This window comes from Acromyrmex echinatior, chromosome 16 (genome assembly GCF_024713525.1).
Source record: "Acromyrmex echinatior isolate Ae372 chromosome 16, ASM2471352v2, whole genome shotgun sequence".
Taxonomy (NCBI): Eukaryota; Metazoa; Arthropoda; class Insecta; order Hymenoptera; family Formicidae; genus Acromyrmex; species Acromyrmex echinatior.
In genome coordinates this window covers 7,525,538-8,013,621 of record NC_141867.1, presented here as the reverse complement: position 1 = coordinate 8,013,621, position 488,084 = coordinate 7,525,538, and the positions used below count along the sequence as shown (strand labels likewise).

Genomic DNA, 488,084 nt, shown 5'->3' with positions numbered 1-488,084 from the left:
AACGATTGACCGAACTTAGCGTAGTATTTTTTCTTCTTGAAGTTGTCGTAGAATATCCACTTCTCATCTCCAGTCACAATCCGATACAAAAAATCTTTTCTTTGTTGTCTTTGAATTAGCTGTTCGCAAGTGAAAAATCGCCTTTCAACGTCTCTCTGTTTCAGTTCATAAGGCACCCATTTCCTTGTTTTTGAATTATTCTCATGACTCTCAATCGTGCAGAAACGACTTGTTGAGTTACTCCCAATGATTCTGCAAGCTCCTCTTGCGTTTGACTCTGATCTTCTTCGAGTAATGCCTCTAATTCTTTGTCTTCGAATTTTATTGGCTGTCCAGAGCGAGGCTTGTCTTCAACGCTGAAATCTCCATCCTTGAAACGTCGAAACTATTCCCTACATGATTTATCAATTGGAGCAGTGTCACCATGAACTTCGACAAGCATTCGATGGGCTTCAGCTGCACTTTGCTTCCAATTAAAGCAGAACATTAGAACCTCCCGCAAATGCTGCTTGGTTAACACAAAATTCGACATTTCAAACACAGTAAAAATCAAGGTTTTTGTATGAAACTCAAAGCGATATAAACTGATTATTAGCAGATGTCTAACCTCTCTGAAAACGCCAAAATCAGCTGTCACTATGAACCATTCACAACAGCCGGAGCCATCTTTTGGAAAACGGACCGAACTAATTTGTACTCCCAATAATTTGAAATATTATAAATATTTGATAATTCTTATTCAGAAATAATAAATTCAACATAAACCTAAATGTAACATTATTTTAAGAGATAGAAAAAAATAGGAAAAAAAAGGACTTTCATGAACATCGCGTTCGCTATGCGATTTTCAAACATATTTTCAAAAACACAAAAAAAATGAAAGTACTAAAAATTTAAACATAGTCTCGGTCCACAACCTTGCTTTAAGAGGTCTTAAGGTATAAGTTGAAAGAGATTAAGTGACAATAATTTCTGTCTTTAAACTGTTTTTGCGCAGTCTTTAGGCTTTAACGTTTAAGACTTAAGCGAATTGAACAAAATTCTTACGGCCTAAGAGCATAAGTTCTGTGGGCATAAGACTGATATATCGTTATAGCCTTTCAAAGCAAGATTGTGGACAAGGCAATAATGAAAAACTTAAAATTAATTACAATGTAATCTAACCTAGATGATAATTACTAAACACTTTGGTGAAACGGTTTCACTTATATGTTCAATTAATATACATATAAAATCAAAAATTTGATAGCTATTACTAAATAGTTTAATCAAGATTTGGAAATTGATCATAAAGCTAGATTGCTAGCTTGATTATTACTAAATCGTATGATAAATATAACCAAACGAAATGAAGTACAGCTAAATTGCACAGTAATAAATATTCAATAGTATGCAAATATTACTAAATTAATCTATTATAAAAAATTCGAATATTTATTTGATTTAATGAATGTTATCAAGTCGTTTGATCATAATTACTGTATGATTTAACAACAATTATTAAAGTTATATTGTTAACAATTTGGTAACTAAACTCAGAAAAAGACTGTTGGCAATTATATAGATGACATTATTTCATTTGTTTTCTATATAATTATATCTGAGCTTCGATCATATAGACTTGATTATACAGAAAGCTCGACTAAATTTTATATGCTAGAAACGACCGGCAGTCCTGACTATGTTTAGGCGCTTAGTTGCACCAAATAATCTAATAATTATTATAAAATTAATCAGTAAATCTTTTTTCATTTTGACAATAATTACATATTTACAAATAATTACAGATAATTAAATATTCATTAATATTAATAATGAATAATTTGGTTTTAAGTATCAAATTGGAACAACTAAACGATAATTTTACTTTTCTAAATGTATAGTAATTATTATTATCAATCAGTTTATTATTATTATGTTAGGTAATACTAAATATTGCGCCAATCAACAAAATTTAATAACTATTACCGGACCTTTTATCTCAATGTATCTAACGCGTAATGAATCAAATATATCAATTATACATTATTTATATACATTATATGTATATAAATACATTATATGTATATAAATACATTATATGTATATAAATACATTATATGTATATAAATACATTATATGTATATAAATACATTATATATATAACTAATCTGTGCTTCGCGGGTTTTCTGCATGTCTTGGTCCATTCTTGATGTGCCAACGTTTCGTGGGCCTTGCAGTCCACTTCATCAGGGCGAGGAGCAGCCGGATACTGAGCTGTTCCTCCAGGTCCTTCCTTTTTATGTTACGCTACTTGTTGAGGTGGGAGTTTTTTTGTGGAGGGGGGGGGGTTAGAGTGATGGGGGAGACAGATAGTGGAATTTTGGTCGGTCTTTGCTGGTCGGAAGGATGGTCTTCCATATCTTACTTATGTATAGCCATTATCCCTGTTTAGATTGTTAGGGTGTTTTTGTATTTCTATGGCTTCTCTGTATTTTCTTGGGAAGTATGATGTGGTGTTGGTTATCGTGATTGCTTGGTCAAACAGTATTTGATGTCCTGTTTCGACGTTATGTTCTGATAGTGCCGACTGTGTGATGTGTTTCAGTCTGATGTCTCGTTGGTGTTCTTTTATCCGTAGGTTTACCATTCTCCCGGTTTCCCCGATGTATACTTGTCCGCAGGAACACGGTATTCTGTATACTCCTGCGGAACTGAGTGGCGGTCTTGGATCTTTGGGGTTTCTTAAGATTTGTCCTATCTTCTTGGGTGGTTTGTAGATAGTTCGGATATTGTGTTTGTTCAATATCCTGCCGATCCGGTCTGTAGTTCCTTTGACGTAAGGGAGAATGGTGATCCTGTCGTCTGTTTGTGTGTTCGGAGCCGTTGTCTTGTTTGTGTGTTTGTTGATTATTTTGGTTATGTCTTTTTTGTCGTGTCCGTTGTTTTGTAGGGCCTGTTTTAGGTGGTTTATTTCTGCCCGTAGATGTCTTCTGTCGGAGATGGCGAAGGCTCTGTGTACCAGTGAGTTTATTACTGATTGTTTTTGTGCTGGGTGGTGGTGTGACTCACAGCATGTAATCCGTGTATCTGTCCGTGTGTGTTGTTTTTCTGTACACTTGATGCCCTAGGGTGCCGTTGGTCTCCTTTGACACCAGCACATCTAGGAATGGGAGTTTCCCGTTTTCCTCTATGTCTATAGTGAAACGGATATTGGGGTGTTGTTTGTTGAGGTGGATGAGGAATTTTCGGAGTTCAGATCTGCCGTGTCTCCATATCACAAATGTGTCGTCTACGTACCGGAACCAGACTTCTGGTTTCTTTGGTGCTTTCCTGAGAGCCTCTTTCTCGAAGTGTTCCATGAAGATGTTAGCGATTACAGGAGAAATCGGAGAGCCCATAGCTGCTCCTGACGTTTGTTCGTAGAAATGATTGTCGTAGGAGAAGTACGTGGTCGTTAGGCAGTGCTCTATTAGTGGTCGGAGGAGACTTTTTGTGAGGTTTTCATTATGTTAATCGTATCTTTTATTGGGACTTGTGTAAACAGGGATTCTACGTCGAAGCTAACGAGTAGATCTGTGGGCTGTAGTCGGATTTTTTGGATTTTATGTATGAAGTCCGTTGAGTTGGTTATGTGTGATTCTGTTTTTCCAGTCAGAGGTTGTAATGTTTTTGCTAGGAAGCGGGATAGGTTAAATGTCGGGGACTTTATGGCGCTAACAATTGGTCTGAAGGGGACATTGGGTTTGTGTATTTTTGGTAGTCCGTATAGTCTCGGTGGGAGAGGGTTTGTGGGTTTTAATGTTTTTTTGGTTTCGTTTGGGATGTTGCTTTTTTTCCACAAGGTCCCTGGTGTTCTGTGTGATTGTGTTGGTTGGATCCTTGTCAAGCTTTCTATACGTTTTATCCGAGAGCAGACCTTTCATCTTTTTCTTGTAGTCTGATGTGTTTATGACTACTGTCATGTTGCCCTTGTCGGCTGGCAGCACGATGATGTCTGTGTCCCTGTTTAGGTCTTGTAGGGCCAATCGCTCCTGTCTGGTGATGTTTGATGACGGGGGTTTGGCTTTGGACAGGACGTTGGCTACCTGTCTGCGGATATCGTCTGCCTGCTCTGAAGGGAGCCGATAGATGGTTGACTCTATTTGGCTGATTATTTCCTCTTATGGAACCTTCTTAGGTGCCACCGCGAAATTAGGTCCTTTGGCCAGCGCGGATATAGTGTCTTGGGACAGGTTTTTGTTTATTACATTTTATATATATATACATATATGTATGTATATATATATATATACATTTATTTACAAATATGTATTAGATATATAATTGTTACAGCTAGCTCATACCGTTCGTTTTTTGAAGGAGTTCCTTTTTTGACTTCTGAATCCAATCTTATAGATATGCCAAAATACGTTGTATGTAACCCACTTCTTTCATTGTATTTATAGGCGAACTATAATGGTGCAACCACTCCAATAATTTGACATAATACTCCATTTCGTTGCATCCTGGTGGCAAGGTGTCAGAATAATTTTTTCTCGCAGTCGTGGTGCCGGCAGAACTGTTTTCGTATTTTATCCTCTTGTGAGCCGGACCGGCAGTGTCGCTACTGAAGTTTTTACATTATTAGCTTGCGACAATACCATATCTTTCGCCTTATATCATCCTCTAAGCGTGGACTCCGGTACGCCGATGTCGCATGCCACTGCAGCTTTCGATTCACCATTGTGAACTCTATTAATCGCGTATATTTTATCTTTGGGCGTGAGAGTGACCCTCCATGGTCGCTTGCCCGCCTGTCGGGATTCATTCCGCGGCATCATACCTCGAATTTGTACTCGGCCCAGAATCACTGACATTTAAATTGTTGCCGTATCTGGCGGGTACTATGTAATGACTGGAGTTGTCTTGACGACGTGTTGGTCTACGATCTCTTCTCGAATTTGGGGAGAGATCCATGGCGGATTCCTGTTGATGATACATTTGTTTTTTGTAGTATCAATACTTAAACATTTAACACTATGTTCGTTAGATGATAGGCACACTCGGAAGATCCGGCACGGAAAACCGCGCACCGGCTCCAAGAGTTCAAAATCAGTTTAAATACATAGTTCCGTATAGTTCTCGGAGAATTAAAGAGTCGAGTTCTCATCTGATGCTGAAAGCATCCATTTGGCTAATCGACCGACGCTCCCGTAAAATACTCGTCGATTCACCATACCAATCTTTTTCTTTTTCTCTCTCTTTTTTTCTTTTTTCTTGTCAAGTAACGATCGTTTCACAGGGTAACAAAAATATTCTCCTGACAAAGTATGATATTTAACGAAGTAACGTAGTATCAAAGGGAGCTAATATGAGCTTGGAAAAAAAGGTATTGCGAGTTATTGACAATATCAAAGGCTGTCAAAAAATTACGTTTCACTCTTTTCCTTTTTTTTTTTTCTTTCTGATTTTATTCTTTACACACGTATACGTATTGCACGTGAAGATTTACGATCCCATGTTATATATAGGTGTTGGAATTAATTCGTAGCGTTTTACAAGAGATGGCACAAGCAGTACACTATTTCGTTGTTACCTATAGTTCTGTATACATTGTAAACATCTATCATAGGACGTCATTTGCCGTACATAACCTTTCTTGAAATCATAAATAACAATACTGTATAATTCATTGAATATGTCAAAATTTGTGCCAGATAAAGTGTTTTTGCGGGGAGTTTTGCTTCATTACTTTAATATGAACAAAAGTGCAGCTGAAGCTCATCGTATTTTAGTGGATGTGTATAGTGAACATGCTCTGGCTGAGCAAACGTGTAGGAAGTGGTTTGCACGTTTTAAAGCTGGTGATTTCGACTTGGATGACAAGGAGCGACCTGGTCAGCCGAAAAAATTTGAAGATAACGATTTGCAGGCACTGCTCAATGAAAACTCATGTCAAACACTTAAAGAATTATCTACGTCATTGGAAGTTGACTTCTCAACAATAGGAAAACGTCTTAAAAGTTTGGGCATGATCCAGAAGGAAGGACATTGGGTCCCATATGAATTGAAACCAAGGGATATTGAGAGACGTTTTCTCACGTGCGAACTGCTGCTTCAACGGCAGAAAAGAAAAGGTTTTTTGCATCGGATTGTTACCGGTGACGAAAAGTGGATCCATTATGACAATCCAAAGCGCAGAAAGTCATGGGTTAAGCCCGGCGAACCATCAATATCAGTGGCAAAGCCCAATATCCATGGCTCAAAGCTCCTGCTCTGTATTTGGTGGGATCAGAAGGGTGTCATATACTACGAACTGCTAAAACCGCATGAAACCGTTACTGGAGATCTCTACCGACGGCAACTGATGCGCTTGAGCTGTGCATTGAAGCAAAAACGGTCGGAATACTTCGAAAGACACGATAAAGTCATCTTGCTACACGACAATGCTCGCCCACACGTTGCAAAACCGGTAAAAACATACCTGGAAACACTTAAATGAGAAGTGCTACCGCACCCGCCGTATTCTCCTGATATTGCACCTAGCGACTACCACTTGTTTCGATCATTAACTCATAGCTTGTGCGAGCAGAAGTTCACATCTTACGAAGATTGTACAAAATGGTTCGATTCCTGGATTTCATCTAAAGATGAACAGTTCTTCCGACGCGGTATTCATTCACTGCCCGAAAGATGGTCAAAAGTAGTAGAAAGTGATGGGAAGTACTTTCATTAATGTATTTTTTAATGCTCATGTGAAATAAATAACATTCTTTCATTTAAAAAACGCTACGAATTAATTCCAACACCTAAATTAAGAAGAAATCATTCTATCCAATCCTAATATTAAAGATTGAATAGCCACGTCCTATTTATATTTCCTTTAATAATGCATTTTTATTTGTAATAGGTTCCAACGAATGAAATTCAAATTGTCAAAAAGGCAAAAGCTTGTTGTTACTATATCATATTTATACGTTTATTGTACACTAACAATTGCATATATGCAGACGTTTCGATCTTTTCACATCAGGTTTTCTTCAGTGTAATAAAATTAACGCTACTATTTTATATTACAAAATCTTCGTAAATTCGAGATCATATCGAGATTCCTATATATATTTTGAACATTAATTTTCATAAATAAATTTATCCATAATGCCCTGCGGTGAATATTAAGTGTATGTCAGTGTAGTATTAAACATGAAGTATCGAATACAACAACTGCCTGAACATGCCTGAACTTCTAACCTCTTATATATATATGCTATGAATTGAATGTATAGAATTTTTTATTTATTGTTCCATCAGAAGTAGAAATATATAAATCTTACTGTCTTAGATGGTTCACTTAATTTAATATTAAGAAGTCACTGAGATAAAAATCCCTCTTAATCGATTGTTAACAGTAATGACAACACATATATATACACAAAGATCAAACATGTTTTTAATATAATTAGATGTTTTAGTTGATTCGTAGAAATCTCTTTTATTCTTAGAGACAGATATTGCCGTTTCGAGAAGTAAAAGTACAAGATTACATTACGGTCTGAGTCTAAAGATTGATGTTTCTTCTATAAATTCGCAAATTATGTAAAAATCTCTCCCCTCCAAAATAATCCAACATAGTAAAGGTAATCGGAAAATTTGAAAAAATTTTTACAAATTAGAGACTTATATAAAAAATATACAAAATTCTTTACACGCCTTTAAAAAGAAATGTCATAAGTTTATATTGTTAGAAAGGCACATATATTTTCATTAAGCCATTTATAACAATTTAATTTGAATTAAGTGTTTATTTTTCTAGCAGCTTTGAAAAGAAAAAAAGATAATTTCTTGAGACTTTAGAATCTCTGGCTATAACGACTACGCGGTTTTATTTTAATAAGAAAAAAACATATACTTCAGAAATGAATAAATTTAAACGAAAGACTGCAAAAATTTGTAATTTTTATTTATAATTCTAACTTTAGACTCATAATTAATAATTTTAAAGCTTTTAAATATCAACTTGTACGTAGTTAAAAAAAAATCTGATAAAAATCTGTAAAACTTTCAAATATGGTCACTTCTATTGTCAATATTCAGAATTTTCTTGACTGCAGATTCTTTGGCCTGCTTGAAAACCGGAACCAAAAATGTTACGAGTTTCAAGTAAACTGCGGAATACTTTTCAACGCCGTACAAGGCATTTATTATGTCCTGCGAATCTCACTTTTCCTAACTCGCAATTCCGACCTCTTTTATCTTTATTCAATATTCGGTGACCAACAAGGATAAAATGATATTCGAGGCAATTCGCCTTGTTTTCAGGGATGACAAATTCTATCAACTCGAGTAGAGATCCGCAAGAAAAGAAAATTATTATTATTTTATATAACAAAATAGTTTTATTTATATTTTATAATTTATAGTTTTATATATAATTTAGTTATATATAATTTATAGTTTTTATTTCTTTTTATATTTTATAATATATATTATATATTTTATTTATATTTTATATATTATAATAAAAAATAATCTAGAAGAAATATTTTCAAATAAAGTCATAGCGAACTTTACGAACATTTGCCACACAAAACACAACATTCTACCTATAACTTTGGCATCTGCTAAAAGAAGTTTCAGTAAATTAAAATTGATAAAATCATATTTACGCTCTACAATGAGGCAAGAAAGGCTAAATGCTTTGTGCAATGCTTTCTACTGAAAATGAAATAATTATTTGTCATTTATTTTAAAAAAGTAAGGGAAAAGTAACGAAAAGTTACTTTCTCAAGTAACGGTAATTGTAATGAGTTACTTTTAAAAATCGATGATTACCAATCACAGTAGACGAGTGCCTAGCGGCTTTCTAATCTCAAACGTTATAAGTGACTTGTATCCAATCGTGTGCAAGCAAAAGTAACAATAAAAGTAATTATAAAATTGATTACCGTTATTAAAAATAATGTAACTACGTTATCGTTACAATTATAAAAAAAAAAGTAACTTATTACTGTAACTTCGTCACAAGTAACGAGTTACTTCCCTGACACTTTTAGATATTAGATTTTTGTTATGCAAAATGATGATATTGGACTTACATTTAAAAAATTTATGGTTTTACTTATAATGAATTCGATTGGGCACACTTAATGTACACTGGTGCACATTAAAGTCGTCATACAACAAATAACATTGAGATATGTTTATATATTGAGTCATCTAAAAACCGCGAATACTTTTTAGATGACCCAATATAAACATAGAAATCGATTAAATTCTGAAATACTCAATACATTTTATTGTAAGTAAAATTGTTTTATACTCAACTTAAATCAGTCACTTTTATACTCAAATTAAATGTGTACAACAGCTTTAATATGCACTAGTTTTTCCAATCGAATTAGCCATTAGAGAATTAAGAAAGAATAATCTTGATATCGCAGAAGTTTTTCCATTGAGATAAAATAACGTTGATCACATTCACGTATTTCTCTTTAATAAACGAGATTAAAATGGATTGAAATTTTTTTCTATCCGAATGTGTATTTTAAATAGCGAATACTTTCTTTTGGATTTAATTGGATTCAATTAGATTCAATTGGATACATTTGGATTGAAAAACTGCATTTTCTATTCCAAATTTTGAATTTAACAATATTCACAATGCACAGAAAAAGCTAATATTATTTTTAGATTGAAAGGCATAGAGATATGCTCCATGCAATGCTTATAAATGAATAAAAATGCATTCAGGATTGAAAAGTATTCATTTTAATATTCGTGAATCAATATTTCTGAAAATCTGAATCTATTTCAATTCATTTCAATCTATTCTCGTTTGCTGGGTGACACTGTATATGAATTCTTCTCTTGGCGTCTGCGTAGTAACGTCTGATGCTTCGTATGTGCACGATTGGATATGTTGAGGCCACGCCTTTTCTCTCTTGGTTAGAAGGTCAACAGCGAGTGCGGTATAAATATGGCGTGCTCCAAAGTCTACTCTCTAGAGATTTGATAATAAATCTGATAATAAATCTCTACGTGAAAATATCTAAATGCAAAAAAAGCATGATACAAGCATTTAACATATCCCCAATGTGCATCCCATTAAAAATATAATATTGGGTCATCTAAAAAGTATCCGTGGTTTTTTGTCACTAGATGGTGTTGACTATCAACACCATCTAGTGACAAAAAAACCGCGGATACTTTTTAGATGACCCAATAATAGGTTTATAATGGATTTATCGTTTGAAATTCTCAAAAAATTTTTCATTTAAAACAAGATATATATTTATTGTACACGCGCGCGCGCGCGCGCTGGAATATACTTGGTGGAATATACCGCCATCCCTTCGCCTTCCTTCATCGCCAATATCTACTATAAAATGATAATTGGCATCTGTAAGTGCCATAAGCACAACCTAATGCACAGTGTAACACGGATTGAGAGTTCATGACAACGGTATGATTGCGAAATTTCGATCAGTATAGGCTTTCGTACAACAAATTAATAGTACATCAGTAGTATTCTATCAAATCATGGAATCTTTCTAAGAAATTTTCTCATCAAAGATTCGAGAGAATAATACATCGCGATCTTCATAATCAAGATTGTTAATTAAGATATATCAACAATTAAATCGCAAATATATCAAATCATGCATGTAATTTTGCTAATAAATAACTCTGATGCGTCTCACATTTTTATTGGGAGATATGTTTCTTTGTTAAGTATCTCTCTTATCTACCTCGGAATATTATTCTGATTATTATGTATGGGTCGTGAACGTACTTTAAATATTCTATAGACGGTGTCTAGCAGGTCACTTCTTTCTTCTATTGAAATGTCATTCTTTTTTTCGCGCATTTTTGACGAGGGTATTACATTGTGTTATTGACTGACACTGAAATATTGTTTTATTCATTTGAAGAAATGAAATTTAAGGTAAATGAAAGGCACGAAGGCATATAATCTTAATTTATATATTCAAAGTTTTTTGTTAAATTTGATATTTCCCTAGAAAAGAGCCGGTCACAAAAAGCTGCAAGAGAAAATAAGTGGGATCGTGGGGTGTCCGTCGAAGGCATTACGAGTCGATAGGTATGGAGAGGGGTAGATAAATTTTTAAATATTTAAAGTTTTTACATACGTAAAAAATAAAGTATTTTTCTCCAAATACATACTAAATGTACCTGAAAAGATTTCTTCTGACAAAATTTGTTGATAAGTTTTCCAGTTTTGCGACAGAAGCAAAACTTGAATTTTATCAACATTTGATGGTTCAATCTTCTTTCGCTTTTTTATCAGACTCCCGTTAGAGAATTAAACCGAGAATAAATTTTGTATAAATGCCATTTGGTATAAATTTTATACAAAATGGCAAGAATAATAAGTTTGGTATCAAATAAAAGAGAAAGTAGCATTATTATTACGATAAAACAACAAGCTGTATAGTTTCAAACATAAATAATTAAAAAAAAAATATTACTAAACATATTATTGTACAGGGTGGGCCATCTATTGGTACGTTTTTAAAAATGCGATCAAATGAGCATACATTGATATTTTTTATTAATTTTTTTTTTGTTGTGAAGCTAAAAGTATCCGCGTCAAGAATGAAAAACGATTTCGTTCATGTGGCTCCCTCTACTGGCCTTACAGTATGCCATTCGGTCACCCCAATTATTAATGACATTTTGGACTACCTCGGCGCCAATTTCACTCAAAACAGTCGTAATATTGTTTTTCAAAGCTGGAATTGTCTCTGGATTATCCGCATAACATCGGTCTTTAACGGCACCCCACAGGAAAAAGTCCAGCGGTGTCAAATCGCAGCTACGCGCAGGCCAATTGACATCTCCTGAACGGCTGATTATGCGGTTGTTGAACTTGGTGCGCAGAAGGTCGATGGTAAGTCGGCTTGTATGGCATGTGGCGCCATCTTGTTGAAACCAAAGGTCGTCCACATTCATAATGTCGATTTGAGGCCATAAAAAGTTGGTCAACATGGCTCTGTAGCGTTCGCCATTGACGGTAACGGCGTTTCCAGCATCATTTTCGAAGAAAAATGGGCCAATTATGCCACCACTCCAAAATCCACACCAAACTGTGACTCTTGGAGGATGCATTGGTCTCTCTACGATTGTGTGTGGCTGTTCCGAGCCCCAAATCCGGCAATTTTGCTTGTTCACATATCCGCCGAGATGGAAATGAGCTTCGTCCGAAAAGATGATTTTTCGACCAAAATCGACGTCATTATTGAGCTGGTCTATAGCCCACACAGCAAACTGATATCGAAGCGGATGGTCATTTGCTTTCAACTGCTGAGTCATCTGGATCTTGTAGGCGAATAATCCGAGGTCTTTGTGCAGTATTCTCCTCAGGCTGGTGCGACTAATGCTCAGTTGCTGCGATCGGCGTCGAGTTGAAGTCGTCGGATTCTGTCTCACACTTTGGGCCACAGCCTCAATATTCTCGGGTGTGCGCACTGTCCGAGCTCTGGGACCACTTCTGTCATCCACTAACATCCCTTTCTCACGAACTTTCCTCACCAATTTGCGTATAGCTCCTTCGGTGGGTGCTCTATCACGACCCATATTTCTTTTCAAAATTCGTACAGTTTCGGCGACACAGCACTGACTTTGAAAATAAGTTTTTAAAATTTCAAAACGCTCTTCAAGAGAAAACATGTTGTTTCGTGCCGCGGACGGTATGACTAATAAACTGTCAAAATTTCGGGTCTGTAGCTCGTTCGGTGTTGCCATACGACGAAATTCAAAAACGTACCAATAGATGGCCCATCCTGTAGATACTGACACTGTCATTAAGCATATGACTTCGATTGGCAGAATATTTGTGGCAAAGTATCGACTTTCCTCTCGAGAAGGATTAGATTAAAAAAATTCAATATTTTTTACGTGTTGGCACATATCAGTAAATATTAAAAATTGACATATTAATTCTCTAATGTTTAAGATTTTATAGAAAAAAAATATTAGTATTAAGAAAACTAGAAAAATTTTCAATTTAAAAAACGTTAATAAATTAATTTGCGTTATCCGATGTCGTCGAAGTAAGATGTTCATTATTCTTGCAAATTTGCTTCAATTTTAATTAAGAAACCAATGTATTCTACCACGATTTGGATTTCTATCTTTTTGTTCTCTCTTTTTTATTAACAAACTCTCAACATATGATATAACTTATACGAGTATTACTTTTTTACTACTTTGATTTCCGATTTATTATAACTGACTCGCAGCACTACACAAAGTGAAAAATACGTAAAAGTGTATTTTATACACTTATAACGAGTTTTGTAATATTATATATGTTTACCGTAACAATGATCGAAATCGAAACGTATTATTTTATTCTTTGTAATTATTATATTATTTTCATTTAAATATAAGTTCTTTGTTACATTATTGGCTCTTTGCCCTTCTTATATTGTTTAATAAATTAAAGTTTTAAAAATACTAAATTAAGTTAAAAATTAATGCATTTAAAATTAATTAAGTTAAGTTAAAAGTTATTAACATTTTTTTAACTGTTTTTTTTAACTATTTACTAACTCCAATCCCGCCAACCATAGTGATATTACGAAGAACAAGCTGGATCAACAACAAGAATTCTCCATGAATCTCTCCCCAGATTCAGGGGGATCTGGGGACTGAAGAGATCGCAGATTAATACGTCATCAACATAACACCAATCATTACATGGTACCTGGCAGATACAATTTAAATGTCAGCGCCGAATATGGGTTCATCTAGAGGTACGATGCCGCAGAATAAATCGCGACAGGCGACCAAGCGACCGTTGAAATCGATTCAAGAAAAACGCCATTATGGGAATTCATAATGGTGAATTCAATGCTGCTGTGGCATGCGACATCGGTGTACCAGATTCTACGTTTGGAGGATGGTATAAGGCGGAAAACAAAATAAGTTGCAAGTCAACAACATAAAAGCTTCGATTACCACTGTCAGGAATAGATTTAGCAAAATACAAACAGCATATTCTGATCGAGGTCTGATAATAGTAACAATAATGGAGCAGGTAAGTCTTCATCAAAATCGACACCACCGGTCGAAGCAACAATGTTGTAGTTCATCCACTTCTGGAGCTACTAGGAGAACTGAGGAGTTTGAAGCCGGTCCGTCCCACAAGAAAATAAAACTCGAGAACATTTCTGCCGGCAGCACGACAACCAATAATATCTCAATATCAGCTCGAACACCAGGACTCATCGTTCCTCAATCAAAAACATCCAAAAACGGTAAAAGTTACTAGTATAAAAGATAATAGTCTTCACCACATGTACCGCCCCCAAATAGTATAAAAGAAGTAACATTTTAAATAATAATAACAATAATATAGATAACGAGACTGCGACAAAAAATTATCCCGATATTTTGCTACCTTGCAATGAAGTGGAGTATAGCAACAAATTATTAAAATGGTTGCAACATATACACATATACATACAATAAAAGAAGTACATCATATACAATGTATTTCGGCACGTCTGCAAGATTGGATGAACCAAAAGTTAAAACAAGAACTCCCAAAGAACTAATGGGACGACCTAGTATGTATATAGCTATGTATATATAATTAAGACCAACCAACTTGATAGTATTTATTAAATCAAATAAGTAAAAATTCAAATTTTTTCTTGTGGAATAGGCCTACTGGGGAACCATATTTAAAAAAACGCAACTTATAATAGTACCTCATGGGTGTTGTGGAAGGCTACTGTGGAGATACATTATCATAATTACGTATATTAAAAAACTACGTATTAAAAACTATTTAAAATATAAGTATATTATTAAGGAACGAGGAATAAATTAATAACAGAAAATTTTATCTAATATTTTCGCATGGAATGCAAGAGATCCGGGTTCGACTCCCGACCGAGGTAATATTCTTCGCAATAAGAATTAGAAGATAATAGATAAATTATTTAATAAATAAATATCCTGGTCATGCTTTTAACAGGAGGCTTTTCTCTTTTTCTCCGCCGCTTTTCCCGATCACTAGCTCCGATTCCGCTTTTTACCATCAGATCTGCAACCTAGACCGATCCGCAATGCGACCCGGCGTAGAGCGTTCTCGACAGTCGGCTGCAGCCGCCGTTGTATCCCTACAGACCTAGGAACTAGACCAGGGGTTGAGTGTTCTCAGCCTTTGCTGAGACTACTCGCATCACATCCCGCGCCTCGCAAACACACGCCGCTTCCACGTTCGCGACAAGCAATTGCTGACGATATTTTCAGATCTTATATTCAAAACCGTCTTAAATATATTCTTAAGAAATCATAAATCAATTAGAGGACCGCGTTAGCGTCTTAAGGCATTCTTTAAAGACATGACTTAAAATAAGAACGAATTATGTAAATACCGTCCCAAGAATCTCTTTGCCCATATGCAAACAAGAGATTAATCGATTCAATTAAGTGTACCATAAACCATATATGTGTGTATATATATATATATATATATATATATATATATATATATATATATATAGGATATTTCAAAATTCGCAAAATATAAGACGTATTACTTTATGTTAAAACAAACAACTTTTTCCTTTAACAAAATTGCCTGCAATAAACAATTTTTGCGCTTATTTGTAGCCTTCAACTTGCTCTCCTGCAAATACTACTTGTCAGAAGCAATTTTGCAAAAGGAATAAGTTGTTTCTTTTAATGTACAGTATAACGTCTCGTACTTCACGCGAATTTGAAAACGCTATATATTACTTGTTAGTTGATTGCCTGTACTGAAACTTCATAGATTTCATTACAATGCTGTACTATATTGACAATTGGCAATAATATATGGACGGCATAAATGATGGCGGTTTTCTTAGTACGCAATAAATTTGACCATATTTGAACATATGTTTTTCGAAATAGTATCTTTTCTTGTCAAAATTTGTCATCCCTAAATCATCCCTCATCTTTAGTCACACTTAATTTCTAAAGGTAGAATTTTAATGCTCGTAAATTATGTCATATCACACTTGTGTCATAAAACACTGGCATTACGACAATTGTCATAATCTCAACCACAAACTCAAGTATCGCTTTTTTCGAATGATGTATTCAATAGTATGTTAGAGAGTTATAAAGTGGAAACTTGCCGACTTCATCACTTCGTGGATTTATACAGTCTCTTGCAGTCACTCGTTCGTCAAATTTATTCCACATGGAGTGTTATTGCATAGAGCACTGTATATACGCCGCTTAAATCGTACTTTCGGGGCGCAAAAATACTCATTCCGCGCAACGACGAACAGCTTATTGCTAGTTTCGCTACCGACGCAACAATTTTTAACGCCCATCGATCTGAGATCTTATAACGATTCAATGTACCTATTCTTTCGGAATGTTTGTAGAATGTTACGTGTATCGAAATACATATGTATATTTAAACATAATCGCAAATTATAGCGTTTCTAATTTCTTATTCAACAGACAGATATTGATCTTTTGGGACAAACTGAGACACTTATGATTTACAATTACCATGACCAAATGACAACTTATACGGTTCTAGCCGATCTTTAACGCTTGTATCTCAATATAATTTTCTTCCTTTACAAAAAATAACTTTTCATTGTAAGATTCAAAAAAATAACAATGTGATTAGTCTTGGTTAACATAAATTATCAAATTTTGCGGAGTGTTAAAATGTCGAGACTATTATTATTTCCATCATCATCTATAAGGCAAGTGGACCCAAGAAGGTCTAAAATCAGGTAAATCTTTACAAAGATAGTAACGTATTCTTACAAATATTTTGTAATGGTTTTTCGATAAAAAGAAAAAAACAAGTGAAAAAACCAATTCCAAGTGTTCAAAGACTTGACCAAAGATATGAAAATAAACAAAATCGTCTGAGCGTACGAGTTTAAAATCGGTATTCCTAATTGGATCTTATATTTAATGCCGTCTTGAAAACAGTCTTAAGATGAACTAATAAGAGAGTATTAGCATGTTAAGATATTATTTAATACGATTTTAAAATAAAAATGGAGTACGAATATCAATCATAGGTATGATTAGAAAAAAATGACGTATTAAATTGATTTGTCGTACTTGGTGTCGACCAGTTGGGTCGAGATGTACCACACCGAGATGAGCTGAGCCACACAGAATTATGTATTTACCGAGTCATACCGATACACACAGGTAGATTGTGTTTCTTCTCGTTCTCTCGTAAAAGCTGTCGGCCTCTCCGTCGTTTTCCTACACCTTCGCTCTCAGCCCTGATGTCTAGTTCATAGGATGGCAGAGTCCCTTTCTCCATTTCACCTTTATTCGCCGTTCTTTCTCCTTCCTCTCTGCCTCCTTTCCACCTCTTAGGATGTCTTCCTCAGTACTTTCGTGACGGTTTTAACTGATAAATTAAATAAAGATAAAGTTACAAATACCTTACGGATTTAATAATCTGTATGAAGCGATGTAATAAATACATTATACTAGAGCACATCGGTGATAATTCGAGATTGATCTTCGAAATATGATCATCTCAAAATTTGATATGAGCTTGTGACAATTACAAAGTTGTCAAAGTATGTATGCAATGTGATAAAGACTCTAAATTTTTATTTAACATTTTTAATTTTATTCAAAGTATATATATACATATACGGAGTGTCCCATCTAACTCGAGTATCTGAAATATCTCGCGTCGTTTTTATAACTTAGGATTTAGGAAAAAATATTTCAGATGAAAGTGGAACGGTTTCAAGGGAGACGAATTTTGCGCATGTCCTTCTTCTAGGTAGAAACCTTAAAAAAAATATGAAGATCATCTTCATTTTTTTTATTGGAATTGGTATTTGGAATTGTATAATTTTCTTTTACACAATATGGAATTGTATAATTTTCTTTTACAAAATATGATTCGTTTAATCATTCTACAAAAGTATTCAGGTAGAAATATCAAAAAATCAATAGTTTACGACATATTTTGTACTTTATTTTGATATATATTAACATAAAATGTTAAATTTCTTTTAAACTATTAATTTTTTATATATTTAATAATAAATTATTTTCTTGTATCATATCTTATTTTTATAAACAGAATAGTTAGAAAAATCATATAATTTTATTTTTAAAAATGAAGATGAGCTTTTATATCTTTTGGGCGTCTCGACCTAGAAAAAAAACGTGTTCAAAATACATTATTTTCGAAATCATTTTACTTGTATATTACATTTTTTCGCATCCTTTATACTTTTGGAGATATTTCAATGTAAAAGTTAAAATAGGATATCCTGTATTCCTTCTTACATATGTTATTTTAACGTACTAAAGTAAGTATGTGATATGAAGAAATCAATAGTTTACGAGATATTTTATACCTTGTTCGAGCATATATTAACATAAAATGTTAAATAACTCGTAAACTGTTAATTTTTTAATTATCATATCTTAATACTTTTACGAACAGAATAATAAGATGAATCAATTGATGGAAAAAAAATACATAGTTACTTAAAGAAAAATATGTATGTAAAATGTATAATTTTTTTAATAAGCGATACTGTGTTTTCTTTTCACTAAATTTGATTCATCTCATTATTCTATTCATATAAAAGTATCAAGAAAAATTATAAAACCCGTAATAAGAAGAAATCAAAATTAAATAATTGGGTTCTCTATATTAAAAGACAAAAATATAATGTACGGACAATGAGAGCTTTACACAACGCGGGGAAGACAATATTTTTCGCAATAAGTTTATTACAGTTTTTTGAAATTAAATTTGGGAAATTTGGGGGGGATTAATTATTAATATTTCAGATTGATTACGTTGAAAGTCCGACAACCATATCGGTATGCAATTATTATTTCTGAAATTAATTCATTTTATTTATGACGCTGGTGTGTCACCTTGTATGAAAGGCTCGCCAAGCCAGTAATAACGACGACTTTCTTTGTTGGAACAATTCCGTGTTCGATAATTAAAGCGTTAGTTAGATGCGTGCACACGTAATTCAAACTTGGTACGACGTCGAGTAGTTTCTCACAGCCGTTTGAAAGAAAGTGTATTGCGAGCAACGAGACCGATAAATCTCGCCGGAGATTCAGGTAATTCTCGCGCACTGAATGCTCTCGCGGTATGCGTATACTCAGAACGTTACGTAACAAAAGGCAGCGTTACGCGACAGAGCTTCGGTGTGGTTCGCATTTAATAATTCGAGAAGAAACGTTACGAATGAATAGCAATAAATGATCCGTATTGTTCGGGATCGGGAAGCGAACTGAACGTTCACACGCGGAACGTGTGCGTGATCATCAACTTTTCGAGTGTTGCGAAAGGGGGGGTCGCGTGCCATCTGAGACAAATAGCGTGATTAAAGCAGGAGCGAGATATGTTTTGAACGATGATCACTTGGTGTCTATAAGCTGTTTGTTTACCATCGCTAAGAAAATATTCAAAATAACGATCATTCAGGAACATATTTATGAATATACATAATAGTTCAACATCTTAACATTCATAATGGCAATTTGAAATAATATATTTGAAATAATGTATTTAAAATAAATGGTCTTGTTTCCAATCTTATTAATAACTAAATTAAGGCATTTAGGAATCCGCGCTGTAATCGGTGATTATGATTTATTCAAGAAATAATAAGAAAATTTATTTAGAGAAATTATTTACTTTTTATTTTTTTTTTGTCAAATAAAATATGTAAATTAATACTCTTCTTGAAAATCCACGTGCAATTAATGAAATAATTATTAAAGTTAAATAAGTATTCATGATGATTAAAAAATAGCAAATACACAGAAGATTACGATTTCATGTCGACTACAAGAAGAAAGCTTGAAAGAACTGAAACACTGGAAAGCAGATTTCAGATTTTCCAACGCGTGTGCAATACATAATACACTGAAAAAAAGATACATAAATGTAAATATATTTATTATCAATTTGTGCGATGCACTATTAGATCCCTCTCGATTAAACAACACTCGCGGACACATTTAATCTCATTAACATTACGTTGATTTTTTACATGAAATCTAATGCTATTTGGTATTATAAAAGTCGTAAGACTATTTTTATGATATTACAATTTAAATGAATTTTTAAAGATACATACGTTAGTTAACCTTGCACATTTTATTAGTTAACGTTTTATTAGTTAACATCAATAAAATGTATTGCTAATAATTTAAATTCAATTGGTACTTAAAAGAGATAAAACAAATATTAAAGTCTTGTAATATGTACTATTTAATGAAAACTACTATAATTATTTAAATATAAAAAGTGATGCAGAACTAGTGCCTGATCCACATCTAATATTTTTACCCTAATTCAGACTTGAATATCGATGAATAATATCTGCGGAAATAATTTGTACACATGTAGTGATCTTTCAGCTATTTACTCATAAATGTTTGGTAATAAGAAAGATCTTAACTTTACTATGAACTTAACTTTTACTTTATTATGTTAATATTTAAAAAGGCAAATATGTATTTACCTTTCTAAATATTTTAAGAATAAAGATAAAATGTGTATGTAATCATGGGCAGAAAGGTAGCGACACTTTTTTCGACGATTTTTAGAACATTCAAAAATTTTCAGAGTGCGATTCACTATCTATCGATGCGGGTGACGAACGGTTATGACAGTTGTCAACGTCATCCCGAATAGAAGTGTAGGTACAATGTAAAATCAAGAAACGTATCTTGTCCGCCGCGAAAAAATATCAATTCGACATCACAAGATTAAAATTTAGGGTAAGCTTAAAAGAGTAAACCAGTTAGATAAAATTATTTTGTAAATTTATTTACATCCTTTACGCGAGTTTAATATTAAAATAATTAATATAAAATAACAAATAATGAAATTATAATACGTAATAATAAATCATATATTAATTTTTTATGCAAAATATAGCTGTTCGGGATTCTGAACACAGAATAGTATTTTCATTTTCAAGACATTTTTGTTGATAATATATAGAGACGACTAATTCAGCTGAGCTTCATTTTGATTTGCAGCCTTGTCATAAGTCTTCTTATTTCAAAATGCTCATGTATAAATTCTTTTCAAGCATATTTATTACTTAAATTTATTAATTAAATTGTATATTAATATAATAGTTACAATTTTTGTAATTTTATATATATATATATATATATATATATATTCTATATTAATTAATAATATTTCAGTAATATACTTTAATATTGTTACGTCCGGGTGTTCGGCTTACGGAGACGTCCTTGGGAACGCGTTTACGCACTCTCGACCCGTAGAAATGAATAACACGGATATTATAAATAAAACAAGAATTTATTATGAAATGAACATAGGACACACACAAACACACACGTAAAGTTCAGAGCACACGATCGATGAAAGAATAAGCGAATCAAGAGACACCGAGCAAGCGACGGCTCACGTCCAAATCTGACGATTTTGTTAATGTAGCGAATGTGAAGAGTGGTGCCACGAAGGTTATCCTAATAGAAAAGATAAAAAAGAATCATTTACTTGAAATTTGTGTAGTGTTCTTAATCCGAAAAAAACAAAATTCTCGGAAATTTTGAGAAAAAACCGGTTTTTCTGGTTTTTTCCTTACCATATAAAAAAATCATACAATTCTATTTAAAAAAACGAAGTTGACCTTGAAATCTCTGAAGCGCCTCCACCTGGACAAAAATTATTATCACTACATAATAGATCCCTTTACGCCGTATCATTTTGGTTATATAACTTTTCTCTCTCTCTCTCTATACAACTAGATCAGAAGATATTTCAGGTAGTAATAGTCATTGAGATACCCTGTATAAATTATATGCGGAAATGATAAGGTACAGATTAGAAATGGAGGTAAAAGCAAAAGGTCCTGAACAGCCAAGCTAATTTCAGAAGAGGAAGGTAGATCCTGTATACATTTTCCTTAGACATTTTTTCATAAATTTTATTTAAAATTCACGATAAGGTTGAAATAGACCGTTTTTGATACAACTGAAATAGTTATTCTTTTTCAGTTAATTTGAATATGCACGGAGCTTTAGATTTTTGTGTTTTTATAAATAATCATAATTAATTACATGTAATTTTACTTTTAATCCTCCTTCAGATATACCTTGAATCGCGATTGGATTAATTTAGACTCGCGGTTCTAATATTAATAAATGTTGTTGTAAAATTGATTTTTTTCATGTTGAATTTCCTAACTTAAAATTTTATAAATTGCAATTTTTAGAATTTTGATTAATCATGTGAAAAAAGATGTGGAGTAATTTACAAAAGAATGTTTTATATTTTAACACATTTTTTATTATTTTACTTTTGAAGTTATAATCTTCTTTAATGCAATTCCTTCCATATCGATGCCAAGCAAGTGCACAATAAGTATTTCTGTGTGTTTCGTATAAAATAAGAATTTTTCTTTTTTTTTTTAAATTTTAAACATTTCTCTATCAAAAATCAGAGATACTTCTTATCTACAGCAATATTAGTAGGCGAAATCAAGCAAAGCGATTAGATCTGCTCACCGAGTAATTAAACATGATTGATTGGATTTTCATAGAAGAACCACTCGTGCTCGTTCGCTCGGCAAGGATGTCTAACTACTTTGCCGGGTGAAATTCAACTATTGATTTCACACGTTTAGCTTCAGTACATAAGACGATTTCTTCTTTACATCATCTCTGTTGATAATCAAACTTTGACGATAATACTGAAATCACAATTTTAAGGAAAATCGAGTATTAATTGAGTTATAAATGCATAATTACGTCTATTAAATTAATAAATCATAAAATTAGTAATATTATCCATTTTTAATTCTTAATCACTTTATTCACACGGATACGAACTCCCGTAAGGATGTCGATTTTTAACAGTATCTCGTTAGTGCTTATACGAAAATTGACACGTGCGTGTGTCATAGTATGCGTGAGATAATGCTGTGGTAATATAAAAAGACATATGATGTATGGCGCGCCATCTAGTAATTCCGTTCAAAGCTTTGCTTTAGGATCCCTTTAAGGTAATACATTTCTCATTACAACAAATATAACATCGAGACTTTTCATTATTGTAAAATAATTAGTGAAATAAAAGATTTTTCACTCTTCTCATGACAAGATTTTTAATTAATTACAAAATTTTATTTTTCTTTTATTGTTTTCAAAATACCTAAGTATCCTTAAAAAATAAAGACAACTTTCCGCAAATATCTTCGCTAATAAATACGGATATAATTACCATTAAATAAGCATATATTTTGTATATATAAGTTTTCGAATAATAATATTAAATATTCTTATTTTCTGTATTCCATTTGATGCTGTCATCTATGTACGGTACTTTAACCGAGGTATGATACACTTGCCGTATCACGTTGTCATAGTGACCACGGCTTGTTTGCATATCGATGTGAATTTAAATCGTGGTTTCATAATCACGCTAATAAACATTCGCGGTCAATCGGTTTAAACGCATGTTTTTACAGTCTACATCGGATAATTAGAGATTGCCGTCGCAATGAATGACATCGTGACAAATCTCGTGATTGAGAAGCAATTCGATTTCGACGATCTACATCCGTCGTCGCTGGATAAACGTCCGGAGGACGAGCACGACATAGAGAAATCCACTAGTACTGTCGTGGAGATCCTGCAGCAACTGCAACGCGAATTGTGCCTGATCAAATTGTGTTGGCCGGATGTCTCCATAATGACGGAGGACCTCTACGTACAATCACTTCCGAATACCTACCACTGCGTCAATGACAAGGAGCGACTGCTACTATGGTACGCAGAAAATTTTCGACGGCAGTTCCATGCGAAGTACGCGAATCGCCGACCGTTGTTGTTAGCCTGCGAAAATGAATGTCGTGTACAAGTAAGTAAAATTCGATCTCGAAAAAGCTATGATCCTGATAATCACGAATTCTTGCTGCAAATTAGTGTAATAAATATCAGTATAAAGAAAAAGAGTCTTCTATTTTCTCCTAATTAAGAAAACTTTACATTCAACAAAATTATTTTCTTTTTTCCAAATCACTGGAAGTATAATAAATCGGGTAAAGAAAAAAGGTACATTATATTCGTTAAAGACTTATCTTATAAAAGTAACGTATTTTATATTTAAATTCGTAAAATTCTGTAATAGAATTTAACTTTTTATATTTGCAATTTGCGAAAAAGGTTTGTGTAAAAGATTACTACAAATATGCGTAGTGAAACGTAAAATCAGCTGATTGCAAAATCAGCTGTTTGTAATATCAGCTGATCATAAGATCAGCTGATTAGGCTATTGCATAGTTAAAATATGTGAAATCATGTAACATTAAAAAAAAATTGTTCTAAATGTTATTAAGAATCATTTAGATTAATAATAATTCGTATCGACATTCATAGCAAAATTTTATGTATTATATAATTCTTATAATTAGTGAAAACTAGAAGCAATCAAGAAATTCGTAAATATACTTGTATCAAATACATAATATACATTAAGGATCAGGATATATACATAAATTATTAGGTGTTGGAATTAATTCGTAGCGTTTTACAAGTGATGGGAAGTACTTTCATTAATGTATTTTTTAATGCTCATGTGAAATAAATAACATTCTTTCATTAAAAAACGCTACGAATTAATTCCAACACCTAATATTACAGACGATATAGAGATCGACAATAACGGAATTTTTTATCTTGATAATATATAAGATTTCGCACGATAATTTGATTAAAAATATTCTTAAAAATATAATAAGGATTACTTTTCTAAGGAATTAAAAAATGCAGACAAACTTTATGGATTTTTATATTTATTTATACTTTTTTTTACTTTTTTTACATTTGGGTTTTGTACAAAGATAAAACTAATTTTTACAAACTAATAAGATAAGACTAATTTTTACAAAAATTAAAAGATCAGAACTAAAATATGTACACTAATCATAATCAATTATCATTAAAATACAAGAATTTTTTTCTGTTATTTCAATATTAACGTAATTTCAATTATTAACATGATAAGGATACTTAATAATATAAAAGAGGATCGTAAAAAATATACGCCGCGATGCGAGAAACGCAGTTACAATAAATCTTTTTCTACTTCCCGTACAAATTTGTATCTACAAGTATCAAACGAAGTACGCTGCCGTATCCGGAATTATATACATGGCATGGATGTGTACAATTCATCAGTGATAACATCGTGTATCAGCCACTAGCCAAAGCTTTCATTATGGTAAGTAAACAAATCTGGACAAGAACGACTTGAGATTTTCTTTTTTGTATATTTCCTTTTTCAATGATATCGTCGCGCGCAATTCAAATAATTTTTTTATATAAACAATTAATAAATGATGATATTAATTTGAAATATTTGAAATATTTGATAATTCTTATTTCAGAAATAATTAATTCCTAAACGTAAACCTAAATGTAACATTATCTTAAGAGGTAGAAAAAATAGGAAAAAAAGGACTTTCATGAGCATCGCGTTCGCTATGCGATTTGTCAAACATATTTTCAAAAACACAAAAAAAATGAAAGTACTAAAAATTTAAACATAGTCTCGGTCCACAACCTTGCTTTAAGAAGTCTTATGGTATAAGTTGAAAGAGATTAAGTGACAATAATTTCTGTCTTTAAACTGTTTTTGCGCAGTCTTTAGGCTTTAACCGTTAGACTTAAGCGAATTGAACAAAATTTTTACGGCCTAAGAGCATAAGTTCTGTGGACATAAGACTGATATATCGTTATATCCTTTTAAAGCAAAATTGTGGACAAGGCAATACTGAAAAACTTAAAATTAATTACAATGTAATCTAACCTAGATGATAATTACTAAACACTTTGGTGAAACGGTTTCACATGTTATGTTCAATTAATATACATATAAAATCAAAAATTTGATAGCTATTACTAAATAGTTTAATCAAGATTTGGAAATTGATCATAAAGCTAGTTGATTATTACTAAATCGTATGATAAATATAACCAAACGAATTAATAAATAAAGTACAGCTAAATTACACAGTAATAAATACTGAATAATATGGCAAATATTACTAAATTAATCTATTATAAAAAATTCGAATATTTCTTTGATTTAATGAATGTTATCAAGTCGTTTGGTCATAATTACTGTATGATTTAACAACAATTATTAAAGTTATTGTTAACAATTTGGTAACTACACTCAGAAAAAGACTGTTGGCAATTATATAGATGACATTTATCTCAATCTGTTTTCTATATAATTATATCTGAGCTTCGGTCACATAGACTTGATTATACAGAAAGTTCGACTAAATTTATACGCTACAAACGACCGGCAGTCCTGACTATGTTTAGGCGCTTAGTTGCATCAAATAATCTACTAATTATTATAAAATTAATCAGTAAATCTTTTTTCATTTAGACAATAATTACATAATTACAAATAATTACAGATAATTAAATATTCATTAATATTAATAATGAATAATTTGGTTTTAAGTATCAAATTGGAACAACTAAACGATTTTACTTTTCTAAATGCATAGTAATTATTATTATCAATCAGTTTATTATTATTATGTTAGGTAATACTAAATATTGCGCCAATCAATAAAATTTAATAACTATTACCGGACTTTTATCTCAATGTATCTAACGCGTAATGAATCAAATATATCAATTATACATTATTTATATACATTATATGTATATATACATATATACATTTATTTACAAATATGTATTAAATATTACAAATATGTATTAGATAATTGTTACAGCTAGCTCATACTGTTCGTTTTTTTGGGGAGTTCCTTTTTTGACTTCTGAATCCAATCTTGTAGACGCGCCAAAATACGTTGTATACAATCCACTTGTTTCATTGTACTTATAGACGAACCATAGTGGTGTAACCACTCCAATAATTTGGAGCAATATTCCACCATTTCGTCACATCTCGGTGGCAAAATGTCGGGATAGTTTTTTCTTGCCGTTTCGTTATCCAAGTCGTCATTATTATTGTTGTTATTTACAGCGTCAAATGTTACTCCTGTAACGCTGTTTGATGAAGATTTTTCATATGGATGGCGAAGACCATCCATTATACTAGTAAGACATTTATTGTTTCTAGTAGGTTTTGATTGAACTGGATCACTGCTGCTAGTCGATGGCATAGTTTCATAGTTCTGAGAAACACTTCCGGACTTTTCCATGTTCGGTAATTGATTCTGTATTTTCAGTGATGGTTTCGGGATGTCCATGTTTGTTGCCAGTCCTGAGGTACTATGTTTTCTTTTATTCCCATTAAGTAGCGTCGTGTTATTAGTTTGTTGCATCTGTTGTTGCAGCATTTGCTGTTTCAGCATATTCATGGTAAACGACGTATTAGCCACTGTATTAGCTACAGTATTGACCACTGCATTGGCTACCGTCGTGCCGTTAGTCCTAGCCACTTCGTTGAGAATATTTATTGCATTTGTATAAGAGCCAGGATAAGAAAGATATACGTCCGATTTTGCAATTGTGTTCAATATAGCTGCTATCGCTGAAGCCTTCGCTTCAATCGGTGCCATATTATATATATACGGGTTATACATGGAGTCATGGACTATTGGTGCGCGAACATTATTAGCCATCGTGGTGCCGACAGAATTAGTTTCGTGTTTTATCCTTTTGTGAGCCGGACCGGCTTCGAACTCCTCACCTCTTACAGTCACACCGGAAGTCGATGGTAATCCCAACATCGCTTGGGTCGTTGGTGTCGACCTCGATAAAGAACCACCACCCACTGCACTGTTATTACTATTATCAAAACTGGATGTTAAAACGTGCTCGAAACCCAAAGATGTTCCCGGCAGTGTCACTGCCGAAGTTTTTAAACTGTTAGCTTGCGACAATATCTTCTTTTCTGCCTTACACCACCCTCTGAGGATGGATTCCGGCACGCCAATGCCGCGTGCCACCGCAGCTTTCGATTCACCATTGTGAACCCTATTGATTGCATCAATTTTTTCTTGGGGCGTGAGAGTCCTCCACGATCGCTTGCCTGCCTGACGAGATTCAGTTCGAGGCATCGTACCTCTCGAGCTTGTGCTCGGCCCAGGATCGTTGACGTTTAGATTATCGTATCTGGCAGGTACCATATAACGATAATGGCTGGTGTTATGCTGTCGTCGTGGTCTACGATCTCTTCTATCCGCAGATCCCCCCAAATCTGGGGAAAGATCTATGGCGGTTTCCTGCTGATGATCCAGTTTGCTCTTCGTAGTCTCAATACTTGGACACTTAACACTATGTTCGCTAATTTTAAAAAAGTTCGCTGAGTTTGAAAAGTCAAATTATAACGTTCGTTCGGTACGGACACACGCAAAGTTTCTTTTCGAACGACGATGATGACTGGTACGAACGCGGAGATGAACGAAACGATCCGTACGCCGCGCTGCCGGTACGGCGTGTGGCGCCGATTCGTATCTCGCACAGTAGTAAATAATACTGTGTGTAAACGCGGTTACGCCGTCGCAGCCGGTCGGGGGAGTAGTAGTACTCGTTCCTCCTCCGCGGTGGAATAGCACATGCGCTCACAGAGAGTAATAAAGAACTTTTTTATGAATGAAACAAACTCGGTCGGTCGGTCGGTCGGGCGGCTACAACCACCACCTCCTCTTTCTCTCTGTCTCTCTCTCTTGCTTCTTCCCCCTCCTACACACTGCTGCCCTCCGTCGAAGCAAGGGACTGCTGCTGCTGTACATCTTGCCGCTTCACGTACCGCTCTCCCTGTGCTCCTCTCTCGTTGACGGCGCTAGCGCGAGCGTGTTGGTACTCCCCGATATACCTCACCGCTCTCCTCCGAACTTGCGACTGCAACAGCCAATCCGAAGTGCGCGCGGGAAACGATATTATTGCTGTACCACCGAGGAATAGCGTAGTTGGGGTGGTAGTCGGAGCGTGAGCGAGATAGATGGAATCGAGTGGAAACGGCGATAGGCGCACACGGAAGATCCGGCACAGAAAATCGCGCACTGGCTCTAAGAGTCCAAAATCAATTTTTATTGAAATGTTTCTCGTCCAATGATACGATTTTTTCGACCAAGTGCATAGACCACGCAATCGCGAATCACGAATTGCGATTAATGAGATGCGGCGTGTGTTTCGCGTTGCGTCTGATTTTTTGTTCTGCGAGGTGGTCACAAAACTCCAAATTCTCTCTAAAAGTTCTCTAAAAGCTCTCTAAAGGCTTACTTTGTGCCGTGTCACCTGAATACTCGTGTCGAGTGCGACGACTACAATAGAACTGACTGCCAACTCCGTTGCCGTCGCGGAGGTCGACTTCGACTGGTCAGTCGGACTGCCCCACCACCTGCGCGGTACCCGTCAGGATGTATTATTTTGCGCGCATCTCCCCCCTCCATATCTTCTGTCGTAACGCCGGCGACGATGGTTCATCCCTCCTCGCCTACCCTATCATCCTCAGCGAATTGTCCGCGATATTCCCTTCCAGCTTCCTGTGCCCTTCGCGCGTCTCTTTTCTACTTCTCTGTCATTTGACCCATCGACAACGATGTCACGCGTAACGAGAGGACGTTCAGTTTTCGACGAATGAGAGTATCCCTGAGTGAATTTACCCTACCCCATAGACCTAGAAACCGTGGGGTTATCATACGTGGTGGGGCAAATATTCCAACAGTGGAAATGTTGAAAAGAAAGGATTCTTGGAGAAAAATTTTTGAAAAGATTTTTTCCGACTTTCTACATTGTATCCCTTTTTGTCATTAACAATATTTATTAATCGTTTAAGCAGAAAATAATTCAAGCCTCTGACACCGGATATATCCCCTATCACATTTACATATTATTTAGATAGGTGGATCAATCGAATGTCAAATCTAAATAATATTTTTTCAAGTCTGTCGAAGTGGTTTCGCGAATCACATGTTGTAAAGAAAGAACGAGAAATGCGTATCCATCCAGTACAAAACGAACCGCTCTTGTGCTTTTACATAATAAGAAAATTCCGTAATATTTGTAACATTTACTGAGGTTTCCCGGCATTCCCTTTTGTGCGAAATATGAAAGCTCGAGAAAGAGAGAGAGAGAGAGAGAGAGAGGGTCAGAGGATGTCGGATGCAGCAAAACCTTAAATCCTTCCCGCCGCCTCCGCCGGCAATCCTCAAGGGAGAGCCGGATTTACGAGTGCGCGGCCTAAAATCCGGATACCTACGGTATCAAGCATTCGACGCGGAGACCGGAGTTACAACGAGTGCGGTATGGCAAGAGAAGAGGCGACGCGAAGCGAGGCGTGGCAAAGCGAGACGAAGCGGGGTGAAGCGGGGTGAAGCGAGGCGAGGCAAGGCATGGCAAGGCGAGGCGAGGTTTGGCGAGGCGGGGCGAGGAGAGGAGAGGAGAGGAGAGGAGAGACACGGTAAGGAGACTCGCTCTCGCGATAATTCGCGGGTAAATTTACCGCGAGTAACCGTCGCGCTCGCACGAACGCGAATAAGCGACAAGTGTGTACCTGTACGCGCCCCGATATCCCGCGGCCTCGTCGGCGATACACGCGCGAGGACCGACCGCATTTCGTCACGTATACCGGCTCGTTTTTCACCGCGCGACCGTAGCGCAGAGAAAGACAGCGAGAGCGAAAGAAAGAGAAAGAGAGAGAAAGAGAGAGGCGTCCTACTCTCGATAATTATCGCTGTCCCCGCGCACGTTTAGGATTTCAGAGCTCCAACTTTGCTAAAATCTCGGATGAAAGCGTATCGCGATGATGACAAGCATGAGCACGGCTGCGTACGTCTTTTTCAGCTATGCTCGAGATTGTTTTTTTGTTAGTATTATAACGATGATATTTTATTATGTTTAAGAATAAATTCTTTCTTTGTTTTAAAATAGTATGTATGTTAATATTTTAAATGTTGTTGATAAAAATAAATCACAAATAAGACAAATTTTTGTCTCTATTAGGAACGATAGCTTTATTAATGTGCCTCCAATTTGTGTGCCTATTCACATTTAACTCATTTTAACATATAGTTATTAAAATAGATAATAAATGTTAGCTAATTGTTTGAGTTAATACTGCATAAATCATTACTTTAATTGTAATCATCATTTCAATGTACATTCATAACGCAATGTTCTTATAACATGGATAAGTTTAAAATCTTGCAGTATTACTGGACTCATATAAATTTCTTGTATTTTTCGGAAAAATATTTACTATACTTTAATAATTAAGAAACTAAACATACTTTGTGTCATATATATTAATAATTTAACTTAATTAACAAGTATTTTTCTTGTTTACTTTTGCTTATGGCTTATTTCAAAGATGAATTAGACATTAATAAAAGCAGACACAATAACAGATAGTACCTTATAATATGTATATAAATATGTAACATAAAAATTTGGAGTCTGTAAGTTAGCGACAGAAAAACAGTGAAAATTCTCACGAGCTTATAGTTTGAGATAAACAAGAGGTAAACGAATGAGATAAGAAATTATCACAAATAATCTTATATTCGATCTCTCTCGATTTGGACTTCACTAAAGCTAACAGAATTGTAATGCCAAGCGAAATTATAATTAATTAAATCTCATTAAAGCATCAGTTGAATACTATTGGAACACAGATAACTTTCGAACCAAATTGTGGATGTACACGAGATCGATGATTTCTCCCGCGAAATAACAATGTAATAAGACATTCGAGAAACAATAAGGTGTTCCGGGAAAAAGATAGATGGAATTAATATACTTGATAACATTTATCAAGTGATGACATTTAGTGAATAACATCTTGATTGGCTGTAACAGTGACTGGGCTCGACTCGTGGTATCGTCGAAATTAATTCGGTATATAAATGAAAGAATTTTCTCTTTTTAGCGACGGCCGCTCGTATCTTCTCTCAGTCCGCGTATATCGTGGAGAGCAGCTGACCCCAGTTCCGGGCGTGAAATACGCGCCGGCGGTTATGGTGTTGCTAAGAGCGCGGCGGCGTAACAAAAATATGATTTCGCGGATAAGGAGCGTTGGCCGTCGGCGTAGCTCGGTTTCGATCTACGATTAACGAATCGACAACATTGCGTCGCGAGAGGCACGAGGAAGCGTTCGCGACGGCGGGGAGGAGAGTCGATGGGCGGAAGGGGGGATGAGGGGGGATGTGATGAGGGCGATGGGCAACAAGGCGACGACGACGCCGAGAGGAAAATCGATGGCGTCCTGGTGTTATAGGACGACGAAGGCGCACACGCACACACACACACACACATACCATACATACACTCATACACGCACAAATACACATACACGTACACTTTGCACGCGCCGCTGTCGCGGGTAGACGCGGGTCCGCGCGTTCCGTGACTCTCCCGTAGAACGCGAGTCGGATAAAACCCGTACAATTAATTTTCACCTGCTTCCCTCGAAGTGTACACGATGAAACGAAGAAGCGAAGCGGTGTCGGGTCTCGCTCATCTTCATCGTCATCGCCGTCGTTATCGTCGTCGTCGTCGTCCGGTTCGCCTGCCTTTCGCGGAAGGATGTACACACGCGAGCGTGAGCGCGAAAACGCGTCTCGACTCACGTGTGTACGATGTACGTGCAAGAGTACGCGACGCGTGAGCGTGTGTGCGTGTATGCGCGTGCGTGTGCATATACACACGGCCACGCCAGGCTATTTGCGCGACATGTGTGCCGTCGCGTCGCGTCGCGTCGCGGCCTGAGTTAACGGTCGCTCGCTATCGTTCCTTCGAGGCGACGGTGCGCTGCCGCTGCCGCCGGCCGCACGATAATATCGATAAACGACTCTCCTGCTCTTTTGCCCTGGCCATGGCGTCTCATCGTCGCCGACGGCCGATGCCTCGTTCACTTCGTTCTACTCTGTTCTGTTCGGTTTTTGCCAAAAGTACGAAGCGTCCGCCCTTAATGATGATAATGTTATTATTAATCGGAGGAGTTTAAGGTAACGATTAAATGGGTAATTTGTTAATGATATGTCATTACCGATCCGATAAGAATCCTTGAAATTCTCGAAAAAGTCCATTATATAAGGCAAAAGGAAGATACATGTATATGCATTTCGATTTTCAGTAATAACGGTTCTGAGAGATATAAGCATCGTTATCTCAATTTTATTTAAAAATAAATTATTGTTACTGTACTGTGTTGTACTGTAATGTTTAAAAATAAAGTTGTAATCTCCTTTCTCAGTCTTCTTAGTAATCTTGATTTTTTTTTACACGCGAAGAGAAAAATGTTTGATATTCATAACTATATTGTATATAACTATATTGTATAATTATATTGTAGATTACTATAATTATGATTACTGCTATAATAATAACAGTAACTATGTGTATTTCTAACAACAAATATATATATATATATATTATATATAATGTGTATGTATATATGTAATATGCAACCTAACATGATTATAATTATTATAGTTATTGTAACTATAAAAAAGTTGAAATTACCATAAAAATGATTCAAGTGACTATAATTTTACAGTTATATTTTGGGACAAGCATATTTTTTATGATTTCTTTATGATTGTCTCAAAATATAAATGCAAAATTATAGTCATTTGAATAACATAGTTGCTGTTTTTATTATACAGCAGTAATCATAATTATAGTAATATATAATTATAGTTACAAATATCAAACATTTTTCTCTCAGTGCATTATAGATGAGAAAATAGAAAATTATTAGCCTCACTATGTGTATTCTCTGAATCTGAATCCCAAGTATGTTACTAATACACATAATCAGTGAAATTCACAATGAAATTCAATTCAAAAATCAATGAAACGTAGAATTCCTAACTTAGCTATCTTGCTTTAATGTATAAATTCATTGTATGTTGTATTGGAACTGAATGTGAATATCGATATTATAGTATATTCAAACTTCTCTTTTAATTGAATTTGAACTTCTAAATATTCCCAGTGGTTAGAAGTGATAATCATTGATATTCACTGATTCGGATTTAGAGAATATCAATTTGTCGAATTTATCCATTTGTCAAAGATCAATGAAACGCACATCGTACGATCCATTAAAAAAAAAAAAAAGCGCGTATCTGTCATCACCGGCTGTTTGTCGTCTGCGGAAGCTTCGACGAAGACGAATGTCAGTGTCACGTTCAGCTCGGTTAAGCTCAAACCTGTGCGGGAACGGTACGCCAAGTGCGACGGAAGGAGAAGCAGCTTAGATAGAAGCGATAAGATAGGAGAGAACAAGAAAGGAGATAGAGTTAGACAGAAGAGGAGAGTTAAGTTCATTCATAAAAAAGAAAATTATTACGAGCGGCGAAGGGGGAGCGCACGACTCCCGCAAAGTGAATGATACCTCCTGCTACTCTTACTTCTCTACCTCCCCCCGTTCACCGACCCCCTCGGCTCCAGAACGACGATTACCCCCACCATGTCGCCCTGCGCCGTCCTTGCAACCGTGAAAGATCTCTAGTGATAAACCTCGATTCTCTCTCCTCCTGCGAATTATTTCTCTCTCTCTCTCTCTCTCTCTCTCTCTGTCTCTCTCTGCCTCTCCCTTTCTTCTCCTTTCTCCATTCTTTCTCTTCTTCTCTCGAGTTGTTGGCGCGTTGATAGGAAATCCCGCGAAACTTCGACCTTGTCTTTCCCGGAACTTCTTCGAATAATACCGGGATTAATACCCGTCAGGAGAGCACCGGCTGTTACTGTAACTCGGAAAGACTCACGGATGATATATCGAATATAGCTCGATATAACGGAACGTTTGCAAACCTGCGCGATAGAAGTGGCTAACCATCCTCAACCCGTTGACCCCTAAAGTTTGCAAAGCGAGAATTCACATTTCGTGAATGGAGTGACTCATGAATGTGTATCTCAGTGTCTCTCATCTTGCGCAGAGTACGTTTGTTCATGCGTTGCATTTATCGAAACACGTGCAAACAGTTATTGTGTTATTAACTAATCTGGGATTCGATTTAATGCATAGATACGTGTTTCAATTAATATACAAACTGTCTCAAATGATAATATCAGATAATAAAGTTAACAAGTTTACACGCAAAGCAACTAATTTTATACGTAAAAAGGGAACGAAATTCTTTTTTTTATTTAAAATTATTTTTTATTAGAAATAAGAAAATGTATATAGACTTAAAAAATTGAAATATTTATATAAATAATGCTTTTTTTCGTTAATTCAAATTTAAATAAACTTAAATTATACATTTCAGCTTATTAAACTCGTTTCGATGACTTCTACGAGAAATATGCACTCAAGAATTTCATATTCTTTTTATTTAAGAATTTTATTTAAAAAATTAAAAATAAACTATGTATATATACAAGGCGTCCCATCTAACTCGAGCATCTGAAATATCTCGCTTGGTTTTTATGATAGGAAACAATGTTTCAGATGAAAGTGGAACGATTTCAAGGGAAACGTATTTTAGTCATATTGTATTTCTTTCAAGTGATGGTGTCAAAAAGATATGAAGGTACCTCTATTTTTTTTTAAATGAAATTGTATGATTTTTTTTACACATTATGATTCCTCTAATTATTCTGCATATAAAAGTATTAATGACATCAAAAAATCAATAATTTATGAGATATTTTATACTTTATTGTGGCATATGTTGACATAAAATATTAAATAACTCGTAAACTATTAATTTTTTTGATAATCGTAACTTAATATTTTTATATGAATAGAATAATGAGATGAATCAATTGGTAAAAAGAAAATACAGAATCGCTTATTTAAAAAATTATACATTTTGCATATTTTTTTCAGCAACTATATGTTTTCTTTCCATCAATTGATTCATTTCATTATTCTTCATAAAAGTAAGATACGATTATTAAAAAATTAATAGTTTACGAATTATTTAACATTTTATGTTAATATATGCTCGTACAAGATATAAAATATCTCGTAAACTATAATATTTTTTTCTATCACTTACTTTAGTACATTAAATTAACAGATGAAGAACAAATACACATCCTATTTTAACTTTCATATTGAAATATCTCCAAAAGTACAAAGGATTCCGAAAAATGTCAGATACAAGTAAAATGGTTTCAAAAGCAACATATCTTGAATACGTTTTTTTCTAGATAGCTGAAGAGATAAAAGATCACTTCCATTTTTTAAAATAAAATTATATGAATTTTTTAATATATTATAGTATAATTTTTCTAATTATTCTGTTTATAAAAGTCGATATAAGGTACGATAAGAAAATAAATAATTTATTAAAATATTAAATATATAAAAAATTAATAGTTTATGAGAAATTTAACATTTTATTTCAATATATGTCACAACAAAATACAAAATATCTCATAAATTATTGGTTTTTTTATATCATTACCTTAATACTTTTATATGCAGAATAACTAGAAGAATCATATTGTGTGAAAAAAAATTATACAATTCTACTTAAAAAAACGAAGATGATCCTCATATTTTTTTAAAGAAAGTCTCAATCTAAAAGAAAGACAACATAACCAAAATACGTCCCCCTTGAAATCATTCCATTTTCACTTGAAACATTTTTTCCTAAATTCTAAATCATAAAAACCACACGAGATATTTTATATGCTCGAGCTAGATGGGACACTCTGTGTATATATTAGGTGTTGGAATTAATTCGTAGCGTTTTACAAGTGATGGGAAGTACTTTCATTAATGTATTTTTTAATGCTCATGTGAAATAAATAACATTCTTTCATTAAAAACGCTACGAATTAATTCCAACACCTAATATGTATATACTTTGAATAAAATTATAAATGTTAAATAAGAATTCAGAATCTTTATCACACTGTATGCATACTTTGACAACTTTCTAATTGTCACAAGCTCGTATCAAATTTTGAGATCATCAAAAATCTCGAACATCAATCTCGAATTATCACCGATATGCTCTAGGTAATGTATTTACTACATCGCTTCATACAGATTATTAAATACGTTTAAAGCATTTGTAACTTTATCTTTATTTAATTTAAAACCACTAAAATAGTATTGAAGAAGACAAAAAAGATTAAACATATTGGAACGTTTATTATTTCTTTTATATTAACTTTCTAACAAATTTTATTTACACATAAAAATCTTGTGTCGGCTCTTTATATGCATTTTTAATATAATCAATTTATTTGAAAAAATTATATTAGAAATTATATTCTTTCTCGAAAATATATATTCAACAATTAGATGGCCACAGTTAAAATGCTACGCGTTGTACAAAGGTCGTCGAAATTTATTCCAACTTAAAGATAAGACTTGTCACGATACTATAATCTTCGTTATACAAATAATATATCCTAATTATGACATAACTGTAGAGAGGGAAATATCTTGCTATCAAATCCGGAAGAGCGCACAATATCGGAGGACAATTACGTTCTATCGAATGAAGCCGTCCGTTAATCGTTAGGCCCGGACGATCAAAGGATTAAAGTCGCGTTACAACGGTGTTTCGCGCGAGAGGCTTCATTATTTTTTGCAAGAATCACAATCTAGCCGATGTTGCACGCGATCGATCAACCCTACGCCGCGGGGGTGGACATGTTCCTCCTTCGCCCTTGGTCTATCAACCTATCCGGCCGTCCGATAGTGCCTCGCCCTCGCCGTTATTCGCGTCCTAATCGAGCTAGTAGGCCCTCTGACGCGATATACCCTTCTCTCTATTACCCGGCCATTTCATCCCTCTCTCTCGGTCTCTCGCCGACCGTCCTTAATCGAGCGAGAGCCCTTCGGCGTGCGATTTCGAAATTTCCAACCGATAAAAAAGAAAATCGATATAGCCTCTTCCCTTTCTATCCCACGTACCTCGTTCTCGTTGACACATCGTCGCACGTACTCTGTCATTCGGCTCCCCGGACACGTAAGCGGACACGATTCGCAACGAACGGAGAGCTCGCGAATAGTGAGCGGGAAGAAATCCCATACTTTCTAGTCTACCTGAAAAAAGGCAGAGGAACAAACGGAGATAGTAGAAAAATGCAGGAATGACGAAGAAAATCGAGAACATGACAAAAGAAAGAGAGCCACATACACAGTGCAAGTGCACGACAATGTCACAGAGATGGACCAACACTATAATAAGTATGGTATATATATATATATATATATATATAAGTTCCGTCGCGGTGGCTCTTACCGCGGAGAAGGCAAAGCGAAAGAAAGACTGCAGAGAAAGAGAGAGAGAGAGAGAAAGAGAGAGAGAGAGAGAGAGAGATAAGGAGAGAGGATCAGGTATGTCGAGAAACAGCAGGGTCTCCGTGGAAATTTACCAGAGCGCGAGTTACGGCAACTTGCTTGTGGCTCGTTGCCGAGAGAAGCTTGCTTGGTTAGAACCTCCTTCGCATCCCTCCATATACCTACAACGCTGCGCGGCTTTCGCATCCGCGGCTAAGAGCAAAGGGGCGCCAAGGGTTCGGGTCCGTTGTCGGGTGGCGGCGGAGGCATCGTAGGGTAGGTAAGAGGGATGAGGAAACGGGCGGATGAAGAGGAGGGGGAGGAGGCAGTCACAGCCTCGAGGGTCGTGAAGAGGCAGGAGAAAGGGTCGGCGGGGAAGAAGGGACAGTCGGGGCAGAAGGAAGAGGAGGAGGGCGCAACGGTATACGCGTCGAGGGTCGGTTGAGGGAATGCCGAAGAGGGTTGCGGGGGAACGAACGCTGCTGGGGCGATGAGCGGAGTCGCGGACCACGCCGAAGTAGGTCGTCTCGCTTTCTCTCTCGCCATCGTTTCATCTTCTTCCTCTCGCTTCCTTCGCTTCCCCGTATTTTCTTCGTCCCTGTTTCTATTCCGATCTCTCTTTCTCTCCCTCTCTCTCTCTCTCTCTCTCTCTCCTCTCCCTCTTTCTCTTCATCACCCTCGCGTTTCCTCGCGCCTCCGTCTCTTTCTGTTCCTGCTACCGCGTTCTCTTCGACGCGCGCGGTGTATTCCGCGGTAAACGGCCAGGCCTGGTCGACGGACCCTCGCATGGCCTGCAGCTGTCTCCTAACCCCCCACATCTCCCCGTTGCCTCTTATCCATCGGTTTTCCTGTCTCCCGTCTCTCTTCCATTTTCGGTACTGATCTTCCTTTTTCTCCGTCGCTCTCTCTACGCCGCGGATTCTCTCTTCGCACCGCGCTCCCACAGCATGTTCTTCGCCACCCTACACACCCTACGAGGTGGAAAGGAGGCAGAGAGGAAGGAGGAAGAAGGAAGAACGGCAAATGAAGGCGAGATGGAGAGAGAGAGAGAGAGAGAGAGTGAGGGACTCTGCCATCCTATGTACTAGATATCAGGGCTGAGAGCGAAGGTATAGGAAGGGAAGCGAGGGAGAGCCGACGGCTTTTGCGAGAGAGCGAGAGAAAAGACAATCTACCCTGGTGTAAATACATAGTTCCGCGTGGGACGGCTCATCTCGGTGTGGTACAGCTCGACCCAACTGGTCGAGCTGTATACCAAGTACGACAAACATCGGTCAACTTTTTTCAAATCATACCTAAGACCGATATTCATATTCCGTTTTTATTTTAAGGTTGTATTAAATAATATCTTAACATGCTATTACGGCTCTCTGATTAATTCATCGTATCTTAAGACTGTATTTGAGGTCTTAAATATAAGATCCGATTAGGAATATCGACTTTAAACTCGTGCGATTAGGAATTTCGTTTATTTTCATATCTTTCGTCAAGTATTTTTAATTTGAACACTTTGGTTTCTTTCACTTGCTGTTTCATTCTATCGAAAAAATATTACAAAAGATTTGTAAGAATTATTAAAATATTAATTATAACTATTAAAATATTATTATCTTTGTAAATATTTATTATCTGATTTAAGACTTTTTTTGGATCCACTCGCCTTATAGATGTTGATGGAAAGAATAATATTATATTAAAATATTTTATTATTAATATTTATTTTTTAATATTTATTTTATTCTAATAAATATTTTTTTTTCTATATATTTAGAATGATCTTAATTTTTCAATTTTCTAAATGTAATTTTCATTTTTAATAATTTTTTTTTTTTTAATTGTATTTATTAATGTTTTTCTCGATATTTTAACACCTGTACTCTGCAAGATTTGATAATATTTATGTTAAGATTACCAAGACTAAACACATTATTACTCTTTTGAGTTCCACAATGAAAAGTTATTTTTAATAAAGGTAGAAAATTAAGGTACAAGCGTTAAAGATCGACCATGTAAGTTGTCATTTGGTCATTGTAAACCACAAATTTCTCAATTTGTCCCAAAAGATGATCAATATCTGTCTGTGATAAAATGAATAAGAAATTATAAACGTTTACGCTACGATTTGCGATTATTATGTTTAAATATATTAGGTGTTGGAATTAATTCGTAGCGTTTTACAAGTGATGGGAAGTACTTTCATTAATGTATTTTTTAATGCTCATGTGAAATAAATAACATTCTTTCATTAAAAAACGCTACGAATTAATTCCAACACCTAATATATGTATTTCGATACGCACAACATTCTACAAACATTCCGAAAGAGGTAGGTACATTGAATAGTTATAAGATCTCTTAGACCGATAGGCGTTAAAAATTGTTACATCATCGGTAGCGAAACTCGCAATAGAATGTTCGTCGTTGCGCGGAATGTGTATTTTCGCGCCCCGGAAGTACGATTTAAGCGGCGTATAACCGGCGCTCAATAACACGCCACGTGGAATAAATTTGACGAACGAGCGACTGCAAGAGACTGTATAAATCCGATGAAATCAACATTCCACTTTATAGCTCTCTAACATACTGTTGAATACATCGTTCGGAAAAAGTGATACCTGAGCTTTCGATTGAGATTATGATGTCCTAATGCCATTGTGTTTTATGACACAAGAGTAATATGACATAATTTGACGAGACAAAATGACGAGCCTTAAAAGTCTACCTTTAGAAGTGACTGAGGATGAGAGATTGGACAAATTTTGATAAAAAAAGGGTACGTATTGAAAAAACATATGTCAAATTTATTGCGGACTGAGATAGCATCATTTATGCCGTGTTCGTTTATTATTACTATTTGTCAATACATTACAGCATATGTAATGAGAACTGTAGATTTTCAGTACTTGCAATCAACTTACAATAATGTATATGTAGATACGGTTCATTTCACTTAGTTGAATATTAATCTCTTGCTTGGATATGGGCAAACAAATATTTTTGGGACGTTATTGATATAATCCGTTGTTATTTCAAGTCATGTCTTTAAAGAATGTTTTAATACAGTGATTTATGATTTCTCTGATTGATTTATGATTTCTTAGGCTACACTTAAGACGGTTTTGAATATAAGATCTGAAAATATCGGTCTTGGTATTGCAATAAAATAATATATTTAGTTGAAGCGAAACATTTTACTTATTTCAGGTAAACTTTGACATCTAATAAACTTGTTTATCAGAAAGAAATAAAATATTACTGTAACCAAATGCTTTGCTTCAATTAAATTATCTTGAATTAACCAAGGATTTGTTTGCTCAGATTCAAACAAAAAATTAATCGATTTAACTAAATCAGTTTCTCTACCTACACAAGCAGAATCACGGTAATATTGAAATAACTAAAAAATTAATCGTAAATAATTGAAAAATGACTTATAATAATCATTTTAAAGTATTTTTAATATCATTTTGATGTCATGATGATTTCTTCTTCTGCTTGGACAAGACGTATCTTTGAAACCGTTTATCATGTAATAATTTAGTGACATGAGCACTAAAACTGCTCTCGATGATATATTTAATAATTTAGAGATAAATTAGCTTTTAATATTTTCCGATATTTTCAAAACTGATCAAATCTCTTTAGCTTGGCTTCGAAGACCTATAAGATACCTATAAGATATAGACAACATTTTTTATAAAACTTGTCAAAATTAAAAAAATATAAAATATAAAATTCTGTTCTAAGTATTGTTAGCTTTTTAAATAAGTTAAATAGATGATACAAAAATAAGGTGAAAGTATACGTTTTTTATTTTTTAATTGTCATTCTTAAAATTAGACACTATTGTAAATAAATAATTTCGCAACGAAAAACGTAACAACGCCCCGACAGACAGTCTTGAAAAAGCATATTTTTGAAGCAAATTCCGACGTCCTTTTTAACTTATAAACTTAATTCCTCGATCGATTGTAATCGAGTTATAAAGATATAGTTATAATTTACATTATTATGGCATATTAGAGCTTGAGTTTCGAACGGTCGATCGATTACGTGGATGTCAATTAAATCGCTCCGCTCAATTAGGCACCGGTGTTATTATCAAATTAATCGGTACGTAGCTTTTGTTTGCCGCCCTCAATCGGAGATCTCGCGTTACTTAATAGCTCCCGTTTCATCCCTTATGATAAAGCCATTACGGATGCTCGGAGCGTTGTACTGTGTATTTGTGTTTGAGCTTGCGCATATGTACACGTGCATTTCCATGTATGCGCTCGCCTGTATAGTCGTATATCAGAAAGCCAGCCGGAGTTATAGAAGCGGGTCGATCCTATCTTTCTGCTCGGGGTGGCGACGCACTGCAACAAGTGCACGACGATAGCTAGCTACATTGAGATTCGGTCTGTTCAGGCTCAATTCCATTCATCGTCGAAACAGTTCTCGACCAGATGCTTTAACGATCGGCACTCGGCCCAAAACACAAATTATCGAGTTAACTACGTACCGCATCCTCCCACCAGAGGCTCGTGTCCTCTGTCTCCTCTTCTTCCCTCCCTCCCTCCCTCCCTCCCCCTCTCTCCTTTCTCCTCGCGTACACAACGTGCGAACGGTCGCAAAGTAATTTTAATTAGATCGCACGAGCCCCGGTAATAACGACGACTATTATCCGACCGTGAGTTTCGCTTTCGTTTCACCGGCCGCCGTTACAGTCCGTTTTTATTGCGAGCTCTGTTATAGATAGCGGAAAGTACGTCGGCACTCTCTCCCTCCGTCTCTCTGCGCATGTATTTATGTCCGCGTGCACTGTACAGGCTGTCCTTGACCCACAATACTCCGCGCGCTCATCTTTTTACTGTTATTACGTAAGCAATTAGAAACGAATGTACGGGAGGAGATATAGATGTATAAACGAACGAATTACTATAATTTTTTTTTTTTTTTTCCCGAATGTGCTGTACAAAACGCTCGAATCGATAATTTCGGTGACTACGGGCTATATAACAAGAACTGTTTATCATTGCGAAAGTTATCTCGCGACCGACCGCATTTCTACAAACGCCGTATCCACGTGGTATTCTATCGCTGACGGCTGAAAGTATGGGTTAGAGAGACACTCTCGGTATACGTATACACACATAAAGTAAACGCAACAAGTTTCCTTTTTATGCGGTGACCTACAGGTTATTCAAAAGGAAACTTAAACCGAGAGGGACAGTATTATTACTGAGGGAGGTCACGGGGATGGGAGAGAAACTACTTATCGGTCTTCTCCGTTCCTCTTTCGCAAAGGGAAAGGGAATTCCACGGCGGGAGAGAGGGATCGATTTTAATGCTCCGGAGAATTAAAGAGTCGAGTTCTCATCTGATGCCGAAAGCATCCCTTTCGCTAATCGACCGACGCTCCCGTAAAATACTCATCGATTCACCATACCAATCTTTTTCTCTTTCTCTCTCTTTCTCTCTTTTTTCTTGTCAAGTAACGATCGTTTCACATGGTAACAAAAAATATTCTCCTGACAAAGTATGATATTTAACGAAGTAACGTAGTATCAAAGGGAGCTAGTACGAACTTGGAAAAAAAGGTATCGCGAGTTATTGACAATATCAAAGGCTGTCAAAAAATTACGTTTCACTCTTTTTCTTTTTTTTTTCTTTATGATTTTATTCTTTACACACGTATACATATCGCACGTGAAAATTTACGATCCCATGTTATATATAATATTGAGAAGAAATCATACTATCCAATCCTAATATTAAAGATTGAATAGCCAAGTCCTATTTGTATTTCTTTTAATAATGCATTTTTATTTGTAATAGATTCCAACGAATGAAATTCAAATTGTCAAAAAGGCAAGAGCTTTGTTACTATATCATATTTATATGTTTATTGTAGATTAACAATTGCATACATGCAGACATTTCGATCTTTTCACATCAGGTCCTCTTCAGTGTAATAAAATTAACGCTATTATTTTATATTACAAAATCTTCATAAATTCGAGATTATATCGAGATTCCTATATATTTTGAACATTAATTATCATAAATAAATTTATCCATAATGCCCTGCGTGAATGTTAGTGTATGTCAGTGTTAAATGTATGTAGTATTAAACATGAAGTATCGAATACAACAATTGACATGCCTGACTTCTAACCTCTTGTACATATATGCTATGAATTGAATGTGTAGAATTTTTTATTTATTGCTCCATCAGAAGTAGAAATATATAAACCTTACTGTCTTAGATGGTTCACTTAATTTAATATTAAGAATTCACTGAGATAAAAATCCGTCTTAATCGATTTTTAATAGTAATGACAACACATATATACACAATATCTTGAAAAGATCAAACATGTTTTTAATATAATTAGATGTTTTAGTTGATTCGTAGAAATCTCTTTCATTCTTAGAGACAGATATTGCCGTTTCGAGAAGTAAAAGTACAAGATTACATTACGGTTTGAGTCTAAAGATTGATGTTTCTTCTATAAATTCGCAAATTATGTAAAAATCTTTCCCCTCCAAAATAATTCAACATAGCACAGGTAATCAGAAAATTTGAAGAAATTTTTACAAATTAGGGACTTATATAAAAAATATACAAAATTCTTTACACGCCTTTAAAAATGAATGTCATAACTTTATATTGTTAGAAAGGCACATATATTTTCATTAAGTCATTTATAACAATTTAATTTGAATTAAGTGTTTATTTATCTAGCAGCTTTGAAAAGAAAAAAAGATAATTTCTTGAGACTTTAGAATCTCTGGCTATAAACGACTACGCGGTTTTGTTTTAATAAGAAAAAAATATATATTTCAGAAATGAATAAATTTAAAGGAAAAACTGCAAAAATTTGTAATTTTTATTTATAATTCTAACTTTAGACTCATAATTAATAATTTTAAAGCTTTTAAATATCAACTTGTACGTAGTTAAAAAAAAACTGATAAAAATCTGTAAACGTTCAAATATCGTCTATTGTCAATATTCAGAATTTTCTTTCTGCAGATTCTTTGGCTTTCTTGGAACGCGAAAAATCGCGAAACAAAAAATGTGAGATAGAGGTTCAGGTATATCGCGGAAACTTTTCAACACGAAAATCGAACAAGGTAGTCATTCTGTTCTGCGAAATTCTGAGAAATTCTATCCTGCGAATTTTTTGACCTGACTTGCATTTCCGACCTTTTATCTTTATTCAACCAACAAGGATACTCAATTCGCCTTGTTTTCAGGGTTGACAAATTCTATCGACTCGAGTAGAGATCCGCAAGAAAAGAAAATAATTATTATTTTATACACTAGGTTTATTATATTTTATAATTTCGAGTTGTATATATAATTATAAGTTTAGATAATTTATAGGTTTTAGTCTTTTTATATTTTTGTTTTTTTTTTTTTTTAATTAATTATATAGTTAATTTATTTTAGATACAATAAACAATAACAAGAAGAAAATTTTTCAATAAGCATTGCGAACTTTACGAACATTTACCACACAAAACACAACATTCTATCTATAACTTTGGCATCTGCTAAAAGAAGTTCAGTTTCAGTAAATTAAAATTGATAAAATCATATTTACGATCTACAATGGGGCAAGAAAGGCTAAATGCTTGTGTAATGCTTTCTACTGAAAATGAAATAATTATTTGTCATTTCAACTCGTTACAACCGTTACTTGAGAAAGTAACTTTTCGTTATTTTTTTTTAAATCGATGATTACAATCACAGATAGTAGACGAGTGCCTAGCGGTTTTCTAATTTCAAACGTTATAAGTGGCTTGTATCCAATCGTGTGCAAGCAAAGTAACAATAAAAGTAATTATAAAATTGATTACCGTTATTAAAAACAATGTAACTACGTTATCGTTACAATTATAAAAAAAAAAGTAACTTATTACTGTAACTTCGTCACAAGCAACGAGTTACTTCCATTCCCTGGTACTTTTAGATATTAGATTTTTGTTATGCAAAATGATGATATTGGACTTACATTTAAAAAATTTATGGTTTTACTTATAACGAATTCGATTGGGCACACTTAGTACACTGATGCATATTAAAACCGTACACCAAATAACGTTAAGATATATTTATATATAAACATAGAAATCGATTAAATCCTAAAATACTCAATACATTTTATTGTAGTATTAGGTAAAATATATATTTTATAATTCGAAATATTTGCATTTCACTTTTATACTCAAATTAAGTCAATATACAACGGCTTTAATATGTACTAGTTTTTCCAATCGAATTCGCCATTAGAGAATTAAGAAAGAATAATCTTGACATTGCAGAAGTTTTTCATTGAGATAAAATAACGTTGATCACATGCTATGTATCTCTTTATAAAATTTATAATGTATCGGGAATGATGATTGTTAATATAATTTAGCCTACACAGAATGGGACAGTATTCTGTTGACTTAGAATATCTCTGTTATTTTTAGAAATAATATATTTATTGATGTGGTATAGCACATCAAGAGAGGTATAATATAATTTTTCTATAGGTGGAACGTTTCGGAGATTTCAAGATCAACTTCATTTTTTTTAATGGAATTATATAATTTTTTAAATATGATTTCTTTAGTTAGTTTACATACAAAAGTATTAAGATAAAAGTACCGAAAAATCAATAATTTGCGAGATATTTTATATTTTATTCTGACACATGTTGGTATAAAATGTTAAATATCTCGTAAACTATTGATTTTTCGATATTTCTACCTTACTACTTTTATATGCAGAATAATAGAAAAATCATTTTACATTAAAAAAATCATATAGTTCCATTAAAAAAAAAATGAAGGTGACTTTGAAATCTCCGAAGCGTCTTCACCTATAGAAAAATTATTAGTAGCATATTGTATCTCTCTTAATGCTATACAATTACAATAAATATATTATTTCATATCTCTAAAAATAGCGAAAATATTCTAAGTGAATGGAGTTATTGCCCCACCCTGTATATTAAATTACATGATTATTAATACGGATAAATAAAATTACATTGAACAACATAAAAATAATTTTTCTTTTTAAATTTTTGTCTGCATGTGCACATATGTATGTATATACATCAGATGCATCTAATAAATACTTTCATTTACGCCATATTTCTAAAAATTGATATTCATTCTTACAACTGAACGAATATCTTCATGTTTCGATCTTTTCACCTCAGTACACAACGTTACGCCAATACATAATAGATTGAAAGAAATGTTTTGTAGCAATAACTAAAGTTTTGTTACTGTGACACAAAAATTATAAATTATTTGTTGATACATGATCAATCAAATAGTTGATTACTACGACAATATTAATTTGTTGAATTTACTAAATAAACTAATAATTTAATGACACAAAACTGTTTCGTATAATGTTTATAGATCTTTTGTAATTACAAATAGAATATTTTGGTAACGAAACAAAACGATTACATAAGAATAATATACAGGGTGTCCCGAAGGTTTTTGCCAATTATTTTTGTGTAGATAGAGCGGACTAAACTGAGTCGAAAAATCCTGTATCATTTTGTAATTTTCACAATAGTTAACAAGATATATACTCGTATTGACATTTGTATTAATATATACTGACTTTTTTCTTTGAATCAAATAAATATATATTCCATGATATAATAATTCCATTCTCGAGGATATGCAATCGTCTAGAACATGTCTTTGACCACTTAAAATGTTGTCTTAAATTGTAAAAAGGAATATGATCGCTATCATATGCATTTATTGACTAATCTGTCATTAAGTGCAATGAAATATTGTTATACCATATGTTCTTCCTTGTACATAATTCATTCATTTAATTTCATTTTTGAAAAATTATAAAACAAAGATAAAATCTATTTTCTTGTCGAAGTATTGCGAAGCAAATGTTACTTCCGATGTTTTCTTCGATATTTATTAGTTGAAAAAAATTTGAATGCGATGACCAAATATACGTTTCTGTGAAATATTGTATATCTCAGTAATTGTAAATAAGTAAAGGTTATTTGCTAGGAATAAAATTTTATTTCGACGTATTTAAATAAGAATTTATTTCATACATATTTATCAGTGAAATAAATATGTCTTACAAATAAATTTCTAAGTATTTTTTTCTCAAAAAATACTTACATGAACAAACTAAACTGGTAAGACAGAAGCATTAAATTTCATATATAGTGGAAAATGTGAAGCAATTAATAAATCTTACGTTTTCGACTGTGATTGGCCGATGCGGTTTTTTTTTCACGTTTTAATGTTTTACATTTTTCTATGTGTCACGAGCTTAAACTGTTTAAAATTTTGTGTTAAAATGACATTGACTTTTTCGACAATAAGACAATTTTGCAGACAATTTTGATTTTGTATTTTCGATTAGTACTTTTTTCCTGATTGTACCATTAACTGTAAGATACTTTTGTACACAATTGGCACGCCAACGATTCGACAAAGGCAAAAGGTAGTTAGGACAGGATTTCAGGCGAACTCTCGCTGACACGCGTAAAACGCGCCTTTATAATCCATTCCCGGACGTCTGACTTCTCGCGTCGCTTTAATAAATAGCTTTCGCGGATGACATAATGGTAATGGTCATGGTGTGTAATCGCCGCGATTTTCTCGTCTGTGGTTGCGCCGGTAGTCATTCGTAGGTATGGTGAGCTAGGCATGGTGACGAGGTGCGGAAAGGGGAAAGTTCCGCGGTAACGGAATTGAATTAAAAGTTGCCGTTGACTCGCCGACAAACCTTTCCAGTTCTCGTTATAACGGCTTAGCGTAATATGTTAGAGACAATGATGCATGCGCTCTCTCTCTCTCTCTCTCTTTCTCTCATTCTTAAAAGTACATCTCTGAGAGAGAGAGAGAAAGAGAGAATGCCGCATCACGTAATCAATTGCAGCGAGGGAACTGACGAAGAGAAGACACGAGAGAAACGCGCTCTCGAAATAAGACTTTTATTTAATAGAAGAACCATTTCGACCAACATCTCTTAATGATGTCGGTCCGATTGGTGAGCGTGTCATATTTCGTCGAGCGATATCTATTGTCTGTCTAAGTCTGCTTCTATTGTAATTTCGTGATTTACTGTAACTTCCTCAGATTTTTTGAAACCGTGTTATCGAGATTCGCTTGGCCTCAAACCTTCTCTTTTGTGAAAGGGCCTGCCTTAAAAACGAATCTCATAAGTTACTTTGCAATTTGGAACAAGAGCCAAGAACAAGGCTAGATCAGAATGACAAAAGGATAAGTAGGGAAGAGAGAAATGGAAAGGAACGAGAAAGAGAGAGAGAGAGAAATAATCTGCTTTGTCTATTACCATACCGCTTTCGTCCGTCGCGTCACATTCCTCGCATCGTCGTCGTCGTCCCTCGATTTCTCGCGTCGCGTCGCGTCGCGTCGTTGGAGCGATATGGCATAGCGCGAGCGCGGCGAATCGATAGCCGACGCGGATATCTCGTATACCGCGTGGCCTATATAAATGCGACCGAGAGGAGAGAAGAAGTTGCGCTCATCATAGGGGAGACAACCCGAGATCTAATATTCCATGTTGTACGTACGTACGCACGTACGCACGCACGCACGCACGCATGCACGCAAGGCGTCGTTCACGCGGGAAATTTGAGCGCTCTTCCGTTTCGACGCGCGCGCTCGTCGTCATTACGAGGACATATGGGGAGTAAGAACCGCGAGAGCGAGAGAGTGAGAAAACGTATGCACGCATGTGCGAATATGTATACATAAAGTGTGCGTATCTGCGTAAACGGAGGGACTTTACGCGCTGCGGCACTCCTCTCTATCTCTTTCTCTCTTTTACATAACACGCACTCTCCTTCTCTTGTGCTGCTATAAATTATCGGGTTACCCGCAGCAGGCACTTGAGAGAAAGAATATCAGAAGGGGCGTTTAAGTGCGTTTTACGTACGATCGCTTTTCCATCGCGACGTCAACGCGCAATGGTGTGTGAGAGAGAGAGAGAGAGAGAGAGAGAGAGAGAGAGAGAGAGAGAGAGAGAGAGAGAGAGAGAGAGAGAGAGAGAGAGAGAGAGAGAGAGATCGTGGAATTTTATAAAACAGCGAGTTCGTCGAACTGTGTCGTTTTTCTGTGACTCTATTTGATCGTTACTTATCTTCGCTGATTGCCAAACGGCTATTAATATCGTATAAATTTAACTGATCTAATATCCGAAAGAAACGATCGATCTTACATTAGTCAGAGCATCTGTCGTTAAAAAGAAAAAAAATTAACATACAAGAAATGAAACATCTTAATACAAGTCTAAAAATTGCCAGAGTCTCCTTTCCACATTACTACGCATTATTACGCATTACTCTGTGTCTATCATCTGAAACACTTGTTTCTGAATTCCTCATGATAAATCCTCATTCTGGCAATGTTCAACCGAGAATTCCTCGCGCGATTAACCATATCTCCCGACAAAAGTTAAGACCCCGCAATCACCATGAACAAACGACGTCGGAAAAAAAATTCCGATATTCGCCGCTTTATCTCGTCAATATCTCCCGTCCAGCAAGAGACTGAAAGCATCAGGCGACAAAGTCGCTCTTTGTTCGCGCAGGAAGAAACAGCTCCGGAGAACCACGGGCGCTCCTAATTGACGGCCCTCTCGCGATTTTTACCTCGCTCACCGTTCAGGCCAGAAGCCCGCGGAGCGAACCTTCTCCCGCATCTTTTTCGCCTTTATCTTTTTCTTTCTCTTCGTCTACGCCTTCCTCACTCCGCCGCCCCCTCCGGGCCCGTCCGCGTCCGCGTTCGCGTTCACGTCCGTCTCCTCATCTTTCCCCTCGCCACCGCCTCTTGCTCGCGCTCCCTCGACGGAGAGATCTCTCGAAGGCCGCGCGAGGCGCATGTAAAAGAGAGGAAAAAAAACTTAGGGACCGGGAAGAGAGAGGCGGCGGGTGGCGGAGGAGGAGGCTACGGGGGGGGATCGCGAGGGGGGCCGCGAGACGCCCAAAGCCGCATTAACGCCGGCGCGGCGCGGCGCGGCGCGGCACGGCGCGGTCGCGGATCGGCATGGCACGTTCATGGTATGATGTGGTATGGTATGGTATGGTATGGTATGGCGCGGTGAGGCGAGACGTGCGATGTGGCGCGGCGCGGCGCGGCGCGGCTCGGCACGTTCGCGATCGGCCAATAACCACGGCTGGTGCCTCGAAGCCCCACGGTTAGCGCGTTCGCTTCTGGAACGACGGGATGCCATTCGTCTTGGGGAAGAAGGCTGCGCGAAATTTCTGCCCGAATCTCACTGGTCTCACTCGACCGACGATAATGAATGCGTTCCGCGAATGGAAGCGGATGTTGCGCGTTATACTTGGACCTCGATACAATGCTTGACGCGATCGCTTGAGAATAAAACAAGTACGAGGCACTCGTGTAAAATTAGAAAAATTAATACTATGACGTGTGTTGCTTGTTATTAGTATTAAGAGGCACGAATAAGAGACGTGGAATAAATAGAAATATCTTAACATATTATATGTATAATATATTTAGATTTGTGTAATATTGATAAAATTGAAATATCAGAAAATCAAAAGATATATATATATATATGCTGCTTTCTGAGAAATATTTTTGAGAAAAATTCCCTCATTCCTTCGTAGAGAAATTCCTGCAGAGTTTTTGGATGTTCTCAATTAGTTGCGCGACATACGCGAGATATTAACGTTATCATCGTGGTGGAACGTGGTCGCGGAAATGATTACGTATATACATATATATATATATAAATATAAAACCATCGCATGAGCGAGTCCGAGCGAGACGACCGAGTTACATCATTCCACCCTTCTGCAGGCGGCAACCTGCTTCCGATCCTGCTAACCATTCGCGCAGCAGGAGAACACCACGGCCTTTCAAAAGTTTAACCCCGACACACAAAAAAGTCACCCGTAGATATTCGTGACGTCCATCTCTCGATTTTGTAGCGAAGCGGTTTTGTGCACGCTTGGATGGAGCCTCACCTCTGCCCTTTCAAAGATCCATGGTGGAAACCCGACTACGACTACGACGACGACGACGACGCCGACGACGCCGATGATGACGACGAATGTGTGGTCCTCTCGTTCATATACGTACAAACGTAAGAGAGCACCTACATGTTTTGCCGGTGCACATGTTCATACTCGCACGCATACATAGGTACAAGTACACATACATACGTAAAAGCACCAAGTGGATGTACGCTGGACCTTCCTATCGCGACATGCGTTCCTGTTACCGTCGCCGTACTCTTCATGGACTCGCCTCGCTTTCGGACAGATGGACAATAAATGGAGTCAATATATAGTCCTTTTGTTCATCGCCCATTTTTTTTTCTGAAAAGTCGAAATACGTGGTTCTAAGACGTACCACCCGGAAAGTGTATTCGGCATGCGTTTTGATTTATTTTTAACTTTCTCATGCACTCATGCACTTTCCTTCCTATTATACTCGTTCTTCTCTCTCCTCTTTTATCTCTCGAACCCTCTCTGTTTCTTTCCGTCTTTCTCTCTCTCGTTTGGTTTATACTCCGTCGACCGAGTATTCCATTACGGCAGAAAGAGTTTATGAATGAAGAGAGATCTCCGAGAGATGCTTCCGGAACCGGCACGACGACGGCGGCGGCGGCGGCGGCGGCGGCGGCGGCGGTGATCCCCTCCTCTCTTCATTCCTGGCTCTCCAGCAATAATCGTAGAATCCGTAGTACTGGCCTTGTGTTGGGCATGAGTTGCGAATGAAGTGAATGGCCGTGAATGGGAAAATACATGTGCGCGAAAATACATATATCGGCACGCGTTAATCTTGTGCTTTCAACTGGCTTTTTAATCGGCCGTTCGCAACTTCGTTTCGTCGGTCCTTCACCTTGGAACTTACTGAATACACCGGCAAGCGAGAGGGAAAGGAGAAGCGGAAAGTACGGAAAGCTGTTACGGGAACTTCAAACAAGAACAAACATAGCAAAAGAAAAGGTATCTTAAAAAATTTGTATCGAATTGCCGTCATTTATCTTAGTTAGTCGAAAGTAGGTCTCAGTTAATCAACTTGGCTCTGTTTTATAGTCTTGCGTTAGTATTTTAGCATAAGTTATAATTTGATGAAAGAGTCATCGAAAATGTCAAGAATTGGTAATATCTTGCAAAAGAAAATTTTATACGTTTTTAGAAAAAAAAAAAATTAAAATACGTTTCTTGTAACAATGTTTCTTTCAATTGGATTTGAAGAAAAAGAGGAAAATTTCAAAAATTCAAGTTATTAAGACTGCTACATGTGTTAACTGATCCCTGATCCAAAGCAAATTTCAGTGAGATAAGTCAAACTGTTTCTTTGAAAGAAGAGAAAAACTGAAGAAAACATCTTCTGTGAAACATCACACATACAAATTTCTATTGTTTTTTTTTACCAATTCAATGAAAATTAGGAAACCCTCGAAAGACCTTTCTCAAAAAGATGACAAAAGATTTTTATGTATCGGTAAATAACCACAAAAAGGCGCGTTAACTCTTTTGGAAGATCTTTCTTTTACAAATGTCTGCAATCGATTGATTTATTATTCGTTTATTATGAAAAGCAAGTGAAGTGAAAAGGAAACTTATCTTGTAAGATAGTAAATTGTCTTGTGGCAATTATGTATCATCGATTGTGAAGACAAATATCACTGGTGAAATGCAAAAAACAGATTAATTTCGACTAGGATTGACAGATTCGAAAAGAGGATGAAACTGGTTCAAACTTCACAAATAAAATAATGCTAGTTAAATAGTTTAATCAACTTCTATTGTTTAAGGATTACGCAGTTCAGAGATTAAGGAAAATTCGTGCGAAAGCAACATTTCTTAATGCAGAAAGGAATAATCAGTTTTTCTTTGTTCTTTTCTTATAGTGCTTTTCTTATCGTCAAAATTTGATTTTTTTATTTTTATCTTATGTAATATATGTACTGTTTTATCTGCAATTGTCTAACTAAAATCTCGAAAAATCCGAATATCTAATTTCGTAAATGCGAAGATTTCTAAATGCAAAAAATGATAAAATTTAAATTCAAAACATATGAGCAATTCGGCCAAATCTTAAGAACTAATTTGACAAATGCAATAAAAAATTAATTTTGTCTTTTACCTATAATATATAATAGTACATTAAGACAATAGGAGAGGAAAATTATTAAGCTGAATTGTTAATCTAACAATTTAGCTTAATAATTTTATATTTTTTCTTTAAATATGAAAAATGTGTAACGTTTTCAACTGTTCTTTGGATATGTGAAGTTAGCACCCCAACTATAGTACTCAGGAGTTCTGATTAGAGTGCCCGTTTCCTTTTGACGAGACAAAGTCAAGTTCTATATAATTTATGACAAAAGTTCCACTTAATAATTATTTTTAAATAATTTTTAAAAGATGAGGTGCTAACTTCTCATCGAAAATTGAGATCGAATAGTTCTAAGCGGCTCAATAATTCTATTGTGAATATCTAGAGGTCCTGATAAAAACAATTTTGACACACAAGAAAATTTATTAAAAAAATTTTTTGAAAAAAAAATTTTTGTTTATAAAATAGTTCTTTGACACTTAATTGTCATTCTAACAATTCTGATTAATGTTCTGTGTAATTCTGGACGAGTTCTGTCAAAAAATATTAGGTGACAAAGCGATTGGATGACTACATAGGGAAAGTTTTTTTTTATAAATTTTCTTGTGTGTCAAAATTGTTTTTTATGTATCAGGAACTCTAGATATTCACAAAATAGAGCCGCTCAGAACTATTTGATCTCGATTTTCGATGAGAAGTTAGTACCCCATTTTTTAAAAATTATTTAAAACTAATTATTAAGCGGAACTCTTGTTATAAATTATATAGAACTCTTTGTCTCGTCAAAAAGAAACGGGAACTCTAATCAGAACTCCTGAGTATTATATTTAATTGGGGTGCTAACTTCACATACCCCTGTTCTTTGTATATATATATATATATATATTCTTTGTATATTCTTTCGATGATCGTTTTTAGTTTCTGAATAATACAAAATGCTTTTTAATCTCAACCGAGATCTCAACATTTCTCGTAAAATTCTTTGTAACATATTTTGTAATATGTTTCGATATAAAACGGGGAGCACAGATTCTTATATGACGCGTAACATAAGAAATTCAATCAATCAGAGTTTTTTATTTTATTGAAAGGAACAAAGGATTTGAGTGTATATTTTCTTGATGTAAAATCTGCGTTCCCTTAAGAAAAAGAAGTGTATTCTGAGGGATACAATGCACGATTTGCATAATTTGTTCATTTATCAATTGATTTTCCAAAAAGCAAAAGATCTCTTTGTATTAGCTCTTTGATTCTTTACAACCCGGAACCTTATTTATAGAATTCAATAAATTACAAGCGATACACAATTTTTCTAATTATCAACGCTGAATCGACTTAAGTTTCTGCAAATTCCATAAACCATAGGATCGGCCTTAGAATGTTGGTACTGAGACCATCATAGAAAATAATTTTAGTTAGAAACAGATCTGAAAATAATTTTGTTGGACCATAAAATTATTATGTGGAAACATTTAAACTGAATGCTAGAATGTCAAAACTTTTTGCAGCATTGCTTATCACGCTTGAAATTCCAACAAAATTATTTTAGTAGTTCAACAAAATTATTTTTAGAACTGTATTTAGCTAAATTTTTAGATTCTTCAGCAAAATTGCGCTTTACGTGTCATTTTCTTTACAAATACGTAGTTAAAGGTTAGGAAATTAGTAATAATTCCAATTTCTCAAACTTACTTATTCTAAAAAAAATTTGATAGGATTTAACGAACAGACATGCTTCGAACATGCATAATCGGTATTTAGAATAATGTAAAATAATTTGTCACAATTTTTTGCGCGTCCGAGTCCAAGCAGACGTTTTTTCGCGAAATATCCACACGTGCCTACAGTAAACAACTGCCGAAACTATCTACGAAAATCGACTATCTTGACCAAGACGAAATTGCCGAGTAGTTTTGATAACCTGATTCAAAGGCCGTTAGAATAATTCAAACGCCTGAACGCGCACATTTAGAATCGCCACGCCGTCGCGTCACTGGAGGTTGATGATTAACGACGTTCTTCTCTATCGCGATATTCAGAAAGTTATATATATATATATATATTTTTTTTTATCGTCTCCTTGAAGAGATCTTGTAAAAAAAGGAAATGTAAAGTTACGTAAACTTGACTCAACGACTGACCTATTTTCACATTTCATGTAGTAGAACACGGAAGTTGAGCGAAGCTCAACAGTTTCCCCAAGTCTCGCACTTCTGTTTATTTCCTTCTACAATTTTTTTCTTTCATTTAATAATATAATATTATATCGATCGATACAAGAGATACAAGATGTAAGCAACACAGGAACATTAAAAGGGATACTTTTCCTATGATTGCCACAATACTATGACGAAATGCTGTAAATAACGCTAACGGATATATTTAATATACTTTTTCTAATATTTAAAAATCCATGAAAAATTTCTAATAAATAAAGATTATATAAATTGTTGTCGTCGGTAAACCGGTGGATTTACGGCGAGCATTTTACACCCTCGCGTTCTTCCCGTTTCGCGAGAGCGAAAATAATTATTAATAATAACGTTAAACGCCCGTCTCCGTCCGCGCGAATCGATATATCGACGACGATGAGGGAATGATTTACATACATCGAGCTTGGGTCCGCGAGGACGATGACGACGACGACGATGGGATATATTACGGTCTTGTCTGTGTATTTAAACGTCAGTCACCATCTCCGGTGCGTACTATGGCAATATGGAGCGCGGGAGTCGCTATCGATTATAGATAATCGACCGCTCTCGTTCTCTCTTTCTCTCTCTCTCGCTCGCTCTTTCTCTACCAATCTGCGATTTACCCTCGAGGGGGGTAGGTAGGTAGGTAGGGCTGCCGGCGGCGATAGTTAGGAAAAGACAGAAAGAGAAGGACGGACGACGAAAAAGAGACAGAAGGGAACGTGGACACGCGAATGAAGAGAGAAAGGAAGAGAAGAGGAAGGACAACGAACAAGTAAACTGAGATAGAGTTAGGGAAGACCGAGAGTTAGAGGAAGGGAGAAAAAATAAAGACCTGAAGAGAGTTAACATCCGAAGAGTCGTTAATTTTCCCCGATCGTATCCTTTCCGACAATGCCTGTGGCACATGACGAGAAAGAATTCAGGGGCGCCGGAAATGGCCAACATGCTGTGCTAAAACCTAGCTGCAGGTATATCACACTGCGTGTATTATAATGGCGTAGCTGAAAAAATATTGGTGGCTAAAATCTTATGTGGACGCAATTTTAAATGTTCGAATATCTTCAGATCGAACACTCATATGGAATAAAAATTGACAACTTCTTTCTACCCTTTTTTGTTCTCTCAGGAAAATTCTCTAGTTATATCTAAGCGCCGTGCATAAAGGCAGATCCCTTTTCCTTAGCTATTGATGTAAGTGAGTCAAACATTTTTTCAAAAAAAAAAAAAAAAGGTAACAAAAAAAAGGATAGTAGAGGATGGATATGTCCGATGTCATAAATCATGACAATAGATTTAAGACACACTGTAGAAAATATGCAGTAGGCAATGTGAAATAAGAAAGGGAAAAAACCAGAAGATATCGCGCCTATCGAAGATATCGTGGCTATTCGTCGATTACGTAAGGCACGCGTGTCCTTCCTTTCGAAAGCGCGTTCACGTGTGCGTCTGTAGACAAAAAAAATCGCGCGTATAATCGCGACGGATTAGAATTTCGTGGCGATCGGTCGGTCGATGCGAATTTGGTAGGTAAACTACGATGTCAGCTAGGATGGTGGCTTGATATTAAACCACAAAAACGGTCGGTTTGGACGCCCATGTGTTTCAAACGCTGATAATTATTATTCTACCTTTATCCTTTATTAGACGTAACATAAGAATGAAAATATTAAAAAGCGTCAAAATCGACCGCACAGTTAAAGCAAAAGTGTTGTCTGAAAGAACCCTGTTCGTGCAACAACTCGTTTTGGATGTCACTCAGCCGAAGGTTGAGCCCAATTATGGTGGAAAACTGTGCTATTGTTACCTGATAATGCATAGAAACTGCATATAGAATTCTCCTTTAACGTAGATAAATTATTTTCGAGAAATGTATTGGGTGAATCCATATATTCGTTCGATTTTTGAAGGTAAAACAGATTTTCTTCGTACAAAGAATGAATTTTAATCAATGATATGATTCTAAATTTTTGCGCTACTAACAAAAATCGAACGAATATATAGATCCACCCAATATGCAGATTTTTTTAGACACTCATCCAGTTATTGTTTAATATTAGTGCATTCTTATTAATTATAATGATATTGTGAAAAAAATGGAGAAAACTTGAGAATTTTTATTCAATGACTCTCCTGAAACAGTTTTTTCCTGATAAAATATGTGCAACTTGCATGTTCATTTGTCAGATTATTGTCCAGTATTATAATATAGATTATTATTAATAAAAATACTGTATTATTTTGTTTTTCAGTAAATGGATTCAGATTTTGAATTTTTCTATCCATTTTTTTTCTACATAGTAACTGCGCACTGTTTGAAATGAATTTTAAGTAACATTGTAACACAAGCTTGTGATCAAGCATGTAACTGAAAGATAACGAATGATTTAACTAAAAACTAAATTACAATAGTCTTAAATGTAGTAAATGTGAGCATTAAATTTCGCGCAATTCCACATAAAATTGTATGGAAAGTACACTAAATTTCATCTAAATTTACACAAATATATTTTCAGTTACATATACATTAAATTTAATGTCATGAAATTAAATTCATGACAACTTGTGGCGTAACTTAAAATTACATTAAATTTCATGATATTTTTTGACAGTATGCAGACAAAACGTTACGTCTCGATTAAGATCCCAAGTTTTACTTCTCAGTTACTAAATAGAATTAATATAACTGTTCAACAACTGCTCGAAAAATGCATAAATTTTTACCAAGGAACGTAAACAATAATTTATATCGAGAGAATAGATGAGAAATTTCATTATCGTGCGAAGAGTTGCGGATTGGTTGTAGACAAACGCATACCCTGATCCATTATCGCGAAACAACTGGCGAATAATTCTCGAATACCGATTACGCCCGCGAAGAACGTAATCTCTCCGAGTGCCACAATTGGATCGTAAATTCGAAGTAAAAATACGTTAAAGGCGAGACCCTTAAACTTCGTCGCGCCTTCTTCGTTGACTTCCCTCAACTTTTTCTCAGGATTCATGAATAGCACGAATCCTCGTCGAAATGAGAGGCAGCAGGTGTGCGGCCGTGTTAGGCTAACCGTTAGGTCGACGACAAATAAATGCGCGGACCTTGATACTAAAGATCGCGAGAGAGGACAAGGACGACGACATCGGGCGTCGTCTTTTGGCGTCGCGGGATTCGCGGCAACTGGAGGAAGGCGCGAGGGGGAAGAAGGGGGGGAGAGAAGGGCGACGAGGAGAGAGGTCCGCCGTTAATTACCCGCCGGCTTACTCCAGGAGGGAAAACCCGCGATAAAAAATTCTTCCTGTGCGGCACACAGACAAGGAAAGAAGCAAGCAAGCAGGCAGGTAGGCAAGCAGGCAGGCAGAGAAAACTGGCAGACTGGCAATGGCGTCGTCGTCGATGGCGGTGGCCGTGGCCATTCGGCCACCGACAAACAACCTCTTCTACACGCTCGCGACTATGCGGGCGTGGATCGATCGAGGGGCCCAGCACAGTCCTCTCTCGCGAAGAGCGCGCGTGTGGCGCGACGACGACGAGAGGGTGATGTGGGGGAGGGGAAGTGGGGAGGAAGCGGGGGGGGACACGACAGCAGCCGCCTTTAAATTTCACGCGAGAGAGAAGCGAGCGACGGTTACCCGCGCTCGACGCTCCTCGCCTTTAGGGTCGAGCTGTGTGCCGCGTGCTCGCCTCGCCGCACCTTCACGAATATTTCAAACGACTTTCCGCGGAAAGTTATCAACGCGCGACCGACCGACGTGACGTGTCCCATCCGCCCTGTGCGAGTCACTTCATGATTATCCCACGAGAATCTTCTGCCGTGCGGTTTTCGATTCATCAATATATTTTCCTTCTTTTTCTTCTTTTTTACCTTTCTATCTTCGAATCCAACGATCAATAGTTGACACAGCGAATGAAATTTCGAGGATTGATTGTAATAATAATAATAATAATAATAATAATAATAAGAGATTGCACAGATGTACAAAAAGAAGAATTAATTATGACACGTTCGAGATTTCTTCCGAATAATAATAACTTTACGTAAAAATTGAATTTAAATTATGCATAAACTTGAAAAAAATGTTACGTAAAAACGTGTTTTTCAACAACACCAACGACTGGAAAACACACCACGACTGGATGACTGGAGTTTCTTAACTATATTCGGTTGATTTTGAGTCTAAGGACATATAGATTCATGCGATAGATCGATTTTTATTTCATAGCTAGATTAAAGATTCGATCTTACTAAAAGTTTAAGTCTAGAATCTTTTTTTCTTTTTTTAAAAAAAATCATGTATGCTATACAATACGATTGGATGATTTTTAGAAAGGACAGATTTTAAAAGGTTCTAGAGGATTAGTTACTTTAAAATCTTACACAGACATTTATTTGTCAAAATTTCAGGTAGAGAAAAGTTTAAAATTCATAGCATTTTTCACAGGCATAACGTGCACTCAGTGCACTACACAAAGTCATTGTACACAAATCGACATAAAGATATACGTTTAAATAAAAATATAGAAACGAATTAAAAACCGCAAAATATTCCATACATTTTATTGCGCTAGTTGATAAAATAATTGAGATATCTCACTTTTATATTTAGGCTGTGTTTCAAAATTTACTGCTGAAAATATAATACACGTAACGTAAATATATATAGATTTATATAGATTTTCAGTGCTGGCAGTGAATTTTGGATCATATTAGATTAGAATAATGTACAACAACTTTAATGTGCACTGAATACGCACCATAGTTCTACCATGATAAATGAAAAATGATATTCACGGAGAAAATATATTTGGTTGAATTAACTGAAATTGTGATGGAAAATGAATGATCCCGAATTCTAGTTAAGTTTATTAGATTTCTTAGATATTAAATCTACTAGAATTTTGGTTGAAATGTTTCAAAAAATGTACCAAATTTCTAGTTGAAATAATTCCCACTCTACTAGAATTTGAAATAATCAGAATCTAGTAAATTTAATCAGAAATCTAGTAAAATTAGAATTCTGGATCATTCATTTTCCATTACAATTCCAGTTAATTCAATCAAATAAATTTTTTTCCGTGTAAATCTTCCCATGGCACAGACAGTTTACTTTTAAACTTGAGGAGTCACAAATTATTTTTTCAACCTAGCTTTTTAGACGATCTGTGAACTACTGTACATTACTGTAAATCAATTGTAAACGTGTCATAAAACTCTGTTCGCAATTTTATAATAACGGTGGACATATTGAAAATTAATAATTCTAAGAATAAATGTAAAATAACTCGGGGGAAGAATAACAAGAGGGAAGACGTTACTTTGTGTTTATAGATTTTTTAAGACAGTACACAATACATAAACACATTAGCCATTCTGACAATTATGCAAAAGCGTGTGTTGATAATGGCAGATCAAAAAGTTTGTGACAACATTAAAAAAGATTTAACACATATGAAAAAGTATTTGTTTTTATAGATCCTTGATTGTGTACTCAGATAAGTAAAATATGCGGGCATATTGCCTGCATATTTTACTTATCATATTACTTTAGATGCTACAAGCAAATAAATAACATATTTAAATAATATGTTATTTATTTGCTTGTAGCATCTTCTCCCATAGGAGATGAATTTTACTACCGTATATAAGTCACCTCCTTTGGCAGGGTATAACAATTTTTTTTTAATAAAACAAACATCAAAAGTTTAATTTGTTGATCTGTATAGATGAAGAAAGGTTTTCTAGAATACAAATAATATGTATTTCTTTCGTAGCTCAATTCAATACGTAGAAAAAAAAGTTATTCAAGAATAAAGGTGTAGCGTCTTCCGACTTACCTCATGTAAAACTTCTTTATTATATTTTACCTTTATTTTTGTTAACAGATTAATATCCCTTTTACAGAATTTCAAAGAAAAAACAATTTTTTATTATATTTAGAACAGAAGTTAAAGCCACACAAGGACTTTAAATGACTCTGTACGAAGGATATGATATTGAGATATCATAAGCGGTTCCGAGAGCATACCGTCCGATTAATCTTGATCCCATTCTGTCCGAAATAACAAGCGGGATGATTCTCGTTGTATACGATCCCCTTTAAAAATGCGGCACGAAACGCGGATACAGCCGAGTAACGCCGTGCGCGCAGGGAAATCTAAACTTTGACAAAACGTCGTTAATTCCCTTTATCGTCTTCTCTGCGTAGATCGGAGTTTCTACGTCAAAGCTGCCGCACAGGTGTTTCCGCGTTCGTCGCGCCGGAATTCGATTTATTACGGGTTATTGCCGATCGCGCCCTTTCACGATTTACCCGAAAATTTCACACGGATGTGACGGGAGAAAGGACCACGAGCTCGGCCGACGACTGAAACGCGTTTGCGGCTTTGCGAGAACGAGTTTCTGGCTTCTCCGCGATGAAAGCCGCCACTTCCTCGCGTGTAAAAATTCGATTCCGCCGATGAATTGTCATCAATTTCGCACATTTCGCCTCCGCGCGCCAATTCGCCGACACGACGACGGCGGCTACTTTTATTCCCCGGCCCTTCCTCTTTCCTTACCTTTATTTATTTATCTATTTGCTCTTGTATCTTCTTATTGTTAATCGGATGTTGAAAATGCGAGAGTAATATTATTCAGTTCACGCGTTTGATCGTGGGCGAAAATTTGATTTGCGTTACATCATTATAGGTGATCCGAATGTATGCGTGCATATTGCCAGTGATGAAGAAACTTTACTCACGCTTTGTAAATTACGACATAAGTGACGAAACTACGATCCGCGCGATCTTCGACAAGTAGTCCTTATTAATGGATTTTATATTCCCGTGTATTCTCTCGCGATCAGATCGTGCGATACATTGGAAGTTTTCGCAGAAACTTTATCGAGAAGTTATTCCGACTACGTTGCTCTGAACTTCTTCTCACGGCGTTTAACCATTACTTTCACTGAGGACATATTCTTAGAAGAAATTCTAAAGTACCTTTCCTTTGTAAGCTATTTATCATCAGTTTCTTTTGTCAATCACACGCTGAAAAAATGCGAATATATACAGTGAGCGCAAAGAATATTCGGATACACAGAGAAAATATTTTTAAAAAAATTTTATTTTTAAAAAGTAAACATTATCCAGCAAGAAATGAATCATCGAATTGATGTCGAATGAATATCGATATGATAATTGCATCAGTTCGACATTTAATTCACATTTCTTCCTGGATAATTAACAATTTATTGAAAAGAATAAAATAGACCGTACGTTTCTTAAAATTATACACAAAAAAATGTGTATTAATTATAGGAAATATATCATCTGAAAAATAAGCGAAAATTAAAAATTGTATTGTTTGGATGATCAAAAAGTATTCGTACAGTCGAGAAAATTTCTAATATCAGAAATATATATGCAAAGCTCGGTTGTTTATGTTTAAAACAGAATGTATTCATTGTATAAAAATTACTAATTAATGTTTATTTCCTACACATAAGACTTTTTTCATAAAAAAATTCCTTGTAATTCGAATACTTTTTGCTCTCACTGTATGTCGTATAACGTTAACTAATGTAATTCCAATGAAATATCTCAGTCTCAATCTCAGACGACCATCAACGTTGTCATTGATGGACAAAAAATGCGGTCATACATATGCCGAGTATTTTATCGACGCAAATGCGACGAGACGCGCGAGTTTAGCAAGATTTACCGAATTTTTATTCCATTATTACGCAATCGCTTACGTATACACACGCACTCGCATAAATCGACGATATTACGGCACGAGATTAATTGGAATAATGCCGAGTGTGCACTCTCTGGCCGTTCTCTCCGACCCGAAAGGTCGGAAGAGTTTGTAAACGATCGTAAAGCCACAAGGTCGTATTTACAAATACGCATATGCGTTCGCTTTCATCGCCCGTGAATAATTTACCTATATGTGACGCAGCTGTGATGTGTGAACAGACACACGCATATTTATTATGTAGTTGTGTGTTCCTTTAGAGAAGGATTGTCATCTTGTGTACCTTTAAAATTACGATATTAAAATATTGACCTCTCGATGATTTTTCAAATAAAGATAAATCATTTTCACACATTATTTAAGTTAGATGCTACTACTTAAGTAGCCTATAGACTGGAATATCTATGACCATTTAATCTTTTATTAGTCAGAAAATTGAATAGGATGTTGACAAATCACCATGGTTGAAACCGAAAATATACCTTTAAATATTATTTCGTCTTTCATCGAATATTAAACGAAGAAAATAATGACCCAAAGATACTCCCAAATAGTATTTATGAACACAGCATATTGTTAAATCTGTATTGTATACTTTTTAAGCGAAACATTTTTCGTTTAAAGGTGACGACACGGAGATGCTGGAAACATGGCTTTAAATATTGTTATTTTTGTTTTGTTTCCGAGTTTGTTTACGTAAAAATTGATTTTGTTCAGTGTCTGATCTAAGTTTTTGTATAATAATCTAAAATACTTCAATTATTCACTTTGTTATCAGAATAAAGTGAATAATTGAATTATAATACAAGGTTATAACTGATATCTAAACACTTTTCGAGTATAGCATCAAATTAACAAAATATTTCCAAGTTATGTTGTTGTTGGAAAATTTGTAACTAAAACTAAATAAAATTAAATCGTTAACTAACATTGAATAATTTTTTAAGTAGACTACGATTAAGTGAATTTAATTGAATAAAAAATTTTGCATAACCATATATCTTGTTCGACATGAATGATCTTATATTATTTTTGCGTGCACACGTGTTTTGTTGCACTGAAAAAAAAAATTGAAATTAGATGATAAAATATGGCATTTTTAATTGATTGCTGCAACCAATTAAAAATGCTATGTTATATTTAACCATCTAATTTGCTGCAACAACCAATCTTTTCTTTCAATATATATAATAGATGATGTTGACTAAAAGTTGACAAGATCAAAACATGTATTATTTCGTTTCTATGTAATCTCTTCAAAGATTAATAATATTAAACTGTCAGCAAAGGCATGAAATTAAAAATGGTTACAGTAGAAGATATAAATAAATGTTAAGGTATGAAAAATAGCTCGATCACAAGTATGCGATTAGCTTAGCGTAAATGTATTAGGCTGCCGTTCTAGGGATCGTAGGTTCAAATCTTGGTGGCGATGCGGATGCGTTTTTCAATAATAATTAATTGTAGTCAAATAAAACATAAATTAATTGTAATCAAATAAAACATGAATTTCACGATAATATTGTGTATATAAATTTCAACTGTAAAAAAGCATAAACGATATGTAAATTATTTACATAAATTTATAAACATAAATTTTATTAATTTTTTTTTTTTGACACACACATCCTTTTGTTGTCTCAATTAATACTATTTAATAGATCATCAAAATTCCCATTCAATTAAATATATTCTAAAATCAAATAAACATTTTGTCTGCAATAATTCAATTTAGTTGAGCCAAATTTAAAATCATAATAAAAGTGGAATAAATATTTTGCTCTTATTACATAGATATTTATTTGCATGTATTCGACCGCAGCATTTTTTGTTGAGTTAAATAATTTTTTTTCCAGTATGTAAACATTTAATAACTATTGATTCTCTCGCAAATTCTGAAATGGATTGTACTAGATTTTCGTCCAATAATGCTCATAAATCTTTTTTCCAGTTTTTATCATTAACATTAAAATCACCACATTTGAATCGACAGAATTAATATTCACATGTCTTAATTGATAGAGCAACATCACCATAAATTTCTATCAGAATTCTATGATCTTCAGCCGTCTTCTTGCAATTAAAAAACAAAATATCGAAAATATTCTTTAGGAAGCTACATTTTCATTTCAAATTGGTATAAACACGATTCCTACTGCTCCATTGTTAATAAACGATTAAATATCATGGAGTAATATTAAAGCATTAAGAAATAATAGCTGTGTGATTGAATGTGTTGTCTTCGACAACATTGATATATTATTAATGTGAATTATCTCTTGCAAAAACTAAATCACACTCCTAATACATATACTTTAAATAAAATTGTTGTCTCTTTGTACAAAAAGTCATTTTCAGACACACATGAAAAGATTTTATATATACAATACAATCTTCTTTTACAATTTGCTCTGTCTGCTCCGATTTTTTATATAATAGGTGTTGGAATTAATTCGTAGCGTTTTACAAGTGATGGGAAGTACTTTCATTAATGTATTTTTTAATGCTCATGTGAAATAAATAACATTCTTTCATTAAAAAACGCTACGAATTAATTCCAACACCTAATAATAATTTCTAAATTTCAGAAATGCATTCACTACGATTGAAAGCTAAATTCTATCGGAAGAAAATGTTGTTTGTTACAGAAAGAGATATCATTTTAAACAAAAAATTATATTTTTTCATATTCAATTTTGTTTTTAACGTAGTTCTATTTACGGAGAAACCTCCACGCAAGGATGCTGTTGATAACTGAAAAAATGCAAGCAATGTAGAAAAGCGCAGAGACTTTATCTTGGTGCTATAGCACAACGTTCGCGCACACACATACATAGACACTCGTCGCATTCACGCATATATCATCGCACAGCGAGTGGTGGCCAGTTTCTTAAGTACCGTTATGGAGAATCTCTACTACGGGTATACAATGGATGAAAAAAAAGGAGAAAAGTTAAAATTCTATTTATTTTCCAGAACCATATTGAACATTTTGTTCAAATAACAATAACAGGTATAAAAGTTTTGCAATCAAAGGACGGTAATGTAGGAAAAGAGAGAATGCAAGACGAGGGTTAACAATAAAAAAAATAGAAGTAAAGAAAAAGGGTATTTCGTTGTCTCAAAAGAAATACAAAATTAGTCTGCTCATCTAAACACGGTTTCCGCTATTCATTCTTGTGCTATTCATTCTTAATAATACAAGTTATATCTTACTGGATACAAATGAGATTTTACAACAATAAAAGTTAACTTTTAACAATATTTTCAAAGAAAAGGAAAAAGAAAAATTCTAACGATTTTCCTTCACGGACCGTGACACAAAAACGGTCATGTATAATTATTGTAAGACGATTTATTTCTCGATGATTATTTTAAGAAAAGTTAGCCCTGAGTTTTAGCATGATATTCCTATTTAGAGATTTGAGTTTCTACAAAGATTTAAAAGTGGGTTTTTGCTGGTAGAACTATTTGACAGCTAGGTAAAAGAGAAAAGGGAAGTAGGTGAGGGATGGAAGGGACAGCTAACGGAAGGTAGTGGAATGGGAGTGAGCGATGAGAGGACGGCATTTGAGGGCGACCCGAAGGGTGCGGTGTGCGGTGGATGAAAGGACATGCGGGCAAAGGGACGCGAAGAGACGCGCGCGCGCGCTCAGCTAAATAACGGCTTGCCCTATCCTTCTCTTCTTACTCGCACTTTTCGCCTCTTTGCGTTCCCCTCCGTTCTCGCCGGCTTCTCCGGTGCCGTCGCCATCGCCGTCGTTATTACTCCTCTCTGATCTTTTTACCCTACCGCTCTTTTATTCTTTCCTTGCATTCGTTCCGTGAATGTATTTATCTATGCATTTTCTATTCAGACTTTTGATTTGGCATTTTTGGAAAATTTGTTCCAAGAAAGTATTCAAACAATATCGGTACGAGTGATGTGAAGTAACATAAATGAAAACAATGGCGGTGGCGGTGGAATCATTGCAACCTCTCTAAAATTTCCATCAATCTTTGAAAAAGGTCCATCTTCCGCAAAAAAAGGAAAGCGGTGCGTCATTTTTCGGGTATGGTTCAAACTCAGGTCTGTGCACACAAGCAGGTCTGCGTGCCTCTTTCCTTTTCTTCCTTGGCTGTCACCCATTGTTTCCTTCTTTTTTTATTTGTATCCTTGGGCTTTTCGACCCTCGTATCCACGTTCCATTTTACTGAGCGCGAAGCGGTGTCTCCTCGCTCGCTCCCACGTTGGTTATTAAACGGGAAAACGAGACCGGCGACGCGACGCGAAAGGGAGAGAACGCGAGCGAGAGAGAGAGAGAGAGAGAGAGGGAGAGAGAGGGAGATACAGAAAGAGAGGGGACCCCAAACGCGGCCTCGCGATCCGCGGCCAGGCCGCCGTCGACCGCGGATTCCCTGGCAGCGGTTCGATATACCAGAGGTTATTTAGACTTAGCGAACGCGCTCTCGACGCTGCCTGCCTCCGGGCCATTCGGTCTAAAGTCGATATCGAGGAGGAATCGGGGGGGGGGGGGAGAAAGATAGAGAGACAGAGAGAGAAAGATAGAGGATCACCTCCGTGTCACCGGCCGTCGTTCTACTCTATAACGAGAGCGCGCCGTTGGCGATCCTCTCGAGTATCTACGAGCTTCAAGCTTTAATACATTCGACCGTTCCAAATCATGATTTATTTTATGTGAGAAGGTACAATAAGGTTCAGCAGAAAAAGCAGCTTTCCTGAAAATTCTTTCGTGCGATTGCACACTTAGCTTCTCGCTGGATCTAAATGTACATATATACCGATCATTAAAGAATCAGTTGCAAAGTTGCTTTTTCCGCTGAACGCAATCAATTTGCGAATGTTGAACTTTCTGATTCTGCAATTTTCTGCATCTCGAATGTATGAAAATATGACGAGCGCGCTCGATGAAGCGAGATAAGAATCGGCTAGGCATAAATTTCAGAGAGAATAAGAACATTGAGCCTCAATTTGTGAATTGCGAAATAATACTGGTTATTCAAAAAAGTGTATTTATACACGCGCGCACAAAAGTTATTTCGTATACGCGTCGCTAAGTACGATTTGGACGTTCGCATTGTAATAGAATAGATTATATTTTTATTATTAAGAAAGGAGAAAGTTTATACAGTTAAACTGTGAAAAGGTAAAATTTGTCAATTTATTTCAGGGCAAGTAATAAATCAACACATTTCGCATGTCATATTTCGCGATTTTTAAAGAAGCAATTTCATATTTTCTAGTTTATAGTTTTATAAGCGCAAAACTTTGATTTTCGTGTAAAAATTAACATTGTTTACGTCGTTATTATTCCGTAATAACATTTTTCTAGCGGATTGCTCATTTAAAAGCCACAGAATCGCCGTGAAAAAAATTTTCTTATCTTGAACGAAATGTTTTAATCTTTCGACAGATATTAATATCTTTCCCGAGAGTTTCTGATTTATAAATTGCAAAAAAAAAAAAATTATAGAAAGTTACCAAACAAGTACGAAACAACTACTACAGGTGCAATGACAATTAAGTCACTAATTTTGAAGCCACTGACAAAGTCGACATTGAGAAACGATTGTGCCTGAAAATATCCGCGAGTACAGTGACGATACTTTTCATCGGTGTCGTCGTTACAGCGCTCGCGGTTGGATCGCTAATACGCACGCCAATTATCTCTAGGCTCGTTGCGAAATCAAAAATGCGCGTCGCGTCGCGTCGCATCGCATTGCCTCGCCTCGCCTCGCCGCCTCGCCTCCCCTCCCCTCCCCTCACCACGCCTCGCCTCGCCTCTGCGTACGTCCGACGCGATACACGTGGCGCGACCCGAAAAAGTATTCGTCGACATTCGCGGCTCGCGTTCGCGCTCTCGCGGCCGCGGTCGAATTCCCGGCGTCCCTGGAAATCCGTGAAGCGCTCGAAAAATATATTTCAAAGTAAACCAAGCGGTACAAAAGAGAGCGAGAGAGAAGAGGGAATGGCCCGTAAATATATCGCCATCGTGCTGACGCGGTTTATCCGCGTCAACGAGCAGACATCCGTGTTTCATGTGTGTTTTCAGGCTTACGTATAACGCTATATAACGCGCGTTTATACGTAGGCGTGTTTCCTCGTGTAACTCGCTCTTTGCTCCTATCCGACGCACACGACATCCGTGGCAAACGGCCGATATCCTTCGTCTTTGTCGTCTTTTCCCATGTTTCTCTCTCTCTCTCGCTCTCTCTCGCTCAAGCCAACATGTCAGTTATTAAACCAGAAAATAAGTCGACGTCGTCTCGCGAAAATGGAAATTCCGACGCGGTCTCGCAAGAACGAGACCGCGTGAAGGAGGGAGAGCGAGAGAGCGCGCAATTTTAGGCAATCAGACTTTCTCCGCGCGCGATCGGCGGCGGCGGCGGCGGCGGCGACGGCGGCGACGACGGTGACCTTGCGAGACCTTCCGCTCGTGCGGCACCCGACCGCTACGTGGCTGATGACATTGAGAATCGCGCCGCGAGAGACCATCGCCGTGCGCGATCACGTGGAGTAAAACGCGCGCGCCCGCGCTGCTCGTCGGCTTCGGAACCGCGCCGGTATAACAAACGAGCATCTCCCCGCCCGCCCCTCCCCATCACCCGCCCCCTTACCTTCCCTGCCGCCACGCAGCTCCGTGTTCCCCACGTGGCGGCGAAACGGCACGCTTTAGTTTGCGCATTCCTATACGTCTTCCTTTCGCTCTCGCTCGCGCCCCTATCGTTCGCGGTTCGTTCGTCTCTCTTTTATCGCCGCCGCACCGCCTCGCGCGGCCTCTTTCTCGCCGATCGTCGCGAAGGAGGAAGAGGGTGTTTGCATGCCTATACATACTTATATATATATATATATATAACTACACATAACTCGGTCTTGAGTTCTCTCCAAGTGTTTCTGTTTTACCTACCTACAGCCGCCGCCGACTCGTAAACGCAGTTTAAGCGACTTCGAGATGGCAGTCGGCGCCGTTCTCGCATTACGGAAGCGAAGTTTTCAAGTTCCACGACACTGACCCAGTTTATCCTCTCCGCCGCTGCCGCCTCCACCACCCTATTCCCTCTGTCTCTCTTTCTCTGACTTTCTCTCTCCCCCGTTTCTCTCCCATCTAATACTTCTACTACAGACGAGCGGGCGGCGGTAGTTACAGTTTCCCGCAGGTACGTACGTATGAATGCGCAGGCATCAAAGGCGCTCTCACTCTCGTCCGTGGCGTTCGTACCGTCTCGGATATATTCTCGCGCAGGTCAGTGGTCGACGCACTGTCGTTTCCGAGCGTGAGAGCGAGCGAACGAGAGCCGGCGAGTGGATAAAAGAGAGAGAGAGAGAAACGGAGAACCGGATGTATCGATTGTCGTTCGTCGTTCGATCTTTTTCTTCGCGAACGATGCGGATCGCCTGGTGATCGAGAGGCGGTTTTCAATCGCGTCGGCATGACTAAGAAACAACGGAGCGCTAGTAATTAAAAACAAAAAAAAAAATAAACAAAAAAAAAACAAAAACAACGCGCCAAGCGTAATTGCCAAGCTGTAATGACGAGGCGTAATAACGAGCGTAATAACGAAGAAAGTCTAGAGAGATCGTCACGTGTTATGAAATTATATCGGCCGATAGTAGATACATATACATCGACGTTTTCTCTCTGCGACTGAATATGAAATTAATGAGCGGGATGGTCTCGGAGCTCGTCGCCGAGTTGCTGTAATATCTAATAATTGACTTGTTACACGAAACGTGGCAATCGACGGTATATAACGTAAGGCGGTATATAACGATAGTTTAACGCGACCTAGGAGTGTCGCGAGGAGATATGATAATAAATTAAATTCCTCTACGCGAAATAATATATTCGCGGACGTGAATGTCATTAAAGGATGTTATTGACCCTGACACACTGCAAATTATTCCCACGGGTGATTGTACAATAGATTTATCATGTGCATGACGTAATGTCATGTTCTGTACACTGGAAAAATAAAGAGTCTTTTATTGCATTAATTGGAATTTTTAATTGAAAATGGACAAATTAGAATTTTCCGATTTAAATCTATTATAATTTCAACCGAGATAATCAGAATTAGTCATTTTTCTGACTCGCTTATTTCTTCAAATGTTCCTTTCTTAAAACGTTCTTAAGACCCTTCCTTAAGAAATTTTCCATGGGAGAATATCCCAAGGGACTGTGTTCAGGTCATTCTCTGTCACAGCCCATTCTCGCCGATTTTCCGAAAATACCCAAATTCTGGTCAGCCGAACCTTACGCCAAATTCTGATTACCCAAACCTTACGCTCGAGATCTTAGGTCTCTGGTATGCGACCAGTCACAACATCGCTGAACCACTTTTGAAGCGCCTCGTACGATTCTCGATAGCAACGACGAAAGCCATAAAAGCCGTTGCCAAATCGCCGTCGCTCGACGACCGTTCTCGCGCTCCCCTCGCGTTTCTCCCTCTCTCCCCCCCTGCCCGTGCCCCTCCCCCTCACCGCTCCCCCTCGCGGCTTCGCCATACCGCGCTTCGTCACGTTCTCGCCTCTTCTACACGAGGTTTCCCCTCGCGCTGTTAACCCGCCACTCTCTCTTTCTCCTTCTCGTTCTCTCTTTTTCTCTCATCCGCCTCATTGTCCGCGCCTATATCCCCTTCGGCACGTCTCACCTTTTTTGATCGCCGCGTCGTCGCCGGCCGCGTCGACGTCGGTGTCATCATTGTTGTGTGGGTAAAACGTGCGTCCATGAGCGTAGTATAATTGGAGAGGTTCGCCATTTGCCGATGACCATTGGTTTATGCCGTTTACGCCATTAATTTTTATGCTTTAGGTACAAAATTATTTCAGGTATCTAGTCTTTTACAATGAAAATAATGGGGAGAGGTTTTTTTTTTTCCTCTTTTTCAACTTTTCCCTATTCTTCGTTACTGTAACGTTATATACTTCGTTAACGCGGTATTTATTTTTTTCTTTCAAACTTTTCTTAGGGTTTTCTTTGTCTAAAAATAAAAGAATCTTTCTAGAAATTTGTTTATCTAGGCTCTTTCTACAATTTATCATTTATTTCGATTTAAACCGTACCTACGATTTTAACCGTGACTCGATTTAGCTTCGACCTTCACGATTTTACAAAATAAATAATCCACACAATACAGTGTGACGTGAAGGATGTGCCACGCGGAATTTTTCAATAGAAACAGAAGGTTTGCAGCTAAAATCTCATCACAAATACCCTGAAGCATTTAGAGAGAATCTTAGGAAAAAGGAAAAGGAAAAGGAAAAAAGAATACACTGATCTTCACTCTGATCACATAGCAGGGTTTTTCATCAAGGACCCACCCGCTGCAGTAAGGTTTGACCCAGAACAACCATCGGCTATGCTCTGTCACAGACAGGATGTGAGGGTCCGCGAAACCGACCGACCAAACTGCGCCGCCGACCCGAACCCGCGTTTCGGTCGTTATGTATCGCCCGCTTTGCACGCCTCTCCGTTCCCGCTCACCCCGTCCTTTCTCTTCTCTCTTGCTCTCATTCGTTGCGCTTAAGGGGGGGCCTCCTGTCCTGTCGGTCCCTGCAGTGCCGAATAAACGACTGTTTTTCTCTCTTTCTTTCCCGCTGTTTCTCTCTCCCCCTCTCTTTCTTTCTTGCGCGCGCGCGAGCACGTAACCTACCGTTCCCCTCGTGCTTCCCTTCGCCGTTGTTTTCTTATCGTTACCGCCTTCCTCTCGCGGACAGCGGATGCGCGAGCGAGTCAGCGATACATATGCGACGCAGCGAGCGTTTCAAACCCGCGGCCGATTTAACTCGCGCGCGCGCGCGCGCGCGCGTTACGATGGAATCCTCGCTGCTCGCTCGCCCGTAAACAATCGTAACGGTCTCGGGTTTCAAAACGCGCTTTCGAGAACGCCGCCTGTTATCTGCGTTGCGCGGCTTTACCGGTCCACTAGTCGACTATCGCTAATCGGAGCCTCAGCCGTTCGATTCCTCGAGGTGGAAGGCGCGAGAAGCGATACGTACCATGCGTATGAGAGATATGGGCCGATGTGCTCGTCACTCGAATTCGCCAAGCGAACACGTAATGCGATATATTCGGCGAATATCGCGCGTTACAAAAAATTATCACCTCAAACACACGTGTACATCGAAGTAATGAGTAAGTCATGACGAATATGTATAATTTCAACAATATCTACGTACTAGGTTCTTAATCCTTCGTGATATTAAGAATCTATAATATTGATTTTTTTTTTTTAGAGGGATATACTTTTAGGAGAGTTGTAATTACTTCTACTTTTTACAATTTAAGTTTATGATTAGAGAAAACTAGAAAATTCATATTGATTAAAGGACAACAGTGTCTGTAGATGAGTAAATATAAACATTAGATATTAAAAAATCAAGTAGGTATAAAAGACATGGCGTATAAAAAAAATTATGCAGTGAGACATAAGCAAATTAATATTTTAGATTTGCTGCAGTTTGTGTTATGTCTTAATTCGAAAGAGAATAATCGATTATAAATAATTGATTTTTTTTTTAAGCTTTACAAACCACCTTATTGTGCTTTGGGATTTATTATCTATGATCTCTACTATGATCGATCAATTTGTTTATATTTTACTCCTTAAAATAATAACAAATAAATAAACTTAGAGAATTAAAAGTTAAATAAGTAATAGAAAGGAGTAATGAGCTACAAACCGACTTCGAAAAATATAAAAAACTCATAACTTTAATCGTCAGTTTATAAACCATAACCATGAATTGTCGGTTCTATTTTAGTCAATCACAATACAGTTAGTTCGTATTCGCTTTAATTGACTAAAATTCGATAATCGACAATCTGTACGATGATTATTGTTCAATATTGCCATAATTGTAAAATTCTTCGCAAGTCTCCTAATGTATCAACCATGATAAAACTCATTCAATTGTCTACGAACGAATCAGAAGTAACTACCGTTATATTGCACTTTTTATGAATCAAACGAAATGTATTTTATCTAGTGAATGACTTTTTATTATAGCGATTGATTGATTACAGCGAGTACATATACACATGTTTTTATTGTAAGTTAGTTTTTCGATTTATGTCCGAAGATGATTTAATATAAACCGAAACGTATGAACAACTATAATAATTTATAATTCAATATAATTATTTTAATTTGTACCAACATCATTAACTGGCTCATTGACTTTCTTTGTCATTTATTTACTCGTTTGTATTCTTGCGTGCTTTTACTCATGATCGATTTCACGAAAACGTAACAATCCGTTTCGACCTGAAAGACGACAAAGTTGGCTTTGAAGGAGTTACTTTTATTTATATACATTATATAAAAACACATCACCAATTTTAGGAAAGTATAATTTCAGAGCGATATTCGTGCCAACGATTTAACGTTTTGCCACGGCAAACAGCTCAGCGATCGATCTACGAACGGTGGACTCGATAGAGATCGTTCGCGGGCATGTTCTTTTGTGCCGGTGCTTATCGGCGTATCGGTACTTAATCTCCCGACGTTGATAAGTTATCGCTGTGCCGGGCCGCGCTCGGTCGCGCGATTGCCCACGCATAATCGCGTTCGGTTCTGCTCTCCCTCGAAATTGCGAGCGTAGCACGGAAACGCTCAGGGCACCACCGAACTCGATGCTACTTCGGCAAACACACAGCGAGTAGACCAGAATTCCTGCAGAAACGTAGCGAATACGGACGAATACGCGCGCGAGGAAGAGAGCGAGTAAAGAAAGAGAGAGAGAGAGAGAGAGAGATAGAAAGAGGAGTCAGGGAGAGTCGGGCACCCGGACCATGCTCGTAAATTCTCGAAAGGAACGGTCCGTAGCAGCGGCTCTCTGTTACCTTACCGCTCTTCCCGCGGTAATATTACTCGGCTTATATTGCCGGGACTCCGGCGGGTGTAGGATAGAGCGAGGTTGCGAGAGAAAGAGGGATCGCCGGTCTCGCTTGCGCTCGCGAGCGAGCGCAAGCGAGACGAAGCGACCGGGAATCGCGGGAATGAGAAGCGGGTGCGACGTGAAACGCGGCGACGAGCAGCAGGACGCCGCATCCGTTGCTGCCTTGCCGTCGCCGCCGCGGCTGGCTGCCTGACCCGCCCGCCTGCCCGCCGATCGTTCGCCGTAGCGAACGAACGCCAGGCTACGTCGGTTTGGCCTGAGCATGTACGTGCCGTGGAGAGGCAGGCAAACCCCGAGGGAGATCGTAGCAGGCCCAAGTACACATACACGAGGCTACGTCTGTGTGCATTAGCTCGGCACGTCCGTGTACCACGTGTACGTGCACGCTCTCCCGAAGCCACGTCGCGGCGGTGATAACCTATACCCAAGCGGCGTGTCGTGACGCGGCGACGTTGCCGCGCGGATCCGCGCCCGACCGAGACGACAGGGAAGAGGCATAACGAGCGACGGCGGCGGCGGCGGCGGCGGCGATGACTGTGACGGTGACAGTGACGGCGACGGCGAAACGGCAACGAGCATGTTAATGAGGTGAAACGAAAGAAGTAACGATATCGATGACGACGACGATGAAAAGATTATGGTGATTATGACGCTTATATAATAGCTGAGAATATATGACGACGACGATGACGATTACGAGATACGACAGCGATAGTAGGGACAATGATGGAAATGATGAAGGTAGCAGCGACGATGACAAAGACTATGATGACTCTATAACAATATGCGAATATGATGATGATGATGATGATGATGAGGATGAGGACGAGTACAACGGCCACGCCGTGACGATAATGACGACACCGTGAGCGCTCGTTCGGTGAGAACGGCAGCTGGTCAGCACCGGCGTGCATGCGACACCTCTCGTGATCTTGGTCGCGGAACCCGCATGCCACGGCGATCGTCGATCGTCTGGCCCGAGGGCCCAGATACGCGGCTTCTCTCTCTTCCTCTCCTTCTCTCTCCTTCGCCTTCGTACGCATACAACGGTCACACAAAGGCGGGGGAGATACGGTGTCGGGCCCCGCGGGTGTACTCGCTTCGCTCCGTCGTTTTCTCTCTCGCTCCGGATATGTCGCGCTCGAACGACAGCGACGGTAGCGGAGACCGAGCGAGCCGAACCGTTATTATTCATTCGCGCGAACCTAATATTCGACGGCATACTTTCGCAAAAGTATATCTCACCGCGCGCTGGACGCGTCCAGTGAAACGTTCAGACTTTATCAGATACCGATAGGCGTCCGTCCGGACTACTTGGAGATTTTTTTTTCCTTTTTTCTTTGTTTAATTGCTAATATTGCGTAATATTCAGGTATATTTTTGATAATTTCCTCGAGGAGGAGGTTTACGTTCGATGTATTAATAGAAACGTTACGTGTAAACATAAATTTATTCTTTTTTACTCCAAGAATAAATTAATGCTGGAATATCAGTATATATAATTGTTGCCGAAATACATTATTCGTAAAAGATGATATAATCGATTCAACTGCGTAGTTTCAACTTGAATTCCTTGTCCGAGTCCTCTTCAATGCAATGATATAAGAAATAAAAATAGAAAGACAGTTTCTTTCTCTAACGTAGTTAATTTGATAAAAGCTTTGGTGAAATCATAAGCACTAACGTAATACTACGACTTTTATTTTTAGAATATTGTGTTCTAACTAGAATAAAAAAATTGCAACATGTCGAGTATCATCGATTTATACTGTTGTGTTGGCGAAATCTTTCGTTAAAAAAAGATAGATTTTGTATATCGACCTCTAGATTGTGTCGATAATTTTTAAGACTCGTAATATTATTTATAAACATATATCGAAAATGACTTAATAACGGGTCGAAACGATTGTTTATGATTTATACTAAATTTATTATTAAAAGTTTCAATTATTATTAAATAAAAACTAGTTTTACGTTTGCCCTCGATTTTCCATATAACATTGTGTATATTATTTTATTGTCTTTACATTGGACATGTAGCGTGCGCCGAACGCCGTTATATACATACATACATAACCCGCCGACATCATAGAAAGGACGAAAAATAGAGAACAATCACGAATACGCTCGACAGTTGTATCGACAACAGTTAAGAATCGATGCTGCGGACAACAGCAAAGTATCGCGGATGCCCCTTATATTCGCGAGTTCTCTCTCGCACGCCACGGTTTTTCGCACGCGGATCGTGCGTGTTTGATCGATGCACGACGCGCAGGGAACGAGAACACGAGAACACGAGAACGAGGGAGAATACGAGTGGTGCGCGGCGGCCGTTTGCGCATTAATTTCTTGCGTATCTGGGAATAGAGACGACCGCGCCGCGGCCGACTACTCGCTACCGGCTCACTCGTTCCCGCGTATTATGTTATTACACATATATATATACATATATATAGCTTGCGAGGAATTTTATCGGGAATTCGGATGGCACGAATATCGGTTGCTTATTGGTAAAGTAATAAAGCGATGCCGCGGATCGGATTATCGGGTGCGGCGCGGTAATTATCGAAAAGGGAAGGAAGCGTGCGAGCATGCGCGCGATCGACGTTTTCAGTAATATTTCACGTATCTCCTACGAAAGGCTATCGCAACGATGGATCGTCGAAATGGAATTCGCCCCGCGATATTTTACGTCGTGTGCTAACGCGCCATGCACGGCCGCCATGTGCCAATTAATATCGAAGACTATAACCCCAAGGGGTCGCACACGCGGCATCGATTTGAACTTTGCTTTATGTACAAAGGCACCAAGTACCGCGTGTTGGACCTTAAATTAAGGATTGATTCCATGCGAGCGCGTTTATTAGTCTTGCAGACGAGCTATATAATATAAGTCCGAGAGGGCGCGTTTGTTCGAATCGAATAAAAGCTTGTTAAAATTGCCGACGGGAGGGACCTTCGATTGCGGACGTGCGACGTGACCCGCCGAATATTTTGCGGGAAGCGCGAAACGTTATCGCGGCGAGCCGCGAAACACATGCCGCGAGCAGATGCAACAAAAGAGGTCGTCGACATCCGTCCCGCGGCGGAAGCAGAGACGGGGACTTCGTTGTCACGATTGGACGACTGATTCGCGCGGACTAGGCGCAAACTAGGGATCGATCCGCCGAGGGACAAATTATACCGTACTTCCTCGAAAACGACGATAAAAAACGAATTCGATACGAGACATTAAAACGTATCCGTTCTAAACTTATTGTCTGTGTATCGTGCGTTAAATTATCGGCGAGGTCGTTTGAAGATATACCGCAACTTTCCAAAGAACAAACTAATGTGCATACCCAGGGGAAAAAATCAACTAAACCATTAATAACTCTCACTTGTCACTCATTTTTCTTCCTTTGAATGTTTTTCCTTCGAAAAACGAAACTGCTTTCAAGCCAAACGAATTGAATCTGTTTCATAGATGCTTGCACGTTAACGAAGTTTTCCAAAGGTAGATCTTGATGTGTTTTAACGGCTCTACGGACGCCTTTGTAAAATGATGAATTTATTTGAAATATAAACACTGTTTATTTTTCTATTGTACGTTTTTGAAAACGGTTTAAAATGTCATTTCAAAAAGTTCACTATTGTTATTCTTTTCTCCAGAAGAGATTTCTATTCCCTAGAGCATATTGTACGCCTCTGCCAGATAAGTGGCAGAAATTTCTTTACATCCGTGACCATATTTTTTTGGATTACAAAACAAAAGGACCTAAAAGAAACTTAAAAGGACAGAAAATGCCGGACAAAAGGGGAGACAACACGGCGACGCGGAATGCAAGGGCAGAGGGAACGAGAGCGTAAGCTAAAGCGCGGGTGCGATAGGGTCCTAGTAGCAGGAAGTTCGCGATGCGTGACTCACACCGAGCCGAACGAACAGCCGCCGCGTGTGACGTATAAAGCGAACGAGGCGAGGAACCCGCGGGTTCGTTCGTTCGTTCGTTCGTTCGTTCGTTCGTTCGTTCGTTCGCGCGCTCCCCCTCGTCTCCTATCTACCGATTTCCCCCTTTGGACGCTGGCTGATCCGAGGGAGAAGAAGCCCCCACGACCGTCTCCTCCTCTTCCCATCGCGACCGCCGCCGCCTGCTCGCTTGTGTAGCGTTGTGTTCCCCCTTTCCCCCCTTCCTCCCCCCTCGGTTTCCCCTCTCGGTCCCGTGCTCACGGATTCCCGTCTAGCTCCTAGTACCCACGTCGCGCGGAGCCTTTGTCCTCTGCCATCACCTCGCGTTATTTCGCACTCTCTCGCGCGATCGTGTATGTATGCGTGCGTGCGTGCGTGCGTGCGTGCGTGAGCGCGCGTGTACGTCGGATGACGACGACGAGGCTCTCTTGGCAAGTTCGGTCGACGCGGCGCGGCGGCGAGGTTGCGTGCGTGCTGAACGTGCTCTCGGACCCGCGGGATGCGAGCGTGTTGGTGCGTGTTTGTGCGGCATATGCGTCCGCCGCGGCCTGCTCGTTCGTTCTCTCTCTTTCTCTCTCCCCCCCCCCCTCCCCCCTTCCCCCTACGTTTGCTTGCCTGACTGCCTGCTTGCTTGTGCCTGCCTGCTTGTCTGCACGCGTGCACGCACACATCTGTATATAAGAGAGCGTGCGTGCGTGCGTGCGTTCGGGCAATCGCGAGCGCGGGGTAACCGCCGCATCGCTAACTGCTTGCGAGCGAAGAATTAGCGAGTGAACGAAGGAGCGAGAAGAAAGAAAGGAACGAACGAACTCGCTCGCTCGCCGCGCGGCTCGTTATGTTCGCCCGATGGCGAATATATAGGATATTATATGTTGTATTCTCTTTTCTTTAGTCTCTTAACTTCGTTTATCGAGGCATCTCCGAATGCCTGACGCGCACGACACTCTTTCGCCGCTTCCGCGAAAAAATATCGTGCAAAAAATATCGGTTTCCCCCCGTCGTTTCGGTTATGCTCAATCAACCGCGTTGTAATGAAGATGATTGGAAAGAGAGAGAGAGAGAGGAAAAATCGATACGATACACGTTCTGTAATTCTTTTTTGTTGATTTTGTTTAACTAGGTTCCCGCAGGGTCCTTGCGATTAATTGCAGATAAATTTAGGAGGGCACGATAGAAGAGTTAGCGTAGTCCCGCAATTTCGAGGGAATTATGCACGTTCACGATTTCCGTTGGAAACTACACGCGAATCGATCCTGTGCGGCCGATCCTGAAAACGGTCAACTCGAGAGCTTTGACGAAATACCTTTGATGATTTATTTCACTGGAACGCGACCTTTTCCTCTTCCAACGCCGTTTCGACGGTTCGTTACTCGTAAGTTACAAAGAATTTCGAAAGCCGTCGACTGGGCGGCAACAGAATTACGCGTTTGACTAATTTCGAAAAGTTCTTGAAATTATTACGCGATGTCGTGTTCTAATCTATTTGCGTCATCCGGTAGAAGACTAAAAGTCTAATTAGGAGTGCGCTAATTGAAATTGCAAGTGGCTTAGTCGGTGGTTAGCGAGTAGACCAGCGTATTAATTGACATTAATTGAGTCTCAGACTAGCATTAATAGCTGGCGGCTATCCCTATCTCGACATATTTTCGTCACGACGTGACCTTTATTTACTTTCTACAGAAATGCGTGTTCTGATTCTTCATCATTAGTCAATTGTTTGGAACATGTTGGGAAAATAAAATCCGTTCGATGAGAGATTCTATTTCGCGTAAGAAAATAATTGTTACACCTTTTCCTCGGATCAATCATCCATTCGTTTTTACATCGTTACTTTATTATTTCTATTTCATTCGGTTAATTGTCTCATAATTTTTTTTTTGTTAATTATGTAAGAGTAATTGCGTGTATCCGAATAAAAACTTGAAGAAAAAAAAAACAGAAGAATATATTAGGTGTTGGAATTAATTCGTAGCGTTTTTTAATGAAAGAATGTTATTTATTTCACATGAGCATTAAAAAATACATTAATGAAAGTACTTCCCATCACTTGTAAAACGCTACGAATTAATTCCAACACCTAATATCTTGTTTTTTGTTTACCTGATAATTTTTCTTCAGTCTATTTCTGGAAAAGGAAAAAAAGATCAAGGGCCGATAGGGCAATAAAAAGTAATTTGAGATTGTATTCAAACTTTTCTTCTCTCTCTCTCTCTCTCTCTCTCTCGCTCTCCCTCTCCGTCTTCCTGAGATGTTCTCGATTCTCATAGCTTGTCAGAGCTTGTACTACCGCGATAGCAAGTAGCGTCCAGCAAGTAACGCAAAATTTGACGAACGGTAAGCCGCTTAGCCCTGAGTGGCCAAACAGGCCGCGTAGATAATTCTTGGTCAACGGTGCATTAAGCGTACAATATTTATACGGAATTAAGGTTGGCTCTAATTACTCTCGCTACTAATACTCGCTTGCTAATACCGGAAAGACGCGTAAAATCGATCGTTAATCGTATCTCCTGCCGCGAGAAATTGAAGTGATCGAATGACCACTCGGTCTTGCGTAAATGAACGTTAAATCGGATACACGTGTATTCACGAATGCGATCTGAAACGCATCGGGGGACTATCCCATCCTTTACGTATCAATATATCGATTTCTCCAAAATGACATCGATCGTTCCTTCCGATTTTATTTCTGAAAATTCACGCATTGAAATTAGAGAACGAAGAACGGAGAAACGCGCTTCGAAGAAAATTTCGTGCTGTCGTCAGCTGGATTTATGTGCGGGATCGAGAGGAACGTCGACATTTCTGTGGTGACGTGGGCAGCAGCGTGCAGCGCGACCGCGAAAGGCCTCGAAACGACGCGAGAAACTCGCGTCCTTTCGGCGTGTGGGGACTCGCGGGTCGGTCCCCGATATGTTAATGGGTAAGGTTAAGCCGTGACGCGCCGATCTTTCCGCTTGCGAAACGACGGTACGTTAAAACCGCGCGCTTCGTGGCGCGGCGCGGCGCGGCGCGGCGCTAACTCTTCGCGTCATGCGCGTGACGTAATCACGATTAGAGGCAGCGACGCGCAAGATTACACTGTAGTTTCCGCTTGCGATTTCTATTCGTCGCACATTGGCGTGCCGCGATTCGGAAGATGGAAACAAATGGAATTTTTTTTTGTTTTTCCTTTCTTTTTCGTGGAAATAATGGTTAAGGTGATTCCTTACTTCTCGCAACCTGATAGAATAGATAAACTTTGAAAAGAAATAGTATAGATTTTCTAACTCCTATGTTATCTAAAAGAGTTTTCACAAATTCATTAGCTTTATTATCTTTTCCTTGATTTTCAGACAAAATTTTCCAATTTTTTTCCTTTATGCTTTTTAATAATATTTTGAAACCTTTTTTGTATTTTTCTCCTGATTTAGGAACTGTTAAATATTTTGTTGAGAGATTAATTTAACATAGTAAATTAACGCTTGCGTTTTTAGTTGTTAAACCGGTAGTATTTCAAAACTGCGTATATTATACGCATATTAAACTTCTTAAAAGTCAAGAATTTTTGTTTCACAAAATTTCTTTACTTTTCTCTGATTTTCCTGATCATTTTTCAGTTTCCCTCATATTTCTCGAGTTTCGGTTCTCAGTTTGGTGTGTGGTAACCCTAATCTACATTTTATTTCTTTTATTTCTAAATTAAAAGACATAAATAAAAAATAAATTTTACCTTTACGCTATTCCATATATATATTTATTCTAATTTTATCTCGAATGAGCTAGCAGGATTAAATAAGCAAAATCAAAAACTTTTTCAATTTTTCAATATCTATTTTGTACCAATTTGTATCATATAATGGTACATATAAAAATTTTATATCCGGTGCCGTTTTGACAAAAGAAAAAACATGATGCTGCTAACTAAATATTAAGTTTTGGAGAAATGATATCATTGAAACGCTGTTAAAATAGATACGTCGGTTAGTTCGTTGTATTTCATGGACTATGTAAATCGCCGTGTACAATGTTTCGCCGTTGGATTAATGCCATTCTCAGAATAAACGGCTCCGTTCGATCGGCTTCGTGGAGCCGCGGCAGTGATTTCATGAGTTCGTTAAATACGAAAACGTAGATCTCCAAATTGGACTTTGATATCTAAAATCGATATTCAGCGGAAAGATTCATATATGTTTCCAGTTAAGCTCCTATTTAAATATACCATTGCACTCTGCATTTCGCTATCAAGACGAATTTATCCGACAATGCTAATCTGGTCAATAATAAGTTTCTCATTGCGTTTTTTTAGCAATTTTTAATTATTTAAAATTTAATTATTAAAGTTTATTATTTATTAAGCCGCATTAGGAATAATTCTTCACAAGATGTCCGTCATTAAAAAAAATTTTGAAACTTAGCTGGAAATTCGAGTTTCATGATATAAAGAGACGATATTTTCTATATTCAAGAATTAACTATACATAAACATATATAAGTAAATTTATAAATTGTAAGAAAAATTGTTTTTATGAGATAATTATAATTTTGTTGAATTTTATGATGTTTTGTTTAATTTGTATAATTATTTGTAAATTATAGTTGTATCTTTATTTGTTCGTATTATTTTTGGCTCGTACGGATTAAAGTAATGCAGGCGTGAATCTCGTAAACGGGAAAAGACGATCACAGCAACGAATGGAGCGAATTTGTGACTGGCTATGGCATCTGTTAGCTTTCTTAAACTCAGTTTTATTTGTTAGAATTAGACATTTACAGATCAAGTGTATTATTGTTCCTTGTATTATTACAGTAAAGTATGACGAGTGACTCTCTGTAGCTACATGAATCACTGTATGCCGTTTGAATTTTTTGTTTCCTAAGGAAATGTAGTGTTAAAATCTATATTTTCTTATTGTAGATATTTTGGCATATATTCTCAACAGTGCTCTTCAGATAAAAGATTTGTGAAATTGGACATTAAATGTCAATTATCGGTTAACTTAACTGAGATTAGTGAAAGAGATCCTAAGGGTCAATTTCATGATCTATGGTTAATTTTTAAGTGAGGTCCAAGTTATTTCTCACTTTCCAATTCAAGCATCAGAAAGAGATGATTACATGAAGCTCATGAACATTAATGTGTTGAGAATACATGTCAAGATCTACAATAGATAAATATATAGATATATATTTTTAACACTACATATCCTTAGGAAACAAAATATTCAAACAGCACGTGGTCGAAATCTGTAAAATTATTGCATTTGGAAATTTCAAATGTTGATACAAGACTTGACTCTCGTCGGAGTTAAGAGTTTTGAAATGCACTACAGGACTCATTTATACAGCTGCAGAGTAATTCGTCATACTTTACTGTAATACAGGGAACAATAATAGACAGGACACCCTGAATGTCTACTTCTAACAAATTATCTACTTTTTGTCTAAGCTTTAAAGTTTCATAAACAGTCATAACGTCTGGGTTGTCAATTATCTCGTCAATTATACTCTTAAGATGATACTCTAGATATCTGTTTTTTTAAACTTATTTCTAGAGATTAAAACAAAGAATTTGGAGAATTACTTAAAGTATAAATAAAATCTCAACACTATACCTCTGATAACTTTTTAATTTTTGATTAGAAGATTCATTTAACAGTCTTACAATAAATGTAAAATATATTCGAAAGCATTGATTTTTGCGAGAAGCATGCAGTTTTATTCGAGGAATAATTTTTAAAATTCGGAAGCGATGCCACCTATACGACAAACATACGTGATTCGTGAAATATCTTTTCGAAACCGAATAATTCTCAAAGAAATTATTTACGTGTAAATTCATGCGTTCTTTAAATATTGATTTGTTTCCAAATTGTTTTTGGAAACAAAATGAAACGTTGTATACATATATTTCTCTTCTCGTTGTGAAACCTTCGTTCTTTTCCGTTTGGTTTCGTGACTTTTCGCACGGATGCAGGCGATTAGGGAGAGAATGCCTTTCTCCTTTCATTTCGCCTCACGAAGCTCGTTCGATCGAGACGCGTCCTGATTAACGAAATTAAACCCAACCGACCGAACTGACGTCGCAGCGCGACGCGCAAAATGAATGAAGGTTACCGATTTTCTATGCATGCATAATACGAAATAATCGTATACATATACAGGATGCACGTTGACGGAGCAATAGTCGTTTGTCGAAAGACAAAATAATTTTTTTTTACAAGAAATTTTAGTAAAACTGAATTATGTATATATACGGTGCTATATTATAGAAAAAATATTCATAACATTCTCGAGGCTTCCATGGATACATAAAGATATTATGCGTTTCGTGGGTTTCCTCCGTGTCCAGATCCATTTCTTGGAATGCCAGCGTTTCGCCCTGATTCTCGCTCTGATGAAGTGGACTGCAAGTTCACGAAACGTTGACATTCCAAGAATGGATCTGGACACGCAAAACGCATAATCTTCATAAAAAATATTCACACAAATGCTATTTATCAATTTCGAAATTAAATAACTTACAAAGTCTTGTTTCTAATCTCTTATTATTGTAAATACTTATTAACATTTCCGATTTTAAAGAATTGTTAGAACTCTAAAAGTATCCACGATTAACGTATATATACGCACGTATCTTTCTAAAAATGTGTTCTAATTATTAATTTTAAAATACTATAACACTTTGACGTTATAAATTAGAATATCTCAAGGCAAGCATACAAGATACACGTGTAACTCAGCGTGCATGCTTTGCCTCTGGTCTTCGCGTCTGATATGCGTTGAGATTAATATTTCGTGATATTTTCTCGACTCTACGGCGCCGAAACACAGACAGAAAGAAAGCGAGAGGAGAGAGGGGAGGGGGAAAAGAGAAAGAGAGAGAAGAGAAGAGAAGATACGGTCGATAATTTTGCGAAACACGAGGCGAAAAGACGCGCGATTTCGACGTTCACGCGTTGCGTGACGAAAAAGACGAAGGATGCCGAAGAAACTTTAATTCGCGCGCACTCAATAACGCGTATCAAAACCCCTCGTCTCGCGTTCCGAGTCTTTCCAACGGCGAACTCGTCGTTTCGTCCGTCGATCTTTTCTCTCTTTTCTCTCTTCCTTTTTTCTTTTTTTTTTTCCTCCGCCCTCCCATCCGCCTTCCTCTCCTCTCGTCCTCGCTATCGGCAGTTTTTATCAAGCACCGGAGGCGCGGTGTTCGCCTCCATTATACCCACATCCATTCTACCGTGGCCTCGCTGGAAAAATCTGGCATCAAGTCTCTCTCAAATCTCTCTCTCTCTCTCTCGTCAAGGTTGTCTCTCGTACATTTTCGGAAAGTAGTTCGTTTTCTGCTGCTTTCCTCACCATCACGCCATACCATATCTTTTTCCTTCGTCTTCTTTTTCCGAGAAAAAAAGAATTTCTCTGAATTCTCATTCTCTGTCTGTCTCTTTTTTCCTTTTTCTTCTTTCGCGTGAGAAGTAAACAAATTTACAAATTTACAAAAGAACTCAACGAAAAAAAGATAGAAGTATAAGCCTCTTTATTCTCACATAGAAATAGAGGAGAGGATAGAGACGGAGCGAGTTTCTTCATTTTTACATTCCGAAAAGAGAGAAAAGCATAGATTTTTTGATTTTCACTCTCGGACAGAAAGAGAAGGCATGCGGTACAAGGAGACAGGAATTTATTGGGTTCGGAATTGTGGGTGGGGAGAAAACCTTACCTTCCCGCTACCTACCTTATCCTATCCCCCTTTCCTATCCTATCCGAATGCGGATAACGTTTCTCCGAATGTCGCCGCGATGGGAGAATCCACACTAAGTGTCAAAGACGTCGAACAATAATGTACGATTGTCATTCAACTTTAATTGATGACATTTTATACAGTTGTTAAAATTCCTAGAAAGATTTTCCGTAACCGTCGAGAAGCCGGCAAATAAATACGCAAGAGAGCGGCGAGTGTTACTCAAAAGATATTCCACAATTATATATAATATTTTAAAGCAAAGAATTTTTTGTTCGTCAACATATAATAGTTATTGACGACTTGCCTGCTAGAGCCAATTAGTCATTCCTCACGTTATCTTTAAGATCTTTCTCATTTTCCTAACTCAGAAAATGACAAATAAAGTGTTATGGAACGGAATTCGTAAGGTAAAACGTCAGAGAGAGAAACAATGTCGGTGCGATACATATATACGGATTGCTCTGTACGCGTTTATTGTTCCGCGCTGGTAATGGCGCTTCTTCACGCAGTCAACGTATTCCTAATGAGATAAACAATACCGTATTCGCGAATCTGTTACAGCTGCTAAGCATTGTCGTGCTAAAGACGTCGCAACGGTCCGTATGTCACGTGACCCAAATCCATCTATCTTGGTCTAAACGCATCATTGGCAGCCATAGCACTCTCTCTCCCCCTTCCCCTCCTCTCTCTTTCTCTCTCTTTCTCTCTCTCTGTCTCTACAGCTAATTGAATCTAATTAAAAGCTGCAGACTAATTAATAGTCACAATATGACGTTGTGTTGAAAAAAAATGGAGAATGATGCGAATTTCACAATTTTGTATACCCATGCGCTCGCTTAACATTATTAATATCTACTAAACCTATTTTATATATTATTGGAACTTTATCAAACGATATAATAAAAATAAGAGAAGATTAGAGACGCATAAATATAAAGTGAAGTCCGATCTAAGCCAATCCGATGCGTCAATTTTAAAAGTGACGCTTCAAGAATGATGCAACAAGCTGTTTGCGACCTGCAACTCGTGTTCTTCTCCGTAAAGTGTAGATCGCGTTTCATATTTTAAAAGAAAATTCTGCTCTTCAAAACAAGGTTAGCAAGTAACGCGTTATTTGTAACACCGTTACTTTGTTGTCGTCACCTTGTTATAATAACGATTTGATAATGAATTTTTTACGACGGTAACAGTAACATTAGAGTTGGAAAAATCAATCGTTACTCGTCAATCAATACTTGTAACGGGTTGAAAAGATCATTCGTTATTGAAAAAAAAAAATTACTCCTTTTTCCATTAATTTGTAACGCGTTATACTTTTTACTCGCGTTAGTTGTAACGAGTAACGTCACACGTGCATTGTGTACGATTTAGTGATTCGTACGATAAATTTTTCAAGCCTGTTGTTAATTGGATATAGAGACATCCGAGAATATCTCTGTTCTCTACGCAATACGACAAAAGTGCACAAATGAAATGCACCCGCAATATATAGCATCTAGATTATGTTATCGTACGAAATACAATTGTATTGTCACTAAATCGTACATAATGCAAATAGTTTCAAAGTGATACGATGAATATAACGTCGTATGACGGATGTCGTACGTAGTGTGAATTCTACATTAATAGCACTCAAAAAAATGATCTTGCAGTTATAACGAAAATGATCTAAGCACGAGAAATTAGCTAAAATAAATAAATTTCTAACAACTAAATTTCTATTGCGATATTAAATATATATATTGCATCTATCATGTAGATGACAGAGATAGAATTCAGATTTATGCTATAAATTCTATTTTTTTGCGTGAGGGAGAGAATGGGGCTTGTCGTACGGGGTTGATTGTTAAAATATTTATTTAACTTAAACAGGACATGGCAGAAAAATCTCTTATTTCTACTGTAGATTGTTTCTGATGAGTGAATTGCATGTCACTCATTGTAAAAGGCCATAAAACTGTAGTACTTTAACAAATGCAATTCTCTTTTTAAGTTTAACGGATATTCTTTGTATCTACAGGGTGTCCCATAATTCATTCGATAGAATTTATGGATAGGTAAAACAGCTGATTAAACGGAAAGTCCTCTACCACCTTTAAAACTCACCGAATATTAATGTGAATATCCAACTCAAGTATATGCCCATTTGTAGCTCAAGTGTCCACCATGTTTGCTAGCTTGACAATTTTGGCGGGAATGCTCTGCCAGAGCATTCCCACCAAAGTTTCCCCCACCCCTCTTCCTTTTTTTCTTATTTCCAAAAAATTTGCTTCTTCTTTGCTTTCTTTTCTCCATTTGAAAGATTTTGACAAAGCAAATTGTAGGCAATGACTTTTTTACATTACTTTTTTATTACAACATAATTTTTATATGAATGATTGTTTCTATCTGCTTGGCTGCCTGGATTCTAAATCTAGAATTAATGAAGATATCATGAGGATAATCCATTGACAATGAGATGAGTAAATATTCTTAATCTCAAAAAGATGATAGCAATGATAACTTTATGTATCGCTCATAAATTTATTTATTTAGAAGAATTTATATATCATTCAAAAACACAGTGGAATTTATACTCTAATAGTCTTTCATCGAAAAGATAGGTTGTGAAAGTGATGCAGATAAAATCTGAAAAATCTACCAGCTTCGCAAGCATCTTTTATCACTTTTGTTTTTTTGTTAACTCAAAACTCTCTTCGGCTTAGATTTTTCAACTACTGTTAGCTCTTCTGTGTGATGTGATCACTACTTATAACTTATTTTGCGGGGATCGAATAAAAAATATGTTCTTACGTATTTTGATATAAAATATTTCGTAACATATTAATTTTTTTATATCTTTGCCTTATTATTTTTGTGTGTAGAATAATTACAGGAATCACATGATGTAAAAAAATCATATGATTTGGTTTAAAATTATATGATGACCTTCACATGACTGAAAAATTTTTTTCGAAAATTAATTTTATCGTTATTTGCTTCTCTTCCAAAAAACCACAGTTTTACAATATATTAAGTTTAGAACATACAACTTTTATATGAATATATTTTTTATTTGATCTTATGCTATAAAAATATAAGAGATAATCATGTTAGAAAGAACTCCTCTATAATACAAATTAACTAACGTTACTGGCAAAAAGAAAACTTGCATTTGTTTTCAATTTTTTTTAATGCTCAGATCAAAGGAAAGAAAGATATAACTCTTTATCTTAATACTTTGTAATTAACAATTATTAAATGGCACCGTTGTGTGAATTTTGATTTCCGACGGCACAAAATTATTGCAGTATACAGAAGAATATCAATCGTCTTAACATCTGTTATGTAATTGTTACAGATATAAGCAAAATGTTGCTTCGCAAAGAAGTTATATGCGATTAAACGGGACAATAGCGTAATTAAATGGTCCTTAATATAATATGAGATTATAGAAGCGTGTTACATTCTCTCTCCGTCATATAGTTCCAAGATTAATTTGCAGTTGATTTTATTGTAAAAATTTATGCAGTTTGAAACGAGGATTATATTTACATGGAATCATTAGTACCCCAATTATGTAATACTTAACGATAGTTCGATATCGTTATGTTATCTTACTATAGTTTTTTTTAGCACATATGTATAATACGCGCATATAACGATGACAATCGAACTATCGTTAAGAGTTACATGAGATACAATATGGAGTTATTGTACTAAATACTGTACTAAACACGATACTGTAAGTATACTGGCGATGTACTGACATCTAACACAATGGTTTGGATAATTTCAATGTCGACACAATACCGAAAATGTATTAATAATGTACTGAAGACAGTCACTATTCAATACTGATCCATACATTGCAAGTACCATATCATTGTTTTTTAAATGTAAGTCCAATACAAAAATACGAAATTCATTTTTCGAGATTGATACTTCGCTAGGACGCAATATTTGTATGAATTTCTACTTGAGTAACTGTGAAAGGAAAATATGGAGAGTTTTGTTTGACAAGTTTTATTTATTTGAATTTACTGTTAAATTCGATACATTTTTTCTAACAGTGTACTGTTTTTCATTCTCTTAGTAAGTTAGCAGTCGGCAAATAGGAAATCTTATTGAAAAAGCCACAAATCGAGAAAAATTCACAATTCTTAGAGAGAGAGAGAGAGAGAAGAAACATGTTTCCTTAAAAACCGTTAGAGACATCAAAAAACTTACAAGGAAAGGATTGGAGAAAGTAAGTTAAAAATTAAAATTCTCTTTTGTCATTAAGAGTAGACTTCATAAGAGTAATTCTGAAGCGATATTATTTATATTTTCGTCTATATAATACATCGAGTATAATACATCTATAGAGAATAATCAAAATATTGCTTTAACAATGGAACATTCTTTTCTATTTAATCAAAAGATTGCGTAATACATTTAAGATGCATCAAGTGAATTATTTGACAAGATAGCGATATAATTTTGAAAAAAACAAATTTTCAGGGAAGCAACTCGTTACTTGCAAATCACGCAGAATGAATTTTAACGACAAATATATAATAAATAAGTTATATAATATAATAAAGAAAAAAATTGTGAAAAAATGTAAAAGAAAGTTTTAACAAAGATCTCATATTTCTTGAAATGAAGTGAGAAGGATTGTGTTGTTTTCCCCAAACGCTTCAACACGTTATCTGATTCTCAGTCTGTATTTATGTTGAATGCGAGATGTATGCACAGTCGAATTTAGGGGTGGCTTGCGGGATTCCAGAAGTGTGTCAGTGAATAAACGGTATATAAGAAGAAAATTTACCGTCCCCTTTTTTATGGGTTTAAATTCCCTCAAAACCTCCCGGCAAGTTAAATCCTCGTGTATTTATACAAGACAAATCATATTTAGCGTTTCGCATTTAACGAACTTTGCACAATTTGATGCGTTAATGCTACCCTATCATATAAAGCTGTACTTCGTTAAATATCTTTGTAACATTTAAGAAATATATATTTTCGTTTATACAAATAATACTCAAATAATAATAGTTCAATTATTTTATTTTTCTATTAAAAAATGGAAGAAACACGGATTCATCGCACAATTCGTTTGTCCGTAGCAGATTTACAAAGTTACAAGACAAGATATTCGTCTAGAGAATATAATTAAAGGATGGAATAATTCACATTTTCAGAGAACGATTATAGATAAATCTGTAAAATGTCAAAGAAATAATCAATCACACCATAGATATAGATGGTTATATTTTGAAACGCACAGAACAAAATTATACTACTAATCACTTAACGTGACGTAGAGATAGAAGTCACGAGATTACCAAAAGCATGCAGCTAATGGACGCCTTCAGATCTTATTATCGTTAACATTATCGTTTAGCCAAACATTCTCATGGTGCATAATACTTGGGGGATGTTTGAGATACAATTCACCGTACGATGATTTGTACATGTTGCGTGATTCACCCCGTTAGTTATCTTCTTTAGAGACGCAATAGGCCCGTCTCTTTCAAACGGATAGATATGTCAGACGCTCTTGAGAGTAACTCGTGATAGTTACTCTCAGAAGTGAGTACCTAGTATTATTACTCTTCTCTCTCTCTCTCTCTCTCTCTTCCCCTGTTACATACATAGGTCACACAGACATACCCAAACACGCTATTCCCGTTCCCTATATACACGTGTGTCGTAGATAGGGTGGCAGAGAGCGGTGGCCATGGGTCGCGCGGCGTAGCACACGCGGCACGGTGGCCAGAGAGCGAGTAGCAGCGTGGAAAGGGGCGTTGGGGGGGACGGCGGAGGGGCGAACGTCGACGCGGATAGTCGCGGCAAGAGGGAAGATGCGGGGAGAAAGAGAACGAGCGGGGGGGGGAAGGAAGGGGGAGAGCAGCGGGTGGCGAGGGAGAAGGTAGAACGCGGCAGTGGCGCGAGGGAGAGCTTGGCGCGTGAGTATGGCGAAGGAGAGCGGCGGCGATGGGGAAGCGCGGGAATAGGGAAAGGGGGGGAGAAACGAGCAGCGCCAGTGGGCGACTACGGCCCGAGGGGGTACGTGGGGTGGAAAAGGACGCGAGGAACCGACGTGAAGGGGGAAAGCGACGGGGGGAGAGACGTACCAGGGAGGACGGAGGTAATTTGAGCGTCACACGCCGAGCGAGCGGCAACGAACGAACGCCAGGCAACGTCTATGTGCTACATAAAGAGGGTCCCCCCCCATGCCCCCCTTCGCTCTCGCTCGCGCGCTCGCGCTCGCGCCCTCGTCCCCGTCCCCGTCCCCCTTGCCGCACCTAACCATGCTGCATCATGCCGCGCCGCACCACGTCCTCTCCCCTGCGTCCTCCCCCTTATGTATCCAACCCATCGCGAACCTACGATGCGACGCGACCCATGTACAACGCGTCCCAAAAGTGCCTATCTCTTGCTTGCCTACCCTGGCTTGCCTGCTCGTCTACCTGCCTCTGCATGTCTTTCTACCTGCCTGTGCACGCGCCTGTTTATCTGGCCCTGGTCGGCAGCCTGCCTGTTTTCGCTTGCCTGTGTTCGTCTATTTTCTCCACCTGCATTCTACTTGGTGGCGCCGCGCGACGCGTGGTAGAGCCGCGCTTCGCTAGAGAAAATCGCTCTTTGCTGAAATACATAGGAGAATACGGAGAGAGACCACGGCGCGTTGCACTAGCCGGGCGAAGCACTAGCTGGGAAATGGCTTTAACCCGGGTTATCGAGGGAGAGAACCGTCGAGAGGGCGGCGAATGAGAGGGAGCGACGGGACCGGAAGGCAAGGTGGTGGCTGTGCAGAGGGAAGCTGCGAAATTTTTCAGGAGCCGTGGTAAAGTCCGTTCGCCTTGGTAACAGCGAAGGCGGTAATCCTGGGTGTGTTCGTTTTTGGTTGCGGAGGAATCGTGACAAAGAGAAAAAAAAAAAAGGAAAACGTGAACCATTACTATGGATCTCCCTCTGTGTGGAACCTTCAGCGTTCCTTCCTTTTATCTCAGCTTTTCTCAATGATACATTTTTCATGCCGATACGGACAAGTTTTAAGCGCAGGTTGCGCATTCTAGGAATTCGCGCACGCTGATACGGATATTCTTGCGTCATCGCGACGAGATATAGTCCCGTTTATTCTTTTTTATTCTGTCTAAATATAAGCAACAGGAAGTAACGCTGATGTCATACGATAAACTGTATTGACGTTCGTAAATGCACGCTACACGAGAGAGTAATTATAATCGGAGCCGTCCCTTCAATGATCGATTTAACTGTGATTTATTTTAATAAAAAGAATTTGTTCCAAAATCTTTTAGAGAAGACGGAATCATAGAAGAGATTTTCATAATAACTACTACGGTGATGTTTATCTTCCGTATTATTTTCTTTAGAATCGTAAAAGTACGTTTGATTTTAAAAATACGTTTCCATCTTTAAACAAATGATGTAAAGCCTTAATTGAAGGAATGTTTCCTTATAGATGTCTCAGATTATCTTATTTTTTCGTCTACTCGATCACTTAGGTTGTTCACTCTTTTATGCGTTATTCGTCTATTCGAAGAAGATGCTATCCCATTCATGTTTTTTAATGTTAAACATATCTTATTATAGATTGTTTACCTCCCCATGTGCGCCTTTACGTAACAGCAGCGCGTTATACGTCAAAGTAACCCTATTACGTATATCGATTCCTTTTTGCATTAATTTAAAAAAGTCTATAGATCACTGCAATCTATTTTTGAAACTATAAAAAATGAAAGATGGAGCATTTTGTAATGACATACGCAGGCACATTTATATATGTTAGGCTTCGGAAAGCGGGTTTGCCATCAAAGTTTTAAAAGAAAGTTTAGAAATAGAAATGGCAGAACACAATGTTATTTTTAATTGTGTGTCTTTAAGAAGTGAAAAGATTTTAACACTAACAATTTAGATTTAAAATGTATTTTTTTTTAATATACTCTCTCTCCTTCTCCCTCTCTAACAGGTTCGCATATTTTTTAAATATATACTCTCGTCGAAATACATATATAATATTTTATCCTAGGAAAGTTCAAACTCTGAGTAGATGATGTCATTAATAAACGAAAAATTAAAATTTTATTTAAATGTTGAAAGAAAAACAAATATTTCCCAAGTTGAAAAATGCCTTTCTTTAAAAGTATAAAAAAATTGTGAATAAATTAAAAAATACAGTATAATCTGTTGGTACACGGTACACATTTCATCGATCTATGTTTTTTGCACCGCTTTCTACACTTCAGAAAATATATTGCGTTTTATCCAACAGGTACTATTGTATTGAAAACGATTCTGCAATTTAATGTTGGAAACGTAATTTGTCAGTAGTTTTAAATTTATTCTTACTTGTTTATTTTTTCGGAAAAGTTTAACTAAACTGCTAATTATTGATATTTCGTCGAGATATTTAATATTTTTTAACTACTTATATTACGAATATATTATTAAAGAATACAGTTTTTATTTGCACAAAGCACTGATTCGGATTTACGATATTCTATTATAAACAAACATGAAATAATTTTCTCTCGACAATTAAAATTGAAAGAAATTACATAAATCAAGCTATTTTCACTTAGATTTGTATTATTCAAACAATCCATTTTCATTTATTATTGCCTAGAATTTGTCGAAAATATAACAATACATCTATAATCGACTCCATTGACTCTGAAAAATAGTTTCATAGTAATACATAAATAATAATAGCGGATTTTGAACCGATTAGGTTTGGTACAAATGACGCTGCAAATTCTACTATTGTTAGAGGATTAAAAGCAAGGTTTTTTAAAATCCGTTATATCCCCAAAATACTAACCTTCACAACAAAGACAAGAATTAATGCTGAGAAAGGGACTAACGATTTTTGAATTTTTTTTTTTAATACTTTTCACGCGACACTATTCAAAATTTAATACTTTTTTCAATAAAATAGCATTCCACTCTTTACAACTGTACAGATATTTATCTTCAAGAAAGAACATAGATATCGTATATCTTCTGAAAAGACAAACATTTTGAAAATGCCTGGATTTCTTTTTCTTAAAAGCCTTTTCTCCAAAGTATTGCTAAAGTATTTAACTTTTTCTAAAAACGTTATAAAGCATGTTATTTTAGTATACTTAAAATAGAAATTGAGATAAAAAGAGAAAAAGATATGACAAAAAAGAAAACACGGCCCACGGACGCGTATCGGGTAGCTTGCGAGATCATTAAAGCTGATAACGATCTCTCGATATGGTGACCTGTCGCGCTCGAACGGCTCGGAATTCACGAGTCGAACTTCTCGATAGTAGTAAGTCTGTCCTCCTTGGTGCGTTTCCTCATATTTTCCTCGAGCGATCATGTAGCCTTCCCGTCAGTTTCGCGCTTCATCAGTTCTCTCTCGTGTCGTCAGACGTAGTCAGAGATAGTCATCAAAGATTTGATAAGAGAAAAGGAAAGTGAAAGAGAAGAGGAGAGAAAGAGAGAGAGAGAGATAAAAAGAGAAAGATAATCTTCATATTAGGCCACGATTTATTCCTACAGCCGCGTCATTAATCACACGCTAATTAGCAAGCTTCGCGCTACTTACGTTTATGAACGCACACACGAGAACTTAGTCGAGCCGCTGCTCTGCTACGGAAAGAAAGGCAGCAACGGAGAGGTAGACAGGTTATTCTATTCAATATTGAATGTAAATATGTCGAAACCAATGTAATGTATCCGTGTACTTTTAAAGGTCATTAATCGCTGAATAATGATCTACCTATTGTTCCTCCGATAAACGTGATAATCATTTACGAACTAGATAATTGTAGATATATAATCCCAAATATTATAGATATAACACATTATTAATATATTATATTTTTATACGAGAAGGAAGAGGAAAGAGAATGAGAAAGACGTAACGATTTCGTTTTCAAGTCGCACGACAGTCAAGATCGCGAGACCTGTAATAGTAATGACCGTATTGAGATTACAATAACGACGAGAAACGACAAAAGGAATTTTCTGCTTCGACCTCCCTTCGTGACTCCTCCGACTTTCCCGAAGCATAAAAGCTTATCGATATCGGTGAGCCAGCGCCGAAAATCCGGATTCGTCGCAGGCGTCGATCATAATGGGCACGGAGACGATGATAATGGGCGCGTGCATCGTCGTCTCTCGGAAGTTCCTACCATGGAAGGTTGCCGTGTACACGAGATACGTGTATCGGGTCGGTATTGGGGCGGAACGAAGAGGGTACAGTGGTAGACGTACACGTATACACACACACACACGCACACACACACACGTATACAAGATATACCAAGCAAACGCGCTCATATATTTGCGATGGGACGTGACGATAAACATGACGTTTGAAAAGTTTTCCGTTGGCGTTTTCCGAGAAAGGTTGTCGCACGCGCGACGCTTCCCATAAAGAATCGACGGTCGCGTTGGCATTAACGAAATTGTTGCGGCGAAAATCCCCGGTTTTAGTCCCTCGCCATACACCTCGTCTCGCCCCGGATCTTCCCTCGTCCAAGCGCGTACCGCGTTCCTGAGGTACCGCTCCGCCGTATCGCGGAAGGGTTGATGAAATTGGCGCGCTGATTAAATTGTTGCCAGGCGGGAAAGCCGACGCGCATACATACGTAAGAAATTTCTGACCTTTCGAGAGCCTCCGACATCACCAATAGCGTTTCAGGATTCTTCGATAAATGAATCTTTTATAAATGAGATTGTAAAAGAATAAATAATTTTAGACTTGCTACAAATTCTCCATTCTCTCTTTTCTTTCATGATTTTCCTTGACTTTTAATAATATTTCCAATTTTTTTTCCTTATTTAAATATTTGTTGAGAGAGCAATTTTTCACGTAGCAACGTAAACTATTATTAGTGTTGCTGACACGGCTAACATTTAATTTCCTTAATTTCTAGTTTTGTGGCAACTCTGAATTTCTTCTCCCATAGATCGATTGGAATTAAAGAATAGTATATTGAAATTTTTTTTTTAAATTAACACAATGTCATGGCTTATTTCGAGCTATAATTAAATTAACTTTAAATTAATCAATAAACGTTTCGACAAAGCCTTCCTCAGTATTAAAAGACGCAGAAATACAATCTTAAATTAACCAACCAAATGAATAATGGATACAATGAAAATTTAAAAACCATTAGTAGTGAAGTGTCAATATATAAAAAAAATTCAAACGTCGATAAGTGTCATGACAGATGATAATAAGATAGGAATATTTGAATACTTCACAGTAGATTAAATTCCTCGGTTGAAATCGAGAATCCAATGTGTTACAAACTTGTATGAAATGATTTGAGAATTCATTAGTTACGAGTATTTTATATTGCTAATTTATATAAAATACTGTAATCCAAACTCTCAATCAAAGATCTAGTTAAGTACATTAAAGATATTGACCGTTGGTCGTTTGAAAATTAACTGATTTTTTTGTTAGTTTTCTCGTTTATTATTAGTATTTCTATATCTATTATAAATACTATATTAGAACATAATTAAATAATCATAACGAGTTCAATTATATATAAGGTTTCGATTTCTAATCAAAAACTACAAGTACGAGTTAATTTCATTCAACATTTTCCCCTTTCATCGTTTAGGTACATCTAGATTTCATTGAAGCTGATCGAAACACTTAATATCTGGTTATCTAATTATCGATAATAACAATGGATATAGGGCAAGTGTACTTAAGAACTCTATTCGATATCGCCTAGCTATCATACAATCATATACAACGGCTTCGTGTAAAGAGAATCAATCGTGCAGATAATCCGGCCATGAAAGTTCCGAAGAAGTTTCCACGATTTCAACGAGTCGCAGTTGAAAGCTCATGAATGAACGGGCGGTACGGAGTTTCCACTACACTCGAAACAACATATACACCGAGAACCCATTTCTTAGTGGATGAGTCTCTCCCTCTGTCTCTCCATCTCTCTTTCTCTCATTCGCATTCTGAAACTTCTAAGTAGTAAAGTTACGGCGGTAACGGCGCGAATACGCGTAGCAAAACGCGGACGGCAGAAAATTAAAACGATCATGCCGCTACACGTGCGTGCGTGCGTGCGTGCGTGCGTGTTTCGTTCATCTCTTGTATATTTTTCACGCGAACTCGCGTGGCGGAAAAGGAAAGAAGAAAAAAAAAAAGAGAATAAAAGACTACTCGCGAGATAAATTGATATCAGCTCTGTTGAGGAGAGCTCGCGGTATCTCGCGAATTTCTCACGAAAGTACACGAGTCCGACGAAGACGAAGAGTTTGCGTGACGTCGACGACCATGATGATGACGACGGGTAGCGGCGATAGTAGCGAAAACGACGAAAGACGAAGACGAAGACGAAGAAGGCAAAGACGACGACGAAGACGACGAAGACGACGATGATGATGACGACGACGACGACGACGACGACGCCGACGTAGCAAGGACGAATCGTGAACGTCGGTATTCGAGGCGCGGCACAAAGAGGATAGGAGAAGGTTGATGGAAAGGTCGAGCGGGGCAGACGAGACGAGAAGCGGGCGGGCCGGGAGAGGGCGAGGGGGGACCCACCCGGGGGTCGAGGCGGAGGGTCGCGCGATTAATTCGCAGAACGGCGAAGGATATTCCCGCGGCTGGCCCCATATAAGCCCTCCTGCCTTCCCCACGTCCCCTTGCCGTCGCACCGCCCCCGCGTCTCTCGCTTCGCCTCGCTTCACCGCTGCTGCTGCTGCTGCTGCTGCCGCCGCGCCGCCACCGCGGCTCGTCTCCCCCTCGTCGCTTCGCCCCCCCTTGGCGCGCCACCGTTTCTCTTCTCATCTCCACCGGTGTCCGCGGCATTAGGCGTCGATCTACCGAGATACGGAGATCGAGCTGGCGAGAGCGGTGGTGCGCCTCTGGCCTCGTCGATGCCAGGCACGTCTGCCTTTTGGGGCGCTCCAAAGCACATATGTAGATCCCAAACGCGTACATATACCTATCGCGTATGTATATATACGTGCGACACATATATACACACACACATATATATGTAACATATATTATACATACATGTATGTATGTATGTATGTACACGCGCGCGAGCGAGCACGAGCATTCGTGGCACATATATACCGCGAAATATCTATATACTTCTCTTACCGGCGCGAGTATACGTTTTCACGTCCGCGAACGCGCACATACGCGCCGCTCGGACGACGTGGCGCGCGGTATACCTAACGTATATCCCCCCTCCCCCCTCCCCCTCCCGTCCCCCGTTCGCTTCCAACCCGCTTCGCGAGAGGTATATAACGTAGGTGTATGTACCGGCAGGCAGCCGTGGCGTGGTATGCTATGTACGCGGTGTCGGGGGCGCGGAGCACTGCCGCGCGGTTATATACGGACGGATCACACGACGGTCGGTCGGTCGCCGCGTACATAGCGTTGGTCCCATGTAAAGGGCGGTAGGACCGCGGCCGTTCTGTCTCTCTCTCTCTCTCTCTCTCGCTCTCTCTCTCTCGCCGCCGTTCCCCGATACTCTCGTCTCCCCGTTCTCCGCTTCTCTTCTCCCTTGGCATGGTTCCTCCCTCTCCCTCTCTCTCTCTCTCTCCCTCGTTCGCTCTCCCTCATCAGCGCGGCTCCCGCGAACCGGGGTCACTTATGTATATAGGGCCGACCCGACTCCACGGTCTCTCTACCTACTCGCCTCGCGAACTCGCCTGCAGACCAGATCCATAGTTAATTACCGGCCTAATCTCTATTCGCGATTGCCCGAAACCGCTCGTAAATCCCTATCGGTGTGTGCGTGCAAAGCGCCATCGCGAACGCGATGGTTCTCTCTCTCTCCCTCTCGCTCCGTTTCACCGTCTCCGCTTCCGTCTCTTTCCCTTTTGCTCATCGCGAACGTGTTTCGTACCGACACACACGCACGCTGAAAAGCGATATATGTATGTGTGCAGGAACCGGCGATTGTGGAACACGACGGAGGAACGTATACCGCAGGATCGATCTCCGCGATCGATCGCCGCGATATATACCGTTAAAGGGAAGAGAGCGAGAGCGAGAGAGAGAGAGAGAGAAAAAGAGGCAGAGATAGAGAGAGGGAATCATCGAGATCGCCGAGTTCCTGGCCAGAGACCCGCGTCGCTTCCGGTCACGAGGAGAGAATCGCGGCGTCCAGCGAGGAAGCGCCCTGTGGGCATCTCTATCTTTCTTCGGCCGTTTCCTCTGCCGCGTCGAGCTCTGCACCGCGCAATACCACACCAACCCGTCGGTTGGTCGACGAGCGCGAACGCGGCGTTCGATTCTTTCCTGCTGTGCCCCGCGATCGCGCGCGAGCGCCGGAACGAAGAAGAAGTAACGATCGCGAAACCTTCGTTGAAACGGGTTTCGAAGTCGCGACTCTCCTTCAGAAAATAACGATGAATTCCGTACTCCTAAAAATCCTTGCGTTTCCTACCCAATTTTACAGAGAGAGAGAGAGTATTATTATAAGGTGTTACGACATTTAATCCCGATTATTTAAAAGTTCGTAGATTTTATTAATTGAAATTACCTGTCGAGACCGAGTCGTTATTCAAGCGATTACGAATCGACAAGAATTTCGATTGTGGATCATCGAGATTGATTCGTAAATATTAGAACACCGAAAAGATCGAGAGCCATGTGCGAAATTGGACTGCGAGAAAAGGCGCGGCTTTAACGAGGAAGTGCTCGATCGACGTCTCCCGTCTTGTTCGCTATCGCACTACAAGCACGTAGTTCGAACACATCGGCGACGATATATAGAAGCTGCAGCTCGCATCCGGTGTGATTCTCTTCGATCGCTGTTAAAAGTATCCCTGCAGTCGCTACGAGCGACTCAAATTAGGCTCTTTATAACGTATAAGTAGTACGTCGTTTAATACGTAAGAAGTAGTTGCGATCGTTCGATGGACAAATCTGATGTCTAATCTGCTTTCTTATATGTACTGAATATTTATATTTATTTATAAAGCTAATCATGTATGCACCTAACTATCTACCAGAAGTTGTTCTAATCATTTAGTAACTTTTAAGATTATTTACATCATCTACATGAACAGTATGATTTTACTGAAGGATCCAAAATTTGGCTGGATATAGATTAGAAAATAATTTTGTTGAAAACTGATTACTAGAATATCGGAATTTTCTGCAATGTTGCTCATCATTTTTCAATTTCCAATGTAATTATTTTAATGGTCCAACAAAATTACGAGTATTTTCAGATCTGCATCCAGTAAAATCATTTCTTCCGTTTTTATCATGAATAATCCTAAATGGAAACCTGTCGACTTATCCACTCTGCTTTACAATCTATTGTGAATCAAATCATTACACTGAATTTCCTTTCAATCCCCTTCAGCACGAAATATTGCAGCAATAATTTGCCGAAAGATTGTAATATTTCATAAAACATTGTTGCAATATTGTAAGAATATTCCTATGTTCGCAAAAATAAAATATTGCTATAATATTATGCAATATTTCAATAATTATTCTAGTTCTATTAATTGTTAACATATTATTGTGTGTGTGTTTACCATCCAAAATACATACGATAAAGTGTTATAATCAAAAAATATTCGGCAGCCTAGAAATTAAATATATCCGAGGTTATGATTCCCATATATTGCAATATTTTTTACAAAATATTAAAATTACAATATTTTGCAATATTGCTGTAATATTTCGTGCCGTAGGGAATGATTCTTTTTATCAATAACAATAGAATAATATAACAATTCAATGCAATAAAATATATCGATTTAATTTAAGTAATAAGACATAAACAGTAAGCAAATCAATATTTGGAATTCTGCTCTGTTCATATTAATGGTTATTGCCTTACGTTCTCACTGTGGTTAATCGATTTGCTCTGATTAAGATTATAAAATAAAATATAAAACTATTCGAGTTTAAAACTGATTATCGTATCAATCGATAACGTTAAAGATTAACATCAAATATATAACAATAAATTATTTAGGTTTTCATTATGGTTCTCTCATTATACATCATATTATTAATATTCTTATAAAGATACTTATTGGCATAACAAATTATTAAATTGCTCAATTTAATATGATATTACTACTCTGATTCTGCTTATGATTGCATTTCAAGGCTGAAAAAGGTTTCGACGCGCAGTTTGCAAAATCAAATATGTATACAAATTCACACAAAACTATTTAAAACACTGAGATCTACCTTGACCGAAAAATAGGATTCTCTTATATTTAAAAGCAAAATATTTAAGGTAAATTCCAGAACAATTAGAACAACTATAACACGTGAAGAACGTATTTACGGACGCATTTAGATCCTTTACTCTCGTTATACTTTTCCAATAGTCTTTAAATACGTATAAAAAGAAGAGCATAAAAAACACCGCACAAGTTATAGTTTGTGATATTTAATTATCATTACATTAATTAGTTGAATGAGATGCATGAATTGGATTGGGATAACATAAGAATTTTAGACACAGAACAATCATTAATGAAAAGAAGAATTTCTGAAACGATATACATTAAAGGTCAAATAAGTGGCAATCGATAAGCAAAGTGACACTGAAGGTTTGCCTGATGTTTATGTGCTTCTTAAGAAAAATCTCTCTCACATTTAATAAATAATTCTAAAACTTTCTAAACTTTTGACTCATATATATAAATAGTGGTAAAATATATGATATGACAAATAATAACACACAATGTCACGACAAATTTTCATCTGTGCAAAGGATGTGCTTGAGATTCAGCATTATATTTTTTTGCTGTAAAACAGGTAACGATTCTATTCTTACACATTTCGATTAGAAGATATTAATGATACGCAAATTTGTTAAATTAGAATCTGAAAATTCTCGTTCTACACTTTTCGTGATATGATAATTGGCGGTGTAACATTATTGTACGAGGCATCATCACATATGAAAGAACACGATTATATATAATTATATCACACGACGATTGAATTTAATGTCAGCTATATGTAACTCTGCGTTTTAAGAATATTGTGAATTTACTGAGGATGGCCAGATTGTGGCCGAAACGTCTAATGTTTCAATTAATGTAATGACAATTAAATATCACAAACTATAACTTGTGGTCTTTTATGCTCTTCTTTTCACACGTTTTGAATTATAAACCACGTTCGTTTTTATGATATGTATTTTAGTCTTGAAATAAATGCGACGAAGTAAATAACCAAGATCATGAAAGTAGCGATTGCATCGATCGCTATAACCGTGAACTTTGTATGGGAGAAATGAATTTATGGAGACGGAAGAGGTGACTCCTACAGACTAGGAATATAGGAATCTTGAAAGCGATCACGCGCGAACGCGGCCGCGATGCCATTAACTTCTTCGCTCTTCATCCTGCGATTCGCCGCCGCCGACGCCGCCATAAAGCCATTCTCGCGTTATCTCCCCGCGGCTGTCCGCCGTGTAGTCGCGGACTCTACGGCTTCTTCTTCTTCTACGATCACCGTCCGGTGCGGTCTTCGAATCGCTGAGCCATGATGAGGCTGCCGCGCCTCGGATTTAACGCACGTCCGCTACGATATTCTCGCGAACGAGCACTCGCTCTTTCTGCTCTTCCCGGTTTTCTAACCAGTCGGGTCCTGGACCAGTCATCTTCTGGTTAGAGATAGGCCATGTCAACTCTATTATTTTGTCGTCGGTTAGTTTTACTGTACAAAATCGAATTTCGACACGATGTTTTTCCGACTTGATTACTCCCTGGATGACAGTTTTTATTTATTTGTCCGATGTAACTAGAATCGATGTTACTAAACCCTTTTCTGTGAGAACTGAACTTCACTGTGACCACCGATTAGTTTTCTACATAGATATGCGATTAAAGGCAGTAATAATTAAGCAATTAAGAGAAATAATCCCATTTTTGTTCAAAGCGGATTTTAATGATATTAGGCGCTTATTAATGATATTAATATGCAATTTTATGCAAATAAGTTTTTTACACACTTCAAGCTGATTCAGTTTATCCGATTTTTAATTTTCTGATTAATTTGTGGTTACGCTTAATCTGATGATAATGTAAAAATTGTATTTTTCTATCTATGGTTAATCATTAAATTGACAGTTTTTTAGTGAATAACTTTTAAAAATTTGTCCTTCGTAGATTGAAAGACAAATCTTTCATTGCGACGAAATTATATATCTTTGCGTTACAGATTAATTAAGATCTTACAATTAATTATTTAACCCAAGTGGATAATTTCATACAATTTTTCGTCATGAAATATAACTTAATAAGATTAAATATCGAATGATTTAAGAAATATTTAAGATTTAAGATTAATATTTTAGATAATTGTCGGACTTTCAACAATCATTATGAAACGTTTTAATAACCCCCTCTAAATAAAAAACGGAAAGAAACTTATTACCTCAACCAGGGTTCAAACCTGGGACCTCTCAACTTCCCAGGAAGAGTATCTTAACCAACTCGACAATTATCGGCGCGCAATCACATTTGGAACAAAAAAATTGATTAAATAATATTCGTAACGTCTAACTTTGACCGTTATTTATTCACACACGATCGTTCTTCTTACAATGTAAGATATTCAATTTTATTAGTTATATATTTCGTAAAAAGATAAATGTTTTACATCTTTAAATTTCTGAATGCTCCAGATATGCGTGCGTGCACCTTCTTTATAAATTATTTTCTATCCATTTATTACTATCATTTTGATGTAGATCATCGTGTCACTTTGCAATGACGTGAACATCTTTCGACGTTGTCCACGTGCGACATTCAGCATATGAGCGAGAGAACACGGAGCCCATTATGGAGGCGTATATATAAGACACGATCGTGCCGCGTTGCCGTCATGCCTAATAAACTACTAGCCGCAGTTACTGCTTTACATCACCGTCGTATAGATGCTTGCTCTCTGAATTTCCATTGAAATTTTGAAATCGCTATTGATTAGTCACATGTGTTTCACATTTTACACTTATCCCCCATTATTTTGTAGAAAATCCTACCTACATACTTTAACAAGACATACTTAAACTTTCCCAAAAAAAACTTTCAAATTTCTGGCCTTAAATAAATGAAAAGAGCCGAAAATACATTTTCTATATGGGTGGGCATCTCGGCGACAATTGCGATTAAAGATAAAATATTCTTAACCGCAATTATCCTTAATTATCCTTAGCAGCAGGATAGCACAATAAACTTTCTAGTGTATATAGTGAAAAGCATGTATAGGTGTTCCATTATGGTAAAAAGTATTTTATTTTACTAAAAGTATATTTCATTTTGAGCGACAAACAGCTTCAATTGTAGATAGTGTTGTAAAATGCTTTCCAGCAAGGACATAGTTAGACGTTATTAGGATACGTTCTTTTAGGTATCAGATTTGACAGCCGCTGGGCATTGAATCTACCGGCTGCGTAGCTGATTTAAGAGAAGGGAATTCTGCGCTCGTACATTCTCAAAACGAAGTCTCAAACGAATTTAAAATTGACGAAAAATCGTATAAAAGTCAAATGGATATTACAATTGATGTGCTTTAACATTTTGCCGATTGTAATTGAGGATTTAGTCAATGAAAATATAAATTTTACACGCAATTCTGAAATGACTGCGTAAATAATTCCAATTATCTCCGTATTCCCTGCGCATCCATTACTAAAAGAATGAAACTCTGCGTTTGTAGTTGACAGTCGTTCTAAAAGAATGAATCACTGCAAGAACTGCTGCATCCGATGTCTAAAAGAACGCACCCATAGTGTAACACAGTGAATCATTACATCCTTATTGTTTGCCTGCGTCAAAACAAGAATTTATTGTAAGCAACGATTTATTGTGTTACAATGTGTCTAACTGTGTAAGGACACAAGGAAAACATTCAGAGTATCGAAATATGTGAATATGAGAATTTGTTAAGAACATTAAATTCATGTAAAATAATTTCATTTTCATGCTTTTCAGTAAATATTCTTTACAGTAATTCGTCATTTATATAGAAAATTCTGAATAAAGATATACAAGTAAATCTTTTAACGACATACATCACAATGCAATTATTAAATTCATGTAAAGTAATTTCATTTTCATGCTTTTCAGTAAATATTCTTTACAGTAATTCGTCATTTATATAGAAAATTCTGAATAAAGACATACAAGTAAATCTTTTAACGATATACATCACAATGCAATTAAATTTATGTAAAATAATTTCATTTTCATGCTTTTCAGTAAATGTTCTTTATGGTAATTCGTCATTTATATAGAAAATTCTGAATAAAGATATATAAGTAAATCTTTTAACGACATACATCACAATGCAATTAAATTCATGTAAAGTAATTTTATTTTCATGCTTTTCAGTAAATATTCTTTACGGTAATTCGTCATTTATATAGAAAATTCTGAATAAAGACATTAAAACATACAAGTAAATCTTTTAACGACATACACCACAACGCAAGATGTTCGTAGCAAAAATTTTAATTCTAATCATATAACAATTAGAAAAATAAACGTTTCAAAATCCCACAGGTTATCTTTGCTAAGTTAAATCTTCAAAGAGAAGGTAGAGAAGAGATATAATATCCGACTACTTTCTCTTTGAAAATTTAACTTGTTGTGAACATTATCATTTTGAATTTTTCTTACAATTTACAACGCGGGATTTCTAACTCTTTATATTGCGTTGCGATAATGAATTATATGCGTAATTCCGAATTTGTAATTTTGTAATACCGAAGATGACCTAATTTAAGGTCGAAACGTTAATTTTTCTAATTGTTGTATGATTAAAATTTAAATTTTTGCTACGAACATCCTGCGTTATGGTGTATACCGTTAAGGGATTTACTCGTTTTAAAATTGGACGACGTATTGACTCTTATTGTTATTAAAACATACAATTCTGTATTTACGGCTTCGAGTTTTTCGTGGGAATAATCCGTTTCACGGACTTGTTCGTTGTAAGAATACAAGTACGTAAAATAATTCGTGTAAAATTAATACAAATCGATTAGGAGAGAATGAAGATAGAGAAATATTAGAGATATTAAAGATCGCGAGGTTTATTATTTTTCGAGGTACGAAAATAAGTTGGAGGCGCGCGACAGGTGGTGCAATCTCGTTTAGCTGCTGTGCGCGCATATCCTGTGCACGCACGCACATTGCCATGGGTTACCGGTTAAATTACATTCTACACGTCTAACGCCGTCGCGTGCGCGCTCTGCGTAACTTCGCCGTCGTAGTGCAACTTGGAAGTAGCGGCGTATAAGCGCGGCATACAAATTATCGGCCCCGATAAGGCGCGTGTCATCAAAGCGATGACTCGTTCCCTCATACGCCGTGATAACATCCGTGATACGTAACGCGGAAAATCCGGTATCTCACGCGGCAGCATCTGCCACATCTCGGATCATGAAGAGATGAGATAAAGAAGGAAGAGTTTGCATTACAACACTGCGCAATATCGAAATATTTAATATCTTTACCGTCCCCGCGAGGGGACTTTTTCCACGGTGGAAACTCTCTCGCGCGCAATCGATTTTTCGCCGCTGTTTAATAACAGTTTAATTGCGTGTCATCTTCCGTAAAGATATTAAAATATCTGGGTGATTAGACGTTAAATTGAAATTTCTCATACTTGACTTTATCTGTCCCAGTAGCGTTAAAAATAGACGAGAATCAAGGAGATGAGGAGGGAGGAAGGTAAAAATGTTACAACGATCGACGGTATCGGCGGAGAAAGGTTGTTGTGTTCGTTGGCCGTGGAATTTCCCTCATTGAGATTTTTGTATCTCACAGGCGCGTGATCGGCACCTCAATCGATAGCGGATCGCGGTCATGATTAAAGGGGGATCCGCGGTTCTGGGGTGTTGGCGACCAATTAGAACCGAGCCAACCGAGCCAACCGAGCGGAAGACTCGGTCGTGACTGACTACACTGCCGAGAAGGCCTTCGAAGAGGCGCCTCACTTGCTGCCGCTGCTTCTTCTTCTTTTTCTTCTTTTTCTTCTCCGTTTATACAAACGCCGTGGTCGCGCTTGGTTTCGTAGTCGCTTCGCGAATCAGGAAGGCGCGCATCGTGGTACAAAAACAGGCGTTACACATCGAGGATTTTAAGCGTTTCGCACGCCTCTGCGGCGAGCGAACGCTCGATCGTCGAGAGATTACCGGATCGCGCGAGCGCGAGCGCAAGATCGCCAGATTAAAGGCTAGATTTAACATACCGAGCAGCGTGGCGTTATCGCGAGAGATTGTTATCTTTACATATCCCCCTTGCAGGAAAACGAGCGCGAGACCGAATCTTTTTTCTTTGAACTTTTTTCGGGTCAAAGATTTAATTGCCAAAATAAAAATAAAATAGAGCTGGAGTATTGTTTGAAATACGATAACTATCGCTCCCGAATTTCCGATTCGTAAACAAGCTGTCGAGTTGAGTGTCGTTGTTCAATTAACAAAAAATTCTACTTTATGCTAGCCGATTGTCAGGCGTGCAAAATAAAAAATATCGATAAGGCCAAGAGACGATTGCAAAAATTTACAAGATAATAAAGTTATATATATTATATTATATATATGCATACTGAGAACCCCATTTGATTGAATCAACTAACTTCTTGTTTGGATATGGGCAAACAAGTCCTTGATTGATGAAATTTGAACTGAAAACGGTTAGAGAAATGAGGGAAAAGTCGAGGAATTTTGCAAAATATTCCGCAAGCTTGGTACAACCAAAATTTTTCTAATCCCTTATAATCCTAATTCAACGTCCAACATATTCTATTTTAAATTTGACGGCGAATTACCAGAATATTCTCGTGATGCGTATTATAGTCTACGTGGACGACTGCGAGTTAGAGGTTGGAAGGACGAATCCTGGGGGGGAAAAAAAAAAAACACAAAGAAGGGGTAACCATAATACGTTTCGCGCGAAGTGAGTCGGCGGACCTAACTATCGACTAGGCAGGGTGGATGAAAGAGCGAGCGAGACGGAGAAAGTTTCATTAGGGCCGATTTCGTTTCAGCCACCCTAACGTCGCGCGTCGAGGGGCGTTCGGGAGCACGTCCGTCCGTTCGTTCGACCGTCCGTTCGTCCGCGCCGGGTTTCCAGCTAGGTCTCTCCCCTTGTTCGTTCGCGCTTTGGCGTCGTCCTTCCTCCCGGTCGTCGCACCGTCGCGAACGTTTCCAGGCGCGCGGCGATTTACGCGGCCATGGGAAACGCGACGGACGGATGATCGGGGCAACGCCTTTCGCCGATCGGCGCCGACCGAGCCCGGGGCTTTCCTACGCCCGTGTCGCCTGTTCTCGTGGAAACGCCCGAAGCGAACGGCAGAGTCGTATAGAATGTCGTATAGAATCGCCCGACCGTCGCGGCGACACCGAGGGAAGGCACGCAGCGTCGCGACACCGCTAAATAAAAAAGGCACCGTCGCGACGTGGTTCCATTATTTGGAGGAAAATAGAAAGCCGAATTGAAGTAATTACTCTGATATTGTATCAGGGTTACGTCAAACAAATTTCTTCGTCCTAAAATTCGATAGCTTTTCCCTAATTTCTGGACGAAATTTCATCATTTTCCTCCCTTTCAATATTTTGAAACCGTTTATATTTTTTCTTACTTTCGTCTTCATTTCGAAACTGATAAATATATATTTTGTTGAGAAAGCGAGTTAACGTAGGAATGATAAATTACTATTAATGTTGCTGATACTGTTTGCTTGTATTTAATTGTTAAGTAGTAGTTCGAAATTTAGGTAGGTGTTGTGTAGACATATCAAACTTTCTCAAAATTTAGAATATTAAATTTCCAGAAAATAATGAAATTCCCTAATATCGTCGAGAATTATTTCCATGATATTTTCCTGATTTCCAGTTTTGTGATAACCCTGATTTATATACCTATAATATATGTACAGGCGTTGTACAACTATATTATGCAGTATAAATTAAGATAATTTCGAGCGGTTGATAAGTAAAAAATTTTAATACGTTTCATTTCCTATGTGATTTTTTTAATCCACAAGCCAACGTTTTTCCTCAATATCAAGATGTGAATTCAATTACAATTCTTAATCTTCCGAAATGTATCATAAGCTATAAATAAAATTTGTTTCAAGCGTCAAAACTTCATCATTCACGATAAGAATTTTAATTTACTCTACAACTTAATTGTAAAATTATTTCACAACATTGTATAATCTCAGTATACAATTATAATAATTATATTCGATAACTATTGTCCAATACCGATCTCGTTTATCGAGATGAAAAGGGTTCTACGTTAATTTTATCTGAAAACGACGAAACCTCTTCTTCTCGTTTATTCGATTTAAATATCCTTTAATTGGAATATCACAACATGGTGATGAGCAAGTGTAGACGATCGCACGAATTAACGCCTCGCGACGTAACTGCGCGTTCAAGCAGTTTACGCATGATATTACTTGGAAATCGTCATCGCGGAGCCAAGCCGAGCCGAGCCGAACCGAGCCGAGCGGAGCGGAGTCGCGCCAGCAGCAATCGTTCCCGCAGCGCGCGCGCCACTTTCCAGCAATTATCGAAGCAACGGAGCCTCTCGGTACGGAGATCCCACACCGGCTTCAATTTGTAGGCTGGCATTAATTCAATTGCCCCGGCGACAGTTACCAAGGTGGTATACGTGTGGGCGTTTTATCGCCTCGGTTATGCTCGTACGTCTCTTCGCACCCTCTCTTTCTCTCATCCATTCGTTCGATCTCTTGCTCTCTCTCTCTCTCTCTCTCTCTCTTCCTCTCTCTCTATTTCTCCTTTTCTCTCTCCTACTTTCCACGTTTCTCTTTCTACCCTGCGTTTTACCCCACGGCTATCATCGTTCTCCTCTTCGTCGCCGCCGACGCGCGATCGGCCGTTCCGCGTTCCGCGTATGAAGAAAAAAAAAAAAGTAAAAATCGTCGACGATTGCGTGTTGCTACATTGTGCGAATTCGCATGACGGCGCCGGCGATAGCCCCTAGCGGCAATTACAATTCTACGCGACGCTCTCCTTCTCTCTCTCTCTCCCTCTCTCTCTCTCTTTCTCACCGTAGCCTCTGTTCTTTAACTTTCGCAACGCCGCGTCTCGGCTATCAAAGTTGAACAGTTTCCTAGAGAAGAGGTCAATGTCAAGTCTGGAGCGGTAATGTCGGCCGGGAGTCCGTTGCACTGAGCTTTCGATATTATTGCATTATACGAACTACTTGCTTCGAAAGTGCAATTCAAGATCAACTTGTATTGAAGTTAGCGTTTCAAAGTTTCCGATGAATTTTTTCTACTAATTATCTTCTCTCTTATTAAATTGATAACAAACTTATTAAGGTATTCTACTGTTAAACTAACTTACCTACATAATTCAGTAAGCTGATGTAACAGTTTTCAATGAATTTTTTTGAATGTTTTGTGTCCTATCGGTTATATTAATTTTACAGTTGCTTGCTTTGAAAGTGTAACGTAAGATCGGCCTTGAGATATTATGAAACTAGCAGCATATATGCGTAACGAGATTGATGTAGGCAACAATTTAAATGAATTTTTAACTAGTTTTTTTTAACTAGTTTTTTTTTTAACTCTCATGTCATCTATCTGTTATTAAACTATTAAAGTTGATTGTTTCGAGAGTGAAATCATCTTTGAAACATTATATAGTTTTTATGTAAACTGGCATAACAGTGTTATACTGTGTTCTTGCTGGAAAACGACTTCTTCAAAGCCAAAAAATTCCAATTTTCCAGAAAATTTTGAAAAATTCCCCGAGTTTTCCCTGATTTTCCTGACCGTTTTCAATTTTCTTAACATTTCCCTGATTTTTAGTTTTATACCAACCCTGAAGTACCGCGCGATTATTATTAACTATTATTATTAACTGTTTCTTTATTTTAGAATATATTTATTGTAAATATATTTATTGTAATAGAATTCTGAAACTTTGAACTTTTTAATTATAAACAAAAGATAGTATAAAAGATGCATTTCGTTTTTTGACATCGTGTAAGTCAGATGCTCGTTACCTTTGCGAATTTGCTTATAATAACTTATTAAATTAAAAAGACTATTTTATTGTACCACGAAATGGACCACATTTTACATTTTTTTCTCGTTGTGTATTATTGGACTCTTAACAGATTTACTAAGAATTTTTTTATGACTTTGTTAATTCTTGATAAAAGTGACTCGCAGCGTATTACACAGAAAGAAAAGAGAGATTTTATATTAAGGAATTGTAAGAATATTGTAAGATTATGTACGAATTTTTAATTTAGAACAATGTTTATATTATTGTAAGATTGCAAATGACTCGATTGGAGTTGAAATGTTTGTTTTATTTTAATTGTTTTGTATTAATTTTGCTTATTTAAATTAAAATTCTTTTATACGTTATTGCCTCTTTGCCCTTCTTTTATACTACCTTTTGTTTAAGTACAGAGCCTTTTTTATTACTTTTAATTTTTAATTATATCCTTTATTTTGATGAAACATTTGGTTTTTATCATTTCCTTTATTTTCATAATAATTGATGCGCTTGATTTTTTTTTTAGTGAGTAAGTACTCTTCCATTCTCTCTCTCTTTCTCTCTTTCTGCAATATATATATATATATATATCGCTCTCCACTCAATTTTTTGAGGAAAAATTTTTATTGGAAAAAATTAAGACGAAATAAAATTTTACTTTCAAAACACAACGCGCATTATCCGGAAACGCGATGCTAAAGATTAAATTGGACAATTATCCGACTAAACCGAGATAGCATCTCACAACGCGTCGCCGCATTTACAGTTGCGATCGGCGATTCTTTACTTTTCCATCCGCGATCGAACAACCCGTCGCAACGATGTAATCACCAAGATCGTAGGAATGTAAACGGCCGTCCTTCCGATCTCGAGGAAGCGGCCGGCGCCGTTGGAATCCTTGTAAGAAGCCACCGTGGAATTCGATCGCCGTGCAATTCGTGCGTTTTTCGTGCGCATTTACGCCGTCGAACGAGACGACGGCCACTCGAGTGGGCTCCGCGCGAACGAAGTTCGCCCTCGTGACAAATTGCGCGAGATTACGTCGACCGGGTGAACGGTCCATCATCCGGATGAACCGCGATAATTTGACGATGGATAAGTGCATCGCCGGGTTGCCGCCCATCCGATGTAGCGTAACGCGTGCAGATATCGCGCGATAACGCGGGAATGTTTTGTAAAACAACGTCGCGAAATTTTGCGTAGTTCTTCGGCCGAGTATTTCAGCCGTTTACGCACGCGTGCTATCATTATAAACATTATACACTTTAATTTAATTAATCGTATAGGACGCATATAGTCGTAATGTATTGTTATTATTATGCTGTATTATCGTGTAATTATATTATTGTCACATTATTAAGATATCTCTTATCTTACTTGTATCGCTTGTAATACATAATGTGATTGTAATGTTACGTAAAATGATTTCGATAACTTTGACGATTTAACTACTGTTTGTAAGAAATTTTTTGTAGTACAGACAACGCAAAATATTTCAGACTTAAATAAATGAAACTTTATAAATCTAACAGATATCTGATTTAAAGGAAAAGATTAACAAGATAATATATATAATTTGTTAAACATATTTTCAATGAGTGTATTAATGAAGAGCGAGGATGAATTTATATATGTGCGACTTTTATAAATATTAAATGTATATCCCATTAGGATACATATAAATACAAGTAAGGATTAATATAAATTGTATGAATTAATTATGATTTTATTATTTGCTTTTTATTATTCTTAAGCCGCAAATAATTTTCGTACTAGAATGTTAGCTAGACTTCTAGTAAATTACTAGAAATTCTGTGTGCTGCATGATGCAGTTATAATAAATTACTAGAAATTCCGTCTGCTGTATGAGATCTGTTCACGTTGCTTGAAGTCCTCAACATTTTTTGTATTTAAAATGCACATAAATATATATTTGGGCGTTGAAACGGAAGAAAGCAAAAATGCGAAGTGCAAAAAATGCAAGCAACAGACTTATATATAGGGTACTATTACATTTGTCATACCGCAAAGATTTTAAGTTTATTGATTGGCTATAGGATAGAGAGATCCGACAACTTCTCTTTCTTGCAGCCAATCAATAGGCTTAAAATGCTTTGTCTTACGACAAATGTAATACCAGCCTTATGATGTAATTCTAGAATTACTAGTGGTCTGTTTTCAATTCCTGCACTGGATAGCACTAGAACTCTCTTTCTCGCTTTTGACAAATATCAAACATATATCTATCTCGCTTTAAATTCCAAAAGTGTCTAATAATTCAGCCACAGAAAACAGACCTTAGATTTCACGAGATCTAACACGAAAAATCGCCTTGATTGCCATTGGCTTTATTTTTATAAAAAAAAAACTACTAGTAAAAACTTTTAATTTTTATATCATCACAATTTTGGCGTCTAAAATGTACTTTGGAAAAGCGTTCTCGTATATCGCGTCGCCAAACAGTCTTATCGGAATCTCCCCCATAAACTGTTATCGACAATAACTTGAGTATGCACAAAGGTCACTGTCAGGGATGCTCGATCGCTATCGTTGTTTGCTACAATTCGTGTTGCGTAATGTCAACGGAATTTATTTCAGAAAATCAGCAAGCGATTCAGAGATGGTAAACGTGATATAATCGTATGTAATCGTCTAATAACTTTCTCCAACGGTTTGTTTTTGCATCTATATTATGTTTATATTGACTTATCCTCAGCCATGTAAATATAATGTATCATCAGCCAGATAAATTTAGCTGTGTGGAAAAAATTAGTTATCGAATGAAATGAAAAGATTGCTCATAATTGGTTTATCCATTTGTAGACAAATTATGTATATATATAATATTATAATACAATTTTATATACGCAGCATATATTATGTAAATATTAAGAACAAAAAAATGAATTCTTTAGTTCGATTTCTTTAGATTTATGTAAAAACGGCAGGTTAAGTGTTTTGTTTTTTCGGAAGTATAACAAAAGATTAAGTGGAAAGATATAACATAGGAAAGTTGTCGAAATCGCACCGGTTTCTAAATCACCTATTTTGCTTAAAAATTAAATTATTGTATCTGTATGTACACTTTTTTACAGGTTATTTAAGAATTACATGGTATTATATATTTAATAAACACATTCCTTCAAATTTTTATCGACATCCCAACAGTACTGTTAAGAGGATCTTAAAGCCGTTTTGGTATTATCGACTAATCATGATTTTTGTATATTTTTTTCCTCTTTTACAGAATCGAAAATTCTTTTCCAGGATTAAAGTATACGGGTTAATAAGTGTCTGTGAGGTGGAGTTTATGCAGAGAACGATAAAAAATTTCGAAATAAAAATCTTAAGAAAAATTTGTTATCGTTCTCGGCATAAAATCCACCTGACAAATACGTATACTTTGCTGGACAAGGCTGAGAAATTATGATTTAGTCCGCGATAATACAGGAAGATATTTTTAATTTTGGAAGATCTTTTTTGCTAGGTCTTCGATCACAATTTCACAAACTCAGGATTGTTCGTGCATGTCATACGTTTCCGGGGAAGGTATTTAATACGTACGATCTAGAATTTCTGTATTAAAGGAATTATAATCCGAGGTGACAGCTGTAAGAGAGCTGAAATAAAGTGAATTTTTAATTTTTTTCCCCGATTTCTCAGCTATTGTGTTCTACTCTGACTTATTGCAGCCTCAAATATAAACACGAATTGACACGAATTGACATTTATTCTCTCTACCTGATAGCATGAAAAAGTAATCTTTTTTTTAATAAAGATACTTTCTCAAAGAAATGAATAAATATTGTATAATAAATAAAGATTTATTCCTAAATCAATAAAATTTAGTGCGGCCGGTGTTTTTTTGTACGTACTTCTTGCGTCAATGGATTTGATGATCCATAAAATATCAATTCGGAGATATCGGTAATTTGTCAGTAAGTCCTGTGTATTGATTTAAGATCCTCATAAGACCTCATTTATCATATTTATTCATTTCCTTGAGAAATCTTTATTTAAAAATACAAAAATATACATGTACAGAAGACTAGATAACTTCTTCATTTTACCAGTAGAGAGTAGTGTCAATTCGTATCAATTTGTGTTTACATTTGAGGCTGCAATAAATCAGGGTAGAACACAATAGCTGAGAAAAAAATAGGACAGTGAGAAAGAAGTTGAACGAATAAAAGAACGAGTTGTTCGATAAAGTTAAAAAGAAAGCTACACAGAGATTTGTCGTTGCATCCACTCGTGCGGAATATTACAACTCGGTGACATCTGTGTTAGGACAGTTCCGCTTTAAAAAGAATACTTTAAAAGCCAGAGGGTTTATAACGGGGAGGCCGAGCGGGGTATACAGCGGAGAGAGCGGCGTATAGTATAGGGAAGGAAGAACTACATATAGAGGTGTAACGAGCAGAACTCAACTCACGAACTCACTCCCAGTTTTTAGTGGCAACTTGTTGCTCTATGCCCATTCATACGGCTCTAACTCCCATTACGTCACGTCACATCAACTTATAATAATGGTAATAGCGGGAGAGAGCGGCTGCCGCCGCTGCGAAACCCGAATTCGAAACACGATTATTCGTATCCTCTGCAGGGTCGGGGACAAAACATTTCTTCCCCGCCCCATCCCGTTCTGTCCCATCCCGTTTTGACGGATCAGCGTTAAACGGATTTACATACGCACATCCATGCTTCCTGTTTCGCGTATTTACGGAAACGATTTCGTGATATGAATCGGGCGCTATTTGACGTTTAACCACTGGCTGGTTTAACTACTGGATTGTCGTTTAAGTATGTCGCCTGGGATCGAAAAAGAAGACACAATATGATCCCAAAATAATAAAATATAATATCGAAAGAGATGAAATGTAAGAAATGTAGTTTTCTAAAACGTACGGACTTAGTTATAATGCAATTTTGATACGTGAGAATTTTACGGCGGGAATAAATTTATTAATTTACTTAATAAAATTCAGGAAGCCGTTTAATGATTTCAAAGGCGCAGCCTATAATGATAACGATGTTGTAAAGTGGAGGACCTTATCGTGAGTCTTGACATAAGTAATATATAGTAATAAAAGGTATAGATGTATTGTAGATAGTAGCCAATCGTAAATTATAAAAAGTAACAAGATTATACCCAATTTATGTACTCGCAGATATATTTGAGACATCGCATAATGCGCGAAGCACTTAAAATGCATTTTCTTAAAATACTGTCACGTTCCGCATTCTTCGCTTTACATCCTTGGCGCGCGATGTAATTTCGTGCGCATAACTACCACTCAAATTGCTGTTTACAGCATCCAGCTCCACTAACTCTCTCCCGACAATGCGACGCAAAGGCGTCATAAAAATTTTGATTTCGAGCTTTCACCCCTGAACTTCCCGGCCGTTGTCAACATTTTCTTAATCTTAAGGAATAAAAAGGCGTGAAAATTTGAAATCTAATTCCTCAAGTAACTTGGCGATTTTAACAGCATCTTCTCTTTTCTATTTTAATTCGGGTATTTAATCTTAAATAATCAAAGTTGCCAATATGGCAATAAGTTATTATGATACATCGTGCATATAAAGACTCGAGAAATCTCTCCAGTTTTTCTCATATTACAAAGAGATGTAATATGAGAAAAGTGTTACAAGAAATATTACGAAAGATAATATGACAAAATTAAAAATTATTATAGACAAATACTTGTAGACAAAATTGTGAACACCAAATGCCCACATCAATTTTGTAAAAGTTCACATTTAGGGATATTAACTTCACAGACCTGATTGTTTTCATTGAGAAATCATTAAGAAATCGAAAGCCTAACTAGAGAGTGCTTATCAAATATTTTATTAAATTATATATGATACAATTAAAATATAATTTTTGTTGACTTTAGAATAAAATAATATTTTATTGGCTTTAAAATTAGAATGAAATAGCAGAATTTATAAAATGAATCTTTACCTTTAAATCATAAATTTTTCTAATTTACAAAGATTTTAATAATCATGCAGTCGGTTTCTGTTATACTTTTCTGATGATTTATATCTAATCCAATAAATAATGCACGAAAAAAATGAAATTTGCTGAAATATATAATTTAGCTAGGTACGGATCTGAAAATAATTTTGTTGGACTGTTAAAATAATTATGTAGAAAATTCAAGCATAATGAGCAATGCTACAAAAAATTTTGATATTCTAACAACCAGCCTACACAATTATTTTGATAGTTGAACAAAATTATTTTTAGATTTGTACGTAGTTAAATTTTTAAGGTAATTCAATAAAGCTTCTCTTTTCGAAAAATCAAAATCTTTTTTCAAGGTCTCCACCAAGGTTACCAGCTCATCAAATGGACTGGTAGATTGATAATTACAGTCAATAGTGTAGGTATTGTATGGAAATGAATTCAGGTATACGAAAAAAGATGCATTTTGAACATGTGCACTATTATCTTCTTTTTCTTTCCTCTAACTTTTACTGCAAGATTTATGTTCCCCGTTTTATATATTTATGAATGTTATTATAATAGTAACTACTTTTGTTGATCCGCATTTTGTTGAATTTGTTGCTTTCTTATGAAGCAAGTATCAATCTTGTATTATAAACTGAAAAGACCGGAAGTACACTCGAAAAACAATTAATATTCATGTCAAATAATTCGTTCTTTTCCATCATAAATTTCGGGAAAATAAATACAAATGCCGCCATAAAATGTCACGCATTGTAAGAAAGTTTTTTCATTTATCAGTTCATTTGTCAGTTACTAATTTTTCAATTTGCTTAGGTTATAAATTGTCGTGTTCCCATTGTGAATTTTAAAATGTTTAGTAAATCCATTGAATTGCTTTCGAAAGAGAAATGTAAAGTGATACACAAACTAAAGGCACAGATTTCCTTTTCTTTAAAATTCTGTATGGGAGTTTAGACAAACATTTTCAATTTAAGCTGTACCTTCTTTAATATTTGTTAATTCTGATGAGAGACTATTTTATGATAATGATTAACAGTACTGAGAAACTCGCATCAAGTTTATTGTCATTTACTTTTATCAATCTTCCCACTAGTTTCCAAATTCTCTTCTTTGTCATATAAATTTGCGAAATAGAGGAACGAAAAGAAAAGAAGAAGAATGTATCTTCTTAAGGAATAAAAATATGATAGATTAATTATGTATCGATTTGTATTCGAGCATCGTTTATCGACTCAATGCGGTACTTGCAGGTGTACTTCCGCTTTCTGTCTCGATGCTATTAAAAAAATTCAGCGCGATAAAGAAATGACATAGTGATAAAAGAGCGTCGGAGTAATAAACGTTTAAATTAATTGGAGTATACATTATCAATATAGTACACTATCATTATATGTTATCATTGTACAGTTCATTATATATTTATCGATAAGTGCATTTAATCGTGCAGACGTAATTAACATAAATGCAACGTAATTGACATAAGCAGTGCATCGCCACAAAAGCAATTTAAATTTATCACTATGTTGCGCTTTTCGAAATAGGTCATTCTGAAAGTATCAATGAAAACACTTTTACTTTCTCCGTATCGTTTTGCTCGGTGATTGACTCGTCTCTGCAATAACCAAAGAAAGTAAAACTTGGTAACGGCTTGCCTTCTTTTCTTCAGAATTCCCGAACTTTACCTTGAGATTTTTCGCTCAACTTTTACGCCAGTGAGAGTTCGCGACTCTGTAGATATTAGGATATTAACGCTCAAATAAAACATTCTTACACGTCGATCTATGTAGTTGATTTTTCTAGATTTCTTTGAAAAAGACGTAAAAATCAGTTCTTAACTTTGGGATGCTGTAAAATATAATTTTTTATATCACAAAGATATTATTTCAAGATACAATAAAAGAAAGAATACTAATGCACGAAAAGTTTTGCTGAAGTAAAGTAAGTATCTAAAAATTTAGATACAGCTGTGAAAGTAATTTTGTTGGATCATCAAAATGATTACGTAGAACGTTCACAAATTAATTGTTAGAATATCAAAACTTTTTCCATCGTTCATCACGCTCGAGATTCCTACGTAATTATTTTAATAATCCAACAAAATTATTTTCGGATCTGTATACAGAATTAGGATCTTTGCACGAAAAGAATAATTTTGTTAAAATATCTAAAAATTTAGCTAGATATATCGTTCTTTCCATGCCCATATTTGCAATTTAATTGTTGCAAAACTAAAGTTGTAAATAATATCATGACTAATTTAATCTATAGATGCGTTCCTTCTTTTCTTTCGCATTCACTTTCAAGTAAGTGTTCATTTTTATACCCTTCAGTTTATTTTTCATATTTGCAATTTTAAGTTGCGATTATAACGGATTATTCGGAGACTAAATCTCGCGTATAAAACATAAATGTATTGAAAATCACGTAATTCATAATTCTTCAAACGCGACGTGCATTCGACCTCAATTTTAAATTACTTTTCGCATGCGCGCGCGCGCGCGCGATGAGGTTCAGTGAATTTTTCACGAATTTCAGATAATCGGACGAGTGTACTTTTGACCCGCGTTGACACATAATGATTAGAGGAGGAGACGAGGAGATGGATGGAAATTTTAATTAAGCACCAGGCACTCGGGAATCGACACACGTCCCTGTGCCCGAGGCTCGCGCGAAATGGGTCCCCGCGAGGCGTAACGTAGAACGTTTTCAGGGCCTCGGGCAGGGCAGATAGGAGGTAGTTAGCAGAGGCAAGCTCGTAAGATTTCGGTGTGGTGGTACGTGTACCTCATCCTGTCCACCGCGCCGACGTTAAGCTCGTTTCACACGTGAATCAACGAATTTCTCTCATGGTCATTGCGATTTGTTAATAATAATTCAATATTTCTCCTGCTAATTAATAATTTTATACAGGACGTATACAGTACGTCCCGTATGGATGTACATTATAATGATATTGCTGTGATTTTAACTTTTATAGAGCTAAACATTTTCTTATAAAAAAAAAAAAAGGAAAATTAATACATTAAATATGTAGTTTGTTTACGAATGCCGGAATTTATTATTATAATAAAAATCATTAACTTTAGCTGCAATCGAAATTCCCTTTTTTTTTGTCTAGAAAAAAAAGCTTCCGTTCTTTTTAAATTAAGAATATACAAAGTTTAACAGCATAACTTTATTTATCGGAAAACTACAATCTACAGAACTTAATAGACAAATCTTTTGCATAAATTTAGTAGAAACTTGTATCATTGAGTTCTTCGTCTCTGTTAGAAATATATATTTTTCGTTCTATAAAATACATCATAATTTTTACACTCGATAAAATTAATTTCTAAATGAATAAATTAAAACGAATCATTATAACGAAAAAAATAATATAAATAATAAAATAATAAAATAATTGAGATTAAAAAAAAATTCTGAAACATTTACAAACTTTGTCGCAGCTTGCAAGTCAATATTTTTATGCATCAGAATTATCACATTTGCGATTTGGAACTTCACAAAAGTGTACGTATGCACATTATTGTTTGTGAATACAATATATGTAATAAGTATAATATCAAATACATAACATTTACAAGAATAGTAATTAAAAATTAAACATGCAGATATGTATCTATGACTGGACTTTTCACACAAATCACTATTTTATTCCTTAACATTTCAAAGAGTGTAGGCGTGTTTTGTGCACGCCGCTTTAAATGCTGGGTCGCCCACCCGCGGAACACGCACACACACCGACGCAGCATCGTTATATACATGCAGCTCGCGTTGCACATATACTTGTGTTTGCCTCTCTCACCCTCCCCCCTCTTTTCCCTTGCTCATCCAGCCCACGACTCGCTCTCTCTTTCTCTCTCTCTTGATCTTTCTCTCTCTACCCTCGAGTACCGTTGCCTCTTGCCAGCTCTATCTCTCTTTCTCTCTCTCTCTCTCTCCCTCTATCTTCTATCTTCTATCTTTGTCTTCCTCGTTACGAACACGTTCACCCTTCTTCGTCGTTCGTTTCGGACCTGAAGACCGAAGGTAGATCGATCGGACGATTTTCCTCGGGGTTTTCCTCAGCGACGACCACCCCGCGACGAGTCGAGAAATTGCTCTCAGGGCTCCCGATTCGAGCGTGGAAAAAAATTCAGGTCGATCGAACGCACTCTCGCGAGAAGGACGATGGGAAAGAGGAGTGGGAGCGAGGGTGGCTGGCAGGGGTCGGGTAGCGTGAGAGGGCCGCGGGCGGAAAGAGGGACGGCGAAAGGAGAGAGCGAGAGCGAGCGAAGGAAAGAACGCGTGATAGAGGGAAAAGGGTGTCCCCAAACGAAGCATGGACATCGCGGATCTCTCCTGACGGATTTACGTCGGGGGAACGAACGAGGTCACGGACTAGAGAAAGGGAAAAGCCCGCGCTAGGCGCGGCGCAAAACTCTAACGCGCGGTCGCGAATTGTATCAGCCTTGAAGCCAAAACGTAATACCGGCACCGTCGCGCCGCGCCGCGCCGCGTCGCACCGAGTTGTTTTTTTTTTTCCTCTCCTCTCTCTTTTGCGTCGCGCGGTCGTCGCGGTTCGTCGAACGCGAGCGAGAGGCACCATCGAGGACGATTCTTCGCAGCCCGCGCCAAACGCGCGATAACGGATCTTATCGGTGCGCCGCGAAACGAGTTCGTTCCAGTTCCACACTCGCCAATTACGATCCTCTCGGGCCGTTATCGCGCGTCACTCGTTCGCCTGCCTTCTCATTACGCGCCAAGGGAGAGAGAGAGAGAGAGAGAACAATAAATGGGCGCCACGGCTACGTACGGCCCTGCATTTCGGCAAACTCGCTCGCCGCGACATGGCACTGTCGCCGCCCGATAATTCGAGCCACCGCAAACTCGGCGTCTGCTCGCGACGCGTCCGCGACGCGACGCGCAAAGTTGGCGGACGACCGGCGCGGAATGAGATCGCCGCTGTATCTGGAGATAAATATGGCGAGAGAGAGAGAGAGAGAGAGAGAGAGAGAGAGAGAGAGAGAGAGAGAGAGGAAAAAAGCGCTCCGGCAAGTAGCGACCAGGTGATATCGCCTCGCTCGCCTCGTTTCGCATGGTTTTTATTCACGAGCGTAGAGACGCTTAAATTTAATGAGTCGTCGATACTCTTCGCTCACTTATATCGAATATGCCGTGTGTATCAGTAACGATCGATGTTTTGCGCCCAAAAATATTATCATTATTATATTCATTGCTCATTCGAATATTGTGATTATTGTAATAAGCATCTCTCGTCGATGATAATCAAAGATGAAAGTTTCTGTATAAGTTAATGAAGGTAATTAGAGTATTCATATATTTCCAAGTATATAAATATATATTGTCGATTATATAAAAATAACCTTTTGATAATCCTATTTGCAATTTCTATGTTCGTTTATATTTTTTCGGGATTGTTTCCAATATATCGATAAATGTAACATCAAAGTCAAAGCGTTATTTCTAAAACTCTATTCGGTACAAGAAACAATAGTAAAGTATCGTACCAGTATCGTTCAATGCTATCAATATTGTTTGATACTGTTGAAACTTGGTGAATTTCATCGCGCTCACGATTCGATGCAACTTTTACGTGACGCCTCAAAATAAAGAGTTGGATACACCCGGCTTGCAGGTTGAAACGAAGGAGAAATGTGCATCGATGCCGAATGAAATTCAATTGGATCGACTACACGAGATAGGGAATATCGCGTTCTATCTTATGGTGCTGTTACGTCGATTATGGTGTCTTTAACGCTCGATGATACAGCCATCGACCGGCTTAACGTGTCGCTTGGCCTGTTTAACCTGCACTTAGTTCGATCTTTAGCAGAGTATTAAAGTTAACGCCGGAAATACCACACGGATATCTATGTACCGTTTCATCAGAAATTGATAATTCTGAAATTTCTAATGACAACAGTGTGAACATCCATGAGAGATTCGCGAGAATTTCCATGCGGAACATGATAATGTTGTAATCATAGAATGTATCGTATTAATGATTTCGCGCAACGCGCGTCCGCGATTGTAGAGGAAAAATATCGAATTATTGCGTGATCGAGAAGGCACAGTTGATAATTTCATTCGTAATGACGCATTTTCGATGTTTGATTTCTCGCGATTTATCGCGAGTTGCGTAGCGTAACTCAAGTAAGATGGCCACAGTTTTTTAAAATGCAAAAAATATACACTTTTATTTTTATTTAAAGTAATAACAGCTGTCAAAATTGAAGAGAAAATACTTGACAAAAATTTGATATTATCGAAATATTACACAATAATGTTGTTTTCCTGATTTTCAGAAAGAATTTCATGATTTTGTTGAGAGATCAATTTAACATAGCAATGATAATTACTGTTACTGTACGCACATCAACTTCTTTAAAACTTAAGAATATTAAATTTCCAGAAAATTTTGCGAAATTCCCTAACTTTTTTCCTGTTTTTCCTGATTTTTCAATTTTGTGGCAATCCTGTAACGTATGCATTAGCTATCTTATTTGATTTTTAGGGAAAAAATGGCCGATATTGAGACATATTGACTATATATGTTTTATATTATTATAAAAATGCATATAACATTTTGTAAAATGATAAATAAAACTGCTATAATTTCATATATTTAATACAAATATATATATATACGAGATATATACATAGTTATAAAGATATAATATTGCAATAGTAACTTAAAAATAATAATTTTTTTAATTAAGGAAACCAAACAAAGATTTCTATAAATAAAAAAACAATGTGTGTTAATTGATTATGAGCCATCTTTCTGAAAATGCGACGGAGAGAAAGATGGATATTACAATATATTATAATATTTACAAATAGTGAAACAGAAAATCCAAATTATAGGTCATATTATAATTTACATATCTTTATTATGTATACATATAACGTTGATTTAAGGTAATTTAATTTATTCGACGTTGTAGCAGCTTTTAGGGAATATTTGCAGGCAGTCCAAAATAAAAATCACATAATATTCACATTAATATTATTATTTCGAATAATGTACGCACATAAATTACTGCAAATATTAATTAACTTTGAGAATGACCAAAAAATTACATTATTTAGCAATTGTTACAGAAATTGCAGTCTATGGCCATCTTTTCCACATGGTAATATCCAGAGTTTACACTATATATCGTGAGATAAAACCGCGCTACGCAGGTACGCCTCTTCGTCGGTTTTAATTTCGACCTCTGATCCATCCTCTTACGTTACATCAGAATTACCGACTCTCGCGCCTATTATCGCCCGTTATTAGCCGTTTAATAAATTACTGTGAAACCGTCAGGGGAAAAAACCGATCGGTCGGCTGATCGCGGAACAGGCGGACGGACGACGCTCATTAATTCTAACGACCCGGCGGACGGATAATGATGCGCACGCATCGTGACTATTCCTCGATTCGCTCGAACCAGTGGCAAAATGACACCGTTAACCTCGCGCCTGGCGATAACAAATATCGGGAGGGTAATAATCGTGCACGCATCGGCGAACTGCTCGCGAACCGCTGGGCTTTTAATGACACGAACTCGTTCCATCTAATATCTCGGCAAGGATATATACGCGTGTAAAAGCGCGTGCGTGTAAACGCGAGTGTAGTGCAAGTATAATAATGAGTTGGGGATACGACATTTATTTTACATAAATATTTAAAGTAGCACGTTACATCGAGCAGCCGCGCGTCAGCGCTTAATAATTCGATCATTTAAATTGATGCTCGCTCCAAAATTCACGGTTGCCATAAAACTGGAAATGACAGAAATGTCAGGGAAATTGAAAACTGTCGGAAAAATCGAGGAAAGTTTTTTTTTTTTGAAAAATTAAAATTTTCGGCTTTAAAGAAGTTTAATATGCGTACTTCACACCTGCGCGCGATTTTGGAATACTACAAACTTAACAATTAAACGCGAACAGTGTCAGCAACATCAATAATAAGTAATTTACATTTAATTTATGTTAAATTGCTCCCTCAAGAAAGCATTCGTTCCAAATCAGAACATTTCAAAATATTATTATTAAGAGAGTTACCCAAGGAAAGTCATGATGAAATTTTATCTCGATGAAATCAGGAAAAAAATTATAGCATTCAAGGAGAGGAGATTCACATTCACCCCTTTAATATTTGTGTACCGCTTCGTTATTAATTACAACAAATTATTCATGCAAAAAATAGAACTGCATTTTATAATAGAACCCACTGTTTTTTTTTTCCTCTTCCTTCAACGTAGTGTTTTTGAAACTTGCCACTCGACGCGAATGCATCGACTTTACAAAAATAACGCTTTTGCGCGCCGCCGCGTAGCAATATCCCAACCCACCCCACCCAACCCACGGCGACTACCCTCTGCCTGCGCACACGTGTTATTTATGATTAGAACGGGATTACCCCGAGGGACATCGATATAATGACCGATCCTGAGCCGCCTCGACGTGCGACGAAAGGTCTATCTGGGACACGCGCGAATTTTTCTGCCGACGAAATTGCCGACGTAAACCTCCACGCGTGTTTATAGGTACGAGCGCACTTACACACACATATATACACACACACACACATGTGCGTAATACATATATAGCGATTACGTGGCGTACATAGGGCGGAACGGCCAGTCGTGACGTCATGCGACTCTCGCTACGACTACGCCTTTTACAGGAGAAAGAGAGAGAGAGAGAGAGAGAGAGAGAGAGAGAGAGAGAGAGAGAGAGAGAAAGGAGGGGGGAGATGAGCCGCCCGGTGACGTTATTCCCGTAAAATCCCGGGCTCAGCTATCCACGTGCACGGCCTCATGAACCCTTTCAGTGAGAGTCTTCAAGTTCTCCCAGAGTCTTCCGAGCGAGTTGACGGTCGATGTACTGCACGAGTGAAATCGATATGCAGAGAAACTTTATGCGTCTATTAGTCAACCTGCTCCTTTGATTGATCATCGTTCAATTATCGATCAAATTCATTTGACAGAAATGCCCTGTTAATCTTGTTCTTGCGTAATTAACCAACAAAATAGAAACATGGCCATCGGAGAAAACGAATGATATATAATTATGTATTATAATAATATATGATTATGTATTATACAAGTATTAACGTACATAATAAAAAGTATTACATGTTATTAAACAGTAATAATAACGATACGTACTTTCTTTTTCATGGCGATATCGATCTAACAATGTGTACTAAGAGCACACTTTTTTCTTATTCTATGGGAAAAAAAAAAATGCGCGTATATAGGAAGGAAGTTATAATGATGTCTTTTGAGCAGTTAAACGAGTATTTATGAGAACATTAATTTCATATCGTGTTCTTTGTGATTCAAGATTTGCAATTACAATCACCCTACCGCTTTAACGCGATATTCACGGAGAGTTCTCGCGGATTATTATGTATTTGTGCAAACTTGCGAAACTTAGTTACGAGATGTTAACTGGATAATTTCTGCTTAAGAGTACTTTACCTGGTCTTTATTACATTTAGCCACTAACCGTTTGTGAAAAAAAAGAAAGAAAATAAACACGAAAGAAAAGGAAACAAAGATTGCGCGATAAAGTCTGCTCGTGATCTTAAATCTTCAAAAGATAGACTTTAATCAAATACCGCACGGAAACAATAACTGTAATTATCATTCTCGTTCGAAGTAGCTCTTTTAACACGTTGCTATTGTTAATGTAATTGACGCAATTTAATGAAGATATCGCGACACGCAGCATCATAAAAATAACGCGCAACAAGAAGAAAAATTAAAGCTCTGAATTAAACGGATAAAAATTAATTTGCAAATTACCCCTCAACGGAAATGATTTGCAGCGAATCGAATTCTCGTTTAAAGATGTTATTAATTCGCAACAGCTTGCGTTACCGTGACGAGAGATTCCAAGAAACATGAAGAGTCGTCACAGATATTTATCTCATTTATGTTAATGAGAGAAGGAATTGTGTAGTGATACCAATTTTAATCGTATCTCCGCGAAGGGATCAAGAATTGTCGAAATGATCGCGTGTCTTTCTTACTCCGGACTACTCGGAATATCGAATCGCGTAAACCGAGGTATTGAGATCGGATCGACCGCCCGGTATATCCGCGATCTCGCCGAATCGGCGCTCCCGACAAAGAAACATCACCCTCGGCCTTCTTCCTCGAGCCCATCGCGTGCACCGTCGCCATCATCTTCGGCGTATACATAATTTCGCTCGGTCGCTCCCTAATCGACTCCTCGCGCTCTCTCCTTCTTCCTCTCTCTCTCGTTAACCGTCTCTCTCTCTCTCTCTCTCTCTCGTCCCATGTTCTCGCGTATCAGGTGCGTCACGAAGCTCTCTCGGTGCCCGAAGGCATCGATTTCGATGCCCAACGTCGCAACCTGGCTCAACGTCGTAAGAAACTCGTCTACCTCCCTCTCCAATCTCCCTATATTGCCGCCGGTAATTTTGGACCTGGTTGCCGCTCGGTTCTCGCGGGAAAGGAGACGACGAGGCTGGCTTTCTCAATACCTCGATCGGCTGGATCGAGGTGGAAGAAGCTCCGGAATGGGGTAGATGTTGGTGTTCGAGGGATAGAAGGTGGACGAGGGGTCGCGAACGATGAGGGGGAAGCCGCCACGGCCGTGTGACGGAGGACATGGAGGGTGTGAGGCAGAGAGTGGTAGAATAGGGTGGCCAGAGAGGGTGGTTGTGAAGGGTGACCCGAGGGTGGCCGGACGAAGAGAGCCGGCGGCGGCGGAGGAGGAAGAGGAGGAGGAGGAGGAGGTGGAGGAGGTGGAGGGACACCTTGCTGGAAACGCGTCGGTTCGCCGGCACGCTAAGTATAGGCGTCCTCGCGACGCCGGCCGTCAATATACTACCCCTAACTAACCCCCCGGGGGGTCCGTGGGTGGTGTTGCTGACGGAGAAAGGCAGGCAGATCGTGCAGAGCGAGCGGATCGAGCGAGAGGGTGGAAGAAGCGGGAGAACGCGGGAGAACGCGCGATGGCGCGCGAGGGACGCTTGAGCGAGAAAGGGCGGAGGGATGACGAGGATCGCGAGACTGGTCGAGGCTGAGAGAAAGGAAGATGGAGAATTAGAAGGGAGAGGATAGTGGATGCTTGTGCACAAGGGGTCGTCGCCGTTGCCGACGTCGTCGTCGTCGTAGTCGTCGTCGTCGTCGTCGTCGTCGTCATTCTCCTCGTCGCCGTCCCGCTGGTTGTTGTGTGCGCGACGAAGTAGATGGGCACTACTATCCAACCAAGCATCCTATCCTATCCTATCCTCCCGACACTATCCTATCCTGACGTGGCTTAGTTTAGCTTAGAGCCTCGCTACCCTGGAAGCTTTCTCGTTGAATAGAAGAGGAGAGATACACGCGAGTCACCGACGGCGAGAGAGATGGGCGATGTGAGAGACAGAGTATTCGGGAGCGAGATCGCGCGCGGAGGAGACCGCGATGGTCTAGGGATGGAAGGCGGTGGGTAATGGGAGGAGGGTGGCAAGTGGAGGACTCGCAACGACGACGACGACGACGACGACGACGGCGACGACGACAACGACGACGGCGACGACGGCGACGGCAACGACGACGACGACGAGAGAGATAGAGCTTGGCGATAGAGCGTAGGGTCGGCGACGGTAGGACATTGCGGATATATTCGCTTCTATCCACCAGGCAACGGCGAGAACCGGCCTTCTCCGCGCTCTCCACACCACCGACCATCCGACCGGTGGCATAGCACAGCATCCTCTCCGGGGTTTCTCTCTCCTGACCATCCTGCGACGTAATCAGCGAGAGAACCCGCGCCACCCACCCACCCTCTTTCACGTCACCCCTCCTCCTCCCCGGTATCCCCTCGACACCGCCGTCGTTCGCGTTCGCGCTCACCCACTTCCACCCTCTCATCCTCCTACGCTTCGAATCTCGCCGCGACCCATCCTCTCTTCGCGCTCCCTACACACCCCCTTGGCATCCCTTACACACCGACTGCCTGCCTGCCGTGGCATGCATCTATCCGGACGTCTATCTACCTATCTATCTCGATGCACTGGGTGTCCGTCCGAAAACCAGCTTCCATTTCTCCGCTTGAATAAACGCGAACGGGGCGAGCAAACGCACCTCCACCCTTTCCTCCCGCGATCGCAACAATGCGAATTTCACCACTCCTATCGCGATTTAACTTGAATCTTCAGTCTCGTAAATGCTAAAGATGCCGACCTACGTCCGATCGTTTGTTTTTATACGAATATTTTCTGCATTTCATCCAAAATTAATTGAAATCAACAGCTTTAATATATATTTCATGTAATAACGATCGTGAATTATTAGTTGATCATTATCATGTGACGTGACTGAACGTATCTCATTCGTGCACATCTTTTTTATATACATATACACAACCGAATGCATTTGCAAAATTGCATGTAACGTCAATGGAGAATATACATTAAAAGAGATAATTAATGTATTCGCAAAAAAAAAACTGTCCACCGTAATATTACTTTTGCAGAGATCTGATAGATTTCATATATTCATATAATAACGTAATTCATATAATAATAATTGATTCAAATATAATTCATGTTTTATTCATAGAATCTTGTGAAATCGATCGAAATTCACGCGATATCCAACTTTACTCTTAACATCAAGATTATCGTTAAGAAATGATTGAAATTGACATTATTGCGAAAGAAATAAAAACCGTTGAGAATATTTTAATAATGAGAATTATCAAGCTAGTGATTGATCGAGTTTTAAATTCTTGCCTGTTATTCTCATGTTAATCTGATATTTGAATCTTTTATCCCACGTAATTTTTACTAAATTAAACATTGTGAAAATTAATACTTTTACTGATTAACTTTTTAATTATCTATTCAAGATCTTCGTTAAAATTATAAATATTTGATAATAAATCAAATTAAATTAAATTAGTTGCACTCGAAAATTGTATTTGTATAAAAATTACCTTTTTCGAATACAACAAGGATAATTATCTCTCATAAGTTTTTCAGCGCTAAATATAATGTCATTTACCAAATTGCTCCAACATGTTAAATATCACAGTTATGCTAAAATATGTTAAATAGTCTTTACAATACTCTTCTTCAATCGCAAACTTTTCAAAATAACATGATAGAGCAATTCGGTAAATCGTATTCTGTACTTAAAAAACTGTGAAAAAGTTTTCTTTCATTTTTATATATTTTTTGTTGGGTAATGCATTTCTCATATTGGACAAAATACAAGAATCACAATACAAAAAAATTTCGCGAAAAATGATAAAAGGAAAACAGAAAGTCTTTGAAAATCTAAATAGAAAATAGATCTAAAATGATCTTAATTGTATATCACTTTGTCAAGCAAAAGGATTTATCATGCTTTCGAAATATTTTTCACTCAAAGAATAAAGTATACTATTTCCTCAATAATCGTACTATTTCTCATCACATCTATATTCGCAATGTTTAAAGAATTGATAGATTTTTCAAATATCAATTTGAAACATATATATATATATATATATATATATATATATATATATGAAAAAAAATATATACATAATTAATATAATTTGGCTGAAATATCTAAAAATTTAACTATATCTTCTATATCTAGATATACAGATTTGAAAATAATTTTGTTGAATCATTAAAATAATTACGTAGGAATCTCGAGTATGATGAGGAACGCTGCAAAAAGTTTTGACATTCTAGCAATCAGTCTGAGCGTCCTACATAATTATTTTAATAGTCCAACAAAATAATTTTCAGATCTGTAATTAAATTTTTAGACAGTATTAAATAAAATTGACAAATAAATTTTTAGAGAGACTTATACTTTAATAAAAAAAAAAAACTGTTCTTTCTCTCTCCGAATATAAGAGAACATTTAAGATATCAATTTTTTCATTCATAGTTTCCATAAAGAGGTAATTCTAGTTAAATTAATAGATCTTTTAGAAACTTGCCGAACGAATGGCAATAATTGCAATTGAATTTCCGGTATTGAATGACGGCATCTTTATGCATATGCGCGAGAATCGTGCATGATGGAAAAAGAGAGATCGAAGCGGAGAGACGAAAGCGTACGATCGAAAATTCATTTTAATCCCGAAATCCCGCGGCACATAATGGCCACTTTACTGTCTCTCTCTTTTTCGCCTTTTGTCTCTTTCGCTCTTTGTCTCATCCTCATTTTTTTTTTCGCGATACGCCATGCCGCGAGCAATTACGGATGCGAGCGATGCGAAAGCGGACGGAGAGAGCGAGGACGAAGACGAGAGACGGTGTGGGAATACAGCGACGGCATACACGTGTATCTGTTATTGTGATATGGATGTTAATAGGTTAGGGGGTCTCCGGAGAATGTGGGGTGAATCACGATTTCGATAAGGGTTTATGTTCCTCCCTCCTCCCTGCTCCCTCCTCTCTCTCTCTCTCTTTCTCTCTCGTTCTTGCTCTCCCGCGCATCCGCCCTCACCCACCCTCGCTTCCTCCTCTTCCTCCTACTCTTCCATCCCCTTCCGCGTTCTCTTTCTCTCGGTATTACGCCGTTTCTCCCTCTTCTTCCGGCCTGCTCGCTCATTGAAAACCGGCTCTAGAGCCGGCCGGCCGGCCGGTCGACCGACCGGCTCGCACTCGTATTCACTCGCTCGCTCGCATGTCTCATATGATTGTATTGGTGCACACACATATGAGTCCCGTAAGCGCGTGCCCGTACGTATTTTATAGCGCAGACGTCAGAACACGTGTACCGCTCGTTAGAGAGTACAGTGAGCCTCGATCGCGCACCGCGTACATGTATACGTTACACACCGCTATACGTAACGATCTGCCGACCGGTATCTGTATTTCGCAGGCGGCAAATTTTCGGGGTCTCCTCGATCTCACGTGACATGGCAGCTTTTTTTTTTCCTTTCTCTCCCGAGTACCCCTGGAATCGTTAATAAGTCAATTTATGCTCGCAGCGCGAGGGCGAATCGCCGAAAGGGTTGCTCGAAGCGCGCCGGAAGTTGGTATCCGGTAATTCCGAGACCCCGCGAAAGGCACTTTGGCGATTGCTATATATAGATATACGTAACGCTTCTCTCGTGGTTTTTTTTTTACTTCTCATTTTACTTCGCACGCAGACTTAAAGAGAGACACGCGGAAGCTTCGATTCGAGAGTCGATCTTGTAGATCAACTTCAAGGCAAACCTGATGGCAACTTGTCTTGCATTTTCGCGGACGTAGTGTTTATAAAGTTTCGAGCTCTCTTCCCGCGCACAATCAACGCGTTATAATCCGTTCAGTTGCACGACAAAGTTTCAAACTCGTCGAGCGACCGCCCACGCGGCGGCGGCGACGGCGACGGCGGCGGCGGCGGCGGCGGCGATGCGGGGGGCGGAAATGCATACCGGGAGCAATTATGACGTACATGGCAACGTTTAACGCCGGCGACACCGGCCGCGTTAAATACCGTCGAATATAACATTTCTGCCGATGGCACCTCCCCCCCCCCCTCTCGCCCACGCGTCATCGCGCGCAAATGCTGACGTCACTGCGTCGTTCGCGCGCCGCGGACGCCGATGCCGACGTGCGAAAGAGCCGAGGCTCGCCTCGCTTCGTCGCGCTTTGTCGCGAGCGCGGCGCGCAAAAATAGACGCGTTTAATACCTTCGTCGTCGTCAACCGCGCGACAAGGGACAGAAGAAGACGCCGCGCGAACGCGCTTACGAGGTTCAAATTAGGTGGAAATCCCGATTAATGGCGCGAAATCACCGCGCTGATCGTTTGCCGAGAAAGGCGTTTATCGAGAAAATATCGTAAACCACTTCCACACGATATTCGCGATCGAGATCCACGACGCCTCATAATTCCGATCGCGATTACGCTAGGCGTACTCGACCTCGAAATAGCACACGATTTTTTTTTTGTTTTCAATAACCTCGCTTCTATTTAATATCTGTATGCAGAAGTATATGACGTATATCTGAAAAATACATGAACGACAGCGTTTCTTCAAAGAGATACGTAGATAGGTAGTCTAATGGTCCACCTAAGAGTGCTTATTTTTCAATATTCTACCTTAATGAGCGTTCCTTCAACGTGTATCTCGTTTTCAAAGGTACGAATTCGAAAAAAGAGAACGTAGAAAGTAGCGTCGAAGAACGGACCCGAAGCCAAATAATCTTCAGGGCTTCGACGAGCCCGCTCGTGCGTCTTTGACGTAACGGCAGCCCTCATTTTTCGATATTCGCCTTTAACGAACGTCCCTTTCATATATATAGTACATCCTCTCGAGTTGGTACGGCGCGCACGTAATGATGCCGCGCGATAAAACCGCGCGCGACGACGACGACGACGACGACGACGACGACGACGACGACGACGACGACGACGACGACGACGACGACGACGACGACGACGACGACGACGACGACGACGACGACGAGAACGACGACGATATAGTCGAACGCGTTGTCGTCTCCTGCGATCGCGAGAGGGTTCGACTTTATTCTGCAGTTTTCCGCACACCGCGTACACAGGGAGCGAAGGGATGCCGGCATGTTCGATGCTCTCGCCGTTGGCTCTCATGTGCACGGTTCGCAGGGCATGTAACCGCGTAGGTGTAAGCACACATGCACATGCACATGCACATGCACATGCACATGCACATGCACGCGCGTACATAGCCATATATGTGTGTCTGCTGTGTGTGTGTGTGTATGTATGTGAGTGTATATACGTATATATATGTGTGCATATGTATGTGTGTATATGTGCGCGTGTGTGCAAGGCGTTTTCCACCTCGCGCACTTACACGCGCGTCTCTACGGGGACGGGCGAGGTAGTACATAGGCTACGGGCAGAGGCTAGGTACTATCTAGTATCTAGTAATACGGGATACTCTCTCTCTCTCTCTCTCTTCTCTATCTATCTCTCTCTCTCTCTCTCTCTCTCTCTCTCTCTCTCTCTCTCTCTCTTTAGGTACGTGCGCGCCGCGGACGCCAAATAGTGGTTCGCATATTCAGAGATAGCGACGTCGCTCAGCGCGATCGCCCCTGATTTAGGCCCTCGTCCCGACCCTCTCTCTCTCTCTCTCTCTCTCTATCTGTCCCTTGCATTGGTTGCTCTCTCTCTCTTTCTCTCTCCCTCTCGTACTCGCGAGAGCGAACTCTCCTCCCCTTCGTCACCGACCGTGCTTCTCCCTCGGTCGCTCGCTCCGCCGTTCCATCTTCCCTCGCGAGCTCGTACACAGGCACACGAGCACGTATATGAGGGTTTGCGCGCGCGCAAACCCTCGACACATGCACACGCGCGTATATACACAGACGCTCGGGTCCACGGATAACGTCCTCGATACGCCGCGCGGCACCGGCGGCACGACATCGAGGCGCTCCGAAAAGCGCTATCTCGCAGCACCTCGCTCGAAGCCTCGACTAATCAGCGCTTCGATCCGTGCTTTCGAGCGTCCTACTTTGATCATCGCCCGGTTCGCTCGTTCCCTCTGAGCGCGACGCTCGTGTAACGACGTTGTACCGTATATAAATCCGGAGATCCGCGATCCGCGTGAGGAGACTCCCTCATTCTCTTTTTATTTCTCTCTCTCTCTCTCTCTCTGTCTCGTTCTCTTTCTCTTCTCTCTCTTTCTCTTCGTCGCGAACACATGGACGAATCGCGAGCGAATTGCGCGACGCATAATGTCGGCAACGAGATACGTCGATGAGAGAGCGATATATTTTTAGACGATGGATCGCGACGGCATGTAACCCTCGGACGTCTATCTTTTACGATTTGCCTCGACGACCGCGCGTGTTCGTTCCCATTTGAATCTATCCGCTTTAAAGCACGATTTCGTCGCGCTTAACAACCTCGCGCCTTCGTTACTGCGCGCCATTTTGCCGCGCACGGTTTCGCGTCACTCGGATCGAGTTAAAAATCACGAACACGATGAAATGGGTCAACGCGAATCGACGAGAAGATGGGAACTTTGGGAAAAAAAAGTAATAAATTATAATATTTCGCAAAATTGTCGATGTAACTTTTTACCGTGAAGACGGTCGTTTTACGGCCGAAAGCGAAATTTCGACGTATACGCGACGATGGATGAGAGAAACGACGGTTAACTGTGCATGACGGGAAAAGAGAAGCAAGAAGAAAAGCAGAAAATCTCAAAATACCGGCGCGCTCGTAATTTTCACCCAAGTGGCTGTTAAATCCCCGCGTGGTCTATTTATCATCTCGCTGCGCGCTCCGGTATATTTCGTAATACGTCCGTACGTACGTACTACGTATGCGCGAACGCGAGAGAGCGTGCATCCAGCTTAGTCCGAGAGTTGTAAATTACCGCTCATACGGCGTGAACGAATTAATACATGCGGAGAGTGCGGGTTTCTCGCGTAAAGTTCGTGGTTGAGAAACACTGTGCCAGCTGCCGCGGCGCGGTGGTATCTCCGCGTTGTCTGCTACCTCACACCCTCGTCTTGCGTCCCACGTGGATGCCGGTCGAAGGGGTCGCGCGGAATGAGGGTGACGCGCGGGGCCGTGGCGGCGCGGCGCGGCGCGGCGCGGCTTGGCTCGGGGCTTGGGTTGACGGGGGGAGAGAGAGAGAGAGCAGGGGGGAGGGGGATACGGGGGGAGGACGGAATGACGACGCGGCGCGGCGCGGCGAGGCGAAGCGAGGTGAGGCGAGGCGAGGCGCGGAGAGAGACGGCCGAGGGCAACGACGGCGACGAGGGAAGCGCGAAGGGGAGGAGGCGGAAGGGAGGTAGGTAGGTTGCTTCGGTATGGGTTGGGTCGGGTGGTCAGAGGGGGCGGAAGTGGGCGAAAGGGTCGAGGGATACCGCCGTTGCCGTCACCGCCACCCACTGACCATCTCTCTACCCTCGTCGTCACCGTCACCATCGTCGTCGTCGTCGTCGTCGTCGTCGTCGTCGTTCAGGCTTCTCTCTACTACGCATCTACAAAAAAAAGTGTCCTTTCCCTACAATGTTCCAAGACGCGACGAGTTCCGCGAAGAACGAAAGACGACACGAAAAACGTCCGCGCGTTTCGACGCCTCCATTCTATGAATTTTCCCCGAGATTGTTCTTCGCTTAATTTGTCATAGATAAAAAGTTGAAGAGCTAAGAGAAATAGAGAGAAAAATGAGTGATGAAAGAATATCGAGAGAGAGAGAGAGAGGGAGAGTGGGAGGAAACTGTTTAAACGCGATCACTGGGACACGCGTTGTGACGCGCAACGTTCGCAACGTATTTTTCCTCCTCGTCTGTTTCTGTTACTCTCTCGCTTTTCCCCCTCTTTTCCTCTCTATCGTCCTACAAAGTACGAAGAGAGAACGAGAGTGCGACGTTCACGTTGTACGATGCAATAAATTCTACTCGTAGATTATAATACAGTGGCGTAGGTCATGGACCGAGGACGATACGCACGCCACGCCACGTGCTCCCCACGTTTGCTTGTATACATTCTATCTCACTCCGTTTCACATCCCTACCGCTTACGTCGACGATTACTGAATGTGTTCACGTATTTACTCTTTGGTATTATTATTATTATTACTTCTCTCTCTCTGGATGGACTGATAGGAGGCACGTGGCAGATGCGTTCGAGAGATTATCCTCCGTCGGTATTGGAGGACCTCTTTACATGCGACAGTCGCAATATCACATAGAATTTTACCATTGCGCGATACATCATATTTTTGTAAAGTTACCGATAGAACAATATGTTCGAAATGCGGACATAAGACGTCTCAGAAACATCATGAAGACATCTTTTAAATATCATATTATTAAACGTCTTAAAGACGTCTTTAAAATGTTTTTTATTAGGTTTCATGTCCACATTTTGGACGTATTTGTTCCTTGAAATTAATTTGTTTTAAAGTTATCTTTAGAATTACTATTGAGTTACGTTTCGTATTTTAACTGCAATACTTGCCATAAGAGGGTAACAGCTTATGACTTATTTGTGTAGCTACACAAAGTTTTCTGTTGGTAATGTTAATTTCTACTATACCGTTATCTTTAATATTATTGAATTGATAAATAATTATTGAATTGAAGGACTATATCCATTCTTATGTAGTGCATTAATCGCTGGGTCATAGTAACGGTCCGACTTAAACGTCGATAAGTCAGGCCACTACTATGACCCAGCGAATTAATATATATATATACACACACACACACACACACACACACTGCATTTTAATAATCGGAAGAATAATAAGGATGGTCAGTTCTAGATTAATTTATGTCGCTATTAAATAGATCCGGTGGATTCAGAAAACTGAGATATGTAAATGTTACTAATTATTTCGTTTATCGATATGAATATCTGAACAACTGTAATAGTATGACTTATTCATGACTTATTACACAGTACAACATACATTCCCTCCCGTGAAAAAATCAAAGAGATTCTGAAAGTAAATGTAAAAATGAAATATCCGTGTATGAGAGCGTTTTATCAGATCAAGTAGTTAACGTTTTTTAGGCTGCCATTTATCGTATTTGCTTCATATTGGTCTTTTATAATTGTTTTATATAATAATTTTTTAAAAATAAATAATTGACGTTTTTGCATGTGAAATTATGTGACGAGTCCGAATACAAAAAAAAGCAACTGAAAATTATTTTTTTTCATATATTTTCCAATTTTTGTATAATAATAATTAATACAATTTTTTGTGGGGAGAAAAAAATCGATTTTTGTCATACTGTGTTATTATACTATATTATGCATGTATAGGTTTCTTAGAAAAATAATAACGTCTATTAAGCTGGATCCATCATCGAAAATTAAGTCTGGAATAGATAAAAAATTTAGTATTTTTAAAGTGCTAATTCAGTACTATTCCGAATTTTAGTACTCAAACCGTAGAAAAAGAAAAAGTGCCCAGAGAGCACAAAGTCGTCTAAAAAATGACTAAAAGAGAACTACTAAATTATTATAAAGATATCTTTTAATGAAAGAATATAATCGACGAAAAAAAAAATGATTAAAAGACAGATGTAGAACTGATAGTCATCTTATAGTCTTATCCATATGATAACTAAAAGATGGCTTCTTTGGATATCTTTTAATCGTCTTTAATATTTTTAATTTTTATATTTTGATATGTAACGTTTAATAACATCGATCATCCCTAAATTAATTTTTACACAAAACGAAATGAAATTACATGATTAACAATATATACATCCCATTTTCTGCAATGTTTGCCGTGTCTTACATGCAAGAACCATTATTTTTTATCTTAGTTCCCTTTGAGGACTCGAAAAATTATTTTATTAGTATAAAATTTAAGTGGTTATTAATTAAAAATTTTACAAAATTAAAGGGCATACACGACTAAAACAGGATCTTGGTAGCGAAATTAAATTTTATTCTGAAAGAACATGTATATTGTAATAAACATTTCGAAGGCCTAGATCAGGTCTTCTTCAGTACACAAACAAGCAATCTAAGATAAAAAAAAAATAAATAATAAAAATAAAATAAAAATAATTGTTTACAAAAAAAGTCGCGCAATCATACATAAAAACGGTTAAAACTAAATCAAATGTAATTTTAACATAAAATTTGTTGATCGCAACGCTCGTTATTGATGATAAATTTATTTGTATAATTTGTAATTAATAATCACTTAAATTTTATATTATTATATTAACGCGGACATAGATATCTTTCTCATGCTGTCTTTTCAACAATACAAAAAGATATCTAGTCGACCTTTTGCTTTGCGAAAATAACCATAAAAGATCACAAAAAGATATCTTTTTTAAGTTGCCTTTCCAACAAAACTAAAAGATGTCTTATAGACATAACAAGTTCGACCCATAATAGAAAAAAATACATACAATGGACGTACAAATAACAAGTAAACAGGGAATTTAGTGCTAATTTAATGCTTCAAAAATATTTTCAAATATATACCAAATGTATTAAGCACTCCATTGTCATATACGACACTAGCACGTGGTATATAGGTACATATATATCTTAATGTATTCACATCTAAAATGACGCATATTCGAAAGATTCAAATTTGTTACCATCCATGAAAGGATAAAAATAAATAAATAAATATAATTAATTCACTCTGACCCATGATGCTGAACAAAAAATTTGGTGCTTGATGATTTTGATTAAAATAATTCTTAAATATCATAGTATCAAAATATATACATATCTGAATTTAGTGCTCACTGAAAATCATTGAAAATAATTAATACGTCACGAGAAAGGGCGCTCTAAAGTTCGTTTTCCGATCGTCAAAGATTCTTTGTAAAATCGTGATACTGAAATTATCGTTAGATATCGTACTATCAAAATATATACAGATCCGAATTTGAATTCTCATGCGGAACTTTTCAAAGCACGGTTCATTTCGAAGTAAGGTTTCTTGTGTGTGGATCGGTGCCTTTGTCATTGCGATTGTTTACATCTTCGCGCTGTCTCCAGATACTCTTTGATCTCTCCCCTCCCCCTCCCTCCCTCTCCGTCTGCCTGGGTGTTTTTGGATCAGTTATTATTCGATCTCAGTCAAAATAACATCGTGTTTCGATCTCGGTTTTCGTGCGAGTGTATAGTGCGAATAGTGTAGTTGTATTCTTTTTTTTTCATTCGTGATTATTCGTTCCTGATTATTCGTACATGATTTTTCGTATGAGAATTTATTTATTTTTATTGCGCCTCGTACGATTGTGGTAATTTCGTAAATTGTGCCAAAGGATTAACGTTGAATTATCATCGTGCCTGTACGTGGAAGATCAGCAAAAATAGATAAGCACTCTCATCAATATATTAACGATTTATAAAAATCGCTTGATAATGGACGGTGAAAAAATTATTTCGAAATTCTATATCTGGGTTAGAATTGTAAAAGAATTATATAATCAATCAATCCCCCCATTTCTTTATATATATTTGTTTTGTGCAATAAACAAAATGTAAGAGATAACTGATTATCCTTATCAGCCAACGGATAACGAACATCGTATTTCTGATGTACCGAGCATTGATTGATGCGGTAGTATTGAATTAACGATAATTAAGTCATCAGTAAATTCCATGATTCTGATGTTTGTAAATAATGTCAGTGATGTACTAACATTTACTTTTACCATGGCAAAGACTGATTTTAATGTCATGATAATTTATAAAAAAATATATATGCGAAGAGAGAAAATCTCCTTCAACGCGATATTCAATAATATTACAACCCGGTACACAGCATGTATTTACATGATTAAATGAGAAAATTTGTTATTACATGAGAAAATTTGGGAAAATGCAAAACTGCCATGTGGATTTAATTGTAAACGACACAAATTAATCACCAATAAAGAATCTGGATACGCGTTCATATATAAAATATAAAATTAATGATACGAATGAGCTTACTAATTATTGAAGTAAAATATAAGTTTATTGGAGGAAAAAAAGGACGCGATATTGTGGTAAGCGATATTTAAGAAATCCAATTAGAGAAGTTAATATAAATGAGTTACAAGGAAAAAGTGTAATGAAGTATCGAGTCGAAATAGTAAAAAAATTTATGCAAAATCATGATATTGAACTTCCACATTTATTTAATGCAAACGTTTTACAAATTGCCAAAAAAAAAAAACGTTAAAATTATTTTGATAAGGATATAAGCAATAAAACTACACCACGATCATGTGAAATTGTATGTGATTTTTCACGTGTATTATTAATAGCAGCAGTACATAGTTTTACTAATTATACTATGCTGAACTAATATGCAGATGCTTCTAAGAAGGTAATTTACTTCCCTGCTACATATCGATGTAGCTTTATAAAAAAATATTCAAACTTTTTAAAAGACTCACGTGCACATATAAAACAATTTTATTTACATATATTTAGGATAATTAATTTTGTGTCGAGATATTGAGGTTGCAGCTGATTTTGATACTACGATATCTAAGGATTATTTTAATACCAAAATCATGCGAGCACCAAATTCTTTGGCGAGCAGTTAATGGAACTTAGGACTCAGCATCATCGGTCGGAGTGAGTTAATTATATTTATTTATTTATTTATTTTTATCCTTTTAGGGGTAGTAACAAATTGTAATTTTATCTTTCGAATATACATAAAACCTAGATCATTTTGGATGTGAATACATGTGAAGATATGTGTGTCACGAACTCTTTAAATGTTAGTGTCGTGTACGACAATGGAATCTTAGTACATGTTGGTATATTTAAAATAACGCTATATTTGAAAATATAATATTTTTGCTTTATTTTGGAGCACTAAATTCTCTGTGCACTTGTTTTTTTTTGTATATGTCCACATATATTTTTTTCTATTATGGAGATCCAGCTTGCTATTAAGCTGGATCTCTCCCTTTTTTTCCTGCTAAATAAGCAATAAAATTCGGAATAGAGTAAATTAGAACCTAAAAAGCATTAAATTTTTTACCTTGATTTTCGATGATGGGGGTCCAGTGAAATAATACTGTAAGTATTATAAGTATTGAATAAATAATTAATTACACCTATTTAAAAAAACACAAATGTTAAATTTCTTTAAGGAAAGGATCTAATATAAAATAATAAGTCATGAATTAAATAACTTAATGATAATTTCAACTTAATCATTAATAAATTTAATATTGTAAATAAAACATCAACAATAATAATACTTTTAATATTCAATACACCAACCAATTTAAAACTTATAATTTTTAATTTCTCCAAAGATTCACATAAATGAATGTATATATTTAATTTACGACGTAATACTGTACAATTTAATTGTAAGAAATATGGAATTTTACAATATATTGTATATTACAAATTCCACAGTTCTTACAATTATATTGGATAATAATATAACAAAAATTGGATAGCATTATGGTATCATAGATATATAATGTATTTATCTATGAAAACATGAACATCCAGATAGTAATAAATCATGCAATTAATATTAAACATATCCGAAACTTGAACGATTAGCTAATGTGATGTAATTAACACATAAAAGAGTCTTCCAATTATTAATAGTATGATATCACAGTTATCGGTGCAATTTTATATGCAAAATCGTACTGTCTCAATTTAATTGTATTTCTAAATTTTTATTAAATCAAGAAGACTATTAGAAATACTTCTAAAAGGTCATCATTGTAAGAACTTAATATATTAAAATTAAATTGTCCAAAAGACAATATTGAGTGAAAATTCCTATTTTATTATTTAATAATTACGATCTTTCTTTCAGCCCGAACATTTGTATTCGCCGACGTGGGTATTAAACTTTCAAAAGGGTAACAGTTTCGAGTGCGTGACGCTTCTGGTAAGCTTACTGCTGGGGCAGGGTTATAATGCATTCGTGGTGAGCGGATATGCATCACGCGAGCAAGTGCTTTGTAACATGACCAGAAGAACTTGCCCGTATTTACCAAAAATTGAACAAGCACCACCACCGATGGAAAAGCCTAAAATCATCAAGTATCAGTTAAAGTCACCACCTGATTTCAGGAGTCAATTGCTCTTAGAGTTGGAAGCTCGCGAGAAAGCAAAAGCGGAGGCAGAATTACAACAACAAGAAGAAGAGCGTCAGAGGATAATCATGGTACGTGTATAAAAGTTCTGTTTCATCTCCGATGTTATTTAATGTATTTGTAATAATATATAAAATCAAAGACTACAAATAAAATAAATCATCACAATAAAAACGTTCATAAAAGCTAAACACTAGATGGAAATTGTGTAAAAGAATATGTATTTAATTTTAATATACATATTCTTTTACATAATTTCCATCCAGACTTTCGTAGGTTTTTTTATTATGATGATTTATATTTGTAATAGTTTTGTAATGGATATAATAACAATCGAAATTAGAAAGGATATGTAAGAGTCAAATAATTAAATAAAATTCAATATAGTGTATTGAAATATACTATATTGAATTTTATTTAATTATTTGACTCTTACATTCCCTTTCTAATTCGATTGTTTTTGTATATTAAGAAGCCTTTGTTCTTGTTTAATTTAATTGGATATAATAATATATCTTATTCAATAATGATGTGTAATAAGAATTTAAGAGATTTTTTTGCACTGAAGATACATTAAGATTAAAATTAAAAAAATGTCTCCCTTCTCTTTGTAAAGCTTACTACCGATTTTATGATTATAATTTGATTATGATTATAATTTGATATATTAATTTACATCGCAATAATTCATTCAATCTTATGATCCTAAGGAATTCGAGCGTCCGCAGCCTGATAAATATTTCGGTCAACGAATACATGCGTGGGTGGTTATTTTACCAAACGATAAAGATGTGAGAAATCAAGAAATTATTGAACCGATCTTCCTTGAACCTTCTTCTGGAACGTTTTACAACCCAGCCGATGAAGAAACTAATTTGTTATATCTGGGAGTGGAGAGTATTTGGAATGATCAAAATTACTGGGTGAATATGCAGCCTCGCGAAAACGGTTGCGCGAAAATTAATTGGGATTTGAGCAAAATCGAATTCTGGGAGCATTTGCTTCCTGGTGAACCGCGAAAAAACACGGAAGAAATCGAGGAAGACGTTGTCATAAAACAAGAAAAGCATTTGGACATGCCGGCTTCGTATGTGAGTGAAATCCGAATTAACAGTTTAGGTACATAGATATTTTTTAAATCAATTTTTTTCTCGATAAAGGAGAAACTGATTAACTTCATAAAATATACAAGCAGAGAAAGTTGATGAACACTGTTAGAAATGTTTGTGAATTTACAATACACTTAGAATAAAAATGTGCAATAAATTTACAAACTATATAACGTTTACTATGATTTCACAATATTTGTAAATTTACAATAGAAATTTGTTGTGAATTTACAAAATTGGTGTACATGTGCATAGAGATTTGCATATGCTTTATCACAAAATTTTATTGTAATTTCACAACATATCTGTTTAAATTTGCAGCACATTTTAGTTAGAATAAAAACTTTCAACACTTTTGTAGAAATTTACAACAGAAATTTCTTACAATGAAGTTATAAATTAATCATATACTTTGATACCGAAATTGGAAAATTTATAAAAAGTGAAGTTGATCAGCTTAACCTCATATCAAATATTTAACACAATATATGTAACATATTAATTATATGTGTATATAAAAGGTAGATATGCACACAATTTGTAGATTGTTTACCGGTTGATTCGGTCTGAGATAACAGATTTATGAGATATTATATTTATAACTATACTATTTTTATGTTGTTAAATCAATGCAATATATTAATTAGTTTTCCATTCATTGTCTATATCTACTTTTCTATTGATATATAATATATCATACAATTTTCATAGATCTGTTATCTCAAGTTTATAAGATAAAAAACAATTTCAGACTCACCGACACAGATGCGCAACAGCGGAGTTGAAACTGCATTAATAATCTGTAATATATAAATACATCTAAATTAAAACAATGACCAAAACATCTATTAAACATATTTCGGAAGATAATTATTGCATGCGTGCAATCTTTTATTTATCTCTTTTAAACAGATATTTAACAAAAAAGTTAAACAATATTTTCAAGAATCATCTCTGAGGCATAAACTATTACAAAATTTGATAAATGTAGACTACTAATTTTTTTCTACAAACAAAGAGTTAGAGGTTTGAAATTATTAAATAAATTAATGTTACAAGTGTTAACCCTTAGTATACACTTTAGTTTTTGGCACTCTTAAAACACACGTTTGATCATTCGTGTTCTGAATTAATTTTCATCACTTTTACAAGTATATATAAATTATTAAATTTTTGCATATATTTTGACATCTTTAGAAAGTATTTGTGCAGTTATAAATTCATAAAAAATTGTAGATAAATTGTTATAACTAGTTAACAAAATGCACTGTTTCATATAAAAATGTAAAACTCTGAAACAAAAATGTTTAAAGGAAAAATAAATATAGTTTAATATCTTAAAATTGATATTAATATTACAAAAAAGAAAGTTTAAGTGTCGGCTGTCCAAAAAATTTAGTTATTGAGTAACCTATATATTAAAGGTTAAATAATAGTATTAATCTTACCCTACAATTATGAGTTACTAGTGACAAAGTGATTCGTGCAAGTTTCTTTGAGTCTCGGTAATTATAAATTATACATTTTATTATTTTCCAAAACGAAGTTCCAATATTTATTCTAGAAAGTTGAAAGTATGTTGGTACATTTTTAAAGATTTTTTTTAATAATAAAAATTACCCAAAGTTGTTCCGCCAATGCCTGATGTCCCCCGGACCTGCTCCTCCCCTCAGATTGGATCGTCATGTTGGATTCCTTTGTCACATTCACACAAACTTATTTTCATCACCAATCACTAGACACTAATCACTACAACAAAATAACATAATATTTTGTATGACACTCCAAATGACGATCACACTCGTACGATTTTAACTGCGTTCTATTCTTTGCCAATGTTGAAAATCTGTAGTGCAATAATAAGTATGCTACAGATTTGCAATACTCACAATGATTATTATCGAAATACAAGCCGAAACGGAAAAACAATACGAGGAGACATCCGGTTACGCATTCAGCGCCGCTGCTTCAACGACACTCGCATAAGATTCACTCGCGGAAAAACACGTTAGTGACGATTACTCGCACGCTAATCACTAAAATATATCGCGATGCATTTTGTGCGACATTCCCGGCGATTAGACGCGACGCGCACTTGATTCTATTCCGACGCGACGGTTATCCTTGTTGCTCACCGAATGTGAAACAAAGGAAGCTCTCCAGCGGAGGCACAAATCGACACAAGAGTCATTCCATCTTTGTTTCTTATTGATGATTAATGAACAAGGACAAAATGAACTCTTGTGTCGATTTGTGTCTCTTGCTGGAAAGCTCCCAAAGATAATACGATGCCTGGAACGCGGATGGGAATCTGAACGCGCCCCGAAGTGTCGAGTACGACGCACAAAATGGCGGACAACCTTCGTAAGCGTCGCGCGGCTAACTTCACGTGTCACAGCAGCTACCGCGATGACAAATAACGTTAGGCCTTAGATCTTTTAGAATATAGGAACTTATATAGAATGTGCATAGAATGTACAAACATCGAATATACGTTACGCGATCGGCAAGCGTTAAAACATTATCTGTGTTTACTAACAAACCGCGTTGCAACGCCACTCGACAAGTCGATCCGTCTATCATCTAAGACATTCCACTAATCGTAAAATTCGAACACGACGGTAACTTCACTCAATGCAACGCGAGTCATATTAACGGCCATAAATTAAAACGCGACCGACCGTTTGAGAATATATGACGATAATAAATTATATGCGCGATACGTTTCAAGTATACGAATTTTGTAGTTGAACGTTGATAACAAATTATGATAAATTATCATTAATATCATTCGCATTTTAATATTTTAGTCGGTCCAACGACTCACGTATTACCCGAACTCTGATTAACGAAGTTTATAATACAACTAATCTTCGTATCGGCAAAAAATTCAAACCGTGGAGAATATTTCGGAAAATTATAGCGTTATAGGAAATAATTATACTACCTATAAAATATTGACACAACAAATTATATAGTTTCCTTCTTTCCGTCTCGATTACTGTATTAAGTAACGTAAATTTTTTTTATAACCATATCTTTACAACACTTACAATCCACGCACTATTACCTGCGATCCGACGATAGTTGAAAATAGGGAATGATCACGCCTCTCTTTGATGCTCATCGCGATCGTGTTTCGAGGATTGATAATACGGAGATACTGAAACGAGCGCGACATCCACGACACCTCCCACCAACTCGAACGTTGCTGAGCGAATGAAGGACAAGTTGAACGTCGCGAGCCGCATAGGTTGTGAAGGGGAGGGGAAGGTGGAATCAAGTCTAATGACGCAGAAATAAAACTGAAATTCCCCGAAATGAATTGCGTTCGGAAATGTTGCCCCCCGTGTATCGTCTTATCCTTGTTTAACATATATTGGATGAAAAACAAGGATAAAACGACCCAGCAAACGAGAATAGATTAAAATGGATTGAAAGTTTTTCTATTTGAATGCGTAATATTTTAAATAGTGAATACTTTTTTTTTGGATTTAATTGGATTCAATTGGATTGAAAAATTCATTTTCTATCCAAAATTTTGAATTTATTCATAATGTTTGTTGTGTGGACAGAAAAGCTAATATTATTTTTAGATTGAAAGACATAGAGATATGCTCTATGCAATTCCTATAAACGAATAAAAATTCAAGATTGAAAAGCATTCATTTTAACATTCGCAAATCAATATTTCTGAAAATCTGAATCCATTTTAATTCATTTCAATCCATTCTCGTTTGCTGGAGATATACGGAGACAATGTTTAATGTTTTCGAACGCAGCTCTAAGAGTTTTATCGTCTGAAATATCGATTTTAATTAAAGAATCTAATGAAGATACCGTTATTTTAATTTCAATTTGAATTCTACTATCTAATATAGATATGTATATTTAATGGATAAGTTTTTGATTAGATATATCTATATATATAGATGTATTCAATAAAATTTTTTAACTGCTACACATAATTTACTTAATCTTTATTTTTAATAAATCTTTTATTGATTAATTATTTGATTTAAGTTTAAAATTAAAAATAATGTAATAGGTAATTTAAGTTTAAAATTAAAAATAATAAAAATGTAATATTCAATGAATAAAATTCAAATAATCAAATTCGATTAAAAAGGCAAAAAAAGCCACGCTTATTTTATTTAAAAAAATTAAATATCTAATTTATATATTTAAGATATAAAATTTATTTTCGTTGTAAACCGGAAAGATAAAAAAATCTAATTTAATATATATAATATACCTTTTTTCACATCTTTTTCATAAAAAAATGAAATTATACATATGATCAAAAAGTTGAAATTAAAGTCGATGAACATAACAATATCAATTTCCTGATTCTTTACATATTTATTTATCTATAAATCATTTTTTCAGATTTTGAAAGACGTTATCCAGGAGGCAGTAAAACAATACTTTACAAAAAGGCCAAAGTAGAATTATATGCGCCGTTTTCTGAAACCAACAGTTTGATTCAAAGAGTAACTGTTTACGAAGATTATGAATATACTACTCCTGTCGAAAGTTACGAAAAATATTTGAATAGAGTTGACTGTCTTACGGAATCCAGAAAAAACTTCACTACCGGTATTTTCACGGATTTCTTTGAAAGGGGCCGACCAGATCATTGTAAAAGTACAATTCAGAGTAAAAATGTTTTACAATACGCGAACTCTATCGCTTTATATTAATGATATAAAATATTTTTTAGCACATCGTTATCTTGCATCTAATAGTGATTCGATAAATAACGAAAGAACAATAGAGTTTTATGATAGCGTGCAATTTAATGGACTCTCGCGAATCGAGATGAGTCCGCTTTATTTGACTCAACATTACGTGGATCGTGAAGATTTTGTGTATTACAGGTAAATGTCTATCATATTTTTATTCTCCATATATTTCACCATATCAGGTCTTTCAAAAGATTCTAATATGTTGAGAGAAAATCAAATCTTTCGAGCTTTGCACATTTTTGTCGCACGTACAAATTTTTCTCATATGATATGTATATGTAATACCATTAATAAGTAATATTATTGCTATTTTTGTTAATAATAAATTAATATCAATAATATTAATATAAATATTAATAATACTTTCATATTATTTTGATAGACATGCTGAATTTTTGATAGATAAAAACAAAACGGTGGACGATATTCAGTCTCGACACATCTTGGTAATCTCGTATAAAAATTGATGAAAAATTTACAGCGTACATGAGATGATTAATTCTTTTTGCATCTTGCAGAAAATCATTGAGAAGTATCATAGAAACAAGGACATTCCGGCTTCCAAGGACATGGCTGAGCGTGAGTTCGCGGTGATCGGAAAAGAAATCTGCATTAAATTTCATTACGAACAAGATCGGATTACCCAGGCTACTCGTACATTTATAAAACCGTCGATAGCGGACAGGGGAGATCATTTAATTTTCGATTCTACGATGACTCATGGATATAACGTAAATTCTTATAACAAAAATATTAGTAAATAGAGGAAGATGATAATCTGAAGTTTATTTCTTGCAGCCAGATCCGAACGCACCGCCAGAGAAAAATCTCGATCTCTTTTACGCACTCGATAAACATCTGAAGGACGAAGATCGCTCCATACTCCAAATCAGAAATGCTGAAGATGACGTCGCGGCGTTCCTGCGAAGAAGAGCCGATGAAAATTTAAATCCGCTCACAGTTTCGTTATTCGACAAAAATCGAATAGCCGAAACGACAATTGAATTAGACACGGTATTTATCAACGATCTAATTGAATTTTTTTTTTATTAATCAGCCTCACAATCTGCTTTCAGAAAAGAATAAGGCGATCAAATCAACGCGAAATTATGCAAGAGATGAACGATTTGGGACCGTACCTCGCTCGAATAGGCAATCCGACACATATCAGTAAAACGGAAGCATATCTGCTGCGCGATGATTGTTTAAGCGACTTCAAGCAGACGTCCGTTGACAAAGCGAATCGTATTTTACATATGATTGACGATCAAATGATGGAACTAGAGAAAATGCAAACCCTTCTAACGCAGGTTTGTCTTCTGCCCATTCGTTCACACCCAAGCACTCTTTTCTACGTGTAACATTGATGTATTTTCATATTATTATAAATAATATTTACATGCAGACTGTGGATTTATCGCAAATGGAAAAGGAAGAGATATTAGCCAAGATAAATGAAATAAGCTTCAATATGGACATGCTGGAAACGTATCTTAATTGGCACAGAAATGTAGTGCCGCAGAGATACAGGGTACTGATAGATCGTTTACTGCGAAATCCGCATCTTCAAATACTTCAGAAATATTGAAACATCATATTAAAAAATGTGTATACATATAAGTATATTAGCTCGCGCGTATAAGAAGAGTTTCTTATATATTACAAAAATCGTACTCCATTTTATATCATCAGAGAGTATATTGGCATCACAAAATGTACAATCACAATGTACTTATCGAAAGGACCACGAACCCATTTGACCGATACATCGACCTGAAATGATTTTGAAAAGTAAATAAATTGACATATAAAGATCTCTTCTCGTAGTATCGTTTCATCATTACCTTCATCATCAAAAGTGGCCAGCGTAAATTTACTAAGTTTATTTGTGAAGCTTCCACTGGGGAAAACTAGCGAATGCTCCAACTGATCATTGTTGCTGTCGCTGTTAATAAATTGACGACGATAATCCTCCGCAAAACCAGATATTAAAGTATCCATCATTGGCGCCTGAAATAGCGATCTCTGCTGTATGATATTTTGTTTTCGTAAAAATAATTATGTAATTTTTGAACGAAATTAACACGATAAAAGAGCATAAAAAACGTAGAGTGCAATAATATATTATTTTAATTTACATATATATCAATAAACGTTTCGATCATATATCTGGTTATCCTCAGTATTACAAATCAAATCAAAGAGAATTTGCGTGACGGACTTTTATATTAATATAAATAATTTGTAGACAATGATATAGCAAGTAGCAGTTGATATTGGTTTGATTTGTAATACTGAAGTTGATCAGATATACGATCGAAACGTTTATTGATATATATGTAGAGTAATATATTATGGCATTGTCACCCTGCTTTTATGCTCTTTTATGCTCTTTTATGTTCAAATTTGACTTATTCGTTATTTAGCCGTTATTTATGTAATTATTTTCAAAATGTTTTATTTACCTGTCTTGAGAATACTTGTAGAATCTTGTAGACGCGCGCTCCGTTCTCTCGTACCGGAAATTGCAGAAACAAACAAGGTAGACAATCCGGATTATTCTCATCCGAAGGTTTCGCCATTTCCCAGCTTAATTCCGAGTATTTTAGCCCTAATAGCAAGCTCTACATAAATATATTTCAAATGTTACTATACTATATACTCTATAGATGTATTTTATATAAAGTTTCGTTCAAAATAATCACATTTAAATGAGAATTTTAGCTCAATGAATACTGTACTTACGCACTGTATGTCGTCAACTATGAACACTCCCGACGTATTAATCGCAATGAGAATCTGCATATCGCGATTAGTGATCCACGATGCTAGGCCTCTGACGGGTCGCTCGATTTGCCCTTGAAAGAAGGCTGCGCCGTAGCACGGTAAGTTCCAACAGAATTCGAGATACTTTCTGATTAATTTCTTGGGATTCGCATTGGCGCTACCATTATGACTAGGTATTCGTTTGTATTGCTCTAAAAGATGCGCCTCAGGTGCTCCCTTGCCACCCACCAGTCCTAATCCGAGTCCCAATCCTAATAGAAGACTGGGAGAAGCGTAATGATGTGGTAAAAACCGGCCGCGATGTCTATGGAAAAATGCCAAGGTGTGGGTTTGTGCGTTATAAGGTCCGAGTTCGATTCGAGCCTGTAACGCTCCTAAACTAGCGTAACGTGCAGGGCCATCGCACGCGTACCGTCCTGGGCAGAAGACAAATTATATTATTTTTATAAAAAAGATCTCATTCTTTCGCTCCGTACCTTGCAGAACGTTGTACCTGGCTTCTGCATAAAGCAATTCAAGGATTTTGATATCCTTGATCTGTTCTTCCTCCGACTTTGAGAGAAATATATTTCTACGAAAATATAATAAAGGCTCCTCGTCGTCGGAATCTTCTGCATAAGAGCTGTACTTGTTTACAAGATAATTCCATTTCGCAGCCAATTCCACGGGTTTGTGCGTTGGACGTAATTGAACTTCCAGTTGCGAAGAACACATCCATAGTGCGAAAATTGGTGTAGTGGTTGACAAAGAGAATCTTGATAGACCCAACTCCGCTTCTGATTGCACTATCGTAAAAATCTGTTGTGCAGTCGCATTTTGTTCAACTTCCATTGTTAGAAATACCCCTGTCATTAGATATACAGCTATGCGTACTGTAGGTCTTCCTGTATTCGAATACTGTGGCTGATTCATCGTTGTTTTATTTACTGTAAATAAAAAAAGGGATAAAAATAATAAGTATTGAAAAATGTCAATTCCCATAGATTCAGAATAATTTATAGACACATACAGGTGGACGAGTGTCCTTCCGCTTTGTAGTCATTTGGATAGCGACGCAATGGTTGTCCTCTCTGGATCGAACAATCATTTTGTTGCTCCATTTCCTTCAATTTTTCTTTAATTTTTATTGATTGAGTATAGAATCTATTAATAGAGGTATAAAAAACAAACTGAAATTACACATACACATTGACTTATACTGTTAATTTATTCACTCTCAATTTCGTTAATAGCATTTACCTTCTTAATTTAAAATATTGTAATCAATATATATGTATATTATTTAAAGCTGCACCTTCATAACACACCTCCAATGTTATTATCACGAAAATAAATAACTATTCTTATTACTAATTGATTATTGCATCTTAAACACTTCGCCCACATTTTTAATGCGATAAATAATATTCACTTGTGTTTATAATTACGCATTGTTAACGTAAGATTTTTAATTCTCCTATTTTGGCTTCATTTCGGGTCCAACGCGTGTTACTATGCCGCGCTGCCATCTGAACTGTGGGACAACTACAGCAGTTATTGATTATTTGTATGTAGATATATAGAATGTATGCTATGCATTACCTCAATGCCGCTAGTTTCTATTGTAACTACTATTTACATAAAGAAAAAATAATTAAAGTCATAAAATACTTTATTGACAAAAACTACTCATAATTTTATACATAAGTAATATCTATATAATTCATGTACAAAAAAGAATTTATTTCACATTGTCATAAAAGAATCTGTTATCAATGATGCATCCTAGTAGAAAGTATAGTTAATTTAGTTTTCTCATGAATTATATTCAAATAGTTTTATATGATGTAAAAATGATGGAATACTTTTCTCCGTTTATTATTGTTATAAGAATATTTTAAGTTACATACTAAAAATAATTTAGGGATACTAAGCATCGAAAGGTTTTCAACCCTTAAATTGATTTTGGGAACTATTGGTATGCGCTGTTATTGATAGAATCATATGATTTCATGTATTAATATTAACATATAATCGAAGTTAAAGAATTTTTGTACGTGTGAAATGTTTAATTTTCGCATAAATCTCGTATTTTATATTAGATCAGCCACATTCATCGGCATTTCGTCTATTTGCGTAGAATAATATTGTTCGATATCTCGAAGAATTCTGATGTCATCCGTTTTTACAAAGTTTATAGACACACCTTTGCGTCCAAAACGTCCTGATCGACCTATTCTATGAATATACAATTCACGATTGTTAGGCAAATCATAATTAATTACGAGCGACACCTGCTGAACATCGATTCCTCTTGCCCATACATCGGTTGTAATTAACACGCGACTATAAAAAAAGAAACATGTAGGTATAATTTCTTACAAAAAATCAAATTTTTAATTTTATTTTAAGAATTTAATACCTACCTCTGACCAGATCGAAACTCTTTCATTATGTTATCTCGTTCTTTTTGTGGCATATCTCCATGCATGGAACAGACCGTAAAATTGGCCTCTCGCATTTTTTCCGTCAACCAGTCTACTTTACGTTTAGTATTACAAAAGATAACCGCTTGTGTTATTGTTAACGTGTCGTATAAATCACAGAGTGTATCAAATTTCCACTCTTCTCGTTCCACAGCAACGAAGAATTGCTTGATTCCTTCCAATGTCAATTCATCACTGGAATTAGAAATAATTAGAATATATACACAACATATAACATATATAAAAGTTTAATAAAAATTAAAGATAAATTGAAGATAAATTTACCGTTTGACAAGAATACGGATAGGATCTGTCATAAATTTGCTAGTCATTTCAAGAATTTCATGCGGTAAAGTGGCTGAAACTAAAACAACTTGTGTTGCTGGTGGTAAATATCGATACACATCATATATTTGTTCCTTGAAACCTTTGTTTAACATTTCATCAGATTCGTCAAGTACCAGCATTTTGATAGCTCTGGTTCTGAGTACTCGCCTTTTAATCATATCTAAGTTTCAGAATGTTATACAGACGTTAGTGTTAAAAATTCTTTCTCACATTAAATATATATAATAAAAATATGCATACAATAAAATTATATATATAATAAAGTATGATACCTACCAAATACTCTACCAGGTGTACCAGATACAACATGCTGGCCATAATCGAGTTTTCTGATGTCTTCTCCAAGATTTGTACCACCAATGCAAGCATGACATTGTACGTTCATAAAATCTCCCAATGCAAGAATAACTTTCTGGATTTGAGTGGCAAGTTCTCGAGTTGGAGACAAAACCAAAACTTGAGTTTCTCGTACTTGCGTATCCAGTGACTGTAATATCGCAATTGAGAAGGTAGCGGTTTTTCCTGTACCAGATTGTGCTTGAGCAATAACATCTCTGCCCTTCATGATAGGTTTAATAGATCGTTGCTGAATAGCTGATGGTTTTTCAAAACCTATGTAGAAATAGAAGCAAAATATTTATAAACATTCAAATAGTAACTTACAAATTTTATTATTATAAGTTTTTTTAACATTGTGATAACCAAGCTACAAAGAAATCATAGAGATAAAAAAATATAATAAACACAAATATAGATAATATAAACATAAGAATAAATAGCTAACGATTACAATAATTATAATCAATATTTTCATAGAACAGATATATGTGCATTGAGTTGATTATATGTACAAAATATAATTTGCTTTTTTTATAATTATCTGAAGATCTAAACTACGTTTGGAAACATCATCCAAATATCCCTGTGTATCATTTTATCCCTGTAGGTATTTTTTATGGCTGAACTAGAATACACTTTTGGAACTTAAAGTGAGATAGATATGTTTGATATTTGAAGAAAGTTTTAGTATAATTTAGTGCAAGCATAAAAAACAGACTTCTTGTGTCTTGTTTCATCAAATGTTAAGGATAAAGTGATGCAACTCAGGTGGTATGGTATTTCCAAATGTATTCCTACGATTCAATCTAAACAAAATAAGTCATGCAAAAACTAAGGTTAAGTTGACAAATAAAATAACAAACAACGTACCGTACGCATATATTCCGCGTAACAATTCGTCGCGGAGACCCATGTTGTCGAAGGTAGGAATAACCTCGACATCTTCGCTGGTTTCGAACTCAACGTTCGATAAATCTTCCGTTTGAGCTACACGACGTGACTTATCCGCCATTTTGCCAAAACGTTCGACGTACCTATACGAGTTTTAACACTTCCAACGAAATGTAAAAAGACTCTCCGAAATGGAACAAACTCGTGAAGTAAATCCAAGTAAATGCACCATAAACGTAACCGCGTTTTAGATTTTAGAAAGAAATCGATTACTACGCCTCTATATGACGAAACGTCTCTTTAACTACGTAGCACGGTAACCACGGATATTTCCAGTAGGTAATATATCTATGGTAATCGATTTTGTTATTGTATTAATTATAATTATATAAATTAACAATTCTTTATATTTAATTATTGTAAATTCCACAGAATATAATTATGTAACAGTACAAAAATAATAAAAAAATACTAGAAACTGAAATAATTTAAGGCTAAGAAAGATAGTAATGTAAAAAACACAGAAAAGGCTAAAAATAATATCAATAATATAATTTAGACATTATTATTATTAATTTAATATTACGATTTATTATTTAATTTGTTAAACAATAAACAATAATAATGAACAATATGAATAAATGTCAATTTGTTATGTAGTTATGAAAATAATTACAAAATTATCTGTGAATCAAAATTCTTAATTGCAATTGTTTTTCATAGAATAGAATAGAATAGAATATTTATTCACTTCAGCGTATACAATTGTTTTTCATAGTTATTTATCACATTTGACATTACCAACGAAAGAAAAATATATTCGAATATGGAAGAAGAGGGAAGAACGCGATAGGGATAACCGTGGTGTTTGAAATACTCTCATTTTACTATATTGAAAATATACTTATTGTATTCAATAATCGTTAATATTCGTATTATATGCGATTAGAAGTTTCCTTTTTAACTGTATCTTTCAGCTGATTTGTATCAAGTACGTTAGAAATTTTGACCGGATTTGCACGCCTATTGGGATTATAGGTTATATTGTGTTTATGAACTCATCTTGGCAATAAGGTATCTATATTTGTCTGCTATTGTCGTAAAAAAAAAAAAAACAAAACGATTCTCCTTTCATTGCAACTACGATTTTGCAGATATCTAAGTGTTAGTAAAAACTCGTCCAACGAGTTTCGCATTTATTTGTAAATATTGCTGATTCTGTATTTTTGACAGAATGGAGTCGAGAACCGAATTTAAAATAAAGTCACCACCAACGGACGCAATTTCTGCGGTTGAATTTGGACCAAACTCCACACAGTTCCTATTAGTATCATCATGGGACAGTACAGTGAGATTGTACGACATACATGCTAATACAATGAGATTAAAGTATAATCACGATTTACCAGTATTGGACGTTGCATTTCAGGTAACTAAAGCCGCTAATTTCTCTTGTTTTGTTCAATTGTACAATTGAAGGGATAGGAGGGATAAAGGCACAATTCTACTTAGGTCCTTTTTTCGACAATTAGCTTTTTCATGTAATATTAGTCATAATAGAGAAGTATTGTAATATGTAACTTCTTAAAGACATTACATAAATTCATTTGATATTACCCATTTGTGTATAATAAAAAAGTAGCAAATTATTTTAATTTTTATTAATATTAAGATTTTGTAATTAGGCCTTTATTCTGTCCATCCCCTTAATTATCTAGAGATAATCTTTAAATCATGCTTTATATGCACAAATTATTTTAATTCCATTTATATTTGTTTCTGTTATATTATAAAGTTAATATACATTGAGTTTTTCTCTTTAATGATACAGAATGACAGAATTGGACCTAAATCTTCAAATAATTGCTCTATTATTGCATTATCTAACATTTTCAAAAGTTTTTTTATTCTGATAATTCCCTGATATTTTTCTTTTTCATCACAAAACTATTTGCAGGATGCTGTTCATGCATATAGCGGTGGATTAGGGAATACTCTGAAGATGTATGACATAAATAGCAATACTGGTACTATTATCTTTTTTAATATTTTTTATTATTTTACTTTATATTTTTATTACAAATATACATTGAAAATATTTGTAGAAACAATAATGGGTACACATGATAAGCCAATTAGAAAAATAGAGTATTGTGCAGCTGTAAATGCAATATTAACTGGTGGTTGGGATGCTGCGGTAAAACTGTGGGATCCTCGATCACCTACCTGCGTTGGTAGTTATTTGCAACCCGATGTGGTCCTTGCCTTATCTGTATGTGGCGACAAATTCGTAGTGGGTACAGCAAAACGAAAAGTTTGCATTTGGGATTTAAGAAACATGGCAGGCATGTTTCAGAGACGAGAAAGTAGTCTAAAATATCAAACGCGATGTATCAAAGGTTTCCCTAACGAACAGGTACGTTCATCCTTTATAAAGTTTGCTATTTATTGCTCACTTCGTTTATTTACTTGTATTGTAGTATACATTCACATTCCTTTATAAATTTTATTTTTTATATATAGGGATATGTATTAAGCAGCATAGAAGGTCGAGTCGCCGTCGAGTATCTTGATACAATGCCAGAAGCTCAGAAAAAGAAATACGCATTCAAGTGTCACAGAATAAAGGAAAATAATGTCGAACATATTTATCCAGTGAATGCTATTAGCTTCCATTCTGCATACAACACGTTTGCCACCGGTGGCTCGGATGGTTACGTAAACATTTGGGATGGTTTTAATAAGAAACGGCTGTGCCAGTTCCATCGATACAATGCTGGTGTGGCCGCACTTAGTTTTAGCCATGATGGTTCCGTTCTTGCGATAGGCGTTTCATATTTAAACGAAGCTGAGATTCCGCCTGGCGGCAGTGATGAGCGAGAAATTTATATAAGATATGTCAATGATCAGGAGACCAAGCCAAAGTAAACAGAAAATTTATAAGATGCTATTACAGTGACAGAAATATGTGATTAGAAAAACTCGTGGGTTTCCATGCATTAAAATAGAAGAACGAACGCGTTCTGTGAATAATTGTAAATATTCTGAATTTGCTAATTTATATGCATTTCATGGAAATAACATGGTGACTTATAATGAGTTCAATAAATTATACGTTTTATAAAAATATTCTGATTTTTAGGAAATAAATCTGATTTATACCTGTATGGGTTCTTTACATATTCTCATATGATGTTATGATACTTTTTTCTAATATTCAACATACTATTTCTCTTCTTACTTTGTTGTATTAAATAAATGATTTGATTACATATCATTTATTGTACAATTATACTACATTTATTTAAAAACAGTTAATTTATGCATGGATTACATATCAAATATTTAAATTTACAACATAGGTTGTATTATACTGTGTGATCTCTTAAAAAGCGAAAGCTTTTTTATTTTTAATTCGATTTAATAAGATTATAGAAATAAAAATACACAATTATACAGGGATATAAGTGAAATAAAAAACTGTACACTGTATAAAATTTATATATTTACTAAATGACTTTACATTATATATAACCAATACAATGATCACAAACAAGCTATAAAATTATTAAGAATAAATAATCTTTTACAATGTAATGTGTGTGTTGTAATTTACAATTTTGAAAATTTTCGAAAACTGATCGCTAGAAAACGTATATGCATTCTATCAAAGAGATAGAATTTATTAATAATTCTGTTTAAATATTAAGTATTGCAAAATATAGAGAAGGTAATGATTTTCTGCATCGACTATAAAACAATATCTTCGACAACATGCGACCACGATTCTCTTTTTTTCTATCACATTTATTTTACATATTTCAACATAAAATATAATACGGCCTTTAAAAATATATACAAGATATGTGAAAATATTTAATTGCAAGATGCTCAAATGTAATTAAAGCAAATATACAAATCTATTTTTTTTACATTAAGGCTCCTAAATAGTTACTCCAGTCATTGAATCGTGACGTCATAAGTGAGAAATGACATGTTGATTTTTCTTGCGTACCATTTTTAAATAAAGAGAATTTAGATAAAATGAAATGATAAGATCGTTTTAAAACCCTTGTAAAAATGGACGAAGATTCCTTATCTCCCCTGATAAGATCAGTAAAGAATCGAAAAAGGTGTGAAATTAAGATAGATAATGCATGCGCATTGAATAAAATCTAGTAAGCGCACTTTATGTTTTTTAACTATTTACTGACTGTCAAGAGAGATAAGGATAGTTTTCATCCATTTTTATAAGTTTTAAAGCGATCTCATCATTTCATTTCATCCAAATTCTCTTTATTTAAATGGTATGCAAGAAAAACCAAAATATCATTTCTTGCTTATGACGTCACAATTCAATATGGCTGGAGTGAGTACTCTCAGGAGCCTTAATCAATTGTAATGTAGATACTGTTGTCAGTAATTAATTATAATATAGATTCATAGCAATATAACGTTATATCTATTTTTTTACGATGTTTCACATTCTAAATTTTATTGTCGCTATCAATTGCAGTCTATTTTAAAGAAAAAGATGTAGATTAGTCATTGCAGCATCAAAATAAATCAATCAATTATACTATAAGCATAATGATCAAATAAAATCTAAATGTCAATTTCAAGTGCAACTTATCTTAAAAACTGTACAATATTTCTATTTTACACAGGCTTTTAAAAAAATCATCGAGAATCATCAATACTCTTGAGTATTTCAATCTTTAAAATAAATGTGTCATATACACGATTTCGAATGAAAATTATATCATTGTTTGTTTACTTTTATTGTAGAACTTGTAAAATATTTAAGGCAAGTCAGAAAAGTCATATTTTTATATAAACTGTTTTAATCATATCTGAAGATATCTAATCTGAAGATATCTAAGATAAGCTAAAAATCGTACCTTTATTTACACATAATATTTATAGTACGATTTGATATATAGATCTACAAGTATTGCATCTCTTCAACTGTTCAACGATTTCTATAATGTTTGGAATAACAATATGTACATAATATTTAACAATTTGTACTAATGATCTCCTGTGTTGACTTTTGGTAAAATACCCTCGTAAAATAACAAACTAATTATTTGTATTGATAATAATGCATCTATTGCAATATTATTTCTTGCCATTGATGACACTTTGTGCACGAATTATCATTTTTTTTCTTTTGTCAAGCGAAAATTTGAGAAAACATACACTGACATATTGATTCATTATGATTCGTGTTAAATGATGAAATTATGATTGTTAATTAATCATAATTTATGATTAATTAATGATTCATAATTACAATTATTACTTATATAATTATATAAATGAAAATTAATAATTATATAAGTGTATTTGGACATAATAGTCAAACAATAATTATAATTAATATAATTAAATATAATTATATTAATTATAATTATTGGTTGGTATTATTCCGTAATAACCCCAAACTTTCAATGTTTATTTCATTAATCTCTTATGTATCTTCACAAATTATTTTCCTCAATGTATCTCGTATTGTATCGTGCGTGGCAAAGCTTATTCCAACAGCAATAGGACCCTTTACCCAATTCATGCTTAAGCCTTTATAAAAAGCCATTATTCCTTCTTCCCTGTAACATGCACAACGATAATTGATCAACATAATTTTGTATAAATATGAAATTGCATTTATTATAAAAAAAATTGCAAATTATTATTAAATGTATTTTATGTGTCAATTTTTATGTATCTGTAAATGAGTGTATTATCAAATATAAATCTAAATTCTTTTCTTTTGTTTCTTGAAATTAAAAAAAATATTTTGTTTTTTTGTTTTTTTTTTATTTTAATATTATAAGTTATTTTAATATTAACTTTACTGACATTCATTTATTCAATATAATTAGATATTTGCTGTACACAATTATTATCTTTAAATGATGCATGAATACTCACGTATAAATTTTCAGGATAGTCGACGTGACCGTGTGATAATGCTGGCCCTTGATCGCTGACGTCTGCATTCTCCGCCGCACAATATCCAGTGGATAGCTGCTTGTCTGACTGACCATTCCAGCGATGCCGCCACAAATGAGCGAGGTCGAGAATCCCGGAATAGTCACCGTGTACACTGTTCATCGACACGTAGCCATCATCGAACATGAAGCACGCAGCACTTCGAAATACACCGTCGGGCTTGTCTCGCGTCGCTATTAAAGTTAGTACCGTCGCAATATCAGGGGAAACAGGGTGCCCCCGACGTGCCCCATCGGTACCCTGCTTTACGATCATATACAACAGCCACTCTCATTCGTATAACCCTCGATTGTCTTTTTTTCGCATATTGTATGTGTATGTGTGTATGTACGTAGGTCATTCGATAAGTCTGATAAATCTTTATGAGTAAATCTTTTTGACGTGACACCTGGAAAATATCATTCTTCAAACTCTTCCAAATTTCAACCAGAATTGATGCGTTGTTCACGTTTGATAGTTGTTTAAAGCGAGCGAGAAATTAAGCAGTTCTAATTGACATTTGATTTAGAAGAGTTTAAAGAGTGATAATTTTTAGGTGTCACGTCATCAAATGAATTGTTACACATTTTATAAAGATTTACCAGACTTATCGAACGACCCTCGTATGTGAGTACAAGCACCGCCACCGTCGACGGGCGTTAAAGAAATTCATCGTGTGAACGGAAACTCACCAGACAGTAAGTTTCTCAGCAAGTCGTATATGAAGAAACTGCAACCGGCATATGGGATGGCACCGAGGATTGTAGCGGTGAAACCACGATAGGACGCCAATATTCCCTCTTCTTTATACATTCGCCAGAACGCCTGGCGTAGAGTCTTGTATTCGGCCTTTAGAGTTACCGCCATTCTTGCTCGCATCAAATCTAATGGATAAGTCATAGTCTGCGACGTTACACCCGCGAGTGCACCGGCCAGGAAACTCGCCCATGGCTTTTCTCTGTAAATATTCATAACACTAGAATAAAATTTGCATATAATAGCTTCATTTAAATCATTAGGCTTGCCGCTGGCTCAGTGCTTCCAAAAAAGTGAGAATAGTGAGTCTTGTATTCGAAATAGTGAGAGAAAAGTGAATTTTTTTAAACGCTGCAAGGTAGTTTGTTTTAGGTTTGATTAAAATTGTACAGAATGGTATCTAATAATTAGTACATTATTATTTTGAATATATTATCCTGTGACGGTGATATTTTCATTATTTAATATTCCATTAAATTTAAAAGCATTTTTGAATTTTAAAAACGGTATCGTTAAAAATACATGTTTCAACACATTCGGCAGAAAAGACGACAAAGTTCTAATAACAATAGTATCTAAATTCAAAAACTGAAACAACTTAGGAATGAAAGTATCTGGAAACAAAGTTATTATTGGAGAAAAAGCGTTCTGCGGTATTTTGCTAGCTCAAAATTATGTATACAATATCTTCATAGAAAACGAATAAAATTTAAATTAAAAAAAAAAATTATTTTGAAACTTGAAATCTCTACTTTTGAATGGTGACTATATTTTTTGAATTTATGTGAGTTTTATAATTTTTATATAAAAGAAAATTACAAGTTGACAAAAAGAAAAATTTTTCTTCTTACTTTGTGGGTTTGCCAAAAAAATTTGCGAAAATTTTCGACTATCTATATCGTTTGAAGTTTTCCTTACAAAATCGTTTCTAAAAAATACTTTTATGATTTTTTCAGTTATTCGCGAGTTAAGTAAAAAAGAACATTCTTTAATTGCTCATAATTCCATTAAAAATTATCGTACTGAAATTAAAAAAACAGATTCTTAAAGCTGAAACATTGCTCTCATTGAGTGATATAATTGCCAATTAAAAAAAAATGAAATATATAAATTTGAGCTAATAAATATGGTTTACTGTTATATAACATTGCGCAATGGTCATAACAATAGTAATATCACATTTTTGTACTTAAATTCCTATATATTTTACATTTAAAAAAGAAGAACATAAAACCACAGCACAAGATATTGTTTGTAATATTTAATAAATCATTATATTAATAAAAAATTTTTTTAGATGTTTCGGCCACAATCTGGCCATCTTCAGTAAAATAACAAATACCAGTAAAACGCAGAATTTACATAAATCTGACATTAAATTCAGCTGTCAAAAATATAAATATGTATAAACGTATTCTTTCATCTTGTAAAAGTTATCGTCAATTATCATATTGCAAATTATGTAGAACAGAAATTTCCAGATTTTGTTTTACAGATAAAATAAATGAATCTTAAGCATTTTCCTCACGCAGATGGAAATTCGTCGTGACATGTATTATTATTTAATTTGTTCTTTCATAATTTGCAATATAATAATTGGCGCTGCAACCACGTTTTATGATGCCATCTTTACAAGATGAAAGAATACGTTTATACATATTTATATTTTGAATTTAATGTCAGATTTATGTAAATTCTGCGTTTTACCGATATTTGTTATTTTACTGAAGATGGCCAGAAACATCTAAAAAAATTTTTTATTAATGTAATGATTTATTAAATATCACAAACAATATCTTGCTGTGGTTTTATACTCTTCTTTTTGTAAGTTTTGATTTATAAACCACGTTTGTTATAATTATATATTTTACATTTAAAAAATTAGCATGATATTATTCGATAGAGTAAAGTTTCAGTTTTAAGAATCGGTTTTATTAATTACGGTACGATGATTTTTAACGGAGTTATGAGCAATCAAAAGAGATTAGATTAGAATGCTTTTTTATTTAATCTGTAACTTGGTAACAAAGTCATAGAAATATTTTTTAAAAACGAACTTTTAAAAAAAACTTTCACGTCAGGTAATCGAAAATTTCGCAACAAATATATTCTATATATAATTTAAGCTAATAAAATTCCACAGAACTTTTTCTTTGGCCCAATATTATTTAGTATAATATTGCAATAACTTTTACGCATTTGTACACGTAATATCACATTTTCTAATAAGTTTCTCATATTGATAAAGCTATTACCTTACATGTACTTATGGTAACATGGCAACACTTTTCATGACTAGCGTTCAATAAATTGATTTGATTTAAGTAGATTGGAATAATTGTAAATTATAATGAAAACCGTCCTTAAATAATCAATAATAAAATAAAAGAATTCTATCGCCATATATGGCAGAAGATTCAAATTATTCAAATCTACTCACAGAAAAAAGGAATGAAAACGCGCAAAAATTTTAAAAAATGTATGACTTATTAGACAGAAATTATAGCAAACACAGAAATAATACAATTTTGTCGGAAAAAAGTGAGAATAGTGAGTTTTTACTGAAAAAGTGAGCAAAAGTGAGCCTTCTTCAAAATAAGTAAAATGAGAATAGTGACTCTATTCTCATAGGCAAGTCTGAAATCATAATGATTATTTTGTTTGTTAAAGATGTTTTTGGGGCGCCGAGTGGCTCGTCGCTCAGTGCGATTGACTCGTGATCTGTGGATTTGAGTTCGATCTCACTTGTGCCCCGCATATGTGATTTTTTCGCGGTCACCGTTCGGATTCGGTGTTAAACTGTAAGACTCTTCGAGTGTTGACAAACAACTCAAAGGAGTAAGAATGTAAACTACTACTAAATGTAAAAACATAAGCGAGCCTCTGCTCCCCGAAGAGTCTAAAAATTGATATGCATGATACTGTGACCTCTTCAAATGGGGTTGAAAAATCAAACCCGGGGAATATACTAAGAGACTAAAAAAAGTTTTTGAATAATACCTTTCCATGCCGTTTATATTCAGAATTCTTTTCCACTGTTCGTGCGCTGTAAACTGCACCGCCGAATACGGTACTATTCTGACCATGGTAGCGCTGTTTCCACGCCACAAACTGAGAAGACCTTCAGTACGCATCGCTGTAGTTAGGAATCCTATCGCTGCCCTGGCCGAATAGGGTTGTTTCGAAATTTGGAAATTAATCTTCGTACGATCCAATGGTGCTATCGTAGTCTTTGCTAAAGCTCCTGCTATCGCACCGGATACCAGACTCGTCCAGACTCTTTGAGTATTGGAAATCTCCTTTCCGATGCATTTTTTTTGTTTGCTCTATAACGTATATATATATATGAAATTATTTTTATTATCGGATTAAAAGATGAATAACAAATATAATTATTAATTATAACTGTATTGTTAGCCCACAACTATTATAATGTTACATTAAAATATACATCTTTAATGTAAGTTTTTTTTTGTATTAATTATGGAAGAATTTAAACATTTATACAACTATGATACATCTCACTCTGTACACAGACATTTATTTATATTTTAACGAATATAAAGTTAAATGTATTTTCTTACTGTAATATTCACATCTTGCCTCTCCATTGATGGAGTCGATGTGGTAGGTAATGTCGAAGAGGTGTGTTTTCCAGCGATCGGCAATACGGACATCTGAATACGTTCGAGAACCGCTTGACCACCCTCTCCAGAACGGGTTGCATGCCCGCTCATCTCTGGCACACCGAATTCCGTTACCGATGGCTTCTCATACAGAGATCACAGTCTTCCTTTTCGTATCATTAATACCGATACAAGATGACACTGTAAATATATTTACTTTATGAAAATTAAGTAATATGAAATTAAGCAGAAAAAATAAATTTTGGAATCTTATAACTTGAACATTTAAATCGATACACTAGAAAAGCTTAAAAATTAAGAGAATTAAAGATAGAATAAAAATCTTTTCTATCTTTTTAAATTCCCTATAATTCCTTATGATTAAAAATAATCAAAATATTCTGACTCAAGAATTTTTTTAAAGAGAAAATTGCCAAAGGAGAAAGATTACGAGGCAAAGCTAATTGCTAATTAATCTATTTTTAATATCCAATCAATATAAACATTTAATATACAAACGTTTCAAATTCAATAAAGAAAATCGAATTTGAAGAAAGAATAGTAAACTAATAAAGAAGGAATGTCAGAAATGTACATACATCTCGCAAGAAGTAGATTAGGAACTTAAATTTAACTATCGTGTGTTTATAGTTAGGTAACATTGACGTCGATAAGATCAAAGTACAAACTATGTGACTTACACTCTACAAATATGGCAATCTCTAAAAGTTTATAATAAATTCTGAAGGAAATAATTCTCATATCGACGATAACATTCACTCTAAAATGTATTATATTTTATATTTTACGTTTAAAGTTGTGGAAAATTGACACAATTTGTACTAAAGAGCAAAGAACAATATTTTTCTTCAAACACTTCAACGTGATTGTTTGTTGAAATATTGTAAATGTAAAAATGGAGACTTAAATGATGAATAATAATTAGAACACGAAGAAAGCGGCATTTTTATGATGCTGATAAGAATTATCTTCCAATTATCCAAACTTTTACAGTTTTTGTAAGTCTTTCTCGTTATTAATTTCAAAAGTTTATTAAATGCGTAATGCAAAAAACCAGATGGACAATTCTTACAAACATTTCTGTATCGCGCGTAAACATCTTTGGTATGCTTATGACGCATGTACATGCAAATTAGATAATCGTTTTTTGCATCTATATATCGTTGATACAAAAATATCTTCAAGTATCATCTTTTATCAGTTGCTATGCCAATTAATTCTATGAGAGATTTCAGCGGAGCGAAATTATCGCTACTATTCTTTCAGAGAGATAAGAAGTTTTCTATAAAACTTGAAAAAAGGTAGAAAACTATCATTTTATTTGCAACACTGATACTTCATTTTTATCGAGATGTAAAGTTTAAATATGCAAAGCATAACAATAAATTAATAATTGCTAAACAATAAATTTTCATTAATAAAACATTGCAAAAACAGACATAATTTTTTGTATACGAATCGAAAAAACTTTCTAAATATTAAGAAATATTTAGAAACGTGTAATATTTCTGATCCGTTTTTTTAAACAAGAAGACATTGAGTACTAAACAATTACATAATCTTTTTAAGTTTTCCCAATTTGAGAGGAAGTTTCTAGAACTTTTTCGATTATATTTGAAATTTCTCTCTCTCTCTCTCTCTCTCTCTCTCTCTCTCTCTTTCATGCACGCGTCCTTGTCACGCGTCACAGCATGATAATTATTTTATTATCACGCATTGAGAAGACATATAGCAACATATATATACAGTGAGTACAAGAAATATTCGTACAGAGAAAATATTTTTTGAAAAAAATTTATTTAAAAAAATTAAATATTAGCCAGCGAGAAATGAGTCATCGAATTGATGTGATCGAATCGATATTGATATGATGATCTCAATACCAATTTGATGTCGATTCGACGTTTAATTGATGATCATTTCTTGTTGGATAATTAACAATTCATAAAGAATAAAATAGACTATATATTTCTTAAAATTATATATACCAAAAAGATGTGTATTAATTATAGAAAATATATCATCTGAAAAATAAACGAAAATTAAAAATTCCATTGTTTGGATACTCACAAAGTATTCGTACAGTCGAGAAATTTAGCTTCTAATATCAGAAATACATGCGAAGCTCATTTGTTTATGTTAAAATAGAATGTATTCATAAAATTGCTAATTAATGTTTATTTTTTACAAATAAGACTTTTTTTTTCGTACTTGTGAATACTTTTTGCTCTCACTGTATATGACTGTATTTATGCATAGTCATGCGACAAGATAAACTACAAAGAATATTCATGTTCCAATTTGGAAACATACTGGTTATTTACCAAACAGGATCATAAATATCCTTTCGAAGAACACTCTAAATAAAAGCTTAAGAAATCTAACGCGAAGATTTGAGTAAATAATTTGCTTAAGCGAGCCAGGATGTTGGAGTATTTTTAGGATCCACTGGAATGATTTGCGAGATTGCATCCGGAACAAACTCAACGATTTCACGCTATTGCAGCGTGAAACGAGCATCTGAAATTTTAACAAATTGGGATCAAAGATAGGGCAAACAATTTTGGAAACAAAGGATTAAGTCCAAATATCTCCAAGTACGGTATTTATTTCCTTTTTCAAAATTAAATGAATTAATTAAATTAATTTTGAATAATTTCAATAATTTGTTAATAAAGGATTTTTACGATAAAAAAATGTTCTAAGAAAATGCACTGTACATACTTTCGCTGCATATGCAATTCACAATTAGAATTTCAGGTATACGTTATACTTTCTGCTTACAAATGACGCATATTAGAAGAAAATCAAATCTAATTCTTAGAATGATCGTAATTCACTATAAAACGCTGTAAAATGTGGCGCTGTGAGGATATTACGTAACTCGCTTGTTATTGGTGTACTTAAAAACCTGTTTGCAAACGAAGATATGAAAAAGACGTGAAAAACATTGAGTTAATCATTGCTCGAGGACATAGGAAATGAATAGCGATACGTAAAACGCGTGCGAGATTATGTATCATAGTATATAAATGTTATCATAACTCACATCGATAATGATAAATAGTTAACATTTCGATCTGTGCGTGATTAATAGATACCAAGTTATTTGTGATCAAAAGATTATTATTAATGAGAAATTTAATTTTAATTATTTTGTATCGTTAAGAAGATTATGTAATACCTTTCGTTAACACATATAAAATTTTATTACTAAAAAATTAAAATTAGACTAATAATCGTTTATAAACATTTCTATTGATCATTTTGTATAATTATACGGATGATATAATATCTTTCATTAATATACCATTTTTAAATAATATTAATTAATATTACATAAAAATTACTGTAAAACTTTACTACTAATAAATTAAAATAAAACTAATAATTATCAGTAATTTCGACTAATTTTGTTATCAAATTTGGAGCTTCATTATCCAATTTTCAATGTTTCATTAAAGAAATATCTGGCAGATCAAAATGCTAAAAATAACTCTACATTGAATCAAAGTCAATATCATGTTGTGTTAGAAATCATCTTAGATAAATCAATATAATTTTACGAATAATATATTGATATATTATATCAATTAAATAACAACACTTATTAAACCTAGAATAATAGATAATGAACGATGTGAAAATGTTTAACAAACGTGTTTAACAAAACTTTTGGACTTTGTGTTGTTCGACAGAGCAATCGGTCAAGATGTCGATGTTAAGGGCAAATTACACCGCTAAAACATATAAATGACTTTTGATAAAATTTCTATTTATGATAATTCCAACAGAGGTGATAAGTCACCGTGCAAAGTGCGCTAAAACGGTGAACAAGTAAAACGTAGAACAAGTGTATACGTAATATAATACGGCGAACATGCCGGATGTGTACTTGATTAACTCGAGCTGCGATCGTCGATTCGAATCTATCGCAGACAGGTTGATTTTGTGTCTACACACAAAGCGGTCGAAACATTTAGTGTCCTCTTTCATTTCGTTTCAAAAAAGCTGGAGTAATCCGATGATTAGAATGATCTCAGGTCGAAGCGAAAACGAGAAAAATAAAGAGGAAGAAAAACAGAAAGTCAAATACAATCCGTGGGCTTATCGATTAATATTTTCTGCGACGTTACAAATAAACGAACTAACCTCACTGCCTGCGTACCGGATGATAGTATTTCGGATCGAATTTCCTTGACACGTATTCACTAATATCCTCTCCTCCGTCGACCATCCGCGAGTTCCGCGACGGTTTTGTACGGTTACAGAATACAGACTGCTTCCACTGGCTCCACTACCAACAATGCTGACTGTCAGTGCAGATACGCTGCACAGTGCGCAGTGAGCAGTGCGCAATGCGCGGACGTCAGAGACTGCGTTCTGCGCCCTCTAGCGGCCGATTTTGCGTCATGGAGCTTTTGATATATAGATGTGATACAACTTGTGTTTGCCATCCAACGCCACCTCAGCTCTAACAGCACAAACGTCGATATGTCGACAGTAAATCGACTTTTTATAGACTTCCAATATCGACTTTAGGACATCTGCGATTTATACTCACAAAGTTTAAATGTGGAATTTCGTCCTTGTTGTTTAACTATATAGTTGAACAAGGATGAATGCTATTCATTAGGGTTGTAGGCATGAATCGGACCACAGTCTAGAATAGTTGACTTAAAGTTGGTTTACAATTGTCTTTGTGGAACATTGTATGACAGAGAACAGAGAAGCCTTAAGGAAGTCTTAAGTACAAAATCTGACTATGAATATGAGCATAAGAATTTCAACCTATCAGAAACTGTGTATTCTACAATATATGATTTCTGATAGGTTGAAATTCTTATTCTCTGTTCTCTGTTCCTTGTTCCTTTTATTGTGCGGAGCCCCTTAATAGAAATCAGTTCACTAGCATTCCGTTCCATAAGAAGTTTCTCTACTGTATCGGAAATATTAATGTACCACGAAAAATTTAAAGTGAAAAATTTCTCCATTAATTTCAATGGTAAAAATTTTCACTTTCCATCCTAGGAATAAAGTTTCATGACTGATAGGCTTCCGATGTGACATCTCTTTTTTTGTGACACTTGATTGGCTGATTATTCTGCACATATGTTTTCGACTTTAAATTCCCTAGCATTTGACCATGTTTTTAATCATGTTCCATTGCTTTTCGATGGAATGGATGGACTTTCCGATCTTATAATCAAGATAATTCATGATCATTCATGGTATTTATGGTGCATTACGGGTTACTGAATGTGTGTAAAAGGAGTTAATTGCCGGAGAGTGTAATTTTAATGTGTTTAGTAAAAAGTAAGGAATAATAAAGATCCATACGTATCGACGTATATATACGCGCGTCTGCTCGACACGTTTACAGGTATGAAAACAAGTTTCAACTTCATATTTCGTCTATCGTCACATCACGTTTACAGTAGTAGATTAGTTTGTAGAAGCGAAATAAACAGAAGGTTTGTTTGCGTCGTATAAATATGTTTGAAATTTTAAAAAGTAAGAAAATTCTAGTGCAGAAATGAAAGACAAACCTTAAGATTGTAAGTTTAGGATAATGGACTTTCTACAATAAGTCAAATAGCTTATTGTAGAAAGCCCATAACAAATAATATTCATAATAGATTATTAAGGGACAGAGTTATGTCTGCAGCTTGAATATCTAGAAGTTGGTTTGCTCCAATTTCTCTTGTCCTGTTGGAATAACTAGAAGCATGGTAAATTTAACATAATTCCTGAGAAGAAAAAAAGTAAAGCGAGCTGTTGATTGATCAGCTAATGATTTGACACTATGATCCTCTTGGCGTTAGAAAGGATAATCTAAAAAGGGTTTTTAGAAGAAGAAGAAGAAGAAGAAGAAGAAGCATGGTAGAAGCATGTTGGAGTACGCCACGCAAATAAATTTCTAGTTGATTACTGATTATGAATATTATGTGTTATTGTGAGCTCACAACAACAGGATTGCTACAGACCTGGAAAACTGGAGAAAGTCAGGGGAAAATGTAAAAAAGTCTGGAATTTTGAAATTTGCTCTCAACTTCCTTAAACTACTCTTATTCCAAATAATTGTTATAATTTTTTAAATATTATATCTGACGTTTATAGTTCAAAATTTGCGCTGAGTTCAAAACTTAGTTCGAAACTTTAAATGATTTTTACAAATTTATATTTTATTTAGTATTTTTATTTGATCCTTCTTTTTCGTTGTAACTGCATTCTTTTTTTCAAAACTAATTTATTTTTTGCTGGCTTGAATTTGCATTCAAAATTTTACTATGCTACTAAGCTTTTTTTGCATTTTTAATAATATAGTTTTCCTACAATTCTTGAATCTAAATGTTTGAATTTACATATTTTATATTAGTCATAGAAAATTTTTTTATTTTCGTCTGGAAAATCTGGAAAAGTCAGGGAATTTTTAAATTTATTTTCTATGGCAATCCTGTCACAATCTTAAGGTTTGTTTTTCATTACTGCACTAGACTTGCTGCAGAATTTTCTCATTTATTCAAACATATTTATTTTAAACAATGAAATATTGAACAAAGTCAATGATCGAGAGAAAGATAGTTGACAAAATTAAATTAATATTCAGTCGAACATACAAATTATTCAATATAAATATATTTATATATATATTTTTCTTTTATATTTAATTTGTATATTTGATTGAATATTAATTTAATTTTATCAACTATCTTTGGCTCGATTATTGACTTTGTTCAATATTTCATCGCTTTTACATTAACATGAGTATCTTTATACTAATGTTTATTTTACTTTAAGTAAAAAATAGTTGAGTTATAAGAAAGACCTTTCATTTCAGTCGTTTAGCATGGATGCCAAAACTCTTCCGAGTCTCTTGAGCTTGAAAGTGGCTCCTCCATCGGAGTTGTCAAATCAGAATATTGACAATGGTGTTGGGGATGGAGATAGCGGCTCTGTCAAACTACCAGCTGCTTTGGAGCAAGCTCTAGCATTTAAAACAGAGAGAGCCAAAGAAGTAGGTGGAGACCTTTACGACCTTGTTGCTGTAAGTAAATCACCAAATGACGATCGCGAGGATGTTTTGAGAAATGTGAGCATAGAAGACGTTATGACGGAACTGGAACCAATGACTGAGAAAGTAGAATCCAAATCAAGCAAGACGAAAAAGAAGAAAAAGTCAAAGAGGAAAAGGCACAATGCGGAGAAGAAGGACTCTGAACAGAAGAAGGATGGCATCGAAGAAGCAAAAAATAAAGAAATAAATAAAGAAGATATGCCAGAGATAGAGTATATACAGGAGATACCAAGTATAAATGACTTGGAACCTATGTACCGTCAGTTTGCTAGAGTCTTTGAGGCGTTTAAGCTGGTGGAGCCAGAACCGAGTCCAAACGATGCATCTGATAAGGGTGAACCCATCGGGCAGTATCCACCAGTAACAAATATACAAAGCTCTGGCACTGGCATACCAAGTAAGGTACCATTGTTGGATGACTTCGATGACGAGGGGAATCAGCAACAGCAGCAACAGGGCACAGGAGAGAATGGTGCGCCGCGTCTGTCCAAGCGCAAGCTCAAAAGGCTGACGCGACTAAGCGTGGCGGAATTGAAGCAACTGGTTGGTCGTCCCGATGTCGTGGAGATGCACGACGTTACTGCACGAGATCCAAAGTTACTCGTGCAGCTGAAGGCCCATCGAAATACTGTTCCAGTGCCGAGGCATTGGTGCTTCAAGCGCAAGTATCTCCAGGGCAAACGAGGAATAGAGAAACCGCCATTCGATTTGCCAGACTTTATAAAGCGCACCGGGATCACGGAGATGAGGGCAAGCTTACAAGAACGCGATGACACACGTACATTAAAGGCAAAGATGCGAGAGCGAGCGCGACCCAAACTGGGCAAGATTGATATTGATTACCAGAAGCTACATGATGCGTTCTTCAAGTGGCAGACTAAACCACGTATGACGATCCACGGCGATCTCTATTACGAGGGCAAGGAATTCGAGACACGCTTGAAAGAGAAGAAACCTGGAGAATTGTCGGATGAGCTGCGTACAGCTTTAGGCATGCCAGTGGGACCGAATTGTCAGAAAGTACCGCCGCCATGGCTCATAGCTATGCAACGTTACGGGCCACCACCGAGCTATCCGAATCTCAAAATACCCGGCTTGAACGCACCTATTCCAGAAGGTTGCGCGTTCGGCTATCACGCGGGTGGATGGGGAAAACCGCCAGTAGACGAAACGGGAAGGCCACTGTACGGAGACGTATTCGGTATATCTCGCACATCTGGCGCGGATGCGATGGATGAGGAAATAGATCGGGGAATGTGGGGTGAACCTGAGTCGGAATCATCAGGCGACGAGGACGAGGATGAGGATGCCGAGGAGGGTGGCGAAGGTGGTGACGGCGAAGGAAAGGATGGAGATGGAGATGCCAGCGGACTGGTTACTCCCGGTGCCGAAGGCCTGATCACCCCAAGCGGCATCACGTCGATCCCGGCAGGCTTAGAGACTCCAGAGACCATCGAGCTGAGGAAGAAGAAGATCGAGAGCGAGATGGAAGGCGGTGACACACCCGCGCTCTATACAGTGCTACAAGAGCGACGTACAGAGGGTCTGGGCGCTAGTATGATGGGTAGTACTCACGTATACGATATGACGGGTGCGGCAGGTGGCCAGGCACCGCCGTCCGTGATCGCTGCACGTCGCGGTGCCATCAGCGGCAGCGCAAGTGACGCCCGAGCGGAGAAGGACGGCGCAGTGGAATTGACGTTGGATCCTAGCGAATTGGATCTTGACTCCGAGGCAATGGCATCCCGATATGAGGAGACAATGAGATCGAGACAAGCACATCTCAGGAGAGAAGACTTGTCAGACATGCTGCAAGATCATGTACAACGACAGAAGGTATTATATATATATAGCATATTATTATATATATATGCATGTAAATAATATATATGATATGCATGTAAATATATAGATTTGATTCTTAAATAAAATAAAATTATTATGTCAATTTTGAGTTATATTGATTCTTTTCTGTTGCAGAGCAAACGCAAACGCCAACAAATCCAGGATACAAAGACATCTAAGAAATATAAAGAATTCAAATTTTAAGTGTATTATTTCTCTAATTATATGTACTGTATTATAGAAATTAAATTGATTGAGATTGCATTTAAAAAAAAATTAGATTTAATATATCACTTTAACATTGACGTGATTACATTTTTCAAAAAAACTTTTTTTATATCTTATATTTACACGTCACATGAGTGATCAGTAGAAAGGTCGTATTAACTGTGTGTAATGTTAGTGAAAACGGTAATTAATGGTAACGATATTTGAATAATTACGTATATTTTCCAATAAATATAATTATCTATTTTTATGTATTACAAATAAATTATATAAGAGAATGTAGATTTCAGTCGAATACATATATACACATACAGACATATTTGTTTAATTTGTATCAAATTTATCAGATATTTCGATGTAATGGCAGTACAAACACAGTAGGCCGACAGTCGAATATATATATATATATATATATACGCATACATACACATACATACAGGCACAGAGATGTATTTGTTCGATTTTTTTTATCAAATTTGTCAGATATTACAATGTAAATGACAGTAACAAACATATATAGACAAATACTTTTAAAGCACAGTTATTAGTTTAATTTTCCTAATCATATAAAAAATTCTATACGATATGTTTCTTTTGAGATAGTGGGCCGATCCAAAATCGTTCAAAGTCCAGTTTCATAAGTGGACGCGAAAGACATTGTAACAATACAAAAAGACAAGGAAGAGAAATAGCAATAATAAATTTACTAATAGCGCTACCGATGTCGAGCCAACTACCATATGGCGTGACACAATACATCAAAGGCAATGACAAACAATCGCCTAAAAAGAGAACAGCTAAAGAGTTTGGCTTTTTACATTCTTCCAATTCTAAAGAGTAGCTCACGCATCCCACTAATATCAAAGGAATGCTAAGTTTAAGAAATATCAAGGACGTCATTAGAAATGGAGAGAAGACGGTGACAAAGTGACGCGTCCAAGACGGATCGAATGAACTAATGCTCGCCATATTTCCCGTGCCGAAGAAGCACAATAATACGTATAACATCTATAATAACATGTTAAGGATATATATAAGTAATAACAGTTATCTATTATATGTATAAATCAAGAGAGAAGTGTTGAAAATTAATTCTTTAACGCTCTAATCTAATTATCTTTAATTAATCCAGATATAAATATCACTCTTTTGTTAAAAAAACTTATGGTATTTAAAAATTTTTCTTAAAGATGATAAAAGGATACGAAAAACGCCGCTTTGATCAAGTCTTCTGTGATATTTCGCTCTCCTGAGATCTTTGAGGTAGTTGAAGTAGCTTCCAACCAAGAAATTAAATTGAGTGTAAGAGTCATGAAGAAGATCGGCTCGTAAGAAGCCGACAATAATGTAAGAGAACAGAAAAATCCGAGCATTACGCCCAGCGTTCTTTTTTTGTTCTCTATTGGATGATACCAAATGCTTAATGGTGCAGTCAGCAGGATAATCCACGATATCCAATACCGACCATCAATGAATTCCATATATATAATACTTGTGATGACTAGACGTACAATTTCCATTATTCTCCGACTTTGTGACATCTCGTAAATAATCACTATCGCTATTGCTATACATACACCAATTATACTGAAAACGATAAAAAAGATATTAAATTAGTCAAAAAATTTTTATACAAAATTCCTATATATATTCTTTTCCAATATCATTAATTAAAAGAAATAAAAAAAGATAAATTTTTTTTTAATCAATCTCCTATGATCAATATTCCTATACTATTTAAAATAATTTTAAAAATGTCTGACTTGATTATATTTGCGAGATAAACTTACACAATATAAGTGCGTGGATATGGCTCAACGACAGGCAATAATGGAAATACACATAGTGCAATCGAAGTCCAAATCATAGAAGTTGGTACATCTTCTGACTTTACTGCTCGTATCAATAAGAGTAACAGTATTCCTATGCTGAAAGCAAATCTATATGTTAATCCAGCAAATATTATCACTAGTAGTAACAGAGTTCCTCCAATATCTATGACTAGCGTTTGTGTGCTCGTTTCTGCAAATACAGGCGTCGATGTAATATAAGTAGTAACGGCAAACCACGCAGATATTATAGCAAAGGATGCGTAGCATGGTAATCTCCAGTTGTTACAATTAGACGCTGTAAGTAAAAGTTAATGTATAAATGAAGTGTCCATTTTTCAAATAAAATCATTGATTTTTACTTAAAACATTTTGTTTAGAAATGATTACTCACTTATATGTACAATTAACATTATTATTAATAAACATGGAAATCCAATGTTTATTAATCGTAGAAGAAAAATTCGCGAATATTGACGTTTTGCTCCAGCTATTTTGAAGAATAATATAACTATCCAGCTAAGCCACATTATTGATAAATATATTAAAAATCGTATACGTTGATATTGTCTAAAATACAACAAGGCTTCCTTGCTCAAACTAATTGCGTCATTGCCCTCTCGAATTCCTGCCATTATATTTCTTTTACTGATATGTTGTTGGGCTTTACGAATTTTATCATTTATCTGTGTCTCTCGCCAATCAGTATAATCACTATCTTGACAACTTATCACACGATTTTCTGTTATTTGATGCATTAGTTGTTTCACATTGCTGATTAAAGAACGAGCGACATATTCACGATAATCCAAATTGAAATATTGCCATGGTAATGCACCCTTCGTAAAAAAGTATTTTACGAATAAATATTTTATACAATATATGAGCAAATATATAGTATATAAATCTGATCTTAATATGATACATAAATACTTACTTCATTATTTATAGGAATAGGAATTCCTATTAGGGATGCTATCAAGGGAGTTATACTCGCTTGTTCAACGTCTTGACGAAAGCCAGACGATTTTATTCCTGCTCCCCAAGTGATTAACGGCGTTTCAGTTTCAGATGGCAAACCACTTCCATGAGATCCCCAATCGGTCATTCCGTGATCCGATGTGAATATATAAACAGTGGTGCCCTTCCCAAAAAAGTCTTCTGTCGCATTCACAGCCTCTTCAATCCTCTTATCGACATAGTTCATATTGTCCACATACTCTCTAATCTCAAAATTTTCTTTTTAATAATTCTGTACTTTCAAAACAACAGTAATCAATAACAATAGTTTAAAATAACTTGAATACCTGGAATTTGGTTTTTTAACATGCCCCAGAGTATCACATCCAAGCAGATGAAAGAACAGAATGATTCCATTTTGATTTATGACTGTCTCGGTTACTGAGGACTGTAGCCATTTCAAATAAGCATCAAATACCCAGGAGTCCAGACGTCTCGTTTGATTACTCAATTTTGTATCAAAATCCTGCCATGCAGATGGATAACTTTGTCCATAAACATTGTGTTTGCTACCTAACTTTTCAAAATTTCAAAATAAGCATGAGAAATAATGAATATCAATGCTGTTGCATCTTTCTTTTAGAATACCTTTTGTAAACAGTGGTATTATATCTGGACTGCCCCAAGCCCAAGTTGTATGACTTTGATTGAAGACAGAATCAAAGTCAACTGGATTCTCCTGCCATCCTTTGAAAATGGCACTAGGATCCTCGTACAATCCTGCAGCGATTGCAACGTGTCCTGGTCTTGATTCAGTAGGCACTCTTGTGTGAGATATTCCCCAAACACCTCTATTCTTCATTGCATCCCTAAAAAAGAATTATTTATTTTATCTAACAAAATTAAGTTAATATTAAAACAAAAACATAATAAATCAATATTCTTAATGTTACATAAATATAATATATAAATATATATAATATATTATATATATATATATATAATTAATATACTATACATATACATATATATATATATATATATATATATATATATATAACATGATAGATTAATTCAATTTTTATTCTTTTCCAAACAAAAACATTAATTAAATAAAATTAAATGAAACTATATAAAATAGCAGAACACTTTGTTCCTTTCAATTAATAAACAAGTTTTAATTAATAAACAAGTTGTAAATAAGTTCCACAAGATACCTGAGATAAGGTGGTGGCTTTTCTATGAATGTCTGAAATCTCAGACCATCAGCCACGAAAAGAAGCAGCCTTTTAGCCGGTGCTCCATTAGGCGCCGGTACAATTGGCATTCCTCTAATAATAGGTGAATGAAAGTTAACATCTAATACACCCCACAATAGAATTAAATGCACTGTTAATCCCCACAGAGCAAACAGATAATTGTTGCTCATTTCGAGCCATCGTTTCTTGTGAAATTTTCCTGTTCTTTCAGACAATTCACTTTCTGCGATATCTAACTTTTTCCTGTTTATAAACATCTTTAACAATTTTAAGATTTGCAAGAATGAGGTGTACTCGAGATATACAATTGTAAGATTGAGCTATACTCGAGATTTGACACAACACAGTGTATGTCATACTACGTTAGCAGAAATATACTGACAAATCGATTTGAAATATCGAACGAAAGTATTAAATTTGTATTAGTTGCGCTTTGTACTCCATACATCTTACGTGGCTCTCTTTAGCTTTCTTTTTCTTTATGTACACTACACACACACACACACACACACACACACACACACACGCACACCACACACACACACACACACACACACACACACACACACACACACACACACACACACACACACACACACACACACACACACACACACACACACACACACACACACACACACACAATATATATATATATATGCATGTATACATATATATATATATTATGCAATATGCAATAGCAATATAAATCCATAACTTACTGTCAATAACTTACCGACTGTTAATATTTAACATTATATAAAATGTAAACAAATATAGTATTAAAAAAAGAATATGATTTTTTGAATAAAAAATAACGCTTATCTTTTGATTTTATTTTTATTTTTTATATAAAAAACTAAACTTTTTAAATGTTTAACATACGTATTCAATTGGTATGTCGGTAATTATCAACCTCCTTATTACCGAAAAAATTTTGTTAATCTGTAAATTATATTTAAATATTACAATTATAAAAACTGTAATTTTATTTAAATGTTTATCACTTATTCGTACAATAACAAATAAATTTTATTGAATTTATTATAATATACACGCATTAATTATATAAAAATAATAATGCAATGGAAGAAGCTAAAGATTGTAATATAAATTTTTCTGTGTTAATTTTATTATCACACATATCTACATTTAAAATTATTTATGTATACATAGGCAGAAATATTTATTTTTACAGAAAAATTGTATCTAAATCTTAACTTAGGTCTAGCATGTGTTTCGCAATCCAAAAAGATTGCAATACACAATGTAGAACGAAAGTTTGTTATGTACAGCTTAGTGTTACGAATGCATATTATTTTAATCCAGTACCAATGGCAAATATCTATATTTTCAAATACGTTTTCAAGTACGTACGTATCACGTATATTTTGAGAAATATAAAATATTGCTTAACTAAGCTTATCTCCTTTCAATTCTTTGTTATAATATACTATTGCACGCTCTATCAATGATGTGTTCTCACTTTCTGGATTTGCTTCCGTTGAATTTTTGCTATTTCTATTACAATTCTTCTTCATGTCATCATCTAGATTATTACTACTATTATTTATTGGCCGTGAAACCAGCTCAGGTAACTTATGCTTCATATGATTTGCTAATTCATGAATTGCATTCTGCAAATAGTGAATTCGTGCTTCTTGTTGCAATGAAATATTATATAACTCTTGGACGTCATCCGTAAACTTCTGTATTTGCATCTGACGGATCTCCTCTTTCTTTGTCTCTTTTGTGACTTGCCTGTTGTACTCCAATATCACACATCCTCCAGCTACACTGAAGATAATCAACTCGCCTATTAGACTAGCACCCAATTCAATTGCCATTGCTTCGTTCAACTTGGCAACCTTTGTAGGCTTACCAAGATTCATGATATACATTTTTGCTTTTACTTCTGCCCAATGATAAACTATGAATATACAAAACAAAATTATGATTATATCTTACAACAGTAAACTTGTGCGTCATGAGAATCATACTCACATTGAGCAGGTGGTATGATGAAATAAGTTCTGAAAATAGGACGAGTCTTTGCTTGATTGACAAGAAATTTGGCTAAAGGTTTACTGATCTGTTTGATAAATAGTACACCCAATTTAAGAGCTGGAAATACCCCGACTGGCATCTTTACCGATTAATGTTAGAACGCTTTCTCATTTGCTTTTCAATATCCTAAAAATTTTTGCTATATATATAATGTAATAATGTATATGTAATACACATACAATCATAGCCTCATCATTTTTTAATAAAAAAACTGTATTAAATGAATAAATATAATAGATAGTAGTTCAGCGATCTCGTTAGTCTCACACCTTGATTATTTATTTCAGAATATGTTAATGCGATGATATCACAACTATCACAAGTGAAACAACTGATATCATGACAGAGATTGTACGTTGCTGCAAAGCATGTATTTTGATATATTTTTCCGTCAACAGATATCTTTCATACCGAACGCAAACTTCATCATCTCACTGTGGATCTCCGAGAACGATAACAGATCTTTTTTTCATCCCTCTCAAGGCAAGCAGGTTAATCAGCTAATGGCAGTATAAACATGACGTAAGAATACAAGGTGTATCATTGCACATAATAGCGATAGCAATACTGGAAAAGACCAATCAGATTTTGCACTTTTTTGCGTATATAGTACTGGTATATTAGAATAGCCATTGGCTGCGTTCAATGGGCTCACCAGTTAAGTGAGCGCTCGCTGTTATTGGTATATTCTCTTAGATCATCCAATCAGCATTTTAGATCTGGAAGAATACATCAATAGCAGCGCATAGTGGAAAGATTACAGTGTAGTCAAAGCCTCACTATAAATGCTTTATAATAAAAAAAGATATTTAAAGTAACAAATAAAAAATAATACACATATATGCACGTATAATAATATTATAAAATTATTATAAAATTAATATCTCAATATTATATATAATATAAAAATTATTAATATAAATTATTATTAAATTAATTATTAATTATTAATATTATGAAATTGTTATAAAATTATTATAACATAATATTGTAATTTGGTTTAAATATATAATTTAAAAAAATAATTAATATATCAGTTTTATTACTATATGCAAAATTGAAAGAAAATATTAAAGTTATTCAAAAAATTCAAAATGATCAAATTAATAAATTATTTAAAATTAATTAAAAGTTACTTAAAAAATTAAAATTAAATTTGAAAAATTAAAGTTAAACATAAAATGTTAAATTAAAAATAAAATAAGAATTTAAAATTAAAATAAAATTATTTTATTAATTAATAATCTTATTATTTAATTAATTAATTATTTTATTATTTAATTAGTTAATCATTTTATTATTTAATTAATTAATCATTTTATTATTTAAAAGTTTAAAGTTTCACTATCATAGCAGGCGTATTGAAACAAAATCCGTCGATAAATGGCGGAAAAAGATCAAGCTCTGATTGGCTGCAGCAGATAAACATGCGCAAGAGCACACCATGTCTACTTGCATCATGCTCTCTGGTTATACTCTGTGACGCTTGTAATTTGTTTATAGAAAATTAACAGAATAATTTTTATTTAATATATTATGGCAGGTGAAGTGATTGTTGATGCATTACCGTATATTGATCAAGGATATGATGAGCCGGGCGTACGAGAAGCGGTGAATAAGAATTACATTCATATTTTTTTACAATCTAACAGAATAATAGTAATGATAGGTTATGCTTTGAAAGAATTAATTTTATTAAGAAAAATCCTCGTGCAAATTTATTTTATTTCACGAAATATTTGGGGTTTAATGTTGTTTCTTAGGCATTGGCGATGGTGGAGGAAGAGACACGACGTTACAGACCGACGAAAAATTATTTGGAACACCTACAACCTTTATGTATAACTGCCTTTGAGACAGACGTATTGAAGCATGAATTTGAGAGGATGCAGAATCGCTTACCGATGGAAGTGCTTAGTATGAAACGTTATGAATTACCACCGCCTCCATCTGGTAAGTTAAACGATTTAACTGCATGGAATGAGAGTGTGGAAAACAGCAGTGCGCAATTGGAACATCAAGCTACTAGGTAAACAAAAGCTATGTTTGGTTAATGGTTTAGAATGATTTGGATGTTCACATGCTATAAACACTCATATATTTATAAGTGTTTTTCTAAGTTTTTCTAGATTCCACTGGCTTAAATGAAAATATAACATCATGATCTTGATGTCATTACTAAATCAGTGAGTGCTTATAAATGTTAAAAAGAATAATATAAATGTCGTTTATAAGCACTCTTTGTAGAGTCCAAAATTGAAAAGAAATAAGAGTTTTTTTAGTTAATGTGGCAGGGAGGATTGATTGTACAATTTTTTGGGTACCTATACAAATCTGAGTTACAGTACACTACGAACAGTCACACATTACATACACAGGAACGCAAATATGTATTTATCCAATTTTTATATATCTCAATCATTGATGGCCAAATAATTCTCTATATATGAGATTATGGCGCCTATACTTTGGAATCAACCTTGCCTTTATTGAAAGAGTTCAAGAAAAAGAAGTATGTGAATGTCCAAATCAAACGCAACTTAGGACTTATTGACATATCATTTGTCTTCTCAGATTTTTGTACTGGCTTCTATACTTTTGTATAATTTTAGAATCTGTAATTTGGAATTGATGATGGATTACGGTTGCGAAGCATGGAAATCTTACTTAGAAGTACTAGTTCAGCTGCTAGGTCATGCTCAGAAGCAGTTGCAGACACTGAGGAAAAAGATTCAGGAAGTCAACTGGCAGAGGAAATCAATGCAGACTCAAGGAGGCGACAAACTGAGAGCTCTTGAAGCACAGTGGGTCAGTTTGGTGTCGAAAAATTACGAGATCGAGCAGGTTTGCGTACATTTAGAGGAGGAGATGCAAAGGATATTTTTGAATAAAGAGGCTGTGGAGATTAATGATGTACCAGCGGTGGAAGGACCCGATGTGCCAGGTAACAATGCAACAGAAACGATGGCATTGCAAATGCAGCAACAGGAGAATCAGGATGTTTAGTATAATATAAACTTTTATGTATATAAATAAAAATAAATAATTTATACAGAGATTTTTAATAATGGATATCGTATCCACAAAGAGCATTCGTGAACGTATTATGGGGTATATCTATAATAAAGCAGAGTTTATTTCATTATAGTTTACACATATCACACTTGTGGTTTATGCTTTTACAATATACATATGTACACGACAGTTATCGTTAGCGCGATACACTACTAATTAATTATTTGTAATTTACGACGTGCTGAAGGATCTGTTTTATAATAGGCTGTTTGCGTTGTTCCGTGTATCGACACAATTGCACACATTGCGTAGGCCTAGCTGAATTTCTTTTTTATTTTATTTTATTTAGGACAACAGCAATATATATCATGATATAATTACAAAGAGCATAGCTAAGCGCCTTTATTTTCGACTATTCGGTGTAAAAAAATACGTGTGTGACTTCGATCTCCATTTTTGTGTTCGATTATGTCCTCTTGCGACAGGATAGATGTTAAAAGTAATTATTGGGTTACTAAACTGCATCATTTTTGCCATTTAATCACTCAACTGTCATAAAGATGTTTCGCTGGCGCCAGAACTTTGAGACTGCAATGCCATACTTCCCTTGTAACCCATTGATTCTTCCTCCAATAGAGCTATTCGTTGCTTCAATGTTTTCACCTGCAAGGGAAAATTAATTTAAGAAAATTAATTTAAGGAATAATGCAATTGCAATATACGTCTGATATGCCTGATGCGATCTGTTTATTAATGTAAAGTATGACTTTAAAACACGTGATAGAAAAAACGGATATATTTTTTTAGTTTATTATTATGCAAAATATAAAATCTAAACAACTTATATTGACATATAAATTTTTTTGAGATTTATCCCTTAATATATATTAGCATAATATGTTAGCATAATTAATTTTAAAATATGCAATTTTCTTTCTTCTGAAGAATTTAAAATTTTTTATTTATGTCACTTTTCTAATGAAAGTGTGATACATCATCGCTTATTCAGGGTGTTCCATTTGGCGCTCATAATTCTCGCGAACATTATTAAATTTGTCTTTGTTGTTTAACATTTGATAAACAATAAGGATGAACTAATTTTATGAACGTTGCGAGCGTCAAGCATCAGTATGAAAAGGCACCTTTACTACGCTGATTGCGCATGCCTGATGCCGCAATCGCATCAGGAATCTAATATGGCGGCAGCTAACAAAAGAATAGTTGTGCGTCTAAATCGGCGAATAAAATTTAGACGGTTCGATGTTATCTTATAGACGAAAATTGTGGAAGTTATATAACAAACTGCCAGGAAAAGCACTCGGGGAGTATCGATTACTGCCGATTTTTTTCATCTTCGGGGCTGCTTTGGAATATTCCATGATCCACTGGCAAGTTGGAGAGGTTAACTTCTACAAAGTATATAAGCGCCGAAGGGTAGAGGAATTGGTGGAACGAAGACTAAGGCTAGAACAGATCTGAAAAGACAATTTTCGCACCAACTTCCTATTGAGATATCACACGATGATGTCTCTGTCACGGTACATTGTATTCAGTGCAGCAGCACTAGTTACAATGTTGGCTGGCTCGCAATACGTTCACGAGATCTATAAACCGCTTGATGACTTGGAGGATTTAGTCGAACAGAAGCTAAAGGAGAGGCGGAAAGAGTTACAGAAGAAATAGTGCTACAGACGAATGTCTATCTAATGTAATAAATTATTGTTGTTTTTATGAATGAAAGATTAATAATTTCATCCATAATAACTGCCAAAAATTTCTAGCCATATGATTTTATAGTACTTTTTGTGATAATCTATTTTTCAGTTTATGAGTTAAATAAAGTTCTTGTTATAATCAACTTAAGAATATGATTTTAAGTAATAGAATATATTAAGTGTTTGTATATTAGATCTTTATTTGTAAAGATTCTATCTATGCAATACAATGAAAATACTTATTGGCCAGAAACTTTTCGCAACCATTGTATATTTGATCGTACCTGCACAGCGTGTCTCTCTACCATTCCCAGCATCTGTTGCTCTAACTTCTTCAGTCTGGATTGATATTTCTTCTTGGATTTCTCCAGAGTTTGGACTAGCGCTCTGAGGAGAGCAAAGAAAGTTTTATTTTTATTACAAGAATGGAGCACAAAATGTCATATTATTATTTATTTATCTAATTTTCAGATTGATAATTAATCCTTGACTAACGGGTCACTTGAACTTGAAACAAAAATTTTAGATGGTTGAATGTCTATATGATTAATACTATGATGTTCTAAATTGTAGAGAAAAAAAACTTCGAACTATTCTCTTTATCAATCATAAGGTGGAAGTTCACTTGTATTCTGTATTTAAAATAGATTGCTTTAGAACTTAGGTATAGTTCTCATAATTATAGTTAAGAATTAATTCTATATATATATATATATATATATATATATATATATATATATATATATATATATATATATATATAAACCAAATGACATTTTGTCTACCACTTGTATATAGGGTCTGAAATAACACCCATTAATCATATAGCTTATTCCTAAAAAGCTTAGTCGAAAAGTCCTTTAGAGAACTTTTCGACTTAGTTTTTTAATAGGAATAACACTGTATGATTACAGGGGCATTATTTCAGATATATCCTATATACGTATAGCATGCAAATTTTCTGCAATAATCAGGGCTGGCATGTATTTAAAGTACTTTTACTTAAAATACAGTTTTTACAATACAAGTGTATTTTGAGTTTCAGTAGAGCGCATGAAAGGATTATGTATTTTGTATTTAAATTCGAAAGATTGAGAGTTATATATATTTTGTAATTTAAATAATAAGATTGATTGTCATAATTGAAATACAAAATACTTTCAATCTTTCATTATTGATACTGAAATACAAAATGTTTTTGCATGTTTTTTCAGTTCCGCTGAAATACAAAATACAGTTGTGTTACAAATATTGTTTTCTAAATAAAAGTATTCTAAATTACACGCCCAATCCTGACAATAATTACCCGTTAGCTCTTTTCAAGTCGTTGACGAGTTCAGCAGATTGTTGATGCCTGAGTTCGGAATTCTTGTTGACTTCGTCCAGGGTTGAGATCAATTCCTGCAGGCGTTCCTTCAGTCTCGCCTCTCTGCCTAATGCTTCGATCAATTCAGACTCCATTCCCTCACTTTCGTTGTCGCTTAAACCTCGGTCCTAAATATATTTTCAATTAGTAAGGTTAATTTTCAGAAAGAGACCTACATACTTATAAAAATTATACGTGATACCTTTGTTGCCATTGCGAGCATAGCCTCTGCGTCGCTCAGCTGACCCTGGAGGTGCTGTATGGTAGCGTGTTGGGCTGCAATCTGTGTATCGCGCGCGTTTAACTTTAGTTCTATCGTAGCACGTTCCTTCTCTAGAAGGAACACCCTGGCACGTAACTCAGCCTTGTCTTCTCGCATGGCCATTAGTTCCTAAAAATATGTTCTTGAGAAATAAATTTTATGATATTGAACTTTTTTTAAAAATATTTTTGATTTGTAATGTTTAATTAAAATATATTAAAATATATTTTTCACGCATAAGTGAAAAAAATCTATATTCGATAAAAACGATTCTTCGTGCTTATTCATATTTCTTTTTGTGAATTTTCAATTCAAGCTGAGCGCTGATTATTTATCGATCTTGAAACACAGCCTAAACCGAAGCCGTAGAAATATCACAAATAATTTGATAATTTTTATGCTTATAGGCATCTTAAAAGAATTTTAATACAAAATCTGTGAATAATTTAATTGCGAAAAATATTATCTCGGGAAGAAAATATAATACTTTTGTGAAACTTATATGTACCAAATTCCGAGTTACTCTCATTTGTTTATTTTACTTGTGAACTTTATTTAAATAGCGAGAATCCTGTACTGCTTTTTTATTTAAAAAAAATGTTTTCTTGAGTTTTTAATTCTCCTAATTAGATATAGACCTGCATGAGCACAGCAGTTTCCAAGTCCAGTTTCCTGGCCTCCGCTAGAGAGATGGTGTTCTTTGAGTTCAGGGGTTCTGCGTGCACGCTCTCCAGTTCGACCGCCGTCGATCTGACCATTGTACGTTCTCCCTTCAATCTACCTATGTGCCTCCTGAGTCGTTGCTCGTCCTCCACGTTCCACGTTATTTCCGATCTATCAGAAAGGCATTCGTAATAAAAATTGCACACATTACGCATGATGTAAAATACCTACTCGTCCGACAAGACCATGCTGTCTTCCCATGGAGCACCCAACGTATTAGTACAGTCATTCTCGAGTCTATTTAGCACATGATAAGCAACGTTTTCGGCCGCCCTTCTATTATCAATTGTCACACTGTTCCTTTCGGTGGAAAGCGCAATTTCACTTTCCAGCAAAGCGACTAGAACGTCGTACGCCTCAATCGCGCGATCACTGAACGAAAGTGCGAGTCGCAACGCCGTCGCATTCGATTCGTACTTGCCGACTAATAAGCTCAATCTGTAACACAAGACAAAAATGATCGTTTTACACGTTTATTATAGGATTTCCGTAGGATTGTGTCGTATATTTCAAGATCTTTTTTCAAATTTTAATTTATATACAAAAACTTTTAACTTGACAATAGTTCGTTCGTTAGGTTTTTTTGCACACATAAATAGTATACTATTTCAGTGTATTTTTTCGTTCTTTAATTTATATGTAACGATTCAGACTCTCTATCATCCTAGATGTATACTTCAATAACTTTGTAATTGCCATAAGTTTGTATCAATTATTGAGACCATTACATTTCGAAGAAGCAATCCTGAATTTTTGTTGATATACCTTCATCACATTGTATTTATCACATTATTTCACACACATAAATTATAACACATAAATTATAAATGCGCTTGATTCGATTTTGATTTTAATTTAATTTGATATTTTAACTTATTTTTAAAGCTTCTCGGGATTTGTGCACTTTAGGAATGTACCTATCGCATTGCGCCTTGCTCTCGTGCAATGTGAGTGCGAGGACCGCGTTATTCGCTCGCGCGTGTTCGAGTCTGCTGTTCAATCGTTCTGTCTCAACCTCGAATTGCTTCTCAGAACCGTTCAGTTCCTGCAGGTTTGACTGTTCTAGGAGATCCGATACGAGATGTTCGGCTACCATCGTGGAGCACACCTAAAATACATTGGAATATAACTATGTGCTTATTGCAAAATTAAAAAAAAGTACATATCGCTCTCTTACTGTAAAAAATTACACAACTCAAAAAATTAAGTTTCTCAGAAAAAAAGAAAAACTACTTTTCAACTTGACAAAAAAATCGACCAATTAAATAATGTCGGCAATAAGAATATATTCTTAACATTCATAAAATATTATTTTTGTCATTTTTGTTTTACAATCCTTAAGAAACCAACCCTTTTGACCATTTTTTAAAATTATCTTTTTTAAGTTCTGACAATTTTGATGACTATAAAGTTAAGTTAGCTCACTTTTAATGATTGATAGAATAATATTTATTTACATAATTCATTCATAGTAATAACTTTAAAATCGTTTTTTGATTGTCATTTTTGAAGGGAGTTACATATGTACAAATTTTTACAATTTTTTACATATTCTTATATGTATTTAGTATTCTTTACAAATAAAATTCGTACCCCAAGATTAGTAATGTCCGGACCGGTAATGTGCCTCTCGTCCGTCCTCCTCAATCTCACCCTCTCTGCCATCTTGAGGACTGGTGGTTCCTCCCTCGTCATACTCTTTGTTGGAGGTGTCTGTAGTGGTGGCAAGAGCGGCGAGCACGGTGCCGTCAAAGGTTCTGGCGAGCTGGTATTGCCCCTTGTCTGCGGAGAGAAGAGGCGAGGTGTGAAAGAATAAGAAGAGGGACGTTAAATTAAGAAAGAGTTATTGCATTTTATTAACATTTCTTTGTTTCTCAATCTCAGTTCTTGCTCTTTCAATTTCAATTTTCTCTTTATCAATATTAATTTTTGAATATAAACTCTGTTTTTTATGAAAGATCAATTTTTGAGGATTGCTGCTCACTCGAAGTTCTCGACGCGGTGACTCGCTGCTCGCCGTTTGCCTCTGATTGCTGCTCTGACTTTTAAAATGAATCAATTGTGCCTGCAGGCTCGTGATCTCTGCCCGTAACGCCGTGATCTCCTCTTGTAGCGTCGCGACGGCGACACTCTGACACGATACCGCTTGTTGTGTTGGCTCAGGAGTCGGTAATGCGGCTGGACTGTCCAGCTGTTCCCTACCATTCTACATTGAAAATAATAATGCATTTTTAAAAATATATTAAATATATTACATTGAGAGAAGGTGTTTGATACAAATACGGTCAATACGGAGATAACTTTTGTATATTTAAAAATTCCTGTCATTATCAATAATATTTAATATTTAATAAATTGCCAAATTGTTCCACTCGTTCCAACTTATTTATTACTAAATGAAAAATATAAATTTATAGCAAAGTTTATGATAAAAATTCTCTCCATATAATTATAACTATTAGGTGTTGGAATTAATTCGTAGCGTTTTACAAGTGATGGGAAGTACTTTCATTAATGTATTTTTTAATGCTCATGTGAAATAAATAACATTCTTTCATTAAAAAACGCTACGAATTAATTCCAACACCTAATATAATTGCATGATAAAATGTTATATAGTTAGGAATTTCATTTTTATAATTGTTCTATAATGTTAGTAATAATAATTGTATTTATAGTTATGCAAAAAAAATATTTAATTAGCACCAAAAATAAAATTACAGTTATTATAGTATATTATATTATTAAATTACGATCATTACAATTAAATTATGGTAATTGCAACCATTTTTTTCTCTCAGTGTAGATATATTATAAGTGAAAGTAATATTATGGCATCCCACTTACATTTTATATAATATAATAACTTGGTTAAAAATCATTATTTAAACTTAAAACTTAACAGTTATATTCATTAAAGTATTATTCAATCGATTCCATATTCAAAGTTATGAAATTACATTTATTATTTAAGGCATTGTTTATAAATATATGACGATATTGTATAACAGCTCGAAAAGAAATAAGGGTGGTAATGCGACTTTTCACAAAAATAGATTTAAAGAATTAGTTTTGTTTAAAAAACAGTATTTAGTTACAAAATCAACAAAAAAGTAAAATATTACAGAATGTAGCAAAATTAGCAAACCAGGCTATTATTAAAATTTGCATAACTCGAGATGTATACAGTCAAATAAAATGTTAAACAACACACTCAAATATATATACATAATGTATATTCGTGTGATAATACGTTTAAGTTTAAGAAGAATACGGAAGTACATGTAATTAAATATTAAAATGTATCTTTATTTCATTAGTCATAGCGAGCTACTGAGTAAATAATTCCGTAGTAATTACTAGAATTCACCACCTAATAGCAAAGATTAAAAAAAAGAGGGGAGGAGGCCATTGTGCTACCCACACTATCATAATACCAATAGATCTGTTCACGTTTGCTCGCACTTTTTGCACATCTCCGCTTTCTCTCTTTTCAAAGCCAAATATATATCTATCTCTTAAGTGCAAAAATATTTAGGGATTTCATGCAACGCTTACAGACCTATTTTTTCCTTTACGTTCAAAATTAGAATTTTAAAAGTTTTTTTTTATAGGATTTTCTTTACTTCTGTCGGTCGATTCTCGTCCTCGCAGCAGCTAGAGTCGGCATCCCCCAAAGTGCGATCCCCATCTCCCTGGATGTCCCCGCCACCCTCGCTCTCCTCTACTGGGTTGGTGATGGAACCCTCGGCGTCCCTGCTTGTCTCGACTTCTGCGCATCATCAAGATCATCTCCTCAGACCGCGACCACCGACGATTAATACTTACTTGGTACTTCGCTCGACAATTATACGGTTCGAAGAAACGATCTATTCCATCAATCCCGGTTATTTATCGAATAAGTGACTGTCTTTCGCGATAGTACACTGATGCTATAGTGTATGCGTCGCGAGTCCCTAAGAGATTGCTCTCCTTCTTGGTATCGAGAAGAGGAATCAAGAGTACGAATCGAGAGTCACCGAGAGAGCTATTACTATTGTTATAGTCGGAGTCTAGGGAGATCCGCTGATTGCCCGCCGGGGAATTGCCGTGGCTTTCGTTACTCAAAGATTCGCCAAGATTCTCTTCCTCTCTCATTCTTCGTTGAGCGAAATCGGTACGCGGAATCGCGATATTCTCCCGCGTACGTCGTATAATCAAAGCAGGGTGGAGCGTGGAACGGACTCTCTTACCGGACTCGTCCTCCTCGGCAATTACGGTAGCGCGATGCCGCTCCAGCTGTCTGCCGAGCTCGGCGATGACGGAATGCAACTCGGTGAGCCGTTCCTCGTGTCGTACCGCTTGCTGTTCCGCTCGTTGCTCGGCGCGGACCGCCTGGACCTCCGCCCGCATCAGCGCGGTTTCAGCCGTTTCCCGCGCGCGAGTAGCCGCCACTAGCCGTGAGTTCAATTCGGCCACCTCGGACCGCAAGGAGGACAGCGCGGCTGCATGAAGCTGCGAAAGGAAATTCATTTCTTTCTTTATTTGCCCGAGTTCTTGGAGTCGAAAGATTTTATCGTAATTTCTACAATATTGTGTATATCAACTCTTTAAAATTTTCAGAATAAATTTTTCACTTTGAAGAATGAAATCTTACTCTTCAAGATTGAAAATTGAGCCAGTCTTTTTTCGAGACTGGCTCAATTTTTATTCTTAAGAGTGAAATTCTATTAAAAAAAATTTAGAAAGTATATGAACGATTCTTAGAAGAAAAGCTCTAATTATAAGATCTTTTTCTTGTAATTGAGTACAATCCATTTTATATTGTCATTGATAATATAAATAATTTATATCAAAATTCAGGATAAAATTTTATTTGTAAAATTGTGTATCGTGTAACACAAAAAATATTTGAAGTTAAAATATAGGTATCTTAATTTCGTAATAGATAGACGTTATCAAATGCAGCATAAGCTTTTAATCTTAGCGTTTTTCACTAGTCCGTATTGAGTGCGCATTAAAAACTCGTTCAATGGTAGCAACACGAGATTGCTGAGAATGTGAGTTTATTGCACTCCTAGTTAAATACAGCTACAGAATCAAGTGCCGCGGAAGTGCAATATTTTTTCTATTGTACGTAAATTTCACTATGAAACAATTAAAAGAATTAAGTGTTTGTTTCAAAGTCAAAAATGCTCTCATTAAAATTTCAGCCAAGTGAAACAGAGTTGTAGAATAAATTGATGAGTAAGTAGAATTAAGGAACTTGCATGATCTTGGATTTTGAAGCTATTCCCTGTAGATTATCAACAATAAAGATGTATATACATAATAATTTTTCGATATTGTATTATTCAAAAAACTTGAATAAATAGAATATATAGTGTAAAACCCTTAAAGAATTTATTTGCACTATAAAAAGTATAAAATAATAATTTATTTTCACGATTGCATTCTGTATATAATATTCACTGTACATGTTTTTAAAATTATCACATTTATAATATTCGGCGATGCATCCAAGCTGTCATTATAATAACAAAGAAATGTCAATTAGTGTGCAATATATTATATATAATCAAAAAATTCAGAATATCCAAGTTCATAGAGAAAAATGCACATACAAATAATATTAATCCACAATTATGAACATACTTTATTTAATCTTATATATTGTAATATTCTACAAGTATAATTCCGTACAGTACTGTTATTTTATCAATAGTATGTAGATCTATGCATACATATACGTAACCGCGCCGTCACAACAGAATTATTTTAAATTAATCAAATAGTTATCGCTCAATTGTATAACAAATAATAAAACGTCAAAGATTAAGAGCGCAACAGCAAGTTAATATATGCTAATGTTTTAATTTATAAACAAATATGCCAACATACATTTCAACCAATACATTCAAGTCATTTTCAATGTTACTACCTAGAACATACTAAAAAGAAACGTTCTAAATCTACATATTAAACTACTTAATTCTAAATTACATTCGGATATAATATTCATACAATAAAACCTGTTATCTTCTTCTCGCAATTAGTCATCAATTGAAATCCGGTTGCCTCTTGATAGAAATTAAAATGTCTTAATTTCTGTCAAGAGATACTTAGTGACAACCGGATTTCAATTGACGACTAATTGCTTTTTTGATGATATTTTAATTTCTGTTAAGAGATACATAGTGGTAACTGCAATTGACGATTAATTGCGAGAAGATAACACAGGTTTTATTGTATGAATATCATATTCTAATGAATGTATATAAGATATTCTGAAATCTTTTCACTCTCTCTCTCTCTTCGTTATAAAACATTTTTATTCAATTATTTGCATATTTACTTTATGCTGTTTTGCAAATACGTAACGCGATAGTTTTTCAAGAGTTTTTCCATATATGCACAATTTTTTTCAACTTCAATAAAACTATTTGATACTATAAAGCAATATTTTAAAGATTAAGTTAACTCATTGATCTGTTTTACAAGTGTGGCGATTTACGTTGCATCTCAATTTTAAATTTAAAATAGTATTATAAAAAAACTAAGAGAAAAAATAATATAAAACTGATTTAGGAAATTACAAGCATTTAAAATGACGTAATATTATCAATAATATATATAATATAGTCACTATTATTTAAACTATGCAATTTGCAAAAGAAAATCGTAAGAATTTTATTTTCGTAGAATTCATTTTAGCTGATTTAGAATAGAAAACCACAAATACACGAATTATGAATTTACACTTCTTTAATTAACAGATGATTTTATTATAGTATTAATATAGTGCAATAGTTTCTGAGAAATAAGGGGATGTCACTTTAGAAGATCTATGTCAATATCAGCGACTTTCCTCTACATTGAAAATGACTTGAATGTATTGGTCGAAACGTATGTTAGCATATTTGTTTATAAATTAAAACATTAGCATATATTAACTTGCTGTTACGCTCTTAACCCTTGAAGAATTATTTAACTATACATTCTATTCGGGTTCCATTTTGAAATTTTCAGAGTTACTCTATAGATGAAATTGGAATATGATATTTTTATAAAATTTTTAAATTGATGAATTGATGAAAAATGTTAATAAAAATTGTAAATAAATAGAAAATAATTTTTTATATGAAAATATTAAATTAAAAATAACTCCATCCATAGAACAATTTAAGATCTTTAAAATTGGTCTCTTGCATTTTTTTTTGTATAACATGGTTTTGATGATATAATAATTTGAATGTTGATATGAGTGACGTTTCTTATGAATTTCTGCAACTTACAAGCGTGAATAACTTGACAAAAAAAAATCTAAAATCTATTTTCGTGAAACACGCGTCTCTCATATTTATCTGTAAAATTTCAGTAAATTAAAAAAAACCTTGGCACGTGTAGTTAGCCGTATCAGACGTAATGAGACATCGGTGATTATCGGTCACAATTAAAGAGCAGTTTCTATAAAGAGGAAGCGAAGGGTAGGGAGTAATAAATAAAAATCGGTTGCGCGGTCATGTGAACATTCATTTCTGGAATATCGTTGGTGCCACCAAAGTAGATTTTGTGCTGAGAATTCAGGTAATATCAATAATATCGAATCGCTTGGCGAACTGAGAAAAATTCTGTTGTAATCATCTTCATAGATACCGGAAATATAGCCAAAATTATTAGGTCTTATAAATTTTATAATTCTTAGTAGGGATGCACCGGATCGTGAAATTATTTCGAATATCCGAAAAGAAAGTATCCGATCGGATATCCGAGAAGGCAATTTTTCGAGTTTGCTATCCGAAATTTTCTGGATATCTAATCGGATTCTGGGACAATGTTTAAAACAAAAACTGAGTAAAAAAAGAAAAAGAGACTGTAATGGGAAAAATAGTGATAATATAATTATGAAAACGCGACTAATACGAACTAGAAATTAAATGCCTATACTGTTCGAAGCTGGATCTTTAATGCTTAAATACTTCAATGTGAATTATATATAGATACTATATATGTATGTACATGCATATATACCATATTTGTAGTCATTCCAACTGCGCGCCAAATTGTTTTTCCGGACTTATAAACGTAATTAAACTACTGTAATAATAATTACGATTTTAATGTTATCGTTGAATTTGATTATCAATAGAGATGATAACTGTAGAGAAAAAAAATCATAATTTTGCAGCAATATATAAGATATAATATTATGCATACTCTCTCTTATTTATATAATAAAAAATCAACAATTTAATGATATATTATCCAAATATTTATGTTAATAATCGCAAATTTATATCAAGTGTCGATAATATCAGCATTCTTCAATTATTTCCGGGCCCTCGAGACTCTTTTTGTATGGAAAATTTGCCCAGAGTTCACGATCTTTAATGATATCTCGTCGGCATGATGTATCATTTTATCCTTTTTTAGATGAACAAGGATAAAAGGTACATCAAACGCTTTATGTGTAATTCGGAACACGCTCTATATATCCTATTCTTGTTTTACGTCTAATGAATGATAAAAATAGAATGACACGATAGCGCTGATACTGTTGATATCGCTCCTTGTAAGACACTGAATGACAGCCCGAAAGACACTGAAGAAAAACTTGAGAGACTCATGCGGAATACACGCGCACCTGCTGGAAGGTTAAAGATAAACGTTTTTGTAATTAAAAATACACTTCAAAGCAAGGCACAAATTGTGATTACGGAAGAATGGGGACGGAATCCACTTGCAAAAAATTAGTAGAGTTCTTAAAAGAAAAATTGCAGAAGTTTTAAGACAAAAAGGAAGTGTAATGAAATATTAAATATTCATATTTAATATTAATTTGATTGATTGATTGATTGATTTATTAATGAATAAAACTGTATAAACTTTTTTATTATTAACAATAATAATACCAATTTATAGACCCTCGATAATTAAAAATAACAAGAAAACAAAATGAGCAATTTTTTATTTTTATTTTGATCTACATACTAAAAATTAGGGATGCATCCGATATCCGAAAAGTATCCGGTATCTGGTATTATTTGGCACTTTTTTATTATCCGACTGGACAGTCGAATATCCGGGAATATATATCCGGTTGAAATTTTATTGAAAGTTTGCATTATTGATATAAACTTCTATTCTTTTCAGCTGAATTTCGTGTATAACAGTTCATTTTTCCTCTTTTTCTTTTCACGTTGAGAAGATAAAAAAAAGATAAATTGTGCAAGAAATGCAGCCTTAACTGAAGACATTCCACGTCAAATTGGACACGTTTGAAACATAACTTTATTTTTTTTTAATTTGTTAACATACTTATTCTACAAATAAAAATATGAGACAAAATATGTTTTGCGAAAAAAATGTGAAATTTTTTTTGTGAAGTTATTGACACTCATAAGTTGCATAATTTATAAAAAACTGCTCATGCGAACATTCAAATAATTATATCAGAATTATCAGTACAAAAAAAAAATGTAAAATTTTCCGAGATTAAAAGTCTGATTCTAAAGATCTTATAAAATTTTTAAGATTTCTAATATTACTTTTCTTTTTTTGTTTTATTTTAAATTGATCCTAGCAGCTTAATAGGTTTAATTAAGCCAGTAGCGCCACGATTTTTTTCGAAATGGCACACACGATACAAAATTATTATTAATGGTAAAATTTAATACAAAATGAGTACTAAAAATCCGATAGGTCCGATTTGATTCTAATGATTTGGTCCTGCTAGCTTTATAGAACTCTTGGTTATCTTTAATCTTTAGGTAACCATATATTGTGAAATCGGACCTAAGTCTTTTACTGTTCACGCACTCTACAGTAATCATTTTATGTAGATTATAATTTATAATGGCACTTATTACAGTGACAACTCGATTCAACTCACAATAATTTCATTAATGTTAACAGTAAGAAACTGAAATTATAACACAATACTGTAAAATAAAGGCATGTAACAGAATAATTACGGGAAAATTAATCTCACTCCTTATATTTTTTCTGACTTTTGCGATATAAATCCTAGCACGGCGTATTTGCCGGAGTTACCCTATAAGATACCTAAAAATTTTGGACACGGCCGTATTTTATGTAATTTTTTTCATTTTAATTCGCGACTTCACCTTATTAAAAATTTTTAATTTTTATTAACTCGTCCTCTCCCCATTTTTCTTAACACGTCATATTTTTAATTTGCTTCGTTATTTTCTGCACGATTCTGAATGTAGATTGCGTTTTGCTGTCACATTGTCATCAGTGGAAGACATTTTGTATAATTTTTTTCATTACACTTTAATCTTTCTCAGTTCCTCAATTAAATTATTATTAATTAGTTGATTTTTCAATTTTACTCATTTGTCGTATTTTTTTATTCGCATTATTATTTTATATCATTGTAATGTCATCATTATTTTATGATGTCATCGTATTGCACAATAATGTTTCATAATCTCACATGACAGGTGACCAAAGTTGATCAAGGATGAAATCAATTATCGCCCTGCTGGTCATTGCCGTCGTATTCTCGACGACGGTCGTGGCGCAGGATGGAACGGTTCCACCGACTCCGACTCCATCGCAAGAATGTTTAGAAACACCATTTTGTTTCTTGCCTAACAAACCCTGCTTCAACCAGGAACGTATGTCATGTGAACCAAGACCCTCAAAATCCTAAACTCACGAGCCGGAAGGGAGCACTACATCATTTTCAATTCTCTATGGTGTATTCTTACGTTTCTTGTAATTAATAACAAATGTAGACAATCGTTAATAGACAATCACTGTATGCTTAAGCGATCTTTAGACGATCAATAATATTGTACAATGTTAAACACAAAATAATACATACTGTACGCAAATAATTATTTGTTTCAAGTATTTCAAAAGTTTACATCTCCACAAGTCTATGTTAAATTCAGTTACTAGGGTACTGTTCCAATTACTGTGCCAATCCCTATTAGTGTGTTTTTGTATTTCGATAAGTCATAAAGAAAACTAGCACGAATAAATAAGAAAAAATATTTTTTTTTGTTAAATTAAATTATTAATACATACAAAAATAATAATTTATTTTATTTTTTGAGTATTGAAGTATTATATTTTAAATATTTTTCAAAAGATATGAGGAATTTATGTGAATTCAATAATATGTACCGCAAGATTTTAAGCTTGTCCCTATTAATGTGCCCTGGATTAATATTGGAGCTGAGAACGTTGTGTTATGAGTGTACATTGAAATAAATATAATTGAAATAATGATTTATGTAATATATTAACTTAAACAATTAGCTTAAATTTATTACCTGTTTTAGTAACTACCATATGTTAAAATGAGTCAAATGTGGAGGCACACAAATTGGAGGCACATTAATAGGGTCATCGTCGCTTGGAGAACTCACTAATAGGGACAAAAATATGTTTTTTATTTTTGTCTGTTTTATATTATAAAATATTAACATTTTTTAGATTAAAGATATATCATAAGAAAGAGAAATAGTTGAAAAATCGATATTGATTGCAAGCGGATAAAATTAAGCTACAATATTTAATAATTAATTCAGCAATAAGCAAGTTAGCTAAAAGGCACATTAATAAAGACAATTATCCAGAGAGAATTTTCTTTTAAAATTTATCCTTTAAATATGATAGTTATGTTACAATACAATATTTTAAAAATTTTTACCACGCACTTCAGTAAAATTGATCAAACTTATTTTATACTTTATGTAGTTTTATTAATAAATGAGAGAGATTTGCATTGAAATTCTTCGAAATACTGTCCCATATCTGTCATATTTTCAGGATAAATTCTAAGAAAAAATTCTCTGTAGCTTTAAATTTATTCAAAATATGATTTTGAATCTTAGTAAGTTTAATTTTTCAATCAGGTTATTAAATTTCAACTTTATTAAATTAAAACAAATTTGATTTGCTTATTATATAAAGTCTTTTTTTTGATTAATTTTATAAAATATTTTCAACTCTCAGTTACTGTACGAGAGCGTACGAGTGGCATACCCAGAATGTTTAAAAATTGCGCAGTATTTATAGAAACCGGAAGGTGAGGAGACTTGAATGTAGGAGAAGATAAAAGTTAAGTGTTCAACGTATACTTTTCTCTATCTAGTGTCGTCAGTTTGAGTGAAAAAGCGGTAGTAATTATGCTTTTCCTACGAAAAATTGTGCAATTTCACTTGTCGTTTCGAAATGTATTGCACAGGAATATTTTCTCTGTGACACATTTTAACTAAAACATACACCTTCAACCATTCATTCCTGCAGTTTTTTTATTTTTATTTCTATATTAAATATTAATAATTTTTTTTAAAAAGTACATATATTCATAATTTTCGTGACAGATCAACGAATTCACTGCTGTCCATTATTAAATATTTTTTACAATTTTCGATTTTTAACAATTTCACTTATATGGGGCTCTTCCTTAGATTCTCCAAAATAAAGATTTTATATATTTACTTTAATCAGTACATTTTATCAAAAATTAGAGACATTTGAACATTGACGGGATATATTCCTGTGCGATAAAGACAAAAGTAAAAACGTGCGGAAACAGAGAGTTAAAAAAATTCTAGTTGTGAATACATAATAATGAGACAGCCACTGGTTGTCTTCTTCCTTTTCAAGTTTCATTTAAAATTTATTTTCAGCCTTATTACTTTCTACCTGATCATATCCCATTTGAGATCATATGGCTCGGAGAGAATGTTGCGATAATGCCTGACTCGTGATTGGACTCGTGCAATCGAGTTTGCAGTCAGGGATCCATATCGGCTGGCTGGATATACATCAGGAAAGGAAATAATTGATGAATGTTTAACGAATGCTTTGTTTAGGATGAAGAACCGAGACCGCGAGAAGGCACGAGTAACGGATCCGCGCACCGTTGAATGCGCGCCACTTCGCGAGTTAATACGGATCAATGTGCCGAGTACGGACTTCCGATTCAAGTATAATACGATATCACGAGCGCTACTAACCGTATCGTATGGTGTATCCTACATTTGCGAATGTATGCGCGTGAATAAAATATTTTTGGACGGAGAGAAAGGCAGAAATTTATGAATAAAGCGACAGCACGCAAGGAATTTTGCGTTCACCATGTCGAGAGAGAATATCACGATTCGCGAATGGGATCTAATGGAGAAATATGCTGGTATCACATCGGCGTTTATGTCGATACTAGGCATTTCGTACATGGTATTGATATCGACTTCTATTTTGAACTCACAACGCATATATATTTTTCGTATTGCTCGTTCCTAATCCACAACGTAGCTTTTTTTGCGCATAGTCTGTTAATTTAATCGGCATTTGTACATTCGAATTAATACTAGTTTTTGAAATACTTGACTGAAATCATTGATTGTATCATAAATTTATTATTCTCTGAGAACATTATGGGGATATAGATTTAATTTTCTGAGAAAAAAGAAAGAGACCAAACATTATTATAAATATTAGGTAAACGAAATAAGCACGTTAAGCAGCTTAAGACAATAAAAAAAAAAATAAAGATTTTAGTTAATATATAACGTTTCTTTATGGCGAATTTTCAATAGAATTACATATTTAAAGGTTCGTAAATAATAGTTATTGAAAAAGAAAGAAGGTACGTTAAACAATACCCATGCAAAATAATATTTTACAACAATTCATATTTTTTCGTTGATAGGATGTAAAACTCCTGGATTAAATAAATAGATACATAGGAACTGAGAAAAAGATACTTGAAAATTTATTTGTGATAATATTTATTTTACTGAAATAAATTCTTATTCAAATACGGTAAAATAAAATTTTATTCTTAGCAATTAATAAACTATTTATTTTATTTTATTTTTTTATAATTAATGAAATACATTTCATAGAAATGTATATTTTATCATCACAATTAATTTTTTTTAATCAATAAATGTCGAAAAAATGTTACATAAAACATGTAACATTTGCTTGGAAATATTTCAATTTTTTTTCTCGGTGTAGGGTCTAAAGATATGCAAATCGTATAGGTATAATGTATGGGACACTCCAAAAAATTGTATTTCAATCTGTAACAACTGTGCTCTCGAAATAAAATAAATTACAAGTTATTTAATAACGGGCGATTGAGAGCATATATATCGCAATATTTTGAACTTACTATTTATAGTATTTATTCTTTCAATCTTTCCTTTCCTATTTTATGTTCAAATTTCAACTCTTTTTGAGCCATCATTAGTTATTATTCTGCTGTAAATTACCCGAACAGGTTGATACAAAGAAGTAAATAAGAGTTGGAATAATGTTGCGAGATACAAAGTAAAATTCTCACTAATTAATATACGGTTACAGTGTGCAGCGGCACTTACTTAATCGAACAACTAAACGGTTGCAACTCTCAGAAACTACTTTTATTCGAGGGAGTTGAAAAACTTTTAATTATTATATAACTAAAGTACTGATATTTGCACGTTAATTTCAATTTTTCGATACCATGTTCATTGAGTTTTAAGCACTAAAACAAGGTTAATTAGATCACATAATAAAGATTAGTTAGATTAGGGATCTTGCATTTAATTTACTGATTACCAGTAGCATACTTGGCACTGATATTAGTGATTATCCACTGATTCAGATTTAGAGAATGCCTGTAGACTTCTAGCATTTACCCAAAATGAACTCGATATCTTAAGGGCCTTTCCTCTAGAAATCTAGAAATCTTTTCTGTAAGTGAATCTTCAAACGTCGAACTGAAGATGTACACCCAGCTGCATACTTGAATCGAAATTTATTGCGACTATCGTTAGAAATTAATCGCAATTCGTTGATGATGATTCAAAAGAGCCGAAACGTCTGAATGTAAAATAGGAAAGGAAAAATTGTAATAAATAATAAGTTCAAAACGTACGAAGTACCGCGATACATGTTCTCAATCACTCGTTATTAAATAACTTGTAATTTATTTTATTTTTATAGTCACGTTTTACTACTATATTTATGTTATAGATAAATTTATGTTAGTTACTCTTATGAAACAGAAGAATGTAAAAACAATGAGTAAAGAATCTTATTTTAAACCCACATATTTTAGACATATGAGAACACAATCGATAAATTAGAAGCCTAAATCAGTAAAAGCTAGATCTTTAATGCTTTTAAATAATTTCTATATATATTAAATAATTTATATACTAAATATGTAGCTATTTAAACTTATAATGCAATCAAACTACTAGATATAGTAATATCACAAATTAAATTGATAAGCAATTTATTAATTTCATGCTTAATCTAGTAAAAATAATGAACTTTCAGACTTCTGGAGCATTTGAAAAATATTTTTGTTTTCCTTTCAGAACAAAAGTTTCTAAAAAGTTCTGCATAAAAAAAAAGTGCTATGCACCTATTAATTTAAAAATTAATTACAGATTGAGATCTAAAGTCTTAATTTCGTTTAACGTATAATATTTAATATAAATGAGAGTCTTACATCTTCTTATGATTCACAGATCAATCCAATCGAATTAATTCAATGCAGCTCTTATCGCAAATAGATGCAATCATCATGGAAGGCTTAATATGCTAAAATAACGCGCAGACAACTTAGCGTGAGTCAGATCTGTTTGCTCATTTGTACTCGGTTATGTAATTTTGCTGAGGGATCATTTCCGTGAATTGAGCAAAATCTCTCAGTTATTGTAGAGGAAATTAAACGGTGGAATTATCAACGGCGTAGATCAGGGCACGTTGTCCGTCCATTCACTTCCTCTTCCCGCGGAAAATCGCGATTTCTTCTTATTCACGCGGGAAGTGCGTAAAATAACGCATCCAAATACGGGCGTCCTTCTCACGCGCAACCAGCCGTATCGGACGTTATGAGACATCGGCGATTATCGGATCACGTAATCAAAGAGCGATCTGTGAAGAGGAAGCGAGGGGTAGGTCGTAACAGATAAAAACGCGTCGGTTGAGCGGTAATGTGAACATTCATTTCTGAAATATCGTTGGTGCTACGTAGATTTTGTGCTCAAAACTCAGGTAACATCGCATCGCTTGGCAAATCGAGAAAAATCTTGTCGTAGTCATCTTTATAAATACTGAAAATACAGCCAAAATTATTAAGTCTTAAATTTCATAATTCTTAGTATGGACATATAGTGTACATCAAAATAAAAACAAAAAAATGTGCTCGTTTTGTTTTCTTGTTATTTTTCATTATCGAGGGTATAAATCGGTATTATTTTTGTTAAAAATAAAAAAGTTTGTACAGATTTATTTATTAATATATCAATCACACAATCAAATTAGTATTAAATATGAATATTTAATATTTTATTATACTTCTCTTTTGTCTTAAAAAAATGTTTGCAATCTTTTTTTAAAAACTTTACTAGGTTTTTACAAGTGAATTCCGTCCTCATTCTTTCATAATCGCAATTTGTGCTTCGAAGTGCATTTTTAATTACAAAAAACGTTTTTCTTTAGTAAACGTTCAATCGGGTCGAGGTCAGGACTTTGTAGATCCCTAATCTATGATATGTATTTTTTAAAAACTATGTCATACTAGGATGAAATTTTTACAAATACGCGATAAATTACAAGGAAGTATATATGCATGGATCTCAACTAATTTTAAGAAATTATTAAAAAGAAAAGTAATTCATCATTTTTTAGAAAACTAATTAATACACTCTAAAAAGTACAGATGTGGATTTAACACTACATGTCCATATAATTCTCACCGTTAATATTAACATTTAACACCAACACAGTGAACATTATGTAGACACCACATAGTATTAAAGCCACACGTATATTTTTTAGAATGTATTAATTAGTTAGAGTGCAGGGTGTCTAATAATTTTGGACACAGCTATTAGTATTTTGTGTAATTTTTCTTCATTTTAGTTCGCAACTTCACCTTATTAAAAGTTTTTAATCTTTTATTAACTCGCTGGTCCTCCCCTATTTTTCTTATATATCATATTCTTAATTTGCTTCATTATTTTCTGCATGACAACATAAATTGCGTTTCGCTGTCACATCGTCGTTTCAAGTGGAAGACATCTTGTAATTTTTTTTCATTTCAATCTTTCAGTTTCTCAATTAAATTATTATTAATTAGTTGATTTTTTAATTTTACTTATTTGTCGCATTTTTTATTCGCATTATTATTTTATAATATCATCGTAATGTCATCATTATTTTATGATGTCATCATATTGCACAATAATGTTTCATAGTCTCGCATGACAGGTGAACAAAGTCGATCAAGGATGAAATCAATTATCGCCCTGCTGATGGTTATTGCCGTCGTACTCTCGACAACGGTCGTGGCGGAGGATGATGAATACATTCACCTGCCAGGGAAAAACTGTGAAGATGCACCGTCTTGTCCCGATGGCAGACCCTGCGTGATGGCACCACCTCATTGTAATAGTGGCACTTGTGGCACAGATCCGGTACCGACATGTGGACCAAAACCCTCAAAATCCTAAACTCGCGAGCCAGAAGGGAGAACTTATACTGCATCTTCAGTTCTCTATGCTGTATTCTTTCGCTTGTAATTAATAAAAAATATTGAAAATCGAAATGTTGATAGACAGTCACTGGGCGCTTAAGCGGTCCTTATATAGACGATCAATATTATTGCACAATGTTAAACACAGAATAATACACGCTATACGTAAATAATTATTTGTTTTAAGTATTTCAAAAGTTTGTATCTCCATAAGTCTATGTTAAGTTCATAACTAGCTTTAAATTGATTTAAAATATTAGGTGTTGGAATTAATTCGTAGCGTTTTTTAATGAAAGAATGTTATTTATTTCACATGAGCATTAAAAAATACATTAATGAAAGTACTTCCCATCACTTGTAAAACGCTACGAATTAATTCCAACACCTAATATAATTTTGAATCCTAGTGAAGTTTAATACTTCAATCAGGTTATTAAATTAAAACAAATTCGATTTGCTTATTAAAGCCTCTTCTTCGATTAATTTTATAAAATATTTTAACTTTCAGTTACTGTATGGGGTATAGCGTACCCAGAACGTTTGAAAATTGCACAGCATTTGTAGAAACAGGAAGGTGAGGGATTTTGATGTAGAAGGAGATAAAAGTTAAATGTTTAACGTATACTTTTCCCTATCTAGCATCATCCGTTTGTGCGAAAAAGCGTTAGTAATTGTGCTTTTTCTATAAAAAATTGTGCAATTTCATTTGTCGAAATAAACATACTTGCACGGGAATATTTTGACACATGTTTTTATTATAACTAAAATATAGACCTTCAATAGTTCATTCCTTTAGTCCCTTTATTTTTATTTTTATATTAAATACTATTAATAATTTTTTTAAAAAGTATATTTGTAATTTTCGTAATAGTTCGAAAAATTTGTTATTTTATTCGTTATTTTTTTTTTGCAATTTACAATTTTTGACAACTTTGATTAAATTGAACTCTTCTTTAGATCCTCTAAAATAAAGATTTTATACATTTATTTTAATCAGTGCATTTTACAGAAAATTAGGAACACTTGAATACTGTCAGGATATATTCCTGTGCAATAAAGACAAACATAAAAACGTGCGTTAAACAAAGAGTTAAAAAAAATTCTAGTTTCGAATATATAATAATAAGTTTCTTCTAAAATTTGTAATAAGTATATTTTGAGATTATTATAAAAAATATTCTTTGTTAAAGATAACTATTACTTAAAAGAAAGAAAGTAAAGTGAATAATCACTTTTTTTATCAATAGAATGATATTTTTCTGTATGTATTGATTATTTGAAGACTATATTCAGAGATTGTTTGGAAGGAGGTACTGTAAATCGATACTGTACAAAATATTTGTATAATAATATTGAGCGTTTAGGGATCGTTTTATAAACTTTATACATTTAGGCAAATCTGATACAACTGGACTCTCAGGAAGGAAACGTTTCATGTTACCACGTGCCTCGCAATTTTCGCGATGTTTCATTCACGGAGGATCTTCTCGCTCGGTTAAGGTCAGGGGTGCACAAGTGCGTGTGTCAGTCCAGTGCAAACAGGGAGACACGACGGCAGGAGTGTAATTCAAACAAAAAGCAATCAAGGATTCAATTACAAAGCCGGTCGGCCGTGCGGCGGTTTGCAGTTTCATCGGCGAGTAAGGTCACGAGCAAGAGATTCGATTACCGAACTCGCCTTCGGACACACCGGACCATCCGCCAGCAATTAATTTAGATATAATTTTTATTTTACTTTTTTCTTTTGCAGGCGAGACATCCGGAGCGTTTCGTACGAAGTACGAAGTAATATTCACTTCGAAATGATGAATCGAATCGATTGGCGAACCGCAAAAAATCCTGTCGCGATCATCTTCATTCATTCAGAAAGTGGAAATTTTAAAATATTTTTTGTAATTTTTGTTTTCATCATATTTCGCAATTTTCATTTTACTTAAAAATCCTTATTAATTCGCTGATCCAATTTCTTCCGTATCGTAGGTGTCACATTCTTCTTAATTCTCATCGATATTTTCTGTGTAATAATGTAGATTGCGTCTGCGAAGTAACTTTCCGTGTTATAATAATAATAAAAAAAAATGCACGCGTGAGCCAGTTGCCAGAGGCATCGAGCAACAGAGAAACCTTCGTGGAGGTCCATATACCATTAACCTACATCGAAAAGAACCAGCTGCATACAAATGATGATGTCTTTATACTGCGCGTGGGTAAGATATACGGAAAAGAAGCGAGGCGAGAAAAAACGGGAGAGGGTGAACAGAAAAATGGAAGACGTGGGATATATTTTCGCGGTCCAGCGAGTCGAGGTGATACCTTTTTCTCGTTGATGCACAGCACAAGCATCAAAGCTATTTCTAAATCGAAATACAATCGTACGATTCTTGCGCTTTCGTAGCGAAGCGTCTTTTGTGTCTGCGTTTTTGAAAAGGCGCTGCTTTTCGAGGATCTGTGAAGCTATCATGACATTCCATTGATATAAAAAAAAAAAAAATCAGTTCCAGTAAGACTTTTCATAGTTCTATGTAACAGTTCTACCTAAAAATAAAAAAAGTTCCGCATTTTTTATGTGAAAAAACCTAATATGAAAATATAACGTGCTAACTTCGCGAATCTAGCATGACAGTTTTCCTTTAAAGTACAAGAAAATGATAAATTATTAGCATTTTTAGTAACAATTCCCGACTCTACCAAAAATCTACTTATATATGCATTTTGAAAACAGAATTCCAACAATTTCCAATTTTTATACATTTTACATATATGTAGAAAACGAACACGACATTTTAAGAAAGTGTCGAGTTTATAGTTTTAGCGACAGTTCTAGCAGAGTTCACGCCATTCATATTTGGTTTTTTCGTATAAAAAATGCGGAACTTTTTTTATTTTTAAGTAGAACTGTAGAACTATAAAAAGTGCTACTAAAACTGTCATTATTTTTTTTATATTAATAGAATGTCATGCTAGCTTCATTGATCTGCTTTTCGAAGAAGATTAAATTCGGTATAGTAACGTGATGCACATAAACTGCATTGATTAATATTAATTAGGAATATAAATGAGATATTAACAGTAACATCGATCCAAATAATGAACAGACTATAAGTATACAGAGTGATAAAAAGTTTCATCACAATTTTTATTTATTTGTTTATCTAAATACCAAAAATAATCAACATTAAAATAGCAACATTTTTATCCTTGACGTCAGTTTCAATTTCAACTAAATTAACTTGTGATAAGAAAGTAACGCGAGACATCCATCTGCGTTACGAAACTATCAATTTTTTCTCTCTAAGTTGTTACAAGATTTTATGCTTACAATATATTTTCTTCTCGATTTTTCCTTCAGATTTTTTACAAGTTTTCCCCTGTTTGGCTTTCAGAGATAAATTATCCTCGAGCGCATCCGATAAGCATCTGCGAAATTGCGCTGACGTCTATCGGCTTTATCGCGTGCAATGTCGTATAGACTTAGCCGGGTATTCGTCGGTGTCAACCAACTCATAAACGTTAACGATATGGCCCTCTCGGCTGAACTTTACGACGGTATGCGACCTGGCTGGCAGTTGCGATGTTCCTAGCAAATGCCTCAATTGTGCGCCACGGAACGTACCGTGGAATGCAACGGTAGGCGTTTGCTGGTTTCACGGTTCGCGCGTGTTTTGCCAGCCACGCGTGAGCGAAGATCCATTACAGAAAACCAGGCTCCCTCGTCGTCGATGCAATTTAGTGCGATCGCCACACGAGACGGTGCAGCCGCCGCTGTCGATCGTTTCCGCGATCGTGGCACGAAACCGCGGAGGTGTTTCGCGATTATTTCTCTCACCGCGCCCTTTTCCCATCGCGATTTACACCGCTCGAGAACTCACTCGTTCGTTCGCCTCAAGAAGATCGATTCTCTCTAGTCGATCTTCGACAAGCAGCTCCACGTTCGCATATTATCTTCTTTTGCACTCCATGTTTTAATCCTCTGTTTGTAATCTGAATCTCTTTTTTTGGCACAAGCAAAATTTCACACTCAAATTTCTCCGATTTTTCTCCAAGGAAGACGAAGTCCGGTTTCCTCTTTTAACACATCTTGTTAAAAAACCTATTTGGAATTATAATATTAGGTGTTGGAATTAATTCGTAGCGTTTTTTAATGAAAGAATGTTATTTATTTCACATGAGCATTAAAAAATACATTAATGAAAGTACTTCCCATCACTTGTAAAACGCTACGAATTAATTCCAACACCTAATAATTTTTCAGTCAAAAAAAAAAAATGATAAAACATGATTCTGTGCACCATTAATGATAAAAAAAATGTAAGAAACTACAGCGATAAATATGTATACAAAACGGAGAATCGTTGTACTTGTTTCTCTTTTTCTTTATTTAAAAATAGAAGTTTTTCCAGAACTTTACATTTACTAGTATGTAATGTCCACAGTTAAGGATTAAATATTGTGTCTAATTTTGAGATGAAAAATGTGCTTTATACAAAGCACGGCGCCAAGTTTATCTCGACAGAAATTTTATCTCTATAAAGATAAAATATGTTCTATTAATAACGAAAACCATTTGAGAAAATGTAAAAATAACTTATCTGCGTTATAAAAATGCTTTCGATGGTCTATGCTTTTGAAGCGTAATTTAACACCGCAAATATATCTTTGAAAAAGATCCAGACTGCGTTTCCAGCTGGCGATAGCCTCACTTGAATCATTTTATCGGATATTACTTGGAAGTAATTTTCGCAGAAGTTACATCTCCTGCGGGAAAAAAAGAAGCGGCGGAAGTTTTCCGTCAGCCGTAACCATCATGAGATTAGCTCGGGAGAAATTTGTCGAAAAACTGAGGGTGTGCACGGAAACGTCAGGTCCGTGGAGACACCAATAAGAGGAGAGTGTGATGCCCTAGGAAACACGCCATAAATATTAGAAGCACGTGGAAGTGTGAAACTAAACCTTAATCTGCTTCCGTATTACGCAGTAAAATTGTACATGATGATAAATTAGAAAAGTCAACAGTCTTAAATTGTTCTTTTTTTAGCTTATCAGATCTTTAAGAATTTTAAGAATTCGTATAAACGAAAATGACTGCGATAACTTTTCGTAGACTCTGTTAATTTTGCGAAAACGATTAATCGTATTGCTTACACTCAGAGAAAAATAGTAGTAGCAATTATTATAAAAGTGACAATTATACAAGTTTTATATGTAAAATTATTGTACAAATAACACATAAATCACTAACTGTGCAGGATAATTGGAACAAATGTTTTTGCTGCTTGTAGGTAATTACACAGTGAATTCAACAGATAGCACTGTAAATTGTACAAGCTGTCCATTTGACTCGCTTGCATCAATTTATTGCTCAATTTTGTTCATTCTGTTATTACTAGTAAAGCAAAGTGCAATATCTCGTTTACAAATGGTGTAATATTTTGTTATAGGTAAATAATTGCCTTCTGAATTGGAAAGAAAGGTATTGTCATTTTGTTTTAGATCAAAATTGTATTGTATGATATCTTCGTTAAAAATCAACAATTTAAAAAAAAAGAATTTTAAAACTTAAAATTTGTACTTTTAAAAGGTTACTATATTTTTTTAGTTTCTGTAAATTCGATAATTTTTACATATAGAAAACTACGAACTGAAAAAGATGGAGAATTTTCTTCTCATTTTCTTTGTGAGCTGGTCATGCACCTAAAAAAATTTGCAAAAATTTTCGACATGAACTATCTGACATGAAAGTTTGAAGTTTTCCTTGCAACATCTTTTTTTTTTAATATTTCTACGATATTTTGTTACTGAGTTACTCGCCAATTAAGTGAAAGATTATTTTGACTTTGATTGCTCATAATTCTGTTGAAAATCATCGTACCGCAATTTAAAAGACAGATTATATATTATTTTTCATTGAGTCTAGATACTGTCGAACTTCTATAAGAGTAACTTGTCGGGACCGACCTCCGTAAAAGTAAACAAATGCGAAGTTAAAACAAAAATGAAGATTAACTTTACGGAGATTCGACTGTACCTTGATTATTCTTTTATTATTTTTCAATAAAACTTCCTAATTTAATTTTTATTAGATACGTAGAACACGTATGTCAATTTGTAGAGATGCTTTATATTTATGTTAAGATTGAAAAAGAATTTCAGTCTCTTTGACAGTAATTATTTTCTCACTTTTGTTGCAGTAAAACTGACGTAGAATAGAATGCAAAGCCTTTTCAATTAATATGCAGGACAATCAATGAAAGAGATCCGCAAAATTCATTATTTGTGAAAAGGCAAAGCGCCATTGGATTTGTCCACTCTCATTATGACTGACGTGCAATTTATCGAGTAAAAGTTCTTTTGTGTTTTCGTTTGTATGACTGACGGCGGCGACGCGATGATTTATCGTCGCCCGCGAGATAGACTGCAAAACCGCGGAGATCTGAAAAGAGCAATGCCTGCCTGCCTGACTGTCGTGTATCGACTTGCTGACAGATTTTCCTGACGGCATATGTCAGGACGTGACGTCATATCGCGAGTGCGAATGGAAAAAGTCAGCATCACGCGATAAATCAGTTCCAAAAATCCCCCGTACTCGCGACAGATACGAGGAGTGATATCAGATATGGTAACATCTTCAGGACGAGAAAATCAAGAAAGTTGTCTTTCCCGATAAAGAGAAAGTTAAAAAGAGTGGATTTTTGTCCAAAAACGTATAAAAAAAATAATGTTTTTTGTAGATTTTGACTTTCTGAACACGATAAAGTTATTAAAAATTTCGTTGAGGAACACTTCGAAAATTAAACAAAAATATAGTGCATCTATTGAAATTTGAATAAATATATCTAAGTAGATTAAAAATCTACAAAAAAAACCACTTTCTTATATTTATATCTATACTTTTTTTTATAGGGATCTATTCATTGTATTCTACACTGTTAATTGATATTTAATTTGAGTTACTTTTCTTCATTTCTGCACAGAGAGAATTTTGTTTTAAAATTTATCCCGAAAATATGGTAGTTGTGGTAGATATAATATAATATTTTAAATATTTTTACTATGTACTTCAGTAGAATTAATCAAACTTATTTTATATTTTACTGTAGTTTTATTAATGAATGAGAGAGATTAAAATTCTTGGAAATACAATGTTGTCCCACGACTATTATATTTTCAGAGTAAACTCTAAGAAAAAATTCTCTCCGTGTAGGTCTCCTATTCAGTTTTATTGTTAACTTAATTAAAACAATGAAGTTAAACAATTTAACTCAAGAAAATGTATTAAATTTGACTTAAAAGTTTGTTATTTAAATGTATACCTTAATATGGACGTCATTTGCTTCGAAATTAAACATGGAAATAAATTGATTTATATTTCGACATGTTGAAAACAACAAAATATTATGTAACTCAAGGAGTTGAGTTATTTTTACTCCTTGATATTTAATAGTGTAATTCACTTTATTTCTTCTTCATTTTACTTTTATCAATACATCTTCTCTTTTCCACTTAACCTTTATTGCGCCATTTATTCATCGTCTGTTACGTAACTAGTTTTCTCCCAATTTCAATACAATTTGCTCTTAGAAAGCTTGCCCTAGAATTTCTAACAACCGTTTTATCTATCTATCTATCTATCTCTTCCGAAATTTATTCGACGGACGTGATAGTTATCGGATTCCTTTATGTGAACATTCATTTCCTAACGTAGACCTTGAGCTTCAACTGTGTTAAAGCACATAGATTTATCTCTGAATACAGATTCCTCCCTATCTTTTCTCTAGTCTTGCGTCCTTTCCTTCACCTACATCGTCTAAGGCCACTTCGGGAAAACTTACAGCATTTTGCACGTCCTTATTGGCCTCGACCTGTATGGGCACGGTCTTATCGGGTCGGCGATCATTGGGGCAGCAGAGCCACGACCTAGACCTGGTAAGACCCTTGGACTCTTCCTCCTCGTCCTCAGGAACCTCCTCATCCTCCGACGCGCAGTGAACATAGACAAGATCGTCGCGACGTAGCGGCGGCTCGAGAACGGTCTCCTTCGCGGCCAAGGTTGGCACGTGGCCGGTAAACATCTGCATTTGCATCGGGTAGCGCAACGGTTGTTGCTGCTGATGTTGCTGCTGTTGCTGCTGCTGCTGCTGCAGCTGCACGTGCTGCCGGTGCAGATGGTCCACGTAGTAGCGCGGCTCCGCCGAGCCATTGTTTACGGCTACCGCGAAACCCGCCACGTTGAATTCCGAGAGCTGCGAGCTGCTGGCGACTCAGTACGCTCCTCAGGAAGGCATCTTTCGCCGTTCCGCGCGATGTAATCTCAGATCGATCGCGATCGAGACATCCGTCGCGGATCGTCGCTCGCACCGATCGATCGAATGGTCGCCACTGCCGCCACCGGCTGTCTTTTTCCTCTTCCTTCTCAAGTTTCGTTTAATTTACTTTTGGTCTTATTACTTCCTATCTGATCCACCCATTTGAGATCACACGGCTGTGTCGGAAAGGATGTTGCGGTAATGCCTGACGCGCGCGATTGGACTCGTGCAATCAAGTTTGCTAGTCAGGGATTTCGCACCGGCCGGCTGGATATACACCAGGAAAGGAAATACTCGATGAATGTTTAATGAATGCTTTATTTATCCGAGGATGAAGAGCCGAGACCGCGAGAAGGCAGACGAGTAACGGATCCACGCGCCGTTGGATGCACGTCGTTTCGCGAGTTAATACGGATTAATGCGCCGAGTACGGACGTCCGATTCAAGTGTAATGCGATATCACGAGCGCTATTAACTGTACCGTATGATGTATCCTACATTCGTGGATTTACGCGCGTGAATAAAATATTTTTGGACGGAGAGAAAGACAGAGATTTATGAATAAAGCGACACGCAGGGGATTTTGCGTTCGCCACGTTCGAGAGAGAGTATCATGATTCGCGGATGGAGAAATACGCTGGTATCACACCGGCGGTTACGTCGATGCTAGGCATTTTGCACATGGTATTGATCGACTTCTATTTTGGACTCGCAACACACATACATTTTTCGTATACTTGCTCGCTCCTAGTCCACAATGCGGCTTTTGCGCATGGTCTAACGATGTTTGCTGGCGTTTGTGCATTCGAATCGATATTTGTTTTCGAAATACTTGACTGAAATCACGATTGCGCAATAGCCAATTCGCTGAATATCTGAATAATCGTCAGAAAAATTCAGGTGCACTATTAAATATCTTTTATTTTTTTATTTAAAAAATAATACTCGCCAGGGTTAGCTGGAAAAATCCAATAAATGAAAAAATTATGGTGCATATCACATTTTATTGCCTCGCATTTTATCCAATGGAATGAACTGACAAAAATTATAAAAATAACATAATATAATACTAAAAAAAATGTATTTTATATGCTTTACGTAAAAAGATTTTTATTTTAGATAATAAATCATACTGATTATTAAATTTTAGAAAAATGAAACAAATCAATATTAGAAACAACTAATAGTAAAATATTTTATAATAAAATCTCTTTTAAATTCAAATTAATATGTCATTTTTTAAATAAAAATTTTAGATATATATATATATATAAATGTTACTAAATTTTATGTTAGTTTTTAATTTAATGTAATGAATTCAATTAAAAATAATAGTATTACAAAATAAAAAATTGATCTGCGCTTGATTCAAAGATTTAAAAAAATCTAGCCATTTGAAAATAACATTTCAGAATATAAATTTGCGGTAAAGCAAGCGCGAAATGCCGCCGGAAACTCTCGTCGTTGCGAGTTTCCCTTTTTTTCGCGACGCTTAACGAGCAGCTCGCTGCGACGTTCGTTAATTATTTATTAGCTCGTCCGCAAAACCATAAAATAAAGTTTCGCGGATCGGATTATTTTCCGGGAATTAAAATTCGTCACGTAAACTGATCGAGCACCAAGCCCGCCCTAATCTAAAATATTCAGCGTATTTAAAACGCTCCGCGCATCGCTCGTGTGCCATTAAAGCTTAAATGTGATTTATCTATCGCTCGCCGTGAATACATTTCCGCAACGGGCGCGCCGTCGATCGATATGTCAACTTTTTTCCTTCTTTCAGTTTACAGGACCATCGCGCCGACGTGACTGGTTTATGTTACATCTTTCACCTTCGAGCGATACTGGGCCAACGAGAAAACATTCCTATACTATAGCGAGGAGATGTCAGGGACGATGACGAACGAAGACGCAAAAAGTTTCGAAAACAACCCCTTTTTGTTCGGCCGTGGCAACCCAATTTCGTTATTACGTCTCGTGGCGTAACTCGCGAAAATTTCCTCGGGACGATCGACCGTCGCGGCGAGTTGTAAATCTCTCGGATGCAAAAATGTATCTACATAAACCGGGGCGTAAATTCCCACCCGCGCCGACCATTTTCCGCTAGCAGCGTGGATGGATTACGATTAAGCGGCGCTGGATGAGGCGCTCGAACCCATTAAACTGGCTAAATAACGAGTACATTCGGGCTAACGATGGCTGGGGCCGTCTATCTAAAGTAGATACGGAAACTCCGCCCTTAATACATACCAAGCTCCAAGAAACGCACCAAGTCGGGAGTGATCGTCGTGGGTTCGATTAACTCCTTCACGCTCGAATCCATTAAACTCGAGTGGATTCGTGACTTATGAAGTAAACAACACTGCTTTTGCATTTTTCAAACTCGTCAGCTATCACGAGTGAAGAATATATCTTTCGGAAAATTGATCTATTTTATATATATATATATATATATTTTTTTTTTCTCTCTCTCGTATAAAGCATGGATTTAACGATAAAAAAAAAACTTGTTGAATTCCAAAAATACGCGCACGGAAAAAGCGAATGAAATATGCAACTCGGAAAGGTGTGTGGGCGTCGAATATATGGTCTCGTTAAAAAATACCGACGAGAGAAACGAGAATTTAATAAATCATCCGCTGCCCACGGTGGTTGTTTGTCCTCGCCGACGCCCACGAAGATTCACGAAGCGTTATGCGTAATTGAGTTTGCACATAGCTTTAAGTAAAAAAAAAGAAAAAAAAAATCAACAAAATCACCTTGGTCTAGAAACTCTTTAATTATTATTTAACTATTCAGGCCCACGTTACGCGCGATGAAAACCGTAAGGTGTGCAACACCCCGACAAAACAAGAACGGGTTTCTCGATCATTAATTCGGTTCGCATTGCGCATGTTTTGGTTCATACCTTGTTAAATCGGACGATGAACTTGATAATAAATAGAGAATGAATTTTAGGTCGTTATTCATAGCCGATTCTCATTTAAGATTATCCTAAGTACAATGTCATGTTATAAAGTTAGAAAAAAAGATATGACAACTATATAAATTTTATTTTATTATATGTAGAATTAATGTAAGCGGAAGGAATTTTTTCTTGAATTTTTTCTTAAATTTTTTCTTAATAACATTGTATTTCAAAGAATTTTATGCAAGTCTTTCTTATTCATTAATAAAACTACAATAAAATATAAAATATTGTAAATTTAATTTTACTGGTAAATTCTCAGGGTAAAAATTAAGCAAATTTTCAGGATAAATTTTAAGAGAAAATTCTGTCCGTGTATATAACTGAATAAATTATTTATTTTATAATTGTACAATAACTAAACTATAATATTTTATATAATCTTTAATATCATAAACCACACTCAAAGAAAAACATAATGGCGATTATTCAGCCAACTACAAGTTTTATATTATGCAGAATTAATTTACATAATTAAAATGTAATCATTTAATAAAATATTCGAGTGTAATCACAGAATCGTATTAGCATCTTAAAATATTCCTTGAGATGATTAAAATATTCCTTAAGAAATAAGAATGGACTATGAATTTGGCCTTGGATTTTTCGAAAGAAAGGAAGAAAGAGAAAATAATGAATTGATAATTTATGTATAACAATTCATACACATAAATAAAAAACGCAAAATGATAGGAAGATGTGTTTGACAGGCGATAAGAGAAAATGTTCTCATGAGAATATTGAGATTATGAAGGAATAAGGAAGAAAAGAGAGGCTGGTGTGGATGGTACGTTCTCTGGTGTTCTCGGCAGACATGTTCTTATCGTAAGTCAACGCAGAGTCAAGAATAGTCGGTGTTGCGCGACGATGGAATTCCGTGGCGCGTAAACGAGTCGCGGACTCGCCGCTCTTATCAGTCGCGTAGCCCCGCGTTAATTAAACGAGTTAATTACTCGAGATGGAGCGTTGAGAGAACCGCGCGAATTTAGGAAAACGGACCGGTACGCGGCGACTGGACGAATACTAATTGCGGGCGATCAACGGTATCGCAGACGTAAGTGAGCATAGAGTACAGTTTTAATAAACCACAGTGAATGCATCAACCCGTTGAAATTGCAACTGGCTGTAGAAGGTGATTTAATTTAATGATGCCGCGCGTACGTTTATTTCTCGAAATTAAGGAAGATATAGAAGTTCGGCTGGATAAAAAATTAAATATATCTTTGATGATTCATAGGCGTCGGTTCTTATTCCGAAATCATACGGATTCAAAGGAGATGTCGCTGAGAGAAATGTTTGGTATTTGTGATAATTGCATGGTAAAATAATTATGGCTATAAATTTCAGCTTTATAGATATTACTTTTATAAGATGATAGTATTAATTAAAGACGATATTAATTGCTGTTATAAGATGATTTCTGTGCTTATGAGTCATTTTATTAAATTAAAATCACCTTCAATAACTCGTTAAAATTTAATGAGCAAACATTTAAAAAGATTGTTAATATCAATGTAAGCAGTAAATATTATATTTTTAAAGAAAAATTCTATGTTCAATGAATCGATTGCGAATTTTGGAAGGATATTTAAAAATGCTTATAACTATTCATATAATCAATTTTTATATTTAAAATGTTATGAAATAACCAATCAGCTGTATTAACATCTTAAGACATTATTTAAGACAGTCTTAAAATAAGAATCGATCAAGAATATCAGCCTATATATAAATTCTAATTATGGATTAGCAAATATTATTTCATTAAAAAATTTCTTTAATGTAAAATTATTTATATCAATAAAATAATAAAATTCATATTGTATTAACTTATACAATGTAATAGTGTACTAAGTACGATCTACTGTAAAAGTATCATAATATTAAGAAATTATTAAAGAATTACAATAACATTCCACTTCTTTTTTAAATATCAGCAATGACTGAGAAAGTGATTTTACATTATAATAATTATAAAACATTAAAAAATGTACAATAGAAAATTTCTATAATTTATTAATATACCTATATGTATATCTATAAAATATTTAATTTTGAAAGTTAATTCATAATTATGACTTGATCCATAATTGAGACTTTAAGGTGTTAGTAATAATAATAATAATAATAATTGTAATAATAATAATAATATAGTTATAATAATATAATTTGCAATAATAATTATAGGGGACTTCTACCAGGTCATTACAATAAATGAGCTTTAAAGATGTAAACATTAATCTTTTATTATTCTTTTTCTATCATTTCACGGAACGTTTCAACCGTACTTAGTCCTCTTCAGCTGTGTTTAAAAATAAATAAAAACAAATATTAAACAATTAATTACTTAACAATTAATTATAAGAATATATTAAAACCTTATAAATTAATTTCGGTGACGGTATACAAAAGTATTATATTAATCCGATCAACTCATCTACAATCACAATATGCGTTACTAACTCAACCATGTTATACTGAGTCAAATTCTAAAACGTACATAAAATATAGATTCAAACCAATTCTTTGGTTAACAACGAGAAAGGGTAGTCAAAATGATCAGAAAAGAAAACAGTCTAATCATAAGTATGGTAACAATATACATCACAATGGTAACAATATTTCCAGATGTATAAGATGGTTGTATATTCGAAAGACACAACCATCTTATACATCTGGAAATATTGTTACCATCGTACTTATAATTAGATTGTCTTTTAAAGGATTAATGTTTACATCTTTAAAGCTCATTTATTATAATGACCTGGTAGGAACCCCTTATCTTGTGAAATTTATACGAGCGGTTTATCTAATATTTTCATTATAATTAATAATTATAGGTATCTATAGCATATAATTATATTTAAAAAATACAGTTGGCGCAAAAAATTACTATAAATTATAGTTAAATTATGCTTATAAATTGCAACCATTTTTTTTTTTCGCGTAAACCATCTCGTTAACGGAAAGGTAAGATGCACGTATAATCACTGCACGATTCACGAATGCTAGTCGCAGGTCGCAAAGGTTATGCAAAGAGGCGGTGACGGGTGGGTATTACATGAATAATTAGTGCACGGCGTATATGTTATGTGCGTGCGTGCGTGCACGCGGATAAATCCACGCGTGCGAATCGTCATGGGACGACGACCCGACGTGACGACTGCATCGCGAAGCCGGGTGCTGTCGGCAATTAAGCACCGTACTGGCGAATAACGCGCGTCATTCGGCCGGCACGCGTTTATTAATATCGTCGCAAAAAGCGTGAGCAATTAAGGAACGATGTACGCGTTCGTTCGAGAGCGGCTGGACCACAGAAATAATTTCTACGTGTCGCTCGCGCAAATCCGAGATAAACGCGAATAGCATAATTAACGATATAGGGCGATCTGCCTACCGAATTTAAATATATATATATATATATATATATATATATATATATATATCGCTCGCAAATTTTAACGAAAGCGACGCGAATATGACGCTTTCTTTCTCCTTTTTCCTCCTAGCGTTAAGTGAATAAGGCCGTTGGTGTACAAAACAAGTGTAATCGATTTAAATATACGAGCGTACACCGCTGCACGCTTATCGTATCGCTTAAGTGGTCCTTTCTTAAGCGAGGCTTAACAAGTGCCTTTCTTTAATTGCATGGCGCTCGACGTGGTTCCGAAGGCCTCTTTTCCGAACGGTGCACAAACTGCAAAAAGCCCATCAAAGAGTTAAGGAGGAGAAGGAGGGTTTCCTTTTTCTCCTACCTGGATCTCATTGGATCTCTCAATTTCCGTCTCTCCCGTAGCGCACCTCTGTAGCTTCTTTTTTCAAAGGAAACAAGAAGATGAAGAAGAGCACGAAGAGAGAACTCTCTCTCTCTCGTTTCCTCTTCTATATCTATCTCTCTCTCAAGGACGGGAACGCGGAAGGGACGGCACCTTGCACGGAAACTAGTTTGTTAAACTCGTTACCGATCCCTGAAATCGCCGTCTGGCGATGTTCGGTTTACTTTTAGTAGCGCGTTTATCTATGAGCTTTTGGAGCTGAAATCCTAGGACGCCAAAGCGTCACAGGTTTAAAAAAATAGAGAAGGGTTATTTAAACAAGCGTTCTGTAGTGCGATCTTGTAAATCGTTGAAACGATAGATAGCAACTGTTAACAGTACTTGGCACGTGAAGTTGCTGTCTTTTTAATAAGATAAATTAATGAAATGATTAACATGATACCTATTTCACCTATTTGATTAGATTCATAAACATGCTGATGAAATATTACTATTAATAGTTTTGTCCAACAAATCAGCATATTTATGAATCTAATCAATAAAAAAGCATGAAAAAAAATGGTTTATTAAGAAGAAGTGGAGGCCCTTATGAAAAAATACTATCGAACGCGAAAAAAAACTATTGGAAATCATTGGAAAGCCATTCAAGTATACTTTTGTACATCATTCGTCCTAATAGTTTTTTGAATAATGAAGGAGCATAAAAGCCAACACAGAGTGACAATGCAATAAATATATTAATTTACTTTACATATATCCTGATAAACGTTTCAACCATATACCTGGTTATCCTCAGTATCGCAAATACACATATTAATCACTACTTACAAAATTGTCGTCTACAAAATATTTATAATAACATAACTGTCTACCAAAAGATTCTTCTTTCTCTTTGTCTCATTATAATACAATACGATTGAAAATTATTGTTACTTAATTTGAAATTCCACCAGCATCTCAGACTCTCACAGGATTCTATGAGTCGAACAGAAACACCAATGGATAAATCATACCGTATCACATATTAAAATCGCTGACAAGACCTCAAAAAGATATGTATAGTCCTGTCTATATGTAAAGTAAATCAATATATTTATTGCACAATATATTTGTCACCCTGCGTAGGTTTTTGTGCTCCTTCATTATTCAAATTTGATTTCGGAAGCCGTTTGTTTAAAGAGTGTCTAATAGTTTTTCGCGAGTTCAATAATATTTTTTCATAAGGGAGGGGAGAAGCTAGATTGAGAACTTAATTGAAGATCATAGGTCTTCAGGCAAATTTTAAAAGCAGCTTTGATTTTATAATATTTTCTCGAGAAAAGAAACGAAGAGTCGCGTCGATCCAAAAATTCTATGAGCTATCTATGATAGCTGTGTATAGCGCACAAGTCGCGTTCACGGTCGATTATTAATGGCACGTGCGATCAATTTAACGACGGCGAAGACGCAATCACGTTCACGTGAGCGTCGGGTGTCGCGAGGTCAAGGTGCACGGTATTACGGATTCGCGAAACGTGTCACGAACATGTCCCGACGAAGGCAATTTGCAGGGTTGCAAACGAGACTACTTCGAATAAGAACAGAGTCGATTGCTCTACGTTGATCAAAGGGTCGGGAACGCGAGGAAAATACAAGCTGGGAAGGTCTCAAGGGCTCTGTATATGTTGTATAGGGAATAGACAAAATAATATAAATACCTGGCGAATGTACTATTTTATTTTTAATAAGAGATTGACCCATCATTTGCTTTTCTATCTTTCTTGGAATAATCATGCAATGCTTAAATAGTTTCCAATAAAATGTTGTATTATTCTTTTAGTAGAGCATCTTATTCATTCTATTTTCCAATATTGCCCTCTGTTCTCCAAAACTTCAAGATCTTTCCTGGCCAACGCAATCGCCTGTTTTGTACATTGAATTATTTGTAGTTGTAAAAAACGGAATGAGAAATATATTTCCTCCTCTATCTTTTAAACAATTATAAGGTGTTCTGTTAAAAATGATATAACCTCTCTAAATCTGAATCAGTCACTAATTATCCAGTGATATACTTGGCACAAGATAATCAGTGAAGTTCAACTAAAAAAGGAAGAAAGAATATTTGAGCATTGTAATTAAAATTAATGTATATAATTAAAAATACTGATATTTGAACGTTAATTCCAATCTTCCAATATCATATTCATTGAATGCACTAAAACAAGTTAGATAATATAACAAAGATTAGATAGGTCAGGAATCTCACATTTCATTCACTGATTACCAGTGACATATTTGGCACTGATATCAGTGATTCAGATTTAGAGAGATATAATACTGTAATAATTGCTACATTATTCAAACATGCATTATTCTATTTTAACATATCCAATGTCGGCTTCTTTTATTATACGATTTATTTTTTTAGAGCCTCGTAATAATATTTTACATCCATTATTCTATTCTAACAAGGATAGAATCTGCATTAAAGACAAATAGGCCAATTTCTTATTAATAAAACAAATGGATGATATATTTTTTTCAGGTGTCCACGTAGTTTTGTCTATCTATTTGTCTATATATTTATGAAATATAACTCTCTTCGAGTTAGGAACAGTAATCAGTTACAACAATTCTTCCTCATCGATTTTCGCCGGTGGAATTCCAGCTCCGGAGCATCGTCGGCGTACGTAGCGAATGGCGATACGTGAGTTTACAACGTAATTTATTATCCTGGGTGATTGGATACCCGGGAATCGGCGATGCGTAACCGTAGGATCGAGCCATTACAGCCGTGTCTAGAAGAGGCAGGTCTATCGCGATGGAGCGCTCATCGCGGGCGTAAATGTGTCACCGTACACACATTGCTCGGCAACGTGCGGTAAAAACAAGAGCAACGAGTTCCTATCTAACGATCTGGTGCGGCCGATGCGCATGCACGTACGTTGAATTGCGTTTTATCGCAATCGCGACCGCGATACCGGGATATCTCTCCCAAGAAAGTCGTTACGATAAGACGTTACAGCGATTATCGGATGTATCGTTTGATAACGGAGCAATAATGTATGATAGTACAACAATATTTAATATTAATAGACGTCTCGTTTATTACAGCGCGTTGCTTCATGACGGATTTCCGATTGCCAGACGGGCTATTAAAATCCGACGAGCATCTTAATCACACAATACGTGGCAATACGGCTGAAATTGGTCGGCGCGTTCAAGAGACGGATGGCACGTCCCGAGTGCTGATCGATGTCGGAATAATGACGAGAGGCAGGAAGAAAGGAAGGAAGGAAGAGTTTCGGGGGTTTAGCGACGCACAGTAGACCGGTCGGTCGCCTTTCTCTCGGTAATCGAGGTCCTATTCTAAGCGAACGAGTGCACGGATCGGATGACGCCGACCGACGACGGCGTGTACTTACTCGCGGGGATTTAATGGAAGTTAAATGAATCGCATTGTTCCTCATCCCCGTCGGGCTCTCGCGAGTCCGGCTCTCAAGCTCTTTGGTGGCGCGCCAGCCGAAGCTCCCGCTCGAAAGTGGAAAACGCGCGCGACGTGGAGAAGCGAACTCGAGAATCGCGAGCGATGCATCAGAGAGACAAGCTTATTCTCGAAGTAAACCGCGTGGTGGTTATTTTTCTTTTCTTTTTCCTTTTGTCGCCACGAGCTGATCTCAATTATGCTGCGGAGGGACGATGACACGGGCTTTAAAACAAGAAGCATCAAGATTTCTTATTCATTAAAAGAGGATTAAATGAATAAATTATTATGAAAAGAAAAATGTAATAAAAAATTAAATATTTCATTAGTATAAAAAGTAATTATTGAAAAGTCAAAGAACTTAAAAATTCTATCTTTTTAACAAAAGGTACAATACAAAAAAATGTAATAGTAATTTAAAACATAGAAGCGGTCGTCGACCACTCGTATTTCCAGTATCTTTAAAGCCACACTGTTAGAAATGTAACCACGAACTTCCTTTGCATGTAAATGTAACTCGTGGTTATGAACGAAATTAAAAGTAATGAATGATTTAACTGGAAATTAAGTTACGGTAATTACTTAAATGTAATGAACGTGTACATTAAATTTATGAAATTTAATGTACTTTTAATAAAATTTTATGTATATATACACAAATATACTTTTTAGCTATAAATACATTAAATTTAATGTAATGTCATGAAATTAAGTTCAAATTGTGTAACTTAAAATTTAATGAAATTTAAGAACATTTCTAACAGTGTAGTATTTAATGTTACGCATTAGAGATTGAGGATTGCGAATTAGAGATCAGGATTTAACTAATTAGAACAAAATAAATTAAAATTCAAATCATCTGATTGATCAAATTCTCTTCTAATTCTCATCTTCAATTCGCAATCCTCAACCTCCAATTTCTGATACGGACTTAGGGTGAGATGGTACAATTCTGAACGAAATAAGATTTGAATCCAATTTTCAAAGGTCAAATTTTTTTCCTGTTTGATATCCTTCGGTATCCTCCACACAATAAGAATGTTATCAAACTTGGACTTCGAAAATTGGATTCAAATTTTATTTCGTTCAGAAATGTATCATGTTCGAAATTGTCTCATCTTATTCTAAAGCTCGTGTCACATTACGTATTAGAGATTAAGGATTACAAAATGAAGATTAAATTCAACCAAACAGAATGAAACACATTAAAATTAAAATCATCTAATTAAATTCATAAGTTCTAATTCTCAATTCGTAATCCTTAATCTCGAATACTTGGTAGTAGTCTAGTAAGTACTAAAGCGTTACACTATGCATTACAGATTGAGGACTGCAAATTGGAAATTAAAATTGAATCATTTAAAACCGGAAATGGATTAAAATTAAAATTATCCAATTGAATTCTTAATTTCCAACGCGTATAGTCTGATACAGGCTTAACACATCGCTCGCGTGCATCGTAAAAAAGAACAACGTTCAAATGGAACATATCGAGCTCACGTCACACGCCAAAGTTTACGCACGCAAGAGATATATTACAAGCATCGTTACAGGTTTAAAATAGCGCGACGCTCGCACGAGCCGCCCTTTTACGCTTTCGTCATGCTATCTGTTCAGGTAACGTTCCTCCCGAAGATGCCGCCCCTGATATAATCATCGAAAATAGTCCCAGTTTAACTCTTACATCAATTACCCAGAGTCACGATAGTGGAGTCCAATGGATATAACAGTCGATGCGGCGCAGGTAATTACTTAACGCAAATCGTCGCCCGAATGCGAACTGGCGTTCGCCAGTAACGACTGCGTTTCATTAGCCACCAGTGCCATTAATCGTGATTTCCTATCACCTAATTAAACAGGCAAACTCGACTACATGTGACTGTTTAACTCCGGCACAAGGCACCACCCGCCTCGATCGTCCGGCCGCTCATAAATCTACCTCGTCCTACCGAACGCGGTGGGACATCGAAAGGATTACGATTATGTCATGGGATTATGGTCGTCGTAAAAGTTCCCGACGCACTCCGTGTGCTTCCTGTACCCTTCCTTTTGAATTAATTTCTCGGCAAGCGGATGGTGAAAGGAATCTATCTTGAAATATTAAAATTTGATTTGAGATGGAATAGGAATAGTTCGAGAATAATTGGAACTGTGACCGAAGACACCTTCTTCAAGATTTATTTATGGTACGTAAACGTAGTACGGACTTGGCGACTTTATCTCCTTTGATAACTTGTAGGTGCAATCTCATTTCTGATACTAACAAGGAACTGGGGAACAAATTAATAGTAAACTGAGAAGCACTGACGGAAATGTTTGATACGCATAATCATTCATATTGTCGATATGTGATATTGTCAACTAAAACTTTCTTTTTCATCAAAAGATTGTATTCGTTGGAATAATAAAATTTTTGTAATCAAAATCTGGTGATTCTAAAATTTATTCTAAAATTTTGGTTAGAATAACTAAATTTTTGTTAGGATAGCACAATTTTTTAATGCAAAAGTAAGCAAATTTTTGTTTGTCACATATCAGCAAAATGAATATATACACCAAACATTTCTCTCGATGTGAAATCTTTATGTTCCACTACACAGAAAAAACAAGTTTACCGAAGTAATCTACATAAAAGTGAAGTATAAATTAAAATATTTAGATAGATTTAAATTTAAAAATAATTTTGTTGAATTATCAAAATAACTATACAGGAAATTCAAGCATAATAATATTGCAAAAAGTTTTGACAACCTCTACATAATTATTTTGCTAACAAAATTGCTTAACAAAATTATTTTCAGATCTGTATTCTACTAAATTTTTTAATACTTCAGCAAAATCATTTTTTCCGTACATCAATACCGACAGCTCGACTGCTATCATAATTGTTTCATTCGTGTATGAATACTTAAAAAAATGGTTCTAAGGTTTTCTTTATTTTCCTACAATATCTCGCGAAAAGAGCAGACAAGAGACACGGGAGGTCTACAATAAGAAAAGATGATAGCTTTATGGAAGTACGATGACAAGAGCGTTTTGATGGAAGAAAAGAATCGATTGGGAGAGATGCTTGATCTCTATCGTACATATCTGTAAAATAAGGGAGGAATGGAGGAAGAATGATAGCGCGGGTCGCTACGCCGCGGTACCGATTCGCGCCGTAATTGCTTTCGCATCGATTGTTCTTACGAGGTCAGCCCCTCGTAACATAACTACGCTACTCGTGGCTGCGGTTCTCGTGGCCCAGAATCTCGTCCTAACGCTTCGTCCGCGGCACAAAGACCGAGAATCTACCGATCTTGCGTATAAATCGCGCTAAGTACGAATCGCGAGATGAGTACCGATCTCGCGGGTCGTATGTGAACCTCTTGGTGAGAGATCGGTCTCTCCTTCTGTTCTGCTGTACTCCCTGAATTGACGATTCCAAGATTGTTTTTACCGCACGGTCGACGATTGACACGGATCACCTGTTCGCGCGGTGAACTCGACGGCGAGATTGACGAACGAGAGTTGAGCGAACTGACAAGAGATCGCGGAAATCGGCACGACGCGACGCGATGCGACAACGAGCGAACACCAAGACGCTCGGTGACAGACTGAAACCGGACGAACGACGGACTACCGAACGACCGAACCACCGTGTTCGACGCTCTTACACCCCGAAGGTGTTTGAGGAGGCGCCGGCCGAGGGCGACCGACCGCCACCGAGCGTTGCCGATCCGGCTCGTTGCACTGAAAGCTCCGCACGGCCTGCAGTTATCTATCCCCGCGTTCGCTCGCTGTGCACGATATCCACCGTGCTCGTCGCGGGTGGCACGGTAATGCAGTCGCCACAAGTTTCACGAAGAGGGAAAATGAAGCCTACACTGAGAGAAAAGATTTTGTTAATTTAATTAATTATTTAAGCCACCAGTAACTTAACTGGTGATTGGTAAATATGTGACAACAAATTTTGTTGTGATTGCTGTTGGTCTGCTATACCAATTATTAGTAACATAAGCAAACTGTATAGAATCTAACTTATCTTTTGGATAGACTTTAGGCTTTACATAGAATTCATAGATGATCGTAGAGAAACTTAAGTCGTAGGAAACCGATTAAGTCAAATATAGGGAGAATACTTGACTAGAATTGGTCAATTTCTTACGATTTGAGATATATATATGAGCCTCTTATTTGCTAGCGATACTACTGATTATTCGTTACATTGACGAATTAATTTGCAATCGTAATAAATCGAACGTTTTTTTAACAAATATCATATTTGCTTTCCCTTGATTTGTTCCTATGACAAAATCATTTCTCTCAGTGTACTGACCTGTCCGTTAACGCATTAGCCCGGATCTACAATAGATTTTTTAAGCCTTAAGTCATAAGAAATGGATGAATCACAATTGATTATTCTTCTCACATTCGGCTGTCAGTTTTCTTATGGCTTAAGACTTAAAACCTATTGTAGATCCGGACTTAAGCTTCGCGCGAAAATCTGATCGAGAATCGGCCAATGTTTTATGATGAACAAAAGCGACTTTTCACAAATGCTTTTAATTTTCTATACAATTGTCTGCATTTTTTGTTTAATTTAAAATTCATTGTATATCCATAGAATTACATTCAAAACCGTGCAAATACACAAATGGTGAGATACCAATAATGCTGCTGCTGTAAAATCTATCAGAACAATTCAGAAAAATATTTGACTTGAAACATTTTATACATGTATCGATTGAACACGACACACGGAAAGTATGGTTTTGTTGAAGTATCGTTGAAATATAAGTATTTGTTGAAGTGTAAAAATTTTATCTAGATACAGATCTGAAAATAATTACCATCGAAATAATTATGTTACACGCTCAAGCTAATTATTAGAATATCAAACTCTTTTTGCAACATCGTCCTACTTGAGCTACATAATTATTTCGATGTTCCAACGTAACCACTTCAGATCTCTAAATAAATTTTTTCAGTAAAACTGCACTAAGAGAAAAGTGTGATATTTGCGACTATAATTACGTAGTAAAATAATGATTACACTGAAAAAAAATATAGTCAATTTTAATAAATATTTAGTTGAATACTGCCAACTAAATATTTATTAAATATAAAGATATATTTATTTGATACAAAAAATATTAATTTGATTTAACAATCATTTTTTTTATTGAACAAATATTTAATTACTGTAAGTAAATGTTTAATTGGCAGTATTGAACTAAATATTTATTAAAATTAACTATATTTTTTTCTCAATGTAGAAATTCTATTTTTATAATTATTATTGTTATAATGTTGAAGTAATAATTATAATTGTATCTATCAAAAAAAACATGTGTATAGCTGGCATCGAAAATAATTGCAAGTTATAATAATGCATTCATTTTCTTCTCAGTATATTCTTCTTGTCTATTCGTCAATTAATTATTCAATAGTTTTTTTTTTCACTGTCCTTTCCATCGCATCGTTTTTCGTTAGGAACGTTACGAATGTTCTGCTTGCGAATGAGCATCGATCGCGCGTTGCTTCGAGAGACACAGACAGGGCTTTGTTTGCCCGACGAGGATCAGGGATAGAACGATTAAGATAAAACGAATCCATTAGATCTTAAGAACGGATGCCCTTTAAGGTGAGGCGACAAGAAGAAAACCTGCAGCTGACATAATCACAGGAGGAGAGATACGTGACTATTAACGCACTGCGCGCGGCCGCAAGTCGCGAGAAAATTGCTGTAGCGGTTGTTAACCGAATAGCGACACTTAAGCGAAATTATTAGGATCGCCGCAGATGATCTCCGCCTACCCTTCGAGTTTCTCCCTCGTGCTTAACTCGTTAAAACGTACATCCCGCGCGCGGAAAAACGTCCCGTTGCGGCGTCAAATGTACGTACGCGTTCCGCTCTTGCGGCCGTAATACCGTACAGGAATTACGGCTCACACGCTCGCGACAAACCATTAATCACGTTGCAGCAATAAGTCATCAGTTTTCTCGGCGATAAATAGCAAAAATCGCAAAGATGACGTTCTCTACGAGAATAACGCGGAAATGAACACCGGCGCGATTCCGTCTGTCGGCGCCGAGGACGAGGCGAGAGGCTCCAAGATAAAAATGTGGGGGAGAGGGAAAAAAAGAAGGGAGGAGACCGCGGGAGAGCGATTGTATTAGTGTAATTACGTGGGCGGGACGGTCTGGGTGCGGCGTCTTAATTAACTTCGCTAATTTCTCGATTAACGCGACGTGGCTTCCCGCGGGAGGGAGATGAAAGAGGGTCCAAAGGTTGGATGACGATGAAAAGCGGTGGCTTTTTCTGCCGAGGGTTTCCCAGCTGATGCGGCGGCACACCATTCCCGAATTATTCGCGTTCCGTACGAAACGGGAAACCGCCGGCGGGGAACGATTTTATCTCCCGAATTATATACATAGATAACTCCCGGTTGTTCGCACTTGTACGAGCTACGCGATTATGAGTGTCGACACGCCAAACGGAGCGTGTTATCCGAAACACCGCTCGAATGGAAAGCAAGACGCTTCGTATAATTAGGAGCGTGGTTTTGTGAGCGCAATTCGCGACCGCGTTACCGCGAATTAATTATTTTCACAGTTCCGTGGAGGCGGCCTCATCCTTATACGTACCGTAAAAGTTACAATACGCATAATTAGATTGCGTCATATACAGTTAAAGCTCTAGATCCACCAAAGTGGCGCATTCCTTTTATCTGAGTCGAAATGTCGACAACCTTCCTATTGGCTATTTCGACCGCCATATTTCGATCTAGAAACTTCTTCCTCTATTTATTTAAAGATGAAAAAATAAATAATTGAGTGTTATAAAGCGATATAAGAAAGATATTGTTTTTGATAGCTGAACTCAGCAATCAAAAGAAAGAATAAGGTAGAAAATATTTAATAAATAATTCGCTTTGTTATTTTTCTAGTCCCTCAGAGAATAAATAAATTTATTAATTTATTATTTCGTAACATTTATTCATTCTTGGCCGCTATCTTTATTATTTTGTGTAAAAAAACTTTTGATACTGTCTTAGTTTCAAAATAATAAACAAATATTGTAAGTATACAAGATATATATTCTATAAAACAGACAAAGACGCGAGATCTGATCTCGAGACTCTGTATATACCATTAGAAGATTAATTTAATACAAAACACGTGTGTCTGGTTACTCAATGAATTTTTCCGAGATCTGGACATATTTTCTCTCAGTTTCGTGCACCTGTTGGCGCAATTTTATCGCGCCTTACGGTATCATCACCGCGATATACCGTTTATTGCGTCACGCGAGCGTATCACGAGAATTCATAGGGAAGACGACGAAGAGGTATGGAATTCTCAGGGCCTCCCGACGACGAGAGGGCGGAAGTAAATATCCTCAGGAAAAAGGATGTGGGCGTCGCGATGGAAAATAACGATCGGTCGCCCTAGAAAAACATCGCCCCAGTCAGGATATTTCTTCGTTTTATACGAGACGAAGCCGTAAGGCAACCCCGACCGATCGTCGCCGGGTTATCACGCTCTCGGATCGCTCGTACAGGTCATTTGTTCGGGAGAAAAATTACGGAATCTTATTGCAGCCTTTATTATCTTGTCGCGGCCTATCAGGCTTCATTTTTTTATGGAGCTGCTTCGAGACGCATCCTTCTTTACACGCTCTGATAACAATTTGTCCATCGACTGTGCGACGCCGTCTCGCTTTCTTCTTTCCTTCTATGGGCGGTTTGTTACAATTAGGGAATATTAATTACATTTCTGGATATCATACGTGATGCAGCTGTAAAAAATTATCTCTCAGTACATAAACAATATAAATCCTATAAGTATTTTAAATTATAAAGCTCGCAGAACGCAGGTCGCAGATCGCAATGCGTAGGACGCAGGACGCGAAAGTTGAAGTTCATCCAAGTTCCTATGTCCTCGCTAATATTCTGTTTCCTACAACTTATTGTAATTAAAATACGTTAAGTTAGTTTTTAGTTCTACGACTTGCAACCTTTGTTCTACATGCTATGTAGAGATCAGGCTTAAGAGCTTCAGCACAAAGATGGTCATAACTGAGTCGCAGTCGTATGTTAATACGTGGTTTACAATAAGCAGTAACAGAAGTGGATTAAGGAGTTGGCGTAGAAATCGATCAATCATAATTGATTATTTTCCTCTCATTCAGCTATAGTTGATTGATTTCTATACCTATTTCTTAATCCATTACTGCTGCTGCCTATTGTAGGTCACATATAACGAACAATGTTTTGATCAATCTACAACTATGACTTATGATCTATGGTCATCTTTGTGACACACGTCTATAGTTAAACGAGAAAACAGCGTTCCACTTAAAGTCTATCTACAATCGCGTAAGTGTAATTGTAAATAGTTGTAGTTATAAAAATTCAATCACAGCTTAAATGAAACGGCCTTTATTCTCGATCTAAAGCGCACGCACGCTGGAATGTAGCGCTGTCCATGCCGAACGAATGCTGCTTCAATAGTGATCCTTAATGACGTCATATTGAGATGCCGAGATTGTTTGTGATTCTTTCAACTACGCTCCATATGTAGTAGTCCAAGGGATTTAAATTTGGGCTGTTGGGAAGCCAGAATGGAAGCCGAGGCGAGCAACTATCTTTAATGTGTACGATTTGTATCGAAGGTCCTCTTCAGTAATTCGACGCATTGTTGGCTTGCTTACACCAATAATCGATGTTAATTTTCGCAATTGCTCTGGATCATCCGAAATCAGTGCTTGAGCCCTTTCAACGACTGCGGGGATCCTCGTGATGAGTTCTTTCGAGTGACTCTTCCTCATTGGCATGCTGGAACCTTCGTTGGACTGTTCTAAAACCGTATATTTTCCTACAACGTTATAAACGGTTGATCTCGGGTATCCAAAGAACCGAATTATTTCCGTTGCTGAGCGTGCCTTCGATGATCGCGGCTCTTCGATTACTCCGTACTTGGTTTCAACATCGCAGCCATTTTGAAAATATGACTGTTTATTAGAAGCATCAGGCTTTCTCGGATGCCAACAACAACCTCTGGCGGAGGCAGAATATAGCGAAAAATTTAAAAATTTGAAATTTGTCCGGATTTTGAACGTACCCTGTATATCTCGATAGCGCGTTAGCGTCATCTCGCTGCATGGTAGCGCAGTTCTAGTAATTCCTATGCCGGAGTAACAATGGGAATTAACATCGCTTGTTATGTTTGTCCTGATGACTCCTGCGCTCCGCGACTTCTCTGTTCCATTTCTATGGAAATTCGTGTTTCACGTAGGATAGCATCTCCATGAGCAACGAGCTTCTCCGCATGAGCGGGGTGGCCTAAGACGCGGCGTGTTTACGTCTTTCCCAGAAAACGGACGTTCTACGTCGGCGTCGACATCGACGTCGGTATCGTAACGCTAACGCTAACGCGTGAAAGCTTTTCTTCTGCACATTCGCAGGGTGGTAAGAGGAAGGAAAAACATCCAAGGGGGATGAGTTAGTTCTTGGCGTATCTCTTAAAACATAAATGCAGGCGTTATACACCAAGCACCGAGAAATATTTTATGCTTAAAAGAAGCTACACGTCCGTAATAAAAAAAAAGTTATTATTTCATACGTATATCGATGTTTTTTATATCTTCTTAGTAAATTCTTCCGCGTGGAGCGCGACGCTCCTCCTCGAGCGGTCAAAATTCTCTGCTGCGGCCTTCCCACTTTTTTTTTTTTTTTTCGATGCTGTAATGCAGAGCGTAATAACGGTTATTTATAGGCAGTAAACGGCGCACACTTCTTTTTTCCTTCCTCGAAATCATCCTCCTTCTGTTCTCCTTGTGTTCTCGTTCCTCGAAACACGGGAGTGCAGACTCTCGCGAGAAATCGCGATAACCTCGGAATTTGGTCGGTGCTTTTATTTCTCTTTTCCCTTTGCAGCTGTCGTGAACTCTTAAAACGAGCGGGGAGGTGGGGAGGCGATCGCGAACCGAATCATCCGCGAAACTGAAACGCCCTGGGAGATGGAAATTTCGTTGTCGAAGCGATTTGAGCGAAAACGAAGTTTTAGGACGTTACGCGTTAAATCCGTGGCGTGAATTTAAACGTAAAAATATATCTAACATTTAAGATAATTCTTCTTTCTTTCCAAATTATTGTGTAACTTTTAATTATTCATCAATATAACTCTTTTAAAGTCTTTTAGGAGATTTTGATTTAGAAAGTGATTGGTTTAGAAATTTTATGATGTTAAATTTTATAGTAAAGGAAAGCTATTTAACATAAAAATGTAAAATTTTAGATATTTATTTACTCATTTTTAAATTAATTTTTACTCCAGACTAAAATTTTGGAAACAATTTTTAATAATCACTTTTTAATAATCGACATTTTTAGGATCACTTTTATACAAATATTCCAAGTTCTATTTATACATTTAACAATGTATTTTTTAGCAATCATTTTTTGGATCCAACAATTGTTATTAGATCTAAAGTATTATTGTATTGGATTTATTGTAATAAATACATTGTTATAGATATTTAAATAATCTCAAAAATGTCAAAAATGTTTCCAAACTTTTAAAAAGTGTATCCAAACTTTCGGTTTAAAGTATAAATTTTTGAAAGTTTCTAAGCTTAATATTCTCGAAGCTCATGTAAATCGCTTTTCACATTCTATCTTAAAAAGATGGTGAACATGATTGGAAAACTTCTATCCGTTTTAAACGAACCAAGAAAATTTTTAATGAATTTTGTTATCGTACGTAATCAAGTCGATATCTTTAATATTTATTTATTTTTATTGAAAAAAAAAGGACAATAGTTTACAATTTTGATGTTTAAAATGTCGTCATTTTGTGAAATCTTAATACAATCAAAATTTTATATTAACAGAATAAAAGTTTTATTCTAGAGTGGATAATAGTAACATTTATGCCGATAAAAAATTTTGTTAATTTATTTTACAATTGCTTCATTTATTTTATACAAATATAATATATAAATCCTTGAATTATGCTCATCATCATGAATCATCTTTTTAAGACAGAATATGTATCATTTATAATTTCAAAAATATTGAGCTTAAAGACTTTCAAAAATTCATACTTACATATAATTTAAATACGAATAAATATCCAAAAATACATATTTCTATAGCTTTTCTTTTCAAAAAACCATGAAATTTACCTTGTAAAAATCATTTTCTAGGTCAAAATTTCCTCTTAAATTCAACTGAGTATATTTTACAATAATTAAGAAGGATCCTGTGCAAACGATAAAATGTTGACAGTGTTAATCTACACCTTATAATTCGATACCGAGACTGGTGAGCGCGATCGACGAGCGGACGGAGAAAAGCAGAGAGAATGCAGAAATTGCACGTCTTGCCATCTTCCACTACGGCATGGACATACCGCATCTCAGTGGTGGTATCGTGGTTAATTGCGGCTGACAAAGAAATTCCCAGGCGTGAACTCGTGATACGAAGAGGGAAATAATAGAGAGCCGTGGGCGAGAGATGAAGGAGTTAAGCGAACGAGTGCTCTCGCCAAGGAAAACCGAGGATTATCGGCATGCAAAGACAATTTCCCTTGGATAATTGTGCGTCTCGTTGACTTTCCATCAGCGCGAATGTTGCATTAACAAGCGCAAGTATTCCAAAGCTCCGTCAGTCGATAGTTTGCAAAGCGATTTTTTTTTACTTCGAATAAGAAATCACAAAAAAAAAGATATTTTTTTGTGATTTTTTTTCTTCTTTCTATACACGAAAAGAATTTTAAACTATCTAAAAATTTAGCTAAATACAGATCTAAAAGTAGCTTTATTTGTTTATTATTAATTAAACTAAATAATATTGCAAAAAGTTTTGACATTCTAACAACCAGCTTGAGCGACCAATATAATTATTTTGATAGTTTAACAAAATTATTTTTAGACCTGTATTTAGCTGAATTTTTAAATACTTCAACAGAACATTCTTTTCCATTAGGACCTTCATTTGCGAAACCATAATACAAATTAATTTTTATGTATTGAGATACTTATTATGTCTATATTTCAAAATTCACTATCTGAAAATCTATATATATTGTAAATAGTTAAATTTAGAGACTCTCTAATAAAAATTTGTATATAATTTGTATATAATTTTGCAGAATAATTTTAACAAAAATCAAAGAGAGGGACATACATTTATCAGAAAGAATTAAGGAAGAGTGAAGCAGATTCAGCCGGAAGCCGCCATTCGTCCGCCATTCATTAGAGTAAGAGATATGATAGAAGTGTGATGAAACATACGGTACTGCACACACTAGTATTGTACTGCCCTAGTATTGTGTGTACATATTCGTACATGCCCACATACATATTTGCGGAAGTGAGCGGATAAATGGTGGAACCAATCAGAGAAGAGAACGCTATACGCTCTCCCTTGATTCTCTTTGACATTTACTATTTCTTTCTCTTTCTCATTCTATTCTCTTTTTCTTATCTATTTCTCTCTCTCTCTCTTTCTCTCTGGAATTGTTAAAACATGGCGGATCAATAAAAAAATTTATCCAGACTGTTATTAGAGAGTCTTTAGTTAAATCTACATAGAGAGCGTTACGTAGAGAGCGTTAAAATTTAGGGAATATTAAATTTACACAGCCTAGAGAGACCCCACATTAAAATTTTGGAAATGTGCGGTTCACAGGCTTTTCCTATCAACACGCATGTACGATACGAACATGATAGATATGGCAGGTTACATCATCATGAGATTATAACGGTAAGACAGACGTTCACCAAGCGATCACGCGAGAGCGATTCGCACACGAAGTGCGGAACGAATCTAATACTGAGAGAGAATTTCTCGTCGATGTGCAAAAGATATCGACAATCGTTTTGTTAAGATAGATTGTTGCGGCTTACCTTATTCGCGAGGTCCAGCATATTTCCGGTCCCACCAGCGGCCGCCTCTACTAACTTCTGAAGACTATGGGGTTCCGGCGACAAATCACGGGCACCACTGTCAAACTCCCAACTTTCATGTCGTCCCGACACAGTGCCTGAAGTAGAAATTACGAGTACGTACTAGTATAGTTCGTTTAAAGAAAAATGGAACTAAGAAGAATGAGCAAATGTGACTCGAGCTTAAAGATGTTTTTCGCTATATCAGCTATCACAAAATCAGCTATTACGGTTATTTTACAATGTGCTTTTTGTTTTCTGTTTCTTGATTTCTTTTGCTATTTTTTACAGCTTGTCTTTTTGCTTCTTATCCGATTTTTTATTTTATGTTGCTCGAGATAAAAAGTTAACGAACTTCGGAAGAAACAAGAAACTCGTAGCAAGAAATAATACAATAAAACGGTTACAAAGAGGGAAAAAGCAAGAGATAAAAAGCAAGAAATAGGGAACAAAAAGTACATTGTAAAATAGGCTTAAAAGTCGCTATCAGCTAAAAACATTTTAGTTGTGAATATACTCTGAAATAATTACAAAAAATAAAACAGTTAAACTAATTTGATTATAATTACTTATGCAGCGCAAATGACTATATTTTGGTGTAGTTTTAGTTAAATAACTTTTAAACAAGTGGATCCGAATAAATTTTGCACAAATGTTTATTAGAGTTTTATTAGTATATATAACAAATGTAATTTAATTCGTAATGCTAGTTTTTCATGAAATTTGCAAATAAGTATTACAAAATGCAATTTTATATAAAAATTAATAAACAAAAAATTAAATAACTTTTAAACTAATAGATGAATTCTGCTCAAATTTTACACAAATACTTAAGACATAATAAGAAAACAATCTATGGAATTTTGATATTTTTGGTAATGCTTTGAGATACCTAACAAAAGTGTTTCATTTAAAAAAAATAATAGCGTGCAAGTTTCTAATTTATAGTAGCACAAAATACAATAGTTAAAACAATAACATTGTTACTTTTTTGTTCGTGAATTGTTTTTTTACGGTTACCGTTCAATGAAGATTCACGGTTGCACACACGAATGGTGAAACGGAAACATACGTGGCAACGTACAATATCCTAAAAGTCGTCAGTTTCAATTCGTTCATCGATCTCGCATCCAGTTGCATGCGATCCGCTCGTTCGGGATATTACAAATGCCGTCGCAGTATTTCCGCGGTCGTCCCGTATTCATTGTTCCATCAATCATCAATTTCGAGCGGATGGCTCGCACTTTATTTCGACGCGTGCACGTAACACGCTAGATCGCGATACATTGTCCGACGCGCGATATGGATCCCATGGTTGTGTTTCGTTGAACAAACATTGTCTATGTTTTCAGAATCGGCGAACGAGAATGCGATATTTGTTACTCGCGCGAAGCTTTCCGGTTCTCCTCAGCCACGGTAATTTATCGTCGTTTGAATGGGAGGACCGACCTGTCGCGGAAATTCGGGCGATTTGTACAATTCTTACCGAGACTGTTGTCGCTGCTGGTAGGCAGGTATTCTGGTGTGTGGGTGTGATGTGGACTACTCCGTCGTTTACCAGCCCTAAGCGCCTCGATTTCCGGTCGCAGGGCCAGACGTCGCCTAAGGAACTCTTGGTAGGAAATGCGACCGTGCTCATCCGCGCCCAATTCCCGCATCAATTCCTCCACCGAATTCTCAAGATTCAATTCCCGGCACACCGTCAATAGGTCCTGGCTGAAAATTCAGAAAGCAAAGAGATGCCGTTAGGGGTGAAACGCTTATGTCAATGTCCCGGCGATATACAATTAAACACTTTGTATTTGTACAAAAATAATCTTTATTATATTTTTTTTTAGTATATTCGAGTGTTAACATAATATAATTATTATTTCAATATTTTGTGTTAAATTGATATTTAATGTTAATATTTAGGTATTAAGTATACTGTAGCATTTAGGGATATATGTTGTATCTTGGGAGATATAAATTATTTTTTAATAATCGAGATTTTTTGTGGCAGCTCTCTTATATTATTTTAAATGAAAGATAATTACAAAATAATACTGGAGTAACTAATATTAAAGATCTCGTCATTATTAAGGGATTAATCAGCGTGTCTCGAGATACAATACAGTACCTAAGTCTCTCCTACAAGCTGCAAGGAAATCAGGGAGGACGCGATTTTATTTTGGGATCACGAAAAAGCTGTGCTTCGTTTAAAAGGAACTTAGATTCGTAAGCGAGAAATTTTTCGTGCCGATCGCGCGACCACTTAACGCAAATCGCAAATAATAAATCGTTGGTCGTATCGCATATTAAGCGGAATGTGTATTATGAAGACTAAGTACTCTCTTTCTATGAATAATTCATCTCGTGAATAATTCATGCATCAGACGGAGGCACAACGCGGAAGATGAGGTACGAAACAGTTAAAAGTAGAAAGACGCATTCGTCGCACGACGACCCGAGTCTAAATCGTCTTATCAATAGTTTATACACACATATATATATCCAAAGGAGAGTATATTTAATAATCCATTATGGAGACGACGAGCCGACTTTTTCTCCGACTCAGTCGACTCAGTCCGACTTGTCGACAATGACAATCGTCCGACGTGTACACAGCAAACGGATTTACAACAAAATCGCTCTATCCGGTGAGCTCTAAGATGCTCTCTCATTTTAACGATACCGTCGAGATTTCATTTAATTAAAAGGGACGGCTTTACGGGGCGCCGGTGCTTGTCATATCATTCTCGTACGATCGCGCTCCTCTCCCGTCTATTACGATGCTCAAATAATTGTCTAACCGGATGGAAGGACGAGAGCAGGCCCGTCACTCTTGATTATCGGTCGCGACGGCGACACCGCGGCTCGATGAAGAGAGCGAATTCGCGCGATGGGCGTTCGCGTCACGCGAACCAACGCTGGATGAGAATCGCGGCGGACCGACGCACCGTAACTATTCTCCGGCGAGCCAGGTCGACAGGACAATATTAAAGATGCATCAGTTACAGCCGTCTGCCGGCACGGAGATATCCCTGGAAAATCGTTAAACCTGCAGCCGGCCTCGTCCTTTCGCGTTTTCGTCGCGTGTTCCATTGCAGACGCGGAAGCTGCGACAGTCATTGGCGCTAACGTCGCGATTCGGGAAATCACGGAATTGTTAATTATTTGCTACTATTTGATACGGATAATCTGGATCCTGACCTGAGAAGATATATCTAAGTGACGTATAAGTAAAGAGACTATATATCAATTATAATCAGGGCTGGCATGTATTTAAAAAACAGGTTGTTATTGGTAAGACAATTATATTTCGTATTTCATGGGAGCGTATCGTAATATAATTATAGATTAGAATATATGATTTTATTGTGTAATATCTCTTTTTTTAATATAAAAATTTGTATTTTAGACTCTTACATACTGTATTATTGTATTTATTTCTTATTAATATCAAGTCCTTTATTATTATTATTAATTAGGAAAATGACTAATATGTAACTAAAATATGTGAATTCTTTATGCAAGATATGTACTTTTGCTTTAGTAAATCATAGCGATTTAAGGAAAAATGAAATAAACCAAATAATGAACCTATAATAATAAAACACTTTATAATAAAGTCTTTTTTCATTGAAATATGTGAAACATATTTTTAAAACAGAAATGTTAAAGACATAAATGCGTATATAAATGTTCTAAATTTTATATTAATTTATAATTTGATGAAAGAAACATAATAGTAAACAAAATCTAAAATTTTTATCGATATAGATCTGATTCGTCGTTTACCATACAATATCTTGTAACAAAACACTAGTTTATTTGTTACGTCGATTTCTAATCTATTGTAGATTTTATTTTGAATAAAGATTAAATTGGAAAACAATTTCAATTGATGCTGAACAGTATATACTAAATAAGAATATCGATAAAGAGATTTTCTATTTACTTTATTGTTTTTTAACAAAAGAGATCAATATTTTGTCCGTTTTTTTTTCTAGAAAATAAATTTTCAATTGCCAGGTTTCAATTGCTGACATGGACTTTAGCCAAAAAAATATGGAATTTTGCCAATTCCGCTTTGAAAGGATTGTCCGAGTATTGTTAAAATCGATCGAACCGAACCGCCAAGCTCCCGCACTTCTCACGAATGACCATCTATTGGTTTCCGCTGATTTTCTTTTATTTTTCCCACAGACAGCTGCGGTATCGGACGCCCTTCTATGGGGCGCACGCGCGCGACTATCGCAGCCAATTCTGAGAACAGAATAGTCGTCTCTATCTCTCATCTCGTCGAAACAATGGTGTCGCCGGTTTAGGCACGGTCGTCGCGAATTAAACGTCACGCATTAATTACCATCCCTTCCCGCGCGCCGCGACGTCCATCGCGGGCGCGATATTAATGGATTACGTATAGCGTCGTCGTCGTCGGCGCAGGTCTGCTTCCGGCGGCATGAAAGCTCCATTCGAAGCTCGACCGATACTCGCGGGCGTTGCACTCGAGTGGCGTAGTCCTACGCGTGTTCCAATTGACGTACAGATTACGCTAACGAATGTCATCGATCGGACTGTTAACTTTAATCGACGTCCGAGTCGTATTCCAACGTTCTAGAGTTCTTTAGGCCCCGCTTTATTACAGTTTTCTACTTCTTCTAAAATCTTGTGTCTACAATGCTCTATATATATATATATATATATATATATATATATATATATATGTAGAAATTACTCCGAGTTCTCGACAAAGAAGAAATCACCAGGGTTAGGAAGTAATGCGTCTTGTAACGAAGTTACATTAGTTGCCACCACTTTGTCTTTTTGTATAAGTGCAATTCTTTTTCCGTGCAAAACCTCGGAGAAAATCTGGAGGAAAGATGGATATATCAGGCACTACTGATGAAACTCTTTACTCGATCTTTACTCGATCTTTACTCGATCTTTACTCGACAACAATATTCAGCAAAGTATTCAAAGGCACATTCACAAAGAGCGATGTCAGGATCATTAGTCGGCAGGTTCATTCGTCCGCGGTTATTAATAGACAGACAGACGGAAAGAGAGAGAGAGAGAGAGAGAGAGAGAGAGAGAGAGAGAGAGGGAGGGAGAGAGAGAGAGAGAGAGAGAGAGAGAGAGAGAGAGAGAGAGAGAGAGAGAGAGGGAGGGAGAGAGAGGGAGGGAGAGTGCAAGTTTAGGGCGGGTCCATATATGTACCATCGTGACACTCGACGGCGTTCGTGTCTACGTCGGGACAGCCTCTCCAGAATTCTCGTCTCCCAAAGTTTTAACGACTGCATCCTCCCTCTTGTAGTTCCTCCTCTTGCACGCGCCGCCGACAACCGTTTACTTTCGATTCACTTTGAGCCTACGTCGCAACGAGAAGTCGCGGTTCTATGACGAGACATGCGTATCGACGCGAAATAAGCATCTATCGAATTTCTAATCAAAGAGCGTAGAGTCTTTAGAGCCTTGAGAGTACTTTAGTATCACAGATGTAGAGAAAAGAGATGACGCGGATATACAACTCGATTCTGAAGCTTTAGGATCAATATTCGTTTTTACCAATATAGATTAATTTTAATCACGATTTAATTAATTTTTATCTTTTTATAAATTAGAAATAAAGAAACTCTAGACAAGCCAAGCTGGATCTTTAATGCTTAAATAATTTCATATATTCCTATATAGGGTGATTTTAACATATTTCGTCACCCATCATGAGCAGGTAGAATGAATCGAAAAGTCATTTACCATTTTGCAGTTTACGCAATAGTTAACGAAATATTAATTACTAAAAAATTAATTAATAAAAATTGCCAAATATTGGTCTTGAATAATTTTTTATTCAATACTACTTTATAGTTAAAAATTGCAAGAGACAAAAATCATTTATTTTCTTCTCATAAAACTCTAAAAATTTTTTCAGAATTTTTTATCAACTTTTTAGTATTGCATTTTCTTATTTTTACCAACATGAGAAAATACGGTATTAAAAAATTCTGAAAAAATTCTCAGAACTTTATGAGAAAAAAATAAATGATTTTTGTCTCTTGCACTTTTTCTATAAAGTGATAGTATTTGAGTAAAAAATTATTCAAGACCAAAATTTGACAATTTTTAGTAATTAATATCTTGTTAACTATTGTGAACATTGCAAAATGATAGAGAACTTTTCGACACAGTTCGATTCATTCTACCTGCTCATGATGGGTAACGAAATATGTTAAAATCACCCTGTACATGAATTTATATATTGTATTATATATTCAATGCTACAAATTGCGAGCTGAATTTAATTTTCAGTCCTGAAATGCAATCTTAATAGAACTAGAGCAGTAATATCACAAATTAAATTGACAAGTAATTTAATAATATTGATGCTCATAGGCATCTTAGAAGAGGTTGATAAAATGATGCTTCAGACTGTGAATAATTTTATTGCAAAAAATATTACCTCGGCTGCTTTTATCCTATTTTAGTTCTAAGACTCAGAAAAAATAGACAAATTAAACTGAGATGAAAATTAAATTGATAGAAATGAACCGATGAAATGATCTTATAATCTCGGGTTTCGCTCACGTTAAACTTTGACAGATTCTACGGATTCTTGCGAGAGATTTCACGTTACGAGGAATACCAACATTTATGGAACGGAACGGAACGGAGCGGATCGCGCGACGCCGCGAGTGCCACTGCGACGCGCGAATAAATGCATTCCGCGCTGCGGTTCGAGAGGTGAAACAAAAAAGCAGAGACGGGAGAAAAGGAATATATTCTAGCCTATCTATCTCATCGCCAGCGTGAAGAACGAACGCAACTTAATCCATCGCGATGCGTGTCGCTCGTCCCATCCCGTTCGCGGGCGCCGCATTTGCGGTTTTACACCGGACACGTGAGTTTATTTTAAAAGTATATGCATTTCTCTCTATATATATATATTTGCAGATAGCCTTTCTGCATCTCGTTAAGAAACCATTTGTATGCGAACAAGCGGGAAAACTCTACAAGTATTTTTATTTTAGGAATTAAGTCTCTCGTACTTTTATTAAATCGTCCTTTTCAATTAAAGTTGAATTTCTCAATTCTCGAAGATTAAAATTGTACGTTTATTATTCTCTCTTTTTTTTGATCCTTCATAGGAAAAAGAATGAAAAGACAGCAATTTTTTGGTCGAATATTTTGAATACTTCTTCTTAAAAATTATTATAAAAGAGGAAAGTACATATGGGAGTGATGTATAAGTAATGGACGCACACACAGACTGTGTTTTCTATCGCAATGTATTAATTTATTCGAGCGTTATCTCGAAATAAATGGATACGCGTCGCGTATTTACACGCGGTGGCAATTAAACGGCACTTCGACGCCAAAGAGAGAGAGTGCGATAAATATGCTACCATGTGGGAAACGATCGCGTTGTAATACGTGGTTTATCATCGGCGTCGGTGTGTTTGCCCGCTCAGCGAGAAAAGTGAATTTAACGACTTGTTTAATTTCACATTCGCACTGTTCGCGTCCGTCGCGCGCGAGGCATCGAGTCAAACGAGCGTTTTGCGATTTCGTTGAACATTGAACATTTAAGAAGGTTGTAAGGCTAATGGAATATATTAAGAATTACTCGAAAGAAATTACAGATTATTTTAAATTGCATTTAAAAGTAATACAAAAAAAATTAGAGATAGCTTACCATCTAGTCCAAAAGTTATGTTAATAAAAAGTAATATTTTTCGTAATACTTTTGTATTACTAATAGAAATATATGGAAACGTAATACAAAATAATGATAAAAATCTCAATTTTTTTGTACAAGTATATTATGAATTTAAGAATATGTATGTAAAGTTATATTGAGATGTAGATTATAGTTGTTCAATAAATAAAAATATTTGTTACAATCTAATTGGTGAATCTCAACGAAACTTTGCATGTCATTTTTAATACTTAAAGTACTTATGCAAACAAATTTAGATTTGTTATCATTTAAAAAATTTTGTTTATAACAATTGTAAAAATAATAAATAAAATGAATAATCTATGAAAATGTGTTGCTCAATAAAAATAGAATGTTATGAACACAACTTTCATACATAAGTAGTCTATTTAAAGCGTAAATATATGTGTTTTATGCTCTTATAATTTCTTTAAGAGTAGAAAAAAACTGAGCGAGAACACGACCATTTCTACCAAGATTTAGATTAACTTTAATTTCGATTCAATCTTACTCTTCATTCTTTTTTAATTTTTAAAACTACACGGAGGGATTTTGCTGAAGTATCTAAAAATTTAGCTAGATCTGAAAATAATTTTATTAGACATCAAAATAATTATGTAAAAATTTCAAACATAGTAATGCTACCAAAAGTTTGGCATTCTAGTAATTGCAGTTAAGTATTTTATATAATTATTTTGATGGTCGAAAAAATTTTAAAGAAAATCATTTTTAAATCTGTATCTCGCTAAATTTAGAGAGATACTTTCACAAAACCATTCTTTTCACGTAAAAAAAGATGAAGAAAATAAATTGAAGAATCAAAATTGAAGTTATCTACATTATAGTGAGAACAGGCATTAAATATTCCGAGACCGAAAGGAAAGCGAAAATCAAAGGCTACACCTCACACATATTGATGGATTGAAATTATTAGAGAAGGACGTCGTCGAAAGGACTTTCCGAAAGACCTCGAAGAAAATGCTGAAGATATACACGCTTGTGTCGATATTACCCAGGACGTGCGATTGGATCAAAACTCAATTTCGTGCCTCGACCTGTGTGACGCGGTGATCTCGTTACGGTCCTCACCCGTTTTTCGATCCGGGGAATTCTCTTTCCTGCCTTTACTTTTAATCAGGGCTCGTGAAACAGAGCGCACGTGCAGAGAGAGAGAGAGAGAGAGAGAGAGAGAGAGAGAGAGAGAGAGAAAGAGAGATAAAAAGAGAAAGAGACAAGGCAGTTCAAAGCGTCCGAATAAAAGAAATCAGGGAAATGAAAAATATCGAAGAGACGAAAACTGTAGAGAATATCACCTTTGTATGCCATTAACTCTTCAAAGTTAACAGTGGATTCTATTGAATCCACTTAATTATAAATCTCTTTGTCAAAAATATTAAACTTAAAATTAAATATAAAAATTAAATTTTCTTTATGTTACATCTACAAAAGAATTATTTTTATTAAAATATACTTAATAATATTCATTCTGTTTTTATACTAGTTACCTCATTTTGATTCCTTAAAATTAATTAGTTAGCCTTTTGTTAATTTGAAATTAGTTAGTGCTTTTAATAACTTTTATTTGACATGCATTAAAAGGATTTTACCGATCTAATGTCAGTAATTGTGTTACAGATTGGACATCATCTCTAGAAGATTAACGTCGTAATTATTTTGACATTGTCGACAAATTTTTGGATCTATCCCTAAAGAGTTTTAGAGAGTTATAGATTATTCTTTTGGATTATACAGCTCTCGACGAACTTCTCTTCGTCGGGGAAAGCGAGTCTCATGTTCGCATTTTAAAAGCTGACGCGTAATGTACCGTAACGGACCAATAAGCGTCCATTGTTGGGAAATGTGAAACTGATGCTACTGCACGATGGCCAAGATTTCTCCGATGTTAAAATGTTTCCTCTCGAACCTGATTGTACTTGATATCGTGATCATTGTTCCAACGTGAGACATTTGCAGGAAAACTTCCCACGTAACCTATATACATATAATTTCCATGCGCAAAAAACGTGATTAGTTTCTTATCGCGTCACGCCCGTCCTTCGGAATCTCTCCAAAGAATTCGAAGGGCTCTTCACGACCTTCGCGTTAAAATCCTACTACAGGTCGAGGTTATGCGATCGATTATCTTTATTAAATTCTGTCTCTTGAATTTGATGAAATTGTGATAGAAAATAAATGTAAAAATAAAAAGACAGATTTTAACACGGGAGAAAAATGGTTTTGCAGAAATTTAGTTATAAACAAATTTGAAAATAACTTTATAGGACGCTCAAACACAATGAGCAATGCTATAAAAAGTTTTGATACTCTAGCTTGAAGTCGTCAAGTAACAATCAGCTCCATCCTACATAATTACTTTTATGATACAACAAAATTATTTTCAGATCTGTACATCTAGCTAAACGTTGCAATATCATTCTTTCGTGGAATAAGAGAAACGAGATATCGTTTTATTAAAATGAAGGAAGCGTTATTTAAGCAATGCGGGAGATATGTAAGATATACCAGCGCAAAAGCGCGTCCAGACAATAAAAAAGAGAAATACAACTGGAGGTTACATCAGCGAGAATGGAGAACTTGAGTGCACATCGAAGAATTGATGTTTCTATTCCAGTGTAAATGTCTCGCTCTCTCTATTTCATCGAAATTCAACCCCTCATCGAAGTCCGTTATTTGAAAGACTACACTGTCGATTCGGTTAATCCTCCCTTTCGAAATGGCGAGTTCTCACCTCGTTGGATGTCGTCCGCGATTGCCATTACACAGTTAGAAAATTTATATTACTAACACACTTCATGTCTCGAACTAACACATTTCATGGTCCATCCAAATTTTTACAATATGTCAATTTAACAGAAGATGGCTATGTAGGAAGTAACAAACATTATGTAAAATTATCACAAAACTTGTGACAATTTGTGTTTAAAGCAAATTGCGGAAATATTTTTTTAGTAAAATTAACATTTAACATGTTAACACGTACATGTATCTTTTATTTATTTATCTTAGAATTTACATTTTAAAACTATATTATTTTTGTTATTTGTTCACTTACTCAGAAATTGTTATTTTAACACTAAGAAATATATGAATATCAATTAAATGCATAATAACACAATCACATTTTATTAACACCAAAAAATCAATATAAAAATTTTAACAAAAACTGATTTTAACAGAAGTACAAAATGTTTTTTACTGTCTAAAATCAAACAGAGAAAAATTGAGAAGAAAAAAAGCAAAATGATGAAAGAAAAGATGAAAGAGGAAGAACAAAAAAAGCGAGGGGAAAGGAAAGGGAGATGTTACAAACGTCATTTTTAACGGGCAGAGTGCTCTCTATGCGCTCCAGCAAACTCATTGCGCTTCATCTCCCCCTTTTAACGCCTGTCGCTTTGTTAGCGTTCTTTCAAGAGATTTAGATTTCGCGGTAATTAGCGAGAAATCATGTTACTCCGACTGAGAGAGGGACTATCGTCCCAACGAGAATCTCCAGACCAAATCTTCACCGATAAAAATACGATCTTTCTGTGACGGGAGAGATCGCTTCTCACACGCCGCTGGAAGTCATGGTTGTCAATTTGAGCGGCGCGATCACTGATAATGCAGTCGATTTCGGAATCCGACTGGTATTAATAATTCGCAGCAGCGACGAGAGAGATGCAGGACCTTGACGTTGCCGGGACTGCGCGATATCAGCGTATTGATCGGGAAGGTTTATCAAATTTACAGCGGCGGCATTGGCTCCGAAAATAATTCGTTTAACGCGAAGGTTTGCCCCGCCTAAAACGTGCATTTTGCGTTCTATTTCCGATGACACCGAAGGAATGTTTTATTCATCGGACGAGATGACGAATTATTCACGATAGTAAGATATTCCCTCGGAAAAAAAATGCTCTTATCGTTTGTAACACATAAAGTAGATATATCCTTTGACTATATTGTGTTAATCCAATTATTATTAAGCGAAAATTTCTCTTCTTTATTAAATATCTTTATTAAATTAACAACGGATTATTTCAGTTACTCGTTCTGCGCATTTCTTTTCTTTGAAATATTAGGAGCACATGGCTTTATACAGGATGTCCCGAAGTTCGAGGACAATATTATTACAGCGTAAAACTTCGTGAAAAATTAAATCGAAAAGTTCTCTATCATTTTGCAATTTTCGCAATTTTCCAATTAGAAAATGCAGTACTGAAAAGTTAATAAAAAATTCTGAAAAAATTCTTAGAGCTCTACGAAAAGAAATTAAACATTTTTGTCTCTTGCTGTTTTTCTAAAGTTGATAATACTTGAGTAAAAAATTATTCCAACGATATTTATAATAATAATTAATATCTTGTCGATTATTCAAGATTATTCGAAGTTTCACGTTGTAATAATATTGTCCTCGAATTTCGGGACACTCTGGAAAATAATCTTTTTATCTTCTTTTTTTTTCAATACACATAGTCTCTCAATTATTTTCTACAGACGTTAAAGTACCTATATATAAAAAGTACAATGTTTGTATACTTTCTAAAAATGAAATTTAAATGAAATTGAAATAAAAATTAACTCAAACATAAACGACTCATCATGTGTAATAAATGACCAGAAAATTATAGTGTTAAGAGTTAAGTTCTAGATCATAGCTGTGCGATAACGAAAATACGAGAAGGTCACATGTGATATCGCGAGTTCTGTAATCCGCGAGACGACGATGGTCGATGATGGGTCGATGATGGGTCGACAAAACGAAAATTTCTATAACGGTGAACGAAGCGGGATGTATCCCGACGGTGTCGGAAGGAGGGAAAGCATAAATAACGATAACTGGTCGGGACGATTTCGGGATTTATCGCGGACGAGTCGAACCGAGGCGAAATAAATGAGAGGACTGTGAGAGAAGAGCAAGCTGGATGGGCGCAAGCTGGCCGTGCGTAACAAAATTACGAGTGCTGAATCGCGTGTAAAAACCCTGGCCATGGAATGGTTTCGACGAAATTGCCATAGAACTCGTGTTTGCGAGTAGTTCGAGGATTCTGATCGGCGGTTGGATTTTAGGCTTTTACGCGCAAGTCATCGAGTCACTGAATAATTCTAAAGAACAGAGTGGGAAGCAGAGATTGCTCCTCTTACAATATCTCAAAGTAATTGATTGGATGGGCGGAATAAAGGCCTTATAAATCTTGATTTTAATAAAAATTAAAATAACCCGCTACTTTTTTATTATACACAAATGAGTACAATATCAAATGAATTTATGTAATGTCTGTAAGAAGTTACATATTACAATACTTCTCTATTACGATCAATATTATATAAAAAAATTAATCTTTGGTAAAAGGGCCTAAATAGAATCACGCCTTTATTCTACTCATCCCCTCAGTTGAAAGATATCTTGCTAAGAATGATATTAGCACTATGATATTATAATAGACTATTTAAGTATTGTATTCTATAATATTCCAACAACACTGAGAAAAATGATTTTGTTAAAGGAACAAATCAAGAAAACAAATGTGATATTTGTTTAAAAACCGATCGATTTGTGCATCGATGGCTTCAAATTAATTCGTCAATGTAACAAATAATTTATATATATATATATATATATATATATATATATATATATAAATAAAAGTTGTAGACGATTGTAGGATCTCAAATCGTAAGAAATTGACCGATTCTAATCAAGTATTCTTTCTATATTTGACTGTGATTGATCAGTTTCCTACAACTTAAGACTCTACGATTTCTATGTAAACGAACTTAAAGTCTATCCAAAAGATAGGTCAGATTCTATATAGTTTGCTTCTGTTAATAATTGGTTAGTATAGCAGATTAGCAGCAATCACAACAAAATTTGTCACATATTTATCATTTGTTAAAGGTACTAATGGCTTGTTAAATTAAACAAAATCCTTTCTCTCAGTGAAGAAGAGACAATGTTGTTTATCCTTATCTATGTATATTAAAGACAAATGGTCAACTTGCTATTTAAATAAGAAAAAAATAAATAGTTGATATTCCAAATTTTATTATTTCAACTTTAATTTATGTGTTTCAAGTCCGACAGTATGTAGCGAGTTTATATATATATATAATTGAAATGTATTTAAAATTGACATATAAATTATTAGGCACCAAGATTTAGCTTCGATTGTATTTAGTCCTTCACTTATTTAACTTATTTCTAATGTTCACATTATTTTGTCTATCTTTTGCGTATAAATAGTGCATACTACGTGTATATCATTGTTACGCATACAATCTTTTTCGAGCTTGTACGATCAGCTCTTTTTTATTTCTTGTCCAATGTAAATCAAGACGGTAAATGCCGCTTTTTTCAGAGCTCCGAGCGCGAGTCGAGACGTATCGATTCGGACGACAGAACGCCGGTTCCTCTCTCGCAGTATTTCTTTCAGGAGAAATTTCCCGCTATGCTTACGCGCTCCATCGCGTACAAACAAGCCTGGGAGCCTCAGCAGCAAAGTAAATCGCCTGGTGCATCTATTATTCCGTCAGCCACGTCGCAGTCAAGAGAATCTCGGAATTATAACGAGAACGTCCGCCGGCGAAATCTCGTCGCGCGCGCGAATCATTCATGAGTCTAATATTTCGTACGCCGAAGGTACGCCAAGTTGAATAATTGTTACCGCTAGCCGATACTCTTATCCAATCGGTGCTTGCCAAGTATTTTCGATATTTAAAAAAAAAATGTTTTCTAATATTTCATTTGATTTTTTTGTTTTATACTGTATTGACATATCTCGCTCTCCTATTTCAAAAGTGACGGTTCAAAAAATTAAATTTCCTAAAAAAGAGGAAAGGTATTTTTTAACTTGACAGAAAATTGATCAAATATCGGCAAAAAAAAAATATATATATTAACATGAATATATTTTTAAAACGTCATTTTTGGCATTTTAATTTCATGATTCTTAAAAATCACTTTTTGAGTTATGACAATTCTTAAATTAGTTATTTTAAACAATTGAGTAATGTTTATATATACATAACTCATTCGTAATAATAACTAAAAAAAAAACCAAATTTTTAAAAATTGTGTTATTTTTTAAATAAACAATATCGGTTTGGCGTTCAAATTCCGAAAAGTGAGACTTTGCGTTACATTTCAAGAATTTCTTGGAACCAATAATTTTGTTCCCATATAGCAGGTGAAACTTGCTTCCGCATTCAAAACTATCCCTAGAGAGAATGCTTCTAAAATTAGAAGAAAGTTTATTCTCAAGGTAGATCGTTTATATGAAGGGCGTGGGCGAGGACAAGAAAGAATTATCGGAGTCGTACTTATTGCCGACATCTGTGAACACGCGGTTTCGACTTGAGCAACGATCACTTCGCTTCTTTATTCCAGCGGAGCTGCGGAATCCACGGCGGAGGTGGAATTTTACGTTTACGACTATGCTTTCGTTGCACGGAAATCCGTAGCATTACAAGGAATGCTGCAACCGATATTCGCCGACTGTATTTTACACGGTAGAGGAAAATCAACCGCAGCGAAGAAGAGGGAAAGAAAGATGCGGAAAATAAAAGGGCACACGAGCGGAGGTGGAATCAGAGATGGAGGGAGAGAAATGCCGATAAACGAGCTCTGCAAGCGCAAAGACCCGGCTTGACTGCGTGAACGAGCAGTCGTGGGTACGACTAAAACGACAAGCGAGGGAGAAGAAGGAGAGAGAACCCGATCACGGTGATGGTGTGACTCACTTGCCATAAAATGTGGGGGAAGCAACGTGCACCTCCCCCTCGCCGCCGGGTCAACCCTCAGGATATCGTAGAGGGTTTGCCATCGACGGAATCGACCCTTCCTCCGCGTTGCGCTTCCTTCGCCTGGCTTCTCTTCGACTCCTATCCGCTGTTGTCAGTCGGTCCATGTCAGGAAAACGCACACAATTGCTTCTCACGGCGTTATACGTGAAATACCGAGGCTGCGCCCCCGGAAAATTGGGTCACCGGTTCCCAATATCGACGCAAGACATTCGGTCGGAAAAATTCAATGAGTAGAAAAAAATCTATGATAAATGATTTTTACTGTCTGGATTTTTATTCACTGGAATATATCGGCAAAATACTATACAAATGATTAATATGTAACACTATGTTCACATAACTTTATTTAAAGAAAAAAGTTTTTCGTTACTTCAATTAATAAATTCTGATAATTACTGCGGTTTTAACTTTAAAGGAAAACAAAATTAATTAGTAGTGATCAAAAGTAATTAATTAATATTAACACAAAACTTTGTAATAAAAAAATCTTTTCTAATTCGAATTAATAAATAAGTACATTAAAAAAAAAAATCTTGGAGATGTATAAATGATGGTATTAATTTTTAATAAGGATATAATAGAAACGAAATAAAAAATTTTACTAATATAGTAGATGGAATGTATAAGAAATTATAGAATATCATACGTTGCATAGTTTGCACTAAAAATTAGAAATATCGATTAAAAGACTTTACACTTATTTTATAATTTTTAATAAAAAAGATAAAATCAATTCTTTGCCAATATTTTTTCAAAATATTATTTTTTCCCGAGAGTCGAAGAAATATTATCTCATATTAGTGTGGTAATCTGTCATTAAAGATAAGACTGGGGACAGGAGAAAATGAGTAAAATTTCAGAATATTACGTGCACGTGAAAAGCTGATGGACGCGTGCGATGTGGAAGGCTGAAATGTGCATCACGTGCAGCGAAACGCATTGCAGCGACGGCGAGAGCTTAGATATGCCGAGGTTACGAAAGTACGCCGTAATGAATGCCAACAAGTCGGGAAATATTGTCCCGTTCTTCTCTTTAACGTGGAGGAGAAACGATGGCTGCCGGGTTTGCTCTCTTAATTTGTTTGTGGAACGCACACTCTCTTCCACCCTGCGGCGCTCTTCCGGCTGCCTCACTACTTGACGAATCTCACTTAAAAACGCGTTTGTACACGGAGGACTAGAGCTTTATGCATCGCGTGGCTTGCGGAGTTGAAAAGAAGTAAAACAATAATAAATAAACGAGAAATCGCGCTTGGGCCGAGTGATCGCTATAAAACACTGCGATGAGTATCCCCCGTGCAATAAATTATTCCTCGTTAAGAAATCGATGTTACTTCCCCCGGGGCGATAATTAACGACATAAAGGTAATTATTATCGGGGGAATAGTGGTTAATGATAAATCATACTCCTGCGTTCCAATCTCGCAGATGCCGCTCGCGACCTCGAATCGAAGGATTAATCTCGGAACAATCGCGCGAGATTTTGTTAAAGAGATTGTAAGGCAGATGCAATATATGTTAACAATTACTTGAAAAAAATTAATTTAGATTATTCTAAATTGCATTTAAAAGTAATACAAAAAAAATTAGAGACAGTTGACCATCTGGATCAAAAGATATTTCAATAAAAAGTAATATTTTTTTAATTTATACTCTGATAGAAATATATGAAAATGTTATAAAATAATGATAAAAATCTTAATTTTTTTTTATATAAATACTTTATGAGTCCAAAAGTATTTATGTAAAGTTTCATTGAGATGCAGACATTAATTGTTCAGTAAAAAACAAAATATTTATTATAAAAATTAATTGATGAATCTCAATGAAACTTTGCATAAGTCATTTTAATACTTCAAATATTTATATTCAAAAATTTAGATTTTTGTTATTATTTAAAAAATTTTTGTTTGTAACAATAAAACTAATATCAAATAAAATAAATAATCTGTAAAAATGTGTTGCTCAATAAAAACAGAATGTAGAACACAACTTTCACATGTATGTAGTTTGTTTAATGCATAAATATTAATATATATGTGTGTGTGTGTGTGTGTGTGTGTGTGTGTGTGTGTGTGTGTGTGTTTTATGCCCTTACAACCTTCTTAACATCGCCTGCGCACCGCAGAGAGATTTCTTGGAAGATCCCATCGTTTTATCATACATCCGGTAAAATTAAATCGTCGACGATAAATCTCGTCTGTGAGATTAAAGTGCGTACAAAATGGTACGCTAATGCATTGTTTTGAGCGTGAGCATTTTTAATTTTCTATCGGTTAATGGGTTTTTCTCATTACGCGTGATTTGCAGAGTCTCATTGGACAATTTGGAGTAAGTGTTCTTACTTTGGTTTGACAAGTAAACTTAACTTTCTATGACTCGCTGAATTTGCTGAAACTTGATATATTTGTAGAGCAGTCAAAAATAATATTATAACAGACATACTTTTTTATATCGGCAATGGTGCAGGTTTAAGGGCATAAATTACCACATAAATTAGCTTGAGTACTTAATTTTCCTTGAATTTTAGCTCATGATAATTAGCTCACGAAATTTGCACACTTTATTATTACCATATAATTGCATAATGCGCACATAGTTTCTAAATTTTTAAAACAATAATTTATATTGGATTATCAAAGTTTTTCTTGTAAATAGTATCACTTTTGTTATACAAATAATTAAATAAATTTATAAATCTGTAGATAAAAATATATAAATATCTACATACGTATCTCACGATACACAATATTCAAACAATTTCTAAATTATTAAATTTCGAATCTCTCAATATTCTATAATATACGTTATAGATAGAATATTGGGAGAAGTTTTCGAAATTTAATTTAGAAATTATTCGCAATATTCTATTAATATTCGTTATTCGCAATATTATATTATATAATAAAGAATCATTTCCGGTCTTACTTGCAGAAATGAATTGGTAGAAAAAGCGCGATTAAAAGCGGAGTATTAAAAACGGAGTATCTACTCGACAGAATTCTCACCCGCCTTCTGACATATATAAATGTAGTTTGCACAGTTTACAGCGTGTGCGGAACGGAGTTTCGTGTAAACATTACAAGTAATACGCAGAAAGAGAAACCGTACAGATGTAATTTTACCTTCATAAGTTTACCTATGGCAGGAACCTGCGTATCTACGAACCGCGATGGAGACAATATAGACCGTAATGCTCGACGAGCGCGGTAAAAAGTGCACCTTTAGCTTCACCGAAACGAAATAAAAGGTAGCCGCGAGTTCCACGTATGAGAGTACGAGCCGTACGTGTACGTCGCGCTGGAAATGCAATATCGAAGCATCGTTGAGCGGGCCACCCTCCTCGAAAAGAAAAAAACAACGGGAAAACGTATCGAGACATCGATAACGGAAACGACGAGCGAGGAACAAAATGGATAGATAGACCGATGGAACGGAACGTCCTCGACGGCAAAATTTAATTTAAGAGCCGCTCGCAAAAATCACGTATTTTCGAATTTTGTAACTCTGTCAAACAGAGAGAGAGAGAGAGAGAGAGAGAGGGAGAGAGAGAGAGAGAGAGAGAGAGGGAGAGAGAGAGAGAAAAAAGTAATAGAGAGAAAAAGAAAGTGATAGAGGAAGAGAGAGACTATTTCTAAATTGTTACTTTTACGAAACAGACAGCCCATTCGATGTGTGTGTGTGAAGCAATGAGAAAATATTTTCTCGATTTCACAAGTTGGAAAAATAAAAAGAAACAATACGACAAACGGTTATTAAGTGATCCATAGTCCGCGTTTGTTCTACGGGAGATGCTCATCCTTGTAAATTATCGCCAACTTATTATTTCTCTCTCTCTCGCGTTGTATTGCCTCGACTATTCCGACGAGTTTGTACTCTCACCAAAGTTGCCGAAGAGTAAAAAGAAATATGCCGCGTCAGTCGCCTCTCGTTCAATTCCCGCGAGAATCAGAGCTCACCACAAAGCGAGGAGAGTATGAAAGAGAAAAAGAGAGAGAGAGGAGGGGGGGAGGGATAGCTCTAATTAATTGAAGGAATAATTAAAACGTACATGCCAGCGGCAGGCGCGGTCAACAAGCTCTTTCCATTCCACGCGATACCAGTCATTGTTAACTGTGCAATCGCGCGAAGGTTCGCGCGCCAAATTCGCTGAATTTATTTGAATTTAGTGGAATTTATTTGATCCCATAGAGAAATGCGAAATAACGTTGTATAAGTAAATTTGAGCGATCTGGAAAAATCAGATTCATGTCCGTTTCCGTTAATATAATGTAGATTAACTTTAATCTCAGCTTAACTCTTCATCTTTTTCTAGTTCTTAGAAAAAAATGAAGAATAAGTTGAACCGAAATTAAAGTTAATCTACATTCATGAAAATAGGCATCAACGGATTCTCAAGAATATCGGTGTGAATTTAATATCTATATACATGCGGTATCTATATAATTTGTTTTAATATTAACACCAATGTTTTTTTTAACGTGCACCTCCAATTTTTGGCGATACATGTCTATATGAGAGAGAGTACTTTCTTCGATGTATTGTATAGAGGAAAGCTTCCTATTATGAGATAGGCGCCTAATAGCGGTGTATCTGCTAAATTAATAAATAAATTAATAAATTAATATCTACTGGTTCTATCATGAATTTATTGCTTAGATTGAAAACTATTTAGTAGAAAATTTATTATTATCCTATATATGCTTGATTCCAACTACCTGAAAATGAATTCTGGTATAATCTATCACATACTCATTTTTCGCGTACGCTGGCTGTGTTTGTTTGTATTTTAGAAACAAATAAAGTATTTGAATTGCAATACTGATATACTTTGTGTTTTATTGTCGATTTCTCGAGGCACCTCATATTAGGAGCACAATTTTTTGACTTTGGGATTTGCTCACTTTTTATACTTCTTTAATTTTCAAAAAAAAAAAAAAAAAAAAATAGAATTTGAATTAAATTTTATGTAACGTTATCTTAAAGCTTATTAAATTGCCTTCAAAATGATCTATTATTTTTTAAAATTCTGCCTACAGACTTTTAGCATTTACCCAAAATGAATTCTCATAATAGGGGCCTTTCCTCTATTATTCCGAACGATTTTCGCTCACCTGTCGATGTAGCCATCGCCGTCGCCGTCGCATGCCTGGAACAGTTTACGAACGCGTTCCTCGTCGCAAATGGAGCCCGTCTCGCTTTCAGCATCCGCGGTCTGCGACATCTTCTCACTGGGGCCCACGCACAGCCGTTTCGCAGCAACGAACGGTCATCGGTATCCTTGCCGATCGCCTCGCGTCGTCATCCGCCACGCGACGCTTCATTTGTCCGAACTTGCCTCCCGCGAGTGTCAATTTCGTGCTCGGCGGAGCCTCGCGCCTGTCGAGGATCTCTCGGATTGGGAATACGGAGAAACTCTCCCGCGCGTCTCTATTTTGCGACGTGCGACGTACGGAAGGCCTTGAAACATCGCCGTGGCGAAACAACTAGAAGTATCGCGCGACAGCGCTGAAATAGAAAAATCAATGCATTATTAAACACACTGTTATATTAATTAATCTAACTTGAGTCGCCATTGCGCTCCTACACAATATATTGGTATTTTATTGTTTTACTTAAAACAATGGAGTTAAATAGTTGAAATTGCACTGTTAGAAATGTTCTTAAATTTAATTAAATTTTAAGTTACACAATTTGAATTTATTTTATGACATTACATTAAATTTAATGTATTTATAACTAAAAAGTATATTTGTGTACATATACAGTTCACGTCTTTCAATCCTGTTTTGGCATTGTGTTACTTTCTCGGTTATTTTTACGTTTATAGCCGAAATATGCGAGTTTTTCCAATTTCTTTTTTTAAGCTGGTCCGGTTCGTTCGATTATGGCCATGAATGTATATAAATGACCAAGAAGGTATAAACGCGATGCCTCAACAGTGGAAACGATGTCGTAGGGTTGGAAGGCATTAATTGCGCGAACTGTACATAAAATTTAATGTATTTTTCATGAAATTTAGTGTAATTTTCATAAAATTTTATTAAAAATACATCAAATCTTTGTACACGTTCATTACATTTAAGTAACTAAATTTTGTAACTTAATTTTCAGTCCAATCATTTATTATTTTTAATTTCATTCATAACCACGCTTCATTTACATGTGAAGAAACTCGTGGTTGCATTTCTAATAGTGTAGAAAATGTGTTAAATTTGACACTATAGATTCAACAGCGCATGTCCGACACGATAAGGATGCGTTCAAGGAGATGTTATTAGTATTATTTGTGTCATTCTGTCTTTATCGTTCATTAGATATAAAACAAGGATAGAAACGAAATAGCGCTAAAATCAGCTCCTCGAATGTAGCCGGAGCGAACTGACCGCAGAATGCAAGCAAATTGAAAGAAAATTTGATCAGAAAAATACAGCAGATTCCATCTGTGTTCGCTTTAAACTCTATTCTACTAGCAAAGTCTGTCGATATAAAGTCTGTTGATAACAGATTGGCGATAGAAATCGAGTAGAATCTGTCGAACGCAGATTTCTGTGCTCAATTTCTGCAAACAGCCGATTTGCTATCAACTCATGTAAACAAATTCTGTTATATATTCGTGGTATTCTGTCGCCAGTATCTGATAAATCTGATATAAAAGATTTTGCATCAAATTTATAATCTTCCTACCAATAAAATTTGTCAGCAGATGCTTTGCAAAATCTATTCAAGCAGTTGATTGGAAAACTTATAGATGTGAATCTACTTGGATTTATCTTTGAGCTTACAAACAAAAAAAAGCTGTGTCCGTAAAAAGTCAATGAAGATAAGGATATACTCTAAAAAACATGGGTGTAGATTTACACCATAGTTTAAATTATTTAACATCAATATATTAAAACAAATATGTTAAAATCACATCACTGGTATTTATATCAATCCAATCACACAAACACAATGAGAATTTAATGCCAACATAGAATTAAATCCACACTATGTTGATGTTGATACCAACATGGTGAGTATTATATTTTTACATTCATGATTAAATCGATACCAATACTTTTTAGAGTAGACTTAGTGATAGAGTAGTGTCCATTTCAACGAATGTAAGTTAACTTTAATTTTGCTTTAATTTACTCCTTTTTCTAATTCTTAGAATTAGAAGAAGATAAAAAGTAAAACTGAGATTAAAGTTACATTGATAGAAATGGACGTTAACCGTTATTTTTTGTTGATCGGATCAACAGCGATCGATTATTTGTACGAAATTATTGAACGTATTGATTGATAGCGATAGCGTATCCTCTACATTTATTAAATTCATAATTTAAATTATATTCAATTAAAATTACTTTTAATCATTTCTATAGATCGCTATTGATTCCTATTCAATATAAAAGTATCATTAATTTAATTAATAGTAAAACAATGGAGTATTAGGTTATTCCATTTTCAAATAAACTGTGATGTGATAATTTACCTATTAGATAAACAAAAAAGTGAGCACTTCGGCGAGCTGAAGTTTACTGGAAGGTGGAACAACCCAATCTTATACAAATGAACAATTAAACAATTAAATAATTAAACAATTAAACAATTTAATAATTTTATTAAATTTGATTCAAATTTAATTTATTATTTATTAAGTATACGTTATTTATTTTGAAACTAACACAAGCAATTTGAGCACAAAAATGGATTGGTTTACGTTTTGATAGACGCGAAAATTACAAATGATAAACGTTATTTAACTCAAAAGATTGAGTTACCATTACTCCTTTGATAACAGTATACTCACCTCATCGTTATCTCGACTGACCCTATTTTCTTAATCGGATCGGGAAGTGAGAAGACGAACTCGCGCCGATAGCGAAATCAGCGAAATCAGAGAAATCAGACATTCGATATCGCGATTCGACGGTACGCGGAACGCGGGTCAGCGACAGATTCGTCGGTTGCGAGAAGCGTTCGGAAGGATTTCGAAGCCGACAAGAAGCGAAGTGGAGGTGGCGTCGGAGGAGGTGGAAGAGGACGGAGGACTATCGCGGCACGTTGTCACGTCACGCGTTCCGGCCTCGTGTCATCGGATCGGAGCTCATCCAGGATTCCGAAACAATCCGAAAGGGCGATCCTCCTCTCGTTCGCGGGAGAGAGGAATTCCTTTCGTCGACGCGCGGCCGTCGCCGTTCTATTTTTGGATGCGCGCGGCGGATGCCACCCGCGGTCTCGCGATCGCCGATATAAACAGAAATCCGTCACGGAATCGCGACGCGCCTCGCCGTTTTCTTTTTTTCTGTTCGATTCGTCACTCGTGACGATGACCGATCTCGCGGAACGTTCCTCCCGACTTTGACGCGACCGTAGCGCGTTCGTTACTCTTCGCTCTCTCGAGCACCGAAAACTCCGCAGACGCCAGTCCGCCACGGTGTCACCGAGTCACTAACCCTAACCTTAAAACTAAACTCACAAGTTACCCCATCGGTCCTGTCCGCCACCCGCGACTGATAAAAACTATCGATTGAGCCCGCTGCGGTCAAAAAACTCCGGCCGGTCGATTGCGATGACATCTCGCGAGTCGTGATAGAATTATCAATAACTCTCATTTATGATGCAGCCTTGACTCAGTCGATCTATACTCGATTGCTACAATTACCGACAAACGATACTATATAATATTTTTAATATTTGAATAATATATTATTAAATGGTTTCGTATTATATGAATGCTGCATAAATATGTATGCATAGTTGTAATGCTATAATATCTTATTGCTACTTAAATTACATTTTTTATTCTACTGTAGTTATCATCTCTCTATTGATAATCAAACTTTGATAATAACATTAAAATTACAATTTTAAAGAAAAATCGAGTATTATTGAGTTTCAAATAATAAATCATAAAATTAGTAAAATATTATCAATTTTTAACTCTTCCCAGTAAACGAGAATGGATTAAAATGGATTGAAATTGTTTTCTATCCAAAAGCGATGTTAATTGCAGAGAAAAATTGTGATTTTTCTGCATTATATAAGATATTATAGCTTTAAAAGTATGCATATTTATTTATGGAATATTTATGTAATAAAAAATTATAAATTTAATGATGTACGAACCAAATATTCATGTTAATAATAGCATTTATATCAATTATCGGTTATGTCAGCAATTAATGTCTTCAATTATCTCCAGGTTAAACCAAAATTTAATGAAATATTGATAAATATAGAATGAAAATACTAACAACAATTAGATCATACTTACTATTAATTATTAATTTGCGATTATATTATAAAACTTATTAATATCGTGATAAAAAGTCATTAATACATTTACGACAAGACTTTCATCGCATTTAAGATAATTATCCCGATAATTTGATCAAGGTCCCTCCACGTTGTGATAAAGTTAGTATTCGATACAAAGAAGAAAAAAATCTTCATAGAAAAGCAAACTTGATGTATTCTGATTCCACGACAAATTCATAAGATTCATTCGCAAAAAAAATGTTAAGCAATCCGTCAAACACCAACGGTCTTATTACAGAAGGATGTGAATTCCAAATCTTTCAGACCACTTATGATAAAAATCATTTTGGTAGCATCTTAATTACATTTTTATTGCATTTTTAATATAATATCAAAATTTGCGAGAAAATTATATGTTCTGCCACACATTACTACAAATCATCTCTTATTAAAAATAAAAAGATAAAATGATTTTCTTATGGAATGATGATTACGAAGGAATATATTTAATAGTAATAAAATACATACATTATTGTAATTTTTTATATGTATGAATACAAAAGTATCTTGGGTACCAACTATTCGAGATAAATCGAACTTGATAATAACGAGATTTTAAAGAACTAAGTAGCTTTATGAAAAATTTGTTATCATATATACAATTTAATCTTTTTTTTTCTGCATTTCTCCAAAATTTTAATTATTAATATCTCGCTAATATAAAGGTATCCATTTGATATTATTATTCGGTATTATTTCGAATTTTTTGTATCCACACATTTTTAATTAAATGTAATCACGATATCGTTGATAAAAGAACATAAGGTAATTTGATAAAAAAAATATCTAAATCGACAAAAATCAAAATTTGTTAAATATAATCTCGTAATATATTAGCATATATTTTATCATAGAAAAGTATATAATACACATATAAATCATATAATAAAACTTGAATTCATTTGTTTAATAATATGGATTTAAACAAATATCCATATAAATTAAACTCTTATTGCCATTAAGACAAGTTAGGACTAGTTAAGACTGTTATTAGCATTATTACTAATGGGAGAACATTTATTAAAACTAAGAAAGCAGTGAAAATTATATCTCAAAATATACAGTTGAATTAATTTTACAACGTGATTTTAAAATATATAATAATTGTCATTAACTCATTGCAAAAATTATTACTTTTAAAAACTGCTCAGAAAATCCTGGACTAATTTTGATTCTGTAATAAGAATTTCCAACGGAGCACCTAGACTTTGCAAAAGGACTTTATGAAAAGCGACGAAGAATAACTCTCTACAATGAAAATAATAATAGTTTCGACTTCTTATTGCGGTACAAATCAAGCATTCCTTGGCATCTATCTGACAGCGATGAGACCCTTGCACATAAAGAACTAATCATTAAAGTGATTAGTTCTTTATAATGTTAAAAATGTAACGTCAAAAATTTCGCGAACAAGAAGTTAATGTTTAATCAAGCTTCAGTCAAAGCTTCAATCTTTATTTAATAAATTTGTACACTAAATACAAAGAAAAATTGACAATTATTCTGTCACATATCAAATTTTTAATTAGAAATATTATTTATTTAATATTATTAATGACTTTTTGATATTTAAAATAAAATCCAAACTAAAAAAAAATTTCATAATTAAATATTTATCAAATTTGTTAAATTAATGCACAATTATCAAACTGTATATATTTTAATGTAAAACATATTTAAAAAACCGATTACATAGAATCAACTTTTATGATATTTTTAAGATTGAATTATTTTGTATCAATTGAATTGAATTACATATAACTGAGATTAAATTACTTATTATTATTTTATATATATATATATATACACATATACGTATATAAAATATATTCCCGTTAACATATGAATTTAGAGAAAATATTTGAGCCTTTAACATTGTAGTTTTCTTGAATGAAATAGTTCTACTTTATTGTTTCAGTTAAATTAATGAGAGATTGGATAAGAGCAATGGCGACTTTTATGAAAGATTAAAAATAACTTAAACTGAGTGTTAATATGATATTATAAATTTTATAGTGCATGTACAATAAAATAAGAAGAAGCATCCAGGATTAAATTTATTCTAATCTGTTCTAACTTATCCATTTTAAGGTAATGGATACATGGAATACTACATATACATTTATAAAATTTATACAGGTATATTTTTATTAAATTGATGCATATATGCATCTGTAGATATATTAATAAAATCACCACGCATTCTCCCGGTTATCTCACAAACACATCAATTCATCACTCACCAATTTGATGCGCAACAGCGAAGTTTCATCTGCATCGTCGCTACGATGATTCTGTAACAAAAAGAATATAAAATCTAAATTAAAACAAAGCAAAAAAATCAAGTAATATTTAAAAAAATATTTAGTAAACGTAATTCTCTTGAAAATAATCACATAATTTTCAAAATATTTTTACAAGCATCGAATTTTTTAATTTACCATTCACTTACATATTTATAAAAATAATTATATACTCGAAAAAATGTTATATAATAGACATTACATATATAATTATATTAGGTGTTGGAATTAATTCGTAGCGTTTTACAAGTGATGGGAAGTACTTTCATTAATGTATTTTTAATGCTCATGTGAAATAAATAACATTCTTTCATTAAAAACGCTACGAATTAATTCCAACACCTAATATATAAATATTTTTTATATATGAAACATTTTTTCCCGGGCATTTTCTTAAAAAAATCTTAAAAATACATAGATATTTATAAAATTTCAAAATAATTTTAAGATAATTCTTTTTTTTCTAATTATTACTTTTAAATCATTGTAAAATAAAGCGAATAAATAGAAAAAAGATATTGATTTTACAATAGCAAAAAAGATATTTACCGCAAAGTTGCTCCGCCGGTGTCCGATGCCTCTCCCAGATCTCCTCCTCCTCTCAAAGTTGGGGTTGACACATTCTCTCGCACTGGACACTCGCGAAAAACACTCGCGAATAATGGACTATAATCGCGCGCGGACTATAACTTGAGTCCGATTACTTGAACGACACTCCCGAACAAACGCGCGACGCGACGAACCGGCTGCGGTTCGTTCATTTTCAAATAAAGCGGCGACGAGGGTACGTTAGCTTCCCCGTTGAATTTTTATACGAAGAGAACGATTTTATTCAATATCTAAAAATTTATCTAGATATATCAGTCAGATCCGAAAAGTTTTAGATTTGAGAAAAACCGTTCTTTTCGTATAAATATTCTCTGAGTACTGAGCCCTTCCACCACGTCAAGGTGTAGAGAGGGAAGATAATCTGAAAAATGTAATAGCTATTATCTATATTACTATGCAACCGGTTAACTTTTACAAACGAATATCAAACACAGTCTGCAATTCGTTATCATTGCGAAATAAATTTTCGAAAGAGCAGCTAAAAGGATTGAATCTTTTATTTATAGATGATGTCTGTAAAGTATGATCAAAGTCAATGAAATGGATTATTTAATAAAAAAGAGAAATGTTTCTTTTATTATATCGATAATAATAGTTTCAAAGAATTACGTTTAATTTTTAAACGGATCGTATAACGGAAGGTGCACAAAAACAAAAAAATAATTAAATTATTAAACTATATTAATTCTGAAAGCAGGAATTGCGTTATTTGCATGAGAGTATTATTCATATTAACGTTTTATGACTGTGTGATACCGTTCGTACAGACAAATGCGGCCGTGTCGCTCTTCTTCACATTTCTTTTTGAAACATATAATAATCGCAAAAAATGCTAGATGTATAATAAGAAATGTATTTTATAAATATTCACGTAATTCGATTACTAGAATGATTAATTATTCATAAAGTACAACGTTTCGTATTTAGCATTCTTTGCGATAAGATTTTAAAAAGTAATGTGAAAGAAATAGGTCGCACGCGACGCGACCTATTTCTACCTATTTCTAAGAATCTGAGTAGGGGACCGCGCAGTAATTAAGCGTGAACGTAAACATGACGCGCCGCTCCGTGCCACCCTGTACCATCCTCAACACAAGGTCGCGCCAACCGTCTAACTGCCGAAATAAAACGAATATTACGAATATTACGAATAAGTAAAATAATATATTCTTTCCATTTTTAATGATTTTCGATTATTTTTAGTTTTAACGGCGCGAGTCGTTTAATGCGATATCATAATTATATTGCGATATACCGAGGAACATATTTGACGTTTATTTTATAACTTTAAGTATCAATTTTTCGTATCAATTACAATGTAATGCTGACAAAAGGCAAGAAGTAAAAAGAGATTCTTATTAGCGTGGTCTTCCTTATATAATTGCTCACGTGAAATAATTTTTACATCCCAATATTACATCTCAATTTTGATTACTCTTTTCTGTGATGTACAATTAAATAAAGATTAATAATATGTCATCCTTTTTTTAAACGAAGATAAATACAAAATTTATTTGAATTATAAAACAATTTTGACTAAATAGAATAATAGCATGCATGTAACAATAAGAATCTCATTTCTATTCTTAGTTATCGTACATCCGCGAACGCACGAAATATTTAAAATATTCATGAGCTGCGTATGTGAATAATGAATCTCAGAAATAAAGGGAAAAAGTGCAATACAACCTATAATCCTTTCCAATCCTTAATATACTCCTTAGTTTTAGGCAACCTTCTTCTGTAATTCGCGTTCGTAGATATCTAATTGCTATTAATGCGACACGCGGAGCGACTCAAAAACACGTGCGTCTCCCACCGAGATCGCCTAGCGAATGCCAAAGTGACGATCGACTACCGCGCCGTGCCCCCCCTCGCCTTCGCTCCGCGTCTCACCGCTTTTCGTCGCCAGTGACCCCCTTCCCCTACCGAGCTTTTCGCCAGATGTTTTTAGATTTCACCCAACTATCGCGTATGAAAAATATTCAACGATTTATTCAATTATATTTTTCATATTTTACATGATTTTTACAAACGGATATCGCCGTACATTTCGCGTTTCATTTTGTGGCATCTCGGGCACAATCCTATATTATTTGCATGGTTCTCTTAAACGAATTAGTAATATTATTCGCGTGAGATATTTTTAATATTTTCAATAATCTCAATTTTCATAATTCTTTTTAATGATCCATATTTCAATAAAGATTGATAAAATATTCTATATATAAAATATTCTTTATATAAAGATAAACGCAAAAAATCTTAATAAAATGAAACAATTTGTGCTAAATACAGGTTTGGTTAAAAGTACTAAATATCTTGTTAATCGTTATTTAATTTTTCAGTTAATAAATTAATTTAAGACACTACTTTTACCGCAAATTATTCCGTGTTTCAGAAATTCTTTGAACGTACGTATAATAAAATATAAAATAGATTCCGGAAACTTATTTAAAATATTAAATGAGTCAGAAATGTAGTTATTTAAAATAATAAATTTCTCTTTCAATTTTTTTAATTTAAAATGTATACTTTAACTTTCATCGTTTTTACAAGTGTGTAAAAATTATTAAACGTATATTTTGGCAACTGTAAAAAGAATTTTTAAAAAGAATACATCTGCATTGTTGTAACTAAATATAGTTAACAAAATGAGAAAAATGTACTTTTTCAAAACTGTATAACTCTGAAACGTACATATTTAAACGTTAATGTTTTTTTTAAACTAAATTAAGTTAGAGTTAATGGCTTACAAATTTTTTATTTAAAAGAACATAATAAATTAAAGTTTAAAAGTAACTAAATGAAGTTGAATATTATTGCATTTAAAATTATCTAAATATAAATTATTAACTTTTTACCTTTTTTTTAACTTTTAATGTTTTAACTAATTACTACCTGACAATCCTGAACATATTTTTCGTTTACATATTAATGTAGTTAATTTTAAATGCAATAATATTCAACTTCATTTAATTACTTTTAAACTTTAATTTATTATGTTCTTTTAAATAAAAAATTTGTAAGCCATTAACTCTAACTTAATTTAGTTTAAAAAAAACATTAACGTTTAAATATGTACGTTTCAGAGTTATACATATTTGAAAAAGTACATTTTTCTCATTTTGTTAACTATATTTAGTTACAACAATGCAGATGTATTCTTTTTAAAAATTCTTTTTACAGTTGCCAAAATATACGGTTAATAATTTTTACACACTTGTAAAAACGATGAAAGTTAAAGTATACATTTTAAATTAAAAAAATTGAAAGAGAAATTTAGTATTTATTATTTTAAATAACTACATTTCTGACTCATTTAATATTTTAAATAAGTTTCCGGAATCTATTTTATATTTTATTATACGTACGTTCAAAGAATTTCTGAAACACGGAATAATTTGCGGTAAAAGTAGTGTCTTAAATTAATTTATTAACTGAAAAATTAAATAACGATTAACAAGATATTTAGTACTTTTAACCAAACCTGTATTTAGCACAAATTGTTTCATTTTATTAAGATTTTTTGCGTTTATCTTTATATAAAGAATATTTTATATATAGAATATTTTATCAATCTTTATTGAAATATGGATCATTAAAAAGAATTATGAAAATTGAGATTATTGAAAATATTAAAAATATCTCACGCGAATAATATTACTAATTCGTTTAAGAGAACCATGCAAATAATATAGGATTGTGCCCGAGATGCCACAAAATGAAACGCGAAATGTACGGCGATATCCGTTTGTAAAAAATCATGTAAAATATGAAAAATATAATTGAATAAATCGTTGAATATTTTTCATACGCGATAGTTGGGTGAAATCTAAAAACATCTGGCGAAAAGCTCGGTAGGGGAAGGGGGTCACTGGCGACGAAAAGCGATGGGACGCGGAGCGAAGGCGAGGGGGGGCACGGCGCGGTAGTCGATCGTCACTTTGGCATTCGCTAGGCGATCTCGGTGGGAGACGCACGTGTTTTTGAGTCGCTCCGCGTGTCGCATTAATAGCAATTAGATATCTACGAACGCGAATTACAGAAGAAGGTTGCCTAAAACTAAGGAGTATATTAAGGATTGGAAAGGATTATAGGTTGTATTGCACTTTTTCCCTTTATTTCTGAGATTCATTATTCACATACGCAGCTCATGAATATTTTAAATATTTCGTGCGTTCGCGGATGTACGATAACTAAGAATAGAAATGAGATTCTTATTGTTACATGCATGCTATTATTCTATTTAGTCAAAATTGTTTTATAATTCAAATAAATTTTGTATTTATCTTCGTTTAAAAAAAGGATGACATATTATTAATCTTTATTTAATTGTACATCACAGAAAAGAGTAATCAAAATTGAGATGTAATATTGGGATGTAAAAATTATTTCACGTGAGCAATTATATAAAGAAGACCACGCTAATAAGAATCTCTTTTTACTTCTTGCCTTTTGTCAGCATTACATTGTAATTGATACGAAAAATTGATGCTTAAAATTATAAAATAAACGTTAAATATGTTCCTCGGTATATCGCAATATAATTATGATATCGCATTAAACGACTCGCGCCGTTAAAACTAAAAATAATCGAAAATCATTAAAAATGGAAAGAATATATTATTTTACTTATTCGTAATATATTCGTAATATTCGTTTTATTTCGGCAGTTAGACGGTTGGCGCGACCTTGTGTTGAGGATGGTACAGGGTGGCACGGAGCGGCGCGTCATGTTTACGTTCACGCTTAATTACTGCGCGGTCCCCTACTCAGATTCTTAGAAATAGGTAGAAATAGGTCGTGTCGCGTGCGACCTATTTCTTTCACATTACTTTTTAAAATCTTATCGCAAAGAATGCTAAATACGAAACGTTGTACTTTATGAATAATTAATCATTCTAGTAATCGAATTACGTGAATATTTATAAAATACATTTCTTATTATACATCTAGCATTTTTTGCGATTATTATATGTTTCAAAAAGAAATGTGAAGAAGAGCGACACGGCCGCATTTGTCTGTACGAACGGTATCACACAGTCATAAAACGTTAATATGAATAATACTCTCATGCAAATAACGCAATTCCTGCTTTCAGAATTAATATAGTTTAATAATTTAATTATTTTTTTGTTTTTGTGCACCTTCCGTTATACGATCCGTTTAAAAATTAAACGTAATTCTTTGAAACTATTATTATCGATATAATAAAAGAAACATTTCTCTTTTTTATTAAATAATCCATTTCATTGACTTTGATCATACTTTACAGACATCATCTATAAATAAAAGATTCAATCCTTTTAGCTGCTCTTTCGAAAATTTATTTCGCAATGATAACGAATTGCAGACTGTGTTTGATATTCGTTTGTAAAAGTTAACCGGTTGCATAGTAATATAGATAATAGCTATTACATTTTTCAGATTATCTTCCCTCTCTACACCTTGACGTGGTGGAAGGGCTCAGTACTCAGAGAATATTTATACGAAAAGAACGGTTTTTCTCAAATCTAAAACTTTTCGGATCTGACTGATATATCTAGATAAATTTTTAGATATTGAATAAAATCGTTCTCTTCGTATAAAAATTCAACGGGGAAGCTAAACGTACCCTCGTCGCCGCTTTATTTGAAAATGAACGAACCGCAGCCGGTTCGTCGCGTCGCGCGTTTGTTCGGGAGTGTCGTTCAAGTAATCGGACTCAAGTTATAGTCCGCGCGCGATTATAGTCCATTATTCGCGAGTGTTTTTCGCGAGTGTCCAGTGCGAGAGAATGTGTCAACCCCAACTTTGAGAGGAGGAGGAGATCTGGGAGAGGCATCGGACACCGGCGGAGCAACTTTGCGGTAAATATCTTTTTTGCTATTGTAAAATCAATATCTTTTTTCTATTTATTCGCTTTATTTTACAATGATTTAAAAGTAATAATTAGAAAAAAAAGAATTATCTTAAAATTATTTTGAAATTTTATAAATATCTATGTATTTTTAAGATTTTTTTAAGAAAATGCCCGGGAAAAAATGTTTCATATATAAAAAATGTTTATATATTAGGTGTTGGAATTAATTCGTAGCGTTTTTAATGAAAGAATGTTATTTATTTCACATGAGCATTAAAAAATACATTAATGAAAGTACTTCCCATCACTTGTAAAACGCTACGAATTAATTCCAACACCTAATATAATTATATATGTAATGTCTATTATATAACATTTTTTCGAGTGTATAATTATTTTTATAAATATGTAAGCGAATGGTAAATTAAAAAATTCGATCCTTGTAAAAATATTTTGAAAATTATGTGATTATTTTCAAGAGAATTACGTTTACTAAATATTTTTTTAAATATTACTTGATTTTTTTGCATTGTTTTAATTTAGATTTTATATTCTTTTTGTTACAGAATCATCGTAGCGACGATGCAGATGAAACTCCGCTGTTGCGCATCAAATTGGTGAGTGATGAATTCATGTTTTTGTTGAGGTAACGGATGCGTGGTGATTTTATTAATATATTTACAGATACATATATGCATCAATTTAATAAAAATATACCTATATAAATTTTATAAATGTATATGTAGCATTCCATGCATCCATTACCTTAAAGTGGTATAAGTTACAACAGATTAGGATAAATTTAATCCTGGATGCTTCTTCTTATTTTATTGTACATGCATTGTAAAATTTATAATATATTAACACTCACTTTAAGTTATTTTTAATCTTTCATAAAAGTCGCCATTGCTCTTATCCAATCTCTCATTAATTTAACTGAAACAATAAAGTAGAACTATTTCATTCAAGAAAACTACAATGTTAAAGGCTCAAATGTTGTTTCTAAATTCATATGTAATATATTTTATATATGTATATATATATATATATATATATATAAAATAATAATAAGTAATTTAATCTCAGTTGTATGTAATTCAATTCAATTGATACAAAATAATTCAATCTTAAAAATATCATAAAAGTTAATTCTATGTAATCGGTTTTTTAAATATGTTTTACATTAAAATATATATAGTTTGATAATTGTACTGATAACGCTCGTGGGCAGGTAGAGTGGACTAAACTGAGTCGAAAAGTCCTCTACCATTTTGCTATTTTCGCAATAGTAACAAGATATTAATTATTAAATACTGGCGAATATTGATCATCAATTTCGGCAAAAATTGTTAATTTTCTACTTATAAAGTTCTAAAATTTTTTTCAGAATTTTTTAATATCGTATTTCCTCACATGTTGGTAAAAATACTTGCCAATGAAAAAATGCAATACTAAAAAGTTGATAAAAATTTTGAAAAAAATCTTAGAGCTCTATGAGAAGAAAACAAACAATTTTTGCTGTTTTTCTGTAAAATTGATAGTGCGATCAATAGATCATCGCAATAGTAACAAGATTTTAATATTTAATAGTGGCGAATATAGATCTTCAATTTCGGCACTATTTAATAATTAATATCTTGTTCAGATGATCAATATTCACTACTATTTAATATCTTGTGAGTAAAAATTTTTGAGTAAAAATTTATTGAAAACCAATATTGAACGATTATTAATATCTTGTTAATTATTGTAAAAATTGCAAAATGATACAAGACTTTTCGACTCAGTTTAGTTTGCTGTACCTACGAACGTTGTCAACAGAATTATCAAACACCTTGTATATTACGTCTTAACGCACTAGGAAGTAAAAAGAAAAATTAATAAAGTATTCGTATTTTTTAAATAAATGAAATACATAAAATTAAATTAAAAAATATAAAGAATATATGTATATAAAAAGTAATTAGAGTAAATGAAATTATTTTTTTGTCTATAGATATTATAATATAGAACAGTGTTTGTTACAATATAATAAGTATAGCTTTATTATTCTTTCTACCTATCCTATTTTCTAATATTCATTCAGGATTAAATTTTATTTAAGTTGGTGCAGAGAAAAGCAATACACATACACATATATATATATATATTATACATACTGTTTTCAAAGATATTCTTTGAGATATTGCTTCACATTTATTATTTGTATACTTGTTGCTAATAAAATAACAGATATTTTAATGTAGCGCATTTGTCGTATAATTTATTAATCTCGTTTTTTATAAAAAATATTTTATGATTGAAAATTGTTACTATAATTTACCTAAAAAATACTAAATGCACCTACTTTAGCCTAAACTGTTATAACGTATCCATATGTACTAACTGGATTTTATACTAGTTAAATTAATAACATGATGTAAGATCCAATATATATTTTGTCAAGAAATAGAAGAATATTTCATAATTTCTTTAAAATCGTGTTCAGAGTTTTGCGTCACTTAAAATACTTTATTTCGAAATAATAAATTGTACAAAATATTATTGTAATAATTTCAAAATATAAAAGACACATTTATTGATGTGAGGGAAAATTATCCTTTTTGGATTTTACGTTATTTGTCTGAATTTCTCATTTCCCCATGGTTTGAGATGAGATTCAGCAACGAATCGTTCGAATCGTTAAGAAATTACGTATGGGTCTTATATTTTGTCGGATAATAATCGATGTAGTAATTTTCGGTTTATTTTTAAATTGAAATTTTGTTGTTTACATTGTAAGATGCATATTAAGGAATTTAGTCTAATTTCATAATATTCAAGATTGATAAAATCATAACTTTGAAAATATCCCTCATACAGAGATTTTTTAAATTTAAATTTATTTTTTAGTCAAATACTTACATCTCGAATAGACGCGAATAGAGAATAAACGCGAAATTTATTAATGTATTAATGAAATTATTATTGATAATTAATATTTAATCACACACACAATTTTATTGATATGATGGCCCTTCGCGACGCGTTCGTGTTTCGCGTATCGTACAAAAGTGTAAAATCTTACGCTTATCGTCGACATTAGTCGGCAGCAAAAAGGAATATTCCTTCTTGTCAATTTCTGGCATATTAAGCAAGAATGTTGACCAGAAGAAACATGAGAATCTGAACATAGTAGGTTGATGTGTAACATCAATCTAAGTTTTCTGTAAGATACATAAAGATAAACTCTGAATATTCGGGAGGGTAACTCGCTCGCAAATTGCTATTTCTTATATTGTTTATTTAAAATATAAAATTATCCAAGAAATAACAGGGCTAGTGAAAGCCAGTGCTGATAATCAAGTGCAAGTTTTGTAGATTTTTTTAATCTACAAAATTTGCGTGTGATTATCCGCGCTGACTCTTATTAGCCCTGTTATTTATTAATTTTTTTTGTATTTTAAAGATAGAAAGTCTGTTTTAATTATTATGATTTATTGCTCATTTATTTAATATTATCGCGATTAGATTATTCCGGTCAATTTATCAGTACGCGATAGGACATGGTTAGGCATTAGCTGCCCTGTTCAGCAGAGAAAGCGCAGCTTTGCAACTATTGTAAAATTCTTCAAAATGATTGTTTATTTAAGTCCATAAGGAACCTGAAGGAAGAACCACTCGTATTGGAAAATTTTACATCATTTGCAAAGCTGCTCTTTCTGCTGGACGCAGCTATTAACGCATTCGCGGTGTTAATATTCATTTATAAAGTAATGTAGGTAGGAATACGGAGATAGGTATACGCGAATAAGCATGAATAAATTAAAATACAGATAGGTAGGATGATAAGTGTGGGTCCCTAAGATAGGGACAATAAGTATGAATAGGTAGGGATAAATAGGGATTTTAAATTAAAAAATTAAATTACAAATTAAAAACGCTTAAATACATTTCATGGTCGGTTAATTAAATTTTATTTTACAATAAAAAATATAATATATGTATATATATATATATATATATAATTAAATTAATAAATATCATACATTAAATAAAACCATTAAACTATACAATATGTTGGTAGGGATACATAGATATCATATGTACATACTTGATAATTGGAAAGGAGGATTAAAAATTGAATAAAATTATAAATTAATTTTAAATTTTATTTAATTATCAGTATCCTGTTCCGTTTATCAAATATAAAAATAAACCAGATTAATTTCAAATTTCATTGAATTTTTCAGTTCCCCTGAAATTTTACTTTTTAAAATTCTATACATGTTATGTAATGCGTTTTGATATTATGTAGTTAGTTTTAGGTATTGTACATAAATGTATGTATAATGATATTAGATATGTAATATAAAATTTATCTCAACTATGTCCAGATAAATGCTATCATATTTATATATATTTTATAATTTGCTCAATAATTACTAATAAATTATACATTTTTGCCTTTTAGTTGACAAGTAGCGTAAATCCATAATTAGGGAGAATGCTATAAAAATAAAAAGTATTAAGAATGTTTGTTTTATTTATCAATTTAATTTACTTTTATTTTGTTTTTATATTCATAAAAAATAAAAATTAATTTTACATCATAACTAAAGTGACCGTAAAAGAAGTTAGACTTAAATCATTATTTTAGCTTTTTTGACGGTCACTTTATTTATGATGTAAAATTGATTTTTTTATGAAAAACAAAATAAAAGTAAATTAAATTGATAGATAAAACAAATATTCTTTTTACTTTTATAATAAATGAATTTTTCCTAATTTTGGATTTACGTCACTTGTTCAAGGAGCTCATTTATTGGAATGTATATATATTTAATATCTATTCAATATAGATAGCATTTATCTTGTCGTAGTAAATCTTTTTTCATTTTTTATGTAAATTATAATATGGAATCGGCAAAACATATGATAATAAAAATTGTGCATTAATTTAACAAATTTGATAAATATTTAATTATGAAATTTTTTTTTAGTTTGGATTTTATTTTAAATATCAAAAAGTCATTAATAATATTAAATAAATAATATTTCTAATTAAAAATTTGATATGTGACAGAATAATTGTCAATTTTTCTTTGTATTTAGTGTACAAATTTATTAAATAAAGATTGAAGCTTTGACTGAAGCTTGGTTAAACATTAACTTCTTGTTCGCGAAATTTTTGACGTTACATTTTTAACATTATAAAGAACTAATCACTTTAATGATTAGTTCTTTATATGCAAGGGTCTCACCGCTGTCAGATAGATGCCAAGGAATGCTTGATTTGTACCGCAATAAGAAGTCGAAACTATTTTCATTGTAGAGAGTTATTCTTCGTCGCTTTTCATAAAGTCCTTTTGCAAAGTCTAGGTGCCCCGTTGGAAATTCTTATTACAGAATCAAAATTAGTCCAGGATTTTCTGAGCAGTTTTTGAAAGTAATAATTTTTGCAATGAGTTAATGACAATTATTATATATTTTAAAATCACGTTGTAAAATTAATTCAACTGTATATTTTGAGATATAATTTTCACTGCTTTCTTAGTTTTAATAAATGTTCTCCCATTAGTAATAATGCTAGTAACAGTCTTAACTAGTCCTAACTTGTCTTAATGGCAATAAGAGTTTAATTTATGTGATATTTATATGGATATTTGTTTAAATCCATATTATTAAACAAATGAATTCAAGTTTTGTATAAATAATTGGCTTGTTTTTTAATGATTATTTTAACAAAAATATAGTTACGAATATATAGATTTAATTCTCTAATTGTTGATTGTTTAAAAAATTTTTTTTAGGTATTGGACATCCCGCCATTCTAGGATATTATTAATTATTTTAGTAGCAATTTATATGTATACGTATATATAAATATTTATATATATGTATACACTTTTCTATAATAAAATACATGCGTGCGCGTAAATTATGAGATTATTATATTCAACAAATTTTGATTTTTGACATTTTAGATAATTTTACCATGCAAAATGTTTTATATTCTTTTGACATTATTATTGTTGTTTATTATTGTAAATACATGAATTTAATTAAAAACATTTGGATACAAAAAATAAATTCGAGATGAGTCGACTGAGTACCCTCATATTAGCGGGATATTAACAATTAAAATTTGTGAAAAATACAGAAAAATATAGGAAATTATTAGAGTTATGTAATAGATTTTTTAGTATGAAATAATTCTTAAAATCTTCTCACTATTATCGGGTTCGGCTTGTCTCAGATGGTACCCGAGAAACTTTTGTACCTATTCATAAAAAAATTACAATGACGCATGTGTTTTATTATTATTAAATGTATTTATTCGTAACCACTATTCCATAAGAAAATCATTTTATTCATTCTTTTTTAATAAAAGATGATTTTTAGTAATAACACTTTTATGAATTTTACTGAAATTTAGAACATATTTTCTCACGGTATGTGACTTTTAATATCATATTAAAGATGCGATAAAAATGATAATTGTAATTGATATTTTGTCAAAATTATTACTGTCGTAAGCGATTTGGAAGAATCTTGATTCATACCTTTTTGTAATAAGACCTTCTTGTAATAAGAGCGTTAGTTTGACGGATCATTTAATAAACTTTTCTTTGCGGATGGATTTTATGAATTTGACGTAGAATTAGAATTCGTTAAGTTCGCTCTCCACTATGAAGATTGTTCTTTATAGCGGATAATAATCGTACCATTAAGTGGAGGGATCTTGATGTGGTCAAATTGTTGGGTCAGTTGAACGATTAATGTTTGTTTTCACCAATGTAGATTAACTTTAATCTCGGTCTTCAATTTACTCTTTGTCTTTTTCTTTAGAATTAGAAAAAGACGAAGAGTAAATTGAATTAAGTTGAGATTAAAGTTAATCTACGTTGGTGGAAATGGGCATAAGAGATAAATATATTAATGACTTTTTTATTCGTCTTATTGCTCGTGTTAGATAAAATTTAATAAATCTTATAATTGCGAGTTATTAATTAAAATTATATATGATGTAATTTAGCGGTGTTATCATACATTTATAAAATAATGTTGATAGGGATGTGTTTAAAAACAAACTGTCGACAAAAGTGAGGCAGGCAAATGATACTGTAGGCAATCGATTTGTAGGCAAAAGGAGGCATCTCCATCAGGAGCACTGCAAAAAAATGGATATTTGTTATGTAGTTGACATTTACTTCTTGAGACAAAATTGTTTATTAATTTGACGAATTTGATAGATGTTTAATTAAAAAAATTTTTTTAATTTGGATTTTATTGTGAATATGAAAAAGTCATTAATAAATTTTAAGTGACTTTTAATTAAATATTTAAAATAATCGTCAATTTTTCGTCTATTTAATTTATTAAATAAGTCAGTAAAGATTCGAGCTTTGACTGAGGTACTATAGGTTAAATATTAACTTATTGTTTGTTTTTTACATTTATATTTTTAACATTAAATAATTGCAAATATTAATGATTAATTTATTATGTACGAAAGCCTCATCGCTATCCCTCGCGTCAAGTGGATGCTATGTTGATGCAGTGAATGCGTGATTTGTACCGATAGTAAGTCGAAATTATTTTTACAATATCATATGAAGACTTATTCCCCGTCGCTTTCTGTAAAGTCCGTTCGCAAAATCTCGTTTGGTATCTTTTTGGAAATTCTTGTACAGGATCGGAATTAATCCCGAGTTTTCTCGTCTTGCACTAGAAGTAATAATTTTGTCAATGAGTCAGACAATTATATGCTATATTTTAAAATCAAGTTACGAAATTAATTTAGTAGTACACTTTAACGTACAGTTTTCGTCGCTTTTTTTGTTTTATTAAATGTTCTCCCACTAGTAATAATAATGTTAGTAATAGTCCTATATCTTAATAACAATACGAATTTAATATTATATAATTAATGTATGGATATATATATATAATGATTATTTTTTTAAATCCAAATTGTTAAGTAAATAAATTTAAGCTTTATGCAAATAATTTGCTTATTTTTCGATGATTGCTCTAACAAAAAAATATGATTACGAATGTATATATTTAATTTTTTAACTGTTATTTTAAAATCATTTTTAGGTATTAAAGACATCCCGCCATTCCAGAATATTGTTAATTATTAATTTATATGTGTATTATATACTTTTCTATGATAAAATATATGCTAATATTAGGTGTTGGAATTAATTCGTAGCGTTTTTAATGAAAGAATGTTATTTATTTCACATGAGCATTAAAAAATACATTAATGAAAGTACTTCCCATCACTTGTAAAACGCTACGAATTAATTCCAACACCTAATATATTACGAGATTATATTTAACAAATTTTGATTTTTGTCGATTTAGATAATTTTTTTATCAAAATACCTTATGTTCTTTTATCAATGATATCGTGATTACATGAATTTAATTAAAAATGTGTGGATACAAAAAATTCGAGATAAATCGAATGGATATCTTTATATTAGCGAAATATTAATAATTGAAATTTTGGGAAAATGCAGAAAAAAAAAGATTGTTAAATTTTATATATAATAACAAATTTTTCATAAAGCTACTTAGTTCTTTAAAATCTCGTTATTATCAAGTTCGATTTATCTCGAACAGTTGGTACCCAAGATACTTTTGTATTCATACATATAAAAAATTACAATAATGTATGTATTTTATTACTATTAAATATATTCCTTCGTAATCATCATTCCATAAGAAAATCATTTTATCTTTTTATTTTTAATAAGAGATGATTTGTAATAATGTGTGGCAGAACATATAATTTCCTCGCAAATTTTGATATTATATTAAAAATGAACGACATAGACACGTAAAAATACATTGATAAAAATAAAATTATTGAAATTATTTTAGAAATATGGATGTACAATACGTTTTGTAAAAATTCATTAAAAAAAGGATATGTTATGAAAATAATTCCGAAAGACACAGAACGTCGAATGAATTGGTTAAAGAGTATAAATGGCAAATATAAAAATTGGACACCGTCAAAAAATTCATCTGTATGTGAGGTAAAGAAATTTATTCTTTATAAAAAATGTATTTAAAATATTAAAATAATAATGTAACATAAAATATACACAGATTAATTATAATATCTGAAGACACGACAGTGTCTTGGCACTAAGTATAGTCATCACATTGGTTACGAATTTAATTCTTTCTCTTTTTGTCGTAATCTTTTCAATTATATATCATTGCATTGTAAGTCTAAATCAAATAATATGATAATTACGATATTTAATATATAATATTTTATGAAATGGTATGTACATATATAATATTTTTCTGAATTTTTGATTTCTTTTATATTATTACAGATGCATTTTGCTCCTAAAATGTAGGAACAGAGAATTGATAATAAACTAGCGCATTTAATAGCGCAAATAATGTGCAATAAATAATGTTTTGTATAAAGTAATATGCAATATTACAAAATGTATAATATTGCAATAGTACAAAATAAATGAAATTTTATAATATTATAAATAATATATGTAAAAGTTTTATTATTTTGAATACAATATTTATTTATTATCATTTTTTAATTTGTCACAATTTTTGAGCATTTTTAGCATGAATTCAAAATTAAAAAAATAATGCGGTTAAAAAACTGAAGGGAATGGCTAAAACATGGCGGACCAATCACAAGTGATACCCGTATGGCGTCACTCTGATTGTAGGCTCTCTACGCGACGCGATGCTTGACAACGTCATCACTTCGGCATTCGCTCGGCGACCTCGGAGTGAGGCATACGTAGTACGAAACGCTCCGCGTGTTGCATTAATCCACGAAAATTAAATATCTACGAACGCGAATTGATCAGTTCTCATAATTCGCGACCTGTGAACATGTCGAGCGACTGCCGTTCGTATATAATTATACTATACACGCTCAAATAGGCGTCGAAATATATGATAGTTTAGAAATTACGAATTATTACGTACTTTAGACCGGTACTCTGTAATAGTCATGAGTTATAGCACGTCGACTTTACATATCACTCTCTATTTTCGGATCGAAAGCATATGATAAATTTAGATTTATTGAATTATCGGATTATGATTTAAAAGTAACGAAAAGCTAAAATGAATTGTGAATCTTTTGTTAAAAATATTGCGTACATTGCTCGGATTTCGTGTAACAATAAGTTATTACAAACTAATTATTTATTGTAACACAATTTTAAATATCTAAGATATGGATGAGTTGTGTGTGTAACGAATCCAAGAAATAAAGCAAAGATCGTGCAATAAAGCATATTCATCGAAGAATCTTAAAAATGTAACGACTAAATTATTTTACTGCTTTTGTAATGTGCGTTAATATTTCGACAGGTAGATGATCGGCACGCAACCTTGAGGATTGTTTTGGCGTGGAAGGGCAGGCGGCGCGTTACGTTTATGCGAAGTTATACGCAGTCATTCCATTATCGAGACTCGTACAAACAAGTAGTCGTGTCGCGTGCTGCTCTATTTCTCATTTCTTTTTGAAACGTAATCACGACAAATGCTAGGTAATATGAAACATTATACTTTATGAATACTCACAGATTACTAGCTCGTACAATTAATATTCATAAAAGTATCGAGATGGAAAAATAGAATTTATTTCGCGATAATTATGGATGACAATTTTGTTAAATGTAACATTTTTGTCTCGCTTTAGTGTATTATTTTTGTTAAATGTAACATTTTTGTCTCGCTTTAGTATATTATTTTTGTTAAATGTAACATTTTTGTTTCGCTTGGGTATAACTCTCGATTATTTTTTGAACAGTATCATACGAGTCGTAAAAAAGCTACGTTAATATCCTCATGCAAATAACGCATTTATGCGATTCCTACTTTAACAGTTAATATAATTTGCGTAATTAACAATTTAATTAATTTTGTGTTTTATGAATTGTATTTTTCGTGATATGATAAAAAATTGAATGTAACTTTAAAACTGTTCGTCGATAGTAAAAGAAATATTCCTCTTTTTTATTAATCTCTAATCCATTGACTCTCTAACTATATCTTATACAAACATCGTAATAAGAAATTCAACCCTTTATTTCGCAATGGTGATGAATTGATGTGTGTTTGATATTAATTTCTAAAAGTCAACTGATAATTGCATAGAAATATATAATAGATAATAGCTGTATATATTATATTTTTTAGATGATTATCCCTCCCACGGGTACACCTTGACGTGGTGAGAGGGCTCAGTACCCAAAGGATATTTACACGAAAAGAACGGTTTTTCTCAAGTTTCTAAAAATTTTCGGATTTATCCGAATGATATATCTAGATAAATTTTTAGATATTGAATAAAATCATTCTCTTCGTGTAAAAATCCAACGGGGAAGCTAACGTACCCTCGTCCGCCGATTAAATTGAAAGTGAACGAACCGCAGCCGGTTCGTCGCGTCGCGCGTTTGCTTCGGGAGTGCCGTCAAAGTTATCGGACTAATGGACTTTTAACAAAACCTATTCGAATGGCATTCTAGTTCGATGATGGAATTACATCTTCGATGTTTCGACAGGAAAGCGGAACTCTCATTGGGACGTTGCTTAAGTGGTCACGGTCACTGCAATGCTCTCACGCCAAGTGCCCGGGCACGAGGTGATGCCGGCCGCGTAATGTCACACGCTTCGTCATGGTGTTGTGTTCGCGCGGTTAGCAACTACGTGTTGCTGTCGGCTGATTGAGGAACACGCTCTGTCTGCCGACAAACGGTTCGGCCCTTAGCGGTAAGAAACAATCGATTGGCTTGGATTCGTCTCTGGGTCTGTATTCTGTAACCCGGATTATGCAGTTGTTATGAGCACATAACGATTGCATAACGAGTTACAGAATTCCACCCTGGTGAGTCGCTCAAAAAGGAGTTGTATAACTCTGGCCGGGCGCTCATTTCTCTGCGTTTATCTATCAGCATCTAAATGATTCTCGCGTTTAATATGACTTAGTCAGAGCCTAGCTCTAGTAGTCTTGTAAAAGGCTAGCTCGTGACGAGGGGTTGGAATCCATTTCTTGAATTGTCTAGATTGTTAGACAATCGGCGATGGTACCAACTTTACTCTTATTAGAGGAGCTTGTCACGTCTACCAGTCTCTTGGCATCGCTCGTGGTACAGCACCACTTGTGTCCCACTAGAACTAGCAGTTAGGGCGTATGACTGAGTCAATGTTAAATGTGATGTAGGCGTAAACCAGAGGTGACGGACTCGATACGATCGATTTCGTCTTCTTTCGTGTGGGGCTTAACTCTTGTTTGGCGTTTACCGTGTGTTTTGCGAGTACTCGTCGACTTGTGGTGTTAATTCCACCGATCGAAATAGCAATCCTGACATGGGTTTTGTAAACGTGGAGTGCCGCAGTGTCGCGCGAAAGACTTTATAAATGAATAGTCCGCGCGCGTTTATAGTGTGCTATTCGCGAGTGTTTTACGCGAGTGTCCTGTGCGAGAGGATGTCAACCCGATTCTGAGAGGAGGAGGAGGTCTGGGAGAGGCATCAGGCACCGGCGGAGCAACCTTGCGGTAAATATCATTTTTTACTTATGTAAAATCAATATCTTTCTTCTATTCTGGAGTCGTTTTATTTTACAATGATTTAAAAATGATAATTAGAAAAAGGATTATTTTGAAATTATTTTGAAATTTCATATATACGAATTTTTAAGATACGTTTTAAAAACGTATAATTATTTTATAAACATCTAACTCAATGATGAATTAAAAAATTCGATGCTTATAAAAATTATACATTTTGAAAATTATATGATTATTTTAAGAGAACTTTGCGTTTTTTTTTAAATATTGTTTGTGTTCTTTATAGTTTGTTATAATTTATATTTTATATTTTTATGTTACAGAATCATCGTAGCGACGTTGCAGATTTAACTCCGCTGTTGCGCGTCGGGTCGGTGAGTGACGAATTAATATTTTTATTGAGATAACGGATGTGTGGTAATTTTATTAATATATTATATATCTATAAATGCGTATATGCATTAATTTAACGAAAATATACGGATAAATATATGTATAGCATACCATACATCCGTTGTCTTAAAATGGATAAGTTAGAACAGATTAGGATAAACTTAATCCTGGATACCTTCTTATTATTGAATATATTGTGCATGCACTGTTTTTATAATGTCACGTTAAACCCAGTTTGAGTTATTTCTACACTGAAAGAAAAGATTGGCTGCTGCAGTAAATTAGATGGTAAAATATGACACAACATTTTTAATTGGCTACAACAGCCAATTTTTGGTTACTGCAACTAATTTTTGGTTGTGTTAGCCGCAATGTCAGTATAGGATTTCGATTGGTTAATGCAACCAAAAATTGGCTGCTGTAGCCGATTAAGAATGCTATGCTATATTTTACCATTTAATTTGCTGCAGCAACCAATCTTTTCTTTCAGTGTAATTCCTATATGTTGCCACTTTTACACAACATCTCGTTAATTTAATTGTAAGAATAAAGTAAAACTATTTAGGAAAGATTGAGGAAGATTATTTAATTTAGCTTAAATTTTATTTATTAATTGTAAATTTGTATGTTAATGTAAACGCTTTGTAACTCAAGCTCGGTTTGACACTAAGTAATTCAAACTTAAAAATATAATAAAAAATAGGTTGTTTCGATGGTCATGTTTTATACAATATTAAATTACTCGGGAAAAAATATTTTATATATAATTATATAAAATTATATATAATTTTATATATTTGTGTATAAATGGACATATTTTATATATAATTATATATAAATATATACAATTATATATAAAATATTTTCATTTACACAATAAAATGAAAAGTAATAAAAGTTCAGATGAGGCTAATGTCCATTTATATAAAATTATACATATTTTTTATATGATTTTATATAATTATATATAAAATACTCTTTCCTGGGAATATATCTTGATATACTTGAAAATAAAAATAAAAAAGAATAAAATATTCGTTTTTAAAATATATGAAATACTATATAAATAATATATTTATATATGAAATATATAAAATAAAAAAATATAAAGTTTATATAAAATAATAGTTAGAATGAATGAAATTGTTATCTATAAATATTATAACATGGAAAAGTGTTTGTTACAGTGTAACAAACAAATACTATTTTATTAATTTTCCTATCTATCCTATTTCCAAATATTCATTCAGGATTAAGTTTTATACAAGTAGTGCAGAAAAGCAGTATCTACATACACATATATGTATAATGTGTACTATTTTTTTTTAAATTCCTTCTATTGTTTTATACTTATTTGTATATATGTTACTAATGAAATAACAACGAAAATTCTAATGTAATGCATATAATATTGATCTCGCTTTTATATAAGAGACATTTTATGGTTATTAATTATTATTGTTTATTTCAATGCACTGACTTTAGCCTGATTTTTTATAACTTATCCATATGTAGTAACTGGATTTTATACCAGTTAAAGTAGTAACATGATATAAGATCCAAAATACGTTTTATATCAAGAAATAGAAGAATTTTATTCCATAATTATTTAAAATCGTGTTCAGTTTTGCATATTTAAAATATTTAATTTTAATATAATAAATCATTCAAAAAATTATTCTAATAGTATACAAAATACAATAGAGATATATTTATTGACGTGAGGGAAAATTATCCCTTTCGGATCTTACATCGTTCATCTGAATTTTTCATCTCCGCATGTTTTGAGATGAGATTCAGCAACGAATCGTTCGAATCGTTAAAAATACGTACATGGACCTTGAATTTTGTCGGATTGTAATCGATTTAGTAATTTTTCGTCATATATTTTTAAATTAAAGTTTTGTTGATTACATTATAAAGTTTATATATAAAGAAATTTAATTTAGTTTCATAATATTTGAGACTCTTGAAATCAAAGCATTGTTGATGTGTAGATTTTTTAAATTTAAATTTATTTTTAATCGAGTAGTTATATTTTTAATTTTTTAATAAATGCGAAATAAAGTATAATCGCGATATTTATTCGTATAATATATTAAAGGAATTATTATTATTATTATTATTGATAATTATCCATATTAATATTTAGTTCATTTCATTAATATGATTGCCCCTTCGCGACGCGTTCGTGTTTCGCGCATCGAAAGCGTAAAATCTTTACGCTTATTGCCGGCGATGTTAGCCGGCAACAAAAAGGAGTACTTCTCCTTGTTATTCGATTTCTGGAATATGAAACCAGAATATTGGCCAGGAGCAACGAAAGGTGAGATCAATCTGGCCAGAAGAAAGAAGAGGATCTGTGTATAAGGTAGATTGGTGTGTAACACCAATCTAAATTTTTAAAAGGTAAACTGGATATTCGGGAGGGTAACTTACTCGCAAATTGCGAGTTCTTATATTTTTTGAATTATGGCTTATTTAAAACATAAAAAAACAACAAACAACAAGGCTAATGAGAGTCAGCACAGATAATCAAGCGCAAGTTTTGTAAATTTTTTTTAATCTACATAACTTGCGCTTGATTATCTGCGCTGACTTTCATTAATCCTTTATATTTGTTAATTTTTTTTGTATTTTAAAGATTGAAAGCCTGTTTTAATTATTACTCTTTATTACTTATTTATTATTAGTACACTGAAAATAAGGATTTGCTGTTATAACAAATTAGATGGTAAAATATGGTATAGCATTTTTAATTGATTGCAGCAGCCAATTTTAGTTAACCTATCGAAATCCTATACTGACATTGCGAACTAAAAATTGGCTGCTGCAACCAAAAATTGGCTGCTATAGCCAATTAAAAATGCTATTCCATATTTCATCATTTAATTTGCTGCAACAGCTAATTTTTTTTTATCAGTGTATGATTACGATTAATATAATCGTAATTCATCCCGCTGAATTTATCAGCGATAGAACATGGTTAGATATTGATATATTATACTATATTTAGCGGAGAAAGTAACTTTGCAACTGTTATAAAATTCTTCAACATGATTGGTTTAGACATCTAAAACATATAGGGAACCAAAGCAAGAACCAATCGTATTAAAGAATTTTACAACAATTGAAAAGCTACTTTCTCTGATAAATGCAGTCATTAATAAATGCAGTTATTTATATTCGCGGTTATTACTCATTTATGAAGTAATGTAGGTAAACGTGGATGGTAATATAAATATATCCGAATAGGCAAATAAATAAAAATACGGGTAGGTAGGATAATAAGTATGAATAGGTAGGGACGGTGTAAGTAGGACGATAAGTATAGACAGGTAGAAATAAACACATCATATGTACATACTTGATAATTGGAAAGGAGGAATTAAAATTTGAATAAAATTTTTAATTAATTTTAAGTTTTATTAATTAGGGAAGATTGAAGTCAAAAGTAACAAGGGTAAATTGTAACACTTATATAAAAAAATGTTATAAACAAAATATGCAAGTATAAGAAAGAGACAGAAGTTTAATAAATATATTATAAACTTCTATCTCTTCCTTACGCTTTTGTATTTTTTGTTTGTAACGTTTTTATATAAGTGTTACAATTTACCCTTATAAGTGTTACAACTTATCCGTGTTACTTTTTCCAGTTTCTCCTATCAGAGCATCCAATTATCAAATATAAAAATAAAATTAATTAATTTCAAATTTTATTGATTTTTCAGCTACCCTGAAATTAAACTTTTTTATAAAATTCTGTACGCATCCAAATTATGTAACGTGTTATATTGTATATTATATATTGTATATTATATATTGTATATTGTAATTAATTATATTATAAATAAATGTATGTACTTATAATATTAGGTGTTGGAATTAATTCGTAGCGTTTTACAAGTGATGGGAAGTACTTTCATTAATGTATTTTTTAATGCTCATGTGAAATAAATAACATTCTTTCATTAAAAACGCTACGAATTAATTCCAACACCTAATAGTATTAGATATGTATTGCAAAATTTATGTGAACTATGTCCAGATAAATGCTATCATATATACTTATTTTTGTAATTTGCCAACGATTACTAATAAGTTATTCATTTACTGGAATATATATATCCGTATTGAATATCTATTTAATATAGATAGCATTTGTTTTATCATAGTAAATCAAATTGTTGCGTAATTTAAATGTAAATTATACGAAATTGACGAAACATATAATAACAAAAATCTATTAATTTAATAAGTTCAATAAATATTTAATTTGGAAATTTTTTTATTAAATTAGATTTAAATTAGATTTTATTTTGAATTAAGAAGTCATTAATAATTTTAAGTAACTTCTAATTAAAATTTTTATGTTAAAATAATGATCAATTTTTCTTTATATTTATTAGTATACAAATTTATTAAATAAGTCCTGAAGATTGGAGCTTTAACTGAGGCAAGTTAAATATTAACTTTTTGCTTGCATTTTGACATTTACATTTTTAATATTATAGAATTACAAGTATATTTGATCAATTTATTGTATGCAAATGCCTCATCGCTGTCCTTCGCGTCAATATGTGCCAGTAATTACGTGTTTTGTACCGATAGAAAGTCGAAATTATTTTCATCATGGAGAGTTACTTCTCGTCGCTTTTCGTGAAGTCCATTCACGAAGTCTAGTTTGGTGTCTCTTCGGAGATTCTTATACAGGATCAGAATTAATCCCGAGTTTTTTCGTCTGCAGTTACTGGAAGTAATAATTTTATCCTAATGAGTCAATGATAATTGCTATATATTTTAAAGCCAAGTTGCGAAATTATAATTTAATGATATATTTTAGCATACAATTTTTGTGAATACTTTCTTTATTTTATTAAATGTTCTCCCACTAATAATAATGTTAGTAATAGTACTGTCTTAATAACAAATGAAATTTAGTATTATATATGATTAATATAAATATATACATATAATAATCATTTATTTAAGTCCAAATTATTAAGTAAATTATTAAATAAATTTAATTATTAAGTAAATTTAATTTTTATACAAAAAATTTGCTTATTTTTCGATAATTGCTCTAATAAAAATGTGGTTACGAATGTGTATATTTAATTTTCTAATTGTCATTTAAAAAATCATTTTTAGGTTATTGGACATCCCGCCACACATATTTAATTTTCTAATTATCATTTAAAAAATCGTTTTTAGGTTTTGGACATCCCACCACTCAGAATATTATTAATTATTACTTTATATATATGTATATATATTTTTTTTATGATAAAATATATGCAGAGATTATAAGATTATATTTAACATATTTTGATTTTTAATTTAGATAATTTTTACCAAAATGTCTTATATTTTTTTAATAATGTTGTCATGAATACACGAATTTAGTTAAAATTATGTGAGTACAAAAAAATTCGAGATAAGTCGAATGGGTACCCTTATATTAACGGGATAATTAATATTAATTAATATTAATAATTAAATTTTTGGAAAATACAAAAAATAAGGAATTGTTAAATTTTATGTAATAAATTTTTTAGTATAAAAGTATATTCTTTAAAATCCTATTATTATCAGATTCGATTTATCTCAAACAGTTGGTACCCAAGAAACTTTTGTACTCATACATATTAAAATTAAAATAATGCATATATTTTATTATTTTATTAAATATATTCCTTCGTAACCACTATTCCGTAAAGAAATCATTCTATCCGTTTATTTTTAATAAGAAGTGATTTTTATTAATGTGGCAGAACATATTTTCTCGTAAATTTTAATATTATATTAAAGATGTGATAAAATAGTAATTGTAATTGACATGCTATCCAAATTATTATTATCGTAAGTAATCTGAAAGATTCGGGATGCACATCCTCTTGTAACAAGATCACTGATATTTCACGGATGCTTAACTGTTCTTTGCAAATGGATCTTGTGAATTTGACATAGAATCAGAATACATTAAGTTCGCTCTTCACTGAAGATTGTTCTTCTTTGTATCGGATACTAACCAGAGTACTACAAGGCAGAGGGACTTTGATATGATGAAATTATTGAGATAATTATTTTGAACACGATGAAATGCTGTTATAAACATATTTATTTTTTATCGCGATATTATTAAGTTTTATATTTGCAAATTAATAGTAAATACGATCTAATTGTTGTTAGTATTTCTTCTATATTTATCAATATTTTATTAAACATTGATTTAGAAAAATTTGTGTTATCATATTTTCGACATTTTCGTATAATCTTTTATTACTAAAATTTGTTAATTATTCTCCTATATTATCATTTTTATTATATTTTGAACAGCATTGATAATTGTATATTGTATTGTGTAAATAATTATTATAATTGTAATCTCGAATTGTATAAATGATAATAATACAATAAAGAATAATATTTAAAAAAGTTATTGCAATTTCATTAGCGGAATACAATAAAATAATTAGACAAAAATAAAAAAATAAATTAAAGATATACTTACCTGCAAAAACGGGCTACTAAATTTATTAGTAGTTCGTTTGTTTTATAGATGAGTATACTTACAAAGAAAAGAGGACTGCCGATAAAATTGGCAGGGATGGTGGAGGAAAATATAAAAACATTTTTTCTGGTCCGATTTGGAACTATTGATTTCAAACTATATCATCGCCTGGTCGAAATCGGATACTGCTATTTTTATGGACTTTTAGATAGAATTTAAAAATGTTTTAATGTATTTTTGTTAATATTGAGTAAAAATGCAATTTGACAGTCAAAGATAAAAATTTTACTCAGGAAAAAAATTACTAACAGTTTATATTAGAATTAAAATCGATAAAACTCAATTAATCTGAGTTTGATGATTCATGATATTTTACTGATTTAATTCCTTGGACCAGATCTGGTCGGTTGATCATCATTACTACATCAGGCCTGTAAGCTATATACTGTATTATAAGTCCAATTTGAACACCCAAAAAAAGATCCGATTTGGACACGAGTCCTTTCAAACTTTGGAACAAATTTTATACAATAATAACCGCAGAAGTTATCGATCACAAAACTTGATATTTTTAAATTCTCCTCAATTATCTTAAGTAAATTACCTTTCAAATTTTTAACATTTTTCAAATAATGATTTACAAGGATTTTTTTGTTTTAAATTTTCGCATGATGGCTGAAAATACATATTATTTGCGTCTATTCTATGAACGTTATATTTGGGAACTGTCAAACTGCTGTCACATGTTTGATGTCATATAACTTCATATTATAAATAGCACGCCATTGTATTCATTTAAATTAAAAAAGTCCTATATTTGGAACATGATTCGATATAGACCACTGTCCTCTATATACACATATTTTGTAACTTTAACACAGAACGTTGCTGAGAGATTGCATTATTAAATGTTGATGTATGAATGCTTTTTCAATGACGTAAATCTTATTATTTTTGAATCACGTAAAAAGAATACATTTTCTACTTTTTAGAGAAGACGATAATTCGGGATCCATAAAATAGGGAGTATATTTTTTTTGTGTTAAATGTAGTTGTTCAATAAAATAAAATTTCTGAGTGTAATTTTTGTTGAAATGTTAATTAGTGATTGGAAATTTCTGGATCAGAATTTTTTTATATTAAGAGAAAAATAAAATTAAAAAAAGAAAATTAAAGTTATCGCAAATACAATGTACAAGTACGTTTCTGCAATAAATTCATAAGAGATCAGTGGAGAGAACGCTAAGGTCGTCTGTTTTTCCGATTAATTGCAATAATGTTTGTAGATTAAGATTGCTTATATTACTTTTACAGATTTGGAAATTCCTTTTCGGAATTAAAACATACGCATTAATATTAAACTATAATGTAGAATTTAGATCATAAAAGACAAAAGTTTGAAATTAAAATCTATCATTTCATAGTTTAATTCATATTGGTCATCGTCTAGAATTGCCAAGTTGTGACAACATTTGTTTAGTAAGTAGGTATACATAAGCTCTACAATCTATACTTACGAAGTTGGAGGTAAACTAGTAGAACACACCATAAACTGTTATCGTGTTCTTGGAATTAGATTTACACTTCTAATTATACTAGAGTCTAATTCTATGCTAGTTATTTTACAAAAATTTATGTGTATGTGCGTGAAATATTAATGTAGTAGTACATAATGATTTGCTACTCGCGAGTTAAGTAAAAGAACAGTCTGACTTTTTCATAACTCCATAAAAAATTATTGTATAGCAATTAAAAAAACAGACTAATTATTAAAACTGAAACTTTGCTTTATCGTATTTGGCATATTGCCAATAAATATATTGTAATGAATTGCATAACAAATATATTTTACATAATTTTGAGCTAAAAAAAGAATTTCCTTTTCAATCTAACATAAATAATTAAATAAAAATTATGTATAAAATTATATAAATAAATTACATATATAAATAAATTCAACAAAAATTCTTTTAATACAATAAGGATTACATATTAATTAATAATGTATATACATATTTATGAAATTATACATATATAACCATATAAATAATAAATTATAATAAATTTTTTTCTTTCTTTCCTTTTTTCTTCTTGATAAAACAATTACATCTATGCGTTTTAATTTAATTCTTTATAATGCGTTCAATTTATTCTAATAACTTTTCATTTTCATTATTATTTTGATTTTATTTACCAGTACTTCGGTGATCATGCGATTTTAACTTTGAAACATTGAAACGTTGAATTGATATTAATTATAAACTTAGAGCCATATCACATTTTTAAAAATTATGTACTTTTAATAATGTTTTTCCATCACATCATTCTAATGTCTTCTTCTTACAATTAAATAATTAATGTACGCATTATAAGCATATAAGAAGGGTATAACAGGCCTCTAGCCTAATGTTATACCCTTCTTATATGCTTCTGATGCATACGTTGATTATTCAATTGCCACAAGGCATATGGGATCTACAGTTTTAATGCCGATTCTGAACGGCGGATTTTTCGAGAGATGTTTCTGTGGGCAAGGATACTATCGACAGAAGACATGAGCGTAAATATTTTGATTCCTATCTGGCGGATAAAACTCGGGACCTCCGGCATAATAGATCAGTAGCTGGTCTATCATATCACGCTCGCGCTCATTTTTCTAATGTATTATGTTCAACTTATGATATCATGTTTCATGTTTTTAATATATTATATCTTTCTTTCCAATGTTTAATTATTTTTTATTTATAAATTGAAGAAGACTTAGTACAGTCGAAATGTTTCCGATTAATTTATAGATAAGAAACTAGTTTTAATTCTTAATGTATGTTATAATCAACTACTTTATTTTTATAGATCCAATAAACATTACTCGTGTCTTTTGATCTTTCTAACCACTAATTTGTAATTCTTTACCTATATTAAATATCATGCACATCCTTAAAATATGCAATGCTTTATGCACGTGTATTTTTGTACAATTATATGTGAAAAAATATTTACCACAGTAAAACATTTAACAATTAAATGTGTAACGTATAAAAAAATATGAATGTGCAACAATGTACTTTTTCTCACTTTTGTCACGCTTAATCATGGAAGCGTATCGGTTTTCAAAGCGACGCTCTAGTAATCCAATGTTTATTATAATAAATCATAACGTTAATCAGCAGGTTCGAGTTTCTTGCTTAATGTGGGTAGTAGCTTCTTTAGCTTGGCGACATCGTAGCTGAAACCCCACATGATACATTGGGTGTGCTCTGCGGTAGGCAAACCTCGGAATTCGACGTCTGTGTCAAACCATTGAACATGTTTCTCCTTTATGTAATTCACCAGCTCCCGAAGATGTTCGTTTCTCTTCACATCCCATGTAACGTTCGACTCCGGAAATCGGACAGACCTGAGTTTCTTGTAGTCGCCGTTCACCTCCTCGTAAATTCTGTAAAATTAAACAATAAGAATGTCAATAAAATTTAATCTCACCCAATTTTGTATCTCTTCTCCAATATTTTTATCACAGACTCACTTGAGGAAACCATTGTCTTCGATGTTGTATCGTTCAGCCAGAGATTTAAAGGCTCGCACAATATCGATTGTTAGATAATTGAAGTTCTCCTTCGATCGGCCTTTCACATTGTAGTCGGTGATCCAATTCTCAAAGATTTCAATAGCTTCCCGCATATTTTTGATCTTCTGCTCATCCTTTGTGCACGATATTACTCTTTCAGCTCGCTTCACCAGTCCGCTAATCGCGTAAAACTGGTAAGATATGTCTCTGCCTTCCAAGGACTTGATGCTTTGCAAAGCTTTGTCTTTATCCTTAAAACTCAGCATATTTTCCTTCTTTTCGTTCTCTTCAGCTTCCGACGAACGCTTTGTATATTTTTTTTCCGGCTTGCTATCGCTATCGCTATCACTGTCGCTGCTCGATGAATTATCGCGAGATCGTTTAACGCCTTTGCCTGAATTTTTTTTATAATCTTTTATATAATTTTTCAAATTTTTAAACTAATTTTATTACTTTACAAAATTCTTCAGACTTTCTATATCAATTGAAACACTTTTCAGAAATGCTAAGACAGTCTTCATTTTTTTAGATTTCTTTATATCCTATTATATAATGAATTGTAAAATATTCTAAGATTTTTCAGATTTCTCATTCTATAAGTTTACATCTTATAAAATCTGAAAAAGTTTAAAATATTTTTTGAAAAATTATAGAATGAGAAATTTAAGAAATCTTAGAATATTTTAAAATTCACATAAATGAAAAATAAAAAAAGCTGTAGATTTTCTCAGTTCATTTCTGAAAAGTTGTTTCAATTTGTACACAAATTTAAAAAAACTTACCAGATTTTCGTTCTTCCTCCACGTCCATGTCATCATCTTCTTCATTGAATTTTTCGCGCACTTGAACTGCCAAGTTTTTCAGTTTCATAGGATCAGGACTATATCCGAGCACGATGCATCGCACATGCTCCTTTGTCGGTAATCCCCGAAAATCGCCTACGTCCGTCTCATACCATTGGACGTGATTATTCTTGATCCTATTAATGATCTCCTTCAGACGCCTGTTTCTCTCGATGTCCCACGTGGTGTCTCCGTTAGGAACTTTCACATTCCGTAGGCTTTTGTAGTCACCCTTCTCGTTCATATATGCCCTAAAGAAAATTGATATTAGCTTACTAAAAAGTGCTTCGAGTCTTTGCGATAGTTTGTTAGGTAGAACACATATAGAGTCATGATAGAGATTTATTGTACGAGGATTTTCTAGAAAGTAAGTTTTGTTGGCCTGTTGAAAAAGAAAACAAATATATACTTACAGAAAACTTTTATTAACTTATTTTCTGGATAATCCTCATACAATAAATCTCCAAGGCACGTCCTGAAAAAGACGTGCAGAAAAACATCCCTATATCCTAAGAATTTTTCTAGAACGTTTCTCAAATAAAGTTCTGTATGAGAACAATACCATAGAACTTCATTTGTTACTTATAAGTGAATTTATAAGTGCTAAATAAAGTCATGATGACACCTTTATAATTATTATGACTTCTGTATTCTATCTGGGTCTTCACCTGAAGAATCCGTCGTCCCACACGTCGTACTTCTTCGCGAGGCTACGGAAGGCCTTGATCGTCTCGATCAACAGATACGCGAGATTCTCTTTTCTTCGATTATTCTCCTTGTAATCTGCCATCCAATCTTCGAAGACTTTCAGAGCGTCACGCAGATTCGCCAGTTTCTCTTCCTTCCGTGTAATCTGGAGCGTTTTTTTCGCGCGACTGATGAAATTCATGATTACATGAAATTGATAAATGGTATCACGACCGTCCAAAATTTTTAGAGTATCCAACGCTTTCTGCTTGTTCTTGAAACCCATGCCTTCTTCCTCCTGTTCTGAGGATTTCGTTTTCACCATTTTGATCTGTGTAAATAAAATTTGTTATGCATTAGTAGCATCTTTCTAACGAGAAAGTTTAGAAAGTTGAGGAATATATCGTAACGTATTGTATTTACATTACTTTATACGACTCTTATTTCGTTACATCATCTTTGGGGCCAATTTATTATATTTATTCCACTTAATTCTTTCAATTATTATATTTATTCCGCTTAATTCTTAATAAATCATTTATTAATTCTTTCAGTTTTCAATTCCCAATACCATATATAATAAATATCGTATGAAAAAAATATAAACGCGCAAATATGAATTATTCATCAGTAACATGAATATTAATCGATTTTGGAGTAACGCGATTACGCGCGTTTATTGCTAATCGCTTCATCGCTTCCGATTGTCACTACTAGGAACTCAATAAAGACGTGGAAATGATGAATTACGCGTTAGCGGTATTTGACATCGCTTAAAGTTAGTTTCGGGAAACTGGTGATGTGTGCACGGAGGAATCGATTTGGAGCGACACAGCCAATCATCAGGAGAGGATGCGCCCGAAGGCGGAGAGACAGTCAATCAGAATGCGAAGCGCGTATGTCAATTTTATCGTTGACGTAGTCCTCGGATTATGGAAGCTACACATATAACACTGAAAGGATCAATAGCGATTGCGAGCCATTCAATTGTTATATTTGGCAACCACTGTTTGTTGTAAATGCGACATACTTGGAGCGACGTGTGACATTCAATTCTATTATTAAAATTATATTATTATATTATATTATATTATGAAGCGAAGTTTTTCTTAAACCGGACAATTTTATTTACTACTTTTGACAGATGCCTTAGCGATGTTACTTTATCGTCCATTCAAAGATATATGTATATATGTATAGGTATATGTACGAAATTAAATATTATAGCAAAAAACCGGTTAAACCGGTTGTTGAAGTTAATAAATAACTAATAGGAAAATAATTAAAGTTTAAATAAAACAGCAGAGATACTCATCAAAATTTACATTTGAAGGATACTAGTAATATTACTTCATTGTTTACTTAAAGATACATATAAATGAAATTAGGAAAATATATAATTGATATTATTGAAGTTTTTTTTTAGTAATAAGATACTGACGAAAAAGTGGCTAAAGATAGATGAAATAACAAAAATACTTACCAACAAAATTTCACTGCTCCTAATTGCGTTGAATAATTGTACAGTATAATCTCAAGTTAAGCACAAATTAGAATTATCACACTCGTAGAATTATCAAATCTCGGATGCTACTTCTATTCGTGAAGTGTTCTTAGTAGTTTTTGAATCGCAATGCTGGCGGTGACTAGTACAAGTCGGCTTAAGTCACCGTTTATACTTGTCAGCAAAGCTTCGTCACGCGTTAAGGAAAGACGACCGGCGAAGTGAGCGAGGGAAAGCGAGAGGTCGATATAAAGTATATAAACACGCTTGATTCATATATGTCAGAGCCCGAAATACATGCGCGATTGCGCACTTACGTCACATCGAGGACGCGTGAAGAGGATGATCCATCCTATGATTTAATATTTGTCGATTTTTTGAGATTGCGAGCTCTTGTTTTGCAACGCGCGAAACGATGTAAAATTCCACAGCTGCCGTATTCACTTTATTTACGCTTTTATATTTTGATTTTTGCTTCTAATTAATGAAAAGATGTGGGATAATCATGTTATGTCAAAGTCGCAGTATTCTAGTCTACGCACTGAGAGAAAAGTATGTTGTATTTGTGACTATAATTGCATGGTAAAATAATTATGGTTGGGAGCATCATTTTATAGTTATTATTACTATAATGTTAGTAATAATAATCTAATATGTATAATTATAACATTTTACATTATAATTTACTATATGCAAATATGATTTATGTGTAAGACAACTATACAATTAGTTGAATAAATACATATTATGATCATAATTCAGTGTTCAGGTTACCATAATTCTGATTAAAATAATTATAAATTTATGGTTTTTTAGCCTAAAAAATGACTATAAATTATAGTTAAATTATGATTATTCCAATCATTTTTTTCTCTCAGTGCTTAATGAGTCATTAATTGTCGAGTAGTAAATAAAAAGTACTAGTCATGTATCATATTTTTAATAATCGTCCTATTGATAAGATTTATTTAATATTTATAAAATAAATTACAACTGCGATAAACTACTAGAACACGCGCTCAGTAACGATCGGAGATAACGCATTGACCCGAATTGAAGAATTCGCACTCAAATAGATTTATTAATCTATATCTCCAGGAAGTCTGATAATCGGTGCGGAAAAATAAGCGCTATTTACAATACCACGTACATACGTCCTCAGAGCTTTGCTCCGTTTGAATCGTCAGGCATGACCGATAGGAGATCTTCCTTCGAATAATATGCAAATAACAGATTCGATCACATTTATTTAACAGACGCAACTTCCAACGCCTAAACACGTATACGGAGCTTGCTCGAGCTTTGAGCTCGCCGCGCCGTCCAGTATCGAGGATTGCGACGGTACAGTCGAGGCCGGTAATTGCGATCTCTGCACGTTGTCGTACGGTATCGATACGGGTTCCCGTTCCCTACTGGTACTCTCTGTTTCCTGAGTATACGAATCTCTCGCTGGCGGTTCATGTGCCTTCGAATCGAATGCAGCTTCGTGTGATGACAATCGACTATAGTTCAGGAAGGTCTCGGTGTAGCTCGGAGCCGGATGATGATGATGGTGGTGGTGATTGCTACTGTATTGATGGGGATAATGGGGGTGATATCTGCTTGATGGCGTTTTGAAGCCCTCGTTACCCCCGAGGTACTGATGCAAATGATGGAGACTGGAAGACCCGTACACTGTATAAAAATTCAATTAAAATATTAATTTCTTGTAAATACTTTATGCAATTACTTATGCAAATGCGTTTTATAGTTTTGATATGCATATAAAATAATTAATGTCGATGAAGTCTAATAACCTGCGGCAGTATTCGAATACATGGCGAAAACCGCGTCGCTATACCCCGTGGCGGGATGCTTCATCAAATCTGGAACTTCGTTGCCGCCCGCTCCTTTCCCGGGCACCGCATGGCTCCGTACCATACTACTTGGAACTTCTCCGTTAATCCCCGAAGACGCGCCGGTACCGTACGCCATATTGAAGAGCGCTTCCGGATCGCAGACGAACTTGTACACGTATCGTTCGCCAGCGACCTTCTGCATTATGCCCTTCTCGTAGTAGTATCTCAATGAACGACTCAACTTGTCGTAATTCATAGCCGGTCTGTTTTTCTGAACACCCCATCTTCGTGCCACCTGCCAATAGAAACATATATAATAAGTATCTCTGATAAAAGACATACAAAAGAATTAATTATTTACAGATTTTAATATGTTATTCAACATTATTAAGATCGTTTCGAAGATGCGAATAAGCATCAAATATTTGTTAAATTGCTAGTTAATTTAATTCGTGATATTATTGTGGTAGTTTAGTAGAATTAGCGTTTTTAAGACCGAAAAATCATTTCGGCACGCGTTTCTGGGGACTACATACGTAATATATAAATTCACATAAGAATTATACAAGTATTTAAGATCCAGCCTAGACCGTTTAAGCCTTTGATTTCTATAGTTTATAATTTGTACTTTTATTTCAAAAAACGTAACACAATTAAAACAAGTGCTCTTCGAGTTACCATGAATGAATTAAATAAATACCTTATCAATTATTAAAAGTGAACTTAATTTCTTAAAAAAATTGTTAAAATCATCACAACTCAAAAAAGATAATTTTTAAATATTATAAAACGAAAATGACAAAAATGATTTGATTATTTGATTAAGGATATATCTTTTTTACTGATATTTTTGATCAGTATAATTTTCTCTATAATTTTCTCAAATTCTGTCAAAATAGTTTTTCCCTGAGAAATTTAACTTTTTAAGTTGTCACTTTTAAAGTAAGGAAGCTATTGTAAAACTTGGGAAGTTAATTTGGCATTTGCCTGTTAGCGATAACACGAGTTCATTATCTGAGGCGTGTATTCGTATACATATCGAGATATAAAAAGTCTCTTGACACAATTTTATATCTTCAATTTTATATCTTCACACAATTTTATATCTTGATTCCATTCTTCCTCGGCATCCAACGAAGAAATAGTTTCGATAGTTTTTAGACGACATGATTTTATGTTTCGTATCTTTCAAATTTAGAATTATCCAATGTTTAAACATTACGTTTTAATTTAAATTCATGTTATTGTCATCAGACTACATTAAGTTTCAATTATATTAAGTCTAATGAAGACTTAATATAATCGAAACATTCCATGGTTTTTATAACATCAAGTAACTAGTTAATTGAATAAATATGAGATGATATACTAGTTTAAATTAAAATCTTTCCTTTGCTCGTTTTTTACCTACTCAGTTAATTATCTACTCAGTTAATTATTGGAAAATTAAATTGGTTAATTAAATAAAACATTAAATAAAAGCGTTTTCTACGAACCTCCTCCGGCTCGATTAGTTTAAATTCCATTCCACGTCCAGTCCACGCGATACAAGGTGCATTCGCGGGATCATCGAGTAAGGCTACGAGGAACTGCCACAATTGTAGGGAACCACGTCGCTGTTGCTGATAACCGACAGTGACGTCGCTCCAAGCTGATACGCCGGTCGCAGACGACGGCCTCTTGTTAATGTGGTCCGGGTTCCAAGTCGAAATGGGCGAGCTTTTTTTCTGATAACAGCCATTCTGCCGATCCCAAGACGAGCTCCTGGGATCTAGCTGCGTGCCCAGTTCAGTCCAAGTCGGCGTGCCGCTTCTTTTCGCGTAAGCTTCGGAATTCCAGCTTTCCTGTCTTTGCAGAAAGGCCTCGGAGGAAACAGAGAAGGTCGACTGCCATTGGGAAGTCGAGGAAGAAGCGCTGGCTGGACGACTGGGTGGCGGTGACGATCCTCTATGATCCCTTGTCACGTTCCCGTATTGTTGCTGTTGGCGTTGTGAGTAAATTAGGTTGTTCGCTGTAAGAAGATGCAGTGTGATCTTAGAATCACTATTATCTGTGTAGCGATAATTTGATTTTAGATTAGCGGACGTTGGTCCTCCTCGGTTCTTGAAGTTCGATATTTTTACGTCTAATTTTGTTTAACATATTTTGTTCCATACATAATGTACAGTTTATATTTATATTAAAATTCGGTCTTTGTTACATCTTTGAATTTTTAATATAATCGAGTATTAATTTAACATAATATTTAACATAATATTGTGCTATTTGAAAATAGTACAATTGTGTTAAAATAACATAATTTATGAGTAAATAAATAATTAATATAAAAATAATATATTTTAAAATATAAATTCTAAGATAAATGAAAAAATATATTAATTTAACAAATTATAAATTAATTTTACTTATTTATAAATATTAATTTAAATTTCTGTTAATGCAATATAAATTTTAATTTTACTAAATATGTTTCACAGTTTGCTTGCAATGTCAGTGTTATATTTTTGATGTTAATTTTTTACATAATATTTGTGTCATTTTCTAACATATTTATCTTACGTAAAATTAACACAAAAATTTGAGTGGACCATTTGAGACACGTGAAATGTGTTAAAAACATAAATTTTCCAATCATGTACAGTACAGTAAATACAATCTAAACATAATATAATCGATGTATGTAATTAAGTCTACGAAAGGTGAATTTATATTTCAGCGTGTACAAAAATATTTCGAGTCCCAGCACCTCTGCAATCGCGCTCGTAAGATGAAGCCGTCACAACATAAGAAGACGCGGGAAAAGCATCGGATTATCCGCGGGTGTTTTTTCCTCATAGAGGGTGGGAGATAGAGAGGGCGGACAAGAGGAAAGAGTCGAGGAAGAAATTCTCGAGAGGACATAAAGCGCGTTCCGTATTACCGATTGCACTCACGCACCGGGCCGGTTGAAACGCTCTCGTCACACAAATATCAGCAGGAAATTGGTGGATATTCAAAGCCCACCGGGGGCTGGAACCTGCGCGCAATGGTGCCCCCTGAAATATCGAAAGCCGAGAGCTCGCGCGATATGTATATTAATCGGGCCGCGCTCCTCTCACTCTCTCTCCCTCTCTCTCTCTCTCTTACTCTCGGGGGCTGCTGCCGCCAACCCCCGTCGACGTCGCAGTACCGAAAGAGCCATTCTCGAGCCGTAATCCGGTTACGTTCCAAGTCGCGCACAGGGAATATTGAAAAATTGAGAAGCCGCGCGAGCGGTCGAGAAGAGCGCCGATAAACGTTGCTGCAGCGACGTCACGATGCATCCAACGGCGAGAGCGAAGGCCATCGGAATTCGGAAGCGACGCCGAAAATATGAGGAAGCGATGTGATCCTTTCCGCCGGACGATGCAAATCGGTAAAATATTTTTTCGAATCTTCTATCCCCGCGTAGATAGAAATAAGTCCCGTAAAAGTTTAATTCAAATCGTTTAAGGTTTCAACAAAGATGATTGTAACTGATGTGAGTGAAATGTGAGTCGTAATTATAGGTCAATGCACAACGTTTTGGTCAACTATGACTTACGTTCTACTTACTGCTTTAAGTTTTTTGTGTGCCGTTTTTTCCCTAAGTTCACAATCTTGCTTTAAGAGACCGTAAACTGTAAGTTGTAAGTGACGATATATCGGGAACAGAACTTGTACTTTTAGGCCGTAAGGATTTTGCTCAATTCGCTTAAGTCTAACGGTTGAAGCCCAAAGACTGCGCGAAAACAGTTTAAAGACAGAAATGATTGTCTCTTTCGACTTACGACTTAAGGCCTCTTAAAGCAAAGTTGTAGACCTATTCTAAGGTTTACGATCGTCTTCGTGCTTAAGTCCTGTCATGGAAAGAGGAATACTCTGCGAAGATGTGTTCAATGATTGCTAAGTTTGTTATCGTGGTATCAAAATTCAAAAAATTCTCATGAATAATGAAAAGAACACGTATATTTGGATCATCCGCGTTTTTTCTTTATCTTTATTAATAAATTTCCGCAAGCTCAAACTTGTTCAGGGTGACAAAAAAATTTAGCAACACAGTTTTGTGTGTTCATCATATTATTACTTAGGTAGCAAACTATCATTTCTTGTTATCCAACGAGCATCTGTCGAGATGGATATCGTGGTAAATTTTGCAATATCTATCCCAATTAGACACATCTTGGATGGAGGGAAATATAATATCGTTGCACACTTCCAGAAAATGTTCCCGCATATTAAATTTGTAAGACAACTTCAAAGTCATCTTTTCGATTAACAATAAGTAAAAAATGATTATGTTGGCGACATCAATTTTTCGTAATACAAAAATACCTGATCATTTTGACTTTTTGTTGATATATTCCTGAATTAGATAATGTTATTTGTCGTAATTTTGAGAAAATGATACTAAAAACATTTTGACATTAGTAACAAATAGTATATATAATAGATAATGTCAACTTGTCATCTGGGTATCACAGTAACGTATATTAGAAAAAAAAAATGAATTCTGAAATGTTAATTAGATTTCATTAAATACTGAAGGCATAGTACAGACCTCCAAGAAATATTTTACAGTTCAGATGATGTCTCCTAAGGAGTTCCCACAATGTCTTTTGAATAAAATATGTAAGAAAAGACACTGCACCAAAAGATTTTCATTATTGGTAACCCAAAGATCCTTCCATTGTCTGAGAGAATTTATCCATTAAAAAATACGCGGTCATCGTTGACGTATTCGGAGCGCATTAAATAAAGCATAAAGCTTGTATTATAGTTAAAGATGCATGGCTATTTTGAATGCTAATTATTACTCTGATTTTAATGAGATACAATTCATACTCGAAAGTTTATTTTTTATAGATGAATAAACGTTATTAACAATTTGATAAACACAAAACTTTGTGACTGAATTTTTCTGTCATTCTATTCCTAACGAGAACAATATCGGTACAGAAACTCGAAGGAACTCAATCGTTCCTGATCGCTTAGCTTCAAATCGTGTTTTGACGAACGGAGGACGAATCTCAAACGAGGAATCGGAAGGGAACCGAAAGCTCCGGAGCCAATCTGGCACTTTCTCGAAAAGCGAAGAGAGAGAGAGAGAGAGAGAGGCGCTAGGGGGTAGCGAAAGGGTTGACCTCAGCCTCAGCAAGCCAGAGCGCGGGCCAGAGGCTTTGCGGGTGGTTTTAGATTAAAATTAATCGCGAGCTGATGAAACCGGTGGCGATGTACCACCACCGAGGGAGGCTGGAGAAGGGTTGAATTCAGGACTGGTCATAGGGGCGGCGGAACACGACGGCCGGTGTGGCGGTGGCGGCGGGGTGGGCTCGGCTCTACAGAAAAGAGGATGGCTTCCACTCTCGTCCACTCTCAGACGAGGAGAAACGCGCATTCTGCCGTCGCGTTGCTCTTCCTCCCTTTTCTGCCCGTGCTCTCTCTTTCTCTCTCTCTCTCTCTCTCTCTCTCTCTCTCTCTCTCTCTCTCGCTTTTTCTCCTCTCTTCTGCCTCGCTGATCCTCGAATTCCGGCATAGTGCTCCGTTAATAATGCAAGCTCTATTTTCCACCCACCTGACGAGCGGCGAAACCTGACGAGAGTTCGCCTTGTCCTTTCCCGAACATACGGGAAAATACTCGTTTTGCGTATTCCATCTCGTCGCATGCCCAGAGTACGCTTCTTTTTTTTTTCTCCCGGTCGAAATATTTATCGCGACATGTGAATCAAAGATTAGATCTGAATGCGAATGGAAGCTTCGCTCGGACGAATTTTCCGCGTACGCGGAATACGAGAGCGTGAGTGACTCTGGGTAGAATAGACCGTCACGATCTCTGTAATCCACGTAATCCTCTGCTCGTATTAATTAGTGGAACTGTGAAACCAATCGGTATCCATTAACCGGTTATTACTATTCCGTTCTCGACATATCGCTCTCCGAATTGTTTGTCCCCTCTAAACGAGATGATCTCGATTATCTCATATCTTTTCTAAATATTTCTCTGCCGATACCGCCGTTTGGAAATTTACGAAGTTGAAAATTGTGTGTTAAATTTAACACATTTAACGTATCTCAAACGATCTACTCAAATTTTTTGTGGTAATTTAATACAAGATGAATATATTAGAAACACAATTATCATGTTAAAATTAACATAAGAAGTGTAATTCACATAATATGTACAAGTATTAAATTGTGGAAGCATAATTTCTTTAGTAAAATTAACATTTATAGTATGTTAAATTAATACATTTTATTCATTTATGAAATATATTAATTAATTTTAAATTAATTACTCACAAATTATTAATTTTAACACTAATTGTAAGAAATGTTGAATATCAATTTAACACAAAATTTGAATAAAACTATTACATCACATTAAATTAACACTCAGACATATTAAAAATTTTAACAAAGATCAATTTTAACACAAAATATTTTTGACTGTGCAACGAATTTTTACAATACATTTTTACGGGAATAAATAAAGCGTACGCCACGCTTTGATCAATTTATTTAATGCATTTTTACTTAAAAATAAAGGATACTAAAACATTCAATCATTTTAGCGGATAAAATGCAAGACGGTTTTTCCGTTTGAAAAATAAATTGAATGATCGTAAGTAGATTGCGGGATATCGATACTGGCGATAGGGAATGTATCCTATTATTAACCTAAACTACGTGTAAATAATTAAAACGGCTTAATGGTAGGGAGAATTACGCGAAGAGAAGCACGAGCATAATCCCAGGTGACTTGGTAGTAGGCGGGTAACATCGCGTATACAGTGTCGAGCCATGGATATATAGCGTAACCGAGTTCCTAAAGGATTCGGTTCGCGATTGTATGTGTGCGTGAATAAAGGAAGACTAATCGGTCTGATTACAAAGCATGAGCTTGCAACCCCTCACTGACTGTACCTTTTATAGACGGGACGAGTGGCGGCGATGGGTGGTGGTGCTGCGTATTTTCGCTTTTGGTTTACAATCTATTAGATTATCAGGAATATTTCAATAGAAAAATCATAATTATTGTCGTTGAAATATTACTTAATAGCACTGTATGTTTCGCGCACTTCTTTGTGATTGAAAGTATAACTTAATAAAATGATCGTAACTTTCAAATGAATATTCATGTACACGGAAAGAACGATTTTGTTGAGTTCAGAATAGTTAGATATAAATTTGTAAATAATTTGGGACATTAAGTTAATTATGTAGAACGCTTAAACTAGTTGCTAGAATATCAGATTTTTTTACAGTATTACTAAGATGTTTAAACAGTATGTTTAAGCATCTTACATAGTTATTTTGATGAGCCAATAAAATTATTCTCAATCTAGTTAAATTTTTGAAATACTTCAGCAAAATCTTTTCTTTCTGTATAAGATTTACTTGTATTAGCAATCATTACACAAATAGAAAATTTGTCTTTTTAGGTGGACCTAAATTTTTATGTTAATTTAACATAAAATGAATACATTAGAAAATAAAATATAAACATTATATAAAAAATTGATATGAAAAATGTAACACCAATCATTACTTGTAATGTGTGGAAGTATATATTTCTTCTGTAAGATTATCTATAAGATTATCTATATGTAAACATTTACCTATAATGTGTTAAATTAATACATTTTATTCATTTGTTTTAGAATTTACGTTTTAAAATATATTTTTACACTTTAATTGTTATTCATAAATTGTATTATTTTAACACTAGGAAATGTTGAAAAATTTTAACAAGAACCGATTTCAACGCAAATATAAAATATTTCTTATTGTGTACAATAATGAATGACAAAAGTCCTGTTATTAAAAATTTTTGAATTCTTGATTTAACGAACAAGGAAAGAATTCTCGAAGAGTTCAAGCTAGAATGCAATTACTAAAGACACTGTTAATCTTGCATTGAAAATTTTCTCTGCACTGCACGGGTCGAAAGAAAAACAGCTTTCGACTTACGTTTTCTCTCGGGATCTCTAGCACTTGGCGATCTTTTTTTTCTTTCGGTAACTTTTGCTGAAATCTACAAGAGGCTTGCCATAGCTTTTTGACTTGAAAGCATCGTTTAATTATTCAATTACGCATGCTCAGTCACGCGTGAGTCCAGTGCATTAGTCGTGAGCTTCGTAACGATCACAAGAAATGTTGATTCTCATACAAAAGTAAAAGTTGTTACTTTAGTAAATATTTCGTAAAATGGCACATGCAAAAGATGCAGTTTATAATAAATAGAAAACAAATTTTTTAAACGACATTTCCTGTATTTCTCCGTTGATTCGTTGTGGCTTTATTGAATTTTTGTTAGTACAATTTTAACGATTGCAAAGAATAGACGCGAGGAACAATTAACAACAGCGCGAAACGATCATTATCGAGCTGTATCGCAGTTTTGGGGCCCTCAAAGAGCTAATCGGAAGTCGAATCGATTAATGGACAGCGGTACCCTCGTTGTACTCTCCGATTATTTATGGACTCTATGGGGTAGAATAGCGCCACGTGGATCCCTTTATGCTGGGATTTGTCACGGCGATGGACTTTCGTACAGAGATAAAAGTCAGCGAACCGCGCTGACTTTTCTTCTTCTCGATACTCGATACTGACTAAACGTGTGTCATTGCATGAATCTCGCTTACCATTTTCCTGTGACGCTGTGGATGATATGTTCGTTATAGGAAGTGGCTCTACATAGCTTCGGTCCGTCGGTTCCTCTTTCACGGCAACGTCCTTCGTACTCTTACTAGCCGGTCCATTTATCTTTCGATTCCTACGAGCAAGTAACACACGCAAAATTTCACTTTACATAATTTCACAAATTTGACGGAGCACAGGATATTTCTTTCTTACTGGTTTATACGATGCTTTTTTATTAGCAACTAGCGTGCTAGTCTTTTAATGAACTAGTCTTTTAAAAAGTAGCAATTAAAAAAATATAATTCTGTAAATTATATATTTAACTGCTAGTGTTCTAAAAAATATGCAAAGTATTTAAAGTACTCTAAAAGATTTATAAGTGAAAAGCGCGACAAATTAAAGTTTTAGCATTTAAGATAACAAAGATTAAAGACAAAAAATATCAACAAATATTAGATTAATTTTTCACCTAATATAATATATATAATTATATTTTCTTATTATAGTTTTCTAATTCGCTCAAAATGAACTAAAACTAGCATACTAATTATTAATAAAAAAAGCATCGTATAAATTAGGGCTTATTCGCGAGAGAAGCAATTTAAGAAGAGCAGACTTTCAAAATGCGTTTTGTCCAAAATTTCATTTTTTTAATTAGAGTTGGTGTAGTGTTCACTGTTGAACATTGATTTATTATAAGCTACTCCGAGATGTTCAGAAGGCATTTTTTCATCATTAATTTATATGCTGAAAAAACATAGACATTTCGAAGTGCATTATGTTTTTAACTACAAACAAACAAAATGTATTTGTTTAACATTTTTAACAATTGTTAAGCAATTTTATTTAATATTTTACATTCTACAAATTGACATATTGTTATTTTCTATAAAGTGCGTAGTTTTCTTGTGTATATAATTTCTTTCTTTTTCGTTTTCTGAAAATTACGAGTACAATTTTTGGACAAAACGCATTTTAAAAGTTTGCTCCTCAAGTTTATAGATATAGTTACGTTACAAGTATCTTATAAGTAGCGTCATTTTATTATTGCAAAAAGAGGGAACAAGTTTTATCTCGAACTTACTCAAAGCAACGGTCCGAGTTGATCTCGAGGAAATCGTTATTTTGATTGTGCGCGACTGGTACAGTTGTAGACTGATACTGCGGATGATAATTGCCATTGTCGCCGTTTCTTGTGCAATTGCTTGACTCTTGCTTCACGCTCGCACCTATATAATGCAAGTGAAACGATTGTATGAAACAATTGTCGCGATGTATAATCTTCTTTTTATCACGACGTTAATGTCACGATCGAGAATAACTTTTACAGTCTCGCAGGCCCCTCTGAATATCATTACTATTGTTTGTTGAATGCGTAGCGCACGATCGTTTTCTTCGGACAATTCATAGCTAAAAGAACCGGCGGGGCGTCAGGACATAACGGCGCGTGTCGTACCGGAAGTAAAGACGCATCGCTGTAACGACACGTGAGAGGGAAGGTGGGGTCTAATGGGGTGCCGACGATTTTCGCGAGGGCGAGGGCTATGCCCCCAGTAAATCAAACAGGCTCCCGGGGTCGTGGGAAGCATAAGTCACAAGCCTCCGGCAATAATTGTATTTGTAAACATTGGAAGTTTACTGATAGGAAGAAGCGCGTCGGCGCGCCAGGATAGATTGAATTATCTCGGCGTTGTATCGTCCATGAGATCTTGTAATAATTATTTTCCATAGCGGGACTTCAATGGGACTTTGCTATGTATCTCATAGAAAAACGAAATGTTGAAACACACACGTACGTTTTAGTATTAAATAATTGAAGGATTTTCTACAAGAACCAAAGTCTATTTTTCAAAATCTGAATTATGGCGCTACGTCGTTTTTTAATCAGCATCATATCAGCATGAATAATTTTGTTTTAAGAATCAAACAGAAAATGGGAAATATGAGAGTTTAATTCTTGTAAAAAATGTTTTTGTTAAGAGTATAAAATTTGATAAATAAAAAATGAAAAAATTATTTTACACTATAAATAATATTTTCTTCTTCATTTTTAACTTATGAATAGTAGTATGAATATTATCAAGTAAAAAGTGAAATAGATCGATTTAAGAATAAGAGAGAAGTAAGCCTTTTTCGATCAAAGCAGGTCTTATTGTTACTCATATTATTGATATTCATATGTGGATATACAAATACAATTATCAGTTCTATAGACTGTGTGTCGATTCGGTTTGTCTGAACGCAATAAACTGAAACAGTAATTTTACAATTAAATTAACTGATCGTCACTTTAATAATAATGTTATTAAAAACCTGTAAACAACTATTACAAAAATCATCTCAATCGGGATTCGCATCTGAATCTCCGAAATTTCGTGCGAGCATTATCTTAATTTGAATACCGATATGATGATATTAATTACAATAACTGGATAAAATTAGTTTTTTAATTAGAGCATCTCGAGAAGTGTTTTCTCTCAAAAATCTAGAAATATTTCATTTATTTATTAATTTTTTTAATGTATCCTAAATTTGTTCTTATATCTATCAAATATCTAAATAGAAATTATCATATTTATATAATAAAAATTTGAAAATGAGACATTTTTATTTCCTGAAAATTTAACTTTTTTCGATTGTTTGTGCGATTCTTACGAAAAATCGGTTCGGCTTGTCGGACTTGAAACGAAATCGTAAACTAAAATTGAAACATTAACATTTCTAATACTTCTTATTATGTTTCCAACATTACTCATGAATTGAGTCTAAGTAACATAAGAAATTTCGAAGCACCACTGTTCAAAGATGTCGACTCTCCGTTTCGTGATGTTTTACATAAGAATCTACTGGTAAGGCTGCAAGTACATACGAGCATGTATCTCTTCCTAAATGCGTCGCAAGCTACATATAATATTACGCGAAAGATACGCGGCCTGGGAATTGCGTGCGCGTTCGCTCGCATGTGTGCATGTTGGTGTGCATATAGACATTAGCTAGCCCCCGATTCCCTCTGGGTGTTTGCTCGCCCGGTTGAAATGTTCGACGATACGTTTGTTCAACGCTGCTCGACGCTGAATTACACGTATCGTTCGTCGCGAATTTTGCGCCCCGGAATAATGTAAACTGCGGCCCGTGCGCTTTACATGGAATTTCGAAAGAGAGCGTTGGGAATGTGCAGCGCACGATCGGCTGTCTGCCTCGCTTATCATAATAATTTGCAGAAAAAAGCGCGGCGTATCGATAGCGACGTTAATAAGCGACATCGATGGGGAAAAAGAAAGAGAGAAAGAGAGAATGAGATAGAGAAATAGGCGGGGAGGGGGGGGGGGAGGGGATAGGAGGGAGGAAAAAAGAGAAAAAAGACGGAACGAATCGCCGCTGGCTTAATATAAAGTGCTTACTCGCGTAATCCGATATCGATGATCGCCGAGGCGCCCCGTGTTGATTCTTTCCGCTCTCTGCGCTACGCTAAAAAGAACTGTGCCCCGCGGGCGTCTTCTCGCCGGTTTTTAATAAAGGACTGATATTGCATCCCGCCGCATCGGGCTGCGAGGCCGCCGCGACTTTTAACAGTCGCGATTTACGTAGCGGGAAAAAAATTGAATGGTTCCCGCTGTTCGTTCGCGAACGGATGCAAAAAGGCCGTCGTCGAGCGGGAAAACCGCAAACGCGCGCGCGCGGAAAGTGTCGACGGTTAATTAAACATGTACGTGCGGTGTGTAGCGTGTCGCTAATTGATTCGCCAATTACGCAACGGTTACACGTTAAATTGAGCGAGCGGACGGGTCGTTCGATGAATTAATAAGATCATTTCTGATTATTTACAAAAGGGCTCTCTCTCTCTCTCTCTCTCTCTCTCTCTCTTTCTCTTCCATTTCTACCGGATATACTCCGATTCGGGTCTCTTGATTTTTCAAAGTAATTTGCCAGGACGTCGAAGAGACGCAATTCGGGACATGTCTTCGACACGGAAAAAAAAGTAATAGTTATATATTTTGTTATTTTTGTTTATCGTATTAGTGCGATATTTAATAAACGCTACTAAACATAATAATAATAATAATAATAATAATAATAATAATAATAACCAATAATTAGGAAAAAATGCATAAAGACAGGTGTCATATAACAATCTCAAAAAAAAAAGGTGAAGATAGAAGCAATATTAAAAATCTCTCAATAATTAGAAAAGTAAGATAACATTTAGAAAAAAGGTAAAGTAAGCATTTATATAGTTGCATTTCATATTAATCGAATATCTAATTGAAATTATTTCCTCTCTCTCAAGTTTTAGTAATACAATCACCAGTGACTATTATCTAGACTAGATTATTATTAAATCTTTTTTAATGCGTGTACCTTAGAGAACAGGTTTAATTTTTGAAAACAGGTTTTAGACTAGAGATCTTCAAATTAGAGATTGGACACCATTGTTTTGATTCATCATATCTTTTAGGACTTACTTAAGGTAGAACGATGTAGATATGTGCATCAGTCTTATTCTATCTTAACTTTCCAAAGCTGATGGGTCTATTGGACATACATTTAATTACAAATCTTTTTATCTCTTAAAAATGTTAAACAATTTAATTTTTTTTAAGTTACATCTGTAAATTTGTTTATTTATAGATTTGTGAATTAGTTCTATTAAAATATATTATAGTATTCATATTTTTTATATGAATTATGTCATTTTGATTTCTTAAATTTAATTAATATAATCTTACGGACTCAACGTTAGTAATTGTACACATTTTGTCAGTTCCGCAGGGTTAAGCAGATTCTGGGTACCTATATAGAACATGTCAGAATGAATTATTCCGTTTTCCCTAGAAAACATAATAGAAATCTAGGAAATAATTCCGATCGGAATCCATTCCAACTTGTTCCATGATAAGTGTCCTGAAAAAGATGACGGATGTTTGCGTCCGCATCTCTGACTTGAGAAACTCTCATCTAGATTACCTCTAATCAGAGTCTGGACAAGAGCCGTGTTTTGTATGCAGGTTCTCTAGTCTCATTAAACAAAATCAGTGAGAAAGAAGGACATACATTTATTAGAGAGAATCAAGGGAGAGTGAAGCAGACTCAGCCGGAAGCCGCCGTTTGTTGAAGTGAGTACGAGATATGGAACATACGATGCTTCATACACTAGTATTGTACCGCACTAGTATTGTGTGTATGTACATATGCGTACATGCACACATGTACATTTGCGGAAGTTGAGCTATAAATGGCGGAACCAATCAGAGAAGAGAATCCGCTATCCGCTTCACTCTCTCTTGATTCTTTTTGATTCTCATTTACTATTTTTTTCTCTTTCTGTTCTATTTTTTACTTCTTTCTCTCATTTTTCTTCTCTTAGAAATTGTTAAAACATGGCAGGTCAATCAAAAATGGCTGTTTCGTGCCTCGATTAGAGAGTCTCTTAATCTAGACTCGAGTATGGCCAATTTTGTTAAAACAAGAATGAGAAAGGAGGGTGTAGATATAATCTCTTTTTATGCTATCTCATTCTAAGTTATACTACGTTACGTTCTGACTTACTAAAGTTGACAAAAACGGCGAACCAATCGAAAGTTCATCTCGTGGCCAGACTCTAATATAGGATCTCTAGTCTTAAATCTTCAGACAGCGTGCAGACTTTCCAACCAATTTCGAATCCGAACTACGACGCGCGAAACACTTCCGTGTACTATACACGATTTCAACGGTGATTTCAGCGGAGATTGACATTCATTCAATCCTGTTCCGCGGATTCCAATCTCGTATTTATTTATCCGGACGAATTATCAGACATTGCCGCCGTATCGATGCGACGCGATGCGACTAATGCGTGCTATCTTTCCGCAATAATCAATAGGATTGGACGACAGGTATATTGGGTACGAATGGTTCACGGAAACGCTTATGAACAGAGCGAACAGACGCTCGACGCTTTGAAAATGGACGCTTACTTGACATCTGATGGAACTCGGGTACGTATTGCTCGCTGTCCTCGGTTTCGGAGCTGCTACCTGCGAAGGAGACATCATATTAGTATAATTTGCGATAAATTGAACACATATTTTTTTTATCGATAGAAGATATTTAAAAAAATTCTGAAACAGACTCATTTTGTCAGTCAAGTTCACTCAAAAAAGTGATCTTGCAATTATAGCGAAAATTATCTAAGTACGAAAATTAACTAAAATAGACAAATTTCTAGCAAGTACTACGTTATTGGATATGTATTATATCTAATCATATAGATGACAGAGATAGAATTTAGATTTGTGCTATAAATTCTATGCATATGATACATAATTTTCTATCGGATACAAAAAACAGCAATAATTCTAACTGGAGCAGCAAAATATTTTTTTACGTGTTGAAACGTCCCGCTTTAGTGTGTTGTAATTTAAATATATTTATTTTAATATTAGATCGAAACAAAAATTTATAAGCTATTTATGTTATATCTATAATGTTTTTTTAAAAAAATTAGCTGTACCATTCGATAGAGCAAAATTTCAGCTTTAAGTTTCTTTGAATTGCGGTATGATGATTTTTAACAGAGCGATCAAAGTTAAGGTGTCCTTTTTTCATATAAAAATGCAAAAGTCTAAAATAAAAATGTTTCAATATCTTAAAGATGACATTCCAAACTACAAAAGAAAAAATAGTCCAGTTATCCAAAGAGTTTACTTATTGAGTAATCCGAAAATGACATTTTTTTACAGTGCATAAATAATAAAATAAATATAAATTGAAAGGTTATTGTATTATTTACATTTTAAACGATAAATTTTATCACTGATATTACGTTACGAAAAATTACAACTAATTATAATATTAAATACTTTTGAATTTTATATTTATTACATTTTTTAAATATTGTTCATATAATATTATTCAACAAAAATTATTTTATTTTTAATATTTTTAATAGTTCGTAAAATTTTTGCAATGTAAACGAGAATTAATTGAAAATAAAAAAATAAAAATTTTTTAGCTGTAAAATGAATTATACTCTACATACGAGTCTTTCGTTTTAAGATGAATTTCCGAAATATTCTTATAGGGGGATATATGAGAATACAGAAACTGACACCGTATAAAACTTGTTCTCTAGTTGTTAAAGTTTCTTTACGAAAAGAATATAGATTATTATTCAGCTAGGTGTTTCTAATATTTCAAAGAAAAAAAGCGAAGGACTCTATCGTGTGTATTAAGAGTTTATTATCATTTTTAATAAAGTTGCAGCTTGAATTTTGTATGAATTTTTATATATATGCATGCGCTGCCAATACTTTGACATCACATGATTGCTTCTTCTATTGGTCTTTTTATCATTTTTCACAAGAAAGATTTTGCTCGAAAATATCGAGCTTCCGTCTCGCGAGTAAAATCATCCCCCCTTTCATCATCCGTTACGTTACATCCATCGCGTATTACATCGCAGTTGGGCATGGTAATTAAAATTAATGTTCCGAGTGAATACTGGCTGAACGTAATTATCTTCACTGGGAGGCTTAGAGCTTTAATTTCATGCTACATCTTTAAATTCTAAAAATCAATACCAAGATTTCGCGACTTTAATAACAATCTGATTCTTGATAAATTCTATTGAGTCCACACACACATTTAGCGTTATTATTTTATAAAACATTGTAGTTAATAATGCAAAAAATATTTAAGCTTTATTTAACATTATTTTTATACTCATATTCTAATTACATAATTTGTATCTAATAATAAGAAATGAAAGAAATGAAAGAAATTTTTTCTCATAAAGTAGAGGTCTCAATAATTGATGATGCCTAATGATTAAAAAATCAACAATATATTTGTAATTATTAAGATGAATTCAATACAAATTGTTAGGAAGTATAATATAAATATTATATAAAAAACTAATGCAAAAAGTGACACAATTTGTAAGTAAATTGTGGATGAAAGTATGTTTTTCAGTAAAATTAACATTTATATGTTAAATTAACGCATATTTTCTCTTTATTCTTACATTTTAAAACATATTTCTTTTATGTTACTTGCTTATTCATAAATTTTAACAATAAGAAATCTTAAATTTCAATTTAATATAAATTTAATACAAAATATTTAAATAACATAAAATCACATTGTGTTAAATTAGCATTCAAATATATTAAAAATTTAACACATTTTAAGGACTTGAATAGACAGTTTCTAATATAAATACAAAATGTTTTTTATTATGTACTCATCATACTGAATCCTACATAATTATTTTGATGATCCAACAAAATTATTTTGATGATCCAACAAAATTATTTTCAGATTTATATTTAGCTATATTTTTTGATGCTTCAACAAAACTGTTTTTTCCACGCGGAATTATACAATAATAAAATTTCACTTAAATGTTTTTTTTTAAATTTACATGTATTGTTCGATCATTGACAGAACAAAGTTTCATATGGGTTTTAATTTCTTTTAGAATGCCATTAATTATTAATTAATAAATAATAATATAAAACTTGTCACATCTTAATTCTTATTAGCTTAGTTATTGGACATTTATTTTACTTGCTATGTGTATTAATTGAAACTTAATCATAGTAAAGATATCATTTTTATATTATGAACACTTTCGGGATGAAGAAGCAAAAAAAAATCGCCCGAACAGGGACTCGAACCCTGGACCCTCAGATTAAAAGTCTGATGCTCTACCGACTGAGCTATCCGGGCTAATGGTTTTGGGAGACTTAAGTCTCTATTAAAATCAAATATATAACGTGCACCATTATATTATTATGGACAATTATATTATTACAATATTATTATAGTAATTAATTGAAGCATTATAAAATATACGTGTGCCAAGAAAATAAAATTTTGACTGCAGCACACTCACCATCTTGCAACCAGGTTTCTTGCCTGTAGTCTTGTGGCATGTATAACTCGCTCCCTGTAATCAAAGTTAATTTTTTGTTAATTCGTTGTGTAACAACACGCATTAATTAATCATGATTATTAATCACGAGATAAAACAAATAATGGGCGGGAGAGAACGCAAATACATTTATATTATATATGTGGAGCACATGTATGTCGAGTGATGTTTGCTATAGATTGTCACGTGGTGTGCTTTCGTTATTTTTGATTAATTATATTATTGATATGCGTATTTATTCAATACGTTCGATATAAAAAGGAGACAGATAGTTCTTCAATATACTTAACACTTTCGCGATGGAAAGAAACGCGCTAGTCCGAATCTGAGATCAGCGAGATCCTTGCCGAGGACAAAGGGAGGCGAGAAGACCGCGAATGAATCAGAGGCAAAAACAAACCCTTCCGCGTGAATGGGCGCATAAGAATGCTGCCACGGTGAACTGGGGTGCGTTTAATGGGCCTCCAGGATTCGCCATGGGTAGCCACTCGGCGGTAACCTCGTTTCGTTCCATGACAAAATCCCGTCCGACGCGAATCGAATCTACTTACGCCACAGCTCATTGCTCGGCTATAATACTCTCCTCAGCAAATAAGACTTCTCTCGAGTGTTCGCAATGTCTTTGAATGTCGCATTAAATCCCTGTCGCTCGACAAATTTACGATCGCACAGATTACACGTATCAACTACGTGCTCTACGAGGAGAGAACAGTTTTGCTGAAGTATATAAAAATTAGATCAGAAAATTAGATCTGAAAATAATTACGTTGGACCATCAAGATAATTATGTAGAACGCTCAAGCATGATGATACTGCTACAAAAAATTTTGACATTGTAGGATTAAACAATTTTATGTAAAATTATAATAATTATAGTGAGTAATTTTACACGGGCTGTAGTTCTGCTGAAGTATCTAAAAATTTATAGCTATAAAATAATTTTGTTAAATTATTAAAATAATTATACGTATATATAGAATGTTTAATCGGTTTCCAGAAAAAACATTTTGCAGCATTGCTAATCATGAGGTTTATATAATTATTTTGATAGTTCAACAAAAGACTTACTTTTAGATCTATCTACTTAGATATTTATGTAAAATTATTCTTTACATGTAGGCGTTTCTAACGAAGCCTCCAACATGTCATTAGCAAATATTATACACACACATGATATATATAATTATTATATATATATATTGAATGCATGATTGAATGTAGACTAATATTTTACGAATGTATACAAAAGTCATATCATCTGAAGAAGCTTTAATATAAACACTATTAGAAATATAACTATGAGCTTCCTTTACATGTAAATGAAGCTCGTGGTTATGAACGAAATTAAAAGTAATAAATGATTTAATTGAAAATTAAGTCACAGTAATTACTTCAATGTAATGAACGTGTACATTAAATTTATGAAATTTAATAAAATTTTATGAAAAATACTTAAATTTTCATAAATTTTCATGAAAAATACATTAAATTTTATGTACACAAATATACTTTTTAATTATAAATACATTAAATTTATAATATAATGTCATGAAATTAAATTCAAATTGTGTAACTTAAAATTTAATAAAATTTAAAAACATTTTTAACAGTGAAGATATATTTAGACAATATGAAAGAAATGATGAGTAAGACTTAGTTGATTGTATCAAACAGCCAACTGGTTGTTTGTGTGAATTTAATAAGCTGGCTCAGCAAGGCATTACACATTTTCTTCGATTTATATTTAGACAAGTAGAGGTAAAAGTTTTTTTATTAATTTTTATAAAAAACGCACCATTTTATGTATATTTCCATCGTATATATTATTTATGTAATTTTATGTATTCTTTTATAGTGTAGCAACTAGCTTGAGATCCATATAATTATTTTGATGGCTCATCATAATTATTTTCAAATTCTGTATCTGGCTTAATTTTTATATACTTTATCAAAATTGTTTTCATATAAATATTGCACGAAAAATTTTTCAATTTTTACTGCTTTTTACATTGTAATTTCAATACGAACGAATCTAATTAAATTTTGTAGTCGGAAACATTCGTCATAAAGGTAGAAAAGTTACAACGCAGTTTTCAGATATGCGGAATATGAAAAAGACGGACGAGAGAGATAGAGATAACGGGGGAGAAGAAAGAAAGAAAAAGAGAGAAAACGATCAGCAGTACTTTCATCCATCGCGGCGGCGTTTCAATATTTCTGAATCGTCGTGTCGAAAAGTGGATCGAGCTGGTGTAGAGAGGGGACGTAACGCGATTATGATAGAGAAATTGCGGCATTATAGGCAGTGATTGAGTTAGGTGGAGGTGGTCCATCCCGAGCAAGCGGTGTGGCGTGCCAATGCTAGATATAAAGTGTCAATCACTGCAACCAGACGCTGACTGGGGTTGTTCGGCGATTCTCTACGACCGAGATACTAAGGAGGGGACTATGAGGAATTCCACTATGAGGACGTCCCAGGGAAGTCTTTGCGGTGATAACACGTCACTTAGTGAATCTCGTATCAAGGAATTGATGTCATGTTTCTAGGTCAAGGCTAGGACACTCGCCTGGAAGAAGATTCTCGTCGCGAAAGAGGATGAAATTATCGTGGGGCGAATTAGTTCGTAGTCTTTAGTAGTCACGAGAACATCTTTCATTCTAAAATCTAAATCTTAATTGAGTAACCTAGCTATATACAAAAAAGCAGCTGTGGTTAAAAATATGAAAAAATTAGATTCTGAAACCTTTGAATTCCTAAAGATGATCTTACATGTCAATACTAATTAGTACTATTAAATGAAGAGAGAAAAGTGGATCTAAATTGTAAAAAGAGGTAAATTATTTTTACTGTATATAAGGGAAAAATAAAGATACAATTTTCTAAATTCCTACTGTTGCAGATGTAGTTATATCCATTAGTCATATTTAATATGACAGACATTTTATTCCAAAATAGCTAAAATTTTTCCTCAACATCAGTCAAGTGTATTCTATTTTAATAAAAACTGTATTTCTCATACCACATTATACGCGTTTTTTAAACTAAAACAATGATGACAAATTTCTTCTTAATTAAAAAAAATCTGATTCATAACTTGGATGAGAAAAATTATACAAGTTTTTTGTCTCACCAACTCTCACCAAAAAAGTTTCAAGTGGATATAGCGACTTTTGCCAATGGGCTACTTAAACTAAGAAAAAGTATTTACTTTTAAAGTAGAAGATGTCATCATCGATACTATAGGTATCGATTGAAGGAATTGAAGAATCAAGATATCGTCGGATTGTACGAATTGATGCCAAGAAAATACTTGTCGATTACCGAAAGCATATTTTTGGTGCTGAAAACGCGTTGTTGAGCGAAATGTCGGCCAGCTATTTAGGAAATATTGTCGGGCCGAGTAATTGGCAAGAAGTACTCCGAGCAGATTGTCTCGGGCGATGTCACACGATGCAACCGCGTTTCGTCGCGACCTTTGGAAAATAATGTCGTCGTTGATGCGACTATATAAAGATATCGACTCGGCTGCCTGCGAGTGACAGGCTCTCTTCGGGGGGTATAACTCACCCTCCGCCTCTCTCCTTGCCAGCGTTTCGTTTCGGGGTACACGTCCCCGCACGTGTTCCTAAACGTGCCCTTTCCTATGTGTGCGCTTCTCCTTTCGCGGTCGACGGTCTTCGTGTATCGAAAGCCTCGCCCGATGGAAACGCGACGTCTCCGAGCCGCGACGATATCAAAGAGCTTCAAAGTCGAACGGGGGAATCGAAGAATCGACCGGTCTCTCTCTACTCCTCGCTCACCTTTTCCCTTGATTGCACCCTCGCAAGTTCGTTAAGAACGTCAAGTTAAAATGTTAAAGTGATTCAGATATTTTTGTGTAGATGCACTTTCTCTTAGAAAATGGAACCATTGAATGGCGCGCGTAGAAAATTGTCTGCGAGTTCTTGTGAATCCTCTTCGTATGCGTTTAAATTGAAAAGCGATTATCACGCTGCCGACTATTAAGAGACCTTTATCAACGAACATTCCACTTACCAGTGTGCAGCTTTTCATTGTTCGCCGTTTGAGATACTGGGTAGTTAGTGGGACAATATTCGCCGGCTACCGTCTGAAGTGGCTCGGGTAATCTGCCAAATCCGTTTCCAGGCTAGAAACACAGGAATAAGAAATATGGATTACTACAGAGACTTAATAATATTCAAATGTTTCCTCTGAGAACTATGATTACAGATAATCGCCAGATAATCTAATATATACTCCTCTTACTTCAATATAACGACACACTCGAAGAATCAAATTTTCTAGAAAAGGGAAAAAACTATTTTTTAATATGATAGAAGATTATTGACTAATCAAATAATATCAACAAAAAGAATATAATCTTAACATGGTCAAATGTCATTTTCGTTTCATATTCTCTTAATCCGGAAATAGTCATGTTTACTTAACTCATTCAATAATCGAAGAATTACGGTTTTTTTTTTAGCTGTGTCATGTTTGAAGTAAGGAAGCGATATTTGTTTGTCTAGTTTGTTCCGATATTATAGAATAAATGTTAGACGAATGTGAAAGAGAATGCAAGTGATTTCAGAGAGTGATTGTGAGACTCTCAATATAGAAGCGCGCGAAAGACACAGTGAGAAATAGACGATGAAGGGTAAGAGAAGGGCAAGAGGAAGACATCCGGTGAACGATTGGACGGTTTCCTCCTTGCGGGGCAATCTAGTGGTAAACTCAGTTACCGGTTTTGGGAATTTCGATAACGCAAACGTTGCCTTTGATTCCGTAAAATTTGACTACAGATTATGGGAGCGCAAACTATCGTCGCGAAAAAAAATCTCGCGCGAAAAAGTATACTATTCGAGAAAAACTCTATCACGTGGGAAAGGGAAATTAGGTTCATAAAATGATAAAACAATTAAAATGTCGAATTGTCCCGAAAATATTATATACAATGTATAATTTCCCATGTTGGATATCTCTGATAGAAAGTATTGATATTAACGAGCATCCGGCGGAGTCACGCTGCTCAAAGTTTCATTATTTGTTCATAATTTCTTCTCGAGATTTTCCTTTGATCGCAATTAATCGTCGTCCGCAATTAGTTGCCGCGATGGCACGGCGCCTGTAATCCGTGCGCTTCAACATAAATTTTAATTACATTCACTAATACCGCCTTAAATGTTTAATACGCCTGTCAATCCATTATGTATATATATTTACTGACGCAAAAACGATTCGCGAGACACGTAGAGTATTCCAATTGCGCACGAAATAGGTATTAATATATTCTATATGCATTAATTTAATAAAATAGAAATACTTGTATTTTTTAAATTAATTTTTAAAAATTTATCCAGTATCTTAAGTTTAATATTTAGTAGATAAACGTATCTAATACTTTTCAATCATACTTAATTAATGCTGAAAGTATTATTTATACTGCGCGTGATATTTAGAAATAATATATCGAGACTAGATGCTGATTAATCGTCTTTTACATTGTCGAACTGCTAAAAAAATATTTTGTTTTCGTCACTATAATCGCACGATAAAATAATTATGTGTCAATATATTATCTTTATATATACATAAATATATATAATTTTTATTCTAACATTATAGCAATAATAAATACATGATAGAACTTCCATAATTATTTTATTATGCAATAATAGTCACAAATACCAAAAATATTTTTCTTTCAGTGCACAATCTTCCAACATCGGTGTTTTTTTGTCGAGTAGGATTTAACAGCGGATTGATCAGGCAATGACGCGTAAGTGGAAGGCGCAAACACAGAGCCGTGTACCATTTGATGTCTCGTGGCCTTTCCCAGCGGAAAGTCGTTTTAGACGAATGCGTGCTGAACGCACTCGGCACGCAAGTTTATATATGCGCGCGTTTATGCCTCTCGTGAAAACGAGATACCCACGGCCACGACGGATCGAGGGAACGCCCCGTCGTTCGCGAGGTATATATACAGAGGTCCTGGCACCCCAAATCCATGTTCTCCCTCGTAGTAATTGTGCACTTCGGTTCGGTTTATAATAAAGTCATCGAGAGCGGACGACACGTCGTCAAACTGTGTCGTCCCTTTCGTGATCACTCGACGGACTAGGAAGCTATATTCTGGAGATGAAGTATTGAGACAGTGATAAATGGTTGATAAAAAGTGACTTTTAGAGAGAGAGATTAAAGATAAATTCTAGATTCTGTAATCCAAACAAGAACTGGTAAACAAGAACTGGTATAAAATCTACAATCTACAAAAATTTTTGATATGTGTAATTATAATGACATTATAATGGACATTATTATGATTGTTACCGCTGTAATAATAAAATTTTATTTACAATGTTATGTGCCAGATGTTATGAAAAACATTTAAAAAAAATCGAAATATAGTACACACGTAAAATTAAAATACACGAATACTCATTAGCTAAAATGTTATAACACTTTTTTTTTATTGGAAACTCAGTCTTTCTCGTAAAGCGATTGAACATGAATGATTAGATCCATAAATAAGATCGCTCGATGAGTAGATTACATTTCGAAACTCATCGAAAAAAGTATTACAGCTTTTAGCTGATGAGTGTATATTAAAATACGTGCACAAAATTACAAATAGAATTGTATCCTAAAATCTGACGGGAATTAAAAATAGCCTAAAATGAACTCACAAAATGGAAACATTTTTAACAATCCGCATTTCATGTGTGCTCCACTTTGGTCAGCGAGCAGATAAAAGGCGGCCACAGTTCCTTCTGCTAATTACGTGTCGATAATGGCAAGGATGGTCAATTTTATCAATCACAGGCGAAAACTCGGGTTACTTCGCCAAGAAAGTTTCCCTGCCGTCTTCCTACCCTTACGAATCGCGAAGATAATGACAGTGGTGAACACTGAAAGGCGGACAATGCCCGGCGAGAGGGACAGTGTGGAAGAGATTTCGAGATTAAAGAACTCGTCGCACTGTATCCAAGTTTATCAGCTAATTGCGTCCCACAACGCGTTGCAAAGATCGCGCTGAAAGGAATTTTTATAAGTTACGTTTTTTTGCATGGATCTCAAGTGTCGATTTAGTTATAAAAGTAACGCTCAAAAAGTGTAACGTATAGAAATATTACATATAACATATCATTTATTTTATTGTAAGACTAATAGCATCAAGCTGATCATGCGAGAATACACGATACCTAGTTTAATCCTCCAAAGTTGACGGTGAGTTTATTGGATCCACTCAATTATAAATATCTTTGTCAAAAATGTCAAACAATTCAATTTTCTTTACGTTACATTTGCAAATTTGGATTATTCTTATTAAAATATTAAAATATATTTATAATATTACTTTTTCCTTATACAAGTTATGTCATTCTTGAAATTAAACCCCCCCGCAAACTATTTTACATTTCACCTCTAATTAGTCAGATCATCCAGGTCATGATTGTGTTTTTCATGATGTGTTTTTTTGGTGAGGGACGATTGTGTTTTTCAAAAGATTTTTGGGGTTCAAAAAATCGAAAAAAATGATATACTCTTTCAACCTTTTTAGGAATACTATATACAATTATATAACTCGGAATTTCCACTTTTGTGTTCAAATTTGAGACGAAATCAGCAAAATAATTCAAAGTCGAAAAATAGTCTTATAAATTTTCAAATTCTGTGATGTGCGAAGGATTAATTAGTGTCTTTTAATTAACATAAATAAAATGAATTATCTCGCAGATCAGTAATCGTATTACAGACTTTGACGTCAACTTCGGAGGGTTAATACCAAACTCATCGAGAAGAATGAAATGAACAGTTAAACAATCAGCAAATACAAGCTAGCACGGGTAATTTCGCACACGCCCCGTTCCCGAGGAGGCCACCCCTAATCATGGGAAACTCGAGTGGTGACATATGCTATCTCTTGCGGCAGTCAATTAAACGGCGCCCGGCGTCGCGTCGACCCGACGGTGAGGTAGGAACCGCGTGTGTGGGAATCGGCCGATTTTTAGAGTCAACAAACATAAATCAAGTACTCGCCAAGTCATCCCCTCTCTCACGTCCCTATGTCCATTGACCACCCGCGGGTCCCGCACGCATCGTGTCGTCACGGTGGTGGTACGCACGCACGTACGCACGCGAGGAGTAACGGCGACAATTACGTGTTTAGAGGACACAAAAGGGGTGGCACCCGTGGGACGAGCCATCGGAGCGTGGAGGCGCGTGCCGCGGCAATTCGCCACCCGACCGAGCGATCATCTCTCGAGTGGCCGCATTGTACGCACGATGACCCTGGACTTCGTGCCACTCGCCGAGAACTCTATTGTGTCGGCCCCGAGGAAGTCGGATATCCGTATCAAACGGAGCAGCTCTTAATGCGGCGGTGTTTAATGGGTCTTAAACACCTTCGTGACCGGCAACGTTTTGATGCTGCACCTTCTTGGATAGAGGTATTAACGTAATGCTATGTCGTTTCAGGAATTTAGAAACGTCAAAGAAAAGTGGAGAAAAGCAGCCGGATTTATTTGTAACTCGAATAAATGTAATCGATTGTGATTTGAGACCTTCTATATTTTTTCGCTTTATTTCTGTGTAATTAAACATGAAATAATTTCTTTTAATTTTTACTATTCTATTTTATCTAGTGAGGTAACTGCAATTAATGTTATATTGCAATGAAAAAGAAATGTTATCGCCTAGAAATAAATTGACGAATAAAGATTATTATTTATACTTTTTTTTTCTCAGATAAGGTCTTGTAATTTTTCTATTAGCAATCTGAATAAAAATAAAAAAAAATGTGTATGTAATATGATGAAGATAAATGTTTTATTTTTAAATGCGAGATTTCTGTTTGATTTATAAAAAGAAAGATTTTTAATGTAAACAATTCGATTGGCAAATAAGTTTGTTCGGTTTTTTTTAGATTGGAATAATACAATTTTATTCTATTCTTTTTTTAAAGTTGGCAACTATACCATTTAGAGCAAAGTTTAAGAATCTGTTTTTTTAATTGCGGTACGATGATCTTTATTGAAGTTATAAGCAATCAAAGTCAGAATATTTTTTTATTTAATCTGCGAGTAACAAAAATCATAGAAATATTTTTTAAAGAACTATCTTATTATTTTTTATTTGTTTCAAAGAATTTTGAAGAAAAGCTTCAAGCTTTTATATCTGATCGTAAAAAATTTTTGTAAATTTTTTTGGACACATAACAAGTCCTCAAAGTGAGAGAAAAATTTTTCATTTTTTTTTTCAGCTCGTAGTTTTTTATATGTAAAAATTATCAAATTCACATAAACTCAAAAAATATAGCAACCTTTTAAAGTAGAGATTTCAAGCATTAAAAACTTTTTTTTTATTTAAATTTCGTTCAATTTTAACGAAAATATTGTACACAATTCTCAGCTAAAACTGAACGAATTTATTTGCGAATCCAATATCATCTATTTAAGTTATCAGCTTATTTATCTGTTCATGCATAACAAGATTAAATCAATCAAATATTAAATTCACTTGATTTTTTGAGATGCTAATCCTTAAGAAATATCATTTTTATCAATTAATAAATCAATTAATAAAGATTGTAATAAATTAATTGCGTATATTATTTATGAGACTTTTACGGATTAATACAAATCAATCAAATATTACAAATTCACTGACTTTTTTAGTTAATTTTCAAACATCTAAAATCTTTTTTATCAATTAATAAAGGATATAATAAACACGTTAAGTACATATTATTAATGAGAATTCAATATAAATCAATCAAATATTACAAATTTATTTGACTTTTCGAGAAGATAGTAATTCTTAAATAAAAAATTGTTTCTTTATCAATTACATAAACACGTCAATTTATATATTATTAACAAGATTCATATTTAACACAAATCGATCAAATATTACAAATTTACTTGATTTCCTCTGAGATAACTAATCATTAATTTAAAAAAAATTTTTTTTTCTATTAATAAAGATCACAAAATCTTTAGAAATTCAATTCCATCTTTCAAATAACAAACAAATTTTCAGTTACTTACTAAGCCCGCCAATTCTGTCGTCGCGGCAGGCACCTCCTGATCGGCAAGATTCATCATAACTTCGCAATTCGTCGTTTCGTCTTCCGATCAATCGTTATCGAGTCGAAAATTCCTCACTGTAGGCAAACAGGATCACCAATTCGAAATTGCAAAAAAAAAAACGCGCAATCGAATTCGCGCGACGCGAGTTCAATCTCGTCGCCCGGTGTTACAACGCGAAGATCGAAGATAGCACTGAATCGGGTGATTTGATCTCAGCGCGAACAGAGGGGTGAGCCACCCTCGCGGCCGGGGGTTGTCTCCGAGCTCTGGTGTACGCCCCCAATGTGACGTAGAACTCAGTCCTGCGCGTATTTCGCCTCCTTGCCGACCACTACCTAACCGGGCGCTGGGCGGAGCCTGAAACTCATTGGCGACATGCCAGCTCGATGATCAACGAAGGGATGATGCTACGAACCTCCACGCGAGAGAGGATCACGGGCTCTCTCAGCTCGAGCTTTGAGCAAATTCGATTCGATCGCCATCGAGATATTCGCGCGCGCGAATGGAGATACGTTTTTAATGTAACTTCAAATCAGCCTGGGCCAATGTGAGCGTTTCAGCAACTTGGATGGAATAAGCTAACTGTTCATATAGCATGGACTGCTAAAGAACGCCCTAAAGATATCCTGAAAACGTCTCTATATCCTATGAACATCCTCAGAACGTTCCAAGGATGTCTCTTGAATAAAGTACTGCATGATAAAAAACTCCGTGAACTCTCTTTCTAAATTGCATATTATATACATTATGATTTTAGAAGATTTTTGAGGATTTAAAGCGATTCTTAGTAAAAATTATTAAAAATCTGCGTTGGGATAGATTTTGTGCCAACTAATTAATTATGACACAGATCGTTCCAGCAATATTACTGTAGCAACATTGGAATATTTCAATAATATTGCAATGTTTCTGCTTCTTTTTTTTGTGCTGGAAAAAATGTATACATGTATAATTATAATATATAAAAATAATAGCCATAATCTTTTTTGTTTCATTCGAATTCATTAAGTTGCAAAGCTGTAACTAAAAGCAAGATATATAAACAATATAATATTTATTCATCGATTTATTTGTAAGATGACAAAATTTGAATTTATCTCAATTAAATGAATATAATTTCAAAATTAAATAAAAAATCAAATTAAATAAAAATTAATTATTCCATTGAATATAGAAATTTGCAATAACATTGCTGCAATATTTGTAATATTACTACAATATTGGTGGAATGATCTGTATAAAACTTTTTTAACATATTACTATTAAATTCTTTGCTCAAAGGAGGCTGTTCATTTTATTATTATTCGCAGAGAAGTCATTGTTGCCTCGAGTTTTCGTTGAGGAAAGAAATATTTTTATTTTTCATGTTCGTCGTGTAGTGAATTAGTGATTAAGACGTTTATTGATGATAACAGGTGCTACCGCTTTGTACATCCACAGATAAGTGACATCACGTAACATCCAGGATTTTCGTTGAGATGTCACTACCAAGAAGAAATATAGAAGAGTATCGAGCGCGTGCGCAACAAAACAACCTTGCCGAGTGAATGGCCCATCATTTTTCACAGATTTTGCTAACTCGTCGTTGCAATAATTTCGTCGTGAAATATTGTGAATGAAAATGAATTTGCCTTAAGGAATACACTAAACACGTGCGTTAATACGTAATAAAACGACTGACCATGTCGACTATTTTGTAAACATCTAAATTTTCCTCTCGACAGAGGCGAACATTGAGAAGAATTCGGAATAAATCATCATCGGATAGCACATTACATCATTGTAAGTAACGATTTTTGTGAACGACTTACACTTTCCTGTGTAATTGCATCATCAATAATAATGTTAATACTTTTAAATTATGTTATAATAATGTGTTAATTAAAATCGACAATAACAACTTTACTTATAATTTACTTATTTCTAATTGCTCCAATTTGTTAGACATGAACATTTTTACATGCATCGCTATTCAGACAAAAATTCAAAATGATTGTTTAACAAATTTCTCATAACCAGCTCATAACCACTGTGATAGGAAAATAATACAGATACATTCATGTTTTGGACTTTGGAGCAACGAAGAGAATTTCGGAGTAACGGATTGCTTCAATGTTGTAAAATATTATATTTTATTCTTAATTATCATGCTTTGAATGTTGCCGAATTTCTTCTACTGTTAATCTTATTGTTTTACAACACAATTCATTAAATCCGATTAAATTCCTTGTGAATTCCTTATGATTCTTATTGTTTGAATCGATCGACTCCGAAATGACATTTTGCTTTTGACATTTTGCAATTATAATGACAAAGCACAATCCGTTGAAGATGTATTTCGAAATGGCAGAAAGATATCTTTCATCTATAGTATTAAAATTCATTTATGCAGTATACATATTATATAAATTATGTGAATATATAACTCAAGAAGTGAGTTCTTTTGAGGTTAAGTTAACCTCAAAGACACTCTAACAAGTTAACTTTCTGATTCTTTCTGATATTTCATAAGCTTTTTACTGTGTACTTGACTGCATAAGAACTTTATTCTTTTCATTTTCGTCAAATTTCACAACATATATCTATTTAATTTTAAGTTCTTTATTGATGAACTTTTGGAACTGATGCATATAATAGTGCAGTAAGTTAAAGTGAAACAACAAATGTAAGTTTGTTTCATTTTAATTTATTGCATCAATTCAAAGAATTCTAAAAAAAAAACAGGTCTTTTAGTGCAAGAAATGTAGTTCAACTACACAAATAGGGGAAAATATGGGGGAGAATATAATGAAAATGATAATGTATGAATATATGAATGAGAATAATAAATACAATAATAATTATTTTAAAAAATAGTACAATTATTCTCTTTCTTATTTCGATATATTTTGACGGCGAAACATCACTTCAAAAATAGAATATCTGGTTACATTAATTATACTCCCAATTCTGACTTTGCCCAAATTATTAGTAATTACAAATTTGTAAACTTACAGAATTTGGAACATTAATGCTCATAACACACCGATGAGATATGCGGCATCAAGTTAGGCCAAATCTTCGGCGAGTCTTTCTGTTTGATCCGTCTATCGCTACGAGCTACAATAACTGTTCATATTCGAGAGATGTCTGCAGTAGAGGCAACACCGTTCATTCGCACCATCGAGTGGGACATGATGGACAAGACGAAATTCTTCCCGCTCAGCATGCTATCCTCATTCTCGGTCAGGTGTTGCCTGTATCCCCTGACAGTGATCAAAACTCATCTACAAGTGCAAAGACAAAATCACATGTACAATGGTAATGCAAATTAAACAATAATAAATTAAACTAGACTAAAATGTGAATACAAATAAGTAACTCAGTAAATATTATCTAACATCAATATTATTATTTCACACTAAGGCCCAGTTCCATAAATCGAGGTTAATTCTTTTAACCGAGATTCAACTTATTCATTGTCTCTTTCCAATTCTAGAATTGGAAAAAGATGAGAAACAAGTTGAACCTCGGTTAAGAATTAACCGTGAGTTGTGGAACTGGGTCTTAACAATATAAATATAATATAACACATACACACACACATATTACACGTACATAATAATTACTTGTCAAGAGTGAAATTAACATTGATTTTCTATTACTGTTAGTGGTGTTAACTGGGTAAAAAGCGCTTTGTACGCTATTGAAGCTGAAACTTAATGCCTAATAATATTTCTATGTAAATTTTAAACACATGTTTTAATAAATTAAATAAACTGCATGTTGATTACTATCCGATTTGAAACACAATCATAAACTAAAGCTGAAAATAATAATATCTTGATCGCAAATTAAGCAAATTAATTTCATCATGATAATATTATATATAAATCAATTTTACAGAGAGTAAATAATCTTCCTTCGAATTCTCATGCAATATCTTTTATTCCGTAGGTATGATAGATGCATGTAGAAAAATTTATAAAGTGGAAGGCTTTTCAGGCCTTTATCGAGGTTTCTGGATAAGCTCCATTCAAATTGTCTCTGGTGTATTTTATGTATCAACCTATGAAGGAGTACGTCACTTGCTTGGTCAAGATACACCCCTTGGACGCGTTGACTCCAAAGTCAAAGCGTTGATTGCTGGCGGTGCTGCCAGTTTAGTTGGGCAAACGATAGTCGTTCCTTTCGATGTTCTCAGTCAACATCTAATGGTTCTCGGCATAAATAGCACCAAGCACGGCAGGGTGTACGTAGATAAAGTGAGTCAAGAAGTTTCTACTAAATTCACTACACCTTCAACAACGATTCCTTTGAGGTACTAACGCCGAATGTTTCTATTCTTTATAGATGGGAATGAATCCCTTAGGCCTGACCCTTGAATCTGGAAAGACTCGCGCGCAAATCTCCGCGGAAATAATAAGATTGATTTATCAGAGAGATGGTTATCGTGGCTTCTATCGAGGGTATATGGCATCCTTGTGTGCGTATGTACCTAATAGTGCCCTTTGGTGGGGATTGTATACGGTTTATCAAGGTAATTGTACTTTGTACTTTGTACAACAGGGTTGGCAAATTTTTTGGAATAAAGTCCATGATTTTTCCAATCATCATCAATCCTACTTCGTAGCTATTAAATAAAAAAAGAGTAATGTTTTTTTATATCTCCTTTTTGGCAGATGAACTTATAAAGCTACTTCCGAACTGGTTCTCGCACTTGTGTATACAGGCGATTGCGGGCACATTGGGTGGTTTTACGACCACGATCATTACGAATCCTTTAGACATCGTGAGAGCGAGATTGCAAGTGCAACGATTAGACAGTATGCTTAGTGCATTTAGGATACTGTGGATCGAGGAAGGACTGCATATGTTTAGCAAAGGACTCTCTGCGAGGCTCGTCCAATCTGCCTGCTTTAGTTTTTCGATAATTCTAGGTTACGAAACTATCAAGAGAGTGAGCATAACCGAAGAGTACAAGAGTTATGTTCGATGGTGAGCTTCACAGGTACTACTACAATTAATTTTACGCGAGTCGTGCATGGGTTTCATCTGTGATTTTTTCGATCGCGTCTTTTAATGTGTATCACTTTTCAAGGAAAAGACCAGCATAATTTAATCGATACATCATCGATAATGAAGAAATATTTCTATATAGAAATCTCTTCTAAAGAAGCTAACTAAATTAATTTTCTTTTAGAAGTGCTATTCATAATAGATTTAAAAGTATGATTGAAGTTATCTTTCGAACAAAAAAGGAATAATATAATTGCAGCATCCGTCATCAATTATTTTTCGTAAATCATGCATTGCAATTTGATATGTCACGTAATCATATAGACAAGAGACTTTACATACACTCAAAAGAAAAGACGTAGTAGTGGTAACTTAAAGGTGACAAATATACAAGTTTTATATGTAGAATTAATGTCACGCGAAAAACTGAATAAATTATTTTATAGTTTCGCAATTTAAAAATATATATTTATTCGAGGCGCTGAGTAACTCTGCTCGATCCGTGGACCAAGCAATCGTACATTTCACAATAATCTTTAAGCTTTCTAACTTATCACACAGATGGAGCAGTAAGCTCCTTTTTAAATGAATTTTTTTACGCATGTGAGGCGTGAATGGGATCGAGAACCCGGATTTATGGATTCATAATTAAGGCTATTGTGAAATGTACGAAAAACTTAAAAGATTTTGAGTTCAAAAAATCTGAGATGTCCTAGAGTATATCTATACATACTCCTGTAGAATGTGTGTTAGATGTAAAAAGAAAATAATTGAGGCCCGATTGCACCAACGTTACTTTTCCTTACGAAAAAATACACTGAATTAGGCATTGGCGGTCCGAAATAACATTCGAATTAAGTGTTAATCCTCAAGATGAAGGTTTATTTGGAAGTTAACACTCAATTTAAGTCATTTCGGACTGCTAACGCCTAGTTCAGTGTATTTTTTTGTAAGGGAATTGACTTTAAGCAATCCAGCAAACGAGAATGGATTGAAATGAATTGAAATGGATTCAGATTTTCAGAAATATTGATTCACGAATGTTAAAATGAATGCTTTTCAATCCTGAATGCATTTTTATTCATTTATAAAAATTGCATGGAGCATATCTCTATGCCTTTCAATCTAAAAATAATAGCTTTTTCTGTGCAACACGCACACATTGTGAATATTGTTCAATTCAAAATTTTGAATAGGAAATTTTTCAGTTTTTCAATCCAATTGCATCCAATTGAATCCAATTAAATCCAAAAAAAAGGATTCACTATTTGAAATACGCATTCGGATAAAAAAAATTTCAATTTAATCCATTTTCGTTTATTGGGAAGGATCACAACTTTTTCAATTAAAAATAAAATGTTCATTCATATTTACATTTATTGTACATATCAAATTTGTATAGTTGTCGCCTTTATACATAGTTTCCATTACTATGTTTTTCTCTATGTACATAACTACTATGTATACTTTGGTGTACATAAAACGATAGTTCCGAATGACAGTAACTGGGCAAGTATTTGTAAATGTAATAAGCGCATTTTGTACGCTAGCATCACATGTCAGATGGAGTACAAACTTCGTAACATGTATTAGATATGTTACTGTGATACAAATATGTCCTATACATACTTTAAAGACAGCCTGTATCTTAGACGTGCGTCTGTTTATAATATTACAATAAAGTCTGTTTTCTGTGGCTGAACTAGTGTACATTTTTGAAAGTGAAATAGATATATATTATGTTTGATATTTGGCCAAAGCGAAAAAGAGAGTTTTAATGTAGTCTAGTACAGAAATAAAAAAAGAACAGACCTACAGATGATCCTAGTCAAATATAGACATACAAATGTGTCTACATATATCGGCCGTCTTGAAAATATGGATAGAACGTACTACCTGAATCAAGCGGATTATACAGGTTCATTGAAATATCAATACTGCAAAGATATAAGAAATATGACTGTTTAATATTTCCACTTATATTGTGTATATGTATATATAGCAAAATTGAGAATTCCCGAGAACTCATGAGAATATTAATAAATTTTATTGACTATATTAAATCGTGCGTGATGATTGCGTGTTTCCTTAAGATAGTATCCGCTTACATCCTTAAGTATTACCTGCACCTAGACAGCTTCGATTATTACTCGTGGAAGACTGAAACTCCTCGTTCCTCGGTGCGACATGAGCGCAATGCAAGCAAATTAGCGTATCGCTTCGAAATTAATTCGCCTGACATGCAAATCGGGAAGGGATCAAGATTGAGCGAGCATACAGAGTAGATAAAGGCCGGCGGCGCGTTCGAGTTACTACGTGAACGGATGCATCGATTGGTATGCATCACGGAATAGATCGATCTGACATCTCTTCGATGACTAGGCGCCAGATCGACGCTGGTGATTTTCTATGTTGGCGTCGTTGGTGTGCTCTCACACTCAGGGATACATGAATTATTTCAGAGACGAGGTAACGCCCGTCGGCGATCAATCGAATCCAAGCGAAACGGCCTTCGTTCGCCAGCTATGCAGGCGATGTGAAACTTATAATTGCGCGGTGTTATGTACAAGTCGAGCTTTCACGTGACTGTCAAATGTCAATATCGTAAAAATCGATCTCGCGATTCTGCTTATATCCATTCAATTGCTATACACATATAACCGTCATATACAATATATACGCAATAATCGTCAAATTAATCAAGACAGCTGTCAAAATCAAAATTAAAAAATTAAAACTTGAGATATTAAAATATGTTTAAGATGTCTTTATATCATTTTTATTTCAATGACGTAACTAAAAAAAAACGTGATTTTTAAGTTATTTTACCATGAATAAGTTAAGTAAGCATTATTCTATCAACTATCAAAAGTGAATTAACTTCATAAAAAATTGTTAAAATTATTAAAATTCAAAAAAGTGATTTAAGAAAGAAATCATCAAAATCAATAATTAAAATTTGAAAAAAAAATTTTAAATTATTAAAATAAAAGAATGATTTTTTTAAATCCGAGAGGTTTCACTTAATTTTTTTTACGTAAACCATTACTTGAGTATTTTTATTACTACAATTAAAACAATTATCATTAACACGTTGAATGTTACGCTGATATTACACTTATCCAAAGCAGCAACATGAATCTGTTATCATGCCATACATATTGTGTTAAAATTTAGAAATATTGACATTTATTCGAATTATGTGTTTCTATTATCTTGACATCACCGGTCACCGGTGTCCTCTGCATCACAGACAAACTGAGTGCCAATCATCGATGATCCCCATCGCATTCAATGTGTTAATAATATATTGTTTATTATTATTTTCCGATTTATTAATGTTTCAGAACATTATGAGTATGGATTTAATGACAACTTTTTGACAAAAGTAAATAGATAAGTAGAAATCAAATAAATAAACAGAATAAACACGTCAAATAGCTAATTACAACAATATTTAAAAAGAATACAGATTTTTAATACAACGTTTTTTTTGTGGATTTTCGATTGCAGATTTAAAAGTTCGTAAAGAATAGTTACTAAAAAAGAAAAAATACATTAAACAATATCCATACTAAACAATATTTTACAATTTACAATTTTTTTACAATTTTTTTTGCCATTGAGATGTAAAAACAACTCAATAGACTATTCCTGTGTTAATTGTAAAACAAAAATGACTAAATGATATTTGATCTTGTTAAGAATACTTTTCTTTTTGCTGATATTATTTAATTAATCAACGATTTTCTATCAAGTTAAAAAATAGTTTTTCCCCTTTTCTGAGAAAATTAATTTTTTAAGTTGTGAAATTATAAGAGAACGATATAGGTGATGTCTAAAAGACATTTTATTAAAAAAAAAATATATATATATATTCCGATTTTGGACATTGTGCCTTACAGAGTAGTTCATAAATGCATATCACTACTTTCGGAGGCAAATCTACACACTAAATTAAGTAAAAAATATTATATGAACCTACATCCTATCTTAGTTTTCAAGTTATGAACAATTCAAGAAAATGTATATCGAAGTATTCGATGTGCGTCAACACATGTTATTATATAACTTAGCACGTACGTTTCACGTTCTTTAATGTTTACAAATAATACCTATCAGTACAATACCTATCAGTACAATACCTATCAGTACAGAGAATTTCAGGCAGTCAGTATCTTACGCTCGCAAGTTACTGTTCCGGTACTCCTAGTTACCAAGCAAAACTTGTAAATTAATGTACGATAGTGCTCTACCTCATTTTCATCTCGAAAGAAGAACATTTCTGAACAACACCTTCATAAACCGATGGAGCGAGGCGGATCCATTAAATAATATATGTTGATGCACGAGGAAAATATTTCGGACATTTTCTTCAATCATCCATACAACTTTAAACTAAAGTATGTAGGCCATATGTTCACATAATTTTTACTTATTTTAATATATAGATTTACCTCTTCAAATATTGACATCATTTAAAACGCACTGTATATAGACATTACTTATATCTATCGTTCTCTTACTTTACAACTTAAAAAATTATTTTCTCAAAAAAGGGAAATATATTCATAAAGAGGGGGAAGGATAATATACATAAAAACATTAAAGATTGAGTTGATAAAATTATCACTTACATTCAAATCATGCGAACGTTTCATCATCTTTATCAATTACATATCTACATTTTTAATGAGTAACTTTGATGAATTGCATGCATTTTAATTTATGTGTACACGCACAAGTACGTCATCTTGAATGATACATCATCTGTGAAGTATAACCATCTGCTGCTGCATTTAATGCAACACCAATCCGTTTGCGTTTTCCTTATCTACAGGATAGGCTTATCACTTGATTTTCCACATACAGAGTGGTTTATTTTCTTGTACCGATAAATTCTCATCTAATATATCGCTCATCGCTAAATATCACGTACGATTTATAACTTAAGTTCGAATGCGCATTTTAAAATTTATTCTACCCTTTCATGTAAAAAAAGATTGTATTCCATTTTCGTTTTATAATGTACTGCACACGCGATGCGTAATTGAATATGAATAGTCAGGGTTGGGTAGTAACTAATTAAAACGTTAAAAGTTAAAAAAAAAGTTAATAACTTTTAACTCAACTTAGTTAATTTTAAATGCATTAATTTTTAACTTAATTTAGTTACTTTTAAACTTTAATTTATCAATTTTTTTTTAATTAAAAATTTTTCTATCTCTCTTAATGCTAATATTTTTTTTTCTATAAAGTCTTAAACATTAGAGAATTAATTTAGAAAAAGTTCAATGATTTTATGATGAGAGATCTATAATAAGAGTTACATATGGTAGTCAGTTTTTATTGATTCGCTAAATTTTCAATTCCTACTTATATTTAAATCATACTAATTTTAGACATCATAAACGTTATATTTTAGCAACATAAATATGAAATGAGTCTTAGATGAAGAATTGTCGTAGAACAGTACTGCACATTCATTCATTTTCTAAATTTTTACGTATATTTTTTGTACAAATATCTAATCGAGGTAATCGTAAACATGCATGAGCAGACGTTTCAGAAGTTAAAGAAAGTTAGATAATGGTTAAAGAAAAAGAAATAATGCAAACATATATCCTTTTCTCTCGCAAGATTTTGACAAAAACGCCTTATGTGTGACTCTTATTATATATAAGTAACTTACATGTGAATATAAAATTAAATTTAATATATCTAATATATTTGTAAGAGTGTTATTTAAAGTAATCTCATTTTAAGAAAAATTAGGACACTCTGATCTCAAAAATAATTTTTTTCAAAATTAACCTTTTTTTAAACTTAACTTAATTCAATCTTAACTTAACTTTTATTAAATTAATTCTTTATTCCTTCAACTTTTAACTTAATTTTATTAATTTTATAAGCATTATTTTATAACCATTAACTTTAACTTAATTTAGTTTAAAAAAAAACATTAATTTACCCAACCCTGTGAATAGTACATTCCGACCACAGGCAACTCTAACTCGAGCAAATGTCAAACAGAGAAACCGAGCGTGTCCGCTGGTTTCCTATTTCCAGCGAGATCAAACATTCGTGGATCAGAACGCGGCGAAAGGGGAAAAGAGAATATTATTCGGAGAACGATGTACACCAAACGATAACGTCTCCTCGTTCTTTGAGGAATCGCCGAAGCGGATCTAAAAAGGGATTCGCCGCGACGGATCTTTTTCATCCCGCGAGGGACACATTAAAAGTAAATCTTCCTTTTTGCCTCCATGATTTCTAAATGACACCACCTATATTGCCGGGAGAAAGCTCGCTCCTGCTTTATGCCATCGTAAAAACCCGGGACACCGAATATTCGGCAATTTTTCTTAGGAAAATATATACGTGCGACGAAAATACCTCCCACTTTGCGCTTCAAGTGACTCGAGGAGAAGATTGCTTCGCGTTTTGCACGGCTAATTCTCGCGCATCTCTGTAGGGAGGAAAAAAAAAGGAAGCACTGGGAGATTCGTGACTAAAGGAATTTGGAAGACGACACAGGGAGACGGGGACTCGTTGTTCGCTCGAGTCGTTAACCGAATTTTCAAAGGTTCGCATTCAGGAAGGAGGAAAATACGGAACGCACGCGCGCTCTCTCATTAGCGACGTTCGTCAGTCATCTCTCCGGGCACTCGAGAGGCATCTTTTCCTGAAGCGATTCTCCTTGCTTCATTTTCTAAGGACTATTCTCGCTTCCCTCATTATGTTCTGTTCGCCACGGGCAAAACGAGCACGGTGATACGTGGAACAGAATAGCTCTGCGGGGAACGACGACCTTACGCGCTAAAATGTCGCTACGGTATAATGTACTTAAAGAGTTCATATATTATTAGAGTACATCATATATTATTAGAGCATATTATTAGTCTTTTTCTAGCTTTTTAAACACACATACACACACACACACACACACACATTTTTAAGTATAAAAAATTATTAAAATTCAATACTCGCGCATCTCAATATATTTATTATCTTATTTATATAATATACTATTTAAATATTTAATTAAAAATTTTTAAATCTGCAATTTAATATTTTTCTTAAATTATAATATAAATAAATTAAAAATTATTAAATTTTTCTTACTATCTTGTTACTAATTTAATTTATTTTATTTTAATTTCTTATTCAATTATTAATTTATTATCTCACTACTAATATTATTAATTTTTTCATGTAATACATATAAATTTATCCTTATTTTAAAAGACCCTCATTTAAAAACTTTCCCAGGAAAAAGGAAGAACTATTTTTTAACCTGGCAAAAAATTATTGATTTATCAAATAATATCGATAGAAAGAAATTATACTTAACAAGAATATCATTGTTGTTAAATGTTCTTTTTGTCGATATTATTTAATCAATCGATAACTTTTTCAGCTGTATGACTATTTTGACAATTTTTTTATGACAGTTCATTTTTGATGACTGATAAGATAACGTTTACTTAACTAATTCATAGTTACTATTCGAAATCACGTTTTTTTTATTTGTGTTACTTAATTGAAGCCAAGGAATGACGATGCGCAAACTTAAATTATGTTACAAAATATCCAATATTACAGAAAAATTATCCGACAAATAATTTTGTATCTAGAACATGTTGCTTCGAGGGATCGAGAGCTAACTTTCGTGCTAGACAAGGGTGACGCGAAATGATCAGCACGTGGAAATGGACTGCTGGTGAAACCCTTTGCAGTCTCTTTCCTAGAACTAAATTCTTCTAAATTCAAACACATGAAGGGCAGACGATGGGCAAGGTCCTCCACGGTCGCACTGTCTACCAGCCGGGTCGTGCGACATTAACGTCGCTTCCTTTTTCCGAGTAGCGAAGGGGTTCTCGCTCGAAGAAAAAGTACGTTCGTTATAAAGAACTGCGGTGCGTCGAAATGACGCGTTCAGAAAAAAAAAATAGGCGCTTTCCCCACCATAAATACGTGAATATCCCGTTTGAATGTGCTTTCACATCAATTTGATTTGACATCAAGAAGAATAACACCTACCTCTTATTCGTATCTCCTAAGGCTCAATATACAATAATAATCCAAAGTCATTTTCTTTCCAGCTCAAAAAAATGCTCAATTTTTTTAAAATTATCACGTGGATCTTAACTTGGAATTAAGAATCCCCAAAGGATATACGAGATATAATTTCATAATTTCCATCGAAAGCGGCAATATTTACCTCAAGACATTTCTCTCTACATTTCCAACTGAAGAGAGTTCGATAATGTGTGTTACTTAATATAGCATGCATTACATAATGAGCTTTTTTACCTCGTGGGCTAACGTTATTTTTAACGCTCGCTTAAAATGTTTTGTGCACGAACATATTCGTGGTGTACGCACGCACGCACGCACGCACGCACGCACGCACGCACGCACGCACGCACGCACGTACGCCCGAGGAACAACCGGCGGGTTACGTTCTAAATCCGCGTACCGTGTAAATCATCGCGCTCACGCACGTGCTCACGTGCGTGCGTGCGGAGCACCGCTCACGTGCCACGACCGGCTGCGCTTAAGCGCACGAGAGCTCCTCGACCTGGACTTTTAATCGTTTTCCACGCTTTTTTTCTCGCCGGAGCGCGTGAGCGACGAGATGCCGTTTCTCCACGATAATATCGCAACATGCATCTGTATGATTAGAGCCAGCAAAGCCGGCAAAAAGCTATGCGCTTATTATGCGTTATTATTGTCATTATCGTAGCTGTTATTGTCGTCGCCACCGACAACCATTAATCATTGCTCGATCATTAATCAAACGATCAATTAAGAGAATAGAAAGTGAAGGCCTCAATGGGTTAAATTTTAAAAAGTTTTAATAAAAAATATGTTTGAGAAAAGGCTCGATTGCGAAACGACGAGAGAAGTAGTCTCTCGTTAAGTCTTATTGTGGACACGATGTGAAAAAATTGTAAGTTCTATCGCGAATTGTAAGGTCTATTCTAGTTGTATCGCGATTATATAAACTAATAATCTTTAAGATTATTTAACAATAAATTAAATTACGTTTTACACAGTTTATTTACGTCATAACGATTCCTCGTTTTTATAAATGAATTTAATTCCTTAACTCTTATCTGTCGATCGAGTCGATGTGTTCATCTCATTTCGTCACTTATCTCTGGCTTTTCTGTTTTTAATTCTTCTTTTGTCTCGCCACTCTCAGTATTTTCTTTCAAGACTTTCCTTTACTCCAATCTTTCTGTAATCTCTATTTATTATTTGTGTCGATTCATTATTTCTTGACCTCCATTTCACATTGCCGATTACTGTTATTCTAGATTTCACAGAATTAAGGAAGCGATAACAATTATCACGAATTACAGTGCAATTAAAATTTTCAAATTAGCTTTAGGATTGCAAAATTTTTTTATAGAATAGAGTAAATTAATTTATAGAATTTATAGAATTAATTTATAGACTGTATAGAATTTATATAGAATTAATAGAATAGAATTAATAGAATTTAAAGAATTAATTTGTAGAATAGAGTGAGTTTCACGAGAAAATCATATGAAAATGAAAAGATCCACTTACTTTTGACTTGTATAGCTGTTACTTGAGGTTAAAACTTGCTTGATATAAAAGTTTGATATTCATATGAATAGCACAAATATCTAGCGGACCTTCAAATTACTTCAATTACTTGAACGAACAATACTTGATTTGTAGAACTAAGATTGAAAGCCTAGAAAAAAAATATAGGATAAATTCACGTAATTCACATGTTATATGCTTGTTAAAGATTTAGGCCCAGTTGTACCAATGTTACTTTGACTTTAAGCGAGGCTTAAAACTCTCTCTCTGTCTCTGTCTCTCTTTCGTTTTAAAATGAGACAGATGAAGCTTTAAATCTCGCTTAAGTCAAAGTAACGTTGATGCGACCGGGTCTTAGAATAGTAAATAGAGCAGTAATTACAGACTTTGAGCAGCATTGTCTTCAGTAGATACTCGATCTCGCAAGAGATAGTGCTGCAATGCATTAGATAAGGATAGGTGCATGCGAGTGAGAGAAGGATAATATGAAAAACTGGATTAAAAAATCTTATTGACATCCATCAAGTTCGGTCGTCGCTCCAGTATTCCCTTAACAAGAGTCGCCAGAAAGTCACCAGCAGATCGCCAGCAATACAACGAAACCAACATTACGACTGTCAACTGACGACAAAGGTTCTGTCAATCAATACTGAGACCATCACTGGCAAATGACAGCCCAAGTTCTGTCAGTCAGTACTGAGTCATCACTGATAAACGACTGTCTAAAATGACTGGGCCGGTATCTGCTGGGCTCAAGTTATCATTCAGTACTTAGTCCGTATAGAAATTCCATACAGAAAATTACATTTAAACAATTCAATCAACTGACCAATGAGATTGTCAATTCTTTCTCCGTCTAAGATGTCGGAACGATTTCTAAATAGTAGATACTACTAGACACTACTAGACTTAGCCGCGGGTATTTTGCAATTGTAACTATCAACTCGCAACGCAACATACATTCTCGCTTTGTGAACCTCGTGACGGACAATCCCCACGTTCGCCGCGGCCCCGAGCGTGTATAACGCGCTTGCCTGCGATGCGAAGCGAAGCGGAGCAAAGGGATTAACCATGGGTAAAGAGATACGCACGACGCGATACGGCGGTCTTCGGACAGGCAAGCAGGCGCGGAGAAGCTCGCGCGAGCCGAGCCGAGCCGAGCCGGGAGGAATAAAAACGAAGACGCGAGGTGTAGGAGGGTGTAACCGCGGCGCGTGGCCGCGGGCACGCACGTGCGTGAGTACGATGATTTACGCGGACGCGAATTTAGACCGGTAGTGCAACCCCTCGCCGTGGCTGACGCTGGAAAGAAATGGCGGATTAGCCGCGCATATAACGTGCGCACTATACTTAATGCGTGAACGCCCTCGTCTTGAAACACGCATGGCGAGTGCGATGCGAGCTGTAGATACCTGAGCCGAAGTAAACCGCGTGTTAAAATTACATTACGAGAGCTGGAGTGAGGACGGAATTGCTTTATAAATTTTGCCAGTTGGCATGAAATCTAAGTTAACCCTCCATTAGGGTCTTTTAAAGCGCTGTCAATTTTTCCGATTGTGAATTTTGAGATAACGAACAGATTCCAGGTTCAGAATCCCTTTCTAAATAAATTTAGTAATATATAATAAAAGGATGCGGTTTGTTTCGTTGCAAGGACGAATATAAATGTGTGTGTCCTCAGCGACCCACGTTGATCGCAGATAAAATTTTGTGATAAGATTTTGTTTGAAATAAATAATCAAGATTTTTCTGTCTTTTTATATGCGAGTACGCTTATAGTAAAAACTGCAGAGCCTGATTCTTGAAAGGTATCGCAAACGGAGTATGTTAAAAATTTAACACCAAAGTTTGAACAAGGACTTGGTTTTAACATAAGTACAAAATATTTTTCACTTGGTTGGAATGAAATGGAATTCAAGAGAAGCAAGAGTAGATCTCGAGTGTCGCTCGGAGAAGAAATATGACTGGTAAGACGTGGCTCTTTGACGTAAACGACCACTAAATCCAGGATCGCATGTGAATAAGTTTCGCGACAATGGCTCCTCTCGCGTGACAACGTGACTAGTAGACTAGTCATAAAACTGGCGAATAGTAACAAATGGACGACATCTCTGTTATCGTCGTGAAAAGAGCGGGAAAGAAAGAGAGAGAAGGAGGGGAGGGAGAATCGTGAGAACGGGACAGAATCTGGCAATGCGATTTCTCGCCTTTTATCAGATCTTACAATTAAAATCTACAATTACTGCAAAGAATTGGTAGTCCGGAAAGAAGGTCGAGAGTACGCAGTTACGTGTGGGAATTTTCGCATTACAACATTTTTATGTTAAAACGACAAACCGCCCGTGCTTACCGGGAGAACTCTTTATTATAGCCATTAGCTTTAATGCTAAAAAGCGATGTATTCAGCTCCCGCGGGGCATGTTTCTCCGGTATCACGATTAACTTCGCAGCCGTTAAAGCAAAAGTTGTATCGTATTACAGGGACGAATCTTCTTGATCAGAAAGATAATGAAATTAACTTTTATTAACGTAACATGTCTCGTTAAGAGATACTGGTGTAGCGACATGAGAATCTGCTTGTCATTAGAATATCCTGATCTCTCTGGCGCCACAGTTTAGATAGACAGACTGATACGGTTTTTTCTTGATATTCTGAACTGGCTGACATCAAATAAAAAGGATAACAATTTATAAGAACTTTTAAGTAAATATGTACGTGACAAACATATAAATGTCACTGATTAAGTCTAATTAAATTTATTATAACGATATTAATCCTTCCTATCTTTTTTTACAAAATAATTTCTAATGTAAAGTTCAATGTTTGCACCATGTGCAATTATAAAATATTAACATGATTAAATTAATCAATTACCAGTTTGCAGAGGTTTAAATGATCGTTCACAGAATAACGATTTCTCGCGTCTAGAAAAAGCGCGTGAATCTCGATACACAAACGAGTAAAATCTGTGAGACGGCGACAGCTGCAAAACGAAAACTATCCCTTTATATTAAATTTCGCGGACAACAGACATAGGGCTAATAATGCCCGAGCAGCCGTCTGTATTTTACGTCTCGTCGCTCGCGGCTCGCTATGATACGCAAATAGAACCGCCGGAGAAGACGTCCAACTGTCTGGTGCACTCGCAAAAATAGGATTGTGTCGCTGCGTCGTCATATATCGTCAACGTTACGCGACGAAGTCGCGCAGAAAATCGGGGTTACGAGATGAAAAGCGACTCGTCGGAAGGTTAGAAGGAACCGGCTATTTTCAATTAATATCCGTCAATCCGCAAACATAAATTATTCTCGATACTTTGCAAACGTTTTTTACCGCACGAGTTTTACCAGTTGGCCATTTTTAATTTTCGTTACATGCATGCGTGACATTATAAGTCTGCAAGGAGGAATTCTTTTGCAAAATATTTCATCTTTATTCTTAATGAATGATTACTACAACTGTGACACAATTAACATAATGAAACTGCGCGACAGGCTTTAGTCGCGAGCATTAGGAAATATTTATAATATAAAATAATAAGAATTTTTTACTGGACCGTACATTTGAAAATTCAACAATAAATAATGGTCAGTCAGATCTTTAATGCTTAAATAATTCAATCTGAATTACTATATGTACTATATGTACTTGCATAAATATATACCATATTTGTAGTCATTCGAACACTTGGCATGCCGAATTGGTTTTCCGAATTTATAAACACAAGCTATTGTAGTAATATTACGAATTAAATTGACAAGGAATTTTAATAATAATTTGATGCTCATTCTATTAAAAAGATGTTAATATACTGAAAAACTGTAAATATAAAAATGGATTAAACTATGAAATTCTCAATACATTTTATTGTGCTGTTAAGTAAAATCTGTATTTTATAATTCGATTATGAGATATTTGCATTTTATTTTTATAGAGATTATATCAGTGTACAAACGGATTTATTATGCACTAGTGGATATTAGTTCACCAAATTCATTACATATAACACGGATACGACAATAGAAATAAATGTAAACTTTTGATAATCCAATCTTAATATGAACCGTCCATGAGTGAAATAATCGAGTAGGAGTCGGATAATAGAAGTTACATATCGGTACATTCTATATATTGATTATGATTTAAATTCTCTGAAGTAACTAGTTTTATTTTAACACATGAACTTCTTCTTCCTTCCGCTTTCTTGCTTAAAATTTGCAAAAATTCTTAGAGAGGCAATGGCAAAAACGTGATGGTATCACATCTTCTTTTACTTCCTTTCGGCGACCTACCACCAATATATCTGATGGCTCAAAGTGTACCTGAAATGAGGAAAGCATTAAATAGAGAAGCACTTTGTACATAGATATTTTAATAAACCTGATAAAGGATACACATTGGTCAAATTTCCCATGCTGCTTTGGGCGAGAATGCATTAAGATCCTTGATAATTTAAGATTGTGCGAAGTTAGTATTATTTATTGTAATAATGATATGCATTATGGTGTACCAGGATTAGATAACTTAATGTGTTTTTTAAACTAAATTAAGTTAAAATTAATGACTAGTAAAATTAAGTTAAAAGTTGAAGAAATAAAGCATTAACTTAATAAAAGTTAAGTTAAGATTGAATTAACTTAAAATTATTTTTGAGATCAGAATGTCCCAATTTTTCTTAAAATGAGATTATTTTAAATAATACTTACAAATAGATAAATTTATTATTAGATAAATTTAATTTTACATTCACATGTAAGTTACTTATATATAATAAGAGTTGCATCATAAATCGCGTTTTTGTCAAAATCTAAAATTAATGTGATTTAAACATAAGCGGGGATTGACAAAATCTAGCGAATCAATAAACTGACTATCGTATGGTGTGACTCTTATTATAGATCTCTCATCATAAAATCATTGAACTTTTTCTAAATTACTTCTCTAATGTTTAAATATATTATGTATTATTTAGAGTATTTTAGACTTATCAGTTAATGATAGATTCCTAGAAGGTCAATCAATTTTTTTCTATGTATGTGCATAATACATAAAAATTTTCACTCTTCACATTTTCGTTTTTTTTTATAGAACAAATTATATTTTGTTGTATAAAAAAAATTTTAGATAGAAAATATTTTAATTATATCTTTAAACTAAATATCTATCATTTAACTCTATTTTTATTTATTTATATAGTCTAACTTTGTTCTTCTTAAAATCTTAATCAAATGAAACAAATAATCTTTTGATATATTAGATATAATACAGAAATATCAAATACGTATATAGATGCATATCACTCATTTACCATCTCTACGATTTAATAACAGAAAATGAAGTTTTCCAAAAAATGAATTTGAAATATTTTAAATTTCATAAAAATTTTGGAATTTTAATATTAAAAATGCAATTTCATTATAGTAACTAACTATCATAGAGTAACTGTAATCATAGAAAAAAATTTAAAAATAAATTAAAAAAGCAAATAAGACACGAAGTAAAGATATTTCGGAAATGGCCTAAATTATATTGTATTTACTCTTATTTTAAAGCAATATCATCATTGCAGTTAATCACTTTTAATATGATAAAATAAAAAATGACAAATTTTATCATCCGCGAATTAAAAAAGGGTGCAAAACGCTGATAATACGCTATAATACGAAACGTTGCTTCGCAATACGAAATCGATTACTTCGAGTTCTATTGTATGTCGTCTAATCTTCAAAGTAAACGTCCCAAGTCTACGGCTTACGTTAGCGTCGCAACGTTCTTTACTTCGACGCGATAACGACGAATCGCGGTAGACGCATCGCCCTTTACGACCGAGATTGCTTTTTGCTGTCTGTGTTTGCTTTCGACGCGTAAACGGCGCGAGGGTGGCATATTTGTCCCAGACGTCGCCAGGCTCGCAAATAATTCAGAACGCTTCCCAACTGCAATCGACGCCGATCGACATCGCCGCATCCAAGGCTGCATCCCCGTTCCCTTTACAGTACGTGGCGGCACGCACAAAGGAAACGATAAATTTCGTTAAAGCGTGGCGCTCAATAGATAGGAAGATACGTCACTCTTTTTATTACTCAAATGGTCGAAATCAAACTTCCCATCTTGTTAATTTAATGTCAGGATCATTTTCGAATTGATTTACGGCCCACTTGTATAAATTTGGTAATTCCGAGGTGCGCTGTATATCTATTTTATAGCCCGAGCCTCGACAGGCTCGGCGTCGAATTGTTCAGCGGGCGGTCTCGCCTTCCTACGACGTGCGGATTTACGCGAGCCTTCGATCGTCGTCGACGCATTAATGTTAAACGTGATGATTATGAAACGGAAGATCGCGTGATTGATAGCACGGAATCACGTTGTAAGCACGAGGATCACGTAGAACGAGTGCCGCTGTTAATACTTAAAGGGTATGGCGCCTGTTGCGGGTCACGCGGATGCGCGCTTCCTGTTAACGTCGCGCTCGCTGTTCCGTGTACTAACGAGTGTTGTCGTGTAATCAGGAACTGGATGTCGCACGTGTCGTACAGGGTAACGAGGCATGATAAATCGTCGATATCCATGCCTGCTGAAGATTATAAATGTACCTAATTTTTTAACTTCGAAGACTCTTTCAAATTGTACTTCAGGTTCCCGACATAATAAAAAATTCTTTCGAAATATATTTAAATAGAAATGTTTTTCAATAAAAAAAAAAAATATTTGTATTTAATAGAGTATATTAACTTAAGGAACATATTTTATTTAAAATAACATTATTTTAACGTAAGGCTGGACAAAATACATTATTAATTTAAAATACAAAATATTGTCAATCTTAATATTTGAATTACAAAATATATTAGGTGTTGGAATTAATTCGTAGCGTTTTTTAATGAAAGAATGTTATTTATTTCACATGAGCATTAAAAAATACATTAATGAAAGTACTTCCCATCACTTGTAAAACGCTACGAATTAATTCCAACACCTAATAAAATATTTCCAAATGTTTAAAATACAAAATATTTTGTTAAACTTTTAATTATGATAATATATAATGTTGTACTTTTTCAATGAGTCTGAAACGCTGCGACGTTACGCAGAAATTTTATTTTATAATACTTGCATTAGAGTTTCTAGAAGAGGCAATAATTATTTCTTATTTCTTTATACTCATTCTTTAAACAGTGTATTTTAAACAGGACTAGGCAAAATACATCATTAAAGTATTTGAAATATATCTTGAAACTAACGTGGTTCTAATATTAACACATATAAAAAATAAGAGCATAAAAAATCACAGCACAAGTTATAGTTTGTGATATTTAATTATTATTACATTAATTAAAACATTATATTAAAACATTAATTTTTTAATTAATGTAATAATAATTAAATATCACAAACTATAACTTGTGCTGTGGTTTTTTATGCTCTTATTTGAAATATAAAATACAAAATACAAATTGTATTTCAAATATTGTATTTTAAATATAAGTTTAAATTTTAAATATATCTAGCCCTTCTAGTTTTGACGTCATAATTAAAAATCAATTATAATGATTTTTTTGTTATAAGATTTAATGGCTCGAAACAAAATTATAATAGCAAATTTTGTGATATCTTCGGTAGATACACGTTGGATGGCAGGAAGATACTGTTGCATACTTTCAAAAAATTTTTATGAATACTAAATTTGTGAGACTAGCAAAGTTATTTTTTCGTTGAATAACAAAAGCAAAAAGATGATTGTGTCTTCAATTCTCGAGTCTTCGTTTTGTGGTAAATTCTCGGCAATACTTCTTCAAAATAACACGGTTGATGGAAGATGAATCTTCTTCCTCCAGTTTCTCTAGAAGACATTTCGTCGCTTCAAACGCGCGTTGTTTTGACGCACTGCGATGCGGTGAGATGTTTCAAAGTATTCTCTCCTTTCTGCTCCTTTGCCGCTGTTTCTTCTCCGTCGGACGCGAGGCTATTCCGTCGGTTATTCCTGTGATTGGTGCCGAGATGGAGGCAGAATGCGCGTGTCCTCGGTGAGTCCGCGGAAAGGTGACAGGTGCCGAGTGTTTCTATAAATTGCGATCTTAAAAGTAAGAGAGGGCGAGCGAAAACGAAGAAGGTCAGGAAATAAAAGAAAGGAAGGAGAGAGATAGAGAGAGAGAAGGAATTGCGAAGTGACCCTTTTGACTGCTATCTTTAGCTGGTAGACCCTAACTATTCTCCCTTCGAAACACGTGCGACATTAAGACGCCGATCCTATATTTGTAAATATCATCAATATTTAACATTTATGCTCCATGAACTTCGAGTCTTACATAAATGCGTACAAGGCTTACTTTTCAGAAGTAAAATGTCAGTACATAATATATGCATGCAAAGAAAAATATACAAAAATTCTGTTTTCTTTGCTGAAAATATAACAAGAGACTATGTGCAACGAGATGCCTTTACATTTAATACTAGAAGGTAGAGATGAATTATTTATTTGGAGTATTAGAAACACTGTTGTTCTCTCTCATAGTCTTTACTCAAAAGTAATTTCTAATATTAAATTGGATTCTGGGCCTGTAAAGGTGGCGCAGTGCCTGACCTGCAGAAATGAATTGATATCTCGTTCGGGAGGTGAAGGTTTCTGGAATATCTCGTAGCTCAATGAATTTTCGTTGGCACCATCGGCCAGGTTGAAATCACGCAAGTGTATCGATTATGAATGAGCCTCCAGGTCCATTCAGTTTGAACGTGACCCAGCGTCCCAAAGTCTTGATCCATCCTCGGTTCGTCTAGAAGCTTCCCTGGTCACTTTCATTTTGCAGCACTTGCCTATCCTCAAGTCGCTGTCGTGGCTTTGAAACACTAATGGAGTAAAAACATTGATATTATACCGAATCAACACTCCTAGAATTAGCACCAAATCGAAATGTCTTGACTTTGCTTATTCGTTGTACCTAAAATTTTAGCTTCTTTTATCTTTCTATATTGATGATACTTTTATTATAAATTCCCGACAGTTTAATATTAATTCTCTTCTACCATTATAGGTTCTAGCTTGCAGATGGAGAGAACAGTAATAATACAATAGTTAGTAGAATAAAAATCTGCCAAGAAATTTCTCGCGAGGCCTCGATCGCGACCTAAGTACGTCTACTATTAATTTGCTCTCGTTGCTCCTGGCAGAAGAGGTGCGTGCGAAGATTAACATCGCGCGCTGCGGATACCCAACCGTGCGTGAAGTCTACCAGTGGGACTCTCGCCCGCGCCCTTCGCTTCCGCGGTCCGTTCGCGGCTCCGACGACCGTAACTATTTCCAGACGCATTTAATTAATCTTGAACCAAAAACGTCGAGTGGGAAAATGGCGGACGGACGGTTAGTTAGACTCGGGCATCGGCCACCTGGCAGAAATAGCAGCCATGGAAACGGCTCCGCCGACTTGACATTTCCTTCGAGCGTGTACGAGCGTGAGAGAAATGAAGCGATTGAGCGACGATTGAAGAGAGAGAGAGAGAGAGGGGGTAGAAAGAGATAAGCAAACGAGAGTAAAGAAAAGGGGTAGACTTGGCACTTGCCGACTGCTATCTTGTCACCGACGTTTTCGACTTCCTCGAGGTGAAAGCCGTTCAATTCAATCATTCATTCGCTTTTCTAATTAGATTCTAATTCTATTTAACGTATATTTGTATAACATTCTCGGAATAAAACTCGGCTAGATTATAGAATGTGGCATTATTTATTCATTTGTATTTAATTTCATCGGTCGATTTTCACTTAATGTACTATCTCATTTTAACTTAGTCATTCTAATTTACTGAAGATGACAATATGATGGGCTAATGAAAAATTTGTCATCTTAGGATTTTGTTATAGGATCTCTAATCTTTACAGGATGGGAACGTCACTATGACGTTTTTTATTTTTCATACCTATCAGTAACTACATACCGCCAAATTAAAACTTACGCTTCATCTTTAATAAACTTTATTCGCCGCTTATATATATACACGTCTTATTCGATTCATCGTTGTATTCTATACATAAGTTTTATACTTTTCAATTATTACTTTTGTTAAAAAATATCTTACAATTAGCCAGTTTCATGAAAATTTATTTAAATTGTTAAGCCGTTATATTGGATCTACTATTTCTGATATCAAATTTGAATTGTCGAATCCAAAAATCCCTTAAAATAAATCTTTAGAAAATTTGTCCATTTTTTAATATTGGCATTATCAGAGGATGAAAACTACTACATAGTAGCTCTAAAACAGTGTCATGCTTTGAAATAAGGAATAATAAACGAATTTTTATGATCCAGTGATAGGTTGAAATGTTTTTTTTTTATATATTATATGATTCACAAGAGTTACATATTAAAGTAATTTCGTAGTTAATAACCAGCGTTGGCTCGTGGTCCTTCGTTTAATTTTAATTGTTTTATTCAACTGAGCTTGTACCATTGTATTTTAATTTGTTAAAACAAATTGCTTACTTTCTCAAATTTCCAATATAAAATGTCAGCTCTCGTTTCCTCGTCGCAGACTTTTCTGCGAGAGCTTGCCAGGTGGATCAGCGTGCGAGAGATCTCTGCTCTCTTAATTCGCCAGGTCAACGGATATCCGTAGGCGCACGTTTCCGAAAAGTGGCCGACTCGCCGCTAATAATAACCCTCCAAGTCTCGTATCCACATACAGGCCAAACTTATATATTTCGCGGTGCCGGAAACCGATTCCGAAATATCCCGTGCGAGACCGCGGAAGCAAAAGAATAATCCGACGGTCCACTCTCGACCGCCCACGGGAAACGTGTCTGATGCCAAAAACACGGGATCGGTTTCATGGTGTACGACAGTAGCTGTTGACTGATCAGACTTCCCGTGAGTATACCGTCGATCGAATAGCCGCATTTCCGGTTTCTCCTCGTTAGCAACACGGAGAAAATTTCCAACAACCGGGAAAGAGTTTAACTACGATAAATCTTAACAATCCTTTCACGTGATTTCATGAATGTTAAATTTCAATTTCAATTTCAATTTAATACAATCTCAACGTAATTAATGTTCGCTATATGGCGTGTACCAATTAAAATTGACTGTAGGATGAGTTAATGGCGTCATGATACTACAACTTTGCGGTTATCACGTCAAAAGAGATGGAATGAATCCGCAATTTCTAGTTTAACGCTGCACTATTGGCCGATACGCAATTAGTAGCCTAATTTCCTGCCGAGGCAAATAATGCACCAAGGTAGCAAACCTGCTGCTGCCGCCGTTCGAGAGATTTTATCGAAACAAATCACGTCGATTTGCTTACATCGTTATATGCGAGAATATAATTGCCTGGGTCTACTTATTAGAATCGAGACCACACATACATTGTATTGCTGAACTATCGGATTAACTATCGGACATCGACTATGAAAAAAAATAATTAACGCGAAAAATGAAGATGCGGCATATCCGAGAACATTTAATCCCGTGTTAGTGGCGTGAGTTGAGATAAAAGCCGTCTCGGTGCGACTACGAGGAACGCGAGACGATAAGAACAGCCGATAACAATGCAAGCGTGTTGTCTTCCCGCGGTTACCTACGCGTTGTTTTCAATGGAGCTGGACACCATGAAATTTTGTATCGTCTTGAATATCAAAGTCGTCATTGCCGCGTATCTTCCACTTGCTTAATTACGACGGGATACTTACAAACTTGCAACGGAGTGGAATGAGAAAACATTGTTGATCTTTGTAGGAAAACGCAATGTTTGATGGACACGATATTTGGTCATGGACTGAACTTACTCGAATATTATTCGTAATGGTTCTTCGTGGAATAAAAGCAAAGAATTTCCTCTTAAAATTTACCTTGAAAATTATATGATTGTAGAAAAACATAATATTTTAAAGAATTTTGTGGAATTCTCTTTGATTTATTAATATTTTTACACTAAAATATAAAATTTGATTAATTTTTAACAAATATAAAATTTCAGTAATTTTAAAATTGGTAGTTTATGATTCTTTATAGAATAGACATTAAATAATGATAAACATATAAAATATCTTATATACATTTTACAACACGGCATGATATTTTCGAAAATCATTTCAACATACAGCATAATAAGTGATCGGTTAAATCCGATTTTATCGATTATTTTCGCCATTCGGATGCGGTTCCGAAATGTTCTTTTATTATTTATTCAACAAGTTCGTACAAGTCCGAGATGGTCTGAAGTGCATAGTATTTTGAGTGCATATTATTAGCATATAGTGATTGAAAATTTAAAAATAGATTATCATATCAGTTTTTTATTATAAATATTCTTAAATGCTTAATTGATTATAATTATGCTGTATGTCGTGTTATATGTATAAATTTTCATGTAACGTAACATGCATAATAAAAATATATAACATAAATTAAATAACGACTTTTTTTATACATTTGGATCCATGAAAATTTTAGAAAAAGTAAAGAGAAATCAACTTTTTCTGTTTTTTTACTGTTATTATTTACTATTATAATTTACTATTATTATTTACATTTACTAATAATTATATCTATATCTTAGTCAGATAGTATACAGGGTATATCTGAAATAACGCCCACTAATCATACAAATTGCAAAATGATAAAAGACTTTTCGACTTAGTTTTTTTATTAGGAATAGCATTATATGATTAGTGGGCGTTATTTCAAATACACGCTGTATAAGACTGTCGGAACACAGTCTTAGCCAGTCAAGACTATTTAAATTTTATAAAATATCTGTCAGTTTTTCAACATGTAATTGACATTTTATAATTCGAAAAAAGACAATTATTGTCATTATCTTATTATAGTATTTTATGAAAAATCGAACTTTTTATAAAATACAAATAATATAGTTATTTGAATAAATTTCACTGGCCTAGTTTACATTGTGCACTTGATACGCGTACTAACTAGTAACTTTCTATTAAATTATTTTAATTTCAGCGATGTATTCAAAGAATGATGTAAAATCTAAATTGATACAATATACATCAAAGTGATTAATTAAATACACATATCATATATATGTTTACCGTCGAAGTTAAGATAATTATAGAAGTTACTAGTTAATGCCCGTATCAAATGCACGATGTAAACTAAGCACACAATATTAACAAATATTATTCACAATATTATTAATCATGTGCACTTAATATTGCTGTAGAATACTGTTAGTGATCTTGATTTTCAAGAAAAAGTAACAAATTACCATTACCAATTTTTAAAAGTAACTCATTACAGTTACCGTTGAGAAAGTAACTTTTCGTTACTTTCCCGTTATTTTTTTTTAATATCTATAACCGCCAATCACAACGAACAAGCCTCTAGTTTCAAACGTTATGCACTGTAAAAAATTGTTATGTAAAATTACAACTATTATAGTGGATAATTTTGAGCCATATAATAGTTGTAAACGACCACACATTTGTAAATTTGCAATATGCAAATAAAAATAGAAAGAATTGACAAACTCAAATATAATTTTATTTTCAAATACTTACGTGTAGAATGACAAGACGCCTATAAACATCTTGGGCAAACAAAATCTGAATTATGTAGCATTTGTAGAAAAATTGAAAAAATTCTACCTAATAATATAGCGTATTCTTTCTTTCAAATAAAAATAATTTCTTGGTTTGTAACTAAGCTTGTGGAAGTACAATTACAATGTGTATGTGTAGTTACAGGAACGCTAATATGACAATAGATTTCGCACTATATATTATTATACATTTAACAGTAATAAGCGAAAAATTTCTGTTATATTACTAAAATTTAGATAATTACAGAAAATATTCAAATTAATCCTGCTATTTACATAATTTTCAATATAAAATAAAATATATTTATACAATAAAATTTACATAATTTTTGTGGACTTACGTAATTTCTGTAAAATTGCATGATTTTATATATATATATATAGAACTTATCATGTAATCTATTTTATATCTATTATATGTGTAAAGAAATTTTTTTACAGTGTAAGTGGCTTGTGTCGTATCGTGTCGTGTCCAATCATGTGCAAAGTAACGATAAAAGTAACTATAAAATTTATTACTGTTATCAAAAAAATGTAACTTCGTAACTTACCATTACAGTTACCAAAGAAAAAAAAATAACGCAGTTACCAGTAAAGTTATCAAAAAAGTAACTTGTAACTATAACTTCGTTACAAGTATATATAACGAGTTACTTCCCTGACAGTATATCACATGCAATACAATAGATAATGTAAAAATAAAGTGTAAAAAATATATACTGTCAATAATATCTGATCGTGTAAGGTTATAAAAATACTAAAAATATTGATACTGTTAGCATTACTGATTAAATATTACTGATCAGTATTATTAACTGTTAGAATCATTTTTCTATACAGACGTACAAATTTAAAAATATAAAGATACTCAGATATTTTTAAATTATTTTAATATAATATTGATAATATGCACTAAATAAATATTTTATTAATATTTTTGTATTACAATCTTTATTTATTGTTACTCTTACACACTAGAAATGCTTCCAAAATATCATTCACAATCAGTCTATTTTGCCGCGATACTAAAAAATCATCAATACTGAATAACCGCTCAATTAATTAATGAAAGTAGAATTGGATCAAATTTTAAAAATAAATTCTTCAAGGGTAAGGAAAACGTGCGATTGATTTAATATTCTTTTGCTAAATAAATAAGAGAGAACCTTCATGAGGCCATATTTATAAATATTAGAAGTAGGATCATCAAAAATAATATCAGAAAATCACCTTTTTTTCTTGATGATTGATCTCAAGAATAAAGAAGGTTCCCAAATACTTTTACTTTTTAATTTTACTTTTAATGAATATAACATTTTTTTTCGACACGTTACTTATGTTTAATTAGATATATAAATTTATGTCAATCTATAATGATTGTAATTGTAAATAATTAATCCTACAAAGTGGATCTAAAAAATTTTGACAATCTGTGAGTGACTATCTTGTCGCGAAATCCAATATAGAATAAGAATATTGCTGAAGAAGACTCGAAAGAGAATCGAAATGTTTAATGAGTTGTCAAGACTGTAAATAAAGAAGACATCTATATATCAAATGAAGTAATAATTTTACTTGTTAAAAATTTTATTGCGCACCTCCTTCCGCGTTGTCTCTTATTAGCCCAAATTAATTTTGTTTTTGTTATTTTAAAGAGAGAGAGAGAGAGAGAGAGAGAGAGAGAGAGAGAGAGAGAGAGAGAGTGTTTGATTAAAACACATTTATTGTTAAAAATTTATATATAATATAAAAATAAAGAAAAGATTTTCCTTTCTTCTGTGTTGAAATAAAAAAAATTCGCAGAAAACTTATTTCGAAGGTTATCTTCTTCTTTTTTTTGTATGTGAAATAAAGTCTGCAGTCTATAGTTGCTGTTGGTAATTGTAATATTTTAAAATGTATGGAGGGAAAATGCAGAGTGTGTGTTGGGCATAGTATATATAGGTTTCGATCCATCAGAGTTCACATCAGATCACATTCAGAGATCATATTAGTTTCATTTTTATTTGCGGAAGCAAGTTTTACGTGGCACGAAGATTGGAGGCTAACTGTCTTAAGGCACATCAAATTTTATTTTGACCAAATTGTTATTGTAACCAAATTTTATTTAAATAATTTAATTTTCATTTCTTAGTGAAAATTTTCTATAACAATTAAAATATATATTTTTGTGTATACAGGGTTGGCCATATTCGACGGAAAGATGTTTTTTTTTTTCAATCATGGGAAAGAGATGTTAGATCGAGTAACGACGTTTCCCATGATTGAAAAAAAAAACATCTTTCCGTCGAATATGGCCAACCCTGTATATGGAATAAGGTTGCCGAAATCGTACTTTTCACTTAAAGGTTCATAACTCAGAAATTATGAACATTCTTAAATTTTTTATAACATAAACTGCATTCTTTTCCTTTCCTTATGTAATTTTTTCATAATTTTTTTGCGCTATTATAACATTGAAAATGAGAATTTTTTTCAGAGAAAATTCGTTGCCTAAATCGCACCATGCCAATATTTTTCATTTAAAATATTACAATAACGTAAAAAATTAAAAAATTATGATTTTTATTTTTTAAATGACGCATTAAACGTGTGTTTTTATACATTATACAGGATGTTCCAGAATTTTCACATATAGAAGAACAATATTTTCCTTTGGCAGAATTAGTTTGGGCAATAGTTTTTAAATTACAATTATTTATTATGGCTAAAATTTTAGTTGCTTCTTTTGACATAAAGAATTGTACTGTGCATTCCGTGTGCACAAATTCTAAAAAACATTTATTTAATATACAAGAAATATATAACGCAAGTATTAACAAATAATAAACTGGCAAATAATCAAGTAATGCTAGTTAACGTTAAGGCTTCTGAGTAATCATCACAGGCCACATTGAATCGTGATGTCAGAAGCGAGAAATGGCACGTTAATTTTTATTACATGCCATTTATAAATAAAGACATTTATAAATAAAAACAAAATGATCGAGATTGCTTTAAAACATTTGTAAAAATGGACGAAAAAATATCCTCCCTGACAGTCAGTAAATAATCGTAAAAAGTAATAAAAAGCATGTAAGTAAAAATATAAGTTACGCTATCCAAATTGTCTTTATTTATAAATGGTACGTAATAAAAATTAACATGTCATTTCTCGCTTCTGACGTCGCGATTCAATGGCTGTGATGACTACTCAGGAGCCTTAAAAATAAAAATAAAACAAATATTAATTATTAGTTTGTTTTTACTGTTAATAAATTGACAAATGGTAGGATTGTTTAACTGCAGATATCTGACGCCGGGGTTTAATACATTTCGAAATGTCAACGGACGTCGGTGGAACATGTTGCAACTCGCGACAAAACGATATTGTTCAGCCATTGCTCACAGGTATGTAACGGAAGAAAAAGGGATGATACGCGCTTCGCGAATTCCGCCTCAGTTATTTGGTCAAGTTAACCTCAGTTTCGTCGCTTTCGTCTTCGATGGTCCTTGGGAATGAATCATCTGCATGAGAGACTCGACCTGTCGCAAAGAGCGATGTTCGCTTTCCAGAAAATGCGTCCTGGACATCGTCTACGCGACAAACGGAAACGAAAACGTGTTTCATGAACAAGAGTAGCGGAGTCGCGTTTTCTCCAACGCAAAAGATTTATTCTTTTTTTCTTTTCTACTTGAATGATTGACAATTTCCTCGACGCCACGACAACAAGATAGCGTGAAACGAGAAGATCATACGGGAACAAAGTATATACGGAATTGTTATGCTAAATTGTACATGATGGTGTTCTTGCCGAACGGAAAGGGTCACTCGTATAACCATGCGAATACAAGTATAGAAAGCGTGATTATGTTTGTAAATGTCCTGATAATGATATAAGCCACACCAACATCTTTTGCTGGCATTTATGTTTGTAATGTGAATTTGCTTAGAATATCATTTAACAGATAGAAGGATTTTTTATATACAAAATAAATAACAATAAATAAAGTAAGAGTCAAACACATTTTAAATTGTAGCACAATTAAATAGAATATATTACAAATAAAGAAAAATAAAAATAAAAAATAGTTTAACATTTGAATTTTAAACTGTTTTTTATTTTTATTTTTCTTTATTTGTAATATATTCTATTTAATTGTGTTACAATTTAAAATGTGTTTGACTTTTACTTTGCCCTTTATTTATTGTTATTCATTTTGCTTAGAATATTTTTTCACAAAACTGCTTTCACATGCAAAAAGATACGCGTGTTATCTTCGGTATGCACTGCAAAACGTAGTCTTGGAGATAAAGCGACGATATGGAGACGTGACAATTTTCCCGTCAGTAAAAAGCGCGATATTAACACAGTTGATATTTAATTATGAAATATTGAAGGTACAATTTGGCATAAAGTGTCAGTAAACGCGATTTGTTTCTTATGTAACTTTCTCTTTTTTTTAATTGATATATCTATAATCAGTTCTCCGTAATATTTTTAAGATGACACTGAATTTTTGAACGTTTTTCATGTTCTAAGTTTTATTTCTCATTTACTGAAGGACAATGCTTGTTTTTAGACTTATATCAAATTACTATGGCTTATGCCTATTGGAAGAGCGGTAAAATGAACGACTACGCTGTATTTGATTTATTCTTCCGCAAGAATCCTTTTCAGGGAGAATTCACGATCTTCGCCGGGCTTGAGGAATGCATAAAGTTTTTAAAGAAATTTCGTTATTCTTCTAGTGGTATTTGCTGAAGCTATTTACAATGCATATATATATATTTTATAAATTACATTATATAATATCTTATTTTTGGCGTCACAGATATCAAGTACTTGAAGTTGATTATGCCTACAGTAGACCAAAGATTCTTTGATTATCTACAAAGTCTCACTGCAAGCAATGTCACAATATACGCCATAGATGAAGGATCGGTCGTATTTCCAAAGTGAGTTTAGAAATATCTTTCTCATTCTCTCTCTTGAAAAGTCAGTTAGAGATACAATAATTTTAGTATTTTAGAAAGTTATATCATTGCAAGAGAAATATGAATTTAAAAAATATTTAATAATTTAAGTAGTCACCACAGCCATATTGAATCGTGATGTCAGAAGCGAGAAATGACACGTTAATTTTTATTACATGTCATTTATAAATAAAGACAATTTAGGTAAAACAAAATGATGAGATTGCTTTAAAAATGGACGAAAACTATGCTCAAGTAACGCAACTAAGTCAAAATGTCGTTTTGACATCATTTTGATATTATCGTGACTTGTGCATACTGTTACTTGGGCATAGTTTTCGTCCATTTTTATTCTCCGCAACAGTCAATAAATAATCGTAAAAAGTAGGCACATTAAGTGCTTTTATTCAATGTGCATGCCGTAGCTTATTTTCACTTACACGTAATCTGTAAATACTGACTTATAAACGGCATGTAATAAAAATTAACGTGTCATTTCTCGTTTCTGATATCATAATTCAATATGGTTGTGATGGCTACTCAGAAGCTTTAATTAATGTTTATTGCAATTTTAATTTATTGTTTGCTTAGATGTAATTGTTGATTTTAATTACAGAATTCCTTTGATGAGAGTGGAAGGATCATTAATAATGGTACAGCTCTTAGAAACAACTCTGTTAACATTGGTCAACTATGCTAGTCTAATGGCGACCAACGCAGCAAGATATCGCATGATGGCTGGGAAAAACATAATGTTGTTTGAATTTGGTCTCCGAAGAGCGCAAGGACCTAATGGAGGATTGAGTGCATCTAAATACAGCTATGTTGGTAAATACTTTGCTTATGCTTATTAAATTTATTATTATTATTATTTAATTAGTGTAATAAAGTACAAACTGCAATTATATTATGAATTTAATGAGAAGTTACAGACCGCATTTTTCATGTTTAAAACAAAATGGTTACTGTATTAACTCTATTACATAAAATGAGCTTCAAAAATAATATTGAATCCAAAATATTCCATTGTATAAGAAATTTGTGTTAATTGCCACTAGTATCAATTGCTGTTTTTTTTTGTATTGCATTATACTAACTGTGCATAGTAATTGTACAATGTTGCAATGGCCTGCATATGAGCGTAAAAGTATATATAATGATATCGACGCCTAATGCCAATTTTTTTTGGTGGAAATGGGTATAAGTCGTAGAAGGTGCTATCGAGAAAAACATAAAGAAAGATTTATGTCAAGAAATAAAGAAAAAACGGTCTATTTCGCATAAGGCGTGAAGATCGGTGTATATCGAAACGCATACGAAATATAGTTTATATAAAAAAAGCGAGAAGAACGGTTCAAATCGCATGAAGTTAAAAAGAAGAGGTTATAAAGCGCAATATATTTTCTTCTTCTCTCTATAAAAAAATTTTATAGTGGTATGTCTGAATCGTCTTAATTTTCAATCCTGTTTCTCGATAAGATAAAGACTATATAGTTTCAACTCGATACATACACAACATATATGCGCGCAACATATATGTCTCATGTGAAACTGCTAAAACTAATTAACTATTATTTTTAAATGCTTGTAGGGTGCGAGTCAACTAAAATATTTACAAACGGAGAAATCATTGGCAGTTTTAATTTAATATTTAAATATGGACTAAAGACAATCGGAAATATTTTCATTGTTTAACAAATGTTTGTAAAAAATTGACTATATAACGCTAATATATTTTTAAAACTGCGAACATATTTTAATATATGAAACGTAAGCAAATTAAAAATTAGAAACATTTAAAATTTAATTTTCAGTAATTAACACGTATTTACATTATATTATGCACGAATTAAGTGATAATTTATATATTGTTTGTAATAATTTAATATTTATAAAAATTTTTTTGTCAACATTGAGAATGACTCGATCGGTGTCGAAACGTTTGTTTTGTTGTTTCATATTTTCATATTTATATATTTTCTTCGTTTTATATCTCTGGCTCATAGTCCTTCAAAAATTTTGATTTTATTTAAAATTTCAATTAAGTTAGAAGTAATTTATTATGTTACAGGTGGATTTGATGGGACTAGTAATGTCTTGGCTGGGAAGCTGTTCAATATACCTGTACGTGGCACACATGCACATTCATATATCACGTCTTTCACCGACATCAGCGATCTTCAAGAGAAAGTAGATATATTCAACACGAATTTCCTCTAAGTTAATTAAATTAACTTTAATAAATGTTAAATTGAAATTCTGCATAATATAACTGAAAGGAAGAAAAAAAAGATTGATCTGTTTCTCTCGCAGACATTGGCGCATAAGCAAACGGGTGGCATTTTAGATGTATTGGAACTCGCTTGTAAGTATCGCGAGGCTGTTGCCGACGATTTGGGAGTTTCAGCTTCTCAGGCGTCTGATGGAGAATTAGCGGCTTTGATCAGTTATGCCATAGCTTTCCCGGAAAGATTTACTGCTCTTGTGGACACGTATGATGTTAAGAAGTACGTAATTGTGTCGCTCGTTTATTTAATGCTTTTAAGTAGAAAGCTCAATGTTTATTTTTTAAATTGGCATTTTTCAAGCTTTGGTTAATTTTCTTTCGATGCACACTCGTCTCAATTTTACATTAATGTATGGGATTTGGATAATACTTTGTTGTTTATATTTATTTCTTTTATATTACTAGTATACTATATTTCACATATATTTCACAAATAGCTTTATTATGCTTTTGATTATTTTATATATACATATGTGTTATTTCAATAATTTTATACAGTATATATAGATATTTATGTTGCATATGTAGTATTTAAATTAACAAAAAGTGAAGATATTTTAGGAATAAATCTTTAAAATTGATTATTTAAAATAAAAATGATTTAAAATATTGTAGGCACATATTTTGAGACATTACGTATACTGTGCACGTCAATTGCTGTCAATGCATGAATTAGCTTATATTTTTTATGTATGCAGTAGAGAGAGTTTGTGACACACATACATTTAATTATGCATAGATGTAGAGTATACTATATATAATTTGTAATATGTATCATAATTATAATTTCAAAGATCAAATGTTATAATTTTTACTATAAAGTTTCTTTTTTTTGTCTCGTATATACTCATCTTCTACTTAAAGAAATGAAAAGTAATTAACGTAAATCCATATTTCAATGAGACAGAAGTATATTCTTAATTCGATATCATTAGCGATTCTATAATTTAGTTTTGTCAGCGCGAACAGGCACGATGGCATGCGTATACACACTGCGGCTTAACAGGAGTGTGTTTGTAACATTGAGACATCAACTAAAACTTCTATAACTTCGCAACTTTACAAGAATGGCTTTTTAGATGAGGCGGATTGGGTGAGCTCTGTATAAGCTCTACATCGTTCTGTTTGCCTGTTTTGCGGAATGCAATGCTTTTTCTTCCTTCTTTTTTTCAAATGCTTTGCGAATCATATTTTAATTTTTTTACACCACCAAAGCCTATTCCTTCATAAGTAATATTATAGTTGCATTTAGTGGGATATATAGAAAGTTATTTTGATATATTTCTAGAACTTGAAGCTTCTTTGAATTTTAATAGCTGATAATATATTAATTTAATTTACTCCTCTATTTTTCACTTAGAAAAGGTTGCAAATATACTGTAAAATGGACAAATTGCAAATTATCGTATCACGCTACTTCTATGACGTGCCAATTAGAGATAAAATAACCAAAATCTTATTTTTCATTAGAATTTAGTTGTTAGCCATTATATATTTGTAATGCCCTTCCCAATTCTGCTCTTTAATTCTTTCGAAAATTGACATGGACACATTTTATATGTTACACAAATATATTATATATTGATAAATATATTATATATTATATATTTTGTTATTTAAACATATATGCAATTTCGTCGCGAATTTTTGTCACAAATTTAATATACAAAACTGCCACACTACTAAAATATTATACAAAAGAAAATGTATTCTAAAAAAAAAATATATTTGTAAATAAAACGTTACATTTATCATGACATGTTTATATCATCGATATATGTAATGTTTATATACCAATTGGCTATATATTTGTATATTTGCTAGAATATCATATACTTTTTTTTATTGGAAACGTAACTTAATGACAATACAATAATTGGTTGAAATACTTTTTACTCTCTTATGTTATCTATTTATACTATCTCTATTTATACTAATTGTGAATGCGCAAGTTTATGTAGTTGTACTTATTTTATTGTGTGCTTAATCTTTTGTGTGCAATGTTTCTTGATTCTAAACTTGACAAATCTAAAAAAATAAATTTAATAATACTCTTGAAGCTTCCACTTTCTATATAAAGATTATGCGTTTCGCAGGATTCCTCCAATGTTTCGTGAACCTTGCAATCCACTTCATCAGGGCGATAGTATCAGGCTGCTTTTCGCCCTGATGAAATGGACCGCAAGATTCACGAAACGTTGGCATTTCAAGAATGGATCTGGATACGGAGGAAACTCGTATAATCTTTATAAAGTAAATTTAATGTTGCAAAAAGTAAAAGTAAGTGACAGAAATTCATTTTTTAATTTAAATTGAAACGGAAATACAAAGAATTTATTTTCACACACAGAATACATTGCCAAGTTTAGGCTTTATTTTATACAATTGTTATTAAATTATAATAGCATAAAAAGTGTGACAAGATTGCTTTTTAATTAATTAACTTAGTTGATAGATAAACTAGATTAGTGTTAGTTACTTAGATATCTCATGGATATGTACAATATTTTATATATATCCAAATAGGAGCGGTTTGTTAAACTTCTGTGCAGTAGCGTTAGCTTTGAACAACTTGGGATATAAAGCTATCGGTATCAGGATTGACAGCGGTGATTTAGCATATCTTAGTAACGTTGCGAGAGATATTTTCGAGAAAATTGCCATCAAGTACGACATACCGTGGTTTGCAAAATTGATGATTTGCGTGTCCAACGATATCAACGAACAGACTATAATAAGTTTGAACGAGCAGGTAAAAATTTACAAATCGCGAATGTAAAAAATATATACTCTCTAAATCTGAATCAGTGGAGAGTCACTAATTATCCAATGGCATACTTGGCACTGATATATAATCAATGAAGTTCAACTAAAAAAAGAAAGAATGTTTGAGTATAATTAAAATATTGATATTTGCACGTTAATTTTAATTTTCCAATATCATACTCATTGAATTTAAATACTAAAACAAGTTAGTTAGATCACATAATAAAGATTAGCTAGGTTAAAGATCTCACATTTAATTCACTGATTATCAGTGGCATATTTGGCACTGATATCAGTGATTATCCACTGATTCAGATTTAGAGAGTAATTAAAAAAAAAAATGAATATTTTCCAGGACCATAAAATTGATTGTTTCGGGATTGGAACACATCTTGTAACATGCCAAAGACAACCGGCTCTGGGATGCGTTTACAAAATGGTAGAAATTAATAATAAGCCGAGAATCAAACTGAGTCAAGAAGTTGAAAAGATTACAATACCAGCCAGAAAAAATGCTTATAGACTGTACGGGTCGGATGGCTACGCATTGATAGATCTTTTACAGTTAACAACAGAAGATCCACCGCAAGTAATGCAGAAGATTCTCTGTAGGCATCCGTTTCAGCAAACAAAAAGATCTAATGTTACACCATCCCGAGTGGAGTCTCTGTACAAGGTAGATATCATCTAGTTAAAATAATAAGTTTTCAATATAATTATAATAAGTTTGGCTATTATAGGAATTAGCGCTGTAACTATGTGCGCGATAAATTTCAATATTATTAAATTGTATCTCTCATATTTAATTAATAATTCGTACATGTTTTGGCTAACTTTTTAGCCATCTTTAGTATATTCAGATGAATCAATGGTAAACAATAAAGATGTATAAAACGATAGCATCCACATATTTTTGCCATTTAATATCCGCAATGTTTCCATGTGAGATGATCAATCAACTATTTATTGGAGAGAAGACGCAACCAATTAATTAGCAGGATGGTATAACAATGGTTAAGCGCCTTTAAGTGATTTACAAAGTTTATTCATAAATTCTAAATATAGCCGTTATTCATCTCTATCAAAACACTGCTGATAAACGTCATTGATATAACAATTTAGTCAATTAATAATTAAAATAGTTTCGCAATAAAAATTTTGTTCATTTAGCACCGAAGTGAACTGTTATCTTGTTAAACTTAAACTATGAAATGTTAGGGTTTTTTTCGAAAGTCTTTACTGAATGTTATGTGTCAAAATTATGTAGTTAAGAAAATTAAAGCACTTTTAGGATCGGTTCATATGTCCTAAACTATCGTTTTTATATTATTGCTTATCATAGATTCATCTATATACTAAAGATTGTTAAAAAGTTAACCACCAACCAAACCAAAAAAAAAAAAACATATACGCAAAATTATTAATTAAATACGAGAAATACAACTTAATAATATTGAAATTTCAAAATATTAGGCATTTTAGAAAAATTGTCAAATTATTCAAGTATTCAAACAACTTCAAGTCAAAAAAATATATATTCGATTATATCAATCCTTAGTAATTCTCAAGGTACTAAAATTTTACCTTATATGGTGTTGGATTCAAGTTTCTTTTATGATCGTTACGTAATGAATTGAGAGATAATAATATTGAAATTTATCGCGCACATAGTACGTAACGTTAATTCTCAATAGCCAAACTTATTATAATTATATTGTTTATATCAAGGGATTAAGATTATCATTCATTTAAATAAGTTTTCAATTAAAAATGAAATTTAGACCGATAAAAATAAATCAAATAAAAAAAATATATAATTTTCAAATTATACTACATAATATATTATAGATAATAATATATGAATGTTTGAAATTTTATATTCTGTACAGTTTAGATTTCCTCGATCAATTTATAGTTAATTTAAATTTTTCTTTTGTAAATTTAATTATTCCATTGCACTGTTTTTATATAACTATTTTATAAACTATTTGTCATTATTTTATAAGTGACTTTATACATATTATTATTGATATTATTGACGTTAATAATATTTATAATACTTATAATAAGTAAAAACATCTTATAGATATACTGGAAAGACGGCAAATTGTGTCAGCCATTACCTACTTTGGAAGAAATCCGCAACAAAGTGCAAGAATCTCTCAAAACATTGCGTAACGATTATAAAAGAAACTTGAATCCAACACCATATAAGGTAAAATTTTAGTACTTTAAGATTAAAATTTTTGTTTAGTCTTTGATACTAAGGATTGATATAATCGAATATAGATTTTTCGACTTGAAGTTTGACTTGAGTAATTCGACAGTTTTTCTAAAATGCCTAATATTTTGAAATTTTTAGTTCAGATATTATTAAAGTAGATACTATTGTTCATGAAAATCTCGAAAAAATGTACGATAGATTATATAAATATGTTTTTTTTCTTAATGCCTGTTACAGGTAGCTGTCAGTGATACTTTATATAGATTTATAAACGAATTATGGTCTCAGAATGCGCCGATTGGAGAATTACGGTGAAGCATATTACTTTTATACAAGAGTATCGTTAAACTCTCTAGCAACTATAAATACAGAGTAATAACAGAATCAAGAATCACAGATTTGAGCTGCGTTCGGCAATGCAAATCCGAGATGTCGGAATGCTCTTATAGCATATGTCACGTGTACTGTAAAAAAAAAGCACTCCGACGCCTCAGATTTGCATTACCGAACGCAGCTTTGCTAAGGAAATGCATAAGTCTTTTTTTTCAAAAACAATATAAGAGTAACATATCGTTGTAATCGAGCATATATGTATATATCATAAATGTGATTGTATCGTGGAATGTAATAACAAAAAAGAAAGAGCAAGGATCTTAAAGAGCATTTTTTACATTTTCCATTTTCCATTGTTGAAAATATCGAATTATCACCATCGCAACAGTATATTTTGATAAATCTTGCGCAAACAATCGTTTATAATATATTACCGATGTGAGCCTGGCGTCCAACTTTATCAAAAATAAAAATTAATACCGTAACGCGTTTGTATTTCATTTGTACCTGTTTGTACCGATCATCATTTCGTTTGTACCTCAAACAGCTTCTCAAAAATCTTAAAATTGCGCGCTGATCATTTTTTTATTTTTTACCTTTTGTTTAACTGTTTGAGATACAAATGAAATAATGATCGGTACAAACGAAATACAAACGCGCTACGGTATTAATTTTTATTTTTGATAAAATTGGGTACCAGGTTCATATCGGTTAATATATTTGTATAGTTTTACGATTTATATAGAGCAAGATATTCCGTTACAAAAATCTATTTACGAGCAGTAGCTTCGCACACATACGTATTTTTATTCTTATTTTTAAAAAAAGTACAAAATAGTATACAAAAAAGTTGTGTGTGTATGTGTGTATGTGTGATTTTAGGCATGCATAATTCAAATTTCCTAGTCATGATTAACACCATAGAAAATAAATTCTATAAATTAAGATTATATATGTATATACATGAATGATAGATAGAATATAAAATACCAGATATTTCCAATTTTAATTTTTGAAGTTAATTATATTACATCATGATTGTAAGCTATTATCAGATCCAAAAAAATTTTATGAATTTAATTTTAATGATGAAAATCTAAGTCAATGGTTATAGACTGCTATTTCGAGGATGATATGGAATGATTAGAGTATGTAAGATGTTTTTATCGTCGTTTCCTGCTGCGGTTGAAGAAATGAGGCAGCTACAGCATCCAAGATGGCGAGTATCGTTCCAATTGGATTGGATACTAGATTTTATTCGAGAAACAAGTATGCTTAGCGCCTTTTTTATACTCTTCCGAGGACAGCACGCGATAACATGTAATGTTAATGCGTTAATGTAAGTAATATGTAAGACATAAATTGTGTTATAAACTGATAAAAACTCTGTAGAGTCGAAACTTTTTTTACAATATATAGTCCTTATTTTAAATATATTTTAATTCAAAATCTGCTCGTTATTGGTCGTTTATTATATATTGTTTTGCTGTGTATACATGATTGAAAATACTTCAAAGAACGGCAATATATGGTAGCATAAGCGTTTCACTAAATTTTTATTATTTTAATCACGTTATTGCTGATCTTTCTCTTCTTTTTCTTTTTTTTTGTTATACTTTCTGTCGAGCGCAATGCTGACGCGACATAATATATTAAAATAAACTAAAATAAGATAATAACAATTTAATTGCAACATCACGTTCGACCGTGATGTTACCGCGTGCTGGAAAGGTTCTCGGAAGGGTATAAAAAAGGCGCTAAGCATACTTGTACTCTTCAGCAGCCGCAGCAAGAAATGACGACAAAATTAGTGACGTCTTTACTTTCTCGCAGCACTGCCACAGCTACGATGATTTTTGGAACGACGTTAACAGTGATGCCAGTGTTGGCAAACAATTTTAGAACACAGCTTTTGTAATACGTTTCATGGGACATATAGAAATGAGTTTTGCGTAACGCAACACATTCATTTTATGTACATTCATGTACGTTCAGTGTATACAGTTTCTAAAGTTGCAGTTTCTTTCGTGCATTTGATTTTCTCATTTCAATTTTCATATAGAACTTTGATATTTTTTATTATTTCATAAAACGAGTTGATGTCTTCCGAACCCTAACAAGGATATATCAAATCCTAAAGAAAATTTCTAAAAGATGGATTCTGATCAGCTAGCACTGTTCATTATTGCTTTCCGTAAAAAAATATCGTCAGAAACTTGATCGTTTAGCGGAGATTAAATTAAAAAAAAAAAACTAATTAGGGCTCTGTATTTATTAAATATACTTAAAAATAAAAATAAAGTGATGCAAAAACGAAATTTATTTTCTTCTTATTCTTTTAATATTTATGAAGGTCACACATATTGCCTTGATGTAAAACCGCGTAACATAGTATACTTTAAAATTGTGCACGAGTTTAGTAAAAGCGTAACGACTCGAAAAATGGTCCCCGATTGGTTACATGATACGCATTACGCAGAAAATCTGTGTCATGGGACGGCACCCTTAAAGTTTCTAAGAGCGTTATTTTTATTCTTTGGTCTTCAATTTATAAGTAATAGTAAGTTTATAAGTAAGAGTGATGAAGATAAAATGAAGTTATTACAGCATAAGCGTATGAACGTAGCCATAGAGTTTCTGAGCTAATTAATCGATTGTTCATAAAAAAAATCGATCGCATCATATGACTTGGGCCATGGTCAAAGTCTCGCTACAAATGCTTTGAAGCATTTGATGGACCAATTAGAAGAAAGAATTTTATAAACTGACTAATTAAACAACGCTTCAAAGTATTTGTAGCATCGCGTTGACCATACCTCTAATAACGTGACATGCACAAATGAGTACATACATCTGCCAATAGTGGCGGATTGCTGAAAATTTTAGAGGAAAATTTTAGATTTCATCGGAAGCGCGTACATCAAAATGCGCGCAAAACATCTTTGATGTCACACGTCGAGAACGCAGAGCCTAAAAATGACAGCGGACGTACGAATGAGATAGGTTAGCGTTAATTTTTTCATCTGACAACATCTGATATTTTGTACAAGGTTAATATAATAAATTAACACACATAATTTAAATTATATTTAGTTAACTAAGAAAATTTTATGTGCAAAATAAGATTTTTCAAATTTTCGAAATCTTATTACTCCTTCAAAATAGATAAAATAATTAATAACTTGTGTGTGTGTGTATATATATATATATATATATATATATATACAGATATATTAAAAGTATATTATATAACATTTCATATCACATTGCATTTATTAATAGCGAACGAACGCGATAAATCCGTCGTGCAAGCAAGTCCGGAAAGTTCTGTCAATGTAGAGATATCAGCATCCAGTCGGATATCACTATCCAAAACGAGTCAATTATTGGATAACATAAAATCTGATCTAGAAACGGAGGAAAATGACGAGAAATGTGACGATATATTACAAGATAAAGATAGTATGTATTTTTATTATTAAATTCTGTATCTCTATTTTATATCAAAGGAAATAATTACGTTATAATTCATATTAGAACATTAATAACTATTAATCTCTGTCAGATGATTTTAAAATAAGTGGCATCATATTAGAATAAAATAATTTCAGACACATGTATTGCCTCAGGCGACATTTGTAGAATCTGTCACATGGGCGGATATGCCCCTAGCGCGGACAACCATCTATCACCATGTAACTCGGAAAATCTGATTGATCAGACATCGATTCTGTCAAATTTTGTCGGTCCTTTGATTTCAGCTTGCAAGTAAGTTTTCGTTTCATTCGAGAAAGCTAATTAGAAAAAGCTAAGATAAATTCAACAAATACATTTACAAGTTTTACAGATCTCAGATCTCTGATTTATCATGTAAGAGAATTATTTTCTCTCCTTTTTCTAACATAATATTAAAAATAATGTTTTCGAGGGAAAACATAATATCGAAAATATTATATTTATCTTTGGAAAGTAATTTTTTCTTGGATATTAATATTTTCGTATTATTTGCCGATTTACATATCGACGTGTATCTTTTAGAGTGATATTTCTACTATACATCTCTCGTTTTTCGTAATTTTTTTTCTCATAGTATTAATTAGACAAGACAAGACTTACATTTCATTCAACATATCATTGATTTAAATTTTGGAAAAATTAATATCCAATTTGTTGGACATTAATATTTTCATTTAAGATTGGACATTAATATTTTTAAGTTATCAACGATATGTCAAATTAAATTCTCAGACAAGACTTACATTTCATTCAACATATCATTGATTTAAATTTTGGAAAAATTAATATCCAATTTGTTGGACATTAATATTTTTAAGTGATCAACGATACGTCAAATTAAATGTAAGACATGTGTGTGCCTGAGAATTAAGAAAAACATTGAAAAAAAATTTCAATCAGAACAAGAAACGTATCGTAGAAATACCGCTCCGAACGACGCGCGAGTAACATGTAAATCGACAAATTATCATTGTGAATGGAAATCGCATGATAAGAGACTCAGCTTAGTTAAGAAAAGCGGCTGTCCTTTCTCATAAACCTTTAATGGTGCGACAGATGCCGTGGTACAGTGGCTCTGGTGCACGTCGAGTGTCTCGAGAGATGGCTAACCGAGTCCGGTCGTGCGAGATGCGAACTTTGCGGCTACAAGTATGCAATCAGGAGGGTACGGCGTCACACCTTCTTTCAAAGCATCGTAATATGGTTCCGCACCATAATAGCTACTCGACAGGTGAGAGAGATCGTTAACTTTTCCATCTACATTCATTTCAGATACCGCTAGACCTAAAGCTTCTTTAATTAAATCTTTGAATGATACTCTATCGTTAATATATATAATAATATATATAAGATACATTGCATTAAGCATTTTAAATCAATATTAGGAATATTATAAAGCTACAAAATGTTGAATATTATCGCTGCAACGACATAACAAATCATGCAAAATTAAAATTATCTTATAAGTTGTGATAGAACGTTTAATATGATATTTTTCTCCGTGTAATTAGGCTTTTAATTACTCTATTAATTATCTCTACTTAATACGTTCTCTTTTTCGAGAAGATGCTACTTGACATTGGGTATTTGATAATGACCACACCTGTGGCTGTGTTTTCCTGCTATCTGTGCGCCTTGGCTTTGAAAATGTTGATGCGAAATGGCTTTTACGAGATACCCTGGATGATAGTTGCTATGTTGCCAACCTGCTTATTGACGCTGATAGCTTATTGGCGATGGATAATTACGTTAGGGAGGTACGCTATAAAACTTAAATCAGTTCGCGCTCGTGCACGGATAAAAATAGTCGTTAATGGAAATTAGTTAATTAAGGTATTAGCCAGCATAATTGCGTAATTATAAAAAAATTGGAGAAGCTAAAAACTACAAAACCATGTCTCGAAATTAATTTCATTAAAAAAATAACACTGATATTTGCGAGGTTTTTTTTTTGTCTATCCGAATGGTGATTTATGTATTTTTATCTGCTGAAAAAGAATATAAAATAAAAAAAATTCTATCACTCACAGATTTAAAAAAATCGAAGACTATTTTTAAAAAAATTTCACAAATTATTTTGTTTATTATACAATATTATGTTCTTTATTATTTATGTCGTTCGCTCTTTGCCCTTATTTTATTCTATATTATTTTATACGATAGTAAATCAAGAGTTGCATCGAACAAAAACAAGATAAGATTATACTATATTTACTTTTCGAGATTAAATTTATATGCAAGTTTATGCACATGAATATCTTTCCAGAATGGCCGTTGACCCATAATTTTTTTGTGACCATTAAAATCGTAATTTTTTAAACTATTAGAATCTCAATCAATATTTTTGAGGAAAGTCTACGGTAAGATTTCTGTACAGTTAGTTAAAGAAGTGTCTGCAAGCCTTATCTGTCACTAAGTTATACGTGAAAGGCTACATTTTCAACATTTTTTTCTCTCTTATTTCATTGTTAACCTATCATTAACCTACGTAGAATTTTGTACATGTCACTTTCGGTACTTTAACTTCATTATATATGTATACAAAAATTAGATATTTCTATGGTAATTCGATTTACTAAGAAACCACTTTAATCAAAATTATTATTTAATGTAATTAAAGAACAATCTGCTCCGTGTTATCGCAGAGATCAGCGAAATAATAATATATCATAATTATATAAATCGTTAAAATATATTCTTCTCATATATTGCAGATTGCATGGCCATCGATGGAGACGTTACTGGAGAAACAATTTCGTGGTTCGTTTGATTCCCGATAACGACATTGAGAACAGCCTCGACCCGCAAAGCTCGAATGATTATTTTAATGTGCGAGAGGATTTTGAGCAATGGAGACTCGAGGAGAACGACGAATTCGCATGACTTTTGACCTTGTCAACCGCACGCCAGGAATAATCTTTTAATTACGACTATTTTCTATTTTTATATCTTCGTCTTATCGGAATCTTTATACGGCTGCACTATTTAATTGCAATTTATTAATTGGACATTTCAATTGAAGCTCATTGCCGCATAATAAAGGCGATTCACTGTATCAGAGTTAAATTAAGATGCGCATATTTCGGAATGCTTCCAGAAATTCACGCGTGCACGAATTTTATAATATTATTTAAATATCTTGTACTTTTATATAATTCTAATGCTTGATTAAAATAATTTAAAGATTATTGATGTTTTGGCACTCTCATTAAAATGTCTCGTGTAACGAGAGAGAAAAATGTTTGGTAATTCAATTGTATGATAAAATAATTATTATTATAATTAATTAAGAGCTCATACTTTTTATAGTTATTATTCTATAATATTAGAAATAATAATTATATTTATAGTTCTAAAAAACAAATATATAAAAGGTAGTATAAAAGAAGGGCAAAGAGAACCAATAACGTATAAAAGGATTTTAATTTAAATAAGCAAAATTAATACAAAACAATTATTAGGTGTTGGAATTAATTCGTAGCGTTTTTTAATGAAAGAATGTTATTTATTTCACATGAGCATTAAAAAATACATTAATGAAAGTACTTCCCATCACTTGTAAAACGCTACGAATTAATTCCAACATCTAATAAAATAAAATAAATCAAACGTTTCAACTCTAATCGAGTCATTTTCAATGCAATCTTACAATAATATAAACATTGTTCTAAATTAAAAATTCGTACATAATCTTACAATATTCTTACAATTCCTTAATATAAAATCTTTTCTTTCTGTGTAATACGCTGCGAGTCATTTTTATCAAGAATTAACAAAGTCATAAGAAAATTCTTAGTAAATCTGTTAAGAGTCCAATAATACACAACGAGAAAAAACTGTAAAATGTGGTCCATTTCGTGGTACAATAAAATAGTCTTTTTAATTTAATAAGTTATTATAAGCAAGTTCGCAAAGGTAACAAGCATCTGACTTACATGATGTCAAAAAACGAAATCGGACTCTTAACAGATTTACTAAGAATTTTTTTATGACTTTGTTAATTCTTGATAAAAATGACTCGCAGCGTATTACACAGAAAGAAAAGAGAGATTTTATATTAAGGAATTTAAGTAAGAATATTATAAGATTATGTACGAATTTTTAATTTAGAACAATGTTTATATTATTGTAAGATTGCATTGAAAATGACTCGATTAGAGTTGAAACGTTTGTTTTATTTTATTTTAATTGTTTTGTATTAATTTTGCTTATTTAAATTAAAATCCTTTTATATATTATTGGCTCTTTGCCCTTCTTTTATACTACCTTTTATTTATAAGTACAGAGCCTTTTTTATTACTTTTAAACAAATATATGTTGACATGAAAAATAATGATTAATTATAGTTAAATTCTGATAATTGCAACCATATTTTTCTCAATGTGTTGCTTTTAATTGAACAGAAGTGTCACGAACCTGTTCTTGGCATAAATAGTATATGAGATAGATAAAACTGCAGAAAAGGGGAGTACTCGTTGACGACCTTGATCTTGACATATGTCAAGATCATCAACCTAAGTAACTTCCAACAAGTTTTAGCCGTCGCTCGTTATTTGTTAAAAAGTTATTAACAAATTTGTTAAAAAGTTTAAAAAATAATGTCTCTTCTACAGTATGAAACAAAAATTTCCTGCTTTAAAATATATTTTACGACTTTCCATGCAAAGAGACTCTTACCTCCCCCTTCTTTGGGGACGCACGACTTTCCGATGAAATATTTTTATACGACATGAGCAAAAGCGGACGCAAAAGAAATCAAAGGACGAGTGAATAAACCTGCTCTCGAGTGATCGTTGTGCAGAATCCCGTTGGATCTCACTTTCGTTTTATTGAGATCAATTGCCCGCACGCGGCTGTATTATTTATGTATGTCTCGTACAGTAAAAAAGGATTAAATTCATTAATGGTCATGTTCCCGCCTACTCGCCATGTCGCGTTGTAAAATTCTCAAAAATACTTCTGAATCACCATTAATGTTGCAGTTTTGACGTCGTTTGCATTTCCTCATTACAATAAGCTATAATATGTTATTGTCGAACAATATTGATACGTTGAATTTATTGACCATTATTAATATTTTTTACGATTTATTTAAATTATCTTAATGGCGTCTCGGAACTATTAGTCATTGTTACTTAGGCACCTCAAATTGACATGTACGATATATAATATAACTACTGTCAAATGTAATTACTATTTCAGTATAAAATAATAATTGTTGCTTGCGAAAACAAGTTTCACGCAGCATGAAAGATTCAGAGAGAGAGAGAGAGAGGGACTTAATTAACTGTCTTAAGATATATCAAATTTTATTTTGATCAAATTCTATTTTATCCAAATTTTATTTATTTCAATAATTTTATTATTATTTCTTAATGGAAATTATAACTTCGTAGATGTACCATTGAGTATATAAAATATATTTGAGAAGTATTCATTTTTAGTAAGAACCAAGATATTGCAGTAAAATACACTGCGTTAAAATAAAAAAAATTCTCAGAAAATTTATTTCGAAGATTATTATCTTCGTATTTTTTTGCATGTGAAACAAGAGTCTGCATGCAATCTATTGCAAGAAATTCACACAGATAGATATCTACATGTCGAGTCGCACCCAGCACAAAAACATTCTGCAATTAATTCACTTATATAGAGCTTTCACCATCTCTGGAAAAAGAACATCAAATACAGACAGAATTCATTTAGAGCTTTACAAAAAAATGGACACGAAAAAAAACATAATCAAAATAATCAATAAATGCAAACAAGATAACGATCTCTGACATAACTCTGAATCAAACGATAGGATCCTATTCATTCTTCTATATGTCAAAGGAATAATAGATCGAATTGACAGGATATTAAATACAATATCCGAACTATCTTCAAACCATTCAAAAAGATAGAACTCGAAAAGATAGAAAATCCTAAAAATCAAAGACTTCCACTTAGCTCCGGAGTATACAAAATATCTTGTTCCTGCGATAAAGTATACATTGGAGAAACTAGAAAAATGGTTAACCTACGGATAAAAGAACCAACGTGATGTCAGGCTAAAACACGTCACGCAATCAGCGTTATCAAAACACAACATCGAAACAGGACATCAAATACTGATGTACAAAATAGACCACAATAGCCATTATTACATCATACTTTCCAAGTATAGAGAAGTCATAGAGATACAAAAACACCCTAAAAATTTAAATAGAGATAATGGCTATAACATAAATAAAATATGAAAAATCATTGTCCCAGTGTGGTTATTGAAGACTAATCGATGGAAGTCTCAAGAATATTTTGAACCATATTATTGAAATCGGCTGCTTGTTCGATCTTCAATGACTGTTAGAATTGATTCATTAATGAGTCGGCTCTTTCGTTCGTTGATGCCATTAAGTTTAACGGTTTAATTAAAGCTAAATGATGCTAATCGATACATTTTATCACGTTTACACTTCTTTCTCGACAACGTTGTATATACTCGTTTTTAAAAAATAGAATTTTTCCCTTTAAAAATGAGATTCTCGTGATCAACACCGGCAGTTGCTTAATCGATTATCATTATCGATGATGGTTTAGCGATGTCGATAATGAGGCGTCAAACATGTATAAAATGATTTTACTCAAGTAATTCTACTTGACTAGATAATCTAGCTTTCGAACCAAAGAAAATTGAAAACCGTGCATCGTTCCCATTAATACGTGAGAACCTAATCAACTTTGCTACTGTTTAATAATGAGAACCGCTGCTCGAAATCCCTATGACGACCTGCTGCATGTAGTTTACATTTTAATGCGCGATAATGACCGGCATGCGTCGTCGTTGATTCATAACGGAATAATTATACTTGTCTGAGTATCGCGCTTCTCGTTCGAAACAAATTTTCATACAGAATATTTAATTTGTATGAAATATGCGTATTAATCTTCACTGAAACAGAAATGAGTGAATAAAATTATTAATTCAGAATAAGAATTTCATTCACTCAGGAATACTTATCTGGAGTGATTTTTTACACCTCAGAAGCGAGAAAATGAGTACTTTTTATCTATAATGACACCATTTAATGACAAAACGTTATTATTTCTTAGCGTTTAATAAATAATAATTACCCACGTAACACAGCAGTGCTTATAAAGCGCTAAAAAGTGTTTATGCGGATGTATTCTTTAGCAGTTCTTTAGCGCTTTTAAAGCCAAAATACAATAAATCAATATTTTTCTCATAATTCTGAGTTTTGTTATAATATAGTAAATAAAAGGTCTTTCCTTCAAAACTGAATACTGTAATTTTATTCTATTCAAATTTATTTATATCTTGAATCTTAACTGGGAAATTAATTCCTTTAGCAAATTTTTATATTTTTATGTATTATATTTTAAAGCCTTTTGTGGGTCCTTTTTTTGGGTATGCACAATGCACATTGAATTGAATATCTAAAACAATCATTATCATTGTTTTTTACATTGATACATACTTGTTTTTCTTTAATCCATTCTGGAAGTTCTATATATAATTTTTCACTTAACGGTATTATTTGTATTTGTTTATATTGATTTTTAAATAGTTTATTGTCTTGAATAGTTTATTGTCTTCAATGTCCAGCCTGAGCCTTTATTCTATAGTTCATCACATCTTGCTGTGAATAAATCCTTTTGTTCATTCTAATAGGTATCAAAACTATCGTTTCCATGGTCTAAATGGGTTAAGTTCCCTCATAATATAATATTAGATAACTGAAACTTGTGTGTAATTTCAGCTTCCATAATCGCTTTAAAATCGCATTCCAGTTCTAAATTAATCTTAATATTCTTATGAAGATTTAAAGCATTTCTAACAATATTAATAGCTTTCTCTTTTATTAAATTCATATAAGATCGTATATCTAAATCTCCTTCGTGATTATTATGTTGATATATTAATATTAATAATTTTCCTTTATAAGCAACTTCAACCAAAATAAAATCAAGTTCAGGATTATGCTTTGCTTTATGAAACGCTAGCTGGGTTCCTTTAACATATTTATCACATGTCTCATTTTATCTTATTTACTCGATTTTTCTTTAGTTTAACAAATATCTCATCATCAAAAGAAAATATTTCATTAATTTTCTTATTTCCCTTTGCTTTCTTTTTTTCTTAATTTAATATATTCTAATAATTTCTTTTATTAATTCTGCCTTTCTATGTCTTTTAATGTATGGGATATCTAAATTCTCACTATAATTTCTCACTATATCATATAATTGAGATAACTTTAATTTATTTAGTTCCTCCATTTTTGCAAATAATTTATTATAAAAAAAATTTTTCAATATTAGCGTGTTGCTATTAACTTTTTATGTAAATTTGAATTTAAATGTCAATTCTAATTAGTATATGTATAATATTTCCCACATTTACATAATAACTTTTTATAATTTCTTTCTATATTTTAAAAATTTTTTGTAAAATTCAGAGTATTTCTTTGATTTTAAATAGCGAACCTCTGATTCTTGAATGTGTTTAATTAAGTCGGTCATTTATATTTTATATATTTATTAAAATTCATTTTCTTTTAAATATCCTTGAACCTAATTTTCAACAAATTTTCATTACTTCATGCTTTTAGAAGAAGATCACGATTCAATTTGTAAAGCTAATTTTCCTTTGCTAATACATCTTCAGACATGTTTCATGAATGTCTAGTAATATGATTACGATGAGATATTGTCCACCAAACATAAATTTTGACGATATCTGGATAGACCACGGCGTGTCTAAATGTTTCATGGATACTATCTGTACTGGTATAATTTTTTATATTTTTTTATATTTAATTATATTTTTGGATCGATCCAACTTTGGATATATTGCAAGTATGGAACGGAAATTAATGAGAATATATTACCGAAAAGCAAATTATATAAATTACAAAAGTTTGTACTATATCTTGTTCCCATTTTAAGTATAATTAGAATAACTTTACTAGCTACAATCTTGAATGATGGAAAAGTCTATATATTAGCAACAGTTTTGACAGCAATAGGACCATTGCATGAAAATATCTTTTGCACTGAAACTTTTTTGCAATAAATTATAAATTTTAATATATTTATCAGCATTCTTAAGATTTTTCTAAGACGCCTATGATTAAATTATCAAATTACCAAGCAATTTAATTCCCTCAGCGGTTTATCCCGGTTAGATCGTTACATAAATAGTATGTAAAATTTTGTGTAAATCCACAATTTATTAAACTAACTCCCGAATATGTTAACAAATTATTTTCATATGAAAAAAATGTATTTTTTTCAAAATATATTAATTTAATTATATTCGGACTTGCAATTTATTTTAAATATACATCTCGATAAAAATAACCAGCGATAATTAATACTTTTGAACATTTGAATAGAATATTATTAAAAATAAAATTTTGTATAGTTAAACATAATTAACATAATCAAACAATTAGATGATTTAGAAAATGAGATAATTTCAAATAATTTTAAATAACGAATTGCACGAAGAACGTGTACGCGTAAGATTGTGATTGCATCCGTAACATACACAAGTATCATATAAAAAAATCTTTTTTAATAACTCATAAATTTATAAAGAAGTTTTAATTATTTTCACTACAAGCTTTTCCAACTGAAAAGAGCCTACAGCAGTTGAAGCTAAACAGTCTAAAAACTTAAAATGCTCGCAGAAAAGAGAAAGAGAGTAATATATTCGATACTTCGATATGGACCGATTCAAAAAGATAATATTTCTTTGCAATAAATTATTTATAAATTTTAATATATTTATCAGCATTTTTAAGATTTTTCTTAGACGCCTAAGATCAAATTATCAAATTGCCAAGCAATTTAACTCCCTCAGCGGTTTACCCCGGTTAGATGGTTACATAAGTATTATGTAAAATTTTATGTAAATTCACATTTATAAATTTGTGAGTTTTTACAATTAAAATTAAAATTAAAAAAGATTTTTTTATTAGATACGTGTATATGTTACGGATGCAATCACAATCTTAAAGAACGTGTACGCGTAAGATTGAAACATTGAATTCATGCGATTTAAGACACGTTGCACTAACAAAATCTGTCGACGACAGTACAAGCAGTACTTGAATTTGGAGGGGGATCTCTTTTATTTGTGCTGTACACTTATATATTTTTCTTAGAAACTGAATTATTGTAAAATTTCTCATCGCACACACGTTTTCATAGATAATTAATTATATAAAAAATAGATTTAGCCTGAAATTATATAAATGTCGGTCATTCAGAGAAATATACAGGGTGTTCTTTCTTAAAGTCCGCCCACGAATCATATAGCGCTGTTCCTGATCAAAAATTAAATCGAAAAGTCTTCTATAATGTTATAATTTTCGCAATGATTGACCAAATATTAATTTCTCAAGATTACCGAAGCGCATATCCGACCGCCCAACTGTTAACTATCACGAAAGCTCCAAAATAATAGAGACTTTTTCGACTCAGTTTTTTATCAGGAATAGAGCGCTATATGATTCGTGGACACCCTTTATATTAAATAAATCACATAATCTAGTTTTCCAGTGTGTAGAGTTCAATGAGTTACATGAGAATAGTAACGCTTCAAAATAGCGTCAGCCTAATTAAAACAAAAAAATTAAAATCCCCTTCGTTTGTGAAACATTGCCGTGACCAGGATTCGAACCTGGGTTACTACGGCCACAACGTAGGGTCCTAACCACTAGACGATCACGGCTACTCGAGGATTCGCGAGTGATCGATAACGCTTCATTGATCCATCGTAACGTTGATCCGCATGATCACTCGAGCGTAAAGTCGTGGCTCCATGCTGCAATTGTATTGCTTCGAGTCACGCCATCACATTGCACGAAGAGAGTCTAAGATACGGATCTGTGATTGTATCTCGTTTCGGTACTCAAAACTTTCAGATCCTGAAATCGCGAATGGTTAACAATTACATCTCTATCTCACATTATGTTTTTGAAAAAAAATTGAATAAAAGTGCCGGAAATGGTATTTCTGGATTCAAAAACGTGAAATAATATAGATCAATTTCATTTAGGGATTCGTTTTTAGTCACAAAAAATCGATAAGTCACCTATTATATTGGCTACTTTATACAAGAATAATAGTTACAATAAAAAGGAAGAAACTTAATCCGATAAATAATGCTTTGAGGACCGCTTATGCAATTTGAATAATTATTTGCATCTAATAGTTTAGCAGATTGCTGATTATAAATTTGAAATCAAAATTATTAAACATAATTTAAACGATTATTGTTCACATATTAACTATATATATTAACATATAATTCAAACAATTAACTATTATATTAATATATATAAGTAGTACATTGCATTATTTTTTCATTATTCCATTCACTATAAAAAAAATACAAAACATACAGGCAACATATAATTTAATTATATATAATTTATAGTAATTGCAATCATTTTTATGATAATAACTATAATTATAGTCATTTTCAGTTGTCAACTGTATATATTTGCTGTCAAAACTACACATAGAATTATTATTATCAACATTATAGCAGTAATAATCATACTTATGGTAACATGTAATTATAGTTACAAATACCAATATTTTTTCTCACAATCAGTGTAATAGGATTATAATTTGGCGTTAATTATTGATAATTATTAAATCTTTAAGTTTGTTCGCACCGCATACTCCAACAATATGTTCCTTCTTTAGATCCATTTATTAAATTATATTAGGTGTTGGAATTAATTCGTAGCGTTTTACAAGTGATGGGAAGTACTTTCATTAATGTATTTTTTAATGCTCATGTGAAATAAATAACATTCTTTCATTAAAAAACGCTACGAATTAATTCCAACACCTAATATTATTTGCGCCTCGAGACGAAGTATTCTTTAGCAGAAACGCAATTAGAAGTACATATGTAATACATTCATTTCGTTTTACTCATTAGAATCACGGAATCCGCGTTAACGACCGCGGAGATTGATTTACAACTATAATTCTAGCCGTTCCCCCGTAGTTTCCGCAATGCGAATAACCATGCAACAATGGCGTGGCCGACATACGCGAACGAATTGGTCATCGTAGATGTTTTCTGGTCTCGTTGCTTGCTTTCGCGCGAATGGCTTTTTGCCGGATTTACCTGCAAGCGGCTTCCCGGATTTCCTAGCAATTAGCGGTATAATACCGTCAAGGAAATGAGATTTTACGAGCCGACCGCGGCTATTTTTGCGCTACTCTTGAACCGAATCGTCCATCGTTTTTTTCTTTTATTATTTTTAGTTCGACGTCGATCTTCGTGCGAGTCTATATAGTGGCATTAGTAACTTTAACGTGGTTAATATCGACCGTTCAAGAGTGTAAATTATATAAAGGAATGTGGATCGCATGCCATAAATTAGATGTCGAGAAATGTCGAAGGATTCTACTTCCTTAAATCTTTCTTCTTATCTTATTGCTAATTCTAGACTAGAGAAATGACTAATGCGATTGTAACACGTTAAGTCATCTATTTCGAGCTGGGATCATGTCGACTGTATTTTTGTAACCTCGACGGATCCTCTCAGCTCGATGCAGAAATGCGATCACGCTTTCATCCGGAAGCTCGTTCCCGTAGGTGTCGCGTGTACAAGGAAGATAAAAAAGTACTGAGATGGAAGGCGATATCCTTCGGCAACATCCCGGAAGCGTGCATGCCAGACGAGCACATCGAATCGACTCGCGGAACGCACGGATTCGTTCGAGTCCAGAATAGACATTCGTTTATATTTCGACACTACACGTAAGTTGATCGTTGACAATCCGACTTTAATTTCGACAAATAAATATCTCGATAATGAAAATACAAAACAAGTTTCTGAAATGGGGAATTGCATGGAATGAACGGTTTTACTGGAGTATCTAAAATTTAGCTATAGATATTGATTTAATAATAATTTTGTTAGACCATAAAAATAATTATGCACGATGCTCAATAATGACCCAGTCAGAAACGACAATGGAATCGACATCAAGTCGAAATCATTAAATTCGACGTCGATTCGATATCGATTCCATTGTCATTTCTCAAGGGAGCAATGCCACAAAAAGTTATGACATTCTAGCAACTAGCTTGAGGTACATAATTATTTTGGCTTAATTATTTTAATTTAATTAATATTATTTATGTCCTACATATATTATTTCGATGGTTGAGTAAAATTATTTTTAGATGTGTATCTAGTTGAAGTTCCAGATACTTCAGCAAAACCATTTCTTCCACGTACGAAAAAAAATAAGTAAATAATGCATCAACAATCTATCGTTAAAATTAGAAAAAATTAAATATTTTCACAAAAGCATCTTTAAAAAAAAAATTGTTAACACGTCAAGAAAAGGATGTGGATCAAATCGTCGCCACCGATCGCACGCACGATCCTCGAGATTATCCAGGAGCGGGTTATCGTGCGTGCGTGAGTGCGTGCGTGGTACACGCAGCGTGCACGCGCGCTATGTTATTATATTTTGTCGGTCGTGCCAGATGCCGGAGCCGGCCCTTGCCACTGGTTACTTCTGGTTTCATATTCCGGCGCGATGTATTTTTGGAGCACGTCGCGCGCGCCGCACTGCTATACCTCGTTCTCGCTCTCGGGAAAAAAGAAGGGTTGAGAAAAGGGAGGGAAGCTGAATTTGTTACTGGAGACACGGCTAAGAAAGCAGCGTGCCACGGATACGTAAAAAAAGGAGAGTCTGCATTTTACGGAGTCTATTACCACGCAGTGTGGCCGTTATCGTTAGCGTGTCACAAAATTATAACATGTCGAACAGTTATTTCGTCATATATAGAATAAGTGTTTTATATCAGCAATATCAATAAAAAATATTACAATATTTCTAGAGGTTTTTAATTACAATCATTTTTCTATTCTATTAGGTCATTTAAAAAGTATCCGCGGTTTTTTCATTCAAAAATTGAACAAAAAACCGCGGATACTTTTTAAATGACCCAATATTTTAATGTACACTCTAGACCAAAAGTTTGGAAAGGCTTTTTAAAAATTGATATTTTTAGGATTACATACTTATTCAAATATCGATAACAATTTTTTTTAAGAATAATTTAGATTCAATAATTACTACTGGATAATTACTAAAGAATTACTGTTTAAAAAAAATATTGTTATGAATGTTTGAGTAAGTAATCCCAAGAATGTCAATTTTTTAAAAGTTTCCAAATTTTGACTTGGAAAGTATCTCAAAAAATTATTCCGATTCATGTTATCTTATATTTTTTAAATATATACATATATATATACTGTGTTCCTATTAATAACTGATAAAACAAGACTATTGTGAGAATAATTTTCTAAAAAATTACAATCTCACAATTACTTTTTATTAATGTCATAGATATTAGTCTATATATACATCTAAATGATTAAATTGGTGTTAAATATGACAAAGTAGAACTCTGTAATCCCAGATCAATATTCACATAATACACGGTACTTCGATCTTATTGATCTATTTTTCAATTGAGACAAGATCGACCACTCGATTATCGCGATGGTCTCAGCCATGACAGCGCGTTTATATCGTGGCACGTGCGAAACAGTGACCATGTATATACTGTCGACAGGCGAGATGTAAACGCAAGATGTAAACGAGTATCAGCCAGACCGGAAAAAGCTCGGTCTGAGAACGCGACATCGCGGCACCGGCGAATTTGTGTCGAAAAATAAAATCTTACATAATAGCACACAACTGAGATATCGTGACAAATAATATTAATTGAATCTTTACTAGCAAATAATTTTGTACTAATCAATAATCGATTAAAAAATTATATAACTGAACACTCTATACTCTCTATCACAGTAAAGCCATTGACGGATTCAGAAATGTGTCAAAGAAGAGGCCATTGGTACGTTGCAAATGAATTTTTTTTAAGGTCAAATATGAAAAAGTAAAATATTAAATTATTACATTGAAAAAATATTATTTAAATGTATAATTCATAAAACGTTTTAAAATTATATCAACATAAAAGAAGAATAATATAACAGAATCTACGTTTCTTATATCTAGGAGTTTCTTGAATAAAAAAATATTTTTAATATCAAGATTATAATTATGCATTTCGGAAATTAAAAATATATATAACATTTCCAATATTTTTAAAAAGGGAGATTCTAAGGGGGAAGAGGGAAGATAGCCCTTATTCTCCCTCTAGTGGATCCATCAGTAAAGCCCAGTTCTCGTTCAAATTTTCATTTTACGAGGCTACGCGATCGATTTTGACGAGTGCCTCGTTCATCGAATAAGACGGTGGAAAAAAATATAAAGACTCATGAGAGTTTGTTCGAGAGATGACCACAGCTGATTTCCACGATACCCGCATCACATAACCCGCCCCTCATAATATTTATTTATCTCGAGTGCGCGCGGGTCTCATCGTCCAATTTGCGCTCTCGCGAATATCTTCCGTGACCGAACATGAAACCGTTTCGCTTGTTAATGCTGATTACATCGAGAATCATGTTAACCTCCTTTCGGAAGAGTTAACGGTAAAAGCTGAAAGATAATTTTTAAAGAGACATTACAACAGATGAGCCGCTCGAGGTAATGTCGGATTATAAAAACGTGTAATTATACATCATCAACCACCAGGCGAGCATGTATAATTATTAATTTTACGCAGTATATTAATGTTTCTTATCAATTGTCCGTCCTATATTAATAGATGATAATTATATTATCATTATTGGCAGTGTAGCCTCGCAATTTTTCCAATGGGTTATGTTTTTTTCGGATAATTTACTAAAAAAAAAAACATTAGTGACATTTGTAATTATAATTGAATAATAAAATAATTATGATTAGGAGTTCAATCTTTATCAGAAAATATAGTAATGTCTCGAATATCAAGTCAAATCAGTAATTGATTAGCGTGATCCCGCACTGAAAAAAAATATAGTTAATTTTAATAAATAATTAGTTATTTTAATAAATATAGTTAATTTTAATAAATAATTAATTTTAATATGTATTTAGTTGAATATTGCCAACTAAACATTTACTTACAGTAAGTAAATATTTGTTCAATAAAAAAAGATTATTAAATCAAATTAACATTTCTTGTATCAAATAAATATAACTTTCTATTTAATAAATATTTAGTTAGCAGTATTCAATTAAATATTTATTAAAATTGACTATATTTTTTTTTTAAGTGCGATAATTCAGCGACTCAAAATACATAAGAATAGCTGAATCTTCATCCCAGCACAGAGTACTTTTTTTATGAGCCCTTCATTATTATCGCCATTATTATTATTGTCGTCGTTATGGAGCACGATTTAATTATTACTGCTATAATGTTAATAAAAATAATTGTTTATATAGTTCTATCAAACAAATATATACATAGCTGGCACTGAAATTGATTTTAAATTATACTTAAATTATAATAATTGCAACCATTTTTAATTGAGTAATAATCGTATATAAGCGTGAGAAAACGAAATTAAAAATTGCAAGAATTAAAGAGCGCATTCGAAGTTTAAAGTATTACAATGTAATATAAAGAATATAAAGCATAATCCAGCAAAAATTTTCCTTTCGAGTCGAGCGCAACATCGCTGTTAGCAGTGAGAGCATCGAGAGCGCAGAACTGGGGACAAGCATTATTCTATTCCCCTGACAATGCGATCAAGTCCCTGTTCGGGACTCGCCGATTGCCAATTGTTTCTCCTTTTCAGGAAATATCTAGCTCGTATCTAGTTTGTACGAGGTCAAGGGTCGTCGACCTCGTGTCCAGAAAGTTCGTACGTACGCGTTACTGGTAGACGCGCTGGTCAGCGATGGTCATTATGTTAACTGGCAATCACGGTAATGCTGTCATCAGCATCCGTACTCTTACAGCAATAACTATAATGCAGTCATTGTAGGCACTCTCTGCGTAATCCGGGTATTATAGTTAGGCGAGTTTTCATTGATCACTACCGGGTATCCGAACGCGGATTAAGTTAATTTTTTACGAAGATTTGCCTGCGCGCGAAAAAATATAGAACGATATCAATGGTCGAACCTCCACTTCGATATTTGTACATTATCATTTAATGATAAATACTAAAATAGTTTTCATACTAGATAATTTTGTAAACTCCATAATCTAAGTTCGAAAATCTCCTGACAAGCTACTGTTTACTTACTGCTAACTTTTTAAATTGTAAGAAGAGCGAGAAAATATAGTTAAAAAATTCTTACATTGTGCCAAGAGAATAGAATAATGCTCTAATAGTGTCTAGAATTCTGCTCTCATACGCTTTTGTAATCGTCTCGAAAGAAGAGTTATGGTTTGTATTTTATTTTCTGATATTACATTATAACATTTTAAATTTTGGACGTGTGTTTTAATTTTTGCAAACTTGCATTAAAATGTAAATATTTTTAAAATAATATTTGCGATATAAAATAGATATAGAAAATATACTGAATATTTCTTTTGTGTTTTATTATTAGTATTATAATAAATAGATAATCATATATATATATATTTAGAATTGAATGGAGTTTAACTAAACACTGAGAGAAAAACTTTTTTATATTTATAACTATAATTACTACCTAAAAAAATCTTTTTAAAAAAAGAAAAAATATACGCCAAGTGCATGAAAAAGATATTGAATACATTCTTTTTAATAAAAAATATAAAAATGGATATGAAATAAATGTAATTAGCTAAGTATTTCATTACGCAAGACACATGAGATAGATTGAAAGTAATTAAAATTGTCAATATAAAATTGTCAATGGATTATAGTGAAGAAAAAATTTAACATGGCCGGATCGTACTAAGATGCAATATTCTAGAACCAATATGTTTTCGTAGTATGGAAATTATTTGAAATATGAATTAATAAAAAGGTCATTACATACAATATTCTGCAGATATTGTATGATTTAAATAATTACACTTTTTATGATAATTTCAACCATTTTTATGATTATAATAATTATAATTACAGTCATTTTTTATTGCCAACATATATATTAGTTAATAGAACTATACATAGTTATTATTACTTATACTATAATAGTCAATCATAATTATAATAATATGTAATATTATAGTTATAAATACAAAAAAATTTTTCTCTTGATGAATAATGCAAGTTGATGAGTATATGCAGTTGTCAAATTAAAAGAAAAACATAAAAATTAACTTTTTTTTTAAAGAAAAAAGATTTCTGTTTTTTAACATATTTATCAAACATTTTTGTTATATATTTTCGTTATTAATTTAAGCACACATAGTAAATAGTCAGAAGCCTTAAGTGACTTTCGGCTTCGATCGATGTCCAAACATTACATATCTTTATCAAAAATTCAATTGCGATCATCACATAATATATAAAGATGCATACAACAAAGATATGTACGACTCACCAGGCGATGCAAGGTTCGCACTTCTCGCTCGATGCACACCACGTCCGCGGCTTTCCCGTCGCCATCACTCGCGGTGCATCCTGCTAAGCTCGCCATAGGAGAGGCGCATAACTGTTCTCCTTTCGCGGGTGTCAGGGGCTGCAAGCAAGAAAAATACTGTTATTCGTTCGCCATTAGACGGGCCGATGACGGACATTGGCGGACTTGGCTGGTCGACGTGTACGGCATAAATAGCGCGCTCGTGACAACACCGGTTAATTAGCTCGACACCTGTAATTAGCCCATCGTGTTTGAGCGCCAGGCGGTCCGATTAACGGAGACACGGAGACGCGCGAAGAAGATTCTCGCGTAAAATTAACCCTCGAAAAAGCCCGTCTACGTTATTATACTATTATTGCGTCGTTTCGTGACACTAATGATCACCAGGAAAATTATTACACCGCTGCATTTGGTTCACTTCCTCGCACGTGTCGCTTGCGTTCTTTCGCCGCTCCGCGCGCGTCATGCGATACTTTTTGACGTCATTTCTCGGTGAAATAAGCAAGTGCTTGTTCACTCGTGAGATCGCACATTCATTGATCCGTAATTGCCCACGGCCGCTTGACTCGCGATATTTTTGGAATATCAAAATTATATTAAAAAGATTATATTTAATCCAAGTTGTTATTCTAAATTTTTCTTGGAGTAAAAATCTCACTCCAAAAGAATTAAAATACTGTCACTGTTGAAAAAGAGTGAACACATTTGCATTCTTGAATAAGAGTGGCAGATTAAAGATTTTCATTCTTTTTAGATGTGATTCATTCCAAAAAAGGAGTCAGATTCTTTCCTTTAGAGTAAAATTCACTCCAAAAAAGTGAAACCTTACTCTAAAAAAAGAAAAGAAAATTTATCACTCTTATTCAAAAGTATAAAATATCTTCTATTTTAATAGTGGTAGTATTTTCACTCTTTTGGAGTGAGATCTTACCTCAAGAAATTTAAAAAGTAGAGTAGCAACCAAGACGAATCGGATCACAGAACGAACACATATATTTTAAAATTTATTTCTTCTAGGATAGACCGAGACGATATTTGTAGTTAATTTTATTACTTTTTTGTCTCAAAAACATTTCGTTTGAAACAAAAAGAATAATAAAAATAACGACTAGCTGTCTTAAAATTTACATTGATCCGATTCGCTCTGTGATTCGATTCGCCTCGGTCTATCCTAAAGGAAATAAATATTTAAAAAATGTTTTAATTGACGCGTATTCAGGAGTGACGTTATAAGACAAAGTATAAATTGGCAAAAGGATTTATCGTTCTATAGTTGCCAAATAACGCACGCCGAACACGCGTGCACAAACGGTAGAAAGGCACATCGCTTCCGGTAGCGGGACCGATCACATCCGGTGATGGCTGAGCGTATTACGTACGGTCGCAACGTGTTACGAATCACAGCGCGGTCCTTTTAAAGCAACTGCCGCCGATGGCGGGAAGCGTTTTTACGACTGCATGCAGAGAGAGGAGACATCTCTTAATTACTACCTTAAGCACGTTGACGACGTTATTGCATGACGCTAATTGCGAATTTAATGACGAGGATTAAGAAGTTGCAGCGGAGATGACGCGCGACCGGCGAATTTTTACTAGGGAAAACTTTCCGAATTGATTCAAGGTTAAAAAAAAGTATAAATAATATAAATAAGCTAAAGTAAATCTTGATGCTTTATGATATTTTGTGTAAAATTTATAATTTCTAATTCAAGCAAACTGCGTCAATTATTTGTTGATCTTGAAATAGTTAATTGAAGTTGGAGTCATAAACTATATGGCTAAATATGATTTCCTATCACTCACAACCAGACAGAGCATCAACTGTGCCATTCGAAATTAATAGTATATCGAATATGGTCAACAAAAATGAAAGAGAAGAAGCGTAAAGACACAGCCAATCTTTTTCTCTTTATAACATATTACGATTAGTTGAATAGAAAAAGACTAGCCGTCTTCACGTCCTATCCTTCTCTCATTTTTATCGATAAATTTTACACACGAATGGCGCTGCTTATGCTCTCTCTGCTGAAAATTGTTTTCATAATTTTTATACGAATTGAAACAGTTTTCAGAAATACTCAGAAATATTCGGAAAGTTTACATCATCCTTCAGAATTTTTCATACAAGTGAATTCTGAAATATTCTGAAATATTCTGAAATTTATCTTACAATTTAAAAAAAATATTTTAAAATTTTTTAGATTTTATAACATTTCAGAAATTACACTTATAAAAAATCTTATAAATATTATGATATTTTATAATTAAAACATGTATGAAAAATTTTGAGAAAAGATGTAGACTTTCTGAGAAATGTTCCAATTCGTATAAAAAATGTGAGAAAATTATAAAATTACATAGAAATTCTGAAAAATTATATGAAAAATTCTGTGAAAAATTTTCACTAAGGCTATGTCTTTGCTTATAATAAATTTTCAGTTGATGACGTCAAAAGTGAGAAAATAATGAAATTTCTTTCAAAATATATTAAAATAGAAATATTTGACAACAAAAAACAATATTTACATTTGATAGAGTAGATATATTTTGTACAATACACCGAAAATTCTTTTATTGTAAAATAAGAATAAAATTATATTTATTTTAATTCGACAGTTGCATAGTTCTGTTTCATAATTCAATTTCAAACATATGATTATTTATTGATTATTGAAATACAAAGAGAGTTTTCAGTATATTATACAACTCTATTTTATTTCTTGCAAATGTTGTTTTATCAAAAATATTCACATTTTAATATAGTTTGTAAGAATTTTTCTATTCTAACGTCACAATGCAAGATGATTGCAATAAATAGACAGAAACCTTAAATTGACAAGAAATTTAACGATACTAATTATTGATACTAATAAGCATCTTCAAAAAACATTATAAAAAAATTCACAAAAAATATCCCAGCTAGAATTTGAATCTGAATTTCCTTTATTTTGTGACAGGTATCTTTTTTACCAATTCAACCACCGAGGTGTAATGTACTGAAAAGAGCGTAATGTACCGAGTCAAGACTGGACTGTATACGCAATTCAAGCTGTTGGCGATTACCCGAGCGGCATAATCGTTTGGTTACTCGGAAATTTATGCGCTCCTCGTGCGAGAATTTGTGGATTGCGCGGCTTGTTTCCCTTCCCGAAATACGACGAGAGACGCGCGCGATGCAGCTGCGACTGCTTTGCAAAGCTCGCAAGATGAGCACGCTCGCACGAATAAAAGTAAAGATGGGGGTGGGAGATTCCTTCGTCCGTCATTTTCAAGTAAATCGTCGCGATGCAAGCAGCACTCTGTGAGCCACCCATTTCTCCATCCCGAAAATGTATATAGCGTGTCAAAATAGCGGCGGGTCTCGGGTAACGTGCGTGTTGTCGTATCGCTTCCGCTGAGATTAATCATCGTTAAGAGCCCGCAAACAACGAGAGCACTCGCATTCCGGCACTGTGGCGATATTCACGAATCGTAAACGAAATTTAACAAGAATTTCAAACATCAGCGATTCTTATCTCTTTCGATTCTATCGCTGCCTGTATTACAAGGCGAGGCACGTGAAACAACATAGATAAAACAAATTATTCTGCTTTAAGATAATATTGTATACATTACATAAAGTTGACTCCATCTCATGTTAATTAAAATGCAGTTCTTATATTATTCAGGCCAGTCACTATTGTTTCACTCACGAAAGTGCCATAGATCATTTTTTAAGCCTTAATTGTGTGCACTCTGAGAAATTATTATACAATAATATCTGTGATTATAATTGCATGTAAATAATTATGATTGAGAGCCCTATTTTTATAGTTATTATTGTTATAATAATAATAAGTATTATTATACATATAGATATGTGCGTAAATTTATATTTATAGTTTTATATTAAAAAGAATATATATAGTTGTCCCCGAAAGCGATTATAAATTACAATTCATTTTCAAATCACTATATACCCTCTTTTAATAAACAAAGAGAGTTATAAATACATATATAAAACTGTAGTACATAAAACTATAAATGTATAAACTATAAATGTGTGTGTGTGTGTGTGTGTATGTGTGTGTGTGTGTGTGTGTGTGTGTGTATAACACATATAGATCTAAAATCACAATTGTTTTCGAGGATAACCATAAATTCTTTTTGCTACATAGAATTATAAATATAATTATTATTATATTTATTTTTATCATTGAGGACACAAGATTTTACAATTAGGTTTTACATAGATAGGCCTACATAACTAAGACGCCGTGAAGAACTTTTGCTATCATGATAAAACTGTTTACGTCCGGCCGTATAGTTAATAAAGAAACTTATCGACTTATCTATCTTCCTCTCTCTCTTCGAGCTGGGAGATAAATTAAGAGATAATATGTCCTCGTTATCTAACTGCATTCTCTACAGATACGTTGCATTTGAGATTCTTAAGAATCCTCTTCGAGGATCCTGTCACAACCTCGAGCGAACGGAAAAGAGAACACTTTATCATGAAGAAATCCAATAATCGCTACTCGTAAATAATACGACGGCTATTATACTCTCGCCCCATGAGATTACAAAGTTGTAGCACGAATTGCAACTTTGAAATCGCATCTCTTTCACTGATTTTTTTTCTTCATACACGCCGCCAATTCTTGCCTTGCGAGGGACGACATCTCGTACGAGTGCGACGCTCGAAAATGGTCCCGATACACAGCATCCCCATGGGCTTTCGCTTTCAGGTCTCCCGCAGTTCTCATCGTAAAAAGTTATATTTAATCTCTTGCTACCGGGCCCGTCGAGGCTTTACGATTCCCTCCGGCCATTCGATTTGGCGTTTTATGAGCGTTTGGCGGTCGGCGTGGCGGATCGACTTCGCGCGGTTAGCTTCTCTCGCGCGCATCTCAAGATATAACAGACACCGCATCGTGCCTTCGGCCGGGAACGCAGGCAATCCCTCTTTCTAATCGCTGCTTCTATTAAATCGCCCATGCAGCTACGAAGAATCGCCTCGTTATCGCGAAACATTGCCGGCGAAGAGCGAAACGAATGCCGTTGCGGTTCATCGCGAATGCGGAGTAAACCGGTTTTAGGCGCGTGTCAATGATACACTCGCCTCCTAATTCCTGCGATGCACCTTCGTCGTATTATCTTCGATAGGGAGAGACGCATACTTCGTTCCCTTTTCAAACTGTCGCGTTGTTGTAGAGAAGCGATCGGATTTTTTACTTGTACGAGATACGTTCGTTGATAGCGCCATTTCGATAGATGACGATGAATTTATAACTTTTTTTGGGATCCACGATATTGATCTCCAGAAGATAAATCGATACACTGAGAGATAAATATTTGGTATCTGTGATTATAATTGTATTGTATTATGATAAAAAGAATTATGATTCTTGAGAAGATCTATTTTTATACTGCTATAATATTAGTAAAAATAATTATATACTTATACACGAAAGAACGTTTTTATTGAAATATCTAAAAAATATATATCTAGATCTGTATTTAGTTACATATTTGTTTTCAAATAATTGTAATGATATCTATAATTATTTTAAAAACTGTACTCTTACAACACTCTAACAGAGAATCATATAAATACTACTGTGTAGTTAAATAACCACCGTTAATTTTAATTTTAGAGAGTAGACTCCCATAAATGATTACAAAATTTTTCTCAGGCTCAATGGTTAATTCTTAATAATAATATTTTATCATATAATCGTCTTCTTTATAAAATTTTCCTTAAGCAAAAAATAAAAAATTGAGGGACAACATCACACGGTGTTCCCAAGCGGTCACCCATCCAAGTACTAACCGTGCTCAACGTTTCTTAACTTCAGTGATCGGACGAGAACTGGTGGTTTAAACGTGATCTGAACGTTGTCCGATTGCTTCAGTCATTTGAGAATGGTTTTGTTTAATTGGTGTGATTTATACACAGAAAAAAAGGATTGGCTGCTGCAGCAAATTAGATGGTAAAATATGACATAGCATTTTTAATTGGTTGCAGCCTATTCGCAAGTTACGTTAGCCTATTCACAATAGTATAGGATTTCGATAGGCTAACAACCAAAAATTGGCTGCTGTAACCAAAAATTAGCTTCTACAGGCAATTAAAAATGCTATGCCATATTTTACTATCTAATTTGCAGCAGCCAATTTTTTTCTTCAGTGTCACCTTCATACTTTCATTAAATTAAATTAATCAAATCTCTGCATGCTATAATTATTGTAATACATCTATCTGTTTCGTGCGATTCGTAAATTTCTCGTTTTGCTCCAGCCTCCGTTCCTTTTTCATGGCCATCTTTTATTATATGTTTTATAGATCCTTAACGTTCTTTAAAAAGAAGAAGAAAATTAGGTGAGATTCCAACGCATCCATTATCAATGAAAATCAGGGTCCAAATTATGGCAATCAAGTCGACACGTTGATATTTCGGTGTCCCGCTGGTTGCGCGAGAAGGAGAGCGATGGAATCAATAAAATGTTATCGGAACCGGCATTTAGGATAAACTTCGATCAACGATCGATCACGACCTGGATATAACGACTTTTAAAAGTCGTTGCTGTTCTATCTTATGTATTTATCATAAGATGCGTCATTTCTTTTTTTTACAAATCTATTCCTGCCTTTTACCTTTTTTCCTCACATCGCATTTTTTGAGAAATAATACTGAAAAAAGTCTGATAAAAGTTACAGAATGTATTCTGTTTAGCCTATTATAATATTCATTAAATATATTATCAAGCATAATAATACAGTGACTAATCGCTTGATAAAACAATTAGAAAAATAAGATAATATTTAAAAAAGTACAATTAGCGTCCAGTTTTGATTATACGTATTAACGTTTGCTTAAATTGATTTCATGAAAGTTTTCGAAATTATTTAGGCTTGATTACTATTTATTATTTCCAGACTTACTTTTTTTTTAGTAACTCTCGCACTTTAAACCTCAAAGATTTTCGCAGAAATTTAATAAAATTTGATAAATAATTTTACGTACGAAATTTTTGTTCAACTACTAAACAGATTGATAAACAAGTAGAAAAAAAATGAATAGACAACGTCGAGAGCGCGGATTCGATCAAAGATACATCGCATAGTTCGGTGTTAAGATCGCCGAGTGGATTATTGGTGGGATAATATTTTGACGGCAAATATATTGCTTACTTTTCTTGCAACACCCTCGTCGAAGGCAGACGTATTTTCGTCGCGTTCCATTCCTATGCATCCCCTGCTTCTCGACGGACCTTCTAATAGTCCTAATCCTTTCTTTTGCCTCTACCCTCTTCTCTCTCTCGCTCCACGTTTACCACGCTCTGGCTCTCGCTGCTGCTCTGCTGTTACGCTGTTAAACGAGCGGATCGCCAGTAGCTATCGGCGTGAACGCATCTGGAAGGAATAAAGTACACGTTACGAAGGGTAAGCAAGCGGTCGTGCAAGCGGCGTGGCGTAGCAAGCCGGGCAACGTAGACTGCATAAGTAATAGAGCCTGAAGGAACCAAGCTATTCGTTGGGATCGTCCGCGATACGCAAACGCAGGGGATCAAAAGGACTCTCCTGAGGATGGTTAGGAAAAAAAGTCATTCCTCCAACAGAGGAATGATATCGGTGTGTCTTCCCTAAGGCTGATTGTCATAGTCCTCTCTTATTTCAAGACTATCTTTTAATATCTTGAGATGCTAATATTGCTCTCTGTGATCGGCTTATGACATCTTAAGACTGTACTTAAGGTCTTAAATATAAAAATCGACTATGAGTATCGGCCAAAGTCACGATTTTGCCGCGATCGATCGAAGTCGTTCCAGCGAGAGGAATACAAAGTTCAACTCATCGCAGCATCGACTCGATCGAGATGCAGCAGCATAGAAGAATTACAATTTACTTTAGTAATTTGTTATTAGCATGAAATTATTTATAGCACGAAATTAAGTTTATCAGAGAACAAGCGACGCTGCGTGTATCATGCACGAGGAGTGAACGTGATAAGATCGATTTATAAGCGAGTACGTACGTATTAACAACTGCGAGAGATGCGCAATTACATCCCATTTTTGCTAATGACTGTATTTCAGATAACACAGCTCTCTAGCGTTGTTATTATATTGTACATTATATATTACATAGAACATATAAATAAGAGACCTTTTTGCGTGATATGTCGGCAAAATTTTCAGAGTTGATCAAAAGCACGATACCGCGTAGTTATCATTTTCTTATACATTTTAATTCTTCGCTTCATATTGAATAATTTAGCAGAGCAAAAAGTTATGAAATATGTAAGGAAATGATAACACGCGCTACCATCACGCTTTTGATCAACTTTAAATTACTTAATATGGAGGAAAAACAAAAGTGAAAGGTGTAAGAAAATGATAATTACACGCTATTGCACTTTTGATCAACTCTGAAGAATCATATGAACCGATATTTATAAATATTACGCGTTTTATAATTTACCACTTAACGAAGAACAAAATAAAAGAAAAACAGAATTCAATTTTCCGATGCTGATCGAAATAAAAAAGGATAGCCAGTTTCTATATAACGAAAAATAAAAAAATAGGCTTCGTTCCAACAAAGTTGAATAATGTGCGTTATGATAGACGCGATTTATGGAGCCCTTAAGAAATTTAAGTTCTGATAAAGCGCGAATTCTTGAATGTTCTGGTCTGCACCCTCAGTAAGTCAGAGCGATACGGCCTGCAGAAACTTTAATGCGTCGTATATTAATGTCATGAGAAATAATGGGGCTTCACGATGCGCCTCGCCGATGCAAATTGCGGATTGCATCGATTTATGAGGCGAACAGTAATTTCCACCGTATTAGTTAGAGCCCGATGTGCTTCAGACTCGCGTCTTTCTAGTATCCCTTCCTAGAGAAAGCGATATATGCAGTACGTTTGCAGTGCAACCGTTTTATCCCGGTGTTCCGCTGTTCTAGCCAGCGCGCCAGAAAATCGCCTTATAGTGAGTAAAGTTATATTTCCGACCAACGAAGGGACATAAAACGCGAATTCCAAGAATCGGATGCGTATGCGAAACACGGATTTCCGATCGAAAAACGTCGCTTTGTTATATTATAGATGTTTGCGCGAAACGACTAAATACTCTCTAAATGTTTTGGAGTGAAATTTTCACTCTAATCCTGGAGTCACTGACCAGTTCACTCTACGTGGAGGAAATATTCATTTTAATAGAGTGAATTCTTACACACTAAGACAAAAAGTGAAAAGTTTCATTCTTATTTTTAAAGTGAAATTGTTAATGCTCTAAACTTCACTCCAACTTAAAGTGCAGAAATCTCGCCAAATCACGCCTAACGCCTTCTCAGTTCTTGTTCTCGTACAAGTGCCGTTTATAATTTATTATAATTGCCAATTATTAACTATATTTTGAGTGTATAAACAACGTCAAATGTTTGACAAACTCGGGAATGAATCTATCAGAAGTAAGCCTGTTTATACATTTGTACATACGTAAAATAGAAATCAAAAGGATACGAACAGAAGTTAAGGTATTTGTATAGATACTTTAGGATAATGAAAGAAATTAATTTCTACTGAAAACGTTAATAAAATGTAATAAATCGAAATTCATGTTTTCAATCTTTAATATGTTTGTATTCCTGTACAGATAAAGTATTTGGAGATTTCAAGACTTAGTCAAAAAATGCCTGCAATTTTATGATTAGGTTACAAAACATCCTTTCTCCGAGAAAAGTCACTCTTTTTAGAGTTGAAGAATAAATCCAAATGAAGAGTGAACAATTTCACTCTTTTGAAAAGTGAAATTTCGCTCCATTTTGAATGGCGATATTTTCATGAATGACTTTTCACTCCAAAAAGGTGAGATTTCACTCCAAGAAATTTACAGAGTAGATACAATCATCAATATGATCAATGGGGAGCGAGTAAAAGTGGGCGGGGCTGATCTCAATGCTTGTCGCACCGACTTGTTTCTCCATGTATTATTCATGTATCTCATTGACGTTGTCCTCCCTTTAAAAAAAAAGTCAAAAATGTTAATTTAAGCTATTATCGTAGGGTACTCGAAGGATAAACGGAAATGATGATCATTAGTAGAAAATTATTTAAGTGGCGGTTATGCATTGGTCTTTAAAAAAAGAAATATTTAATAAGACATTTCAGCAGGAAGATAATAAGGAGGATAATCTGGGTACTGGTAAATCCTCTTAATTAATTAAATCACGTAATGTCAAACAGGCCACCGTTTATCTGATCAATAAACGGTATTTAATTCGATTAAGGCAAAGGAAAAAGCGATTCTCACAAGCGAAGACGCACATTAATCTTTCCTTCCTTCGGACACGCACCTGCACTTGCGCTGCAAATGTGCTCTTGTATTAATACGAATAACGCGATGCGGAGAATTATGTTAATCACGACGGAAGGAAGTCATTTACGACGCTCCGTAAAGACGCGATTGCAAACGCTCGTAAAGAGCGGCACGGCCGATTTTACGAGAACCGCCGTTTACGGAAAGGCGACACAAAACACGCCGATAAAACGTATAACGTTATTTATACGTGTGATCTGTAACAAATCAGTCGCGGAGCGACTGATAAGAAAAAGTACAAAAGTTTCTCTATAACAAAAAAAAAACATAATTATCGCGCGCTGAACGGAAATACAGCCGCGTGATGCATAATGTGTGCAATTTCTCAAACCGCGCACAGTGGAATATGAATTGTTTCGGTGAATGATCAGCATTTACCGGAACGGATACCATAAATTGCCACTACATTGCTACTATTCCGCGATATTTGCGTACTGTGGAATTGTACCCGAGTACCGGAGGTAAATGCTCTTCTTCGATTACCTTGCACGATCTATCTTGTTGCATTGCAACATTTTGTAACGATCGACGACTCTAGGAATCGATAATTTCCAAAGCTATTTGCAGAATTTTTTTTCGAGCAATTGCGAGTAGCTAGTGTACTCACGACAACCGCGATAATAAAGTGCGTCGTGTTAAACGCGAGCTCGTCGTCGTTAAAATTGTACGAACACACATGGAATTGAGAATAATAACTCACTTCGCGCCAGTGATTTGTGATCGGTCGTAGAGGAATGAATTTTCATCGTCGTCGTCGTCGTCTTACTCGGCGTGACAAAAATTCACGTTCGTAAATCTGTCCAGGAACGGTTCACCGATGAAGGTGGAGAACGCGATTACGACGGTAATTTACCGTTAATATATTTGCAATGGAAATCCGTACTTGCCCCAGTGACAAAGCCGATACGATGCTATTGTTAATTCTAGTTCGATTAGCGTAGCGTAAAATTAGCTATTATATGACAGGATGAGAGAGAAACTGGTTACACCCACGAGTCTATTATCTTACATACTGTTGGAAAATTTACGTTATATTTAACACATTTCACGTCCTAAAACGTTTTTCCATTCTGTTAATTTAACGTAAAATGCAAATATGTTAGAAAATGACACAAACCTTATGTAATAATTAACATAAAAAACATTGTAATATTTTGATATAATTTAGAAACAATTTATGGAAGTAAATTTCTTCAATAAAATTAACATCAATAGCATTTATATTACATATAATTAACATTTACAACATGCTAAATTAACACATATAATTCACATATATCCTTTTATTCATTTATCTTGAGATCTGTTTTTTATACCTTGCATTAGATTGAACTAAAATTCTTTTTCTCGCTTTCGTTAAATATTAAACATATACCTATTTTATTTTAAATAAAAGTATAGTTTAGCTACATAGAAAATAGACCTTAAATGTTATAAAATTACATTATTAAGTTAATATCTACATATTTTTTTTATTGTTTATTTACTCATATAAATCAAACTTTATTTTAATACTAAGAAATGTTAAATTTAATACAAAACATTCAACGTAATTACATTACATTATGTTAAATTAATGAATGTGTTAAAAAGGCGATACAAAAATTTTAAGGACTGATTTTAACAAGTACAAAATGTTTTACTGTTTGAATACAGAAAATATATTTTTTATAAATTTGACATAAAAATGATTAGAGATTCAGAAATTAGCCCAAGTTTTCACGATTGTTTTTCGATATTATTTAATAGCAAGGATTGTGCACTCGTAACTTTTCCGTATAAATAAGCGGAACGACTAGCGTTTAATAACTTAAAAAAGAACGCAAAATAATCATAATTACGAGCGTATTTTCTATACATAGCGATGCACACAAAGTAGTTCGTAGTGAGAACTCAAGTACCGGACGTGGACGTAAATCTGGAGCAACCGACGCGCGGCCGACCCACTAAATACACCCGTAAAATATATGCCGGCGATAATTTATTTTCTGCTAAGTCATCCGAAGATCACCTTCGTTCTCGCATAATATTCTGGTCTTGGTAGCAGTTGCGGCTGCAACATCTACGTTACGAGCTTATTAATTCGTCCCGATACAAAAATGCGTATTCGATTGCTTCCATAAAATCAAATTTATGAACGTGAAGGATCGTAAGCAGGCTTCAGGCAGAATATAGTTTGACCAAAAAAAAAAAATGATATTCTCGTTTCTCTTTCAGAATTGCGATTTGTAGTTCGCATCTGTTGCGAGCGGTTCCCATGCAACAAACCTCGAGTCGAGAAAGCTACTATGTGTCTACGTGTAGTAGAAATCTCACCGTGCAACATTTTTGTCGCTACTATGTAGAAAGACATAGTCTTGATTATTCTCTTCATATGAAAATTCAAGAGCAGAAATTGAAAGCTAACGTCTTTTATCACGCACTCGCGATATTCTATAAAATGTGAACGTGCATAATTTAGAGATATTGTTGGCACGCATTAAAGAGATAAGCATCGGCCGGAAATGCGAGGACACAGCAAATGCGATCTCGTGCGTAGTTTTAGACTCGACTCTTTATTATTTATTTCGAACTTAATCTTAATATATGTATCAAGGATCTCTAGATGGAGTCATGCCAAATATCTTTACGCGCGCAAATATACTTCGTTTCCGAAATGGAAATTCAGGATCGCTCGCGCGTTGACACGAAGAGAAATCATTGATATTAATTTCGTGTTACTCTCTTAATTAGCGTCATTGCGACGATCGATAGTACGACAGCTGCGTTTCTGTTGTAACAAAGCTCGCTAAGAGCGCGTAACGCGGAAATAATATTATATTATCCGCTACCTTTTACCTATTTCTTGAAGCCAGGAGAAATAAAAAGAAAACAATGCAACGAAAATATAAAGATAGAAGCGAAAAATATCCAGGCTCACATCTCGATGATTTCATTTAACTTAATAAGATTGTTCATATCAATACAGTGGAGATTACAACGAGGTCTTAATTCAAGTTCTCGGTTGAAATTAGAGAGAACTCATTATCTCTTTATTACAGCAATAATAATAATAATAAATCGATAATAATTATCATTATTGCGTTGACTGTAATCATTGCCTTCTAAATATAGAGTGAGATATCATGCAGACAGGAAAAGATGTACGACGAATGTGTGAGAAAGTTTCTTGCGAACCAGAATGAGACATTCATATGAGTAAACGCGTGCCAGTTTCTTCATTTCCGCAGTTATCAAGGGAACAAAAGTGAATATTATTTTAATTAAAAACATTATGTAAATGATTATTATCGCGTACACAGTTTAGGAATTTAAATTACAATTTTGTTCTTCTTCGGTTAAAAACGCGACTTACATAAATCGATTTAATCACTATACGGATTGTGATAGACACTAAAAACGAAAACAGAAATTTAATGTCTATTTTTTATAATATATTCGATTAACTTTTATCAATTTAATTTTATAGATTAAATTTATTTCTGTATAAAATAATTGATATATGAAATAAAAAATATGCAAATTTTATCACTTTTTTATTACTTCATTTAACTATTTTGGTTTTTTTTTTATTAAAAACCGCTATATCAATTCATTTGTAATTTATAAAATTTGAAAGAGACACGTAAATGTCGTTACTTCACAAATCTCGATGGTCTCATTCAATATCGCCATTAGTATGTCCACCGAAAGCTCGAGCTATTCCGAAGATTCATGCGCGCGAATAGAAGTCGTCGTGTACGCGAGGAATAAATAATTAGCGGCATGTTTCGGCAATCGAAAACGAAGATGGCTGCTGTTTGTCGACAGGTGAGAATGCATTGTGCATTTCAATTACCATTTCTCTCTCTATCTCGTAACAACGCTTCTCTCTACTGTGCTACAAAGCCAAACTCTAATAGAACCTACTTAATTATCACAGCAAAATTAACGCAATAATTGATTGATAATAAATTTAGTCTAAATGTAATGATTATACAAAACGTATTAATAATATTTGATTATTCTCCAAAAGCGAGAAGATTAGCGCATCCGGAATCGAAGCTTAAGCTTATTCCGAATTCTGAACGACAACCATGTTCACATCTTGATTTTGGGATGACTACCCTTTCTTTGAATCTCCGAAATCCTACTTCAGATGCGATGGGGTTGAAACTGACGTGAGGATCCTGCCGATCCTTGCCATTAATTTACAGATCGTCCCGGACTGTCAATTGTGTCGACGCAAACAACGAACAAAATAGAAAAAGACAGAGAGAAAGAAAACCTTCAAGGATAAATTATATTTAGCTTTGAGTTGCATCTTCAAGGATATCTTCAAATCGATATTGCAAAAATATTAACAAACGAAAATACATAAACCACAATAATTTTCAGTTTTTCACAGAAAGATATATGTTTACTGTAAAAACAAATTTTATATACTCTTGTATGTTTCCGCCGGCCAACCTTGTCTCTTGGTATTCTTTCACTCGCCCTTTTATTCATTCGTTCATCTTTCTACCTACATTTTTGTTTGTCATCTCCATGTCAAACTATAGCATGCCTTATATCTTTCAGATTGTAAAATCGAGAAGTTAAGAAGAATGGTTAGAGAAACGCAAAAAAAAAACAAGGTAACCAAATCTTATATAACCTACCGAAATTTTGCAACTTTTTTTTCTAATTTTTTATTGAATCTAAAATAAAAAATTGATGTTCAGATTCAAAAAAGGAAACATTTTTGAACATTAATAAAATATGAGACATTTTCAAATATTTATAGGAGTGCAGTAAAGATTTTACAAAAAAGTAGATAGTATTTTTAAGCCACATTGAGTACATATGTACGCAATATTATCCAAATGCTTTTTCTTAACGCCTTCATCTACATATGTATATTTGAAAATGGCTCATATTTTTTCCGGTACATATGTATGCGATAAAGTTTACACTGAAAAAAAATATCTTAAGTTTCAATAAATATTTATTAAATATAAAAATATATTTATTTGGTACAAAAAATATTAATTTGATTTAATAATCACTTCTTTTTAATAAATATTTAGTTGGCAGTAAATATTTATTTAAATTTAGGCTATTTTTTTCTCAGTGTAAATCTTTTTTGGTAAAATAAATAGAGAAATATGGAAGGACATATAAATGAAAAACAAAATGACCAATGTGTTACTTTTACGTTAATTTTAAGATTATAAATTCATTAAAATGTTTACTGTAAGAATAGACAAAGAACTAATTTTTCCAAATAATTAACTTTATTTACTTATTTGCTTATGTAATTATCTATTTACCTGCACGACGTTTAGCAGGTAAATTAGATTAACAAAAGTAATAAGAAAAACGTTATAATCGATGTGTATACATTTAGCACACATGTTTAAGTAGCCTTCATATTATATCTCCATCTAACAAAAAATTTCTTCCTTTTAGTTATAAATAAAACAAACATTCTAACAAAAATTTAAACTAAATATAATATTGTAAAGAAATACAGAGCTGCAATAATATAAATTATGGAAATTAATAACTATCTCTTGAAAGTTAAAAGAAGTTATTTACTTACGAAATATTACATTACGACTATGACATTCTGCATTTTGCTTTATTGACAATAATAGAATAAAAAGCTGTCAAACGAACAATCTACATGACTTATTAGTGTTATCTATTGAATTTACCGTGTAATTACTCACAAATAATGAGTCAAATCATATTGGATATGCTAGGCTATATAGGGTCCGATTACATTAATATTTTTTATATAAAATAATGCATTTTATTCCTTTCAAACCCTAATTATAAACACACGCTTTATTTCCTTCAAGTTTAATTAAAAATGAGAGATTACTTTTTTAAACAAAATCTAATTTTAGAATTATCAATAGAGAACACAGGGGAATGAAAACAATAGCGCCTAAAAGTTATATAAAATGTTAGATCGAAGAGAATTCAATTTAGGGAACTGGGCATGCTCATTTTCGTCGCGAGACGAAAATTATAATGATGAACACCTTTGAATACAATGAGTCGTCTATGAACAGCTCTCTCAGAGTCCAGTAATGGCACGGCAAAACGATTCGGTGAGAGCGAAACGTCCGGGGCGACCTTAATTTCGTTCGCCATGAATTTAAATCGCTCCTAATGTCAGCGACCAAATAGGAGGATGCGAAAGCATTGGTCCGGATCGTTGCATCGAATTACAAGCGATCGAGAGTGCGAAAGAAGAGCGAGAGGGAGAAAGATTTACCCATGTCCCGATTTGCACGGTCGTGAATGTATTTGAAGCACGTGCCAATTTTCGGTACTTCAGGCATTCTTCTGTCATTACTTTTTCTTCTTTGTAAGGAATTTTCGATTTCCTTGATTATTTGATACTTTTGCAACAGGATTTTAAAATCTTCTCAAGAAAATCATAAGGAATCTAAGTGTAACTGCAGCGTTGTTTTTTTTTTTATTATTTATTTAAATTATATAATTGTAATATATTGTAATTAAATTTATTGTATCTAATTATATTAAATATAATTAATATTCAAATGAGTGCGAGATAAGTAAAAGAAAAATTGCGCATTACTTATCATTTCATCTTATCTTATCCTCAATGTAAGTTTTAGTAATTTTGTATCTTAATTTATTAATTAATAGTTTAGTAAGTACTTAATTTATTAATTTGTCATACTAAGGAGGACTTAAATTAAGGAGGAAACATCTTTATATCTTTATATATATATTTTTTTTTACTGTTATCTTGTATCCGCTTCTATTGACTTGATTTTAAATTAAATTTAATAAAAATCTAACTAAAGGAAAAATGTATACTTAAAACCAAAAAAAAAAACAAATTAAATAAGATATTAATATTAAATCTTAATTAAAAAATTAATCTTAATATAAACAGTTTTCTCAAAGAAGAAGGAAAAGAAATACTTACACCTTTCACATAAAATCTTTCAATGATTCTTATTATAAGATTTCATGTGAAAAGTTTTCCCACGATAAAATTTTAAAAACTCCAGGGAAGATTGTTTCTCGCAATATTCCGCTTATTATCCGACCCATACAAGTGCGAGGAATGTCGTACAGTCGTGGGGGATTACGCATTACGAGAATACTTCTTACAAATAAGGTGCAGCACACACTTCAATGGTGCGGTTCAACAGTTGGCGGTGATTCCGCTGATTTACAGCCGCACTACCGGTGTATAATCATCGCGTTGCTTGTGGCGCGCCGTGTCTACTACCTGCTGTCAATGAGGTACTTAATTCTAAATTATTATTCGGCTTTATCGTCCGTTCGGTTCATAAACTGAAGTATATGCCAAGCAATATAATTATGCCTGTTCAAGGCCGATAGTCATTAGTTATTCTTTTAAATCGTAACCATCACATCTCGCAGACACTATACCGATTTTCAGATGCTTTCGCCAAATTTGGAAATGAAATTACATGATGAGATGATGAGAATAATAATTAAAATAATTAAAATAATTATCGCGGGAAAGACCTGAGCTTCTAACTAAACCACACGCTACTTTCGTCTCTGAACTTGATCAACAGGTTTTTTTAAAGGAAGGTGACATCTGTCTTTGGTTCTCCATGCGAATAATAGGGATTTACGAGGACTCGTTCTCTCGTTCGCGAGTCGCAGTGAAAAAGATGTAAGGGTACCTTCTTTCACTTGAGAATACTGACAACTTTTATCTCGAAAAGTTCCCGTCATTTACGGGACGCAAGTCGGTGACCCGGTTCCAACGTTTCTCTTTGTTCTCTTTTAAAGCGTCTTTATCCAAAAATTTCAACGCGCGTAACTCTTTTTTACCGGAGATCATCTCCTTATTATCCTATTCAGTTTAAAAACCAGCAGCAAAATGTAGTTCGCAAAAGATACGAGTTTGAGTTTTCTTCAAGACGAGAAAGGATGTGTACGCATAAAGACTCAAGTGCGACCGCACTTAGGCTGAACACGGGCGCCATTTATTCGCAGATCGATCAGAGTATTTACTGAAATTTTGTAAAAACAATTCCCAGATTTTCCAAGAATTTTTCTTCAAAATTTCTGACAAAATTATAGAACTTTTTAATGTAGCTTTGAAATAAATTGACGCGTATAAAAAACTCAAACAAATTATCTAGAACTTTGCCCTGGATTTTTATAAACATGGATCTTTAAATTTATACAAAATTTAAAGATTTTTAAAAACTTTTATTAAAAAGTTATAATAAAAATATAAAATGCGTAAAAACCAATTCTATTTAAGTTTGCATTTCAAATTGTAGTCGGTATCAATACAAGCTTGATATTAATATAATTTTGAATTTACCATCTTTTTTGCGAGGACAGAGAAAATTTTCATAAAGGAAGATAACTAAGATAAATAATCATATTAATATAAAATATGAACTTATTAAATAATAAATTAAATTTGAATCAAATTTAATACAATTCTTGATTTAAAGTGTTTCCTCCATTGTTTTAGTTAAATTAATACATATTAAGTAAAAGTAGTGGCGACCTATAGAACCGATTAAAAATAATTCAAACTCATAATATTGTTATTACGAATTTAACAGCGAATATTTTCAGAAAAGAATTGAAATTTGAAAATAAAAAAAATGTCAAAAAAAAACCATAAAACTTCCTTTTAAGAGTAAAAAAGAAATCGCTCGAAATTCCATGTTTTCCAGGTTTTTCCAAGTAATAAACACCCTGGTTACTTCATCACATATAATAATGAACTTGACATAGCGCTAATGGCTGTGCTAACCATCGGCCTCCGTCGAATCGCCGCGGCCGCGGATGGTATTATAATACCACAAGTAAACGCATTGCACAACGCGATCGCGCACGTGCGTAATTACGAACGCACGCGACGCACCGTAGCGTTTATTACGACCGAGGTTTCTGTTTCGTTGGGCAGGTGCGCTCGCAAAGGCGCCGACCGTGACGTGGTAATTATATTGAAGGAGGCCCGCGCGTATATAACGTGTATTTCGCCATAGTACGAACCCTTTTCTATCTAAAAGTCGCATGCTAGACACATAAATCAATTCAACATCTCATTACAAAGTCTGTTTTCTCATGTATAAAAGGAAACATACAATTATATATCCAATAATCATGAAAGACAAAATTATATTTATGTCCAGGAATCACGAAAGAAACAAATTCCGTCTTTTCCATTACGTTTCGAAGATCACGTAGGTGAAAATGGACGTTTGTAGATTTAGAAGATTTCCGGAAATCAACGTGAGACGGGGATGGATCCTTCAAGTTCGCTCGCAGGATCTCGATGTCCCCGGAAGACATGTAGTACAGCGCGCGTTGTAATCTATCCAGGCGATGACAGCGTTCTGACAGGCAACATGTTTTCATAGTTACTTCCTGTTATTGGTCGCAACAACCAATCGGCAAAGTCCCTTCATCAAGAGCACTGACTTCGATTAACATATTGAGTGAGTAGCTGCGTTCAGAAGACAAAGCCGCTTAGTGAGCACTCGGTGATTCTTTAATGTGGTTCATTCTTGCCTTTAGTTCTTCTTGAATTTAAATGTACAAACTAATCGTAATAAAGAATCACTCACTAAGCGGCTTTGTTTTCTGAACGCAATCAATTTCTGCCATCTAATTATTTTTTTATTAACATTTTAACTTTGAAAGCAGGAAGGTTCACAAAAATGACCTGCTTGCTGATGGCTTTCACCACTTTTTTTTCTTCCCCACGCATTTCTCTTTGATTTTTTTCTGAAGGAATGTCCTGCCGCAATGAAAGAACTTTTTCCGGCCCGGTGCATATCCGGGACTGCGGTCCGCCTGTTGATCCAGTGCGCTTTCTACCGAAAACTCACTTATGGAAAATCTTTCTCGAGTTCAGTTGGTCTCGACACACCCACAAAATCTCATGCTCGCGCACCGTGAAAATTAGAAAACATCTTGAAAAGTCGTCACCAAACGATGCACGTATACTATTTAGAAATGCGCATGCATACTCAATTAGAAGAGAAATGAGAATATTGTTCTAAAATTTTTGAGTCTAATTAAAAGGTCAGATTTATATCTATTTGTTTCTCAAATTTCATTTTACTTATTGCGATTACCGTAATTTAACTATAATTTATAGTTATTTTTGGTGTGAAATTAAATTTTTTTGGATAAAATTATAAATACAATTACTATTACTAATATTATTATACCAATAATAACTATAGAAATGATGGAGCTCCTAGAATTATTTTATTATGTAATGTGGTTACTATCAAAAATTTTCTTCTCAGTGTAATAATTCATAGTAAATCATAGCAATCGAGATAAAGATAAGAGAATCGTTGATATTATGAACAAAATTATACGCAAACACGGTGAATAAAATTCAATGAAAAAAAAAGAAGCCACGTAGCTTCGTCAATGATTTTCAATGTGATTTCTGTAAACGATAAATAAAAGAAACAGAGAAAGGGAGAGTGATTTAATTTGCTACACGAGTATTTCGCGTGCCGAATTTAAAATACACGTCAATATTATCCGGTTAAGCTCACACTTTCTGACTGCAACGAACTTCTGGTTCATCGTACGAGGCGAACGAGAATAGACGCACATCGATATCTTCGGTTGTTGACCGTCGCCGTCGGCACGAGTTATTCGTCGACGCGCGATGGATGACGGCAGGAGCCAACCGGGAGGCGCACCTAGCAAGTCACATCTCCGTGCGTGGCTTCCGGTTGCTACCCGTTGCTTCCTTTCATCGTTAACGATCTGCCCGCGTACTACCTGCGTCGTTTACCTTCAGGTGGCATCGCGCACGAGCGCCATGAGAATAACATGGTGAGTATGTGATCGTTCGCATATAACATATCCCAGAGGAAGCCCATCGTATTGTCCGCAATTAATTGCTATTAATTAATGTTATTATTGTATCACTGAACCAATGGAGTAGAGTTAAAGCCTGTTGAAGAATGAATACCGTCGATGTCACGTCTATTTAGTGAAGTTTTGTCAGGGCATTGTTTTGTCGTATTGTAATTTGTTTAACATTATAGTCACGTCCGATATAATTATACTTCCCTCATCATATGCCTTATAATAGGTTTGTAATCATATCATGCATAATTATAAAATATTATATATTATACATATATTATTATATTAATTATATATTTTAATAATCAAGTAAAGATCGCAGATCGGCGTTACTTCGTCACGTGAAATAATGAATTTGATGTAACGCTAATAACCATGCAGGCCTCCGAGGCGTTGCAGCATCACATCAACTGTTCAAACTTTAGCTTTACCTATTGCATGGTTTGATATTTCTTACTTATAGTATATTCATTATTTTTTGCATATAGATTTATGTAAAATATAACTTTGATAATATCTAATATTATCAACCGTTGCATTCAAAGTTATTATTATTATTATATCCCCATCTTGGAAGTTGGAAGTTCTAGGTTTAAATGACTGAAATAATATTTTTTGTAATAATTATTTACAGATTTGTAAGATGCTTATTATCTTCAATAAAAATGAACGATCAATCTAGTTTGATATACTAATTTCAGTTTACGATTGCATTTCAAGTCCGAATCAACAAAGCTCTGATCAGTGACAGTTTATAAAATAAATATATTTGCAAAAATTTAATATTATTAAACACTAAGATGCGTTTTCATTGGGATGGAACGATTTCTATTAATTGATATATTTTCGTCGGTCTAATTTCAATTTATAATTGTTCATTATTATTATTATTATTATCATCATCATCCGAGATTTCTCCATCTCCTGCCTTTAATGCCTTATCATCGTTCAATTCCATTTTCCTGCCCTTCATTTCCCCACCCCTTCAGGTGCATCGCATACGATTACGCAGAGCAGACGCATGTGAACTCGTACTGGTCCATTGCACGTGGACGAAGAACAGGAAACGATTTCACGCAACAACGCTTGCGGTTAAAGAGGGACATTCATTCGTGATAGTTCCCAGAAAATTGGAAAAAATGCGGCACTGATGTACGAAGAATTATTTTTTTTCTTCAACAAATATTGGATCAACGACTCAATTGCAAAATTATATCTCCATACAGAGATTATAGCTCCAAAAAATCACTTTCGACATTGACAGTCTTCTTAGAATGCAACTTTGGTTTCTTCGCTCGTTTGCTGTGAATACATATTATGACTTTAGGTGCTAAAAAGAGTTCAGCAAATAGAGCTTTTTCGCGAAGACGATACCTAGAACCGCTGTTTAGTCTGTTATGTTACTGCCGAAGACCGCGCTTTTCAAAGACATACGTGTCGATCCAAAAGAGTTAATAATAAACGTGATGCGCGTTAAACGCATCGGAAGAAACAACTAGGCGTTCTTTCTTTGCCACGCAAATGTTATATATTAAAAGTATGCTCGTTCCAAAAAATTCCAAGATTATTCAAAAAATGCAAGAAAATGCATTATTTAAATGCATTATGAATCTCTTTTGTCGCATGCCAATGACTGAACTGTGTACTACTTGCAAATATTCACGTGTTTACCATACATGCACGGCGAAAGTTCGTTGAAATGGCGAGGCTGGATTTAGGAAGCGATTACTCACGATGGAATTTACTCGGCCAGAAAACAATGTTCTAAATTTACGCGACAGGTTACGATTTCCTTGTTGACTACGTCGAAAACGAGTCACCATCGGTCGCGCGTTACGTTCATTTACAAGATTAGATCACAGGGAGGAAAGAGTAACTGTTTAGAGTTTACTATTTAATTCACTATTTTTTAATTTACTATTTAAAAATTTAGAAATTTAGTTTTTATTGTTTTCTCTAATTAGTCAGTGATAAATTATATCGTATAAATACATATATGCTAAGTAGAGTTAATTCCGTTTTTTTATTCTAATTCTTTGATATATGTAGATGTGACTAAATTAAAAAGTGAAACCCAAATGTAGTATTAACTTTAATAATATTTTAATTATTACATATATATATATATATATATATATATATATATATACATATATAATTAAAAATAAGTGATCTTTGTAATTTCATTGAGTCTTTCTATCTTCTTTAATCCAAGTGAATATATATCAATATCAATTGTATGAAAGATTTAGTATCAATAACTGTCACCAAATTGTAATCTCATAAAACCTTTGATATACAACATAGATATGATACATTAGACATATTGGACAAGATGAAAAAATATGAATGTAAATTCTTTATATCGGAAGCCATCCTAAGCCACAAGGCAAAAATTAAAATAAATGAGTAAGAAATAAATATAAGATTGGATCACATCTTTCAGAAGAATGTGAAATAACCAGTATTTTATTTCTTAATGATGTATGTATCTCGCAATAAATATGTTATAAAAAGAATTTATGGTGGGATTGAGTTATTTGAATACATCAGATAAAAATATATAGAACAAATAGAGGTCGGATAGATGCCACATTTTATCGAGTCTTCTTCTGTCGTTAAAAAAATAAAAATCAGAGGAAGCGACGAATAACGGGACTAACATTCTCGGGAAGAGCTGCGAGACAATTCATGGTTTTTGGCTGATGACAACTGAGAAAATTCTCCCAACAGAATTTCTTTCGTTCCATAAGTTTCTACATCTTTTCATGATCTCTCGAACGTGACGACTTTATAGATCTACCGTGCTAAATACTTTTTAGCATTTTAAATTATTCTCAAATAGACTCAGTGGTGCAATAATGAAATAATATCTTCTACGAACTTTTTCTACACACATTTATAATTCGTTGCGTTGATAGAAGTGACATAAGTAAAAAATTAGCATTTTTGAAGCAATAAAAGAATCTAGAAGAATACATTATAATTAAAAGTATAACATGAAAAGAAAGTGAAGTTACAGAAATTGCATATTCACAATTCTAATTAAAACGTTACTACAATTAAGAATTAAAAAGATGTTCTACTGAAAAATAGCTAATTTTAAGATGCATCTTTTTTTATCAACACAATTTTTATCTATCATCAGCTACAACGTTTTAGCTACAAGTATCGCTTAAACATTGACAGAGTTCTAACTTCCATATGACTTTATATATACTTATGAGTTTTCACTGAACTTTGAACAAACAAACGTTTCCGATGATGTCCCCATACGCAGAACTATAATAACGAGCTACCTTGCATGAGAAAGCCGAGAGGATCGTGAAAAGGGAGACATCGGACAGACGGTCGAGAAACGAGAATAATAATTCCGTCAGCCACGCTCGTTCCACACTCGCTCCCTCAACGTGACTTCACACCTTCTTCATGTCTCATAATTCGTGCTTCGTCTCATATCGCCTTCGTGCTCGAAGAAGCGTTCTTCCCGCGATAAATCAAAAATACCTACGAGGACGGAATTCGTTCGAATTTGTACCGACATCTTCGTCCTTCTTTTTCTCGCGCAATTTCAACCGGCTAAAAATATTTTATTATAAGAAGAACGTTATTATTTTTTTTTTAACTTTTTTAGCTCGAAATATAAATTACAGTTGTAAGCTTACCAGGCGTGACTTTGTTGGTTAATTTCGCGGTACACAAGTTACTCGTGCACGATACGCATTCCGCGGACGCATGCGTGCGATTCGTCATATCTCTCTCTCTCTCGCTCTCTCTCTCTCTCTAACGTTACTATTTATACGTACGACCGAGCTAATTCGTTTCCCTCGCGTTTATTTCCGATTGGAAAGAAGAACCCGCGAGCGATAGTAGAGGATTTAAGGTGCTTTCGATCAATGGCAGCAAACCGAGGCAAGAGTCCAAGCTTGACAACGAGAGATAACATCTTATCGTACTCTCGCATCTATCATCGCATCATCATCTACTAATTAACCAGATAATCCGCTGTGAATAACGATCTGTCTTCTTATGAGGGGGGCAAACAAACGTGAGTTAAGATACAGATCTTGTGACGAAGGGGCGGCATTATTATAACCCACGAGCAATGCTTATTAAATCAGTATATATTAAAGATATACCGATCGCCTGCTCAACTGGATTCTTAAGGATGTTCGATATGTTCGATATAGCATATATTAATATTTATTATTAAACAAACTGTAATACATATGAAAGTTGTATTTGTTTTTATTAAACAACACATTTTTATAGTTTATTAATTTTATTAATCTTATTTGTTGTTATTTTTATTGTATTTATAAACTAAAATTTGAAAAATAACAAAAAAAATCTAAATAATAATAAACGATTTAATAAAAATTTAAATGTTTTTGCGTAAATACTTTAAGTATTTAAAATAACTTTTACGAAGTTTTATCGTAAGTTTTATTTATCAATTAATATTACAAAGATTTAGAATAGACAAATATTTTGTTTATTTACTGGACAACTAATCTTTGCATCGTAATGTAACTTTAAATAAATGATTTTAAATATATAAAGTAATTACATTAAAAAATTAAAATTTTTGTCATTTTTTTCATATAATACATTTCCATACATTTACTATATTACAACATAGATTAAAAAAATGCTGCTTATTTTTTTAAATAACTTGTGAGATAATAATAACTTCAGATTGAAAACCATCACTAAAAATTTGTTATATTACTTTTAAATGTAATTTAGAATAATTTATAATTTTTTTATGTTTTTTTAAATCCTATCGAATATCCTTAAGTACAATGCGCTGTATAAAATTATTTGCAAGGAGAAAAGTTTCTGATGGAAAATGAATGAACCAGCAGATTGTAATTACATCCGAATTCAATTAGAACTCCGGTTATCATGATTGGACATCTGGTTATATCTCGACTAGAATTATAAGAGAATTAACTGTAAAATTCTGATCTGTGTGTTCATTTTCCACTAGAATTCCGATTAACGCAACGAGACTTTATAGTTCAATTTTAACATGACATTTAAAATTGCTACAACTTCTACATAAATTTAGAACTATGTGACTGTTGAATTCAGTGCAATGTACAATAATTTTATTTCTATGTAATTGCAAAATATCAAAAATATATGATTACAATCTTAAATATTGTATAAATAATATCGAAATAACGCTTCACTCACCGAAAACAAGATTAGAAGATGCCAAATTGGCATCTTTAGCGGTTCTAGCAGGGTCTCGGCAGTTCTAGTATTAATCTCTCGGAGAGAAATGATCGTAGTAATCGGAGGGGATTTATTCCATGACGCGTGAGATAAATTCATACAGGGCACGTGGACGTGAGATATCATCCGTAGCCGAAAGGATCTGGCTCCTTTAAGATCGGGGCACCATAAAGATTTATATTTAGAAGAATGTGTGATGCGACAAAGACCCTTGCTCTTTCAGCATGTCCTAGATAAATCTTTAGGTATACGTTACGTCGCGATCGCGCATTCTCGCGATCACTTAGCATTAAACTACACAAAAATAAATCAATGAATCACCGCGAGGGGCGGGAGAGAATTACGGCGTTCGCACGGGAGATGAACGAGATCTTAGTACGACGAGTTATTTCGCGGTGCGCACGCGGTTCATTAACGACACCGTCGATTAATTATCGCGAGTAAAGGCTCATTTACTCGTGTACGACGACGAGCCGAGCAAAAGTATCAGCGATCCGATATTATGTCAGAAGGAGTTAGAAATTAAGGAGTGGACAGAGACAAAACGACCGTGTGTCTCTTCTGCAAACGGCAAATATAACACGGCGAATTAACACGGGGGAGTTTCATTAATTCGACTGGATAATAATAGGTATTCTGGTCTGCGCCGTGAGGTCATTACGATTAGGCGAGTCATCGTGGCTTTCTATAAATAACGGACGGAGACAGACATCGCCAGGGGATGGGAAAGGGAGATGCGAAGGCAGAGAGGGAGAGAAAGAGAGAGAGAGAAAGAGAGAGAGAGAGAGAGGTGACTGAGAAGGAGAAGCGACTAGTAATCTCGGTTGTTTCACCACCATCGCCGTTCATGGTGTGTCGGGTGTCTCGGGTGAAGGAAAACGAAAAGGTGGTCGACGTTCGGGCAACACATGTCCCGAATGTGTTCCGGACACGGTGTTACGAAGGGACGAAAGAAAAATAGGGATAGCAGCCCAGGGAGATGGTGGCCGTGAAGTATTCAAAATTACCTGCTAGGTGGCGATTCACGCGATTACTCCGATATGAGACGAGATTCTGTCCACGAGATGCATTCTAAACGTTCGAATGTTTGGGAGAGTTCGACGTTTCGAATTATTCTTTTCTTATCCATCTTTCTATCTTGTCTGGAGTTTTCTGTGGCTCGCAGTTACGTGAAAAAAAAACCAAGAGCGTATGATTTCTGGCACTTTGAAAAAGTACCTGAACAAACGTAACGAAAAACGGAGAGATCCCATATTAGAGGTTCTAACTGGCCTTCGCGCGGCGCATCTAGAAATGGCGCGAAAACTGCATCGCGCGCGCACGTGTGCGTATGAGTAGCGCACGCATGATGCGACAACGCGACGCAAACGCAACGCGATGGAACGACGAGAAGCGACGCGGCGGGAGGATAGGAGAGGAGAGAGAGGAGAGGAGAGAGGAGGAGAGAGAAAGAGAGGAGACGCGCGCGGTGTTAGAAAGAGAGCGAGAGGGAAGGTGCCGTCAGAATGGTAGTAGTGGGGTTCAGAGTTTTGCCGGCGATCCCGGTACTCGGCGGTATCCGTCGTAGTGGGGAAAGACTAACCCACGAGGGGTTGCGGAGGGAACGAGCGTGGACGAGCGGTTATTTCAAGCGACGGCTCTTCTGGCACTTCGCCCCGAGCTTTCCTCGTGCACATCCTCCTCTCGGAGAAGTAGTGCTCTGCCACGAGTAGTAGCGCGTATCGTCAGTGTCGCGACGTCGCAGTCTCGAGTAGTCTCAAGATTGAGAGACAGAAAGAGAGAGAAACAGGGAACCGTCAGTCAAGACAGCAAGATCGATCGATCGAACGATTTTGACCGGTATCGGTCAATACTCTCGAGATCATCCGTGAAAATTCGCGAAAGCGAGTGCCCGGTGGACATTCGCAGTGACAAAAGACCAAAGAGTCTTTCGAGGGTGACAGTCACGGTGTCAGTGAATGGACGAACTCTTTTGTGTATGGTGACGGGATTAAGAGAGTCGCGGAACGGTAGGACAGTCGGATAAGACGAGAACCGAAGGATGGAACGCGCGTGGAGAAGAATAGCGAACGAGGATCTTTAACGACGACGACGCGCCGCTGTCGGATGCGTGAGATGCGTCGGCCTGAAATAACAGCGGGAATGCGTGTATAGTGTGAATCAGCTCGTGTTCGTTCCGCAGCGGACACGCGAACCTCCTCCTCTCGGCAGTGACTCCACGCACGCACTTCTTCGTCATCCCTCCGCCCTGTCTTGTCTTCAACCCTTCCTCGGTCGACATCACGACGGTGCAACGTCGGTATCGTTGGTCGCTCGCGATCAACGCCGATGCTCGATAGGGTGAGAAAGAGAGAACCAGGGTTCCTGAGAGCGGATTGAGAAAAGCCAGAAGCGCCAGAAGTAGAGATCAGAAGCTGGGAGCGTGAAGAGGCCGAGGGGAGTTTTCGAGACGCTGTCGAAGGAGTTTTCTCGGAAAGGAGATCGCGAGAGCCGTAATATAGTGAGTACGCAGCCTGTTTCGTATATATACTTATAGATAAAGATGCAGACGCGAGACGAACGTGGGCGGACCACGTCGTCAGAATTCGCAAAGCCGAGTTGAGCAGGTATCTCATGTCAAGTGACAATTTATCGTAGAAAATTTATTACATTAAGATTCGCGATTCACTAAAATGTCCCACTGAATATCTGTTTAGTCGGAAAATTTTTTAGTAGTTTTCTAATAATCGCCGTTCTTAGAAAGAATATGAATCATTCTCTGCTCAGCAGATCGGAGTAAAATTAACACTAAAAGTACCAATGTTTCTTATTCGTTAAAAAGATCAAATAAATAAATTAGTATGGAAATAAATAATAAAGAATCTCTCAAATATAAATATTTCGTCAGTATAAAGAATATAATTATTAAAAAGTCAAAATGTTTTACGATCTTATCTTTTATATATAAGAAATATAATATTGATCTAAAAGTGTATGTGAAAAGTTTGTAATACGTAATAATGATATAATAATATAATATAAATGGCGAGTAAATATGAATACGTGATAAAAATATTGTATTTTATTCTATATTAATGAAAAATGAACGTGTTTTGAACTCACAGAATCTCTCTCGACAATGCTCCGAGTGAAACACAGTGAACATGCAAATTAACCGCATACATTAATAAACCGATAAGAAACATAACAAAACAATGGACAAAAAGGTTATCAAAAGGCCATATTAGAAGCTAAGCTAATTTTACATAAAATATAATAATTTATAAAATATAAAAACTTAAATCGAACTAACTAGTTATCGAATTTAAGTAGTTTTATCTATATTATAGATATTACTACTTTGGCTATCAAAGAATTTTTCAATATAAGTTTTATAGTTTGAATTATCTATTATGTCATGTCTAACTTCCAAGATAACCTCTTGATAACCTTTTGCCTATATTTATATAATATATTCTATTATGTTTATCAGTCTATTTATGTACTACATGGCTAATTTTCAAGTTCACTCGGAATATTCCTGATTGTGAGGAAGATTCGAAACGCACCCGTTTTTTTTTACATCTCATTAATTTTGAATAAAGTGTAATATTTTTATGACAATCATATTTGTTCGTTTTTTACTTTTTACCTTATTACATTAATTTAAAAAATGAAAATGGTTACTAATTCATTACTTCTAGTGAAAAAATAGGATATTAATTTTCTAGAAATTAAATAATTGACGCAGCTAAGAATAATAATAATCACAATAATATAATCGATTTAATGATGAAGCGCAGATATGAAACGTGCAGACTGGTAGTTACATTGCGGAAATGCGCGAAAATGTATACGCGTCATCGAAGCAACCAGGGGCGATGACGCGCACGATATATCGATAAGCTACGAGGTTTTGCTCGCGTGCGTGCATACGAGCGAGAAGACATCGTTCGGGAATGCAATTTTAATTGGTATTGCCTCGTTGGTCGATTAAAGCAGACTCGTGCCATTTATTTCCCGATGCGTTCGATCGCGGTCGCACGAACGCGAATCTTCTATAAAAAATTTCTATCCTGGCGCAACATACTTTCTCCGATAATAATACTATACAGCGAATATATTTTATTTCCTGGATGAGCATCATCTTTCCCAGCAATACTAAATAACGAATATGTTAAGTACATGTTAGATACATACGCGATAAGCTAACGCGACATAATAAAATCGTTAAGATAAAAATCGCCGACAAGTAATTAAACAACTCTGTGAACCTTAACCTTGAAGGTAGAACGACGATTTAATTGCTATCCCTTTCCGTTTTATTACTAGTAAAGTCGTTCTCCGTGCCACCATGATAATGAGAGAGCGCGCAGGTAATGATTAAGAAACACGGCAAGGTGATCGGTTAATCGATCGACTAATTAATTTGAAGCGCAGAGAGATTCTACGATACGGCCGGCAACTTCTCTTCGTGACTCTCAACGCGTTTCGAAGGTACAGCTATAGATTGTATTTAAAAGTATAACAAAAATTTTCAACAAAAATCGACTTTACCTTACTTAGGCCCAGTTTCACAATTCATGGTTAACCCTTAATTTCTAACGCTAGAATTAGAAAGAGATGAGAAATAAGTTAAACCTCGATTAAGAGCCAACCATAAGTTGCGAAACTGGTCCCTAAAGAACAAAGTTATTAATTCGTTGCACTCCAGCTATCTGTGCAAGACATGGTGAAGTTTAACCCCCGAATGCGTCCCTCGGCCAGCTTATTTAGCAGGCAGCTTATTTAGCAGGCGGGAGAAAGAGGGGGAGGTAATTTATTCCGGCTTTACTTAATCTCTTCCCTCGCATGTCTCGACGGCTCTCGACCGAGTCTTCTTTAATCCAAATTCCAGATCGAGAAAGGGAACGCGCACGCGCGCGACAAAGAGAGAGCTCCAGAACGCGCGCGTCCGTCTCGAGAAGTCGAGATCCCCCGACGATGAATCAGATTATCGTCGGGAGTAAATCGGTCTTGCGACTCCGCGATCATTTGCCGCGCTTCGTTTTTTGGCTCTACGACGCCAAGCGTTTCGTAAAGTAATGGTGTTTTGGAGCACTTAATCTCCGGCTAAGTTAACGCCGTAATGGAATGAAGCGCGCTTGAATTTCAACTATCCCGAGATTCCCTCTCCTCCCCTTGACTCCCCTCGACACAAAAATAATTATTGGCTTCATCGTGCCCAGCTTTTTCTTAAATTATAAACCGGCAGTTAGATAGTGTATAGATTGGATAGACTGAAGAAGTGCCGCGAGAAGATTGTCTTGAGCGAATCATAAAGCGAGTAACAGTGTTCGCTTCCGGTGTTTACACGAGCAAAACGCCGCGAGCGAGCAGGTCCGCGCGAACGATAATATACACGCTCCAGATGAATTACACGCGCGTTTCTTTGCCTCCCGTATTGTCCACGCTCGCGTGGCTCGCATGAGTCTTTCTTGCATCCGGTGATGTCCAGGCTGCCTCTTGTGAAATTGCTGATTAACGTCTCTTTCTGAGACAAGATTCCGACAGTTCGTTTCAATCAGTTTCAAATAATCGATTTCACATACGTCCTTAAGGAGATTGTAAGGCAAATGCAATAGAATTACTTGAAAAGATTTTACAAATTGTTCTAAATTACATTATTAAAAGTAATACAAAAAAATTAGAGACAATTGACCATCTGGATCAAAAGTTATTTCAATAAAAAGTAATTTTTGTTTATTAAAATATTTTTTGTATTCTAATAGAAATAAATGAAAATGTATTATAAAATAATAATAAAAATTTCAATTTTTTTATAAAAGTACTTTATGACTTCAAAAATATTTATATAAAGTTACATTGAGATTGCAGACATTAATTGTTCCGTAAATAAACAAAATATTTATTTGTTATAAACTATTGATGAATTTCAAAACTTTGCACAAGTCATTTTTAGTACTTAAAATATATATTAAAAAATTTAGATTTCCGTGATTATTAAACAAATTTTTATTTCTAACAATAAAACTAATATCAAATAAAATAATCTATAATATAAAAATGCTCAATAAAAATAGAACGTCATGAACACAACTTTCACATGTATGTAGTTTGTTTAAAGCTTAAATATATATGTATTTTATGCCCTTACAATCTGCTTAAATATTTCTGTGAGGCTAAAAAAAGCGCGAATTGTACTCATTTTACCAATATAAATTTTAATTATAATTTCGATTTAATTTATTCTTCACTTTTTTTATTTTTTTAATCTCGAAAGAGATTGAAAGTTAAATCGAGACAAATATTATTCTACATTGATGGACACTAAGCAAGCGTTATCCGAGCAAAAGTCGAAGCTCTGACTGGCGTTTTCTCAATGCAAACGTCCTCGAACGGTAAGAACCGTGCAACATATGTACATTGCGATGCATTGTGTGTCTCTCATCTCAGTCCTTCGTCCTTTTGATTCTCTCTTGCTCGCTTCGCTTTGTGTATCAAAGTATCCGTAGAGGATTTATTTCCTGAATATGAAACGAAGAGAAGAGACGAGAGATTCGGAAAGATGTCGAATATCGAGGACGATAAAGAGAAAGGACGATCGAAGTAGGAGATATGATTAAAATTGCAAGTAAACTTGTAAGAAGCTACGATTTATTTGACGCGTCGCGCCGACTGCGGACAAGCTAGAGTGGTTTATTTTATAAGACCAGATTGCTGGCCTCGCTCTGCCGGAATAGAATAATGAACGTTTCTCTCCATCCTTCGTAGTACAACCTCTTCCTTCTCCTCCTTCATCGTTCAAGCGCGGAATTTCCTCCCCCTCGCTCTTTCTACCCTTCCTCACGAAAGTCGAGTGTCGTTCAAGAACGCTCTTCGTATTGGATCATGCCGTGATCACGGCTCTTCCTTTCTCGTCAAGCGAGATTGAAATGCAACTTTTTTTTTCGTCAAGTGTAACGTGGTTAAAAGAAAGAATATATGCAAGTTTCACGCCGATTCGGTGACCTTGTGATGGCCTTGAGATTTTTATCTCGAGTTAAAAGTTTATCTCGAGTCTGCCCTCGTAATTTATAGATGTCTGTATTCAAAATGCGCTGGGTTGGAAAATTAATTCAGGACGGGTATAAGACCATTCTCTGGCCGGTTTCTTCCTCGTAATGCCGCGATCTTATTGATCATGAGTTCGTCATGAGATCGAATTAACGATAATGCCCGTTAAAAGCGAGTTACATAGTTAATCCTTTGCACGTACAGAACGTACCGCTAAATCGCTCGGTAATCACATCGAAGAGACGGTACCTGATTACATTCAAGTGGAATTTCAAATAAGAACTTACCGGTCATGGAGCGATAACTCTTTTGGCGCCGTTCATCGCAAAATCGTCGAAGCACAAGAGATTTTATAGTCGGACGTGGCATTTATTCCATCCTCTTACTTCGGATCGACTTTGTGTAGTTCCTGAAAGCAAAAAGCCTACGATTAAAGCACGATAGATTATTACTGATATATGTATTTAATCATTAATGCACTAGCTAATTAAATTTTAATGATTGATCATCAAGAAATATAAAGAGGATTAACGTCGTGAGCCTATTTTATGTGAGTACTTATTTTATTATTAATGATATACTCGATATTGAATTCTTAATATCCGCATTAAGGGAAAAAGTATTTGGTATTTGGTATTTGCGATTATAATTCTATATTAAAATAATTATGGTTAAAGAGATTATAAGGCGAATGCAATATATTACTTGAAAAAATTACAAATTATTTTAAATTGCATTTAAAAGTAATACAAAAAAAATTAGAGACAGTTTATCATCTATAATAGATCAAAAGTCATTTCAATAAAAAATAATCATCTTTGTGTTCTAATATAATAGAAATACATAAAAATGTATTGTAAAATAATGATAAAAATCTCAATTTATATAACTTCTTTATACTATTATTGCTATGTATTAGTAACAATTTTATTTATAATTTTACATACAAAAAGGTATATAGTTAACTCCGGAAATAACTATAATAATATTGTAGTTGTTTTTTAAACCAACTGTATATATTTTTTACATGAAATTATAAATATACGATTGTAGTATTATTAATATTATAACAGTAATAATTATAAAAATAGAACTTCTAATTGTAATTATTTTACTATATAATTATATATAATCATAAATAACAAATGCTTTTCTCTCAATACGAAAGTCGGAAAACGCTGTGAAAATCGAAATGAGAAATGGATGATTTTATGTGCGTGTGTAAAATCAATGCGCATAAATATTGCATTTTTTCGCATTAATATACTGCTTTGACTTTTTGACGCATATCGTGGCATTACCGAGATTTGCTATGGCTACTGATGTACTGGCGTTGCCGCAAAATTTATTAATAACCGCCAGACACGCGCGCGTACGTATTTATATATTTACGAAGGCAGGCACTGCCTTCGAAATGGATTCCGAGAAGAAAAACTCTACCTACGCGCGGCTTTACGCCGATTAAACAACGCGTCGGGCGCAGTGCATTATAAAGTTTTTGCAATAAAGTGCCTCGGATATGGCGAACGTTAAAGTGATGTGCGCAATGAGTATAAATCATGTACTGGCTCGTGTCAAACGTGGGCCCATTGGTGTCATTACTATTACGATATTGCGAAAACTCTGGCCATTAACCAGAGAGAATGAAGCGTGATCGAATTTGCTTCGTCTACGCAGAATCACGGTGATTCAAGATGTTAAATCGTGCATGCGAGTCCATTGACTGTCCTCTTTAGCTTCTAGAACCTTACATTGGAAGAAATCCAATAGATTTCTCTTTTTATCATTTCATACACAAAGAAAAGTGTACAGTATTTGTGACTATAATTGCATGATAAAATAATTACGAAGAGACTTCATTATTATTAGTTATTACTGTGACGTTAAAATTAAATTTATAATAGTAATGAATTATGTTTATAGTTCTACCAAAAAATGCATAAAAAATGTATAATTGGCATTGAAACTGACTATAAATTATAATTAAATTATGATAATTGCAAACATTTTTGTTTCATATGAATCGTGCATGTTTAACGAAAACGTATTACTTGATTCTAATTAAATGTAAAAAGCAGGTTGGCTCTCTCTCAGCGCTGATGAAATTTTCTCTGCAATGAGTTCAACGAGTCCGAACGATAGCTTGTTCCCGGCTTGGAATTAGCATCGAAATATCCGTTTAGCCGCTGAACCAGCAACGATGTTATTCTGAGTGCGTCCGTTCCGGTCGAACTTGGGCGACTGCGAAATCGAATTGTCAGAAGCGGCGCGTAAATTCGTCACATTCTCGCTCGCGGTTACCCGCTTAACCGACTGCAAATCTTTTCAAAGCCACAGTGCCTTGCAATCGGCCTCAAGATTGTCCTGTGTTTGCATTTCCACCTTCGGCAATCGAATAACATTCACACTTTCAACCCACGCTCGCTTTCAGTCATTCGACGTTTTTGGTGACATGCAATAGATATCTAACGTTTGTTTAAGCTGACCAGTCTTACCTGTATAAAAATCAAATTTATTATTAGGTGTTGGAATTAATTCGTAGCGTTTTATAAGTGATGGGAAGTACTTTCATTAATGTATTTTTTAATGCTCATGTGAAATAAATAACATTCTTTCATTAAAAACGCTACGAATTAATTCCAACACCTAATATAATTTCATAAACTTAACGATAAGAGATAATAAATTTAAAATTCTTGTATTTATATATACATATTTTTATACGATTTGTTAGAATAATAGGTACAACTAAAAGTTATTTCAATGCTAGTAGAAATTTATAATAAAGAGGATGGCCGGAATAAAGACCTGATTACAAAATTTTGACTTTTAATAAAAATTAAATTAAAAAAATAACTTCCTACTTTTTTATTACACACAAATGAATTATACAGTACATAAATAAATTTCTGTAATGTCTTTAAGAAGTTACATATTATAATACATTTCTATGTTACGATCAATTTTATATAAAAAAGCTAATCTCCGAAAAAAAAGCCTAAATAGAATTGTATCTTCATTCTGCCTCCTCAATTGATTTCTTATAAATCGTAAATCATAATAACATTTTAAATATGACTGAGAATATACGTACATATATGTATATTTCTATTTTGCACGCGCGAATAAGTTTGGAAGGAAATAAAAAAAAAAATAACTTTAACACACTATACGTGAACTATTATACGTGAACAGCGAGATATATATCGCAAATAAATTTCGTAAGTATATTAAATACAATCATATATTCCATAATTATATACAAGTCAATATTCATAACAACTAAATGGACTTACGAAAAGTATAGATGAGACTGATTGCCACATATAATACGCTGTACATTACTAATTTATCAGTTCAGATGGAATCTGAATCCACTAATTGCCATACCCGCCGCACGTGTTTCACGTAAAATAAAATAAATGATGACTCTATTCAGCATTGAATCATAAATTGCATAACAGCGAAAGAATAGACCGGCAGAAAAATTTATTATATTGTAATTAATCCTTATTTTCGCAATCCTCGAAGGAGCACCAATTACATTTTATACTCGAAGAATCACGTATCTCAAGAACGAGAGAGAGTCTTAATAGAAATACACGCGAATCTGCCGGATACTTATTAATACCTGTGTTAATTAAATCAATTAACTTTTTAGAACGCAACGATATAATAATAAGGATTAATTTACTGCTGGTAGATCAAAGATAGAAAAAATAATTATCGCTCTGCGTGCACAGGAAATCGCAACTGTATAAATACGCGACCAGCTATAGCGGCATACGGATACTAAATTCAGAATATCGGGAATTGTACTTCCGCTTGTCGACAGGTAGTTGTTCGGCGGACGCCCCTCTCTCTCTCTCTCTCTCTCTCTCGTCGCTCTTTTTCAATAAAGAACGAGAAGCGTACAAGGGCACTGCTAACGAGATGGGGATTATACACGCGCGGGACCAGGCGAAGAAACTGTTACGACGTAACAGGTTATTTGTTCAACATGGTTACATCGCACCGTTCACTCGGTGGTTGAAAGAACGGAGCGAAAAGAGAGGGAGGGACACGAATGGGAAAGAGAACGAGAGAACTCTCGATACTTTTCATTGACAGGTGGATCTTGTCGAGTTTACGCACCGGGTGTGCACGAGACGCGTGCCGCGGTGACGATTCGACGATGGTTGCCGCCCTCCTCTTTCCGCGTACTCTCTTGTGCTCTGACTTAACTGCCGTTTCCTAACGTTTCCCCGATTACGCAGGCTGGATACGGTAAGCCAGTAAAACCACCGCAAAAGCGCCGAACGACCGTCGAGCGTGTCGCATGTATACTTTATCGGTATAAAGCTCTAAACACTTTAAATTTCTTGCAGTGAAATCTCTCCGAGAGAGTGAAAATACAACCACCCTTGAAAATAAGTGAAAATATTTTACTTCTTGAAAAAGAGTGACAATTTCCCCCCTCCCCTTTTTTTAAAATGAATTTTCACTTCAAAGGAGCGAAATCTCACTTTTGGAGTGAAATTTCATTTTACAAAAAGGGGGAAAATTGTCTCTCTTTTTCAAGAAGTGAAGAGTGGTATTTTCATTTTGGAAATTTATTGGAGGATAAATCTCATATTTTGCCCGCTGGATTTTGCAGAGCAATTGTATTTATGATCTACTAGATTTATATTGCCGATTATCGCTGTTAATTCGTTCAGAGAAATAAATGGAGCTCCGAAACCTTCAATATTTCTTCGTCGCATTTGCTTAACGAGTACATGTCGTAAAATCTATTGTAGTCGTTATTCAAGGGACATTTACTCGCGGATGCGCGATAAATCGTGGAACCTTTGTCAGTGCGACGATAACGGGGAAGGAGGGAGACCTTATGCACCTACTCACGGGGGCTGATAATGCGAGTCCCTAATAGGTTGACCACATAATAATACCGGCCGCTCGCGGCTGCGGAGTGCCGCGATTAAGAGAGCGGACGGCTCTCCGGTCCCACGTCCCGTTTTCTTCAAGCCTTAAGTGGTCACGTGAGAAAGAGCTAGGTAGCATTTAGGATTAAGCGTAAGCACAAGAAAACTGAATAGCTGAAAGTCGAGAGGATTGTATAAGAGGATTGAACAAAAGTATCCAAGAAAAATTCCCCGAGATGAACGAAATGTACGAATGATGGAAATATATTTCATGTGTAGTTATTAGATATTAATTCACATTGAAAGAATGTAAATTAATATATAATAATTACATAAATTACTTCCATTTAAAAAATTAATTATATTTATGTAAATTAATGTAATCAATGTATACAGAGGTACGTATTAATTAATTCATGCAATGTTTTTAAAAGTGACTGTGCCATGCAAAAAATTCTTGTATCATGCAGAAAAAAACTAGTGCTAGCAACTATAATAAGTGATAATTATATGAATTTTATGTATAGAATTAATTGCAATCATAAAGATAATTTATTTAACATTTTTTTTTAATTTTGTAAAACATGTACAGTTGTCACTTATATATAATTGCTACTATTATATCTTTTTCTTGGAGTGATACGCAACGAAAGTCATCGAACGTTATAACGAGAGTGCAACTCAAAAGATTCCGACGAATCTTAAAGGAAAAGAAAGAGGGCTCATCAATCTCTGGACCTCGTTGCGCTTGTTCCGCCAATTACGTTACGACAATGCGACATGGTTTGCGGAGGGTAAACAAAAGAGTCTGCACCAAGTTCTCTGTAGCACTTCCTAGAATGCATCACGAAAGGAGTGAGACTAAAAGCAATATGAGCTAAGAAGACATCTGCAAGCACGACGCAAAGTCTTAGTCCGTTGTTTAAGAATATTTTGTTTTCAAAATTTTATAAATACATGCCTTTATGAGATTAGATTAAATATATATGCCGAGTCTTAGATCTTAGAAATTATACAAATCTGGATGTATATTTGTTATAAAAAAAAAAATATATGTTGACGCATTATAATTCTCATATTCAGCTGCGTTGCATATCGCGATAGTGATTTCATGATATAATACAATAAATGATAAAAAATAATAATAAGAATATTCTCTAAATCTGAATCAATAGATAATCATTGATATCAGTGCCAAGTATACCACTGGTAATTAGTGAATTAAATGTGAATTAAATTAATCTAGTTAATCTTTATTATGTGATCTAACCTTGTTTTAGTGCTTAAATTCATGAATATGTATTGGAAGATTGAAATTAATGTGCAAATATCAATATTTTAGTATAGTATAATTTTATATAATGTTCAAATATTCTTCTTTTTTTAATTGAATTTCGCTGATTATCAGTGCAAAGTATGCCACTGAATAATTAGTGACTATCCATCTGATTCAGATTTAGAAAGTATAGAAAATTAAATAAGTAAAGAATGGTCACAAATACCGTGACCCACATTGAACTTTCAGTTTGATATTTTGACTATGAAAAGAAATATCTTCTTCTTTATAATAATAATTTTTGTAATTTTTTAACCATTGTAAAATACATGTATATATTTATCAAATATAACACAAACAAATAAGACACTAGTGATCCACGCGCTGATAGTCAAATCACTTAAAATTATCGCGGTATAAAACATGTTAATAATGATAATGCATCTTAATACACTGCGAAGAACTTATTGAAAAAAAAAATATTAACATAGAAATATTAATATAAAGAAAAAAAATCACGAATATAGAAATTTTTAACGACGAAATTTGTACTATGTAAAACCGCTTTTGCGATTTACTTGAACCAATATATCTCCTTTCGTATACAATGTTTCCTAAAGTAATAAAAGGCGCAACGCAGCCATTAATCATCATTACGGGGCGTAATGATTACCGGTGAAAGTCGTTGCCACGAAATAATGAGACCATTCTGCTCCAGAGATCGTGCCTTCCCTAATCTCGATTGACCATCGAATAACACGGCAAGACTACCAGATTCTTCTTTCTAAACGAGGATCTTCGTGTCCACGGCTTAGCGATGTCAGATTTTATCGGCGATGAGCCTAAACTGAGAAGGGTCTGGATCTGTGTTTCAAACGCGATTATCCCTTCGAGGAGTTCAAGACGGTATGCGCGAGAGACTATTATCCACCACCGCGGTTCATCGATCGAGGATGCGATCGGTAAACTGTACAGCAGCATCTCGATGGCAATTAACGCGTTTCTCTATCTATGTCAAGAATCTCTCCACAAAACTTTTACACTAATTGTAAGAGAAAAGTACAAGACTTATGACTATAATTACATGTTACCATAATTATGGCCATTACTTATTCTATAATGGATATTAATCTTCTATAATGTATATTAATAATTATCAAGCGGTAGTCAAGGACATAAAATATAAAATAGAAATATAAACAGACCGCGTGACAAGTGAACGGTACATGTTCGTGTCGTTACTAAGTTTGTGGTATTTCTAATAGTACTAATGTAGATTAATCTTGGCTCAACTTATTCCTCATCTTTTTCTAAGTCTTAGAAATAGAGGAAAATGAAGAGTTAGTTGAACCGAGATTAATATTAAAATTATTACACTTACATTGGTAGAAGTAGTAGCGTCTTTCTCTCGCTGTCCTCTCGCTGGCCTTGTGGCATCTTTCCACGAATCACCTATAATTTATAATCATTGTTAGTAACAATTATATATTTTTTTGTAGAAGTATAAATATAATTATTAATACTAACATTATAGGAGTAATAATTATATTATAAAAATGGAGTTCCTATAATTATAACTATTTTAACAATTACTATTTTAACTATCATGAATATCAAACACTTTTCTTTTCTCAAGGTGTAAAGATTAAACGACATCTTACAGTAATTCCGGTAATCTACTAACTGTTGAATTCTGTCTTTACATCACGTCATCACAATACGATTACGAACGCATCTTTTATTATGTTAATTGCACATAGTTACAATATCAGGCGCTGCCAAGAGCTGCGATTACGGCCGGTAAGCGCAACGCTTTTTTTTGTAATTCGGCGATATCCATCAAACGGAAATTACAGCTTTATATGCGGCAGCGGGCGCGGAAATAAAGCAGAAAAACTGACATCCTCGCGCGCTCGAGGTGTTGTTCGAATCAGAGTACGAAACGAACGCGCAATCTTTTCTAATTATCTCGTTCCACAAGCGGGAATTGCAAATCGTAATCGGGTATGCTAATGGATACAAGGGAAACGTAACGATGTTAATCGCGTTTTTATGTCGCTGCCATATACCCCCTCGGGCACCGATGTGCGTAATGTAACAACAAATGCTTACGGCGAGGCAACGAAAGTCGCCTCAGGCGACTGTCAGCCAGCGGTAGTACGTCATCGACGTATATCGCGGCTACTCATATTAATGGCGACTAGAAAATTTCTTAATTATCGTACTCGTGCATCGCGTGTAGTTATAATAAGAGACATTCCGACGATTGAGAATCGTTTCTCTCTCTTTCTCTCCCTCTCTCTCCTTCTTCTTCTTCTTCTTCTTCTTAGATATATAGGTCTGTTAAAGTTCATTTTGCTTGCCTTCTATTGTTATCCTGTGTCTCCTCGTGGATTTTAGTGAGATTTTTGCCTTATTTCATCTGGCCTTATTTCACATTGGCTATCAAAATTTTCTTCGGATCTGGATACTTGTCACTATTTACTGTACCTTCCCTTGCGTTACTAATTTTGGTTTACAATTAGACAGGGGATCGATCATGTAACTTTTTTCCTAGCGAAAACATGAAAGCGAATTTTTATATACACATAGATATATATCTACATATATATGTACATGAAAATTTTCATTCCGCTCTAGAGAAAAAATTACATGATCGATACTCCAATTATAGACGATTAATTCAAAATTGGATTCATGTCGGACTGAGATGCTTTTGCTTCAATTATCACCGTATTTAACAATGATGAGGGATAGGACAACAGCAAAAATAAACGCGATCTTATCAAATAATCTCGGTATATCTAATTTGTCATGTTTAACGGATTGATCGGTAGATATAATTAATACACCGCGATTTATGCGCTAAAACAATTCGTTTAAACAAGTATCACGATAATATATTGAACACGTTATTATCTGATAAAGAGAGAAAGAGAGCGAATGTAATTCGCTCCAAGGCGTTATACATATAAACTAATTCATGAATATAAATTTCCAACTTACTGGCGAAAAAATCTTCTGTCTCGCGTTTGCCTATATTAATAGCGGCTAGAAAATTTCTTAATTATCGCGCTCGTGCATCTCTTGAGAGAGAGAGAGAGAGAGAGAGAGAGAGAGAGAGAGAGAGAGAGAGAGAGAGAGAGAGAGAGAGAGAGAGAGGAGCTCTCTATTTACATTCTAGAATGTAAATTTCTTCGGGCATTTCACCCTTCTCGCACGCTTTAAATCAATTCATGAATATAAATTTTCAATATCTGCGGAAAAAAGTCTTCAGATAGTTATCTCGCGCGGATCTATCGCAACTTCGTTGCTCACGAACGTTGTGCGCGAGAACGCGATGCACGATACGATAAGAGCAAAGGTTTGTTCGATGCGTCTGATTTCAATTTATCTCGAGGTGCATCCCGGTTTAATCACAACATTTCTCATTACACATCTCGTGATTACCGAATCAACCTGCTCATCGAGTGTATTCGCTTATCTCGACGTACCACGGCGTGTTTTATGGCGCCACTGAAAAGAGAGTCGTCATTCTTACGGTGAATTCTTGTACGCGCGCTCCATAATTTACTCATTCAAAAGAAAAACCAGTTCGCAGGTCCCGGTTTAACCATCGCCGACGCAATTGTCCGGCGTACCGAACACGCACGCGAGATAAATAAGGCCTTGTTACGAAAAGGCGATCTGTTCCCGTTCGCGCACGATGCGTGATGGAATTTCCAGGTGGAATTTTCACTGTGATCAGAATTGAGTCCCTCGAGTACCTACTTGTCTGACCAACTTCGACAGTGTCGTTAATTCTAACAATGTGCTCGAATATGGCGACACAAAAGAACACTAAATACAGTATGCAATAAAAAATTGTTAAAATATATTTTTATAGTACTCGTTCGGTCAAAAGTATATAAATGTTATATGTTGTAATTTATTATTTAAATTACAATTTTTATTATTTCTTAATTTCTATTTAAATTATAATCTAGTAATATCGATTATAATCCATTTAAATTATTTATTTTATTCAATTTTCACAGTTATTGGATAAGGAGTTCCAATTGATTTTACCGTTCATTAATCAGAGACTCAAATGTTACAAAATTACAAATTATCCAATTTGTAAAGTGCTTCATCAGATTCTTACGTGAAGGATTTTAATCGCAATGAGAATAAATCGAGTAAACCGTGATATGGAGCCGTATCTTTTTCTTCGCGCGCGAAAGATCATTGAAATCGAATAAAAAAAAAACAGGAAAAAGTATAGGCACTGATTTTTATTCTCTGAACTTTATCTCCGCAAGCGCCGCTTCTAAGAAGGATGTAGATTGATTTACGCAATACAATAGCCCCGAATGCTACGACGCAACGACGGCGTAATACGGCCAATCTTATGTCCGCCTTGACACCACTAACATTCGTCAAAAATAACTCACGACCGTCCGCAATTAAACGAGAGCGTATTCCCCGACCTTCGACGATGCGCGAGGAATTGATTCACAATCCGTATAAGACAAACCGGCCATTCATCGCTATTATTATCGTAAAAACTGCTTAATTGTTTAATCATTATTCCGTATCTTATTTACTTTCAATTATCTCAATGAAGTTATTGCGTAGAATAAAAAAAATAACATCTTACAGGATAAATTGATTAATATATTAATAGAAAAATGGTATCTTGTAGGATAATAAATTAAAGCAGCGATTTACGGGGAAAAAATATCTCCGCGGGAAAACAAGGGTCTGTTTTGTGATGAAAATAATTTGGCGCTTAGCTTTGCTGCGAAGCAAATCAAGATTTATCGATTCGCCTGCGGATACGTGCCATTTCCATTGGCTGCAAAGAGCGAACGAGGCACGTCGACAGCCAAAACATTTCTGAAATAGATCGCACGTCGTAATGTATATATCTAGGTCATATTTACCATAGAACAAAACCTTCCGGAAACTCCGAAAACATAAGTGCCTCTCGCTACTGCTCGCCAAGCTGAACAGGTATGCTTATATTTTAAATTTAAATATATATACATCAAGTACACCTAAGCTAAATTTATTTTGTGATGCAGTGTCTGAATCCACAAGTTTCGATCTAAATACATACATGACAATTGGAAAAACCGCCGTGTCATTGATATGTTTAGATCGCTGAGAGAAAAATAGTTGCAATATTATAATTTATAGTCATTTTCAATAGCAACTATATTTTTTTGTAGAATTACAAATATAATTATTATTACTAACATTGTATACTTAAAGATAGACATATATAGTGATGACAAGTTACTCAAGTTTTATATGTGGAGTTGATGTACATAGTTTAATTTGATAGAGTATTTTACCATTATTGCAACTTACAGCGCAGTAAACTAATAGTATTTAACATTATTTCTCACTCAATAGCTGTTAGGCATTGACAGGAGAAAAATTTTTGGTATTTATATAACTATAATAGTAACTATATTACAAATTATTATAATTATGATTATTACTGCTATAATGGTTGTAATATTAATAATAATATGTATAGCTTTATCAATAAATCTATGTAATTAGCCCAAAAATAGCTATCAATTATAATTAAATTATAATAACTGCAATCATTTGGTAATAATAATTATAGTCACAAATACCAAACTTTTCTCTCTGTAATGATAACAGTTATATTTACATTTCTCCTAAAAAATGTATAGTTGGCACCGAAGATGACTATAAATTATAATTAAATTACGGTTTTTTTCTCTCAGTGTACACATGGTTCGCTGTGGAATCATTTTTCCAAGTTGCAACCGAGTGTTTTCCCACGGGAAACGTGGACTACGGAATCGTTGGTCGGGTTTGTCCCTCGACGAGTCGCGACTGAATTGTGTCGTTGAATGATGAATCGTTCATTGTGCGACGTTACGTCGAAGAGCAGTCGGTACTTGCGCAACATGTGGGCACATTCTAAGCCAATCTCGATCTGCTTTCAATTCTATCAATTCGAAACAATTCAAGGTGCTATAAGAATGATAACGACAGAGGGAACGAAGTCCTACAAGCGAGATTGATTGAGATAATCGACACGCGAGAGAGGACGTTTGAAAAAAAATATCGCGCTCATCTTTACCGTCAGAAATTATTTTATTCCATTCGACTCTGAATCTGACAAACAAATCCGATTCGATTCGGCCTTCACGCGCACGTCTGTCTCGCGAGATTCCTCAACGAGATGCGACAACAGGTAGCTCGAGAGGCTGTTTATCGATCTCTGTCGGGCATTGTAAATGCGTTCACGTAATTCAGAAAAAGTACGTGGCCGTTTTGTATCGCACCCTCGTCGTAGGAGGCGGCGGAAGTACGTTGTGATTCGCCATGACACCGGAAGCGATGCACGTGCGTCGTCGTTTTCCTAATTCATTCAGTTGTTTTCTCGGAATTTATTTGAAGATGGGGCTAAAAACATAGTACATTCTGAAGATCCCCTGGAAAAAATCTGACGTTATTCCGTGCCGTGAGCGTAAAAAAAATATTCTTAATTTAAAAAGATAAATTGCAGATGAAAATGGATGGAGAGATAAGTATGACGATAAGTGACGACAATTATTCATAGACAACGTAACAGGAAAAAAAACATGTCGATGCGAAATCGATTAATAAAGAGATCGCACTTTCGTGTTATAAAGAAGTCGAGGTTTATCGTTCGCGCTTCAATAAATTTCATTAATTGCCCGTCTATTCGAGGAAGTCACACGAATGATCTTACGATTACGCAAGATGCGGAGACGCCGGGTCATTCACCGATTCCGTGCATTGTTCCGTCAGGTCAAGAACAACGCCAACACGCTGCCGAGCAAGAATCAACTTCGCACCTTTCCAGTCGCCGATGAAACCACAACCGAAGGTTGACCTCCCGACTAGAAATAATCGACACGATTGGATCAAGCAATGCGATGACGGTAATAAAGACGGAATATTTTTATGCGAGATATTTCTGTATTTCGGCGACGCACATTCGGCCTTTGTCATCATCAGGAACGGTCGGCAGGATTCGAAGATCATTTACTCTCGGTACACTAAAAGAAAAGATTGATATGAAAGCTGAATATGTCATAGCATTTTTAATTGACTGTAGCAGCCAATCTTTTCTTTCAGTGTAGGATCGCCGAGACCGAACGGGCGAGTTCGTTCGGATTCTGCAAAAATGAAGCAACGCGATAACGAGATAAAGAGATAAGCCTAGGGCGAGCGTAGATCTCTTTCATTTTCTTCTTCCCCCCTTCTCACACGATGACGATATTCTTCTCTCGTATGCTTTCCTCGAGACCTCGGGGTCAAGAGACGATTTTTCTCTTTCTCTCTTTCGCCATCTCTCCCTCTTTCTCCGTCTCTCCTCGAGTTATACATCCTCCGCCTCGTCGCACTCTCACATGTCCACCGTCGTCTGCTCAGGAAACCATCCATTACGGAGATCGGTCGGCGTATTTAGTGGCAGTGTGGAGTGCACGCGGCGAAGTACCGAATTGAGAAAAGTTGGACGACCAAAACGACCAAAACGGATACTACGGGTATCGTAATATCGGGCACGCGCGAGGTCTACGATGATCAAGGACGCGAGGAGTGAGCCTCGGGTTACCAAAGAGAGAGAGAGAGAGAAAGAGAACGATTCACTGGACGTGAATGCGATTTGTAAGTAGTATAAGTAGTGTATTGCGCGGTAACCCGCAATGTTTCGTCACTTCGCGTGCCTTTCGACGACTTTAATTGCATTCAAATACGAGACGAGCTCAATGAATGTCTTCACGTACAAGAAGCGAGAACTCGAGAGATCAATATAAATCTAATTCGTGTCTCGTAAAAAGAGGTGGATGGAACGTTCAACAGTGCACTGATTGTGAGAGAAGTGTTTGATATTTGATATTTACGACTATAATTGCATCTAAAATAATTGCATGTGTTTAGTATTTAATATTTGTGACTGTAATGTATTGCATAGTAAAATAAATTATATTTAGCATCTCCGTTTTTATTGCTCTATAATATTAATGATAATAATTATATTTATATATTTAAATAAGTATATAAGAATATGAATTGTCCTCGAGAAAGACCACAATTTTAAATGGCTATAGAAATGAAACTCTTATAACAGACACTGAAAGAAAAGATTAGCTGAATATGGCATAGTATTTTTAATTGACTGCAGCAGCCAATCTTTTCTTTCAGTGTAATTATTTTACCATGTGATTGCAGTCACAAATACCATACCTTTCTCTCAGCGTGTAATTACAAACATTTGATGAAATAAGAATAATGAAAAAAGTCTATTCCGGACGCACTTATTCACGCACATACTCATGCGTTGGACACTCCCGTTAGATGAGACGCCTGATTTTGATTTTCATTACCGTTACTAGTAGCGATAATTAAGTCAGACACGAATGCATCGCGACAACGGCGTGATTTACACATCTTTTTTCTAGTACTTACGGACATAAGGCGCGTTCTGTTTCGCCAAAGCCCCCGCGATTTGAAAAAAAAAGTGTTCCTAGCTGCACGACGAGCAGATGTTTGGAGCGGGACGGAGGACGAAGAAAGCCACTCGGGGGTCACAAAGACGCTTCCCCGAAACCGAGCCCGTGGCGGCGCCTCGACACGTAAAATGAATTTCGAAACACGAGCGACCCGGTGACGACGATTGCAAAAAATAAAAAAAAATTCCATTTCCGCGGCCTAAGAATCGTCTCTTCGAGACGCTCAGTGACTCTCAACGTAATAGAATCTCTCTAAATGAGACTCTTTCTTCAAATGGCCAAATATTTGTTCTTTATCGTGCATAAAAATCCCATGTTTATTTAAATTTCGAACTGTGAACATCAAAATTACAAAGCATTTCACTCGTCGGCTTTCATCACTGATGTCTACAATATGTTTACAATAATTTTCTTTACTAAATCAGAAATTCATATCTATTTTTTTTTAATTTCGAGTGAATCAATTTATTTACGTAATGATCTTAAATAAATTATTTTAAAAAATTAATAATAAAGAGTGTAGATTAATTTTAATTTTAGTTTAACTTATTTTTATCTTTTTTTATTTCTTAAAATTAGAAAAAGATAAAATGTGAATAAACTGATTAAATTATTTTTTATTGATAGAAACAGACATGAAAATGTTAATTTAATTTAAGAGAACAGTTATCTAATTTTTTCTGTGTGAGCGATCTGCTTTCTTTAAAAGTCCATTCATTAAAAGTCATTGTTACACAAAAAAAGAATGGTTTTGCTGAAGTGTCTAAAAATTACCTATATATACAGATTTTAAAATAATTACATTGAATTAAAATAATTATAAGATGAGATTAAAATAAAAAAAACTTAAAAAATAATAAAATAAAATAATTATATAAGAATTATTATCAAGTATGATAATAATTAATAATACCGTAAAAAATTTGACATTATTTAATAATAATAAATTTTAGCAATTATATTGTAGCTTGAGCGTCCAATATAATTATTTTAATAGTCCAACATAATTATTTTCTGTATGAAATCTAATCAATAGCTGAATTTTTAGATTCTTCATTAAAGTCATTCTTCCATTAACTATATATATATATATATTATATAATAACATTATATGTATTATATATTGAGTGTATATTGTTTTACAATTTATTATTAATATTTGAAATCATTATTAAAAAATTTACTCAAACATTGACAAATTAAAAAATACAATATTATGATAAAAAAGTAAATAATCAATAATTCAACAAAAAAAGTGAGAGAATCGATATAGATTTTTCGTTATCAACTGAAGATCTTACGCAAGACGAATTTTCGAGAGCTTATTGCGGATTCAACATGCGTCTCTCGATCGATTCTAATAAATAAAATATTCCAACATCGTGCGTACGCTTCCCCATTCTATCGATCCCTCCGCGTCTCCTCTTCCGAAAGCATCGCACGTACCTCTTATTATTCATGCAGTTAAAGTATCTCCTTTAACTTTCTTACCTTCGAGCCTCATCTCACGAAGTTATCAACAATCGCCGGGAAGTATCTTCGTCAGGCGATGGGCCAGCGGGAAAGTCGCTAAATCAAGCCGATAAATCATGAATACGAATCTTTCAGCCAATCTCTCGATCCTCCTCATGATATATGCCTTTCGCCAACTCTCGATCAGCCAATTTCAGAACATCAACCTAAAAATTTCAGAAAAAAATCAAAAAAACTTTTTCATTACTATACGTTGAGTTACAAAAACACTTTGTAATTAATCAAATTAAACAAATTATTAATTAGGTATAGAGTGACCCATTTCATATTTTGTATAACTTGCTACTGTTAAATTTTAGTTAAGTATTAATGTTACTGTTTGCGATCATGTAATATTAGACGAAAAGCGTTCGCTTGGTTTTTACAACCTTTACATATTGATTATTCTATATTAAAACTCAGATTGACATATCAATAAATGATCTATCTCCATTAATCGCAAAGGACGACAACGATTACGGATTAATTTCGATATTTATGTATCTATTATGATATCTTAGTATTACTTTGTCCGATTAATGCTATTCTTATAATTTGTATTCCGTTGAATTTTTAAAATTGTATGTCAACAATCCAAATATTGAGAACAATCCAAAATAGAGATCAAAACGTCTGTTAGAAAGTAACGAGTCGAATATCGGAAAATATAAAAGATATGAAAAAATGTGTCGCACAGTGTATCGCTTGTGTTTACGTATCCGTGAGATATGAAAACAATCTGAAGACAAACAACTCGATATTGACCTCCCTCGTTCCCCACTTCTGCAGTTCGCAGAAGCATTGCGTCGCACGATTTTCCAAGGCGTTCGCGGAAGCATCGCACGTTTTTTTCTCGATCACTATATGCTCGTCACGAATCTCCATCGTAGATCGTAGCATGACGATCGCAAATGTCGAGCTTGTCGGCACCGCGTGAATAAAGATACGAGATTGATCTTCAACAATATCATGCAGAACGAATTCTCTTCCTATTATCGATAATTAATCTCGACGCATTTCACTCATTTCGAATTTATAAGTGAAAACACACAAAGATCCTATACCTATATTGATGAATATATTCGTTCATTTGCTACAACATAAGTAAAAAGCTATCAATTTAGTTGCTCGCGGAAATAGAATGAAAACATAGAAAATACAATATATAGCGAGAATGTACTTTTATTTGTATTATATCAAAATTCCATTAAAAATTAATATTACAAATTAATACAATAAAAACAAACGAGCCAAGAATTAAATAGATATTTAATGTTAAAATTATTATAAACAGTAAATCAATTTCTAACAGACGTTTCGATCTCTGTCGGGTCATTTTCAATGTCAACATTAAGAATGACCTAACATAGATATCGAAACGTTTGTTAGAAATTGTTTTATCAAGCAGAACAACAAGTCAAAATGACATTGAAATGAATCGGAAAATGACTTTTAATACTCATTTTGGAGTCATTTGGACATCATTTCTATATTATAACGACGTGCTGTTGATGATAATTAGCAAATATCTAGTTTAGCTCATAAATCTGTTGTTTTTATTGTTTTAATTTCAAATTATTCGACATCGAACGTGAAAAATAACGGTCACGTGAGCGATCATGTCGCGCAACAGTTTCGGCGTTTCGCGAGTCGACGAGATTCTGCGTTAATAACGACGAATCGATCGTGACCGTCATAGACATCTCAATTCGCTCAGCGGTCACGTTAAATACATGTTTTATTCATTATATCATCTCTCGACGAGGCCTCGAGAGATGCCGCGACGCGTTTACGCCGCGACATTTCTCGCCGCCACGAAACGGTAGGGAAAAACAAAAATGTCCACTTACCGTTCTCGGAAACGAACATCGCCTACCACACTGATGATCGGCTCGGCGATTTCGGCATTCGAAGGGAGCTCTGCGACTATTCATCGTCTTCCGTACAGCAACGGCTCTTCGAAGTAGCTCAATGCGCGATAAGTCGGATCACCGATCAAAGTAGATTCGGCGGAGATTTTCGCGAAATGATATACGTGTCACGATTACGCGGATAATGTACGAAAACTGGCGCTTAGCGCGAAGGGGTTCGAGCGCGCTAGTTTCGCGAAAGTTCGAAAGTATCGGACGGGCGTCTGCGCCAATCAGCGCGTGACACGTCACTTCGACCAACCAGCAACCCCATTCTTTAAGATCGTTATCCCAGCAAATGAGAATGGATTAAAATGGATGGAAATTTTTTTCTATCCGTATTTTAAATAGCGAATACTTTTTTTTGGATTTAATTGGATTCAATTGGATGCGATTGGATTCAAAAACTGTATTTCTTATTCAAAATTTTGAATTGAACATATTCATAATGTGTGTGTGTGTGTGTGTGTTGCACAGAAAAAGCTAATATTATTTTTAGATTGAAAGGCAGAGATGTGCTTCATAGAATTCCTATAAATGAAGAAAAATGCATTCAGGATTGAAAAGCATTTTAACATGAGAAGAAATTTGTGCTTCCACGGTTAACTAATAGCTAATAGGTTAACAAATTGCTAATAAAATTTTTTATTAGCAAAATGTGTACTCAGTGCACTTTAAAGTCGTTGTACACAAAACGAGACGTACATTTAATCAAATAAAAATATAGAAATGAATTAAATTATACCATATATATATATATATATATATATATATATATATATTATATATACATATATAAAATTATATTATAAATTCTGTTTCTGAAAAAAAAGATTTATTTTATAACTAAAACGAAAAATAATATGAAATGTGTATTCATTTTATTGATTAATACAACATAAAAACAGTCATGTAACTTATAGCCCTATTATATAGCCCTAAAAAATTATCCATTTTTTTACTTCACAAATTTCTTGAAATAGTGAGATTTAAACTCTTACAACATGCCATACTTTAATGATCAATGTTGTTTTTATCAAATAAACTTTTGAAGTTTCGATATTTCGATTAGAATAATTTCTTTTAAAATTTAATGAAACAACTTCAATCTATTTAGTGCATGTCTCAAATCGACGTTTTTTAAATGAACTCAAGGCAATTTTATTTCACGTGATTTAAAATTTAGAAAAAAGGAAGAAAAGAAATCTCATTATGGAATCTTTTAATATTTCGCGAGCAAATTGTCATTCGAGCAAAATAGTAAAAAGTTTAGTGTTCATGAAATCCTATAGTACAAGTAAAGCCACCCACGTGTATGTTACGATCTGATTGTCGAAGTTATTAATTCTTCTCACGACCCCATAGGGCTAAAACGGATATGCTTTCTAAGCGGCTTATTTTTTGGGGGTCGACACCCTCTCCGTGTACGGATAATATCTTAACCCACTCATGAAACTTGTTTCCGAAACAATCCATTTCCGGTTCGCGCGAATGAATGTAAACAAATATATGAACGTGAATAAAGAATTATAAGGATAAGCTAAAAGTTTATTTTAAATTTGTTCGGATCAGATTTTATATTCTGTAACTCTTAATGATAGTTATCGTTATCGTTATATTATCAGTACACAGATATGCAGTTATAAAACTAATTGTCCGGATAATCAATGATTTCTGTCAAGTGTTATATAAATATTATAGTTTTAATATTATGATAAACTGTTTTCCGGGTGTTAAAAATTATGATTGTAATATTATGATAAATATATTAGGTGTTGGAATTAATTCGTAGCGTTTTTTAATGAAAGAATGTTATTTATTTCACATGAGCATTAAAAAATACATTAATGAAAGTACTTCCCATCACTTGTAAAACGCTACGAATTAATTCCAACACCTAATAGTTTAATTATCAATTTTAAATTTTAATAACTTTAACTTTGATATATCTACATATATACGTGCACGGATCAATTTACAACTAACTAATTAATCACGATTAATAGAGTTGATATAGAAAGCTTTCCAGAAGAGGCACAAATCGACATAAGAATTATTCTTTATTTTTTACTGATTATTGAACAAGAACAGGATGACTTTTGTATCAATTTGTGTCTCTTGCTGGAAAGCTTTCTTTATATTTCACTTTATGAAATAGCTAGTATACTTATTATAACAATAATAGTATCTTACACTAATAAAGTAACCTGGAAATTCGACGATACGACGAGCCATAAGTTATCTACTGATTAAGAGTGAGGTAAATCAAGAGAATAAAACTGATAATGAGTTTAAATGAAAGAGAGACTAAAAATACGAATGTAAACAGCACATTATTCACATATCTTTTACTCATGGCACTTGATATTTTTACACGATATTTTTTTTGTATTAATACGTACTTCCGATTTATAGTTTACTCCGTTTTATGATTTTTATCGTCCACGATTTATGTCACGAGAAAGAGGTGCTTCCAGAAAAACGGATCTCTTCGAAACCTTCCTTTAGTATCTCCCTGTACTCTTCTCGTGATCCTCCTCCTTAATGCACCTTTTCTGTCTCCATCTTCTTCTCGTCTTTGATCCGCACCGCCGCTTCGTTCAGCGACAGTTGAACGAGCTTTTTAACGGCGAAGATATCAAGGTGCATTCGATTAGGCGCCATTTCGAGCCGACAAAATTGTGTTTCTATCACAATTGCCGTTCATAAATTTCCATAGTTCCATACTTTCATTCTCCTTTATCTCCAGGGTTACTTTGCCGAATTTATTTACGACTTTACCTGTCTCTTTCTTCCTCGAGGTATACCGCTGTAAATTATGTCCCGTTTCAATTAAAATAATATCAAAATCGTGTAAAATAATATTAGCATCGCATTTACTTAAATATTCGAGAGTTCATAGAAGAAAAAAATGTAATATGAGCCTATCTTAAAGCACGCTTCTTGAATACTCCTGAAGGAGCCAGGAAGTACACCTTGATTTATGCATGGATGTTTAAGTGCCGCGACGATCCCCTTTTTTCCTCGTTCGTAGCCGTCCTATGATTATCAACGGAAATCTCGGCAAGATCTACGATATTCCTACGAGGGAGTGTTCCACGACCCTCGACAAATTGAATGAAATTGCTCCAACCTGTTTTCATCACGCAGACCCGACGGGATTTGGCCACTCGTAATTATCGTAACGTAGGTCCAGGACACCTCGCGGTGTCGAAAGATATAATTTAAAAACTCGTCGCCACTTTCTTCCGAAAGTTTAACCCATGTTTTACATCGTTTCATTTCATACAGAAATTTTGACGATAGTTAAACGCGACACTTAGCAACTAATTGAAGATGCAAAGAGGAAGAATACATGAATGAAGATGAGATGCTAATTTTTAATGTTTTGTTATCAATTTCTTAAATTGTTCTATCATTTATCTTTTCTGAACGTATACACTGACAATGAGAACATTTTTTTTTATTGTAATAAGACGTAACTATATATTGTATAATGTTATATCTTGAACAATTATGTTTTAAAAATCAAACAGAAAAATATAATTAAGAATTCAATATTTGCAAGAATATTTTTATTAAGAACTGCTTGTAAAATTTTATAAATAAAATATGAAAAAATTATTTGCTTTATATTTTAAATTATATTTCCTTAATCGTTATTAATATTATAAAAATAGATAAGTAAAAATATTATGGAATAAATGTTTGATTCTTGCAAAATTTTTTATTTAATAAAATATATAATATCTACTAAATAAAAAATTTTACAGGAATCAAACAAGTCCAGAGATTTTTTATTTTTTTAATGAATCCTTAAACTATTAACTAAAATCTTTGTTTCTATGTATTCATTTTTATATGATGGACTATTTGAAGATGAGAAATATTTTGTTTTCTGAAAACTTAACTGTTTATACTTATTTGGTTTATGTGAAAAAAATTATATACCAATTATAAATTATTAACTCTATCATGAATATCTCTCTCTGAAAGCAATCTCTCTTAAATAAAACTACAGAAATCGAAGTTGACACTGTGCATTATTCCAATCGCCTTTATTACAATCCCATTTCATGAATGATCTCTTTAAAATACTAGACGGGTTTAGCGAGTGCACGAGTTTTGTTTTGATGCCAGATTTACATTCCCGCTGATGGAATCGTCTTTGTCGGGAAAATTTCAGGCGTTCGATGGATCGTGCTTTAAATTATAGAAAGAAAGAAGCGTAGTGTGCATGTATGCGTGTATAATATGAGCGTGTCGATAAGTACGAGGCGAGAAAACGTGGGCATGGTTTTCGTTACGATTTCGACGAGAACCAGACACGCTTGTTCTAAGATCTAACTTTCGGTCGAAGCCTATTATTTTTTATGAAGTACAGTAGAAATAGAGAAAAAGAGAGAGAGAGAGAGAGATCAATAAGATAGATTCCATTCGGCCGTTCTCGGGTCGATTTATGATAGCCTGCGTTCGCGTGCCGTTTCATAAAGAACAAATGTTTACTGGCACCAACGTTCACACGTTATTTTATGATAGTTTTTGTAAACCGATTTGTGTGATATTTTTAAGTACTCCTACCTACTCCTAGTGTGTAATGTTAAATATTTCTACGATATAGAAACTTGAATTTGTGTTTTTACCGATCTAAATATATTTAATTATGAAGATAAAATTATGAAAATATCTTAAAATAACAGTGATATACACACATGTATTTATTGAGATAAAACAATTTACGAAAACACAGCTGTCATCTAATTTGTACATTATATCTTGCCAAGACGTTTTAATAACGCACGATTTTGAACGCAATCGCGCATTCAAAATTACTATATTTCTCTCATGAAATTTCGTACTTTCTGTGGTCGTTGACTGCAAAGTTCACAGTAATGAAACTGGAAATATTCTCTTGTGCACGGAACATTTATTTATAATCGAAAGTCGGCGGAAATCTCGAACGAAATCTCGATAAAATATCTCATAAAATTCCAACTTCCGAGAATTGCAATTTTCTGATTTGTACAAAATACATGGACGGAAGAATTTTATTATCGCTATTTAATTCAATTTGGAGCAACGAGAAAAGCATATTCATTACAATAGCTTTATGTCTTAAGAATATCTTCGTGTAGTTCAAACCGATCACGTAAATTCTTGAAGGTTATTGAATATATTTGAAAAAAATAATAAATACACAGAGGATGATTTTGTTAAAATATTTAAAATCAGACATAGATCTGAAAATATAATAATTTGTTGGATCATAATATAATTATGTAGGACGTTCAAACTAATTGCTAGAATTAATTTGTTAAAACTTTTTACAGCATTGCTTATCATGCTTGAGAAAAAAATTCCTGTATAATACAAAATTATATTTTATAATTCAATAAAATTATTTTCAGATCCGTAATCTAACTAAATTTTTAGATACTTCAGTAAAATCTTATTATCTTTCCATATACGATTGATCTTATACATTTAAATTCTCTCTAGAACGAAGTCATAAATGTAATAATCGCGTGATAATAAAACAAACCGGAAATGTTATCTTCTGAATTAATCAGATGCTAAAGATGCTAAAGATTCTTTCACTTATAAAATATTAGTGCAGTTTTAAGGGAATATTTATCGTTGCTCTGATTCGACAGCGGCGTGTTATATATACTGGAATAGTATTTTTATCATCGATTGAGATAAAATTGGTAAGATAAAGACTATTAATAATTTAAACGCCACATTTATGCCTCGCCGTTAAGGAAATGGGCACGAATTTATAGCGAGTCTCCAATATATTCGAACGCAAATACATCGCGCTAATTAAATGCGAAAGAAATATCGGTGTTTACATTACGCTCTCTTTTATCGAACACTAAACTTTGCGTAATGTCAAATTTGTGCTATGAATATATTCGCAAATATCCGAGCTGTCTCCTCGTTCACGATCGTAGTGACGTTCCTTGACGATGAAAATCTGTAATCAAGATCCTTACGTTGGAAAAAAGTCTGATTACATGCATAAATTATAAATCTGGTTGATTAAACAAGTTAGAAAATAAACGAATCAAAATTCTTTTATAAATTACCTCACTAAAATGCGTTCTGTTATTCCATGTTACGTCTCACTGATATAATCAGAATATTTTTTTCATTAGCAGCGTTAACCACAAATACGATCGTAAAACAGCTAATAGAGACTTCGTGCCTTGCGTTCTGCATACAAATTAGAATTTATAAATTAGGATCGTCACGCAATTTAATTATTAAGCAAGCATTCTACTGAATCCGGCGTGTTATGTTAACGTATAACGTATACGATAACATAAAACAAGCATGTGTGCCTAACATGCACGCGTATCTAACCAGATTCGGAGGAATACTCGCTTTAATTATTACATGCATTACCGAGAACAGTTCTGCATTTCGTCCTATGCATTCGACCAGTTATTTATAAACTAATGTGCGGCCCTTTGGGTTGCTTTACGCCGACTATTTGCGCTTCGCTCGAAATTCCACGACCCACGCGTATCTAAAATCGGCGAATTATTAACGCGACTAAAATATGAAATTTCTCTAAATATGAATATCCTTCGTAATTTATTTTCGAGCGAGTGCCAGCGAGTGAAATACACACGAAATACGAATAAATTGAAATAAATACTTGCTTTTGCTTTCCGCAAAATAAAACGCGTACATAAATTATCAAAATAAATTATTAAGTACGATACAATATAATTATTTATTTCAGGATATTTTTCTGCCTGAAAATCATATGTTCTTTTGCTACAGTAATGTGCTCTCCAGATTTTTGCCTTTCCTTTGCAAACTATCAAATTATTTCTGTAATATTGTCTTTCAAAAGATCTACGATTTCTCTTCAGTTTCGCTTGCGTCGATATGCCTTCTCTCGTTACGATCCTTTTTCTGGCCTGCCTCGGGGATGCTGAGGGAAAACCTTCTCACGACTGTGATTCTTCTAGAGAGATCAGACACCAATGGACTTCAACAACAGCGAGGATGTGCGTATTTTTCTTTTTCATCGACGCAACAGGTGACGCCTCGATCCAGCGAGGAACGTCCCAGACATCGAGAACCCGTGAGATTCTTCGACCCCCTGAGGAAGGGTCGGATATTAATCGTCGTTCGCCGGATTTGTCATTTTTTATGTCTTCCGAACTTACAAACCTGTATTTTTCAAACCGAGCCTCTAAGGAGAAATGTGTTCACGTAGTCGTTAGGATATTTCAAAGAAAACAATCCACTTCGAAGACGTACTCTCGACCTTTTCAACAGTCATTAATGGCAGCACGGCAAAACAAACGCATATGTAGAATGTCCTGAGGAAAACATCGATCATGAAGTTACTTTTACAAGATACTCGAGATCGGATATGTCGAAAATAATATGTAAAAGTTGGTCAATAGCCGATTGTTTCAAATTCAAACGCTTCATTATTGAGATAGTTTTTTAGTAAATCGAGTTCATAGAAAAATCTAATTTTTTTATATAATGAAGTTGAAGTATCGAAATGAACGTGTTTGCAAAATTCTTCTAAAGAAAAAACAAGATTATAACAGTTTAAAAAATTAAATTGATTTTAATGGTCAAAAAAATAATAGATCAATGGCCATTTTGGAAAGATATTTACGTGCATAAACTTGCATATAAATTTCACTTTGAAAAGTAAACATAATCTCATCTTATTTTCGTTCGATGAAGATGCAGTTCTTGACTATCGTATGTTCCATAATATTTCATTAAGATATACGCGTAGTTTTAATATTTTATCCAGATTTAAATTATACAGACCTTTGTAATTTTGGGTGGGCCCTGGTGAGACATCCCAAAAATTTTCAGCACTTTACTAAAAAACCATCTTAAATTTATAATGTCAAATTATACTCAATTATTATGAAAAGTAATTTTAAATAAATATAATTATATATAGTCATTTAAATAATTTTTTTTTATGGTAATTTCAACACGGAGAGAATTTTTTCTTAGAGTTTACTCCGAAAATATGATAATCGTGAGACAACGCATTGTATTTTGAAAAATTTTATATCTCTCTCATTTATTAATAAAACTACAATAAAGTACAACAAAATAAATTTGATTAATTTTAAATGCATGGTAAAAATCTTAAAAATATTAGACTACAACTACCATATTATAAGAATAAATTTTAAGAGAAAATTTTTTCCGTGAACCCAATTTTTATGATTATCATAACTATAATTATAATCATTTTCGGTTGTATATATATTAGTTAATAAAACTATACATATAGTTATTATTACTAATACTACAATAATTAAAACTATAATTATACATGGAGAGAATGATTTTGCTGAAGTATTCAAAAATTTAATTAAATACAGACCTGAAAATAACTTTGGTAGTATCTAACAAAATTCTTTTTAGATCTGTGTCTATCTAAATTATTGAATACTTAGGAAAATTGACAATAAAATTGATAAACAATTTTTCTCTCAGTGCACACAAGTTATATAGAGCTAATCATACTCATTAGGATTTATCGTCAAATAACGTAGATTTGATAAGAGAAACGATCGAATAATATTGATTTGTAATAATACTCCAAATGTATCAACAAAACAACAGCTGACTGTAATCGAGCATTGACATTGTCGTCTCGAGAGTTTTCAAAAAAATAATATATATATCGAAGCCTCGTATCTTCAGTTATCAGTTCTGCTTACTTTCGATCGTTCCTTGTAATAATTCTCCTTTCGTTCGTGCCACGCTGTTTCCGTATAAATTGTATATATTACTTTTAAATGTAAGTATATATCCGATCTTATATTGAGAGAAAAAGTTGCAATTACCATAATTTAATACTTATTTTCTAATTTATAATCTTTTAGGTGTCATATATTTTCTTTGGTAAAACTAAAAATATATTATAATTATTTATACTAATATTATAGTAAAAATTATAAAAACGGAATTCCTAACAATAATATTTTACCATGTATCAAACACTTTTTTTAGTATACTATGCGTTTTCATTGAGGTTATTAAAGGTTGATGATAGGGATGCATCGGATATTCGGAAAGTATCCGGTATCCGGTATTATCCGTCACTTTTTTACTAGGTATCTGACCGGATCTAGTCGGATATCATTACTATTCGGGAATATATCCGGTTGAAATTTGATATCATTAAATTGTTGATTTTTTTTTATACAAATGTTCTAGAAATAAGTATGCATATTCATAATGCTATAATATCTTATATATTATTACAAAATTATAAAAATATATAATAATATATAATACAATCTTTTTTTCTATAAGCCTTTTTTTTAGAAGACACTTTCTCGGAATTCGGTTAGATATCCGACTCAAAGAAATTGCCTTCTTATATCCGACCAGATATCTGATGTTACATTCTGTCCGGATATCCGATATCCGGTATCCGATAATTTTACGATCCAGGACATCCTTAGTCAATAGAGAGTTTTCGTAATAACGTGGATCGAGATACGGTGAACGCTAAAGTCATTACTTTTTTCTTAATTATTACAATTGTAAAGAAAAAGATAACGTATCTGAATAAACAGTATTGTAACAAAATAAACGTATTGTAATAAATAAAAACTTTCTAATGAGATTCCATTTCTCGCGCTATCATTTCTCTGCTATCAAACTCACGAATATCGATATCCAAGGTATACATATATGGATTTCTGACAATGACTTCAAGTCATATTAAAAACGAAGAACGTCGTCATTCCTGAACGGGAAGCACGTGCGTAAAACTTGACTTGCATGCTGGTACTCTCAGGGCCGTATTTCAACGTGTTCGTGTCTAAAACTGTTAGTCGACGTGTCCTCGGTGAGTGCATCGCGTTTTCGGGGTCTGGCCATCCGCCAAATGAGGAGAGACTCTCCTCGCGAAAAGAGAAAAAATACGACGAGGTCGGACAGTCGAAGAAAAGAAGGGAAGGAAATGAGCGTTTTGCTCATCTATTATTAATGTCGACATAATTACGAGTTTGTTTTGACTACTGAATATTTCTTTCTCTCAGTGTTGTTCTTTCTTTTTACCATTTACATACAGTGAGTGCAAGAAATATTTGTATAAAAAAGATATCTTTTTTAACAAATCTTATTCTTAGAAAGTAAACATTAATTAACAAAGAATAAAATAGATTGTATATTTCTTAAAATTATTTCACCTAAAAAGACGTAATAATTAAAATATATTATCTTAATCCTCGAGTGTAGCAACGGGGATGGTTTAGTCCAGAAGCATAAATTTTTAGACGATTATACAATCACGATTGATATCATAAGATTTTTAATCTGTTGATAAAATAAACTTTGAACCTTTCTCTATCAATCTCTCCTTAAGATTGAAATTTATTTGCATTCTATTTATTCAAAGAGAATGCTTCAAATTTAAAACTTACAATTAGATGCAATATTCATAGCGACAAGATTAAGGGTTAATAATAAGCAAAAATGAAAAACTGTATTATTCAGATACATATAAAATATTCGTAAAATAGTCAGTAACTTCTAAGATTATAAATATGATTAAGTAATTTTCGAAACTTTTTTGTCGTATTAGTACAGAACGTATTCATTATTAATAAAATTGTGATTTAATATTTATTTTCTCTACCAATGAGGTATTTATATTATTAATAAAAATCTCTTCTGCATAAATACTTTTTATATTTGTTACATAATTACCCTTCCCTTTCTTTCCCTTTCTCATCATTTCTGCACAGTGGTTGCGATCAAGATGAAGTTGCAACTGCTCTCGTTGCTCGCGAAGAAGTCGTTGAAAGATATTTTCCGTCCATGAGCTATTTTATCCCGGTGCGCCGCGTACAGAAGGAAAGATAAATAAACTTTTCACGGTTTCTGTTTCAGGAAGTCACCCATGCCACGATTACACTAACTGCGTATGTCCGGTGTCGAGCGAGTCGAAATGGCGAGGATCTGCGTAATCTTCGGGATCCTCACTATCCTGTCCGTTGGATTTACACAAGGAAAGAAGCCTTACATTCGACTAGGTGAGGAAAAATAACTTTTATATGTATTTCTTGCAAGAGAATCGCATAATTATTCATTTAATAATAACGGTCTAGCACCTTTAAATATTTATATGTTCGAACTTTACGCAGAAAGATATAGGTTCATCTTACTTTTACACCTCGCTCTTATCGACAAGTACGCTTATCGATAAAAGTGAAATATAAATATGAATCGTAAAGTTTAAGTTGCATGCGATAGTACATAAATAATCCATGATTAATACGTGCTTATTAATACAGTAGTCGAATTATATTTCGAGAGCGTTTAATTCACAGAAGCGATCTCGAGACGTTTTCTAGGAATATTTGCAAAGGGAGATGAAAGCTTTGTGTACGATAGAAATCCCGTAAACGTTATGTTTAAAGACGATGTGTGGAAATTTCAATAGAAAGCCGAAATTATTATGTAATGAAATTTTATTATCATCTTGTCGTAATTTCGCGGTAAATTCTTTCACCGAATTCGTTCTCTAAAATCGTGAGTCAAATTAAAGTGAGCGCTACGAGACGCGTCTGGTACGCGGTCGTCGTGAAGCAAAAATTTGTAAAGGAAGTCTGCAACGTACGTCATTCCGTTCTGCGGATATTTTCGTATTGAAAAAGGAACAAGCGGGACGAAGCATGGCTAGTGCGAATCACGTGACGTGAAAAATAGCGCGAAGGAAGAAGCGATGCGAGTCCGATGAGGAAGCTAGTGAAAGCGAAGGAGCGAAAGCGGAAGTGCGAACGAAAAAGGAACGACTTGAAGAAGAAGGAACGGCTTGAGAAAAGTCTAGATGAAATATTTACGATTCAAGGACCAATTATTCAGCGACTTATATCGACTCCGGCTGGGCGAAAATAATTCAACTTTTTACGTCTCTGTTCAAGAAACGTTACAAGAAATTGGCACGACGTTATGATCCGTGTTAATAATACGGAAGAATTATTCGCGCCGCGTGGTGGAATTTGTGAAATCTGTACCGAGAAACGTTGACTCTCTGTCAGACTTTCAAATGTGATGCTCATAATCCTGGTTTATTTCCAGTCACGTTACTCCTATAGACTTCGTAGCTACGATTTAATTATCGGCGCTTGCATTCTTGGGAAACTTCGTCGGGAAACGCCACGTGTATAGATATCGCCGCTATTTAAATCGTAAACCGCTGGCACTTAGTTGCACCCACATTCAAGGAAAGCGTGGTACTACGATTATTTACTTGGTTTCCTAAATTGTAAACCGCAAAACCGGTAACGGAACATGGTAATTAATTAGCGTCAGCGCGACGATATAATTATGTTCCACGTGGTTATAATTATCGATGGCGTAAGTAGACGCAGAGATCGTTTATCTTCGCGAGAGACAGTGAGAGATTTTGATATTCGTGACTGTAATTATCATAATTATGGTTATTACTACTAATGTTAATAATAACTATATGTCTATTTCTGTCAAATATGCTTGCGGTTGATCCAAGAAATAATTACAAATGAAAGTTAAATTACAGTGATTGCAACTGTTTTTATATAACAATATCTATAATTTTTATAATAGCAATTATGTAAAATATAAAAAAGTTTATATATATATATATATATATATAGTTGCAATAATCATAAAATAGTTTATATTATGTATTGCTGTCGAAAAGTTTCCGGATATATAACTTAAAATTGTATAATATCAGATCACCGTAAAAAATCACAGTAAAAAATCATCGCAGACAAAAAAATAAAAAAATATCTTAAAGCTTGAAACTTATACTTTAGCATTCTTTTGACAGCTTTTTTATTTTTTGTCTGCGATGATTTTTTACGACTTACGATGACCTGAACCATCTATTATGCAATTTTAAGTTCCATGAAAACTTTTCGATGGCAGTGTGTGTGTATATATATATATATATATATATATATTAATTTTACATATAAAACTTGTATAATTCACCTTCATAGTTGCTACATTTTTCTTTGACTACACGCAAAGGGATTGGTCGCCGATTTCATTTAATTACGTCTAAACCTTCCATCATTAAAATCAACGCAACAAATACACATATTTTGAAGTTGTCATTGTGACGCTGATCTTGAAATTATTACGTAACATCGCGATGTATTCACGGAACGGTATGCGAAAACGGTGCGTGGGCACTCGTTTATTGCTCTAAACAATGGAAAGGTCGATTTGAAAACGTCGAACACACGACGAAAGTTCTAATGCTGCTCCGGTGAAAAGGAGGAAGGCGTAGTCGAAATTTTCAACCGGCACCACATCTGGCGAACAGACATGGCTTTGTACTCGCGCTGGTGTGATTTCCACTATATTCCGTAGTTGGTGCGTGCTCGAAAGTAGCGAGTTTCGTTGGAATTTCGGCGACGGAGGCCACGTGCGTAAACGCGCAACGAGACACGTAAACGGGGTCTCGTTTCGTCGCGACGCGACACGGCCACCTAAATGTGTGGAGGTGGGCGAAAACGGAGGGAGATTCATAATACTCCGCCTGAACTCCCGTAGACTCCCGGGATCCCCGATTATTTTCGACGTGCTCGACATATATTCCGCCCCGGAATTAATGCGGATTAATATTTCGGTAAATAAATAAATATACCGTCGCGGTGAACGGGCGAAACGACACGTCTCTGTGTGGCACGATATGCGTATGAGCGTTATTATGATTGAGCTCAATTGTCCAATTGCCCGGTCATTGAATGCCGAGCCGGGCTGCGGAGGCCGCTATTACCGAATCGCCAGCAACGATACTCTCCCGGGCGATGGCGGATACGAAACGCCATTTTCTCGGACTAAATCCAAAGGCGGGAGCGATGAGAGCCACTGCCAATCTTTTGTCTATTAAATGTATTCAACAGCGTAATAGCGGCTGATATTACCAATTGGACAATGAAAGAGATGGCAGCGCGATTTATCGTAGAAGGGGCAGAAAGGAGGGCGGGGGTTGGATGAGCGAGAGATAGCCGGAGAGGAGAGGGTGAACCGAGAAGGAGATTTCGCAAAGAGATCTCGACTGGTCTTTCGACTGGTCTTGCCAGTTGATCGAGCGTCACTCCGATTTTCCGCTGGACCTGTGCCCATCGACATATAATACTGGACGAAGCATAGCATCGAAATCTAGTCTTGACAGACCTAGAAAGAGATAGAACGATGTTTGAGTAGTAGCAACCAATAGGACGATAATACCCTGAAAAATAAAGATTGGCTGCTACAGCCAATTAAAAATGCTATGTCATATTTTACTAATTTGTCGCAGCCAATCTTTTTTTTCAGTGTAGGAAGAGAGTTCGACCAATAGGACAATAGTAGAAAGAGTTCCATATCCAAACATTTTACCTTTCTCTTTCTAGATCCGTCAAGACGAAAGATCAAAGACATTTCGCCACATCCAGTATTATATGTCGATGGTTCGTTCAGGGCTGACGTTCGGAAACGCCACCCGGGTATCCCAGGGTATCATCTTATCTTATTATTGTTTAACGTTGGGTGGAACAACAAGGATAAAACGATAGATTAATGTTTCTAAACGCAGCCTAGGAGATCCTCGAAAAATCGATACTGAAGAAACTCACCGCACGATTCTCTGTCCTCCTGTCAGCGATTCAATCTCGAACGGAGCATGAAAGAAGCTCGATTCGTTAAGATAACGAGTGCGCTTCCTCTCGATTTCTCCCGAGAAGTCGGATGATCCGTTTCGAGGTGTAATTATGCGGATATAGATACGTGCGTACCTGGCGAGATGGTTTCAGACTGTCGACCTGTCAAGAATTCCGACGTTTCTATCTGCTCTCTGTCTCCCGCTCCATGAATCTCCTTTTTACCCCCGTTCGCTCCATTATGAAAGGACTACTTCCAGGGCGAAACGGAATCTTAATTAGATCGTCGGGCCAGTCTCGCGTTGGCAGGTCTCTATCCTAGTGGCCTGCGGTATTTTGTGATATCTTAACGCGAATGGACGATGCGTTAAAACGTATATAACAGGATTCTTTTCGATCCTGCGCGACTCATCTCGCTCGCTCTCGGTTCGCTACGGATCGTTTGTTATCTCGAATTATCATATATCGAGTCTTTTGTCGAAAGAAGACGTCCATCCCCGACGAACGCTCGTTTTATCTTCCTCTGGGCAGAGAAAGGTCCAAATAAAACCCAACGAGAGACTTTAGCCGTCAGACACGCGCTACAGAATAGAAACAAGGTAACTGGATCGACGATTCTCGTTCCTATCGTAAAATATCGTTGTCGACGACAGAAAAAAACATCACCGTCCATTAAGGAATCGTCGTGAAACACATTTCAATCAGGAAAACTTTGTACGCGTCGACGGATTTCCACGAAGAAACGACATCGTTGCGGGATAGATGAACACTCTATGAATAAAAAGGAAGTGTCTTGTGTAATGAAGAAACAAGTGGTTGGCGTTTTAACATTTCCGTGCTGTATTCCGTTCGCACAAGATGGAATTATCGTGTCTAGAGTTTTTCCTTTTTGTCGAATCATCATCTCGCGTAAGATCGACCGCTAACATCGGCGGCATGAAAGAGACCTCTTCTCCTTCTCCCTCGTCTACGAATGAAGATGCTAAAAGCCGAAAGCGTGGGACGATCGTAATCCGACACCGCGGGGCACTTCTTCGAGGTCGAGAGATCTTTCTCGCCTGTCGATTTTTTTTTATTTCCTCGGCAACCAGTGCAGCTACTTCTAGAGAATAGACTCCGACACTAACCGGCAGTCGTGATTTCTATCGTCGTTTAGGATTCGCGCCGTTTTACGTTGCCGATTAATCACAGTGATCCATATAATCCGGCGTGCTTAGCTTCTGCTAAGTCTTCAACGCTGTTTGGTTTTGCAAACCGTTTGTTTGCTCGCGCTGTATCGCGTCGAGTCGTTTTTCTTCACAGACACGTTTAGGGTCTGAAAAAATTCGTCGAAAAAATCTCGAGTCAAATATTTATCTTGCTAATTTTGAGAAAAGCTCTGCGAAGCTCTCATCCTCTCTAAATCTCGTGGAATGAAATCTCACTCTCGAAGAGACTGAAGATTTAGTCTGTCTTGAAAAAAAAGAGTGAAATTGCGACCATTCTTGTTCAAGAGAGATTTTCACAAGGCAGATTTTCATTCTTTTTAAAGCGATCAGTTTAACGTTACTTATAATTATTTTGATGGTCCAACAAAATTATTTTCACGTTTATCTCTAGTTAATTTTTAGCATAGAATACTTGTCCATGTAGATAAGTATCCGATTTATACCTTTAAGGTTGAATCTATCAAAATTCTGATTAATGCAACGGGATTATTTTTCCAGTGCATATTTAAGTGCGAAGATTATACTAACAATGCTCGCTCAACGACTGATTTGTTTCTGTGAAAGCAAAGAAACAATGAACAATTAAAAGAACATAAATCACTGTCCACGCATGATATCCCTATCAGCGTCTTATATCTCGATGACTTCTGGCTATTTCATCTCGAAATAGCCAGAAGCGAGAGATCTGTTTCGTCTGAAACGAACGAACGATGCAAAACGATTTAGTCTGATAATCATGCAAGACGATCGTAGAAAGCTCCGAACGTAAAAGAGATAATATATATAAAGATCCAGTGCTCCTTTTGAATTTCTGTAACCTAGTGTGGATTAATTTGTGAGTTCACATAAATCGTGGAGATCGGCGAGACCAGTTCTAATCATGTACAAACATTTTTGGCACGACTCGTCGGGAGCGATGTAATCCATCTTACTAGTCGACCTCGTCTTGTCTGTCTGAACGAGGCAATCGTATCGCCAACACACATTTAATGCTCTCCGAATCTGTGGTTCACGAATGAAGAAATTCACGCGAAGAGTCGATTGGTAAAACGATCTTTTCCGTATGGAGACCTATTTATCGTATCTTGTCCGATTGGTCTTTCGAGACGTATTGGACGTGTGTAAATAAGACGTAACGCAACGAATGCGTCTTTTCGTATCTGATAACACTACTAGTTTTATATCTAACGGTTGGAAAAAACCCGTGTTACAGATAGTATCTGCAGCAAAACATTATTTATCCCGTATCGGAGTGATTTTATTCCTAGTCGCGTGCACGCAAGGAAACAGCAGTGATTTATGAAGCCATCCGGCACTCGAAAAACCGGTAACCGCGCCTCCGTTTGCGCGGAAACTTTGATAGCGATTTACGAGCGGCACGTGCTGTAACAGCGAGATGCACCGAGATCGTCCTGATCGTCCTGATTGAAAAAGAAAAGAGAGAAGAGAGTCTAATAGCGTTTTTCACTAGCAGAGCTGGTTTGTACTCAGTGCACTTTAAAGCTGCATTGTACACAAATCGACGTAAAGACGTACGTTTAATGAAAACATAGAAACGAATTAAATCACAAAATCCTCAATACATGTTATTTATGATAAAATATACATTGAGTATTTTATTAATTGCGATATCTCACTTTTACATTCAAATTAGGTTACACGCAAAAAAATATTCTGCTGATCCAGCTAGAATTATAGCTGTTTTTTTTTGTGTCTGATAGAAAATTATGTATCGTAGAATTTATAGCACAAGTCTAAATTCTATCTCTGTCATCTATATGATTATGAGGCAATATATATCCAATATCGCAGTATTTGCTAGAAATTTATCTACTTTTCATTCTTAGATAATTTTCGCTGGAACTGCAAGATCACTTTTTTGAGTGTTAGTGTGCAACAGCTTTAATGTGCATTGAACACCAGTTCTGCTAGTGAAAAACGTTATAAGACAGCCTATGAAAAGATCGGGTTTGTGTTATTGAAAGATTATACAGTGCTCTTCACGAAGACGTAATGTGCGAGGAAACCAAGGGACATTTTGAAAAACGATGGGATAGAGATAATTTTTCTAACGCTGCCGTTACAACTATCATTATCCACAGCGAAGGGAAAGCGTTGTATATGTCGAAGACAGTGCGATGTGTCGGGGTAAAAATGCTTGCATTTCAGGCACGACACGGGTAAATAAACGGTTGCTGACGTTGATAAACCAGGAGTTTCCGTCTTGCGCGACGTTAATGGTTATAATGGTCTCGAACAAGATGCACTCGATATTAAAATCAAAATAGAAATAATTTATGTCATTATATTGACCGTTATTTATTGAAGTTATTGAAGAAGATCAAAAGTGTGGGCTGAAATGTTGATTGCGTTAAATGTGTTCGCGTAATTTTTGTGTAATTATTTAGTAAAAATTATATTCGTTTGAAGAAATTTGCGCACTAATTACTGCAGCAATTCCCATTAGTTGCACTTTTTACTTTTATAAGTATCGGGATATTTGATATAATATATAAGAAGAATGTATTGATTAGATATAAATTAAACATTAAAATATACACTAATAATAACTGCAATGTTACTCTCAATGATTTTTCTTTATATTACAATACTAGTTTTATTTTTAATATTAAGAGCTAGAAGTTATTTCTTTTTGTGAAAATAAGTCTCGTTTATGGTCAAAATTTTTTCATTTGCTGACAAAATTAACTTGTTATTTTCTTTGTATGCTGGGAACTCTTTATTTGCATCGCAAACAGTCATATTTCTGGATGTTGCGACGCGGCAAACAAAATTCTCGCCGACTTGTCGAGGAATTTACTGAAAGAATTGCAAGCACGTTGGATTCGCCAGTATTCTTTTTCTTCTTTGGAAAAATTCTTTTACGCGACGTAATCTACCTGCGTTCTTCGTCACGCACGCGAGTAAATTTGTATAAATATCCAAAACGTGCAGCGACCGAAAGCTTGTGGCAAGGAAAGACCGGAGGTCTCTAGAAAGAGAGAACAACATCGGCAAAAGTGACGCGAAGCTCTTGAAACGTTTAAAGCTATTCCTGGCGTCTGGCGTCGAGGCAGATGGCCGGTTGCGAGAGGAATCGATCCCCAGTTTAACTATCGGTCGAAGTCACAAATCGGCGTGGTTTATTATTCCGCAAAGCGGAATGTTTGAACTTAAAAATAATTTAGCTAGTAAACAAAAAAATTATATTAAATAACTGGAAAATGATTAGTAAAAGTCACTTTTTGATGATTTTTCATGTTGATTACGTTAAATGTAATGTTTGCGTAATTTTTATGTAATTGTTTAGTAAAAATTGTATTCATTTAAGAAATTTGTGCACTAATTACTGCGATGACTCCCATTAGTTCTTTTTACTTTTATATCAAATATCCAGATATTTGATATAATATGCAAGAAGAATGTATTGATTAGATATAAGTTAAACATTAAAATATATCCTAATAATAACTGCATAATTAATTTTATTTTAATTTTTTATGATTCATCTTATATAACCATTTTTCCATCTGGTTGCAAATAAAATTTCAAAAATTGATTTTTAATTATGCAGTTAATTTTAAATTTTATTATGTAAAATTTAAAATTATGTAAAATTTTAATTTTAAATTTTATTATGTAAAAATACATATTCAATTCGGAGAGAATTTTCTTTTAAAATTTATCCTGAAAATATGGTAGTTGTGATACAATACAACATTTTAAAGATTTTTACCATGCATTTCAGTAAAATTGATCAAACTTACTTTATACTTTATTGTATAATTTTATTAATGAATAACAGAGATTTACATTAAAAAGTTCTTCGAAATACAATGTTGTCCCACGACTGTCATATTTTCAGAGTAAATTCTAAGAAAAAATTTTCTCCGTGAAGGATTATCTATTTAATAACATTATTTCGATGATGAGCTATCACAACTGTTTCGCTTAAGAATCTAATCGATTTAATTTCGAAAAATGTTTGATTGAATTAATTGAAATTCTACTGGGAAACGAATGGAAAATTACTTCAAAATTTTTTTTATAAAAATAAATTAATTTTAGGAGTACTCTGCACAGATTACGTCTCGGTGCGTGTTTTATATTGAACTTCGCATACCAAATCGCAGCCGCCGATGACACGTGCCTCGCATCTGTTGCTGTCTTCCGAAAAAGAGCGAAGCGAAAGCGTCCACGACAACGAGCGACAATATAAACTCGATCGATTTCCGTCGAGAGTTCTTCGCAGGATACAACGAATCGTTTGTGCCCTGAGGATGAGCTCGACGCGAGGATGTTTAAAGATTCGCGAAAAGAACGAGACCCTCTGCATGAGCTCTTGATTGAATTAAAGTCTTCCTGGCGTCTGGAATAACTCGGGAAGCAGATCCGCTGAAATAGAAAGGAGAAAAATCTCACTAATTATCACTATGATCGAAACGAGATCGATGCGAATCAATGCGATCTTGTATTAATCCTTAACTGACGTCGTAAAGAAATGTTATGTTTCTAACATGGATTCACTGGACTCTTATTTTCGAAAAGGTAATAAAATGAAACTCATTAATCTTGAAAACATCTATTTTTAATCAAAACTAATAATAAAAATTGAAAATTAATATCGCATTGATCCTTATTTATATTAAGAGTAGACTTTGATGGATGTTGAAAGATTTGATACAATGAACGATTGGTAGTTAAAGGTCGAATTTCAATATTGCTATCTTAGAACTATCCCGTAACGATGATGAAGACGCACTTTGCGATGCTATTAGCAATCGTAATCACACAGGACGATTCACGAGGAAGAGTCGCAGTGAGAGAAGTTCGCGGGGGGGGGGGGGGAGAGGGATAGCTCTAAAAATAGTGTACGACGCATTCCGGGGTCGGAGGGAAAGGCTCCAGATGGAACATCAGAAGGGACAGTGTCGCGATTCACTTCTGGCTGTCTTCCAAATGGCGACACTCCGAGGTCCGGCCGGTCGGCCTCATGAATGAATTCGCGCAGGAAAATGAGTTTCCTTGATCAAACCGACGCGAATATCGCGGGATAGGCAGACCGGACAGACTCAAGAGCCAAGCCTCGTGTCTCTCGTTTTGCTATCTTTTGCTCTTTCTCTCCCGTTAGACGCGGAACATCCCTGTCTGACTTCCGCAAATTCTCGCGACGCGACGGCGATTATTATAGATCGCGTCGACGAGCCGAATTGATGTGATAGACGATGCAACAGAAAACGAGCGAATATACTAATGACCAAGTTGAAATTATTTATAAGATGCAACTTAATATTTAATGAATATATATATTTTTAGTAATGAGTCTCTTGATATAAGATGTAATAGCATCATTTATATAAGATGCCTATCAGCATATGAATCTTGATTGATCACCAATTTAATAATAGAATATTATGATATTATTTCAAGCTAAATATTATTAGACTTTATATTACTAGACTCATTTTATCGTATTAAAATTATTGTATTTTTTCAATTGAGAGAAAAATTGTTGGTATTTGTGATTAATTATTACTGCTGTAATGTTGATAATAATAACTATATGTATGTTTCTATCAACAAACACATATAATTAAATGACTTAATGATAGTTATTGTTACTATAAAAATGCAATTATTATAATCTAATTTTTCTTTTAGCGATTCCGCGATTGATTTTCGAAGAAAGCTTTTGGAATCGCTCGAGTTAAATAGACGGATAAAAAATATCTCAAATTTTTTTCACAATAACCTAAGACAGTAAATAAGTGTGATAAGTTAATAAAAGAGTCTTATAGCATAGAACTTTAGAAACATTCCACATATTTATTACTTTTATTTAAACAGCGCCGTGACGAATCGCGTTTATTTTTCTCGCGTAGGAAGCAGAGACACCAATTGACTTTAAAGGCTCGTTCAGTAACGATTCAAAACAATCTGAAGAATAAATCGCGAGTTTCACTTCGCGGAAATCGCATACAAAGAAAGGCGGAATAACTTACCGTTCTCTTTGCCTTATCGTTAACATCGCATCACGCTGTACATTGCGATGTACCCGAGGGATACAGATTGAACGTGTATTCGTCGGCATAGTATATTCATACGATGCATAATAAAATACAGAATGTTTACCTTGCAGATGCAATTAATCCTGACGTTGTGGTATCCGTGGGCGAGAAACTCAATCTGCGTTGCCAGCAAAACTTTAACTCCAAGACGACATGGTATAAGGACGATGAAGCCTTGCATAAATCGACGAGCAGAATCCGTATAAACAAGCAGTTATTGAAGTTCAAATTCGTTGAGATGGAGGATACTGGCGTCTACAGCTGTAAATTGGAATCGAACGAAACTATCTATTGGAGAAACGTGACCATACGCGTCGAGAACTTGCAGAACGACGGCTTTCAGAACGAAGGCGAAGACAAGAGCGCGATGAATATTCTCAGATCGGAAGACGGGGATAATGATCTCGAGATGGAAACTAGAAGTGAGTTATCCGACAACTCTCACTCACGAATCTCAATTAACCTGTGAATAATCACCCCGGATAATTTTTATATCTCAGCGGCAAGAAAATAAAACTCAGTCACACTGAAGGAAAAGATTGGCTGAATATGGCATAGCATTTTTAATTGCAATTTTTAATTGCGTTAGCTTATCAAAATTCTATAATACTGATATTGCGGTTAGGCTATCGCAACGAAAAATTGGCTGTTGCGGCCAATTAAAAATGTTAAGCCATATTTTATTATCTAATTTGCTGCGGCAGTTAATCTTATTTTTTCAGTACACAATAGATTTTTTATTGATTGAGAATTCATACCATATGTTTAGTAAATCTATATTAAAAGAAAAATGTTGAATTTTTATAATTACTACTGCTGTAATGTTAATAATAACAATCATATTTATAGTTCTATATAAAAAATAAGTAGTTAATATTGAAAATAATTAGAAATTATAATCGAACATTTTTCTCTCAGTCAATATATAATAATTTCTAATTTTAATAAATCGTACACATGTTGTGTCAATCAATATTACACGACACATATAATTGATAACTATAACTTTTAATTGAAGTGTAAAAATCACCCTAAGTAATTATTTACACAAAACTAAATAACTGTTCCTGGATTAAACAGGGCATTAACTGTCGAATTGAATCATGATATCAAATACGTGCGCTGTACGATAATCTAAGCAATAATCTCTTCTGCAGACTTGCCCGAGACACGATCGTTACACTTGGACAGCGAAAAGTTAGACGTAGACCTAGACGAGAAGAGCGAGAGCTACACGGAGGACGATCACAACCAGAAGATTCCGGAGAGTCCGCCTTCCTTTAACAAGACCGACGAGATGCACACATTGGTAGTGAAACCCGCCGGAAGCATGATGCGATTAAAATGTCCGAGCGTGGGCAATCCTAGGCCAAACATCACGTGGTTGAAGAACAATGAGGAACCAAAACGGGATATTGGTTCCGTGAGCAAAACCAAGTGGACCCTGAGATTGGAGGATCTCGTTACCAAGGATAGCGGCAATTACACGTGCATCGTGTGCAATTATCTGGGATGCATCAACTATACCTTCAAGGTCGACATTATCGGTGAGTATAGATGCTATGATTTTCCATGGACTCCGCTTTCTTGCGCATAAAACAATTTTGCGTCACATCCTCGTTGAACACACGATTCGTCGTATGCGAACTAAAGATCTACTAACGAAATCACAGAGCGTTTCCCGCATAAGCCATACATCAACGAGGACTTTCCGAAGAACGTGACCGCTCTGGTTAACAGTACCGCGATCTTCAGATGCCCCATTGTCTCCGATCTCGAACCGTTTATACAGTGGATTAAAGTCGCCAAAAATCCTGGTGATCAAGAGGATTCACCACCTAATGGGACTGTGCTACAGGTACATCCGCCATTTATCGCGATGATGGTGGTGGAGGGTCCTGGGTCCTGACTTTTTTTGTTTACATCTTAGTATTTTGTATTCTAAAAACTTCATTTCATTAATTAATGTAATGGTCCGTGTTACTGTTACTGTGCTATCAATGGTGTAGGGTGAACTAATTATTTATTCTCAAAATTTTTTTTCAAAATATCAAATGCCATAAAATTTTTACAGATTTTTGAGCGACGAAGACTTTCTGTCCTAATTGTGATTAACAAAACTTGATTATTTCATTTTACAGCACACGTCGTTTGGGAAGTATCTTCACGGTTATGGGTTTTCTTATTATTCTTAGGATCTTATTATTCTTATAATTCTTTACTTTTTACTTTATTTTATTCTAGTCTATTTCATACATAGAAATCAAAACAGGATGACACCCTAAACAAAGAATTAAACGAAAACTTTAACGAATGTTACAGCATATTACAATGATTTATTTTATTTTATATGTAAATAATAAATTTATCTACATTTTAGCAAATTTAGCAAATCTGGTTCCTTTGTTTTTTTCTGTATTACAAACCGTTTTTCATTTTCACACAGTTTTTTATTTTTATATTTACTTATTATAGTATAAAAATAATAACATTTCAGGTGACTTGAATATAACAGCCGAATTTTCTATTTCTATATTTCTTGCTTCATCTTCTCCATGTACAACTAATTCTAGCTAAATATTGGTTTAAACGGTGGTTGGGTTTCTTTTTCTCTGTAGAGACTGTACCGCATCGACCGATCCTGACGATCGCACCACGAAATACCACGGTGCTTATAGGAGGCAACACTAGTATGATCTGCCGGGTTTTATCCGATGCACATCGTCATCTCGAATGGTATCACGGTTACCATACTTCTCTCGACACCGTCAACATGACCAATCAAAGCTTACGGGTGGAGGTCAAGGTGGTTTTTTTTAATCGCTTTCAATCGCTTCATTGCTTTGAAATCTTACAAATGTCCTTAATTAAAATGTCTCTGTTCTACCTTAATGTTTACCAAAGAAGCAAAGGAAAATGAGTTAGGACTGTTTTTCAACTAAAATGAAAAAGTTCCGAGATATACAAATTATGTATCATATAAAAGGCTACTTAAGCAAAATCGATTAATGTATCGCCATAAAGTATTCTTTTCGGAAGAGATTTTTTTATTTTAGTCAAAAAATAGACATAACTTAACATTTTCTTTTAAACTTGCGTTTACGTATTAGTATAAATCTTGTTGTATGATGTATTCGATAGATTCTAGCGATATCGAGCGCACGATTAATGGCCTTTTATTCAATATAGGTAGGAACGAATGCAGAAGATCCGGAAGAGTTAAAGTTATACAACGTTACTGAAAAGGATGAGGGATGGTACACATGTATTGCCCAGAATACTTTAGGAGAAACATTTAGCAGCGCTTATCTACGTGTAGTCGAAAGTGAGTATATAATCCAATTTCACTTAAAATCATTGAGCATTTTCATTCATACGAACGAAGTATTTTTCAATGGAATACAAATGCTAAATAAGTTACATTATTGTAAAATTTTTCAGCGCTGGACGAACAGAAAGTACCGTTAGCTGCAAAGCCGCATATCTTAATAAACATTCTGGCGGCAATTCTGTGTGTGTTCTTCGCCGTGGGTGTCGTCGTTGTGATATACATTTTCCATCGATTGAAACGCGAGAAGATGAAGAAGCTGCTTGCGATAGAAACAGCGCGTGCGGCGGTCGTGACGCAATGGACCAAGAAGGTAATCGTGGAGAAGCAGAAATTGGTGAACGCGCAGAACGAGGAGGAACTGTTGATGCCGGTAGTAAAGATCGAGAAACAAAAGTCCACCGTTGTCACCGATGATAATACTAACGACAACGTGTTCGAGTACGAGATACCGCTGGATAACGGTTGGGAAGTACCGAGGGAATATCTCACGCTTGGCAATACGCTGGGTGAAGGAGCCTTCGGCAAGGTTGTCAGGGCTGAGATAAACATCGGTAAACCCGGAATACCCAACGTCGTAGCGGTAAAAATGTTGAAAGGTGAGCAAATAAAAACATACAACCTGCCAACCACGATATCTGGAAGACTTGTGTATACTTGTGATACCTTCTTGTGTGTATGAACATATAAATTTTGTATCTATATGTAGACATGTACAAGTATATATATATATATATGTATATCTTATATTTTGTACACGTCTATACATAGATGAAAAATTTGTGTTCCAAAAAATTCAACAAATTTTTGTGTTAATTTAACAAGATGAATATTAGGAAGTAACAGAATTATGTAAAAATTAGCACAAATTGTGAAAGCGTATTCCTTTAGTAAAATTAATATTTATAATATGTTAAATTAACACATTTTATTCATTTCATTTTAAAATTTACGTTTTGAAATAGTAAGTTATTATATTATTTGTTTACTTATTTATAAATTGTGTCATTTTAACACTAAGAAATATTAAATATTAATTTAATACATTAAGATATTCACATAACACTCGGATATATTAAAAATTTAACATAATAATTTTAACAGATTTTACCACAAATACAAAATGTTTTCTACTGTATATTTTTGTTCTCAGAGGGCCACACAGATACCGACATGGTGGATTTAGTTTCGGAGATGGAAGTGATGAAGATAATTGGCAAGCACGTGAACATCATCAATCTACTGGGTGCCTGTTCTCAGAACGGTCCTCTATACGTCATAGTGGAGTTTGCTCCTCACGGCAATCTACGAGACTTCCTCCGAGAGCACAGGCCCTCTTTGGGATACGAACCGGCTATCGGACAGGAGTTGAAGGAGCGGAAGACCCTCACGCAAAAAGATCTGGTCTCGTTTGCGTACCAAGTGGCGCGTGGGATGGAGTACCTGTCTAGTAAGAGATGTATACACAGAGATTTAGCGGCTAGGAACGTCCTCGTCAGCGATGAATATGTGTTGAAGATCGCTGACTTTGGTCTCGCCAGAGACCTTCATTCCAACGACTACTATAGGAAGAAAACGGATGGACGGTTGCCGGTGAAGTGGATGGCCCCAGAGGCTCTCTTTCATCGTGTTTACACCACTCAATCCGACGTGTGAGTATCCAGGAATAATAATTTTTTCATTTAATAGAAAAAAATTTATCCAATTATTCCGGCTTACTCCACATTTTTCCGCGTTTTTTAAATCTTTTAATACTTGATTTGCTGAGCGATTAATAATCATTTCTACTTTATACAATGGATTGATATTATATTTTTTGTGTAAAAAGGTGATTTCTGAAATGTTACGACTTTTTAATAATTATGACCTTTACACTGATAAAATATTTGGTTTTTCATCACGTTTTTAACTTTCACTTTTTAGTAATTTATTCGCTCGATCTTTTTAATGAGTAGGAAACGTTGGTACTTCTAGTCTTAACATATTTTATTTGTGATTTCTTCTAGATGGTCGTACGGGATCCTGTTGTGGGAAATCATGACCCTGGGCGGCACGCCTTACCCATCCGTTCCGTCGGTGGAGAAATTATTCCAGCTGCTTAGAACGGGTCATCGAATGGAGAAACCGCCATGCTGCTCGATCGAAATGTAAGGCACGCCTTTATGAGCGATGTGACTACATAATGCATTCTCGATATACGATTCATCTTTATATTTTATCTCGATTTCTTGCTTATAGATACATGCTCATGAGAGACTGTTGGAGTTATCAGCCTAGTGAACGACCGACATTTGTCGAACTGGTCGAGGATCTCGACAGAATATTAACGATAACAGCGAACGAGGTGAGTCGTAGTATCCGCGTGATGATAAATAAGCAGAAAAATTTTTGTAATAATAACAGTCCTGATTTATACATATTTTTTTGACGTTAGGAATATCTGGATCTCGGCCTGCCCCAGTTGGATACGCCTCCGTCCAGCCAAGAATCCAGCGAGACAGAAGAGGAAGGCGAAGAAAAATTTCCATATCTACTATGAGTCTACTATACTCGCGAAGAATGTCACTTAAATCTTATAGACGAGGTACTCGTACTTGAGATAACTCAGAGACTCGTCAACTCGCAAATATAATAAACTCGAAAACGAACGAAGTGGACACGATAAGAAATAAAGATAGAATATAAGAGTCTTAGCGTGAGAGATCACAAGGATAATAGACTGAAACAAGCGAACACGCCAAATAAAATAAATCAGTATTGAACTGTGTAGAATTAAGGAAAATGAGTTAATCGTAAAAAGAAAATAGTGTATGTCATACATCAAGTAATCGCACATCGACAAAACATTCTATGATTGTTGCTACTGTTTCTCACAGAAACTTCGATTAAGGCAAAAGAAGAGGACGAGCGACGAGCGGAAAACTGAAAGGACACTATCTTTTGCTACGCCCTTAAATACAAGAAGCGGATTTGTATATAGAGTTTATACAGATCTTACAAGTATTTATAGATGTAATAATTGTGCCATGATATTAGTGCCTTGCGGACATATCGGACGACAATAAATAAAGAGATAAGTTATCACGATGGTGATATTCGTCCACGTGTTGGTCGCGTAGATCACACAAATATTAAACGATCAATGAATATCAAACATGATATTGTGTTTTGTAACTAGTCAACTGTGGAAATTGTATGTTTTCTTGTATTATAGTAGCTAATAGATTTTTAGCGTTTTCACGCGGCTAGCATTAGCGGATGACGAACCATAGATTTTGTATGTGGCGGGCAAATCCTGCAACAGTGTTTTGTAAAAAAAAAAGAAAAGACTTGGATACACATCCCATACAGTACAGAGCATTCTAGCAACGTTACTGCAACATTATTCAAACGTTGCAATGTTGTTAAAATAGAATGTATTGTGGAGTAAGAGATTAAACGCGAGAAGAAATAATTTCGAGAAGAAAGTCCAAAGTATCGTTACGAGTCTTATAGTTGTATCAATATTGATCATGATACGTGTATAAATGAAAGGGAGGCGCTTAGAGATAGATAATTTATTTCTTGTATATCAATGTATCTCAAGTATACCCAGTAAGCAAACCGTCCGAAATATTGCAGTAAAAAATTCATTTAGAAATTGTTAGCAAATTGACATTACTTGTGTCTGCATTATATAAGTGAATATTTTGCAGACATAATTTGATAGATTGGCGGCAAAACTTAGATTTCTGTCGTTCCGTAGTTAATTCATATTAAAGTGCAGTAAGTACGTCATCGTGTAATTTTAATCAATCAATCTGCCACCGTATTTTATTAATAAATATTGCTATAAGTCTACCAGCATTCTACTAACAGCATTGTACATGCCAAATGTTGCACCAAATCTGTTCTTCTTTTTGTTCAAAAATTTGTAACGGATAATTTGTAGAATCTGTTTTTGAGAGTTGGCTGTCTGGGTATATGTATGTACATCTCTTCAGGATTTTTCTTTTTTCTTACGTAATTTTAAAATACATCTCGCTTGAGCGACTCTTTTGTAAAAAGTGACAACAATCGATTTACACATTAGAAAGTAACTTTTTAATTTGTGACTTGTACATATAGACGTTTATTTAAAAATTATTTGTTATTTGAAAGTAGAAAATAAACACAGGTAAATTAGAATTTACCTGAGATTTTACATAGATTTTGTGTATAAACCATGTAAAATGTAAAGGAATCATCATCACGATACGAGTTTCATCTCGAATAAATCGATCAAAATAAAGTAATCTTTCATATCTTTATTACTCTCTGAGTATCCTTGAGTTTTCCTGTCAAGAAAGCATCGAACAGCTTCTTGATATTCATGTGTTACATGTTGTAATCTTTATTTTCCCTATAATTAATGCTATAATTAAATTAAAAATAATAATTATAAAAATATAAATGAAAAGAAAAAAAACGGGATAAACATATATAGTTTTCATTTTTGTAATATATAAAATACGCAGATAGATCCTATAATTTAAAATTGTATAGAGAGAAAAAAAATTACAAAATAAAATTGCACAAAAAACAGCTAGAAGGTCATAAGTAAATGATGAAAGTTACAAATTATGCAAACTATGCAAATTGTTCAAATACACTCCCTTGACAAATTAGAAAATTATTTAAGACTTCTGAATAGTCACAACAGCTAGATATTGAATCGTGATGACAAAAGAGAAATAAAACGTTAACTTTTATTACGTGCCATTTGTAAATATAGATAATTTGGACACAATGATGGGATCCTTTTAAAACAATTGCAAAAATGGATGAAAGCTATTATGATGAAAAAAATTTATAAATATATGTTGAAATGATAAACTGGATATACCATATTAATAAAAATTATACAAATGAATTTTGGAAATAGTAAAAATAATGTAGAACAAGATAGTCGTATAAAAAGTTTATTATAATTAGGAGATATTTATTTTACGCTGTAATGGTATAATAATATGAAATATTACTAATCAGGTATACATATATGAATAATATGAGAACAGACACACACACACACACACAATGTTAATTCTTTGAAATATACCTAAAACTGCGACAAAAGACTTCATTCTTTCGTATATATTATTTATTATTATCTTTATTTCAAAATGAGATAACAAAAAATGGAATTCAATCTTTTTATTCAGAAATAAATTACAATTTTTGAAATTGCCTAACAATTGATATAAAAACAATATGTTTGTTAAATAGTAGAGGAAAGGCCCCTATTAAATATAAGATACCGAGTTTATTTTGGGTAAATGCTAAAAATCTATGGGCAGAATTTAAAAAAATAATAGATTATTTTGAAGAGAATTTAATAAGCTTTAAGATAATGTCATGTAAAATTTAATTCAAATTTTATTTTTTTTATAAATTAAAGAAATGTAAAAAGTAAGCAAATTGCAAAGTCAAAAAATTGTGCTCCTAATATGAGATGCTGCGAGAAATCTATAGTAAAATGAGAAAATATATTGCAGTATTGCAATTAAAAAACTTTATTTAATGTTTCTAAAATACAAACAAACACAGCCAGCATGCGATAGATTATACTCAGAATTCATCTTCAGGTAGGTCGAATCAAGCATGGCAGAAATAGGCACTCGACGTTCATTCCGGTTGTCTTTTTTATTATATAACAACATTTATACTTTAGCAACGATTTTCACTATGACATAGGAGCATGGTTTATTTCATATCAATAATGCCTACTTCATATTACGATTTCCACGCTTTACTATTTTATGATCGTCAAATCTAACTTTTATAATTAAGCAATTCAACATATCCCGTATTTTTCTATTAGTATACGACCTTATTCTATCATCACATAAAGAATTTGTTGCCAAATATTTACGTATTAAATAATAAATAAGGTTTAAAGGATTATCTCAACAAAATTTGAAGACATCCAAATTCTAAAATCTTTTTTTGCAACGACTACAGGCATGATGTAATAATGAATTTTCTCCTTAATAGTTCTCAATCCAAGGACAATAAATTGATGATGGAAACAATAAATAGCGTTTATTAGTTATTAGCCGCTGTCTCATATTAGGCGCCTATCTCATAATAGAAGGTTTTTCTCTATCTGTTGGTCATTACCTTAGTATTGATGTACTTATCTCTAAAAATGGAATTATAGTCGACATATACTCAAATATTTTAATCATCGGACCATGCCACATAATCTGTGTCTCTCGATAAGTGTTGCATGAGGTTCCAAAATACAGATACGTTGAACTGATGTTCCATGAAATGAAACGCATCATCTATGATTTTCGCACGACTGATGACATTTATAGTATTATATAATGGAAGTTGGAATTTTTAATTTTTATTGAAATGTGTGTGTGTGTGTGTGTGTGTGTGTGTGTGTGTGTGTGTGTGTGTGTGTGTGTGTGTGTGTGTGTGTGTGTGTGTGTGTGTGTGTGTGTGTGCTGATAAGATTTTTTACAATCTCATATAATTTTTCTCAAAAATATTTATTACACATGTACTATAAGATAATCACAGACAAATTTTAATCACACATGAACGAAATACGATACTGCATCAGCATCAGTGCGCATTTCGCTCTGCTGAAGTGAATATCAAGAGTCACGAAACGTTGGCATTGGCAATGAATAACTCAATAATAATCTACAAATCTTCGTATCTTTGAAAAAAAATACCCGAGAAAGCTTCCAAAAGCTTTCAAAAGCGTTACCAATTATATAAAAATAATTTATTATTATTATTATATAATTATTAAAATTACGTGTGTACAATTAATAAATTATTATTGTTGTCATAATACTTATTATATCTTTTTTAATTATATTTTGATAATATAAATGTAATAGAATTTATAAATGTGCTATGTGTTGAAATGATAAGCTGAATATGCCATATTAATATAAATTACAAAAAAAAAATTTTGAGAATAGTAAGAATAATGTAGAGTAAAGTAGTATATAAATACTTTATTATTTTTAAAAGATATTTATTTTATGCTATAATTGTATACTAATATGAAATACTTCTAATACAAGTATCTAAAATACGAGAACATAATAATATTATTAATGATATAAAGAAATTATAATAACATGTAATTAAAACTAAAGACTAAATATAAAGATTCAAATAAAGGTATAATGAACATAATATATAACTAAAAACTAAAAGCGAACAAAATTGTTCGTCATTGGAGCCAAAACCAGAAAAATGAAACCGACATTATATTCTTCAGTAATATGGTTATTCAAATTAAATTAAGAATCACTTATAAACTCAAAATATTGTATATGATTATTAATTTCTGAACATCGTTTTTGTATCTTATGTAGAACATTTGAAAATTGTAATTCAGTTAAAGAAAATATAGTATTTTGTCTCATTTTCTCTAGATAATCGGACAACTGAAACAAAAGTATTTATATTTAACAAATAATTTATTATTATCATTCCACAGATAAAAATTGTATTATCGTACAAAAATTTATCGTTCTTCATAAAGTGCAAAATAAAGTGCAAGCTTGCCGAGATACATATATATATTATATTGCATTCATCCAATATACTAATTATTAGTAAGCTCTCCAAGAAAAAGCTAATAAATGAGTATAGAATTTGAATTAATTTTATTCACCTTATTAAGATCAATTTCAGAATACATATGGTTGATAATATTACCTAGTACCGTTAGTATGTTGATTTCTCTGAACATAAAACCATTTCACACAATTACAATTTTATTTTATAATTCATGTTATATATCACATATATTTATATAAAAAATGTTCTTACTTAGGTTTTATATCGTTAAGCTTTTCTAACATCTGCTCAAAGGTAATGTCATATTTGGCAGCAAGTTTAGTAGTAACTGAATGAAAAATATGTATGTAAGTCCGATTGTAAGATTCAATTTCTTGTCTTTGCCTTGTTGTGAACTGTGCTATAAATGATAAACTACTATTTACATTTAAACCAGAACAAACTAAGTACGGTAACAGCTCGTAGTTGTTTGGTTGAAAGTTTTTAAACCATTTTTTTATTAAATTGAACCACACAAAATTATGACCGATTGCTAAACCATTGCAGTATGTCCACTGCCTCCACCCTGGTAAAAGTCTAGAATTTCTAAAAGAATACAAAACATGTTAAAAAGAAGTATTTATTATGTTTTATATTAATAAAAGTTTGTCAAGATTCAAATCGTAAAAATTGTAATTATGAAATAATCATCCATTTAGAAAATATTACTGATTTTTCTTAAGATCATTGAGATGCTCTTTTAATTTATCGTGGGCCGTTTGTATGCACTTATTGTATCGAAACGAACATGACCATTTCACGATTTCTTGTCTTAAGTACTTAGTAAAATCATCTTCCTTTAGATCTTCTTCAAACCCTAGTGTCCTTAATGGTTTATCCAACAATTTCCAAAATTTTTCCTAAATGACGTAAATTTTATTCAATCATAATAATAGAGTACTATCTTATCTTAAACAACACACATAATTCTTATAAATTCAAGGAAGGATTAATTTTTTTAATTCTCTTTTTTATGAAATAGTCTTATATTTAAAATGAGTTCGAAAAGAATCGCTCATAAGATCTGTAGTAAACATATATAAATATATAACTTAAAATTTTCAGTATTGGATGTAAATATTAAAACGCAATTTTTAACGTAATTTTAAACATTATTGTTCTTAATAAGAACATTTACATTTAAAAACAATGTTTAATAAAAATTTTGAATATAATTAACGGTTAAATTTTGAATAAATAAGCGGTTTACTTTGAATTTCTCATATTATCAATTTTAGATAAAATTATTTAAAGGCACACTTGTATTTCTAATCGATCAAATACAATTCATCTTTTTAGAGTTACCTAATAATTATCTATAGATATTTAATCGATGAGGTTGAGAAAAAATACAATGCTTTAAGTTAATTATGTTAATGTGTTTATTAAAAACTTTATTTTTGAAAAATTTACCGTGCATTATCTTTATATAATATATCAATACTCGACACACACACACACACATACACACACGCGCGCGCGCACACGCACACACACACGAGATATTTATTCAAATGTACCTAAAATGTACCTAAAATGTACCTAAAACGGCGATATAAAAACCTTATTCTTACATATATATATCATTATCTTTATATTAAAATGAGGTAAGAAGAAACGTCATTGAATCTTTTCATTTAGAAATATATTACAATTTGAAATTAATGAATAGTGACAATATAAAAACGTTTGTTAAATAATATCTGTTGGTCGTTACCTTAATATTGATATACTTAACTTCGTCGACTACAAATGGTATCAGAGTCGACATATATTCAAATATTTTAATCATCGGATACCATGCCACATAATCTGTGTCTCTCGAAAAGTGTTGCGTGAGATTCCAAAATATAGATACGTTGAACTGACGTTCCATCATGAAATGAAACGCATCATCTATGATTTTCGCACGATCGATGACATTTATAGATTTATATAATGGAAGTCGATATGTATTTATAATTGTACTCAAGATTTTATTATCATAATTGACACGAAAGTATCCTATTTAATAAAAAATATTTTACTGAATTATTTTTCACTTATATGTTGTATAAATAACACGCCGATTGGAAGATATCTCTCTGATAATTTTGATTTTGGCGTATATTGTCAAGATCACCCTGAATGATCTCCAAAACGTTTTAATCATCGCTTGTTATAAGTCAAAAAATTATTGACAAAAAATTTTTTAAATAACATCTTATTTCTGCTATATATGATATTAAGAATCATTCCATATATGAACATATCCCCCTACCAAGAAGCGTTATACTTTTCACACGAATCGACATTTAATCTACCTCTCCCCCTTTTTTATGATAAAATTGAAAAAAAGTATTTTTTATACTAAGTTCTATCGTGTATTATCCTATTTAGGTGAATATAAAATGTCCCATCTATCCTATCATAAACAAAGATTACGAACAAAGAAATAGCAAATCATATTTAAGAGATCATATTCCAAAAAATATAACCAAATTTATATGACTAATTTCATTATATATATATTTACCGGATGACTCAAAATTGACTATCCTCCAACTATTGGGATCATTTATATGTACTGATGCAATCGGTTGTGTTGGGATTAAAAATACTTTTTGGATATTAATCTTTGAAAATGGATAATATAAAGTTACAGGTATCCACCATTTTCCATAACTGTCACGTTTTCCATAAATGTCCGTGATACATTGAAACAATGTTCCCTGGTTACGAGTTTCTCGTTTCCATGTCATAACAGGATATCTTTCGTTTTCTATCCAAGTTAGAAATTCATTTGATACATTATGTATTTTCCAATCTAAGATTTCGTGTATCGGCGAGATTTCATAAAAACTTGAGCTAAATATGCTAAATAAAAATAATTTTTGTTTAATGTAATCAATTGAATATAAACGAGAAGTTTCAATTTTTCTTACTTATAGACAGTAGTATAAACATTATATTTTAGATGTATCATATTGCAATTTATATTATACTTTATAATATAATTTATAAATATAAAATATGAATTCTGTAATTAGTCATAAAATAATTGTTTGTTAGAATATGACTTTTCCATTAAAAAGTTATAAAAATTAATGAATTATAAAAAGATGAGTATATAGGGAGTATAAAAAGATGTGGTGATAAAGAATGAAAAAGATATAAAGAACACAATAAAATTATTGACAAAAAAATACGAACGCAGGTGGAACAAAGATATTAAAAATATAACGTTAGAATTTGTTTCTAATTTTGTAAAAAAATACTAGATATTATTATATATTCATATCTTATTATATTCGTATATGTCGACTACGTCATTAATGTAGTACATAATGTGAATTATTATATTATCATTACTCACTGCCTCCGTAGATATGTGTGAACATTTTTCCGAAAATTTTCAGTGAGAATTGCATTTTGGAACATTCGTAAAACGACCAGTACTATAATGATATAATTATATTTAAATTTTTTTAACGATATGGTTATCTACATTTTATCTACATTCTTTACTTTTCTTTGATAATGTTTTCATGTTCAAATTTTTAGAAGATTATTAAATGATTTTTACCTTTCATGCTCCGAGGAAAACTGAAAATTGAATCAATCTTCGATAGATTACTGATTTTAGCAGGATTCATATTATAATGAGAGTCTAAATGTAAAGAATCGTATTGACTTTGTACTAGGAAGAAATCCATTAATTTAGATTTATTGAAAGTCTGCAAAAAAAGTTTTATAATTTACTCGAATTAAAGTTAAATTAGAAAATATAGTTATAAAATAAATTAAATTAAATAAAAATAAATTTAATAAAAATAAATTAAATTAGAAAATATAGTTACATTATAGTGTAGATTGTGCTGCTACACTATGCACATTAAAAAATTTAAAAATTAAAAAAATTTTTTTAACAATTATTTATAATTAATCTGGTATAATAGGTAATATTTGTCAAAATAAGTTGTCATTAATTTATTAATAGTCATACCTAAGTAAATAAACGAAAGCAACTAAAGTACCTTAAGAATATATTTCGTATTTTAAAACAATACCAAAAATATAAACATTTTATAAAGTGTTCTATTATTATATATGAGTATTTATATAAACGTATCTCATGTGTTTTGTTTTTAATGTAGCCTCGATTATTCTATTTACCCCTATATTCAAATGACTCCGGTCTCCCCTTCAAATCTCTACTTCAAATTTTCTTTTGATAGGTTTTGTAAATGTGTGAAAATTGACATTTGAAGTTTATAAAATAAATATGGTACAAAACATTGTAAGATAAATGTAAAAACCTTAACAATAGCTTCTTCTCCAAATAAAGTAGCAAGACTGTCATGCAACCAAAAATGAGACCACCAAGATATGCTGACTACGTTACTGAACCATTGATATGCTATTTTAGGTGCTATTAAACGCGCGATTTGGATCTTGCGCATAACTGTATCTACTTGTTTATCATAGATAAGATCTGCTTCTCTAAAAGACATTATAAATTCTCATATGCAAAATGTTCGCTTATTTTTTTTTAGATGAAATCATAAATTACTTTACTCCCGTCAATTAAACTTACTCAAACAAAATATATATGTATATATATATATATATATATGTATATATATATATATTACGTGTTGGAATTAATTCGTAGCGTTTTACAAGAGATGGGAAATACTTTCATTAATGTATTTTTTAATGCTCATGTGAAATAAATAACATTCTTTCATTAAAAACGCTACGAATTAATTCCAACACCTAATATATATATATATATATATATAATATTTGACGTATAAGTTCAAATTACAATTTCGAAAATTTAAATTAGTATATTTAAATGTGTGATAAGTTAAATGTTATTTATTTAAATATATGTTAAATCTATTTTGATATTAAATGTTATTAAAGAACTATTTTTTAAATTAATTTTGCACGAATAGTGTTGTGATTATGCGCTTTAAGGGACACCTTGTCGATGACCTCGACTTTGACATATGCTATCAAGATCATAACCCTGAGTGATCTTTATCAATTTTTAGATAGCGGTCGCTGTTTGTTAAAAAGTTATGAACAAAAAAATAAATGACTGCCTACAATCTGTTGAAGATCACTAAAGATTATCTTGACAATATATATCAAGATCAAAGTCATCAGTGCAGTATCCCTTCAAGTGCATAATTAACATAAATTTTCCCTGTTTCCGATAAAACGGTCATCTAATATTTAATAATACTGATTGTTTATTATATTATTTATTCTTTTTAGTTGAAAATTTTTAATTATATGAAAATACAAAGGTTTATAAATTTCGAAGTGAATAATATAAATAAATAGCTTATTTAAAAACACTATGTGCTTTTTATACATCCGCGAGTGCGTGTGTGTATGTATATATAAATATGTATACCTATGAAAGATTAATCCCCATTTAGACGTGACATGGTATGGAAAATTTGGAACTGCAACGTGATCTATTTTTGGAATACTTATTTCACTAAATTCAGACATCAAATGCAATGTGATATTTTTTATGAAATCCTTTACGAACTCTAAGTTGACAGATTGTTCGTTTGAGTATTTTCTGCACCACAATGTGATATTTTCGTTAATACGAATGCGAGAGAAAGTGGTCACAACTATTGCAAGTTGCAAAATGGACATTGGGGGAGTAACATGGAAGTACGTCCACAAATAATTTTCATCAACATTGTTATAGGCTTGTATTACCGGCATATTGAATAAAACAGTATAATTGCGATGATGATATATAGATATTTTGAACGTGGCTTTTAAATGTGCTTCACTCCAACAAGGAAACAATTTACCGAGTCCAGTTGTTTGGATAGTTGGTGAAATTAACCATCTATTATAAATAATAATTTATAATTGTCTCTTAAATAATATTACCTAATTATAAATTTCTAGCTGTATGGTTGGATTTAGGTATCAAGATATAATTAAGAATTGTTATAAGATTGTATACTGCAAGTTGTGTTTACTTTAATTAATTTTCTTTTAATATGTCACGCAGGAAAAATTAATTAAAAAGAGTAAGTAATGGTTATATCTATTTATATTATAAATAACATTACGAAACTATATGTATATGTATATACCTAGTTCCGTAATGTTCAATTATGGAACTATAATCAACTGTTGATCATTCACTTACATTATGTCCTTTTCATCGTTATTCTTGGAATATTCGAAAAAATTTTGAGCATATCTTTTCAGAAGTTCATCAAAGAATTGTATTTTTATAGTATACAATCCGGGAGTTAAAACATCATCAAAACTGAAATCGATAATATTTTCTTCCGCTGTATATTCGCTTATGTGATAAATTTTACCATCGCTTGTAATTAATGTCACTTTGTCATCATTTATAATTGGATGTAATGAATGCAATCTTATATTACGTGTTGACCGAACAATATTGATAGTTACATTGGATGTTCCGACAAATAGAAAATTGCTGTTTTCATCGTTTGTATTTAATGTTTCTTCCGCACTAGAATTGTGTACTTTAATATATAGTAGTTGAATTAAGTTCACTTGATAATGTATTGGTCTTATATATAACGGTAAATGGAAATCCCTTGGAGGATTGGAATAAAATACATATTCACCAGCAAGAATAGTTATCATAGTGATAAATATTACACTGCTACTTATCTGTGCCAAATTCATATTTCATAAATTTTTCTTCCAAATACCTGCCAAAATATATATATTTTTTTTAAATAGAATATTATGATAATAGCATGTAGCTTTTTAAATTATAGGAATTATGTAAGAAATTGTAACATTAAGAACATGAAGATTTGTATACAATAGCCAATAACTTTTAAATGATACTAAATGTTTTTAATTTTAATGATATTTCTAACATTAGTGTAATTCTGATAATTGTATTACTGGAATGTCATTTTCCAAAAGAGTATTTACTTTTTTCTTGCGACTATTCATCTTACCTAAAATTTTACATCTCAGTACATTTAAATGATGTTTTGTCACATTATTCTCATTCTTTTCATATGTTTTTTCAAAATATTCAAATATATTATTATTAATATGCATAAATATTTTATAACCGTCGATTATTTTGAAATATAACTTTTAAATGACAGAATCATGCACGTCATATTTTTAGGTAACTAATCTTATTTAGTAAAAGATGTGAATTATTTTTTTATCCTCATTGTTTATCTCAAATGTTAAACACAACATGAAATGAAACTCGCAAGCATTACGAAAGTCAAGTGCAACACATTCTCTAATGAATAAAAAATTACGCTTTGTTGCAAATATATTGAATTTGTTTTAAAATACCTTATAAGATTTTAATAAAACGAACATGGTAATTCTTTAAATAGACTGTGAAACATAATAGAAAAATAATTTAAAACTTTTATTTAATTAAGTCATTATATATCTTTTTACACAAAGTAACTTTTATTCGAAAAAAGGTTTAAAAAATTTATTATTTAAATAAATGACTTAGTCTATAGGTACATTTAAATCAAACAAATTGTGAAGAATGTATTATGTCTTTGGAAACTTACCCTGTATATTAAAATTGCTATTAAGATGTAATTTCGATGATAAATTTTATATTTGTTATAATTATCACGAAATGAAATATGAATATTAGTAATATGCTTCCGTTTGCTGTGATCTTACACTTTTGAGAAGTCGTTGTTGACTAATAATTGTCGGTAACGGATTCGACATAATAAATACAAAATGTCATTTAAACAATTTCCTATAATACACACATATTGTACTAAGTGTTAGTTGACGTAGTTTATTTATCTCTCCTTTTAATATCTCTCCTTTAAATAATATCAACAGCTTTTTTATGATAGCTTATTTGATAGAATACAAGCTTATAATGTACATAGATGCGCTTGATTGAATTATTCGAATATTTGATTTATTTGCTATCAAACTGTTAGCATTCTCCTAACACCCAAAAAGAATTTTAAACATTCTTTAATTTTTTTTTAACATAAATTATTTACAATTTTGAAAATTCTTATCAAATTATTATTTATTAATCCTCAGTACCTCAATCAACAATTTCATTAATTTTTCCTAAAATCATTTTTCTTAATAAGGTTCTTACAACATTATTCGAAAAAAATTAATTGTACGTTATTTTAAAAAATTCAAGAGAACCCTAATTTTTTATAGAAAATATTTTTTTTAATTTTTCAATTGCATGTGACATTAGCTTGCGTGAGACAGGTGAGTAATAATCTATAATGATTTTCTTATGGAATGGTGATTACGAAGGAATATATTTAATAGTAATAAAATACATGCATTATTGTAATTTTTTATATGTATGAATACAAAAGTATCTCGGGTACCAACTGTTCGAGATAAATCGAACTTGATAATAACGAGATTTTAAAGAACTAAGTAAGCTTTCTGAAAAATTTGTTATTATATATAAAATTTAACAATCTTTTTTTTCTGCATTTTCCCAAAATTTTAATTATTAATACCTCGCTAATATAAAGATATCCATTCGACTTATCTCGAATTTTTTGTATCCACACATTTTTAATTAAATTCATGTAATCACGATATCATCGACAAAAGAGCATAAGGTATTTTGATAAAACAATTATCTAAATCAACAAAAATCAAAACTTGTTAAATATAATCTCGTAATATATCTGCATGTATTTTATCATAGAAAAGTATATAATATACATATAAATTAATAATTAACAATATTCTAGAATGGCGGGATGTCTCCAATACCTAAATATGATTTTAAAATAATAGTTAAAAAATTAAATATATACATTCGTAATCATATTTTTTTGTTAGAGCAATCATCGAAAAATAAACAAATTATTTGCACAAAGCTTAAATTTATTTACTTAACAATTTGGAAAAAATAATCATTATATGTATATCCATACATTAATTATATAATACTAAATTCGTATTGTTATTAAGATATAGTACTATTACTAACTAATTATAATTACTAGTGGGAGAACATTTAATAAAACAAAAAAAGCGACGAAAATTGTATGTTAAAGTATACTACTAAATTAATTTCGTAACTTAAACTGATTTTAAAATATATAGCATATAATTGTCTGACTCATTGACAAAATTATTACTTCCAGTGCAAGACGAGAAAACTCGGGATTAATTCCGATCTTGTACAAGAATTTCCAACAAGATACCAAACTAGACTTTGCGAATGGACTTTACAGAAAGCGACGAGGAATAAGTCTTTATATGATATTGTAAAAATAATTTCGACTTTCTATCGATACAAATCACGCATTCACTGCATCAACATAGCATCCACTTGACGCGAGGGACAGCGATGAGGCTTTCGTACATAATAAATTAATCATTAATATTTGTAATTTTGTAATGTTAAAAATATAAATGTAAAAAACAAACAAGAAGTTAATATTTAACCTATATTACCTCAGTCAAAGCTCGAATCTTTACTGACTCATTTAATAAATTAAATAGACGAAAAATTGACGGTTATTTTAAACATCAAATTTTTAATTAAAAATCACTTAAAATTATTAATGACTTTTTCATATTTACAATAAAATCCAAATTAAAAAAAATTTTTTAATTAAACATCTATCAAATTCGTTAAATTAATAAATAATTTTTGTTATCATATGGTTTGTCGATTTCGTGTAATTTACATCAATAAAGCAACAATAAATTTGATTTACTACGACAAGATAAATGCTATCTGTATGGAATAGATATATTTAATATGAATATATAAACATTCCAATAAATGTATAATTTAAATTAGTAATTATTGCGGAAATTACAAAAATAAACATGATGGCATTTACCTGGACATAGTTCACATAAATTTTATATTACGTATGTAATATTATTATATATACATTTATTTATGATAAAATTAATTACAATATTAATGCGTATACATACTTTGTATATGTATAGAATTTTATAAGATATTAAGTTTAATTTCAGGGGAGTTGAAAATTCAATGAAAATTAAAATTATATATAATATATAATCATATTTGACAATTGGGTTGTTGACAATTAAATAAAATTTAAGATTAATTTAAAATTTTATTTAATTTTTAATCTTTTCTTTGCAATTATCAAATACGTACACATGATGTCTATGTATCCTTATCTACATATTATATAATTTATTAGTTAGATTTATTATATAATATTTTTTTAGTTTAATTATATTTATTTTTTAAAACAAAATTTAATTATCCGATCGCGAAATCCATTTAAGTGTCATTTTATTTATAATAATTTAATTTTTCAATTTATCTACATTTATTATCTTTACCTATACAGTCCCTACCTATCCATATACTTGTCCTACCTATCCGTATTTTCATTTATTCGTGTCTATTCGCGTATCCTATCTCTGTTCGTATATTTCTACTTCCTACATTACTTCATTAACGTGTAACACCGCGAATATAATATGTTAATGATTGTGTTCAGCAGAGAAAGCAGCTTTGCAAATGTTGTAAAATTTTCAACACAATTGGTTCTTGCTTTAGGTTCTTATGAATTTAAATGAACTAATGATTGAATTAAATCAAATTTTACAATAATTGCAAAACTGCTTTCTTTGTTGAATGTAGCAGCTAATGCCTAACCATGTCCTATCGTGTATTGATAAATTCAGAGAGATTACCTAATTGCGATCGTATTAAATAAATGAGCAATAAATGATAATAATTAAAATAGACTTTTAATTTTTAAAATACAAAAAATTAATAAATAACAAAGCTAATGAGAGCCATTGCGGATAATGAAGTGCAACTAGAATTTGTAGATTAAAAAACCTACAAAACTTGCGCTTCATTATCTGCACCAGCTCTCATCTGCACTAGCCCTGTTATTTGTTAGTTATTGTATTTTAAATCAACAATATAAGAACTCGCAATTTGCGAGTAAGTTGCCCTCCCGAATATTCAGAATTTGTCTTTATATATATATATATATATATATATATATATATATATATGTATATATCTTTCAAAAAGTAGATTGGTGTTACACATCAACACCCACTTCGTTCAGATCCTCGTCTTTTTTCTGCCCAATATTCTGGCTTAATATGCCAGAGATCGACAGCAAGGAGAAATATTCCTTTTTGCTGCCGACTAAAAGCGTAAAATTTTACGCCTTTGTATGATGCGCGAAACACGAACGCGTCGCGAAGGGGCCACCATATTAATCAAATTGATTAAATATTAATTATCAATAATAATAATTTTATTAATACATGTGTGTGAATAAATTTATTCTTTATTCGCGTCTATTCGAAACTAAAAATATAAGTATTTGACTAAAAATAAATCTAAATTTAAAAAAATCTCTATGAGGGATATTTTCAACATTTTGATTTTATAAATCTCAAATATTGTGAAATTAAATCAAATTTCTTAATATAAATTTTACACACTATAAACAACGAAACTTCAAATTAAATATAAATCGAAAATCGATTACTATCCCATAAAATTTAAGGCCCATGTACGTATTCTTAACGATTCGAACGATTCGTTGCTGAATCTCATCTCAAAACATGCAGAGAGATAAGAAATTCAGATAAATGATGTAAGATCCAAAAGGGAGATAATTTTCCCTTACATTGATAAATATCGTATATCGTTTATGTTTTAAATTAATACAATCATTTTCTGCATAATTTATTATTTCAAAATTAAGTATTTTAAAAGATGCAAAATTCCGAACGCGATTTTTTAAAATAATTATAAGATAAAATTCTTTTATTTCTTGACACAATGAACCTATACTGGATCTTACATCATGTTACTATTTTGACTGGTATAAAATCCAGTTACTACATATGAATAAGTTATAAAAATTTAGGCTAAAGTAAGTGCATTTAGTGCAATTTAGGTAAATTATAGTAACAATTAATAATCATAAAATATTTTTTATAATAAAAGCGAGGTTAATAAATTATACGACAAATGCGCTACATTAAAATATCTGTTATTTCACTAGTAACAAGTATACAAATAATAAAT

At 34.1% G+C, this 488,084-nt stretch overlaps 24 protein-coding genes, 3 long non-coding RNA genes and 3 other non-coding genes across 55 annotated transcripts; 14 read left to right on the top strand and 16 right to left on the bottom strand.

Annotated features, from left to right (window-relative positions):
• The first annotated feature begins 12,909 nt into the window (after nucleotides 1–12,909).
• LOC147907118 (uncharacterized) lies at nucleotides 12,910–14,965 on the top strand. Of its 2 annotated transcripts, XR_015547814.1 has the most exons (3): nucleotides 12,910–14,243; nucleotides 14,345–14,555; nucleotides 14,654–14,965. XR_015547814.1 is itself a non-coding variant. In XM_087414805.1 (2 exons), the coding sequence occupies exons 1-2, from the start codon at nucleotides 14,015–14,017 to the stop codon at nucleotides 14,455–14,457; spliced, it is 342 nt and encodes a 113-aa protein (XP_087270931.1). In that variant the 5' UTR covers nucleotides 12,910–14,014; the 3' UTR covers nucleotides 14,458–14,965. The 2 variants fall into 2 exon arrangements, 1 of the variants encoding a protein (XP_087270931.1); XM_087414805.1 differs by having other exon boundaries at nucleotides 14,345–14,965.
• A 1,623-nt stretch (nucleotides 14,966–16,588) lies between these two features.
• Nucleotides 16,589–149,651, bottom strand: LOC105143954 (uncharacterized). 3 transcript variants are annotated; one of them, XM_087414808.1, is made up of 5 exons: nucleotides 149,507–149,651; nucleotides 148,057–148,131; nucleotides 147,194–147,236; nucleotides 23,750–23,850; nucleotides 22,410–23,674 (listed from the first exon to the last, which is right to left on the bottom strand). In XM_087414808.1, the coding sequence occupies exons 1-4, from the start codon at nucleotides 149,615–149,617 to the stop codon at nucleotides 23,846–23,848; spliced, it is 234 nt and encodes a 77-aa protein (XP_087270934.1). In that variant the 5' UTR covers nucleotides 149,618–149,651; the 3' UTR covers nucleotides 22,410–23,674; nucleotides 23,750–23,845. The 3 variants fall into 3 exon arrangements, with proteins under 3 accessions (XP_087270933.1, XP_087270934.1, XP_087270932.1); XM_087414807.1 differs by lacking the exons at nucleotides 22,410–23,674; nucleotides 23,750–23,850 and adding an exon at nucleotides 16,589–17,377; XM_087414806.1 differs by having other exon boundaries at nucleotides 148,057–149,651.
• dan (protein distal antenna) lies at nucleotides 25,273–29,904 on the bottom strand. The gene has a single exon (XM_087414800.1). The coding sequence runs from the start codon at nucleotides 28,134–28,136 to the stop codon at nucleotides 26,775–26,777; it is 1,362 nt and encodes a 453-aa protein (XP_087270926.1). The 5' UTR covers nucleotides 28,137–29,904; the 3' UTR covers nucleotides 25,273–26,774.
• Nucleotides 40,271–44,745, top strand: LOC147907116 (uncharacterized). The gene is made up of 2 exons (XR_015547780.1): nucleotides 40,271–40,356; nucleotides 40,537–44,745. It is a non-coding gene; the product is annotated as an uncharacterized LOC147907116 (long non-coding RNA).
• Nucleotides 45,711–153,001, top strand: LOC105143974 (dynein regulatory complex subunit 7). 3 transcript variants are annotated; one of them, XM_087414796.1, is made up of 10 exons: nucleotides 45,711–53,199; nucleotides 145,045–145,398; nucleotides 146,038–146,446; nucleotides 150,826–151,083; nucleotides 151,160–151,316; nucleotides 151,567–151,630; nucleotides 151,703–151,915; nucleotides 151,983–152,198; nucleotides 152,261–152,494; nucleotides 152,590–153,001. In XM_087414796.1, the coding sequence occupies exons 1-10, from the start codon at nucleotides 52,984–52,986 to the stop codon at nucleotides 152,770–152,772; spliced, it is 2,304 nt and encodes a 767-aa protein (XP_087270922.1). In that variant the 5' UTR covers nucleotides 45,711–52,983; the 3' UTR covers nucleotides 152,773–153,001. The 3 variants fall into 3 exon arrangements, with proteins under 3 accessions (XP_087270922.1, XP_087270923.1, XP_087270924.1); XM_087414797.1 differs by lacking the exon at nucleotides 45,711–53,199 and adding an exon at nucleotides 70,698–71,405; XM_087414798.1 differs by lacking the exon at nucleotides 45,711–53,199 and adding an exon at nucleotides 138,415–143,825.
• Bili (FERM domain-containing protein 8 Bili) lies at nucleotides 152,863–155,464 on the bottom strand. 2 transcript variants are annotated; one of them, XM_087414799.1, is made up of 7 exons: nucleotides 155,211–155,464; nucleotides 154,981–155,140; nucleotides 154,448–154,897; nucleotides 153,930–154,387; nucleotides 153,650–153,808; nucleotides 153,029–153,194; nucleotides 152,863–152,957 (listed from the first exon to the last, which is right to left on the bottom strand). In XM_087414799.1, exons 2-7 carry the CDS (start codon nucleotides 155,069–155,071, stop codon nucleotides 152,917–152,919), a joined length of 1,365 nt encoding a protein of 454 aa, XP_087270925.1. In that variant the 5' UTR covers nucleotides 155,072–155,140; nucleotides 155,211–155,464; the 3' UTR covers nucleotides 152,863–152,916. The 2 variants fall into 2 exon arrangements, with proteins under 2 accessions (XP_087270925.1, XP_011050866.1); XM_011052564.2 differs by having other exon boundaries at nucleotides 154,981–155,114.
• Nucleotides 155,465–155,604: 140 nt separating this feature from the next.
• LOC105143975 (eukaryotic initiation factor 4A-III) lies at nucleotides 155,605–158,319 on the bottom strand. The gene is made up of 5 exons (XM_087414801.1): nucleotides 157,994–158,319; nucleotides 157,061–157,396; nucleotides 156,722–156,944; nucleotides 156,377–156,631; nucleotides 155,605–156,296 (listed from the first exon to the last, which is right to left on the bottom strand). Exons 1-5 carry the CDS (start codon nucleotides 158,133–158,135, stop codon nucleotides 156,044–156,046), a joined length of 1,209 nt encoding a protein of 402 aa, XP_087270927.1. The 5' UTR covers nucleotides 158,136–158,319; the 3' UTR covers nucleotides 155,605–156,043.
• A 336-nt stretch (nucleotides 158,320–158,655) lies between these two features.
• Nucleotides 158,656–161,181, top strand: Bub3 (mitotic checkpoint protein Bub3). Its single transcript, XM_011052566.2, has 5 exons — nucleotides 158,656–159,088; nucleotides 159,248–159,443; nucleotides 159,972–160,041; nucleotides 160,120–160,430; nucleotides 160,538–161,181. The coding sequence occupies exons 2-5, from the start codon at nucleotides 159,249–159,251 to the stop codon at nucleotides 160,940–160,942; spliced, it is 981 nt and encodes a 326-aa protein (XP_011050868.1). The 5' UTR covers nucleotides 158,656–159,088; nucleotide 159,248; the 3' UTR covers nucleotides 160,943–161,181.
• A 318-nt stretch (nucleotides 161,182–161,499) lies between these two features.
• Nucleotides 161,500–172,793, bottom strand: DPCoAC (dephosphocoenzyme A carrier). Of its 4 annotated transcripts, none has more exons than XM_011052568.2 (6): nucleotides 172,564–172,793; nucleotides 168,349–168,591; nucleotides 167,765–168,090; nucleotides 164,701–164,966; nucleotides 163,949–164,202; nucleotides 161,500–163,623 (listed from the first exon to the last, which is right to left on the bottom strand). In XM_011052568.2, exons 2-6 carry the CDS (start codon nucleotides 168,499–168,501, stop codon nucleotides 163,597–163,599), a joined length of 1,026 nt encoding a protein of 341 aa, XP_011050870.1. In that variant the 5' UTR covers nucleotides 168,502–168,591; nucleotides 172,564–172,793; the 3' UTR covers nucleotides 161,500–163,596. The 4 variants fall into 4 exon arrangements, with proteins under 4 accessions (XP_011050870.1, XP_011050869.1, XP_087270930.1 ...); XM_011052567.2 differs by having other exon boundaries at nucleotides 163,949–164,123; nucleotides 172,564–172,792; XM_087414804.1 differs by lacking the exon at nucleotides 161,500–163,623 and adding an exon at nucleotides 172,307–172,422 and having other exon boundaries at nucleotides 163,778–164,202.
• A 779-nt stretch (nucleotides 172,794–173,572) lies between these two features.
• Sf3b2 (splicing factor 3B subunit 2) lies at nucleotides 173,573–178,102 on the top strand. Its single transcript, XM_011052569.2, has 3 exons — nucleotides 173,573–173,794; nucleotides 175,253–177,325; nucleotides 177,470–178,102. The coding sequence occupies exons 2-3, from the start codon at nucleotides 175,262–175,264 to the stop codon at nucleotides 177,536–177,538; spliced, it is 2,133 nt and encodes a 710-aa protein (XP_011050871.1). The 5' UTR covers nucleotides 173,573–173,794; nucleotides 175,253–175,261; the 3' UTR covers nucleotides 177,539–178,102.
• Nucleotides 177,765–182,112, bottom strand: LOC105143959 (GPI ethanolamine phosphate transferase 1). The gene is made up of 8 exons (XM_011052570.2): nucleotides 181,569–182,112; nucleotides 181,000–181,220; nucleotides 180,699–180,924; nucleotides 180,329–180,614; nucleotides 179,786–180,230; nucleotides 179,353–179,689; nucleotides 178,768–179,149; nucleotides 177,765–178,570 (listed from the first exon to the last, which is right to left on the bottom strand). Exons 1-8 carry the CDS (start codon nucleotides 181,865–181,867, stop codon nucleotides 178,139–178,141), a joined length of 2,628 nt encoding a protein of 875 aa, XP_011050872.1. The 5' UTR covers nucleotides 181,868–182,112; the 3' UTR covers nucleotides 177,765–178,138.
• Nucleotides 182,113–182,720: 608 nt separating this feature from the next.
• LOC105143960 (optic atrophy 3 protein homolog) lies at nucleotides 182,721–184,226 on the bottom strand. Of its 2 annotated transcripts, none has more exons than XM_011052572.2 (3): nucleotides 184,089–184,226; nucleotides 183,615–183,803; nucleotides 182,721–183,540 (listed from the first exon to the last, which is right to left on the bottom strand). In XM_011052572.2, the coding sequence occupies exons 2-3, from the start codon at nucleotides 183,754–183,756 to the stop codon at nucleotides 183,023–183,025; spliced, it is 660 nt and encodes a 219-aa protein (XP_011050874.1). In that variant the 5' UTR covers nucleotides 183,757–183,803; nucleotides 184,089–184,226; the 3' UTR covers nucleotides 182,721–183,022. The 2 variants fall into 2 exon arrangements, with proteins under 2 accessions (XP_011050874.1, XP_011050873.1); XM_011052571.2 differs by having other exon boundaries at nucleotides 183,947–184,225.
• Nucleotides 184,227–185,106: 880 nt separating this feature from the next.
• Nucleotides 185,107–186,735, top strand: BCAS2 (BCAS2 pre-mRNA processing factor). Its single transcript, XM_011052581.2, has 3 exons — nucleotides 185,107–185,288; nucleotides 185,441–185,706; nucleotides 186,290–186,735. The coding sequence occupies exons 1-3, from the start codon at nucleotides 185,214–185,216 to the stop codon at nucleotides 186,681–186,683; spliced, it is 735 nt and encodes a 244-aa protein (XP_011050883.2). The 5' UTR covers nucleotides 185,107–185,213; the 3' UTR covers nucleotides 186,684–186,735.
• Nucleotides 186,736–186,781: 46 nt separating this feature from the next.
• LOC105143963 (colorectal mutant cancer protein) lies at nucleotides 186,782–263,711 on the bottom strand. Of its 8 annotated transcripts, XM_011052575.2 has the most exons (15): nucleotides 263,003–263,711; nucleotides 260,319–260,712; nucleotides 241,192–241,421; nucleotides 239,667–239,803; nucleotides 194,991–195,252; nucleotides 194,385–194,530; nucleotides 192,743–192,964; nucleotides 192,352–192,540; nucleotides 191,676–191,866; nucleotides 190,930–191,196; nucleotides 190,674–190,869; nucleotides 189,976–190,164; nucleotides 189,714–189,901; nucleotides 188,692–188,794; nucleotides 186,782–187,355 (listed from the first exon to the last, which is right to left on the bottom strand). In XM_011052575.2, the coding sequence occupies exons 2-15, from the start codon at nucleotides 260,426–260,428 to the stop codon at nucleotides 187,245–187,247; spliced, it is 2,541 nt and encodes an 846-aa protein (XP_011050877.1). In that variant the 5' UTR covers nucleotides 260,429–260,712; nucleotides 263,003–263,711; the 3' UTR covers nucleotides 186,782–187,244. The 8 variants fall into 8 exon arrangements, with proteins under 8 accessions (XP_011050877.1, XP_011050879.1, XP_011050881.1 ...); XM_011052577.2 differs by lacking the exons at nucleotides 239,667–239,803; nucleotides 241,192–241,421; nucleotides 260,319–260,712; nucleotides 263,003–263,711 and adding exons at nucleotides 216,091–216,831; nucleotides 230,110–230,456; XM_011052579.2 differs by lacking the exons at nucleotides 239,667–239,803; nucleotides 241,192–241,421; nucleotides 260,319–260,712; nucleotides 263,003–263,711 and adding exons at nucleotides 216,091–216,740; nucleotides 230,110–230,456.
• Nucleotides 187,806–188,291, top strand: LOC147907115 (ubiquinol-cytochrome c reductase complex assembly factor 5-like). Its single transcript, XM_087414843.1, has one exon. It carries the CDS (start codon nucleotides 187,953–187,955, stop codon nucleotides 188,169–188,171), a length of 219 nt encoding a protein of 72 aa, XP_087270969.1. The 5' UTR covers nucleotides 187,806–187,952; the 3' UTR covers nucleotides 188,172–188,291.
• sloth2 (ubiquinol-cytochrome c reductase complex assembly factor 6 sloth 2) lies at nucleotides 188,214–188,446 on the top strand. Its single transcript, XM_087414844.1, has one exon. It carries the CDS (start codon nucleotides 188,214–188,216, stop codon nucleotides 188,373–188,375), a length of 162 nt encoding a protein of 53 aa, XP_087270970.1. The 3' UTR covers nucleotides 188,376–188,446.
• Nucleotides 206,668–208,996, top strand: LOC105143961 (uncharacterized). 2 transcript variants are annotated; one of them, XM_011052574.2, is made up of 2 exons: nucleotides 206,668–206,778; nucleotides 207,997–208,996. In XM_011052574.2, the coding sequence occupies exon 2, from the start codon at nucleotides 208,017–208,019 to the stop codon at nucleotides 208,236–208,238; it is 222 nt and encodes a 73-aa protein (XP_011050876.1). In that variant the 5' UTR covers nucleotides 206,668–206,778; nucleotides 207,997–208,016; the 3' UTR covers nucleotides 208,239–208,996. The 2 variants fall into 2 exon arrangements, with proteins under 2 accessions (XP_011050876.1, XP_087270968.1); XM_087414842.1 differs by having other exon boundaries at nucleotides 206,699–206,778; nucleotides 207,984–208,996.
• A 16,815-nt stretch (nucleotides 263,712–280,526) lies between the features above and the next one.
• On the top strand, nucleotides 280,527–293,920 carry LOC147907113 (uncharacterized). Its single transcript, XR_015547818.1, has 3 exons — nucleotides 280,527–282,305; nucleotides 282,615–285,823; nucleotides 286,159–293,920. It is a non-coding gene; the product is annotated as an uncharacterized LOC147907113 (long non-coding RNA).
• A 775-nt stretch (nucleotides 293,921–294,695) lies between these two features.
• On the bottom strand, nucleotides 294,696–299,596 carry Ude (Uracil-DNA degrading factor). The gene is made up of 5 exons (XM_011057776.2): nucleotides 299,323–299,596; nucleotides 297,821–298,170; nucleotides 297,093–297,403; nucleotides 296,269–296,704; nucleotides 294,696–296,181 (listed from the first exon to the last, which is right to left on the bottom strand). Exons 2-5 carry the CDS (start codon nucleotides 298,162–298,164, stop codon nucleotides 295,905–295,907), a joined length of 1,368 nt encoding a protein of 455 aa, XP_011056078.1. The 5' UTR covers nucleotides 298,165–298,170; nucleotides 299,323–299,596; the 3' UTR covers nucleotides 294,696–295,904.
• A 681-nt stretch (nucleotides 299,597–300,277) lies between these two features.
• Nucleotides 300,278–330,233, bottom strand: Ets96B (ETS variant transcription factor Ets96B). Its single transcript, XM_011057774.2, has 9 exons — nucleotides 328,789–330,233; nucleotides 322,775–322,886; nucleotides 318,700–318,753; nucleotides 315,779–315,838; nucleotides 310,906–311,050; nucleotides 309,824–309,954; nucleotides 302,678–303,192; nucleotides 301,140–301,476; nucleotides 300,278–301,017 (listed from the first exon to the last, which is right to left on the bottom strand). The coding sequence occupies exons 1-9, from the start codon at nucleotides 328,843–328,845 to the stop codon at nucleotides 300,593–300,595; spliced, it is 1,836 nt and encodes a 611-aa protein (XP_011056076.2). The 5' UTR covers nucleotides 328,846–330,233; the 3' UTR covers nucleotides 300,278–300,592.
• On the bottom strand, nucleotides 318,461–318,533 carry TRNAK-UUU (transfer RNA lysine (anticodon UUU)). Its single transcript has one exon. It is a non-coding gene; the product is annotated as a tRNA-Lys (tRNA).
• A 101-nt stretch (nucleotides 330,234–330,334) lies between the features above and the next one.
• LOC105147044 (solute carrier family 25 member 44) lies at nucleotides 330,335–335,891 on the top strand. Its single transcript, XM_011057768.2, has 5 exons — nucleotides 330,335–330,612; nucleotides 331,827–332,130; nucleotides 332,767–333,074; nucleotides 333,163–333,349; nucleotides 333,492–335,891. Exons 2-5 carry the CDS (start codon nucleotides 331,956–331,958, stop codon nucleotides 333,809–333,811), a joined length of 990 nt encoding a protein of 329 aa, XP_011056070.1. The 5' UTR covers nucleotides 330,335–330,612; nucleotides 331,827–331,955; the 3' UTR covers nucleotides 333,812–335,891.
• Nucleotides 335,892–338,017: 2,126 nt separating this feature from the next.
• On the top strand, nucleotides 338,018–369,857 carry LOC105147052 (nicotinate phosphoribosyltransferase). Of its 4 annotated transcripts, XM_087414811.1 has the most exons (11): nucleotides 338,022–338,231; nucleotides 360,254–360,355; nucleotides 361,529–361,699; nucleotides 361,781–361,904; nucleotides 362,539–362,750; nucleotides 363,994–364,112; nucleotides 364,236–364,429; nucleotides 366,736–366,961; nucleotides 367,331–367,651; nucleotides 369,062–369,190; nucleotides 369,437–369,857. In XM_087414811.1, the coding sequence occupies exons 2-11, from the start codon at nucleotides 360,286–360,288 to the stop codon at nucleotides 369,512–369,514; spliced, it is 1,644 nt and encodes a 547-aa protein (XP_087270937.1). In that variant the 5' UTR covers nucleotides 338,022–338,231; nucleotides 360,254–360,285; the 3' UTR covers nucleotides 369,515–369,857. The 4 variants fall into 4 exon arrangements, with proteins under 4 accessions (XP_087270939.1, XP_087270937.1, XP_087270940.1 ...); XM_087414813.1 differs by lacking the exon at nucleotides 369,062–369,190 and having other exon boundaries at nucleotides 338,018–338,231; XM_087414814.1 differs by lacking the exon at nucleotides 361,529–361,699 and having other exon boundaries at nucleotides 338,024–338,231.
• Nucleotides 338,441–443,814, bottom strand: LOC147907109 (uncharacterized). 3 transcript variants are annotated; one of them, XR_015547816.1, is made up of 8 exons: nucleotides 443,080–443,814; nucleotides 441,209–441,396; nucleotides 432,589–432,659; nucleotides 425,318–425,439; nucleotides 398,709–398,930; nucleotides 391,496–391,633; nucleotides 343,411–347,733; nucleotides 338,441–343,150 (listed from the first exon to the last, which is right to left on the bottom strand). XR_015547816.1 is itself a non-coding variant. In XM_087414815.1 (6 exons), exons 4-6 carry the CDS (start codon nucleotides 398,757–398,759, stop codon nucleotides 383,935–383,937), a joined length of 243 nt encoding a protein of 80 aa, XP_087270941.1. In that variant the 5' UTR covers nucleotides 398,760–398,930; nucleotides 425,318–425,439; nucleotides 432,589–432,659; nucleotides 441,209–443,814; the 3' UTR covers nucleotides 381,331–383,934. The 3 variants fall into 3 exon arrangements, 1 of the variants encoding a protein (XP_087270941.1); XR_015547815.1 differs by having other exon boundaries at nucleotides 441,209–443,814; XM_087414815.1 differs by lacking the exons at nucleotides 338,441–343,150; nucleotides 343,411–347,733 and adding an exon at nucleotides 381,331–383,988 and having other exon boundaries at nucleotides 441,209–443,814.
• LOC105147051 (E3 ubiquitin-protein ligase MARCHF2) lies at nucleotides 370,535–376,343 on the top strand. The gene is made up of 6 exons (XM_011057778.2): nucleotides 370,535–372,535; nucleotides 372,815–372,994; nucleotides 373,144–373,300; nucleotides 374,105–374,279; nucleotides 374,615–374,805; nucleotides 375,763–376,343. Exons 1-6 carry the CDS (start codon nucleotides 372,478–372,480, stop codon nucleotides 375,929–375,931), a joined length of 930 nt encoding a protein of 309 aa, XP_011056080.1. The 5' UTR covers nucleotides 370,535–372,477; the 3' UTR covers nucleotides 375,932–376,343.
• Nucleotides 383,721–383,792, bottom strand: TRNAH-GUG (transfer RNA histidin (anticodon GUG)). Its single transcript has one exon. It is a non-coding gene; the product is annotated as a tRNA-His (tRNA).
• LOC147907110 (5S ribosomal RNA) lies at nucleotides 397,298–397,416 on the bottom strand. Its single transcript, XR_015547832.1, has one exon. It is a non-coding gene; the product is annotated as a 5S ribosomal RNA (ribosomal RNA).
• On the top strand, nucleotides 419,584–472,673 carry LOC105147047 (fibroblast growth factor receptor homolog 1). Of its 2 annotated transcripts, none has more exons than XM_011057773.2 (11): nucleotides 419,584–420,495; nucleotides 454,051–454,193; nucleotides 465,147–465,497; nucleotides 466,233–466,622; nucleotides 466,749–466,933; nucleotides 468,265–468,400; nucleotides 468,517–469,002; nucleotides 469,557–470,055; nucleotides 470,410–470,550; nucleotides 470,642–470,747; nucleotides 470,838–472,673. In XM_011057773.2, the coding sequence occupies exons 2-11, from the start codon at nucleotides 454,085–454,087 to the stop codon at nucleotides 470,940–470,942; spliced, it is 2,508 nt and encodes an 835-aa protein (XP_011056075.2). In that variant the 5' UTR covers nucleotides 419,584–420,495; nucleotides 454,051–454,084; the 3' UTR covers nucleotides 470,943–472,673. The 2 variants fall into 2 exon arrangements, with proteins under 2 accessions (XP_011056075.2, XP_011056072.2); XM_011057770.2 differs by lacking the exon at nucleotides 466,749–466,933 and adding an exon at nucleotides 467,694–467,881 and having other exon boundaries at nucleotides 419,587–420,495.
• LOC105147045 (uncharacterized) lies at nucleotides 443,953–465,229 on the bottom strand. Of its 2 annotated transcripts, XR_015547817.1 has the most exons (6): nucleotides 465,140–465,229; nucleotides 463,131–463,402; nucleotides 450,328–450,479; nucleotides 449,548–450,256; nucleotides 449,229–449,355; nucleotides 443,953–449,116 (listed from the first exon to the last, which is right to left on the bottom strand). It is a non-coding gene; the product is annotated as an uncharacterized LOC105147045 (long non-coding RNA). The 2 variants fall into 2 exon arrangements; XR_846256.2 differs by lacking the exons at nucleotides 463,131–463,402; nucleotides 465,140–465,229 and adding an exon at nucleotides 450,952–451,945 and having other exon boundaries at nucleotides 449,548–450,479.
• Nucleotides 472,674–474,816: 2,143 nt separating the features above from the next.
• LOC105147050 (aminopeptidase A) lies at nucleotides 474,817–483,068 on the bottom strand. Its single transcript, XM_011057777.2, has 11 exons — nucleotides 482,190–483,068; nucleotides 481,425–481,880; nucleotides 480,313–480,496; nucleotides 479,580–479,730; nucleotides 479,370–479,451; nucleotides 478,530–478,870; nucleotides 477,732–478,018; nucleotides 476,684–476,874; nucleotides 476,228–476,560; nucleotides 476,070–476,139; nucleotides 474,817–475,839 (listed from the first exon to the last, which is right to left on the bottom strand). Exons 1-11 carry the CDS (start codon nucleotides 482,705–482,707, stop codon nucleotides 475,693–475,695), a joined length of 2,760 nt encoding a protein of 919 aa, XP_011056079.1. The 5' UTR covers nucleotides 482,708–483,068; the 3' UTR covers nucleotides 474,817–475,692.
• Nucleotides 483,069–488,084: the final 5,016 nt, after the last annotated feature.

Excerpts from the sequence above, each read along its gene's own strand:
- LOC105147050 (XM_011057777.2), bottom strand. The coding sequence starts at position 482,707 with ATGAATTTGGCACAGATAAGTAGCAGTGTAATATTTATCACTATGATA. Across the intron at positions 481,881-482,189 it reads AACGATGAAAAGGACATAAT|ATGGTTAATTTCACCAACTA; the intron begins GTAAGTGAATGA and ends TATTTATAATAG. Across the intron at positions 479,731-480,312 it reads GAGAAGAAGCTATTGTTAAG|ACTTTCAATAAATCTAAATT; the intron begins GTTTTTACATTT and ends CTTTTTTTGCAG.
- LOC105147044 (XM_011057768.2), top strand. The coding sequence starts at position 331,956 with ATGTCTGCAGTAGAGGCAACACCGTTCATTCGCACCATCGAGTGGGAC. Across the intron at positions 333,075-333,162 it reads GCAGGGTGTACGTAGATAAA|ATGGGAATGAATCCCTTAGG; the intron begins GTGAGTCAAGAA and ends TATTCTTTATAG. Across the intron at positions 333,350-333,491 it reads ATTGTATACGGTTTATCAAG|ATGAACTTATAAAGCTACTT; the intron begins GTAATTGTACTT and ends CCTTTTTGGCAG.
- dan (XM_087414800.1), bottom strand. The coding sequence starts at position 28,136 with ATGGTACCTGCCAGATACGATAATCTAAACGTCAACGATCCTGGGCCG.
- Ets96B (XM_011057774.2), bottom strand. The coding sequence starts at position 328,845 with ATGATGAATCTTGCCGATCAGGAGGTGCCTGCCGCGACGACAGAATTG. Across the intron at positions 315,839-318,699 it reads AGAAACCTGGTTGCAAGATG|GTAGCAGCTCCGAAACCGAG; the intron begins GTGAGTGTGCTG and ends TCTCCTTCGCAG. Across the intron at positions 309,955-310,905 it reads AACTCGGACCGTTGCTTTGA|GAATCGAAAGATAAATGGAC; the intron begins GTAAGTTCGAGA and ends ACTTGCTCGTAG.
- LOC105147047 (XM_011057770.2), top strand. The coding sequence starts at position 454,085 with ATGTCCGGTGTCGAGCGAGTCGAAATGGCGAGGATCTGCGTAATCTTC. Across the intron at positions 466,623-467,693 it reads CTTCAAGGTCGACATTATCG|AGACTGTACCGCATCGACCG; the intron begins GTGAGTATAGAT and ends TTTTCTCTGTAG. Across the intron at positions 469,003-469,556 it reads AGCGGTAAAAATGTTGAAAG|AGGGCCACACAGATACCGAC; the intron begins GTGAGCAAATAA and ends TTTTGTTCTCAG.
- Bili (XM_087414799.1), bottom strand. The coding sequence starts at position 155,071 with ATGGAGCAACAAAATGATTGTTCGATCCAGAGAGGACAACCATTGCGT. Across the intron at positions 154,388-154,447 it reads CAGGTACAACGTTCTGCAAG|GACGGTACGCGTGCGATGGC; the intron begins GTACGGAGCGAA and ends TCTTCTGCCCAG. Across the intron at positions 153,809-153,929 it reads TAGTTGACGACATACAGTGC|AGCTTGCTATTAGGGCTAAA; the intron begins GTAAGTACAGTA and ends ATATTTATGTAG.
- LOC147907109 (XM_087414815.1), bottom strand. The coding sequence starts at position 398,759 with ATGGAACGCGACGAAAATACGTCTGCCTTCGACGAGGGTGTTGCAAGA. Across the intron at positions 391,634-398,708 it reads ACGAGGGTGTTGCAAGAAAA|CCCCTGACACCCGCGAAAGG; the intron begins GTAAGCAATATA and ends TCTTGCTTGCAG. Across the intron at positions 383,989-391,495 it reads TGCGAACCTTGCATCGCCTG|GATCTGAAAGTTTTGAGTAC; the intron begins GTGAGTCGTACA and ends TCGCGATTTCAG.
- LOC105143954 (XM_087414806.1), bottom strand. The coding sequence starts at position 147,229 with ATGCAGTTTCAACTCCGCTGTTGCGCATCTGTGTCG. Across the intron at positions 23,851-147,193 it reads GCTGTTGCGCATCTGTGTCG|GCTAACAACAACGGTCGGCG; the intron begins GTGAGTCTGAAA and ends TCATTTTCGCAG. Across the intron at positions 23,675-23,749 it reads TCCTTGTCATTGACGCAGTG|GCACAATTCGCGTTGCAGTT; the intron begins GTAGGTATTCGG and ends CAATTTGATCAG.
- LOC105143975 (XM_087414801.1), bottom strand. The coding sequence starts at position 158,135 with ATGGCGGATAAGTCACGTCGTGTAGCTCAAACGGAAGATTTATCGAAC. Across the intron at positions 156,945-157,060 it reads TACACCTGGTAGAGTATTTG|ATATGATTAAAAGGCGAGTA; the intron begins GTAGGTATCATA and ends TCTGAAACTTAG. Across the intron at positions 156,297-156,376 it reads GAGTTTCGATCTGGTCAGAG|TCGCGTGTTAATTACAACCG; the intron begins GTAGGTATTAAA and ends CTTTTTTTATAG.
- LOC105143959 (XM_011052570.2), bottom strand. The coding sequence starts at position 181,867 with ATGTTTATAAACAGGAAAAAGTTAGATATCGCAGAAAGTGAATTGTCT. Across the intron at positions 181,221-181,568 it reads AAGCCACCACCTTATCTCAG|GGATGCAATGAAGAATAGAG; the intron begins GTATCTTGTGGA and ends ATTCTTTTTTAG. Across the intron at positions 180,231-180,328 it reads CTATTCCTATAAATAATGAA|GGTGCATTACCATGGCAATA; the intron begins GTAAGTATTTAT and ends TTTTTTACGAAG.
- LOC105147051 (XM_011057778.2), top strand. The coding sequence starts at position 372,478 with ATGTCACACGTCGAGAACGCAGAGCCTAAAAATGACAGCGGACGTACG. Across the intron at positions 372,536-372,814 it reads CGGACGTACGAATGAGATAG|CGAACGAACGCGATAAATCC; the intron begins GTTAGCGTTAAT and ends ATTTATTAATAG. Across the intron at positions 374,280-374,614 it reads CCATAATAGCTACTCGACAG|ATGCTACTTGACATTGGGTA; the intron begins GTGAGAGAGATC and ends TTTTTCGAGAAG.
- BCAS2 (XM_011052581.2), top strand. The coding sequence starts at position 185,214 with ATGGCAGGTGAAGTGATTGTTGATGCATTACCGTATATTGATCAAGGA. Across the intron at positions 185,289-185,440 it reads AGCCGGGCGTACGAGAAGCG|GCATTGGCGATGGTGGAGGA; the intron begins GTGAATAAGAAT and ends GTTGTTTCTTAG. Across the intron at positions 185,707-186,289 it reads TTGGAACATCAAGCTACTAG|AATCTGTAATTTGGAATTGA; the intron begins GTAAACAAAAGC and ends GTATAATTTTAG.
- LOC147907118 (XM_087414805.1), top strand. The coding sequence starts at position 14,015 with ATGGAGCAGGTAAGTCTTCATCAAAATCGACACCACCGGTCGAAGCAA. Across the intron at positions 14,244-14,344 it reads ATCAAAAACATCCAAAAACG|ATAACGAGACTGCGACAAAA; the intron begins GTAAAAGTTACT and ends ACAATAATATAG.
- LOC105143960 (XM_011052572.2), bottom strand. The coding sequence starts at position 183,756 with ATGCCAGTCGGGGTATTTCCAGCTCTTAAATTGGGTGTACTATTTATC. Across the intron at positions 183,541-183,614 it reads CATCATACCACCTGCTCAAT|TTTATCATTGGGCAGAAGTA; the intron begins GTGAGTATGATT and ends GTATATTCATAG.
- DPCoAC (XM_087414804.1), bottom strand. The coding sequence starts at position 168,501 with ATGAGCGGGCATGCAACCCGTTCTGGAGAGGGTGGTCAAGCGGTTCTC. Across the intron at positions 168,091-168,348 it reads GGCAAGATGTGAATATTACA|AGCAAACAAAAAAAATGCAT; the intron begins GTAAGAAAATAC and ends TATACGTTATAG. Across the intron at positions 164,967-167,764 it reads AATATAAACGGCATGGAAAG|AGAAAAGCCATGGGCGAGTT; the intron begins GTATTATTCAAA and ends GAATATTTACAG.
- LOC105147052 (XM_087414811.1), top strand. The coding sequence starts at position 360,286 with ATGTCAACGGACGTCGGTGGAACATGTTGCAACTCGCGACAAAACGAT. Across the intron at positions 360,356-361,528 it reads TGTTCAGCCATTGCTCACAG|ACTTATATCAAATTACTATG; the intron begins GTATGTAACGGA and ends GCTTGTTTTTAG. Across the intron at positions 361,700-361,780 it reads ATTTCGTTATTCTTCTAGTG|ATATCAAGTACTTGAAGTTG; the intron begins GTATTTGCTGAA and ends TTGGCGTCACAG.
- LOC105143961 (XM_087414842.1), top strand. The coding sequence starts at position 207,990 with ATGACAGGTGAACAAAGTCGATCAAGGATGAAATCAATTATCGCCCTG.
- LOC105143963 (XM_011052575.2), bottom strand. The coding sequence starts at position 260,428 with ATGTCGCAGACCGCGGATGCTGAAAGCGAGACGGGCTCCATTTGCGAC. Across the intron at positions 192,965-194,384 it reads ACGAGAATCGACCGACAGAA|AATGGTAGGGAACAGCTGGA; the intron begins GTAAAGAAAATC and ends TTTTCAATGTAG. Across the intron at positions 190,870-190,929 it reads AGCATGGTCTTGTCGGACGA|ATCGGAAATAACGTGGAACG; the intron begins GTAGGTATTTTA and ends CCTTTCTGATAG.
- Ude (XM_011057776.2), bottom strand. The coding sequence starts at position 298,164 with ATGGTGAAAACGAAATCCTCAGAACAGGAGGAAGAAGGCATGGGTTTC. Across the intron at positions 297,404-297,820 it reads TGGGACGACGGATTCTTCAG|GGCATATATGAACGAGAAGG; the intron begins GTGAAGACCCAG and ends AATTTTCTTTAG. Across the intron at positions 296,182-296,268 it reads GAAGACAATGGTTTCCTCAA|AATTTACGAGGAGGTGAACG; the intron begins GTGAGTCTGTGA and ends TTAATTTTACAG.
- LOC105143974 (XM_087414796.1), top strand. The coding sequence starts at position 52,984 with ATGGGAAAATACATGTGCGCGAAAATACATATATCGGCACGCGTTAAT. Across the intron at positions 151,317-151,566 it reads GAAGATTTTGTGTATTACAG|ACATGCTGAATTTTTGATAG; the intron begins GTAAATGTCTAT and ends TTATTTTGATAG. Across the intron at positions 151,916-151,982 it reads CGATGACTCATGGATATAAC|CCAGATCCGAACGCACCGCC; the intron begins GTAAATTCTTAT and ends TATTTCTTGCAG.
- sloth2 (XM_087414844.1), top strand. The coding sequence starts at position 188,214 with ATGATGTCTCTGTCACGGTACATTGTATTCAGTGCAGCAGCACTAGTT.
- Sf3b2 (XM_011052569.2), top strand. The coding sequence starts at position 175,262 with ATGGATGCCAAAACTCTTCCGAGTCTCTTGAGCTTGAAAGTGGCTCCT. Across the intron at positions 177,326-177,469 it reads ATCATGTACAACGACAGAAG|AGCAAACGCAAACGCCAACA; the intron begins GTATTATATATA and ends TTTCTGTTGCAG.
- Bub3 (XM_011052566.2), top strand. The coding sequence starts at position 159,249 with ATGGAGTCGAGAACCGAATTTAAAATAAAGTCACCACCAACGGACGCA. Across the intron at positions 160,042-160,119 it reads TGACATAAATAGCAATACTG|AAACAATAATGGGTACACAT; the intron begins GTACTATTATCT and ends AAATATTTGTAG. Across the intron at positions 160,431-160,537 it reads AAGGTTTCCCTAACGAACAG|GGATATGTATTAAGCAGCAT; the intron begins GTACGTTCATCC and ends TTTTATATATAG.
- LOC147907115 (XM_087414843.1), top strand. The coding sequence starts at position 187,953 with ATGTTATCTTATAGACGAAAATTGTGGAAGTTATATAACAAACTGCCA.